The sequence below is a fragment of the Cupressus sempervirens genome, chromosome 8 (assembly GCF_028749045.1).
Source record: "Cupressus sempervirens isolate cs-2001-9-10 chromosome 8, ASM2874904v1, whole genome shotgun sequence".
NCBI classification, from domain to species: domain Eukaryota; kingdom Viridiplantae; phylum Streptophyta; class Pinopsida; order Cupressales; family Cupressaceae; genus Cupressus; species Cupressus sempervirens.
In genome coordinates, this window is record NC_143125.1 from 350,063,184 (window position 1) to 350,639,899 (window position 576,716).

General features: G+C 36.0%; 2 protein-coding genes and 1 pseudogene across 8 annotated transcripts; 1 reads left to right on the forward strand and 2 right to left on the reverse strand.

The window, feature by feature from the left end:
- Positions 1–47,620: 47,620 nt before the first annotated feature.
- Positions 47,621–48,681, reverse strand: LOC149542779 (NDR1/HIN1-like protein 10). The gene has a single exon (XM_089797667.1). The coding sequence runs from the start codon at positions 48,543–48,545 to the stop codon at positions 47,943–47,945; it is 603 nt and encodes a 200-aa protein (XP_089653793.1). The 5' UTR covers positions 48,546–48,681; the 3' UTR covers positions 47,621–47,942.
- Positions 48,682–85,072: 36,391 nt separating this feature from the next.
- On the forward strand, positions 85,073–478,466 carry GMI1 (gamma-irradiation and mitomycin c induced 1). Of its 7 annotated transcripts, none has more exons than XM_089797668.1 (39): positions 85,073–85,503; positions 85,611–85,984; positions 87,028–87,060; positions 87,311–87,397; positions 87,522–87,577; positions 90,220–90,303; positions 94,172–94,244; positions 118,310–118,365; positions 118,481–118,586; positions 118,973–119,041; positions 135,857–135,943; positions 137,362–137,412; positions 189,324–189,441; positions 189,609–189,679; positions 189,758–189,886; positions 191,665–191,755; positions 192,059–192,093; positions 227,344–227,419; positions 227,520–227,702; positions 245,559–245,705; positions 245,885–245,906; positions 246,005–246,119; positions 246,280–246,396; positions 246,710–247,075; positions 266,127–266,263; positions 320,232–320,409; positions 320,698–320,800; positions 320,935–321,032; positions 361,569–361,667; positions 415,613–415,679; positions 431,143–431,234; positions 431,410–431,667; positions 431,785–431,964; positions 472,044–472,115; positions 476,322–476,415; positions 476,541–476,781; positions 476,916–477,107; positions 477,318–477,638; positions 477,878–478,466. In XM_089797668.1, the coding sequence occupies exons 2-39, from the start codon at positions 85,625–85,627 to the stop codon at positions 478,143–478,145; spliced, it is 4,932 nt and encodes a 1,643-aa protein (XP_089653794.1). In that variant the 5' UTR covers positions 85,073–85,503; positions 85,611–85,624; the 3' UTR covers positions 478,146–478,466. The 7 variants fall into 7 exon arrangements, with proteins under 7 accessions (XP_089653794.1, XP_089653795.1, XP_089653796.1 ...); XM_089797669.1 differs by having other exon boundaries at positions 476,544–476,781; XM_089797670.1 differs by having other exon boundaries at positions 227,523–227,702.
- LOC149542781 (putative pyridoxal 5'-phosphate synthase subunit PDX1 pseudogene) lies at positions 242,710–243,745 on the reverse strand (annotated as a pseudogene).
- Positions 478,467–576,716: the final 98,250 nt, after the last annotated feature.

Below are 576,716 nucleotides of genomic sequence, written 5' to 3' on the forward strand. Positions count from 1 at the left end.
AGGAAGACGAAATCTCATTAGAAAAAGAAGTGGATGTACAAGGGTGTGGAAGGAAAACTATTTCAGAGTAAAGAGTATCAAATCTCAGAGGATCAAGATCAAAGAAAGCAGATCAAGTGCCTGTATTTAGCAAACGAAGGATTGTAAGCTATCAGGTTTATTGTACCTAATACTCTCTAGCAATTGTATTAGAATGAAAACCCTATGGTGATAGGTTAGCTTAACAACTATTTTGTAGATCCTTTAAATAGGTGATTAAATCCTTCAACAATGTGACACTTCATGTAAAGTGTTTGTAAATCCTTTAACCAGGTCACTATTGATACAGTGTAAAGCCTTTAACAGGGCAGATCATCAGAAGTGGTCAAACATTATGACTGTAGTGATTTTGTGGGTATCATCCCCACTCCAGTTTTACCTTCTTATTTTTGGAGGGTTTTTGGGTTACCAAAATCTCAAGTGTTATGTGGTGATGCTTATGTGTTTCTCATAATTGTTTGATATGTTTATATGCATGCAATCTACTTTCAGTCAAAAAGTTTTAATGGTCAAAATATAGTACTTCTGATTCACCCCCCCCCCCTCTCTCAGAAGCATTCTTCCTATTTGAATATTCCAATATTTTTTAGTACTTTTCTATTATTATTAAAAAAAGTTATTATATATAAGATTTATTAATAAAGTTATTTTATAATATTAATATAATTATTAATAAAATTAATACTATTATTATTATTATATTAATGTTATAATTATTAATTTAATCATTATTATTATTAATAAATAATATATTATTTTATTATTAATTAAATAATTATTAGCATTAATAATTTAATAATAGTTAATACAATTGTCATAATAATATGTAATTATGAAGTTGTGATAAATATATTTGGAAAGTAAAATTTGAAAAAGGTAATTGGAGAGATGATTATTCTAATAAAACTCAGATTTCACTCAAGACGAGTCAGTTTTAAATGTAAATAATTTTTATCACTAGGGTAATTTTATGATTCAAATACCTTACTAGTTATCATACTTTGAAAAGACGAAAACTGTAATGTGTATGTTTACTGAACTCTTATGTTTTGATAACAAATTGAACTATGAAACAATGTTTAAGCAACTTTATATGAATTGTTGAATCATCTAGGATTCTAGTGAACTCGGAAACCTTAGTGAATACGGCGACTAGGGAAATGGGAACTAAAACATTGATTGAAATTGAAAATATTATCAACTGTAATTCTTGGAAATGGAAATTTGAAAACCATAGTGAAAAGTGAACTTATGTGTTTTCAAAACTAAACGAATTATGAAAGTTGTTCTTGTTATACTCTTTATGACATGTGGTTTACTGATATTTGGTTTTTGGGGTTGACTTAGTACTTTGACCAATCAAGATGTTTACCAAAGGCTTGGGGGTTTGTTATGTGATGCCATGATGATGTTTTGTATACGATCTTTTATACCCAACCATGGTAATGTGTCATGTGTGTTCTATGATATGTTTGATCTATTTGTGGTTATTTCTTTCTAGTGTTCTTGTGTGACACTGAGGTGAATGGTGTGACTTATCTGATATAACCTTTGAGTCTTCAATCAGGTATCTTTCGATTGCTTCTCAGTTGCTTGTATAGGACCAAGGTGATTATGTCATTTATTTTTGGTGATGTCATGTTATGTCATGGTTTGGTTTATGTTTACTTGACTTTGGATCAGTCCTATTAGGATGATCGTATTGGTGAATTATGTGGTTATGATCAATAATGTTTTCAATATTTTTCCAGTCACTTGTTTAAGAACTAATGAGTGATTTATGGTTGGATGTGACCTACTATTTTCACTAAGCTTGGGGTAGGTTATATGTATGTCATGTTGGGAAGTGGCTTCTAATGGAGGCCGAGACCCTAAAGAGGTTGTCAGGTAACCCATTGTAGGTTATTTTAATAAGCACTAATATTTCATTAAATGGGTTAAAATAAACAAATGAGATAAGGTGCCACATAAATTTACTAGGGGTTCCAGAGTCTTAAGGGACTGACAAGGTAACCTTAGAGTTGACTTGTTAGTATGCCTTGTTTGTACAAAAGGATATCGATGCCGCATAGAGACACTAGGGGGGCAGAGTCCATAGTGGCTATCTAGGTAACCTTAGAGTGGACTCATGCGATGACACTTGCCCAATTACATAGTAGATTTCTTATGTGTCATTATTGCCTTTTGGTTTAGATGTCATTTATGTCTGGTACCTTGAGTTAGATTGCTTTCAAGTTCTCCTTGACCTAGATGTTGATTTTGTCTTTTGGGATTGTTATCCTATTTGGGACTTGAGACTATCTCCTCGGTGCAGTGAGAGTGGACCCTTTTCAGGTTACCAAGAGGTTAGGCAGTAGTGCTTTTTTACTTTTGTCATTGAGATCCAATAGTTTGATGTCATGGTTGGAGTTTCTTGTTATGTATTTCCTTTCATTTGGTTCTTGTGTACTATGATGGATGGTTATACCTATTGTATTGTATTTTAATTTGTTATATATTGGTTTTAGTATTAATTAAACTTAAATGTGATTCAACATCATGGGACCCTTAAGAATTGTAATATTTTTTATGGTATGTGCTTATATGAATTTTATTGCTTCTTCTATATTATATCTATTGTTGTTAAGTTATTATCTTTCAAAAAAAAAATTGCCAAACTTAGTAAAACTTTAGGTTATTTTCTTTGGGGTTCCCTAGCGGGGCATTATTATATGATTAGAGGATTCACAAAGTGCAACAGTGAGACAATATTGTATGTATATCTATACTTTTGAAGAGACTTATTTGTATATTGCATGTTAGGGCATGAGCTCTTCTTGCATACTTTGTAATCACTCTAACAACTCCTAACAAGGTTGAGGCTTTCTACAAGGCCTAGTCCTCTAACAAGGACTCAAGACACTATATGTATTTGATAAAATCCTAATAGGATCAATATCCTTAACAGGATTCTTTTTTTTAGTGGATCATCTTGTGGGTGTCATCCCCACTGATGGTTTCCCTACTTAAAAAATAATGATGTTATGAGTTCTCTATATGTATGGTTTTATTTACTATTAAGAATTGTTGGTTTACGTTCATATGCAAGTTATAAAGTAATTAACAATATTTAGTTGTGGCCAAAAGTTTGTAGAATACTAATTCACCCCCTCCCTCCCCCCCCCCCCTAGTATTATCTATTTCTAACAAACCTTGAGACCATTTAGGTTTTCCCTTAGTAGTAATAGTTTCATCACTTGAAGAAGAGTCTTAATCTATAAATGCATCATTGGTATCAATATTATCATCATTACTAGCATTAGAAGAAATAGGAGGAAGAAAAAAAGATACTTGAGGAGTAGTGTTTAGAGGAGTAGGGTTTAGAGAAGGTGTAGGGTTTAGATAAGGAGGTTGGTCCTCCACTACTAGAATCTTACTTCCACTAAATTCATCATCTTGAACCTTGGAATAATCATGTACTTTATTATTTGCAATACAAATATCTCTTGCAATTTTCTTTTTCTTAGTAAGAGGATTATAAACTCTATAACCTTTAGTACTTTCATCATACCCAACAAATATAAATGGAGAAGATTTAGCATCTAATTTATGCCTTTTTTGTTTGGGTGTTTGAACATAAGCAATAGATCCAAATATCCTTCAGTGTTGTAAATTGGGCTTTCTATCTGACCAAACTTCTTTAGGAGTTATATCTCTCAAAGCTCTAGTATGGATTCTATTAAGAATATAAGTGGCACAAGCCATAGCTTCAACGCAAAACTTGTAATCCATATTTTTGGCATGTAACATACATCTAGAAATTTCCACAATAGTTCTATGCTTCCTTTCTACCACACTATTTTGTTGTGGTGTATAAGTAACAGTAAGCTGATGTTTAATACCAAAAGATCTTAAGTAACAAAAGCATTTTTAACATATTTGGTACCATTATCAGTTTGAAGAATCTTAATCTTAGAATCAGATTATATTTCCACAAACATGTGAAATTCAGAAAATGTATCAAGAACTTGATCTTTACTATGTAAGAAATATATCCAAATTCTTCTAGTAAAGTCAGCAATAAGAGTAAGAGCATACTTGGAACCTTGAATGGACATGTTCTCCATAGATCCTTAAAGATCACTATGAATCAATTGTAACTTATGAAATGCCCTCCATGATGAACCATGGGGAAAGGGCTCCTTATGTTTTTTTCTACTCACGCACCTAGTGCATACAATCTTAGATGGAACAATATGAGGTAATCCTTGAACCATATTATATTTTTGCATCAATGATATATAATCAGAATTCAAATGGCGAACTCTTTCATGTCACACATTAAAATCAACATTTTCTTGCAAAGAGTGCCTTGAAGAGGTAAAATCATAAAATTTAAACAAGTTATCATGATCCAACTTAGCATTAGCAATAACTTAAGCATTAGGATTAGTAACATAGCACGTATCTTTATGAAATTCAACCTTATAATCTTGACATAACTTAAAAATTGAAAGAATATTGGATTTCAAATTAGGAACATAAAAAACATCATGTAACTTTCTATTTGGAACACTAACATCAGCAAATCCTTTAACTTTGTGACTATGATTATCAGCTAATTAAATTGGAACTTGTGAAGGATCGAGTTGCAAAGAATCAAACACTTCTCTTTGAGATGTAACATGCTAAGAAGCACAACTATCAACAATCTATTATAAACATTTAGAAACATTGTAACTAACAATAAAAGCATGATGAGAGTGATTACTATGAGATTTTTTATTATGTTGATTATTGTTATTAATAGGTTGCTTATCATATTGCTTTTTAAAAAAATGGTTAGTTAAATGACCATCTTTACCATAATAAGTACAATGGGGTTTTCTATTAGGATTATTATATTGATTAGGGTGGTTATTATTACAATTTATATTTTGATTATTAAAAGAAAGCCTATAATTAAGTCTATTATTGTTATTATGATTATTATTAAAGCTATGATTGTTATGATTATTATTGAAATTTTGATTATTAAAATTTTGAGTATTAAAATTTTAATTATTATGATTATTGGGAGAATTATTTTGATTAGATGATCTAAAATTTTGGTTTTGATTCTTAGACACAAAAGCATGCTCATTAGATCTAAGAATATCAAACTGCAACTTATCTTCCTTTTGACACAACAAATTTTTTAAAATATTATATGTTAATTGAGTAGACAAAGTAGAAATAGCAAGTTGAGAATGAACATTAGTGATAAATTTTTGAAATTTCTTAGAAAAACATTTCTTTAAGATAATGGTAATTAATCTAATATATGTTGAATAACACCTAACCCAATCAATTGACTTTTTAATGGAATTAAATTTCAATAAAAATATGTCCATAGATTTGAAATCAGTATACCTTAGTGTCTTGTAATTGGATCTTGTGTGATTCAATAGGCCTATCATACATTTGCTTCAAAAAATATCAACCTTCATGGGCAGTAGTGCAATGAGCAATTAGAACATATAAATCAAGGTTAAGAGATATACCAATGAGACCAAGAGCTTCCTCATTTTTAGTATTCCATGCATCTTCTTTATCTTGTGTAGGCGAGGCACTATGAACTAAAGAAGGGTCAGAGCAACATCTAAAATATGCTTAAATTCAAAAATAAAGGAAAGATAAGTTTACCAAGCATGATAATTTGAATTATTTAATTTGATCTTTAGAATAAATATAGATATGATTTTAAAAAGTAAAAAATAAAAATTCATCTTTGATTAAATAAATTTGAGAATTAAATTATTTGAAAAAAATAAAAAATAAAAAAAAATTTCTCGTATGTTATTATGAATCTAAAAATTAATGATATAAAATTAATAAATTAAATCTTTAAAAACTTAATAACGCCTCTTTTTTATGAAATAAATAAATAATGTATTTATTAACATTTATTAATTAATGCTTTATGATTCAACTTAAATAAATAAATAAACTAACTTTTAATTTTTCTTATTAAAAACGATGAAAAAGCTTTAAGAAATGTTAAACCTATATTTAAACAAACTCATTTTCAAAAAAAAAATACAAATCACATGCTTCTTTCAAATTTGGTACTTATTAAAAGTATTACAATTTGAAGTAAAGTAGAGTTAACAAATCAACATTTTAAAGAATTAATAAATGTTGGAATTGAATTAAAGTAAACATGGTATGCTGATTTTTTTAATAATTAATTCAGCCAATAGGCTATATGTGGGAACTTTGTTCCCGCATAATTAATTTTTATGCTAAGAATTTGTCATCCTTTCCCCGGATATTTGTTATCCTTTTACCAAGAATTTGTCAATCATCTAAAATATATTTTTCCCTATTTTATCTTTTATTTCTAAGTTTTTAGCTATTCTCTATTAGTTCAAACGATGTTTGCAGTTTTATGTCAATCCTCGTGTTTTCTTTCATTCTCCTTTATTTTTTTCTATTTTTAATTGGATATGTAGCCCACAAATTTAACCTAACTACTACAAATCTCTATATCTAGAGAATTGCAGTGAAGGGATTCTAATTTATTTTGGAAAGAAATCCATTTACTATAACTAATTTTATCGTGTATGTTCCTTTATGTGTTTTATCTTGAGTTTTCTTTTTTGGTTTATGGTTTTCATTAACATTGCCACAATATTATTGATTTCTTTCTGATGTTACATCATAGACTCTAAGTTTATGTGTTAGGTCATCAAGTTATGCTTGGAACATCTTTCCTATAGGTGCAAAACAAATGAATGTGAAGTAGGAAGTGAAATACAATTCCTTGAGATGCCAAAGGTTTTAAGAATATTTTCCACAATTACCTTAAGAGCCTAAATTTGTCACATGGTAATAGATAAGCATCATTATCATTGCATTATTGGCAAAATTATGTTTTACATTTTTTCGTATGACAATCATAAAATACAAAAATATTCTAAAACCCTAGAGATTTGGGGCATGTTTGGGGTTTTAAAAAAGATTTAGGGCACAAAATAGTCATTTCAAATAGTTGAGCATGCATGGGTGGAAGTAGAAGTGCATGAAGATAAATAATTTCTACACCTTTACACTCTCTATGATTATTGGCTATGGAAAGTTTTATAATTAATTTTTCTCAAAAGAAAAGATAATTATAGTGCATCCTTAGACTTTGGTTCTGAACTAATATTGCCTGCCATTGAATGACTAGGGATATGAATTCTTTGATATATTATGTGAAAGGAGATTTTAGTATGTATTGTTGAAAGAGCCTTTTTCTTCCTGATGATTGTATGAAACAAACTAAGTCAACTGGACTGGTGGAATAAATGCAACTCTATTCACCTTGTTATACTCTAATGGATATTTAGAAATTTAGCTCTTTATATACAATACGACAGATAATTTAATTTTGAGGTATAAATAGGAGATTTTTTACACCACGGTTAGTAAAGATAAGTTCCTACATTTTTTTCCATATTGCAATCATTATCTTGAGTAAATGTAGATGAATTTTTGTTTGTGATTGGTGATTACATGTGCCTAATTTTAGATCATCAATGATACTGAGAGGGTTTTGTCATGAGGAATCCTGGTGAAATGTCTATTTTCTTGTATGTCTTGAGGACTTGGAGGGAATATCTATTTTTGCACAAAAAACATAAAGGTAACTTTTTAAGGAAAGAAATAAATGTGCTAAAAATATTAATGGGGAGGATTATCACTGTAAATTTAATGAATTGTATCTAAATTTTTATATTTCATCTTATTTTAGATTGTTGAAATTATACAATAGCCACCCCCATTGTGTTGAAAGATTCAGAGAAATGTTGACGTTCCATAATTATGCCTCTCTATCTCCATATGTTCTGGACCCCATTCGATAAACTTGGACAAAAATTGTTCCCTTATATCACTCCAATAGCATGTAACTAATGAAAGAAAAAGCCTTGCACACCATGAACTTGTGTAGTAAAGGCACAATCCTCTTTCTATTCACAATTTTTGTAGGGTATGTTTACAAGAAGACAGTTTGGGTGAAGTTCTTTAAGGTCTCTTCATCTGAGGGAATTTGGAGTCCTGATCAATAATATTTTTCAATAGGGCTAACTAAACATAAATAATTTTCAAGACCATCGATGTAGTAGTGGAATATTATAAGGATTGTATGAGAGAGCTTTCTTTCATTTGGAATTTTTTTTTGTAGAGTAAAACTCTTTTCCTATGACTAAGATAGGGACAAGGAGAATCTGAAGAAAAAAAAAAGACTCAATTAGATGTACATTAGAAAGGTAAGCTTTTAGACTCCAAAGAGAGGACAATTTGGTATTATGAGAATACATTAGTAGTTTGATTAGTTAGTATAATTATTTAGGGAAATTGATTTTTTTAGAATGGTTTTTTTAGGTTTATTATAACAAATCTTGTATCACTAGAAGATAAAATGATTAACTCATCAACCTATCATCCTAGAGAGGGAGAGTGGATCACAAACCACTATAGATGCTTTTTGTTCAGATGGTGAAAGTTGGGATTCCAAGGAGCTTGACCCATAAATCAAGAATCATGCTAGGTTTAACACAAGGATTTAAACTATTAGAAATTTAGTTGCATATGTAATGGCCTTGAAAACACAAAAAACACATACCTAAGTGCATTATAAGTGTTAATCTTTAGTTATTTCTTTTGTGAGATAGTATCAAAAATTTTATAGTCCATGAAGGTTTGTATGCTAGTAAAGTATTCTGACAGCTAGATAGTTTTGTGCTACCCAAATTAGGCCTAATTGCTCAAATAGGACTAGTCTGCGGGACCTAAAATAGATCACTACAATTAAAAACATAAAGTTTTAATAGGATTCTTCATATCCTTTAAACATTAATGGAAAAATATATAATATAATAGAGCAAGCCTTAAAATTTTCCTTTTATCTTGATTTTGTATACATTTGTGTGTGGTGTTGTGATCTATAGAAAACAAGCAAAGAGATGAAAAATATTTTGCTTCTTGTAGTAGATACTACCACGCTAGGGGCTTTTTTTGTTCATTGCTCATTTTTTTGTGTGAGATAGTTGCAATCTACAAAAATTGATGACATGATGCACTAAACTTTATAAAACTTCTCTCCTTTTGTTTTACGTTAGATTTGTCAACATTCATAAAGAGTTCATAGCTAGCAATATTTCTATGTGGAAACCTTTAGAAAAAGAAAACTTTCTTGATTAGATGATTTGGTACATTTGAAAGTACACATTTAATCCAAGTTTTGAGTGGGGATTGCTATTGTACTATTGATTTAAATTTAGGTACAAGTTCAATTAAAAGGTAATACTAATTAAGTGAAGAGACTAATAGTAGCAACCCACTTCATCATTAAGTTCATTATGAATGTTTCAAATATCTCAGGCATAATTTTATGCTTAAATAAAACATTAAATAAGATTAACATGTCTAAATTTATATCACATGGCGAGTGGGAGCGGGAGTGGTCAGGGGAAAGGATAGGGTAGCGCACCTTTTCAAAATTTGAAACATGTTCTGGTGAGATTCCACAGGGAGGAGGAAATTAGAAACTAGGAACGAATGAGGGGTTTGCAAAGTGTCAGGGGAGTGCAGAGATCAAAGATGAAACAGAGAATGGGATGGAGACCCACGTGAAAAGTGCAAAGGTTTAGACAAATCTATTCCACTACCCAAGGTGGACCGGTTTGGTTTTCTGGCAAAATGGTCATCTCTTTTTTGGTGTTAAACCCTCTAATAAGTCTTCCTTCCCTCTAGTTAAGATTATTTCTAGCTTGGATAAGGGGTCTTGCACGATTGCTATTCCAAACAAGCTGGTAGATCATAGTATTTCCTCAATGGCTTCTACTCTTGTGGGAAATTTTATTGGGCAAAGGCCAAACATAGACATAGTAAGATCTTTCACTCAGAAGAAATGGCAGCTTAAAGGATAGGTCAATGTTACAGCTATGGCAAATGGCTTCCTGTCGTTTGATTTTACTTGTCAAGAGGACTTGTCTAACATCCTGTGTTGAGAACCTTGGAGTATAGGTTAATCTACCCTTGTGCTTCAGAAATGGTCATCAAAAATTGATTTGAATGAATCATTCTTTGTGCAAGCACTGGTTTGGGTCAGACTTCTAGAGCTATCATTTGAATTCTGGAATGAGGATGTGTTTGTGAGAGTTGCTAATTCCTTTGAGGAAATTTTGTCGATAGACCCAGTTATAGCTTCTAGAAGCAAACTAACATATGCAAGGATATGTATTGGTGTCAGAGAAGGGGATGATATGCCAGAAGTTGTGAGCTTTCACTCTAACCTGGGAACACATACTCAGTAGCTTGTCTATGAAAGTATCCCTTTTGCTTGTTTTCACTGTCTAAAATCTAGACACAAGGCGAATCAATGCCCAAAGGTTAAAGTTGAAAAGAAAATTTTTTTATCCTATTCCCAAGGAAAGGAGAAAAAGATCTGGAAAAGGAAGAGCTTCAAGGGGGACCAAAAGGCTGAGGTTAATGCTCCTATGAGGAAATAATTAAACTAGCATGACTTCTAGGGCAGACAAGGATGTATTGTCAGGAACAAAGATTGATAGTACTTGGTTGAACTAGCTTCAAAGATTAATGGGTCTGCAGAACCAGTAAGGACAATGGAAGATCCAGAAAAGATAGTGGAATTCCCTGTTGATGGAAGAAAAGAGATGGTCCTTAGAGAATCAAAGGCAGATGAGGTAGTTATTTTGTTTGTTGGAGAGGAGGAAGATCTAAGGATAGTGGAAGATCTAGAAAAGATAGTGGAAGTCCCTATTGATGGTAGAAAAGAGACAATCCTTGGAGAATCAAAGGTAGATGAGACAATTATTTCGTCTGTTAGAGAGGAGGAAGATCTATCAATGAATCCTGGATTTTCAGAGAAGACAAATCCTAGATTTTTAAAAGATAAGGAGGCAAATGGAGCTAATTCAATTACTGATCATAGTATGAGGGAGGACTCCAAAGCTAAGGGGGAAAGTCACCTTCAGCAAATGATGGTGTTAGACACTCAAATGCAAGAAGTGGGGGAAAAGCCTCTCTTGAAGGGGAGATAGCAAGGGAAAATCAAGAGGATGTCTTGTCTCTCCCCTTGTCTCCCAAGAAGAATCCAAATGCTACATGCAATCTAAAAAAGGGATTAGAAAAGGAAAAATCTTTATCTCCAAAGCCTAAAAAGAAAAGTAATCAAGAACCCTCCCTGGTTTCACCAGCGAAGACCAGGAGTCGTAGTAAACTGAACTTGGGTATAAGGTCTAGATCGAGAGGAAGGAGACATGCCAGCCAAGTTAGAGAAGATGAGACCAAAAGATGTTTGGTGGATGGGAGTCAAAGAACACTTCTGGAGTGTTAACCTAATTTTAAATGAAGATAATCTCTTGGAATATAAGGGGCCATAATGGAGCCCATAAGCATGAAATCATTAGGAATATGATAAGAGATCAAAGACGTGTTATTCTGATGATTCAAGAAACTAAGATGAAAAAAGAGAGTTTGGGTAAAATATCTTTTAGTGTTAAAATAAGTGGGGAAGCCTCGGATTCTAAAGGAGCATCTAGAGGATTGCTAACCCTTTTTAATAATAAGCAGTTTAGATTCACTACCTTATATAATGATGGTAATATCCTTTTTTGTAAAGTTTTCCATATGTACTCCAATGATTTTTGGTTCATTTTGAATGTTTATGCTCCTAATTCAAAAAGGGAAAGAAAGAATTATTGGTCCAAAGTTTGTGATTTGGTTCAGACTAGTAATATAACTAAAGGAATTATAATGGGGGATTTTAATACTCCATTAGTGGATGAGGAGAAGCAAGGAGGTAAGGCACCTGACTGGGAAAGTAAAATGGACCTCTCCAATTTCATAAATAGCCTAGCTTATTTGGACCTGGATCTATTGGGTGGAGCTTTTACTTGGTCAAATAAAATAATTGGAAGGAAGTGTATTCAGGTTCGGTTGGATAGAGCTCTTATCTCTCTAGATTGGTTGCAGTCCTTTTCTTGTAAGTTGTCTCTGCTTCCCAGAATTGGCTCTGATCACTCCCCTATATCTCTCTCAGTTGCCTCTTTAGAACCAAAAAGAAACTTCCCTTTTCAATTTGGAAAGATGTGGGTTTCACATCTTGACTTATTGAATAAGATATATCATTGGTGGGGAACAAAAATGGAAGGTACTACCATGTTTAGAGTAATGAAGAAGTTGAACAATGTGAAAAGAATGATAAAAGTCTAGAACAAGACAGATTTTGGTCATATTTTTCATAATAAAGATGATCTATCTATCAAACTCACATCCATTCAGGATACTATTCAAAAGGAAGGGTACAATGATTTGAATAGAAATGTTGAGTTGTCTATTTTGTCTGACTTGCATAATATTATAAGGAAGAGAAGTTTTGGAAGTAAAGATCTAGAATCAACTAGCTAAAAGAGGGGGATTAGAACACAAGGTTTTCCACATTTCTACTCTAAAGCATAGAGCTAATAACAAAATTTCTACTTTAAAAAAGGGCCAGGATATGTTGACAAAAGAAGATGAAATTGTTGCTGAGGTAGTTTCCTATTTCTCCTCTCTTTTGTCCTAGGACCCCTTGTTATCAAAGTTGGATCAGACTGAGATTATCTCATGTATTCCACAAATTATTCAACCCCATCATAATAAAATGTTGGTGCCTATTCCTAATGCTCATGAAGTAAGAGAAGCTCCTTTTTCCCTACGAGCAAATAAGTCCCTGGGCCTGAATAGATTTCCTACCTTCTTCCAAATTTATTAGCAGGTGGTTATGGAAGATGTTGTGAAGTTTGTTCAGGAATTTTTTAGAGCTAGAAGTATTCTTAAAGAGATTAATTCTACTTTTTTGGTCCTCATTCCTAAATCTCTTGCGGCTAACTCTTTGAATCTATTTAGACCAATCAGCCTGTGTAACTCTTTCTACAAGACAATCTCAAAGGTGCAAACCTCTAGAATGATTAGAATTCTTCCTTTGATCATATCTCAGCAACAAACAAGATTTTTCCCTAGAAGATAGATTTTGGATTTGATCATAATGGTGCATGAAGTTATCCATTCAATGGAAGCTAGAAAGAGAGATGGAATTCTTCTCAAACTAGATCTTTCAAAAGCTTATGATAGGGTCGATTTGACTTTCCTTGGTTTGGTGCTCCAGGCTTTTGGCTTTGATTAGAAACTTTGTAAGCTTATATCTTAGCTAATTTCAACTTCTTCTCTTGCAATTTTGGTTAATGGTTCTCCTTCAATTTTTTTCAAACCTTGGAGAGGGCTTAGATAGGGGAACCCTCTCTGGCCTATTTTGTTCATTATTTTGGCAAAATGTATTGGAAGGTTAATTGAGAAGAACAAACAAGTTGGAAGGCTAAAATGGTTTAAACCATCTTCTAGGTGTGATCCTTTTTCTCACCAATAGTTTGTGGATAATACAATTATGGGAGGGGAAGCTTCAATCAAGGAGGCTAAGGTAATGAAGGAAATTCTTGATTTGTACACTAGAGGATCTGGACAACTCACTAATTAGGAAAAAAATTGGTTTTTTTAATTAATACTTTAGAGGATAGGCAAAGGAAAATTCCAGGGACCCTTGGTTGTGGAGTCGAAAAGTTTTCTTCTACTTATCTTGGTCTCCCTTTGGGCACTAAGCCTCCTGATTCCTTCTGGAATGGGATCATTGAGAGGTTCGGTAAGAATCTAGTGGGCTGGAAAGGGACTACTCTTAGTCAAGTTGGCAAATGCCTTTTGGTAAAATTTACTGTTCTAAACCTCCCAATGTATGTCTTGAGCCTTTTTGGGATTCTAGTTAAATTTGTAGAGAAAATGGAAAAGATTCAGAGGGATTTTTTGTGGTCAGGTCTTGAAGGGCAGAATAGATATCCCCTTGTGGCTTGCGATAATTTTTGTCTTCTAAAGTGCTATGGTGGATTGGGTATCAGGAAACTAAAGCATCTTAATATGGCCCTCCTAGCCAAACAGATCTCACACATTTTTAATAGTACTAGGGAATGGAGGGATGTCTTTGTTTATAAGTATCTTAGAAGACCTTCAATTCAATTTTTGCTAAACAATGAGGACATTCTGAGAGGGTCTATTATCTGGAATGGTATGCTTAAAGCAAGAGAGTTGGCCAAGGCTAAGGTTGTTTGGAGAGTAGGGAATGGGGAGGATATTCTCTTCTAGATGGATCATTGGCTGCTACAAGGACCTCTTATTAATAAACCTACATTTGAAATGTGGGCTAATGATTGTATAAGGAAATTTGGTTTGAAAGTCAGTGATTATAGAACTGGCCAAGGATGGAAATACCTGTCGGTTATCTCTGAGGATCTCAAGTCAATCATGACTATGCTGAATGCTATGGTTATTAATAACAAAAGGGATGAAGTTATATGGGGTGACAATCCTAATGGTTGTTACTTGGTAGCTTTAGGCTATAATTCCCTTTGGAGCCTAAAAGAGAAACCCCCTTGGGCAAAAGCTTGGTTACCTGGGCTTACCCCAAAGATTAATATTTTTTACTAGCTGACTTTGCAAGACAAAATTCTTACATAGGACAATCTAATAAAAAGAGGTCATATTATGCCTAATAGGTATATCCTCTGTAAGAATTAGATGAATCAGTTAATCATATGTTTATACATTTCCCTTTTTCAAGGGAGGTCTGGGATAACATAACAAAAAAAATTGGGGTTAGTTCGTGTAAACCAAGTAATCTACTGGATTTCTTTTGCCATTAGATAAGTATGTTCAAGGGTTCAGACTTGTTGGACTTAAGTACCTAGACTTTGCCTCATTTTTTTTGGGGAATCTAGAAGGAAAAAAACAATAGAATTTTCAGAGAGAGAGAGAGAGGAACCTGTTTTTGTTCTAGGAGAGAAGATTTATAGAAGCATAAAGGAAAACTATGAGGTAAGGAAAGGAGGTGATATTGAAAATGGTGGTAATAAGAAGAAGAAATAAAAGGACAAGAGGTCCAAAAGACAAGATGTGAAATGGTCGCCCCCTCCTGAGGGATGGCATAAAGCAAATTTTGATGGTGCATCAAAAGGTAACCCTAGACGTTTGGGTTGTGGAGGAATCATAAGAAATAATTTTGGTGGAGGGGTGGTGGCTTTTTCTCATCCATTAGGTTTCCAAACTAACCACTTTATAGTTAAACTAGCCTTTGAAATGGGGATCAAAAAATTATGGTTGGAGGGGGATTCTAATTACATCATATGATGTATAAAAGGAATTAGTCAACCTTCATGGTCTATTGCTAATTTAATTGAAGAGACCCAAAATATCCTTCAAAATTTTGAATGTATCCACATCACCTATGTTTATAGGGAAGCTAACCATGTGGTAGACTTGTTTGCCAATGAAGCAGTCAGGAAAGATAAGGTGATGACTTGGAATTCATATGGGAATACTCTCGCAGAAGTGAGGAGTCTTATCGATTTGGAAAAAATCCAGAGAAATATGGTGGAGATCTTATTGTAATAATGTTAATTTATAGAAGTTGGGGTGTGATTTATTGTAATTATTACATTTACGACAAATGCAGTTAGGAGGTGAGGTTATCAATGTCATATTGACACGTTTTATGGGTTGATATTTTCATTTGCCTTTTTTCTTTGGGTATAGAATAATATTTTGGCGCTTCTTAGAGACATGAAAACCAAAGCTTTCAAAGGGTTGAGAAGGGTTTGCAAAGGTTTTTGTTTATGAGAATTGTAGGGTTGGAGAGTGCAGAAATGGTGGGGGAATGGAGTAGGAAGGAGCCTATGGGGGAAGCAGAAAAATGGAAAGAAAGGGAAAAAGTATGGGAGAAATTGGAGAAGGGAGGTATATAGCAAATTACATTGCTAAACTCCATGGCTTTGACCCAAATGTTACCAATAGTATGGTGAAATCTTGGAAGGATGGCAGAGTTAGAGTGAATGGAGTTTCTTTTTAGATAATAGAGGAAGTCATTGCTCTTGTGTCTGAAATTTTAGTCGTGGGCTTCAAATTTTATAGAGACAAGAAGCTGTAAGTGAATGCGGTCAAAGATTTTGCAAAGAAAATGGAGGAGAGGAATGATTTGGTAAAATGTAAAATGTACGATGAAATGGATTCCATCAAAAAACTTTGGAGGCATGTTTTATGAGCTGTTATAGAGTATATTTTGTTGGATACCAGATTTGATCGGGTGAGAACCCGTCACTTTTTTTTTCTTAACCATTTTCATCATGGTATCAATATTTCTTTCCCCTTTTACTTATTTACTTCTATGAGCAAGGCTATCATAGGATATAAGAAAAAACCCTCTATGAATCCTACCCTACATGAGGGATTATTATTGTTAATTTTTGATTATTTGAAAGCCCAGACTTTAAGCAAATCCCTTCAACCTAGTGTGGATGCCCCTGAGGACTCATGCAGCTCTAGTTTTTCCTCTAATTTTGAGGATGTTGAAAGTATCAACTCAGAGGGGGAGGAAAAAGTTTCCTCTGGAAAGAAGGCTAAAGAGTCAGAGAAAAATTTGCCCTCACCTATTATCCCAAGCAGGAAGAGTCCTAGAGGACATGGGCCTAATATTACAGGCCAGGGTGATGAAGATAGCAATGAGGAAGGGGAGGATTTAAAATCTGATGATGAGGAGGAGGAGGAGACAAAAATTAAGAGGGAGGAACCAGTTGCAAAGAAAAGGAAAAGAGAAAAACAAATGGATGTTGAGGGGGTTTTAGGGTCAAGGCCAAATATCTCTGCTATTTCTCTTTCCCCTATTCATTCCCAGGAGAAGGAAAAGGAGAATATTGGAGGAGAGGGTGGAGAAGTGATTATTAAGGATAGGCAAAATGCATGGAGAAATTTTAATGTCAAAACATCCAAGATGGGGATTGTTAGGGAGACAATGAATCCCCAAATTCTAGAAGAAAAACTGGGCCAACTCCAGCTTGAAGAACTTATCGATCTAACTATGGTGGCAATAATAGATAATGCTAGAGAAATGGGTATGAATCTATTAAGTAATGTTCATAATAGCATGATTGACAACTTGAAGTCAATCAAATGGCTTTACCATGAACAGGAAGAGGTCAAGGAAAAAATTGGCCAAATGGAAAATAGTAGGAAGGAGCCAGGTCTAGGAAATCAGAAGAATAAGGAGGATAGAATCAATTTAGCTGAGAAGAGAATCCTAAACTTGGAAAACTATAATCACAACCTGGCAAACCAAATGATCTCCATCCTCAATTCTATCAATGCTCCATCCTCAATTCTATCAATGATAACATTTTTTCCCTTACTGGAATCTTAAAAGCCAAAGGCCTACTGGATGAGCTTGAGGACAAGGATAGCGAAAGAGCCAGGGGGAAAAGGATGCGGCGATCGAAATTACTTTCAGTAGCCTAGACTAGGACGCCCAAAAGAGTCAGGAGCATATTGCTAAGGAGACTCGCAAAGTCTATGAAGTAGCTCAGATGATGCAAGAGCTTGAGCAAAAGATAGAAGAGTAATCATGTTTTATTTATTCCTGTCTTTAGTTGTTAGTTTACTGCTGCTTTTTGTCAAGTTGGCTTTTTCTTGTTCTGGCTTTTTCAATGTAAGTTGAACTGGCCTTTTCTTTGGCCTTTGTGTTTGGCTGGGCTTTCATGCTTATTATCAATCGTTTGACTTGTCTATGTTTGGTTGGGCTTGATATACTTATTATTAGCCTTGGTTTTTGTTTTAGCATTTGGGTTTCAAGATCCCTGTAAAACCTATTTTTCTTATAAAAAAAAATGTCTAAATTTATGACTTTGTCGCTAAAGATAATTAATGTTAAATACATCATCAAAATAGTGAAGTAGAATTATTGAAAGATTACTTGTGAGCAGGCTCTCTAGGCCTTGAATGCTTCACTGGTCAGAACCATAAGCGGAATCAAGAATGAAAGCCAAAAAAGAGTAGAAAATAAAAAATTAGTGATTTTGTAAGCCTTAAAGAAATTGATTGAGAACCACATGATTGACCAACTCTAGTTTGTGGGTCAAATGGGGCTTCATCTAATTTAGTCAAATTCCTTAAATGTTAATGGTAGAAATTAGGTATTGAGATCAATTACAACCTTAGGTCTTTTAGACAACCAAAAAATGCAAGGGATTAGAGGTTCTCAAACAAATCCTTGCACCTTATCCTAAATACTATGTGTAGTCAAAGTTGTGACTTAATAGCGTGCTAAATAGGGAAAAGCACAAACACTGTTAGAAATATAGAAGGCCATGTGATGACCTACATGCGAGGAACAACAAAAACAAAACAAAGCTTTGTCTTTTGATCTTTCTAAAATAATTTTTTTTCTATGGCATCATTCAAATCAATTTGTAAAATGGTTTTTGATTTTCATAAATCTAATTGTGTTTCCCTTGTACTTATTTAGCAGCCACAAATGGACTTCTCAAAGGAAAAGATATCATACAAAGAGCACAATCTATGTGCGCAAATGATTATTTTTCATAATCAATATAAAGTATCCAGAAGGAAAATGGTCTTGTGTACTTTATCAAGCTACACATTACAAATAGTAGTGTTATCTATGCACTTGTCCAACCTATTGCATCTTGTTGTAATTTGTATGTTATCAGTCAACTATGACCTTCAATAGATATTAAAAGACTTTATGATTTTCACTTCTTTAATGAATTATGCAAGTTTACACATCAATACATTTTATTTCTAATCATTTTCTTCATCATTCTATTTTGGACTACCATTCAATGGGCTTCCCTACCTAGTGAGCTCTTAAATTGAAAGTTAAGAGAAAAAACACTTCAATTTTTTCAATGAGTTATATGAATGTACAAGTTAAATTGTTCAAAATCAATTTATGGAAATTCATGAATATAATCAAACTTAATCTCAATATTCTTTATAATCATTGTCCAATTCATTTTTATGTGATATGTACTTCTTGATAGAAAATATCCATGTTTGACCCACAATTTATTAAAATATAGAAAACAACTTTGTTATTGTTTTTTATTAGTACACATTTTAATGATATTTATTTAACCACTATTAATCATTGCACACTATAATACACATCTATCGACTATTCATTGCACGTACATAAACGCCCAACTACTAGTAAATATATGGAAAGGAAAACAAATGCATGCAACATAAGAAATTCCTTTTTTTTGGAAGCTTATGATGGAAAGGCTAATAAAATATAATAATTATTTATGAAAAAGAATATTGTCTAATTAGTAAAGAATAATAAAAAAATACTATAAGACCTAAACAATTACAAGAAATCATCCAGCAACGAATGAACGGGTTTAATTTCAAATAGAAGAATACCTTTATAAATATGAGTAGAACTTAATACAAATTTGAATTTATTTATAAATACTTCTAAATTTGAAACTCTTATTCTTATAATAGAGATTGAAGTTGTAGATAATAAAATCTGTTAGAGAATAAAATGATAATAAAATGGAGAGAATAAGAATCATGCAATAATTAAAACCAGATGTTAAAGCCAAACAAAAAAAAGGTAGAATCACTTAAGTTATTATTAAACTATTAACTAACATAAGATGTTATTATAAATTATTACAAAGATATTGAAACAAAGAAAAAAAGATATGAATGGCAGAAAATAAATCCAAGAAATGATAGATTGTAGAGAGGAGAAAAATAGTTTAGTGAAAGTGGATCAAATGTGCTCAAGCACAAAAACAAAACAATCAAAAAGATTTGATTAAACAAAAGGTGAAAGGAACATTACTTGGAGATAGTATGCAACAACTTGGAATGAAGATGGATGAGCTACTTGCAAAACAAATGTAAAAAAATATCAAATGTGCTCAAGCACAGAAGCAAAAAAGTAAAAAAGATTCGATTAAAAAAAGGTGAAAGGAATGGTACTTGGAGATGGTTTGCAACACCTTGGAATGAAGATGGATGAGCTACTTGCAAAATGAATGTAAAAAAGATGCAAGTAATATTATTAGTACTCGAGCCATAGGAGGTGCAAGAGAATAACCGATAGGCAGTTTTGTTTATGTTTTAACTTAATTACCTATGTGCCCAATTGTGTAAAATTGAATAGATTATCCATGTAATTCATGTATTGTGTGCATCATTTGCTCCAATCAAAGAGACTTCTTGGCTCTTGTAGTCATGGCATGAAAAATAGAGTTTTCCAATAGACGGGTTACTCTGCCATAAATTATTGTCATGGCAGATGGATCCAATAACTCAAGAAACAAGAAAAGGAAAGGTATCTCAACCTTCTTGACTGGTGAAAATTTTAGGGAAACCCACCATGCACTATCTTTCATCTCAAATTTATAGGGAGCATCAAGTACATTCTCCTTCATTGTGACATTGAAGGATGCCTCTAAGACAAAGCCTTCTTGTCTCCCTTGTCATTCATCATGGTTGTATTGAGGCAAGAGTAATTTTCTTCTTAAAGCTTCAACACTCATTACTTTGTTCATAGGAAACCTACTGATTGGAAATGGCAAACTATCGGGTTCAAAAAAAAAATTACAACATAACCCCAATCGTCCTTTCATGTTTCATAGTTGTCCGCTTGATGGTTTAATATTTTGAGAACTATTGAGTGAACCCTTCCCACATGTTGTTATCCAGTTTGGACATAAAAATCCCCTTCATCCCAAAGGAGGTATGAAAAACATTTTGATGTCCAATTGCCATAATCTTTCCACATAATTACAAACCTATAGATATAATAAGAACAGAAAATGAGAGTAACATTTCTTTAAGACTCTCATTTGTAAGAAAATAATTCTTATTGAAGTTAGCTCAAATAAACCAAGTATCTATCACAATCTACTTTTGATATCAATCATAGAGATGCTAATGAAAAATTCTGAATACAAAGCCATTAAATTCTTATCATAAGGTTCAAAAAGAAAGGAAAGCAAAGGTTAGTACACCAAAAAAACCAACCATCCATGTAATAATTACTTACTAAAATAGAATTCAAAATAATTGCAAGATTCTTCAAAGAACTATTTTGAATCTACAATCATATCACACATTAAACTAAAAATTATTACAATCTAAAACATAGGTAGATATTACTGGGAGACAAGTTGTCTCTAACAAAATATCTTGGGTCTATTTAAAGGGCCTTGAAACAAAAACTCACAAATACTGAATATCAGTGCTTGCAGCAGTTGTTCCATTTCAGCAGTAATCAGTATATTGAATGGACAATTGATACTTAAAACTATACAAAATAGAAAACTACAGAAATACTGACAATTAAATATTTAATTTGAACTTCATTCATATGAATATATCAAATACCTTCCAGTATGTGAGTCTTCTCAAATTTGTGGTTATCTGAAATACTCTGTAACTATATTTATAGGTAGATGTTCAATACATGACAAGATTTTTGCATAGTTTTTAGGAAAATTTAAAATAATAAAAAATTAAATGATTTTTTATTTTATTTATTATTTTAGAGTTAGGAGTCTTATATTATTTATTCTAATTTTTTATTTTAATTTAATAAAATAAATAATTTATATTAATTATTTTAATTATTAAAAAATGATAATTTGTTTTAGTTTATTGTCAAAATAAAACTAAAAATATAATTTTCTAATTAATAGAAATCTATTTTATTTCATAAAAAAATATTTTATACAGTACTCTAGAGATTTAGATATATTATGACTATTTTGTTTTTATTTTGATATTTTTATTTAATAAAAAATATACTTTATCTTGATTATTTTATTTATTAACAAATAGAGAAAAAAATTGTATATTAAGAAAATATTTATTTAATTTTTAATATAATTTTTTTATAAATTTAAGTTTATTTAAATAAACTAAATAGATGAGAGTTTTTTTTATGAAAATAAAATATTGAGAAACTATTTATTTAATTGTTCATATACACAATAATCTTAAATTTTTTATATAATTTTTTTTCAAATATTATTACGATTTTTATTTTTTAAATGTGAAGACATCATCATTGCATTTAGATTTTTTTCTATTTTGTTCATTAAGGATATTATTTTAATTAGAATAAGATTTTTTTTGCATTATAATATTTTACAATTCTAACATTTTATTTGATTAATACATTTTTATTTTTTACCCCCAAAACATAAGTCTTAAGTTTTGTACAATTAATTTTATATATTCTGCTATTATTCTATGCGATATTTTTTTTTTTTTTTTTTAAATGATTATTAAAAAATATAAAGTTAAAAATAATGTACATTTTCTATTAATGAAATTTTTATGGAGGTGTTTTTTTATTGATTAAATACATGATATTTGCTTTTTATGATAATAAAAATTTTCAAAAAAAATTATCTTTTTTTATTTTTCGATTGATAAATAACCGAAGCCTTATATTATATTAGATTATAAAATAAAAATTACAAGATTCTTCATTTTGATGGACACTGGTAGGAAAGAATGGAGAAAGAAAACCTCGAGTCTAGCCCAAGACTAGAGTCCTTTATTATACATAAAGTAAAAGGGGCATACCCTAGTGAGACAGAAATCAAAAAACCCTTTTGATGATTAAGTACATAGCTATACAACATTAAAATAAGGAGGGGACCAAAAGAGCTCAAGGCATGCTTCCTTCGGGATGCAATAGGGTACCTAAAAAAGTGAGGGGACAACACAAACTAACCACCAACAAGAGTTATGTGTTAGGAATAAAATAATAAAACCACCTCTAATTTGTGGAATAATCCAAAGATCAGCGGTATAAATCAAAAGCAAATTAGCTGGAAATCATCCTTCCATGCATATGATATTTGTCCTAATGATGGTTAAAGTTGGATTTAATGATATAATAATTATTATACTAGTTTGAAGTGTATTCTTGATATTAACAATTTTGCTAATTATTGTTGAGTAAAAATATTATTATAAATTTCATATGTCCTCTATATTATTTGATATTTGCAAATGACTCTAGAGTTGTATTCCATACTCATTCTTAGTAACTGCAATTTTAAGATTAAATCTATAATGTAAGTTCAGATTACAGATTAAATGATAAATATCACTAGTAAACTTTATGTATTAAATGTCCAAATCCATAATAGAAATCAAAGCCAGCCAACACCACTCCGGATCGGTTTATATTTGAAACATGATAATCTAAATAGGGATAATATATTGATATATTTAGCATTTACAAAAGGAGCTTGTTGACCTCTGTCGAATACCAGAAGGGTTCTGTATAATGTATTATAATTTAGCTGCTTTTGAAAATGCAGCTAGTCAACATCTATCTTAAACTTTACTTTATATTTCCTATAGGCTGCTCAAGGAAAATGCAGCAGAGCTAGACCTATAAAGCTTTGACCTAAATATAGTAAAACCTACCCATAACTAAGAAGGAGTTGAGAAAAGACCCAAAAAAAATACAAGAGACAACCCGAGATCCTGGCTATGTATCTTGATTCTGCTTTTTGAAAACCATGATGATTTCTGAAGCTTCTTGAAGGTTTTTAGCCTTGGAGCCTGGTGGAAATTCATAGGTGTTCCTTGCTCTATTGGATTTTTCATAGTTTGGGAGACAAAACTCCACCACTTCTAGGTCCAAGAGATCTGCCTCCGGGTGGATATATGCATCAAACGCCTATAAATAATTCATTAGCCAATCTTTGCCTAGGTCCTCTACAATGCCTCTCCACTTCAGCAAGAATTGAATGCTAGCTTCCATCATTGGCCATTCTCTATAGAAGATAATGTTGTCTCTACTTACCAAGCATGGGCATCTAGGTCTTTTGGCGAGTTCAGGGCTACCTAATGTGTGTTCCATATAGGCTTCAGGCAATGGGATTTTAAGTTTTGCATCAATGTTGGAAACAACTACCTCTAAACCTATCAGCCAGCACGGGTCGAAAGATTATTGCTCAGTCTAATAATGTCCCACTTTTCTACTCTAGCCCTAGCTAGGCATCCAATCCATAGCCCCAAGATGTCGCTATTAGTTTGCCATGAGTAATCATAATTAAAAACCCCCTCCCCCAATACCCTACTGACTGCAACTTTGCTCATATCGTCTATCGATCTACATATCCTATTCCACCTTTTAGGTTTAACTAGACCACAAAATGCCATTGCACATTTTCATAGGCATGATACAAGATAATATTGGTATCCATAGGGGGAGACACTACTGAGTCAAAATCAAACTATAGGGCAAAATGAGAAAGCCAAAGCCCAAAATGTGTTAATATAGAAATTGGGGGGAAGGGTCTAGAACAGTGGATGATGATGCCATCTCCATATATTCACTTAATTTCCCCTCTCTAAATCATAATTAATGTTATATTTGTGATCACAATAATCCTAAGAAGCAGATTATAATCATGTGCAGATACGTGAGCCAAATTATGCACTAGTTGGAAAATCATGACTCCATGTATCTAAGAGAATGGGAATAAAAGATATAAACTAAGAATAATAATCTTTGAGCTAGCTTTGATTAAATGATAAAAAAAATTCTCCATTTGTGCCTTTGTTTGCTAAACTATCTACTTCTGAATTACCTTCTCTAAATATATGCAAAAATCTAACTTCTTCAAATTCTTCCAGTAGTTTTAAAGTTGCTTCTAATCTGGAGTTTAAAATCTAATTTGGCATTTTCCCTCTCCTAAGAGTGTTTAGAACTATTTGTGAGTCTCCTTCGATTATAATTTTCTTGATTTTTCAGATTAATACAGATTTTTATTCCATCTACTACTTCTAGTTCAGCCATGTTATTTGAAGTTACTCCCAAAGGCTTTGCTCTTTTTACTAACTAGTTCCTTATTTCTTCCCTGACTATGCACCCTACTCCTACCTTACCAGGGTTGCCTTTAGAGGCCCTGTCGAAATTTAGTTTCTTCCATCCTATCGGTGGTGGTTCCCATTTGCATTATTTTTTGGCTACACTATTTTTCCTTATATATATGAGAGGCAGATTGATAAGATGTTTCCATTATTTTTTGATCTCTCCATCTTGTTCTATGAATGATCCTTCTTCTTTCAAGTTTTTCCTTAAGTTGCTATTAATAACTTCCATTATGCTGGCCTCAATTTTGTTACAAAGAGATAATGAATTTAGTTCTTTTTATTGAAATATTTGTTTATTTCTTTCTTTCCATATCTCCCAAACTAAGATTGTTGGAGTGATACTCCAGATTTCTCCATAAACTTTCTTGTTTGCATTTTTAGGCCATCCTATCAAGTGTTCATGCCATTTTTATGGTAGAGGGGCTATCTAATTAAGTTTGGATTTGAGCCATGTCCAGTAGTCCTGTGCATATTTTCATTGATATAGGAAGTGCTATGTTGTTTCTAAGTCTTCTTTACAAAGCGTGCATCTTGATGGGCTTTCAATTCCCATTTTTCTGATTCTATCTTCTGTTAGGTTTCTCTTTTGGATGGCTGCCCATAGAAAGATGCTTGCTTTAGGAAGCCCTATTGGGTCCCAACAGAGGTTCATTGGGATGTTTATTGCTTACCACCTCTGTGAGCTAACAATTTGTTTATAGCCTTCTTTTAATTTATAAAATTTGTCTTTGGAAGCTACCCAAATAAGACTATCCTCCCTATTTTTAACTATGATCGGACCCTTTTTAAGAATGTTTTTTATAATATCTTGGTCTTCCTGATTGAGACCACAATTGGCAAAGGATTTCTATTCCCAAAAGGTTTCTTCGTTGGATTGGATTACTTGTATATAATCTTCCACTTTAGAGCCCCAAATTGTCTTTAAATGTATTTTGGTATTGAGGGTTACCTTAGTAAGATCTTTGTGGGGGGGGGGGGGGGGGTGGTGTACCCATTCCACAAGTCTTCCCAGAACAATGCTTTGTCCCCTTTCCCTATATCCCATGTCGAGAATTTGGTTATGAAGGATCGACACTTCATTAGGAAATTCCCAAGCTATTGAACCCTTAGGGGGCTTCCTAGTTCTAAGTAGTGAGGTATAGTCAAATGCATTTAGATATTTGTTATATAGGATTCTGGAACATTTTCTGTCTCGTTCTTGGTAAATTCTCCATACTTGTTTAGCTCCTAAGGCTTCGTTTTGCCAATCTAGGTTTTTAATACCTAGTCCTCCTACTTCTTTAGGCATACATATTTTTTCCCATCTGATTAAAGTTGCCTTCTTTTTATGTTCTATGCCATTCGAAAATAAGTCCCTTAATTTCTTTTCAATTTTTTGGTTAATATTCTTTCGTAGTTGTAAGCACGAGAGTTGATAGGTAGGTATAGTTGATAATGTGGCTTTGATTTTTGTTGCTCTCCCAGCCTTGGTTAGCCATTTGCCTTTCTAGGCCTCAGTCTAATTGTCAATTTTCCCTAAGGTTTGATCCCATCCTAGGCTGTTCTTATTTCCTTTATCTAGGTATATTTCTAGATATTTAAATGGAAAGGTGCCCTTTTTAAATCCTAATTTGTTGCATATATAGTCTTCTCTATTAGTTGTCATGTTTAAGAAGAAAATTTTGGATTTTTCTACATTGCCAATTTGGCCCAAGGCTCTTGTATAATTGTTCAAAATTGTTTGAATGTAATCTACCTCTTTCTTAGTACTTACTCTGGCTAATATTGTGTCATCAAAAAATTGCTAATGAGTTGTGTTTTCCACATTCTTAGTGACCTTTACTCCTTTGATTTTATTTTGAAGTTGAGCTATTTTGATTGGTCTACCAAAGGATTTTGCTAGATGATGAAAAGAAATGGGGAGATAGGGTTGCCTCGTCAGATCCCCCTAGAAATGCTAAAGAATCCTTATGGAGTTCCATTGATAAGGAGAGAAATTTTTACGGTAAATATGCATTGAAAAATGATGTTTATCCATTGTTTCAAAAACCTGAAAGCATTGAGTGTTCTACATAGGAATCTCCAATCTACTTTATCATAAGCTTTTTGATTGTCTAACCTTAATAAAATACATGCTTCCTTGTTTTCGTTTGCTGAATGGATTGTTTCTTGGAAAATAGAGATACAATCTAGAATAGATCTACCAAGTATAAACCCTGTTTTTTCTTCTGATATTAATTTAGGGAGAAGTTTTTTGAGACGGTTAGCTAGAGCTTTTGAAAAAACTTTATAGATTGTGTTGCATAATGCAATAGATCTAAAGTCTCCTGGTTCTTCACTCTTATTTTTCTTGGGTATGACCATTCGGAAGGTATGATTAATTTCTAATAAGAGGGATCCTCCATTTCTAGAGGCTTCTAGTGCTTTCCATAAATCTTCACCTAAAATATCCCAACATTTTTGAAAGAAGAATGCTTGGAATCCATCAGGTCCAAATGATTTGTCTAGATTAATGTTAAAGAGAGTCGTTTTGATTTCTTGTAGTGTGAATGGCTCATTAAGGACTTTATTATCCTCTGTTGTAATCATCTTAGGTATTTTTTTCAACATTTCTTCTTGTTATGTTCTGTTAGAAGTATCATAATTATTAAGTATATCTTTAAAGTATTCAACAATTTTTTTTGCTATTTTATCTAGGTTTTTAGTTAGACAACCTTGCAAATTTTTAATCTTTGATATATTATTGTGTGCTCTATGATATAGTGTGCTATTGTGAAAGAGTTTCATGTTACGGTCTCCTTTTGCCAGCCATTTTTCTCTAGATTTTTGCTTCCAGTATATCTCTTATTTTGCTAAAATTTCTTCTTGCTTTAGAAGGTATTCTTTTTCTAGTTGATATGTTTCATTATTCATCCCTTTTTTGATAATTTATTTGTTTAATTTCTTCTTGCTTTAGAAGGTATTCTTTTTCTAGTTGATATGTTTCATTATTCATCCCTTTTTTGATAATTTATTTGTTTAATTTTTCCAGTTTCTCTTCTATATCTAATTTTTCTTTAAATATGCTTTGAATTGTGTTTTGTTCCATTTTAATATCTTTTTTTAATGCTTTTTAATTTGGATACAAAATAGAACATTTTAAATCCCTAAAAATGCTCTTCTTACCACCAATTTTATGCGCACCTAGGCAACCCTACGCCAAAGTTGCCTAGCCTCAAGCCATGCCGGATTATGACTAGGAAGGCGAGGATGCCAGCAGTGCCCTCAATTCGCAGCGCCGATAAGGCTTGAGGATGTCGACAGTGCCCTGCCCTCGAAGAGGGATCCGTTCCTACAACGAGCCTAAACGAGGATGTCGGCAGTTGATCCATAAAAGTCTTGTCCAAAAACCACATCTTTTCATATTTTAATGGATTTCTACTTGGTTTAGCCTACTCTTTGATTTCCATTTTTATGGGGAAATAATTTGATCTTGCCATAGGTAGAATTTCTGCATTGATCTCTCTACCCAAATTACTTAACTCTCCTTTAAAGAAAAATCTATCCACTCTTTCTACAATATAGCTAAAATCTTTCCTTCTGTTGTTCCAAGTATATGTTCCATTTTTTGTTGTGATATCTATCAGAGAATTCTTTTCTATCCATTCTCTGAAATCTTCTATAGCTCTAGATATTGTCTTTATCCCCCATATTTTTCATCTCTCTTTAGTATTACATTGAATTCTCCCCCTATGATGATATTTCATATGGTACTGTGTTAAAGAACGTATTGATCTCACTCCAAATTGCTAATTTGTCTGTTGATTGAGTGGGCCCGTAGACATTTATAACTATCATTTGGAGATTTGACTTTGTGCTAGAGACTCTGATTCCCATCCAATTAGTATGGGTAATTATGCCTTCTATGTTGACTTTCTAGGTATTCCAAATGTGATGGTTTAAATTCTGATTTCCATGTTCCTAGTTTCTAGCCTAACTTTAAGCCTTCTTCTTTTCTTAACTTAGTTTCTTGAATTAATAAAATTTCTAAGTCAAATAGTGTTCCATGTAGTGATTTTCATTGTTCCTTGGGAAGGTTCTTCCCCTTCCCGCCTTGTAGGATTTCTATGATCTTAGTTTGTTCCTTTACCTATCATGCACCCTCCCTTAATTCTTTTAATGATTTTCTTCCTCGCTTCTGTTTGGGTTTTCCACAGCTAGGTGTCTTTAACCCTTCCTAATTCATTGACATACCTAGATTTTCTAAATTTAGTTGTTTGTTTACTTTTTAGCTATATCTAATTCTTCTGTTATCTGATTATCTTCTGCTAAAATTTCTTTGAGTAGTAATTTGTTCATTTGATAGTCTTTTTCTTCTGTGCTTTGCTCCTCTTCCTCGAATCTCTTTTCCTTAGTTTCATTCTCCTAGTTGGGACTTTCCACCATAGCTCCTAAATCATCCCATATTGATTGTTCTTCACTCTAATTTTCCTGTCCTTTTCCTTGCTTACTAATCTACTCTCTCGTTTGTTCTGTTTCTAAGAATGTATTCCCTGTATCTATTTCTTTCCTTATTTCTTCTTTGTTCTGGTCAAACATGTCCTTTCCATTGCTTGGTGTTTGCTAAAATTTGTAACTCTTTTTTCTTCTTCTTTTCCTGATAGTAATATTACTCCAGTTTGTTGATTCTGCTGGTGGGATACTAAGATTTTGTTAAATCTTCTCTAGTATTTGAGCTTGTTCATGACTCATTTCTTACTCAGGTTTTATTTCTCTAGAGTTCTCTTATTCAGTCTGATTGTTACCATGCTTCCCTTCCTGTGTTGCTAATCTCTCTTCTTCTACTGATTTGCTCTGAGTGTTTCTTCTATTTTTTGATACCTTTTCTGAGTCTGGTATCAACATCTTCTTGCCTTTATGTTATGTATGAATAGATTATGCTAAAATACATTAATCTACCAGATCATTTTGTAGTAACAAAATCTCGTGTGAGAGCATCTTTATTTTTTTTTTACATTAAGTTCCATTTCTTCTATTGTGTCCTTCTCTATTCTATAGTCTTTACAATTTATGAATTTTTCTAAAGAATGTTGATAGCCTGTGTTTTTCATCCATCCATTTTCTGCCTTTTCTTCTCTTTCCAATCTTTCCTGTTGAAGCTCCTTGACTATCTCTATTTTTCCATGGTTTGGTTCTTTTTTCTTCCCTAATGTTCTTTTTGCCCTATTCTCCTCCATTTTTTTTTCCTTTCTTTTGCTTGCCCTTTGAAATTCTTTTATATTGTTCTTGATATGAATTTTTAAAAAATTTATTCCCATTTTTTTTCTTATTTCAGACTGTATATTCAACGAATATTAAGTTGTATATCGATTATTTAGTTATAATTTTCCTATTTATATTATTGCTTAGTTTTTTTTTTACTAAGACTCTTATCTTGCTTGTTTTAATTTTTTTGACTTCAATTCCTATGAGGTTTCCTAATGATTTAACTATTATTTTAATAATGTTAATCTCATTTAGTTTAGATGGTATGTTTGCACATTCCATCCATTTGATTGCCTGTTTATATTTATTATAATTTTCATTGAAGTTTAGCTGCCATGCTATGAATTTAATATGATGCCCTTTATAGAAACAGTTTGATAATTCTAATATTTTGTTTCTAGATTCTATATCTAGACATTGTATGAACCAATATTGATTTGCATAGAGGGTTATGTTACTTACCTTTTTACCACACATTTTGGCCAGGTTTCGTTCCAAATTGCTTCTGGATTTTGCTAGCCCATTCCAATATGCATGCACACCTTTCTCAGCACATTATGTGTGTTACTAATGACTATGGTGTCATTTTTCTTTATTTCAACTAAATAACTTAAATTAGGGTTTCTACCTTCACTTAGATTGTTTGTTTCAAGATGCTTCTTTCAATGTGGGGGGATATATGCCTCTATTGCTAATGGATTAGCTCCCTTTTTGATGAACTTCTCTACGTGATTTTTAAGAGTAGCGACATATGATTCATGTTTTTGTGCTTGTGCCCGTATTTGAACCAAGGATGGACCTAAGGGTATATTGTTAGGCTCAAAAACTGATGGGGACTAATGCATTTTATTTTTGTGTTTGAAATGCCTTGATATAGGCTTTTGATCTTCATTGCTGAAATATTTCATTTTATTGAAGAAAGCCTTATGATTCTTCATACATTAATCCATTCCTTCTATACTATTACGTGATATTGTGCGTTGTTTTTTTCTTTCCTGTCTAGACTTTCTCCTATTTTGAATGATCTGTCATCCATTTTCATTTTTTCTATTTTAGATTTTGTGGATGACAATGTTTCATTCAGCATGGAGTCATATTAGGGTTTCAAAACCTTTTGATTTTTTTGGTGATTTGCATATTCATTGTTCATCCTGATGCATGGAGAGTGCTTCAAATTGATTTTTAATTTGCAAAGAGCTTTCCTCCTTTTGGCACTAATTCACATATTGGAATAAGGGAGTCTTGTTTCCAAATCTGAGTATCTTTCCTACTTTTTTCGAGTTATTTGTTAAATTCGTCATTTTTGTAGAGCTCTACCATCCATGCAATAATTACTTAATATTTATTTTATTTTTTATAATAATAAAAAAAACTTAATTCTAGTATACTAACTTTGTTTAAATTAATTAAATAGATGATAATTATTTTTTTATAAGAATAAAAATTTAGATAAATTATTTATCTAATTCTTAATCTTAAATTTACTATTTAAAGTTTTGAAGATATTACTAAAATTTATTTTCTTTAAATGTTTATCATTGCATTTATATTTTATTTTGTTTTATTCACTCAAGAATATTATTATTTTAATTAATAAAAAGGAAAGTTTGTAATAATTGTTTTAATTAATTAAAAACTCAAAAAAAAAATTGCTAAACGAACAATTAAATGAAAAAGGAAATAAACTTGGTATACTATAATTTATTAAAAAACTTACAAACCTTTTTTATCTACAAAATATAATTTTTAAGTTTCATACAATTAATATAATCCATTTGCTATTATTTTATCCAATGTTATTGTTTATTTTTATTTTTAAATTGATTAATAAAAAAGATAATAAGATATTTATTTTACACATAAAAAAATAGATAAGAAGTTTTTTTCAAATAAAATTTAAAAATATAAGGTTGGACGTCATAGTGTGAATAGATTTTTTTACTGTCACAAAATAGTTTTACAAGTTTCTAAAGGTTGTTTTGTGGCTTTTAAAGTAGTTTCATGGCGTGAGACAAATTTTCTAAGCAAAAAGTATAAGGGAAATCCCACATTAAAAGTATATAAGCTAATAAAAGAGTGGTAGAAAGGGTGAAGCAAGTCAAGATGAATAAGATTTTATTTTTTAAAAATACGAAGATGGATACAGGTTGTATAGTAGGATAAACACCCATAAAGATAGATTGTAAATATAAAAAATTAGATAGAGATTATATTAAAGTGTTAATATACTAAAAACTACTCAAGACTATAAATTAAACTAGGTTCAAACTGCACAAACAAAGACAAAAAAATAAGAGCTGAAAGCTTGGTAAAGGTAAATAATTTCATAGACTATATCTTTTTTTACATAAGATTACTTTGAAACAAGATACACTGAGCTATATAAAATAGATGAAGTACTAAATATAAAATGAAATAATTTTTTAGAAAAGTTACAAAATGAAATGTTAGTTAACAAAGAAAGATGTAAAGCTCTACCAGCTAGAGCAAATATAATAAAATAATCAAATGAAAGAAATATTTAAATATTTAAATAGATTTTAGATGCTAATACCAAAGCAATATTATGAGAAAAAGGTTAAAAGTCACAAAAAAAAATGATTAGAATATATGATTATTGATTTAAAAAAGCATTTGAATACACACATATAGATATGTGCAATGAAATGAAATTCTTTTAGAGATATGCAAAAAATAGATTAGTTTTCTTTAATGAAAACATGCATGCTTAGAAAAAACAAAACCAATGAAAGCAAATTTTCACTTTGTTTTGGCAGCAAGCCTTCAAAAACAAGAGAAAAAAAATTGATTAAAAAATAAATAAAGAACTCTTTCGTGGTGAACCTTCCAAAGAGGGTTAGTACAAAGAAAGTAAACATATAAAAATTCTCAACAAAAAGTAATGAAGCTAATGCGTCTCTTCTCCTCTCAAAGCCTATATCTGCAAAATGGTAACCTTCACACAAGCTCAACAAACTCTAATACCATGTAAGAAATCGAGTAAAATGAATACTAATGAAAGAATCTAAGAGAGCTTGATGTGAATAAGTTTACCATTAACCAAATGAACTTCCCAATGGAGCGACAAGAATGGAGACGAGATTTTGAAAGGGGAAAGCAAAGAAAAACTCTTGTGTAATATTATGAATGAGGGCAAAGCCATAGTGAGGGGGGGGGGGGGGGGGGGGGGGGAGAGAGAGAGAGAGAGAGAATTATCTCATTACAATAACATCAAAGTGATGTGTAGAAGAGTTGAAGGATGAGTGAAAGGCATCTCTTTTATAGAGAAGAGAATGGATTTGCATGTTGTTGCATGTGTAACTCCCATTTCTATGAATGCCACCATTCATAATAAGTGTATGTGTGGTGTCAAGATCCTCTTAAGGAGGATAAACTAATTTCCTTTATAAAAGGAATTAAAAAATGAGTTGCCCTCACACATGGACAAGAGGACAAGTAAATGACATGTCTTTCATATGTGGACTAGAGAAAAAACTATATGAGGGATACCTTGGTTTATCCCATTTAATAAATAAATACAACCACGAAAATATTACTAATTCTAACATATGTATATATTGTACTATCATGTGTACATATTTCCATAAACAATTGTTTTAAGGATCTAGTATATTGCTTGATGATAATAAGGTTGAGTATCAAGTTGGGTTGAACAAGATTGGAGAATGACTTCCATTTTAGTGCATAGAATTTTCAAGGTATGTGTCTTTGTAATCTTGGTTAGCTAGTTTGGGTGGTAGGTAAGTTCAAATATATTTGGTTGGTTTACTCAACAATTGATAGTTTGTTGTTACTTGCACTTTAGTTGTCTATGTTGGTATTTTGGTCAACTCAACTATTTTACAATGACTTAATTCAACTTGGATGGGTCCAAGTTTTGATAAAAGGGAATGATAAAAGGTCTAAATTTTTATTATATGGAATGTGTCTTTGTGGATGGTTTTTCACGGATTGGAGAATATTTTTGGGTCAATTGGTAACCTATTCTTAATATGTTTTCAATATGTTATTTTGGGTCTAGTTTTAGAATTTATTTTTATGCTCATGAATTGATCAATTTACTTAGCAAAAATATTATTTTGGAGTGCATTTGGGTCCTCTCGACCTTCTAGGATGGACCACATTAAATATGTGTTTATTAAAAGTGGGTGACATTGTTTTATTAATATACATTCTTTGTGGCCAACCTTGTTGATTTTTTTTTATTATACATCTTGATAAAATGAATGATAACTTAAGTGATTATGTGGGATGATACATGAAAATTATGAAATATAGGAGGCGCTACCAATCAAGGAAAATTTGAAGAATTGTTTGAAAGTTTAGACCAGTTGATCAAGAAATTGAGTTGCCAAATCAGTGATTTCCTTAGCTCGTTCAAGATTATTTGCAATCCCTAGCAGTGCACCTAATTAATGGAGATAATTATTTCATTGGATTTTTTCCTAAAAATTACAATAATATTATTAGACATGGTGAGTTCATTTCTCACTTTGGTTTTTTCCATCTTGAGATTTCCACATAATTTTGGTTTTCTTGTGCATTCATGTGTATCTATAAAATAGATATCATGTGTTGAAAGTTAACTATTTCATGTCAGATCTAGGCAATATTATTAAAGCTTTAATAGTCTTGATTCACTCCACCCCTCTCAGTGCCAGACTGTGTTCATCCTTATACTCTAGCACTAAGGTACCTTGGTGAGGATTAGATTTACTATTCTCTATTTTGAACTTGTTGATGATTTATAGCTTTGATCCGATAAAAATATATGTGACTGATTTCTATTTACTATCTATAGACATACTTGATAGGAAGTGATTTATTATTATTATTATTATTATTATTATTATTATATATATAATAATTAAGAAATTTAAATATAATATCTATTCTAAAGAATCTAATATGAAATTTGTGTCAAAGGAAATTGTGTGTGTGTGTCATATTATTGTTACTCACATATTATAATCCTTGCAAATATTGAACTGAATATTACTACTGTTCAATAAATAATGTTGGTTGTATTATTTTACACCACCTTCAAGTGACATGATAAGTCACGAGCAATGTGAATCAACATGGTCAATTAGAAGAGGATATGTGCAGCCATGCCCATTGAGTGACGTGTCCCCATATAATGTGGATTCATGTCCCTCTGTGGACATGTCCCCACATTTCTCGTGAAGGTCTACTTATATTCATTAATTGAGACATTTGATACACCGCAAACACACACAGATCAACAATCTTCAAGGTTTTCAATTGTTTTAGTAACAAGATAGTCTCCATACATACTATTGTAGTGTTGGGTACAATTTGTATCAACTATATTGAATTAGACATTTCATAAAAGGAAATACTGAGAACTTACTATTTAATAATTTAGCAAAAAAAATCAAATTCATAGCAGATAAACTTGAACATTAAATCTAAACCAATTCAACAAAAAAATTCATGAGTATGAAATTCATCCTCATTGGAAAAAGATGCCTAAGGAGAGATATGAGAATGATTTATATATGCTTCAGTTATAGGAGATATTCATTTTGATGTAACAAAAGTAGAGTGTCCTTAAGCAAGGTAATATCAACCTCTTGCTTAGAAGTATTTTCACAAGAAATATGGGCTTTAGGAGATTCATTAAGGCCATATTTATAGAGAGAACGCCATTAAGACACAAAGAGAGAATTGTTGATTATATTACCCTCTTTTACCATTAAAGCATTTTCTTGCATAAGGTACTCTCATGGGGAAGGTAAATGTCAAGATGATAATCAACAACTTTCTCCAATGGTTCATCTAAAATAGGAAGATCATTAAGAGAAACTAAAATATGTTGCATCAATACGTCCTCATTATGGAGAGAAACTTTGGGTGAGGAAGCATTCAAAGGTTAATAAAGAGGATTATCATTAGGAGGAAGTAGATTATAATAGAGTGAACTAAGTTGTCATCATATGAATAAAATAGAATAATTTAAAGATATTGAAAAAAACTTAAAATTAAACTAGCAAAAGGAGATAACTATTCCATAATTCAGTATGAATATTGGTCTTGTATAATCTATTGATGGTTTGGTTTCTTTGGAGGATCTTGGGGGGGAGGTTAATGATGTTGGCCCTATCCTAAACATTGTGACAGGCAGATCTGGTTCTTCTACTGACCTTGTCCATTTAGATTCTAATTTGTTTGTTGATTCACTTGCTTGGCATTTTATGGCTACCAAGATTGAAGAGGGATGCCTCATTGTTAAAGGTAAAGATTAAAATAAATTTCCCTCTCATTCTTTGAACAATTCTCCTAACTCCCAAAAATTGGGGGTTAAGGTGAAGTCTTAACTTTGTTACCCAATTTGGTCATTGGTGGTCTGGTATTTAATTTGTTTTTTTTCTTTGACCACTAGCTCGTGTTTGTGAGGGTTGTGAGATGCCTAGTACCCCCTTATTTTCTTATGTTGTGTTGTGTATATGTCTTATTTTTTGTATATGGAATGTATTGTATATCTTTTTCTTGGTTTGTAGGATGTTTTTTTCTCCTACTATGTTTTTGGGTTTCAGGGGCACTTCAAAACCTGTTTTCCTAACAAAAAATAACTCCATCATTCATTAAATTTTATACAAAGATATCAACTAGATCTCTAAATCCATGAAATATAACATTGATATGGTGTAAAAATGGATTAATTCAATGCATTTAAATCAGGTCTAGGCATCCAAATTGGAATAAAAGTAAGGGATTCGGGTTCGCAAAAAATGTAATGAAAGAAAAATAGGGTTGAGTGGTGGCTTAGAAAAACTAGGAAGCTCAAATATAGATGATACACTAGTCTCAAACACTAAGTGATGCATTGATACTTAAATTTTATGCAAGATGTCTATGCAAGTGAATTTGGAAATTGCATGATCTAGGGCTAGACAAAGAGAGAAAGGATTTTAGTGTATGCATAGATAGACTGCAAAATGAGAAACCAATTTCAAAATTAGAACTAAGAAGTATAAATGTTAACTAACCTATCAACCAAATTTCAACCTAAAATAGGAGGTCAAAGTTGACTTGGAGGGCCATAGGTGAGTTGGAGTCACCTCCAACTTAACACTTTTTGTGAAACAACATGCAAACTATAGCTTCTAATTATATGACCTTTCTATAACTCATTTGGCACTAGCACCACTTATTTCTTTGATGATGTAAATGTTCTTGTAATGGGATCACAAATGTTGAGCAATAACATTACTCCACAAAAACCCAAAAGGAAATCTTAAAAGACATGCTTGTATCAAGTTTTTTAAATATTTCCATAATGAAGGATATGGTGGGATGAAATCTCTTGAATGCTTGAATTCTTCTTCTTGATCCTTGGATGATTGATATCATGAATTCTTGGATTTTAAAGCCCTTCTATGAATGCCTACCAAAATGAGGGTTGTAGCCTTGCTTATACACCTCTCCAACCCATTTTGGGGTGAAAAACTTGAAGAAGGTCAACATTGGTCTAGAAATCCCTCTAATATCAAATAACTTCAAACTGGTTCAAATTTAGGACCATCTTAGGCTCAAGGGTAACTCTTGGGTCATAGGCAACCCAAAGTCACTCTTGACCCACCTAGTTGTCCTTGACCATCAAATACATGCTCAAATTTGGATTGAGGGTCCAATTCAATATAGGGATGTCAAAAATAAGCTCAAAATTGAAGTGTGATAAGTGGAAAAGTATGGGAGGCCACATATGCTAAAATGGGACCTAGTTAAGTAAGAAAACCTATAGGGATATAATTTGCACCTAATTTGATTTTAAGAAGAATAGATACATTTTGGTGATACATCAAATTTATATTAAAGCTAAGAATCTAGATTCACTCTACATTTGCTTTCATAAAATATTGTTTATAAATTGATTTTCACTTTTACAACTAAAAATAATTAATTTAAATTAATTTATACTTTATTCTACTTATCTAGAAAGATGTCAAGGTTATTCATGTTCAAGAATTCAAATTATATAGGTAAAACTTAAGATACTAATTCATAAATGAGCAATATTTGAAATAATTATAAAAAGAAAGACTGAACAAGATTATAAAAGAAGAGAAATTTTGGAAAGAAAAAAGTTTTCATTTACATGAAATTCATTGTAATAAAAACTATTACATGTAACTTGAAAGATAATACATACATCTACTCATTCATCTCCCCTATGAAAATCATCTTTGAAAGATACAATTTTACAAATGACCTCTCTTCACTCACAAATGAATAGGAAATACAAATTACAATATCATAACAATAATAATAAAAAAGGAAGATTGAACAAGAACGTCAAAGAGAAGATTTTTTAAAATAATCAATTTTAATGTTTGCATGAAATTTGTGATAATAAACGTTTTTATATGCTTGTAAAATTAGTCCACACAACTATTGATGTCTCCCCTACAGCATTTGCCTTTGAAAAATACAAGTTTACAAAATTACCTATCTTAACTTACACATGAATAGGTGTGAATGATTCACAATATTACAACAATAAATAATAAAACAAAAGATTGAACACGATTATTAAAGAGGAGCATTGAAAATAATCAATTATTTTAATTTTGATTAATGAAAATAATCATTTTTTATTCGCATGAAATTTGTGCTAATTAAAACTACTACATGCTTGTAAATAATCCACACAAGTACTAACCACTTACCCAACAACACTTAGCTTTGGAAAATATAAATTATCAAAATTATATCTCGAGTGACACATAAATAGATTTTGACAATAGGAACAAAGAGACGGATTAAATAAGATTATGCAAGAAGGAGAAATTCATAAACAATCAATTTTTCATTTGCACAATGTTTTTGATATTATTACATACTTGTAAATTTAACTATACAAGTTCACAAATTTTGAAACTCTACAATATCGATAAACACATACAATCAACTAATGAATATGAAAACATGAAGCTTCAAAAAAACATGCTGGGAGCTCTAACAGTTTTTGAATTAGCGAGCTTGCATTCAGGCGGGAAACTGGTTGGGGAGAACCTGGCAGGAGGTACAGACCCTGGAGGAACTGTGGGGGGACCTCGAAAGATTTTTGGGTCGAGTTCTATGGCTATTGGGGATGATGGTAAGTTTGGACATGTTTCAGACACATTTTGTGGGGTCCGTGACCCGCCCTTGGATTTTGCCTTTGCTTCTCGTGTGTCGGGTCAGGACAAAGAGGAAAAGAAAGATAATGTGGAATCTAATAAAGTTAATTCCTCTATTGGAGAGAAGGTAGGGTCCTCAAAACAGAAGACCTGGTCATCACTTTTCGGCAGGAAAGCAACTGGCAAATCTTATTTCCTGCCGATGACTTCTAAGACTAGTTGGGAGAAAGGTGAGTTCTAAGTTTTTATCCCTGACCCCTTAGTGGATTTCTCTGTTTCCTCCATGGATTTCACGCTGGTGGGCAAATTTCTAGGGGCAAGACCAGATCTAGATTCTCTAAGGAAAATGGTTAAGAGGAAATGGGCTATACGCAGGGAGGTGGACATAGCTCCCATGTTGAATGGTTTCTTTCTATTTTTTTTAACTGTAAGGAAGATATGAATCTGGTTCTCTGTGGAGGTCCCTAGTCTTTTGGAAAAAGTTCTCTTACAATAAAAAATGGGAGCCTAATATGGTTTTATCAGATTCCTTTTTCCTAACTACCCTGATTTGGGCCAGACTTCCTGGACTCCCTCTTGAATTCTGGCAGGAGGACATTTTTAAGGGTATCGCCAGTTCTTTTGGTGAACTGGTGGCTCTGGATAATGCTACTGCGACTAGATCCAAACTCCACAATGCTAGACTATATGTGAAGGCGGCGGATCTGAATCATCTCCCAAAAAAGGTGGATTTAATTTCTAAGCTTGGTAAGAAAACCCAAGAAATCATTTTTGAAGATCTTCCTAATGCTTATTATGCTTGTAAGAAACAGGGTCATTTGGTTAAAAACTGCCCCTCCAAGAGTAAAAACCACTTGAGCAGTGAGAAGGAAGTTAAAAAAACTAAGGTTCAGCAAAAGAAGGTTTGGAAACCTAAAGACGTTCATCTCAAAGAGAAGAAAGAGAATGAGAACTCAAAAGCTCCACCAGCAGTTGTGGATAATGTCTCTGAGCTTCTTCTCAAGGATGGGGCTAGGCTAGTGTCTAAGACGGAGAATATGAACTCTGAAAAAGAAGTGAATGGCTTACAACTAGATCCCATCTTGCCTGAACTAGGTATAGATGACCTGTCGGATTTATCAAAGCAAATTGTTCTTTATCAAAAGATGGAGGATAAATGGGGTGATCTCGATGAGATGTTTGAGCTTGAGGAAGGAGAATTCTTGGCTGAATCTAGAGCTCATAGTGAGGAAGATGAAACTCAGCCCAGGGAGATGTAGGTTTTTGACCCTTTATTTTCCCAAGATACCCTTATTAAGGACCCTCCTGTCCTAGAAGCTGTCAAAGAAGATGGAGTAATCTCAAAGCTTAAACCAAATTCAAGGAAAAGGGCTGAAAAAAAGAATAACATCAAGGGGGTCAAGACTCGAAGCAGTAAATTAGATTTGCATACTAAAGTGAATCCCAAAACTTCAACCTCGGTAAAACTTGGAAAAAAAATAGACCAGCAGCCCAAGGTGAAACCAGATGTTGGGTCTCCGGATGGACGTGGAAGGAAATCTTCTAAGAAAACCAGGGAGTTAGAAAGCTTGCAGAATATTGTTGATGGCTATCAAGCAACTATTCTGGATTATACCCCTAAAATATGGAAATGAAAATTATTACCTGGAATATTAGGGGGTTGAACAGTTACCATAAACTAGATGTTGTTAGGAATTTTGTTAGAGAACAAAAACCTGATTTTCTTCTGCTACAGGAAACTAAGATGAACAAAGAGAAAGCAGAGTAGATAAAAGCTTTTAAAAATTACTCTATAAATGCTAGTAGTTCAGAAGGTGCTTCAAGGGGAACCCTGATGCTATGGAAAAAAAATTGCTTTGTTGGGACTATTTTGAGTGCTAGTAAATACTTTATGATTGCTAAAATTACTAGTGTTGATCAAAAAGAGGACTGGTACATTGTGAATATATATGCGCCCAACATGAAAAGCCAAAGGAAGAAGGTTTGGGACTCCATATCCAATTTTAAAAGTATGGATTACTCTGGACGGTGGATAATCATGGGAGACTTCAATGTCCCTCTTTATGACCATGAAAAAATGGGAGGTAATGCTACCCAGCTTGAAGGAAGAATGGACCTAAGGGAGTTTATAAACAAAGAGGGTTTAATGGATATGGATCTTCACGGCAATCATTTTACTTGGAGTAATAAGAGAGTTGGCAATTATTGTATTCAAGCAAGGCTTGACCATGCTCTTATCTCTCCTAATTGGACAAAAGATTTCATCTGCAAGTTGGAAGCCCACCAGAAAATTGGTTCTGATCATTTCCCTCTTATTTTCACAGCTAATAAGCTTAGTACTAAGATGAATTTTCCTTTTAGGTTTGAGAAGATATGGATGCAGCACCCCCAGTTTGAAAGAAAAATGGAAGAATGGTGGAACATCAAAATTGATGGTACTGCTCTCTTCAGAGTGACTTCTAAACTTAAAAATGTCAAAAAGAAAGTCAAAATTTGGAACAAAAACTGCTTTGGGAACATTTTTGAGGATAAATCTGTATTGAAAGAGGATATCCAAAAAATCCAGGATAAAATTCAAAAGGAGGGATATATCCCAAACCTTCTTTTAGAAGAAAATGACAATAACATGACATCATTACTAAAGAAGAGATCTACTAGAGGCAAAGATCAAGATTGATATGGCTGACTGAAGGAGATAAAAATACCAAATTTTTCCATCCATCCACTCTGAAGCATAGAGCCAAATCTCACATTTCACATCTTATGAAGGGAGATTTGAAGATTGAGGAGGATAAGGACATCATGGATGAAATAGTGACTTTTTTCTCTGGTCTTATGACAGCTAACCCCAACATCAATATGGAACACCAAGTTGAGTTCCTCAGAGTGATCCCCACTCTGGTTTCAAAGGATCAGAACAAATTGTTAAGCTCAATTCCTAAGAATGATGAAATTTTTTAAGATGTTTGTTCTCTAGGAGGAGATAAAGCTCCTGGTCCTGATGGCTTTCCCATGTTTTTCTTTTAGAAACTTTGGAAACTTGTTGGAAAAGATGTTTGTGATGCGGTGAAGGAATTCTTTGGGGCAAAACAAATGCTGAAGGAAGTCAATTCCACCTTCCTGTGCCTGATTCCTAAGAAAATTGGAGCTGATTCGCCTAATCAGTTTAGGCCGATCAGTCTTTGTAATTCTTTCTATAAAATTATCTCCAAAGTTCGTACTTCTAGATTGCTTCTAATGACCCCTTTGATCATTGCTGACCAACAAAATGGCTTCACTCTAGGTAAACAAATCCTCAACTTTGCTATTTCTGCTCATGAGAATATTCATTCCTTATCTTGTTCTAACAATCAAGGATTTGTAATGAAAGTGGATCTTGCTAAGGCTTATGACAGAGTTGATTGGTCTTTTCTCTCAACCATTTTGATTGCCTTTGGCTTTGACAACAAGGTTGTTGGACTGATTCATCAGTTGATCTCTACTTCTTCTATTGTTGTCCTGGTTAATGGTAGCTCTTCTTATTTTTTTAATCCCTCTTGGGGATTAAGACAAGGGGACCCTTTATCCCCCATCCTCTTTGTTATTATGGCTGATTGTTTGGGGAGGTACATTGGGGATTTGGTGCATAAAGAAGTTATTAAGGGATTGCAACCCTCTTCCCATCCTCTTATATGTTCACATGGCCAATTTGTTGATGATACCATCTTTATGGGGAAATCTGAAGTCAAGGAAGCCAAAAATTTTAAGCAAGCAATAAATCTTTATTCTTCTGCCTCAGGCCAACTGGTTAACTGGAATAAAAGTGTTTTGTTTTTTCTCAATACCCCTATTCTTAGACAACATAAAATTGCCAAAATCCTTGGATGTTCTATAGGTTCTTTCCCTTCTTCCTATCTGGGTCTTCCTTTAGGCTTGAAGGCTCCGGATTCCTTCTGGGAAGACCTTATTAACAAATTCAGCAAGAAGTTGGCTGGTTGGAAAGGGAACCTTTTAAGCCAAGCTGGTAAATTAATTCTTCTTAAAGCTTCTCTCCAAAGTATACCAACTTATGTTTTAAGTCTTTTTAAAATCCCCACTAAATTTGTTGAGGCTATTGACAAAATTCAAAGGAATTTTTTATGGACTGGTTAAGAGGAAAAAAAGAGAATGCCTTTAATTGCTTGGGACCAAGTTTGTAAACCAGTCAAGGAAGGTGGACTGGGCATCCGAAAAATCAGAAGCATGAATAAAGCTCTTCTAGCTAAACAAGGATGGCGTGTTTTCCATGAAAACAAAGAGTGGAGTACCATTTGGAAACACAAGTGCCTTCTTAATTCTGTTTCTCTTTCTGATTTCTTCTCTTCATCTGATGTTATTCATCCTTCCTCCATATGGGGAGATGTGTAGGGAACAAAGAAAATTCTTGGAGAAGGGTGCTCTTGGAAAATTGGTAATGGGATTAGGGTGAGATTTTGGGAAGATGTCTGGCTTAAGGATCACCCCCTGATTGAAGATGTTCAAGATATGACACAAGTTGACTTATGCAAGCAGAGATATGGCACTCTTGTTAGTCATTACTAGGAGAACGACTCTTGGGTGAACTTGAAGGACATTGATCAAAGCTTCAATCACATCCAATTATCTCTCAATGTTGTTTCTCTCCACCCTTCTTTTGAGGATGAGATTATTTGGTATGCTGATCCTAGTGGGAAATTCAAAGTTTCTTCTTTCTTTGTTTCTAAGGAGAAGGAAAATCTTCCCTTTTGGTCTCAAGCTTGGACTAAGGGTCTCATTCCTAAAATTAACATCTTCTTTTGGGTCCTACTTCAAAATAAAATTTTGACCCTTGATAACTTGCAGAAAAGAGGTATAAATTTGGTGAATAGGTGTATTTTATGCAAGAATGGATTTGAAGATAGAGACCACCTGTTTCTGAACTGCTCTTATACCTAGCAAGTCTGGACTAAGATCCTAATGTATTGGAACTTGACCTGGGTTCATCAAAACAATGTGGAATCTTCTTTTAATAGCTGGAAATGCCCTTCTAAGAATTCTAATGTTCAATTCCTATGGAAAATTACTCTTCCTCATCTCTGGTGGGGTATTTGGAAAGAAAGAAATAATAGAATTTTTAGAAATAGAGAGGTTCCAGGATGGGTGCTTGGTCAGAATATTATTAGAGCTTTTAAGGAGAATTTCAAATCTTTGAAGAACCTTGATCAAACCTTTCCTATTGATTATCCAATGCTTTCTGAAAATCCTAAACTTCAAACTGATAACCCAAGATTGACTATCTCTCGGAGTTCCCCCCTAATGGTTGGATTAAAGGAAACTTTGATGGTGTTGCTAAGGGCAACCTGAGAAGTGGGGGTTGTGGAGGTGTGTTGAGAGATCATATGGGAAATGTTAAAGATGCTATAGCAATCCCTATAGGCCAGACTAATAGTCACATTGCTGAAGCAACAACAACCCTTTATACTATGAAAATTGTGGTGGATTTGGGATGTCCGAATTTATGGTTGGAAGGTGACTCTTTAAATATTGTTAATATCCTAAATAAAAAAAGTTCTATCTCATGGTCGATAGAGGCCACAATCAAGGAGATCAAATGCCTTATTCAAAAATTTGAAAAGTTGTCATATCCCATACCTTTCGAGAGGCCAACGATGTTGCTAATTGGATAGCCAACTATGTTGTCCTAACAGGGCAAATGGTGAGGTGGACCGATGAATTAACTAACCAAGTTGATCTCAAAGAAATTATTCATTATGAAGCCATCCATGTGCAAGTGGGAAAGATTTGTAAAGATTAGAAAGTTAATGATTTCGTGGAGTGATCATATTATTGTCAGATTTTCTTCCCCAAGGAAGTACACTCAAATGAATGCGATGTGGTTTTCGCACGTATCTCTGAAAAAGGGAGTCTCTTTTGATGGGATGAAAAACAGTTTTCATTTTAGCCCTTTCATTCTCTGCGTCAGATTACTCTGGTTTGAGTGTGTTCTCTATTCTCTACAGATGGGGGGCAAACCGCACAAGCAGGAACCAAAAAACTATGATGCCTGGAAGGCCCATGAGGATGTATGGAAAATTCTGCAGAAAGGAAATGTGACTTGTTATCTGGAGCGACTCAAAGGTTTTAAGCCACACATCACTACGACTTTCTTTAAGAACTGGTCCAATGACAAAGTCACTCTCCATGGTGTTACTGTGAAACTTACGGAGGATTTTATTGCAGAGATCACGGGGCTCCCCAAGGTGGGCATAAAATTCACCAAGCAAACCAGTATTTCAAATACAACCTACAAAAAGTTTCTGAAAACAGAAGATGAGGAGAAGCAACTGGAAAAGAGTGGTGATTTCTTCGATGTGCATAAGATAAAGGAGATTTGGAGGATGTTCTTTGTTGTATCTATGAGTATTTCATACTTGATGGAAGAAGTAAAAGAGTTCATAAATGCCACTTTGTTTTTTTAAATCACTTTAGACACAAAGATAGAATATCTTTTCGCTTCTATTTGCGATTTTCTTTACTTCATAGTTTAGAAGTCCATAAGAAGCAGGAGTCCAGACCCATTTTACATGAAGGGTTGATTCTTCTTATTGAGGGGTATTGTAAAAATAAACACATTGCCTCTACTCCCTCTAAGGACAAGAAGAAGGATTCCATTAAGAGTAAGAAGGGTGACTCTGTTAAAGGTAAAGATAAAGCACTGAATTTGAAACCCTCAGCTTCTCAAAAACATGAGGATGAGGAGTCTGAGATCGAGAAATTGAAAAGCCGTGAGAATATTAACCCTGAGGATGAGGATGATACTGACGCCGGGGATTTAAGCTCTAATTTGGACGGGTACCCGAAGACTGAAGGTAATAATGAAAAAGGGAAAGAGGAAGCCAATAGTGAAGGTAATTCTGAACAGAGTAAATCTGTTAATGAGGGTAACCAGGCTATATCTAGTGGGGGTGATAAAGCGAAAGATAACACTGTCGGGAACCCTATTGAGAAGAGTAAGGAGGACCATACGGCTAAGACTGCTTCTCCTGTCAAGGGGATAGAGGAAGAAAAAAGGAAGGACTTTGCTCACATAGAGGACTCTGTCGGGGCTCGAAAGGAGGATCAAATGGAAATGGAGGATAAAAATGACAATGTCCGCTCCCCCCCACACGAGACTGCTGAAGATGATAGCGATTCAACACAGAGGGATACCATGCTCACCTTCCTGCATTCTGCAAAGGTTAAAGCCAACACCATGCTCAAAGTAGATTCCTGGATCTATAATGAAATGATGGGTTTGAAGAAAAAGGTGGAAATTCTGCAACAAAACCAGGACACTACCAATGCCAAACTTAGCCAACTGGAAGGGCAGATGGGAGACATCCCTAACAAACTTAACAATTATGAGCAGAACCTCAAAATGTTAATCAAGGAGAGTGGCACTAAGATGGAGCAGGTCACCTTGAGTATATGTGTGACCGCTGCAAGCCTAAGTAAAAGGGCTAATGAAGAAATCACTTCGGTTGAGGGTCCGAGCAAAAGAACAAGGCAGAGCTCGAGGAAGAGTGCAATGAAAGTTGCTACTGCTTCGGCTACTGATACCATTCAAGAGACTGCAGCAATTGGTAAGGAAGCTGCTAAAATGATCTTAGAGCTGCAATAGTGGCTCTAGGTCGAGTTCTTTGGTTTTGTTCCTGTCTAGTGTTGGTTACTGGTTGGGGTCTCTGGTCCTGGTTTTTGGTTTTGCTCGTTTAGACTGTTAGTGGTTCCAGGTCCCTGTAAAACCTGGTTTAGTTTGTTTTTGGACTTTTCTAGTGGTTTCAAGTCCCTGTAAAACTTGATTTTGATATTGTTGTGCAGTTTGTTGCAGGTTTCTTTTTCCTGTTGGTTGTAATGCTTTATCTTTCTACTTTTTGTTAAAGGGTTTTGGGGTCCCTTCAAAACCTGCTTTTACCGTAATCTAAAACTAATGAATATGAAAAAATTGCATTCATAAAAATACTTAACAACCTTTCACTCTCCACACATGTCTTGTAAAAAAATCCAAGCAATAAATCATGGATATTAACCAACACAACTGTGGATCTATCTCTCCTACAACCCTCAACTTTAGAAATACAAATCTACAAATTTTCCACAACTTATGTCATTGATAAACTCTTACAATCCACTAATAAAAATAGAAAAGATTCATTCACAAAAGCAATTAGCAACCTTTCACTCTATGCACACCTTGTAAAAGAAACCAAGCAATCAATCACACAAATGAACCTGCATGACTATTGCTCTTTCTTTCCTAAAACAATTTCCAAAAATACAAGTTTACAAATTTTACAATTTACGCCATTGATAAACCTTTACAATCCACTCATGAAAATGGAAAGATCTCCTTCACAAAAGAAATTAACAATCAATTATTCATTTGCATGAATTTCTACATGGTAAAAACTACTGCGTGCTTGCAAACTTAACCGATACAACTATTGATCTCCCTCCCTTCCAACACTCACCTTTTACAAATACAAATTTACACATTTTGAAACTTGAAACATTGATAAACCCTTACAATAGCCTAATGAAAATGGGTAAGATCCATTCATAAAAGCAATCAACTACCCCCCACTCTCAATGCACGCCTTGTGGAAGAAACCAAGCAATCAAACTATAGAACAAGAGGCAAACCCAATACAGTAAAAGCAACCAACCATGCCACTAGACCTTGACCTTGCATTGGGTGCGTTGGAAAGTTCCATGGGCCACATCGAGCCTAGCAGGGCGACACTTGACTTGGAGCTTGTAATGGCCAGACTTCCATGTTCCCACCTTGAACCTGATAGAGGCATAGACCTCCAAGGCCAGATCCACCTTCCCAGAGGAATGCTCCAACCTCAAGTCATGGGACTTCACCCCCTGCAGGCTCACCGCATCCCCAATGAGAGTGGTATGAAGATGGGTGGTGTTCTTGTGTCCCTGGTAGAAGGGCAGCATCGACCCCCACGCAAAGTAGTCCCCATCGTAGGACATCATGGCTCCTATTCTGTCGTAGTATATGCCGATCTTCTTGTTGGAGTTCCTCGTGCTCAGATTGAACTGCATTTTGGAGCTCACCAGACCATTGTCGGAGACCGTGAAGAGGGTGGAAGAGCCGTAGTCCAGGTAGTACTTGGGCTTGTGGGGCTGAAGAGAAAGCCATGTGATGAGCACAATCAGACCCATTATCACTACTATGGTCGTTATGAACCCACACACCATTCTCGGCATTCTGCCCTGAATTGGGCGCATGAAAGGCTTCCGAGTTCCTCTCTCGACTGGCATCTTGAAGGTAGCTAGGGTGCCACTCTCTATCAACACTTGTGACTCGTGATGCTCTCTGTGTGATTGTGAGGATCTTCCTGGGCAATGTTATAGAAGTTGGGTAGTCTAGTTTGCGTCCTTGTGGGGAGAAGAATAATACTTTGGTGTTGTTTCGAGGAATGAGCTGTAATTGTGCAAAGGAGAGGAAAGAGATTGGTCTCATCATGATGGAGATGCTAAAGAGATTGAGCGCTTTCTCTTTTGGCCAGGCCCCAGGGATGCCTTCTTCTCCTCGCCCACAACCTATGGGATTGCCTCGTTTGACAGGATTTCCATGGAAATACAGTTCCAAGTGGGGTTCTGGTCATGTCTATCTTTCTTTCTTGCCAATAAATTCCCTCTCAGTCTCAATCAAATAAAAATAAAAATTATTCCTCACTGCTTTTTTTTCATTTTGCTTTTGCCTGCCTTAATAATCAATACAGAGGGCACTTTGTGATTCAGGCTTGGAAGTGGCATGGTGTTATAGCTTTAATAAATGTATTTAGCGGCTGAAAATGCAAGGTATTCTTTTCTCAAGGAAAATGTTATGTCGCCATTGATGCTCAATTGAACGTCAAAGCAAGTTACATATTTTGAAATTCAATTTCATGAGATTCTATTTTCCGCCATTTTTATATAAGTATTGTTATTTTAAAAAGCAAGTCAAAAGATTATAGTAGTTTAAGTCGGAAAAAAAACAGCAGCTCTCATCATCGGGAAATATGGTGGGCAATGTTTGTAATTTTATTTTATCTTGAAAGTGGACAACTCCCTTTTTAGACTAGATTCAACACGGAATGGCTAGATATATTAATTTCAATTTTTATTCCCTTAATTTCGTGCTGAATAACTTAAACTATGTTTATTATATGGCTAACCCACTTGGTATAAGTCTTGAGTTGTATGTTTACAATGCAACATTATCTTAGAAGCTTAGGAATCTTGCATTGCTAAAAGATATTCCCTCTCTTTTGCTTTGTCTTAGCTATAAGTGTGTATTGATTGTTGTGCTTCACAATTTGGTGTGTATGTTTAAAAGCAATTTGAAGGCTTGTATTGGATATGATGGCATTGCACAACAAAATCAGTATCTTATCTCTCATAATCAAAGTATAAGGCCACTAGAACTATAGAAGAAGAGTGTGTGTTATTTTTACATGTCTTTTGTTGTCATACAAACATATTAATGTAATGTCAAATTTGATTTACCTTACAAAGTGGATAGGTGAGGAAGCCATACTAAGGAAAACAAACAGAAATTGATAACACCTTGTTGGTCATGTTAGATTATAAATAATGTCAATTGTGCATTTAAGTGACATTTAAAGACATTTCAAAAATGATCAAGCAATTACTCAACACATTAATGAAAATTAAATAACCTCAAAATCATTGAACTTAGATTTTATACAAGTGACACATGAAAATAATTTAGTTCTTACACTTGTGAGAAGATCAAATAATATTCTATTTTAGATTGAATTTCTATAAATTTGCCTTTTTATAAGGCTAGATAAAATTTGAGTAAAAAAGAGGGTTTCATGACTAGGTTGAACAAGCATAGTCATATGCATATCTAGGATGAAACAAGACAATAGATTACAACATATATTCTTTGTAAATTAACTAAACATCAATAGTTATTTAGAATAGATTGTTCGATTCTATACATTCATATTACCTGTCAACTATGTATTTCTTATTAGAATTTAAGACTATGTTTTTCTTAATTATTAATGTTTCTTATTTTTGTGTTATGTCACATGCCTTATTTGTCTTAGGACATTAATTAGATAAAATATGTTAAAAATAACTTTTTCTATGTATGCATACAACAAATTTTATGCTTCAATGCACAACGACAACTTTTAAACATTTTACTCTCAAAATCTTATTGTGTTCCTTAGATCATTAAGGTCATTAAATGTTTTCTAAACTATTGTTCTTCTCCCTTATTGTATTCTAACAAGCATATGCTTTGATGGACAATTGTATGCCTAGTTTTATTAAAATTGTCATAGTTAAATTAGCAAACTAGTTATAGTTTATGTGTATCATTTCTTAGTGAATTATTATGCTCGTTTGCTTGAATAGTTAAATGAAGTATAGTACAATGATTGAATTATTTGAATTTTCATCTTGTCTTATATTTTTCTTATAGATTATTTTACTAAAACTACTTTATGTTAACAAATTGAGTACTAGAGAAAATAACTTCACTTGTACTTTTCTTAGGTCATTCTCAACGTACAAAAAATTGTTCAACTTTTCTCAAGTGTTAAAAAAATTGCTAAATTTTTAAAAACTAAAAATATTGAACATGAAAATTTCTTGAGGAATCTAGCCCCATGTGCTTATATGATTTCATAATTATATGTGGGTCATGGAGAAGAAAGTTGTCTACATGATTTGGTGTAAAATAGTGTGCTTCAATGAGCTAGGTATATGAACTCTAGTGTAAAATGTAATAACCCCATTGCAAGTGTGTGATACTACATATCCATGTTAGTAAAAAATACTTATGGATGAAATATATGTTATAGTTTGTAGATTTCATGTTAGCGGTGGCTCGTTTGTTTCACAAAAGGAAATATGCTATAATGTGAAGTTGAGATAGTCTAAGTCAATATTCCACGAGTCAAACTATTGTTCAAGTTTGATCTTATGACTTGTGTGCTCATTATGAGTCAAAGTTTTAATAAAATCTAAACAAATTATATTTCTTTAAATTGTGTGGATCATTCCCTTAAGTTGTATAAGCTATTGGAATTTTTAAAAACTAGGCTTGTTCATCTTAGTATTCCATTTGATATATCCCCCTCCTTTCTTCTTTTTCCATGTTGGGTTGTTGGACTTTATCATCCTCACATACATTTCCAACTAATCCAAATAATATATGCCTTAACCTTGTAAAATTTACCTAAGTATGGTTTTCAAAGTCTTGGCCTTCACCATATCTATATACCAAATTATACCATCATAAATTTTAAGCACTTGAGTTTTGTACTATTTCACAATTGCTTACCACCTACCTTAGTGTGTTTTCATTATATATTGCATAATAGGACTTATCATTGCACTTAATGAACACCTAAATTCAAATATGGGTCCTCTATCAATTCAATTTCATTTAAACTATGGAAACCCATTGTTTCAAAATTTTCTCATGTATTTTTTCCTAGTATCAAATAATCCATTTCACTTGTTAGGCCCTATATTACCATTTGTGGTCTTTGTGTTCTATCCTTACCTTAAAATTATTTGTTTAGTGTAATCTCGCATCCCCTAATTTCTTGAGACCCGTGATCCTATTTAGGCTTTGATTAGGTGTTATATAATGTTTTAAATATTATATACTTCCAAATGTAATGTACCCTAAAGATTGAGCCCATATTTAAGTTGGGTCCCTATCTCAATAGAAAAAAAAATTATTTTTATTTTTATTTTTTTTGTGGAGGGGGGGGATTAAGATTTATAGTTAGAACTCTTAATTCTAGCTTTTGTTTTGGAATAAAAGAAATCTCAACACTTCATTTTGGTAAGATGTAAGGAATTGGAATATTGGAGCCCCAATTTAAAGACATCTTTTGAAGTGAGAACCTTTGAATCAAGGCTACGTCGTATTATAGTAAATATCATTTTGACATTAACATGAATCTTCAAAAGGATTATGATGGTGACTAGGAGACAACTAAGGATTGGCTTTTACTCTTCCTCTTAGAATTTGGTATGGTTTCTTGTTATCTTCACATAACATGTTTGTGCTTTATATCTACATTTATTAGATTCTTTCAATCACACATTGATTGCATTATCATATAGGGTTTTACTCTATCATACTGAGATATCTCTTGGCATTACTCTATTTCATAGAAATTTAGAGATACACTTAGCTCTTTGCATTACTTTATCTCATAGAAATTTAGGCATGCTCTAGATTCACTAGAACTACACACTTTATCATTGTTATATTGGTTACCAATGGAGGTGAGACTCATCACAAAGGGGGGTTGACCAAAAAAAACTATACAACTACCCACACATAAAATTTGCAGGTTTACATGTATAGAAGATTGTCTAATCACTTGAACCTGGAGAAACACATTGTTCTACTCCAAGACTACCATAGTGAAACTTATTTTGGATCAAAAGGCATCATACAAAATGTTTTGAACATTTTTTAGTTGCGTAAAAAAAATCAAATCATTTTTGCATCTTAGAAAAAGGTGAATTTCTATTTGTACACAAATACCAATCTTGGGATCTCAGATTTGTAGTAGCATGTGATTTTGAAATTTCTATAGTCAAAAAATAAAATCTGTATCAGTACTCTTCATTTTTTACTTCTAGATACACACAAATCCTATTTGATCTCAATTTTGCACTTTCTTTTTCCTTTTAGTTAAATCATTTTCTATCTTACTCATTTTTGGACTAAGATACATCAACCGAACAAGTGGTGAGCAAAGAAATCAAGCATCTAGTTAGTAGATTGTGTTGTTATTGATTGGCAACTGATTAACAAGAAGTTACAAAGTGTTGCAAGTGCAACCAATGGTAGATTGGCATATGAGTTAAGATAGAAGAATGACATAAAAACATGAAAGAAGAATGGTTCTATTTCATTCACCATTGATGTGACACTACACTTGAGAAGTTTTGAATATGACATGACATGCAACAGAGAAAAGTGAGCAAATGTGGTTGGAGCATGCAAGGTCCCAAGTCTAGTTGTAGACTTTTATATGGACCAACTTACCTATAAGTGTAGAGATCTATGGATAGGTAGTAACGGGTGTTGTGTAAGTATGTTCACTGTGCATTTCAAAATTTAAATTACAATTTTAGTGAAATAAATTTAAGGTTTCCATCTTTAATCAAAGTGTGACTTAAGGATCACTTGTCACTTATTGAGTGGAGTGTTGGCTAAAAAAGAGAGCAAAAAGACTATCATCTATAAGAAAGGCCAAGGACGTTGACGTTGTTGCAAGTGTGTGAATCAAAGAACTCAAACATAGAAGGCTATTTGTGAACAAAGGGCAACAAAAAATAAGTGTGAAGTGTATGAGAGGAAGAAGGGTAGAGTGTAGAGAAAACTCACCCAAACTAGAACAACAATGGAAGATCAGAGCATCCTCAAGGAGCAGCAACTTAAGACCTATTAGGAAAGGTGTACCATATATTTTTTGGAAATATAAGAGGAGTCACTGAGAGGGGAGGGGTGAATCAGTTATGACAAAAACAAATCCAAGATGCCAATACAATACAAGACCAAAACTTTGTTAAAATTGAAATACTACTGTAACTTGGTTAACATAGGAACACTCAGTATACATTAGAACTTCCTTTGACTCTCGAGTGAGCTCGACATACATTGATTGCTTGGTATATACTTGGTATTTGTTTAACATCAAAGACAATATATAATTGAATGATTGTATCTAACAATCTCCCGCTTTGGCATTGATGGCATTACAACATGTCATGATACATAGAAATTTTTAAAGAAAAATAGAAGTAAGGATAATATCCTTAGTTTCATTATGATTCTCATCCATGAGAACTCCCTCTATCAGTGTGAGTTCCCTTTGTCATCTATCTTTGATTGCAATGACTACAATATCTCCTTTTGATAGCTAAGTTTCCCTCTTTGATATCAACTCAAAAAAATTGATATAACAAATTCTCCCTCTTTGACATCTCAAACATTCACAAACATTTCTGTGATATATGACAAAAAACTTTCCCTCTTTGACATCTTATGCCAAAGACAACAATCAATGTAGTTTCCATGTACCTGATGTACAGATTCATATGCAATCTGCTCTGACAATACTGCATCAACTTGACTGATCTTCAACATGCTTGGTTGATGCATCACTAAAATATGATTAGTGAGCTTCAAACAAGGGAATGACCCCTAGCTTACCTCTTAGAAACAAAATTGCATCCTAAGGTAATGGCTTGGTGATATGTCTGCAATTTGTTCTTTTGTATTCACATATTCCAATCTCACCTCCTTGTCTTGCACAATTCTCTTAAGAAATGATATTTTATTGCAATGTTCTTGGTCTTGGTATGCATCATTAGATTCTTGGATATGTTAATTGCATTGGTGTTATCACAAAAGATAACATCTGGGTCCTTGACCTCCTCCTTCATGCCTGACAATAGTTGTTTTAACCACAAAATGTTGGAACAATTGACTGCTACAACAACATATTTTGCTTATGTTGTAGACTAAGAGATATAGTTTTGCTTCTTGCTTGTCCAAGATACTAGTCTCTTTCCAAGAAAGAATGCTCCACCACTAGTGCTCTTCTTGTCATCAACACTTCCTACCCAATCAACATTAGTGAATACTTTCAATTCAAAGTTGTCTCCTTTCTTATACCACAAACCATAATCTTCAGTACCTTTCAAATATATCATGATTCTTTTTATTGCCATTATATGATTTTCTTTAGGACTAGCAAAGAATCTAGCCACCATACCAACTGCTAATGCTATATCAGGTCTTGTGTACACTACATACTGAAGTTTTCCAATCATTGATCTATATGTAGTTTGATCTACCTCCTTGCAATCATCATTTTTGGAAAGCTTTGTCCAGTAGACATAGGTGTTCCAACTGGTCTAGAATCCTCCATTCCAAATTTCTTTAGTATCTCCTTGATGTATTTTGATTGAGTAATGTAGATTCCATCCTTCATCTATTGAATTTGTAAGCCAACAAAGAATTAATCTCTCCAAACATTGACATTTCAAATTCCTTACTAATTTCCATAGAAAAAGATTTGCACAAATAATCATTTCCAATAAATAATGTATCATCCACAAAGATTTCTGCCAACATAATCTTCTTATCTAGTCCTTCTTTGATGTATATATTGTTGTTATCATTAGTTCTTTAAAAACCAATCTTTATGAGATAATTATGTAACCTTTCATTGTATAGTGCAATGTTCTCATCTTCTTTCATCTTCATATGATCAAACTGACCTCTAAGACTTTTTGCCTTAGCTCTCCTCACATTATCATCACCTCCATAGATATCCTTCATCTTATTCCACATTTCACGAGCAGTACCACAGTCTTTGACTTCATCAAATTCAACATAATTGAGAGTTGAAGGAATGTCAATCATCACTATGTTAAGGTTCTTCTTTTCTGTATTTTTTTCCACAGTCAAAGTTCCAGTTGGTGACACATATTTGTTCTCCAAATATTTTAGACCTATGTCATCAATGGTTGCCAAATGGAGCTTCATAAGTTCCTACCATGCTTGGAATTTATCTCTATTGAGCTTAGGAATCTCCCTTCTATAAGTCATCTTGATTTTTAGCTTAAGTCCTTGAAGCCTTATCTGCAAGGACCAAAAGCTCTTATACCAATTGTTGGAAATATAAGAGGAGTAACTAAAAGGGGAGGGGTGAATCAGTTACCACAAAAAAAAATCCAAGATCCCTTAAGATGTCAATACAGTACAAGAGCAAAACTTTGTTGAAACTAAAATACTATTGTAACTTGGGTAACACAAGAATACTCAGTATACACTAGAACTTCATTTGACTCCCGAGTGAGCTTGGCATACACTGATTTCTTGATATATACTTGAAATTTGTGTAACATCAAAGACAACATACAATTGAATGATTGTATCCAATGATGCAGAGCCTCACCTTGGAAAACTTAGGAAGAAATAAATCACTCAACTAAGTTACATCAAGGGGTTCATGCATCTTTAGGATCGATTATAAACTTTCCCAGATTGTTAACCAACTGAATTTACTTCATATCAGTTCATAAAAATTCAGAATAGAGGAAAAACTCAAAGTAAACATATATTATTCCTGAAAATCTACAGTAACATAGTTCTGTTCGAAAATGATAGGAAGATGAAAACTTTTTGTAGCAAATCTATTATCACTTGTCAACATATTTCAGATTTGACTCCAAATCATATGAATTCCACTATGAGCAACTCTAAACCAAATACCAGCAAATATAGATCAATACATATTCTAAAATATTTTCAAACATGATTGAATCACTCAAAGATTAAACCTTTATCCATTACAAGGACAACACCAAGAAATAGAAGAAAAAAAAATCTGAAACTCAACTATGAAAATCTTTATTGAAAACTAAAAAAACTACATAAACGAATGGCTGTCTAGAGCTAAAGAAAACTAATAAGACTACATTTTTAACTATTCTTTTTGTTGTCCTTCTTTTTGAAAACTCTAGCCCATTATATATTTTTCATGGGTAGTTACAAACGAATGACTCTTCATATTCCATCAATTACAATGACAAATGGGAATCATCTAAATCTTATAATAAAATTTTGCATTTTAATATGTTGTCATACTTCCTGTCGCTGTCAGACTTCTTGTCGCAAAACTTCTGCATTTTAATAATATTTTCTGCAACTTCCTGTCACAAAACTATTGTATTTTAATAATATTTTCTACAACTTCTTGTTGCAAAACTTATGCATTTCACTGATATTTCAGGTTGCCTTCCTGTCACCATCAGACTTCCTGTCACAGATGTGCTCCTGCACCATACTCCCGAATTTGAAAAATTTCCATGTCCCATGGAAACATGCTTGACTGAAACTTGCAAAAAAAAAAAACATGAACCTCTACCTCTTCCTCTTTACTTTCTTTCACATCTCTACTGAACCATTTCTTTAAACTGAATTTCTCATCACTGAAATTTGTAATGGCTGCCTCCAAATGTCCACTTCTCCAGTGCTGCATTTTTCACAAACACCAACACTTTGTCCCTCACTTGGGAGTCCCTCTTGCCTCTCTCCCCAAGACTTTTGATGACACACAAAGGACCATCTTCTCTGGCCTGAGACCATCTCCTATGGCCTTCACCTAGTAGACCTCCTATCCACCCATCTGCAGCAAGTGAACTAGCACTTGCAACCACAAAACTTCACTAACAAAAATCATATACCCAACTCTGCCTAGTGTAGATTGCCTTCTACACACTCAAAATCTTCTGAGCTCTGATACCAAAATAGGATGCAGAGCCTCACCTTGGAAAACTTAGGAGGAAATAAATCACTCAACTAAGTTACATCAAGGGGTTCGTGCATCTTTAGGATCGATTATAAACTTTCCCAGATTGTTAACCAACTGAATTTACTTCATATTAGTTCATAAAAATTCAGAATAGAGGAAAAACTCAAAGTAAACATATATTATTCCTAAAAATCTATAGTAACATAGTTCTGTTCGAAAATGACAGGAAGATGAAAACTTTCTATAGCAAATATGTTATTACTTGTCAACATATTTCAGATTTGACTCCAAATCATATGAATTCCAATATGAGCAACTCTAAACCAAATACCAGCAAATATAGATCAATACATATTCTGAAATATTTTCATACATGATTGAATCACTCAAGATTAAACCTTTATCCATTACAAGGAAAACACCAAGAAATAGAAGAAAAAAAATCTGAAACTCAACTATGAAAATATTTATTGAAAACTAAAAAAACTACATAAGCGAATGGCTGTCTACAGCGAAAGAAAACTAATAAGACTACATTTTTAACTATTCTTTTTGTTGTCCTTCTTTTTGAAAACTCCAGCCCATTATATATTGTTCATGGGCAGTTACAAACGAATGACTCTTCATATTCCATCAGTTGCAATGACAAGTGGGAATCATCTAAATCTTATAATAAAATTTTGCATTTAATATACTGTCATACTTCCTGTCGCTGTCAGACTTCCTGTCGCAAAACTTCTGCATTTTAATAATATTTTTTTGCAACTTCCTATCACAAAACTATTGTATTTTAATAATATTTTCTACATCTTCTTGTCACAAAACTTCTGCATTTCATTGATATTCTAGGTTGCCTTCTTGTCGCCATTAGACTTCCTGTCACAGACGTGCTCCTGCACCATCCAACAATATGTAGATCACATTCATTAGTTTTCTTTTTAACCATAGCATTTATTATAAGCCTTTAACAGGGAAGATTTTTCATGAGTCTTTAAAATCCTCTAATAAGGTATCACTCAGAAAGAGATCTAAATCCTCTAACAAGATAGCCTTAATAGATTGTTGTAATCCTATTAGGTTACTAACATTCCTAATAGGATGCATTATAAGAAGGAACAGATGTAACCCTTTAATAAGGCACCATTTTTCTTGCAAGGAAAGGCTAGTGGGTATATTACTTCCACCATGGTCTTCACCATCACATTAAGGGTTTCCATGTAAAAATATATATGTCATTAATGTATGCTTCTGTGTGGGATATTGACTAGTTTTATTGTATAGCCTTTATCACTTCTTTAATAGTTAAAGAGGTAATAACAAAGTGTGTGATAAAGCTTAGTGCATTATTGATAGATTTAGTAAAAGTGTGCGCTTTGATTCACCACCCCCCCTCCCCCTCTTAGTATTGATTGAGACCAACAATTGGTATCAGAGAACATACCCTAACAATGACAAGTGTAACAACTTAGGGGAAGATCCAATGGCTTTGTTTAGGAGATAGCTAGAAGAAGCACTAGACACTAATGAAGATTTGAAAGACATAGTGAAAGAATCTATAGCCAAGCGAAAGAAGCTGATGAGAAAGCTGGGAGAAAGCCAAGAGCTAATAGAGAAGCTCAAAAAAAAATTTGTTATGAAGAATTAGAAGAAGCTATATTAGAACTCATGGAAAAGAATAATGAGCTGTAGAAAAGGATCAAGGTCCTAAAGAAGGAACAAGAACATTCCATAGTAAGATTACTTGAAGCTATGGATGAGATAGGGAGTGCCATACTAACAAAATACCAAGCCTAGTTCTTGTTATTTTTGTATTTATTCTTCTTCTTGTCTTTCTTGTCACTCATGTTCTTGTTAGGAAATCTAGCAACAATATGACCAACTTTATTGCATTTAAAACATATTAGAGGAAGTTTACCTTTAAATATTCATTTTCCTCCCGATAGCCTCCTTGCCAATAGTGCTTCAATCCCATCCATCTCGTTATCATTTGAATCTAAATCACTCTCATCCTTGCTACTCATTTCCTTCTTTGAACTTCTAATGGTTAGTGATGCCTTAGAAGCACTTTCAATCTTAGGCACACTATTATCAAAGTTACTTAACTCAAATGCAGTCACTCTGCCAACCAAACCATCAAGAGTAAGATCATTACCAAGCATAGTTCTGAATTCTTGAAAAGAAAAAACTCTTATAGCATAAACATGCAATAATGTTCTCAGAATCTTACTTACAACTTCTTCATTTTTTATGACACCTCCTGCAACTTTGATAACACTCACAATTTCCTTGATTTGGTTGATATATTGAACAATGTTCTCTCCTTCCTTCATCTACATCTCATCATACTTGTCTCTTAGACTTTCTACTTTGGCTCTCAATACATTATGATATGATCTCCACCATGCACAAATATCATCTTGTCCCACATCTCTTTAGCAGTAGCACAATCTTTGCCATTATCAAATTTAATATCATCCAGTGCATAAGCAATCTCAATCATCAGACTATATTATGTTCTTTCTTCGGGTTCATCTCATCAATTGTCATAGGAGGGTTGGGAGGGGTGTATTTGTTGTCCATATCATATAGTGCATTGTCTCCAATCCAAGATAGATACAACCTCATCCTACTACCGATTGTTAGATAACTGAGAGGGGGGTGAATCGGTATAACCAATTATCGTATAGGCCTTATAAACACAAGTTCACCAACTTAAAGGGTGAGTGCACCAAGATGGTGTAAAAAAATGGGGGTATAAGTGTATACCTTTTTTATGAAATCAAGTAAACTTGAACTTTGACAAGACATTTGAAGGTCATCCACTAAAAATGACAAGATGTGTAAATCATATAAATTGTAGTACTCTGAATCTACTTTCTAAACTACTAGAGTTTTTACAAAATGGATAAGATTAGGTGGCTCAAACCCTGCACACACAAAAATAGTTCCTTATTTTTTTAGAAAACATAACATAGTTTTTTTTGTGTGCAACACAAAAGACCAAGTTATATTTAGTATCTTTCATATCGCTTTGGTAGGATGATAACTAAAAGTCATATCCAGAAGTGTATTTTTTGTAATTTTATAATGAGCATTTTTTTAATTATGAATTATTGAACTGGCTATATCCTGAAATTTTGGTACATGTTTTTGTGTTGAGCATAACTTGCATCAAAATAATCGAAAATGAAAACTTTTTTTATTTAAAAAATTCTAGAATCAAGTCTAGAATAGTAATATATAATTTATTTGAATTTGGTTAAGTTTATAAAAAATTATTTAAAAAATGGTAGACATATGTCTATGAGGAATGTCAAGGCACTGGTAAAAGTAATTAAACTTTATAATGTTAATGTTGTTCAAAAATAAATAAAAATTTTATGGTTAGAAAGCTAAGAACATGTGTAAGATTATGGTGGTGATTTTAGAGATACCCACTTTACCATTATAAAACTTGATGAAGGCAAAGATGAGAATTCATCTTAGAAGATAAAAAAATGTCTAAAGGAAAAAAGTGGAGGAAAAATAGTGTCCCAATCCTTTGGGTCATTAACCCAATCAGGTTTTTTGAATTCAAAAAACTCGATTAGGTTATGAAAATAAAAAATGCATTCAAAAACCCAATCATGTTCTACAAAACCTGATTGGGATTTGTATTACTACTTCAGAAGGTTAAATTGAGGGAGGGAGTGATATATATATATATATATATATATATATATATATATATATATATATATATATATATATATATATATATATATATATATATATATATATATATATATATATATATAAGGTTATGTATTTTAATAAAAAAGTGACTATCATATCCTTGTCTCCATCCTATCCTCTCTCTGCTTCACTCCCTCTCTCTCATTTTTGCTCTTTATCCTATCTTCGTCTCTCTTTCTCCTATCCCCTTTTCTCTCTCGCTCTTTATATCATATCCCCTAATTTCTCTCTCTGTCCTCTCTCTCCTATCCCCCTCCCTCCTTCTCCTATCCCCTTCTCTCTCTCACACACTCTTTCTATCTTTTCCCCAAACCTCTCTCTCTCTCTCTCTCTCTCTCTCTCTCTCTCTCTCTCTCTCTCTCTCTCTCTCTCTCTCTCTCTCTCTCTCTCTCATATCCTCTAATTCTTATATCCATCCCATCCTCTCTGTCTCTCACTCTTTCTATCATATCCTCTAATTCTTCTATCCATCCCATCCTCTCTCTCTCTCTCTCTCTCTCTCTCTCTCTCTCTCTCTCTCACATCCCCTTCTCTCTCATTCTTTTTATCATATCCTCTTATTCTTCTATCCATCCCATCATCTCTCTCTCTCATTCTCTCTTTGTCCTATCCTCCTCTCTCTCTCCATCCTATCCTCTCTCTCTCTCTCATTCTCTTTGTCCTACCCCCCCCCCCTCTTTCTGCTATACCCTTCTCTCCCTCTCTCTCATTCTCTCTATCTCTCTCACTCTTTCTATCATATCCCCTAATCTCTCTCACTCTTTTTATCATATCCCCTAATCTCTCTCTCTCTCTCTCTCTCTCTCTCTCTCTCTCTCTCTCTCTCTCTCTCTCACACACACACACACACACACACACACACACACACATTCTCTCTTTGCCCTATCCCCCCCTCTCTTTCTATTATCCCTTCTCTCTCTCTCTCTCTCTCTCTCTCTCTCTCTCTCTCTCTCTCTCTCTCTCTCCCATAATCTCTCTATCTCTCTCATATCCTCCCCTCTCTCTCATATCCTCTTCTCTCTCTCTCACCCCCATTCACTCTCCATCTCTCTTATTCACTCTCTCTCTCTCTTCATATCCCCTTCTATCTCTTTATCTACCTTTGTGGAGTAGTAAACCAAAACTTGATCAGGTTATTTGCTCAATGCAATTAGAACTCAATAACTCGATTGGGTTATTGAAAACTATATATAAAATAGCATTTCAATGGTTATTATGTTGTTTCAGTGTGGTTTGGACCAAATTCTACTATTGTTTACATGTATTTGTATACTAGGTATGCAAGTTTATGTTTTTTTGTGCTTTGATATGCTAAATTTGATATTTTTCATGTGCCAACATCTTATTTTATGTTAGTATCTTATGATTGAGCACAAAAATAATCATATTAGTATCTTATTGTTTTTTTATTCATGTTATTGTTTGTAGGGTAATTTGCATCTACAATCATGAGAAAGAACAAGAGAGGAATGATTGAAAAACGAGAGGCAGAAAAGGCAAAAACAAGGGAGTGTATGAAGAGATTACATGAAGGTGCATCATCAAATGCCTCCAATGTAAGTGATGAAAATCTACCTATTGATATTGATGTCAAAAACACATATAATTTGACAAACAAAAATGTTCAACATACCCCAATTGAAATGATTATGACAAATACACTTACGTCACTTGATACCCCTAATGTGACATCTCAAATTGAAATGATGAATGTGCATGATGTAAGTAATGAAAATATAAAGCATGCACAAACATCAACATCTCATAGAATAATTCCTAGAAAACCAAAGTTTCTAATTGACATTGATGAAAATATTTTGAAGCCAATGCATGATAAAATGTCAGAAAGAAATTGTAGGAGAATTGTTGAAAAGATTTGGAATAATTATTTTGAAAATTTAAATCAAAGTGGAAGATGCCAACTTGTTGTTGAAATGGTTAAAAATCTGAAATTTAGAGAGATAATGAGAATTTTGGGGTTAAGAACCTCTGAAAATAGTAGTGAAAGAACCATTGTTAGAAATCTCTTTGATGCATACAAATCCATTGGTTCAAAAGCACATAGTAAAGATTCTAATACAACTCAACGGATTCTCGCATCAACCATAATGGGAAAGGAAATGGCAAAAAATTGTATGGTAAGCCAAACAAGTAAATCATTAAGGATAAGTAGAACAACGTTAGTCAAAGCCTTAGTGAAGTGAGAGAAAATTGAGAATTCTAATGAGACTTATTTTTGGTCATTCCAAGGTAGACTCCCACATGAGGATAAAGTTATTGTTGATGCACTAAGGACATTAATAGAAAACTTTTGGCGTGACTACACAAGGGCTTCACCAAACCAAAAAGATGTTGTAAAAAGATGAAATGGAAAAACAAACCATGAGCCACATGCTAAACATTTTTTGGATACAACTCAAAGACAATTTTATGAAATGTCTCTTCAAAGATTTCCTCAAATTAAAATTAGCCAAAGGTTTTTTGAGATGAAAAAACCATTCTACATTAAGATAAATCATACATGCACTACATGTTGTAGGGTTCATGTTGAGTTTTCTATGCATTATGATGTTTAACATTATATACATTGTACTTTGCATACTAACAAAATATTGCAGGAATGTGGTTTACAATTACCTCCTAACTCACCGAGAGAATTTATTGCAAGTGTACTATGAAAATGAGATAATGGGTGCATTTATTATAAGACCACATGTTTGAAAGGTTTTTGCCCTCATTGTGGTGGTTTGCAAAGTTGCACAGATGCCTACATCTAGATAACACACATGAAATTGGTAAGACACTAGCTTCTCTTGGAAAGTACAAATCAATTATATATGGTGTTAAAGATGGAAAAGAAATAGAGAGGTTTGAATTAGTGAAAAGTGATGTATGTGTAGTTGATTTTATGAAATTATTTCAAGAGAAAATAGTTTATACTACACAAGTCATACACATAGAACTAGATGGTTAGATGAGCAATTCAAGTTGTGTAAGGACACTTTTCCCTTGGGTACAATTGTGTTGGTTGTTGACTTTGCTGAAAACTATACACTAAAACCTCAAAATTAAGTGCAACCAATGTATTACAACTATATAAAAGTGTCAATTTTCATACACATAGCATTTATTCATACACATGATAGCACAGATGATGATAGAAAAATATTAAGAGAGTATCACTTCTATATCAGCATGATCAAACTCATTCATCAAAGTTTGCGCAAGGATGTTTTAGAGTTTTCTATGAAAATTTGACGAAAAGAGATGAAAGATACAATCAACACATTATATGGTCAGACAATAGCAACAATTCAAGAATGCAAGGATGTTCTATTGGTTGAGTAGGATGCGTACGAAAAATGGAGTGCATTATTTTTGGATTTTCATTGAGGTAGGACATGGAAAGGGAGAGCATGATGGTGCTGGAGCATGTGTGAAAAGAGCCCTTAGTAGAGAGGAATTAAATTATGAAGGTGGCACAATATTAGAAAATGTCGAAACAATTGTCAAATGGTGCAATTCTACGATGGGACCAGGTGATACAAGTAAGTCTATGATTTCTAGATATTTTTGGTTGGTATGTGAACCTAACATTGAAAATTTGCATGATTTTTGTACACTTACAAGATCAAGTGAGATACATTCATTTCCAAGTTCAAATACCATGTCACTACCTATTCATACTAGAAAGCTTGCATGCTTTTGCTCTTCATGTATGCATCATTCATAGGATGAATGTGAATCAAAAAAGTGGGTTGACCAATGATCTTGTAGACCTTTGCATTCAATTGATTCATATCAACTTCCTAGAACACTACAACTCAACTAGGTTGAAGCATCAATAGATTTTGAGCATGTATCCGACTAGTTGAACCAGGTACTAAGTTATCAATTTAATAATTGGTTAAAAGAGATTACTTTCAATTTTTCCATCAACTTATCCTTCTATATAATGTAGGTCATGTATATGCAGTTATTGCAAATGAGTATAATGATGAAGGAACATATTACTTTCTACGTCATTGTATTGAGCCCAAAAAGAAACTGATAGTTGCATGTTGCCCCACTTTTCACCCTATAACCATTTTGCAAAAGTGGAAAATTTTGTGTCTTAGCTAGGCCTAGGTATGTCTGAGTCTAGTTTTATTTCCCCTTGGGCGAAAAGGGTCTCCATCAGATTTTCCATCTTTCCTTTCTCCCACATCTCATGGTTGGGTGTGTTTTCCTTGATGTTGTGAGTTTATGGGTAGTGTAGTACCTAATTCGATGGGGATTCTTGCAACTTGTGAAAGTTATTCATAAAGCTAGGCTTGTTTGTGGCTTATCAAGATTTTCTACGAAAGAATGAAGCTTGCAGAAAAATGAGAATTGCCTTCTCCTCGGTGGGTTTCCAACCCATGAAGGCAATTTCCTACAAAGATTAGTAAATGGGGCTCACAAATCGATGTAAGAAGATAATGAGTTATTTTATGGAAAATCCGTATTTTCATTACAGTAGTCTACCTTGGGAAACATCTAAGATTCATCATGGTGCTCATAATCATCTTAAGCAAAAAACCCAAAAATGACTTCTCCTCGACAGGCTTTTGACCCATGAAGTCTGTTTTCCACCAAAGGCAATTGTGAAATAAAGAAATAAGGAAGTGGAACCCTCTTCAACTTTCATAGTCCTTTCAAGATTTTTTGAACCCAAAGGAAATATTAACTTAAAGGATAAAGTTTAAAGGAAAGTCTAGGCGGAAAAATGGAAATCGTCTTCTCCTCGGCTGGTTTTCAACCCATGAGGACAATTTTTTGCATTCAAGAGAAAATCAACTTTGTAAGTGGATTGGGCCCATGAATTACACACGAAGCATCTTAAGATGATAATGGAAACAATCTAGCCATTGTGGGCAGAATCCAATTGGGCGGACATTTCCTTGCGGGGTACTCTATTCCTAATTCTCTGAAACTTAATGGGAAACAGAAAAGTAAGTATGAAAGAAAGGAAAGTTACCATTAGACCAATGGAAATAGTGAAAAGACACTGAAATATCTATTAGACTCCTGTATTTACTGTCTCAATGGATTTATCCTTTAATTCATTTGTGTGGCACAAATCCTAAAGATCAACAGATGAATTGAGACTCCATATCGATGGAAACATAACAGTTATTCAAACTACCACTTTTTCTTGAACTATTATTCTGTTATATTGCACAACACTTTCAAATAATCTGTATTTGTGAATTCAGTATCCTTTCTTCATCTACATTCAAAATTGCAATTTACTTCATTCTTAGACAAAATGGCAACCAGATTTGCGAGGTTCGATGGGCTAAATAGAATCAAGTCCACATTGCAGAATTTAATGAATACTTCACTCCATTTTTATGACATGCAAGATTTCCAAAGGAGGCTGAAGTCGAAGCCGATTCATCCCATGACTGAGAAGCTCTGAGGAAGTGGACTAGTAGAGGCAGCTAGTTTCCCAGTGGCAGTCCAAGCTCTAGAATTGATTTATGAATGCATAAATCATTACAATTTGGATACCAAATAGATTGTGTTGCCTGATCACACTATATTAATCTCCATTGATAGACAAACTGTGGTAAATTGTTTCCAGGTTCTAGAATGAGAGGAGTTTTAGGACTTGACAGTAGGAGGAGCAATCTATGAGTTCTTTGCGAAGAAGATGGCGTGGAGGAAGGAAATTATGCAATCCTGGTTTCAAAAGTCACGAAGCATCAAGAGTAAGGTCCCCAAAACTCTATTTGGTACTAACCTCAAACCTAAGATTGTAGAAATTCTAGTTCTCCTGCATAGATTGAAAGGTGAGGTAGAGGCTCTAAATTTTGTTGAACAATATTTCTTTCTAGTACAAGTTATTTATTCATATATACAATATATTGATTGGGCCCATGAAGTAAGTGAAAATCTTTCCAGAGCTCTCAGTGCCACAAAATTCTACAACACCTTCTATATGTCTTCCTTTTTAATTTACATGCTAGCATCTCTACAATTATGGCCAGGCCTTCCAAGGATAGAAAACTTTCCTGATGATGTGAAGTGCAATGAGTTCTATCCATGTTTAGAATTGAAAAATAGTTATGCGGAGTACATCAAAGTTAATGATGCATTTACAAAAAGAATTTGTAGGGAACTCCAAGGATGCCCGAAGAGGAGATTCAATCCAAAGGCAATGGTGGCTATTAGTCAATTCGAAAGCTATTTTATCCAGTTCTCATCTTTCTCATATTTACGTCTTGTAGCTTTCGATGCATTACCCCTGAAGCTGCCCAGGTATCCGAGCAACATGATTGTGTTGATAGAAATTGTGAGGCAGGCGATCCAGGTGAATGTGCTAAGTAGAAGCTTGAAGTAGAAAGGATATGAGTTCCCCATGAAAGTAGGAGCTTATAGTTGTGAGCCTGACTCTAATGCAAAGAATATGCTCAAAGTGTTCAAGTTAAAATACAAGTTGGAGATGTATGAGGTTTTGAGACCTATGTTTGATCTGAATGGATATGCTAGGGAGGTGGTGTAGATTGGAAGTATGATCAAACACATTACCACTATTGAAGACTATTGGACAGATTGTAAAGATGAGATTGAAAGTTGGGATCGTGCTTTCACAGGCTCACAGTGGAGCAAATAAAAACATATAATATCAATCTTGATGTTGAAGGATTGGAGGATAATGGGCAAAATATGTATAGTAATACATATTTGACTAAGTTGAGGAACACTCCTATTAGTTCAGAGCCCTATGATGATGCTGAGGAAGATTTAGACATTATGATGGCTCAAATCATCAAAAGAACTGGGAAGTGGGTTGAATGGACAACCAAAAGAAGCTAGAGTAAAAGTACAACCACTCAAGCCTCTCCAGCAGCTGTAACGCCTTCTTCCTCCCAGAGTGCTACACTAGGCATAACAATAGCTACCACTCAAGGACCAGCTCAACCTTCGGGAGGAGGTGATCAACCACCAGACAAGAGCATTCCCATAGCTAAGACTCGTCATGATGGCTCCCTCCTAATCATTGGAACCCAAATTGGTGCTGAAGAGAAGAAGACAAAGGAACTAAAGGATAGCGTTGTTACATCAGTTCCCTCTCCCCATGTTACACTAGTTCCCTCTCCTCATGTTAGCCCAGTTTCCTCTCCCCATCATAGCCCAGTTTCGACAGCAAGTGCTACACTTCTACAACCAAGTGGCTCCCCAATACAGTTAGTAGATTTGGGAGATAGAAAGAGCAGTAGTAGTGAATCTACTGAATTTGATGAGGCAACAAAGAAGACTTCAGAGGTGGAGAAAGGTCAGAGCTCTTCCAAGCTCATTTCTCAGGCCCCAAAGAATCCCTTCTCTTCAACTACGATGACCATCACTCCTGTTAAGAAGAAGATGTTTAGCATAGAATCACTTGAAATGGCCTCCAAAATGATAGGCACTGATTCCTGGTTAGAGGATACTCTAGAAAGGAAGAGAAAAAGGAAAGATGAAAGCACCCCCACCAAGGATACCATATCCCTTGTAGTTCATTCTGGGTTTGCATTAACCAAGGTAAAGAAGCAGAAAACTTTGTCTATACTTGGGAAAGATCTAGAAACAAGGCACCTAACAATGGAAATAGCCAAGCCCAATAAAGAAGGATGAATTGAAGACATGACTCTTGATGATTTCACTATGAATTTGGTGGACCTTGGAGAAGCTAGACATGACACTAAGGTTGGCTTGTGGAAGTCAACCAATGAAGTAATTGAGGGGAAATCGGAAGGCCTGAAATTGTCAAAAGTTAGGATGAAGGCTAAGATAGAAGAGTTGAACAAATTCATTAGACAATTGGTTACTCCATTAACAACTATCTCCAGATTGTTAGTAACAAGAAATCCTACTACTGCTGAAGTTCAACCTCTTATTTCTCAACTTTGGGAAGATAGGCACTTTGGCCAAATTGGTAAATACTAGATTGGAAAGCTCAAAGTAGAGGGAGTCACCATTATAGAACAAATTGGCAATGGTATCTTAAGATTAGAGATAGAGAAGGATAACATTCTAGCAAATAAAAATACTCTAGTTGGAGAAAGAATGAAGTGCAATGATTGCATCTCTCTTCTGAAGATGATCATTCAAATGAAGGTAAAGGAAGTCATTGAAGCAAAAATCTTGCTAGAAGGAGATGAGCCTCTATTCAAATGGCTTCAAAACATGCAGTTCAAGACATAAATGATCCTAGTAGCAGAAAAAGGACTTAAGGAAACAGAGGATAAAGTGAAAAAGACCCAAGATAGAGGATTCAAACTCATGAAGGGGCTACATACAGATTCACAGACTAGTAGCCATGGGAAAGCACTCATTGGGATAAATGTCATGAAGGAGAATTTTTCCAAATTCTTAGATATTCTGACTGATGTGTCTTTCAGTGATCAAAACAGAGTTGCGGAGCTCCAAAAACTTAGAGGATGCATACACGTGACCATAGAGGAATTGCCAAACCAATTAAATGTTGTGAAAGAGTTGGCTAGGGAGCATTCTAAGTGGCTCTTGAGATACACCAATATACACATGCCTAAGCATGACGAGCTAATCCCAATCATAGTTGTTGCTGAGGCCCATAGAACAAAAGTAGAAAAGGGGAAGAAGACAAAGTGATTCACATTCCACTCCCTTTTACTTTCTTATGCAATTATTATAATACGACAAACTAGTTTCTTGCCATTTGTCATTTTTTTGAGAAGATGAACCAATTAAACTTCTATTGTAATGGTCATCTCAAAATCCCATATGTATGAAATTGAAAGATTAATAAAAGGTCGGCGAATTTTTGGTGTGAAGTACTTGATGTTGTAGAGTCAATTGAATGGTATTTTGTATCAACTATTTTCTATTCCATTTCTATTAGTTGTAGCTATATGTTTCCTCTTTAATCTAGGTTGAAGCAAGGAAAGAACAGAGTTTCATTCCCCTGTTTCAAAGCAGCGAACGGATGTGATAAGTAATGTCAGTGCATGTTCAAAGATGAATCCCTTAAACATTTTTCCCTTTAACTAACTTCTTCTTCTCTATAGTTTAGATTCTAATTGATTCAGTTCAGTATTAGTTGTTATGTTATTAAACTTTATGAGTTCATAAGATGTGTGGATTCATAAACTCAATCAATTCTTCATAAGTCTTTTTCTACCTGAGTTAGATCTTGTTTAGGTCTTGCTTGGTTTACCTCTTTTGTTCTTGGGTCAAAAACACACCCCATATTAGTTTAGAAATAAAACATAATTCACTGCAAATCTACCATAGGGAGTTGTACCTATCAATTTAGAGAAAGGCCAGCCTATCCTTAAGTGGCTTTTCAACTGTTTGTAATCAGATATTGTTTATAATATGGGCATTCAAGAGTCATAATAAAAAAAGAACAAATCTTTTTACCAACACTGCAGTCATTGATGGTGAGGATATTGAGTACCCAATAGGATCTATCGTTGTGGCAGGCACATGGCTTAGAAGGTAGTATATTTTTGTTCCCTCCCATGAATATCTATTTAAGTCAATTTGTCATGTATAATGCATTGAAATTCTGACTATAAATTGTCTTTACAATTAAATGTAGGTACCCTATCAAGAAATCTACCACATGGTTATATGAGGATTTTGAGACACACAGACATATTTTTCATTACTCTAACCTTATTGTTGCAACAAATATTCAATTGATACCATATTGTGGTAGGCCTCTTAACAAGAAGTTGTGCAAAATATGTGAATTTGATCACAAAGCAATACTTGATACAATAAGGGTTAGAGTTGATTCAGAAGGTTCTCTTGATTGATTGTGTGCTATATAGCTAAATCATTCTACATATGGTAGAATAATTTTAAAATTTTTGTATATATGTAATGCGAAATGTTGCAACTTTGTAGTAATGTGCATATGTAGATGCCAAATTTTGTACATAAAAAAGAGAAGACATGTAACATGTGCATATTTGTATGCCATATTTTGTATAAAAATTCGATAAGAGATGTCACATGTGCTTATTTAGATGCCAAATTTTGTATATAAAAAAGAGAAGACATGTAACATGTGCATATTTGTATGCCATATTTTGTATAAAAATTTGATAAGAGATGTCACATGTGCATATTTAGATGCCAAATTTTGTATATAAAAAAGAGAAGACATGTAACATGTGCATATTTGTATTCCATATTTTGTATAAAAATTCGATAAGAGATGTCACATGTGCTTATTTAGATGCCAAATTTTGTATATAAAAAAGAGAAGACATGTAACATGTGCATATTTGTATGCCATATTTTGTATAAAAATTTGATAAGAGATGTCACATGTGCATATTTAGATGCCAAATTTTGTATATAAAAAAGAGAAGACATGTAATATGTGCATATTTGTATGCCATATTTTGTATAAAAATATGATAAGAGATGTCACATATGCATATTTAGATTCCAAATTTTATAAAAAAAAAAAAAGAGAAAACATGTAACATGTTCATATTTGTATGTCATACATTCTTTTTTACGAGTTTGATGATATCCTTAAAAATATATTTAATTATCTTCAACTTATATGGATTTAGATGGCTGTCCTCTTGCATTTTTCTTCCAAATTTCCCAAAACAGTAGGAAAATAAATTATAGATTTGAATACCCATTTGGCATCTCTACAACATATGCAAAACTTGGATATGGTTGTTTTGGACTGTGCCCTTGTTGTCACACTATGTCACCCCTTTTTAGGCTTTTATAGCCCTCTGATTAGCACACGAAATGATGATGACATCATCATGAGATCAATAGGGTCCACGAAGAGTTAGGGTTAGGTTTTTACCACAGGTAAGGTTTGTGGTTAATTTTAAGGTAGGGTCAATTTGCAACTTTTTGCAAAAATTGCAAAAGTTGCTCAAGCAATTTTGCAACTTTTGAGCAATTTTTGTTGTTGACATCTTTTGGTCAAATGGGTCCATCTAGGACTATTCTAGGACCCTAGTTAAGATTCCTAGGATATATTAAGTAAACTAATACCTCAGTTGCCCATCCCTAACAACTTTTAACCTATTCAACAACTTTTGGCTCATTGAGCAACTTTTGACCAACTTAGGACCTAATCAGCAATTTTGGCTTTTCCTAGCAACCCATGGATGCTCCATTAGTTTGGGTTTGTCGGGTTTAGCCTAGGACCAACCTCGTTTCAGCCATAATGTCCCTCTAACAGTATCAACCACACTGAATGGAAGCGTCTCTAAGGGTCTCTAAGCACCATAAGGCTGTGATCTTTGAGCAGGCACTTCTTTGAGCTCGTGCAAGGTATTGACAAATTGTTAGGTGCATCAAGATTGTGTTATTTAGGCCCACAACAACCTATCTTAGTTTTTAGAGTTTCAACTTTTTTTAGATTTGGCACCTGTATCTCGCCTATTGCCAAAAGTTGCAATGTTGCTTAGTAAAATGAGCAAGATTGTGTATATTTCAAATTGTTGGTCCTAGGATTGAATCATTTGCTCCATTAGCTCCAGTTTGTCAGGTTTAGCCTAGGACCAACCTCATTTCAACCACAACATCCCTCTGATAGTATTGACCACATTGAACAATAGTGTCCCTAAGGGTCTTTAAGCACCATCAGGTTGCGATCTTTGATTGGGCATTTATCTGAGCTCATGTAAGATATTAATGAACTGTCAGGTGATATAGGATCACATTATCTAGGCTCACAACAACCTATCTCATTTTTTAGAGATTCTACTTTTTTTGGATTTCGCACCTGTATCTCGCCTATTGCCAAAAGTTGCAATGTTGCTTAGTTAAAATAAGTAAGGTTGTGTATATTTCAAACCATTGGTCCTAGGATTGAATCATCTACTCTGTTAGCTCTGGTTGGTCAGGTTTAGGCTAGGACCAACCTCATTTTAGCCACAATTTCCCTCTAATGATATTGATCACACTGAATGGAAGCATCCCTAAGGGTCTCTAAGCAGTATCAAGCTGTGATTTTTGACACAAATACAAAAATCATGACATATTCTTACTTTTCATGTCTTATTACATCAAAATAAGTGACATATGATTATATTTTATAATGAATCTAATAAACATGTTACATTTTCAGTATAAAATAATGAACATTCATGTGTTTGATTAATTGCAAGAAAGTAAGGTGAAATACAAGTTTGTATGCACACATTGAACAAGTTAGATGAAAATCCAAGTTTAATGTATATCAAAATGAAAAATATATTATGTCATATCAATCATATAGCTACAAAAAGATGTTATGTCTCATTGGTACAATGCAAAAGTTGAATACCCGACAAATGTTGAATGTGTACAATCAAAATGCCAAATGTGTACAATAGAAATGTCAAATGTGCACACTACAAATATCAAATATATACAATACAAAAGTTGAATACCTGACAAATGTTGAATGTGTACAATATAAATGTTGAATGTGTACATTACAAATCTTGAATATATACAATACAAAAGTCGAATATATGTCAATGTCATTTGATAACCACAACTACATATGTATATCACTATCAATATCTATGACTGTGCAGAATCATCAAAATTGAGCCTCTTTGATGCAGTTTGTGGGTCACCAAGTGTCTGTAGAAGAAAAATTAAAATACACTGTCTTATGTATAAGTAATATGAAAATAACTAGAAATTGGGTTCTAAAGTGTGGATAGTTGAGTTGTTCATTACCTCATTACTTTGTCCCGCAATTGGACTAAATGATAGCAGTAATGGGCTCCTTCGTTGATGGGTGGGAATCCTCACAAAATGATGAGGTAGACTGACGATGGGAGACACAATTACCGATGAATTAATGCTCATGGGAGGCACAACTTGTATGATAAGTGTTAAAATGTTACCATTATAGAGTGGCATTAGGGATTACAAATAGAGTTAAAAAATAAAAATCATATTGCAGCCAGAGCTAGATCTCTAGTGCTAGTAGGAGGTACATGCACTAATGAATCAATGCTGCTATAAGGCACAACCTGTATGATAATTAATAAAATGTTAGTTTTATAGAGTGGCATTAGGGATTACAAATAGAGTTAAAAAATAAAAAAATGTAGTACAACCTGAGCTAGATCTCTAGTGCTAGCAAGAGGTACAAGCACTAATGAATCAATGTTGTTATGAGGCACAACCTATATGGTAAGCATTAAAATGTTAGAATTGTAGAGTCACCAAGTGTCTGTAGAAGAAAAATTAAAATACACTATCTTATGTATAAGTAATATGAAAATAACTAGAAATTGGGTTTGAAATTGTGGATAGTTGAGTTGTTCATTACCTCATCACTTTGTCCCACAATTGGACTAAATGATAGCAGTAATGGGCTCCTTCGTTGATGGGTGGGAATCCTCACAAAATGATGAGGTAGACTGACGATGGGAGACACAACTACCGATGAATCAATGCTCATGGGAGGCACAACTTGTATGATAAGTGTTAAAATATTAGCATTATAGAGTGACATTAGGGATTACAAATAGAGTTAAAAATAAAAAACATACTGCAGCCAAAGCTAGATCTCTAGTGCTAGTAGGAGGTACATGCACTAATGAATCAATGCTGCTATAGGCACAACCTGTATGATAATTGATAATATGTTAGTTTTATAGAGTGGCATTAGGGATTACAAATAGAGTTAAACAATATAAAAATGTACTGCAACCTAAGCTAGATCTCTAGTGCTAGCAGGAGGTACAAGCACTAATGAATCAATGTTGTTATGAGGCACAACCTATATGGTAAGCGTTAAAATGTTAGAATTGTAGAGTAGGTGTTAGGGATTTCTAGCACACACACAAGCAATCCAAATTGAGATCACAAAAGGGCTTCAATTAAGACTCTACATACATACCTATGACCTCTGTTATGTTTGACCTTGTATTCAATGCGTGGGACTCCTAACAAAATGAAATGGGAAAGGCTTTGCATGAAGTCTCAAAGACTACTGTAATAAGTAAAAGATATATAAAACATGTTAATAAGACAAATTATTGATAATTATTATAAAATTGGAAAAAAACATGTACTCATTTGTAAATGCAACTATTTAATATGTATATAGAACAAATGCATACTACAACCTAAAATTTATGAGAAGGAAAATATGAAATTTTACCTCTTCCATTGCCTCAACATCAACAGTCTCGGGAGCATTCATCAACTCTATAAAACTAAATTGTTTCTACATATATTCAACAAACAAGTCAATACGTATTCATCAATATTGAGTACATGTATATACATTCATTCTTATTAAATTTCAAAATATAAACTTGACTTGTATTTAATACCTTTTTTTGTTTTGGTGTTCTTGTTGATTTCTTTCCCTTTCCTCTAGACCTCGAGCTATGTGGAGTACCCTAAAGAAGAAACAAATAACATAAGAGAAATCAATAAGACACATTACGAGTTCAACTCAAATTGTAAACTTAATAGGTGTGCAAGCTATGATACTGTATAGCTCTCAAGGCCAAAGTTAATGGCAGAAAGCATGGCATCATCAATTTGAGAAATTTCAGCCCCCAACAAGCCCTATAAAATAGTAAGAGTATTGTTATAAATATGAGATAATGTTGTAAATGGAAAGAAGATACAATAACAACAAGAAGATCATAGGAGGGCAAGAAGACAAAAGGACTTGAAGGATGATAGTGGAAGGATAGTACAAGGCCTATAAATTGAAAACAAAGAGACTAAGAAAAAAAAAAGATGTGAATGAATTTTTGGCACATTGTCAAGAAATAAAAGTGGAGATTCATGATCTCCACACTCCTACAAGACAACCTACGTGATATGGAGGTTCTTTGATGCGAATGGGTATATGGAGGATGAACTCACATGAGGTTCATTAGATGGAGTTTGGGTATGCTAGGAGCAAGATATGTGGATGTGAATTGGATGGATTTGATGAATTTGGGAGGGTTTCAATGATGGTAGGAGATGGAAAGGTATTATTGTATTTTTAAGAATACCAATTAAAAAAAAATATTTAAATCCAATGTATTATTATACTTTTAAGAATATTTAAAAAAATTTACCTTAGGTGTTCTTGGTCCTAGCCTCGCACCTCTAGAAAAATGAGTACTATGTGGTGTTCTCACACCACTTGTTGCACCCTGCATTGCATATTGTTTGAACATATCAATCTAAATTTCTCTATAAAATTTAAAAAATATTTACTTTTTCAATATTTCTAGGTGATTAAATATTATCATTTCAGAACTAATGAGATTCATTAGATGGGGTTTGGGTAATGCTAGGAGCAAGAGATGTGGATGGGAATTGGATGGATTTGACGAGGGGGAGGGTTTCAATAATGGTAGGAGATGAAAGAGGATCTATAAGTAGGTTGTTAGTGTCATACCAATTAAAACCAAATTTTTAAGCCAATGTATTATTGTACTTTTAAGAATATTTTAAAAACTATACCTCGGGTGTTCTTGCTCCTAGCCTCACACCTCTAGTAGAATGAGTACTAAGTACTTTGTGGTGTTCCACCCTGCATTGCATATTGTTCACATATCAATCTAGATTATATATATATATATATATATATATATATGCTTGTATCCCTTGTCCATCGAAGACCATCGCCATCAAATCATCTATGAGTGTGAAATCCCCACCTCTGTATGAATAACAAGAATGGCCACAATGTACACATGGATGAGATGATACTCCATCTTGAGACACATCTATATCTATCCCATCACACGTGCTGACAACTAAAACAAAAATGTTGATTGGGCCTTGAAGACTGTAATGATGCACGTGATGATGATGTAGCTGGCACACGTCAGAATGACATTGGTGGTGCAGGTGACACAAGCAGAGCAGACATTAGTGGTGCAGGTGACACAAATGAAGATGACACTGATGGTGTAGGTGATGCTGATGAGTTGTCATAGGCTGTTATGACCAAGGTGCCATAGGTGATGATGATGGAGTTGTCGCATGCTATGATGACCCTAAAGGTGCATCTAATGATGGTAGGGGTGCCATAGGTGAAGGAAAACTACCTAACTATGAGCCATGCTGAATGATAACATATGTCAATGATGCAACCTGATGAAGAGTCTGTAAATCAATAGACTCCTTTACAATTCATGGGAGCACAACATGAGGCATGATTTTTCATGTTGTATGTCACCTCTCATGTTGTGGTACCACCCTATGAGCCCTAGGTCTATCCTGCGTAGAGCCTCTCCCTCTACCCTAGAACTAATGGATGTCAAAGTAATTTGGCTTCTCACCAAGAATGAACTCACAATATAGCTTTCTCAAAAAATATAGAGGCACCTCATAATTATTACATGGTGGTATGTCAAATACCATATACCACCTATCCCAAAAACATGATCTCATCCTAGCATGAGTGCACCAATGAATAGGAAAAGTTTTGGTTGTGTGTAATAGGGAGTTGTCAGATATAGGATTGGTGAAAATAGAACATATGGTACCTTTCTTTATGTCTTTATCTTTCACTTGCTAATATGATAAACCATTGGCATAAAATGCACAACACCTATCCCTCCATGTACCCCATTTCATAACCTCCCTAGACACATCATTTTCATTTTGGGCCATTTGTTCAAGTGTATCCACTAGGGTTGAGTGGTGATCAAGTGTAGATGACCACAACCTATTGACCATTTGGGTATGTTAACACTATTTTGTGAGAGGCGGTTTATGAGTAGGCGGTTTATGAGTTCCTCTTGTGTAATAGTTAAATTATGTAATTATATGTGCGAAGGGTTTATAGGAGGCCGTGGTTGTTGAACAAGAACATTGAGTGGAAGGTTTTGTGGTTGTGTCACTACGGGTGGAGGGTTTTGTGGTTCTGTCATAATGGGGGGAGTGTTTTGTGGTTGTGTCATGATGAGTGGAGGGTTTGATTGTGTAGGAGGTGGTCTTTCTTCTCTCCCTTGTTTTCTTGGATTTCTTGATGCATCTATATTAAAAAAAAATTAAAAAAATTAAAAAACTTATAAATTACAAAACCAAATTATTAAATTTGATAAAAAATACATAAATGATGAATAGAATGAAGACTTACTTTATTTGCAGGGTACCTTGGATGGAGATGCAATCATAATTTGTTTTTTACAGTAAACTCGATCAAGTTTTGCTAGTCTCCTTCACAATTCACAATGTTGTTGTTGTTTGAGGGCAAAAAAAAACCCTCAAACACGAACAACAATAAAAATATATAGTTTATAGAACCCAATCGGGTTTTGTAAACTATAATGGCTAGGCTTGGATACCAAGCTTGGCTGACATTTCACTTTTCAAATAATCTGGCCAGGTTTTCAAAAACCCAATTGGGTTATTGAAAATTTCATTTTTTCTGGGGGGTTGTCCACTTTTTTGTACACCACCTTGGTACACTTACCCTAAACACTTTAATCTTTCAGACTATGTGCTTGGTAACCATATCTAGCATTAAAATATAAATTGATATAAACTTTGCAGTAAACTATCAACTTAATATACTGAGTATCTAAGCTATCTTTCAGCTTATACCGAGTTGTAACAATAAATAGTAAACATGAAATAATCTTGCAACATCATAAGCATCCACACAAATTTGACACAAATATTTAACATGGAAATCCACCCGAGAACCAACAACACAAAATTTTCACTCTTCTGAAGTGAGCTTTGTTAGGAGGCAACCTTGTTAAAGATTACATACACATTGTTAATGTGACCTTGCTATATAATTTTCACCAAAGATCATTTAGACCTTGTTCATTCTTTGAAACTTCTAAAGAATGTCCTACTCTAAAGGACTTGCAATATACTCGACAAAATGTTACCATATAGGATTTCAAAAGATTGTTAGGTCCACTCAGTTAAGAGAATTTTTGTTACAGTGATAGAGAGTAACAATGAAATGATTAGTTAGGTTTAGCACTATGCTTTTTATTTAGATCTTTGTGTCACTAAATCTTTGTCTTTTGATCCCTTATTGGCTAATTTTCACACTTCACACATCAACTTAGCACTACCTTTGCTTGATCTTCACAATATTGTTCTACTTGGTTCTGCTTATGACTATCACTTCATTAACTTGATCAACAACAACCAACTCAATCAACAATAATGAACATTATGTTCATCCTTTAAATAGAAAACTTTTTCCATTCCTCTAGAATCTTCCAGGTTTTTCTATTTAATCACAATTATTAGATCTTCATCTACTTTATGTACATTGAATCTAGATGCTTGAAAAATATACTTCCACCTTGAACTTTGTGCTCCATTCCCAATTGTTATATCTCCTTCATTAGATCTTCTTTGAATTTCTCTATCCATTGATCTTATAACAAACTTCATCTTTACCTTTGAAACTTCTCAAACAATCTTTATTTTCATAAGATGTCAGCTTCAGATTAACTACTTTCTCAAGCTAATTTTCCTTTTGATGCTCGATTAACATTACATCTTGCTCGATCGACACTAGACTTGGTTAACATTGGAATTGCTTGGTTGACACTACACTTTCTTCATTTCATCATCATGTGCTCACTAACAATTGTAGTAGCTCAGTTAATACTATGGTTCTTCAATCACCGACTGAACTATCTTGCTTATACATGATTTCATAAGTTTTCTTGTATGTTGAGTGCATTGGGATTGAGGGGTCATTTCTTGATCCTTAATTCTACTACAATGTTAGAAATAGTTAATGTGTTTTTGATATATTCAGTTCTTATTTCTACTAATTCAACCCTCTCAAGTTTTGCATTTAGAAATCTTGTCAACCATGATGGTTCTTTTTATTTGAAGTGTATTTTGAGTAGAGAAAAGACACTCACATCTAGGGGTTGCAGTGTGGGAGAGGTATGTTTTGAAAATGTTAGCAAGTTAGTACTCAATGTGCTTTCTTCCTAGATGGTTGTGACTGCAACATGGCTGCCATGACCACCAAATATCAATAAGTGATAGTTGGTAGATGAAACGCTCCCTGGACCAAAGCACATAAAGTGGTGTAACCAATTAAGGAATAGTTCCTTGGTCATCCACGCATGATTTTGGGCTACCATGCAAGTACTTGGTTCACATTTAGAGATATAATTATGCAAGTTCTCATTGCCTTTGAACAAGTAAAAGCCTCAAATAATTTTCCTAGAAGCATTAACAAAACAAATAACAATAATCCATTTATAGCTCTTAAGAAGCATGTAAGACATTTCAACTTCCTCCTTTAGCAAGTACTCTTATAGCCCCATTTCTACCCTCCTAGACACAAGTTTTGTTCCATTGCAAGTAGGACCCTATGGATTTGCAACATATGCTTTTGGAAATGCCTCATAGAAAGATAAAGAAACAACTAGTTTGGGATGCAACTCCCTATCTTTATCAAGGCCTTTAACTATTCACAATGCTAGTTTTGGGTGTTAGACATTAAATAAAACCACCAAGACTTCCTAGGCATAGTATCCTTGAAAAGAGCACGTGTAATTTTTAATATAAGAGCCACATATGCCTTCAAGTTGATAGTTTCAAATCTATGACCAATTGCAACCATTTATTGGCACCATCTAACAATTTGGTCTTCTTATTCAACATCGAGGATTGTTTAGCAGCCTTTCTTGGAGGTGATTATGAGACCACCCAAACATTTAGAGAGTGTGGTTGTTTAAATAATTCATTATTTAATACAAACCTTATAGACATGCCATTTTTCTCAAAATTTCTGATCACCCATTCCATGTCAGTTGTAGACTAGGTCTCTTAGGTTTCTTTTGATGCTTTTCTAGACTATGAGTTAGAGAGCAAAGAAGAAAATAAGGAAAGGAAATGTGATCTTGATGCTTGATATTATTTAAAAAGATGAAGTGATAAGTGTGAACCCTTTTGTGTCTCTTGTCTAAGGTAAAACACTCCATCACATAGGTGAGAACTTTCCTCCAAATAGGCTTAATTTGTTCCATGGTATAGTAATCCTCAATTTTAAAACTAGAAAATTCTCTTCTTCTACCATTTTACGAAATTTACAAACCACAACATTATATATTTTATTTTCTTTAAAAAATTCAACCCTGGAGCTAGGTAAGCTCATTGCCTCATCAATAAATCCAAAAGAAAGCTTGATTTTTGTTTCATGCATAGTAACAAAATTATTCTTGCAGCCTTCAAAAATGACTTTGGTTACCTTTCTACCATAGTTGTGTAGATTCTCAAGGAAGGGAGTGACCTTGCCTCACTAAAGCTTCTTCCACACGTTCTCCTTTATATAATCATTATAGAATTTAGGCTCCTATTGTTTCAAATTTCCACCCCTCTTTATTTTGTTGACAATTATGTGTGGGAATATTATTTGATAGCTTACTTAAAGAGTAGTGCATTAACAATGTGAAATAGTAATTGAAATTTTAGATAGAAATGATCCATTTATACTAGGATGACCATCATTTCAATATTTGACTAACCCAAACAACCATTATGTTACTTTATGCATGGATGACCATTTATACCTAAATGATAATAAACAATTTAATCTATACAATCTTCCCATTTCATTGGACCACATACATATTGTCCTTCAATAGATCAAACTCATACAGACTGATCCCAACTTATCCACATGGAGTATTACTTATTCTCTAAATATTTCTAAAAATAATATAAATAGGTCTAATGGATTCAAATTTAGCACTACAATAATGCTTGCAATGAAAACAATGATAGTTGAGATAAATGATAATGCATTTTGATACTCAATGAAAATACATCCATGTAAGATGACAATGATGGTTCAATAGAAGTCACAAATGTTTATTTTTGTGACAGTTATGTACGAACATATTGTTTCATAACTTACTTAAAGAGTAGTATCATAATGATGGGAAACTGTAATTGAAACTAAAACAATCATGAAGGAAACATTAGAAGAATATAAAATAAAAAAATGAATTGAACATCAAGGAAACAATAGAAACAAGAAAAACTTAATTTGAATTGAACATTCAAGGAAACAATTGAAACTGTGAGGATGTAAAATAATGAGTAAGAGTATAGAAAACCAAAAAAGAAATCAACATGAAGAAAAAAATACAAAGAATATTATGTCAAGTTTATACATTTCCAAGGATATTGAATTCAGTATGCAAGGGCTTAAGTAATAAACTAAACCATGACAACCCTAAATACTAAGTGTTTACAAAATTGAGCATGTAATAAATATGAAGGGCATAATAGAAAGAACATTAGGCTAGTACTGTTAAGACAATGTGCAAAGGTCTAATGAAGAAAAAAAGTCACAGGGATGCCAAACAATTTTGGTATAGTTTGAAAGTGCTCTAAAATATTAATGGTATAGGAAACTAAAAATGAAATGAGCATTGGCAAAATAGTTTGAAGAATACTATGTTCAATTGTATAATTGTAATGATATGAAATAATATGTAAACTAATGTTTAGGATGTAAAACCTCAAGGGTTCAAAAAAATAGAAAATAAAATTAGCAAGAAAATAATACAATGACCATTTTGTGAAGATTGTGAACCTATGTGGATGCGATGCAGTAATGAAGAAAATAACCATTTTCTAAAATAGTAAAGGTGTAGAACATTTCCTAAAATAGTAAGAAAGATAATCATGATTTATAAAACTAAGGATAATGAAGATAACCATTACTGTATAAAACTAAGGATAAGGAAGATAACCATGATTGTATAAACTAAGGATATGAAACAATATGGATCTTTAACAAAAAAATAGGGTTTGTAGATACATAACAATAAGGGTTGATAAAAATAACACATACTTAAGACCGTGAAATTGTCAAAAAGAGTTTAGAACACAAAGAGTAGGAGAGAAACACAATATGCATTGTGAAAATTAACAAGGATTAAAACTTCAATGAAACAAAAGAATGAACATTCCATCTCGAACATCACAATGATGGAAAATAATACATTATTGGAAAAACATCAAGAACAATACAAACATTAAGGAAACAACAAAAGAACATCTACCTAATTTTGAAAATTGAGAATAATATGGCTGTGAAGGAAACAATAAAAACATGCAGAAATGTTTTAAAGTACCTAGAATTGCTTTGAGTTCTTCATCCTCTTTGATGGGCAAATGACATAAATGGGATGAAAGAGATGCTTTCATGTCTACTTGTATGTTTGAAGCTTGCTATGGTGGAGTGACTTCTTTAATGTCTGTACTCTTATGAATTTGAATTTTGAATTTCTATTGAATTTGCAAACTTAATCTTTGATTCCCCCTTTTACTTCTAGTTTGATTTCCTTTTAGAATAAAATAGTGGCTTCACACATTTTTATTTGTTGATGTAGGTGGTTTTATGTTCAAATGACAGATACTTGTATGTTTGACCGGGCGTTGGAAGAGGCCAAAGGAGGCTTGGGAAGAGAGAATTTGCAGATTTTGCAATTCTGGGAAAGTGGAAACTGAACATCACTTTATTCTAGAATGTGAGGCCTACAAGGATAGCAGGGATAAGTTTGCGGATACTATATGTGACAGTTCTTGGCATAACCTGTTCAACGAAGAGTACATTGAGCAATTGGGGGGGGCTCATCATTAGTCTACACAAGAGGCGAACAACGCTACTTAAGTCTGCTTGAGTTGTCTTGCTGTCCCATAGGCTATTTTTAGCCTCGTGGACGTTAAAATTTTATCTATCTATCTATCTATCTATAAAGATGGAACAAGTTGGCTGGAAAGATGGGACAAAGTTGTGCAATATAGTGTTTGTCTGGTCATGTCATGGTAGAGACAAGTTGTCTTAATACTTGCATTGAATCACAAGTTGTCATCTTATTTTCGGTCAATGGACTTCTATGTGGACGATTAAGTCTATAATTTTGATTTGTTACTAGCATGACAAGCCTCATTTTACTTTTATGTCATGTTTGTTTTTTATTCACATAGATATGACATTTTGGACTATATGACTTAGTAGTAAGCATAGAAAATTTGTGAGTGATATAAATAGATGATGATTGTGTATGACCACTCTTAATTGAATGTTCATACAATACATAAATAAAAATACAAATATTTACTAAAACATAAACAATTTTTGATTAACTATGAATTAAATATATATTTTAATTACTTTTCAAACTTACACTCAGAGAATGTGGTGGTGTGGACACTTGACTGACCCTAACTCACCCTATATAGCGCGTTGTTTTGGCCCACTCCTCTTCCCAGCTAAAAGTAGAAAACCAACAAACAAAACACCATTAAGTAGAAAATCAACAAACAAAACACCAGTCCAATTCTAGTAACAATGAGATAATAACAGTAGACCAGAAGAGAACGTCTTTTCCCATGGTGGACGTGCATTCTGAAAAGGGACTAGGGGAGAACATTGATCGCCTCCTAGAGAGAGAGGGACTCGAAATACTTGTGATGTACCAGCTGCACCCTAAGCTCTGGAGAAGGCACTCCGAGCTGTGGGGAATGCATCTACACCCTACACGCTTCGCTTATATGAGTGCCTAGAATACTGCGTTACACTTGTACAGCGATAGAAAGACGGAGTTAGGGCAACCTTTAAAGAAACAGATCGGACACGGTACAGTTTTACGGGGGACTTAATCCCCGATGCGTAACTTAATTTTAATTGGTACACTCAAAGCACGCGCGAACAGTAAATATCAAACTTGATGGAATGTTGGGATTAGGAGTATGAAGTGTCGGAAGGTGCGAATGGGAAAAAATACGTACTCCCTCTTCGATGAATATGCCACTGAGCATTTCTAAGGTTTGAACGGCAAACACCATTTTGTATATAGCCTATGTACTGCGCGTCATTTATTTAGGTGAGAATGAGTAATGATGCAGAGGTTACACGTGTTCGAAGGTGGAGCAACATTTAGCACTTGTTGTGTACCTCCCCACTCCGCCTTTCCTGCAAGAAAAGAAGCCATCCTATGTCATCGGAATTCATATATACGGAAACCTTGCTATTCCCAGCATTGCATGCGTAACAAGAACTTGCAGAGTGGTTTTTAGAGACAGGAAGCTCTGAGATTGACGGCTGAGCTTGTCCGTCAGCTGTTTTCACTACAATTTTACTCTTATACTCGCGCAGTTGAAGAAGTGTACTCGGAGAAGTTTGCAATTTTACTCACAGAGCAGTAAGTATTTTGGGGGTTTTCTTCGCAGATGGACATTTTCGTCTAGAATTTGCTTGGAGCTTGATCCTCGGCTTGCCTCGCTGAGCTATTTAATTGGAATTGTGCAGGGAAGTAACCAAAGATGTCGCAGAGAGCGAAGAGGAAGCGGACCGTCAGTGTTACAGAGGACACTGAAACGGTCTTTACGAGAAGGAAAAAGGAGCCAGAACGAGAAAATGTGGAGAAGAAATTCGCATTCAGAGTTTTGCTTCCTAATGGCTCGCATTTGACTCTTACTTTGGAGGACCCGGACGAAGAGATGAGCGTGGGGAACTTCATCCGCGCGGTGGCGAGAAAGTACGAGAATGGGGAGAATGATAAGGGGTCCAGGCATATCCAATGGGCTAAGGCATACCTGGAGGATACCTTGGGGAACAAAATTAAAGATGGAAAGATAATACCCCTCGCTGCCGTTAACAAAATTGCTACTATAATTCTACAGGTTTGCCAATTCCCACGCTGCGCTTCTGTTATCCTTTGCGCGCGGCTTTATGATTTTATTTGTTCTTAGTGGTTTTACGATTTTACTTCTTTTTAGTGTTGAAGTAATTTTGTTTATTTTGGCATATTCGATATGGGTAAATGCTCGCGTTCTCCTTTTATCACACACGAAAGCACGTTATGGAACTGAATATATATCCTTTTATCTTTATTTTTTCCATCGTAGATCTTTTCGATTCTGATGAATTGGCATTGCTGTCACCTTCTCGTCTTCAGTGGAGCAGGGCATACACTATTAAGCCTTAAGAGTAGCAGCTAGAGTGTGAGATTTGTAATATATCTCCTTGGAGCAGGAGATGCGCTATTCCATATATTTTCGCAAGTGTTTCGAAATTTGGTGTTTATTTTCAAATAAATAGACATTTCAAGCTTTGATTAGTAACCAGCGTTGAAAGTACTTTGGTAATTTCTCTTGCTGAGGTAGTACGCCGCCAAGCTTCTAGTTGCTAGCCTTTTTTCCCCCTAACCGCCCTTTTATGGCAGATTTATAGATGTTGCCACTGGTCTTTTTAATTCCATTGATAAATTGATAATGCTACTATTGGACTTCCATATAGTGCACCAATAAACGTATGGACGTTCAGCAATTTTTTTTGTCCTACAAGCCAAGCCCGAGGTGTCGAATATTGTTTGAGAAATCCAAAATTTTATTCGATTTTCTACCAGAAGAGATCAATCAGATCATTGTCATGGCATGTGCCTTAATGGGCTTGAAAAGTCTTAATAATGATAATGATCGTTGTAAATTCCAATGGATTTATGTTGTTGCAAGTAGAAATGCTCAGCATTACTACTGTGTGAGTTTATAATTTATGCACTATGATATTGGGATCTACTACGTGTGAGAAAGATTGTCTCCAACATACAGATTTTTTTATACACTATGACAAGTATAACGTTATCTTGTCATTCAATTTTTATAACTTATTCTACTTGTCTATTTTAAATTTTTTATTTGCATTTATGACTTCTTTTGTTTTTCAGGACGGTGGCATCGATACTGTACATGCTTATCAGGTACTTTCCTTTCCTCTTTCATAATACTATAATAGTATTAGACAAATTCTTAAATATGATTGATGAGTAGCCGATTGAAAGTGCAAGACTTTTATAAAATTTGGAACGTTCACTTTTAACATGGAAGTTCTAAAAGGGTTGTTTTTAAAGGGAAAACTGAAGGTCAGAATGAAAATGTTTCTCGCCAATGAAATATATAATCAATGATTGATATTCAGGGGAATCAATTTATGGTCGATTTGCTTGGCAGGACTTGTGGGATGTGACTCCAGAACCACATCTTCTTGGGGCTTTACCTCAGGATTACTCTACGGAGACAGCTTTGGCTGATCTAATCGTATGTCATGTTTGAAGGCATATTGAATTTTTTATGTGCCTAGAATTACCAATTTATTTCAACTCCATTATACTTTTATATGATTTGCATGCTAAGGTGTACAAACACTTCTTGTTATACGTAGGACAATTCTTTACAAGCTGTTTGGGCCAATGCATCTGGTGAAAGGCGTTTAATAAGGTAAGTCAAGTCTAGCAGATAAAAGCATTCTAGTTGACCCCATTCTTCGAATGATGAATGTAGTTGATCCATTTAAGTTCAATTTTCGGAGGTGTTTGTTCGTCAAGATTTTTTTTTTTTTCCCTAAGCTTGTTTTAGTGCAATTTAAGTTGTTTGTTATTTATCTAATATCTAACTTAGTATTTTGCCTTTTCTATGGTGAATATCATTATTCGCTTATGTTTGTTGTCTTGTTCTTTGTTGATGTTAGTTTCTTTAATTGTGGAACATTTGACTTAATTTTGTTTCTTCCTTGCCAACTTAGTTATTAGCTCATACGCATTCGTCCAAGTTTCTTTATGTTGCCAAAATGGTATGTTTATCGCTTGCATATTCCATAGGTGTTGGTTGGTTGAAAGTTGAAACGATTTTTTTCCCTAAGCTTGTTTTAGTGCAATTTAAGTTGTTGTTTGGTATTTTTCTCATATCTAACTTAGTATTTTGTCTTTTCTATGGTGAATATCATTATTCACTAATGTTTGTTGTCTTGTTTAAGTCGTTGTTTAGTATTTTTCTCATATCTAACTTAGTATTTTGTCTTTTCTATGGTGAATATCATTATTCGCTAATGTTTGTTGTCTTGTTCTTTGTTGATGTTAGTTTCTTTAATTGTGGAACATTTGACTTAATTTTGTTTCTTCCTTGTGAACTTAGTTATTAGCTCATACTTATTCGTCCAAGTTTCTTTACTGTCGCCAAAATTGTATGTATATTGCTTCCATATTCCTTAGGTGTTGGTTGAAAGTTGAAACAATATTTTTTTCCGTAAGCTTGTTTTAGTGCAATTTAAGTTGTTGTTTGGTATTTTTCTCATATCTAACTTAGTATTTTGCCTTTTCTATGGTGAATATCATTATTTGCTAATGTTTGTTGTCTTGTTCTTTGTTGATGTTAGTTTCTTTAATTGTGGAACATTTGACTCAAATTTGTTTCTTCCTTGCGAACTTTGTTATTAGCTCATACTTATTCATCCAAGTTTCTTTAATGTTGCCAAAAATGGTATGTTTATCGCTTGCATATTTCGTAGGTGTTGGTTGAATGTTGAAACACCTAATACTTGTTAGTTGCCTTAGTGGTGGGTATTTAATTTTAGATCCTTTGCTTGACATTCTTTCTCATAATGTTTATTATAATAGTAATTGTTGGTCAATTTATGTTTTGTGTTAGGTATTCATCTATTTTGTATTGGATGCCTTCTATACACAACATTTTGTTGCAAATCTCCATTCTTTTTTCATCTTGTCTTGATTTACATTCTTCAATTGGCTAGTAAACCTCTACGGTATTATTAGACACGTTCTTGTAACATACCATTTACTAAGCTGAAATAAAGTACATATTCTAGGATTTTAACCGAATATCATAATGGAATGACATGAAACAATTGAGAAACAATACATCATAACTATAAATCCAAATTTAATTGACGACATCATATGAAAGACAACTAAATTAACCAGTGTTACCTCGACGCGGGGGTGCAGTGGTGTAGGGGGACATCAGGATGAGTTTTGGGTGTGGGAAAAAAAGGGCCTCAATTTCGAGACGGCAGGGGTGCAGCAGCGGCGGTGGAGCAGGGGGGGAGTGGGGGGAGGGGATTGCATAGTATATATAATATATATGACTGAAAATGCTAATTATGAAATGATACTTAAACATATTATATAACATACCAAATATAGTTGAATAGAGAAAATTGAAATGCAATTCACAAACCATAAGTTCAAACTTGAAACTTCATAACCATTACCAATGACCATTTAACAAATTAACTTAGTTCAAGATGCAAGATTCAAATTCATTGTTCAAATATGATTCTATGAATATCATATGTCATAAAGATGCTCATGATGACAATGAGCCGAATAGCATGAAACAGTGAAATAATAATAATGTATCATAGCCATATCAAAGTGAGTATAATCAACAAAATGAGTAATGACAAAATGTCAATAATGAGAATGGAATCATCTCAAGTGCTCTCTAATCATTCCCTATACCGAAGTCCTCATCATTGGAACTAGTAGACTCCTAGTGGGTAAGATCCTGATCCTCTAAAGGAACGCCAACTAGCCCTATATTGGCTTCTGCTATATTGCCATCCTTATCAATCTGAGCTGGATCTTTAAGACAGGTAAATGAATAATCTTTAAGCCTGGGAGAGCACTGATAGGAAATGCCTAGTGCAGCTGATTGTAAAGGAGCTTGTTCTGAAACCACGTGGCAGATGTCACACAGAAATGATAAGAAGCATGATTCTCTGAAGGTGAGTAGTATAATGCCAAGGAAGTGATAGCAAGAGATATTTTGGCTGTCCCCCAGATATTTATGATTTTAACAAATTTAATGGATTTGAGTTCAATTAGATGTTTGTGATAGTACTATTTAGGTTAAATTTTTGTGATAGCTCTATATGGGCAGAAACCTTCAGTCCTTATGAAGCAAACTAATCATGATATGAAATTGAGAGTTTTAAAGTTTTATTGTTGTACAAATGGTTTTTAATTTCATTTTGTAAGTGAATTTCATTTCAGAGAGATTTTTTTATACGCTTAAGTCCATAACATTTAGCGTGGATGACAACTTCATGTTTGTTTTTACAGTGTTAAAATAGGCAATCGGGAGATATCAATTTTTGATAGCGGCCAAGGCATGGACGGAAGCAAAGAAAATTCTATTGCAAAATGGTTAATATCATTCTCATCCCAGTTGTTTTGAATCAGATTTTTATTATAAAATATGTTGAATACATGTGAATTTTTCCATAATTTGTTTTAGTAATGAAAATCTGCATTTTGAAATATCCCCTTAGGATATTTGTTCCAGATTTTTCAAATGATCCACATGAATTTATATAAATATTTTGCAAGAAAACTGGTTTCCTTTTATTCAGCAGATTATATTGAAAACCATATTATATCAGTCTGAAATAGAGGTCTGAAATTAAGTATATTGCCTTCAGATTACAATCTTATTTTCCCAACAAATATGGAATACTATTGCCGCAGCCTGCAAGTATGTCTTCAGATGATATCATCACAAATTTGCCCAGCTATGTACTCTGTCGCGAATCCAGCTCCAAAGATGAATTGGATTATGGTCTGATCCACTGAGAAATCCTGAAGGTTTCTTTCCTGAGATGTTCAAAACTGAAAGCCAAAGCTTCCCAGAAATCTCCAAGAGGAAACAATAATCAAGCATAAACCAAGCGTGGTCAGAATGAGCCTCTCAATGTTCCTTTATAGCATATCCTTGTGACTTTACAAATTGGTAACAGGTTATTGGTGGTCTGAAACTAGTAGTGTGAGTTTCCTTGGATGGTTACCAAACAAATTATTATTATTCTGTGCAAGATGTCTTACTGCTGTTCGACTTCAGGACTGAATAGGTATATCCTTCCTATGAGGTCAGAATTGATTGATTCTATCTCTTATGTGGTTCCTGGATTAAAGGGATGGACTTTCTGTTGTAACAATAGAAGGGAATTGACTGAAATATCTAGTTAACCTTGCATGTTTCTTATATGAATCTGGCATAGTGTTAAATGCTATGTGAAATCATTGGATAAAGAACCATCATCAAATAAATTACAAATCAGAAACTCTGCATTCCTACCTTCATGCAACCTGTTTGGCAAAATGCTTATGTGGAAGAGGGCGAACATTTGGTGGAGCTAGGATTTTACAAATCTAGCAGATCCAATTTAAGAGTTGTGGTATTCAACCCAAAATAAGTGAAAATAATGAAGAAATCTCAGTCTGGCTTAGTTAGTATTTAGCATCTAAATATCTGCATTACAGTACAATAACAACAGTTAAAAAAAATGTATCGAAACACAAAAGATTTTGTTTTTGTTATTCTGGCCTTCCTTTTGATTTGAGTTTTTCTTGACTAAATTTATTGAATTGTTCTAGTTTGTTTTGATTTTATTGCCTAATCAAGAATCCATCGCCAAATAGGCCTGCCAGGTCCACATCTGAAAACTATGGTTTATAAATCATGGCAAGGTACACAATATTTGTAAGAAAATACCTATATTATGTTCTCTTAGCTGCAATTGTTCACTGCTGATATTGCATGTATGAAGGTTTCAGTTTGCTGCACAAAACATGGCCATAGCCTTTTCAGAAGGTTTTGTAATAATAGTTCTGTGCAAAGAGGAATACTTTAGTTTTATTTTTTCTAAATTAATTATGGAGTCTTCTGTAGAGTTTTATTTTTAATGAATAAATTTTGTATTCATCTGCAGTCATCTTTAGCCCTAGTAAATACGCATGCAATTGTTTCCTTGTGAAGGTCTATGATTTTCATGATGTGACAATGTCATGAGGAGGTGGAGTTAACTGTTGGCAGTGTTCTCATATTAAAATATTGAGTTGTAAATGGCTGTCTTGCTAACCACTTTAATGGTTATTGTATTTTTATCTAAATCACTTTCCTCATGTTTATTAGACAAATTTGAACTTGTCTATTGTATAACTTACATTCATACGGTAAGCCTTATCTTCAAGCTCATGCTCTCTATAAGGCTTGATTTGAGATTCCTGTCCATCAACAAATTAGATTATCAAGTGGATCTAGTATGGTGATTTCTCATCCATTTTCAATATAACTTTTTATGGCTAATCTGAAAAGATGTCTTATTATTTTTTCGTTATCTAGATCACTTTCCTCATGTTTATTAGACGAATTTGAACTTGTCTATTGTATAACATACATTCATATGGCAAGCCTTATCTTCAAGCTCATGCTCTCTATAAGGCCTGATTTGAGACTCCTGTCCATCAACACATTAGATTATCAAGTGGATCTAGTATGGTGATTTCTCATCCATTTTCAATATAACTTTTTATGGCTAATCTGAAAAGATGTCTTATTATTTTTTTGTTATCTAGATCACTTTCCCCATGTTTATTAGACAAATTTGAACTTGTCTATTGTATAACTTACATTCATATTGTAAGCCTTATCTTCAAGCTCATGCTCTCCATAAGGCCTGATTTGAGATTCCTGTCCATCAACAAATTAGATTATCAAGTGGATCTAGTATGGTGATTTCTCATCCATTTTCAATATGAGTTTTTATGGCTAATCTGAAAAGATGTCTTATTATTTTTTCATTATTAATTGGCTTCTTGAATGCACTTGAATCATAAGATTTTGATATACTCAACATTCAATGCATAGATAGAATCTGTATGGCTATTATATGGTCTTAAAATCTGATATCTGTTTTGCATAAACATGTCAAATGCGTTGATCAATCAAGCAGACATTGTGTTCTCTGACTATATCACCTACTAAAATACGGCTTTACATTATTACTTATTATTATATTACCAATTTTCTATTGCCACACAGTGAAAACCATCTTAGTCATCAACTACAAAGTTCATTGCTAACCTTATAGTAGCATTCCATTAACTCGGCATTGTTTATATATAAATGGAATTCAATTACCCAGATTTTCAAAACAGAAAAAGCTTGGCAAAAACTTGGAAATAATAATAATACTGATTTTTAAAACAGAGAAGAAAAGTAATTTTGCTATTTCATGTGAAACAAAATGCAAATAGATTAAAAAGGACATCATACATTATAAAAATATTAAGTATAAAAAATTGACAGCTTTTAAGAGAGCCTATGTTATGTTCACCTAAAAGAGTTTATGTAGAAAACTATATGCTTGGTCTAAAATAGCAGATGCCATTCTGTTGTGAAGCATGACCAGCTATTATAGTGGGAAGGCACGTGCTGCTTGACTTACTGAAAAATTCATTGAGGCTTGATATTTAACATAAAGAAAATTCAAAATAGTCTATCCTTGACTCTATACCAAAAATCTAAAATCTGCCTTTGCTCATATATATATATATATAAATTTTCTGAAATCATTCTTTGAAAAACTTAGGGAAATTGCTGACAGGGCACGACAAATTTGTTGGGTTGACTACTTAGGATTAATTGTGGGTTAGTAGTGTAATGCTACAATGATAAAACGGTGATAATAAATATTTTTTAGTCAAAGGTAAATAAATCAATACATTCAATTATTTTTTTAGAAAGTGATGATAAAGTTTTGAAAGATCAATCTCATGTTTGCATCCATTAAATTGAATATGCCTTCAAAATATTCTTTTCTTTGTTAAAGTTTTCTTGCAATTTTGGTTATTTTCTAGCCTATGTCAATATTGCATATTACATAATATTCTCAACTGTTTCATCTTTTTATTTCACTTGTTATATTCCCCTTAAAGGGAGGAGTCCTTTGGTTTAGATGCCATGAATGAAGCGGATCTTTTTAGTTTTGTCTGGCCTCGAACATTGGGATAAGCCATAGACAGAGTTAGATGTGGTAGTTTACTCAATCTAATTAACATTTGTGTATTTTAGCAGATTTGAATGTTAGTCTCCAATATGAAAGCATTGGTTATTTTTCCATTTTAACTCAATTCATTTGACTTCAACTTTCATTTGTAACAATTTTTTTTCTTTTAACTAAAGAAAAGGACAATTTTGAATGCCTTTGATTAAAATCTTTTAGTTTATTTATAGGGGAACTATGGGCTCCTCTACCCATAAAGCTAAAAGACGTGAGGCAGTGGGAGGAAGACCACCATATTTGAAGGTGAGTATGATAACAAATTTGATATGGTTGCTGATATGTTGTTCTTGCATTAATTCTTACATCATAGCTATTAGTTATGTTGCTCTGATATCATAACTATTACTCTTTATAATAGTTTATATTATAATCTTATGGCTTGGTTAAACCTATTTTGGCTTCCCATTGTCTAATCATTCTTTACTTTTAAATATAAAGTTTTTTTTTCTTCGCTTAGTTTTTAGGTGTTATTGTGAATATGCATTTATCTAATTTGACCTATGTACTATATCGTTTGTCGACATCAACATGGCTTCTTTTGTTCCTTAATTATGTTTGAACATAAAAAAATATTAACCCAAATACTATTGTGAAGTCCACATCTTTAGGAACAATAGGCTACAGTATGACATTATTTGATTACTTAAAATTGAAGTCGCTGATGCAGTGCATGTGTATAATATCCCATTTTGCGGCTACTTATGTTTTGCCTCCGAAATGATAGAATAAGATACCAACTAGGGTGCTCAACTCTTTTGCAACTATTATGACACCCTTGAATTACTTATATAACATAACAATGGTTTTGATTCACACACACACACACACACACACACACACACACAAACACACATAAGAAAAGGAAAGGGAATTAATAACAGTGCCGTGCTTTAAATAAGAAGTCTGAAGTTCTATTGGAAATACTAAAGCCTAATATTAAATTGTTGATTAAATAATGCATTGTAGAAAATACACTCCAAAAAAATGATAGCAGAAACCAAAAGACTCACAGAAGAAGAACTCGAATAAAACAGTCGGATGTAAAACAACAGCTTTATTTACATTATGGTTCACCATACACTACTCATCATTCTTGCAAGCTGCACTGAGGCTTATTTTATACTATAAAATAGGCTAAGTTAAGCTTGAAACTAATCTAATGACATCCCTATAATGTCTCAACTTCCTATTACATAATTGGAACTAATCTATTCCAAGGTTTGTGAGAGCCTCACCACCTCAGATTATTTATCTAGAAGTTTCTTTATTAACAAACAAGCTTAAAATAAAGATTGCGCCTGCATCAGACTCCCAAGAAACAAAAGATTTGTTCATGAACTCCTGTCCATGAGGTCTTCAATATTTGTACCATGCTTGGATAGTTCTGAAGCTGTCATCCATGTGGCATCCTCAAGTGGATGGCCCTTCCATTTGACTAGGTATTGGAAATATTCTTTGCCTTTGGTTTTCTTGACCACTTTCTTGTCCACAATTTCCTCGGGTTGCTTGGGTGTTTCTTTGGGTAATTGTTGTTTCCACTCAACAATCTGTTCTTTATCTTTTCCAGGGGCTTTAATTGTTTGTTGTTCACCTTTGAAAGGGTATAAATCTGCAACATTAAATATAGGAGAAATCGCAATTCCTGGTGGAAGTTCTATTTCATATGCATTACTAGAAACCTTTCTTAAGATCTTGCAAGGGCCAATTTTCTTAGCCTTTAGCTTATTATACTCACCCTTTAGAAATCTCTCTTTTCTAAGATGAGCTAGAACAAGGTCACCAATATTAAAGTTGACTTCTTTTCTTTTCTGATTAGCTCTCATTTTGTACTTGATGGTACTTTCTTTAAGTTTCCTTTTTACCTGTTCATGCAAATCTTGCATTGCTCTTGCAAAGTCTTCACCATCGGGACTTCTTGTTTCCAATTTACCCAAATTCCTTAACTCATATACTCCTCTAGGATGCATACCATACAAAATCTGAAATGGACTCATACTCGTGCTTCTGTTAGGTGAGTCATTGTATGCGAACTCTGCTTGTGCAAGTACCAAGTCCCACTGTTTGGGATGCATATTGATCAAACTTCTCAAGATGTTCCCAAGGCTTCCGTTGACTACTTTTCTTTGACCATCTGTTTGAGGATGATAAGCTGAGCTAAAGCTTAAATTTGTACCCAACTTTTTTCATAGAGTCCTCCAGAAGTGTCCTACAAATTTAGTGTCCCGATCAGAGACAATGCTTTTAGGCAGTCCATGTAACCGAACTATCTCCTTGAAGAACAAATTGGCAATATTTGTAGCATCACTTGTCTTTCTACATGGAATAAAATGAGCCATTTTGGAAAAGCGATCAACTACTACAAAGATTGAATCATGCCCCTTTTGAGTTCTTGGTAAACCAAGTACAAAGTCCATACTTACTGAATCCCATGGCCTATTGGGAATTGGCAATGGTTAATATAAACCTGCATTTTGACCACCTCCTTTGGCATGTTGACACACTTTACATCTTTCTACAAACTTCTTAACATCTTTGCTCATACCTGGCCAGTAATAGTGTGCACTTAACTGAGCTAGTGTCTTGTTTTGTCCGAAGTGTCCTGCTAAACTACCACTATGTTTTTCTTTCACCAAGTTCTCTCTCATGGAACTTCTTGGGATGCAAAGCTGACTTCCTTTGAACAAAAGACCTTCTTGTATCATGAAATCCATCCAAGGACTTCTATCCTTACTAAGAGGATTCACACATGCTTCATATGCTTCTTTGAAGTCTATGTCTTCCTTGTACATCTCCTTTAGATCATTAAAACCTATTATGCTTATTTCAGAGCTCTGCATGATCAAACTTTTTCTGCTCAAAGCATCTGCAACTTTGTTAGTTTGACCACTTTTATGCTTGATAACAAAGGTGAAATTTTGAAGAAATTCAATCCATTTTACATGCCTTTGATTTATTTTGGTTTGGTTACTAATAAACTTTAAAGCATGGTTATCAGTATACAACACAAATTCTTTGGGCATTAAATAATGCCTCCACTTTTTCAGAGCTTGAACAAGAGCATAAAATTCTTTGTCATATGAAGAATATTTCTTCCTTGTATCATTTAGTTTTTCACTATAGTAAGCAATTGGCTTACCTTCTTGACTTAAAACAGCACCTACAGCCATTCCACTAGCATCACATTCAACTTGGAAGAGTTTATCAAAATCAGGTAAGGCTAGAATAGGTTGTTCAATAATCTTTTTCTTCAGTAACTGAAAACTTGTTTCTGCTTCTTTAGTCCATTGGAAAAACTGTTTATTTCCCTTGATTGTTTCAACAATTGGAGCACAAATACCACTGAAGTTTCTTATGAACTTCCTATAAAAACTAGCTAGTCCATGAAAACTTCTGACTTCAAAAACATTTCTTGGAGTAGGCCAATCTATTATGGCTTTAACCTCTTCAGGATCCATTTCCAATCCATCTTTAGATATTACAAAACCCAAATAAATTAACTCATCCTTAAAAAATATGCACTTCTTAAGATTGATTAAAAGTTTTTCTTGCTTCAGCTTACTTAAAACCAATCTTAAGTGTCTAAGGTGCTCTTCTTTTGATTGACTATAGATTAAAATATCATCAAGATAGACTATTACAAATTTTCCTATGAATTCTTTAAGCACTTCATTCATTAATCTCATAAAAGTGCTTGGAGCATTTGTTAAACCAAATGGCATTACTAACCATTCATAAAGCCCATCATTAGTTTTAAATGCCGTTTTCCATTCATCACCTTCCCTTATTCTAATCTGATGATATCCACTTTTTAAATCTATTTTAGAAAAATACTTAGCACCACTTAGACAATCCATTAAATCATCCATACGAGGCAAAGGAAATCTATACCTGATGGTGATTTTGTTTATGGCTCTAGAATCTGTGCACATTCTCCATTCTCCCATCTTTTTTTGGACTCAATACTGTAGGAACGGCACAGGGACTTAGACTTTCTTTGACCAACCCTTTGTCAAGCAAATCTCGTACTTGGGCTTTGATCTCTTCATTCTCTCTTGGAGTCATTCTATAGGCTGCTTTGTTTGGCAAGTTAGCTCCAGGGATAAGATCAATATGATGGCTGATACTTCTTATTGGTGGTAACTCATTAGGCAAATCATCCACAACAATATCAATAAATTCATCTAACATATTTTGAATTTCCAAAGGTAAATCAACCAATTTTGTACTTGTAAGAATTACCTTTGGTTTCCCAATTAGAGCAAAATTTACCTCCTCCTTGATTCGATGCAAAAATTCTTTCCCACTTACCATTAATACCTTAGGACTGACCTCTTCAACTACATTTTCATCCTTGAGAGGTATTAGTGTGTGTTTATGTCCATCTTTTTCAAAAGTATATGTGTTACATCTTCCATCATGGATTGCCTTCCTGTCGAATTGCCAAGGTCTACCTAAGAGAATATGACAGACATCCATAGGCATAACATCACATATTACTTTATCTTTATAACTCCCTATTTGAAATTCTATTTGACACTGCTCTGTTACCAATGCCTGATGTCCTTTTTGCAGCCAAGACACCTTATATGGGGTTGGATGAGTTGTCCTTTTCAAGCCTAACTTATCAACCATTTCAGTGGATACAAGGTTGTCAGTACTCCCGCTATCAATTATAACTTTACAACATTTACCTTTGGCCTTGCAGGTAGTTTTGAATAATGCTTTCCTTTGTAATGGCTCTTGAATTTCTTTGGTCGGCTTAAGTAGGACTCGTTTCATGAGCAGTGATTCTCCAACCTCAGGTACATTTGTATGAACAAGTGATTCTGCAATCTCCTCCTCAGCTTGAGCAATGTGTGCACTTTTTTGGCTTGTCACAGAGTTCTCTGGACACTCATAAGATCTATGTCCATACTTGTTACATTTAAAACATTTGCCAACAAATCCTCTACCTCTACCTCTTGAATAGGGTCTTCTGATTCTAAAGGAATCATTACCTGGGGAAGATTGTTCCTGGTGATGTGAACTACTAGCTTCTTCCCTATGAGCTTGCCATTGGTTTCTACCACTTGATGATCCTCTTCCTCTATAGCTCCTACTTTTCCCTCTCGAGCTTTGCGCTTGTTTTCTAGACAGCTTCTCCTCTGCTTTGAGAGCATACTGGTATGCTTCTTCCACTGTTCTTGGACATAAAAGATTAATTTCATCTTGAATATTATATCTCAATCCATTGAGATATCGAGCCTTTTTTCTGTATCATCTTCAATATGACCAGCTCTAATGGTCAACTTATAAAATTCCTCTGTATAATCTTTAACTGACACTTCCTTTTGCTTAAGATTTTGTAATTTCTTAAAAAGATTACCCTGGTAATCTTTAGGTAGGAATTTACCTTTTAGCTTTGCTATCATCCGATCCCAACTCTTGATCTTTAATTTCCCTTTTTGTCTTCTTTCATCTTGTACTCCATCCCACCAAAGGGATGCATGACCTTCTAGTCTTGTTACTGCAAATTTTACTTTCTTGTCATCAGCGACACTTTCATACTCGAAGTATTTCTCCATTGCACTGATCCAATCAATCAATTTCTCAGCATCCAGGCTACCTTCATACATAGGCACTTCCAACTTGGGTTTGGAAGTCGCTCTGGTAATTGCTTTAATGAATCTTGTCTCAAATCCTTCTTCCTCAGGTTCTACCTCTGCCTCTTGAGCTTCTTCTTCGTCACTGATATCTTCCATATCAATACTTCCTCTTTGTGCAAGTTCCATAGCTTGCAGTCGTGCTTGCATGCGTCTCATCTCTTCTAGGATTTCTACATTTGCAGCTGCTCTTCCTCGACCCCCTCCTCGACCTCCTCTTCTTCCACGAACTCTGAATGCCATCTCTAGGCAAAGGTCTTCTTTCACACTCGCTGGGACTTCTTTATTTTCAGACAATAATGGTAGGGGGCTGAAGAATAATCTTTTTCTCATACAATTTTTTTTTAATTCTTACTAAGATCAAAATGTCCTCTTTTATAAAATGGATCACTTAGAAAAGAGATTTCAAATATGCAAACAGTATTAAATTTAAATTCATAAAACTTACTCCTATATATTGTAGTAAAATCCGTCACCTTGTGATGAAAGCTGTTCATTCGCTGAAATGAATTATTCAAAATAATTTCTGGGTTTGATGCTTCTCTCTCCCAGCTTTACAAAATATTTTGAATTTCTGAATTTCGTTGGAAAACAAGAAACTTATGAGCATTTTACTGGGACTGATCTTTTATGTCTGCACCTTCATAGTGACGCCAGATAACTTAACATTTCTCTTTTAATCTTGCACTGATCTCTGCATTGGGTCCTCATCAAAAATTTTCCAAACTGCAAAGACTTCCTTCTGTATGCTATTCACGTGGCTGCGAATGTATTCCTCACCCAGCGGCTGTATCAGACTTGCTCTGATACCAAACAACAAGCGGTGACTTCAACAACGATCTGACTTGGAATCAGCACCTTATGATCTCCTTAACTTGGCATCTTCAGTTGCAGCCTGGCGTAGATTAATACCCAATCGTCTAATCTCATTAGAAGCTATTGACAGGCTCTGATACCAACTAATGCATTCTAGAAAATACTCTCCAGAAGAACTCGAATAAAACAGTCGGATGTAAAACAACAGCTTTATTTACATTATGGTTCACCATACACTACTTATCATTCTTGCAAGCTGCACTGAGGCTTATTTTATACTATAAAATAGGCTAAGTTAAGCTTGAAACTAATCTAATGACATCCCTATAATGTCTCAACTTCCTATTACATAATTGGAACTAATCTATTCCAAGGTTTGTGAGAGCCTCACCACCTCAGATTATTTATCTAGAAGTTTCTTTATTAACAAACAAGCTTAAAATAAAGATTGCGCCTACATCATTAAATATGAAGTATTGACAAGAATAGGCGACTACTGTTTTTGAATAAGACATTATGTTCATGCATTCTAATATCCCTAACGAGATATTTTCCCCAATTCTTCTTGAGAATGCAATACAAAAATTTAACAACTGATTTACATGCAAAGATTTCCAATTCATTCAGCAAATACCAATATCCAACTGAAAATATAAGTACTTTGAAAACAAGAGCTCTTTGAGAGCTGGAGTCCTTGCCTCGAGGGAAACAAATTGGACGTAATATTTGTTAAAATTATGGTTTTGAAAAGAGAAGTTATAAATTTTAGCAAATTTACTTTAGATTTTTAGTTAATATTTTAAATTTTAATTTTATAGAATAATGTGGCGACTACCCATTGTCTAAAAATATACAACATAATGTAATGTATTGTAAAATTGCGAGATTTGAATGAATAGAGTTTTAACTAAGAAATTTAAGATTTTTAAAATTTTATTACATAAGTTAAATTTCCAGATTAATTGTTTTTAATTTTTTAAATTGATATATAGTAAAGTTTATATATATAAAGCGATACAATTGTTAATAGCAATAATATATTTTAATAAAAAATCAAATGTAGTAATTATTGATTTATATAAAACCAATTTTTAAAATAATATAAAATATATTAACATTTTTAAATACTATATTCAAAACTAAAAATTGTGATATTAATATTGATAAGACATTATTTTTGTTGTGAAAGATAAACACATGATTTTTTATTAATAAATCTAATCAACTTGTGACAAATATTTAAAAGATAAAGTTTTAATTATTTTATGACTCTAATGAACTTGTGACAAATATACAAGAGATAAAGTTGTAATTAATAATGAAGTTGTCACAAATATGTAAAAGATAGAGTGCAATTAATGAATTCATTAATGCATGTTAGAAAATATTGTATTTTTTGAAATGGAAAAATAAAATAAACCCCACCAAAAAATGTAATGGACCAATTAGAAAAAGGTAATAAATCAACATAAATTAATTTTAAAATAGAAAGTTTGTTGAACTTTAAGAATAACTTTAGAAATAGAGTAATTGTTGTCAAAAATTAATAGGAAGGGGGGGTAAAAAAAAAAATTAGTACCCTGCCTATAAATAGGCAGGGACTAATAATATTGCTTTACAATCCTTAAGCAAAACAATGCAAGAGCCAATCTTAAACACAAAAATACAGTCAGATTGGTAATAAGAAAAGAAGGATTTAACCAAAAGTGAGATGCCGGTGTGATATCTCTAGCAAGACAAAGGGTTTTAGTCCACCGCCTTCGAGCTCAAGAAAGTCACTGTCATCAAACTGGCTGAAAGCTGAAGCTTTCCAATACTCTCCAAGAGAGAAGAAATCCAAAATCATAAAACCAAGTATGCTGCAAATGCACCCTTCTTTTAATCTCAACTTGGTGACTCTAAACATTCCTTTCTTTGTTTCTTTAAGTTTATTTCCTTTAAAAAATATCCTTTTCCCACTTTTGAAAATAAAGTGCTCATATAATAATAAAGTAGCATTAATAATATGAACTTATGTTTTAAAGTCACTTTATAAATAAACCACTAAACGCTGAGGCATTAAAATCACTAATTAAATGGACTTGAATAACCATGTGTGGATGGCTGGATGGAAAGGGGTCTCAATGAAATGCTCCAAGTCCAACACTGAAATGTCAAGAATGTCAAGTCTATTGACTTACTAAAAATAGTAAGTATCTAGAATCCCCATTGAAACAACCTTACTGGCTGACAACTGGAACTACCTAAGCCAAAACTTGATTTGATCCTTGAGAAATCCCGGGTAGCCCATGGGATTAAGACAAAATACGCTAATAGCGCATTAAGATTTACTGGCTTAGAAAAGGGGCATGACAATCCTCCCTTCCCAAAGATTTCTTGCCCCTAAGCAACTTGCATCTGTCTATTGAAACCAAATGTCTAGATCCTAGGCCCGTCTAATAACAGATGCTCTGCTAGGCATAAACATATCCAACACTAGAGTTGTGAAGCAATTCAACATGAACCAAAACACCAATCATTCAATTGAATGCTAAGATCCCAAAACCTCTCATGTACACACTTAGTCAAGACAACTTGTAATGCGCTGCTATCATAAGAGAAAATTTTCTCTATCTGAGTACCTCACTCTAGCTGCAACCACATGCACAACCAAGAGGTTGTGGGAGCTCAGCAATATGTCAACCTTCATCAAGAAAGGAATACATCAAATCACTCCTTCGAGCTTCCTGATCCATAACTACCCATGTGAATGCTCCGCTTGGATCCCAAGCGAAGATTTGTGTGATGTCCCTGATATCACCAATCGACTCCTATTAGACTTGTGTGAATGGAGATGTAATACTGGCGAGTACTTCTAGTGGTCAATTATTATTTTAATTTCCTCTTAGCTTGACATCGTTGGATGTACAAAATACTCCACACATTCTCTCTCTATTCATGACACATACCACAAAACATGGGTACGATCCAATTAAGTAGCTTGGCAAATCTGCTTTACGATTTGCTCATTTCTCACTGTACGACCCTTCCAATACTATCTTACAAACTTATTGTGTTGGCCATTGTACGAACCATTGACTTTTGGACATTGCATGACCGACTTTGCTCCCCACACTATAGATTAACTTAATCCCTTAAATGCCAATTTCTTCAGCATACATCGCTACCCCCTCCATCACCATATGACATCCCCATTAGACCTTTATACACCTTTGTTGTGATGGCTTCACTGGTGAACATCGAATGGACTTCTAGATATACTTGGAATTCTTCTACGGGGTAGGGAACATTAGAGAAGACACTCATCCCACAATGGATGATATAACCCCTAAGCCAATCCACACTTGTGCCTCCGTCAAGTCCTCCACATGGGGATCGAAAGAAAAATGATGAGCACCTCTCACTACATAGTTGCGATAAATAATTCCAATGTCTATTATTATTAGTTAATGGTTATCTTGTAAATATTTTAAGCTTTAGTTTGCTTTCGTTTTTTGCTTTCTCTGGAATAGAATGTTTCTATTCTTTACGATCGTTTCCTAAGAAAACATCGTCTCTTTCTTTTGTATAAATTGACCTTTCGGTCTCTGTTAATAACAAGCAAGTATTTACCAATTACCTCGTAATATGGTATCAGAGCTAAATACTTAAATTTTTTCGGAAAAATTTATAATTTCTTCTTGAAATTATTTGTTTAAATTTTTCCAAAATTATTTCAGCTAAATTCTCCAAAACCCACCTAGGGTTTTCTACTTGGAGAAATTCCCAAATTACGGGTCTGCAAATTGCATGAAAATCCTGGTCGTTTTGTACCATTCTCAGCTGGTATTTGAAAATCGCGTTTTTTTTATTGGTATTTTTTACCACGGATTGTTTGGTCCTTCAGACTCACGGCTCTGCTTTTTTTTTTTTTCACAAACCTTTGCAAATCCACCATCATTTGGAGGTCACACTTTGTCTTGCAACGTCTCAGTCTCTAATCATTTGCTGGGAAGCAGATTCGACCATTTTTTATCAAGAAATCTGAAGTTTTTTCAAGCTTTTTTCAGCTAGGGCCGTTTTTTTTCGAAACCCTAATTTTTGGGGTCGAAAAAATATTTTGTTTGCAGATTCTTGGTGGGTTTTTCGAGAGCTCAATTGGGTTGTCGTCCGTTTTTTTTGGGTGCCTCGATTTTTGTGCCTTGATTTTCGAGCCAGCGGATTCAGAAAACGACAGGAGATTCCTTTTGGGTTTTTCGAGCTCTCTTCTGGGTCATTCTTTGATTCTTCTGGGTCTTCCGTATTTTTGCCTCGAAGAACGTGCCTTCACAGATTTTCACAGTTTTTCATTGAAAAACGTGCCATGGCATCTTTGACAAATATTTTGCTCAAGCATAATTCTAAATTCAATGGTCGCAATTATGGAACCTGGAAGCAGCGCATCATTGCAATCTTTGAATATCGAAACACTGATCAACTTGTTCTGGGTGTTAAGCATCGTCCGACTTCTCCGAGTCTTGATCAAGATTCAAGATACATGGGATCTGAACAATCGAGAGGTAGTAATGCTTCTCAAACTCTCCGTAGCTGATGACCAGCTTTCTCAGATTCCATCCGGCAAGACAGCGGCCAAAATTTGGACACATCTAAAAGGTCTTCATGAGACTTCCAACAAGAGCAGAGCCTTCTTTCTGAAAAACATCGTCTCTTTCTTTTGTATAAATTGACCTTTCGGTCTTTGTTAATAACAAGCAAGTATTTACCAATTACCTCGTAATACAATCTGCACATTGAATGTGGATGAGTCATGCTTGTCTTGATCAACTTTCGTGCTATCATCACTGACGACTATCTCAACACTCGGATTTGAATGTTGAGCGTAAGTAGAGTGTGCCAAATTTAATTTCTGGTTAAGCTGAAAAATCAGATTGTCTGTTTCATGAAATGCCACTATGGCAGCCTCTAAGGTGTCCTTAATATTCAAGAGCTCCCAAGTAATGGTGTCCACTTCTTCTTCCTTCTTCCTCAATAACTTGGAATAGATCTATGTGAGATTGATAAGATGAGTACAATCTGAAAGATGTGGATAATCTGATTTCATTGTTTTCATCCTGCACCTGCAAATATGAGAACTCCTCTTTCAGTCCTTTTTGTCTTCTCTCTAATTTTTCCCCCAAAAAATGCTTTTTAACCATCTCATATATGTTATCAAATGGTGGCAAATCTGCAACAATAGTATCTCTAATTACTTTCATTTGACTCTCCAAATAAGGTGAACAAGTAGGCGTACGAGAGCATTCAGTTACATATGATTTTGGGGGGTACATTTCGTTGCACATATCAATGTCATCTTTTGTGCCCAACTATGCATGGGAATTAGGGACACAACTATGCTCAAAAACAAATTCATCACAGGAAGAATACATACCATATTTAGAGACCATTAAGTCAGGATCAAAATAAGTATCAACACTCACAAAAGATGTGGAGTCATCATCATTGGCTGATTGGATAATCCTTTTTCATGAAATGTCAACATGCCCAGTAAGAGTGCTAGTCCAGTCAGCCCTGGATGAATCCTCTATCTCCATACTAGCTATCAATAAATTTGATCCATATTGAACATCTTTTACATGATCATGAGAAGGCTGCAAATCATTGGTATGGTTTTTTTTTCCAGACCACTTGTAACCTATGCAGTATGCAATACATTTCTCTTTATTGCCTTCCATATCTTGTTTGAAATTTGGCCTACAAGTAGGCTGACTTTTGAATGTTGAAAACTCCTCATGCAACTCTTTGCAAGTTTCTTGTGCCAAAAGTTCATGAGCTATCTCATAGACTTAGATAGAAGTCCATGTAATCAATGAAAGATATTTTTCAAATTGTGGAGGGGGTATGTTATATTCATCTAACATGGAGTACTCCTTTTCTTTTATCATGTTGAAAATTCTAGGATAACCGTCCTTGAGCTTGAACAAGGTTCTTCATGATCTTTTCTGAATGTGGTAACTTTCCCATGACACCACTCTTTTCCCTTTCAAGGATTTTGTCAAATATTTTGCTTGTTGGTACTGGAGACAACTCTTTTTTTAGACCTAACAATTGCGTAGATAAAAATCATGGATGTAGACCAAGAACTATCACATTTGCCCAACCTAGTCACATATTTCCAGACATGTTTCTTTTTTAATTAGCAGGGTGTATTTATTTATTTTATGCATCTCTGTTTGCTTCTCTCAGCCCTCTGCTGCCCCCCCCCCCCCCCCCCCCCCCCCCCCCAATGCCCACAGTGGCCAGTCCTTGCACCTCCTCCTTGTCCCTGATGGCGATCTTGACCTTTTTACCCTCCATCTTAGACGACTCTTCCCTACAGATCGTTTTTCTGATACTAGCCAAGCCTCTTCCATGTTCGACATATTGGACACTTCTATTTGGGAGTTGACTCTTCTTTCTATTCCCCATCGCACCTCTCCTTCCACTTTCAACTTGGTGCATTGGAAAACCTGCCCCATGAACCAATGGTTCGACGATGCCCATGAACCAATGGTTCGACGATGCTTGTAAGGTTTTCCATTGTTCCGTGCACACGACCTTTCTTGCCCACTCTCCTTCGTACTCCAAGTTGAGAGAGTTATATCACCGCTTTTTGTGCCATAGGAAGTGGTTGTACATTGCCTCGTAGTGCATCACTCTGGGAAATGCTTATACATTGCTCGAAGTTGTTCTGGCGCACCTTGTTGCCCTGTCACCCCCATGCCCTCCACAATTGACCTTCGCTCTCTCACCTCCCATGCCTCCACTTTCTACGACATCCTAGGCCAACCCCCCTCTTCACCTCACCCCCCTCCCCACTGCCACTTATTTACCTCCTCCAACATCTATGAGGCCGTCAGATCTTTGAGATGCAACAGAGTGACAAACGAGGAAGGGGTCCAAGTTGAGCTCTTCAAGCTTTGTATTACAGTTTTGAGTTCTGACCTCCCTGTGCTCTTTAATAGAGTTGTGTGTATTGGTTTCTTGGACTCTTGGTTGCGACACGTGATCTCTCTGATTCATAAATCTAAATTGGTTTCGGACCCCGATAACTACACGACCATCATGATTGGGCATTACCTTTGCCGAACTCTATGCCATGATGCTAAATACTATTCTTTCTTGAGAGCTTCATAGGAGACATTGTAGGGCGAGAGGCCAAGTTGGTTCTCATATGAACATGCAAACTATGGATCATATATTGACATTACGAACTATCATTGAGGAGGCTCGACACTGCTCGGCAAAAGTCTATTGCTACTTCGTAGACTTTTTGCAAGGCGTTTGATTCCATCCCTCTTGTTGCTTTTTCCGAGAGGCTCAAAGACATTGGGGATTTAGCAACTTTACTAACGGAAATCATGAGACTTTATGATTCTGTTATAGGCAGATTCAAGACTCTTGAGGGTTTTTTTTGATCCAATTCAGAGCACCATTGGGGTGAAGCAGGGCTGCCATCACTTCCCCACTTTGTTCAGAATTTACATTGATTAGGTGGAGGCTTTCCTTTAGGTTACCTTGCTCCTTGGAGATAGTTGCTATTTACACCAAGTCATGATCTCTATTCTCCTCTTTGTCGACAATGTGATTCTTCTTGCTTCTTCCCCTGAGGAGCTTCAGAGGCTCTTGGATGGGCTTGCTTCTTTTTGTGACTAGCAGCGACTTGTTGTGAACCTGAATAAGACATGGGTTATGGTTTTCAACTGCCTGAAGACCTCACACCTCCACTTTTCCTTCCAAGATCAGAATATCAAGTTTGTTTCCTCATATACTTACCTTGGGGTCAAGTTCCTTGGTCCTTGGTTTAGCTGGAGATCCGGTATTCAGCCCATAAGGGGTTGGGTTCTCTTGCCATGTTGGAGAAGCAATGCTTCAGACATCACTTTCAGGACATTACTTCCAAATTATCTCTCTTGGACTCTTTGGTTAGACTGACAATTCTATATGGTTCAATGGTTTGGGGCCCCTCTCTTGGATTTAGACTGGTAGCTGATTGAGCATGTTCACACACTCTTCCTCAAGCGTATTATCAGATATTGTCATTCTACTCCACACAATATTATCTTGGCCGAGTTTTGGGCACACTCCTTTAGACTTAGTGCCATCTTTGATTTGATCTGGGCTCTTCATCGTCTCAGGGGCTTTGGGGATTCTGCTGACAACTGCTACAAATACTCCTACCTAGCTTACTGCTCTTCAGTCACTATCACTAGCTAGGATTTGACTACTCGTGCTCGTTGTTGGTATGCTTAGGTCTCTACCTTTTTGGTTTCGATTGGGATTGAGATTGATCGTCTCCCTTCCTATCAATTTGCTTTGGATGCTCCTGCTCACCTCCTCCCCCCTCGGCAGGAGTTGAACAAACAGGTTAGACTCGACATCTACAGACAGTACATTAGCACGACTTGGTGAAACCCTTCGAGAGGGTAGCGTTTGCAGATGGCCTTTTATGCTGACACTTCTTGGCTATCTAGGATGGGATTATCTTGTGCCCTGTCTACTTGGTCCGACGATGGTGCTATGCACTCTATATCCGTCTTGGTTCCTCCTTTAGGGTTGGCTCCCACTACTTAGATCTCAAACTGACCACCACATTGACAGAGAGGACCCTATTTGTTGTTTATGTACCTTAGTGAAGATGAAAACAGAGACCCACTTCATTTTCTGTTGTTCCATCTACTATGAGATTAGAGTTAGGTTTCATTGTCTTTTTAGAGATTGCTGAACCATATCGGCTTTTTTTAGTTACATTGACCAATGATGCTTGGCGCTCTCATCCAAGAAGCCACACAACTTAGGGATTGTACGTTACAACTCCTTTTCCCTCAGAGCCAGGCTTTAGATCAACTTATTACTGACTTTGTCGTGCCCATGCCCTCGTCTTCCTAGGGTCATGAAGTGACCACTTCGCACTCAAGACCCCAATCACACCAGATCAGTGAGGCCTCATAATGGGCTCACCAGGGAGCGACACTCCTTTAATTGTTCTTAGAGAGGGTCTGGGACCCTTGGTCGCCCCAAACCCTATCTTTCGGTGCTAGACTTTTTTGCCTAGGAAGGACTCCTGGTCCCTTTTGTGGTGTTCTCTATTGCATTCTCCTTTGTTTTCTTACTTGTTTTGCTCTTTCTCAATCATCGTTTAGTGCTCCTACTGTGAGTTGTGCTCCTTGTTGTAATCTTCCAGTCCCTTAGCCCCTTGTTGCTGTCTTGTTGGACATTAATGAATTCATATTATCTTCTCTGTAAAATTCTTGTAAGCAACTAACTTGTTTATTGCAGATAGGGTTTTGTCATAACAATCCTCACAGCTTAATATCACTTCCAATGAATAATACTAGTATTAAGGAGTAATTACAATTTACAAATTGTAAAGTAAATGTTGAAAAAATTCGAACTTGGAAACCAAACTTTTGGTTATTCTTGAACCCAATAGATGTTGCAAATCCCAACCTTTGAGTATTGCACTTATTAGCCACGACTAAGTATGGTCTAATGTTGAAGTTGTTGATGCAACCCCAAAGCATAGTAATGATGGCTAACAATGATAACTGGCTAGCTAAAACAATTAATTCAATACACATTCATCTCAGTTACCTTCCCTTTAATGTCAGGACTACTATCTCCACATTGTGTTCGAGCTGTACTTTTGGTCGAATTCTCAGTTTACTTTAATGAGAGATTGCCTACTATTAGTCATGCTCTGTGTTGGACTAGATTGTGAAAATCTCTGAGTTCACCTTTCTATCTTTACCCTATTGTTTGAATGTAGCAATTGATAGTTAAATGGCATACTCTATAAGACTCCAATCCCTTACTAGTTAAATGGTGTACTCTATAAGGCTCCAATACCTTAATAGTTAAATGGCGTACTCTATAAGGCTCTAATACCTTGAACTCTTCCACCAAACTAATTGCAGTATATTAAACTACAATAGCCCAAGAAGAATAGACAACTTTCTTCAGTCATAATGGTCAAGTTCAAGTATTTATTGTTCTACTAAGAAAGGCTACGCCTGATGAGTGCAATGACTATGGTCTTAGACTGTTGAGATTCAAGTTCATGCACAAAATCTCAAAAGTTCAATCTGGAAACTCCCAACTTTGAGAACTGCCAATAAACCATCATAGAGGGCAAAGGTATTTCTATTAAACCATAATGAGTGGCTGATGAAAAAATGAATACAACTTCAGTTTTAGTGATCTGTTTCTTATCAAGTACTCGTCCTTCTTCAAACCAATAGTTATACGCACAACAACTATGGTCTCAAACTATTGAGATTCAAGTCCACGCACAACAATCTCTAAAGTTCAATCTGGAAACTACCAACTTTGAGAACTGCCAATAAATCATCACAGAGGGCAAAGGTATTTCTATTAAACCATAATGAGTGGCTGATGAAAAAATGAATACAACTTCAGTTTTAGTGATCTATTTCTTATCAAGGAAGTACTCGTACTTCTTCAAACCAGAAGTTCTATGCAAGCGCTTTCTTCCTGGTCAATTGTAATGTGATTGTAACTATTGTCCACAACCATTTCCACGAATGTTACCAAGACTTGATGTCGTGTGCCTTCATGTGAAAGTGCTTGTCTATGTTCAACACAGAGATTATAGAACAGGTTACTCAAGATAAACCCTGCTGCATGGAATTAAATCTGTTTCAGTGGAGGAATCTGTTAGTTTTGGAGATAATCTGTTCACAACAACGGTTATCATATCACTGTCGGAGACTATTGAGTTGTTGCGCAGAAAGCTCAATACAAGATTAAAATGGCTGCTAAAATTAAAAGGGGTCCAGTGATAAATCTGACCATAAATATCATTCTCCGATTATGATCGTTTTAATTTATTAAACTCCTTTCAAAAGCTATAATTGAAAGAAATTCCTGCGCTAGAGAAAATGACTCATGACGATATCAATAATTTGACTCAGACTATGTTCCATGACAAATAATATGTTATCTGTACTTATAAAACTTTAGGTGGCAACCCAAATATACTAGCAGAATTTAAGAGAGACTTATATACTTTTATTAATTGCGTCTGTTGAAATAATTGCTCCTAAATGCTGCATGTAATATTTATTTCCATTAATAGTCTTAGAAAATATTGAAATATTCGCTCTTAAAAATTTCTTGGAAGATAATTTAGATAGCAAAATTATCTATAACTTTGTTTCTGATGAAACCTTTGACTATACCCCATAGGATGACAGGTTTGATGCCTTGATCCCACTGTAATATCCCTAACCAGAGATTTTTCCCCATTTTTCTCACAAACACTATGCATAAATTTAACAGGAGATTTCCAATGTATTCAACAAATACCAATATCCAGGTGAAAATATATGTATTTTGAAAATAATATTGCGTTACAATCCCCCAACAAAACAATGCAATAATCAATCTTAAACGCATAAATACAGTCAGATTGGTAATAAGAAAAGAAAGATATGAGTGAGATACCAGTGTGATATCTCCAGCAAGAGAATGGGTTTTTGTCCATTGCCTCTAAGCTTGAGGATTTTCATCATCAAACTGGCTGAAAGCTAAAGCTTTCCAAAACTCTCTATAAGAGAAAAGAAATCCAAAATCATAAAACCAAGCAAGTTAGCTCTCCTTTTAAGCCCAACCTGGTGACTTCATATTCCTTCTCTGTTTCTTTATTTTCTTTTAAAAATATCCCTTTTCCCACTTAAGAAAATAAAGTGCCCGTATTATAATAAAGTGACATTAATAAAATGAACTTATGTTTTAAAGTCACTTTTTAAATAAACCATTCTAACTCTTCAAGAAATAAAATTACTGGTCAAATCAACTCAGATAAGCGTATGTGATAGATTGTTGGAAAGGTCTCACGAGATGCTCCAAGTCCAACACTGAAATGTCAAGAATGTTTGTAATGTCCCCTCTTTAGTTCGACATGACATTGATCATGGATTTTGCCTATTCTAGACTCTCGTAGGCAAATGGTGTGGAGAGAGTCAATTCTGCGGATCAGATGGTCATATCTTGCTCTTGCAGAAGTGTTAAGAGGTTATATTTTATTATTATGTGTTATTGGGGCCTACATGTTATAATTTTAAGTTGAGTTGCACTTTTTATTTTATAAAATTACTTTATTATAAAAAGTGCATTATAATGAGATTTTATAAAGGATGTTTCTAGAAGTTCTAGAAACTTCTTAGAAAAGTGAATAAATAGAGGGCTGGGCCTCTCATTTTGGACATGCTTGGATTTGAGATTTCTTCTACTTCTTCCATTGTGGAGCAATTTGTAGTCTCTTGGGTCTGCAAATACTATTCGATCTTTGGGAACGAATCACTCCCCTAGATTGGCATAACTGAGGTAGTGAAATATCTATTGAAGGGTTGCATAATTGGAGTTGGTACTCAGCCATCTCATTGGAACTTCATTGAGAAATTGTTTGAAGGGTTTATTTTGGTTGGAATAAGGGTTTCGGATTTACCCTAGCATTGGTGAAGCATTTGGCAGGGGTTTGAAGACAAAATTTGTGCATTTTCAGAATTGTCAAATCAGGGTTTGGAACCACATAATTGCTCATATCTTCTCAACCCCCTGGAGTTATTTTTTATGGTTTGGTAGGGTTACTACCTAACCCTAGGCGCCCATATTCCTTGCATTCGGGGGTCCCAAAACCCCAGCATTATTTTTATATAGGGGCCGTACATGCTGGCCTGGGTACGGCCTTGCCAGTAGAATCAGCAGCAGCAATTTGGGGGTTCGTTTGGGGGCAGTTTGTGGAGGATTTAGTGTCTTTGGCAGCGGTTTACATCAGACATCTCCAGCAGCAATACAAGGTGCACATATTGAGGTTTTGATTGTCAAAGGTGTTGCATACAAATAGTTGAACAGTCAGCACTGTCATTTCATTGTTGGTTATCTCCAGTTATTAGTTGCTGTTGTAAACCAGTCATCTATCATATAATCTGAACTGGGTTATTGTCATGTCATAGCATTGCATTGTCAAGGGTTTGATGTATTAGAAGTGCATAGTTGTGACAGTCCCCTAAATCTGATATTGTAAAATCAGTCATTTAATGTAGATGCACAGCTCAGTCCATTATAATCAGTTGTAATCAGATTTGCATGCATTGATAGGATTGAATATGAAGGTTTATATGTTGTCATCAATCTATATTCATATGCATATGTATTAGACACCACAGTCCTTATATTCTGAAAGTATCAAATCTGAGAGTTTCCATATTCTGAATATTGTTATTGGTACTGTTATTGTTCATTACATTACATTTCGATATTGGCATTGTACTTTGTGGTTTCGTTGCACAACAATTAGCCCTATTCGTAGCTCTATTCAGTTACATGCCAAGTGTTTGACAAATTGTCTCAGTTCAGTTTGAGGGTTTTAGTGGCCTTAATAGTAAGGGTCATTACAATGTTGAGCCTGCTGACTTACTAAAAATATTAAGTATCTGGAAACTTCGTTGAAACAACATTGATTGGTCAGTCTCTGGAATTGCCTAGGCCAAAACTCGATCTAATCCCAAGAAATCCTTGTTAGGCAATGGGATCAACACAAAACAAGCTAACGGCGCAACAAAGTTTACTGGCCTAGAATGGGGGACATGACAATGCATTGTATAAGAGACGATGGCTCACTTGTATAGCTGTGTTGGATTACATCTTTATACTGCTGTTGCAATTAAGGAATATGTTCCTTGTATTTATGTTTGTTCAGATGGAATCCATTATATTTATTATTGAGTACTGATGAATTGAATTGCTAAATATTGTGATTATTGAATTTGCTTGATTGCTGAGTTTTTCCTGTTGATGCCTTTTTCTTTCTTACAACTCATCACTTATACGTTAATTCCCAGCCAAGCACGCCCTTTCAAGATATGTCTCTTAATTTGAACTCCTAGATGACATGATTATTGTCATTGGACTTACTAATTGTCTTCTTTATTTTTTAATTGAATTGTATTATTAACAAGTTGTTTTCCCTTCATTGTGTGCACCGATTATAATGGAGACGTATGTATCGAATAAGGCATGGAATATGTGTGGATTATTTGATATGTAGTTAATTCTATATTTGATGTTAGTCAAAAATTATACTAATAATGAATTGTTTATATTTTATATTGTTATAGCTATATTAATTTATATGTTTGATAATTATATCCATTTATGATTGATTCATACTTACGTCTTTTTGGCATTTCAATTACTTGACATTATTGTATTGTATCATATTTCTATTGTCATTTATTCTTTATTTCTTTTTATATTTAATTTAATTTTATTGTTATATATAATTTGTTTATTTTATGTTTATTTTATATTGTTATAGCTATATTAATTTAAATGTTTGATAATTATATTCTTTTATGATTGCTTGACACTTACGTCTTTTTGGCCTGAAATCTAGATATGCGTACCCTATTTCAATTACATGATATTGTATTGTATCATATTTCTATTGTCATCCATTCTTTATTTCTTTTTATATTTAATTTAATTTAATTATTATATATAATTTGTTTATTTTATATTTGTTTTATATTGTTATAGCTATATTAATTTATATGTTTGATAATTATATCCATTTATGATTGCTTCATACTTACGTCTTTTTGGCCTTAAATCTAGATATGCATACCCTATTTAAATTACTTGATATTGTATTGTATCATATTTCTGTTGTCATTTATTCTTTATTTCTTTTTATATTTAATTTAATTTTATTATTATATATAATTTTATTATTATTAAATATAATTATTTTATTTTATATTTTAATTTTATTATTAAATTATCAACTTAATAATAATATATGTTTCTTGTATAATATATACTTAGTTATTTAATTCTAGGTTGCCGGTTCAGATTTGGGTTCGAAATTTGTTCAATTTTTTTTGGTTGGGTTCGGATTCGTTTTAGGTTTGTCTGTGTGTGTGTATATATATATATATATATATATATATATATATATGCAGCAGCAAATAAGTTCATACACCACTATGCTAATATTGAAGCAACATAGCCAAATATTCCACCATATCAATGTTTCAGTTCAAAAACAATAATATTAGCATAAATAATCAGCCATCCCAATCAAATATCATCAAAAACTATCCAGCAATTCTTCATCATTCTGCTGTTGCAATTTAGAAGCACAAAATGTAATGCTATATACGCGCATTTAAGGCCAAGGTTGTGATTGTTGCCATATTATAAACTTTCACACATTAATTATCATACTAGGTGATCTAAAGAAAGCAGCATTGGATCAGACTGGATGAAGCCAAGAAAGAAGGCTTTGGATCCAGATTTAACCACAGTAAAGATCTGTTTAGATTTTGTTCAATCCATAGTTCTATATACATGTTAGCCTATATGCATGAATTATGGTGTATTACATACATTCCATAATGGATGTACAACACTTGTATACATCCTGATTCTTCTCAAGTAGCATTTAATTCAAATCAAATATGATTTGTAATTTGAGTCTAATGATGCACTTGAGTCTACACTTGTATACATCCTGATTCTTCTCAGGTAGCATTTAATTCAAATTAAATATGATTTGTAATTTGAGTCTATTCATGCACTTGAGTCTAACTTGACATTAAAAACTTTTTGAAAAAGTAAACAAAGGGGTGCTTTTTGGAGTCTAATTTATTCTGTTCGGGTTCCTATGCTGGAAACCAAAGCCGCTCAAAAGTTGCCTGAATTGTGCCAGGGTTCCTCTAAGAGAATTCCCATCGAAATTTGGTCTGTGGCAGACTTTTGAGAGAATTGAACCAGGAATTCCCAGGTCTCGGAGAGAATCTGGTAACTCAGATTTAATTCTATTTCAAAACAAGGATATCACAAGGGCTGAGTATTGACACCTAATATGACAATACAACAGCAGGTTAAGCCACCTCTTCGAGGAAAAACAGTTGTACAAGACCGCAAACTTGATCATCAACATGCAACGAAGAAGAGAAGAATTAGTCAAAGAGTTACAGCTGGATTAGGTTGTAGTTAGCATGCAGGTCTATAGGCTGCTTTGGCCTTGTGGACGTTATTAAATCCTTCATTCATTCATTCATTTGATTTGAAAATTTGAAATTTAAGAAAATTCATTCTTATAATTTTATTGATAATTATATAGCCAGAAAGGGCCAGCTCCCATTCTATTAATATAAGAAAATATTGGGTACATCAGATTTCTGTGCTGCAAAGATTAACAATAGTAAATCAGATTGATGCTCAAGATACTTAGATATGGGATCTTTTCTTGCATCTGTCAAGAAGGAAAGAAGTAGCCACATGTCTTCACGTATATTTCTTCATAATGTTTTAAAGCAAATTAATCATCTAGATCATCGTATAACATTATTCATCGTTGAATATATTAATTTCTATGAGAACATTATTTATTCAATAATCTTCATAATGCAAACAACATAATCTTATTAATCATAATCCTCATAATCAAACATAGTAATTCTTGTCAAACAATCCACACAATTAGCTAACTTCATATTTCCCATGAAACAATTATTAAGTTGTTTGGAAGTCCTCAAGGAAAGGATGGAACGCACTCCATTGGCCATTGATGATAATAGAACTCGAGGCCTATTGCACCTTCACAAGTTGTTTTGAAACAATTGCACGAGATGCAAATCATATTTTGACAACCTAATGTAGTATAAAAGAAATGCCACTATCAATAAAAATAAAAAACTAACACAAAATCAAACATTAAATTACCTTTGCTAACCCGAACTTGGAGGTGGTCTTGAAAATGCCCTGGGAGGCTGGGACTTATTATGGTTGGTCACAATCATTTGGATCTCCTTTGTGAAGACTTGTTTGATCCACCCAATATGTGTGCCAATCTTTTGCAGTATCAAATTGATTGGACTGCATATGGTGTGCAAAAAGTAACTGTGTACCCTCCACTACAGACTTAGTTGCCTTAATTTTTAGCATTGCCCATTATGACTTGGACAACAGATTCAGACCCTACCATTTCAGTGGATTCTATGAGGATATTGTGAAAGCTTTTTTTCTGTCCCTTTCAATTCTTTTCTTGAAAACGCATTTCTTTTGCTTTTTCACTATTTTCAGGGTTGTTTTTGCTTTTATTTAATAAGAATTACCTTCCTTTTTAATCTCCTAATGTAGCATCAAATAATAAAGGCTCATCCATTAAAATAAATCACCTGTATTGTGCCCATATCTGAGCCTTCCTTAGCGCTACTTTTCTCTAGCAGGGTTGGCATATTATCTGGTTCCCCTAAGTATTTCAGGGGCTTGTGATGATATATCAGGGCTTTGAGAGCTAGATTGACCAGTTAAGGGCAGTGTCAGATTTTAGGAGGAATCCCTTTCTTTTAGGGACGTACTGGGAGTTGGCAGGGACATGCTAGGAGGCCTCTGGAGTCAGCTTTTAGACTTCTAGCAGAATTCCTAATTTTTGGGAGAGTTCCTAAATTTAAGGGACTGCCATTTAGCTCACTGTGGTCAGCCAACACCGGTGGACGGGGGGCATCTGTATTGTTGGAACAGATTATGATCTGTGATTGTGGATTCATTGGTAAAGTTTTTCTGAGCTTAAAAACAAGACTTTCATAATGCACATGGGAATGAAAATCAGACTGCAACATCCTCAGTGCCGAATGTCCAATATTATTTTTTATACTTTGATATTTCTTTCAATACTTAAGAATCTAAGATGATTAAGTTCTCTTTTTTGAAGATAGCCATTCCTTCTAAGTTTTCAACCATTGATTTACAAATTTTGTTCAGTATAATGAGAGATGTTATTACATTACCTTTTTCTTACAGCCTTTCTTTGGAATGTATGGATGTGGGGGGGTTGCAGCTTCAATGTATCTGGGAAGGTATGGCTTGATATCTATAATTTCTGTGTAAACAAGTACTTATTGATAAAATAATGAAAAATTTGACAACCAGACAACAATTTTATTTGATTTTTTGAAATGTTGGCTTTTCCAGTGTAGTTATGGTGTCATCAAAAACAAAAACATCAAAGAAAGTTGTCACCCTAAGGCTGGAAAAGGATTCATTGGTACAGAGGTCGAAAGCAGATCGAATATGGAGGGTAAGAACTTGCCATTTGGTTCAGTTGCAAGTTAAAGGATAGATTTGTGTGTTTTATTTTGTATAGGTAAGAACATAAAAGCTTGTTAGTCATTTCTGTCAGCACAGATATTGGAATATTAAATTAATGGTTTTTTTGCATTGTTCCTTCAATCAATAAATGTGTATGCTGCGTTCTAAAGGGCCAAAAATTAGAGATGATGTTTATTTTGGCATGGTTATTAATCTTGAATTTTAAATTCAACTATATGGATACCATTAAGATATGTTTATGGCTTTTAGAGATGATGTTTATTTTGGCATTGTTATTAATCTTGAATTTTAAATTCAACTATATGGATACCAGTAAGATATGTTTATGGCTTCTAATAAGCAATGTTCTTTTAGACACCGGGCGAGATAAGAGAGGTTTCACAAGAAGAAGGAGAAATGTCTCCCCATGGTAGTTTCACCAAGGTATGCGTATTATTGCAGTATGGGGGTTTGATTTGGAAAGTTTTTTCAAGTTGGACAAGTTTTACTTCTTATTTTGTCAACACACTACACAAATTTGATCGGTGTCTAACTCTATTTTGTTATGCTTCTACACAAGTCTGGTCTATGTGGTTAAGTTGGTTGTTGAAATGTTTTTATTACAGCTACATATGGATTTTGAATATACATGATGAGACTGGTTAAAATTGTTTAATATGAATATAATAATCATTTTGGAGAATAGAAATTAATGTGGTCTTGTTGCATGAATTTATACATCATTTGTGTCATCTAGACTTCATCAGTGTTTCCTTAAAAATGACCATAACCTTGTATGTTTATGATGATTGTATTTTTTGAGTGGAAAAATAAGGCTCGGTAACATAAAGCTCAAATATTGCCAATATAACAAATAAGATCATAAAGTGAGGTAGCTAGTGAAGAGATTCATTAAATAATTGCAATTTAAGTCTGACTCCATGCTACCAGGTTTACTGTTGGAGCAACTTCACAGAACTCAATTCTATCAGATTTGTATAAGATTAGTACAACCCCTAATCTGTATAAATGTATGTACGTGCTGTTAAATCCAAAACTTTCAGTCATGCTGGTCTGAGTACAGATCATACTGATCTGATCTTGCATTAAATAGGTCTGAAGTTATTGTATTATCCTCTTAGGATATCGGTGCCTATAATGGAATACTAGTTTGAAGACTTACTAATCACCCTTGGTTAGTTTAGAATCCAAACTAATATTTGCATGAAAAGTAGCAGACTTCAAGAAGATGATTCAAACGAGACTTTGAAAGGGATGCGTCCTTTGTAAGGACATGCCCCTTGATCTATATAGTTAATAAGGGTGTGGTTGAAGTCTAAGGACACACAAGAAACATTTAAGTCTGCTCTTTAGTCAATACTGCCGGAATACAACTTGCAGAAGTAAAAACATTTCCAAATTTATATTTCTAAATTCATTGAAGACTGAACATTGAAGTTTAGCTACAAAAGTATTAGAAGGTATAATCTAAGTTTAATTCAAATCAGAATTTTGCAAAAACTTTACATGGTATTAGAGCTTTGGTAGTCGAACTGTAATAACCCCAATAGGTTATAACTTCTTCAAACACCAAAAATCTTTATACTTTAGTTGTTTGACATTTCGTCAAACACTTTGCAAGCAAGGGTCATTTGACTGATATAACTTTTCAGATTGCTGCAGTGATTCTTGTTTGGATTTGCCTCAAAGAGAATGCTTACAAAAGACTCCAAATTGTCTAAACAATGACCTAACATAAATATGCAACTAATTTTGGCAATAGTGAATGCATATATGAGTTCTAATCATGAAAATGTTCACCTACAGCCAACTGGTATTTTAACAAATAGTTGGTATGCATGCTAACTGGCTGATAAGAAATGATATATTAATGTTCAAAGACAACTATTAATGACCAGCAATTGTATCTCCTTGATTGAGAATGAGAATCCAATATAATATTCATACTAAGTTAGCCAAGACTCTTGGCATTTACAAAGATATCAAAATATGATGATTGCTGGTAAAGTAATATGCACCTACAGCTGCCAATGAAAACTAATGCAACACTAAATATCTAACTTCAATACTCCCCTACAGCTGTACGCTAATCACATGCATGATTAAATACAACTAAAGCCATGGATTGCTGATACCATTGTGAGGAATGTAAAAATGAATGATATATCTATTAATGAATGATAGGTCTGATGTGAAATGACAATTACAACAGCACTCTATAGGGAAAGGCAACTATGAAAATACACATCAGACCTGGCATATGAAGTCGCCTTAGAGAATAGATGTATTGCAATACCACTGAACAGAAAATAACCTCCTCAAGTGCCCAAGTTGTGCCTCTCTAACTGCTGCCCTTGATTGTAGATGGCTGTAATAATTTTCTTTGCTTTTTCGAATTTTCTTTTTCGGATTGCTTTTTTTTTGGATTGCTTTTCCGAACCTGTTTTTTCGGTTCTGCTTTTTTGGCTTGCTTTTTTCGGATTGCTTTTTCAAATTGCTTTTTCGGCTTGCTTTTTCGAACTGCTTTTTCGGCTTGCTTTTTTTGTACTCAAATATTTTTTCTCAATGTAGCACAAATAGAAGACTGAAGTATCTTCCTCCTAGCTGCAATAATTCAAGTGATATTTCACACCCTCAAAATCGCGTACCAATTGAGAGTTTTCGTTCTCAATGGCCACAAATATTTTTTCTCAATATAGCACAAATAGAAGACTGAAGTATCTTCCTCCCAGCTGCAATAATTCAAGTGATATTTCACACCCTCAAAATTGCGTACCAATTGAGATTTTCGTTCTCAATGGCCAATTGTGACTATTGCAGAAACCTTAGGCTCCACAATGCACATCAACAAACATCAACATCAACAACAACAAATCTGGATGATTAGAATGAAGCCCGGGGTGCCTATTTATTCTTTTTCCTCCACTTTCTCCGGAAGCTTCTAGAACATTATTTTATTTTATCTATTAAGTGACTTTATAAAATATTTTATAATTCAAGTCACTTTATTAAATTAATTAAATATAAAGTTACCTTTTAATATTTATTTATTTGATAACTTTATAAATAATTAACTTAATACCACTTATTTATTTAATTAAAATAATTAATTAGTCATCCTCATAAAATATTCATTATTTTGGACAACTTAATTAATTAAATTAATTAAATCAAATTGCCTCCAAAATGGGGACATGACACGAACCTAGGCTTTGCAAATTAAATAATCAGACTTGCTATATATCTAGCATCACCCTCCTATCTTCAATGGCATGCACAATCAGACCCGAGGACAACTTTGATGGGAAAGAACACTTTTGACGCTTGGAAATTCAGAATCATGATGATTTTTGAAGAAAATGATGTAAAACAATTTGTTGATTCAACATCTAGACAATGTACTATTGAACCTCATAAAACTATCTAGAGTAAAGGAAATAGGAAAGCCATTTAGATCATATTAGATGAGTGAAAAATGATACAGTACACATGCTAACAAAACATCAAACAACATTTGCTATGATGAATGCATTACTAAATGCATATGAGGTTAACAATGCAATTAGAGTTCTTGCACTAAGAAGGCCACTAAATCACATACAAATAAAGAAGGGAGAATTGATTTCTTACTTCCTAAGGGTTGCCAGCCTAAGAGATGAAGTTGCAAGTATAGGCACTATCATTAATGACATGGAACTAACACTGATGGCTATAGATGGATTAGTAGATTCATGGGAAACATTCGCACAAGGAGTATGTGCCGGAGATAATCTTTCCTGACTTCAATAGAGTTAAGGGAGATCGTCTTCAGGAAGAATCCAAAAAACTAAAGAAAGGAGGAAAATTGAAAACGGAAGATGAAGAACTTCATGTTCTTAATACAAATTCCTATAAAGGCAAGAAGAAGCATTTCAAGAAGAAAAGGGGTAATCAAAAGAATGACAAACTTAAGAAAGATCTATCTATATAAAATGCTTCAGATGTGAAAAGTTTGGACACTACAGATCTAATTGCTCTAAGAATTCTAAACAACAAGTGAACTATACAGATATTACTAGGGAAGAAGATAACTACGATCCTAAGAATCGTGTATTGTATTCGACACTATCAAATGAAGTCTCAAGTAAATCGTGGGTGATTGATAGTGGATCATCTCGGCATATTACATGATACAAAAAATCACTAGACTCTATATTAGAAAAGGTTAATGGCAAAGTCATTGTCAGTGATAATTCAACACATTTTGTCAAAGGAATTGGAATTTGCACCTTGAAACTAAAGTCAGGTAGTTCTCTTCTTCGCAAAGAAGTACTCTATGCACCAGGAATAAAGAGGAATCTAATCTCGGTTACAACAATTGAAGATGATGGACATAATGTTGCATTCATGGACGTAAAGTCATAACCTGGGCTAAGAATTCCTCATTTAAGAAAGCAAAATTGATTGGTTAAAGAAAAGGGTATTCATATGAATTAAATTCAGAACCTAGTCGACCTATTCAAGCCTTAATTCATGAAGCTATAGATATAAATAAAATATAGCATAGAAGGTTAGGACATCTAAATTTCAAAACTTTATCAACTATTGAGAAGATGGTTACTGGTTTACCTAAATTGAATAAAGATCACTCAAGCATATGTAGAGGATGCACTCTGCGTAAGAACACCGAAAGCCCAGTTCATGATAGCATTAGAAAAACTAACAATGTTTTGGAATTAATTCACTCAAATTTATGTGGACCTATGTCTCTTCCTGCTCTTGGAGGATTCTGGTACATGTACATTTTATAGAGGACTTCTTTAGGAAAACTTGGATTTACTTCTTAAAATGCAAAGAATCAGAAGAAATCCTGAAGAGATTTAAAGAATTTAAAACCTTAACTAAAAACTTATCAAGACATAAAATGAAAACTCTTAGGACTAATAATGGGAGGGAATATACCTCAGACTTGTTTAAAAGATTTTGTAAAGAAACAAGAATTAAGAGGGAGTATATCATTCCTTATAACCCGCAACAAAACGAGGTAGCAGAAAGGAAGAATAGAACAATCATAGAAGCTGCAAGAGCTATGATATTTGATCAAAATCTAGAATATTATCTTTGGCCAGAAGCATCTTGTACTGCTGTCTATATTCAAAACAAGAGTCCTCACTCCTACTTTAGAGATAAAACACCGGAAGAAATCTTTACTAAGGTTAAACCCAATATAAGGCATCTTAGGATTTTTGGGTGCCTAGTATATATACATGTTCTAAAAGAAAAGAGAACTAAGTTAGAACCCTCCTAGAGGGAAGGTATTTTTGTAGGGTATAGCGAAACATCTAAAGCATATAGGATTTTCGTACCAAGTTAGTAAAATATTGAACTTAGTAGGGATGTAACTTTTGAAGAAGATTTAGCATTCAAAAGAGCCCTAAGTTCTGAAGAACCCTCTCCTTTACCTAGTTCTTAAAGAAATACTTAATCTGAGTCTCAGAGGGAGAACATTGAAGATGAAATTCAAAATCTTAATCTTGAAGAAACTCAAAATTCTAAGAAAAGACCACGTTGGGCCATTAAGACAGTAGAAGAAGCACAAGACTTTGCTGCACCATTAGGAACAATCAAAGAAAGCAAAAGACCCAAAAGATTTTCTAGTTATACAACAAATATGAATGATTTGTCTAAATCATAACCAACCAATGTTTTAGATGCTATTAAACATACAACTTGGAAGGGTGCTATGACTGAAGAATACCAATCAATTATGAAGAATGATGTTTGGGAAATTGTTCCTAGACCTGAAGGAAAATTTGTTGTATTTTTCAAGTGGATATTTAAAATAAAGCATGCTGCGCTGACGGTAGCATTGAAAAATATAAAATTAGATTTGTAGCCAGGGGATTCTCTCAGAAAGAAGGGATTGATTATGAAGAAACCTTTGCTCCTGTTGCCAGATACACCTCTATAAGAGCAGTCCTAGCTATCGCCACATCAAAAGGATGGTAAGTACATCAAATGGATGTAAAAACAACATTCCTGAGTGGAAAGATTACAAAAGAGGTATATTTGGAGCAACCTGAAGGATTTGAAACTCATGATCCTAACGTTTTTGTTTGTAGGGTCAAGAAGGTCTCTATGGGCTTAAACGTGCCCCAAGGGCTTGGTATGAAAGAATTGATAAGTATCTCAGCAGCTTAGGATTCTCCAAAAATGAAGTCGATCCAAATCTATATTTTGAAAAGGATAAAGATGATATGGTAATTTTGATATTGTATGTTGATGATTTACTAATAACGGGTGATGATCATCTCATAGATCAATGCAAAAAAGATCTAATTAGAGAATTCGAGATGAAAGACTTGGGAGTCCATTACTTCCTAGGATTGGAAGTACGACATAATTTTGACAGCATTATACTTAATCAAGGGAAGTATACATTAGATATTTTGAAGAGATTTGGAATGTGGAACTGTAATTCTCTATCTTCTCCAATGGAGACTAATCTGCATAAACTTAAAGAAGCAGTAGCAGAATCGCCTTCCATAGATTCTACTCTGTACAGAGAGATGATTGGGTCTCTTATGTACCTGGTGAATACAAGAATTAATATATGCTATGTTGTTAACTCCTTAAATCCATTTATGTGTGAGCCAAAAGAGGTTCACCTAGTTGCAGTCAAACACATTATGAGATACTTACAAGGTACTCTTAACCTTGGGCTCAAATATGAGAAAGTTGACTTGGATTTACATGGATTCACTATCTTAGATTGGGGTGGAAGTGTTCAGGATAGAAAAAGTACTTCACGATGCTATTTCAGTTTAGGATTGGCAATGATATCTTGGATATGTAGAAAATAGTCTTTTCAGTAGCACAAAGTTTCACAGAAGCTGAATACATTGCAGCAACGATGGCCTCTCGGGAAGTAGCTTGTTTCGCTTAGAAAGTTACTTGTGGGATTATTTGGTCAAGTCATGAATCCTAAAATTAATCATTGTGATAATCATAGTTCCATCAAACTTACAGCGAATCCAGTTGTCCATGATAGGTCCAAGCATATAAAAATTTCTTACCATTATGTAAGAGATGGTAGACATAAATACTGTAAAATTAGAATACATTTGCACTGCAGATCAAACAACATGTATTCTCACCAAACCTCTCTGTAGAGTGAGGATAGATCACTTCAAGAAAAGACTTGGTAAGGTTGGAATGTAATTCATTTGTATTTTTTAAATTATTAATAAAATAATTTTATTGTCAGGCTATTGATTGTAATGGGCTGCGCCATTTGTATTCATTATTTTAGAGGTGACGATCTCTGAGATAATGAACTTTTGTATGAACAACATTATGAGAGATGACGATCTCTTAGATAATGTGTTAAACAGTTGGGTTCTACAGTAAGATCTAGATGAGTTCAAGATCACACTGTGAAGTGGACATTGCTATGTTCATAAATCACAATATGGATAAAGGAAGAATTATTCTCCGGAGTTTATCTTGTGTTCTGGTAGATCTTAAATTCAGGATCATGTTGTGAAATAGGAATACCAGTACCTATGAGTCACAACTTGGATAAATGAAGAATTTAATTATTGTTCGGATTTATCCTGAATTTTGTATTCTTTGCAATACTTCTATCACTAGTATTAGTGATATGTCATATCACAGGTTTAGTGATTTGACATTGTATCATGTGTTCAATGATACCACATGCTAAGAAGATTAAGATAGATATAGAGTATCAACCCTTGCTTGCTCATCTTAATTGATGTTGCTAGATATGATATCTCTTAGTATGATTATGAAGTTAAGAGGGAGTGTTAAACCCATAATCTTCAATCATGCTAGTCTTAGTACAGAGTATACTGATCTAATCTTGCATTAAATAGGTCTGAAGTTATTGTATTATCCTCTTAGGATATTGGCGCCTATAATGGAATACTAGTTTGAAGACTTACTAATCACCCTTGGTTAGTTTAGAATCTAAACTAATATTTGCATGAAAAGTTGCCGACTTCAAGAAGATGATTCAAAGGAGACTTTGAAAGGAACATGTCCTTTGTAAGGACATGCCCCTTGATCTATATATTTAGTAAGGGTGTGGTTGAAGTCTAAGGAAACACAAGAAACAATAAAGTTTGCTCCTTGGTCAATATTGCTCGAATGCAACTTGCAGAAGTAAAAACATTTCTAGATTTATATTTCTAAATTCATTCAATACTGAACATTGAAGTTTATCTACAACAAGTATTAGAAGGTATAATCTAAGTTTGATTCAAATCCGAATTTTGCAGAAACTTTACACATGCCAGATATTGGATATAGATATGATAAAGACATGTCCATACATGAGCCTCTATTTGGTCATATTTGATATGATATAGTATAAATTGTTGACCAACACATACGCACACACATTGATAATATAACAAAATAAATATTAGGAACTATACGATCAAAACCAATAGGACAGTATAACTATGTATACAAAGTTATGTTCTATAAGCTTAGATATACATACTATAAGTAAATGAATATGTGCATGATTTTGTAATTGCCATATCTAGCAATATATGTATTAGATGATCTATTGAATTCCTTGTCTATATCTTATATGGTCTCAACTCTATTGATATGCATAATTGCATGCTTATAGATTAAAACCTAATTGCATGCTTATAGATATGCATAATTGCATGCTTATTGATATGCATAATTGCATGCTTATAGATTAAAACCTAAGTTGCCAGTTTGGATTCTGGGATGGATGCAGGTTCGAGATTCGGGTTCGAAATTTGTCTAAATTTTTTGGGCTTGGGCTCGGATTTGTTTTGGTTTCATCTGTACATAAACATAACTTTTTTTAAAATATGTATGTGTGTGTATATTTATATGCAACAAGAAATAAATCCATACTCAAATCTGCTAATAGTAAAGGAACATAGTAAAATACACAACCAAATCTATGTTTCAGTTCAATAGGACATTAATTGCATCATTTAGCCATACATACAACTCGATACACTTGCTTGGTCACATGCATGGAAAATATTTCCATATCAAAGGGACAGTTTGATAATGAAAGGAATTGTCAAAAGATAAGTGCAGTATCTGAATTTTAATTTTGTATTGGTTAGAGCATTTCTAACCAGGTTATATCAAAAGTTGAGATAAAAGCCTGAAGTCCCGGATTCAAAGATATATCTTTTTAAAGACATTCCTCTATAATCATCAATTTAGATTTCACCTATTGTCAATTTGGATTTCCTTTATAAGAAAGTTTTCATTTACAGTGGTCACAATATGGTTAGAGGACAAAAAAACATTTAAAAAAAGTCTAAAAAAAAATGTTCCAGACCAAATTCATCCCAGATCTAGATAGAAAATTCTTCAAAATTCGCTGCAAATTCTGCCTGGGTTCTTCTGACAGAATTTGCAGCAAATTCATAGCTCTGCAAGAGAATTTGACAAGGACCAGACTTTGTACAGAATTGAACCAGACTTTGAGGGTTGCTGGAGAGAATCTGGTAACTTAGATTAAAACCATGACCAGATTGCTTAACATTATTTCCTATGAATAATTGTATGAATTTAAAAAATAGTAATTTTGGATTTTCATTGTGCATGGATTCATGTATTGTTTGTTTCATTTACACTTCACAATACTTTGATAAAACAATCAAAACATATCCTGTATGATACAAAAGGAGGAATGAGCTGTATCAATGGAAATAACAAATACAAACAAAGCTCAGTACCATGAGATTCAATAATTCTTAATGCAAGAAAGAGGAACAAAGAGTGGCGCAGCAGGTGAGCAGACACTATTGATACATGAAAAGCCCAAACTTCTTGCTAGAAGGCATCTATGCGGATGACCACAGTACACAATTCCATTGATACGCTAGATTGACACATTTCTAGATTAAAATGATAGGGTCTTGAAATAATTAAAGACTTTGGTCTTGCTCTTTGAAACTGTGCAAAACCATAACAAAATTGGAACGGTATCATAATTGACATTTAGAGATTTGAAGATCATTACTATGAAAATCAAATATTAAATCCGTAGGTTTTCAAACTGACTAATCAAATGCTCGTCTGAGGCTTTATTTAAGAGCATCGAAAGCAATTATCAGATGATACACCATTGCAAATGTCTCAACTGGCAAGAAACTCGGCAAGACTATAAGCTAATCCAAACTTCAAATTATGTCCATGCATAGGTTAATACAATTGCTTTTTAACTACATTTATGTACCTGTCAAAACAAAAGGTCAATAAAATCACTCAGCAAAAAAACAGCAGCACAAAAAATTAATTGGTAGTCGGACTTGTACTCAGCAAAAAGCTTGGCAAGAAATTGGTGAATAACATAAAGAATTTGAAAGTTTACAGGTTGACAAAGCTCAGCAGGCCAAAATTTGATGTGGACTTGGCAATCCGGTGAAAGATCACCGAAACTGGGCAAATTATCTGAAACAAAAAAAGTATCATATATATTTATGCATAATCTTTTAGAAAACATGAATAGAACTAATTCTAGAAAACTGAGAATTAGTTTTTTATTTGTTCATATATCAGAAAGGTAGTGTCGTTTGATAAAATACTGGAAAACTATACTAATAATGCACAAATTTCTTTTATAAGACATCAGGGTAATTTTGTAGGTGCCCTTGGAGTGGATGGTTTTGATTCCATTAGGGAAAGAGTATTTCCTTGGGCATGTTGTGGGCAGCTGCATCCAATGACTCAAGTGATGCCCCAGCCTCACCATCCACTCAGGTCTGCTGTGTGCCTACAACTGCTATCCATTGTGCTACTTATTCTAATTTTAGCTCTCTTACTTGGAATAGAGGAGCTCCTCAAGTGCATCCATATTATTGGTGATCTAGTTTGGATATGTATCCATGTCATCATGGTCAGCGACGTCATGTATTTGTAAAGCATTCAATTATACTGAGGTCGGGTGTGAATCAGCATCATTTTTTATTTTTTAGAACTCAAGTCACTACATTAGCAATACTTTAAAATTTAATCACCGACAATAAAAACACATGCAAGATCTAGCAATTAGGATAAAAGATTTCACCAATTCTGTTCCGATTTTTCTGATTTGTTTAGGTGCCTGCTCAAGTGGGTTTAAGTTTCTTTACCAAGGTTTTGGTTTAGAGTTTCAATGGGAATTGATAGTATAGAGTTCAACGATGAAACACATGCGAAGAAATGACGCTTTTGAGCCAAAATACAAATCTATAACGGAATGAAAATAAATTCTGAGTTCTGATTTATTAAGAACAGCAGTGCAGCTATTCAGAATTAGAGAATTGAGTCACCGAGAACAAGAATTTGTATATATGGAGAGCTCAACGATCAACTAGATGAGGAAATTTGTTGAATTCAAAGAGATCGCAATAGTGTGTCCAACTTGCTATAACGATGACAGTTGGTTTTATTGGCATCAAAAATAATTATTGAAAACGAATATTGGAAGAAAGTTGAAACCATGGATTTACTAAACCCTACATTGGGCTTGCAAGCAAATTTAGTGAATCGTACTGGAAATTTATCAATGTGCCAGACATGCGGATCCATTAAGTCTTCTTGATGCCTTGTGAATTTCCAAATCTGCGGCCGACAATTACTGAACAAGAAATCTACACAAACCCCTATGCCTGTTCTTGATGGTATGGCCTGCAGGAGGAATTTTATGGTTGGGGAATCGGTACAGCTAGCTTGGTAAATGGTACTGTTGGCAAGAAGCTTCTAACCCTTTAAATATGCTCACAAATTCACCAATGTTTATTGCAATCAATTTAATTAAAACACCTGTCGAGAATTTCACTGATCAATATGACCAAATCGACCTCCTGGCAGCATTTCTTGTTATTGAATTTGACTGATTTGAATACACCAAACCCTAGAAGCTTTATTGTTGTAAGAAACCTATTAAACTTGTCTGAAAATTCATCCACTGAAGCACAAATGGAATATGTGTGTAGATTACTTGCAATGGTGAAGTCGGTATTTGTTCAATGCACAATTCTCCAAGAGTTTTCATTCTTAGGAAATGACTGACATGAGCTGCCCTGTAAAGAATTCTGAAATCGAGCTGCCATCCAAATTTAGAATGAAGTTTTCTACAATTTCTTCAATTTCTGACTTCGACTATATTTCGTTTCAGGTTGAGTAGAAGTAGATGAATGGAAGATATAGTTAAATTTGATTTATGATGGAGCTAGTGTTCATATCTTTTGGTACTTGCTGATTGTAGGTAATAGTGTAAGGTTAGTTTGGGCCTAAATTGCCTAAATTGCCTAAATTGCAAGTGTTCAACTTTTATTGAAGATATTAATTTAGATTGTGCCTTCATAGGGTATTTGGATGAACATTGGCAATGTGAAAATCATTCTTGCATCCATAGAAGATAACAACCTCCTATGCCTTGTTGATTTGATGAAGCAAGGATTGGGGTTAGAGGCTTACCCCATCATCAACTTCGTTGTACATTCTTCAAATTAGTTTCCTTTGAAAGTTGTTTGGTTGGAAGTGATTGAAGAAGTTGATATCCATTGAATGAATAATGCTAGTTCCTTTGTTATAAACAACATATCACATCATAAAACTAAGTGAAGTCCATGATTAAGAAGTAACTTTCAGGGTGTCTCATTTGATCACACAATCCATATAATTTTTTTTTTGCATATGAGTATCCCTATTCAAGAGAGTTCGAGATTTGGTGTTTCATCTTGGAATTCTAAGCATTCGATTTTGTATGTTGTAGTAGAACATAACTCACAGCAACATGATCCTTCTTTGTTTACCTCCCAAATTATCAAACCAGCTGCAAAAGGTAACTTGTGCTAAGTGGTTAGAAATTGTATTGAGATAAGAAGTAATGACATGTGCTACATTAAGCAGGTTTACCACAAATTCAATATCAGAATGGTACAAGTGCTTAGAATAATTTGCTAGCTCCATTTAAATATCCTTAGAGCTAGTACTATTTTCAATCGCTACTAGCATTTGAAACTCTAATATAATCATTGACAAAACTTTTGAAGGATTTAAATACCTTAGACGTTTCATTCATACTACCCATGGAAGCATATAAATACTTATCAGTTCAAATCTATATAATATATCACTTCAAATCTATATTATTAGCCCGACTAAGGAGGATATCTTGTCAAAAGAAAAATTATTATTAATTACCCAATGTAATAAATACTTTGATGCTATACGATGAAGCTGGCCACCAATTACTGATGCCCCAATTTATAATTTCTCTCGATGCTTGCCATAATTTACCTTCTAACTTCATAGGTCAATGCCATCCCAAAGGTAATAATCTAAGCAGCTAGCTACAAGAAATTTAATGTCAAAACATCTTCATTAGAGCCCTTGATTTGTATTAGTCAGATATCCAAAATTAAATACTTGTATGTGGAGCGTACTATAACTTTTTTGAATAAAACCTTCAATGAACTTAACAATGAGGCTCCTTTGTGAAACCAAGAAGATTCCACTATAGAAGCCGACTTGGGTTTTCGTCCAATTCCCCATACTTGCAGGTTTTGGTCATGGGGTTTATTGAAAAGTCGGATGCTCTTAGAGTTCTTGCAAAGCAAAAATAGTAAACCAAACTTATTCCCAGTGAACCTCATTGTTCTTTCTTTTATGGCCCATTACGCCCATTACATTGACCATTGGCTTTCATTTTGCTTTGCCTCTTGATTTTCCTTTCCCTCTATCTTTTGATTTCCCCTCTTTTAGTTTAATTTTTACTTATGGGAAATAGTAATAAAGTGACTTTATTAGATTTCCACTTCACTCACCATAAAAGTCACTTTAATTATATGGTAAATAATTAAATTTATTATTTTTAGACAATGTGAAATTTAACTATTTAATTAGATTCTAAGGTCCAAAACGAGGGACATTACATAACACCACTGTGCTCATCCAAAATTAAGTGCCAAAACATTACATAACACCACTATCCTCATCCAAATATAAGTGCCAAATTACTCTAAAACATAGATAAAGGTCCTCTCTCCATATCAACCTAGCCAATATTGATGCCTGCAAGGGTGATTAACAACTTTGGTATCCAAACAAGTTGAGAACAACATTAATAAAATTGATAGTCTTAGTGCATTCTGCAAGAGAGTTTCACCAAAAGATGATTGTTTTCACTTGTGTGGCAAAATTACAATCTCCAAAGTAGTATTTGAATCAAAGAGGAAATTTTCACATTGTAAGGGTGATTGTGACTGTGGTAGCCAAATAAGTTGAAAATAACATTAGTAAAAATGATAGTCTCAATTCATTCTGCAAGAGAGCTTTACCAAAAGCTGAATGTTTCAACTTAGTGTGGAAAAAACACTACCACTTCCAAAGTAGCATTGAAGGCAAAGACAATTTTTTTGCTGCAAAGATAAAGACATGAATCATAAATGCATCAAGATGGAGGACCACTTGCTTTACAACTAATAGGTTGGGTTTTGTGCACATGCTAAATTCCATCCTTCGCAATGGACTTAGACAAGTATTTAAATTCCTGACTCGTCGTGAATTAGGTGAGTCATCTGGGTCACCAAGTCAAGCCATTCTTGGTGGGAACAGATGACCTTGACTTGTTGAGTCAGACCCTCTCATTTGCATGACTTGTTGAGTCAGCAAGTCAGGGGTTGACTTGTCGAGTTTGAGCCTCTTGACTTGGTCGATATAAATGTAATTTAGACATAAATCTTGTTTTTAAAACTTATTTCCCCTTAAAATATTCAATTTGCGGTGCAAAAGTCACATCTCGAAATTGCATTGTTGGGCTTTGATTACTATATTTGGCATCTTAAAAATTCAAGAAAATGATGCACATCAAGGTGTTTAATGTGGTTCTCAAGGTGCTAATTTGGTCTTGGTGGCAGGGACATTTCTTCTCAACCCCACCCTACACTACGACAGGGAGCATGCCTGTGGCACTACCCCTCGACTATGCTAGGGGCATTGCCTCTAGAATCCCACAAAAGGTGCTACCCCTTGACCTTTCTGGGGGTGTTGACCCTAAATGCCCATTTTAGTTATGAAGTACACTTCAACTTTGAGATTGCAAAGTATAGGTCATTATCTACACTCTTGTCAATACTCATCTTGGATATTTACTTGATCTATACTTGTCATATGAAATACAACTTTTTGTTTTGGGAGGGATGATGTGGTTGACATGAAACACCTACGGTGTGTTTGATAATATTGGTTATCTGCCAATGTATTAATTTGCATTTGTACTTAGTTGATCAATGTATATGTATGTTTTTGATCAAACTAGCTTCTATGTGATGATGTTATAGTCTCTTTAAGATTTGTTTCATAATGGGTGCATGAAACAAGCTTGAAATCCTTAAAAATCTCATAATTTCAAGGGTTTTTCATTTTGCCAAATCATTGGCAAGTCACGAGTTGAGCCATTCTTGCCAGGTTTGAGTCTGGGAACTTTGACTTGGACACATTGTGAACATTATGTTAGTGACATGGTTTCATCATTGTACCATTCTGTAGGGGAGATAATTTACTCCTAGTTTATGTCTATATTTTGTTTATTGCTTCTCTTTATTTCAACGTACATACCGTGATATATTTACAGCTACTTTCAGAGTTGTTGCTTTATTGTATGTTAACTTAGGATATCTACAGTAGTTTTTGCTTGCTTTCTTGCATCCCATTTTTTAATGTTATTTATTAAATCATTTTTTTTCTCGGCTCAACTAATTGGCTTTATACTATCTAATAAATACTAATTCTATTATTTTTTATCATAAAGAATAATGGAAGCTTGTGATATTATATTACCCAATAAAATTGGCATGTAAATAGTACAATTATCTTTTATCATAAAGAATAAGGAAAGCTTATGATATTATAATACCACAATAAAAGTGGCATGTAGACAGATCTAATACTTGAGTAGTAGATATGTCCATTGCTTGTTTGGAAAATATTAAAGTTGTCCAATAAAAAATTGGTTATTGTATCTAACAATGAGGCAATAACTTTAATGATTTTGAGAATAAGTGACTATGCTTTCTTGATTCAATACTCTTCTTGTATATTACGTGATCCATACTTGTCATCTGAAATACAACTTTTTGTTTTGGGAGGGATGATGTGGTTGACATGAAACACCTATGGTGTGTTTGATAATATCGGTTATTTGCCAGTGTATTAATTTGCACTTGTACTTAGTTGATCAATGCATATGTATGTTTCTGATCAAACTAGCTTTCTATGTGATGATTGTATAGTCTCTTTAAGCTTTGTTTCATAATGGGTGCATGAAACAAGCTTCAAATCCTTAAGAATCTCTTAATTTCAAGGGTTTTTTCATTTTGCCAAATCATTGGCAAGCCACGAGTTGAGCCATTCTTGCCAAGTCTGAGTCTGGAAACTTTGACTTGGACACATTGTGAACATGTTGTTAGTGACATGGTTTCATCATTGTACCATTCCATAGGCAATAATTTACTAATAGTTTATGCCTAAATTTTGTTTATTGCTTCTCTTTGTTTTAACATACATACCGTGATATATTTACAGCTACTTACAGAGTTGTTGCTTTATTGTATGTTAACTTGGGATATCTATAGTTATTTTTGCTTCCTTTCTTGCGTCCCATTTTTTAATGTTCTTTATTAAATCATTTTTTTTTCTCGGCTCGACTGATTGGCTTTATACTATCTAATAAATAATAATACAATATTTTTTATCATAAAGAATAATGGAAGCTTATGATATTATATTACCCAATAAAATTGGCATGTAAATAGTACAATTATCTTTTATCATAAAGAATAAGGAAAGCTAATGATATTATAATACCACAATAAAAGTGGCATGTAGACGGATCTAATACTCGAGTAGTAGATATGCCCATTGCTTGTGTGGAAAATATTAAAGTTGTCCAATAAAAGATTGGTTGTTGCATCTAACAATGAGGCAATAGCTTTAATGATTTTGAGAATAAGTGACCGTGCTTTCTTGATTCATAATGAGTTTCATATCAATCTCATTATGGCTGTCTTGTGGGCAATGTAAGATATATATATTTTAAGTAACTTATGATTATATCATTGTCAATACTTTTTTGCTGAATTTCATGTATGTGTTTTTGGCATTTTGTTTGTTTAGTTTTTGACAAATTATGATATGTTCCGTGTGTAAAAAATTAACTCTGTCTTGTGATTACTACAGGTTCATATATCCAGTTTGAAGTCTCAATATTGGGATGAGGATCAGTTGAAATGCATGCTTAAAGACATCTACTTTCCATACATTCAGGCATGGCTTATTTTTTTGTTTTGCCTATTCTCATATAGGAAGATGAATATGTTGTTAAAAGTCTATGCTTATGGTGATGACAACAGACGTCTTGAAGAACTACGTAATTGTTGTGTTATCATTACCTTTATCAGGTCACACACAAGTTTTTTTGGCGTTTTTTCCTTTTAATTAATTATTCTGTTTATAATTTCATTCCAACGATTCCATGAATAACAACTTATCATGGTCCACACATCTACTCCAACTGCTGAAATGTAATTACTTATTTTATTTGCTCAGCCCTCTGTTTTTTTTGTGTTGCTCGTTTTAGTTTTTTTAACTTGTGTATATTTTCCGTGGTTGTCATAAATAACCGCTGTAAAATTGTAAATAGATTTATAATGATAAACCTATTTCCATTCACAATTTCCTCATTGGGCAGATGATGTCCTGATGTTGTGCAGGAAATCAATCCCTCTTTTTGACAATCAGCTTATGTCTGGTGACGGATTATTTCAAGCCAATTACTGGGTTTGGAATTTGAATCTTGTGCATTGTCTTTTAGTGAGCAATATTTGGATCCATTCATGTTTAAGATCTAGTGCACGCCACAATCGGAAATGCACTACTAACATTTTCAAAAGCGTTTGTTATAGTTTGCTACAATTTAAACACCAACCAGCATTGGATCTCTCCTCCTGAAGCCTCTATTCCTGTTATAAGCTACGCTCCTGAAGCCTATATTTCTTTTATAAGCTTTGCAGTGCTAGCTCTGAGAATGTGTCCAAGGTTTTTTAACTTAATGCTTTCAGATTTTCGAAATGTCATCTTCTTTCCCCCAGTTTTTGGAAAAAGATTGGCTGGTTGCAGCAATAACTGTAACATCTGCAGTTCAAGTATTTAAATTGCATCTGTGTGGATTGTGTTAACATTAGTTGATAGTCGTCATTAGGAGTAATCATTAAGATTTCAATCCTTGCAATTCGGTGCATTATGAATAATAAACTCTAATTTCCATTTCTACATTCTTTGCTTGTATATTTACACTCCTATTTGAAAATGGTAGAACACCTGTCTGGTATCACATTATCCTGTGGGGGTAGCTTTTTTCAGTCTGTTAGTGCCTGGAATGATGATTTTGACATGCTATATCAGTTAGGCAGCTTTGTTTTACAAAATGCACGAGCCTCTTTAAATTATTGTTAACCATCATTACTAGCAATTATGGCATACTGAATCTTTTTCGTATTAATTTCATATTCTTAATCAATTCTAGGATACAGATTGTGGAAAAATTCAAAGATCTTGAAATGGAAATTCGTATTATACAAGTTTCAGTGTACTCTTGATATATGATGTATTCTCATTTATCTTTGAACTTTCTTGAATTGGACCACTTACTATTAAGTTTTTGATTGATCTGTATTCCTGTATAGAATGATGGATCTGATGAAGCTATTCATACAAGTACACCGGTGGAATTTGAGGTAAAACTCTATACAGGTTTTGTTTCTTTCTAATTTTCACAATTTAGAATGATTTGATGCTTCTGACTTTGATTCTATATCCATATGGTTGGGGCTAGTTTATGAAATGCTTGAGATTTTTTTAAAAATTTTAATTATATTACGGTGACCATGCACAGCATTCATAAGTTGGTTTTTGATAGGCAAAAGTTTATACTCCTTTTAACATTTTCATATAAAAACCACAATAATAGTAACTTCAAAATATCAACAATTAGGAACACAAGAACATGCAATTTATGCGGAAACTGTTTCGGGAGAAAACCACGGCATGAGGATTTGCTTATATATTAAAACCTTTCTTTCAACTTTATGGGCACCAACCCCCTAGAGACACCAATCCCCACAATTGAGAGCCAACCTAGTGAAAGATACAAATCTCTTGTATGGAGAGGTACTAACTTCTTGAATAACAAAAATTTAAACTGAAGATTAGATTTCCTTAACACATCTGCTTTATATTTGGTAACCTTAACACATCTGCTTTATATTTGCAACTATGTTACCAAATTCTTCCCTGGCAACCCCAAAGTCTGGTCCGGTTCTTGCAAAAGTCTGATCCTATTGATATTATTTTTGACCTTATCTATTAATCATGGATACATAGGTTTCATCAATATTGATTGGAGTTTAATTGAACCTAGAGACATTCTAACCAAGGCTATTGTAGTTTTGCTGAGAACACAACAATTTTTAACCAAGAAAAGAGGTGATATTTTTACTTATAATTTTTTTATTTTTTTTGGTGGGGCGGGGGGGCATGGCAAAGCCCGCAACAAGGTCAAGGTGCAGTGCCCCTTGTGGGGGTTTATGAGTAGTGCCCCTAGTGGGGTCATGGGGTTGTGCCCACTACCAAGGCCAAAATAGCACCTTGAGAAGGACATGACTACATGGTGCACAACATTTTCCTGATTATTTTAAGATGTGAAAAACCAGTGCTGCTAAAGCTCAAATCTGTGTCAAAACCACCAAACATTGCTCTAGATCCTTGCAAATCACCTTTGAAGACCTTGTTACTTTTGTTCTCCCCAAATGGCAGTTTAGAATTCGTAAAATGAAAAGATATAATTTTGTTTGGCCGACAGTCCCTATTAGGCAACAATGGCCAATGAATAATGCAATTATCACCGTTTTATTGGTGATAAGTTGCAGTTTTATTGGCGATAAAATTACAACTTATTGGTGATAGAAATGATGATAAGTTGTTTTAGTGCCATGAATGTTTTATTGTGAAAAGTGCACTTATTGCTTTATCAGCGATAAGTGCAATTATGAATGTAAGTATTGTTGCACTACAATTTTTATATTCAGAATGAATCAATGAAAGAGTTTATTATATTCAGAATGAATCAATGAAAGAGTTTTATTGACATCCATGTGACCATCGGTCTAAGGGACCAAAAGAAGAGTCAGTTAAGTAGCCTGCTGTAATTTCTCCAGGTTGTCCCTTTTGTCGTAGATCTGCATTAGGAAGGTAGCCCATCTTGTGTAATTTTGTTTCCTCGAAAAGTTCATGCTGTTCACCTGCAAGTTGCCCTTGTATTGGCTATGAGTATCGTTATATGCAGCACAATCTTTGACAAAGTGCCATTCTAGCCTTCCAACTATCAGTTTCACATCACAAATGATGAGAGCTGGTTCTCAGTTGAGCAATTAAAATTTTGTCCTTTCCTTTAATTGCGGTTCCTAAATATTCTTTATCACCATGATCCCATGTTTGATTAAATTGTTTGACGTAATAGGCCTTTTTTCTAGCTATCTGATTTGTCCACATGGCAGTCCTATATTTCTATAACAACCATTTCTTTATCTCTATGTTGGTGTTTGGGCACTCCTAAGGATTAATGTTCCATTTATTTGTAATATCCCAGTTGGATATTTTCCCAAATTTGCTCACAAATAAATTTCAGAAAACAACATACATCCTTTGCAAATAAAACTAGTAGAATAGACCAACAATGAATTAAAATGTTTATAAAAAAACTCAGTTTTAGTACAACTTCTGAAATTGTTATTGTATTATAAATCAGCAATACAATAACATGCACAAAATCCAATCTTTAAAACCATTGTCACGGTCAGATTGGAGAAAAATAACAACATGCATCTGCAATCCCAAATGTGAATTCTGATGTGAATCCACCCCAGAAGATGAATCAAGGCTACGTCCAATTCATCGAAGGAAAACCTGAGGGTTTGCATCCTCGGATCCTGAATAGAAGCTGAAGCTTCCTTAATTTCTCCAAGACAAATTCCAAACCAAATCAATATCCAAGCATACTCAAATGAAATCATCTCTCCTCCTTTGATTGTCCAATATTATGACTCTTAAGCTTCTTCTACCCTTTTTTCATGTCCTCTTGTCATTTCGTCTCTTTATTAATGCTTAATCTCTCAAAAGAGAGACATTACAAGTCCTCCCTCCTCGAGATTGCTTCTCCTCAAGCAATTGGTGCCAGGATCCCATATAAATCTGCAAGTAGGCCTGTAGCCCAATCCGAAAATTACTGCGACACCCGTCCATTGCACTAATTTGATTAAAACTGCTCCAGGCCCGAAATTGTGTAGCCACTTGTCAATACACTCCCGGAGTAACGCATCAATCATACCAATACCAGGATCCCGCACTACTATACTATCACGACCATCAGATATGAGAAGATATAAATGTCTTGAGGAGCTATTAATACTGGACAATTCTCCATATATGAGTGATTTCCTGTGGAAATGCATACTGAACTCCATAATTTTCCATCCCGAGCTATTGATGAAGTAATCAAACTGCTAAATAGCTGAGATTAGTACCAAAGATGCAGAGAGGCCATACATTCTGTCATTAGCTTGGAATACACTTGGGTACATCACTGTCATGAGTAAAAAAATGACTAAAAATCCATCCCCTATGATCAAATTATAATTCCCATCAATTCTCAACCATGTCCCTATTCAGCTGGTGAAGCAAGGAATCTATCCAACTCATGTGTAGCTCAGAAATTAAAACCATGTGTAAGCTGATCAAAATAAGAGAGAGTGCTAAATCTAAAAATCAGGTCACCACACCAATCGTATGAAGCAAAGTCACTGCTAGGAACTGCAATTGGGTCCCACATCTTCCAGTCAGGATCATCCTCATCATGGGAATCTGAAAGATCTTCTATACCTAGCTCAAAAAGTGATCAAATTCCTTAATCACTTCCTAGAAAAACTCATGCTTTCTCTTATCCTCGTGCTCTCTAGATTGTTTGGTGATAACAATATGATTTTCTGCTTCATGAAGAGCAACTCATGTATTATTCAATGCCTACCGAGCATTTTGAAGCTCCCTATTGAACTTATTAACCTCATCATCTTTTTTCCTTAGTTGACCAGCATATAATTCAGCAACTTTTAAACTATAATCCCAGTCTGAAATCAAACAGAAATAGTCTGATTTCAAAATTCTAAGGCTACTTCAACTCTTTGTAAATCAGCAACAATAGAATCACTTTCCATTCCCTTTTTCCTCTCATCTATATGTACCTTCCTGTGGACATCTTCGACGATCTTGTGAGTATCATCATAACACACTAAGGCTGCAACAATCATCTCTTCATCAACTTTCAGCTGTTTTCTTAAAGTATCATTGTCACCTTGGCATGTATTTTGTAATTGGTCACCTCGAGCACCGTCATCCTGAAATTTTGTTTTTGATTGTTTCACTTAATCACTATTATGTATAAATGAGTTGTCATAGAAAATACACGACTCATCAAGGATGTCATCAATGTCATCGTATGCTTCAAGCTCCATGTTTGATTGAATTATGTGTAATCACAAGGTGGCTGTCATTTTATCATTTTCAGGAATATTCTTATCATATGAAGTCTCCGACACACTCTTCCCTCCAATTAGACCATCCTCCTCAAGATGTTTGTCTACAACCAACTCCAAGTCACCAATGTAGAGAGTTCCATCACCCATACTTGTGCTGTTTTGTAGGAGCAGAACTGAGAGTTTTTTATCTTCTTGTTTCCAGGTCTGATTTTCTATGTTTGGCTTAGCTTCATTATGATCTTCACACATGTGATTTGGGGTCCAAGTTTGTTGGCATGTGAAACAAATATATTCATGTCTCATTTGGTTTTTGCTCACTTTTGGAGATCTCACATCTTGTTTATCTTGTTTACCTGCTGATGTTAACTCTCGTTCAGTCATAAGCCCATTGAACATGTCAAACTTATGTTCAATTAATTCTTCCACAAGCTCGTAAGCCATAGGTGAGATTGTATTCTCTTCTCTCTGCATAGCCAACAAGTCATCTTTTAATTGCTTTCATAAGTCATCGTTCTCATCAAGGATCAATGACATGATGTTTTTACACAAGCTCTCACATTGTTAGAATGATGTATCCTAAATTCTCTTAAGAAAATTTGAAACAATTGCCGAATCATCTCCTCACAACCGAGGTCCAACATGAGAATGAAAAATTTGGTTTTTTTCATTAGTTCGAGAATCTTTGCATTCTTGCCACAAGTAGGGTGCTTGTCCTCATGTAAGCCCCGTAGACTGCCCATCGTCAGCTGTAAGACTTTCCTCAACACATCGTCATTATAGGGTGCTATAGGCGTTGTTATCCATATGATCTCATTGAGACATGAAGCCACTATAAGTCTACATTTTTATTTGGATGTTCCATAAACCTGCATTGAACCAAATCGATCATTGATGGCCTGATCTAATTTGGACAGACATGTTTATAATTCCTCCAATTTTACAATGACATCATCCATACATTGTATTGACTCCTCCAGTGATATACAATTTGTTCCCAATCTCCCTTTCCTTTTGCAAGTCTTGTAGCTGTTTATTGTTAAAGGTATCATTGAATTTTTTTGAGAAGAGGTTACTTTTCAAATTTTCCATTGTTTGGCTCTATTGTTGCCAACTCTAATATTCCTATGGTTTCCTAGTTATACTTACATTGTTCAAGTCACTTTGTTGATTGTTCACAAAATTCCAACTAATAACACTCACACTCTAGCCTTCCAAAGGTTTCAATCTTTTTAATTCTTCTGTATCGATGCTACTTTTGTTGTGTTTCTTTTCCAAACAATGAAGCCGATTTATGTTGTCTCTGCTATCTAGCCATTCTATTCAATAGTTGTTGGTTATTAGTTACTCCATCGGAATGCCTTTTACCGTAAATGTGGACTGCTCTAGTGTTCCTCAGCTTTTAAAATTCTTCATGAATCTTTGTTTTGACTATTAGTAGTAGAGGATTTATGTTTTCTATTCATATAATCGCTTTCTTAATTTTTGCAAGAGGATATCTTCAATCTTTTTGTTGTGATCACCAATCACCCTACCTAGATCCACAAATATGAACGGTTCTCACAACAACTGTCAAGATGAATAAAATCTGTTTATCCCTAAAAACACAAGCCCAATAACGTTTTCCCCATACCAGTGCCGAAAAACCAATTATTTTAGCACAATCTCTACAACTCAAATGTTTAACAACAAATATTTGGCCTTCCAATCTATTGATGTGAGTTTTTGTAACACCACATAACATATTAGCAATTGAATATTTGATACAGAGTATCAAACACACAATTGCTCTCTTGAAAAGTTAATGCTCATGGGATATGAGAATAACTCCAATGTTCCTTACACTTGTGGATACTCGCTCAGTTTTATCGATGTGATTTGCTAGTAATCACGTAGGCGGCCATACGGTATTCATTCGAGGATGACTTCGGTTTTTGGTGAGAGGGTGATGATTTTGTATGAGTGCTAGGTGATGTTGATGGTGACGGTGATGGTGGAGGATGTAGTGCTAGATAATGTTGATTGAGGAGGAGGCGATAATGGTTCTAATGACTTCTACGTTCCTAACTTTCTTAGAGTGAAATTCAACTACCCAACTACCCGCTATTCTACTACTACTCCTTCAACTACTCACTATTCTACTCTTACTCTTATGAATGGAAAGGTTAGCAAATGGACGGGGATCAAATCTAATGAAATCTAACCAGTGGCCCCACCTTCACAGAGGCAATGATTTGAAGAAAAAATAAACTAGTTTGCCACACAAGGCTTCCCAACAAGCCGCTAGGATGCTAGTGGTCTAGTATTGATCCCTATCAAACATTCACTAAAATCACCATACAATTAGCCATCTACTTCTACTCTAACAACATGAAATGAAATCCTACCTTAATTTGAGAGATGAGAAGAACCATGCAATACACCAAAATGATCATGTATATCCACCATGCAAGTCACAACAATGAATAGAGAACAATTTTGATAGTATCTTGGCAACAATCCTCCAACATAACTCTCTCTCACAAATGTTACTCTAACTATTTGGAAGTAGAAACTATGCAATAATACTAAAGGCTCTTAGTCACCATGCAAGTCACAACAATGAGAAAGAAAGCGATTTTGGCATTATCTTATGAAACAATTTTCTCGGACCCTTACAAATGAGAGCAAATGGCCTTTTATAGATGCCAAAATTACAACTGATGGTAGAGATCAAAAGCAAAATTGACGATCTAGATTAAATCCTAGGAACCTTAATTAGGGTTGCCACCCCATCGGCCAATGAGAAGATGCCACCTCGTCAATGGACCAATGAAAAAAGTGTAAAAGTGGCAATCAATGAGAAGACACCAAAATGGCGGCCAATTAGAAATAGACACTTGTTCTATACTAGAAGAAAGAGAAATTGCCACTTGGGCTTACAATAAATGATCTTCTAATATGACTCTCCCTTTTTCTTTCATTCTTTTAGCGAAGGCAATGAACTTAGCTAGCCTTTCATTGATTTCTTCCATGGGAGGACAAGTTGTGTGCTTTGTCTTGAGCTCTAGCAATTTCATCACACTGTTTGCTGCGTGTAGTGTCTTCTCATGGTCCTTCTCATCCGATAAAAGCATTGAGGGAGGAAAGGGTGTTCAAATATTTCTTCCTGATAGCAACCTTTCCTAGCTCATCTAATCTTGATCCAAGTCTTGTCTCATCAATGTCCTCTTCTCTGATGTCTTCAAAATCAAGTGCCTCCCCAACATCGCTCATCATGGTTGTAATGGAAGTATCGACCCCTGGGCTGTGATGTGCAACCGCCTTCTATATATCTTCTTTGCCAAAGGGGATTGTCCTTCCATTTAGTTTGGCCTTTACCTGTATCATGTTTATTGTACCGACATTGGTATCGTTTATCTGCTTCATTTTCGAGAAGACGGTTGTTTTGGGCATCATATCCTCTTTGTCTTTCCTAGTATTTGTTCCCTTAGGATTCTTGCTTGCACTACCATCCTTCATCTTGTCGCCCTATTACGGGATGGTAAAGTGGTGGACAATGAGTGCAAGAAGAACCAAGGGAGACAATATCTAGACAAGAACAAAAGAAGGAAGTTAGCTTAAGGACCCCTTTCAACTTTAAATGATTAAAAGTCACCTCTACCAATAGCCGGATCTTGACTCTTTTGGAATTTAGGATCAGAGCTTGAGAATTTCAAACTCTCTTGCAAATTAGAAATTTAAAAACTTGAAACTGTCCACCATTTGTCCACAAAAATTTCAGATCTTTGATCTCAATAATTTCCCAAATAAAATCGCCCAATTTAGGGCAGAAATCACAGCTCCCTCCACAAAAATCAGAATTTGCAAAAAAAAATCGCTTAACACCATGAAAATCTGCCTTCCAACAAAAATCACTCAAAAGAAAGAGCCAATTCTGCCCTAAGAAAATTGCTTATGAAGGAGAAATCTGCACTTGCAAGAAAAATCGCCCAACAATGGAGAGCTGCTCCAAGAAAAAATTCGCCCAAAACAAGAGAAGACTGCCCTTGCCAAAAATTGCCAAACACCTAACAGGAGAAGATGAGAAGTGTGGAGAGAAGAGGAGAAAGTTTCCTCTTATACCCAACTTCACGTGCCTTCCCTAGCTGGCCGACTTGGACTTGGAGGGGGAAAAAACAAAAATTAAATTATAAATCTGGCCCAACAATAAATGCTTAACCAAAATTAACTTTGCCATGATGAAAATTAAATTTTTTAAAATTACCAATTGGACCAAAATTGCAAAAAGAAAATGAATAATGCCTAGGAGGTGCTAAATATATCCATTAAATGAAGATTTAGTAATTAATGTGTCATTAAAATCGGATTTTGGGTAGCCAAAAGCCATTTTTCAATATTAAATTACCAATTTCATTAAAGGCTAAAAAGTTTTCAAGACAATTTTAACCCATTAAAGCCAATTTTTGCAATTTATGTCGAAATCGATTTTGCTATGCCATTAAAATTTTTGACAAAAATAAAATTACCTCTAGAGTCTAAAATCGACTTTGCAATTTGGCTTCATCTCCACAAAATTAATTTTTTTTTCACCAAAGAAAAATTTAAGATTTTCCAAAACTCAAGTCTAACAAAATTTCCCTTTTGAAAATTATTCAAATTTAAAGAGTTATATCCGGATTTTCAAAAGAAAACGTCTAATTACAAGTTTTGCAATTTTATCCTACCAAGTGTTGCCTTTTGAAATTTTGTCTGGCCTAAGGATGAAATTGGTTGTTCTGGAAAATGAAGTTGGAACCGGGTGAAAATAAACCTAGCCCTCCCCTTGTGGCCTGAAGGTGTCTAAGACTCAAAACTCTAAAAAAAATAAATCAAAATTTGTTGGACAATCCAAAAATTTGCCAAGGCGATTAAGAAAAGGGGGTCCCCAAAGTTTTGGGGCGATGGTGAAGAACCTCACAACACAATAATGAAATCATTTCTTTTGTGTAGTTTCTCTAGCGATAAATTTTGTAGATGCTGCAATGAAAAGACTGGGCAGGAATTATGAGCTGATCAATATTTAACAAGAAATATGACACCGATGATAAAACTTGTGCTTTTCTCTTTTTGTTGTGATGCCACTTTCCAAAGTTTTGTGCTTGCAACAAATGCCTCCAATCCTCACAACATGATAAAAGCTTCCACAACTTAGGAATATATGTATCAATCAATACTTAGCATGCAACACTTTATGAGGACTAAGAATTTTCCATGATAAAGATAGACAACGACTTTGTAGAATAATATCTTCGGTGCCTTGAGATATTTACGACAAACACCAAATGCCTTGTAATTATATTCAATTGATGACAAATCTTTCTTAAGATTTTCAAACACTGGCAATTCCCAATATCAAGAATAACTCCCGTTTTGGTGATATGTGGGAGGGTGTATGCTGTAGAAGTTCGGGTCCAGTTTTTATGATATTCCTTCAAGTCTTCAACAACAACCAATCTTCAAGTCTGTAAACAATGTGCTTTCAGAAAAGATAAATTAATAGGAAAATAAACAGCGTGCTTTGCATCTACGACAAAGTGAGAGCTCTCTCAAGATTTAGGTCCATTACCAGAAAATATGTGGACTTCTATATCTCACGACAACTATTTACCTTTACGGGTAACTCACAAATGGTAAGTATGAATTTTTTTTTGGCAAAAATTCATGTGGAATGAATGTTATAAGCCTCAATATTAATTGCCACTGTTGTCAAATGGAATTTATAAATCTGCAACTTTAACGACACGACAATGCTGATTATTACCGTCTGTGGGTATGAGCAATATTTCAGTCCTCCAGTATAATTTTCGTGGCAACCAAATGACAATTTTAATTATTCGATACCAAGAGCTCCAAATGCTGCTAATAGGTAAAATGGAAAAATGTATGACTTTCCTTGCATTACCATTGTTCAACAAGACAACCATTGTGGCGCTCCCTCCATCTTTTTGTATGGTACTTTTAAGATTCCCGCTCAGGGAATTGAAGTGGTAATCTATTCCCCTGAACCTTTCAAACTCACTTGATCTCGATAGGATACAACAACTAGGAAAGTGACCTGTCTCCAACTTAAGCTCGCTATCTGAATTTTTCTTGAGCTATGCTGCAAATACCATTCAAGCTGAGAGTTTCTGATTCTTGGCGGATGTGTAAGGAATTTTCTGAGGACTCTTTTTCCTTTTCCCTTAAAACTCAATGCTTGACTCAACACGAGTTTTGTTGCTTCTCCCCTGATGATTTATGCAAGGTCGAATTTTGTCACTTGTCAGCATTCAAGGCTTGCTACCTCCACTGTAAATGGTACTTGATGGCTTCTTTGAGTCAATCACCCATCACGGCTATGAAATGACCATGAATCACATCCCTCTGTCACAACTCGAACATGAATAATTTCTTGGTTGTGGCAAATCAATAAGCATTATGAAGATTACAAATCCTGTCAAGGAAAACCAATAGGTACCATTAAATGTTCCCCTTGGTTTTCTAATGTTTTCCAAAAAACCTCGTGTCAAACAAAAAGCGTGATAAAAGTTTATTATAGTTTGCTTTCACTATTTAACTCCAATCATAGCAAAAAATATGTATGTTCATTCTTAACCCAGCAATGGAACTTCAAGGGCCAATATGTGGACTTGTCGGTACAAACTCCCAGTAAAGGCAAATCGTCACTGCAGCTGCTTTCCAGCCACAACAAATACATATACGGCAGGCTTGGAAGCCTTCAAATTAAAACGGACTCAACATGAATTCATTCAACATTTCAAATTCAGAATTAATAAATCTTTATTTTCTCAAATAAACAGGAGTGAATGTAATGTCCTCTGAATAAATTTTGGAATCTGTAACCCTTCTCTCATGAAGAATGCACAATTTGGCCAATCTGCTTGAAATCTCGTAATAATCACTCTAAATAAACTTCGTCAATTTTATCTCCAATAAACTTTACAGGTTGGCAGAAAAACAAGCTCTGATACCAATGTAATATTGCTGTCCGATATTTTTCCCAAATTTGCTCACAAATAAATTTCAAAAAACAGCATGCATCCTTCGCAAATAAAATGAGTAGAATAGACCAGCAATGAACTAGAACGTTTATTAAAAAACTCAGTTTTAATACAACTTCTGAAATTGTTATTGTTTTATAAATCAGCAATACAATAATTACATGCATAAAATCCAATCTTAAAAACATTGTACAGTCAGATTGGAGAGAAACAACAACATGCACCTGTAATACCAGATGTGAATTCTGATTTGAGTCCACCTTAGAAGATGAATGGGGGCTACGTCCAATTCACCGAAGGAGAATCTAAGGGTTTGCGTCTTCGGATCTTAAATAGAAGCTGAAGCTTCCTTAATTTCTCCAAGAAAAATTCCAAACCAAATCAATATCCAAGCATGCTCCAATGAAATGATCTCTCCTCCTCTTATTGTCCAATGTCATGACTCTTCAGCGTCTTCTCTACCCTGTCTCCTTGTCATCTTGTCATTTTGTCTCTTTAATATTAAATTGACTCTTTTATAAATCTGCATTAAGCTCTCATAAGACAAATTACATATTTCATGAATTTGAGTTTAGAATTCTTAATGTCTCAAAAAAGGGACATTACAAAGGGACATTACATTGTTCAATCATTCGGTATTTTGTTTCCTCCATGTTTTTTCTGTATGTTCGAGCTCCTCGTTGGTATGGGCGTACTAGAAGGTGAATTTCTCAATAGGAATAAAAATCCAAGAAGACACATGATTTTGTACCTGATTTAGGAGTTTCTCAACAAGAAAAAGGTGTTGGATTATATCTCTTGGATGTGGAATAGAGGCCATCTTTGGAAGAAGGTGAATTACCATTAGTAACTCAGCAAGGGAAATCCCTCCACACTTTTCTTTTAGAAAAACAAGTTCTGGCCAGCCATGTCTGATGAGGACTTTGGTTCTCCCTTCCCCTATGACTATTTAGCAGATACTGCAATTCTTCCCTCTTGGTTGGAGGCTTCAGTATCAAAGAAAAGGAAGATGGTACCTTTTTAGAATTCGAGATGATACTATAGTGGGGCGATTCTTGCAAATGACACCCTAGACTAATGTAATATCACACCCCTTCCATAATTTTCAAATTTTTTGCAGAGTATATGACTGAGTTCTTCAAGACTTTTGAGTTTTCACTATGTTCTATTTTTTGCATAAGATATTGGTTCGAGTTCGGTTCGAAGTTCGAAGTTCAAGAACCGGTTCACAAGTTTGTCAAAACTTTGGAAAGGGGTTTGGGTTCGTTAGTACAAAATACATGTAAAAATTATATATATATATATATATATATATATATATATATATATATATAAAGCATGAGTTAAAATTAGAATGTAGGATAAACACATTTAAACAACAAAAATACCAAATGCTTGTAATCAAAGTAATCATACCATCATATAGTTCAAATAACAAGTTCAACATCAAAGATTCAAAACATTAAAGGTTCTCTTTTAGAGCCCTGCCAGCTGAAAAGATAAATAAAACAGGGATGCCCATTGGCTCTTGCTATTTTTGTGATTGCTTCTAATGGTAATCTTTTACTTGTTGAGAGATATGACTAATGGAATGAAAATCAATGATCTTTCTCTTCCGAGTAAGGGTAAATTTTGAATATTCAGTTTTCTGATAATACTGCATTTTTGGTGATTTTACAGTAATGAAAATTTGAGAACCTAATGTGCGAGCTTGATGGTGCTAAGATTTCCAATAGCAAGTCTATGTTGCTAAGCTGGAACTGTTCACCTCTTGACTAGTTTAAGAAGTTTGAGCTGAGTTGAGAGGGTTCCAACATGCGAGATACCTTGACATCCCATTTGCTATCAATCCTTCCCTTAAATCAATGTGGGATTGGATTAAGTTAAAATTGAATTTATATCTCCAAATGGAATAGACGATATCTCTCCTTAGCCTGTAAAAGCAAGTTTATCAAACAATTATGCTCTCCTATTTTTTGTACTAGGTGTATAGCTACTTTGCAATAGTCAAGTTAACGAAATTCAAAAAAGAATCAGGAAATTCCTTTGGTTTGATGACGATTAACAACATGGTCCATCTGGTTTTGAACACATTCAATCCCACAGTCAAAAACTCGCACCTACCTGAACCAGACTTCGAACCGGACTCGAACTTCAAACCAGTTTGAACTTCTGCTGGTCTGGGGTGTGTAGGGACGAACAATGGTATCTTAGTTTTTTGTTTGTTTTCTGAATTCTTTGATTGGAAATGGGAGGGAATTATTTTATATGACTAATGAATTTAATATCGTCGGTAAATATTGTGTAGCCGACGGCCCCTTCGGGAAGGTTATTGTTATCTAATCGACGGACCTCTTCGGGAAGGTTCTTTGGAAAGTATATATACAACCTTCGAGATCATTGTAATCATCATAAGCATTATGTAATCTCTTCGGCATATATGTGAATAAAAGGAGTACTGTTATTCTTATCTATTATATGTATGCATTAATTTGTTTACCCCATACGATAAACATTTGGTGCCATTGCCTAATGGACCTAGAACGAAGGCAGCGGAATGAAGACTAATGCCAAATCAGCTTAACAGGGATAGAAATAAGATAAAGGGAAAATATGGAATACACACCGCGCAAAAAAATTTAATTTTAGCACAATAGGTTGAGTGCAGACGAAGGTTTCAGCAGATTGTTGACGGACACCAAAGCACCGAGGAATTGTTGGAAGAGACTCGATAGTGGTTGGATTTGTGGAAGAAGCAAGGGAGAAATTTTTGAACTTGTATACGCCTAGGGAAGAGAATCCAGATGGAAGGGAATTGAGTTGCACGGCTTGGAGTGCCGAGAGAGCACGAGCGTGGAGTGAACTCTCTTTGCAATACACTTCCGGAATGGACAACTTTGCTTAACGATGATCCTTCTTCCCCAAAAGTTGTTGCTAAGACGACTGTCCAAAACGACGTTGGTGTCAGAGTGCAAACCGCCGGGATATAGAGCGCTGGTGTTGGAGTGCAGAACATCGGTGTTGCAGTGCCGAATGCCGTTGGTGTAGTACTGAACAACGCCCGTACACAAAATCAAGTAACAATGGCAAGACCAAAGGAGAAGTTGCCAAAGTTTGATGGTGATGGAACGACTGATCCAATCAAACACTGTAATACATTCGAAACAATTTGGATGATGAATGGCGTAACTAATAGAGATGAATGGGTACGGCAATTTCCAACAACCCTAAGAGGTGTAACAGTTGATTGGTTTGCCGACACGGATCCCCAGAAATTAACTACATGGGCGAACATTAAAAAGGAGTTTATCACCCAGTTTCAATTGCTACAATGAAATTGTAGCAAAAATTTACACCCCAAAGCAAGAGAAAAATGAAACTGTCCGTGTATATGCCATAAAGCTCAAAGAATAAATAAATAAAATGGAAAGTAAACCGATAGATGGGCTGAAAGAGCGATGGTTCATTGAGGGACTATGCCTAGCGTTAAGAAAGAAAATGAAGATTGTGCCGCCATCATCATACATCGAAGCATACAATCGGGCGATGGACTTAGAGTGAACAAAAAACGAAAAAGAAGAAAAGTAGCTCATCCGACTCAGATGACGCGTCTACGGAAGAAGATAGCAGTGATGATAGAAAGGGCAGCAGAAAGGTCCAAGCTCTCCAAAAGGGTATGATCAGAATGATGAAGGAATTTAAAAGTATGCAAAAAGAGATGAAGGGACATTCCATAAAAGAATGCCCCTTCAATATGAAAACAAGAGGACATCAAGAAGTGCTTCTGACATAGGAGGCTTCTGCGTCCGAAGGGAGCGGAAACACCAACAATGATGGTGCCACTTCAGGTGGGTATAGAAACAATAGAAGAGGGCAAAACAACAATACCAACAACAATACCAACAATAATAATGGGGGCCGTAGCCGAATTCAGACGGCCGCACAACGAATCAATGCCGAGCATGCAATTTGTGGGGCCACTTTGCCCGAAACTGTACATTGGCAAACACACCAAAGTTATGCAGATGGTGTCGTCCAGGAGACCATGAAGATGCCAAGTGCCTGAAATTAGGAGTGAATTTGATCACCATCGGGACAAACGAAGAGGAGGTTTTGGCAATCACATGGAAACAAGCAAAACTGTACCACAACCCAACAGAAGAAAAGAAGAGATTGGAAGAAGCGTGGGCGAAAATTGAGAGAGCAATGCAGGCTTAGAAAGCACACTTGAAGGACACTACTGGTACCTCAACAAGGAACTGCGCAAAACAGAACATCGTATGATAGATACTACAAATTGAAGTATCGATCAAAATAAACGATCTGCTGCTCACAATGCCTGAACTTCGATCGTCAATCACAAACATCACTCCAACTGCCGAATAACCGAGAGAACATGGAATGGACAAGGAAAGTGGAGCAAGTGCAGAGGACCCAATGTTGCTAGCCTTCACATATTGACAGCATCTGGCGGAGTCGAGATGGGAATTCTGGGGACTGTTATGATAGACACAATTGTGGACAGAGGGTCAGGCGTGAATGTGTTTCCTGAAGATACCTGGAAGAAGTTGGGGCAATCGACGTTGTGGCCACCTACCTTCTGTCGTTGGTAGATATTGTGTAGTCGACAGGTCCCTTCGGGAAGGTTATTGTTATGTAGTTGATGGGCCCCTTTGGGAAGGTTCTTGTCATGTAGCCAACGGACCCCTTCGAGAAAGTTCTTCGGAAAGTATATATACATCCTTCGAGATTGTCGTAAATCATCTTATCATCATAAGCATAATGTAATGTCTTTGGCATATGCGAATAATACAAGGAGTTCTACTGTTCTTATCTATTGTCTATATGCTTTGATTCTTTTACCCCAGTACGGTAAACACCTTCCAATTACTGATGGCGGACCAACACGGAAATTAATCTCTCGGTGTCCTGATGGCACAACCAGTAACCATCTGAACACAACTATTCCTACTCGATTTTGTCGTCATCCCATTTAAGAGGAGAGGATATGATGCCATTCTGGGCCATGGATGGCTTGTACAAGAAAAGGTCAAGCATGACTGGGATGTAATGTTCTCGTTATAAAATAAATAATAAATTAAACATTTGTAACGGGCCGATTTATTTAATGTATCTCGGACCCATTTTTTTATTTTTGTCTTCGTAGTTTGTGTCGCTGTTGGGTATCTTTGTACACCCTCGGAAGGGTTTCCCAACGGGTATTTAAGCATGGCTTGTAGGAAGTCTTTAGGTATGCATTTGGATTATTTGTCTCTGTACTGCGAATTCCTGTTGGAGTTTTCTGTAATTGGCTATTTCGGAAGTGAAAGACGTTCCCTATTTGGCTCATTCGGTTTCGGTGGGATTCAACCCTCATCCTATTCTGCCTGTGTATTCTTCACTCAGATCTGGCAAATTGGAGTGCCATCATTATTTGCAAATACTTATATCTATATCAATATGTGAATGTTCTTCCATACTTGTACTGGCATTATTAGGTATCTTGTGCGAATACAATCATAGGAAACATCTTCCGTACGGCCATTGCCTGGCACCATCGTTTGTGCGGCTTTCACACACTCGTACGGACCCATCACCTTGCAATCCTTTGTAGTAACATCTCTGTATAGTCACTATACACTTACTGTACGGCATCCATAGTTTTCTCTTCCACACGACTACTTGGCTCAGCGTACGATCAACCTCTGCTCACAGTACGGGCATCCTAACTCCACCGTACAGCCACATCCACCTTACCACCGTACGGTCATTTCACACAGTCGTACGAACCAATTCCTTGCCATTTCGTAAGCTATCTTCCCTCCCCATTCCCACCTGTCACCTACTCTACCGTACGACCATATGACCTGACTTGTTGGGCATAGTCATTATTGTACTATTGACTCCACCTTATAGTTTTAACTGACAAGATCCTGGAACGGAACTTTACAGTGGCATCAGAGTGCTTCGATCTTGCCAGTCTATGGACAGTGAATGAGAGTTTATAGCCGGAAGAGGACACAATTCGTTGATTGGATGGTTGACGAACATGAATCGACCGTTGCCAAACTTGTGGCACTACTGAGGGAACTTGCCAAGAATCAGGCATAGATCACTGATACGCAACGACTCATGGAAGAAACTCTCAAGAAGTTGGCAGAGAACAAAATATCCGGAGAACAAAATAGTCAGCGCGGACTCGGTGTCGGGTAAATCAAACCCTCAGCCAACATGCTCTAGACCATCCATGCCGATTTTTCCACCATGGACAGAGGCACAACACAGAGGGAGACAACCAACCTTCAAAGAGATGAGAGAAGATTGGAAGAATGCAAACCTTGAAGAAGATATATCCTACAAAGACTACACAGATTTGAGAATGAGATATTTGGGAAGCGAAAAGAGAGGATACTTTAATGATGATCTTAGAAGGAAGTTGAGTAAGGTAAATTTGTCTCCATTTGATGGATCCGGTTCCATATCTGCGCAAGCGTGGGTAATGAAAGCAGATACCTACTTCCAGCTGAATCCTATGCCAGAAGAAGTAAGCAAATTTGTCGCGCTGCACTTGGAAGGAGTCGCACACGAATGGTGGCTCCACGACACCATCACATTAGGGCATGATCAAAGAAATACTTATGCGGAATTCACAGAGAGATTGATAGAACGATTTGATGGTAAAGATCCGGAGCTCAATTTCAAAGATTTGGCACAACTGAGACAAACTGGATCGGTCGATCAGTTCACTGCAGAATTTTAGAGACTATTTTTGGTCACGGACATTTCTGAAAGAAGATGGGTAATGCTCTTCATGGATGGACTGACAGAACCTTTGAAAGGTTGGGTAAAGGGGTTCAATCCTGCCACCCTGCCAGAAGCAATCAATAAAGCACAGAGTATGGCATCGTCATCGGCATCATCCTCTCGAAATTACTCACATCTTAAATCATCGATGTTTCTGAGGTACAAACCTCTGCCCAAGAAGCCGTCGTTGGATGAAGCTACTAGACAGGAACTCCGAAGGAAGAAATTGTGTTTCAATTGCACGGAGCCTTGGGAGCCTGGCCACTGATGCCTTGGAAAGGGGAAGATCCATTACATTGAGGTCGTCTCCGATGATGAGAACGAACAAGAAGAAATGTTGGCCGAAGATAACCAACCCCATAATGACACCGACATCAGTTTGAACCGCACTGAGAGAATTGCCACTTTGGTAGAATGCGGAGGAACCATTGCATTGGCTGGCAGCCTGAGGTGCATAGTTTTTCGTGTGCGGGGTACCCTTCAAGGACAAAGGGTTATAGTGATGTTGGATAGCGGAGCTACTCTAAATTTTATAAACTCATCCTTGGTAAAACGAAGAAGTCTACCTACAGAGGCGCACGCAGGCTTCCAGGTCAAGGTCGTCGGAGGGACTTTTCTACCCTGCATGCACTTTGTTGCTCAACTGAGTATCACAATGGCGAATCACACGGTGACTGAGGACTTCTTCATAGTGGACTTGGTCGACATGGAAGATATTCTTGGCATACAGTGGATGCAGATCCTGGATGAATACACTCAGAGTTTCAAACGGATGGACTTCACTTTTGTGGTTGACGGAAAGAAGGTTGTCCTTCGAGGAATGGCAAATGAAGGTCCGAAGGAAGTTTCTGTGCATCAGATGGAGGCAATCTTTCGGCATGATGACGTTGCGTGGGGCTGCGCATTGTCTTATTTCGGCGGAACCAATAAAAGGGTGTCGAACACCTCCGCAAGATGATGAACTTCAGGATATTTTAAGTAGACATGATAAAGTTTTCATGGATATTCCTCCTGGCATACCACCCCATCGAGGGTTTGAACACACTATCGAGTTGGAATCAGGGGCAAAGCTGGTGATAAACACACCGTACTGCCATCCCAAGAAATTCAAAGATGAGATCGAAAGGACGATTCAGGAATTGCTAGAGAAAGGATGGATCTGTCTCAGTTTTAGCCCATTCGCGTCCTCTGTGGTCTTGGTCAAAAAGGAGGACGAGACGATGCGCATGTGTGGACTACCGCGCGTTGAATAAAAAACAATAAAAAATAGATATCCCATTCTAAGGATAGATGAGTTGTTGGATGAATTGCATGCCGCTGTCTATTTTTCAAAATAGATGTCCTTTCCAGATACCATTAGGTTCACATAAGGGAGGAAGATGTGGAGAAAATGGCTTCCCGTTGTCACTATAGATGTTATGATTTTCTGGTCATGTCATTCGGATTGACCAATGCACCTGCTACATTTCAATCATGCATGAACCACATCTTCAACAAGCAATTGCGTAAGTATTTATTGGTATTCTTTGATGATCTTATTTATAGTAGGACATGGGAGGAGCACTTGAAGCATCTGCATAAAGTTCTAAGTATCATGGAGGAATAGTCCTTGTTCGCCAAGCAGTCCAAATGTGAATTTGGTATGACAGAAATATTGTACTTGGGGCATGTTGTCAGTAAATACAGAGTTCAAGTGCATTAGGAGAAGATTCAGGCTATCCTCAATTGGCCTCCCCCAAAATCAGTCACGGAATTGCGATGATTCTTTGGACTTTGCAATTACTATAGGAGGTTCGTTAAAAGGTTCTCTTAGCTCAGTGCACCTTTAACGGATGTAACGAAGAAGGGGTTATTCCAATAGAATGAAAAGGCACAACTCACCTTCGATAAGCTGAAAGAGGCCATGAGCACTTGTTCCATACTTGCACTACCTGATTTCACTCGACCGTTCATTTGGAGTGTGGCATTCGGGGAAGGCATTGGAGCGGTATTGATGCAAGATAGACACCCCATCGCTTATGAGAGCAGGAAGCTTACACCAGCAAAATGCTTATATTCCATTTACGACAAAGAAATGTTGGCCATTGTACATGCACTAACCAAGTTTCGGTAGTATCTGGTAGGTGCCAAGTTTGTCGTCCGTGCAGAGCACAACAGTTTGAGATATTTTCTAGAGCAACGAGACTTGAATGAACGACAACAACAATGGGTAAGCAAAGTTCAAGCTTTTGATTTTGACATTGAATATGTGAAAGGGAAGAACAATGTATTGCAGATGCCTTATCCAAAAAATCCACCCTCTGCTCACTAGACTAGATTTTAGCTGACTGGAAGGCACATCTATTAGTGCAATATTCCAAGAATACATTCGCTTGTGAAATAATGGACGGCCACACTCACGATGATCGGTACAAAGTGGTGGATGACATCATCTACTATAAAGATCGGATATACTTGGTGCCAGAATCCAAATTGAAGCAGAAAATCTTGAAGGAAGTACACGACTTACCTCTGGTTGGACACCCAAGTTTCCTCAAAACTTACAGAAGTCTTCGGGAGAGGTTTTCATGGAAAGGACTTAAAGGGGACGTGTTGCAGTATGTAAGATAGTGTACGGTCTGCCAACAGAACAAGTCCGAACATACTCCTCTTGTCAGGCTGCTACAACCTTAGCCATTTATTGAACATAAGTGGGAAAGTATATCAATGGATTTCATAACAGGTCTTGCCAAGGTGAGTGGAAAGGATTATATCTTCATGGTGGTTGACAGATTGACAAAGTATACACATTTCTTTGCAATTCGTTTGGACCTTTGGCTGCATAAGTTGTCGATCTGTTTTTAGAGAAGATTTTCGTTTGCACAGGTTACCTCGAAACATCGTCAATGATCGGGATAGACGATTCGTCAGTATCTTTTGGACATAACTGTTTAGGATGGTAGGGATAGAATTATCGCCAAGTACGAGTTACAACTCGCAGATGGACGTACAGATCGAGATTGTGAAAAATGGCTTGAAGGCTATCTCCGGAACTACATTTCGGCACAACGAGCATGGGTAAAATGGATCCATCTGGGGGAATATTGCTACAATACCACGTATCACATGTCTATCAAGATGACTTCCTTCAAAGCTCTGTACGGGTATGAACCCCTCTCCTTCATCGACATATTTTTGGGTGATAGTCGCGCACCAAGGGCGAGGGATTGGCTTTAGGAGGAACAGGACATACTGAGGTGCTTGAAAGAAAACCTACAAAAGGCACAAAATCAACAAATAATGGACGCCGACAGACACAGGATAGAGAGGAGGTTCGAAGTGGGGGATTTGGTCTATCTCCGACTCCAGCCATACTAACAATCTTCATTAAAGGGAGCAGGAAAGGAAAAATTGAAGCCATGCTTTTATGGCCCCTATCGTGTGGTCTGTCGCATTGGTGAAGTCGTGTACGAACTGGAACTTCCAGAGGGGAGCCACATACATAATTTCTTCCATGTTTTTTGTCTGAAGAAAGCCATCAAGCAAAATGTCATAGTTGCTACCGACCTTCTGTTGCTCAATGAAGAAGGAAAGCTCATTTTGGAACTTGTCGAGATCCTCAAAGTACGTGAAAAGACCCTACGAAACCTCACTGTAAAGGAATACTTGGTACGCTGGCGACAACTACTGTTGGACGATGGAACGTGAGACGGCGAGCACATCCTCCAGCACCTTGCATTGCATTTGCTTCAAGACAAGAAAACTTTGGGATGGGAGGATTGTAATGTTCCCATTATAAAATAAATAAAAAATTAAACATTTGTAACAGGCCGATTGATTTAATCATCTCAGACCCATTTTTTTATTTTTGTCTTCGTAGTTTGTGTCACCGTTGGCTATCTTTGTACACCCTTAGAAGGGTTTCTTGATAGGTATTTAAGCATGGCTTGTAGGAAGTCTTTAGGTATGCATTTGGATTATTTGTGTTTGTACTTCGAATTCCTATTGGAGTTCTCTGTAATTGGCCATTTCGGAAGTGAAAGACCTTCCCTATTTGGCTCGTTCGATTTTGGTGGGATTCAACCCTCACCCTATTCCGCCTGTGTATTCTTCGCTCAGATCTGGCAAATTGGAGTGCCATCATTATTTGCAAATACTATATCTATATCAATATGTGAATGTTCTTCCATACTTGTACTTGCGTTATTAGGTATCTTTGGCGAATACAATCATAGGCAACATCTTCCATACGGCCATTGCCTGGCACCATCGTTTGTATGGCTTTCACACACCCGTACGGACCCAACACCTTGCAATCCTTTGCAGCAACATCTTTGTACGACCTCTATACACTTACTATACAACATCCATAGTTTTCCCTTCCACATGACTACTTGGCTCATCATACGGCCACCCTCTGCTCACTATACGGGCATCCTGATTCTACCGTACGGCCACATCCACCTCCTTACCACTGTACGATCATTTCACACAATCATACGAACCAATTCCTTGCCATTCCGTACGCTATCTTCCTCCATCGTTCCCCTCTGCCACGTAATCTACCGTATGAGCGTACGACCCTACTTGTTGGGCATAGTCATTAGTGTACTATTGACTCCACCTTCTGGTTTTAACTGACAAGATCCTGGAATAGAACTTTACATGGAAGAAGAATACACTATCACTGGAAAGCAAAGGGCGAAAATTCATTACTGATCTGTAGATGCAAATGGTGGGCGATGAAGCTCTCTCATCTGATTCCGAAGAAGAGGATGAAGGAAAGCAGTGAATGAAACTAGATCCAGAAAGAGTCCTACAAATTGGAAGGCAGATTGACAGACAATGATTTGGATTTGATGAACGGATTATTTCATTGGCAGATGGAGGATTATGAGCTATTTCGGAGTTGCAACATATTAATGATAGAGGAAGGGCACAACGGAGACGGATTTCCAAAAGAGTTAATGAAAATAAAAGAAGGGGACGCGTCGCTGGATGAAACACTTACACATGTATTCGGTGAAGGGAAGCCGATCAAATGTAACGAAGCCATAGTGCAAACCATGAATTTGGGAGATTAGGCTGAACCAGAAAACATACTGGTGGGGGATAACTGGGATCCAGTACTAAAAGCAACGACATTTAAAATATTCTTGGAATACAAAGATGTTTTCGCCTGGACATATGAGGATTTGAAAGGAGTCTCGTTGGAGCCGTGTGCACCGCATCCTGCTGGTCGAAGGTGCAGTGCCCGTACGGAAGCGACCTTACAGGATGAATCAGAATTACACAGCACGAGTTATTAGAAGAAATCAATCGAATGCTGGAGGCCGGTATTATCTTTAAGGTTCAAACAAGTGAATGGGTATCACCCATAGTCATATCCCTGAAGAAGGATACCACCCAAATCAAGATATGTATCGACTTCAGATGTGTCAATGCCGTAATGATCAAGGACCCCTTCCGGATACCATTCATAGAGAGTATATTGGAGGAGGTAGCTGGACATGAGATTTATTCATTTATGGACGGGTTCTCGGGATATAATCAAATTTGCATAGTAGAAGAGGACAAACTGAAAATGACATTTGTGGTAGAAGATGGGGTGTATGCATACAATCAGATGCCATTCGGCCTATGAAATGCGCTAGCGACGTTCCAAAGAATCATACTGCACATATTCAAAAAAATGTCCGTTGAAAATTTCAAAGCATTCCTAGATGACTGGTCTGTTTTCAGCACCGAAGACAAACATCCGGTGGCATTGGGCGAATGCATGGAAAGATGTTGAAGGGCACAACTAGCCTTAAATCTAAAGAAATGCAGATTTATGGTTTTGCAGGGAAGGTTGCTGGGGCATATAGTCTGCAAGGAGGGGTTGAAAATAGATCCAGACAAAGAGTGATAATGGAAGCGCAGCCGTCTACAAACGTAACAAAGGTAAATTCGTTCCTGGGACATAGGCTATTATAGAAGATTCATCAAAAACTTTGCCAAAGTATCATACCCACTGGACAGATTAACATGCAAAGGGGAATCGTTTAAATGGGAGAAAGGACAAGACGAGTCATTTGAAGGGTTGAAGGTACGGTTGGCCACAACACCTATATTGGCATACTCGGATTGGAACAAGGAATTTCATGTTCACATGGACGCATCCAACTATGCAATCAGAGCAACTTTGGCATAGACAGGCAACCACGGACTAGAACACCCGATATATTTTGCCAGTCGACTATTGTCCAAAGCAGAACATAACTATAGTACAACAGAATGGGAAGCCTTGGGAATGGTCTATGCAGTGCAAAAGTTTCGACATTACTTGTTGGCGACATTGTTCGTGTTTTATGTCTACCATCAAGCTCTGTTGTACCTGGTGAATAAACCTGTCATTCAAGGAAGAATTAGCTGGTGGCTACTTTTGTTGTAGGAACTCACCTTCAAGATCATTGTATGGCCCGGGAAGAAACATTTTAGCGCAGACCATTTGTCGTGAATTAAAACAGGTGAACCAGTAGACGACGACGTGAATGATGACTTCCCTGATGCACAGTTATTTCAAATTGTAGTACTGCCAAAATGGTACACGAGTATTGTGGAGTACCTTTCCACGGGACAGCCATCAAGGGAGATGTCACAGAATGAAAGATGAAAATTGGTATTAAGGAGTCGAACTTTTCAATTGATTAATGGATTACTGTACAAAATGGGGCCGGATCACATCCTGCGGCGGTATGTGTTGGAGGAGGAAATACCAAAGGTACTAAAGGAAGCACATGAAGGACCGACAGGAGGACACATGGGGCCAGACACAACTGCACAGAAGATATTCCTATAGGACTATGGTGGCCAATCGTACACAATGATGCTAGGGAGTGGGTCGTTGCATGCAACACATGTTAGTGAGTCGGGAAACCATTAAAAGGGGACTTCATGCACTTGAATCCCTCGCACGTGCAGGAACTCTTTGAAAGATGGGGATTGAACTTCATCGGACCCCTGAAGGTGAGCAAAACTAGAAGGTGTCGATACATTGTTGTAGCGACGAAGTATCTGACCAAGTGGGTGCAGGCACATGCACTATCGGAGAACTTGACAGTAAGCACAGCGAGATTTATCTATGAGGAAATTATTACTAGGTAAGGGATTCCACTGCAGTTGACAAGTGATAGGGGAGGACATTTCGTTAACCATGTTATCCGATTGCTCACTATTGAATTTAAGATCTATCATTCATTGTTGAGCCCGTACTATCCAAGAGCCAACGGACAAGCAGAAGCAACGAACAAGATCTTGGTCGGAGTGATTTATAAATCTTGTGTAGTAGAGGGAGAAGATTAGGAAGAAAAGTTACCATCAGCCCTCTGGGCATACCACACGACATACAAGGTGACAACGAGATACATCATTTCAGTTAATGTTTGGATAGGAGGCAGTGCTACCAGCATAATTTATAATACTGACTCTGAGGACTGCATTGGAGAACAAGTTAGGTGACATGGAAAGCGTGAGGGAAAGGTTACTTAATCTGAACAAGCTTGAGAAGAAGAGGCTACTCGCACAATGGGCCACAAAGGTGACGCAAAATAGGCTGAAAGCATGGCATGATAAACACCTAAAATTGAACACGTTCCAGTCGGGACAGCTAGTGTTGAAGTATGACGGACGGAACGAAATCAAACCAAGCAAGTTCAAAATCAAATGGGTCGGATTGTACCAAATACAAGAATTAGGCGATAACGGAGTAATAAAGTTGTGGACATTAGATGGACAAGAAATACCAAGCAGTCAACGATTCAAAGTTAAAAATGTATCATGCTAGAATGACCCCCTTGTCATCGGAGAATGACGAAACTTAGAGGGAAAAATAGCTTGTCAGGAAAAAAAATGAAAAAAAATGATTAAGGCATTGTATGACACCCAATACACCATACGGCTTTTCATAGCACCGTACGACATGCATGAAAATTTTAAAAGAAAGAAAAGGATGAAACATTAGTCATATGGCCCCCACACACGTACGACCCTTTACAAGGAACGACACCATACAACCCTCCACCGGCTGTAAGGCATCATGTTATGAGTTGCCAGCGTACAGTGATAGAGAAGGCAAGCATACGATGTTAGGGGCTTATAAAGGCATAAAGTGCGGTGGCAAAAGCATAATCACCGTACAGTATATGATATGCACGATTGGAGCATTTCTATGGTTTGATGCCAAGCTAATGAGAATGCAGCCTAATCACAAGGCAATTGAAGGTTCTTTGCAAAGAGTCGATTTCACTTCAATTGATAAGTTCGTAATATAGGGTCAGGCACCGCGCGAAGGATAAATTTGATGGTAATGTTGCACTAAGTTCTTGGTAGGGTTTGACAGTTTACAAGCTTGAGGCGTGTGAAAATCGCTGAAACTTTGTTTGGAGTCAGTGAAGAATTGTGTTGATTTGATTTGATCACTGTCCAAGGCATTCGTTTTGTGCAGAGGCAACGATTTTTTTTTGAGTACTTGGCAATTTTGTTTCCATATTTTCTTTACAAGTAGCAATGGCTAATGGATGAAGCAGGCTCAATTGGTTTGCAATTGGTTTTATAGAGAAATCATTGTGAGGAGGGTTTGTGTTCCTTACGTGCAAGAGGCCATTCGTTAGGCCGTACTGAACAAGGACAGGCATAGTGTCCATACGGTGCTCCCAACAGTAGAGAACCAAGGTCAGCCGTACGGTCGTATAGTGTGCAGGGAAACTTGGAAAAAAAAATATATGCTTGTTTCCGTGCGGTGTCCAAGGTTAGTATGGTCGGAGGTCAAGAGGGGAATTTTGGTAGTAGGCAGTTGTAAGGAAAAAGTAACTTACCTAACAGTAATTTATTCAGAAAATCGACAAAAGAGTAATAGGTATGCAATTAGTCGGAAAAAGGGCTTGGAGGAAGAAACTTGATCACGATTCAATTATGAGTCAAAATACACAAGTAGGATCTTCTGGACTGCGGCTAGGTGGAAAAGACAAGGGCAAACAAAGGGCCAAAGTGCAGAACCAGCTGGATGTACAGATAACACCGCAGAACGTAGCATTCGAAGGGTTGAATGGGTTTGAATGTAGGAAATGGTGGAATGAAAATCCGGATGACTACCTCGTCAAAGCAAGCATACAGAAGGCATAGGTAGAGTGGGTACTGTGAATGCCAGTTTCCTGTATCCGAAATTTTGAAGGTGTCTTGTGTATCATGATTGAGGCATATGACAGGCACTCTTGTAAAAGTTCAGTGTCATACTTGGGATACGACATGGTGATATCATTTTGGCCAACTAACTTTACCAGGGTATTCGACATACCAGGAACGACACAAGGAGGAAAGAAAATTGATAGTAAGCCAAGAAAGATGGACAAGGAGAGAAAATTGAAGCTGGTGGAATTAGTGTGCAAGGATCATGTATAGCAGAAGAAAGATGCCCTTACCGACACCTCGCGGGGAATAGGGTTGCGGAAATCTGACATCAAAGAAGGCCATTGGAGGTGCCTCATGGACGTGATAAAGAGTATACTTACAGGGTCCAGTAGGGCGTCAGACATCTCCTTTTCGCTGGTTAGTATGATGAACGGACTCATGAATGGGAGGGTTTATGACTGGGCTTCTCTATTCGGCCCGCGCATGGATGAGTTCACAACATTGCAGCATAAAACATTTTACATGCCACACTATGCCATCAGAGTCTTTTTGGAGGCGACTGCAAGGATGATACCCATGGAAAAGTTGGAAATCCAGCTGAGTTCGGTAGTACATGGCAAGCCTTCAATAATGCATGGAGGCATTTAGACACACTTGGAGGGCAGAAAGGCGTTGGCCAGAAGAGGGTATGACAAGAGATGGAGGAATTTGGAAATACAGATAGTGGCCAGGAGGATACATCTTGTGAGGAGGACGATGACGAGGAAATGGAGGAGGTGGAGTAGGATGAGGAAGAAGATGATGAGGAAGGTGGGGTGATTTCAGTAACCCCACTTCGCTTTTCGCGGCAGTTGATGGCTGCACTGGTAACAACTACGCCATTTTTTTCAGCACCGCATGTCCATACTATGGCGGATGTTCACATCCCAGGTTTCAGACAGTTTAGGCAACCAGTGGTGATGACCCAGTCACCCTAAACCCCAGATCACGGACAACAGTAGGAGTAACAGGATCAGTTGCACAGTCAGGGGCTGCACCAACCTTTAGGAAGTCGGAGGACAGCATCACTAGCGGACACACCTATGGACACGCAACCTACAGGAACCCAACCTTAGCCAACGTTTCAAGAATCAACCTTCGTACCTCAGGAGCACGGATCACCTTAATTAGTAGCAGTGAATTTGCCTCAGCCACATCTAGTAGTAGAGTCGACAGTATGTGAGGGAGTGTGCGGGGAAGGGCATAGGAGCAGGTCCGATTATAGGTGATTGGGACGGATGCGGTAGTCACGATAGCCGACACACTGTTGGATGACGCAATAGATCAAGGTGTTGATTTGGGCATGCCAAAAGCTGAACACTGGGTGCTAGCAGTTGCATAGATTAGCTTAGCGAGTCGGGCGAGTGAGTATCTGAGATGACGACTACTTGCCCCTGTTACCAGAGGTCCTCCTATCCAGTCTCCCATGAGAGAGGACCTACAGTTGGAAGCAATTTGGTCGAACAGCGAGGTTGTCGAGGTCCTTGCATCATCGGAGGTGGGGGATCAGAGTGCAACAGCACTAGAAAGAGCAGAAGAAAGGGTACAAACGCAAGGTCCCATGCCAGTAGCGGAGGAAAAGGATAAGGATATCAATTCATGCCTCAGTGACATCACTGAGAGAAGCAAGTGCCTGGCAAAGTTGGGGCTCACAGATAGACGACAGGCAGAGGTTGGGCAACAAGCTCGAGAAGCCATAGAGAAGGCTCGGGAGGAGATGGCTGATTGACTTGCCACCCAGCAGATTGCATGGGAAACAGAGCGGACATCATTGTTAGCACAACTTGAGGAAATTGCATGAGGGAAGCAGGAGGCAGATCAACAACTTGTAATAGCGCTACGAGAGAAGGAAACAACAAAGAAAGCACATGATCAGAAAGAAGCTCAATGCCAAGAGGTCACATTGATGCCGAAGGAGGTAGTGGAGGAGAACTCACAGATCAGAGTTGATTTAAAGGTCCGGACGAAACAAGTGTATCAGCTACGACGCAGCCGGTCTACACAGTCAGAGACATAGCCTTCTAGTTCATTATGTTTATGTTGTTTTTTATCTATTTATTTATGTAATTAGTTGTTTTTGAGTTTTGTTGTGTGTCGTCTGGAGGCGACCTTTCTTTTTTGGGGAGGATGATGTCATCGGTAAATATTGTGTAGCGGACAGGTTGATGTCGTCGGTTTAAATTTCTCAATAAATTGCTAACTTCTCGTATTAATCAAGTTCTATAACAAACCATTTTCAGGCATTTAAAATCTGATCAATATTTTCATAATTTTGATTTATATCACTTATTTAAACTATCTTCAAAGAGCAGCCAGTACAATGGTAATTTTGAAAGAATCCATAAATCAAATCCTTTGATTGCATGCCTAGGGTGTTCTCAGCATCACCTAAACCAAAAAGCCCTTCAATAGGCATGCCTGTTGATGTTAATATCTATTGTATGATTTTCTTTGCTGAAGAACACAGAACTGGCGCCTTCTAAGAAAGAAGGCCCATATCTTGACTGCAATTTGATGATTAGCTAAAATACGATTAAAGAACGCCCTGCTGTTATGTTCTAGAATCAAAATGGTATGGTTGGAAAGGAAGGCCCCAAATTGACAGTCAACATATAAATCCCATCAAATCTAGCCAAATTTCAAAATGATTATGTTATTCACTCTTCTGGCCTATAAAATACCTTGTAGAAATAATTAATTGCTATGAAACCCATTACAACCTTTGTGTGAAATTGCTTTTATGTTATGTCATTGGGTGGTCTTGCATACTCGCAAAAATTTTGACTTGTGAAGGATTTCATCTTCAAATATAGTACGTTCCAAACCCAAGCTTAAGAGGTTTGGAGTAGCAAAGATGAATTCTCCAAAATAAATTTCTCTCCCTCCCATGTGAATTTACTTCACTTTTTTTATTTGCTTCTCATAGAGGGCGCCCCAATTAGGGTTTCATTTGGCAACTTCAGTAATTCAAGAAGTTGCATTTTATTTTATTTATTCATTCTCCATGTGGGCATCCCATTTAGGCATAGACTTTAGGCTTTATAAAATCACTTGTGTTATAAAATCAATTTGTAACGTTTATTACCGTGTTACTTTATTATAATAAAGACACTTTATAAAATATGTGTAATTTATTTAATTAAAACGTTAAAGGCACATTATAATATAAGTGTAGTTTATTTAATTAAGTCATTAAAGTTAATTAAAAATAATAGTTCAACACTAACATTTGGGCCATCCAACTAAAAATTACTGATACATTTAGTCCCCTGGTGATGTCCAAATATAGCAGGCCATCTCATAGTCTCCTACAAAAAAAGGTTACCATCTTAAAAATAGGCGACTGTCGTGATGTCCAAATATAGTCGACTAATTCAGTGACTCATCCAAAAAAATGGGAAGCCTCTTAATAATAGGAGACTAACTTTGAACACGTGAAACTCCACACAAACCTTTTGAAAGGGCCACAAGACCCTTGGATGGATTCGCCATCCACTGTATTAACCTATTAGATCCTATTAATAGGTTAACCTCTGCAAAAGATAGTGACCTAGGAAATGGGGACGATACAAGTAAAAAAAGATGAAAACAATGTCCAATTTGATGGAGCACATATCCTTTCTCACATCCAAGAGAAATCTTGTGCATGAAAATTGTTGTTTAGGCTAATCTTGCTGTCTTCAATGTTTCAAAAGTCAATCTAGGGCTGAAATAACCCCCTCTGGATGTGATAAGATATGTTTCCTTCTTCATACTCCTCTTAGTCACTTTTTTGTGGTCACACTACCTGTTATTGTAGATGAGTATGGGCTAAGCTGGGAATACGAGGGTGTCTGCCAAAGATGTCTACAATCACTCTAGTTGGGTTTCTGGGAGTGAATGGTGGGTCTCTTTGACAGGGATTGTGTAGGACTGTCTATATGTAATGTGCAACAATAATTCTTTATTGGAGTAAACAAGTTACTAGTTAGTTGTAATGTATCACTGACAATCGTGCCACGTAAGCAAGTTCCTATTGATTTCAAGCAGGATATTTCTTTTCATTTAATTCACACGAACATTTAAGAGGCACAGTACAATAACTGTCCAACCAACCTGGAAGGCTGGATTGTAGAGACTGGTCTAGTATGTTTGTGATTTAGTTGTGGTCTAAAGAGTGTGTCGGTTGTTAATCTCTTGGATCTCCACAAGGACTGTAGCCTTGGTCTCAAGGTGGATGTTGCTCAGATTTCACTAACAACACAATTGTATTGCCTCTAGACCCCTGCGATTCATATGATTCGATTGGCATTCACGTAGGACCTTGCCCGCACTCCAATCCTGTCAAAATGGACGATTTCACTTTCATATGAACAACCAATATCCCTCCACAATTGTTTCGCATTCTCTGCTAACCTTGCATAGTGATATTTCGAGTTCGGTAGTGGGAGAATATCGAGTAATCCATTAATCTCTCCTTCTAGTGCAGCTCTTGCCAAACACGTTATGACTCCTAGTTGCGTCTTTCAATAGTGAGGATGTCGTTAGCTCTAAGATTATTCGTTCTCAAATCTCGCTCTTGTTCCTTCCCAATATCTCTGTCTCTTGCAATACCTTCACAATCACAAAAAACCTCCTATCTCGAATGTTCGACTCACCCGTTCGTTTCAATCCTCACACCAATTCACCTACCCATCTAGAACTGACTATGGCCAAGTAATGCCTCTAACTCTATTGCTAGGATATGCAATTCCTGCTCGCATGACTTATTCATCAACGACTGTCTCCCTTTTTTGTCCGTACGTGATTACCTTCCACCTAGGCAGCGGGATGGCTAAGGAGTCACATTGTCCTCTCTTGATTTTGTGTCATTCCACATCACCGTTTTTGTCTTTTATTGTGCCGGCAACATGCTTTTGTCCCTTATTTCATGCATAATAAGCCTTCTAAGGACAATATTCGAAGGCTTGCACTCTCCCAATCAAGAGTCATTCAGGGGACAGCATAGTCCGCTCCCCTTGAATTCACTTGTCCTCATGTGGATTCGACTCTAAGTGCTGTAGTAACTCCTCATGTTCCCACATTGCATCTTCACTTGGTAAGTTTTTCCAACACATCAAGTATTCTCTGATGGTTCTCTTGCGAAGGACCCACTCCCTTGTGTCTAGGATTGCCTCAGGAATCAATACTAATTTCCCATCATCGTCAAGTGGAGGTAGCTTCGCTTAAGGTACCACATTCTTCCCAATCACCCTTTTAAGGAGAGACACATGGAACACATTGTGTACTTTGTGTACTTCTCCTACATGTTTAGTTAGCTTGAATGGACCATTATAACGTGGTTTCAGCTTCTTGACACTACTCTTAAGAGACAATTGTCTATAGGGCTGCAACATGAGATACACCATGTCACCCACTCACAACGTACGCTCAACCCTGTGCTTATCTGCATCACTGATTTCATAATGTCTTGAGGTTCTTGTAGCCGCTCCTTGGACTTGGGTGTTTGATTGTCACTAAAAAGAAAATCCATGAAGCTTGGCGCATCATAGCCATAGAGGGCCATGAAAGGTGTCATCTATATGGACATGTGGTGCATTGTATTATAGCAATATTCACCAATGTATAACCATTTCACCCAACCTTTTTGCTGTCCGGTAACATAATTACACAAGTAACCCTCAAGCCATTTATTCCCTATTTCCATTTGGCTGTCCATTTGAGGATGATAACTAGTGCTTGGGGTAAGTTCACTGCCACATAATTTGAAGAGTTCTTGCCAAACCAAGCTCATGAACTTGCTGTCCTAATCACTAACAATGGTCCAAGGCAAACCATGTAATCTTAAAATCTCTCTAAAGAATGTTTCTGCTACATGTAGTAGGTGGAGGGAATATCCATAAAATGCGCAAGCTTGGTTAACTGATCCACCACTATGAAAATGCATTCTCTCCTCTATGCCCTGGGTAAGCCTGTAATGAAATCCAACGATATACTATCCCATTTCCGATCAGCAATGGGTAAGGGCTGCAACAGTCCACCAGGATAGGAGTGTTAATGCTTATTCTACTGGCAAATTGCACACTCCCTCACATACTGCAATACCTCCATCTTGAGCCCTTTCCATGCAAACTGCTCTCTCACCTATCTGTATGTCTAAAAGTATCCCTGGTGTCCTGATATAGGTGAGTCATGAAATGCTCAAAAAATCTTGCTTAATTGCAAAATCGAATACCAACCATATCTTGTTTTTATAGGTGATAAACCCATTCATAACCAAAATATCTCTCATCTTGAATAGTACCATCTATGATACCTAGAGCCCACTCATTTCTAACATAATATGCCATAATCAGTGCTCTCCAATTATCCAACAAGGCTCCAATGGCGCACAAATGTGGTCTGCTAGATAATGCATCAGCAACTACGTTTTTCTTCCCTTTAACATAGACTATATCAAAGTCATATGCCTGTAGCTTGCTAACCCATTTCTATTGGCTATCATTCAACTCCTGTTGTCCAAGGAAATGTTTCAAACTATTGTGATTTGTCTTGACTGTAAACTTGTTGCTCACTAGATGTTGTCTAAACTTAGCTAAGGCATGCATGATGGTCGACATTTCCTTGTTGTAGATGCTGGAGCTCCTCTCAGTACCCCACAACTTCCTTCTCTCATTTGCTATTGGGTGCCTGTCTTGCATCAACATTGCCCCAACTCCCTCTCCTGAAGTATCACAATATAACTCAAAAGGTTGAGTAGAATCTGGCGTAACCAATACTGGGCAAGAGGTCATCAACTGCTTGAACCTGTCAAAGCATTGTTGAGACCCGTCTATCCACTCAAACGCAAATTCCGAGTCAAATCAATAAGATGGGCCGTTGCTTGTGAATACCCATTCACAAAACGTCGGTAAAAACTACACAATCCCATGAACCCTTAGAGGTGAGAGGTTTTTGGGTGGAGGCCAATCCATAATAGCACGAATCTTCCTGGGATCAACTCAAACACCTTCTGCACTGATAATGTGCCCAAGATATAGTACTTCTATCATACCAAACTCGTACTTTGAAATCTTCACATATAATGACTCCCTCTCTAGGATGCTCAATACAATGTCTAAATGTTGCAGGTGTTCCTCCCATGTCTTGCTGTAGATGAGTATATCATCAAAGAAGATTAATACAAATCTCCTCAACTGATCCTTGAATATCCTGTTCATGCATGATTGGAAACTCGTTGATGCATTGGTCCACCCAAAGGGCATGAGCAGGGACTCAAAGTGCCCATAATGACACCTGAAGGCAGTCTTCTCCACATCCTCATCCTGGACTCTAATTTGATGGTAACTAAATCTCAGATCAATCTTTGAGAAGTAGCATGCCCCATGTAACTCCTCTATCAACTCATCGATCTTGGGTATAGGGTATTGGTTCTTGATGGTGCACTTATTAATCTCCCTATAGTTGATGCACTTCCGATGTGTTCCATCTTTCTTTTTGACTAGTACCATTACTAAAGCAAAGGGGCTCTTACTAGGCCCAATGTGACGCATCTCTAGAAGCTCCTTAATTGCCATCTCTATCTCATCCTTGTACCTCTTTGGATGCCTATAGGTAGTAATAATGATTAGTTTGGCTCCCTCCTCTAACTTAACCACATGCTTCATACCCCTATTTGGTGGCCTCTCTGCGAGAATATCATCAAACACTTTAGAGTGTTTGGTCAATAAGCCTTGAATCTGGGGTGGGCACTCATGCTTCTACTGCACACTCTCTTCTGGCATTGTTACCATACCTGCTGCCCACTGCACTTGATCATGTTGGATGAGCCTCTTCATACGTCCCAAGGATATCACCTTGAGCCCCTTCTCTGTAAGGGCTATAATCACCACTTTCCTCCCTTGATGCTCTAATTTGAGATCCATCCTATCCAAGTTGAAGGTGAACTCATGTAGGGTCTGATGGAGACCTAATTTGAGAAAATTAAAGCTTCCATTGAGTGTTATGTCTCATTACTTTTATAAAAATTGCCTAGGTTATACACTTATTCAGCTATATCACAACTTTATATTGAACTTGAAACAACGACATTGATCCTACAAGCCTCCATTTGAAATGTAATGTTGAATACATATAATGAAACAATTACATAAGAGGAAATCAAGAAGAAATTTGTGTGATTCAAAGCAAATAAGAAGATATGAAGCATATGAATTATATATCATTCAATGCTATGAAATGTATGATATAAATAGTGAAAGCCAAAAGATGATATGGAGAATCATGACAAAGATAAAGACCTATGATAGACAAAGTATATAGGCAGTAGGGAATGTTCATGCACAACAACTGCACATTATACACTGCCAACCAGATATGAAAAGTATGGAAACAACTTGGGACATCACTTTTAATATACTTATCCTCAAAAGAAACAGATGACACCTTAGACTTGTTCAAGTTATATTAAGAGACTTCAAAAGAAACAGAGGGCACCTTAGACTTGTTCAAGTTATATTGAGAGACTACAGTAGCAGTGAAAATGAATTTCAAAGATAATTAGCATTACAGGTCATCATTTGGTAGCATTTCCAAATGAAGCATTCATCTTGTGGTAGCACAACCATCATGATTGTAGTAATTCAACAATCATCTGCAATTTTGGAAGATATTACCGCACCTAACTATTTAAAACCAATCGCTTGGATCTTTTGAAGGGAGTGGTCCTAGAGTATGGTGAGAAGTTGTGATTCTTTCTTATGCAAGAAATGAAGTGAAGAGGTGTGTATAAAAGTATTTGTCCCAAGGGAAGATCCCAGAATCCCGTCTGTTCTATGTATTTGGAAAGGTGCTAATTTCCAGGAACGGGAATCTTATGATATGTTGGGAATATTTTATGAAAGTCATCCATGTCTAAAACGTATATTGATGCCAGAAAGTTGGATTGGGTGGCCTTTGCGCAAAGACTATATAGTATATTGCACCTGATTTTTATGAAATACAAGATTCTCATTGAGTGCAGTGCAAAAAAAAAAAGAGAAACATATTTTTTTAAAAAGAGTTTATCCATGTAAACATAGATCTATATGTATTGATCTATGTATATCCCATCTAAATAGATTAAAACATTCAAAATAAATAGCAATATTCTATAGAATTCTATTGAATATATATTTTAAAACAATCTATTTATATATAGATTCTAAAACAATAAAATTTATCAATTTCAATTCCATTCTATTAATAATAGAAAAATAGAGTTTTGATATCAATTTTTCTAATCTCGTGCTTTATACGTACCTCTACACTACATTTGTCTAAGTTTATCTCAAAAAAGAAAATAAAGAATGTTATATAAATGACTTTAATACAAAAGTCATATAATAACGGGAGATTTGAAATGATTATAGAAATCATTTCAAATCTCCTGTTATTATAATAATAAGAATTAAAATCAAATTAGATGGATTAAATTATCTTAAATTTCAACTTCTTTTCTGACCAAAGTGGTTCGACCCAAGTCTTCTAAATTTTTCTTACGACGTAGAGGTCGGGTAACCAATTCAAGTACATCTCTTGCATTGGCAAACCCATGAATCTGGGCAAAAGTAAATTCCACTGACCATTTAGTACTAATTCCTCTTGCTTCTAGCGGGTTAGCATGAGCCATTCCCGTGATAGCTAAATCGGGTTGTAATTCGCGTATAGGTCGTATTTGATTCGAATTATCCGGTTTCTCCACAATTCGTGGTATTGGTACACACATCTTTATACATGTATCTTGTAAAAGTGATAATTCAGCAGTTTGATATCGTTTATCCATATATGGAATGCCAATTTCATGAACAATCATTCCACATCTAATTAAGAATCTTGCTAGAGAAACTTCTAGCAGATTATCTCCCATGAAAAAGACAGATTTACCGTCTACCAAATCAAGATAATCTTTTAAACTTTCCCATATTCGTTCCTCCCTTTCCTCCAAACCTTGGGGGTTCAACACCAAATACAGGACAAATCTTTTCAATCCAAGCACGCGTTCCGTTTGGACCAATAGGAAAAGGAGCTGCAATTAATTGACATTTTTCGCGTCTTATCAAAGTTGTTGCTGTCCGACTCAAAAATGGGTGAACACCACAAACATAAACTCCGTCACCCAATGATGGAAGATCGGTATATTTTTGAGCAGGTAACCAACCTGATACCTTGATGGATTGACGTTTTAATTCTAAATTGAGTTGAGAAGCGACGTTGGACGGCAAAGATCCAAAAAGAACTAAGGAAGGGTGATTTGCATATTCAACCAATTCCTCTTTTTTTCTAGAATGAAAAGTCAAAAAATGTTGTATAGTTTCTTTTCGTTCACGAACGGAGAATTCCGGTTCTGGACAACGATGTGCCATGGCAGCTAACACAGTATCTTCTCCTTGAGTAAAGGCATAATCGAGTCCATTCGCTCTTGCCACTAGAATTGGGATTCCAATTTCCCATTCTGGTTTGGGTGCCATACCTTCCAAATCCATTTTTATGATCTCTGTAGTACAAGTACCTATCCATATAATCACGCTAGGATCTCTATCTTTTCTTATTCGAATACAGAGTTTTTTTAATCCTTCATAATCATTCAATTGAGCCGAGATATCTCCTTCTTCCAATTCTGCGATTGCATAGCGAGGTTCTGCAAAAATCATTACTCCAAGTGCATTCTGCAGCAAATAACCGCATGTCTTTGTACCCACAACTAAAAAGAAACTATCTTCAATTTTTTGATATAACCAAGATACACAACTAATTGGACAAAAAGTATGATAATTACCTGTCTCACATTCGACAATGAGAGTTTCATCAATTTTCACTGACATAAATTATTATAACTATGTGGATTAAATCGTCGTAAACCCAAGTAAATTTTCCTTATTATTTTGATGTTTCCCCTCATCAATAGGATTGAGATAAAGGTCAGAGAGTAGATTGAATAATTCCCGATCTAGAATCTCCTTTGGCACAATACCTTTTGGTTGGGACAATATTTGATCCGCTATGTTTAAATAATATTCACATACATAGTTAAGAGATGGTTCGGATCCAACCATTTCAAATAAAGTTTTCCCCTTGACCCTTGAAATTCGAATATCTTCAATAAGAGGTAACACTTCTATTACGGGCATTGGACAGGCCTCTACATATTTATTGATAAGATCTCTTTTAGATGTGCGATTTCCAACCAAACCTGCTAATCGGAGTGGATGTGTACGAGCTTTTTCCCTTATAGAAGCAGTAATACGATTAGCTGCAAATAATGCATCAAATCCATTATCTGTAATAATGAGACAGTAATCTGCATAGTTCAACGGAGCAGCAAAACCTCCGCAAACCACGTCACCCAATACATCAAATAATATTATATCATATTCGTAAAATGCATTTAATTCTTTTAACAATTTCACAGTCTCTCCTACCACATATCCCCCGCATCCAGCACTTGCGGGCGCCCCCCTAGCTTCCACACAATCTACCCCTCCATAACCTTTATGAATGACATCTTCGGACCAAATATCCTCATAATGATAATCTTTGGACTGCAAAGTATCTATAATTGTAGGTATCAAAAATCCTGTAAGAGTAAAAGTACTATCATGTTTGGGATAACATCCAATCTGTAACACTTTTTCCCCACGTCTAGCTAGGGCAATTGAAATATTACAACTAGTGGTTGATTTACCGATTCCGCCTTTTCCATAAACTGCTATTTTCATCTTTTGATCTCCTTTTCTTTATTTTTTATCGTCCGAACTTATTATTCATTTGATCTAATTTTGAGTTTAACTTTGCCTTATTTGATAACAGTAAATAAATTCTAGTATGTTACATTACATTCTTTGTAACATTGTGTGTGTTTTTTTTTTTTTAGCTCCCTCACCCTCATTTTATCCTGAGTAAATGGAGGAAGCCAAGCAAAGAATCCTTCATTTCCACTTCCACAATAAATGCAAATTTTTTCATTAATTTGAAACGGGAACTCCTTGCTAATTAAGACTTATACCTCTTTTGAAGGGAGTGGTCCTAGAGTATGGTGAGAAGTTGTGATTCTTTCTTATGCAAGAAATGAAGTGCTCGTTGGGCATAATGCTTTAGAGCTCAGAGTCGTTGATGTGTAGACTAAGTCATCAAACAATGATGGTGATTCAGATTGAATAGTATGGCAAAGGTGCTGCAAGTGACATATCGTTCCCTTCAAATTATAATGAAACAATACATGACAGTGATATTGACAGCATGTGGATATTGATCTCCAGAAGCCTGCTACATATGTGAGTGTGGTTTTGGAAAATAAGTAACTAAGACATGTCGGGAGGAGCATAGTGTCAATTGGAACATTGTAAAGAAGCCACGTAATATAGAATACAAATCATTAATAAACGTGAATACTATGCAAGCAGTGTTGTCAATATAGTTAATAAAAAATAAATTTGAGATGATTGGCGGGAGTATCATAATATTGGATGAAATAACAACAGTTATATTATATTGCCAATATAGTGTAACGTTTGTATGGGCATCTTCAGCAACGATAGACAACAAGAACCCGTTAGAAGTCAAAGATGGTGATGGAAAAAAGCCAATTCATAAGAGAATGCATGGAACGATACCAAGCTGCAAACAATAAAGACGAGTTTCTCATTCAGCGTATAAATAATTGGTTGAGGAATCTAAGTAAGATGGGGCACATGAACAATGTCCCGATGTAAATAATGGGAGCCTCTAAAGCATTTGGTATGTCTACGGTTGACTAACAGGATAAACCTAGTTGCCAAAAGTCTTCATTGCTAAGAAATATGTAGAGATGGCATATTGGAAAGCACCTGAACAAGCCCGTGAATTGCTTTTGGAGATAGATGGTGAAAGCCAACACTGGAGGATCAACATTATGAAAACAATAAATATCAGATGGATGTTGTCAGGATTTTTTCGAGTGTCAATTCAAAGCACCATATGAAGATGACAATAATTTGCAACTAGACATACTAGCACCGATAAAATAAAAATAAAAAATAACTTCACTAAAAGTGTAGTTATAATTAAGGAGCAGGTATAATTTAAAGAGATATGACTTTTCTTTTGAAAAGCCACACCCTTCTTTTTAATGGAGTATAAATGGAGAATAATTTCGTTTGGAAAACAACATACATTCAAAAAAGCTTTCTACAAAGAGGTATTATATATTTTGTACGACGGGATAAGGAGTTTTAATATGATTTTGTAATATAAATTCATATATTATATTTTAATGATTTATAAAAGCTTGTTGCCTTTTTATTATTTAAATGGCATGGAGAGTTAAATTGCAATAGATTCATCCTTTATGATTATTTTTAAAATTCCATAAACAATTTATGTCAGATAAGTGGATTGGATGAGGTCATTTATGGCATTTTGAACTTGATCATTGTAGATATTGTGAAATATTTAATTGTTTCTGAATATATGTCCACTCTATCTCCCCGACCTTAGGAGTTGAAGCGCACTCTGTACTAGTTTAAAATTGTGTATATATTTGATCCGTTGTGTCGTGGTCATTAAACTATTTGCAGTTTATGTGCATAGAACATTATAAAGTTGTACATAATAATATTCAAGCAGTTGACTTTGTTGACCGATTAAGCTATAAAGCACTAGTCTTTTACCATTGAAGTATTCGATTTATATTTGAAGTCAAAAAATCTATAATTTCCTTCTTACAAACCTCAAATCCATCATTAAAAACCTTATATAAAACAATCATTTCAAGCACTCAGCATTTAGTTTTATTTTGATTGAGTTTGAGGACTTGCCAGTCGGAGAACTCCTCGCTTTAGAAGAGCTTTGAACTAAGTGATCAAGTTTGAAGAGGTGGTCTACCCGCCTAGGTGCAGCGGAGCATGAAGTGCAGGGTGATCAAGGTGATTCTCGTTCGTTGGCCAAAATTGGTTTTGGAATCCTATCCAATCTAAGGTTTTGGGAACCAACAAGGTTTTCATCGAAGTCATGCCTAAAATGCAATAATAGTCACTCATGGGAACCACATTAAGCTTGCTTGACATATCATAATCCCCCATATGTAAAGGCATATCCTTTACTATTAAAGAACTGAGGAGCTGATGTCCACTAGCCACCATGACTTTGAACCCTCTATGTACATCTGTCTGGAGCCCCAATCTATCAATAAGTGTTTCTGATATAAAATTATGTGTGGCACCCATATCTACCAAGGTAATCTCTCATTGTCCCTGAATTGTGCTCCTCACATGGAAGGTTATAGCTTGTTCATCACTTGATAAGATGGCTATTACTTTCCCCACAATCACCTCTTCATTTGTGGACTCACCTCCCTTGCAGTTTTCATCTTCCAAATGGCTGTCATTCTCTTCTGATAATGATTCCTCGGCTGAAAAGTATTCCATGTTGGCTGCCTTAGCCTTGAGAGAGCATTTATGAGATAGGTCTCGTGGTTCCCTACAATGGAAGCATAACTTCTTCCTTCTAAGTTCATTAAGCTAATTGCTGTCGAGCTTTTTAGTTTCAGCCCTTTGGAGTTCTTCTTTGTGGAAAGGTTTCTTCTCTGTCTCTTTTAGACGTGGAACCCTTAGCATAAAATCTGTCTGTAGATGTGGTTAACTCGATGTCCCTTGCCTTTTTATACTTGTAATGTGCAGAAATAATTCTTTACCGGAGTAAACAAATTACTAGTTATTTGTTATGTATCATTGATAATCGTGCCACATAAGCAAGTTCCTATTGATTTCAAGCATAATATTTGTTTTCATGTAATTCACATGAACATTTAAGAGACATAGTACAATAACTAACCAACCAACCTAGAAGGTTGGATTGTAGTGATTGGTCTAGTATGTGTGCGATTTAGTTGTGGTCTAAAGTGTGTGTTGTGCCTTAATCTCTTCGACCTCCGTAAGGACTTTGGCCCTGGTGTAAGGTTGGATGTTGCTCAGACTTCACTAACAACCCTACTGTATTGCCTCTAGACCCTTGCGATTCATATGATTTGGCTAACATTCATGCAGTCCCTTGCCCACACTCCAGTCCTGTAAAAATGGATGATATCACTTGCATATCACCAACCAATATCCCTCCACAATCCTTTTGCACTGTCTGCTAACCTTGCATAGTAATATGTCGAGTTCAATACTGGGAGAATGTAGGGTAACCCACCAATATCTCCTTTCGGTGCAGCTCTTGCGAAACATGTTATGACTCCTAGCTGTGTGTTTAGAGTCTTTAGACAGTGAGGATGTTGTTAGCTCTAAGAGTTTTCATTCTTAAAGCCCGCTCTTGTTCCTTCCCAATATCTCTCTATCTTTTGCAGTACCTTCACAATCACAAAATACCTCCCACCTCTAATGTTCGACTCACTTGTTTCTTTCAATCCTCATACCTTTTCGCCTACCCATCTAGCACCAACTATGGTCAAGTAACACCTCTAACTCTACTATTAGGATATATAACTCCTGCTCGCATGACTTATTCCTAGTGACTCAGCGCTTGTCTCCCTTTTTTATTAGTACGTGAGTACCTTCCACCTAGGTAATGGGGTAGTTGATGAGTCACATTGTCCTCTCTCCTTATTTTGTCTCATTCTACGTCACTGTTTTTGTGTCTTTTAGTGCACCTGAAGCATTCTTTTGTCCCTTATTTTGTGCGCAATAAGCCTTCTATGGACAATATTTGAAGGCTTGCACTCTCCCAATCAAGAGTCATTCAAGGGACATCACAAGGGCCACCTAGGAGAGAACAAGATAAACATTTCTTTTGGGTGATTACTTGCAGGATGTTGGAATGATCAGAATGGGATAAAATGTGGAAAGAACTCAAAGGGCACATAGATGTTTTAACTGTTTGCTTAAATAAATGTATTGAATATTCTATGTTGTTGGTGAATCAAGATCAAGCAAGCGCAAGCCTCGCTTCTTCAAGTGTTGAGCACATTTTTAGTAAGGAACAAGAAGAAAACACATTTGGCAACTTAGGAGAGAATGGATTATCATTGTACCAAAGGCACCTCATTTTTACAGAAGATTGGAAAGGTGTATGATAACATGCTCCTTTTAAAGAAGCTCATCGATTAAAACAAGATAAAGCTTCATGGGAAAAGGTACTTGTTGGGTGGATATTTTGCAACCGACTGTTTTGGGTAAAAATCCAGTCGCAAAATAGGATGACCAGCCACAACGTGTGAGACAAAGTCTCTCATACCTAAAGGGAAGGCTCCCCCTTCTCACCATTTCTTGGATCAACTCAAGGAAAGCAAAAAGTCGAGAGATTTTTATAAAATGGGTGTTACCAATATCTTTTCTTCTTATCTTTCAAGAAAGAATCCACTTACTTGTGGAGCAAGTAATGGACAGGGTGAATCTCTAACTATGCTTCTATCAAGAGTTGGAAATAGTGATACCGATAAACCTTTACTAACTCAAAGGCTAGCTGAAAATGTACCGGTCCCGTTGTAGTTCTATATGTAAGAACTTTACAATTAGGGTACAAAAACTCCTAAAAGTAAGAATACTTGCCTATTTTGCGAATTAAGAAGAAAATATAAGCTATAGGCAAAGCTTCTAGCTATACATTTTCACAATTGCTCCTAGTCAAAGCTTTGGTTTCAATTGCTTCTTCACTCTTTTCTATTCAATTCATGAGATACAATTACCAATAACAAAAGATAGTATGAATCAAAGACAATTTGGATGAATTATAGACAAAGCTTACAATTCACACAAATAACAATATCACTTAAACAAAGTTCAGTCTCAAATGCTCCTTTGTATTCACTTTCTTTCAAAATAGTGCTTACACAAACAAAGTTTTCCTGGTACAATTTCTCCAGAGCTCTCTTACATAAAAATAATGATGATATTACAATGAGGGGACACTCCTTTATATAGGCATAGGAGTTGAGAAAAAGGTGGAGGAAAAAGTGGGAGCAACTCAACCAACTATGACCTAGTCTAACTACAGGAAAAAATAAAGGGTTAGATGCAACTGCACATGCAACTCGCATTACATCCGTTTACATACATGTAACTCGCATTATATGTAATTATGCTTTTTCATGTAATGCATTCATTACAACTACTAACAAGAAATAAAAACAAAATAACAACTAACAAGAAATAAAAACAAAATAACAATCTTAGATATTGTTTCTCAGTGCCTTGAATTTGACAATGATGTCACGCATTGTGGGAAGATCAGCAATTTCCATAGTCTTCGATATAGCTTCAACTCTCACTACATTTTCATATACTGATTGCACAACTTTGGAACTTTTTGTCGTAGTATATAACAAGTGTTTTGTCAAGGATTTATGCAAAACAAACTTGTTCATCGTATGTGAACCAAAATCTTCAGAATCTATATCAGCATTGATCTTGTTGGTATATTTTGAATTTACTATCTCTGCTACAATAAGATTACCAGATAAATCAATAACATGACATCCCATTTGTTCCAAGTCACAATTAACACTTGTTTCGACTACTTGACAATCTCTAAAGACCACCTGCAACTTTGTGACCAGGGTCCTTAATGTCTCCTCTTTGTAACCAATGAGCCCTTGAAATCTGAAAAACATTTCACATGATGGAAGAATGTCACATGAAACCAAGGCATCCATATCGAAATTCACCATTTCATCCCAATGATCAAGGATTTCCTTTAGATTATCTGCTTCTTGAGTCAAAGAAGAAATTAAGTTTTGCTCCATTTCATTCATCTCTTTGACATGCCTAAGAACTAGAAATGTCTCTGTGATGGCTTGAACTCCTTCATAAATGATTTCTTGTATCCAAGACTTGGCGGCTTCAATTAATCTCCTCTCTTTAGACGTTTGAGACATAACAACCACACTCTAAGAAGATTGTTTCTGGATAACCTTATTCAAACGAGAGATGTCTTGTTTCAGTTGATTCTTCTTTACCCAAAGCGCATGATTGCTCTTTGATGCATTAGCCAATGCATCTTGAGCATCTTGCAAGCAATTCAAACGTGATTGCTTTCCAATTTCAACCTTAGTAAACGTGTGGTCAGAACGAGTAAGTTCCTGAATATGGTTATCTACCAAGGGCTCAACAACCTCAACAAATTTGGTTTTATTAGAATCAACCAAAATTCTGGAAACAATTTTATCTTTCAAAGGTTTGTATTTAGTCTTCTTAATGGGAAGATTGTCAGTAGGAACAACCACTTTCCTTCTCTTTGTTGTTATTTTACTCAACCACGTAGGCAAGCTGAAACTTTCATGCGAAGAAGCAAGCATAGTGGAGACCATTGGCATTGATCCAGATTGTATATCCATAGTGACTGAGCAAGATTCAGTTTGTATTGCTGAAGGCATAGGAACATGTTGAGAGGATTCTGTCATGAAAAGCTCAAATCCTTTCAAAGATGTATCAAGTTGGAAAACTTGACCACTAGTAAGAGTCGGAAATTTTTTGAACACATCTGCTGAGTGATCATACTGTTCATGTGTAGGGATGCGAGGAACAACAGAAGAAATAGGAAGAGCCATGACATTAACCTCCAAGACTAAAATGGAAGGAGTGAAAACAGTGGATAATGAACCCACATCATTATAAACCTCATGCAAAAAGGGCTCTTCATGTATAAAGACGTACAAACTTGTGCAGACTTTGGAGGAGATATGATCATTATTTCCCCTTCTTCATTTGAATCTCCTTTATCAGATTTTGTTTCCAATTCATCTTCTGATTCTGCTATTGATTCTTGAATTGGCTTAGGAACTTGAGATGATTTAGTTCATTTTTGGCCTGTCAATTTGAATGTGAGGGAACCCTTAGCATCAGAAGATGAAGCACCATCTTTCCTTGTAATTTCCAGTTGTGATTTCCTGCCAGGAGGACGAAAACTTCCACAATCCAAGCCCATCTTAGGATTTACTCTTTTAAGGCATTTACTTTTCAACCACTTGTTGGTGTTTACTAGGATGGATTGAAATCTGTCCATGAGAGATGTACCTTCCTTTTGTTGCCATTGGATAGGAATATGGCACTTCTTATCAAAACTAGCTTGATGAAACTCCGGAGCAGGGATGTCGCCATCATCTTCAACTTGAAAATCTGAAGGTATTTCCAACATTTTAAGATCAATTATCTGCTGCAAGGTTAATCTGCAGTATTCCATTTTCATGATGTCAAGTTTTGTCCTCATATCTATCCAGATGTCTTCGATGCGATGAACATGAGTGTAGGCTCTTTTCATCTGAGAATTCATCTCTCGATAATTAAAATCAAATCTAGCCTTGAACTTCTTCAAGCTAATCAACGACAACTTTGCTTCCATGTTCTTTGCTTTAGGCATAGAAATGATTGAATAATTGCCTATAGCCAAAGACTTGGCTAAGGTAATGCCAAAACCAGGCGTATGCTAGCTCCATCAGGATGATTCGATTTGTAGCATACCTAGGTAAGGTATACGGCTCTCCTTTGAAATGTCCAACTCTCAAGTATGTGAAAGTGGGCAACTGAAGAAAAATACTGCCGTATTGGTTCACCTTCTCCCATGTTGCATCAGATACTCTTTTGATAGACAACTACTTATCGAACAAGCATTGGAAATGTCCGAAGAAGGCATCTTGGACTCTTTTGTAGTGGAATTTACTACTGGCCAAAGTGATTTGGTCATGGTAATCCCAAATAGGAACTTGTTAACGATCTCTTTTGGTAGAAAGACTAGAGAAAGATCCCATAGCAGCAGTGATGTAAACTAGATAAGAATTCATATAGAAAGGCACTGATGTTCCCACATTAAATATCTGTTGGCAGAGTGCAGTACTGATGAGTTCTCCCCAAAAGACGTGTTCTTTATTTTCCATAATTTGAAACATGAACTTATACATCCATGGCCCAAAATCAGTAGAATCTTTAAGGCCACAAATCCGACTGAGAAGGATGATGAGATCCTTATACTCTTGTTTGAAATTTGACTGATGAATGGTCTTTGGCCCTCTGGAGAAATTGTTTCTTTTATTGTCTAACCAGTGTAGGTTGACATACTTCTGATAATTACTCTTTTGCTCATTCCAACTGGCCAATGATGATAGTTTAGTCAAATCACCACATTCTGATTTATGTGGAACCTTGAAGATTTGTTCTATAACCTCAGGATTTAGGCTAATGATAAGCTTGCCGTCAACATCTTTAATAGTTTTTTTCTTGGGAGTAAACCATTGCGCACATCCATAAATGAAGTCAGGTTCTATAGCTGTCATAGGAAACGTAGATACCAAGTGAATGTTACTTCTCTTAATGCGCTTCATTTCATGACTAGCTAGAGCTTCAACTCTTTGTAGAAAATCAGCCACGTCAGCATGACCAATCTTTGTGTCCAACAGGTTATCCAAAATAGAAATGATTGAAGGAGCTGCATGAGCCAATTCTTTATCATATTGATATTTCATTTTGCCTTTAGATTTGGATGGTGAGGACATATCTTGTGCTTGTGCTGCAACACAAAAATCTCAAAACATAAATACATCATTAGAAGGAATCTCCATACAAGTGAATTCCAGATTAGCAATGAAGATTTGAAAATGGATTGGAGAGATCACAAATTTGTCAAAATGACTTCAAAGAGAAAGCATATGCATATGTAATGGAACTGAAAGCGAAATGAAATGAACAGAATGCGAAATGAAATGGAATGGAATGAGACTGCTTGAAGGTGAAATGCATGGGAATGCATGCAAATGAAAATTGCTGATTTCAAAAGTGACTTAGTGTTTTCAAGATATTATTGCATGAAAAAATGAGTTAATGTAAATGCAACATGCAACGGTAGGTGGAGGGTGAAACGAGATGCGAATGCGGATGAAGAATATGCTTCACATGTATGTGCAAATGAAGGTTAAGATGGAAAGCATGGAAAGATGCAGAAATGTAAATGCATATGAAGGGATGGAAATGGAAAATGGAAGTGAGATAATGAGTTTTATAGTCACTTTTGGTGAAAAGGAGAAGTCAAAGTACATGGGAGGTGAAAATGACATCTTTTTGACTTTCAAAATGTGACTTTTAATTAAAATCGGACCCTTTTGATGTAATTACACGTAAGACATTTCGTGTTAATGGAAGTGAAAAGTGAGATCGGTGAAAATGGAAGTGGAAAAGCGGATTACATGCATATGCAGATGGCGAATGGGATGAAAAACATGTAATTGCATTTCGTTGAGTGAGAGATGAAGTGTTGTGACATGGGAACCAAATGTGGAGTATGATGATGCTTTCGCATGAATTGAAGCAAAAACAAGTTTTTGGGAAAGAACTTGTAACTTCTCCAAAGTGGAGAAAACCAATAAGCAAGCACAAAACAGAAAACACAAAATAAACAATGTACCTTTGGAAAATAACTCAAACATGCCAAGAGGCAATGCACTTCAAAACTCAAATTCGAAATTGGGACTTGGGAAAGAACCGAAAACATGAAAATTAATAAAAACTTCATATTTAAAGGAAAAATGCACTTTCCATGGCATAGATTTTAACAAGTGGCAATCATTAAGCAATTATGTGCATAAAATCAGCAAGATAAGCACAAATTAAATAACAAGAAAGAAGTCCACTTACATGAAGATTAAGTGTCAAAAATGAAGGAAAAAGATCCCCTCCAAAGCTGAAAAATTCTCCAAAAAATGATAAGACTTTTTCCAACTTTGCAAATTCAAATGGGAGAGGGTAGCAAACAAGGAGTTCTTGTTAGAAGATGCCAAAACGTGCCCTAAAAACACTCCAAGATCCAATGTTTTGCATATGAAACTCATGGGACGTTTTTGGTGAAAAACGTGTTTCACCAAGGAGCATGAGTAAATTGATTTGGTGTTTAAACACTAAAATGTTAACCAATATGCATTGTAATCACCAAATAAGGCCAAATTGATTCATCCTCATGCAAAAACATTGATAAAAAATGGAGGTATTCGGAGTTTTCTTCAAAAAAGTGCTCTAGGATTTAGCTCCCAAAAACAATTTTCAGCATGTTAAATCCATTCTTGATGCAAGGAAACTCATTGCCAAGTAAAATCGCCTTCAATAGAGAAGATTTCAGGCAAATCCACCAGGTAAATCTCTCACAATGAGCAAAATCGAGTTCTTGGAGAGCAAATGCATGCATTCTTTCGAAATTGGACTTTTTGGAGGACACAACACATTTTAAAACATGCTTTTGATCAAAATCGGACCTTTTTGGGTGCATAGCATGTTTTAAAATATGCAACTCACTTTTTAGATGTTTAGACATAAAAACTTCACTTTTCATGCCATAGCATCAAAAAGGTCCACCAAAGCAAACTTTATATGCAATGACATGTAAAAAGTCCACTTTTGATGGATTTCACTTGTTATTGCATATAAAATGTCCACTTATGAAGACTTTAAGTCATTTAATTCACTTAAAGTTATAAAAATGCTCCAAAATGGGTCATAAACAATATTTATTTATCATATTATGAAATATAATATATAAACATCACTTTAAAGTAACATTTAAATAAACATTTGATTTTTAAAACCAAAAATTAAACTAAAACTATATAGTTATATAGTTACTTTAAGTGAAAAATTAAAAAGTAACTCAACTTAAAATTATAACATAAAGTGCATATAGCCAATTTAAGTTATAAATTTAAAGTTAAAGTAACTTAAAAAATAACAAAAAGTGAATATAAGTTATATTTTTCAGAAAATGAATGCCAATTTGAAAATATAACAACATATTTTCAATTCGTGTTGTTGCACCTAGAATGTCCACTTTTGAGGCACTAAAACGGAGAGAACTCTTGACTGGCAACTCCGATTGACCTCTAGGTTAGATTGGATCGAAGGGAAAAATGAAAGGCATGACATGAGCAAAACTAAAGGACTAAAAACAAGCAAACGCAAACTCAAAAGCAAAGAACGAACAATGAAGGCTTCAAAAATCAAACAAAGGCTCGACAGAAAGCAAAACAAAAAAGACTTGACGAGGGCCTTCTGTAAAACAATTTGATATTTGAATTGAAATGGATCAATCGATCAACATTAAACAATTAAATATCAAATTCAAGCTTAGAGAAACGCAAAACTAGCTTGGGAAAGTTTCGTGCTGTTAGTAACATTTTGTGATGACAAAATGTAGGACAACAGTACTTGCAGAGTAGAGAGAAATAATAATGATGGATGCTGCCCATGCTATCTGAGAGAAATTTATATCGGACTTGCATGATGTCTGATGCATTATGTGTTTTGTGGCTATAAAATGCAGAATTTGGCTTATGAAGTGGCATAGAGATGAAGTGAATAAATCCATGAAGGAATGCAACAAAATACATGTGGACATAGTCGAATTGGCCAACAATGTTTCTTGCATATTTACGAACGAAAATAGTAATGAGGATGCACTGGTGGACAAAATCAAAAAAGAGTTTTAGAATATCACCAAGTTTCTCTCCGAAAAACAAGTGCTTGGAAGAGACACATTTTGGAAGATGATGAATGTCATGCTTGTCTTGATTGTAGTGTTGATCATCCTGTGAATAGTCAGGTTGAGATAGACAAAATCAAGGGAGGAAGAGTGGTATGTGATATTAGATTGAAGTCTATTGTCATCCTTATGCATACAAAATTGGCCTCAGTACTAAAGGTTGACAGAGATTTTAAGGATTGACTTGTAGCATCTCAGCCACCTCTGCTTTTACAAACAATTGTGGCACCACCATTTCAGCCTTTATGGTTCTTTTCAAATGTTTTCAACGTTTTAATTTATTGCAAAGAATTTAGGCTCCAAAGACTTTATATTTAAAAGTCCTTCTATTTAAGTGGGTTGTTTGATATACAAAGACACTTTCAAAAATTGATTCCTGTAAAGGGTCGGTCGCTTAAAGATGGAAGTGACATTTTGGAGTCCCTAAATACATATTATATGGACATTTGAAGGGTCTGAATTTTGGGAAACATAGTACTTACTATTGTGTTACCATTTTTTATGAGAGTTCCAATAATCAGAAGAAGAATTCTTTTGGTGTTCTCGAATATTCATTTGTTTGTGTGCAACAGACTTTTCTTTGAGTATTTAATCCGTGTGTTAAAGTTAATTTGGAATTTCTGTGCATTACATTTCGTCAGATCCTTATATTTCCAATTGTCTTCTGTTATGGTTTGTTAACCTCTGTTATGGATGGATGATGGCATCATTGTAATGAGTTTGATGTCAGATTTGATTCTTTCTGTTGAGAGGTGTTTTTTATTGTTTATTTGTTTTGGTGATATATTCAAACACTTAACGTTTTTTCAGTTCTTTGTATCAGATTTGTGTTTATTTTATGTTGTTGAGTAATCATTGGTTGCCTCTCTGTTTTTGGTTTAAAAACATACCAAATCCTTTACATTCAAAGATTAAAAAAAAAAAAAAAAAAAAAAAAAAAAATGGTTTACTTATTATTGGGAGGAGCTGTAACATGCTAAAGTTCAGAGACAAACAAGTTTGTTGTTTACCTAACTGTTGGTTAGTTTGTGTTTATCTTTTTTGGGCAAATAGAGTTATTCCTTTTCCGGACTTCATGTGACACCAAATCTTTTAACAAACAATGTGTAAATGAAATTAGTAAAAATATACTTAACAGCTTTTCAATTGCTTAAATAAACTGTTATTGTCATTGACACTAGAAGCTGAGATTGAAATAATATTCCATATTATGGACTTCCAGCATTTTCTACTCGACATGTCCAAAATACCCCTTCTATAAGATGTGATAAGTTTTAAATTCTTTTTGACATGACCTTATTTCTTGAGTTGTTCAGACATGTCTCTGAATGGCCCAAAGATATGTCTAGAATCTAGATATCCCATGTAGGCCCTCTAAAGCGAGGAATGTCCTGAGGAAATGACAAAAATTCTAAAATGTAGAGGGTTGTGGAAAGCATGGTATGCCGCTGTGGTTGTAAATTTCAATTCATGATAAATGTCGGTACCATTAATTCTCATTGCTTGTTTGGTAAGCATAGATATGAGAGCTTAAGTTGAAATTTGCAGGTAAATGGCACTAATCTGATTGAGGTAGAAGGAGGAGAAGTGGTTGCGACAAATTTAGCATCTTGTAATGCACCGCCATTTGTTGTTGAGCTTCATTTGAAATGCCACCCAGAGACTGGTATACTATATGGACATCATTTTTTAAAAATTAGTTTGGAATAGAACAACAAATTCAAATGATGTGTTTGTGCACTTTCTTCAATTTTCCACGGGTATTAGTTTGTTTAAAATGAAGATGGCTGGACTCTGAAGTTTTAACTTGTTGGCATTCTGGTTACATTGTAGACATGAAAGAGGCTGCTGTTGTAGAAGAAGCTAATGCAAAGCTCTCGTTCTTTTATTTTCCAATCACTCAGGTACACATTCATAGATTCAAGACTGAAGTGACTTTATTTTTTGTCACCAAATACTGATGGTAAGTTTTCTTGTTTCAGGGGAAAGAAAGTATTGACGAGATTTTAGAAAATCTTGAATCAGAGAAAAATGGTTTGGGGGAGAACTTTGACAAATTTTGCCGTGTTTCTATACGGCACTTGGGGCGTTTACTTCCCGATGCACGCTGGGTTAGACAATATTTCTATCTAAAAGCATATGTGCATTTGTTTGTTTTGAATTCAAAACTTTGAAGTCTGAACTGATATGTTGAATCATAACCCTCAAATTTAAGAGCTGTATCTCAAAGGTTGTTTGACAATGCAACTGGATTGCTTGAGTGTAAATTTAGTTGAGTTCTATGAGCAGAGATGAAAGCAAAATTATACTTTCCAAATTTTATCTTAATGCAACATGCCAAAAAATACTCTTTAGTTTTCATAACTCTTTCCTTTCCTTTCTAAACAAGTAGAATCACCATAGCTTGAAGATATATTTGGTGTCTACTCTTTGGAGGATTACCCTGGAAGCAATTTGGCTGTGGTCTACTTTTAATAGGATTAATGTTTCCAGAGATACAGTTTTGACCTAGGGCAGATATTGATGTATTTGAAGATATTGTTCTGCAGATGGATGCTATCAAAGAGCATACACATGTTGAATGCTGCATATTGAAATGTTGGTAAAAATGAAGTAGGAATCAAATTCAGAGTGACAAGATAAAATGAAAAATGTCAGAAAGAGAGGACAAATATAAAAAAGTACGATATTATATAGAAATAATCAAAGGGAAATGTAAACCTTTTTGAGAAGACAAAAGCTAAAATCAAAGATAGAGACCTGAACAAGAGTACGACCTGAACAAGAGTATAGTATAGTATGGTTTCACACTCATTTTTTTACCTCCTTTAGTTTGTGGTATGTCCTTTGCAAAACTTATGATCTCATTTCATTTTGCATGTTATATGACCATTTTTGTTTCGTGTTGTGAAGTCTTCATTCATCATTGTACAACCTTAGATCAACACAATATAATCAAGTACCATACAAACTTGTGGCATGCTAGCCAACATTGTGCTATTTACTACTTTCCCCCACCTTTATACCTCTTCTGTGCATTGTATGACGTTTATGCTGTATGATTTCCAGCCTTTCTGCAAATCATACAACCCATAATTTTCTAACCAATGGTATGATTTCATAGACTTTATCACTTGCACAACCTCTGTGTCTGCACCGTACACAATCTTTGCATTGTCTGGTTCAAATTCATTACTTGATTCTGGTCATACATTATACAAACTGTTATGTTTTTGCTGTTCCCTCATACTCTTTCTGCTAACTGCCCTACATACTACGTAGTACACTTTCCCATTCTCTCCAGTATCACTTTTTAAAAAAAAATATGCTTGGTTGCTCTATTATTGTATGAAAATCTTATTGGCCCTGCAGGCTCTTCCTTCTACTACCGTATAACTTTCTAAGTTGCTATCATATGGTTACATTGTGCAAACTATTGTACTGCTTGCTCGCACACAATTGTCGCCAACATTATGTGGTGTCGAGCATAGACATAATACACCCTTGCTTTAGTGATGATCCTTAGTGATCAGAAAAAGCTCTAGGAAGCATTCTAGAGTATGCACCCACGATCAGTACTAGTTTCAGAGTATTGAAGGGAAAATATTTAAATCAGCTCCTAGAATTGTTTGAGGAAGCTTGGTACAATCAAACTTGTGAGTTGAGCACATATCTTTTGATATATTGTAGTTTAAAAGTGTTTGGCATTGATGGTTGTTATAGTTTATTCTATGTTTGGTGGACAGCATCTGAGCTGCTATATTACCTAGGCTATTAGCCCTTCATGGTGTATGGTCCTATGATTAGCATACAATTTTGATGCCTGAGTTATGAAACCATTATCTATTTCTGTTTGCTTACTAATGGATTTTTAATTTTTTCATAACAGGGCCGGCTTCCTTTTATGGAGCCTAAGCGTAGGCGGACAGAGAATGCACTCATTCCACAACAGTGTTATAAGAGGGTCAAATGTTTTGTTGGTATGAGTCATTGTTACTTGATAATTGAATCTCTTATTGGTGTTCGATGATTGTCTTCTTGTTTTCTATTATCAATAACTCCTTTTTCTTCTTGTTCCTCATCCCGTTGAACAAATGCCTCTCCTTCCACCATTAAAAACCTTAAGTTATTTTTAGATGTCATCTGATTGATTATTCTATGCAAACAGCTGTCATAAATTCCGGATTTCATTTTTTAATAACTAATCTTGGAATTACTTAATGTCATTGGGAATATGGGCTGAGATGCTGATGTAGTGCTGATATTTTTTTGAATGAGTGCAGACACAGATGCTGGATTTGTACCAACGAGTTCTAAAGTGAGTCTACTAGATTTTACTTCAAAGAATTCTAAACTAGTCTTGAAAAAGAGCTTTTTATACTGGAAAATAAAAAATATATGGTTTAACCTCTTTCAGATATTACTTCAAAGTATTTTAAACTTGTCTCCTAGATATTACTTTAAAGTATTTTAAACTTTTCTTGAAAAGGACTTTTTATACTGGATATTTATAGTGAATATTTATGAAGCCTATAAATGTGTACTTAGTAATTACAGCGGCCCGACTTTTACAAAAGAAATAAAAGCATTGAACATATGATGCACCGAGTCTGTTACTCTGTCAAACTAATCATTTCAAGAATACTACCCAACTATCCAAATTGTACATTTGATGAACATGGAATCACCATATTCCAAGTTTAGAACAGAACAAATGAAAAGCGTTAAGCATGTGATGCACCCGATCTGTTACCAAACAATTTAACAATACCACTCAACAATCCAAGTTGTTTATGATGAAAATAGAATCACCATATTCTAAATCTAGAACACAATAAAGAAACTGACAAATGCTATACACTTTTTCTGTCTGTTTTTAAAGTGACTCTGTTTGTGAAAGAAAAATTGTAAGATAAAAAATGCTGTCTCTGAGGACAGCAGTGAGAACAGGGACATGGTGCTAGGGGGTTAGACCAGCTTCCCATGGAACATATCTTATATGAAAAATCCCTATCACAGTGTGAGGGGGTGAGACCAGCCTCCCATGGAACATATCCAACAGGAAAAAATCCCTATTGATGCAATATTGTCTTGGATATCTTCTGGAATATGAAATTCTTTGTACACTATCAAAAATGACAAAATGATTATCCCTACCAACACTATTTTCTTATATACTACATGGTATAAAGATGTAGACACCTAAATTTGATCATTAACATTTGATCAACTTGAATAATTATAACCCTTCTAAAGCCAACATATGAATTAAATAATTCATCTATTTACTAATCATCCCTCATTAAGCCTAATCGCACCTAGAATCATGTGAGCACCTTTAATCATAAAGGTTAGGAACCTAAAGGCAACCCTTCCATCACATCATGCACATGTGCACATGTACTTGGTCACATGGGCTTGCACACCAAGCACGATTTTTAATCCCTTCAATTCCTCTCAAGCATCATCCACCACTGATCTTTGCAATCAATCTTGACCATTCATTTATCTCTTTCCAATCCAATAACTTCAACCCCTCACCATTGTTATCTCTCCCAACCGTTTTGCGCTGGGAGCATTGTTATGCTTTCCAAAATCGTGAGTGAACACACATCTAACCAAACATCAATGGACAAAGCGTTGCATCGAGGAGGTTATGGGTATGCTACTTGGTTTGCATTCTTGTTTCTATATTTTTAAAATCTTGTATGTTGCTTTGGATTTGTTGATTTGAGTGTTTTTCATTATTTTTTTCAGTTCCTTGAATCACATTCCATTGCACACACAAGACAAAGTGACTTCATAAAGCATTGATTATCCAATAAAGCAAGACCAGCATTTATTAAAGTGAATCTAATATCTGAAGCCTAAATCTATATGCTCTTTTTCATTAAAAAAATTGGTTCTGTACATGGGTCAGCCCATTGTACATTTCAAATTATTTTTAATTTTTAATTAATACTCACTTAAAGTTTGGCAGTTGGCAAAGGAAGGTCGGCCTTATAAACATAAATAAATCTCTATATTATTAATTCAATGTGTGTCCATCTTTTAAATGCATCCTGTCATTTTTGGGAGATTTTTTATTGTAAGGCCATTGGCAACTCTTTCGGCTGTTTCTTGGAGGTTGATGATTCCACTTCCATCATGGATCATTCTGCTTTTGCATGCATTTGACTGATATTGACATCTCCAAACCTGTTCTTAGGAATGTGGTTCACATGCCCACACCTCTTCTCAAGAATGTGGTTCACATACTGCAAATAGACTTTTGCTATATTATGAGTTTGCCATGTCCCCTTTTTAGTGACGTGCTATTTTTCAGTGAATTTGCCTATCATGGGCTCTTGTAGGCAGATGATATTGGTGAGAGAGTCATTCTGATGATTGGATGGTCTTATTTGCTCTTGGAGAGATGGGGTTTATCATAAGAATATTTTATGGATGCTTTTAGTAGTTCTTAGTGGCTTCTTAGAAAAGTGCATAAATAGAGTGCTTGGCCTCTCATTTGGACATCCCATGACTTGAGTTTACACTACTTTTCCCTTTGAGCATTTGTGGCATCGTCTTGGTTTGCAGATTGTCATTTGATCATTAGGAACAGAGTCATAATTGAGGAGGTGAAATATCCTTTGAAGGATTGCTCTTTGGAAGTGGTATTCAGCTACTTCAAGTTGGGCTTATTTGGTATTTAGACATTTCCAACAGGGTTCGATTTTCATACATTTTTGCTCATATCTAATTGTTGGCTGGGAGTTTGATTTTGATTTTCTGGGAGGATTTTTCTTGGAGCCTGGTGATAATTTCTATACCAATTTCGGCACCTTTCAATCCGGTATTTATTTTTGCCAGGTGTTGTACCAGTCCGTACATTTATGGATGTACTTGCAGGCCGTACGATTAGCAAGTCTGAGGGCAGGTTGGAGTTGCATTATCATCATTTCGTCTTCAGTATTCAGTCTCCACCATTTGCTCAATCCAGGTTCTTTCATTTCAGTTTGTAATTGCAAAAAATTCTCAGTTGCATTCAGCTAGTAAGGGTTGGTTTGTAATGTGCCATGTTGTAATGCACTGAGTTGAAATCGCATATCATATGTAAAAGCATTTGGCTATCATTGAATGAATATATTGGCACTATTTTACATCAACTATTTGATTAGATTTGTTGCACAACAATTTCCTTTATTCAGCATTTTACTTTCAGCAGTGTATTTAGTTTGCATGCCAAGTGTTTGACGAAATATAACAGTTCAATATTAGTGGTTATTAGTGGCCTATTGGTAAGGGCCATTACAATGGTATCAGAGCGGTGTTCTTGCCATCCTGTTGGGTAAAGGATCTTTATGCATTCTTCAACTTTTGGGTACCACAAGTATTATACACGCAGGAGAGCAACACCTAAGGTTGAGCAAGAATTCAGAGATATACTTATTATGGGTGAAAGACAATCATAGAGTCCACCTAGAGTCCCTAGGACTGATGATGATGAGGCTAGAAACTTCTTTCGGGCTATGACTACTGGACAATAGGAGATAGATCAATCTATACGTGCATTGACTACTATGATGGAGAGAATTGCTCAGCAGAGGAATCAGGAACAGGGGTAGAGGGACACTAGAGCAAGATAACATGAGTGTAGCAGGTTCACAGGGTGCTCCTAGGCACAGGTCATGGACTGCAAATAGGCCTACACGTCCTACATTCCTTAGAGAGGTGACCTAGGAGGCAGTAGAGGATGATATCCTGGAGGACTTTCAAGATGATCTTCGAGCTGCAGATGCAGAATGGAAGGCACTACCTCCTCATGTTCGTGAGTTGCTAAATTTTGTTCGCTACCTAAGTCAGAGAAGAGAGCACATGAGGAGTAGTAGGAAGAATTGGATGCCTAGAGTAGGTCAAGATAGTGAGTTGTAGTGAGCTGCTAGCAAGCTCACCTTACCCTCTTTTGACGGCAGTGGACAAATGACAGCACAAGCCTGGATCCATAAGTTAGATACATTCCTGGCATTGAGGCCTATGTCAGAGACAGATGCTATTAGGTATGCCACTTTGCATTTAGAGGGTGCAACACGATTGGTGGTCACATGGTATGGTTACATTGCAGCATAATCAGGTGACATGCTATCATGATTTTGTGGATAGATTGGTAGAGTGCTTTGATAAGAAAGAACCAGAGGTGGTCTTTTGTGATCTTGCACAGCTGAGACAGACAGACAGTTTGGAGGTCTACATCAGCGAGTTTCAGAGATTATCAGTGATGGTGCAGGATGTGTCTAAGAGGAGGTTGGTTATACTATTTACAGAGGGGTTGTCTGAACCTCTAAAGGGGTGGATCAAGGCATTATATCCTCTTTCATTGCAGGAGGCTATGAGGAAGGCATGGAGCATGGAGCTCAGAACATCCTCCAGTAGGTTCACCTGCAGGAGCACTTCTTCATTCAAGGACAATAAGAAGTTTGATAAAAAGAAGGGCAAAAAATGTGACACCAAGGGTGAGTCTATTGCATCTTTGGATATGGAGACATTGAATGACTTGCACAGGAAGAAGCTATGTTTCTATTGCAAGGGTCCCTACAACAGAGATCATGATTGTCCTATGAGGCCTAAGGGGAAGGCCAACAACGTTATGTGGGCTTACTACGAGGGTTCAGATTCTAATAATTTTGGACATGAGGTTGATCATAGTGATGCAGAGCCTGAGGCGGAAGTAGAAGCTCTAGAGACTAAGGAGGAGCTTGAGTTGCACTTACATGAGGCACGCTTGTCTAGCATTCAGCACGAAGGATCTTTTAGACTGCGTGGTGTTCTAGCAGGGCAGAGAGTTATTACTTTGGTTGATACAGGTGCTATGCACAATTTCATTGATGCACCATTTGTCGAATGTCGTGGTATTATGATCGAGGAGTTTGAGGGACTACGAGTACAGGTTGCTGATGGTTACACTCTTAAGTGTAACAGGATGGTTAGAAATTTTCCCTTATGCTTGAACTACTATGAGTTCAAGGCGGACTACCATGTTGTCAACATCTCAACATGGGTGATCTGGATATTGTTCTTGGGATGGAGTGGTTGCGCTCGTTGGAAGAGGTCACCTTCAAATTGAAGGACATGGAGATTATGTTTCAAGTGGATGGGAAGAAACACATTTTGAGAGCCATCAGGAATGGATACATCGGGATTATCTCCTTCAGACAGTTGGAGAGGATAGCCAGACATGAAGACATTGAGTGGGCAGCCGTTTGTACTCTCATGCCTATACAGGAGGGGCAGCATAAGATAGAGTATCGCCCAAACATATAGAGGTTGAGAGTGAAGTATGACAGAGTCTTCAGTGACATCCCACCTGGCAGACCACCAGACAAAGGTATTAAGCACATCATTGAGTTGGAGGAGGGTGCTATACCTGTGATGATTACACCCTACAAGAATCCTATGATGTTCAAGGGTGAGATCGAGAAAACCATCAAGGAGCTTCTTGCAATGGGTCACATCAGGCCTGGCAAGTCCCCTTTTGCTTCTTTGGTTGTGTTGGTGAAGAAAAAAGATGGTACATTGAGGATGTGCATTGATTACAGAGTGTTGAACAAAAGGACAATCAAGAACAGGTACCCCATTCTACGGATTGATGAATTGATTGATGAACTTCACGGTGCATGTTACTTTACAATGATTGATTTGAGATCCGGTTACTATTAGATCAGAGTTAGAGAGCAGGATATTGAGAAGAATGCCTTCAGATGTCATTGTGGGCACTTTGAGTTTTTGGTCATGCCATTTGGGTTGACCAATGCGCCTGCTACTTTTTAGTCCACCATGAATGGGGTCTTCTGTCACTAGTTGAGGAAGTATGTGTTAGTCTTCTTTGATGATATTCCGATTTATAGTCGGACTTGGCAGGAGTGCATGGAGCACTTGGAGACGGTTTTGGGGATCCTGCAGTTGGAGTCCTTGTATGCCAAGGAGTCCAAATGTGATTTGGGCATTGTCGTCAGTAAACGTTGTATAGCCGACAAGGTGTGTGTCGTGAAGGTTCTCGTGGGTATTGGGAAGGTTCTTATTCTATAGCTGACATGAATGTGGCCAACGGACACCTTTGGGATCATTGTATTGATAATGATAAGCATAATGTAATATCTTTGGCATATGCGAATAATATAAAGAAGTTCTGCTATTTTGATCCATTGTCTATAAGCATTGATTTCTTTACCCCGATATGGTAAATATTTGGTGTCGTTGCCCGATGAACCTGGAAGGAGGGAGGAATAAAGATTAATGCCAAATCAGCTTAACAAGGATCAAAATAAGATAAAGGGAAAAGATGGAATACGTGCTGCGCAGGAAAATTTAATCTTGGCACAACAAGTCAAATGTTGAAGGACATTTCAGAAGATTGCCGACGGACACAGAAGCGCAGAGGAATTGTTGGAAGAACTGTTGGAAGAGACCCGACAGCGGGTGGAGTTGGTGGAAGAAGCAAGGGAGGAGTTTCTGAACCTGTATTCACCAAGGGAAGAGAATCTAGACGAAAGAGAATTAACTCACATGGCTCGGAGTGTCGAGGGAGCAAGAGCGTGGAGTGAACTCTTCATCCATGATACACTTCCAAGATGGACAGATTCACTTGTGGAGACTCTTCTTCACCAAAAAGCACAGCTGTTGGAGTATAAAGCATTGGTGTTGAAACACAAAGTGTTGGTACCGGAGTGCAAACCGTTGATATTGGGATACAAAGCATTGGTGCTGGAGTGCAAACCGTTAGTATTGGGATACAAAGCGTTGGTGTCGGAATACAGAATGTCAATGTTCCTACACATCTAGTAGTAATGGTAGGACCAAAAGAAAAATTGCCAAAATCTGATGGTTGTGGAGCAGTTGATCCGATTCGACATTGTAAAACGTGCGAAACGATTTGGATGGCGAATGGCATAGTAGATACAAACGAATGGGTCCGACAGTTTTCGGCCACCCTACGTGGTGTTGCAATTGATTGGTTCCCTGATACAGATCCCCAGAAGTTAACCGGTTGGGACAACATTAAAAAGGAGTTTATTACGGAATTTCAACTGCTGTGCGATGACAATGCAATCGTAGCGGAGATATACAACACAAAACAAGGGAAAAATGAAACAGTCCAAGTCTACACCAGGAAGTTGAAGGACTTGATCACATCATTAGTGCAGAGGGAGTAAGGATTGATCCTGATAAGATCCGTGCTATTGTGGATTGGCCTACTCCAGAGAACTTGACACAGTTGAGAGGGTTTCTTGGGTTGTGGTTTCTACTGCAGATTTGTTAGTGGGTATTCACGTCACGCAGCTCCTATGACAAATTTGCTGAAGAAGGGAGCCTTTGTTTGCACACCTAAGGCACAAGCTTGCTCTGAGAGATTCAAGGAGATCATGACTACATGCCTTGTGTTAGCATTGCCCAACTTCTCGAAGCCATTTGAGCTTCAGTGTGATGCATCTGGAGAGTGTATTGGTGCTGTTTTGATGCAGGACAAGCACCCCATTGCATTTGAGAGCAGGAAGCTCTATGGGCCAGAGAGATCATTTAGTATATATGACAAGGAGATGTTGGCTATTATGCATGGATTTGCTAAATTCAGGCAGTATTTGGTGGGTGGTAAGTTTTGCATTAAAATTGACCACAATGGTTTGAGACATTTCCTTGGATAGAGAGATCTCAATGACAGGCAACGAAAGTGGGTTAGTAAACTGCAGGCTTATGAATTTGACATCTCCTATGTGAAAGGGACTCAGAATGTGGTAGCAGATGCATTGTCACGTAGACAACATCTCAGTGCTATGATTCAAATATCAGAGGATTGGAGGCACTTGATCATTGCTGAGTATGCTAGAGATTCATTGGCATCCGGGATTGTTGATGGGACAGTTGTCGATACTAGGTATACACTGGTGGATGGTTTGATTATCTACAAGAACAGGATATTCTTAGTCCCAGGATTTAAGGTGAAGCGTATTGTTATGAGAGCATTTCATGATTCACCTACAGCTGGACATCCTGGATACTTCAAAACGTACAAGCAGGTTCAGGAGCGGTTCACATGGAAAGGGCTCAAGGCAGATGTGTTGCAGTATGTTAGAGAGTGCCTTGTTTCTTTGCAGAACAAACAAGAGCACACCTTTCCAGCAGGGCTCCTATAGCCACTTCCCATTCTTGACAGGAAGTGGGAGTGTATATCCATGGATTTCATTGTGGGCTTGCCTAAGGCCCTGTAATATACCCCGTTTAGCCAGTTTGGATATGTGTTGTCATTAGCCTACTTCTAGGTGGTCCCGAGGGGGCTAATAAGGACATGGACGGGATCTTGAGGTGTTTTGGCCTAGTCGATTTTGTTTTGGGCCAAACTGAGTTCGTTTGGAGGCATTTCCAATGGGACTTACTATTTTTAGTAAGTCAGCCAGGCTAGTCGGATGATAATTTTGATGATGGGGTTGGATGTGTTTTTCTGAGCTCTTTCCAACGAGCTATCATTTGTGGCGTTCCGAGATCATTTGCTATGGAATTTTAATGTCGGAAGTTATTTAATAAAGTAACTTCAATTAAATTAATATTATAAGGTTACTTTATTATATTTTGTATTTATATGTGTGCCTAGTAGTGGGACACTAAATGAACTCCTTGGGTCTTTAAAGTGATAAATGTAAACAATATATTAAAATGCAAATATGAGATTTAATCCCACATTGCTTGTGGAGTGGGGGTCGACCCTCTAAGAGGACTTCATATATAGCCATGAGTGGGGGTGTGGAGATAAGGGAGATTGAGGAATTCAAGCTTAGTGGTTGATTCGATTTGCTGGCTTTTGGAGACGAAATCCTCCATTGGTGACAATCCTTTCGCTCTTGGAAGACAGAGTCAAGGGATTTAAGATCTATCAGCTTCATACTGTGTGCATTTAGTTTCAATTTTCAGCTACAGGCAAGATTGAAATTGTTCCATTCCAAAGGATTACCATTGCAGACATTGAACAGCGTGGAGGGCAGATTTGGAAGAGAGATTTGGAGCAGGTCTGAAAGTAAACACTGCTGCTACAGTGCTATGAACAGTGCGTGAACAATGCGCATGAATAGTGCGCGTGAACAGTGTGCATGAATAGTTCAGCCAAGGGGCAGTCCAGGGGTTAGATTTCCATCCACTAAAACAACACTCTCACTGCTATTCACAGCAAAGTCCAGGTTCTATCAATTTTCTATTGCTTGATGAGTTCATATGGGGGTTTAAAGTTTCAGTCTTTGCATTGTACCCAGCTGTATAAGTGATTCAAAAAAAGGATTCCACTTGCATTTGTATATCTAGAGTAGAGGTTCAAGGTGTGCCAAGTCATTTGTATTCAGTTTATTATAAGAAAAGATTGTCATTGCATCTAGTTGCATAGTTGAGTGCCAAGTTAACGTGCTAAACGCTGAAAGTTGCAAATGTATTGTAAGAGAATCTATATCTTCAATAGATGATTACTTTGGCATTGATTTTCTTATTTGAGTTGTGTGGATCTATTAACTCCTTACTTTTCAGCAATATAGTTGTTTGCTTGCCAATTGTTTGACGAAATTTCATAGTACATTTTCTTCAGTAGTACAGTTCAGATTACATGCCAAGTGTTTGACGAAATTCAATCGTACAAAGAATTAGTGTTTAAGTGATCCTATTAGTAAGGGTCTTTACAGGCCCAAGGGCGAGATTGCATCTATGTGGTGGTAGATAGGTTGACGAAGTATGCACACTTCTTACCCATCACTACTACTTACACGACAGTGCAAGTGGTTGAAGTCTTTTTCAAGGAAATTTTCAAACTACATGGGATACCCCAGAGCATAGTGAGTGATAGGGACAGCGGGTTCTTGAGTCATTTTTGGCAGGAGGTTCCGTTTATGTGGCACGGAGCTCACACCTAGCACCAGTTACCACCCGCAGATTGATGGGCAGACAGAGATAGTAAATAAGTGGGTGGAGGGATATTTGAGGAATTACGTGGCTGGTCAGCAAAAAGCATGGGTTAGATGGATTTATTTATGTGAGTATTGCTATAATACTACCTATCACATGTCTATTCAGATGACTCCTTTCAGAGCACTATATGGCTATAATGCACTGAACTTTGTTGATTTGCTTATGAGTGATGTTAGAGTTCCTTGTGTTGGGGATTTGCTTCAGGAGAGCAAGGATATTGTTGATGCTCTCAGAGATAATATTGCTAGAGCACAGAATCAGCATAAGCAGTATGCAGATTAGAAGAGGACAGAGAGGAGTTTTGAGGTTGGTGACATGGTTTACCTCATGTTGTAGCCTTATCAACAGTTTACTCTCAGGAAGAGGGGGTCAGAGAAGCTTAAGCCTAGATACTATGGCCCTTTCAGGATTATCAGGCGGATAGGTGAGATGGCTTATGAGCTTGAGCTTCCAACAGACAATAGGGTGCACAATGTTTTCCATGTGTCACAGCTCAACAATGCGTTGGGTCAGCATGTTGTGCCTGTTGGTTCCCAAAATCGCAGATTGGAATCCTACGAGCCTGCCTTGCTCAATGTTGGGATATCCAACTAGTTAAGGCCAAATTGACAGAACTGAACACGGTACGAGTTCCCTGCACTTCCGGCTCTGCAAGATCGAGCGGGTGTACCTGATCCTGGATGAAACACTTAAAGTCCAAGATGCTTAATGCAGATCGATTAGAACACAAAGACAATAAAAGTTTTCCAAATGGCAAGAAATATAGGAAAACTTTAAACTTGCAAATTATGAACTGAGAACAAAAATAAATGATTGAAGTAATGTTTAAAATAAAGAATAAATATAGATTAAAGCAACAGATGAATACATTATTTCTTCAACGAAAAGAAATGAAACATTTACTAGCATATGGATTATGAATCAAGAATAAAAGACCAGTTCCTAATTAAATGGGCAATAGAGTCAATATTATTAGTTGAAACGTACAACTTTATAAAGTTTAATATATTTTAACTATAAACAAATTTAATAATTCGGACGCGACAAATCAATTATATAAAAGCAATTTAAATTAGTCTAAAATGCACTTTAACTCCTGTCGAGGCAAATTAGACATAAATATGGAAATAGTAAAATATTTCACAATATTTACGTTTATCAAATTTAAAATGCAATAACGATCCAGTGCACTCATCGAAATATTAAAATATTTATAGAAAATAAAAAACACTTACGAAGGACACAACTTAATAAAAATTTAAAACTCTAATGCAAATAAATTAAGTAAATACTTCTTACTGATCTAGAAATAAAATCATACTGGAGACATTCCCTACAGGTGATCCATCCAATATAATTCAACTCCAGAATCGCACAAGAATTTATTCCATAATTCACCATCCACGGACTTAGTTCAAAAGGTCATTTTCTTTTCAAATGAAAAATATAATATAACATAAAATATAGCATAGGTAAAAAATTGAAAATATGAATATGAACATTGTCTTGTCTCTTTTACATCTTATATTTATAAACAACGAAAAGGTGTGTGAGTGAACAGACACACCCATTCAGCACCTAATCATATAATTTTTGAAGATTACAAATTTTATTTATCCAATAATCCCTACCGCTTCAGGACTAAATAAGTTCAAAATTATTACAGGAAAACCTCAGAGCCTTCCATACTATAATGGAAACAATGACAATGCGTCTCCCATTTTTTTTTATTTTTAAAATCACATTAATTCGGACTGTGCCTCGAGCCTCCATGTTCCAAGCTCGTGCAATCCTTCTCCTTAATTGCACCGCACACAGACCTGCGATCAAAACAAAACAACATTAGACATATATAACACTAATCAAAACTCCTCAATCATCGATGAAGCTCTCTGTGCTTTAGCGGCTTTGTCCTTTTAGTAGTTGACGGCATCTTTCATTGCACAAATCCCCTCTTCCTTAAGCACGACTTCTCAGTCTCTGACTTTTACTTCAACCAAGCGTATCCAGGTGTACATAGTAACTGTATGTATATTTGCATTTGCTAAGGTACATAGTGTTGTTCCATCGCCTTCAAATTATTCTCGCAGGCACACGGATGTTGATAAAACCCTCGGCCATAAATCTTTCCTCACCTATAGAAGATGCATCCTTTGACACCACAAACCTTTGTCGCTAGATCCACTGCAACATCTATACTTAACTCATCCGCAAAAGGGACTCCTACAGAAAATGTGTTTTGAAAGCATCCTGAAGTACTGGCAATTCGGATCAATGCAGCGGCCTCACATCTCATCTTTGAATAGGTCCAAGAAAACTCAGCATATGGTAAGGAGAAATCACAAGTAGGCATAAAGGAATCGCTGCCATCCAGCAAGTCTAAAGTTTTTGTCAAAGAGATCTGACAGCATTAATCGCATGTGCCATTCTTTCTTTTGAAGTACATACACCCAGCTCTTTGAACCATGATACAAGAACAATAGATGCAACCTGCCGCTGGATAGCAGATACCGGTGCTATATGCTCCAGAAATGAATCAACAAGCTTTTGAAACAAAGTGTCTAGTAAATTGGCAACAACTAATTTTCGTTATAAAAACTTGTTGCTAATGCTCTGCTCCAGCATTGAGATACCACTGTCAACAACTGCAACTTGATTTCTTCTTGCTTCCTTAGATTCAAGTCTCAGTAATAAAAAAAAATCTTGACATTACAATATTCTGGTTACTATTGCTTGAAATGGCTTGACCCGAACTTATGTAATCATCTTGTGCTGTACTAGAAGATTCAGTAACTGTGATTCTCCAATCTGTGGCATTATAAAAGAAGCCAGTAAATTTGCATTGTCTTGCTGTATATCTCCACTTTATCATCTACTGTAAGATCTAATGAAGGAATTCCAGGAATTCATAGAAATGAAGTCAAAGTTTGAACCACTTCTGAACAGAATAGCGTAGTTCAGGCTGCTAAATAATGGGGATAAAAATGGTCTCTCTCTCTAATCACAGATCATAGCTTCACCTGCCTATGATTCGAACCTCACTATTCCTTTTGAAAATACAAACTCCTTCATTCAAACATTTCCCTCTTATCATTGCATAGAGGAAGCTTTTATCTCATCACAGATTTTATTTCATTCTTTAATAAATTTAATGAACAAGTCTGATCCTGCTCATATAGCTTATGACTTTTTCATAAAAAGGCTGGAATCTGAATATCTTCCCAATAACTCATGGATTATTGATTAATGGTTTATAGCATTATGCTATACAGCATAAAGAAAGGATTTCCCAGTAAGCTTTTCCTAAACAATAGCACATTGCGAAGGCTGCCTGAAAGGATACAAATTTCTGATAAGCTCCAAGAAACTAATACTCCATCTCAGATTCCTGAAACAATAATGGATAACAAAAGATGCATTGGTTCTGTTTGTTTGCTCCATTCACTCCTCTTATCAGCTTCCACATCAATATTATAATCATAGACTTGAATATATATATATTGCAAACATATGCATCTCTTGGTCATGTCTTTCCCATTGGCTGATATGACATGGATGACGAAGTAATTAGGAGAATAGAGACTTGTGAATTTTTAGGCTCCATCTGTGCCTTCAGCAGTTCTCCCTCCATTGGATGATGAAGGGAAATTGGTTCTTGTTCTCGAGTGCATCATTGACAGCAGAGAGAGACAACTCCGTAGGAGGACTATCAGAGAGTACTTGGTGAAGTGGAGAGATTTACCCAAGGAGGATGCCACATGGGAGGGAGAAGATATTTTGCAGCATCCAACTTTGAGATTGCTTGAGGGCAAGGAATTTCAGGAGGGGCGGACTGTCATGTCCTCTTTTTAGTGACATGCTATTTTTCGGTGAATTTTCCTATCATGGACTCTCGTAGGCAGATGATTTTGGTGAGAGTCATTCTAATGATTATTTGGAGATTGGATTGTCTTATTTGCTCTTGGAGAGATGGGTTTTGTCATATTTTTATTTTATGTGTTATGCGGGGCCAAAATATTATAATTTTGAGTTGAGTTGCACTTTTTATTTTATAAAGTTACTTTTTATATAAAAGTGCATGACAAAGGGATTGCATAAGAATATTTTATGGATACTTCTAGAAGTTCTTAGTGGCTTCTTAGAAAAGTGCATAAGTAGAGTGCTTGGCCTCTCATTTGGACATCCCATGACTTGAGTTTACACTACTTTTCCCTTCGAGCATTTGTGGCACCATCTTGGTCTGCAGATTGTCATTTGATCATTAGGAACGGAGTCTCCTAAGGATTTGCATAACTGAGGAGGTGAAATATCCTTTGAAGGGTTGCACTTTGGAAGTGGTATTCCGCTACTTCAAGTTGGGCTTATTTAGACATTTCCAGCAGGGTTCGATTTTCAGCTTGGACATACATTTTTTCTCATATCGCACTGTTGGCTAGGAGTTTGATTTTTATTTTTTGGGAGAATTTTGCTTGGAGCCTGGCAGTAATTTCTATACCATTTTTGGCACCTTTTAGTTTGTTATTTATTTTCGCTAGGTGCCGTACCAGTCCGTACATGTACGGCTGTACCTACAGGCCGTGCGATCAGCAAGTCTGAGGGTAGTTTGGAGTTGCATTATCATCATTTTGTCTTCAGTATTCAATCTCCAGCATTTGCTCAATCTAGGTTCTTTCATTTCAGTTTGTAATTGCAAGAAATTCTCAGTTGCATTCAGCTAGTAAGGGTTGGTTTGTAATGTGCCATGTTGTAATGCTTTGAGTTGAAATCGCATATCATATGTAAAAGCATTTGGTTATCATTGAATGAATATATTGGCACTATTGTACATCAACTATTTGAGTAGATATGTTGCACAACAATTTCCTTTATTCAGCATTTAGTTTGCATGCCAAGTGTTCGACAAAATTTCACAGTTCAGTATTAGTGGTTATTAGTGGCCTATTGGCAAGGGCCATTATAGAGTTCCTCTCTTTTCAATGTTGATGCTTCTCTACTAGTGACACTTGGCCATTGATTGTTCTCTCTTAGGTAGTATACTACATGCAAATGATAACCACTTGAGTATTGGGGTTTCGATTCTTCTTTAGATACTCTTCATAGGCTACCGATGACTCCTCGCAGTTGATATTGGGTTGCTTACTATTGGTTCGGCCTGCGACAGCCTCGTGGATCCTAATTCGCCTCATGCTATTGGCGTGGCCCCTCAGGTTCTGTAAACCTTACTTTGCTCAATTCTCTATTCTATAAACCTTTTGTGGACAATGTTTTGCCCAACAAGAATTCGTACATGGTGCTGGCAAGCCTTCTATGGGGGCATGCATTATGATTCCTCTTCTTTCGATACTGGAAAATTCCAAATGACAGTATTGTTTGAACTATTGTTCATTGAAGGGAGAACAATTGTTCTTTACCCTCTTCCTAAACTCTTCCCCAAGTTGTGGACGAATTTCTACCCACCCTTGATGTTGGTTCCTAGCTATGTTGCTAGTGTTATAGTGGTCTATTATGGTTTTTTTCTTGATATTAGTGGTCTGTTCATGACCTGTTATAAGTGGTCCATTTGGCATATATTTGTATAGGGTCAGCACCCTTGCATTGCTGCTTTTATAATAAAAAACATGTGATCTACAACACTGTAAGATAAAAAAAATCAAAGCAGAAGTTTCTTTTAAAAAAATAAAAGATGTCTATTTTGGTAACGTGAAGTTTTCCTTCGAAAAACTCATTAAACATCCATTAAAATTCAATAACTACTTGTCCATTTATAATGACAAGCGTAGAAACTCCAAATATTCAACAAAAAATAGATCAAATATTTTCAGTAGTTTGGTTGTCCTATTTCGCATGCATAAACTTGCCACAATCACTTCCAAACGTCTCAAATACTTTCAACTGCCGTGACTAATATAGCAAAAACTAATTTGAAGGACCAAAACAAAACATTAAGTCTTTTAAAGCAGCAAATAATTATGCATCAATCACTAATGCAAAATAATTGATGCAAACGAAGAAAAATCAAATATCAATTTATCTAAAACACGAATATGGATTTTGTTTTATTTAAAGTACAATATTTTATGATTTTCACTTTATAATTCTAACTAGTATTTAATTATTATTTTTATACTATTACATAATGAATGGCAATTTATTATTTAATATTTTAAGTTTTTTAGGAAAGGAAATCTGTATCCGCATCATTCTTATGTTTTAAAAATATATCATGTTTTTTAATCATTGATAAAATGATGTAACATAGGTTTTTTTTCCTTTGATCGATAAGAGGCTGAACCCGAAATTAATTATTATTATGTGTTGTCTGGTGATTAATTGTTATAATTATTTATTAAGCTTGAGTAGACTCGAACCCAAGACTTCCTAGATAAGATGCTCACAGTTTACCATTGTGTTGTAGGCTCTTGCCTGTAACATAGTTTTTGAATATTGATAATTGGCAATCTATTATTTAATGTTTTGAAGAAAAATCTTGTTTTGGGAAGAACATCTTTATCCATATGTTTTACAATATAATATTTTTTTTTAATATCACTGAAATAATATGACATAGTTTTTAAATATTGGTATGGTGTTTAGTTGTGGGGGTTTGTGTTTCCTATGCATTGGTGCCTACAAATAAAGGTGTTGATTGATTTATCCAATATGTTGATACTTGCAATGTTGCAAGGGAAGTTATTCTATATAAGCAAATCTTCTTACCTTGGTTTCGCACTGAAAGGGTCACCACAGAACTTCTGGGTTTGTTTGTGTTCCTAAATTATTGTTGTTTTGAAGGTGTTATTAATTTGAAGAAGGGATTGCCTTATACTGATTTACAGCCCGATTCCCTCTCCAACCCCTCACTTTGTAGTAAATGCTTGTACTCTCAATTCGTATTACTGTGAGCTCCCTCATAGTATAGTTTAGTTGGTAGAAAGAAATTAAATGGACACATGATCTAAAAAGATTCTCCTTCGAAAAAGCCCCTCTATTTGATGGAACAAACTATGCCTTGAAGAGCATATGTATACACTTGTAGAGCATATCCATACACAACTTGCTTAATCTATTTGATATCTAAAAATCTGTGGTAAGTGGATTAATTGCTTTGGTTACTCCACCATTGGATTAAGATGGAAAGAGTGCTAGAAAAAATAGTGCCAAAGCAATTGATGCAACTTGGTGTGGACTATCGAAATAAAAATTTGTCATAGTGATGCATTGTGTATAAGTAAAGCGAATTTGGGGAAAACTTCTAAAAGACTTATGCACGAGATGATGAAATAGCAAAAGCTAGGCTTAAAAGTTTCAAACACAAAAAAAATTAAAAAGCTTACAAATGAAGGATGACAAAAATATTAAAGCCTATGTACTCCTTGTAGATGAAGTCGTTATACTATAAGTGACTTTGGAGGAAAGATTGAGGATGAAATAATTGTGCAAAAAGTATTTTTGTGTTTGCTTGAGGTTTGATGCCAAAGTCTCCATTATTAAAGAAAGATACGATCTTGATACAACCAAAATGGATGAGTAGCATGTGATTTTCACAGCTTACAAAATGAGCAAAAAGGAGAAACAATAAGAAAGAGGCAGCCTTTAAAGTGCAAAAGAAAATGGAGGAGTCTAAGGCAATCGATAGTTTCATTGGTGAATCAAAGGAAGAGGAAGTTGATTTCATGAGGAAGCTAAAGAAAGGATCTAGATGTCTAATGTCCCCAAATTTTAAATGTAATAATTAAATTAAATTAATTAATTAAGCGGTCCTAGATTTTAATTAAAATAATAAAGGACCTATAATTAATTATTTTAATTAATAAATTAGTTGGGCACAAATTAATAAATTATCAGTGGACATGTGTCCTATTATAATCTTCTAGACACTTGGTGGCCTATATATGGAGATGGCTGGGCATTGTTATCCCTAGCCTCAAAATTCGTGGTTTTGGTGGTTCAACACCAACCTAGTGTGCAACTGTAAACATTGCTTATATATTTCACTTGTGTTCCAAATCTATTAATTGACTTCATTTGGAGATTGATCATTATTAGCTTGGCGCTTGTGCAACGCTTGTATAATCTGCAGTGCTATTAATTATTGAATGTGTAACTCTTTGAGTTCTGGGCTATGTAGTCATTCCGTCTTTCATAATTGCTGTGATATCGTCGGTTACCTTTTTAATCGTTGTCTCGTCTTTATCCAAGATGAAGACTTAATTTCCTGTATTGTCAATCATAGATTCACAATATTAGTCACTATGTAATGTATACAAACTACAATAACCATGGAGGTTGATTCTAAATTCTATTTAATCTAGAAAAAAGGGGGGGGATGACATAAGCAATAATTGCTTATTGAGAAAAAATAGCACAACATCACACATGGCACCACAAATTGAGTTCACTCTTATTTTTCCTCCAAATTTTCTCTCTAATTTTAAAGTTTATTATCAATAACATAATTCAAAGATTCTATTTATGATGGTTGCTAAAAAAAGCAGCAAAATATAATGACCATGGGGCAATTAGCTCCACAATTTCCTCCTAAAAAGCTTGAGTGACGACTGCTAGCCAAAATAAGCTTAGTCGTCGCATGGGGCCTTGCCCTTAGTTGTGGCACCTGAACTGCTAGAATTTGATACATCACAGTAATGGTTTGTTGAGCACAACAATTGCAAGACTTGTAATAGCGTCATGCTATGATTCGTTATGCAATTATTCCCAATGCAAACCTAACTAATTGTTTTGCAAGTGGAGGATTTTTCACATGATCTAGGGGATAGGTGGAAGCCACTACCATTGCCTGCAATTACACTTGCATGTGACTGTAACATATTTTGAGCATAATAATTCTAATTAGCAAGTTGTCTCTTCCATATATCACTATTGATCGATCACAAGCCAAGGATGTGGGATTATTGATAATTGTGGCGTGTGAAATCTGCCAGAACATGTAATCCTTTCAATACACCATTTGAAAAAATATATAGGTCATCAAATCTACAAAATTGGAGGATTAAGTTTTATAGAAAGATATCTTGGCTTGTCTATGGTTCCTGTGTGAGATAAAAAGGATAGATAATATTGTATGTACTCTATTTCAATCTCATATCTTCTCTTCATTTGGTTGTGTTCACATTATAACACACCATGAGTTTGTCAGATTCTTCAGAAATTCCAAGCTTCCTTTGCTTAAGCTTTGGTTGCATGTGCCCTGCTGAATGCTTGCACAATTTTCATGTAGCCCCTATTAGAACGTTCACGCCCATGGGCTTTCAATGTCTTAGCCCCTTCGTACCAATTGATTGCATCGTGTTTTGTGCATGTGCTGGAAGATAGCTGCTTGCATAAAGCATACCTATTTGGGGTGTTCTACATGTCTCTCTCTGCCTTGCATTGATTATAGTTTTAATTTGTATTAAAAACTACATTTCCAATCAGAACTAATGCTTGCAAGCTAGGAGCTGCTCATTTTTTTTTTCATTCTTTTTGAAGGTGGATATAGATTTATGTCATGTTGCCATTAAGCCCTAGCTAATGGAAGGTGGGTTCTACATAACCCCGTTTTGTGTTATCACATCACCTTTCAGGGGATGCCCAGGGAGGCTCGTCAACACTTGAGAAATGAAATACGGGGATATGCAGTGGGGAGCTAACCTGAGCTATAGATGAAGGGCACGACACAACCAATTTTGTTTGAGAAGCAGCTTAATAAATGAATATATGAATGCCATGGAATGGGTGTGTTATATGGATGAGTCAGGGGGATTGAGTTTGTGTTGCAACTTAGTGCTATGAAGAAATCATCCTGAATAGATTGGTGCCACAAGTTGTGCTGCTCAGTTATGCCCTAAGAATTTATTAACTACCAATTGATGGTGTTCTTACATAGATTTTCTGTGGTTTCAAGGTGTATGCATACTATTTCTACATAGATTTTCTTTCAAGTGTGAATAAGCACAGGGTGATTTCGTAATAGGAAGGAATATTTTGTGCTTCCTTGAATGGTTATCGGCAGGGGAATATTTTATTCCTCCCTCCATTTTCTTGTTCATCAATCTTTTTCTGGAAATTGGGGCCATGTTGATAGATTTCGAACTACATTTGAGATTGATTTTAAGAAATTTGTGATGGAACAAAAGCATAAGAATTGCTTAAAATTTACCTCGGAGAGACCAATTCATTAAACGAGTTGAAGTTAGAGAAAAAGCATAAGACAAAGTTTTCAAGACTTGTTCAACATGTTATTTATTCCATGATTGGAGCACAATAATTGTCAACCCAAAATTTTCTAGTACAAATGCCATGAATTGTGGAAAAAAGAATAAAGCATATATGTGAGCCTATCATGATAGAGGATTAACCTTAATGGTTGGTGACCGCTTCTGTAGCAGAACCAACAACGAAGGGGAAGGAAAGGAGAAAACTTCTAGAGTCTTCCTTGTTGATGGAAGAAGTAACATTAATTGCAAATAGATAATATATATTTGCGCCAAAGTTTGGACAATTTTTTTTTATAAGTTGTGGTTGAAAAAATAATTTTCACCCTTGCTATTTTTTAATAGAGCCAATAAGATGTTAGATCAATAGCACTTTTCATTTTTAATAAATATGTGAAAAGTTTAAACTTCATCATAAATTGAAATCTTCAAAAAATACTATATCTTATTGGCTAAGCAATTATGCTTATTAGGCCCGAATGTAATGTGATGTAAATATGCTTTTTTAATGTGATTTAAATCTGATTTTTTTATGCGATTTTTTAAAACTTTTTAAAGTGATTTTTATCCAGCTGTTGCAGAAGGGTCAATCTCAATAGGAATAGATTGTGGACTTTACAACTGACTCTATGAGAAAAATGTGGCAGAGAGACTTTTTCCTACTCCATTAGTTTTCTTATCGGGGATTTTGCCATGGACTTCTGTCGAGGAATAGTAAAGATTTTGATTATGAGTTCAAATCTACAGAGTGATTCCGAATTGGAATTGATTGTATTCTTATTAGGCAAAGCATTTGCGATTCAAGGCTGTTGTAATTGCGCTAATATTCATATTTGGTATGGAGGCAATGATTACATAATATGAGCATAAGTTTTCAACATAAATTGAGTTAGTTACACAAAAATGTAACCTTTGCCTATTCATGTACATTTAGAGCCACCTATTGTACAACCATGGTGAAACATAAGATATATTTTGACATATTACTTGAACAAAAAATCAGGACAATTTTAATTTCATAGCAATAGCAGTAGAAATGACTATCATCATTTCATGGTGTTGATGGAGAGCAGCGACAAGGCAACCAAGTTCTGTCCTTTGGCTGCGCTTTTATTTTTGCCGCTCATATTAATTTCATGTTATGTGCTGTAAATGCATAATGGAAATGAAAATGAAGGAACTTACTAGATCATGGAATGTAAATATCCCCAAAATCAGAAATCTTTGGCGATCCCCAGACATGTGAATTTGTCAAAAATGAAATTAAAAAGATGAAATAGGTTGAGAGGTAAGGGAAACTTCAAAAAATTTAGATTTTATTTTCTCCCCCATTTCTCATTTTAGTGGAATTGGAATTGATGTTCCAATTCTACCTACTAAGATGGAAGATTGAAATCCAAGATTTGGGGGTAAATGGGAATACAAAACTGAAATACCAATTCCAATTTGGTCCATCCAAACTGCAAATTAGAAATTGTAGGAATTAGGTAATGCCAATTCTTGTTGAAGTTTGCAACCAAACTGATTGGCATCTTTTGATGTTCGCTTTAAATACCTGTTCTTTAATAATGACAGTGAGGTGGATCTGGAACTAGTTAATTCAAGACATAGAGAGGGTCTACTAAAGGATATGCCCAAGCTCAGAAACCTTGAGCTATTGTGGAAATGACAACTATTGTTTCAGATGTTGTTCATCTAAGATTTGTTTTGTAGGTGTTGGGAGAGAGACTCAATCACTACGTCGTTGATTTTATTCACCAGTGCATTGAAGAAATCATCACTTTTCCAACTGCTTTGATCATATCGACACGGGTGCTCAAGGATGTGACCCTCAAGAATGGGCTTCGATCCTGTTAGTAAATAGATTTTTCCTTCAAAAAAAATTGCAAAATATGGCTCTAAACGCCCAAGTGGTTTAGAGCATGGTTTCCATGCTAAGTCTATACTCCCTAATCACCCACTCTCTCAATCATGGTGATCGAGTGCTGTCGAGATCATGAACTATGCGACCCTTGATATTATTGTGATTATGGCACACCATTTGCGATCGTGTTCTCATCTTTCATCTACTCTCCTTTTCTGATCAAGAATGTGCTCCGAAACTGGGACTTGATTGAACATTTTATATGCAATCTCCTCGTATGTTCATGCATGTTTGTAGCTGAGCATGTTAGAGGCAATATCAAGAGGTGTTGATATAGGTTGAGTCATGCAGGAGTAGTTTTGAGTGAATGTGTGTTCGAAGAGATAGGTGGCCTCATGATTCCGCCACCACAAGTGACATAACTTGATGATGCATAATTGGGTTTAATGTATTATATCAAACAGTTGGTGAACATCCCCATGTGTCAAGTTTGAGTGCAAGGCAACTCCTCATAGCACAAGATTTGGAGTTGCAAAGACATGATCTGATGTGCAAAGAATACTTACTTGAGCCATAGGTGACTCCCGATGTCATTATAACAAATAGTTTACACAATGAAAGATAATTCCGAACTGTGCCACATTTTTTGTTCATGGTTGTCGAACATTTGTGTCAAGATGACATTTAGTAAAGTAATTTGATTTTAATCCTTCTACGTGCCTCAATCACATGCACATCTACCATTTTTTGGTGTCACGCACTGTGATCCTCTTCATAATGATGCCTTTGATGTTTCTAACCAATGGTTTCAAACTTGGCTATGGGTTTGTGAATTTAAAGTGTAATACCTATTAATTCATGCTGATTCATCGGGTCTACCTGTCATCTGATTATTATAATTTTGTTCTACCTCTTCATAGCCTAAATATATGTTCGGTTTGACATGAAATAACATGATCTTCATGTGGCAAGCTTGTAAAGTCTCTTCTGAAAGGGCTCGAGCATGAGCTATGTGTCTGCATTGTTGGACTTTAAGACTCAATCTCACAAATTGAGATGAACCTGTTGTGTCTATACAAACTCGATTGAGATTTGTGAACTATAATGGTACAGGGCTTTAAAATCCTTAGCTTAGCTCAACACTTGACTTAGGCTTCCGAGTTCAGTTATCATAGGCCCTTTCTATGTCTGTTCATCAAGGTTAAAGTACCTTCTTTAACCTACATGTTGAGGGACGCGACTATCCTCCCTACAAATTGCATCATTAACTAAATTTCAAAAAAATGAAAACACAATGAAATTTTCAGCATTTGATCTTAATGATCTGTATATTTTGTGATTGAAAACAGCAAAAATTTTGAGAAAATTTTGTTGTGCTTTTGTGAATCTGAAAAAGAATCATGTTTGACTTCTTTTTGTCTTTGCTGCATTTTGTCTGGAGATTAGCTAGCGCCTATGTTGAGCTAACTTGTGAAATTTGACCCATTGAACTGCACTTCTGAATTTCATTTCTCAAACTTCGAACCACGCATCCTAAACCTCAGAACCTGGTGAGCTTACACTGTAAAATCTGCATTTTGAATCTGGGAATCTGTATCTCAGGTTTGCACCATTACTTTTGCATTTGGAACATTTGATCTTTGAACTTTGGATTTTTTATTAGGAGATCTTGAATTTGAAGGCTTTAATTTGAACTTTGAATGAAGCATATTCAAATCTTGAAATTTGATTATGAGATCATGGATTCGAGTCCACCACCTTGATTTGTGTATTTGAATGTGAATTGATCACTCTTGTTCTTGAACTTGAATGTGAACTTTGGATCTGCACCTTCAAATCAACGAATCTATATTTTGAACTTTGAACTTTTGAACTTTGAGGTTCAAATTCATGTTGAGCTCAACCCTAGAACATTGCTTCTTTGCAGATCGAACTTTACAAAGGCATCACTAGTAACAAAAACCAATGAGAAACTTAAGCAATTTAAGAATCTTTTCTTGCCAGGCCAATTTTCCAAGTTTCATACTCGGATGCTAAAAACATGCTTATAAATCCAATGTTATAAAGAAGAAGAGGATTAGTGATGAAGGTACGGCTATGATACCACTTGATGTCGGTATGCTCTGATACCATTGACGAAGGTCCACACCACCCTTACCAACTCACAACCAAGAATGCAACAATATGAAGACAATTTTATTATACTTGAAAATCCAATACCAATTACATTAACATTTCTGCAAGATCTCTCAAGATCCAATCCAGACTCAAGCTAGCCCAGATCCATACTTTGGTAGAAACCTCCAAGATCTCAACTTGTGCTCGCAAGCCACCAAGCAACCTCCTTGTTTCTAAATCGTAGTCACTAGCTCTTCTCCAACCTTATCCAAGATCCAAGTGTAAACTACCTCACATTCGGCGCTCTGTCTACACTCACAACTCCATCACAATCCTGCTGTAAACTGCCTCACATTCAGCGCTTTGTCCACAAACTCAGGAAAACTCACTCTTCACTTTCTCCTTCCTTTCACACCCTGAAGCCTTCCAAGCTTTCCAAGCTTCTACATCTCGAGCTTCTCCTTCTCAAGCTTCTCCTTGAGCTTTCACCTTCTTCTCGAGCTTCTACTCCTCAAGCTTCTCCTTGAGCTTCCACTCCTCAAGCTTCTCCTTGAGCTTCTACTCCTCAAGCTTCCCCTTGAGCTTCCACTTCTCAAGCTACTCCTTGAGCTTGATTAGAAATGCTCATATGCCTTGCTTAAATAGGCACTTACCACCCAATGCATGACTTATCCACAACCTTCTAGAAGTCCTCCACAACCATCTACAATATCCACAACTTTCTACAATATTCATAACTTTCTAGAATTCTTCCCACACACCTCGATAAATGGAATGACAACCATTTATTTTTTTATTTTTTCTATTATGCCACCTATGCACCTCGAAAATAGAAATTCTCTTTTTCTTTCTTTTTTTCCTTTTTCCCCTTTTTAATTTTTTTATTATTTCTCCTCTAATTTTCGTCACTTTCTCTCTCCTCAATTTTTTTTTTTCAAATATATATATATATATATTTTTCCCAATAATTTTCCCATGCAAGATGCTCCTGCATCAATTAGGATGATGCCGAGAAGGAGAACCAAGCTTACAAGGCTGTTGTAAATCTCAATGAGTTGCATGTAGCTTATGAAGAATTATTATTAGAGGCAAAGGAGCGGGTAGTGAATATTAGCTAAAAGTTGGTCAAAAACATCACATCACATCTTGTTGAAGTGTTTAAAAAGATAGGTGGTACTGTTACTACTAATGATGATGAGGTAAATGAGGAGGTTGTGAAAGTATTAGACGGAGCCTCAAAGAAATAGACTGAAGAAATTGACTTGTGTGGTTGGGCACCTATGCCTTTACCGAAGGGTTTTTGCAAGATCACTGCACTTATTCCATTAAAACTTGCCAATAATAAACTTGAGCAATGTGAAGTTGAAATATTGGGCAATGACATTATCCTGCTAGGGTTTTTACTGAGGTCAAAAAATCTGAAACGAAAATCATGAAAAGTTTTTTATATTCTTGAATATTGACTTTTGTTACATCATTGAAAATAGTGGATACTTTTTAGCATTGATCTATAGATATTTCTTTATAATAGATTGATTTTTATTGATCTCAATTGGTTGTAGGGTGCCACAAGAAACAATGAGATGAGGTGAGATTATGAACATGAGGATGCTTCTTTGATTTAATCATAATCTTTAGAAAATAATTTTTCAACCTTGAAGGGAGGTTACATGAGAAAGGGAGATGTCTTTGTAGGCTTGTTTGGTAGTGTAATTGCTTTCTATTTGGTCAATTTGAAATCAGCTACCTTATTGTGATGTGCAAAGCTACCTTTGTTGAGAGGGAGTCTTTGTTTAGAGAAAACCTTAGCCATTCTTATACATTTTGTTAATGAATTGTTTTCTATGAGAGAAGTTAGAGGTGAAATGCCTTGTTAATGAGTTCTTAGTGAGAGAATTTCGAGGTGAAATCCCTTGTTCCACCCTCTACGAATAGGTATGGTGAATTCGCCCTCTACAAGTCGGCATGGTAAAAATTCATTGTTCTTTGGGAGAAGTTTGAGGTGAAAGTCCTCGTTCCACCTTTTGTGAGTACACATGGTCGACCACCCTTTGCGAGTAGACATGGTCGAAATGCATTGTTCTTTGGGAGAAGTCTAAGGTGAAAGCCCTTCTTGCACCCTTTGTTAGTAGGTATGGTGGACCACCCTTTGTTAGTAGGCATGGTGGAAGTCAAATGTGTGACTTCATGACTTGGATTTTATGCTCTTATGGTGAATAATGTTACAGTGAGATAACAATATTTTAATGAGAATATATGTGATGAGGATTTATTCTTTTGTTGCAGCTGTGTGTGTCTACTATAGTAAAGATCTCTCTCTTGTTAAGAGGGAGTGTTGAAGATTGTAGCTACAATAGAGATCTTTATCTTTGATTTTGCTACATATTGAAATTGAGATATTTCCTATGTATTGTGCTTACAATTGGAGAAGATATTTATTCAAGAGAATAGTATATGAAGAGACACGTGTCATGCATCATGCGAAGAACCATGCATTTAGAAATATGAAGAGACTTGTTTTTAGAAATTGAAGAGACCTTTAGTTGTGATATGAAGTCTCTCAATTCTTTATATACAATAATAGTATCAAGTGAAAAGCATTGTACAACATTTTGATATGAATTAAAGAGATATTGTGCTGGTGTGGTTGGGTTTTTCCATTCAAGTGGAATGGTTTGCCCAAGATATTGGCCTTGTGTCTTTTTGTGCCAATTTTGTTCTTTTCATATTGTTGTTTATTTTAATTTATGGGCTAAACATTAACAACTATGTCCAAGTCCTCTAGGACAAAAAGCATCTTTTTCCACTCCCATCCTAGCATGTACTAGCGCTCAAGGCGTGGACAATGAAAACACTATCTGATTATTGTTTGCCAATTAAATTTATTAAGTTATTGCTTAATAAAACAACTTAAAATGAGTTACCCTAGTGGTCACTTTAGGCACTTGGCCCCCATTGCAAGCCACTTCCCCTCTATACATCTAGATAAACTACCTTAAGCTCATAACTCAAAATAAATCTAATAAAGATATGATGATCGAATTCGGTTTCACAAAGATGTCTTGAACACATCGTGGTTCCCAAACTATACATAAAAAATGCACTCCCAAATTTTCACATGAAAACAAACAGGTTGGGTAAAATTGATAAAAAATATTCCCATATCATAAATGCAAAAGAAACATATAAATGCCAACAAGAATATTTCTCGAGCCTTTGGTTCACATTTCCTTAGAGCAATTAAATTTCCCATACAAACCACCAAATAATGCAATAAATACATCAATGTACAAATCATAATATAATTCTCAGATACATAAAACAATCAATTTGTTTTCCAAAGTCCAAATTGGACTTTATTTATGTTCATACAATGTTTCATGTTTAAAAACCTATTTTGACAAATAATTATTAATTAAAATTACATGTCAAATACTAATTTTTAAAAGATAAAATAGAAATATTGATTCCAAAAATCTAAATAGCATTCCTATTTATATCAATTTTCCAATTATAACATATGTGAAATATTTTACTAGATACATTATCTTCATAATGTTCATTTAAGAATTTCTGAAACCAAAAATCAATGAATATTACATTTCATATTCAATATTTATTAGTTATTTAAAACAATTTAAAAATAAAAATCCATTTAATAATATTAAATACTTTTAATATCTATTAAATATAAATTAAATTTGAAAGTTTATTTATGAACATTATTTAAAAGTTAACTAAGTTCAATATAATTTTAATTTAAAATTGTATTATTAATTTTTTTATTTTTAAGTAATATTTATTTTATTTTCTTAAATGATTTTATAAAGAAAATGTGGAGTTGGGTATCGACCCTAGTCCATTTTGCCTTGGCAGCATTACCTATAACAATAGTTTGTCATACAATAGGTGCAAGCTGTGGTGGACTGTGGTACCTGATGTAGTGGTAGCTACCATGATTGTGTGAGCAATGTTGGGGGTGGGGGTGAAATAACCCCAACAGGTTATAACTCCAGGCCTAAAGATTTGAAATGTGAATGCTGGAAGATAAACACTACACTAGCTAGGCACGTATGCTGGTTCTGATGAATTCAGAACATAAATTAATGACTGGCCTGCAAATGTAGCCTCCAGTATTGATGCAGGTGATTGAGTAAACTGTACGTCCTCTTAATAAGCTGATGTATGACTGTAGTTACTCCGATCTGCCAATAAATGATGATTCCTACCACTTGAAGGAAGTGTCCGACTGAGTTTGTTGAGGGTCGGAGGGTCTGTGAAAAATGGAGCCGATATGTATCCTTAAATATATTTCCATCTCAAAGAAGCAATATTCAGAACTTGAGTGTTATATGAATGCTTTCCTTCCTGGTCGTCTGCAAGCCTGCGGTTAGTTGTGCTGAGGCTGTCCCAAAAACTACCCAGTGATCGTGGCTGAGTTGAAGTTGCTCCCTAGTAAATCACCCAATACAGATCGCTCCTCACCCGACCCGCCAAATTCTGTTGGGACGCCACTGCTGTGTCATGGGTTATATCCTCCCGTGCGCCCTAGACCCGTCAATTGTCGCCACCTCAGATTGAGGCTTAATCGATCATAAGCATACTCATTCGGTTGTGAATTTTTCCGCCTTCGATTTTGACCTATATGTGATTTGAAGCAGCTGAAATATGCTTCTGCTGTCCTCAAGATTGGTCCACGCGAGTTCGTTTGTAAGAAGAATCGAGGCCACTTTGATCTTTAATTTCCCCTTAATTCCTGTGATCTGTCTTTATCGAAATTGCAGTCTCATCTTCAGAAAAATATTGACACCCATGAATACTCCAGCAACCAAACTAAAGGTGCCCTACTATTATGAATTAGTATAAGGGTTTTCTCCGTAAACCCGATTTCCCCGCCTCGATAATTTCCTTCACTGTCAACAGTCCCACTGAACTGAGTCTTGCTTGTCGTTTCTATAATCCAATTTTAAATGCTGCAGACCTTGCTCGGATAAAATGCTGAACTCCAACCCTTTGCGAATAGCTTAAATCTTCAAAAATCAATTCTTGGAATGATCCTCCAAAATTTGGTCTTAGGCCACAGATTTTGCCCTGATGAAATGACTGTAATGTCACCTCTAATCTGCAATAATTTAGGTGATATTTCACACCCTCAAAATTGTGAACCAATTGAGAGTTTTCGTTCTCAATGGCCAGTTGTGTCAATTGCAGAAACCCTAGGCTCCACAATGCACATGTGATTGAATCACAATTTGATATCAAGAGAGAAATAAACAACTAGATGATTAGAATGAAGCCCTGGGGTGCCTATTTATTCTTTTCTCTCCATTTTCTCCAGAAGCTTCTAGAACATTATTTTATTTTATCTATTAAGTGACTTTATAAAATATTTTTATAATCCAAGTCCCTTTATTAAATTAATTAAATATAAAGTTACCTTTTAATATTTATTTATTTGATAACTTTATAAATAATTAACTTAATATCACTTATTTATTTAATTAAAATAATTAATTAGTCGTCCTTATAAAATATTCATTATTTTGGACACCCAAATTAATTACATTAATTAAATCGAACCGCCTCCAAAAAATGGGGACATGACAGGGGGCTGCCCGACCACTCTTCAATATTTTTTATTTTGTTTTAAATAATTTTCCTTTTTTTTCTTGAGAAAAATGAATTTAGCCACACTATTATACACACACACACACACACACACATATATATACATACTTTTTTTTAGTCAGAACTCAATTGAGCACAAGCTAAGTTGGATTTTCATATCTTTCTATTTGTTTTCTTGTAGAATTTTTTCAAGGGAAGCCTAGGGTTTTGATAGTTTTAAATATAACATAGTTTTCTGAGTTTTGAACACAAGGGCTTCCAGTTCTGAGTCTTTTGCTAGGATTTTCTACCCTACAAAGCAAATATTTCTTTTCCCTAATTTCTCAAAGTAATGAAAATGATAAAATCTGAAAAAATTCCCTTGATTCTGAAATTTCATCAACAAGACCAATTCACAATTTCAATATTGAATTTATGTACGACTTGGTAGACATGAGGATTACAATATGTTCAAAAGGAAAGATTTGCAAAGTTTTCCAAACTCAACCTCAAGTTCACTAGTTGAATAAGTAGCAACAAAGGCTAAAACACAAATTTTGAAATACTGCTAACCTTTGAAGCTACTCTTTAAATTCAAGGCTAGACCATCAAATTTGTAAACCTTGTGCCAAAAATGACCACAAATAACTCTAATAACTCTAATTAAGCCCCTGAAACATTGCCAGGGGCTTAACCACCCAACCTCGGACCATAACATATCCCCACACAATCTCTAACGAGAAAGGCCCTCTCTACCCGGATTAGACAGGGACCACCTTGTCATCAGGCTGAACAACTTGGTATCCAACCATACCCCTCGACTTGGCAGCAGGAGATTACATTAAACAGAATCATGCATGAGGTATTAAATACTTCATATTAAAATGATAAATATTGTATGCCATATCTGATTCTAATTTTTTGATATTGCAGATTTGTTTCTCTCACCTCTCGTCCCTTTTCCTTGACTTTACAGCCAGGTGAGTCTCAGGTGTTCGGAATCCCAAAGAAAACAACTCTATCAATTATTCAGGAAGATTACATACCTCCAAGATTTCACAATCTGTGATTATGTGAATATGTTCTTTAAAGATTTTAGAATTTGATTGTTTAATTCTAATATCCATTGGCATAATGATTATGGATCAAAACCATGTTTTTCTTGGCTTTCACTTGTCATGCACAGGGCTTTATTAGAGATGTTCAATTTGTAAATTCAAACAAGATATCGAACTAGATATCATCATGATGAATACTGAAACTTGCTGCTATGAACAATCAATAAAAAAGACAAGGAATATTCAAGCAAACTTATAACTTATTCATTTTAGGGAAAGAAGTCTCCGAGTCTATCAGGCTGCTATGGAAAAATGATTTAAAACTTTGGTATATCACAATTTGAAAAGATTAACACATGACCTAGTAAGAATTTGAAGTTGTTTGAAAACTTGCAAATTGATTTGAAATCAGCTACCTTCCAGTTGCTTGAAGACGTTACCATAATGCATATGATCTTTTATTCACAGGCAGTAATACTTGTACGACAGGGTGTATACAACGAGTTGCTTGAACAATGAGGAGTTCGGGTGTGAATATAGTATCTGTCTACTACACTCGGCTTCAAATAACACTCACGAATTTCCAGCAAAAAGTCCGATCGGTATGAAATCGTGAGAAGAAGAATGTAGATTCATATCAGCAGAGGAAGTCGGCTCATGAAATATAAGTACGGGTATTATAATTAGGCAGAATTGAATATTGAAAGACGTAGCCCAAGTAGAGTAGTTGGTTGTTTGGAAAAGGATCCCTGGCTTCTTCTCATGGCTTCCATAGACTGTATTGTAGGTACCGACAAGAGATAAAATGAGGAGCAGTTGGGTATGGAGCAAGGAAGTTTGAAACACAAAATAGGAAGAAGTCGGGAGAAAAGAATAAGTATCTTCGTCCGCCTCCCTCGCGACTTCCATTTAAAGAGCCAAACTGTGTCTTCTTGGCTCCCATCGGTTATCAAGAAAGCCATTCGAATACATCCTAAATTCGAATTTAGAAAGGAGAGAAATAAAGAGGGAAAATAATATAAAAAAGGTTGGAAGAGAAGTTGGAAAGATTATAAGACAATTCGAATTGCCAAATATTAAATTGATTTATCATGCCAAGTGTTAATCGATTAAAAGAAAGAATATTAAAATGGAAAGAATAGAATTGGAAGATTATAGTTCGAATATTATAATAATTCGAATGTTATTATAATTCAAATATTATTATGATCTTATATTCATATATGTACATGCAAACATCACCTAATATTAAATTATTAAAATATAATGGTGCCAAATCATTTTTATATCTATATGCACGTCTATAGACATATAATATGACGAAAGATTATTTAACTTCTTTTGAGGTACGTTTTATAATTCAGTTATTTTGATTAAATTATTTATTTAAATAGCACATGCAGGTCCCACAGATGTATCCTATTTTTGAGTTGCTAGGTCCTCAACCCATCTGCCCAGTGATGGTGATGCTCCTATCCCTAATTCTTTTCTGACAATGCTTCCACCCCTTCGATATATTTCTTCGTAATTAAATCCTATTATCATAACAAGTTATAAATAATCATAACGGCTAACCGCCCATTCAATTTTATGAATTCATTATAAATAATTATAATGACCAACCATCTTGTTATTTCACAGGATTATAACCAATTTAACTATTAACTTACTTCATGTGAACCTCAACGGCTATATTTTAAATTAGGTCAAAAATTGGGATGTAACATATACCAACATCAACACCACATCAACTTACACGCCACTCATAGACAAGGAATTTTTGAATAAAAATTGCAAATAATCATGTTGACGAGAAGGGTTCATGAATTCATTGTCACCTTGATGAATTGTTCACAAATTCATGTCACCTTGACGAATTTAGATGGGTAGCAAATCAAATGCTTGTCTACTATTTCAGATGAAATGATGGCTGAAGTTGGGATTTGGACCTGAACGTTATCTCCCTTTTCTTACCATTGGGGTATTGCGATAGAGCACACTCATCTTATCAATTTAGGGAAATTGATGTCTCGTACCTATAATCCTGCATAAGGGACCATCATGTACACACACACATGTATATTTGTAGATCCCAAAGTAGGTTACTACAATTCTGTCCCTTAACCATATTAGACACATTAAACAGAAATGTAAAATATACATGCTATCCATACACATGCAAGTATGGGGTCAGTAACCAATAAATCCACAGATATGTATAACATCATAGGATATAGATCATTTGTAATGTCCCCATCATAAAATAAATGTATTTAATTAAACTTTGTAACGGGCCGATTGATTTAATTTATCTTGGACCCATTTTTATTTTTGTTTTTGTAGTTTGTGTCACCGTCGGCTATCTTTGTACACCCTCAAAAAGTTCCGACGGGTATTTAAGCACGACTTGTAGGTAGTAGTAGTTATGCTTTTGGATTATATTTCTCTGTACTGCGGATTCCTATTGGAATTCAAGATTGTTCGCCATTTCGGAAGTGAAAGATCTTCCCTATTTGGCTTGTGCGGTTTTGGTGGGATTCAACCCTCACCCTATTCCGTCTTCTATCTAGCAAATTTGGAGTGCTTTCATTATTTGCAAATACTTTTCAACTGGTGAATGTTCTTTCATACTTGTACGGGCATTATTTGGTGTTCGAAATCTACATTGTTGTTTGCCATTGATTTAATAATATTAGTTAGTAGTTTATGGTGTACGTCTCTCTCTCCATCCTCCACTTGCAAATCATTGTTACACAACCTACCCGTATGGACCAGAACTCAGTTCAATTGCCCTCCATCTAACTATACGACATTCTCCTTACAGATGACAGTGTTGCCCAATATACAACGTATGACTTCACATTTTTATTTTGCCATATTGTACAGACCCCCTTACAGTCCTACCGTACAACCTTTAGTTCCCACCGTATGACCATTTGTCTTAGCGTACGGCCAGTCACCATACGGATATCATACTGTACAACCATTAGTTCCAAGCGTACGGCTAGACACCGTACGAGTACCATTGCTTCCAATCACCATACACCACATTTTCTAGACTCACCGTATGGACATTGTTTCATACTGTATGGTTGCTCTCAGCCCCGCCCAGTTTGCTCGCCTTCCTTGCACATTGCCAATTCGATTGTAAATTCAAGTGATTAGTGTCCAAGCCTTTGTGAGCGAGAATTGGAACATTACATCATCATCATTGAAATAACCATACTCATCAACTGAAATCACATAATGTCTCAAACTAACCAATGTCTCATGATATATATAAATCAAATCATAATGTAATGTTATACATCCATATCCTCAAGTACCACCAAAATAACCAACACAAATGTTAAAGTTGTACTAAAAGAGTTGGACAATATGAACTGAAAAGAAAGCTACTATTTGGCACTACAATACACACACATGTTTGTGTAGGTATATATGTGCAAATGTATGTGTCACATTTTATCATATAATGTGTGAAAACTTAGACAAACACATCATACTAATACAAAAAATGGTCTATGCATTAAGCATGGTGAAAATTGCCTATTTTAGACTTGTGGATGGAGATTTCTGACATGTGAAGGGTAATTGGTCCCGGCATTCTGAGAGTGTTGGGGCCTGGAGGCCTAATGATCTAATTGCCGCCCTTGGGACACTGCACAATCTGCTGATGACTGTTTACTTTCCAAAGCTGCTGCATCAGGTCCGAATGGTTCTAATAAGTTGCTTTTTATGGTTACTCATTTAATATCACTGATTGTTGCTTAATCCCTTTCAAGTATCAATGAATGATTTACTTTCTTCCAAGAGCTTTGTAAGCAGCATATTGCATGAGAAATTGAATCAAATAATGATATCATAAATTTGTTTCAGCAAATAACTATATTTCTGATGTCAAATGATATCATTGTGACACAGTGCTATTCCATCATATTTTATGTCGCATGTTGTTAAATTGTTGAAGTTCTTTATGGTGCATGGAATCTGAGATAAATTAATCATCAAAGCCGTTCACACTGTTTTTAAAGACTTGCAAACAATTTCCAAAAACAAATCAGGTTATATGTTACAAATTTACAAATATTGCTTTTTAAAGATCATTTAGTCTTGGGCCTTTTGTCTTTCCTATACATTTAAAAGAGGATGAATACAATTCCTGCATATTGATTTTGGGAATGAATATGGAAGTAGGGCTTTGAAATATTCTTAGGTGGATACATTGGGTTCTTCTCTCTTCCAGATTTGCAATGTTGTTGACGGATTTAATTCCCTTGTAAGTAGTCTATTTAGAATGGAAATTATTCTATTCATTGCTTCGGCCCCTAGAAATTCAGGCTCATTGGTGAAATACATCGAGGATCTAACCATATGTACTGTACCACATGAATGCCTTGGCGTATTGTCTTAATTTATTGTTAAGTTTCTTCTGAAGATTTAATGTGTGTTTGTGGCACCTGATACTTCTATTTAGGGTGAAGCTCTGGTGAATTAAGGCATTGAAACTCTGAATGAATGTTTACATTGATTTAAAATGGATTGGCTCACTTATTTAAGGCTTACCTTGTAGATCTTTATTGCAGACTCTTTAAAGCAGCCATTGGATTTTTGAAGCATGTCATTCAGCTCAACTATTATATAAATCTGTAAAGTTAAATGGTTGGAAAAGTAATTGTCTCTACATATAATCTGAGAATTTCTGAAGTGCTGTTTGTTTGGTTATCTTGCAGACTGATCTTGCTCACAAGCATCAATTCACTCTTGCATTAAAAAGTTTAGGGCGGAAACCTGATGCTAGCTTTCCAAGTAAGTATCTAGTTTAGGGAATTATTTTCACTGAATTGCTTTAATCTTGTTAATTATACTGGTAGTTCTGAAGATTAAAATTGATGTGGTCGTTTTTCAGCAGTGCACGTGGATATAGAGAGAGATGGTAAGCCACTCTCACTAAATCATCTGGATAAGGAATATCAAGAGTGGCTAAAGGCAATGCATGAGAGTTTTGATGAAGAGGTGGAGTGTTGTGACGAACAGGCAGTGTTGATTTTAAATCCTAGCAATGGGAGGGATCTTGGAATTTCACATAATGGTAATGTGAATTAAGGCTGATTGTTGGTCATCTATTTTGGTGTGTGCATTGATATCACAAACCTTACCTTGAATTAGTGCTTTCTTTTATATAAAAAAATTTACATAGTTAAAAATTGAAATAGAAGGTTCATTAAAGGATGTTCAGGGTGCTATCTAGCTTCTTGGGTTGACATTAATGGTTGTTGGCTTCTGTCCTTTCGAAGCAGATTCTTATGAAATCGGTCTTATAGTTGAAAATGCAGTCCCTTTTATGGACTGTGATTATGGAATTTCTCGATGTGATCTTTGCTCCTCAAATATTACAATAATATTTGTAACTTAAATATTTCATGTCAAGCATGATGCTTTTTCATTTTTCTTTCCCAGATGATTCACATAAATAGGGTCTATGATCCATAAACATGGTTAAAATGACATGTATGGAATCTTTGGAATGGATCTTTCTATTTCCTTGACATCTCTTATTTGCTGTTTTCTGTCAAACTTATGTTAGATGAAGAAATTAAACTTAATGTCGCGATATCAGCTGGAAAGTTTTCTGCTTAGGGCTTGTGATAATATTACAACAGTGTTCTGTTAGTCTTCCCTCATAGATGATAAACACCCTTACATGGCTGATTTTCTGTAAGGATTGGGAAAAATTGAACTTTGTTTTGTCTTCTTAAGAAGTTGGAAGTGAATTGAATCAATTGATAGATGAGACTAGCCAGATGATTCCACCTTTTTCTGAATGTCCTTACCCATTTTTGACAACCTTTAGTTTCACTTTGTATACATTCTTACCTCACATATAATTTTCAACATCACATCGTAGTTCGGCAATAAGGATAGAGAAAACAAGCTAATTGGCTTTGTTGGATTTTGGAAGTGGATTGAAGAGACTGGTGCTTAATTACAATATAACTGATTTTAATCGTGTGCAGAAGGCACTGATGCAATTTTCACATTTTGTGTTTCTTAGAGTTGCCTTTCTTTTTTTGTTTCATATGGTGTTGTTTTATCACTTCAAATTGATTATTAATAAATGCATTTCATAATGCTTTGGTTTGTTCAAGGGACAGCTAAATTGTGGAGTATTCGTACACAAGTACTTTCTCATTTAACATGAAAATGCTATTGGTATATTTTCATTCATTCATAGTTGTTGTATCCACCTAGGAATGCATTTGGTCCTCCACAATTTAGGAGATTGATATGTCATCTTTGGTTTTGTTGCAAATGATTATGAAAGCATTTTTTATTACCCCACACCAATGAGTGGGGAGTAGAGAGTGTATTTGGGTTGGTATCCTTTGTGTCTGTCTTTTGGTTGAATTCAATTATGAAATCACTAATGAAATTGCTAGAAGTTATTCTATGCTTGTGATACTTCTTGATATGGAGTATTCCTTTCCTAGTGCAGCTTTCCTAATCTTTGTAATGACCCCAAATAAGGCCTTAATTTTTTCTAAAGTACTTAATTTAGGGATTGAGTCTTAGGGATTGAAATATTTTAATAAAAGGGAATGTTAATTTCCTATAATTATTATATTTCATTATGCATCTACTTCTTTATAGAAACAATACATACTTAAGCTTTAATACCTTAGTCCTCTCGTAATTACTAATCCTAATGTGGATGGTAGAATTACTATGCTCAGGTAAAAATAGTTTCCAAGAGGCTCCCTCATGAACTAGAAACACTTTCCTCTCAGTTCTGTTAGTGACTGAATAAAGAATTAGTTAAGTATATATTACTATCACACATGGTTGTCATGCCTTTGAATATGAGGTTATAGATTTGCAATGGAAAATAATATAATATACATTATTAAGCATCCATGAGAATTTATAAATAGCTTAATATATTGGAAGTTAACATAGTTAAGCTGGGTTCCCTAGTTCTCTCCTAAACTCAACCCTAAGGAAAGTGTGGATTTACTTGTCACATGGCGCTTGACACCAATCCATTCTCTTGATTTACTCCATCTCTTCCTACGCAACACCAACTCTCAACTCCTATCTCTCCATACACAACACTATCAACCTTTTGGGCTATCGCAAGAAATTACAAATAGGTTATGAATATATTAGTGACTCATAATATACACACACACACACACACACACACACACACACATCCTATTAAAATTCTTGCTCGGTGGATACACAATCAGTCGGTCAATATTGATGCTCGGTCAACACTAACTTTACTTAACACTTATTGAGGCTCAGTTGACACTAGCATCACTCGACATGTGCATCAAAATTATTTTAATCTTCTACTCTGTTACTCGGTGTGTATATATATATATATATATATATATATATTATATGAGTTACTAATATATTCAGAACCTATTTGTAATTTCTTGCAATAGCCCCAAAGATTGATAGTGTAGTGTAAGGAGAGATAGGAGTTGAGAGTTGGTGTTGCGGAGGAAGAGATGGAGTAAATCAAGAGAATGAATTGGTGTCAAGCACCATGTGACAAGTAAATCCACACTTTCCTTAGGGTTGAGTTTATGAGAGAACTAGAGAAACAAGCTTAACTATGATAACTTCCGATATATTAAGCTATTTATAAATTGTCATGGATGCTTAATAATGTATATTATCCATTGAAAATCTATAACCTCATATTCAAATGCATGACAACCATGTGCGATAGTAATATAGACTTAACTAATTCTTTATTCAGTCACTAACACAACTAAGAGGAGAGTGTTTTTAGTTCATGAGGGAGCTTCTTGGAGACTATTTTTACCTGAGCATAGTAATTCTACCATCCGCATTAGGGTTAGTAATTACGAGAGGATTAATGACATTGATTATATATATACAAACTAAAATTATATTATGGATCAATATTAGTTTTATATTGATTGATTAATATTATAGACAAATTAGATTAAGGAACTATTTTAATTAGTAATATTGGTTCAATGATTTTAACTAATAATATAATAGTATGTTATCTATAATATATATATGTATGTTTTAATGATGTTCTAGTTAAATTGTTGACTAACCAACGCACTATTAATATTAATTATTGTTACGCATAAAAAAATTAAATACTTAATTATTGATTAACAACAATTGAATAGGATATTTGTATATCAATTATGGTTCATGATGATCTACTCTGCACGGGCTTCCTTGCATGACCTTTCACTCTTAGCTTGACCAATATCGACATAGTGTTGTCCTCAATTTTCTCATGAATTCATAGGTATAACCTTTTTGTTTTAACGTATTGTTAAAAGCGTGATTAGTGCAATTCGTTATCCTTGAATTGTACTCTGTAACTTTATCTGTGTGTTTCTTTTGAAGATTTCCATCAATTTTAATCCCCAATGTTTTTGTGAGAAAGAGTTTTTCTTCTCTAATTGTAAATGCTTGATTTTTGGTAAACTTTCATGTCTTTTCTTCATTTTTATTTTTGTTGAAAGTAGTTTTGAGTCATATTTTTGCCTTCTGATAATAGCCCTTGCAATCTCACTCATTTCGAGCTAACGTAGGCCTCAAATGGAGTTGTCTAGCTCAAGTTATGAAGGAAAAGATGAGGTTTTTTAAGGTGACAAGACGACGTGATTAGAAAATCCAAAAGTGAGCTTTTTATTGGAAATTGCATGAAATAAAATAATTTTAAATATTGAAAGTGGATTTTGACATTCATTTAAAAAGTTTAGCTCATTCTAAGTTAGATTTAACTATACTGTTTAATGTTTTATGAAAATTTAGTCTTTTTAAGTCTATTTTTGTGATACTTTATTAAAAATTATAGCTTTTTATTAAATATAATTACACGAGCCTTCTAAGAAGCATAAAGATGGGTTTTTTATCACTCAAAGTATATATCCACATACAAAAGATGTATTAAAACACCATTGCCAATAAATACTAGTCCTAAATGTATATAAGTGGACTTTTTTAACGCAATAACATGTTAGTTTATCATTTAAGTGCTTATAAGTGGGGAATTCGACCCTAAAAGCACATGTTATTGCATTTTTAAAGTTTATTAATGGGTGGGGAATTTGAACCCAAAAGCATATGCATTATAAAAAGCATGTGTTATTCTTTCCCAAAAACACGTGATTACTTCTTCAATAAGAGGTTTTTGAAATGTTAATGCATATGTTGGGCTTTTTGGTCTCCAAAATGATTGTAGTTGTGATAGAGATCTTTATCTCTAGAAATATGGGCTTTATTACCATTATGGTTACCTTCAGGTGAACAAGACATTAATGATAATAATTAAGATAATATGAAAATAGAGAGTGTCTTATCAGATGCATTGAGGCATGCATATAACAAATACACTGAGTCATGTTTCCGGAAATGGAAGAGATCTTCGGTTGTACTGTAAAGAGTCTCTCTATTTGTTATATATATCGCATCAAGCGAAAAACATTGTACACTTGAACATTTTCTTGATAACTAAAGGTGATTTTTGATTGTTTGGCAAGGTTTTTCCCTTCAAGTGGAAGGGTTTTACTTGTGTAGTCTTGTGTTCCTTTTATGGATTTTTCTTTCTCCTCTTAAGAGTTGTTTATCTTGATTTTTGGGCTTTACTTAACATGGTATCAAAGCCCGATATGAAGGGGCAATCATAAAATGGTGTTTTTGTTGCTGAGGGAATCAAGCATATTGGGTGGCACCTTCTCATTTAAATCAAAATATGGAGGAAGTTTGCATCTTTCATGATGGAAGAATGTGTTAAAACAACATTTTGTTATTCATTAGTAGCACACATTGAGGGAGAGATGATCGAGTATTATGCGACTCAGTGTAGAGCACCTCCTTGCCATCACTACGGATTGCCTAGCCCAGGCACATGCAATGCTTTTTCTCAACAATTCAAGTTTAGTGAATAGGGAAGCAGTTGGAGTTTTTTCTTACTCTAGCCCCATGTCACTACAAGTAAGTCAGTTCTTTTCCACAACTAAGTCAATTCCTTTCGTACTTCAGGGATATTTCAACCATTTATAGGCTATATTATTTTTTTGTTTTGACCCCATCTTTATTTAGTAAGGCTCTTTCTTATCATCATTGATGAATGCCCTATATTGTTGCAATGACGTATTGTGATCTATGGATACAATATTGAATTCACGCTAGTCCTTGGTTGGCATTTGATGGAAGTTGTAATGTCCCTTTCTCTGACTTTATATGATATTTCAAGCCTCAAATCAGATCTTTAAAATCAAACAACCAATATTTCAAAGATCCACCAATTTCTCAATAAACCCCAAATCGGGTATGCGAGAAATAGTGCCAAAAGCTTCACAGCTTAACCTATTATTAATAAATCTGAAAGTGGACATTTTTACAGAAATTTGAGCAGCATAACAGCCTATAAAATGACATTTCCAGATCTGTATAACATGCACACAATAGCTCCCAAACGGAGGACAAAAACAATACTCATCGAGCTCCCGAAAATAGCACAAAATAGCTCGGAATCACCACAAAAATTTCATAATCTATCACAGAAGTATAATCATATCCAAATACATATATTCAGCTCTATTTTAACATTTAAAAGTCTGATATAAAGCAGCGACCCAAACTGATATGAAATACTCAACCGGAAACACCAAACTCTTACAAAAAATACACCTGAAAACCCATAAATTTGCACTGTTCAGCACAAAGGCAAACTCTGCATGAGCATGCACATGGAATGGCTTCAAACTCCCTTCCTTAGCCTTCCTGGAAACCTGCAAACTCCCGTTCTTGGGTCTCCTCCACAGGTTTAGCATCCTCTGAGGAACAACAAAGCAATGCGCAAAAATCAAGTTCTGGAATGAGCCCAGAATGCCTCCAAACCCCTTAAAAGAGGGCATAACCCTAACTCACGTCCAAGAGGGGTTAATAAAACATATTTTACTAATAATTTTCATTTATTAGTCCATTAGCTTCCAAAGATTATCCCCTTTTTCCGAAACTTCACCTTTTTGGGCATGCCTGCCTTAGCAAAGATTATTATTTTTAATTATTTGAAAAGGGGACATGACAGAAGTCTTGAAATTGTGTTGATTAACAATCATCTTCAATCATTTTGGAGTCAATTATAAATTGTGGAGTTTCAATCCATGTGTTTGGTGCGTCTTGCTTGCCAAGTTTGCAACAACACATGAATTTGTCAGAGGGATTCCAGTTGACAATATTAAAGTAATGCTCTTGTTTTTACTAGTAAAGGTGAGTGCTTTGAAATGTTTACAACAAAAGAAATAAATAATTTGTGTGATGATTCTATCCTTTATCTCTCATTGCCATGTTTTTTTCTCTCTGGTACCGTGCATGTGCCGTTGTCGATGGTGGTAGTATTATATTTGGAAATTATGATTTTTGCATCCTATTTTTTACCTCTCGCTATCTAGAGGAGTTGTATGTGTTTGCGTGACAGTATTGCTTACTTGTCTATTATAGTTCATTTTTATTAATGTCTCTTTATTGTAGGACACAATGAGATAATGAGAGGTTATGTATGAGGATTTTACTTAGTGAGATTTAGAGGTTGATTTGATTTCCAAAGGGTGATATTCAGCCTCAAAGGAAGTCCTTATGGAATCCCTGTCATTCTCAGATATGTTGTTAATATTATTGATATTGTAGAATTTGAGACTCTTGTTGGAAACAAGTCTTGGATGTGATTTTCCTTGTTGATTATGAGTTCTTATTCGTGTGAAATTAATAATAGTTGTAAGGACAACTTTGGAAACTCTTTGAATGATTCTGTAATGGGAGTTGGATGTCATTTAGAGAGAGTCCATGAAAACATTACGTTGGGAGAGTCTGTGATGTAATCTAGCTGTGAGCCTTATAGGCTTGTCATGTTGAGAGATTCCATGACAACATCATGTTCAGAGTGTCCGTGATATAAGAACCTTGCAGGCTTGTCATGTTAAGAGATTCCATGACAACATCACGTTGAGAGTTTGTGATGAAAGATGGTTGTGATTCTTGCAAGTTTTTCATATTGAGTGATTCCATGAATTATGTTTCTATGAGAGACTATGTGATTGGAATTTATCATTAACTTTTTTCTTTTTTGGTTGCAACTATGTGTGACTGTTTTGCTAAAGATCTCTCTTGCTAAGAGGGAGTGTTGAAGATTGTAGCTGTGATAGAAATCTTTATCTCTAGAAATATGGGCATTATTACCAGTGTTACAAGCCTTGGAATCATCTTGGACTTGACAAGTACAACTCAAGCTTGGACTCGGAGTCGGTGACCGGACTCGGCAAGGACTTGACACATTAAAAAATCCGTAAATTCAAAGATATTTAAGGATTTTAAGTTTTTTTCATGCATCATTTAGCCAATTAACATCAAATACACAACAATTTAGATAAATAGAAGCTACTTTGCACACATACACAACTTGTCATAGATCACATGAAGTAGAAATGCGAATTTTTGAATTTTTTTTTGTTAAAGTTAAACTAAATATCTACAATATTCATGGAATCAAAAGTTCAAAACATATATCAAAAGAAAGGTTGATAGTAGCCTATATCTCAGTCCTACAAATGTGCGTAAGATAGGTCATGGAAGTTTATTGAGCCATCCTCTCTCTTTGTGTATGAGGTTGGACCTTAGTGACATGCTCATCATGATCATCCTTCTCATCCTCATAATCTTGCTCATCATCAGAGTTGAATGCATCACTCTCGGCCTCAAGGTCCTAAACCAGGTCTCCTTGTGCCCTAGTTTCCATTGCCGTTGCCACTGCCTTAGCTTTGAGCATTTCTAGGACACATTTTCTTTCCAAAAATGCATTGCTTTGAGCATTTCTTTTCATCAAATCATCAACTACTTGGGTCAAGGTAGGTTCTAAATCGTTTCTTTTCATTCTTAGCTTGCATACAACTCTTTCATGTTACATATTATGCTTTGGACACCATTCTCAATATGCTTTGCACATTGTACATTGATTGGTGAACCTGGTTGCTAAAATGGTACAATTTTCATCTCTAATTTCCTACACTCAGTAAACTACAAATTTTGACTCAAATTTGGCAATAGATCGTTTACTAAAAATTTTGACTCAAATTTGACAAAAGATTGAGTCAAGATTTGAAGCCTATTTAACTCTCCATCTTGCAATCATTTAAATCTAGGAAATCTCTTTTGATTCATTTTCAGATTGTTTTTTTGCAAGAGGTTAAAATACTTCTTCCTTTGCTTCTTAAGGAAAAAAGGTATGATTCTTCGTCAAGTTCATAGAGTTTTGTTGTCTTTTTTATGCAAGTCTTCTCATTTCATTTTTCAGATTTGCACATTGTATATGATGTGCTCCTATATTTTGTGTAAATTTTATAAGTTGCATTTGCAGGCACTTCATCTTGCTTATACATACAGTCGGGATTACAAACATAAAAAGTGAACTCATTCATCACATGCTTTTTCGTCTGAAAATTCCACTTTCAAGCTTGCGCACACTTTGTTCATGCTTGTTATAGCTTTCATTTGATTTAAAACTCATGATGGTGGTTAATTGCATGCATGCTTATGATAAAAACACAAAATCTTATTATAAGTGGATGTTATGGCACACATTTTTCATGCATAAAGCTTGCATGCCTTTTGACTTTCAAAAAACCCGTTTTTTGGTTTTTCCACCATATAAGCACATATTTTGCAAGAGGTTAAAATACTTCTTCCTTTCCTTCTTAAGGAAAAAAGGGATGATTCTTCATCAAGTTCATAGAGTTTTGTTGTATATATTTGTTGTCTTTTTTATGCAAGTCTTCTAATTTCAATTTTCAGATTTGCACATTGCATATGATGTGCTCCTATATTTTGTGCAAATTTTCTACATTGCATTTGCAAGCACTTTATCTTGCTTATACATACAGTCGGGATTACAAACCCTGTTGTTGAAGGAACTATCATAAAAAGTGAGCTCATTCATCACATGCTTTTCCGTCCAAAAATTCCACTCTCAGGCTTGCACGCACTTTGCTTATGCTTGTTATAGCTTCCATTTGATTTAAAACTCATGATGGTGGTTAATGACATGCATGCTTATGATGAAAACTAAAAATTTCATTATAAGTGGATGTTATGGCACACATTTTTCATGCATAAAGCTTGCATCTTTTGACTTTCAAAAACCTGTTTTTGGGTTTTTCCACCATATAAGCACATTTTGAGCTTAAACTCATGTATGAATTCGCTGTCCCTAAAGTTTCCAGCCATATTCCATATGTAATGATCCCTAGCAAACCCTGTTTTAAAGATTTTTACCCATTTATATATCTGGTTTTATGCATTCAAAGAAGAAAGGACATGAAACAATCATGATCACATAATGGAGCCTAGAAGGAGGTGAAAGAATGATTACAAGCATAGAGTGCTTTAAAGATAAAAATGGTTAAGGAACACTCAATAGAACAATAATGGATGCATATTCATATTCCGGTTTGAGATGCTTTCACCAAAACCTAAGCACAACAATCGTAAAACATCAAGCATCTCATAGCAACATGAAGACCAATAAAGCATGATGTAATAGAAGTCATGGCTTGTCAGGCACTTTAGAATGTTTTTATCATGTATTTGTAATTGACATATTACATGCAATGAAAAAACAAAATGTAATTGCATGTGATAGTATCATGTGCAATGTTGTAACATGTAATCAAGGTGCTACTGCATTAGGCATGCAACTTTGAATAAGTGAAAGTCAAGGAGTTTATTTTTTCATAAGTTGAGGTGGTTGAGGGTTTCCTGTTTACTTTCCACCTTTCTCTATCTTCTTCTATACAGAGGAGAGAGTTTAGTGTAAATAATCATCTTTTGGCAAGGCAAGAAATTTTTACCAGTTTGTATATGCATTCCAAGACTTCGAGCTTAGATGTGAATCCAATTGCCTTCAATGAAAGAGGCAACCTGCTTTCAAACTTTGTGTTGATTCAAGGTGTTATGTGACAACATTTTCCAGGTATTGATTATGAGTTTTGGAGCTTTACTCGAGGGATTTGATTTTTATTGTGCATACTCTGAGCTGTAATGTTTGAAGACTTTGTGCTGGAGGTGGACAAATTGTTGTAGATGGTAGTGGTTGTAATCACTAAGAGCTGAAGACTTTGGGCATTAGTTGTAAGTGTTATTATTAAATTTGAAAATATCCAGTAAGCGACTTTGTGCCTTATTGGTTATTTTTCTTGAATCCTCATATGAGGCAAGCACAGAAAGCTTTGGATTCCTGTTTTTGTTTCATAAAATATATAAATTAAACTTCTAGGTCACTGGTATTATTGTAGCAATAGGATCCTTTTGTTAAGTTTGAAAGTTGTAGTCACTTGCTAATCATTCCCGAAAAGAGAGGAATTGATTAAGTAAATCATCCATTTTGTAATTTCCCATTAAGTTTCTATTGGAGCCACTACCTACAGTAAGAAGGGAGCCTCCCCTATTGCTGGGAGGAGAGATAAATCTCATGAAATGTTGGCTAAAGTAACAATTTTGTAAATTGCGTTTAGTGACTAACAAAATTTTTAGCCAACACATAGCATGAGGTATATTTGTTGGGCATGGAAGATTGATCTTAAGGATTGATGCATGTTATTGCTCTTGGTTCAGTCTGAATGCGATGTTCTCCATTTGAAGTTAATTGCTTGAAGAAGAGAAGCTGGACATGGATTTTAGTGAGTGAAGCTGTAATGAAGGTGCAAGCTAATATTTCTATAGTCTTCATAATTCTGGTCTATTTTCTTATGTAATCATGAGCAATATTAATAACAGAAGATATTGATAAATGCTTTCAGTTTGGGACCTTTACTTTTTTTGTTAATGTTCGTTAGAATATTATCTTGGAAATTTTGTTAATAAGTTGTATTTCTGAAGCTGCAATTCTGAGCCAGAATTACAAATCTGAAATTGAATATCTAATCATTGCCGAACCCACTACAAGCAAACTGCATGACAAAAATTATTCCAAGCAAAAACAGAGAATTTGAAGAGAAATCAAATGGGGGTTTTGTAGTTGTATCAGAGCTGGTTTTCCTGCCAGCCAGTGTGTCATGAGTGAAAGAGAAAAGAGATACTATCGCAGAGAACAAAGGTGAACAAAGTGGCAACCCACCGAGGTTCCCTAAGGAGAACCTCTTTCTGCTATACTAGGATTTCATTGTGACTCATCTTTTTAGCAGTAGAATGAGTAGTTCAAACTTTGTTGCATATTAACTTTATGAACAGAGATAAGTGAACATGGGTGACACAGATAGAGATGATCTTCTTGTGAGTCTTCTAAATGAGCTTATTAACTTTATTGCAGAACAATGTCTAACAAATCATTGTATGGCTAAGGTGATGATTTGATGGCTCAATACCATGCAATGAACAATAGCAATAACAACAATAACAATAGTGGAAGCAATGGAGGTAGTGACGGTCAGGGTGATAGTTAAGTGAATAAAAGTACTGCAAATTAGCATATTGGAGCAGCTAATATTAGACCATTGATGCCAATTTATGACCTAGATTTCAATTTTAAGCAGGAGATGAACTTATATTAGCTGATTTACAAGATCAGTTTACACAAGACTGGAGGAATGTAGGTCGAAAATTTAAGGGTGTTATATCTCTAGGAAATATATAGACCTCAAAACTATGCATTGGCTTCAAAGGGGAGGCAGAGCACATAATGATGATCTTTAGATAAACATCGGTAAATTATCACTTCCGTGCTATGATTGATCTCTTGCAGTTATAGCCAAAGCATGGGTTTAGAAGCAAACACAAGAGACGGCAACTGAGAAATTTACCCATCTAAACCCATGCAGTAAGATGAGGTCATAGCATTCAAAAATAGTTCATAGCTTAAAGAAAAGGACTGTTAAATTAATAAATACATCATAATGGCAATATTACAGGAGTATAACATGACAGCATTGTAACATGAGCAGAACATGACAGCATTTAGAACAGCAGCAATAAGTATATCATGACAGCATTATAACAACAATTACATTGACTATGAAAGAAGTGACGGCATTGAATGTGATATAAAAGAAAGAAAATAAATCACACTCAAATTCATAGTTGATGAGTATATAATGGTTAACAACAATAGTTTGGATTTCTCATTTCATTTTGCACAAAAGTTGCAAACTTCAAGATTCTTGATATGATACTTCTAATGGTGCATTTCCCAGTCTGCTCTCTCTCTCTCTCTCTCTCTCTCTCTCTCTCTCTCCACACACACATTAACACACATGGACACATTCTTTTATATATGTTGCACTACATCTGACGTCCTAAAAACATTTTACTCACTGCCATCTCCAAAAAGCATCTGGTGTTATCATACCAACCCTGTCCCCAAAAGGTCATGGAGCATGGATTTAAACTTGACCTAAAAAATGGAAGAAAGAATATTAATTTTCAATTTATTTTATTTTTTCTGAAATGATCTTGTTTGGAAAACTTTAATATACCCAATTAGGGATACTAGGAAGAGATACCAGATTCCACAATCTAGGGCACAAAAATTTTGAAGATTTATTTTCATATAAAAACTTCAATTACAGTCTCTGATATCATGTCAGAATCAGATCTAAATTTACCAGCTAAAGAAAAAGTTTTCAGACTATTTATGATATTGGAAACATACAATCACTGTAAATATCTGCCCAGAAATTTTTAGTACTGAAATACAGCAACAACACTTACATTTACTGAGATAAAATAGAGATAGATGTGCAGATTTGTTAGAACATGCCCAGCAGTCTGCTCTCTACAGAGATAAATAATAGGGTTTATACATACAAAACATGTGAAGTTGTCCTTGAAATGATGGCGAAGCTATAATGCTCCATTTAGGGTTCCGAGCTCTAGTGCAATTTAACTACAAAAGTCCTAAGATGTATGTCCGAATTGAGGTGCACAGGTTTGCTATAAAACCGTTTAGGATTTTCCACTCCAAATGGCGAAGATGTCTCTAAACAACTCACAAAATTTCTTAGACAATCATGCTCCAATTTTGGGCAAAGCCGTAATTAAATGATGGTAAGTTGCATCAAAATCACTGCTCCAGGGATGGTGAACAGGTCTATCCCAAATCTGAAAATGATATGAAACTGTAGGTTCCAAAAAATCACCCAATTTGTCCTCTAGGTCTGGTTGCTCCCATTTAGAATATGGGAGTCCAAATCTAGTCAGAAATCCCATGCAAATAATAGCCCAACTCATGAAATGAGAAAGCCCTAATATCTGTTCTTCACATCTATTGTAAAATTTCTGCTCTTTTCAACAATCTGTTAGCAATGAAGCACAAGTAGATCCCAGTGAGAGAACCTCCAATGAATGGACTAGGTTCTTGTCCAACTTACTGAATTTACAAGGGTTTTCGTCCTTTTAGTGAAGCTGAATCAAGTTGTACCCAAAAGGAACATTTATGTAGAATTTCTGCTCTTTTCAACAATCTATTAGCAATAAAGCACAAATAGATCCCTGTGAGAGAACCTGCAATGGATGCACTAGGTTTCCGTCCAACTTACTCAATTTACAAGGGCTTTCGTCCTTTTACTGAAGCTGAATCAAGTTGTAACCAAAAAGAACATTTACACAAGAAGAAATAGACTGTATGTTGCCTCCAATGTAAAGGTAGAAGTTCTTATGAAGACATAAGTTTGTATTGGAAAAACGAACATTTAATATTTTAAAAATAATTTCTTATTTCAGTAAGTTGGGTGCCCCCCAAATTAGGGAAAACAATTTCTTTTTTTTTTTTTTTTCATTTTTTTAAGGCCAAAAACCGGAGGCCTATAATATATAGCATAAATATAAAGTTAGTAAAAAATGGTTACAATGTGAAATATATGTTTTTGGCATCCACCAAATCATGGCCAAGTCAGCCATGAACATCTCTATCTATACAAAATTTTATTCGATGAGCAGTACACCAATATGGTTTCCTGTACAAATATGGATTCAACCACATTTAAGCACTTTGTGCTTAAGAATTTGTGATCTAGGACTGCAAATACAAATGTGAAGTTGACTAGCCTTCTTACAATAATAGCTATGAGATTGTAATCCATCTTTCCATCAGAAACAACTTCATTGATTTTGCAATGGGTCATAAATTCAAAGTTGCTAATCCAAAATGGTCTCGTGGTTTTCCCCATACCATTGATCTGATTTTTCTGTCTTCAAGGTTGCAAGCTTTGGAGCAAAATATAACTTCAGGTTCCCTAACTCTAAAATGTAGCTTACCATCTGTGTTCTTTTCAAATCCTTGATTAGATATCACCTTCATGAAAGGGTAGCTAGACGAGAAAATAAATAATCTCCAAACTCACTACTTGATCCAATCCCTTGTGTAGACTTGAAAATGAATCAATCCCTTAGTTTCTCCATGTCAGCCAGACTGATGATGTTATGCTACTAATGGCTGTTGCTGAAATTCATCTTGCCTTATACATGGTGGAAGCTCAGAGCTGTGTTTAAACTGTAGGTCCAGAACCCAATTTATCTTGCCTGATATAGGATGGAAGTTCAGAGCTGTGTGTAAACTGCAGGGCACAGTAAATATCTAGAAATGTGTACTACAAATGCTATGCTGCTGCTCCTGAGGAGTGGAACTGGAGAGGATTTGTGGGGGGCATCCAATTAGGGATGAGAGAATCATGCCACTTCAAAACTGACACCACAGATACTCCATTAATAAAAAGCATTAGGAATAAAGCATAATATCTGTTGAGCTATTAAACTTGAAAATTGATGGAAGGATTGAGATGTGTAGATCCTACATTGGAGAGACAAAAGATGACAACTGAGAAATGAAACATATGATCTGAAGTAGAGACAGAACTTGTAGGAGGGAGGGCTGAAAATAAGTGACCACAGTTGACCCATCCCGAAAATAGCGCGAGTTCTCTTGAATGAATTTACTGGGCATGCAACCTTGCTCCCTACTTGGGCTGTTCTCCATATTCTACTCAGACCATGACCTCAACCAGTATGTGGGTGTCATGACAACAAGTCACAGCGTGATTAATAGTTCAAGTCATGACAGTTGGATCATCATTTTTGAACACACCAGAACCCATGAAAGCTCTGTCACAACCCGGCTGCAGCACCAAGGTGGCATTTGAAGGTGTATGTACACCTCCTGCTGCAAAATTGACAACATGAAGCCTGCTAGCTGTTTGGTTTTCCTCACAAACTCATAGGGAGCCTCAGTCTTTTGGGAAAGGGAAAAAACTTCATCATCTAAGCTCTGATGTCTGAAGTCTACGTATATCACCCAAAAGAGAACTCACATGTCCTACAGCCTCAATAATACTCTCTGTATCAGCCTCCCCTTTAGTTCTGATCATAGAAGCTCCTACAGTGGTCCTTCTCAGTACCTCACCAAGGATCCAGCAACCACACACAAACGGCATGTGAGAATTGTGCTTATTGATGTGCTATGCATCATCCACAATAGTTAGGACTTCACTTTCAGCAACGTAGTCAATATTTATAGCCTCAAGAATTTGGGATTGAACAAAATGGCCTATTAGCTTTGGCCATGACAAGTATTATTACTATGTATGACTTGACCTGAAAATTCCTTCTCGAGTTCTGATGTCAGCAGGGACATGTTCCACTGCCATCACAGCTACAGCCCCTGCCTGTTCAGCCATTCTAGTTTGTTCAGCATTAACATCAGCCATTATAATTCCCCCTTTAAGTAATTGAATAAGACTAACTCTGCAGGCATATGATATTCTTTGAGCTTGTATCAGAAATTGTTGCATTGCTATAAATAATAACAAATCCATCACTTGCCTTCTCTTTATTTAGGCAAGCAAGCTACTGGAACTAGGAAATCTGGCTGAGCTGTTTGTAGAATTATATTTTTCTTTCTTTTCCCCACTTTATTAAGTTATTTCTTATGAAGTCACTTTTATAATCTTTTACCCTTTAATACAATGTCATATTTTACTTTTCAATAAAAAACATCATTTCACGTTTTATAGACAGTGACTTGGTGGGTAGCACACGTGTTATTTATTTTATTTAACGGGGACATTACTGACCTCGCTGCCACATTGCGTGTCTTCAAGCAATTTTCTGCTGCACCACCAAGACCCAAAACTAGTTGTATGAAGTTGTGAATGACTCTATATCATCTGAGGCTTCACTCTGATGCAATCAGCATGGCTGAAACTTGCAACTCTGTCCGTTTTAATTCTTCACACTATTTTCCTGATCAATAAATCCCAAATTTTAGAAAAATCATGTCTTCATAACTCCATGCTCATATTATCAACAAGAAATTGATCAACAATATGCTGTATATTCTTGAGTATTTGCATGCTTCAAGCTGCCTACTGTAGATGCATAATAGATAGGAAAATCTGCATGGAATGTACCCAAAAAGTCTCTTGCATTAATATCATATCTTGTAAAGCTGCCTGCTCAATCTCAAGATGATTGTGTATAACGTGCACTATCCTTGTTGCTGTAGCTACTGGTTCTTACAACTATTATCTTCTCATCAACCATGATCTCCAACTCCATTAAATTCCTAATATGACATCAGAATTGGTAATCCCACTCCCATAGTAATATTTATTATGGTGTAGTCATGAAACTCAACATTCATCTGTGGTATCCTCTTGTTGTGTCTCATCTTAAATCCATCAACCATCATGACATGGAATTTTAAAAATTCTTCCGATTGTCATCCACTCTTAACCACCATTTTTGAGTTGCACTGCTGTCCTCCAAACATGTTACTTTCTGTCCATTCACACTTATTCTTACCTTGAATGGTTGATCCTTGGGTCTTCCTGGAAATAGGGCTGTAGCTACATGTTCTAAGGCTGTGTTATCGTGTTCTTCATTGCCACTCGCTGAAGTATCATTGATGGTGTAATCTTTGTTGAGTATAACTTCCACATGATACATTTTACCTTTCTCAAGGCATATATGATTGGGTACCCATGATTCTTAGCAATGGAAACAGAGCTTACCCAGCTCATTCTTGCTCACAATATCAAACTTCTTATCTTCCATCCCCACTTGGTTCAGGTATAATGCTCAATTCCTCTTGAGATGATTTCTTTTGTTTGGTATTTATATCCTGATGATAGTGCTTATTCGTAGTAGAAATTCCATGTGGCGTTCTTTCTTAATGGCCTAAAAAAGCGGATGATCAAAAGCTTTGACCCAACCCTTACGAGGTAGTGCCACATCCTCTATAAACCAAGCAATCAGCCTCTTCTAAGTAACGTTAGAAATTATTTCTGACAACCCTTGAAATTTTAAAATGTATGCATCAAGTGTCCCCACCTGTTTCAATGATTTAACTATATTCAGTGCACCTCTTAATCCTTACTGTCAAACCGGTCTATCGATGTTGTGCAAAACTGATCATATGAAACAATTGCACCATGAATTTGTGTTACTAACCTGTGATGCCACAACTTATGTGAAACTCCAAGTTGAAGGATGGCAAATTCTACATCATCTGATTAGATTGAGGCATCCAATTTCTTAACTAAGCTCTAGTTATACCCTTGGTACCAATCAAAGCCAGGTAAGGAAAGTTGTGGCAACCTTTTCTGTGATTCACGTTCAACTTACCTTGATTCCCTTGTTTCCTCTTTGCCTTTGCATGTTTAGTGATCTCCAAGTAGACGCTGAAAGTTATTGCTACATGAAAATCTGCTCAGAAAGATTGATACTTAGCCAAAATCTTAGAGATTGTAAATTTTCATGATTATGACATTGTGGTGTGATAGAAAGGGAAGAGCATCTCTTGATGGGTCTTGGAGAACATAGTTACAATGACTATTCTAGGCCAAGTTTCCCAGGAGTAGAGCTTGACTGACTTGAATTTTTCTTTTTGATCTTTTAGTGATGCGAGTGCTTACTCAGATGCGAAGGAAAGGACAATTATGGAAGGCTGGTCAAAGAGTAAAGATTATTAAAGGTGCTCCTGCTGGGAAGGATCTTTATGCAACTTTGGAGTATATCCTGTGTGAGGGTTTAGAAGGTGATCCAGGTATGATTAATTATCATGAATATGTTCATTCATTCTTTCTATATCTGTAATAGATTATAGCTTGATCTATCAGTATATTGAACTTCCATTGTTAATGAGATTGGATTTGATACTGATATTTTACTGAGATTTATTTAAATTATCTTTAGATTGTAACGTCTAAAAACATTGTATATCAGGTGAAGCTCGAATGATCTGCAGGTTCTTCTCCTGTTCCTTAGTAACATTCACCTAACTTTCACATGGTAGCACAGTGATTTAAGTATCATCTTCGTAAATGTGATATATACAACATGCAGGCCAATGGAATGCCCTGAAGACATGGGCAGCAAAGTAGCACTCATCAAAGGAATTGCATGCTTTGAACTTGGGACTTCCAAATCTTTTCCCATGGAATTGATATCGTCAGGAAAGGTAAAAGCCTACAAGGTTGTTTTCCTCGTCGTGCAACAGCCAGAATTCTGTATAAGACATAGTGTCTGTAAAATGATATACAGGTTCTATATTAGTTGGCAAGATATTTGTCCCCTAGTTTGCATGTTAACTTTATTGGTCTTATTTTAATTGGCTTCAGTGTCTGGCTGTGGATGAGGATATATGGACAAAACAGGTTGATAAAAAGAGGCTCAAGTCTCCGGATACTATTGAAATATTAAACACAGAGCAAGTACAAAAATTTGATGTTGATAAGGTGAGGGATATTGTACTAGTGCAATAACAAAACAGTGATTTGATACAATGTGACTGAACTTTATAAAGCCTTACTCTGTTTTTCTTTTGTAGTAGCCAAAGCCATAGCTGTTTGTTATTGGATATGAGTGATTGTGTGTAAATTGAAATGGGTATTTCTCTGATCAGCAGGTTCCTTTCAATATTTATATTGTTCGAAGATGTGATGGAATATAACAGAATTATATATTTGTTTGGAAGTTATCTACATAATAAATGTCTTTAGGATATTTCAAGAGTTTCTAGTTTTAGCTCTTGCCCGTTTCCTGTTTCAGGGATTTGACTTACCGAAGGGATTTCCAAAGGAAGTAACAGTTAAAGCAGGATTTGATTTGCCAAAGGAAATTATTGCTATCGTAAGGCCATGTTCTTTTAATGAAGATAATAAAGAAAAAATCATAGATGGTACAGATCAAAAATATATTGTCAAGGATAGCATGGAAATGAGGATGGATATTAAAGACATCCAAAAACATGGTTCTGCTCCAGAAAATTCAGCTGGAAATGATGTGAAGTATACCATACAAACAAGGACTTCCTCTCGGAAAGGAGTACATGGATTGTATTGCTTCTCGATGGAAGGATCCCATTTATTGGAGATTTTCAAAAAAGCAGGACGATACAGATTTACATTTTCTCTAGTAAGTTTTAATTCTGATAATTTCATATCTTGAATACTGCATTTGTTAAAATGTTTTCAATTTAATTAGAAAAAATATGAAGTAGAAAATTACACTTTTTAGTGATAATTTGAACTCTCATATATTTGCTTAAATTCTTAATAAATTATTCTTATATTTATATTTACTGAATAAAATTTTAATACTTCATTAAGCCTCTAAAATTTACATAAAATAAAATAACACGTCATAAACATTATATTTAAATAAAAATTTATAAACAATAGAATTTTTAAAATTCGCATTACACTAAAATCAATATAATATTATAATAAATATTAAATGTAAACATTCACTGTTTATGTATCCTTCTGGACAAGTTGATGATCATCGATGAAAATAAATTAGAATGCTTCGAAAAAATTAAAATGCTTTAAAAAATGGATGATTATTTGTTGTTGTGGGAAATGCATTCCTTATTTGTTTGTGGGCTTATTTCTTTAAGCCAAATGAATTCGTCTATCACGTTTGTGGATTTTCTTATGTGAATTTTAGTGATATTTGCATCACAGATTTAAATTTAAGAAATCTGAATTTTGAAATATATGGTATGACTGAAAGTTACTCTTTTTTGTATGGGCAAATATGGTATTTGACTCCTATCCATCCCTATCATATATATTTACTAGTTATAGCGATATGCATGCCTGGTAAGGGAGGTGGGCACATCTTGCCACTTTGGTAATGTGTTATTGATATGCACAATTTTTATGTTGTGTAGAAAAGACATAATTGAAGCAGTATTTGGTGCATCTAATATATCTAAGTTGCTGGTACGGATGTGGGTTCAAAATTTGTCCAAAAATATTTCGGGTTGGGTTTGAATTAGTTTTGGGTTCCTCCATACCAAAACATATGTTTTGTTTTTAAATACATGTGTATATATGCAACAACCAATAAGTCCATACACCACTCTGCTAGTAGAAAAGCAACATAGAAAAATACACCACCATTATGTTTCATTTCAATAGGATATTAATTGCATCATTTAGCCATACAATATTATACACTTGCTTGGTTGCATGCATGCATGGGACATATTTCCAGATCCAGGGATGGTTTGAGATGAAAGGAATCATCAAAAATAAGTGCAGTAATCTGAATTTATTTTATAATTGTTAGAGGATTTCTGACCAAGCTAGATCAAAAGTTGAGATTCAGATTTTAAGCCTTGGATTCAAAGAATATATCATTGTTTTTAAAAGAAATTCCTCTATAGTCATCAATTTGGACTTCACCAATTGTCAATTTAGATTTCCGCTATAAGCAAGTTTTCATTTTCACTTAGAAATGCATAAATGACATATAAACCATCTTTTTTTTGGCCTTTTTAAAGGTCGCTTTTAGGGTTGGAAGGATCAAATAGACCAAATTAGGCATTAAGAAAAACACTTGAAAAGTAAAAAAAAAATTTGTTTTGAAATTGAATTCGTCTTGAGTTTGACTGCTGGGCACAAATTCTTCGAAATTCACTCCAAATTCTGCCCAGATCCCTCTGACAGAATTTGCAGTGAATCTATGGTTCTGGAGGCAAATTTGGGAAGAGGTTGACGAGGACCAGACTGTCTACAGAATTGAACCAGACTTTTAGGGTTTATATATATAACTAAGTTATCAGATTCTCTCCAGCAATTTTTGTGTGTGTGTGTGTGTGTGTGGTGATGTTATAATTGCTATTTATTAGTGTCAAATGTGGGGTACCTCTCCCGAAAATTTAACTCTGTAGTTAGAGAAATCCAAGTATATGCTATATTGTAATATCCCTGACCGGAGATTTTATTTGAAACCCTTAATGGAACTCAGAAAATTTAAAACAAATAATTTCATACAATGTATTTCATAGATTTTATCAACAAAACCCCAGAAATTAATAGAGAAAAATGTTTTTCAAACTGTTATTACGTTCAATCTCCAATAGAACTACATTTTCAAAAATAATATTTCAATGAAGCTCTTTAGCAAAATAACCAAGAAATCCAATCGTAGATACAAAAGCTACAACAAGATTGGATAATAAAAGATGAACCTGGAGTACAATGTGAAACACCAAAGCTACAATAGGATTGGATAACAGAAATATGAACCTGGAATACAATGTGAAACACTTGAGCGATGTCTCCAATCAGCAAGGGCACTTCATCCATTTCTCAAGCTTGAGGGTTTTTGTCCTCACCTGTTGAAAGCTAAAGCTTTTGAAAATAACTCTCCACGAGAGAAAGTGAAATCCAAATTACAAAACGATCTATGGTGGAACTAAGCTCCATCTTCTTCCCTTTTAAGAACAAGCAGCTGACTCTTCGTGTTCCCAGTTTAGTTTCTTTATTTCCTTTTAAAATAAAAACCTTTTCCCCCACTTAAGAAAATAAAGTGCACATAGATAATAAAGTGACATTAATAATATCGGCTTAAGTTATTAAGTTACTTTATAACAAATCTGTTAAATCTTCAGACATTAAAATTTCCCATCAGGTGGACTCAGAAATGCATGGCTGATAGCTTGCCAGAAAGCTCTTGAAAAGATGCTCCTAGTTCCCACCCTAAAATGTCAAGCATCATATTTGTGGATACTTCATTTCCAATTGGTTGTATCTCAGTTCTATAGAGGGTTATGTCTGCTTCAAGCTCGTATGGTGCTGATATTCTTATCTTGCATACTCCCTTATGACTAACATCATTGTTAACTCACATAAAGGATTGTAGAAACATTAATGAAATGTAAATTGAAAATTAAAAAAATCGTAAATCATGTCTTTGGCATCAAAATAAATGTACCTTTTCGGGTATTTAGTATATGATGAGAATGTTAGCCTTCTATTACTTGCAATAGTAGTAAGGACTAAATCAATGGTATGTTCCAATTATTAACATGAAACAAGAAACTCAATCTCAATTGCTCAAATCCTTTTAGCTTGGAGGTTTGGTTGAATATATCTGACTCAAGCGAATGGGCTCAGCTAATTAATTAATATTAGTTTAAGACTGACAGTGACTAGTCCATTTAAACTTTGAGCCGAAGTTTAATTAAATCTTTATTCATGGGTGGACTCTACCATGAATAATCGAAGGGCTAAGGGTTTGTATTTAAAACAAAAATTACTCCATCATCATGTCTGTTTATAATGTTCTAATGTTCTTTACTTACCTTGTTAATCACTATAGTCACATTTAGATTGCCCTTTGATTAAAGGGAGAAATCTGCTTTCCTCCACTTGGTAGTGAGAGATGTCTCATAATTTTTTTTATTTTTATATGATCTATAAGAATGAGATATCATGCTAAAAAAATGATCAATTAAGCATTCAGTGATGAAAATAGCCAAGACCAGAATACTGACTAAAAAGCCACTTACTAAATTAGTGCGATTGTCTTTAAAACTGTTAACGGTTACCCTTGCATTGAGATATTGATGTTATAGTGATCCTCATCATAAACAGACTCCTTGTTGAGTGAATCCTCGACATGGCGAGAGGGTATGAGAAGTCACTCAAGGCTTTAAGAAAAAGTAAGGTACATAAACCACTCGATTAACAAAAACAAATCCCTTAATAAGATAGGTTGGGGACAAAAAGGTTATAGGGACACCAATCTGTCTTAAAGGGTAAAGATACATGAATGCCAGCATAGACCTGATCAGGCAATCCATGGCAAATTGAGTTTAAGTGAGGCATTGCTATAAAAAAAATCATACGATCGAGTCATCTAGGGACACCAATCTGTCTTAAAGGGTAAAGATACATGAATGCCAGCATAGACCTGATCAGGCAATCCATGGCAAATTGAGTTTAAGTGAGGCATTGCTATAAAAAAACTCATATGATCGAGTCATCTTTAAACAGAGAATGATCATTTTTATAATAATAGCCTACTTAAACAAAATTTTGAAGTACCCATATTAATTATAGATGAATTCCTCCACTCATAGACCTACTATCATTCGACTCTAAACTTTGAATTTGTATATGCAAAACAAAGAATTACGAAATCCTGAGTGTGTAACCTTAATGTTTAACTAATTTCTAATATTGATAAGATTATTAAATTGACAACAAGGTGGTGACCAAAATTGGCTATTGCTTCTTCATATTCATGAGATTATAAGAACTATCTAAAGAATAAATAAAGAGACATCATAGCTAAAATTGCGAATATTGAAGCACCATAACAAGAGATAATATATTAAAACATCAAAGCTTGATATTATATATTGAAACTTCTTATGGAGCTACCCTATTAATAAAAGTCCAAAATATATATGTACATATATAATTTGAGCATTACCAAAATTATTTAGGCTAGGAAAAGATACTACTATGACAAGAAACTATAAAAAGCCCAACCAAAAGCACTTATAGCTGCTAATAATATATCCAAAATACTCAAATCTAGTTACAAACATATCTACAAAAATCCTCTTGGCTCTGCTAAGAAAGGCCAGGATAGGAGGAAGCAAAGTTTAGATATCTAGAGGCCTCGCTATGATGATTTCTTAGAGGGAATAACACTTTGATTTGTTGAAGCCCTTGACCGCTTGCTTTTCCTTGCCCTACTTGACCTATTGAGCTTTAGAAGAATTAACCTGAGCTTATTGTGATCTTGGAGGTCAAAATCAAGAGAGATGTTAAACTTGGCATTTCTTGAGGAAGGTTTCAAGCCAGAGAACATAGAAGAAAATGGACGAACCTTTCCATTTCTAGCTAGACATATTCAAAAGCATGGGGTCTTAAATGGAGAGGATTGAGCACCTAAGAACTTTGGCATGCTTCAGACATTCTACTAGCCAGGTCATGTATTCTTTAGGGTAGGGTATTTCCAATCTATTGTTAATACTGAACACAACGTTATGGAGCCCTTTGAGCCATGTCTACTAAAAAATGGTTTCACAAAGATAAATAGTGTCCCAAAGGTTCACCCAGGCTCGAATGAGGCAAGCAATTAAACATCTTATCACCTTACTATTGGAGTGCCACATGTTTTTGTAATTGAAATGTGCTTCACCTAGTGCCTTGACCACTACAATCTAGGTCATGTCATTAGTATTTGTAAGGATCCTACTCCAATGCTTGGGCTTAATAGGGCCAAGAAAAGACATGGTCCTCTCTTCGGATGAGTGATAGAGGATAGCAAGTGTATCCGTAATTGGAAAGAGCCTAACCCTAGTTGAGATCTACATTCCTTAGTTGGAAATATAGCAAGACTCAAATGAAATCAAACACATGAAGAGCCCGAGCCAAATCAAACGAGTAAACACACTTTAAGGGAAGCGGGACTTCTAGTAAATGCCAGAAGCTTTGAGAGGCCTCACGAAATTAAATAGGAAGCTAGACTAATAATAATCCACAACAATCATATCTAGTTGAGATCGGTATAAGAGGAAGGGAAATGGTTGTATAGGGTGATAACTATATAAATCTTTGGGTGATCAAGGTTATATAGTTATAATTGCATGAGTATCTTAAAGTTTAAGGTTGTGGAGGCCTAAAAACTTAATTAACATCTATTTGAAGTATAGATGCGAAAATGAACTCTAATCTAAACAATGGAATACATTTAATCCCTATCTGTCAACATAAATTATGAAGGGACATTGGGGTATCTCTACAAAACAAACATTTATATAAGAAAAATCATAGTGCTTTGATTTAATTCAAAAGTTGTGGTTGAGAGTAGATATGCTATAGGCTTATTTGGTTAAAACTATATGCCCTTGATAGCATGTCTAAACTAAAACTGCAGTTATAGTAATGTGTAAAAGAAAATAGAGCAATCTAAGAGGTTCCTACAAGATGTTAGAGCAAAACAATTGTAAGTGATGCACATAAATTATATCTTAGGTGTTGAGTTATAAATCTAGGCTAAATATGAGTTCTTGAATGTGAGATATTCCTTATTGCTATGCCATCGACACCTATATTAGCTAATTTGTCAATCAACCGGTTTCCTTCCCTACATATATGTTGAATTTCAACCTTTGTGAAGGTATTGAGAATTTGTATACTAAATTCCAATAAAGAATTCAATTTCCAGTTAGCTGTGTTTCTCGTCCTTATTGCATTAATCACTATTTGATAATCTTCCTCCACTAGTATCTTTGTAATATCGAGTTCCTTACTTATTTGAAGACCTTCAGTTACCGCTGCAAAAACTGCCAAATTGTTGGTTGTATTATTCAATGTCTTTGCTAATTTTTCTATAACTTGGTCATTACTATTATCAATTATTTTTCCAATACTGGCTATAGTGGGATTACCTATTGAAGCTCCGTCAAAGTTCAGTTTAAATCATCCTTCTCCTGGAGATTCCCATTTATGCTGGGTCCTAGATTCCTTACTCTGCTTACCTCGTTTACTATATTGGGTTGGAATAATTAGGTCCACACAATTTTTGTGAATTAGGCTATCCCAATGGGAGAAGGATCCTTCAATGCAATTGGTATCTTTTAGGCTATTGTTTAAAGTTTATACTAGCTTCAATTTAATTACCAAGAGAGTCTGTTGAGATCAACTAATCTTGAAATAGTCTTATATTTCTTTCTTTCCAAAGTTCCCAAGCAACTATTGAAGGGGTGATGATTCATATATTTGGTTTAAGCAATTCTTCAGCTTGGAAGGCCATTGTTGTAAGAAGTTTTTAAGGTCATTGGAGTGTGCTGACAACCAATTTAATTTGCACAAGATGTTTTGCCGACATTTTGATGCATACAGGCAATTTAGAAGAATGTGATCCACAATTTCTTCTTCTTGTTTGCATAATACACATCTTGTAGGTCGTTTGAAACTTAGCTTCTATAACCATTCTGTTGTTAAGATAAGCTTCTACATCGATGCCCATAAAAAGGTGCCAGCTTTGGGTAAGCGAGCTTTGTTCCAACAAAGTTGTAATGGAAATTCAGAATTTTGGAGATTGAGATATTCAGTAGCTTGCTTATACTCCTCTTTAACCTTATATTTCCCATTGTTAGATCCACACCATATGAGTGTGCTAGTTCTTGCCTTATATGCAAAGGTTCTATACTCAAGATATTCACTAAATTGTTCTTTTGAAAGTTGTGTACTTGCAATATGTGAAAACTAACTATTGCAGTTACTGATTATTAATCTCCTATCTTAAAAAGATTATTGAACTGCTGAAAACAAATTCCCAGCTAATATCAAAAAATAACACAACTGCAACTTCACTTAAAAAATACGAAAACAAATGCACAACACAATGAACACAATATTTTTGGACAAATTGTCCCTAGAAAAACCCCTTAAGGGAAAACCAATTCTACAAATGAGGAATTATATTAAACTTCAACAAATCAAGAGATACAAAATTCCTTGCCTCTCACTGGTAGAACTTCGACAACCTCTTGATTTCTCTCGCTGATATTACCCACTGCTATTCCCACGCTAACATTGTGCCCTTGCTAACACTGCAAGATTGTTTGCTAACACTGCAAACTTACAAACTCATTTGCTAGCACTGCAAATGTTTCTCCAAACTTCTTTCTTGTTCTTCCAAAAGCCCCCCTGACCTCCTTTTATACTACTCCTGTTGGGAAACCAACAGTTGAGATTGATTCTTAATCGACGGTCGAGATTAAAACAACTTAACAACCCTAACCAAGTCGGTTTCTTGTTGTTTCCAAAAGTGGTCAATTATTTAACAAATATTTGTCCCTAACCTAACCAATTAGTTAGTAAAACAATTACTTGCTAAATAAGAGCAAATGGACGAACAACTGTCCAGAGCTAACTAAACTAACACTCCCTCTTAGCAAGGAAGCTGTTCTGCATGACGCCTAACTTATCTCTAAAGAAGATAAATTTTGCCTTCCCTAATGCCTTAGTCAGAATGTCTGCTACCTGCTCCTCTGTAGGTATGTACTGTAGTTGAACAACTCCCCGTTGTACACAATCTCTGATGAAGTGATATCTGATATCTATATGTTTAGACCTATCATGAAACACTGGATTCTCAGACAACTTGATGCAACTCTGATTATCACAATGTATCACAGTAGTCTCAACCTTCTAACCAAACAAAGCTACTAACAACTTCTAAAGCCATATAGCTTCACGTTGCCATGCTAGCTGCTATGTATTCTGCTTCTGTTGAAGTCAGAGACACAGACTTCTGCTTCCTGTTGAACCAAGAAACAACTCCCAATCCTTGAAGTGCTCCTTTTGTATGTTGTACTTCTTGCCCAGTCTGCGTCAGTATAGCCTATCAACCTGATACCTTCATTTCGAACATATCTAATGCCATACTCAACTATACCATGCAAGTAACGCAATACATGCTTGGCCGCTATCTAATGCATTCTCTTTGGTTCAACCATGAACTGACTAAGAGAGTTAATTGCAAATGCTATATCTGGCCTAGTGTTGACGAAATACATAAGCGAACTAATCATCTGTCTATATAAAGTGGGATCTACATCCTTCTCCCTGGATGTATCTACCTTCCTCCAATTTGTGATCATGGGTGTAGATATGGCTTTGCAATCCTCCATCCCGAATTTCTTCAAGATTTCAATGCAATATTTCCCTTGACCAAGGAAAATCTCCCCATCTATTTGCCACACTTCCATGCCTAGAAAGTAGTGCATAAGTCCCAAATCCTTCATCTCAAACTCTTCTGCAAGGTTTCTCTTGCAATCCACTATGAGCCCTAGTGGACCTATAAGAAACAGGTCGTCCACATAAAGAACAAGAATGAGAATCTCACCCCCAACGATCAAGTAGTAGAGGTTAGCATCTACTTCACTCTTCGCAAAGCCCATTTTCTGCAAGTATGTATCAATGCGCTCATACCACGCTCTAGGAGACTGCTCGAGTCTGTACAATGCTTTCTTTAATCTGCACGTGGGTCTCTTTGCTGTGTGCTACAAAGCCTTCTGGTTGTTCTATGTATACCTCCTCCTTCAACTCACCATTAAGGAATGCTGTCTTGACATCCATTTGATGGATCTGCCATCCCATCTGTGCTGCAAGTGAGATTACAGCTCGTATAGAAGTATACTTGGCAACTGGAGCAAATGTCTCCTCATAGTCTATTCCCTCCTTCTAAGAGAACCCCTTTGCCACGAACCTCGCCTTGTATTTCTCAATGCTACCATCAACACCGTGCTTTGTCTTATAGATCTAGCGTGATCCAACAACTGCTCTATTTGTTGGTCTAGGAACTACCTCCCCACACATCATTTTGCATTATTGAGGAATACTCCTCAACCATAGCATCTCGCCATACCTGATGCTGTGCAATGTCTTGATAGCTAGAAGGCTCACTATCTACCAACTGACTAACTAATGCCACATAGTCATTGAACTTGGCTGGTTGTCTCCGCTGTCTAGTACTCTTCCTAGGAGCTCCCACAAACTCCTAAGTATCCCTTTGTGTATTTGGAACCTTATGGTTCCTGTTGCCAACTGTAGAGGATGACATGTCAACCTCTGAGTCCTCTAAGATGCATTTCCTATTGCACTTGTTGCTCAATACTCTGTGAATCTTCACTACCTGAGTCTACACTCGTACTGTTAACTGCACTTGAGCTTTGCTGCCCTTGAATCGGTCTTGGAGCTTCTATTGGTTGCTCACTCTGATCATTTGTTGGCAAATCTCTGGATCTCCTAAATGCCTTGTCCTCCATGAACTTGACATCACGTCTGACAATAATTCTTTTTGTCCCTGGAATGAAAATCCTATATGCCTTTGAGTTCTCACTGTACCCAACAAAGTACCCCCTCTCTGCAGTCTGATCTAATTTTGTACATGTATCTCCGGGAATATGACAATATGCCAAACTACCCAATATCCTGAAGTGACCGACATCTAGCTTCTTCCCTGTGAAAGCCTCCTCTGGTGTCATCTTCCCTAACACCTTGTGTGGAACTCTGTTCTGGATGTAGACTGCTATATTGCATGTCTCTGCTCATAAGTAACGGGACATGTCCTGGTCATGTAGCATAGCTCTTGTTGCCTCTGAAATAGAACGGTTCTTTCTCTCAGCAACTCCATTTTGCTGTGAATTGTAAGGAACAGTCCATTCTCTCTTGATTCCTTCTCTGGTACAGAACTCCTGGAAGACATTTCCTTTGTACTCGCTTCCATTGTCTGACCGAAGAACCTTTATCTTCTTTCTTGTTGAATTCTCCACAAGAGCCTTGAACTCTTGGAATCGACTGAAAAACTCATCCTTAGTCTTCAAGAAGTATATCCAGGTCTGAGAAATCATCAATAAAAGTAACATAGTACTCATATCCTCTATAAGAGATTTGGTCGACATCGGTCCACAAACATCTAAATGTACTAGATCAAGAACACCCTTAGATCTAGTGTCACTCCTTGGAAAAGATGCTTTCGTGAACTTCCCCAACACACATCACTTACATACATCATAATGCTCTATGCTTACTTCTGGAACACCTGTCACCGTCTTACAAAGCAATCTAAGTGCTCTATGATGAATATGGCCCGTCCTCCTATGCCATAGCTCTCCAAGATCTCTAGGATGGTGCTCATGAGTGCCTTAGGAGTATCAAACTGCAATCTATAAAGGCGACCGCTCCTAACTCTAATGGTTATGGGTGATTTCCAATCCTTGTGCTTAATCAACACATTTGTCCCTCTAAAAAGTACATTATACCCCCTATCCTGAAGAACAGATATAGAAATCAAATTCATACCTAAGCCTGGCGCATACAACACATCATGAAGTGGAATTATCTTTCCATTCTCCCTCTGAAACTGAATAGTCCCTTTCCCAACTGGGTTGAGTTTGGACAAGTTTCCTAGAGAAATCTGGATGTTGGTGTCCTCGTTGTAATTGGAGAAGTACTCTCTAACTCTTGTCATATGAAATGATGCCCCACTATCTATATACCGAACACATTGTGAGGTCGAGCTAACCATACAAGCTATGAGTGCAAACTCATCTTCCATTCTACTGGAGAGTTCTTCCGCACTTTTTGAAGCTGCCACCTGCTTCTTACCCTTATTCCTCTTTGGGCAATCGCTGACATAGTGGCCAAACTCGTGACATCCAAAGCAGTTGACCTTAGAAAGGTCCTTCTTCTTCTTTTCACTTTGTGAATTCGATCCTTTGCTAGATTCCTTCTTTGCTTTCCCCTTTACCCGCTAGGGCAACGTTCTCTTGTTCCACCTCATATTTCTGACTCTTGATGGTCCAATTGACAAGACTTAGTCTAAACTCCTCCTGAGTGAAATCAGTCCATAGTCGATCCCAACTCGGTAAAGTATCTCGTCCACTGAGAACTTGAACAAAGACACTCCATTGTTTAGTAAACCCATTTAGGGCTATTCTCGCTAGCTTGTCATCACTAGGGCTATCTCCAATAGCTGCTAACTCGTCCTTGACAAGTTTGAGCCTGGTGAGGTAACTTGTGACATCTTCTCCTTGGTTCATCCAAGTATTCTATAGCTTCTCTTTGAGAATCAACTTCCTATTGGTGGTAGCATTTTGGTATAGATTCAGAATGGCGTCCCACATCTTCTTCGCTGTATCTAGCTCTGCGATATGTGGAACAATATGATCCTTGACATCATCAAGGATAATCCTCCTCGCCTTGGCATCGTCCTTCTTATGTGTTGCAAGCTGTGTTGCATCCGTTGGTATAGGTACAACACTGGTAGCATGATCCTTGATACCATTCTCTTCCAACAATAAAGAAATTCTGGGTTTCTAGACACCAAAATTCGAGGCACCATCCAATCTATCCTGATCTCTCAAACCAGCTGAAGCCATCTCAAGGGATTAAAGCAATAATAAATCTAAAGAGATCAAAATTTCTTTCCTAGGGCAAAACTCTTCTACCCTTAACAATGCTCTGATACCAAGTGAAAACTAACTATTGCAGTCACTGATTATTAATCTCCTATCCTAAAAGATTATTAAACTGCTGAAAACAAATTCCTAGCTAATATCGAAAAATAACACAACTGTAACGTCACTAAAAAAATACGAAAAGAAATGCGCAACACAATGAACACAATATTTTCAGACAAATTGTCCCTGGAAAAACCCCTAAGGGAAAACTAGTTCTACAGATGAGGAATTATATTAAACTTCAGCAAATCAAGAGATGCAAAATTCCTTGCCTCTCACTGGCAGAACTCCGACAACCTCCTAATTTCTCCCGCTGATATTCCCTAGTGCTATTCCCATGCTAACACTCCGCCCTTGTTAACACTGCAAGATTGTTTGCTAACACTGCAAACTTACAAACTCATTTGCTAGCATTGCAAATGTTTCTCCAAGCTGCTTTCTTGTTCTTCCAAATGCCCCCTTGACCTCCTTTTATACTACTCCTGTGGGGAAACCAACGGCCGAGATTGATTCCCAATCGACGTTTGAGATTAAAACAACTTAACAACCCTAACCAAGTCGGTTTCTAGTTGTTTCCAAAAGTGGTCAATTATTTAACAAATATTTGTCCCTAACCTAACCAATTAGTTAGTGAAACAATTACTTGCTAAATAAGAGCAAATGGACAAACAGCTGTCCAAAGCTAACTAAACTAACACAATACCCTTCCATTTCCATCCTAAAGTAGGCAAATATTCATCTGTTTTGATATAGTGTTTAAGTTTATCTCCTAATTCCTCTTTTAAAATATTTCTGATGTTTGGGTCCATTCTTGATGAGGTTAGTCGTTCATATCCTACACATGAATCTTCCCTGAATAGTGCATTTTCCTTGTTACAAATATCACATGTCAGTTTATTGTGAATGGTATCTTTGCATGATATTAGGCAATTTCAGATTTGTGATCCACTAGAATGATTTTTGGATCTAAACAAGTTTAAGGGTTCTGCATTTAGTATATACTTATTGAATAGAATGGAATACCATTTCCTATTAGGTTCCTGAAGCATATTCCACACTAGTTTTGTACCTAGAGCTAGGTTTTGAGAGGGCAAATTTTCAATACCTAGCACCCCTTTCTCTAGTGTTTTTCAAATGTGTTCCCACTTTATCATTGGCAATTTCTTGTTTTCAGATGTCCCCTGCCATAAAAAGTTTCTGATTTTAGATTCAATTTTCTTGGATATGCTAGCAGGCAAAGGTAGGATGGACATTTGATATGTTGGTATAGGTGCTAGAACCGATTTAATCATTTTGGTTCTATCGACAGTGGATAGCCACCTTACTTTCTAGCTATCCATTTTATTTTGGATCTTAGTAATTATTGGTTCTCATATCTTATTGCATTGCTTTGCTTTATCTAACGGAACTCATAAATATTTATATGGGATGTTTCCTGTTTTAAGGCCCAAAGTTCTGCAAACTGCTACTTTTGTATTGGTATTAGTGTTTAGGAAGAAAACTTGAAATTTATTTGCATTAACTACATGTCTTGACAGTGTTGTGTACGCATTTAGGATATCTTTGAAATGTTGAGCTTCTTCTTTAGTGCTGGCACCTGGTACGATAGTTTCGTTAGCAAATCGGTGGTGCATTATATTGTCTATATTTTCTGTGACTTTGATCCCTTGAATCTTCCCTTCTAATGGCTTCTTCCATGATGACAAACAAAAATGAGGACAATGGGTCACCTTGTCTAATTCCCTCGTGCATTTGGAAGAAGCCTTCGTGGTTTCCATCGACCATAATAGATAGTTTGGGGGTGGATATGCAGCTGAATATTAAATTTATCCATATTTTTTGAGAAACCAAAGGCTTCCAAACACTTATTAAATAATCTCGAATTGACCTTGGCATAAGCTTTCTGAGAATTAATTTAATCAACATATATGGGTCTTTATTAGTTTGAAGTTTTGAACTCTGAATAATTTCTTGAGCAACAACAGTGCCTTGTAATATGGATCTATTTGGGACAAATCATGTTTGTTCCTTTGAAATGATCTTAGGTAATAACAATTCAAAAATGTCTGCTAATGTTTCAGATAGAATCTTATATATAGTATTACATAAGGCAATGGGTTTGAAGTCTTCTAGTTTTGAGTAGTTGGATTTCTTCGTATGAGTGTAATGAAGGTGTTGTTGATTTCAGTGAGAAAGGTTCCTGAGTTATGTGCAGCTTCTAAAGCCTCATAAAGCTATTGTCCTATTATATGCTAGCATTTTTGAAATTTATTTGTATTAAATCCATCCGGCCCCGGTGCTTTGTTGGGATGCATTTGGAAAACTGCCTCTTTTGTTTCTTTGAGGGTGAACTTACTATTTAACCATAAATTTTCCCTTTCTGTGATTAGATTTGGGATGGCTGTTAACATTTCTTGTTGTGCTTAAGGTTGGATCCATTGTTTTCTGTCACCTAGTTGTTATTTACATCTTTAATTTTGGTAATTCTATTGATTGTTCTTTATTGTTAGTGCTATTATGAAGGTTTTTTTTCATTTCTGTCTCCTTCAGTTAACCAAGTTTCTCAGGATTTTTGTTTCGAGAGTATTTCTTCCTTTGTTAGGATATCCCAATATTTATTAGTTCACTCCTCCTTTTCTTTATAACAATTTTCTTCATTCATGCTGTTCTTAATTACTTTATTAGCAAAATCATCAAATTGCTGTTCTATGGCTAATTTTTCTTCAAAAATATTATTTAAGTGTTCTTTGTTCTATTTCAGAAGTTTATTTTTAAGAGATTTTAAATTTGACACAAAACAAAACATCTTTGATCCTTTAATGGTTTCTTCATTCCACCATTTTTCTATTAAATTCATAATTTCTTTGTGCTGAAACCACATGTTTTCAAATCTGAATGGGTTCCCTCATGGGTTTGGTAGATTCATTAATATCCTACAAAACCAAAAAAGTGGTCAGATCCTGATAATGATAGAATTTTGGATTCTAGTGAATAGTTGAAATTCCTAAGATCTCCTTTGAAAATAACCTATCTAATTTTTCTGCGATTTGGCTGAAGCCTGCCCTTCTGTTATTCCAAGTAAAGCTACCATTAGTACTTTTTATGTCAATTAGATTGTTGTGATCTACCCATTGGCTGAAATCTTTTTGCAATCGTAAGATGATAGAGGAATCCTGAAATTTCTCGCTTATGTCCAGAATCGCGTTGAAATCACCCCCTACGATATGGTTCACTCTAGTTCGTTAGTTTATAAGAGTGCTTAATTCTGTCCATAATACTTGTTTTAGGTTATTTTGTAATAGTCCTTACACATTAGTAATGGTGAAGATTAGATTGGAGTTGACACTTCTAATATTACCGGACATCCAATTGTTGTTCTTGGTTAGTGGCTCATATGATACTTTCCTATGATCCCGAACAATTGTTAGTCCTCTGGATGCTCTTGTAGATTCTACCCAGTCTGCCTTCCATATTCTTATTTTGTTATTCATTTTTTCTGCTTCTGCTATACTTAGTTTGGTTTCTTGAAGTAAAATTATGTCTCAATCAAATAATTTTAAATATCTTTTTATTAATCTTTTCTTCATAGCAGCATTAATACCCCTAACATTCCGCATAGTTATCTTTGTTCCTCCTTGGGAAGGAACTGCAAAGTTGCAAGATTCTAAAGGAATGCCTCCTTTATCAGATAGGAATTTTGACAGTGGCAGGGAGTTTAGGAGGTTAATGTAAGAACCCCGAGGAGTTCCAACTCCAACAAACACTGGAATGTTTCAATTTTAGATTTTTGACAGTTTGTCAAACACTGTACATGCAAACTAATAAAGCTGGTTCCTCAATAATCTGATTTTAAATGAGATAGACTTTCAAACAACAATGAAATGCCATTCAAGTTTGTTTAATCTTCAACATGGAATTTTGTCAAATACTTAACAATTCACATGGAATACCTCTTATTGCAATTCAAGGAGCTGAAACACACACACACACACACACACACACACACACACACACACACACACACACACACACAACGATAATCAAAGGCATTGAGAATTTATTAATTACAATAAACAAAAACCTGGAACTGATCATATGCATTCTCAGTCTGCCCCAATTTGCATTTCATCCTTCTGGAAATGTCTATAAACTATAAACTAATGCCAAGACCTGCAGTTAAAGTTGGACGCTCTCTTGATGCCAAGTGGAACCCCACACTGTTAAACTTGGCCCCTCAAACTGAACTGCTGCTTCCCATAAATAGGAAATGTCGTGCAGGTAATTTTCTGGTCCTTGGACACTAAACACAGGTCTTCGTTTGACTGTGATATGTATTGAAAAAAATGGAACCCCACACTGTTAAACTTGGCCCCTCAAACTGAACTGCTGCTTCCCATATATAGGCCGTGTCGTGCAGGTAATTTTCTGGTCCTTGGACGCTAAACACAGGTCTTCGTTTGACTGTGATATGTATTGAAAAAATCTCTTTTCTTTATACAATAGTGCTGATATTAATTGGGCTGCAATTTCCTTCTACCACTGCAAATTGTTCTGGTAAATAATGATGCAATCAAACCCTTAATTCTTCAAGGATAAATGCGTTCTTGGCCTCTGGTTGAAGTCAATGCCTGACATCATCAGTTGGGTGTTTCACCAATTCTTTATGCTGGAAAACTTAGAAGAATTCCCAATTCTTCATGCTTGAATTCTGAAACCCTTATTTCAATTTCTTCTCCACATAAACTAAAATAAATGCAAAAGTTATGAGTGAATTCATTTGTCCCTGCCTTGACTTAGATATCTTCACAAGTAGCTACCTTTGAAACCATTTTCTTTAGTTGCAATTCAATTATAATATTTGATTATAAACTTTCCTTTGGTGCACATATACAGTATACTTTATTAACATTTATATCCCCTTTTTAAATAAAGTGTGCTTAATTTATATATGATATGCACTTAATAATCAATTATTATTAAAGTTACATAATAATTTTTATAACATTATAACTCAATCATTAATCAGTGATTCTCAATTCTGTTTGAACGTGGGAATTAATCATTGTGCATCCAACTGCCTTACAAAACATAGTGAGGTCCCTCTCTAACATCCCGCTGGATTACTATCAATATTAAGTCCTTTAAATTGAGCCAACTGACGAATGGGTTAGTTGTTGTTCATACCATAAGTTCGGGTACCCATGCTATGCCAGAAATAGCTCTGACCATTATTTTACTTACTATACATAATAAGTGCCAATCTGGAAGCTTCCTCAATGTCACAAGGACTCCATACTGCCAGACAACTGCCAAGGTGCCCTGCTAAAGATAGAAACTCTGACTTACCCCAAAAAGACACTATAAATAGTAAGTGTGCTGATCAGACTCAAACAAAGAGCAATCCTGAGCATCCCTGACCTTTGGAGTGGGAATTGGCCTCCAACTTTGCCAACTGGACCCTCTGAACAACTGCATTAGCATATGAGGGTCAGGAAATAGGCTAATCCTTTGAAAGATGACACACTAAAAAGGGGACATTACAGTTAAGATCAATTCAATGGTAGTTTCTCGATGCAGTTTTGACATTTGGGGAGTTCATGCTTTTTCTTTAAGTTTCGTATTTGGAAAGCACTAATTTTAATAAATTTGATATTCTAAGAACTTGAGGTTATTTTAATATTAATGTATTTCATAAGTCCCTCTGTTTTATCGAAGGTTGTATATTGGCTAATTTAGTAAGAGTTATCTATTTTGCAGTGTAACACGGGGACGTGTCCCCCCCCCCCCCCCCCCCCCCCGAAATTGGGCCGTTTCGGAGACGGGGACGGGGGGACGGCGTTTCGGGCGGCGCCACTTAGAGCGCCACCTCTGCCGGAGATGGCGAGACGGCTAGAGGTCTCCGAGACAGGGGAGACGTCTCCGAAACGGCTAGAGGTCTCCAAGTGTGGGGGTGCTGGGGGACGCCAAGGAGTCTCCTTCATTGAGGGGGGACGCCAAGAAGTCTCCTTCATTGTGGGGGGACGCCAAGGAGTCTCCATTGATTTGACATTTTGATTTGGACTCTAGGAGATTTGTAGTTTTTGTTTGCATTATATACTTATTTTGATATCATGATTCATGGCACATGATACTTATTGTAATCATCTTTATGTCATGACTCATATGATCATTGATTACTATTAGATAGTAGAATCTACATACTCATACTATTGATTTGAAGGCTGATATATAGAGTTTAGACTAATATTTATTATTTGCTGATGTTCAATGTTTAATGTTCATTGTTTGTTTGTCATTTGATCATGAATCATGATATTCCAGTTGATATGGTATATGCTATACCATATGTATAGTATATACACCCCTACTCCTTCTGCCACCCCCCCATCCCTCGCCGCCGTCCCCCCGCCGTCCCCCTGCCGTCCCCAAATCAAGGCCCCTCTGTCCCCCCGTCTCGGAAACTTGTCCCCCCATCCCCCCGTCCCCCCGTCTCCCAAGGCGGTGTAACTATGCTATTTTGATTTTGTTGTGCTTTAACTGTCTTTAAAACAAAACAATATGTTTTGTAACATTTTCTAAACTTAATACTCTCTCTTTCATTTTTTATTTTTTAACAACTACAAAGCTTCTTTTTTATTGAATGGGATCATGAACATTCATATCTATTTTTTACCGCCTCTTTTAGATTCTAAATAAAACAGAAATTTGGGAAGCTTAAAGCTGGAGAGTAAATTATGAGGCTACCAAAATAACCTATTTGATGATCATTGACAAACAATCAAATTGATGTTATCTTGTTCCAGTGTCATTTGATTATTGTCCAAAATAATAAAATTGTCCACAATTTCAGTGTGTACATTATATGGTCTTACAGAAAAACTTAAAGCAACAATTCTATCTTCAGTGGCCAGATTTATTTGGTTGAAATCATTTGGGAAGTATACTGTGTCAGCATTGCAATTTTGCAATTAAAACTCCGTTCCTTGTTCAATAGAAGGATGTATGCTTTTGTATCTTTGTAAAAGTACATTTATCGTAAAAATGATACAAGTTAGTGCCTCTTTTCAATCATTCATTATTGTAAATAGCTAGTTTAGAATAAAGTGAATTTTGTTTGTACCCTACGTTAAATTGGAATATCAAGGTTATATTTATAATTATGATTAAATGTTTCAATTTTAGGTGAACAGTTCAGATGCAAATCCTTTGTGTGTATATTTTGATTTATGTGTTGAGGCATCAGATGAAATTGGGTATTGGAAACTAAGTAATCAATTGTCAGAATCAGAGGGTGCTGAAATTAAACGGCTCGAAGGAAGGTAAGGAAAGCTTGTTTTGAAATTTCATTCTTTTTGTTGTTGTAGCTTTACATTCCCTGATAGGTAAACTTCGAATCTATCATTTCTAATAACCTTTTTTCTGTATGGATTTTTACTCAACAAAAATGTAAAGGAACTCGTATATACATCAGATTACTACTTGCACTTCTTGCTTGGACGTGAAGATTATAAATTAAAATCTTTCACGTTTGTTACTTTGTTATAATGTGGTTTGATTTGTTTTTGATATTTTTCCTTTGCATTATTATGTTTAAATGCCATTTTAAACTCTTCAGAAATTATATGATAGATTCCAATGTGAAACAAACAGTTAATGATTGTAGAATCCATGGGTGGCATTGAAGATGCATTCATCGTAAGCAGGGGAGCATATTTGATTATGTTAACCTATGATTGCTGATTTCCATCAGGTTTATTGAATAGAATATTTTTTGCAAATATTAAATGACCTTAGATAGATTTACTTAGATTTATTTTACAAGAATGTAAATAAATCATTAATTTTGATGAATTATATTGGCTTCAAGCTTGTAAATATATAGAAAACTGCACAAGGGTTATAGAGAGTTTCAAATGTTTACTAAAAAATTAGATGCATTCCAATGTGGGAAAATGAGAGAGTTTTGGATATGAAAATAGACTGCACTTGAAGACAAATGATCATAAAATTGATAATACTATATGTTGTGATTAATAATGTCAAAATTTATAAGTTAACAACTTTTTATATAAAAGAATGATTTGTAGTTTTGATATTAGCTCTAAAATTGTCATATAATATCACAAGTGAAAGTACCAAGGACGATGTGTAATGTGATATTATATCATCTTAAGGATGTTTTGTGATGCATAAAGGATCATCATAAACTTATATAGAATGATGTATAGTACTAGAGGGATAAATGAGGCAATATTGTTTGTATAGATATACAAGATTTTCTGTGATACTGTACCTTTTGTGGCAAAGTTAAAGATTGTGATAAAAGAATTCTTACAAACAAAAAGTATAGAGAATTTGTAATTGTATCCTAACAACTCTTGATTATGTGATTATGCGTTATACAACAACTGAAAATTTTCGTTTTAGTTGTCTTTTGTTAATTGCACACAAATGAAACTAGTTGGGCAAGACTTCAGAAACCTACATATGTGGAAATTATTGAAACATATTGTTATGTTTCTTTTTAGATTTCCCATCACACATGCAATTTATTATGTTACTGTAATATGCCCCTTTGTTAGCATGACCATGAGAGTTGATGGATTCAGCCTATCAGCCTATCATTGGGTCCTTGGAGATTGACACTGGTGTTTAGAGGACCTTGTTGTGGAGTTATTAGGCTATCCAATGACCAATGATGAGTTTTGACTCCGTTTTGAGGGAGTTACTGTTTATAGTATCTCATGTCAAGAGATGGTTCCAATGACCGCATATGAGTTAGAGCAGTTGAATGGTGCTCTCAATTATTATTTTTGGTTTCTAGTTACAACTCCAAGAATCTTGGAGGAAGCATCTATTTTTAGTAAGTCACCTGTTAGGTTCATTCATCGTCGTTCTTCATCAGGATCACTCATGTGCTTTCAGATTTCGATTCCAATGCTTATTCAATCTTTTTTCCAAGATGGGTAAATTATGATTATTATTTAATTAAATACACTGAGGTTGCTATATTTGTTGGTATTGTATGTTGGTCACCATAATGTCATATTGCTCATTGGAACCAGGTTGAAAAGTTTTAAATCTTTGGTACAGGAAGCAATGATATCATTATATTGTTGAAAATGTCCTTTTGGACCGAAGGGAGTTAATAAATAATATTATTCAAATATGTGCTGAAGTATAAAGCAATGGCTTTCAAGTGAAAAGTACGTGAGAAAAGCTACTTATTTTTGGTGCCTTGAAGAACTCATCTTTTTTTATTATAACAGCAATGCTTTGTGAGAAAGGAATTCATTCATGTTGCTTATGCATTTTGAAATTGGGTGATGGGGGTTTGAGAATATTTCTTCAAGCTGTCAACGTTTGCACTCCGAGATGGGTTTGTAATATTGTATACTAGTGAATTGAGCTCTATTTGCTGACTACGGGTCTGAGATTCATCTGAGGATTGAATGGTGCTGTTATATACCATTCAATTAATTTTGTGGTCTGAACTTTGAATTGACTGAATTTTGTCGACGTTGGCCTGCATTTCTCATTCTGAAAATCGGAGGTATTTTCTTGAGTTTAATTCATTTCTTAGTGCTGCGGTTTAGTGTTAATTGCGACGAGTCTTTGAGGAATGAATGACTTGCAAAATGGTGTCGAGTCTTTGAGGAATGAATGACTTGCAAAATGGTGTCGTGTGGGGTGGTTATACACTTTGACTTGGTTTTTGTAGCAAAGTGCATCATCCCAACATATGCAACCATAATATTGTGTGGCGAGGTTTATCTTTCAGGCTGCGATTTACTTGTGTCTAGCAGTGTTTCCCTACATCAATTGATTTGCTAGAAGGTTTGGTGTTGATTCTTCATCTCTGCTGCAACTTGATCTCCAACGGCCAGTAATCTATACCAGTTTCTTAAATAATTTCAGTTTATTACATTTGTGATATGCATTGGAAACAATTTCGATTATGAACAGTTGCAATTGAAATTGGTGCCCAAGTAGGCTTTACTTTTATTTGAATTTTCAAGCTTTTCCTATATATTTGAAAAAATGAAAGAATTGCAAATTTCAAAAACACTAAACATTTATTACAATAGTTGGAAAGTTGTTAATAAATGACTAACTTCCCTCTGAATTCTTAGGTACAGCTCCCTATTGTATTTTTGATTTGCAATGAATTACATTTATTTCTAATTCTAAAATGGGGTATGTTTTTAACCCAAGAACAGGAAAGGCGAACCAAGTTAGGCCTAAATAGGAACTAACTTAGATGAAAGTTTGAATTTTATGATTAGTCAAGTTTATGGATTCACACATCTTATGAACTTGCAAAGTTTAACAACCTAGCAATGTATGCTATCTACAACTAAATTGATATCAGCAAGAAACTAACAAAATCAAATTCTTTAGCATGGATTGAGAGTGAGCCAGTAGTGCCTCCTTTTTCCTGCCATCCTGTGCTGTAGGGAAAATAGTATTTTGGTCCTGCTGTTGTTATCTGAGTGACGAGCAGTCTTACAGTTATTTTAGTTATGGACAAATACAAGAAATCTATAAATATGTTAGCTAGTTGAATAGCAGGGGTAATCTCATGTGGCAAACAAATGCCTTGATGGAAAGTATGGAAAAGCTTAGAGAAAATCAGAAAAAGATGGATGCATTACTCTTGAATCTGACAACTATAGATAATTGTCCAATGTGAATGGTTTCCATTTTCGAAAGGTCTCCTTCATCGAGAATGCAGGAAGAGAAATAGGATATTTTATAGGTGAGACATCCAAAAGTCTTTGACATGTTGGTGATCACGGTGAAGATGATCTTGTGCTTAGTAGGGCAGCCACTAGTTCATCTTGCGTACATGATGTTAGTGACTCTTTGCAGGGATAGGGACACCTAAATATGATCAATTTGCTGCATGACAAGCACACCGAGTCTTAGCATCTTGATGAAGCAAGAGTTAGTGAACACGAAAATGATGATGACATGTTCACTATCATTGACGATAGCCTCACTCTAGTTAGTGGTTATGAATATGTAAGTTACATGGGGTCTGATTCTCAACACAACAAACTCTTATTTGATCATGTTGCTATCTAATAGGTCTGGTGTGGAAGAGGAATTTGATACCACCAGTAGTTTAGACTTTCTTGATGTGATTGTTGTTTTTGATGATTACGAGGAGAATATGAGCACTGACAACTCTAATTTTTGTGTTAGTCATAGTATTGAGTTAGTGCAGGAGACAACAATCTTTTGAAGTGGGAAGGATGAGGGGATGGAGCCACCCAGTGATGACACTTATGATTTGAGTGTTATGGAGAAGTCACGTGATGTAGATTTATTTTATGCCCTAGTGTTGTTGATTCATATGGTGACATTGAGTCATGTATGCAACAACAGGCGACAATAGAGGGGTCTCAGTTGGACAGTGTTTATGCTAGTGATGTGGGCACCTCTAATGTTTCATGGGATGATGATTCATGTTGTAGCGAGTCTTCTATATCATATCAAATTCAAGTGTTGTTTGATGACTCAGTGGTTTTTGGACAATGATAGGATCATAGAATCATGATTTATAGGGACTTAAAGATGAGGGGAAAGCAAATACATGCGAGGAGTTTGATACAATTGTGTCTTCCACTTCTTCAAAGGAGGTATTGGTTGAGGTACCCAGTGGCACTACCTCTTTGATGGACACGTGCGAGGTTATTACCACACATGATGTTAGTGATGATGTGGTGAGTAGTGGGGATGCAATTTCCTATCACAATACAATTAGTGACTTAGAGAGCTTACATAGGAGCTAGGGTATGCAGAGACATCATGTGACTAGACAGTTGAAGGTGAGCAATAGTGATACTTATCAGCTCTTCAACATTATGATGTTTTTTGGAAGATGTTAGCTATATTTGGTTGGGGTGCTTCTATGTCAGATGGACATGGTGTAGTTGCTTTTCCTTGACAGAGATTCATTCACTTCAAGAGGCTATCAGGATCTTGAAGCATAACTATTCACAGTTTGTAGCTGAAAGGGATTACCTTCTTGATTGGCATAGCACTTGTTATGAGGTGTTGTTAGGGAAAGAGGAGGTAGTGGTTGAGCTCAGCCATGAGTTTAAGGTGACTTTTGGGGTGTTCAAGAGAGGTGGTTGTGGAGTTGGAGCATATATAGTCTATACGAGCCTCAAATCCAATTTAGCTACACATAGTAGTGGTGATGGCTAGTGAGTTAACTTCCACGAATAGAGATAATGGATGTGATGAGGATACAGTTACATCCATCCTGGATATGAGTGCAGGAGTTATAGATGAGAAGAGTGTATCAGTGGAGGATTGCAAAGAGCTTCGTGTTGTACAAGGTCCCCTAGTGGTTAACATGTAGATAGATGATATAGAAAAAGCTTTTGAGTTTTGATGTGATTGTAGTTGATTCTTTAGAGAGTTGTGTTCAAGATCTTGACACTACTCCTGCTCCTTTATAGGACTTGGACATGGTATCATCTGATTTGGAGATGGGCTCTCATGAGGATTTGTTTCCTTCTTCCGGAAGCAAATCTATTACTTCATCTCATGCAATTGATAGAGATAGACAATTGGTAGTGCTACAATTTTAGAGGGATCATTTGTTGATTGGAAGGGAGCAGGTTGATACTTCTTCATATACTTTCAGCTACACAGTCATTTATGAAGCATCTGATTGAGAGTTCAAAATTATAGGAGAGACCATATAGATCTTTCAAGGGTACTATGATCCAAGGTAGTCACAATATTCGACATTTGGTGCAAAAGATTGTTGAAACCTTGGCTACAATCCTTTCCCATAGGGATTTTGTGGTTGAGTTTGTTGAGAGGATTATCGAGGATATTGTCCGACCAATTTTTGAGTTAGAGATTTGGAGCCATCTCTTGATTCCAGGTTTGTTATTGATGAACCTCTAACAAAGATTGAAGCATTTTACCACAATTATAGAGTGAGGACTACTCATCATTTCTCTTTTGACTTGCAAGTAGAGGCTTTGGTTTTGCACAAGTTTGGGTGGCACCAGGTTCATACCATCCTTTATGGGATAGGTTTACTCCAATAGTTGATGGGGTTAGTTTCTACAAGTTTGTGGGGTGGGGGGACGGGTAGGGGAGGGGCACTTGCAGAGTCAACATATGCATGATGGTTTTGCAGAGGATGGATATTCGATTTCTGGTTCAGTCATTTTTGGGCATTTTTGTCCTTGTTGCACTGATGGGCTTCATACTCAGAGCAGATTGGTGAAGTGTGCAGAGGAAGTTTATCTATTAGTTCAAGTTGAATATTCATTTTTTTGGTCGTGGATGAATGTGAGTTTTGTCTCTACTAAGATCCAGGTGGAGATATGATTGGCACGACAGATTTGTTGAGTCACCATCATTGACATGGTGACAGTATATTCAAGATAGATTTATGGATAGTGATATCATTACAGGGGTTTGCAGGTGTTGTTAGATAAATTATACATATTTATCCTTGGGATCTGGATGGATCATTGTGTTTCTTTGATTCTTGTGATTGCTTGAGGATAAACAATCTTGGGAAGGGAGCTCTGTAATGTCCCCTTTTTAGCATGACCATGATAGTTGATGGATTCATCGTATCATTAGTTCCTTGTAGGTTGATACTGATGTTTAGAGTACCTCGTTGTGGAGTTATTAGCCTCTCCAATGGCCAATGGTGAGTTTTGGCTCCGTTTCGTGGGAGTTACTATTGTTAGTTAGTCAACGGATGGTTCCAATGAGCTCAAATGAGTTAAGAGGAGTTGAATGATGCTATGAATTTTTATTCTTGGCTTTTGGTTTGGTTTCCAAGAATCTTGTAGGGGGCGTCTAGTTTTAGTAAGTCACCTCGTCAAGCTCATTCATCGTCTTATTTATCAATATCATTCATGTGTTGTTAGATTACAATTTTGTTGCTTCTTTAGTCATTTTTGCAAGATGAATGAATTATAATTATTGTTTAACTAAATAAGGTAAGGTTGCTAGTTTTGTTGGTATCGTATATTGCCGACTTTAGTGGCATAGCTTGTTGGAATTGAGTTGAGAAGTTTTATATCTTGGGCACAGGAAACATTGACCTTGTGTGCAAGAATATGTAATGTCCCCATTTGTTGCCAGCATTAGAATTTCAGGGATTAGCCTAATATTGGATCCTCAGGCTAATGAGGATGGTTAGAGGGTGTTTTGAGGATTGATTTAGCTCCAACATTCAAGGATTTATGGATTTGGCCTCATTTGGTATCATTTGGACTCCATTTGCCATACTATTTGTAGTAAGTTAGGAGTAATAGAGATGGACCCTCTCTATTTTTAGAAAGTGTATCTGGTCACATGGGGAATTATGAGGATAGATTCCTATTTCTGATGGCATGGAAATCAGACAAGTATTTCAAGTGATATTAAGGTTCAAGTGACTTAATTGGTTTATTTAAATGTTTTAATGTTACTATAAAGTTATAAAGTAACTTAAGGGACTAAAAGACAAAATTGGCTTTTATGCCAAATTACCTAGTTGTTTGTGTCTTCCATCATATCAAGGTTATAAAAGCGTGGAGCTACATTTGGGACAAACACCATGAGATATGTTATTATCCAAAATATAAAAAGTTGCTTAAATGTGACTGGATTACTCTTGAGGATGAAACCTCTAGGGATAATTGGAGAAGTTGGATGTAACCCTAGCCTCTCCTTGGAGTCTTTATTTCAAAAGTGTAGTGCAGTACGAGAAATCACATTATGTGGAATTCGCTCCAAGATGTAAGCTATTGGCAAATAGGAGCAGTTGTGCATTTTGAAACTAATTGACATGAGCATAAATTGGTTCTCAGTATAGGACAGACGTGAATAGTATAGCAGCAAAGAAATCACAGGGCTGTTAGTATCAACGACTATCAGTAGCATGGAACTCGATAGAATATTATCCATAATTGTCGCAACTTGAAGGAGATTGTAGCGTTATGCATTTGGTAGGAATGGCATTTGATTTATGAGTATGGATACTCCATTCAGCAGGTAGTGCATTATAAGCTGGGTGTATTAAGTTAACAGTAGGGTGCAACATTGTTGAAGAAGGCTACAGTGGCTTACAGGGGTTCACAGTCATGATAAGGAGTGCCCACAACTACCTTCAGCAGCCTGATAACACACATCAGACAAGAGTCCCTTGTGCATGCGCTACTGGCCACGACATCAGGCATGCAGTCCAGTCACAACAATACTAGTATTGACTGCCGTAAGTGATAGGGAGGAGATCGCAGACCAAACACCTTCATTACCAGGATCGGCTCCAATTGTTAATGTAGGGGTAACAGTGGTATTGGTGTGGAGTGTACCTGAAGTCATACTGACACAAGGGCAAACCCAATTGGAGGTGTGCTGGCAGCCACATCTCCTCGACTATCATCTAGGTTCCATTTTGTTAGTTATGTATGCATTAAGTAAATGTCCATTCTCTAATTTGTGTAGAGGTTCAGTATATTACGGTAACATCCTTCATATGTATGAAATTCGGGTAGTCTATTATCCATTGTTTACCTCTGAAACACATCATGAATGCTAAATCTTCTACCGTACATGTTACATTGTTAATTCTCTATATCATGGTGGGATTGTATCAGCTGGGTAAATCAGTCGATTATCAATTTAAATATATTCTGAAATAGAACAGTATTTGCCATTGCTGTACGTGTTAAGTTCCTTATAGTGGTTTCAGAACTTTCATACCAGGCTGCACACAAACTGTTTGACAAAATTCTGCTAGTCCAAGTTTGAATTCTTTGATCAAACCAAGCAGGGATCCTTACAGAATATCATAATATTGTTGAAAAGGTCTTTTTTGGAGCCAAAGGGAGTTAATAAATTATACTATTCAAATATGTGCCTTAGTATAAAGGAAAGGGCTTTTATGTGAAGTTGTGAGAAAAGCTACTTGTGTTTGGTGTTTTGAAGAGGTCATCTTTATTTATTATAAAAACAATGATTTGTGAGAAATGAATTCATTCATGTTGCTTAAGCTTTTTGAAATTGGGTGATGAGGGTTTGAGAATATTTCTTCACGCTGAGAAGAAATGCCTTTGATATTCAGTGCCTTCTGAGTTGGGCTTATATATGAGTAAATTGTGCTCTATTTGCTCAGTATTGGTTTGAGATTCCACTGAGGATTGAATGGTGCTATTGTTTACCATTCAATTAATTTTCTGGTCTACACTTTCAGTTGGCTGAATCACCAATGAATTGTGTAGAAGCTGCTATGTGTTTCTCATTCTGAAAAAATGAGGTATTTTTTAATGTTCAATTCATTTCTTACTGCTGCAGTTTAGTGTTAATTGGGACGGCTCTTTGGGAAATGAATGACCTCCAAAAAGGTGTCGTTCGGGGTTGTTATATGTTGGAAGTTGTCTTCTATAGCAATGTGCATTGTCCCGACATCTGCAACCATAATATTGGGTGGCGTGGTTTATCTTTAAGTCTGCGTTTTACTTGTATCTGGCAGCGTTTCCGTACATCAATTGATTTGCTAGTAGGTTTGGCGTGGATTCTTCATCTCTGCTGTAACTTGAATTCCAACTCCACTAATCTATACAAGGTTTCTAAATAATTTCATTTGATTGCATTTGTGATATGCATTGTAAACATCTTCAATTATGAACAGTTGCATTTGATATTGGTTCCCAAGTAGTCTTTACTGTTATTTGTGTTTTCAAGCTTTTCCTATATATTTGAAAAAAACAAAAGCATTGGTTTTTATAACTCAAAACACAACAAAAACAAATTCTTTAGCATGGATTGAAAGTGAGCCAGCAGGGTTCCTTATAGTTACCACCACATGTAACATAGGTGTAATGTCTTTGGGACTGAATTTTTTCACATGTATCATAATTGTAATACATTCTTATAAGAGTACATATGTAATGATCTGTTTCCTATATACGATTCAAATAATCTTTCTACAAACAATTTGACAAACAGATGGAAGATGTACTGTGATCTGAATGACAGTACAGATGGGTTGGAATGGTGTATGGATGTAAATGGCAAACGTACGGACAATGGGAAGACCGTAGGGTATAGGACGTATGGTATGGTATGGAGCAGAGAATGTGCCTTATGGTGACACAAGGAAGGGGCCGTACGGTCTTTGAACGGAGAGGAGGTGATAGATTGGCCGTACATAGTGAATTGAAGGCCGTACACTCTTTGGGGGGTAGTACGATGGATAGGTGTGGAATGTATGGCAGGCAAGAGCAAGGGTCGTATGAAGGAGGCTTGTAGCTGGTCGAACGGTGTTGGGAAAGATTGTTGGTGATGATGTTAAGTCTGTACAGGGGGAGAGTGAAGGGGGTAGGCTGTACAGTTAGTGGAGGGGAGTGGAGGTACGGTGTAAAATGCCAAGAAGGCCATATGGTAGGTAGTATGGCATGTAGCGGATGGGGTACAGAACAAAAAATAACACACAGAGATTGGTAACTTAATTATTAATTCCAAATATATCAGATAATGCTAAACAAGAATGGAGAATTGAACATAAATAACCTTCAATTTCTATTTGACGAGAGATGTTGCTCCGATTTGCTAGATCCGAGCGAAGTGTTACAAGTGATAGAATAGGGTGAGTGATGAATCTTAGTGAAACAGAAAGAGCCAAATAGGGAAGGTCTTTCACTTCCGAAATGGTGCATAACAGAGAATTCCTACAGGAATTCACAGTATAAAGAAATAATCCAAATTGTATACCTAATGACTACCTACAAGCCACGCTTAAATACCCGTCGGAGAAATTTTTTGAGGTTGTACAAAGATAGCCAACAGTGACACAAACTATGGAAACGAAACAAAAATGGGTGCCAGATATATTAAATCAACCGGCCCATTAACAAAAGTATGATTAATGATTTATTTTATACCGGAAAAATTACAATGCTCCCGTCCCAAATTTTGCTTGTCCTCAAGCAAATGCATTGCCCGGTGCTGGAGAATGTGCTCACCCTCCCACGTCACGTCATCCAATGGAAAGTGTTTCCAACGCACCAAATATTCCTTCATCATGCGGTTTTGTAGGGTCTTCTCACGTACTTCGATGATCTCGGTTGGTTCCTATATGAGCAGTGGAAGTTCTATGGCTACCATGACGTTCTACCCCACGACCTTCTTTAGGCATGAAACATGAAAGACATGATGAATACGGCTTCCCTCCGGAAGTTATAGCGCATAAGCGAATTCAACAATGCAACAAACTATCTGATAGGTCCCATAAAATCGTGGCTTCAATTTTTCTTTTCCCTTTTTCTTCAATAAAGATTGTTGATATGGTTGGAGCCTGAGATAAACCAAGTGCCCTACTTTGAACCTCCTCTCCATCAGTGTCTGTCGGTGTACATCTTTTATTGATTTCTTGTGCCCATTGTAAGTTTACCTTTAGGTATCGTAGGATGTCCTGTCCCTCCTAAAGCCAATCCCTCGCCCTTGGTGCACGACTATCTTCTAGCACTGTGTTGATGGAGGAGAGGGGTTCGCAGCCATACAAAGCTTTGAATGGTGCCATCTCGATGGACATGTGATACGTGGTATTGTAACAATAGTCTCCTAGGTGTATCCACTTGACCAACGCCCGTTGTTGTGCCGAAACCTAGTTTCGAAGGTAAACCTTCGAGCCACTTTTTCACAATCTCCGTTTGTTTGTCTGTTTGAGGGTGGTGACTAGGTACTTGGTGACAATTCTGTCCCTACCAATTGAAACAGTTCTGTCTAGAAGATACTAATGAACCGCCCATCTCAATCACTGACAATGTTTTGGGGTAGCCTGTTTAGACGAAAGACTTATCTAAAAAAACAGATTGACAACTTGTGCGGCCTGAAAATCTAAGGGGATGGCGAAGAAATTTGCGTACTTTGTCAATCTGTCAACCACCACGAAAATACAATCCTTTCCATTCACCTTGGGAAGACCCGTTATGAAATCCATCGAGATACTTTCCCACTTATGTTCTGGAATTGGTAGAGGTTGCAGTAACCTGACAGGTAGAGTATGTTCGGAGTTGTTTTAGTGGCAAACCGCACTTTCTCTTACATATTGCAATATGTCTCCTTTAAGTCCTTTCTATGGAAACCTCTCCCTGAGACTTCTGTAAGTTTTGAGGAAGTTCGGGTGTCTTGCCAAGGGTGAGTCGTGTACCTCCTTTAAGATCCTCTGCTTCAATTTGGATTCTGACACTAAAAATATCCAATTCTTATAGTAGATGTTGTCATCCACCACTTTGTATCGATCAACTTTGCTGCTGCCATCCATTAGCTCATAGGCAAATGTGTTTTTGGAATATTCTACCAACAAGTGTGCCTTCCAATCAATTGAAAACAGGTTTAGTGAGCAAATGGCGGGCTTCCTAGACAAGGCATCTGCAATGACATTGTTCTTTCCTTTCACATATTCAATATCAAAATCAAAAGCTTGAACCTTGCTTACCCATTTTTGTTGCCTCTCATTCAAGTCCATTTGCTCTAAAAAATATCTCAAACTATTGTGATCCGTACGAACGACAAACTTGGTAGGCACTAGATATTGCCGAAACTTGGTTAGTGCATGTACAATGGCCAATATTTCTTTGTTGTAGATGGAATATAAGCCTACCATTTGTGTAAGCTTCCTGCTCTCATAAGCTATGGGGTTTCTCTCTGCCTTCCGGATGCGTCACACTCTACAATGAATGGTCGAGTGAAATCAGGTAATGCAAGTACAAGACAAGTGCTCATTGCCTCTTTGAACTTATCAAAAGTGAGCTGTGTATTTTCATCCCACTGGAAAGACCCCTTGTTAGATTTGTTAAAGCTACGCTGAGTTGAGAGAATCCTTTAACAAACCTCTAGTAATAACTGCACAGTTCAAAAAACCCTCGCAAATCCATGAGTGATTTTGGGGGAGGCCAATCAATGATAGCCTGAATCTTCTCCTGATGATCTTGAACTCCATATTTACTGACAACATGCCACAGGAACAATATTTCTGTCATACCGAATTCACACTTGGATTGCTTGGCGAACAAAGACCACTCCTTCACAATGCTTAGGACTTCATCCAGATGTTTCAGGTGCTCCTCCCATGCCCTGCTATAATTAAGAAGATTATCAAAAAATACTAATAAGTACTTACGGAGTTCTTTGTTGACGATGCGATTCATGCATGATTGGAATGTAGCATGTGCATTTGTCAATCCAAACCGCTTGACCAGGAACTCATAATGCTCGTAGTGACAACGAAAGGCCGTCTTTTCCACGTTTTCCTCTGTCATGCGAATCTGATGGTATTTGGAACGAAGATCTATTTTCGAAAAATAGACTACGCCATGTAATTCATCTGGCAACTCATCTATCCTTGGAATGTGATGTATATTTTTTATTGTTTTTTTGTTTAACTTGCAGTAGTCCATACACATGCACATTGTTCCATCCTCCTCCTTGACCAAAACCAGTGATGACGTGAAGGTGTTGGAACTGGGAAAGATTCATCCTTTCTCTAGCAGTTCTTGAATTGTCTTTTTGATCTCATCTTTGAATTTCTTGAGATGACGGTAAGGTGTGGTTATGACCGGCTTGACTCCTACTTCCAACTCAATAGTGTGTTTAAATCCTTGATGAGGCAGTATGCTAGGAGGAATGTCTATTAAAACTTTGTTTTGTTTACTTTAAATATTCTTGGTCACATCCAAGGTCAAGTAAATAATAATCAACAAGTCGACTAATGAAGGTACCTTCCCTTGAATGAAGGTTGGTGACTTTATTTAGAAGATTGAATATTGGCGACTCTCTCTGAGGTTTGAATTCAAAACATGGTTTGGTACGAAGGGAAAGTGGATAGTGATAGTGACAGTGACAGTGATGAGGAATACTTTTCATACTCAAAGAAATAGATTCCTAATGAACCTCTCCAGATAAATTTCTTGAGGAATTTTTATGGCAACATGAGGCTAGATCCTATAATGGTTCATCCTTGCTGCAAATTTTGCAAATGATCGAAAAGATGATGGATTTCTTCCTCATGATCATGATTCTTTGTTTGAAAAAGGTTCAACATAAAAAGATAAAGGTCTCTTTGCAAAATGTCTTTCATTTGAATCAGCAATGAAGAATAATGGGAATGTCTCTCATTCACCTGTCTCTAAACAAAATCAAATTATGATTGATCCTAAGCAAGGTAGCTTCTTGAAGAGTTTCTATCAAGGTTGCATGGGTACTTGTACCCACACCCCTGGTACTTGTACCCAAGTACCGGGTACATGTATCCCACGTACCGGGTACTTGGTGGAGAGCATCATAGCTAAGAACCTCGATCAAGATTCTGATTTTTTTTTGGGTTTTTTATTTTTGTATTAGCTTGTTGTTTATCAAACTTAATTCAATACCAAATCAGTTTGAAACTTTGATACTCGTTAACAATAAACTTTATCACTGTTCAAGTCATAAGTTTATCATTTGCAATATGTCATTGTCATATGATTTAGGATCTTCTTGTTCATGTTTAAAGTCTGCGTTCTTTGTTATGCATCTAAGCATTTATCATGTATTATTATTTCAAACATATAGCAAATCTGAAATTGAAGAAAATACATTACATTTGCAAACTTTATCACTGTTCTTATTTTGAAAAACCATTGTCATGACTCATAATTTCAGATTTTTTATAAATATAAAAGTATAATTTTAAATAAGTTTGACATACCCAAGTACCTCCGTCCTGTATTATGAAAAATACTTTAAGCATTAAACATTTAGCAATAGCATATATATATATATATATTATAATTTGACTTATGGCTCATATTTTCAAATTTCTTGTTTTGAATGCTCAATGTCATGATTCATGACATATATTTTGATTTTTTATATTTTCTATAAAATATTAATTATATAGAAAAAATTAGGCATACACACATACCCCCGTCCACTATTTTGAAAAATATGCGTACCCGTACCAATTCCCTTACCTGTTCCCGTTCTTGTACCCACGTACCCATGCAACCTTGGTTTCTATGGTGAGCGGAAACTAGATCATGAAAAGATCCATCCATCTTTGCTACAAAGTTTGCAAAAGATAGAGGAAGAAGATGGTAAAGATGATCAGTTTTTCTCTCACAGACCAAAAAAGTTTTCAAAAAGAAGTTCCACATGTGAGCATAAGGAAGAACTTGATTAGAAAAGTGATTCATGTGAATTGAGGATGGATAATGGTGGTCCAAAAAGGGCCCTAATGCTTGCACCTATTGTTCATCAAAATCATACTTACATTGAACCCAATTAGGTTGAGTTTTTAAAAAGATTTTATTGCAATGCATGCCTGGATCCTGACAAAGTTTATCCTTCTTTACTTCTAACACTACAAGAACTTTAGAAGAAGACCGATGCAAGAATTATTTTCTTGGTAGTAGAACATTTCCCAATCCAAATGTTAGAAAGGACTCATCTAAATCGTCATGCATGAAAGAAGATGGGGATCCTATGTCTAATGAAGGAGATGGTCAAGAAATGGAATTTATAGGAGAAGGGTCTACTAATGTATCAAGTCATGACTGTGAAAATTTCAAATTCCAAGAGAAAATATTTGATCATCTCGATTCTAACGAGAAAGAAGAAGAAATATCAAAATTTAAAGAAACTACACAACATATGATTAAAGATGAGGGAAATGTGGATCAAGGTGAATTTCATACTACTTTTATTCCTACTTGGTGACTCAATGCTTCAGACGATGACTTCCATGGAGAAGACCTTCCTATTCATTGACACCTAATCATTAATGATGAGAACTCTATTGCTGAAGTCGATTGTTTACAATATTTTTTAGAATGTTAAACCATTACCACTGATGAAGAAATAATCTTAAGTGAAATCTTGCAGACATCCTTGTTAACTCCTGAGATTGAAGTCTTTAATTTTGAGGATGTTGAGGAGTTTTTAGAAAGTGGTATGATCATCACAAGAGTAGAAGATTATTTTCAAGAGAAAGATGGTGAGTTATCAAGAAATCCTTTTCAAGGTTACATGAAAGTGGAATATGAAGCTTTCCCATTTTGTGAAGATTGTCATCAAGAAGAATCCATGAACCAAGTTTGTGAAAACATTGATGAAAATTTAACAATCGGTATGATGAAAATGGGAATTAATGATAGGCTTCAAGTAAGAGAAGAATACACATCAAATTCTTACTCTTCCTCATGCATGAAACCTGAATTTGAAGCATTCAAGTTCACAAGTGGAGACTACAATGAAGAAAAGATTGTGATGGTTTCTCACACTAGAGAAGTACTTGGCCTTGAAGCAATGTGTTGTGATCTAATGATTGCAAAATGTGAAGATGAAGGCATAGATGATGATGCTCTTTTATAAGAATTACCCTTATATCAATATCAACTGATGATCGATTCTCTTGATCAAATAGACTCATTAGAGGTTGTCCGCACCAAAATGGAGAAGATGATTGTTTCTTATTTGAGTGATCTAGTGGGAGAAGAGGAAGAAATACATCATGGGAAGATCCAATGTGACAAGGATGTGCATTCATATTGGAATAATTTTATAGAGAATACAAACAAAATCATCCTCATAGAAAAGAAAGAGTGTCTGATGTCAGAAATAAGTTTAGGAATTCATGATGACCAATCACTTAGATTTCAAGTAAGTTCAGGAATTCATGATGACCAATCACTTAGATTTCAAGTAGAAGGCTTGTTAAGTTGTAAAAAGTATCATAAGTGCATTAAAAAATGTGAGAGCCTTATCCTTTAACTCTTTCAAAATGAAGTCATCAATGACGTGCAACATGAAGTAGAGATAATTCCAAAGTAAGAGATTTTTGATGAGACATGGTTATTTGGATGCATTCCTTTATCAAGTGATGTGAAGCATGCTAGGAATCGCAGAATTGGAATTCAAAGAGAGAACTTATACTTGAGTCCACAGGAACTTGAAAGTTGCCACATGTTAGCATGGCATGGCATTTATTTTCCCCAGCCAGTGAATGGATTTGCATGATTATACCTTGGGTCACTGGAGGTAGGGAAACTTGCCTTGTACATAGTTTAGTTAGGAGTTTTTGTTGTGTTGTGTCTTTGTTTTAGTTGTCCTATTTTTGGTGTCAGTTTCCTCCTTTGCAAAGTGGTACCTCATGTGACTCTATAGCCCAATGGATAAGGCACTGTTCTAGTTATTCTAGATTTGAGCTTCATCCTTGTTAGTTCTTGTCCCCAGTTAGGCCAGCTGTTGCCATGGTTCTTTTATCTGCCAAATTGCAAAATAAAATAAAAATCAATCTTTATTTTGAGTCAAAACAAGTTAGAATGTATCAAACTTCAAGCTTTGAAAGGTCCAATTATCGATTATGTTTTTAACGATTTCTTGATATTGATGCACCCCGTTTGTCTCTGGTTTCATCCAACACTTCGAATTTTTGAAATCCGGTTTCTGAGCCAAAAGCTGTCGCAGGTTAATGGAAGGAGCCAAAATACGTGTTTTCCACTTGATCATTAACCATTAACCTTTAAAAAGGTTAAGGTTTGGGGTCCCAAACTTGTGTTTCACTTTGAAATCTTAACCTCTCCATCAAAAATAGGTTAAGATAAGTTTCTAAAACACGTACTCCGAACCAGTAACCTTAACCTCTCATCCTAAAAGGTTAAGATAAGTTTCCAAAACACATGTTTGACTTCAAAATCGTAACCTCTCAATTTAAAAAGGTTAAGATTCAAGATGGAATTACGTATTTTAAAGGCAGCTATCAACCTCTCTCATCAAGTTAATAAAAGATGGGAATTGAAAGTGGAATCATTACAAATCAGTTCAACCTTGAATTTGGTGCTCCATCCAATGGTATGTGGCTCTCCAAGACTCAAAATTTCTATGCGATGAGAGATAATGGGCATGATTCATTTTGTTTAATGACCATACATAGAGCCTGAATATGGTGATTATGATATGTTTCTGCAATATATCTAGAATATGGTTTTGAAATCTGTAAGGATATGAGTGATATTCAAGCTTCAATCTCCACTCTGCATTATGTCATAACCTGATGATTTAAATTCACTACGCGAGGAGGGGAAGATTCAGAGTGGTTCGTGAGGAGAGTTTAGAGTTTTTGGCACATTGATCTAGCATGAAAAGGAAAAGGCACGGGAATTGTTTGACAAAATGTTTATTGATCAGCCTGATCATAGATAAGGCATGAGAATAAGAATGACAGAGGCAAAATGTGTATGCAATGCAAATCATAGACAAGGAATATGTTTATTGTGACCAACTTTTCTTTATTTTCCACCCGCTGTATCCAAAACAGTGGAGTTACAACCACAGGCACAGATCATTTGATAACAGCTGGAGATGTTCTTGTAGAATCTAAAGAGCACGAATGGAGATGTAAGCTATAGAGAGAGGAAGCTGCGAGCAAAGTTGATTTTGTGTTTCTGAAGGTTGGCAAGATGTGTTGATGCTGATTGTATGCATGGCATAGATGAAGGATGAGGAATGTGCACCCCATTTCGCACTTAACAAGCACAGATTCTGGTTTCATTTGCATCTTCAAGAGCAATAGTTGCTTTTAGTTCGTCTCAAGTTGTGCACCCAAAGAATTGTTGTTGGTATCAAAGCGCTCCAAAGATATTCATCTCTAATGGCTTTGGTAAAGTTACTTTTAACCTATAGAATTGTTGTTGGCTTTGAGAAGTTACGAAGCCCCCACCATTAGTAGTTTTGGTGAAGTTGCTCTGAACTAGAAATTTGTTGTTGGTCTCAAAGAGCTCCAAGCGCTCCCGCTTCAATGGTTATGCTGAAGTTAAAACACTAAACCAAATAACTTCATTATGTTAATGATTTCTAGATAAAAAATGGGCTTGACAAGGTCGTTATAACTAGAGGATTCATTAGAAAGTACCCTAAATGAACAAGATGTTGAGTAGAAATCTTGATACGCGTCCATCCCATCTCAATGTCAAACTCTTTCAGTCTAACACCCGCAAAATCAAGCCACTAACAACAGATTTTATGGAAGAAGTGAATTTCAGATTGAACCAACTTCAGTTCTTGACATTTGCAGCCCAAGCCCAACCTCTACTCTATCTTATTCTTTTGGGGCATCAATAGATGCTGCACATTATCGGGAAAATGTGTGTGATGTGCAACCATTGGATTGCCTTAATTTAATGGATTCCAAGGATGCAACTATTTGGCAAATCCCAAACATGAATGGAAATGTGGATGAATTTCAACATGCTGAAAGAAAGAATGTCAATGCCAATGTATCAATGGAAATGGTGTCTACTTTTCCTATTTGTGAAAATATGACTCGGAAGTTCTTAGTGGGAATTATAATATATACGTGTCACTGTGAAACTGGTGAAAGTCCGTTGGAATTGGTTCAATTAGGAATGTATGCTGCCAAGTTGCCTCAAGAGACAATGAAATTATGGAAGTGGCAGAGAGTGCATTTTTATTTGCACAACTCTATTAGTGAAAGACAAACATCATGGAAAATAACAGAAGATGGGAATTCTTTTCAATAAGATGGTGTCTTAATCAATTAAATGGAGATGTCACAGAAAGCTTTAATTCGACAGATTTGAGATACTAGTAAAGTTCTTTCTTCAAAGATTAATAGTTTATGACTCTGGAGATCAATATTGTGCTGATGATAATTCTCAAGAGTAGATCTTGATTGCTGTAATTGGTAGTTTAAGTTAGTCCAGGAAAGCTTTGAAGTCGTTTGGTGCATTCATCATCAATGGCTTTCTATGATATTTTAAAGTTTTATTTCTTTTTTGAAAAACTTCAAAACTATATCATACAAGGGAGCTGCCCCTCTAAACATAGAGTAGGGCCACATATCAAGGGCCTATCCAACTGTTGTGAACAATTTGCCACATACAATCCCTTGGGCCATTTTTACAGTGACAAATTTTTATCAACAATTATTAATTCCAAATATATTAGATAATGCTAAACAAGAATAGAGAATTGAACATAAATAACCTTCAATTTCTATTTGCCGAGAGACGTTGCTCCGATTTGCCAAATTTGAGTGAAGTGTTACAAGCGACGGAATAGGGTTAGTGTTGAATCCCACCGAAACTGAAAGAGCCAAATATGGAAGGTCTTTCACTTCCGAAATGGCAAACCACAGAGAACTCCAATAGGAATTTGCAGTATAAAGAAATAATCCAAATTGCATACTTAATGACTATCTACAAGTCTTGCTTAAATACTTGTCCGGGAAACTTTCCAAGGGTCTACAAAGATAGCCAACGACACAAACTATGGAAACAAAACAAAAATGGGTCTGAGATATATTAAATCAATAGGCTCATTAACAATAGTTTGATTAATGATTTATTTAATAATGGGTACATTACAACATGTATATATGTTTTTATAGATATATACACACATTCAATTGTAGGACTTAAAGAATATGTGAATTTATACATGCTTATTCATATACATTCATATATATTATTATGAGCCTCGTGATTATACACACACACATAGTCAGGTAATCATGAGTTTATTACTTCTAAGATCCAATTACTTCTAAGATCCATACAATAAAATTGAATTTCTCAGATCATTTATCTAATTCTTATTAGCACAAAGATGAATGTTATTTTTGATATCAATTTGATTACTTTAATTAAGAAGATAAGGAAGAGAAGGGTCTCCTAACCCCACCATTGTACAACTAACCACCAACGCCTACTAGTTGCCCTTATGTTTCTAGTTTATCGGAGAACCATCGGCTACTTATATGTAGGCTTCAGACTTAGATGGCAACTCTGACGTTTCTTGTTATTTCCTTTCTTCCCATTCTTCTCTGGGTACCTTTCTCTACCAGTTTCCGGGTTTAGATAAGGAGAGCCAGCCTTTGGATTTGTGATTAAAATATTAGGGAAAATCTCAAACATTTGCAGTGTGCTGCTACATAAGGTTGAATTCCTTGACATAGTATGCTTTTGGAGCAGTCATGCCCAAGGGATATTCCCTAACACACAACAAGAAATCTCACACAACAATTCTCAAAGAAATTGATATTCAACAAGATAGAAACTTGAATTTGATGTTCTGCAATTTATCCTTGACTTCTTAGTGCAAATCTCTGATATATTTGGCAAAATTCTCATCTACAACACTCTTCCTCTCTATATCTACAGTATCTTTGAGTTCATCCATGTGTGTTAGGCTACACATGTCCCACACTTGTATAAACTGAGCTGTTATAGGCAAACTCAGCTTGTGGCTATGTCAAATTCCACTACTTTCTGTCCACAAGTTCAGCCTGATCATTCTTTTGTGGATGTACATTGAATTGAAACTCAACTGTGTGCCTAAGTTCTTCCACAACATACGCCAAAAATTCCCAAATCTTTTTGTATCCCAATAAAAACAATACATTAAGGTCCAAAATGCAACCAAACTACTTTGATTTTTTTTTGGCAATGTGGGAAGCATCAGTTATCTGTTGACAAGAAATAAAATGAACCATTTTAGAAAATCTATCGTTGTGTTCAAGGCAACCTCAAAACAAAATCCATACAAATATGTGCCCATGGCTCTCTGGTATTGGTAGTGGCTTATGCAACCCAAAATTTTATTTCATTCCCTTTGTATGCTAGCATATTCTACATCATTGAATCATCTTCTTCTCATCAAAACTCATCCCTGGTTAGTAATAACTCTCACTCAGCAGAGCTATTGTTTTATCTATGCCAAAATGTCCAGCCAATCCACTACTGTGCTTCTCTCTTATCAAATTATCCCTCATGGAACCTTGAGGTATGCACAATCTCTCAACTTTGAACCGAAAACTCTTCTTGAATAAAATTCTCACCCATGGATGACATTCGGCTCTGCTGGAATGGTATAGTTTGCTGGAAAGGTGACAACACTCAGTACAATTGAATAATATGCTCAGAAAACTTTTGTCAGCCACCTGCAATATATTCAGAACTCTAATTTTGCCCCAATTATCCAAAACAATGAAACAACACTATAATTTGGATCGCTGGCACTCCCTGTAGATGTACATTAGTGCTGACATGCCAAATGTTGCCCAGAAAAATCCCTCACTATGTTTGATCTGCAATTTCTGCCCTTTGCATCTGATAACCAAACGAATTATTTTTGGAATTAATTCCAAATTGCTGCAGTCAGCTGGGAAAGCCCATAAATTCCCATTTCATCAACTCTGGAGGAACATCCAGGCTGATTGGTGCAAGAGTTTACATTCTGGTAATCTCGAATTATTGAAAGCCTTGATCAAGGTTCTCCTTATTGGTGTAGATAAGAAATCATAATGTTGTGTAGGGAAAAATGAGACTAAATCTTCTTTTTATTCATTTCCGTTTTCAGCCTGAACCCTAATTTCAAATTAGGGTTTCATTTGCCCTCTTTATTAAGAAGACCACTTTATTTAATTTATGCCTCCTTGAGAAAATCCAACAACAAGATATGATTTCTGCTGGAATGGCACAGTTTGCTGGAAAGGTGACAACACTCAATACATACCAAAATATGCTCAGAAAATTATTCTCAGCCACCTGCAATATATTCAGAACTCTAGATTTTCCCAAATTGTCCAAAACAATGAAAGAAAACTCTAAATTGTATCACTTATAACCTTTGTAGATATGATAGTGCTGAAACGTCAAATGGTCCCTAGAAAAACCCCTCACTATGTTTGATCGGTGATTTGTGCCCCTCATGCAAGAGCCAAATGAACTATATATGGAATTGATATCAAATAGCTGCTGTCAGCTGGAAAAGCCCGTAAAAGCACATTTTTTCAACAGTGGACAAATGTTGAGGCTGAGCGGTGCAAGAGTTTCTGTTCTTGTACCCCCAAATTGTTGAAAACCTTGACCAAGGCTCTTGTCAATGCTGTAGATAAGAAATCATAAACCAGGATAATGTCAAATGAGCCTAAAAAACTTGTTTTTATTCCCTTTTGTTTAGAGCCTCAACCCTAAATTTGAATCAGGTTTTCATTTGTCATCTTTATTAAGAAAATAGCTTTATTTTATTGATGCCTCGTTATGAAATTCCAACTACAAGGGGTAATTCTGCATTATAAGTTGGCCTCTATATTAATTATAACAATATTTGTTATAATGTGTAGGAAAGAGGATCAATGAATTATTAGAACTTTATCGAAGATAAATTGATTATGTATCACTTCAATATTATATTATAAAAAACCAAACATAGGATATATTTATATATTTCCCCTATTAACAAAATCTATTTTGGATCTCGGAGTTGAAATCTGTTTGAAATGTTTTGATCCCCTCTACTATTTGAACTCCCGTAGGTTGTTTGGCAGTATTTTCATCCAAGAAAACACTTAGGAACCTTGCTCAAAGTACTAGAAACTATTCAAGGGTTCCCCACTTAGCTCCTTAGTTCCTTGAGTGGTCATTCTATTAACTACTAGTTCTCCATAAAATCTAGGGATGGTCATCAAATGAAGAGAAATGATCTTGTAAACCCCAAACTGAGATTCCATGAATCCTCTCTGATGTATGTTCCTTTGGAGCCATTGTTATTGAATTGGGAGTTTTTCCTAAACAATGGGATAACCTTCTGAAAAATAGGGAGGTACTAGTGTCACAAAAACAATCCTAGAGTCCCTTAGATGTCTCTTATGCCATTCCCAATCAAACACTAAATAATAGGGTTCCCTCCTAAATTTCAGGAGACTACTAGTTCTCCATAAAATCTAGGGATGGTCATCAAATGAAGAGAAATGATCTTGTAAACCCCAAACTGAGAATCAATGAATCCTCTCTGATGTATGTTCCTTTGGAGCCATTGTTATTGAATTGGGAGTTTTTCCTAAACAATGGGATGACCTTCTGAAAAATAGGGAGGTACTAGTATCACAAAAACAATCCTAGAGTCCCTTGGATGTCTCTTAATGCCATTCCCAATCTAACACTAAATAATAGGGGTCCCTCCTAAGTTTCAGGAGACTATCATCAATTGTCCAAATCTAATTTAAAAGCTTTTGTGTAGCTCTATAAGCCCCTGTATTGGTTTCCTCCACACTTTACTAGTCTACAAGAACCAAATGATTGGCGAACCTTACATTCTTCTAATGTTTCCTAGAAAGGGGCCAATAGAGTACTCCCTTCTCGGAGATTGCTTGTCCACAAACATTGCATCAATATACCACCACCATTCCAAACAACCCAAATATAGAGAAGTGATTGCTCTCACTGCTCCACTCTGATATAACCATTATACTCTCATACTATAGTGCTAACCTACATACAACACCATGATGTTAGAAAGGGTGAAGCAATCCCATGTGACTGATCTGACCTATAGTCCTAACCTTGTCACCATCTGAGCCCCACAGTTAATGAAACTCACATCTATCTATTATAAGGGGGTAAGAATATGCATCTAGTACTCCATACTTCTCACTACACTTTGCCAATCTCCCATGGATGTAAGACCCCATCACGACATCATGCCTATTGAAATAATGGCCTCTCCAGGTCAAAGCATTCCTCAATAATAACAATGACATAGGAGTAGGAATCTTTGTTGGATACTTGACAATATCATGGGATATCGAACACTAACCCTGCACGTACTCATCCACAAAAAAATTGAAATAGAGACTAGTAACCTCAGATCCCAACTTCTATAGTTGAAAACACCCATTCCACAAAGGATGTTACAATCTCCTATCTAAACCACACCGACGCATATTCAAGTCCTCTACATGTGGGCTAAAAGAAATGATGAGCACTTCTCGCTATGTAGCTATGGTAGAAATCTCTAACTTCTATCAATGGCTCATCACTAATAACTCTATAATCAAGAGATGGCTCCAATCTTTGAACTTGTACGACTAATTAGGTAGGGTGTCTAATAACCCTTTCTAGAAATCCAACCACAAAATCTCTACGAGGAAGTGTTATATTTAGAGCATTTACTATTGCTCCAACTAGATTTTGAATATTCTACGAACGCAAGATGAAATTATCCTTAGTAACTCCAAATGGACCCTCCTGAAACTCAAAACCCTCATACAAGTACTCAATCAACAATTCAATGCAGTGGAAACAATATGAGGTAGAATCAACCTTTCTTTTGCAACATTAATTTAATCACTTTGATTTTGCAAAACAACAAGTTGGCGTCCAACCCCTTAGTTGCATGGGATGAAGTGACAAATTTGCCTCTAGAAGAGGGAAACACATATGCCTCTGTTTATCGTATGGGGTAAATAGTTTAATGCATATAGACAATAGACAAGAACATGTAACACAACAGTACTCCTTTTATTATTCTCATATATACCGAAGAGATTACGTAGTGCTTCCAATGATGTTTAAAGTGCATTTTGAACGGTGTACATATACCTTCCCGAAGGGGTGATTCCACTGTCACACGTCCTTTCAGATGCTAATCTACTTGTCGGCTATTTTATAACTTTACCGACAACATGCTAATCTACTCGTCGGCTATCTTATAATTTTACTGACATCACCCCCCCGCCCCTCTCAAAAAAGAAAAAAGAAAAAAGAGAAGTCGCCTTCGGACGACAATTTCAAAATATTCGAGACAGATGAACAAAACGGGATACATTAATTGACTGACTATAACAAGATAGATATGCTTTTGTCACACCACTTTCACATTCGTTCCATGCTTGCTTCGAATTGGTCTCCAAAATATGTTGCATCTGTAGCCTTTGCTAACACAATATTGTTTCCTTAGTCAAGTTGACCCTGATAGCCACCCGTGCCACTTTCTTTGCTTCCAACTCCTGGGTATACTGAGCCAAGTGTCGCGGTACTACCTTCAACTGGATGATCAACTCCTCCCGAGCTCTCTATGCATCTACCAAGACAACCTCACGTCCAACACCTATTCCGAGTGCTTCAAAGTGTATCACCCCTCTCGAAAGGCTTGCCCTGTTGTTCCTTCCACCTCTAGTACACAGACACTCATAGCTTGTAGCAGCTCCAAGTCTTATCAATTGGTCATACTTCCCATGATTGATAATTGAAGCGACTAGGGGTCTAGGAGGCAACGCCCCTAGCGAGGTCGAGGGGCAGGGCCCCCGTGGGGTCTTGGGCATCATGCATTATTCATTCTAAACTTTTTTGATTTGTCATGATTCTTTTTTTTGGAACACTTCCTGTCCCCTTTTATCAGTCACCTCTACCCCCGTTTTAATAATGACCGTTTTGTCTTTTGCAACCCTTTGACTGATCGTATGGCAATGCCTCTATTCTCCCAACGATCTTGTAAGGGCCGTACAACCACTTCTTTCAACTCCTAGGCGTACGATCCAAACTTCTCTTTCCTAGCCGTATGACTTTTGCACTTTTCACTTTCATGTATGTTGATAATGTACGGTGTTTGATGTTTTCTTTCCTTGAGCCATACGGTCATACGGAATATCTTCATATGGCCGCTTCCATATCTTTCTGTTGTTTTAATTGCTCCTCCATATGACGTTCGGTACTTTCTTCCTCCCAATAATGCTCTTATATGTCTGTATGATCCTATGTTTACCTTTTGCCGTACAATAGCCTCTTTTGGTCATCTGTACAGTTACCTTGTTTGGCAATACGGTGTTGTCTGGCAATGTGTATCCCCCTTTGTGGCCATACAGTTTTGTTCATGGACCATATGGTGATGTTCTCTTGTTTGTACAGTACCATACAATACCCTAGCTGGTTCATACGGTCCTTTCCTGAATCCATATAGTTGCTTTGTCTAGGCCATACAATACTTCCTTACCTGTTTCCAGAAGGCAGTATGGTGGTATCTCCTTGTCCGTACGGAGCCTCTAGTCTATATGGTATTTTTCCCTTGCCTTGTGCTTGCCGTATGGTGCATCTTCAGGTCTCTTCCTACAAATTTCCAGCTGTACAGTGTATTCTTCTCTTCTCAATGTAGGTCAAGGTTCTCTCTTCTCCCACCAGTATGTTTTTTGGTTCAATATCATCTCTTAGGTTCATGGTTTGTACTGTGGACTCTTTATATTTTATTGGCTTATCTTCACTCAACGTATGGGCTAGTTTTTCATCCACCTGCGCTTCTCCTTCCTTTAGTTCACTATATTCCTCTAGGAACTCATTTCTTCCTTTTTCTTCTTCAACGCCCAACATGTTGCAGCTCGGGAAGAGTTTGTAATCCTCCATCTGCCAGTGAAATAGTCTATTCATCAAATCCAAATCATCGTCCGTCAATCCACTTTCCAACCATAGGAATCCTTCCTCATCCGGTTCCATTCACTGCTTTCCTTCATCCTCTTCTTCAGAATCAGATGATACAACTTCTTTGCCCACCATTTGCGTGTAAATCAATAATGAATTTTCATCCTTTGCTTTCCATTGATAGTGTTTTCTTCTTCCAGTCATGCTTAACCTTTGCTTGTATGAGCCATCCTCGACCTAGAATGGCATCGTAATCTCCCCTCTTCAGCGGGATGACGACGAAATCGAGTAGGAATGGTTGTGTTCCAATAGTCACTGGTTGTGCCATCAGGACCCCGAGAGGTTTAATACCGTGTTGGTCCGCTGTTAGTAATTGGAATGTAGGTGGCCACGACGTCGGCTGTCCCAACATCTTCCAAGTATCTTCTGGTAGGATGTTTACGCAAGAAACTCTATCCACAATTGTGTCTGAAAGGACTGTTCGTAATATACCCATCTCTATGACTGTTGGATGCCGTCCGGATGTGAGGGCTAGTTGCATTGGGTCTGCTGCGCTTGCTCCGCTTTCCTTTCCCATCCATGTTCTCGTGGTAGTTTAACAGTTGCGGCTATGTTCATGAGTGTTGTCCGTAGTTGAGGCATTGTGAGGATTAGATCATTTAACTTGACTGGTATTTCAATTTGAAATATTTACCTTATGATGTTTTTTTCTGCGCAGTTCCTCGTTGAGGTACCGATAGTGTCCTTAAATTGTGATTTCTCTGCTTGTGTTGCTTTCTCAATTTTTGCCTATGCTTCTTCCAGTCTCTTGGTTTCTTGCATCGGGTCGGGGTATAGTTTTGCTTATTTACGGGTGATTGCCAAGACTTCTTTGTCCGCATCAGTGCTGATCAAGTTCACTCCTGATTTTGGCACTTGGCATCTTTATGATCTCTAGGACTGCACCATCTGCATAACAACTTTGGTGCATTTGTTGATATACAGTTCTGTGCAAAGTGGCCCCATAAATTGTATGCTCAGCATTGAACCATCGGGCGGCCGTTTGCGTCGTACTGAATTCGGCTGCGGCCCCCATTATTATTGTTGGTATTTTTGTTTTGCCCTCTTCTATTATTTCTATACCCACCCGAAGTGGCAGCATCATTGCTTGTGTTTCTGGTCCCTCCTGACATAGAAGCCTCCTGTGTTAGGAGCACTTGTTGATGCCCTCTTTTTCTAATATTGAAGGGGCATTCCTTTGTGGAATGTCCCATAATTTGGCAGGTATCATAGCACTAGTTTTACGGGCAGGACCCCTTCGTGTGACCTTCTGTCTTGCATTTTGTGCACCATAGCTCGTTTCCCTTAGTCTCCTTTTGCATATTCTTAAATTCCTTCGTCATTTTGATGATATCCTTTTGGAGAGCTTGGACCTGCTTACTATCCTTTTCGTCACCACTACTATCTCCTTCCGAAGACGAGTCATCCGAGTCAGTTGAGCTACTTTTCTTCTTCTTTTTCGTTTTTTGTTTACTCTCTAATTCCATCACTCGATTGTACGCTTCGGTGTATGATGATTGCGGCACAATCTTCATTTTCTTCCTCAACTCTGGGCGTAGTCCTTTAATGAACAATCGCTTTTTCAGCCCATTTGCCGGCTTACTTAGCATTTTATTTATTAGTTCTTTTAGTTTTTTGGCATATACACGGATTGTTTCATTTTTCCCTTGCTTTGTGGTGTATATTTTTGGTACGATCTCATTGTTTTATCGCAGCAATTGAAGCTTGGTGATAAACTCCTATTTAACTACTGCCTAGGAAGTTAATTTTTGGGGATCGGCGTTGGCAAACCAATCAATGGCTACACTCTTTAGAGTTGCTGGAGATATCCAGACCCATTCATCTGTGTCGGTCATGCCATTCGCTGTCCAAATTGTTTCGCATGTCTTACAGTGTCTGATTGGATCAGCTGTTCCATCACTATCAAACTTCGGCAATTTCTCCTTTGGTCTAGCCATTACTATTCGAGTTTGAAGTATTTGTTGTGTACTCATGCTGTTTTACACTCCTGCGTTGTTCTGCACACTTGCACTATTCTGCACACCTACGTTGTATTGGACAGTCGTCTTATTTCCCACAGCCGTGTTATTTGGTGAAGAAGGGTCTTCTTTAAGCGAAGTTGTCTAGTCCGGAAGTGTATTGTGGACGAAGAGTTCACTCCACGCTTGTGCTCCCTTGACAATCCAAGCTGTGCGAGTTAATTCCCTTCCGTCTGGATTCTCTTCCCTTGGCATATACAGGTTAAGAAATTCCTCCCTTGTTTCTTCCACCAAATCCAACCACTATTGAGTCTCTTCCAACAATTCCTCGGTGATTTGGTGTCCGTCGACAATCTGCTGAAACCTCCGTCTACGTTCGACCTGTAGTGTCAAAATTAAATTCCCTTGTGCGGTGCATATTTCATCTTTTTCCTTTAGCTTATTCTTAGTTTTGTTCAGCTGATTCGGCATTAGTCTTCATTCCTCTGCCTTCATGCCAGGGCCATGGGGCAATAGTGCCAAATGTTTACTGTATGAGGTAAATAGTTTAATGCATATAGAAAATAGGCAAGAACATGTAACACACCATTACTCCTTTTATTATTCGCATATATGCCAAAGAGATTACATAGTGCTTCCAATGATGCTTAAAGTTCATTTTAGACAGTGTACATATACCTCTTGAAGGGGTGACTCCAACGTCACACGTCCTTTTGGATGCTAATCTACCCGTCGGCTATTTTATAACTTTACTGACAACATGCTAATCTACCTGTCGACTATTTTATAATTTTACCGACAACAACCTCAAGAGCTAAACTACCAACCAACTGACACATAGATATGTAGAAAATCCACCACGATCATGTAGGAGCAACTTTCTAATCAACATCATTTGTCCCAGTGTTAACCTTGAGAGAACTTGATCTAACAAATGGGTCTCTATTGGTCTCAATTAGAATATTCATTCTATATGAGGCAACCACACTTGTATTTGTAGTCAATGTAGTCACATCCTCAATATGTTCATTACTACAACTCGTACATAAATGACCACCACCAACACTATAGGAGTGTGTACTATTTCTATAGCTAGTGAAGACTGTACCAAACTCAATTGCATCGTAAGCTTGTCAATCCATTATTGAGACTCAAGAAGGGCCAATTGCGCTTTATACAAGGAATACATAGTCACCTCAAGCTCTTGAGTTAGCTCATCTACCTCCTTTTCCTTTCCGCTCAGCGCATCATAGTAAGTTCAATCTCACTTGAGAGGATAATCCCTATTGGTAAGAAATTGTAAGTAGTTATGTTTCATTATTCCATTAGTTTCTGGATGTGTGTGGCACTCTTGCAGGGAAAGGCCACTGGAGGAATACTCCACCCATAGGTAGCCAACATCTCATGAGCCACATCAAAGTGCTCTATGGCTGTGGCAATCATACTCTCGCTATCCTTAAGTTGCCCAACCAAATGATGAGGACTTCCATGCAAGTGTTCTGCCCCAAAATCTTGTGATATGACACGTCTACATCACTTTCCTTGTGATCAACCGCAGCATATTTTCTGTCATCAGTGCACTCATCAACATCAAAAGGCACGCTGCTAAGAACCTCAGCGGATGGCTCATCTAGTAAGGTAGGAGACATGAAATAACCATTAATCTTATTCCTGCATCTAAACGTATGAACAACCTATGTTGCTTGAAAGAAAATTTCACTAGAATGAAATAAAATGTAAAAGGTGTGAACAATGTATTGCTCCTATCAATTGTCCTTTTCGTATGTTCATACAATGTTTTAATACTGCTATGTTTATTGTATTGTCAAATTGTTGAACAAGCAATTTTAGACGTTGAATAGAGTCTTCTAATGCAAGAAGGATAAGTACAACAACTGGAAACTTAATTAACCCAGAAACTACAAAATGAATATCTGGCTATAATTTGCAAATACAGAAATGTTCTTGCTTTTACAAAAATCAGCTCAGACATAATATAGATAATATCATCTTCATATGCAGTTTAAGAATTTCTCTAGCCTTGAGTTATATAAAGCCTAACGCTACTTGCTCTTGTCTACAATACTCACACAATAATAGGCAGTGTGTGTGAGAATTTCAAAAAGATGGGCCCGACTTGTCTCTATATGTGTGAGAGTTTTTGGTAATTGTATTCCTTGTGGTAGCCTGTGTAGCATAAAGGGAGGTGTGGCATTAGTTCTAGGAGCAGTGGTCTGAGACATTATCATTCCCAGGTAGCGTTTTAGTCAGCAGAAATGTCTAGTTCTACCTGGAACTGTACATTCATCTTGCAGTACTCATTCACTTCAATATCAACATTCTACAGGTGCAAATTCTTTATGCCATCTCTGTTGTAGCATTCTTGGGTCATTTCAATATTATATGTCATTTCAATTGTCCTCAAACCTGCTTGTTAAAATTATGTTAGTGGGAACTCCAATGAAAATTGTAAGTTAGAATTGGCAAGGAACACTAAACGCTCCTCTTTCCCTACCATGTCCTTGTGCCATTTCAGAGATGTTATCTGCAGTTGTAGGTCTACTTTTTCCTCGTCTTATCTACAGAAAAACTGCTATAGAACTTTTTTGTTTTGACATGCTCAATTCTCTTCAAAGCTGCTTTGATACCAAATGTAGTCATGCTTGGGGATATGCCCAAACACAAAGCAAGAAATCTCACACAACAATTGATAGACAAATTACAATAATTAATTGAATATCAAAAACTTAGAAACTTGAATTACAGCCTATGAAAATGAAGAGACAGTTTGCCCCAAAAAGAACTTAATGTTTTGCCTACAAAAAGAACAACCACTACCAGGAAATCTCTGTTAAACGGCCCCCTTTCATTTGAATTCAAATACATATGTACACACAAGTGAGAAATGAATAGATAGAAGGGGAAAAGTGACTACTCTTTCCAAGCTTCAATTGGAGTTGGAAAGAAATCAAATAGCCACAAGGAAAACAAATTAATTATAATATTTTAATTCTGATTTTAATGGAGTAACTGTGTTGGTTAACACCAGATAACTGTTGATTGCTTTGAATCATTTCTGATAACTCCTGATGGCTCCTAACAGTTCTAGACGATAAAGCTTTGAAAATCCTTAAAATTATATTTTGATCATTGCTCTTGAATACTCGTGACAGCTCCTGAAATCTCTTGGTTACTCTTGACAATAGTTTAAAAACTCGATATCAGCAATAACTCGGCCGGCCCAAAATTTTTGAAAAACTCAGAATCGGCAAAAACTCGGCAGAAAAATCTGCAATAAATTGACACTTTTATTGAACATTTGAAAATATAAAATTTCTTAAAATATTCTTAAAAATGCATACATACACCAAATTTGTAGAATATATAATAATTTGAGTTATCCACCATATATCATTCATAGTTTTAAGTTAATAGTAATTCATAGCGAGAGGAACTTAGTAGATTAACATACTGCAAGAATGGTATACCAAAAAACAAGTACAACCTCTGAGATTCTGAATATAAATAAGTTTGATGCATAGAAGTCAAACTTTATGAAACTACTACTTCTGAAAACATTTTAAGTTCAAGTTTCTGTATCAATGAAAACTGAAAGTAGCAATCATAAATTGTGTCTACGAGCAAAACTCAAAAGAGATCGTTGCTGCTGGGTGGGTGGTGTTGAATCAATAGGTACCCTAATAGGTGCCTAACGCTCAACAAAAGCCTTTGATGGATGACCAAGCTCGTGTTCCTCCTCACGTGTTGCCAAATTTGCAGTCCACTCATCTGCTTCTCTCTCAAACACAGCTAGCTCCTCATCTGTCAATAATGGTTCACCAACATCCACATCCTCACTATCAGGAGGAGCAATCCAATTGGCCGAATAGGGATCAATGCCATCCAAGTCTAGTGTTTCTATGAAGCTTGCCCTTTCACCTTCTTCTCGTGCAAGAGAAGGTTGTACTTCACATAAACCAAGTCATTTAGGTGCTTTTGAGTCAACCTATTACATTTTTATGTGTGTATGTTTTGAAAAGTACTCCAACTTCTCTCGCAACCAGAGGCACTACAAGGCTGCGATAAAATTCGGATAAAAGCCATTGAAGATTAGGTGTTGTGGGACCATAATCTTCCCACAACAGATCTACAAGGATTAAAAAAACCATTTATGATGTGGTAAAACTTCCAATGAAGTTCACGAGTGAAATAAATGGTATGATAGAATTAAACACATGTTATTTTTAACCTAGCTGCAAGGTGTATCTCCTACGTTTGTGATCAAGAGAAGAAAACAAAGGCCCCTCTTCCCTCTTGTAGCTCTGCAACTCATCAAGTATGAGGTCTAGGAGGTCCGTATCAACAACCAATCTTCGAATACATGCGTCCAAGCCAATTGGAACCTTTGCATTTGCTTTAAAAGTAATGGAGAAATAATACTTGTGGTTCAAGAAGTAGCCAACTGCATGAATGTGTTGGTAGAGTTGCCGGTTCCACCTACGACAATGATGTTCCATATGGGTCTATATTTGGTGTCATTTGACCTATATAAGTGCTGAATGGCCTCTTTTGCCCTATACATGTCCTCATATAAAAACCCCATAACCATCCACTATTTGTAGAAACTTCACCAACAGTTCTGACACCTAAACATAATAAAACATACAAAAATCAGCCAATGAATTTTTTTCAAAATTAAATACTAAATCATCAATGACGACTTGAAAACTTACTTTGAGGGTCTCCTTCATTAGCTTTTCAAAGCTAGCATCAAACACAATCCTCACAATCTTCTCTGCTTCAGGCTTCGTGGCATAAGGACTCTCTAACCATTTCGTATCAAGAAACATGCGCCTAGGGTCTATCAATGTCACATATATGCTTTGCAAGTTTAGAAAATTAGTAGCAAAGCGTGTGACCCCTGCTCATACAAGATCCTTAGCACCAGTGTGCTCTCTTATAAGACTCCAGACCCATGTATGATTGTAGATGTACTTCGCAATATTTCTTCCATCTTCAACCACCTTCTCCACCCAACTTAGTTTGCTTAGATCCTCAAGAAACAAATCAAGAGAATGGGCAACATAGGGGCTCCAAAACAAACAATGTGGGATGTCTTTACATCAAAAGTCTACCGGCTGCCACATACACAGCTGCATTATCAGTCACAATCTGGATGACATTAGCCACTCCCACTTCTATTACCATCTCATCCAAGATGTCACACAAATTTTCTGCATCTTTTACTTGATTAGAGGCATCAACTGATTTTAGAAATACCAATTGCCCCCTTGAAGCAATTATAAAGTTGATGAGCGTCCTGTCTTGCCATCCTTCCACCCATCAAATATAATAGTGCAACCTTTTTGTTCCCAAACTTTTCTTTTCTCTTCCACAAGCTGATGAATATTTCTTACCTCGTCATTTAACCATGGCCCACTCACTTCATAGGGAGTTGGGCGCTTGAACCCCTTACCAGACAAAGAAATGGAATTTACCACTTGATCCCAATACGGACTACATAAAGCATTGAAGGGAATATCATTGCGGATTCAAACTCTTGTAATTGCCAACTTTGTCTTGTCATGCATCTCTTTGTTCCATTCAGTGCCTAGCAAGTCAGGTTGAGCACCAGGAGTGTTATGTGGAAACCAAAAGTCTACTAGAGACCCACTTGTACTTCTCAATCCTCGTATCCGAGGCCCAATAGAAGAAAAACCCTCTCCAACTGTTTGTGATCTTGTAGTATTAAAAGTCCCCATTGGGGCTGCCATGGCCTCGAATATCCTCTTTTTTTCTGCATTAATTTATGCATATTTTTGTAGGCTTGTCAAAGCCTCTCGTGTAACCTCTTCTGAACATATGTCACATGGTGTAATATCATTGCATGAAATCTTCGGCTTATGCCTTAAGTCATGTTTATAGCAATGGATACATTCGACATGTCCATTGATTACCCCAGGGATCCCATGTTTCCATAAAGGCTCCTTACCTCTACCACCACCAATCATCCTATTTCTATAGGTATTAGGTACTGCACTAACACTCAAAGTCTACATTGTGCAAGTATAAGAATGAACAATCATAAATTAAATAAGCTTGATATCAACCATAATTTCTAACAATTTTTACAGCAATCTGAAATTATGATTATATATAATTTAATGATCTAATATACATTTACAAGTATAAATTTAATAAAGTTATAAACAATATAAATTTAGAAATTATATTTATTAAATTAAATGCAATGAAGTTATGAACAATATAAAAAATTCTAAGAAAAAACCACAGTATAAAACTTTACTAAATATTAAAATTGTACACAGTTTATAAATTAATACGGTATAATTTTTCATTAAATATGAACACAATAACTATAAGTTTTAAGTTCAAAGTTTAAACACAACATAATTTTGAGCAAATACTAAATCCTAAACTAGCATACATATTACACAATATAGATTTAATAAAGCTTAAAATCTGTTCATACCTGTATGCAGAATCGTTGCTTTGCAAAATGCTCCAACTTCCAACATCCAACGATGGTCGTCCTTGAGAAATGAGCGATGGTAGTCTCTAAGAAATGCTCCTTTGAGAAATGTTTGTGAAGTGATCTGCTTTGTCTCTCAGATATTTTGCAAAATGGCGGCAATAAGAACAAACTTTATGCGTCTTTACATGGCAGCAGAAGAGTCTTTGCATGACAGCAGAATGCCTCTTTACGTGCCAAAGAAGTTGCTTTATGGTATTGAGTTACAACCTAAAAATCGTGATCTCGTGGATTTTCATTGACTAGAAAGAAGACTGATTTATTTGCAGGAATTTCGTGTTTAATGGCGATTAATTGCAATTTATGACAGCAGAATGCCTCTTTACATGCCAAAGAAGTTGCTTTATGGTATCGAGTTACAACCTAAAAATCGTGATCTCGTGGATGTTCATTGACTAGAAAGAAGACTGATTTATTTGCAGGAATTTCGTGTTTAATGGCGATTAATTGCAATTTTTTTTTTAGCGATATCTTTGAATATATCATTGCCAATATATTTGTTGTTTATAACAGGGCCACTTTGAATCCACGAAATACATATTGCTGGTATATTGTAGTTATTTTAAACTATGCTCTTAATGGCTCTTGATTGCTCTTGACAATTGAATCCAAAAATCCAAAATTGAAACCAAAGCTATTTTTTTTTCTTTTTCTTTTATTAAAATATGATGAGGATAACACACACTGCTGAATGCTGTTGCAATAGTTTTTTTCCCTACCTAGCTATTTTGTTCACAATATGCTCTTGGATTTTTCCATCACCTACATTTTTTATCTCCTCATTACTGTTGGACAATTATACAAATTTATTTCCCACTTGCTTGTCACCTGCTATTCTGTGAAATATCTCCAATGGATATTGACCTGATTTTTACCTCAAGATAAGTCTCAGAACATAAACATAGGAAGATACATTATGAATCAACAATATAAAACCGTAGATTCTCATAAAATACCTTGAAATATGTTACTACATTATACATCAGCAATACACTAACCAGCATTTAAAAACCCAATCTTACACACAATTTTACAGTCAGATTGTAATACTAGAAAAGAACCTATAAGCACAAGTGAGACACCTAATGTGACATCTCCATGGACAATGGGTTTGTGTCCATTGTCTACCGGCATGAGGGTTTACGTCCTCACATTAGATGAAAGTTGAAGCTTGCCAAATGACTCTCTAAAGAGAGAAATTGAAATTTGAAAACCAAGCATATCCGAATGAATAGGTCTCTCTCTCCTTTTAACCCTCACAGTTGTGACTCATTGACTCCCTATCTTTTTGTCTTATCCCTCCTTGCTATTTTTAGCCCACTTTATAATATTAAATTGACCTTTGATAAATTTAATGGATGCTCTCATAGTCAATTTTAATATCATATAATGTCTTCAAAATTTCTAATGTCCCAAAAAGGGGACATTACAAATCTTCCCTCCTCGAGATTGCTTGTCCTAAGCAATCAGTACCAAGATCCCATATGAATCTGCAAGTAGCTTTGTAGCCCAACCTGAAAACAAAACTTGCCACATTGCGGAGCAAGGTGTCAAAATGCAATCCTTCCATCAACCAGATCCCTGGATCCCATGTTAATCTTTGAAGTATTGCTGCCTCTGTAGGCCATACAATTCTAATCATCATTGCATCCAGTCTCAAACTATGTAGAACTACAACAAAATCCTCAAAATTCCATAGATACATACGGTTAACACCTGGATCCCAAAGCATCCCATGTGCATGTTCAACCAAAACAACCTGACTTGTGCTACCATCATATACAGAAAGATTCCCCATCCGACTAAGAATCTTACTCCAATTGAGATCACAAGCACCAATGTGGTCAAATAATTGTGGGAACTCAACTGTGTGCCAACCAACTCCTGTAAACAATACAAACCATGGAAATGTTCCTTCTGGATTCCATGAACAAAAAGGCCATCCACCTTCCCAACTATCTGTACTATCTTGTTGCTTTGTGACCATAGTGGGTTGAGTACCCCAGTTGCTCAACTACCATAGTGCTGCCCCTCTCTCTATATGCACTCTAGGTATACTGCTCACCACATCTCTATCCAAGGCTGATTTGTAATCAGTGTTATGTCCCTTTGTCAAGGCAGCAATCTCTTGGTTGCAACAATTATCAATCTGGAACTCCTGACCAAAATCAATGAGTGTGCCATCATTGGACTCGAATAGTAGATTCTCCATTATCCAATCAACATCTACTTCAAACAATGGTTGTTTACAAGCTGAATGAGATCTGAAGTTTTGGTACTTGATCTCTTGGGACAACTATCCAAGTCATAAGTTCGTTGAATGCTATCAAGTTCATCAATTACTTCTTGGAAATTCTCTTGCTTCTCTTTACTCTCATGCTCCGTAGTATGATTTGTGACCCTAACCTATTTTTTTGTTTCATGAAGAGAAATTTGTGTATCATCCAATGCCTCACGAGCATACTTAAGAATATAATTCTTGTCGGAAAGCAAACATAAATAATCTGATTTCATAAATTCAAGGGCTTATTTAACCACCTGCAAATCAGCAACAAGCCAATCTCCGTCCACTCCCTTTTGAGCCTTCTTATAGAGATCCCCAACCATCTTGTAAGTGCTGTCATAACGTACCAAAGATTGCGCAACCATGTCTTCACTAACCTTCCACTGGTTCTTTAAGGCATGCATCTCATTATTGTCATGTTGAAGCAACTCATCGTCTTGTAGTGTCATCATGGACTGTTCCTCTAAAGTTATATCATGTTTTATGAGAAACATATGGTTCATCACACCTCTCAAAATCATAGGCCCCCATTCCCTTGCTCCTTTGATTTGCATGCAAAAGAAAAAGTGTGGCTATGTTATCATTTCTACATAAAGGCTCATTACACAAAGACTCCAACATACTATTACTCTATGTACAACTGGCCTCATCAACATGTTTGTCAAAGTTAACGTCCAAATCACCAACGTAGAAACTTGTATGTTCCTTGTCCACAGCTAAAATCATCTTATATACATTTTTCTTAGTGCTGGTCTGAATTTCTTTGGCCTTCTTTTGGATATTATGATTCCCACAAACAGGATCGGGTATACTAGTGTCCTCACATGCCTAAGCAAATTTGTTCTTGCCTCATAGGGATTCCTTTAACACATAAACCCTTCAAGTTCTTCATTGCAAGCTGCAAAACTTTCTTCAACAGCACGTCATTGTAGGCTGTTGTAGGAGATGTTATTCATATAATCTCATTGAGACAAGAAGCAACCACATGGTTAACCCGTTTATCTGGATGCTCCATAAACCTGGGCTAGACCAAGGTCACCATTGAAGTTTGTAAAGCCCAATTTAAGAGTTTACAATCTACCTGCACTACATTGGTCAAATAAGTTTCCATCTCTTCCAATTTGGAGAGAACATTATTTGAAGATTCCATTTGTTCTAATTGCAACCCAAATACATATAGCTGACCCAATTGGTTTTCTTTTTGTAGGTTTCTTAGCTGTTCACCATTAAAAGGTCTCATTAAAATATTTTGAAGAAATCTTTTGTTTCAGATTTTCCATGGCATCTTGCTTGTGCTCCTGTTAATTGATTATTGTGAGAATTCCCGATTTTGAAGATTTGTACATTTTCACTGAATCAACCGCCATGAATTGCATTTTAAGTGCTAACTAAAATGTATGTTCTATAGTTTAAATATGCACTGTTTGGTTCTTACTTGTAAGTTTAAATGTGCATTTTCTAGGCAAATACCTCTATACTTGAATTGATGCAGAAATTATAACAAAATATTACTTTCAGAAGCTCTTAATATGAAACCCTGAGGAATTGCAATCACACAAAAGTACTTTTGACACCTCCGGCTTTCTCAATTTCTATATGAGGAAATGTTGTAGTTTAAACTAAACTCATCTAATTATACTTTCCCTTCTAACGGCTTTGATTCAAATGAACATTTGTGATTGTGTTGTGCACCCTACTCTAGCTCTGAACATGATTGGTTCACTTCCAACATTCTTCCCTTATACTAAACAAGTGGATCAACATTTATTCCATCTCAGAGGATTCCAACAATACTATAACTCCAATATCAAAAAGTACTATAACTCCGAATCTAACAGTAATAAATTTCACTCATGATATGGGTTATTCTCAGGTATTAGTTCCAATAACATCATGCACCTAGAAGAATATACAATGCTCTGCTTTGGGTAGTCTTCAACTATCTAGGAGATACTGGAGAATGTACTTGTATTATTTGGCACCGAATTTCCTTCTAAACGACTCTAGCGACAATGTTTTCTTTCATGTTTTGTAAGTGTGCAGATGTGTTACTCGAAAATCGATGTTAGAAAATAAATAACAAACTTTGTCCATATGGAAGTTGCACCTAGAAATTACTCCGGATGGTAGCTGTCTTCAGTCTATTCTTTACGGATGAGAGAGGAATACCTCCACCTAACAGTAAACTCCCCGACCTCAAAAAATATTAAAATATATTCTCGTTGTTCTCTGCCCAAATTCACTTCCTTCTAGTATTCTAACCACAAAATTTTTGCTCCAACTTGAATGATTGTAGTGTAGATGGAACTCGTCCAAGAATAACAACACAAATTCTTTCTTTTTTTTCTGATATGCATCAGTGTTCGTCAGTGTTCGAGTGACACAACTCACCAAAACTCCTATTCCTATTACTTGCTCCCGATGGTGGCCACAATTGGTTCCTATATTTATCTTTAATGCGTTAGATCCATAGACATAAATTCAATTTTGGAAGACTTTAAAAATTCTGACATTGCATAGAGGCTTGATATAATGCCAACAATATTCCAACAGCAACCATTTCAACTGTCCACACCACTGCTTCCACCGCTTGCCAATAACATAAAATAGAAATGAAAAGCATGAAATTTCTTCTAGATGCAGAAAAAGAAAAAAAAACCGACTATTAAGAGTAATGATTGTATCACATTTGCAACCACAAATTTTTTATCTTTCCCTCTCTGAAGGTTACCACCGGCTCAAAGATCCCCGATGTAAGTGCCAGAGCAACACTGTTACAACCAAACTAGGTGTATGATCATTGTTGTTGCGTTGCTTTCTAGATTTTCTATTTCACGAGTTGTCTTTCAATTTGTCATGTCCCCTTTCTAACGACATGATTTCCACAGTAGATTTGACTATCATTCACTCTCGTAGGCAAATGATTTGGAGAGAGAGTCATTCTGTTGATCAGTGGTTGTATATTGCTCTTGGAGAGTCATAGTTGAGCCTACATCCAGTTGAGCGGGGCCTACATGTTCTAATTTTGAGTTGAGATGCACTTTTATTTTATAAAGTTATTTTATAATAAAGTGCATTATAATAAGATTTTATAAAAGATGTTTCTAGAAGTTCCTAGTGACTTCTTAGAAAAGTTAATAAATTGAGGGTTGGAGGCATCCATTTCTACAAGCGATTTTGTGGATTCATCTTCTATTCATATGGGAGCAATTTGTGGTCTTTTGGTCTGCAAATTTCCATTCGATCTTTGGGAACGAACACTCCCTTAGATCTGCATAATTGAGGAAGTGAGATATCTTCTGAAGGGTTGCTCATTGGAGATGGTATTTAGCCATTTCATGGTGGATTATTCTGAGAAGTGATTTTGAGGATTTTAAGCAATTTGCAAGGGTTTGGAATTCATCATTTTTTTGCAGAATCAGGTTGACAAATTTTGGAGTCTTGTGGTAGGGTGTCATGTCCCCACTCTAGCTTAGTCTAGTAGAGACATGTGAGTCAGCGTATTATGGGGTCTTGTAGGCTGACAGGGTTGGATAGAGACCTAGTATGGTTATTCAGTGTTGGGGACTTGGTGTTCTGGCGGTTATTGATCAGTTGGGAGATGTTTTTTGTTTTTAGGAGACAGTTCCTATATTTATGGGGTTCATTCCTACTTTTTAAGAGGTATGATCATGCACAGGGTTGGGTTTCCATGAGTTTGCTATTTGGGTTCAGTTTCAGAGGGATAGAGCTTGTTTCCTAAAATTTAGAAGCATCCCTAGATTTTAGGGATGAGACTGCCAGTGGATCCTTGATTTCCGACTTTAGTCACAAACAGGTGACAAGATGATTTTATGATTTGTGATGTCAGTTGGGCATTTTGTAGCTATTTGGGTTATATTTTTAATATTTCCTAAGTTAGTGTTTAATAATTAAATAAGGCTAAGTTAATAGCGATTTTGGAGTAATAAGGGGAATTTTGACCTCATTTGGATGCGTACCTCTTGGTGTGATAGCTCATTGGAAAGGTCTTGAACTTTTCTAAATCTTTCTCTTTGGTCTCAGGGCGATTCAGTTAATGGATTTATGTCTATGGAGAAAAAGGGTCATTTTTAGTAACATTGCCACTTTAAAATAAGACTTAAATCACTTTTGTAACCCAACGCCTTTTGGAGTCACTTTAGGGTTCGATTTGCTTTGGAAGGGGTTATAAGGAGATGGAGGCACCATTCCTCATTCATATTATGCATTTTAAACTTGTTTACAAATTCGCTTTGCTTGCGCGATTTTATTCTGGGACGCAAGCCCCAGGGTATTTACTGGCTGGGACGTAACCCTCAGCAGTATTTGGTCTTGGAATTTTCAGTGGTATCAGTTATTATCGGGGAAGGAGGACGCCATTTCAGCTTGGGTCTGCAGTATTGTTTAGCTGGGCACGATTATTGGTACATGGGAAAGTGAGCCTTGCAGCAGTAGCTGCCATTTGCAGCACTTTGAAATATAGAGTCGGATAATCAACAGCAAACGTTTGCATGTTCACAGTTCTTTTCCATCAGCCAGTTTGGCGTCATTGTTAGGGAAAATGTACTGGATCCTTTAGTTGGCTCTATAATTCAGAGATCTGCCTGGTACGATTTGTATCAATTCTGATTTTGTTGCATATTGTTATTTATTTTTAGACTGTTTTCATATCATTTGCTCCTTCTCATTTCTATGTTGAATAATCATCAAAATCGCAAAATCAAACAAACTCTTCTGCATTTCCGTCTAGTTCTGCAAGAAAACTTTAATAAACAGGAAAAAGAAAATTAAAAAGAAAGAATATAATTAAGCTACAGCAGATTAGCAGTAGAGATCCATCAGGGATCTTTCAGTGGTATCAGAGCTTACATCCTGCCAGCCTGTAGGGTTTGTGAGAAATTATTACAACAGTTTTTGGCTTCTAGGTATTGGATAAAAAGTTTTGATAATTCATTTCAGCATCTGGGTACTGGCTAATAAGTTTTGATAATTCATTTTGGGATCTGGGTAGTCACTAGTTGGTGGATTGAATACAAATCTATGCATCCTGGTGGAGAAATACACAGGTTCTACAAGCGCAGGAGAAACCAGTGGCAAGCAGAGGCCACCGGAGACACAAAGATACCAACTATGGGTGAGGCACAGGGTGCTGCTGGCGATGACATGCCTATAGAGGCAAAAGAAAGAGAGATGGTGCGGACCCTATTCACTACTCAGCCCAGGATTGCTCAGGCTTTAGACAAATTACAGAATACCTTGGATCGTTTGGAGATGGGTGGACACAGAGGCAGGCAAGGTAGATCAGTTTCAGTGGCTGGTAGTCAGCGTAGCCATTAGTCCCATTTTTTAGTTGGGAGCTCCCTTCATTCCAGTAAGAGGCATCGCCATCATACACCTACTACAAATAGGCCATTGCTTCCCCAATTCATACCAGGTGAACGGCCAGCACAGGTGGAACCACCAAAAGTGGGGTTTTAGGAGTCAGTTTTGGCGGCCACAGCTGAGTGGAGAGCTCTACCTTCTGAGGTTAGGGACGTCTTCCCTCTTCCCTAGTATTGTGCACAACGTAGAGATACAAACAGGTTCGGGGGAGATCGTGGTAATAGACTACCACAGCAGCAGCAAAATTATGACCACAACAGAGCTACTGGGAAGATTACATTGGCCCCATATAATGGCTCAGGAGACACTAGCGCATGAGCTTGGGTCCAGAAGCTAGACATATCTTTCATTAAGGCCCATGCCTGAGCGTGAGGCTATTCAGTTTGCTGTGTTGCATTTAGAGGGGATTGCCTAGGATTGGTCACCTAGGATCATGCCTTAGTTCACTCCTATGCTGAGTTCACCAAGCGACTCATTGCACAGTTTGACCGTAAGGATATAGAACTTTATTACAGAGAGTTGGCTCACCTTAAACAAACTAGTCATGCAAAAGCCTATATTAATGCATTCCAGCATATTGTAGTTATGGTACCTGATATGCCCTAGAAACATAGTGTGATGTTGTTCATTGAGGGTTTGCAGGATAGGCTAAAGGGGTTGGTACGTGCTTTCCAACCAGCTACTCTTAAGGAGGCTATTGATGTGACATTGAGACTGGATACTGTTCCCACTTCTTATCAGGCAGATAAGAAACCATTTAGAGATTCACGGCCTGCATAGAAGGCCAATACATCACAGAACAAAGGAGGGACCTCATCTAAAACTCCTTGGATGAATCAGGAGATGAGGAATGAATTGAGGAGGGAAAAGTTGTGTTTTTCCTGCAAAGAACCATGGGAACTAGGACACTGTTGGATGGGTAAAGGAAAGGTTCATTTGATTGAGGTGACTTCTGAGTTAGGGGATGAGGAGGTTCTTGATACTGATATTGAGGATAATATAGAGGATGTTGAGCAGTTTCAGACACAGTTGGAGTTAGACACCCCTGAGCCTGTGGCATCAGCTAAAGTAGCTATGGCTACCCTCTCCAGTTATCCTAAGTTTCATGCCTTTCGGTTGAAAGGTACACTTAAGGGTAAGCAGATCACCAGTTTGGTAGACACAGGTGCTACGCATAACTTTATTGATCAGAAATTAGTTGAGAGGTGTGGCTTACAGTACGAGGAGTTTGGTGGTTTTGGAGTGAAGGTGGCTGATGGTGCTATCTTGGGTTGTACCAAGCGGATTCCACAACTTAGTATTCAGATGGGAGATTATACTTTGACTGATGACTTCTATGTGCTTCCCATAGAAGATTATGATGTGGTTTTGGGCATGCAGTGGTTACAAGGTATTGGGCGTTACATTATTGATGACCACCGTATGCAATTAGAGTTTCTTTCTGGTGGGCAGAAGGTGATTTTGAAGGCAACATTAGATGGTGCACCTAGAGAGGTGACTTCTCGTAGGATGGAGACCATCCTTAGGCATAATGATGTGCTTTGGGCTACACACTGTTTGGTTAAATCCAAAACACCCATATCTTAGGATGACGGTGTATTTCATGTGGACATTCAGTCAGTGATGGGTCGTCACGGTAGAGTATTTGGTGATATACCTGTTGGAGTACCACCAGATAGAGGGTTTGAGCATGGTATAGAGTTGGAGGATGGAGCGAAGCCAGTGATTACTACCCCATACCGTCATCCTAGAGCCTATAAGGATGAAATTGAGAAGACTATTCATGAGCTATTGGACATGGGTTTCATTCGGCCTAGTTCCAGCCCCTTTGCTTCTTCTATTGTGCTAGTTAAGAAGAAGGATGGGACTCTACGGATGTGTGTAGACTATAGAGCTTTGAACAAGAAGACAATAAAAAACAGATATCCCATTCCGCGCATTGATGAGTTGTTAGATGAGTTACATGGGGCTGTCTACTTTTCTAAGATTGATCTTTGTTCAGGCTATCATCAGATATGGGTACGGGCAGAGGGTGTACACAAGACTGCCTTTCGTTGTCACTACGGGTAGTATGGTTTTTGGTAATGCCTTTTGGCCTTACCAATGCACCAGCTACTTTCCAGTCCTGTATGAATCATATCTTCAACAAGCAGTTGAGGAAATCGGTTCTAGTGTTTTTTGACGACATATTGATTTACAACAGTACTTGAGAGGACCACCTCAGACATCTCGAGGAGGTACTTAGCATAATGGAGAGTCAGTCTCTATTTGCTAAGCTCTCCAAATGTGAGTTTGGATTGAGGGAGGTGTTATATTTGGGTCATGTGATCAGTGCTGAGGGGCTGAAGGTGCATGAAGAGAAGATTCAAACGATTCAGAATTGGCCTGTTCCTTGGAACATTACTGAGTTACGAGGATTCCTTGGATTGTGTGCTTATTATAGAAGATTTGTGAAGGGTTTCTCGTAGTTGGCAGCACCTTTGACATATCTCACTGAGAAAGGGGCTTTCAGATGGACAGAACAAGCACAGGGGGTCTTTGATAGATTCAAGGAGGTTATGAGTACTTGCCCCGTTTTGGCACTACCTGATTTCTCGCAGCCATTTGTCCTAGAGTGTGATGCTTCGGGTTTGGGTATAGGAGCAGGGTTGATGCAGAATAGACACCCCATTGCCTATGAGAGTAGGAAGCTGCAAAACAATGAAAAGTTGTACTCTACCTATGATAAGGAAATGTTGGCTATTATGCATGCGTTAGCTAAGTTCAGACAGTATCTTGTTGGCAGCAAATTTGTGGTGAGAATAGACCATAACAGTCTGAAGTATTTCGTAAATCAAACAGAGCTCAATGATCGACAACAAAAATGGATTAGCAAAATTCAGGCTTATGACTTCGACATCGAATTCAGAAAGGGGAAAATAATATTGTGGCTGATGCACTCTCTAGGAAACCTTCATTGGCTGCCCTATGTTCATTGAGCGAGATTTCAACGGATTGGAAGGCTCAACTTTTAGTTGAGTACTCCAAGGATTAGTATGCTTGTGAGATCTTGGAAGGGTTGATAGTGGATGACAGATATAGTGTGGTAGATGATATTATCTACTACAAAGGCAGGGTTTACCTTGTTCCAGGTTCTCAGTTGAAGGAACAAATTTTGCATGCTCTCCATGATACTCCTATAGCAGGACACCTAGGATATGGTAAGACTTACAGGGCGGTTCGTGAGAGGTTCTCTTAGAAGGGTCTCAAAGATGATGTTTTACGCCATGTCCGTGAGTGTATGACTTGTCAGTAGAACAAGTCGGAGCATACCTACCCAGCAGGATTATCGCAGCCATTACCTATACTGGAACAGAAGTGGACGGGGATCCAAATGGATTTCATTACAGGTCTTCCTAGGGTTCAGGGGTAATATTGCATTTACGTTGTTGTGGATAGGCTAACAAAGTATGCCCACTTCTTTCCGATTGCGTTAGATTTTACAGCATCTCAGGTGGCTGAGTTATTCTTCAAAGAGGTGTTTAGATTTCATGGTCTTCCCAAGACCATTGTGAGTGATAGGGACAGCAGATTCATGAGTTCCTTCTGGCAGGAACTTTTTAGGCTAGCAGGTACTTTGTTGACACCTAGTACTAGTTACCACCCTCAAACCGATGGGCAGACAGAAATAGTCAACAAGTGGGTTGAGGGATATTTGCGTAACTATGTGTTAGGACAGAAAAAAGCATGGGTGCGTTGGTTGCATTGGCGAGTATTGTTATAATACCACGCATCATATGTCCATTGGCATGATGCCTTTCAGAGCTCTCTATGGATATGAGGCATTATCTTTCACTGATTTGGCATTTAGTGACAATAGAGTACCCTTGGCTCAAGATTGGTTACAAGAAAACCAGGCTGTCATGAGATCTCTTAGGGAGAATTTACAGTAGGCCCAGAATCAACAAAAGATGTATGCTGACAGGCACAGGATTGAGAGAGCATTTGAGGTGGATGATATGGTCTTTCTATGCTTACAACCATATCGACAGAGCACCCTAAAAAGGGGGGTAGCTAACAAGCTCAAACCACGTTTTTATGGTCCATACAGGATACTTAGGTGAGTGGGAGAGGTTGCATATGAGGTTGAGTTACCACCTGGCAGCAGAGTTCATAATGTATTTCATGTATCTTGCCTGGAAAAAGCCCTTGGACAGCATATTACGGTTTCACCCGAGTTACCTCCTATGGAAGAGGAAGGTAAATTGATTTTGGTCCTTGATGAGATTCTTGAGGTGAGGGAACAGCAGCTGAGAAGCTGGGTGATTCGAGAGTATTTGGTTCGATGGAGAGATCTTCCCATAGAGGATGCCACCTGGGAGGGTGAGAGCATTTTACAACATCCAGCATTACAGTTGCTTGTGGGCAAGCATCTCCGAGAGGGGAGGACTGTCATGTCCCCACTCTAGCTCAGTCTAGCAGAGACATGTGAGTTAGCTTATTATGGGGTCTTGTAGGCTGACAGGGTTGGATAGAGACCCAGTATGGTTATTCAGTGTTGGGGACTTGGTGTTCTGGCGGTTATTGATCAGTTGGGAGACGTTCCTTGTTTTTAGGAGATAGTTCTTATATTTATGGGGTTCATTCTTACTTTTTAGGAGGTATGATCATGCACAGGGTTGAGTTTCCATAGAGCTTGTTTCCTAAAATTTAGGAACATCCCTAGATTTTAGGGATGAGACTGCCAGTGGATCCTTGATTTCCGACTTAAGTCACAGACATGTGACAGGATGATTTTATGGTTCGTGATGTCAATTGGGCATTTTGTAGCTATTTGTGTTATATTTTTAATATTTCAGAAGCTAGCGTTTAATAATTAAATAAGGCTAAGTTAATAGCCATTTTGGAGTAATAAGGGGAATTTTGACCTCATTTGGATGTGTATCCCTTGGTGTGATAGCTCATTGGAAAGGTCTTGAACTTTTCTAAATCTTTCTCTTTGGTCTTAGGGCGATTCAGTGAATGGATTTATGTCTATGGAGAAAAAGGGTCATTTTTAGTAACATTGCCACTTTAAAATAAGACTTAAATCACTTTTGTAACCCAACGCCTTTTGGAGTCACTTTAGGGTTCGATTTTCTTTGGAAGGGGTTATAAGGAGATGGAGGCAACATTCCTCATTCATATTATGCATTTTAAACTTGTTTACAAATTTGCTCTGCTTGGGCGATTTTATTTTGGGACGCAAACCCCAAGGTATTGACTGGCTGGGACGTAACCCTCAGCAGTATTTGGTCTTGGAATTTTCAGTGGTATCAGTTGTTATCAGGGAAGGAGGACGCCATTTCAGCTTGGGTCTGCAGTATTGTTTAGCTGGGCACGATTATTGGTACATGGGAAAGTGAGCCTTGCAGCAGTAGCTGCCATTTGCAGTACTTTGAAATATAGAGAGTCGGATAATCAGCAGCAGACGTTTGCATGTTCACAGTGCTTTTCCATGAGCCAGTTTGGCGTCATTGTTAGGGAAAATGTACTGGATCCTTTATTTGGCTCTATAATTCAGAGATCTGCCTGGTACGATTTGTATCAATTCTGATTTTGTTGCATATTGTTATTTATTTTCAGACTCTTTTCATATCATTTGCTCCTTCTCATTTCTATGTTGAATAATCATCAAAAACGCAAAAACAAACAAACTCTTCTGCATTTCCGTCTAGTTCTGCAAGAAAACTTAAATAAACAGGAAAAAGAAAATTAAAAAGAAAAAATATAATTAAGCTACAGCAGATTAGCAGCAGAGATCCATCAGGGATCTTTCATAGGGGTCTTGCATCGTTTATCATTACAGGATTTGCTAGAGTTGAAAAAATTGCCATCTACACAAATTGCTGCAGAACTGGAAAATTTCGAAGGAAGGCTGGGAAGCATATTTGTGGTTATAAGTTCTTCATACCTGGTCCAAACTTCATGCGACCCATGGCATTGTCTTCGTTGACACCAGGCGATTCAGTCCATACTAGTTAGGTACTGTGTTTCAAGGTTGCGAATTATATTAAAAAAAGCGCACAGAGCCGTACAAGTACGGCAGTATTGACTAGTTGTATAGGAGCAAGTCAAGAACAGATCTGAGTTTTCAATCGGTCATCATTCAGTCAATCTCATCACCATTAACCGTAGGGTTTGCAATCAGGCAGGGGATAGAGGTACAATTTTGGATTCATGCATGTGACAACAAATTGAGGTGGCGATTTCAGGTTCTTGATGTTGATTTGGTTATTAAAAACAATTAAGTACAAATTGTATATGTTCAGTCTTTGTTATAGCAGTCCAGACGCTGTTATTCATTAACTTCAATTGGATTGCTATAGAATATAGTAAGGGCTAGTTATTACCATAAGTGCTTTATATTGCAATCTGCAATTGTTATAATCCTTAATTGCATATTACAATCAGATTTTCTGAACATTGTTGGTACTGTTATATTGTAATTCATTGCATCAATCATATTTGGTGAAATTTTTGCTACAACCTTGAAACATTACATCTCTAACCAATAAACAGTTGCATGCCAAGTGTTTGACAAATTGTCATAGTTTAGCATTGGGCTTTAGTGGCCTTTATAGTAAGGGTCATTACACAATTGCTCAGTATATAGAATCAGTGTTTTCTTGTGCTCTTTCTATGTAATTTCTTTCTATCAGAACTTTTCACCCCCTTGTCCATGCAAAATTTGTAAAGTACCTCTTCAACAGTCCACCTAAAATGGTAAGAAGGAAATAATCAAAATATTCTTATAGACCCTGAAAATTATATTATTAGTAGTGAAAGTTGTTCCGTTGGCTCCCGCATAGTGTAATTGACGGGATCAGTTCTATGGCTGATTGCCAGCCAACACTCAGTTGTACTTTGCTTGTGACATTATCCTTGTGTCATGACATTCAAGCGAAACAAGGCTCATGCAATCCTCTACGAATGTCTGCCATATATCCCACTAGTGTTTTTGGGAGTTGTGGCTCTAGTGGATTCATTTGAAATTTGCCTCTCTACCTTAGACGCCTCAAACTATGAATTCATATTCAAGTTTTAATTGCTCGATGAAGTTTTCTTCTTTGACAATTGAATTAGTCAACCGAACTGCACTGCTCTGTCCATAATTGTAACTGATACCACAGTGTAATATGTGCACAATAATAAAGCCGGATGAGATAAATCACTGAAAAGTTAATCAATTATGGTCCCAACACTCAAATATATTCAAATATAATCGCAAACCAAAATCTAGTCCCTTGACACCTTGGCTAAACTTTTCTCAAAATGAAACACGTCTGCCTGTGTCTATTCATATTCTTTTATAACTGCAACACCATAATCTTGGGCACAATGCTTAGCTGTAACTCAAGCTATGTCATTCACAACTTAGTGATTCACCCATTAATCTCTGTGAGTTCAACTTTGTTGTTGGAAACTCTTAGTCTAGGCAAATCTTCTCTTTCTGTTAACATTCTGCTTCAAAAACATTAAAATCTCAACACAATTTGTCTTGCAAAATGATTCGTTTCGTCCGAGAGATAAGATACTATACTGAAACACTTGAGTATATATGTAAAGATATATAAAATCCACAATATCTGTAGTTTTTGTAGGTAATGATAATCTCACTATAATAATCCTCTTCCTAGAATTAAGAGAAAAAAAATCATTGTTTCAATGTTAACCCTTCAAGTTGTCAAGATACCACGGCTCTGATACCACTGAAATATCCCCAATGGATATTGACCCGATTTTTACCTGAAGATAACTCTCAAAACATAAACATAGGAAGATACATTTTGAATCAACAATATAAAGTTGTAAATTCTCATAACATACCTTGAAGTATGTTATTGTAGTATACATCAGCAATATAATAACCAACAATCAAAAAATCCAATCTTAGACACAATTTTACAGTGAAATTGGAATGCTAAGAGAAGAACCTGTAAGTAGAAGCGAGACACTTGATGTGATGTCTCCACGGACAATGGGTTTCCGTCCACTGTCTACCGGCACGAGGGTTTATGTCTTCACGTTGGACGAACGTTGAAGCTTTCCAAATGACTCTTGCAAGAGAAAAACTAAAATCTGAATCATAAACCAAGCATATCCGAATGAATGAGTCTCTCTCCTTTTTAACCCTCACAGCTATGACTCTTTGACTCCCTTCTTGTCTTTTCATCTTATCCTTCCTTGCCACTTTCCCACTTTATAATATTAAATTGACCTTTTATAAATTTAATGGACGCTATCATAGTGAATTTTAATATTATATGAATGTCTATAAAATTTCTAATGTCCCAAAAAGGGGACATTACATTCTGCTTCTTCTAAGTCTTTTTCTAATTAGTTTGCTACCTAAACCTCTTTGACTACTTGTGCTCTCTTTTTAATGTGTTTTGTCATCGATATAGTAGTTTGGATTGATTAAATGATAAATGAATTTATACTTAGTAACATGTTATGTTGTGTACATTCTTGTGGAATGGTAGTGATTTGTTTGACAAGAGATTTTGTATAACAAATTAGTTAGAGACAAGTTGATATCATCAATAGAATGCTCTGTTGCTAGTTTGACTTGGGGTTTGATAAATAGGCTACAAAAAATTTTGATATAGGGTTTAGATTTGTTATTACAAAAACATGTGGTGTGTGTGTCTATATATATATATATGTATGTATGTATATAAATGTATGCAACCTAAAATCATGAATTAAGATTATATTATTATAAAAACAACAAGAACACCATAAACTTGTAATCATAGCATGATATCAACATCAAAATATTAAAATAATAGTATTGAGTTCACGGATCATTATTATGATTTTCAACAATTAGAATTTTTTACTTAGTTTTAATCATCTAATGGATTATCTAAATCTTATTCTTCATCATCATCAAAGGCACTAGCTGATTCAATAATAGTGCCAATGGCAATGGGATCAGAACTGCACCGCTAACACTCAAGTCATCAAATGCCTATTACTTTTTCACTGTAAAAGGATCGTGTTTGTTTGTAATTATCATCCTACTTAGCTTTTTTTGAAAAAGTAGTGTGCAACACCCTTCATCTATTGAAGATATTATTTAATGTTCAGAATATTATTGATCACTATGTGCTTGCAATAAAATAGATGGGTGTTGTTATCAACAATTGGATATAAGAAAATCATTTGATGAAATCTTCAAGGCTAGTTTAATTGATGTAATAATTATTTGAAGTTAAACAAATTTTGTTTTGTAATGTTATAATAATTGTTTCTTACACTAAATTATGGATTGTTTCTTAGTAGAAAAGTTCCTGGTTCACTCTTGGTATGCATGGGTCTGCCTTAGTTCAACCTGGGTTTGGTCCAGAAGAAACAAGTTGCCTAGGTTCAGACCTTGGCCAAAGCCATAGGCAAATTGGAACCAAATTTGGAACCAGTTCAGACCCAACCTTGGTGTGGCCATAAAACAACCAAACATGGTAAAATAGGTCGAATCTAATGATAGAGATATTTTTTTAGCAAAATCTCTCTTTGAATTGAAATGGCACTGACAAGAAGTCACCTAGTGAGTTTTCTATAAACGAGGAAGACATGGTTATTGATTTGTGAGATGTAGTATCAGTGAAATTTATGAATTGTTGATGAATCCTTGATGTGTTTCATAATAAAGTGGAATGATAAAATAGAGAAAATGAAATAACATAAAGAAAATGCATGAGACAAAGAAGGTTACTAGGTTATCACGCTATCAACTTCATAGATCTGCTTTCTTTAAACTTTTATAACATTTTGTTCAAATAAGATTGCTACATGCATAGTTTAAACAAGAAGCACTCAGACTTAGCACTTTAGTTAGTTAAAATGAATTTAAGTTGGCCTCACTGGAAACATTTTTGGGTCTTTGATCTCTTATCCTAATTGTCGTGATGCAAAAAAAATTGTGTTCCATGAGGACATCTCCTCAAAAAGTAACTGCGTCTCTTGTACGGTGACGTTTCCTAGACTTGGAACTTGGGGGAAATGTCCCTTCACATATTCACCACCTCCTCGACCTCCACCAAGGATGACCCCAAGACATTTTCCATATGGGTCATGCCATTTCATACTAAACGCAACCTTTAATTTAAGAAAATTTAGTTTGCCTTTTATCAGTTACTTGCAAAGATGTCCTACTGTACATTTTTTTTCTTGAAAAATGTAATCAGCAGAATTTTTATATCAATGCCATTACTTCCACCTTTTCTCTACTGTCGTTCCCTTGCTGTTCCCATATTTAGAACCTTTGTCTTTCTGCCTTCAATACCTATCACCATGTCCCCATGTCACCTTGGAAACTCCATGGAACTTTGGAAAAATATATTTTTTGATCTTTGTTTTCACTGCTAGTTGTAATGATGGATCTTTAAGCAAGAACTGAAATGCCAAAATTTCTAAATCGAAACATTATCAATCCATAAACCATTCTGGAAATGGAAAGTAGATTTTGAAACCATAAGCGCTTTATATTTATAGCAACTATACATAGTTTTGATGTTAGAACTTGTAAGTTTATGTATATGCGTCTTGTGATTTTTGTTTTCTTACTGTTTTCCTGGAGTGTGAGAATGTAAATAAAATTGGAGAACATCATTATAAGAGGCAAATTTTGTTTAACCGGGTTTGTGTTGATGACAAGCATAGTCAATATTATATACCATTTTCTTTCACCACAAGGTAGCACTACTGTTTTATGGGATAGAGCTAAAAAGAACGGAAAGATGCGCTACTAAATTCTTGTGAAGGTTGAGAATGTCATCATTTTTCTCCCTTGTTTTGCAGACTTGGATCTGAAATTGGACCAATTTATATCTCATGCTATGATATCTATTCCAACCAATGTGCCTTTAAGATCTATCCAAAGATTCAAATACAAGTTCGAAAGATGGGAAAGCCAGTGGGAATTGAGATTGAAAGTGCATCTGGAAGTTTAACTCCAGATAAAATGCATATGCAAGTGGTATGCTTGTGGTGCTGTTATTTGGAACAAAGAACTTTTATTTGTACATCTTTTCCTAATATTTTTTTGATGTTATGATCTAAAATGAGAAATTAAACTTTAGGATGGGCTCACATGTAAGTTGAAGGTAGAATGCAGGGAACAATGCATTCTTATTCTATCATAGATTTTTAGTACATTTATTGAAGAAACATTTATGCAGTGTAGACAAAACTTTTCCTAGAAAAGCTTTGTTATTTCTTCCTAAACAGAGATATTGTTTTAAATATAGTTAAAAATTTACTGCAGAAAATTTTGTTAGGAGGCAATTTGGATAAGTTGCGACCTAGTTTTGAAGCATCTTTAAGAGTTGGTATTAAGGAGCCTTGTCATGCTGAAATGCCAATAACTGGTAAAATATTTAAATTATGCTTGACTGAAAATTTAAAGAGAACATAATTAAGTTTGCATGTCAAACATTGCTTCATTTCCACATTTTCTTTCTGCTCACATTATTTGAAAGATAAAAGTTGTTGCCTTCCTCAGTGTTGCCAGGATATCTGTCTAAAGTGGAGATCTGGAGTAAGCAGGAATTGGACAACTGCTTGCGCCCTGAAAATGTGATTCATGACTTTGAAGTGCAGGTAATAGCCTATAGGACTTTGTTTAGCATTAACATTCTCAAACTGAAAGAAAAGAAAACCTTAGGCACCTTAAATGCAGCTTGTACAAATTTCAAATTACTATCATTATTGATAACATTTATTTTTACAATATTTGGGATGAGTTGTAGAAGAAAGACTTAAAATTAAGTATATGCTATAGGTAGAGTTGAGAGGTTAACATTGAGTAATTGTGTGATAAGATTCTTTTAGAATTCATATTCAAACTTGATTAACATTCACAAGAAATTACATCAACACAGGCTTGTTATATTCCAAAATTATAAGATTCAGAAAATATTTCAAAATCATATGATTTCAACATGATTGTTAGATTGTAAACAAATAAACAACTAGCAAGCTTAGGGTAATAAGTTATAACTTAATAGGTTAATTTACCTTAATTACTCTTTAGATACGTTTAAATTAAATGTGTATGTATTAAAACCTGATAATGCGACTCACTCTAATTCAAAGACATATACTATACACTAATAAACTCTAATCACTCTTCCAAATAATAATGGCGGTTGAACTCTAGGTGCAGCTATAAGAAAAGGAAGAAGCATAAGGAGAATAGTAATGTCCCTTTATGTAATTGATTAGGGTTTGTCTAATTTCTTAAATTTCAAGAGACTTCTTTCTATCTATGACTTCTAACAATTCTATAATTTGCCACAAATATGTGGATCAAATATGATTTATGAATATGTATAGTATTGATATCTTTAATTTAATGAATTAGACAATGTAGGTCTTGAGCAATGTAAATATCTGCAACTTAAATATGGATGAAAACTGATCTGTGAGGGTTATATTCTGATATGAGTCTCAAGTTGATAATGATATCATTGCCTTTTATCAACAAATATCGACTATATAATCCTAATGAATGAAATGCTTCAAACCATAGCCCAAAATATCACAGATAATTTGGCAACAAGATGTTTTATCATGTTAAGTTGGGCTGGTGATAAAATACATGGCATTATCCCCTATAAGTTGGGATCTTCTCACCAATATACCAGCAATAAGCTGGTTATTTAGTTGTTGCAGTCTGCTAATAGGGACTGCTGATGTAATTCAAGTTCATTCCACATTTTGAGAGTTGCAAATGGTGTTTGAGGAGAGAAAAGGTTACCAATGAAAAAAAAGGTGATTTGCAGGGATCTACAGCATTTTAAACAATCAAGAAAATAGTGTGGATGTAGTGGCCCTTGCCAATAGGCCACTAATAACCACTAATACTGAATTGTGAAATTTCGTCAAACACTTGACATGCAAACTAAATACACTGCTGAAAGTAAAATGCTGAATAAAGGAAATTGTTGTGCAACAAGTCTACTCAAATAGTTGATGTAAAATAGTGCCAATATATTCATTCAATGATAATCAAATGCTTTTACATATGTTATTTCAACTTAGAGCATTACAACATGGCACATTACAAACCCACCTTTACTAGCTGAATGCAATTGAGAATTTCTTGCAATTACAAACTGAAATGAAAGAACCTGGATTGAGCAAATGCTGGAGATTGAATACTGAAGACAAAATGATGATAATGCAACTCCAACCTGCCCTCAGACTTGCTGATCGTACGGCTTGCAGGTACAGCCGTACATGTACGGACAGGTATGACACTTGGGAAAAATAAATATAAGGCTGAAAGGTGCCGAAAATGGTATTGAAATAATTGCCAGGCTCCAAGGAAAATTCTCCCAGAAAATTAAAAACAAACTCCCAGCCAACAATGAGATATGAGCAAAAATGTATGTCCAGGCTGAAAATCAAACCCTGCTGGAAATGTCTAAATACCAAATAAGCCCAATTTGAAGTAGCTGAATACCGCTTCCAAAGTGCAACCCTTCAAAGGATATTTCACCTCCTCAGTTATGCAAATCCTTAGGAGACTCCGTTCGTAATGATCAAATGACAATCTGTAGATAAAGATGGCGCCACAAATGTTCAAAGGGAAAAGTAGTGTAAACTCAAGTCATGGGATGTCCAAATGAGAGGCCAAGCACTCTATTGATGCACTTTTCTAAGAAGCCACTAAGAACTTCTAGAAGTATCCATAAAATATTCTTATGAAATCCTTTTGTCATGCAGTTTTATATAAAAAGTAACTTTATAAAATAAAAAGTGCAACTCAACTCAAAATTATAATATTTTGGCCCTGCATAACTCGTAAAATAAAAATATGATAAACCCCATCTCTTCAAGAGCAAATAAGACCATCCAATCCCCAAACAATTATCAGAATGACTCTCTCACCAAAATCATTTGCCTACGAGAGTCCATGATAGGCAAATTCATTGAAAAATAACATGTCACTAAAAAGGGGACATGACAGTCCGCCCCTCTTGAAATTGCTTGCCCTCAAGCAATCTCAAAGCTGGATGTTGCAAAATGTCTTCTCTCTCCCTTGTGGCATCCTCCTCGGGTAAATCTCTCCACTTCACCAAGTACTCTTTGATAGTCCTCCAATTCAGCTATCTCTCTCTAATGTCAATGATGCAACAGGAACAAGAACCAATTTCCCTTCATCATCCAATGGAGGAAGAACTACTGAAGGCACAACACACTGTCCCAATGTCTTCTTGAGCCGTGACATATGGAAAACATTGTGCACCCTGCTGTTTGTTGGAAGCTCAAGCTCATAAGCCATCTCACCTATTCGCTTGATAATCTTGAAAGGGCCATAGTATCTAGGCTTAAGCTTCTCTAACCCCCTCTTCCTGAGAGTAGATTGTTGGTAAGGCTGCAGCATGAGGTAAAACATGTCAAAACTCCTCTCTTTTCTCTTTTGATCTGCATACTGCTTATGCTGATTCTGTGCTCTGGCAATATTATCTCTGAGAGCATCAACAATGTCCATGCTCTCCTGAAGCAAATCCCCAACACAAGGAACTCTAACATCACTCATAAGCAAATCAACAAAGCTCAGTGCATTATAGCCATATAGTGCTTTGAAAGGAGTCATCTGAATAGACGTGATAGGTAGTATTATAGCAATACTCACATAAATAAATCCATCTAACCCATGCTTTTTGCTGACCAACCACGTAGTTCCTCAAATATCACTCCACCCACTTATTTACTATCTCTATCTTCTCATCAGTCTGTCGGTGGTAACTGGTGCAAGGTGTGAGTTCCGTGCCACATAAATGGAAAACCTCTTGCCAAAAATGACTGAAGAACCTCCTATCCCTATCACTCACTATGCTCCGGGGTATCCCATGTAGTCTGAAAATCTCCCTGAAAAAGACTTCAGCCACCCGCACTACCGTGTAAGTAGTAGTGATGGGTAAGAAGTGTCCATACTTAGTCAACCTGTCTACCACCACATAGGTGCAATCTCTCCCTTGGGCCTTAGGCAAGCCTGTAATGAAATTCATGGATATACACTCCCACTTCTTGTCAGGAATGGGAAGTGGTTGTAGGAGCCCTGCAGGAAAGGTGTGCTCTTGTTTGTTCTGTAGACAAATAGGGCACTCTCTAAAATATTGCAGCAGATCTGCCTTGAGCCCATTCCATGTGAACCGCTCCCGTACCTGCCTGTACGTTTTGAAGTATCTAGGATGTCCAGCTGTAGGTGAATCATGAAGTGCTCTCATAACAGTACGCTTCACCTTCGATCCTGGGACTAAGAATATCCTATTCTTGTAGATAATCAAATCATCCACAAGTGTATACCTGGTATCAACAACTGTCCCATGAATAATCCTGGATGCCCATGAATCTCTAGCATACTCAACAATGATCAAGTGCCTACAATGATGACGGAAGACGCTGTTCATGGTGGAATGAAAAGTAGCTGGCGCATTGGTCAGCCCAAATGGCATGACCGCAAACTGAAAGTGCCCACAATGACATTTGAAGGCAGTCTTCTCAATATCTTGCTCTCTAACTCTGATTTGATGGTAGCCAGATCTCAAATCAATCTTTGTGAAGTAAAATGCATCGTGAAGCTCATCAATCAACTCATCAATTCGTGGAATGGGGTACCTATTCTTGATTGCCCTTTTGTTCAACACTCTGTAATGAATGCACATCCTCAATGTACCATCTTTTTTCTTCACCATCACAACCGAAGAAGCAAAAGGAGACTTGTTAGGCCTGATGTGACCCATCGCAAGAGGCTCCTTAATGGTTTTCTCGATCTCATCCTTGAGCCTCTTGGGATGCTTGTATGTTGTAATCATCATAGGTTTAGCACCCTCCTCTAGCTCGATGATGCACACAATACCTCTGTCTGGTGGTCTACGAGGTGGGATGTCACTGATGACTGTCATATTTCACTCTCAACCTCTGTATGTCTGGGTGATACTCTGTCTTATGTTGGCCCTCCTATGTAGGCATGAGAGTACATACAGCAACCCACTTTATGTGTTGCTTCCCATCCACTTCAAACTTAATCTCCATGTCCTTCAATCTGAAGGTGACCTCTTCCAATGAGCGCAACCACTCCATCCCAAGAACAATATCCAGATCATATTGATAACATGGTAGTCCGCCTTGAACTCATAGTTGTTCAAGCGTAAGGGCAAATTTCTAACCGTCCTATTATACTTAAGAGAGTAACCATCAACAACCTGTACTTGTAGTCCCTCAAACTCCTCAGTCATAATTCCTAGACGTTTAGCAAAACGTGCATCAATGAAATTGTGCGTAGCCCTTGTATCAATGAAAGTAATAACTCTTTGCCTTGCTAGAACACCATGCAGTGTAAAAGATCCGTCGTGCTGAATGCTAGACAAGCGTGTCTCATGTAAGTGCAACTCAGGCTCCTCCTTAGTCTCTAGAGCTTCTGCTTCTACGTCGGGCTCTACATCACTATGATGAACCTCATTTTCAGAATTATCAAAATTTGAACCTTCATAGTAAGCCCACATAACCTTGTTGGCCTTTCCCTTAGGCCTCATAGGACAATCATGATCTCCTTGTAGGGACCCTTGCAGAAAAAACATAGCTTCTTGCTGCGCAAGTCATTTAGTGTGTCCATATCCAAAGGTGTAGTAGTCTTACCTTGGATTTCACCTATTTTGGCCTTGTTTTTATCAAACTTTATTGTCCTTGAATGAAGAAGTGTTGGAGGTGAACCTGCTGGAGTGTGCTGTGAGCTCCATGTTCCGTGCCTTCCTCTTAGCCTCCTGCAATGAAGGGGGATCGAATGCGTTGATCCACCCGTTTAGAGGTTCAGACAACCCCTTTGTGAATAGTATAAGCAACCTCCTCTCGGACACATCCTACACCATCGCTGATAATCTCTGAAACTCACTGATGTAGACCTCCAAACTGTTTGTTTGTCTTAGCTTTGCAAGATCACGGAAGAAGACCTCCGGGTCTTTCTTATCAAAGTTCTCTACCAATCTATCCACAAAATCCTGATAGGATGTCACCTGATTATGTTGCAATGTAACCATACCATGTGACCACCAATCATGTGTTGTGTCCTCTAAATGCAAAGTGGCATACCTGATAGCATCCGTTTTTGACATGGGCCTCAATGCTAGGAATGTGTCTAACTTATGGATCCAGGCTTGTGCTGTCATCTGTCCACTACTGTCAATAGATGGTAAGGTGAGCTTGCTAGTAGCTCATTGCAACTCACTATCCTGACCTCCTCTAGGTCTCCAGTTCTGCCTGCTACTCCTCATGTGCTCTCTTCTCTGACTCAGGTAGCAATCAAAATTCAACAATTTGTGAACATGTGGAGGTAGTGCCTACCATTCTGCATCTGCAGCTCGAGGATCATCCTGAAAGTCCTCTGGCATATCATCCTCTACTGCTTCTTGGGTTGCCTCTCTAAGGAATGTAGGACGTGTAGGCTTGTTTGCAGTTGATGACCTGTCCCTAGGAGCACCCACTGAACCTGCTACACTCCTGTTATCCTGGTCTGGTGTCGCCTTACCTTGTTCCTGATTCGTCGGCTGAGCAACTCTCTCCAACATAGTGTTCAATGCACGTATAGACTGAACTATCTCTTGTTGTGCAGTAGTCATAGCCCAGAAGAAGTTTCTAGCCTCATCATCATCAGTCCTTGGGACTCTAGGTGGACTCTGTTACTATCTTTCACCCATAGTAAGTATATCTCTGAATTCCTGCTCACCCTCAGGTGCTGCTTTCCTATATGTACAATACTTGTGATACCCAAAAGCTGAAGAATGCATAAAGATTCTTTATCCAACAGGATGGCAAGAACACTGCTCTGATACCACTGCAGTGGCCCTTGCCAATAGGCCACTAATAACCACTAATACTAAACTGTGAAATTTCGTCAAACACTTGACATACAAACTAAATACACCGCTGAAAGTAAAATGCTGAATAAAAGAAATTGTTGTGCAACAAATCTACTCAAATTGTTGATGTAAAATAGTGCCAGTATATTCGTTCAATGATAAGCAAATGCTTTTACATATGATATGTGATTTCAACTTAGAGCATTACAACATGACACATTACAAACAAACCCTTACTAGCTGAATGGAACTGAGAATTTCTTGCAATTACAAACTGAAATGAAAGAACCTGGATTGAGCAAATGCTGGAGACTGAATATTGAAGATGAAATGGTGATAATGTGACTCCAGCCTGCCCTCGGACTTGCTGATCGTACGGCCTGCAGGTACAACCATACATGTGCAGACTGGTATTACACCTGGCAAAAATAAATATCGGGTTGAAAGGTGCCGAAAATGGTATAGAAATAATTGCTAGGCTCCAAGGAAAATTCTCCCAGAAAATAAAAATCAAACTCCCAGACAACAGTGAGATGTGAGCAAAAATGTATGTCTAGGCTGAAAATCAAACCTTGCTGGAAATGTCTAAATACCAAATAAGCCCAACTTGAAGTAGTTGAATACCACTTCCAAAGTGCAACCCTTCAGGCGGAAGTGATGTTTTTTGGACTACGTCTACAAATACTAATTAATATTAATTATTTTTTACCCTATAATTATATTAGCATTTTATTTTATGATATTTGTATATTTGTTTTATTATTATATTGTTATATTAAAATTATCATTATAAGAATATATTATTAAATTAAGATTGTAATATATTATTTAATTATATTTTAGTAATATATCATATTATTTTCTTAATGATTATTATAATATATTTTTATTTTTATTTGAAAAGAAATCTTGTACTTGCGAACCCAAAAGGAACCCGAACCCAGCCCCTAAAAAATTTGAACGAATGTCGAACCCAAATTTTGAACCCGCGTCCAAACTGGAATGCAAAACGGCAACTTAGCTTGGAAGGATAGAGTTGGATATATTAATGAATCTGATGTATTTCTGAATGGGTCCTTTATGGATTGATAATTATAAATTCTGATCAAAATTATAAAATTTTGTTTGATGGCTGATCTGAAGTTGACTGTTGCATCTGTGTTATGTTTTTTGCTTATGCGATGAATCTGATTTTATTGGAAAGGAATGGCAAAAATATAATTATTATTATAGGGATCTGCTTATGAATCTGTGATTGGTATGATAATGTCTGTTTCTGATTTGTATCTATTATAGGGATCTTCTTATGAATCCAATGATTGGTATGATTATACACTTAACAATCTCTTTAAAATCACGAGTGCACTATTTTGATCCCAATAATTGAACAAAATCTTCACTTATTCTTCTCCCAGAACTTTCATTGTGTTTTATATATTAAATCTCATTGAGAGATGCCTCCTTTCATAACTGTTTGTTTATAGACATAACTGTTGACTTAATTGCACTTTTTGGGATAACAAACATATCTTTATGAGAATGCATCACTCGGTTTGCTTATTTTCTTTGAAAGAAAAAAAACAGCTAATCTAAATCAGATTGTTCACTTAGTAAATGAATCACCACTCATAATGCTAGAAGTTAAAACCGATGCCTTCAATTAAATTCATTTTCTCTTGTGATTTCTGTTCATTTCTTAATGATTATTGATGTGCACTTTGCTTCTCTGGCGCTGTCCTAAATTGAATCTCTGCATACAGATCTATCTCTGTTCATTACAAAATTCTACTTTAATTAAATAGCAACTGCTTCTATTGTTAATATCACACTTGTTATTATTTTATAAAATATTATTGCTGGTTTTCTCTATTGCCTTAAATATTGTCCATTTGTCTTAATTTTCAGAGAACACTCCATGCGTTGTAACATAAATTCCCCATACCACTTGCTGGCAACTTCATACTTAGCCATTCATATCAATTGAACTTGTAGTCTTTCATTTAGATAATCGTAGCACATTTTATTAATGTTTTATATCAAACAAATCTTTATCGATTGCTAATTTGAGTGGCCTTATTAATGAAGTATGATGATGACTGTAAAAACTTTCACTGCTTTTTATGCTAGGCCTTTGTTATTAGCTGCCCTTCCTACACTCGTCTTTGTCTTACCACCACTCACTTTGGCATAAGAAGCAGTTATACATTGCTTCTTAGTGTACATCCTTTCATGACATACTTATTCACAACCCCAAGTTTTTGTGGAAAACTTTGTTCCCCTCCCACCCCTTAGAGTTCCACCCTTGACCTCTGCTCCTCATCTCCCATACCTCCACGCTTTTTGATATTCCTGGCCAGCCCTCTATTCGCCTCACCCCCCTTTCACATTGCTACATTTTCACCACCTCTAGCAGTTACGAGGCTGCAAATCCATGGGATGGAGTAAGGCGGCAAATGAGGAAGGGTTCGAGGCTGAGCTCTTCAAGCTCAACATCCCAGTCTTGGGCTTCTTGCTTCCCATGCTCTTTAACAGGGTGGTTTCCACCGGTTTTCCTGATTCTTGGTTAAGGGACATGATATATAAGTCCAGTGTGACTTTCAAGCTTGACAGCTATAGATCTGGCACACCTTTGCCAAACTTTATGCCAGAGCATTGAACACTATCTTATCCACAGTGCTTGATAGTAGAATTTGTCGTGCTAGGGGCCAGGTTGGGTTTCATACATATTATCAGAGTATGGAACATATGTTGACTCTACTTACTATTATTGAGTAGGATCAACACTACTTGGTGAAAGTCTATTGCTGTTTTGTGGACTTTCATAAGGCCTTTGATTCCATCTTGCAGGTGGCCCTCTTCCAAAGACTTAGAGATACTGGGGTTTTTGAGATGTGTTATTGATAGCTATTATGATGCTCTATGAGATTGTTGAGGGTGGATTCAAGACTCTTGAGGGTTTCTCTGATCTTATTTTGAGCACCATTCATGTGAAGTAAGGTTTCCCTCTCTTGCCCACCTTATTTAGCATCTAGATTGATGAGCTCAAGGCTTTTCTCAGGGAATCGTCACACCCCGGTGATTGATGTTACTTGCATTAGGTAATGATCTCCATTCTTCTCTTTGTTAATGATGTGGTTCTTATGGCCTCCTCTTTGGAGGGTCTTTAGAGGCTTCTTGATGGTCTTGCATCCTTTGGTGACTTATGTCAACTTGTTGTGCATCTGGGCAAGACTCAAGTCATGGTCTTCAATTGCTTGAAGATTTCACATTTATGTTTTCATTTATAGTGTTAGGAGGTCAAGATTAGTTTCTCTTATACTTACCTTGGGGTTAAGTTCCTTGGACCTCGCTTCAACTTGAGATTAGCCATTCGGCCCAGGATCAACAAAGGGATGGGTTCCCTTGCCATTTTGGAGAGACAGTGCTTTAGACATCATTTTTAGGATACTACGCCTAAGTTGTCCCTGTTGGACTCCTTAATTAGAGTGACTTTTCTCTATGCCTCCGTGGTGTGGGGCCCCTCCCTCGTTGAGTTGGATTGGGCCTCAATCGAGCAGGTTCAAGCACTTCTACAGATTATCAGATGGCATCGGTCGGCTTAGCACAATTTTATTCTCGCAGAGTTTCAGGCCCTCCCATTTAGGCTGTGGGCTATCTTTGATTTGATTTTCTTTCTCCGCTATGTCTGTGACTTTGTAGACTTAGCAGCGGGTCGACACCGCTATTCTTATTTGGCCTATTGTTCTTCAGTTGCCATTGCTGACGCTGACATTGCCACTGCCACTAGGGCTTTTTGCTAGTATGTTCAGGCCACTACTTTCCTGGGTTCGATTGGGATTGGGATTGGGTTTGACAACCTTCCCCCCTTCCAATTCTTGTTGGATGCTCCCACTCACCTCCTTCTGTCTGAGTAGGAGCTGAACGGGCGTGTCAGGGTTGACGTTTATAGGCAATACATTGCCACGACTTGGAGTAATCCCTCAGAGGGGTTACAACCACGGATGGTCTTTTACAGTGAGCATTTTTTTGGATATTTAGGGTTGGATTAATGCACGCCCCTGTTACTTGTCACGATGATTGAGCCACACTTTGCATATCTCCTTGGCTTCCTTTCGGGTTCGTTCTCACAAGCTTTGGATCCAAATAGATCACCGCATTGATAGAGAGGAGCGGATTTGTCTGCTATGTACCTTGGCTAAGGCGGAGAGCAAGACCTACTTTTTTTCCGATGACCCACCTACTATGATATTAAAGGGAGATACTACATATTTAGAGATTGTCAGTCCCTCTCCACCTTCAATTATAGAGGCCAAAGATGTCTCATGCTTTACCTTTGAGAGATCATGCAACTTCGTGACCATACTCTGAAGCTTCTTTTTCCCAAGGGCCAAGCCTCAAATCAGCTTATCATTGCTTTCTTTTGTCACTGTCTCTTGCTCGGGATCTAAAGTGCCCCATCGATAGTTTACGATTGGTTATTCTAGATCCATGAGACCTTGTAGTAGGCTCTATCGACATCTCTAGGAGTACTTAGAGACACACTAGGATTCTTGGTTGCCTTGGGCCTTACCCTTGTGCTTTGCATTTCTTTGCACCAAGGAAGGATCCCTAGTCCTTTCTTTGGTGGCATGCTTGCTCTAGCTTCTCTTTCACTTTCTTGTTTTCTTTTCTTCTGCTCTTTTTTCGAACATTGTTTGGTGGCCCTCTCGTTGTTAGTCTCCTTTGTTGTACACTTTCAGTTCCTGCAACCCTTTTCATGGTTTCTTGTTGGACATTAAATTTAATAAATTTATCTTATCTCTTTATCATGTCTCTCATGAACAAATTGTTGATAATGGTTTCTTGAATGATGTATCCAAATTCATTAATATCGTCCTTCAATTGCCCTTGTCAGAAATTGAGTGACCCCAAGCAATCTTAGACCCCTATGGTGACACCAAGGTTCGAGTAAAGTCAGGAAAGTCGGTAGAACATTTCAACACATTGCTTGTTTTGTGTCACTGAAGTTATAAGAATTTTTAAACTTGATTACATTATGAAGTGATCTATCCATATAATATCAATTCCACAATCTTAGGGTTTGTAGTGTGTTATGCCCCAATTTAAGATATCATTTTAAATATAATTAAAGAAATAATGATAATAAAATCATATACTAAGTTGGTATTAAAATAAAAAAAATAAAAAAAGAATAACATGTTATTATTATATAAGTAATAATTAAATGAGATATAAAAATAAATAATGATATGATAAAATTGATTAACAATGAAATAAGATAAATATTTAGGCAATAGTCTATAACACAATGGTAAATTGTGAGCCTCTCATTTGGGAGGTAAATAATAACAATTAATACAATAAAATTATAAGAACTTATCTCAATAAATAATAATTAATGTTAGCTGTGGCCTATTACGCATCAAGGAAAAAATAAGATAATAATAGTTAAATAATATAAGACAACAATGAATTGATAAGAAAAACAAATTAATTACAAGGCAGTATTGTAGAAAGTATGTAACCTTTCTAAATAGGATGTAATAATAAATGATAATAAACATAAAATAAATTAGTAAAATAATAATATAGTATAAAATTATATAAGTTAACTAAATCTAATGAAAGGTCAAGAGATATGTAATAAAATGCTGTCTCCTTCAAAATAAGATATAAAATGGAGGTTTTATGGCTTGTTTTGAGATTACTGTTCCATTTCGTCATTTTTTAGATACATTGATCAGCGGTGTCTAGCCCTTTATCTCTAGGAGGCTATGCGGCTTTGGGATCACACTTTGCAACTTCTGTTCTTGTCGAGATAAACTACAAACCAGCTCATCAGCTCTTTCTTTGCTCTTATGCCTCTTGCTAGGGGGATGAAGTGGTCACTCGACCCTCCTTCAGGTTGAAGTGGTCACTCAACCCTCCTTCAGGTTGCACTAGATCTATGAGACCTTGTAGAGGACAGACTTGGCAACATCACCCTATCACCATTGGCTCCCAAATATAGTTCGGGGCACTTCATTGTCTTGGACCGTATCTTGTTCGCTTGTTCTATTTGCGGACACTATTTTGTGCTCTCGACCTTGTTGTACTCTTTCTAGTCCCTTAGACCTTAGTGGTCTCTTGTTGGACTTAAATAAATTTATGTTATCTTGGGTAAGGAAATTATCATGAAACCTTGATACAAAGGTTTGGATAATCTCAGAAGTTGATCAAGATTCATGTGTACTATCAAGAAGCGACTATTTTTGTACAAGTGGACTCTATAAATATTGTGTCTTGATTGTTAGCTTGAAATGCAAGCACAAATCTTAGTACTAAATTTGGGTTTCTTCGTACATCTCATATGTTGTGTTTGATTTTCTCTTTGTGCATACGTCATAGCCATCTTAATGATGACACATATCTTTGTAATAGATATTTACATTCCATTGTCCATGATAATTCATATAGAATAGGTGACCTTAGCATCTAGCTTAGGACAAAAGGAAAAGACAATGTCAGTGCACATTATTTGTGACGTTGAACCAATATACACCATCCAATTGCATAAGGATGAGGATGTGGGTCTATTGGCATATGCAACTAGGTCATTATTTTATTGCTTGAAACAGTCATTGCCATAACATAGGAATTCGAGAATGAGTTGAGATGGTACGTGTTCTGCATATAGCATTATAATGTTAGTGCAATTGATAACAATACTCTATAGATTTCGTGTTGGAAATGAACCCTTTTGATGTAGAGACCATATGGACGATTAAATCCATAAAATATTTCTTTAAATATTGTCATATTTTTTTACTAGGTGTTTTGAAGGTTCGATCATTTTGTTATTTGGTGATCAAGACCCTAGTGATGCTATAGAGGTTTGTGTTTGTGATTGCAGCCTTGCCATTCTGAATTACTTTTCAAGTATCTATTTTGAGAAGGCAATTTTTAGGTACTTTGAGATTTGGACCTTAGCGTATCAATTTTGTGAATGCAACTGCTAGGTACCTCAAGGCTATGAGATCATCATAGGTTTTGACCTCAATTATCCATTTTGAGAATGCAGTTGTCAAGTGCCTTGAGATTGTGAGGTCATTATAGATATTGGACCTCATTGTTAATTGGAGCAAGGTTGCTTTTGGTTTTGTTAAAATTATGAGTGGTAATCCTTGTGATATATATTGTATTGGCTTTTGGTCAATGTAAGTGGTGCACCATTGATTTCGACTAATTTGATATGCAGATTATTAGCACATTTTCAACCCTTAGGAGATTATAACTGTAATTTCTTTAAAATCTGAATATATGAATAAAAATGATTGAAATATGTTTCAGCACAAGGGAGAAAAATGCTTATTGGAAAATACGAAAAGTATTCAGTTTTTCTATAAATTTGCAATATGAGGAACACTAAGTATACAGTGTACACACTAGAAATTGAGATAACTATTGTGTCTATCTGCGAAAATAGGCCTAATAAAAATTAAATTTACTATTATGTCTATCTTGGAAAATATGCATAATAAAAGACAATCTGCACCAAAATTGACTTTGTTAAAGTTAAAAATGGAAATCAAAACGTGAAACCACATAGACAAGGCTTCATGAAGCACTTAATGTGATATCACAGTATCATGTTGATGTCAACATGATGATGTCGGGTGTTTCCTCTTGAAGCACATGGTATTCTGCTGGTTGTTCATTTGTCAAAGGTAGGTAATAGGAGATGTTAACAGTTTCACATAGCAATGAGTATTAGTAATGAATAACAGGTTTTTTCCACTAGCAATAGAATGAAGTCACACTTATGTTGCAAGATATGTTTTGGTTAATAGGTAATGCATTGGTTTGCTAGAATTCAACATTTCAATTCGGGAGCTAGTGTGTAAGAATCCTGGCCGGTTCTGACTTCAATTTTGATGGTTTGACATTTTGTCAAACACTTAGTATGCAAGTTCTGATACTGCTATATGAACTCTCTCCAGATTTTAACTTTGCCAGACTACTAATTTGCTTTGCAAATTAGTTGTATAACTGACTTTTGAAATAAATAAGCATTTCCTTGAATTTGAAAAACATGTTGCTAGGCAAAATAATAACTTTGCATAAAAAGGAAATTATGAAAATAATTTCCGAAGCATTGAACCAGATGCTTTTATTATTGAGAGAAGTCATAGACGATGCAAGAGGAATTTATTTATTAAATTCTGAAATTAAATTGCAGCTAATTAGGAACCTGACATCAAATCCCTCTACCTTAATTACGCTAAGTTGCATATCTCAATGTAATGTCCCCTCTTTAGTTCGACATGGCATTGATCATGGATTTGCCTATTCCAGACTCTCGTAGGCAAATGGTGTGGAAAGAGAGTCAATTCTGCGGATCAGATAGTCATATCTTGCTCTTGAAGAAGTGTTAAGAGGTTATATTTTATCATTATGTGATATTGGGGCCCACATGTTATAATTTTAATTTGAGTTGCACTTTTTATTTTATAAAATTACTTTATTATAAAAAGTGCATTATAATGAGAAATTATAAAGGATGTTTCTAGAAGTTCTAGCAACTTCTTAGAAAAGTGAATAAATAGAGGGCTGGGCCTCTCATTTGGACATGCTTGGATTGGAGAACTCTTCTACTTCTTCATTGTGAAGACATTTGTGGACTTTGGATTTGCAAATTATTCGATCTTTGGGAACGAATCACTCCCTTGGATTGGCGACTTTGAGGGTGTGAAATATCACCTGAATTGTTGCATAATTGGAGTTGGTATTCAGCCATCTCATTGGAGCTTATTGAGAATTCGTTGTTAGGGTTCGTTTTTTGTTGGAATAAGGATTTGAGATTTGCCCTATCATTGGAGAAGCATTTGACAAGAATTTGAAGACAGAATAAGTGCATTTTCAGAATTGGCAAAGCAGGGTTCAGAACCACATAATTGCTCATATCTCCTCAACCCCTTGGAGTTATTTTTTATGGTTTTACAGGGTTACTACCTAACCCTAGGCGCCCATTTTCCTTGCATTTGGGGGTCCCAAAACCCTAATATTATTTTATTTCAGCAGCCGTACAGGTACGGCCTGGTACGGCCCTGCTAGTTTGGGCAGCAGCAGCAAATTAAGGACAGTTTGGGGGTGCGGTTGGAGGTCTTCATCAACAATCTGCAGCAAAACGTGGTGTTCTTCCATAGTTCTTCAAACCAGGTTCTTGCATTCTGAAATATATGTCAATTTTTGGGTAAATTTGCTGTCATATAGTCATTGTAATAATCAGTCCAGAATTGGTAATAAAATAATTTCAGAATTTATTGCATTGTAATTGAAATATAGTTCAATGGCCTTATATATATTGTAATTCTGTGATTATATTCTGAAAGTATCAAATCTGAAATTACCATATTCTGAATATTGTTACTGTTACACACCAAGTGTTTGACAAAATTCCTAAGTTCAGTTTGAGGGTTTCTGTGGCCTTTATAGAGAGGGTCATTACACTCAACTATTTGCTAAGCTCTCTAAAGCTTGCCTGCTGCCTGTAGATGATGGGCGTCTGTCTATAATTCCAAACTAGACCTCTACTTTGCTATTAAATGCTAAAATTAAAAACAAGAACTTCCTCTCAAATTGATCACCATGTAATCTCAAATGATGGCTCTGAATTGAACCACCTCTAACACAATTCATTGGCTCGTTGACCACCATCAAAGTACAAATGGTGATAAGTATTCTCAACTATTTTAGACTGAAAAAAGCTGAAACCCTTCCACACGTTAACACCAAATCACCAAATAATATCAAAACACATCCAATAGCCATGAAATGAAATCTGAATCTCCTTTTATATTGTTCAATTTTGATTCTTCTTCATCTACTTTAATTTACTTTAATTTCATGTCTCATAAAGAAACTTTATGTTATAATTTAAAGTTGACGAATAAAAAAGTCACTTTATTAATTAAGCTTCTGGATCCAAAATTAACCTTTTCATTGATATAATGGTATCTTGACACAAGCTTCCCGTTTCATGTGCCCATGATTTAAAACTTTTCATCCAAGTTCCAACGAGGTATAAGACTAAAGTTCCCATTAAACATTTTCACTTAAAATAACAACCTTAATAAAATATAATTATATTATAATCAATAGTGCACCAAACTTGCGAAAATGGCCTAATCAAATTGAAAATTTGATAGCATAGGAGTGACTCTGACTATAAAAAATGATGAATGATTTTGACTTGGTAACTTACTAAAAATAGATGCTCCCTCAGAGAATCTTGGAGCCCAAACCAAAAGTCATCAATAACATTTGAAAGCATCAATTAACTCCTCTAAATCATCCGAGCTTATTATTGGAATCACTAGTTCACTTGCTATAAATAGTAAGCCCCCAAAACTCACAATTGGCCACAGTTAAGTCGAATAATTCCACAACAAGCTTCTCTAATGACTAGTATCAACTTACAATGACCTAGTGATAGGCTAAATCCATTAGTCATGATACAACTAAAAAATGGCGACATTATATAGTGTTTGTCGTAAGGTTGTTTGTTAATGTAGTATATTAGCAACTATGAAAACAATTGCGTCAATGATTCCTGGATTCATCTCAAATTATAGTGACCGTGGTGAGGGAGGTTGTTAGTTATATGTCACCTTTTGTTCCAATGACACAATTGCATGTAGAACAATTATCAGGCAATGTTTTGTCAATAATAGTAACAGAGTTCTTTCTAGCCCTTTTTGTTACACCATTTTTCTCCTCATAGTTAAATATTGGACTTTGGGTATCAAATAGCAACAAAATATAGTGATAGTTGAAAATATTGTCACTTTTCCTTAATGGGTAGGATTTGGATGAACAAGAAGGCATAAAGAGCACAATTTTTTTAGTAAAAATACATAAACATTAGCTTTTAGGGTTTTGTTCAACAATTTTTTTCTATATATTCTTTCATTATACCTTATAATTCTGGATAAATCATTTGTAAGTGCATTCAAATCCCTCACTCACTTCCTAGACAACAAGTTTCATTGGATGGTTATTGTGTGATTGGATGGGTACAATAGTGAAGCTTTAACCATTAGTTAGAGGTCACTTATTGCAGGATTGTTCCAACCTAGGCATGCATAAGAATGTAGTTCCCTCCAAGGTTAATCCCACCTAGATTGCCACCCCATCGACAATATTTAAATGTCTAACTTTGTTGTTTCCTTAAGCTACAATTTGTATTTATATTTATGTTATCGATGTATAGTTGTGTATGTGAGCAAATTAGGTTCTTTTTGATGTTATTGCATTTTTAAAGTTTATTTAACAAAGGGTGCATGAAAAATGTTTTAAATTCTTGAAACTCTCTAAATGTCTCGAGCCTTTCATTTGCCAAGTGTTTTTTAATTCCATGATGAGTTTTTTCACTGAGTCTAGAGTCTTGAGTTAAGACAACCTCATTGACTCCATGTCAAGATTGAATTTTGTAACTATGGTTATCTATTTTTTTTGAAAGGCACTATACCAAATTATTTATATATTTAGTACTACTTTTTAGTTCTCAATTCTATTAAGAAACATACCATTAAGAAACATTCCAAGGAGGGTTTTACTTGAAATAAGAGGGAGTAAATGTTTTTTAGAAGAGAATAGAGAGTATGAAGCAAAAGGCTTAGGGCCAAACTAACAACACCAAATAGCCAACAAGAAGAGGTTCCAAGAGTATCCCCACCTAGAAAACAACTACACAATTCTATTCTCCATAGTTAACTATTCCAAGGTTTGTATTGCTCAAGATCAAGTGGTCCAAGTCATGCACATCCCACTTATCTAGTTTTTTTGAACCCATTTTGCCAAACAATCTACCACTATTCCATTTGTGAAGAATATAACAAAAAAAAATATGCTCTGGGGAAGAACACAAATTCAAGAGTTTATTTACTTCCATTGCTAATGCCAATTAGTCCGACATTCGATATATCATTCACAATCTGACAATCTTATTCACACACAATCTTCTTCTAACTGATAGAACACCATCTTTCAATAGTATGAAGAACAACAAAAACTTGGTCCTTAGGAGTAGAGAAGAAGACCACTACACCACTGCCACTATCTCTACCAATTTTAAAAAATACTGTTTGATCAAGATTCCCCTAGAAGAATTGTTAGTGTTGACTTTTTAAACTACCATAGGAACGGGCAACCATCTCCCGTGTATGTTAATTTACCATTTAGTTAGTCTCGATCTCCTCTTAGTAGAGGGACTTGAATCATTATTAAGTAGACTTTGATTTTCTATCTCAACCAAGTAACTAGAGTCTATTGGCCCCAAAACATCACATTTTTCTGAAATAGTTTTCTAAAGATTGTAACCAATCTTTCACCATACAAGAAGCCTCATCGATTCTAAATATCAAAAAGATCTTCTATTCCTTCTTGTCCATACGTTCTAGATGATAAAATTTGCCTCAAGAACCCAAGAAACCTATACAAAAGAGGTCTAAGTTGGAAGATGACAAAACCTTTTAAAAAATTCCACTAAAGAATTGGTATGGATAGAAGCTTGGTTTGACACTACCAACTACTAGTGCTAAACCTCTCTAGAATAAGGACGCCAAAAGAAAAGATGACAAATAGGTTGTTGTAATGCCCTTGATATAATTAAACAATTTAATTTAGGATTAATTACGTATGGCCCCACCATTTAAAAATAATATCTCTCGAATACCTTTTTACTTATTAGTTAGTAATGTTTTGGCCATGTATGCACATTTGTGATCCTTTAGGGAGTTTCTTGGAGCCCATACATAAGGCCAAGTTAGTTATTGTTGTAGGTATTATGAATCTTATATTTTCGTTGTATGTGCAAATTCTTGTAGGAGTGGAACTGGTCTTTCATTTTAGAGGTGAAAGATCCTACCTACTTGGCATTTGCTGTTGCCATGGGAGTAACTTCTCACCCTAGTTTGTTGGATGTTCCAAATTGTGAAGTTCTTATTTGAAAATGGATTGGTGTAATGTTTGATACATATTACAATCTAGTTTATACTCAAATATCTTTCTTTATGTTTGATTGATTTCAAATTGTCATAGCTTAAGTATTTGAAGACGCCAACATTACCGTACATGACTGGAGGGAGTTCAGAAGTTAGTACTAGTAGGAAATTTTTGTCGTATGGTGTGCAACTTGATCGATCTAATGGTTGTTGTTGACCATAAATGAGTCTTCACCATATTAGAGTTGGGGTCGAATTCCATCGTACAATGAGGTTGTATAGTAAGGGAGCCTATGGATGGAGGGATAGCCACTGTACAAACATGTAACATGCTTGCAAGCACAATGGACACCGTGTAGACAAATATTTTGACCAATTATCGTATTAAGGTGACTAGGTTGTACTTGGGAAAAGTAGTGAGCTACTACGTTAGGAGTTTGCCTGACTTGGGGCATTATTGTTCCTCATTTACAAAAAATACATGTAGATGTGCCTTGAGAACCCCTCTTCAAATTCTCCCGAGTGAGGCACTTACTTTGAGCAACCAAAAAAAAAGGAAAGTTGCATATGGGCCAAGAGAAACTATTCCAACCACACTTTCACCAAGGCCTACCATCTTGGCCATGGAATTGGCCATCCAACTCTAGGTCACCAAAAACAACAAAGAATTTACCTTTCAAATTTGGACCTTGGCCAAAATATTCCTTTCCTTAAGAGAATTACACAATCTTCTAGCTAGAAAGCTAGGTCTCAACAGTTCTCTTCAGTAGCACCTAATGGCTACACTTGTGGATCATTCCAACAAATTGCCCCCAAGTGGCCCTTGAGCACATTGGTCTTAAAATCTTTCGTTCTTCTCCAACCAGCTTCAACAAAAATGTTACAAAGGAGTTGAAGGTAAGGAAATTGAGAAATGATTAGGGAATGGCCATCCTGAGAATGATGCCAAGAAAGAGCATGAGATCCCTAGTTACAAATCCAAAATAGACAACCCTTGATAAGTCTTGTCCATTTCATGAGAGTATCACAAATCACGAAGCCCCTTTTGAACAATTATAGGCACGTTCACACTATGAATTTCCTTGAGGTAGTTATGAGTAATGATTTGGCCTAGTCTTAATCACGACATGTACACTATCTCCAATATAATTTTGGTGCTAAAACTTAAGTAAACAAACTTTGTATTATCCCTCTTGCTTATATACTCAGGTGTATTATTCTTAACAAGAATTTTTTTAAGACATTAATCTTGCAATATCAAAATAAATTGATGGATTGTTAAGTCCTATGAATGTTGCCTCGGTCGTGATGTTTTCTCTTTCTTGCAACATTTAACAAAGAATTCAATTCCACACAATCATTGGTACATCATCCAAATAAAATACAAATATTTATTCATCAGTTAAATGATAACAATTATATCAAATAACATATAATCCTTCACAAATATTAAACAACACTTTTATGAAATGCCTTTGAGATTGGTATGGCAAGAAAGAATTCCAACACCGGATTGATCCTCCATCATTCACCTAGGTTCAAAGAGTTTCTTGTTGTATGCTTCCGAGAAGAGCACATTGTTACAATGTAGTGGATGGGACATGGTACTTGGATATTATGAGTTATGTTCTCAATAATGCATAAGAAGAGTTATGATCACGTGTTTCAATAATATTTGTATATTTAACATGAGGCCGAATCTCCAACAATGGAAATTCTTGCAAATATGATACAAGGGATGTACATCGACCCCAATCAACAATAATAGTAGTGTTACTTTTTGATATCAGATATGATGGAAAATGAGGCTCAACTATTCATACACAAGCTTTGTGAAGCATACATACTCGACCACTTACGATTTCAATATATATTAACCATCAAACAGGCCAACTAATGACAATCATCACCATTGATACTCAAACATGTCTGCAGAGTAAAACACTAGTTTATAATTGCGCTTTATCCTCATTATAGACCATCTACACCCAATGAGATTATTTTGTGAACTTCCAAGTAGGTTTGGGGTTTCATCCAAATAGTAAGGCTAGAGATTTCAGCCTCTAGACTAGTCATAGAGGTACATCTGCCAACATAATTTTGACAAAAATGTTTCCCAAAATCTATCGAATGATTTCCATCCCAAGTCAAAACTGCATATTACATGTAAAAATTCATTACGCAATAGTGAGAAACATTATACAAAACGGTTGCAACTTAGGAGTTGTGTTAGTTCTAAAAAACGTTGAGGTGCTCCAATTGAAATGCCAACATCTCTATCAATTATATTAAATAGTGTAGTCTAATGAATGCAGAAGAAATGCCATTGCGAACATAGTGCCAAGTAGGATAAATGTCCATGATCCATGTACCAACTTGAAATTTTACATCGATCAAGGATTGGGTGCATAATATGGTTTGAGTCTAAGTATTTAAAATAAATAACAATATGCACTTTGAAACAAAGGAAATACTAACATGCATATTATGACCACACAACATCCCTTTTTGTTTAACAAGTTAGCCTATTAGGATGCAAAAGAAAAATAGGCTAATTGTTGACATGAATAGTTACTCCATGGAATGAACATGACAAACTTGCTAGCCAAAGACCAAGCTCCCCTTCTTGCTTCATCCTGTACACTGAATCACATCTAATGAGGGCTCCACTTTAAAGAAAGAAAGTTAGGAGACCAAGAAATTGTCAAGAGAATAGCAAAGTCTTTCGCAAAACTAGAAGGGAAAGGTTTTTGTTAGCTTCCTAAAATGCATATTTCTAAATAAATTGCAAAAATGGAAATGTTCTAAAATGGTAAAATGATTTATATAAACTCATTGCTCTTATTTATCACCTAGTTATATTGTTGACTTCACACATGAAAAATTTCTCTTTGTACTAGGTGGTGCTTGGCGGAAATCATGTCCTTGTGAGCTGTAATAGTTCTGTCCACAATGTGTTGAGAAAACGACTGCGCCTGTTGCTCACTATGTTTTGTGGCAGCCCGTGCATTTGGAAAACCACCCTGAAAAATAAGTTCGCCACCTTTGTAGTCTAGAACGAGGTATTCGCAATGGTAACAACAGGCTCGTTGGTAATGTGTTCTTGGATTTGTTTCGTTGACATGTAGTACATTCTCGAACGTACGACAAAAGATCATGCTTAAGTCTCTTCCATGAAAACCTTTCCAGGATCTTCCTGTAGATCTTGAGGAAGCTCGAGTGCCCAACCAATGACGAGTTCTGCATATCAGTCAAGAGTTTCTCCTCTACTGAGGATTCATAAACCAAGTAAATCTCATCCTTGTAGTAGATGATGTTTTCAACAGTCTTGGATCAATTCTCTTGAATGTTGACATCCTTTAGTTTACATGCAAAAATCTTCTTGGAGTACTCCATCAACAAGTATGCCTTCCAATCGGCTAAGGTTTGGGATAATGAGTAAATGCCTAGGTTTCTTGACAGATTGTATACCACGACCTTATTCTTCCCTCTTACATTCTTGATATCAAAGTTGAATGCTTGGATCTTGCTTGCCCATTTTTGTTGCCCCTCATTTAGATCCCTTCACTACAAAAAATATCTAGGCTATTGTGATCGATACACTTGGCTCTAACCAGGTATTGTCAAAACTTAGTGAAGGTGTGCATGATGGCTAGCATCTTCTTATCATAGATAGAGTATAACCGCTTAGCTTGCGTGAGTTTCCAGCTCTCAAAAGCTATCAAATGATGATCCTACATCAACATTGCACCAATGCCCTCATTAGAGGCATCACATTCCAAGATGAAAGGTCTAGTGAAATCTAGTGATGGAAGAACCAAACAAACACTCATAGCTTGCTTGAATATATTGAAGGTGTATTGTGCCTTTTCATTGCACTAAAAAAGGTAGTGAAAAGATCCGTTAATTAAATCTGTCAATGGTGTGTTAGGTTGAGAGAAGCCTTTCACAAACCTTATGTAATATCTCCACAACTTGAAGAATCCCAGCAATTTCGAGAGTTTTGGGTTGTAACTAGTCCAAAATAGCTTGGGTCTTCTCTTGGTGAACTTGAACTCCATATCTACTGACAACATGCCCCAGGTATAATATCTTTGGCATCTTGAACTTGCACTCAGACTACCTGGCGAATAGTGATTCTGACTACATGACCCCAAGGACTTCATCCAAATGCCTGAAGTCCTCTTCCCATGTTTTACCGCAAATGAGGATGTCATCAAAAACTACCAATAGGAACTTACGTAGGTATTTGTTGAATATGGGGTTCATGCATGACTCAAATGTGGCTGGAGAGTTGTTTTACCGAAATGGCATGACCAAAACCTCATAATGTTCATAATGACATCAGAAAGTCATCTTCTCGACATCGTGTTCTCTCATACAAATTTGATGATATCCAGAACAAAAGCCTATTTTGGAAAAATTGAATGCATTATGTGACTCATCTAGTAGTTTATCAATATTGGGAGTGGGATATTAGTTCTTAATGGTTTTCTTGTTCAACGCATGGTAGTCCACACATTCGTAAAGTCTCATGCTTCTTCATTAGTACCTTTGATGATGCAAATGGGTTAGAACAATGTTGGATCCATCCCCTGTCAAGAAGCTCTTGAATTCTTTTTTCAATCTCATTCTTGAACTTCATGGGCTAATGGTATGGTGTGGTGATGATAGGCTTGGTGCCATCCTCTAATTTATTAGTACGCTCAAAACCCTCACGTGGAGATATGCCAAGTGGAATGTTGGTGAAAACCCTATCATGCTTATCCAATATAACTTGAAACTCATCATCTTGATAGTGTGTTTGTTGCCCCTTTATAGGCTCTGTTGAAACCAAGCAATGCGATGCCCAGGAAATATCATGTCAAAAGATAGCCTCCATTTGTTGTGCTGATATCTCCTTCGGCTCATCATTTTTTGTTCCTCTTAGAACAACCTTATTACTGTCAACTTCGAAGGAGAACTCCATTTACTTGAAGCTTTGTGTGTACTTGTCAACAAGAGTCTCCATCCATTAGATGCCCAAAATTACCTCCATTTTGTCAAAATATTCTGTAAAGTAGTTGTTCATTACCGAGTGGTTCCCCATGGTAATGCTTAATTGTGGGAATGGATGGGTACATGATAAGGGAGTTCCTCCGGCTACCATGGCTTAGAATCCCACATGTGCCTCTAGGGTAAACCTCTTCCCTTCACAAGTGACAAGTCAATGAAATCAAGTGCAGCCCCATTATCAAACATCACTATGACCCTACGTCCCTGTAGAATTCCATGTACTTGGAAAAGTGTGCACCTCGGGCTACCAACAAGAGTGATGTTGCCTCTACGTCATACCAATGTGATGATCTTCGACATACGGTTTATGTTAACCTCCTTTGAAACTTGTTGTCAGTATTGAATCCTCTTGTTCTTCAACACCGTCTAACATGATGTCGATGTAGTGTATTTTCCCTTCTCCTAAACATCTCTACGTAGGTTGCTATGACTCTTTGTAGGTAAAACAAATCTTTCTCCTAAGTTATTGTTTGATGGTTTCATCTAACAATGACTTCTTCAGATGGGGTTTGTTGTCTTTTTCCTTTGGAGCCAACGGTGCTTTGGTGTGTGAATAATTTTGAGAAGATGAAGTTGATGACATCACCATGTGTTGGACCATCTCGATTGCCTGGGAGCTGGTGTTGGGGCTGAATCCTTTACCCATTCCTTTAGTGGTTCCATTAGTTCATCTATGAATAACACGAGCCATTGTCTCTTCGAAATATTCGTAACCAGTACAAAGAGTCTCCGGAACTTAGAGATGTAATTGTCAACCTACCCAGTTTTCCTTAGCGGTGCCAATTCTTTAAAGTTGAGTTTTGGATCTTTACTATCAAATTGATGTGTAAGTTTTTTATAAATTGAGCATAAGTGTTTACTTTGTCATCTCCAAGAGTAACCATACCGTGATGCCACCATTCATGTGCCACTCCTTCTAGGTAGAGTGTGGTGAACTTATTTCCTTCTTCTTTGGGCATCGGATTGAGCTAGAAGTATGTGTTGGCCTTCATCGCCCATTGATGAGGAGGTATCAAGGGTTGAGCTACAAGAGCCCAATCACTTCTCCAAAAGAAGATTTAGTAGCCTTCATGACTAATCATCCTTACTAGGAACAATAAGACTCTCAAAGGATAACTAGACAATAGTTCAACTGTGGGACTCAAAAGTTCTCACTGCTCCTTGTGGGCTATTAGCACTATCACGGGTTTAAATGGTCCATAAGACCAAAATAATTTGTGAATACTTGGGAAAGTGTCGAAACTAGGATTTGTATCCTATTAGGCCTAATGTTCAATTAAGACAGTCCACAGAATGACGTTCATTTGTTCTTCCAAGTCTTGAATCTTCTTACACATGTTCCAAACAATGTTAATTAACTTTCAATCCCCTTCGCCAATCTTCTAGATCAATCCATCAACCTTGTTATCATTTAAGTGTGTTGGTCACATGATGATGCCAAGAGTATGGCTTCCTTGTAAAGTTTTGTTTATGATACACATTAAGGATACACAAACCCATCATTCCCTAGGGTTTCATTAATTTTGAACTTAGGATGATAGGTTAAATAAAAGCATTTCTACCAATCCGTAGGTCAGGGAGACTTTAAACCGTGTGCACTTTAGATCTTCATACCACTTGTAAAATCAAGGTGACTATCAATATTAATAGTATCAATTCAATAGTGCACCATGCCAATTTGTACAAGAAGATTTTCACATGAATGAACACTGGAAATGCAAAAAATTCCATACTCTTAGTCCTTAAACTCTTCCAATACATCAACCTCTTACATCAGGGGACCTTTACATCATAAATCAAAGTTTTTCAATTTTCCAACCAATTCCATCTAACACAAAACAAATTTGAACTTTTGTTGAACCCATATGACCGTTTTGGAACCAGATTCCACAATTTCACAAGACACATCTTGACAGATTTGTGAAATGGTGAAAGTTTTTCTATTTTGCAAGAAGTCTATACTCCTTGCGAAATGGCAACAAGGCAATTAGAACATCTTTTTTGCTATTTCACAAGTAGCCTATACTCCTCACGAAATGCCGATATGCCACTTATTGTTAGGACATCCTTACAAATGATCAAATGGCGTTAAAAGACCGCATTACAATATAAATTGTATGCAAATCAAGTTGGGGCCTTATTACATCATCCTACCTTCTATTCAACCATGCTATACTTGATGGCTCCATGATAGCTATTAGGTGCTCCTACACCACCCATGCTTGAGAAGAGATTGATCCAGATCTATCAAACGATGATAGATTTACCTTGCTTAACTTGCTCTTGAAGTCATCATTAAAGTGACCATGGTTGCCACCACTAGAGTATCTCATTCTTAATTGGCTTAATCTTTGTAAGATATATCCCCCACCATATTTGCATTTCTCCACTCTTCCCAGAAGTGAAAGTTGGTTTCCATCCTCTAATTGGTGTCTCTCTCCTTGGAGAGAGTTGGCATTGCAGGGCAAGAGCATGAAGGATGAGAGTGTTAAGTTTATAGTTACAATCAGATTGATATGATCATCAGTTTCATTATTGATGATAATATAAATATTCCTATATATATATATATATGTATATAATAATGTATATATTATACATATGGTTAGTTATATTATTTTATACTAACCAATGATGTTTAAACCTTGGAGACATGTCTCTGACATGTCTCCTTCTCTCATACTTATGTGAGTTCAAAATCTGCATTTCGAACATATCTATAACAATGGCAATATAATTGCATTTGCAGAAAGCGATCAATGTTACTTAACATGGTATCAGAGCCAACTGCAAATGTATTAAACTGTTCTAATGCATGTGATAAATAGCAACATGAACAACCAAAGGATTTCTGCCAGGCGGCAGCATAATAAACTAAGGTGAAGGTGCCCATCAATATCCTTGGATTCAAGTTCTTGTTTAGCATCCTTGACAAAATCTCAATACCATTGTTTCTTGTTGAAGTAGATTGAACTCGTGATCATGCGAGAGCAAGAGTAGGATCCACGCTTATTGGTATATGATATGAATCAACATTCATGATCTTTAGAAATCAAGGATTCTTGGAGTCCATTTGACTTCTCCTTCGACTTTATGACTGAATAGTGGAGCTTATCAAGCTCTGATGCTTTCCATTGTTTGTTATCGGTGTAGATGTGATATGCGAGTCACTTTAATATGCTATGCTGGTGATGAATGATATCTTCAATGGAATTTGCACTCGACTCAGAGTTGTGAGGCTGAATTCATAGAATCAGAGAAACTTGGAATCAATCCTTGAACGTCTGCGGTGTCATGTTGGTTCTAGAGAAAAGAACAGTCAGCTATCAAATAGTACTACCATTATTATTTAATTATGTTTTTTCACCATACATTATTCTGATTTAGAGTGTACTCATTTGGTCAAACAGTTCACATCTGTTGTCTTTGTTGGTATGCTCGACTCTTTATGAACAGGCTAGATTCGGGTGTACATCTTGGCCTCAATGGAGAATCTCTGTCATTAAATGAGAGTCTTTTATCAATATTACTTATCCTCCATTGAAGTGGGAATAGTAGTGAGACCTTGCTTAGCTAGTTGTTGAATAATCTTGTGCAACTCTAGTTTCTGAAATCGAATATCATTAGTGAGGGAAGGGAGTGTATATGTACGTACTTGCCATGAAAGAAGAAGACATGGCTAAGTGTGGATGAGAGTGTAGAAAAACCCACACCGTAGGTAACACAAAGAAGCTAGTGAGATGTATGGGGCCATACTTGGCATAGGCCTTCTTGTCAAATTCGCGATTGGGTCCCAGAATTTTGCTAATGTTATATGAACTACCATCTTTGGCAAAAGGTGCTGAATCGATAATTGGAAATTTCTTGGCATCGTAAACATTGTTCTAGTAGAGGATGTGTGCGAGGACGTAGGCGATGATGAGAAAACCAATTATGGTGTTGGCTATGGCAAAGAATGGAGTCGCCAACATCTCTATTACTGCAAATATTATGGCATGGGTAGCAAGCAACCATAGAGGTCTCCTTGTCGACAATGATAATCACCAAATAAAAAGATTTTAAAAGAGATTTGGTTTGATACGTGTAAGCTGCTAGAAAGGTTAACAAAGTTGTTATTCTAAAGTCTCATTTATAAGATTCAACAGATATTTGTTAAAGACAAAATATGGTGATTGAATGAAAGAGTACAACTGCTGGCCACACACAAGGAAAATATGCCACGATAGAAAAGGAAAAGAAATCCTTGTCTTGAAGTTAGCACCGATAAGATGAAGTAAGAAGAGGAGTGTATGAAATAGGGATGAGGAATTAATGTGCATAGCAATTCAGTCACCATTCACCCACCACGTCATAAACTAATAGGAAAGTTGCTCACATGAACAAAGTCATAGAACTTTTCAAATAGCAATCAATGACCCCAACTTACCTAGTTCCATTTATAAAGGTAAAGTCATATCTAAAAGGTGAAGTCTAAGGTAATTGGCTCGATAAGGTATGGACATTATTATTTTTACTTTCATATAATATGTTTATATGTTGGAGCAAATTTGCGTATATATATGTTAAAGGAAAATTTATATTAATCCAAAGAATCTATTTAATAATTGATGCTAGGAATCAAATGATATAAGCAACATTAATAGTATAATGTATCATTGGAAACTTGAGATAACTTTGATATGTCTGGATAAGTATTATTCAATTCATATGGTGGCAGTTTATGAAATCATACATATGAGATAAGTAGTTATTATTATCGATTTATGTTTTTATAAATATTTTCCTTGATCTTTTCTTTTCCTTCAAGTATGTTCTTGCAAGAAAAAGATGGAGATTGAGATTTATCGGGAGGCTGACATTTGAGGTAACCTTAAAAGAGAGGGAGCATATAGAGGATATGATTCAGTCAACCATCAGTGATCTCGATCAGATTGATTCAAAGGGAGTAAACCATGTTGTGATGGAATCTTTAGTGATCGATAAATTGTAAAAGTCAAGAGGACTGAAATTCATGCAAGTATGTGATTTTAATGGGCCCACCTCTTGCGTACATCATGAGAAATTGGTGACTTAAATTGAACAAATCTACGAGTGTCTCTCTTTGATAAATAAAACTTGATGTATGAGTTGTAGGGTCATTCAAGTGGCACAATCATAGTCAATCAAGGTATTGGCGTATTGTGGACAAGTTTGTGTTTGCTTCCACTATTAAGCTAAATGAATGTTTGGAATTTCAATGGATAAAAAGAGCAAGTTAAAACTTACAAAGGAGTTATCATATTTGATACAAAATTGTTCAACAATATAATAATAGGTGAAAATTTTACATAGTGGGGGTAATAATAGTCAAGTTGAACTTTTTATGATGGGAGATGTTCCATTCTCAAATAATCTATAAGAAGAAAATTCTGAATCTTCATGTGCAAATAAGTATTCTTATTTTTTACATTTATCTCTCTTATTTGTAATTTCTATGCATACTATAAAGTTTATTTGCCTTGGCCTTTTCGTTTATGGTTGAGGATGTTCTTACAGGAAAAGAAAGTTGGTACTCTAAACATCCTACTAGATACTGTGTGGACTCAACCTAATGATAGTAGCTCCGAAGACCCTGATGATCAAGATGGATAAAATGAGTCTCATCTCTGATGATTAAGATTATGAGAGTCTTCTACATTAAGAGGGATACTCAGAGGGAGTCTAGAAATACATGTGGATGACTGCATGATGTTCATGGGCCTACTCCTACGTATATCACGAGGAAGTGATGACTTATCACCAAGAAATCAGAACATTGATATTAGATTTAAAGTGAGTTCGACAGGCATGCTTGGGTAAACAGAGTTTCGGAGGAAGTAACTAGAGGACCTAACTTCCCAGGATCGATGTTTAGAGGGAGAAATTTTGAGATGCAATACCTTGTGGATGATATCTTCTCTATGAGGAGAATTTTTAAGAGATTCTTTATAATACACTCTCCTTTATGAGAGAGAAGTATGAGGTGAAAGCCCTTTGTTCCACCCTCTAGTAGCAAGTATGGTGGGTCCAACCTCTGACTTGGTTGATGGTGGATATCATGTGAGTTACTACATTATGTTATAATTATGTCATGAAAGATGATGATCTTTCATTGATGTATATATTTAGAGGGCAGTTATTGAAAGGTGACGATCTTATCAATAATTGGACCTATTATCATAACAGTCTACATAAAGTTGTCCCTGTGTGCTGGAAGTTGTGATAACAAACTTAAGGTAACTATTGGAAGGTGACAATCTTATCAATAGTAGACCTATCTCCTAACACCGAAATGTGTTGGAGCAAGTGTTATGTTGGTTCTTCAAGGCACATTTTTGTTGGACACATTGATAACCAACTTATCATGGTTCTTCAGGCTGGATTTTGTCGGCCACCATGAAAGTTGTGGTTCTTCGGGCTAGATATTGCCGAACACCATAACTTAAATCTATTATAGACCATTCTTAAAATGTGTTAGAGCAATTGTTATCTTGGTTCTTCAGGCCGGATTTTGCCAAACACCTTTATAACCAACTTATCATGGTTCTTCAAGCTGGATTTTGCCGGACACCATGAAAGTTGTTATGGCTTTTTGGGCCAGATATTGTTGGATACCATGACTTAAATCTATTATAGACCACACTTTAGGTGGTATTTAAACTTATATTATAGTAATTGCTTAATTTCTTTCCTTGCTAAAAGAAAAGGTGTTGAGAAATTTAGTCTGATTATGAATTGTAGCAAATTCCATATATAATATATGTGTGTGTGTGTTGATGGACTCATGTTGATATCCTTAAGTATGCCATTCTAGGAATATCATACTAAGATAATACCTCTTCGTATACTCTAGAACATAATATGCTTTGTATTAATCCTTCCTAACTAAGAGGGAGTGTTAAGTTTGTAGCTACAGTCAGATTGATATGCTCATGAGTTTCATTAATAATATAAATATTCCTTTATATATATATTATACACATTATATTTTATATATATATATATATATATATATATATATATATATATATATATATATATATATATATATATATATATATATATATATATATATATATATATATATATATATATATATATTAATGTATATATTATACATATGGTTAGTTATATTAGTTTATACAAAAGATACATGTCTTCTTCTCTCATACTTAGGTGAGAACCAAATTTGCATTCGGAACATATCTATAACAATGGCAATATAATTTCATTTGCATAAACTGATCAATGTTACTTAACAGAGAATTTTCTCTCCTATAACCGAATCGTTACCATGCGCATTGTAGTCTTTGGATATTTTTCCTTAAGCCAATTTTCCTAATGTTTCCTCTATGAGATGTTGAGTGTCATTACTTTGCACCCGATTTAGGGTGAGCTATCTTAGTAGAGACATGAGGAGTAATGACAAGTGCTAGCACACAACGAAGATTTATGGGTTTCATACGATGGAATTAAGGAAGTTTGTATAGTGTTGGTGAGAAGTTTGGTGTCAGTGTTTGTAGATAATGACAACGTATGATTTAGAAAATAACAGGGTAGCCATGCAAAGTGTGTTTGGCATGTCAGAGGGGGTATAGATTTATGACCATATAGTTGGAAAGATGAATTCGCCAATGCCACAAAAAAGGTCTAGTGTCAGACTTGTTGATGCCGAAACAGATATGCATCAATTGGTTGCTAGATATACAGAAAATATGTGCCAAAATACAAATGTGTATGTCAACAATAGAGTTGTATGCATTTTGTCGCTCAAACACAAAATTATTTTTGCAGACCAAGATAGCACTTAGAGTTGCCAGATCTAATTAAATTAAAGCAAGTAGAATATGGTAGGCTAGAATCCTATGAAAACTGAAATAGCCAAATAGGAAAGGTCTTTCACTTCCAAAATGTCACCACAAGAAAAACTTTCATTGGAATTTGTAAAACAGTAAAAAAATTCAAGTTACATACCAAAGACATCTAACCCAACAAACATGTATACCTTGTTAGTGGAAAACTCCAGAGGGAGAAATGTGCCGACACAGGACACATAAAACACCTACAAAAATAAATTGGGCCCCAAGATAAACTAAATCAATCTAGTCCCTTACAAAAGTTATTATAATCACTTAAGCTTGTGCTAGAGATGTGCAATTAGTTTGCAGTACTACACCTAGAGGTTGTTGCTTATGATTGATGACACTATGGCTTGGTGACTTAGAATCTTTGCTTTGTACACTCATCCATATTTTTCAAAGACTAATAGCTAGGTTTGACATGAAGGATGTAGAGTTGTACTAAAGGATCTTGCACTACTGAAGTAGACAGGTCACATGAAGGCATACATTAATGAGTTTCAGTGTGTTGTAGTGATGGTCCTTGAGATTTCCAGAAAACTTGTTGTGATTCTTTTTATAGAGGGGTTGGTCCATGCATTTAGGCCTAGGACCCTCAATGACTCCATTTAGACTACACATAGACTTATACATCACCACATCAATCTTCTTATCGGTAGGAAAAGAAGCCATTGAGGATCTCTAAGCCTTTCTTGAAGACTTGTACTCTTCACAAGTGTGCATTACATCCATCTTTCATATTAGATCAAGTGTCCCATAATGAGTTGAGGAGGAGGAAGTTATCCTTTTTCTATAATGAGGCAAAAGAGCCAGGACACATATGCCTTAGTAAAGGGAAGGCACACATTATCGAGGTCACTTCTAATGTGGATGATAAGTATGTACAAGATATATGTTTTGAGGTCAGTGGTGCTGAGAATGAGGAGGCACAATAGGTTGAGACTGAAGATGATGATGCATCCGGTATGAAACAAGTTGTTATTACTACTATATTAGGATTGAAGATGATGATGCATCCGGTATGAAACAAGTTGTTATTACTACTATGTTAGGAGTTGTCAGGATCCACCCTTTTTGCCTTAAGGGAGTGATCAAGGGACAACATTTGATGTGTTTAGTAGATAGGAAGGTTACCATTAATTTTACAGAATAGGGTCAAATTGTCAGTTGTAGGTTATAGGCAATGGACTTCCCTAGTTTAGTTGTGACAATGGTAGATGTGTTCACTCTTTGATTCAGTAGGAGAGTTCCACACTTGAGTATTAGGATGGTGACTTTTCACTGATGGATGATTTTTATGTCGTGGGGTTTGGGGACTCTGATATGGTTTTGGGTATCTAGTGGTTGCAATTTCTAGGCAAGTATGTTTAGAATTTAAAGAAAATTTGGCTTGAGTTTATGGTAGATACCAGGAAGGTTGGCACTTTTGATAGTGGACCAAAGGTAGTTTCAGCATGCAGGTTAGAGTAATTGCTTAGACATGGCGATGTAGCTTGGGCAACACAATGTTTTATCCCATCCAAGTCAACTTCATAGGTTTAAAAGTCATTTCATGTGGATATTCAAAGGATTTTGGATAAGCACAAGTTTGTGTTTGGTGGCATTCCTTCTAGGGTACCTCCTTATGAGGGGTTTGAGCACGTGTTCAAGCTAGAGGAGAGTGCTAATCCTTTGACTATACCTCCCTAACATCATCCTGAGAAATTCATGGATGAGTTACAGATGACTGTCAAGGAGTTATTGGATATGAGGCACATGAGAATTAGTTTTAGCCCCTTTGCTTCTCCCACGATGTTGGTGAAGAAGAATAGCCCTATGTGCACGTACGTTGAGTATTGTGCACTTAACAAGAAAACAATAAAAATTAGGTGTTCTATTTGACGCATAGATAAGTTGCTACATGAGCTACATAGAGTAGCCTTTTTCTTGAAGGTTGACCTTTGCTTTGGTATCAGCAGATTTGAGTTCTAGAGGAGATATACATAAAACAACTTTCACATGTCAGTATGACCATTAGCAGTTTCTAGTGATGCCTTTTGGCCTCCCTAATGCATTTTCCTCTTTCTAGTCATATGTGAATCACATTTTTAAAAAGCAATATAGGAAATATGGGACCTCCCGAGATGTTTGGATGAGATGCTTGGTATCCATGTTTGTTAAAATGTCCAAATGTGAGTTTTGGACTTACAAAGATATTGTATCTAGGACATGTTATTGGACAAGATGGGGTTAAGGTGCATCAAGAGAAGATTCAACCAATTTTGGATTGGCCACTTCCTAGAAACATCTCTAAGTAGCGGAGGTTGCTTGGTTAATGTGCATATTATAGGAGATTTGTTAAAGAGCATTCACAATTGGTAGCTCGAATGGATCTTAGTTGGAAGTGGGGATTTAGATGGTTAGAGGAGGCACATGTAGTGTTTGACAGGCTTAAACAAATAATGAGAAATTGACTAGTGTTGGCCCTTTCAGATTTCTCTTAACCCTTTGTATTGGAGTTTGATTCTTCATGAGAGGGTAGGGTCAAGTTGCCAATTGTAGGTTATAGGAAAAAGAACTTCCTTAATTTAGGTGTGATAATGGCAGATGGGTTCACTCTTTGATTCAGTAGGACAATTCCACACTTGAGTATTAGGATGGTGACTTTTCATTGATGGATGATTTTTATGTCGTGGGATTTGGGGAGCCTGATATTGTTTTGGGTATCTAGAGGTTGCAATTTCTAGGCAAGTATGTTTAGGATTTAAGGGAAATTTGGCTTGACTTTCTTGTAGATACTAGGAAAGTTCTACTTTAGGCACTTTCTGATAGGGGACCAAAGTTAGTTACAGCATGCAGGCTAGAATAATTGCTTAGATATGGCGATGTAGCTAGGGAAACACAATGTTCTTATCTCATCCAAGTCAGCTTCATAGGTTTAAAAATTATTTGATGTGGATATCCAAAGGATTTTGGATAAGCACAAGATTATGTTTGGTGGCATTCCTTCCAGGGTACCTCTTGATCAGGGGTTTGAGCATGTGTTCAAGCTAGAGGAGAGCACTAATCCTTTGACTACCTCCCTATCATCATCCTAAGAAATTCATGGATGAGTTAGAGATGACCGTTAAGGAGTTATTGGATATGGGGAACATGATAATTAGTTCTAGCCCCTTTGCTTCTCCCATGGTATTGGTGAAGAAGAATAACACTATGTGCAGGTAGATTGACTACTGTGCACTTAACAAGAAAACTATTAAAATAAGTTGTTCTATTCCACACATAGATGAGTTGCTAGATGAGCTACATAGAGTTATCTTTTTCTTGAAGGTTGACCTTTTCTTTGGTATCACCAGATTCGAGTTCCAGAGGAGATATACATAAGACAACTTTCACATGTTAGTATGGCCATTTGCAGTTTCTAGTGATGCCTTTTGGCCTCACTAATGCATTTCCCACTTTCTAGTCATGCATGAATCACATTTTCAATAAGCAATATAGGAAATATGGGACCACCTGAGATGTTTGGATGAGTTGCTTGGTATCTCTATTTGCTGAGATGTCCAAATGTTAGTTTGGACTTACAAAGATATTGTATCTGGGACATGTTATTGGACAAGACGGGGTTAAGGTGCATCAGGAAAAGATTCAACCAATTTGGGATTGGCCACCTCCTAGAAACATCTCTAAGTAGCGGAGGTTCCTTGGTTTATGTGCATATTATAGGAGATTTGTTAAAGAGCATTCACAATTGGTAGCTTGAACGAATCTTACTTGGAAGGGGGGATTTAGATGGTTAGAGGAGGCACATGTAGTGTTTGACAGGCTTAAACAAGTAATGAGCAATGGACTAGTGTTGGCCCCTTCAGATTTCTCTTAACCCTTTGGATTGGAGTTTGATTCTTCATGAGAGGGTATTGGAGCAGTTCTCATGTAGGAAGATGAGAGATAACGAGAGACTCACAGTCAATAGCTCCCCTAACAAATCTTACTCGGAAGGGCGTATTTAGAGGGTTAGAAGAAGAGGCACATATAGTGTTTGACAGACTTGAACAAGTTATGATCAATAGCCTAGTCTTGGTCATTCTGGATTTCTCTCAGCCATTTGCATTGGAGTGCGATGTTTCAAGAGAGGGTTTTGGAGTAGTTCTCAGGTTGGAAGATGACATATAAAGAGAATACCTATAATAAGAAGATGCTCACCATCATGTATGGATTGGTGAAATTTGGACAGTATTTGGTGGGTGGTAAGTTTGTGATGAGGACATACTACAATAGCCCGAGATTCTTCCTGGAATCGAAAGAAGTAAATGAGCTTCAATAGAAATGGGTCAGTAGGGCACATTCTTATAGTTGTGACATCAAGTATGTCTAGGGCAAGATAAACATTGTTGCTTATCCATTATCGAAGACACCTACATGTGCTTGTGAGATCATGGATGAATTGATACAAGATTACAGGTATATATAGTGTGATGATGTGATATAAAAGAAAGTTCTTGTTAGTCCTTGGATCAAAGATTTTGGAACTGGTGCTACGGGCTTTAAATCTTGTTTGGGAGCATATTGGATGCTGCCTGCTCTCCTGTAGGATCTCACAGCAATTAATAGGTAGAAAAATGAAAAATAAACATTGTTCAAATTGTATCTGCAATTTGCAGACAAGTGATAACAGATTGGTGTCTGTTTGGTATCCAATTCATCTTCTAGAGGCTCTCTAGTTTAAGACCAGAAGCTGACGCCAATTGGGAGTTGAAATAAAGCAGGTTGGGCCGATTCCTTGCCCAGTACTCATCATTTCCATACTTCAGGCTTCATTGGGGTGTCATTGTTTTTCCTAGCATGCATACTCTTTACTCGATGTGGTACAAGTCTTATTGTACCCTCTGCTGTGCTTAGATTTAAGTAATATAATGAATCTGCTATTCTTCCTGCTTTAGCATTAATCACTAGAAGAGTAGTTCATTAATTTGTCAGATATTTTCTGAGCACTTTTCATTCAGAGTTTGTTTAAATCAATATTGGAGGAAAAAAAATGGGAAACATTTAAAAGCACAAAAAAGAAATTCAGAAAACAACAATACCTCTATTCATGGCCATAGAATCTGTTAAACAGGCATCAGCATTTCATCAAACAACCAGGTGGGATCTTTTACAAGTGCTTTTCAAATATCGTCAAGAGAACATGCATATGTCCAAAAAGCAATGCTCTAAATATATATGGAAACATATATTTTAGGTGTATGCGGTGTTTTTGTTACATTGGACCATAGTTTCAAAACACTGTGATATATTGCAAAAAACACGAGATATCGCGAGTCCACCTTGTAGACGAAATAAATGCACTGTATATCGGTGCCGATAACTTCAAATACTCACTGCGATTTTTGGTGGTTAAAATAATACTAAAAAAAAAATAACGGCACCATTTTCCGTTGATTGCATGATCAACAGGAAACGACTTATTTTCGTTTCAACATTTTGCTCCATTGGAACCGCAGTAGCTATGTTGAGTTTTTGCCCTCATTCTGCTGGCGCCAACTGCACTCATGGATGACCCTGCTTTGTGCATTCTCTTAGACAAAGACAACGACCTTGCTTCTGCAAGACTTCCAGTTTAAATTTTGATTCAACAGACAACTCTCTACTGTGTGCACGAATGATTTCCGGTACCAACTTACAGGTAAGTTTATTCTATTTTGTAAATTTTATGTAAACTTAAATTTTACATTTGTTGAAAATTTGATTTTTTTAGTTTTTAGAAAAAATTGACATTTAAAATAGTAAACTGTGTAATACTAAATTAAGAAAAAATTCAAAATATATAAATTACATTACATATAAAGTTGTTTAAGTCTTTAAGAAAATTAAGACTTAGTTTTAAATATCATAATTTTTAAGTATTTAGTATTTAGTATTTATTGTAAATTTAATGTACTGTAAATTTGAAGTAATTTTATTTTAAATTTACTGTGTTTTAGATATACGGTAATATTGTTTTATTTTATTTCTAGAAACTGTTAGTTTATAATAAGTTAACAGTATTTTTTTACAGATTTATAATTAATAATTAATATATTTTAATAGTTTTTAAGAATATTTACAAATTTGGTGTGTTTGTATGCATTTTAAAGAATATTTTAAGAAATTGTATATTTTCAAATGTTCGATAAAAGTGCCGATTTTTTGCCGATTCCAAATTTTCCAAAATTTTTGGGCCGGCCAAGATAATACCTATACCGAACTTTTAAACTATGCATTGGACCAATATCTGTATTTTCCTAACTGTGCTATTATGTGGTTTGTGGTTCTATTTAGAGATGTGCGTTCCTTGGAATTAACACTTACACAAACGACTTGAAGTATGGGTATCACTCTACAATACCACTCGTTTAAAAATTTGTCCTTGTCAGCATATTGAATGGGATGGGCATGAAAGCATATGGGATGGGAACTGTGTTTCCCAGGGCATGACCCTGCCATCCCTAGCCATTGTGGATGTATCCCATCAAAACTCAAATATTTTGGTCCATTAAATTATGTTTTGTAATTGTTTGCTTCAATTTCAAATTCTGAATCATTGTATGCTAGAATAAAGTGCAGCCTTGAGCTTGAATAAAGTCTTCAGATCTTGAATTTCTTTCAATATTGCATAGTTGTCTACTTACATGTAAAGAATGGCAGAGATGAGGACCTCTATTTTGATCACTTGCTGGAGCAAAAGCACTTAAAAAGATATCAAGAATAATTTTAAAAATCTTAAATACTTTGTTTGATAGTCTCACAGTTGGTTATACCCAACATTGCCTGATGATTATATTTAAATATTATTGGCTACAATAACCTCTTCACTTGGAAAGGCATCAAAATTAATAATTGGTAAGACATGTTAATATTTCATGAATTAAAATCTTACGTGGTTTACATGGCAAAAAGTAATATTTAACTAATTAAAATCTTAATTACACAGAGTAAGGCACTAATATTAATCAGTGCTTACCTGGGTATGCACCCCTGACATAATTTGACTAGTTGCCGGGAATGGGGATGTCGTGGAAACTCGGGAAAAAATTATCTGGCTGTCTCATAGTATTACTGTTTTAGTTTTAGTAATTTTGTTTGTTCCAACTCTAATGTGAACTCTTAATTTAAATTATTGAACACAAAAATCATATGTTAAGGTTCTATAATGTATATGCATGCTTTATCCATGTTTTCATATGAATATTTAAATTTTCCCTATGTTTTTATATAGCCTTCCACTTTGCTATCCCATCAATCCCCTGAAATAGGAACCAAAAAAAAAGCCATACGGGAAACATATTTCCCTGTCCCACCACCCCCCATCCCAGGAACTCTGGTACTGTACATATTAATTCATTATTAAGATACTAATATTTAAATTTCATAAAATGCCAAATCCATGAAATATTATACTAAATTCATGTAATATTCCTAATGAAGGATAGCAAGGCATATTCCTGTAACATAATGATCTTACATATTCAGAAGCAGTGTAGCATGAAACCTCAACATATGCTGCCTTGACATGGATGGGTCCTTTGTGATGAAGTTGTCTCCCTGGCCAACTAATCAGAAGATGCACTCTAGCTACTCCTGGAATTGCCATCTTAGAGTCGTAATTGTAGAAGTTCGTTATTTGTGCTTTTAGCAAATAGTTCCAATGGGAAAATTTCTTACCATGGCCAAGCCCACAGGCACATTTGAGTCTTGGATTCTGACGCATTTTGTACTTTGTATCTAGTTTTTCATCCAACATGTTAATTTTGGATTTATTATATCTATTTATGTATTTAATAAAATTATAAAGTATTCATTTATTTTAATTTTTAATAGGCACAAACTCGTGCATGCCTGTACCCAGCTGTACTGAACTTGGGTGTAATATGTCTTACTAGCAACTTAGAATTAATTTTATATTTTAATGTGTTTTTTGTTGTGCTCTTTACATTTATTTTTTGCACTCTTTTACATGGTCATGCTTTCATGGACTTGCATGTACTAATTTTGAATGTCAATGCCTTGCTTGTTCAGTGTTGTGATCTATTCCACAATCTGAATCTAGGTTAGTCTCTTGAGTTGTAAAGTTTGATGTCATAATGGCATGTAGTAATTTTATAATGTATGTAAAATTTAGAAACACTGATCTTACATGTCCATTATGTGTCCATGAGACACGATAAATTATTAATCTTGATTAATGTTGTCCTGTTTCTTTAAACTGGCTCTCCATATTGTTGTGTAATCTTGTATGGCCTTGAAGTATATGATGTGTGGACAGTTACTTTTCAGTCCTTTCATGAGTGTGACTTGATGCAAATTTCTCTGCACATTGTTTTTTGTTTCTTATTAAAGGCAATGGATACTTATGGAAATGCTGTTGAGAAAGGGCAAAGAGTGAAGGTGGAATTGGAAGGAATCAAGTTCCAAGACCAAAGTGATTTGTATCGTAAGGTATGACTATTTTCTTCATTTCTTTTATGTTCTATGTGCAAGTAAATTGTTCGTAGCAGTGTACATTTGTATCTGGACATAAATTTTAAGGATTTGAAAGCTTAATCTGCATGCATGGGTACTGGTTGGATGGCTTCGTGTCTTGTAGATAGAGTTGGAACAAGGAACTAAGTTAATATTTCCTGTTCCACAAACAGTTCGGGGATCTGGTGTAATTTAATAACACCAAGTGGTTATGGCTTAGACAAACACTAATTTCTCTATTATTTAGTATTTTGACATTTTGTCAAACACTTGGCTAGCAAATATAATACGAATGAAAAAAACCAGATCCAGCACTACCACCTATGCTGATAGATTACTAAATATATATGTCTTCCTTCTCTGCTTGTTTAGTAGTTTTTTTGAATTTTTGGATAGTTAAACAATTGAACTGAAATATTAAACCACAAACTCAACTAATGTGCATATTCTGATATATGGAATCTAATAGATGTAAAAAATATAGATTTATTAAACAATGAGAAACCTGTGATATCCAGTTTCAAATAACTGTGCAGCTTTCACATATAAACTTTCATCCTGAGTTGTAGCAACAATCTGATTTTAATCATCTGTTGGTGACATCCCACCATAGTAATACGGGGATTTGTCCGCTTCCCCGTTTTGCCCCACTTCTCAGAGATGGAGACAGAGATGGAGACGCACTGGGGACTTGGGAATTCCATTCCCCCATCCCCAAGGGCACCACCACCGCCGAGGATGGGGTTGTTGGTTCCCAAAACCACAGATTGGAAATTTAAGCGCTTGCCAATTCTCCAATGGGATTTCAAATCAGTTCTGGCCAACAAACAGGAATAATTCACCTGCACTTCAGGCTGCGCTTCACCGAGGCGTCACCTAGGTGGGTAAACCTTCACTTTGAACCTGGTCGCCTTGCTCAAACCTTTTATATAGCAAATTTAAAGTTTGTGAGTTCTCTAGTGGCAAAATCTTCAAACTCGATCAATGTAAAATTATGTGATTGCTTTGATATAATTGAATGTTTTATATAATAAATGAGGTGATGCTTGTAAGGAGGAAATATATAGATATCTAACTTCAACTATAAATCCAAATAATTGAACTTCAGTGATCTAAAAGATAAAGATCAGTGGCTTAGTTTATTCGGGCAACAGAAACAACTTTTTATGAAGATTATTATGTACAACTCTATGAGACAATATTTCATTAAAAATATCATCAATTACTCTTGAGCTCTACAACAGATATTTTCTATACACAATTCTATGTTAACCAAAAGGAATTTAACTTCTTAGGTAGGAAGTCCAGCTAGCCTGAGTAGCAGAAACTTTATATGTTTCACACTATTCCCTGTTGTTGAACACAAAATGCGGAGAATATCCAATGCAAAAAATAAAGCCTTGTTTGAATAATTCAATAATTTATTTATTGATCATAAAGAATGAATCCACATTTTAATTGCAAGCTCTTCGCCTCAAAAACAAACAAAAGGAGCTTTTATTTATTATTAAAACATAAGATTTTAAATTTACATCAAAGTCACACTTTACAATTCATTTTCCTTGATACAAAATTGGATATCTTGAATATGTATTCTTCCTTTTATCGAGTGTCTTGTTTTAATGAAAATATTCTCCATTTATATTCTATTGAAAGAAGGGTGTGACTTTCCGTTTTGAAAAATCATACCTCTTTATTTTTAACTATTCAGAACATAACACAAGTGTGGGCTGTTCTTTTTATACCTTCAATTACTAAACGCATCATTTAGCGGGCCTTTGAAATTTTTGCCATCCGATTATCTATCTGCAATTTAATATATGCTTTGGTATGTTCTCACTTCTTTGACTAACAGAGATGTTTTCCTTGTGACGAATATATTTATTTTGCTGCCTAGTATCTGTAAATAGCTTTTGCCTTTTCTGTGTGTGTATCCGTGTGTGTTACAGACTGGAATTTATGAACTGTTATCGTTGCTACATGTGCCTCAAAAGCAAATAGGGTGATATCTTCCATTTTCTGCATTCTTCTGTTCAAACACGGCACACACTTTACTCAACGTCGAATATGTTTTAATATGAATTGCAATAATCCCTTCTTCCATGATACATTTTCTTGCTTTAGTTGGATGTCTTAACACATAAAACTGATCACTTGGAAGCACATCATTGCATTGCTATGTTCATCCTGCTACGTTGTCTATTTTTGGTTATAGTCATTATGCTCTTTATTTATGGCAATTTATTAATACTCTTCATCGTGATTTATCACAAGGGTGCCTGCCGTGAATGAACAAATCTTTAACTTTTTCCTTGCATAACTTTGACTAATGTCTTCTGTAGAAATCTTTGCAACTGACTCATTGGGCATGGATTTTTATGCTGTAACAATCGCTCTTGGCCCTCTTTGTATTGGCTATGCCTTAGTGGTGTAACATCAGTAATATTGGCATAACACTTTATCCTCCACTCAAATGGAATCTGTTCATGTTAGGAATGTGCAACTGGAGAAAACTAACCTTCAGCACCAAAGACTTTGTCTCCATCCACAGCATGGCAAGATTATCAAACTCTGGGGACTGTTTATCTGCATTAGTCTCTGATACACAGGGCATGAACTCTCCTTAGCTCAATAACAGAGTTGACATATCCTTTTTAATAATTTTCTTTCAGCAAAAATTCATAACACGGATATTTGAGGTGGATGTGCAATACAGCCTTGTACTTATCAGATGGGAATCGTATTTTCAGACGGAAACTTTGCTGGAAACACCACTCTATAGTGTTTTATCTCCTCTGCATGCCTTCCTGGTGCTTATTAGATTTTGTTTCTATATTCTGGTACTACATATAGTCTTCATCTTGATAACAATATCCAGCGACTTTTCTCCACTTTAAACAATGATATTCTTCCTATCTTTCTGCATTCAATCCAGTCATCTTATAAGCATAGTGGTATCCTTCATTCATGCTTTGTATAACAAGATCTCGATTCCTCTCAATTTACCCAGATCTTGCTTGCTGTGTGTTCATGAAGTGAATTTTGAAATGGGACTCACATCCTCTGATTCTTTGCAGGAAATATTAGACTGTTTGCTCCAAATGTTCTGAGTCCCTTCCTATGCAAATATTTTCATACTTTATTCATAGCGTCTTCATATTGCTGCCTCATGACATTCGCAGGCTCGAGCATATAACCACCCTTTGGTTAAGTACAAAATAACTGATAAAAAATATACGTAAGTGATAAATATATATACATATATCCTCATAAACTTTAAATAACACTAATGACATTTTCATCATGCAGGAATGTTTCTCAAATAGAAACCCCAATGTTTTGCAAAAAATTGGGGTTCCATCAGAGGGGACCTCCCAGTGTTTGACTCTTTGTCGATTTGACTATATTTGTTCAATGTTAGATGCTTCAATTCAATGCAATGTTCAAGTAGTTACTCTTTTACATATTTATATCTTATATTGCAATACATATTTCCATAACTAGCATTTTAAGTATCACACTTATAGTATATAGAACCCCTCACGTCTATCGCCACCTTCCCGCACCGTCCCCCCCACCGTCTCCAAATTAAGGCTTCTCTGTTGCCTTGTCCCAAAAACTTGTCCCCTTGTTCCCTTGATCCGCTGCCCCCCTTCCCCCAGGGTGGTGTAACAAAGCATCCCACATTGCCAGCTATGTAGTCTTAGTGTGCAAAGGCTGAGAACTGGGAACGCTGCTAAATCTGATGTCCAAATGCATGAACAAATCACCCAGACAGTGGCTTTTGAATTTCCTTTAGCAGGCAGAAGCTAGGTGCGTTGGAAATGACACAGTTCTCACAATATAGCCGCCCAATTGCAGATGAAATGCTCTCTGTTTTCCATCATATACTCACATCTGTACAATGCATAGTGACAACACTCTAATCAGACTCGCATCAAATCCTTTGGCATTGATAAACTCCCAGATATAGTGAGAATAGTAGGGCATTTGATACACTAGACTTGCACAGTTCTCAGCAAACAAGAAGATCTTCCAATCACAGTAATCCTAGCATTAGGAAGACAATACTAATTCTCAGAATTTTATCCACAATACCTCAGCAATGGATTAAATGCACAACCCAACTTAAAATCCTTATACCTCAACAAGGGAGTTGAATTAACAAATAAGAAAAACCCTCTTGAGAAAGCAACATAGCAATTAGACTATTCGATGATTCATTTGCTTCATGAGGCCACCTTTTATAAACCACTTGGCTTCACCAACGCATCATTAATTAGAAGCTTCCATTAGATTCTTTTAATAAATAACTCTTCGAGCACATGGCTTCATGAAGATGCTTTTCACTTGAGTGGCTTCAACTTTTAAATAGAACAACTCCTTGCACTTTTATATTTAATACTTGACTTAGGCTTAATTAAATAAATGGCCCCTGCTAATGATGATGATCCTCAAATTTAGTGAAATTATAACTCTATAATAAACCATTTAACGATTCATTAATAATTTGGCCACTAGATGTAATGTTCCTGTCCTCCTCTGTGATTAGAACAATTAATAAAATAATGGTGTGTGATCTACTGTGCGGGTGATGTATGGATGCCGTACGGTATCAAGGATGGTTGCTTAGGAAAGTCTATATGGGAGGCCACAGGAGGTCCTACAGTAGCCAAATTTGATTGTACGGAAGATGCTTGGCTGTATGTCTGATAGGATAGTACAGTGTTTGGATGAGAATGTTTGTTGGCCGTACGATGGACACAAGCAAGGCCATATGAGAGATTTCCAAAGGCTGTACGGTGGATACAAGCAAGGCCATATGGGAGATTGCAGAGGGTTGTACAGTGGACACAAAGCATGGCCGTACAAACGATTTCAGAGGGTTGTATGGTGTAATGAAAGCCGTACAGTATAGGTGTCTATGTCCAATGATGTGGTGCAAATGTAGTTGGTGTTAGTGGGTGATCGAATTACTAACAAAACCAAGATAAAACTCGAACAAGAAATGGAGAGTGAACATAGTAACATTCAATTGATATTCGCAATATGATGGTGCTTCGATTTGCTAGATCTGAGCGAAGTATTATATGCCACAGACTAGGGTGAGGGTTGAATCCCATCGAAATCGGAATAGCCAAGTAGGGAAGATCTTTCACTTCCGAAATGGCGAACAACAAAGAATCCCAACTGGAATTCGTAGTACAAAGAAATAATCCAAAATACATATCTAATGACTACCTATAAATTGTGCTTAATTACCCATCGAGGAAAACTTTTTGAGGGTGTACAAAGATAGTTGATGATGACACGAACTGCGGAAACAAAATAAAAATGGGTCCGAGATATATTAAATCAATCAGCCCATTACAATAGTTTGATTAAGGATTTATTTTATGACGGGAACATTACAGTCCTCCTGTCCCAAATATTTCTTGTCCTCAAGCAAATGCAATGCCGGGTGTTGAAGAATGTGCTCACCCTCCCGTTGTGGCGTCCAATGGCAAGTGTTTCCAACGCCCCAAATATTCCTTCACTGTGCGGTTCCACAAGGTCTTCTCACATACTTTGACGATCTTGGCTGGTTCTAATATGAGTTTTCCTTCTTCACTGAGTGGCAGAAGGTCTGTAGCTGCCGTGACATTCTGCCCCATGGCCTTCTTCAAGCATGAAACATGAAAGATGTTATAAATACCTCGAAAATCCTCTTCATTTGGTGTTTGTCGGCGTACATCTTTTGTTGATTCAATGCTCGTTGTAAGTTCTCCTTTAGGTACCGTAGGATGTCTTGTCCCTTCTGAAGTCAATTCCTCACCCTTGGTGCGTTGACTGTCTCCTAGCACTGTGTCGATGAAGGAAAGTGGTTCGTACCCTTACAAATCTTTGAATGGTACTATCTTGATGGACATGTGATACGTGGTACTGTAACAATATTCTCCTAGGTGTATCCACTTGACCCACGCCTGTTTGTTTTGTCGAGACATAGTTTTGAAGCTCACCATTGAGCCACTTGTTCACAATCTCCGTTTGTCCGTCTTTCTGAGGGTATTAACTAGTACTTGGTGACAATTCAATTCTTGCCAATCAGAATAGTTCTATCCAAAAGATACTGATGATTTGCCCATCCTGATCACTGACAATGTTTCGGGGTAACTCGTGCAAACAAGACTTATCTAAAAAATAGATTGGCAACTTGTGCGGCCTGAAAATCTGAGGGGATGGCGAAGAAATGTGTGTATTTTGTCACTCTGTCAACCACCACGAAAATACAATCCTTTCCATTCACCTTGGGAAGCCTCGTTATGAAATCCATTGAGATACTTTCCCACTTATGTTCTGGAATTGCTAGAGGTTGTACTAACCCGACAGGTAGAGTATGTTTAGATTTGTTTTGCTGGCAGACCGCACACTCTCTTCCATACTGCAATACATCTCCTTTAGGTCCTTTCCATGAAAACCTCTCGTGGATATTTCTGTACCTTTTGAGGAGGCTGGGGTGTCCTGCCAAGGGTGAGTCGTGTACCTCCTTCAGGATTTTCTACTTCAATTTGGATTCCGGCACTAAGAATATGCAACTCTTATAGTAAATGATGTCATCCACCACTCTGTATCGATCATCCTTGGTGTTGCCATCCATTAGCTCACAGGAAAATGTGTTTTTGGAATATTCTACCAAGAAATGTGCTTTCTAGTCAGCTGAAAATGTGGGTTAGTAAGCTGACGGCGGGTTTTCTAGAAAAAGCATCTGCAACTACATTGTTCTTTCCTTTTACATATTCAATGTCAAAATCAAAGGCCTGAACCTTGCTTACCCATTTGTATTGCCCCTCATTCAAATCCCGTTGTTTTAGAAAATATCTCAAACTATTGTGGTCCGTCCAGTCGTCAAAATTGGCACCTACCAGATACTGTCGGAAGCCGTAGATGGAATATAGGTATTCTGTCTGCGTAAGCTTCCCGCTCTCATAAGGTATGGGGTGTCTATCTTGCATTAGTATCGCGCCAATGCCTTCTCCGTGCGTGTTGCACTCCAAAATGAACGATTGAGTGAAATCAGGTAATGCAAGTATAGGACAAGTGCTCATTGCCTCTTTTAGCTTATCAAAAGTGAGTTGTGCCTTTTCATTCGACTGGAAAGACCTCTTCTTTGTCAAATCGATTAAGGGTGCGCTAAGATGAGAGAATCCTTTAATGAACCGTAATAACTACATAGTTTGAAAAACCCTAGCAAATCTGTGAGTGATTTTGGGGGAGGCCGATTAAGTATACCATGAATATTCTCTTGCTGAACTTGGACTCCATATTTACTGATAACATGCCCTAGGTACAATATTTCTATCATACCAAATTCACACTTGGATTACTTGGCGAACAAAAACTGCCCCTTTGTGATCCTTAGGACTTCATTTAGATGCTTTAGGTGTTTCTCCTATCTCCTGCTATAAATAAGGAGATAATAAAAAAATATCGATAAGCACTTAAGCAAATGTTTGTTGACGATGCGATTCATGCATGATTGGAATGTAACAGGTGCATTTGACAATCCGAACAACATGACCAAAAATTCATAATGCCCGTAGTGACAACGAAAGGCTATCTTTTCTACTTCTTCCTCCCTCATGCGGATCTGATGGTATCTAGAGCGAAGATCTATTTTTGAAAAATAGATTGCGCTATGTAATTCATCCAGCAACTCATCTATCCTTGGAATGGGATATCTATTCTTTATTGTTTTTTTGTTCAACGCACAGTAGTCCACACACATGTGCATCATCTCATCCTTCTTCTTAACCAATACTACTAATGACGTGGAGGGGCTAGAACTGGGAAGGATCCATCCTTTCTCTAGCAGTTTCTAAATACTCTTTTTGATCTCATCTTTGAATTTCTTGAGATGGCGGTAGGGTGTGGTTATGACCGGCTTGGCTCTAGCTTCCAACTTGATAGTGTGTTCAAACCCTCAATGAGGCGGTATGCTAGGAGGAATGTCTATAAAAACTTTGTCATGTTTACTTAAATAATTCTGGAGATCATCATCATGGGGAGGTGTTCGTTGCCCTTATATAGGTTTTGTCGAAACAAAACAATGTGTAGCCAAGGAAACGTCATCACATTGAAAAATTGCCTCCATCCAAAGCACAGAAACTTCCTTCGGACCCTCATTTGCCATTCCATGGAGAACAACCTTCTTTCTATCGACAACAAAAGTGAAATTCATCCATTTGAAAGTCTTGTATTCATCAAATGTTTCCATATACTGTATGCCCAAAATAACCTTTATGTCATCAAGGTCCGCTATGAAGAAATGCTCGGTCACCGTGTGATTCACCATTGTGATACTTAGCCTAGGAACAAGGTGTGTGCAGGGCAGAAGAGTTCCACTGGCAACCTTGACTTGAAATCCATAGATGAGTTTATGAAATTTAGAGTGCCTCCGCAATCAAGCATCACCATAACCCTTTGTCCTTGAAGGGTTCCGCATACATGAAATGCTGTAAATCCCGGGCTACCAACTAGAGTGATAGTTCCTCCGTGCCATACGAATGCTGTAGTTCTTTTCATTTAGTTCAAGCTCACCATGTTGGTGTCATTGTGATGTTGGTTGTCTTTAGAAGGTATTTCTTCCTGTTCATCCTCATCATCGGACACTACCTCAATGTAATGGATCTTCTCTTTTCTGAGGCATTTGTGGAGTTCCACTGGCAACCTTGACTTGAAATCCATAGATGAGTTTATGAAATTTAGAGTGCCTCCGCAATCAAGCATCACCATAACCCTTTGTCCTTGAAGGGTTCCGCATACATGAAATGCTGTGAATCCCGGGCTACCAAATAGAGTGATAGTTCCTCCGTGCCATACGAATGCTGTAGTTCTTTTCATTTAGTTCAAGCTAACCATGTTGGCGTCATTGTGATGTTGGTTGTCTTCAGAAGGTATTTCTTCTTGTTCATCCTCATCATCGGACACTACCTCAATGTAATGGATCTTCTCTTTTCCGAGGCATTTGTGGCCGGGTTGCCAAGGTCCCTTGCAATTAAAACATAGTTTTTTTCTTCGGAGCTCTTGTCTGGTGGCTTCGTCCAACAACGACTTCTTAGGAGGAGGTTTATTATCTTTGTCCCTTGGAAACACTAGTGGTTTGGAATGTGAGTAATTTCGTGAGGATGATGTTGATGACGATACCATACTCCGTGCCTTCTTAATGGCCTTCGACAAGGTGGTAGGATTAAACCCTTTTACCCAACCTTTCAGTGGTTTTGTCAGTCCATCCATGAAGAGCACTATCCGTCTTCTTTCAGAAATGTCCATGACCAAAATAGAGTTTTTGAAATTCCGCAATGTATTGGTTGACCGATCTAGTTTGTCTCAGTTGTGCCAAATCTTTGAAATTGAGTTTCAGATCTTTACCATCAAATCGATCTATCAATCTCTCAGTGATTTCCGGATAAAATTTATTTGATCATGACCCAGTGTGATGTTGTCATGTGCCAACATTCATGCGCAACTCCCTCTAGGTGCAACGCTGCAAATTTAATTGCTTCTACTTCTATCATGGGATTAAGTTGGAAGTAAATATCAAGCTTCATTACCCACACTTGCACAGATATTGATCTAGATCCGTCAAATGCAGATAGATTTACTTTACTCAACTTTGTCCTGAGATCATCATTAAAATATCCTCTATTTCTGCCTCCCGAGTATCTTGTTCTTAGATCTGCGTAATCTTTGTACGATATATCTTTCCCAAAATTCACATTCTTCTAGTTTTCTCTTAGTTGTTCTTGCATTTCTTCAAAGTTCAGTTGCTTTCCTTTGGGTGGTGTCTCTGTCTATGGTAGAAAATACGGTATGGAAGGTTGAGAGCGTCTTGGATGAGGGTTTGTTTTAACCGACATTGAGTGTACGTTGTGACCATTTTGTTCTCTAGATATTTTATTGCCATCCAATTTCTTGAGAGTTTCTTCCATGAGTCGCTGAGTATCATTGATTTGTGCTTGATTCTTCGAAATTTCTCTTAGTAGTGCCATAGGTTCGACAGCTGTTGGTTTCGATTCGGCAGCCATTGTATCAACGGAATGGGTTCTTTGTCTCTTTCGGCTATAAACTCTCATTCAGTGTTTGTAAGCTAGTAGGATCAAAGTGCTTTGATACCAGTGTAATGTTCCCGTCCTCCTCTGTGATTAGAACAAATAATAAAATAATTGTGTGTGATCTACTGTGTGGGTGATTTACGGATGTCGTATGGTATCAAGAATGGTTTCTCAGGAAAGTCTGTACGGTAGGTCATAGGAGGCCATATGGTAGCCAAACTTGACTGTACGGAGGATGCTTGGCCGTATGTTTGATAGGACAGTTCGTATGGTGTTTGGAGGAGAATGTTTGTTGGCCGTACGGTGGATCGAAGAAAGACCGTACGAGAGATTGCAGAGGGTTGTATGCTGGACACAAAGCATGGCCGTACGAACGATTTTAGAGGGTTGTATGGTGTAATGAGAGCTATACAGTATAGGTGTCTATGTTTGATGATGTAGTGTAGATGTAGTCGGTGTTGGTGGGTGATCGAATTACTAATACAACCAAGATACAACTCAAACAGGAAATGGAGTGAACACAGTAACATTCAATTGATATTCGGAATATGATGGTGCTCTGATTTGCCAGATTTGAGCAAAGTATTATAGGTGATCAACTAGGGTGAGTGTTGAATCTCATTGAAATCGGAATAGCCAAGTAGGGAAGAGCTTTCGCTTCTCAAATGGCGAACAATAGAGAATCCCAATTGGAATTTGCAGTACAAAGAAATAATCCAAAATGCATACCTAATGACTACCTATAAGCTGTGCTTAAATGCCCGTTGGGGAAAACTTTTCGAGGGTGTACAAAGGTAGCTGACAGTGACACAAACTACAGAAACAAAATAAAAATGGATCTGAGATATATTAAATCAATCAGCCCGTTACAATAGTTTGACTAATGATTTATTTTATAACAGGAACATCACACTAGAATAATAATAATTGCCAAAATACTTATCCTTCAAGTATTCTGAAACTGGAGTCCCACCTATTATTTCCCCAGGTGACCAAACATAGTTCCCAGAAATAGAAAGGGTCCCTTTCAATCATCACACAACTTGCCAGAACTTTGTTTCATAAAAACTTAAACTTATTCACTATAACTTCCTACTGTTTCACAATACCATCCCATTTTTTTTGATTGGTAGCCATAAATTTGATATGTGCATAAAAAAATTTATTTCCCTACCCTAGAGGATGGCAGCTTACCGCTCTAACACCCCTGTAATCACCCCAAATGGTTGTCTATGACAAACACTAATATCTGTATTATATAGTTGTTAAACATTTCGTCAAACACTTGGCTAACAAAATTAATTCTAGTGGATGTATGCCTAAAATGTGAGCACACTTCTATGAGTCATTATATCCAAGATTGATGAAGAATGAGGTCTCAAATGACGATCCATAGCTCTCCATTCATGGAGTGCAAGGGTTTGTAATGGAGGCCCTCAGTTTGACTTAGTTTATGCCCATGCAAGTACATAAAATGAGAGATTCAAAGATCAAAATATGCATGCAAATTGAAGATGCAAGCTAATCTAATAAATAACAATGCAAGGCAATGCAAGAAAGGAAATCTAATCTATGAAGGGAAATAACAATGTAATATTAATCTATGAAGGCAAATATGGATCTAAGCTAATATGAAAATGCAAGGATATATCCTGATGATGGAAGCCATGGATGCATTGGAGAAGAAGACAAGAAGATAGTAGTTCTCCACAAAAAGCTTTAATGCTCAAAACTCCTTCAAAAATTGCTCTCCAAACTTGCAACATAACAATAGCATAATCGTGGATGTCAAAAATGAGGAGAGGGCTCTCCCTTATAAAGAAGAACGGACGATTAAAATTAAGAGGCAATAAGATTTAATCAATGGTCCAGAAAGAATGATCCATGTGAGACAAAATTCCACCAATGAGAATATAGGAGGAAAATTAAATGAAATCCCGCTTAGAAATATGTGCATTTAAGTGTATAGGAAAAAAGAATTTATTTAATTTTTATTTATTTTATTTCCTTTCTCAAGAGGGATTTAAAAGGGAGCAAGTTATTTTAATTAAATAGGAAATATTTAATTAAATTAAAAGAGGGTTTTTTCTCTTAATTAATTGAATGTGGATTAATTATTTAATTAAAAGAGAGGTTTTTTTTAATTAAATAAGACTTAGGATAAAATGATCAAACCTTAGGAAATGTTGAAATAATTGAATTAATTACAATTTGATTAAAAAAATTGATTTGAATTAATTTAATAAAATATTGCAAACTATTAATTTAGGAAATTTGATAAACTGAGTAATGGGGGCCATAGTCTATGTGACTGTTTTAGGGTTCATACATTTGCCCCTCTTTGACTAATGTGTGATCATTTCGGGACACATGTAGTCAAAGAAAGAAATTGAAGTGTGAGATTGATTTGGGATCACAAAACAACATAGATGTGTGGTTGATTCGGGAACACATTAGGACAAAGAATACAAATAAATTTTGACTTAAAAAAGTTGATGATAAAATTGAATCAAGGATTAAAGTTGATAGGTACTGCCCCGTTGTGATTGAAATTGAAATGAGATAGAGGAGAAACAACAAATTGATAAATTTGATCAAATCGAATAAAAGATAAAGTTCTTGATGTAAGATGAAAGATATAAGAATCATAGAACCAAGGTAGATCATCAAGTATGAAATATTATGCCCCAAAGGTGAATTAGAAGAAAAGAAGTGGGGTGAAAGTGAATGGAAGATAGAAATTTGGAAAATATGGAAAGAAACAAAAAGAAGAAAAGAAAAATTTCTGTAAGAAATAGAATGCCCCAAAATCAATCAATTGTTTAAGATAGAAATTTTGATTGAGATCACGAAAGAAGATAAGGAAGTGAAGATCAAAACATGACCATAGTTGATTAAAAGTCCGCAAGAAAGATGAAGGGAAAACTTTCTCAAACTCATAATGCAACCTAAAAATGCAAACTAATATGAAGTCTAATAATGCAAGCTATATGAAAATGCAAAGGTGTACTTGCAATAGAGCAACTGTAACATAGGATTTTGTGTTCATCATTCATTAGAGAATGTATAAGAACTTGTTATCATTTTTATGCCCCGCTAGGATTCAAATTTAAAATGTTTACTCGCCAACGGCTAGTGTGCAGAGTTAGTATTATTTTAATACCCGATCAAACCTTATAATACGTTCTGCGGCCTGTAAGCCTTCCATCGTAGATCTAAGGCAGATCAACGGTTGGCGCTATCTCGCCATGAGAAATTGCACGGTGAATATGTTAGCAACATAGTGCCTAAGGGACACGTGTCCTCGTGGGCCCAGGGAGGAAGCGCAGTAAATATAACAGTTAAGGAGCTGATAGTTAATGTTGCGGTCAGGTTTGGAGACACTTCTCAGCAAGCAAGAAGAACCCTTATACCTCAACAAGGGAGTTGAATTAACAAATAAGAAAAACCCTCTCAAAAAAGCCCCAATGCAATTAGACAATCCAATGATTCATTTGCTTCATGAAACTATCTTGTATAATCCACTTGGCTTCACAAGCACACCATTAATTTGAAGCTTCCATTACATTCTTTTAATAAATAACTTTTCTAGCACATGGCTTCATGAAGACGCTTTTCAATAAAGTGGCTTTAACTTTTTAAGTAGAACAACATAAACATGCCCAATCTGCTCTATGACATCTCTCAAAATAGTGAACTGAAACTCTACATCCTTATGCTTCTCTAAACAATCTAACCAAAAAGGGATATGACAATGACATTGATGAGTGGTCGATATCTAACATTAGTCCACCCATCCATGACAAAACAACAACCTTTCCTCTACCTAAGTTTGTCCCATATCTTCCAACAACACATCAACTTTGGAGTACTCCTTTTCTTGGAGGGTTGTTCATAGCTTATGATCACAAAAGGGTGTGAATTGTTTACCGTACTGGTAAAGAAATCAACGCATACAGACAATGGAATATAATAGCAAAATAATATTCGCAATAGTAGATGATTGATGCTTTACAATGATCCTAGACGAGATATAAATACTACTGCAGAACCTTCTCGAAGGAGTCCGTCGGCCACAACATTACATCCATTACAAACTATTTACCCGTCGGCTACAAAATACAAAACATCGACGACAGTCAATCCGCTACAGAAACACCGCCGGACCCATCCAGTCGGCTAACACCACCCGCCCCCCCCAAAAAAAGTAGTCTCCTAATGACTAACAAAATTAGGAGACAACTTACAGACACAGAAGAAATACTAGAGAGAAGGGGGCGTCCCAAAAGTATACTGCTGGCGACGTAACTCATACACCTGTGCTGTCTTGATGCGGAGGTCTGTCTGAATCTGAGAATTAACCTCGATAGCCTCCTTTAGAAGAAGCGCCACATCCATAGCCTGCCTCCTAGCTAACTGCATCTTGTGCTCAGCTGCATCCTTATCTCGGACCGCCACCTCTCTACCTTGCCCAGCCACGTCCCTCTCTTGCACCACTGCTGCCAAATATGCCAGTAGTGCTGCCCGCTCTGTGGCCCATGCTGCCTGTTGATCGGCCAAGTCGGCGGCTATCTTCTGTCTAGCCTCACTCTCCGCTGCCAATGATCGCTCTGTTGCAACCCTGTCCGCCTCCGCACGCCGACAACCATAGTAAACCTCCTTGTACAATCCCACAATCTCATGTGCCAGCTTCATCATAGGGGTGTCACTGGGTCACAACTCTGGCTCAGTGGCCCAATTTGCCAACATCTCAGCTGTCTCCACCGCCGGCTAGCCCCTGTCAACAAAGCAAGTCTGAAATCGTCGAAGACAAATCCCACGGATATATGCTCTGATCAAATGGCACTCCCTCCGTCGAGTCAGGGCCTGAATTGCCACATCGTGTCCCTTCTTCAACGCAGACTTCATAGTCCTGAGGTAATCCCGACACTTGTCCTCATCCGACCCGTAATCCTCTTTCACGAAGTCCTCCAATGACCATTCCGCATCACTGTTCTCCTCATCAGCAGGAGCCATGCCCACATCCGGTGCCGCCTTCTCTGCTGTTGGCTCAAACACGGCATGTGGCATTCCCTCCTCCTGAAGCTGAGACTTTGGTACTGTTGGTGATGTTCTTGAACGCATAGGAGATTGAATGGACGGACCCCGCTTCGCAGGAGTGAGTCGGAACTGCTGCCTCAGAAACTCACTAGCTCTATCCATCACCTCTGGTTGTCCTGACTGCACGAGCTCCATGTTCTCCTCCGGTACTGGCTGAGCTGACTCGGCCTCTGCTAAAAAAGATGATGAAACGGTGACAACTGCATCACAATCAGTGACCTCCAACCGAACCTGCAGCTCTGGCTCTGGCGGTGGCAACTGTGCTCTTGGTGAGACTGCAACAGTGATATCTGCTGGTACAACTGGAATCACCTCCGCTACAGCCGTCGGCAATATCTCGGTGACTGTCCGTGGGGCAACATCTATCGCTATTTGTGGGACCATCTCCGTCATTGTCCGTGGGACATTTGCCTCCGCTAGAGGAGTCATAAGGACCGGGGCATGGCGCTGACCAAATGCCGGAATGACCGTAGGAAAGGTAGTCAAGTATGCCAAAGTTGACAGCTGAGGAGGGGTAAAGAATGTGGCCCCACTACTCGCTGCCTCACTGTCAACTTTCGTCGATGTGCTCACCTCTTCTTCCACGGACTCAGCCCCGTCACTCATCGAAGTGCCCTCTCGTCCGCTATCTGTCTCTCCGGAAGCAGCCAATCCGTGGAGTACTTTCTTGTGACCTGCTGCTGATCCTCATGTATCCAAGTGTCGCCAGTAGAATATGGGAGGCTCCCCGTCTGCCAACTTGCCCCTTGGAGGAGCCTCAAAACCATCCAGTAGAATCTGGCTAGCTGCAGCCTCCAGAAACAACTCGATGGCATGGTGCGGCATAAAAAATGTTCGGTGCTGAAGCGTCATGAATTCCTCCATCCTATCGGCAAGCACTGAGTCCCAATCGTATACCACTCCCTGCATGATACTATTCATAAACACAATCTGCGGCAATGCTATATCCGAAGCTCGAGTGGCACCTGTCAACTTGCTCTTGATGACGTCCTTGATACACCGCCAATGACCCTCCCGAATAAAGTCCCTGTGAAGCCCTCTGCACTTTTTCCCCTGAACCATTGCCTCCCTCTCGATGGGTGTAAGATCCCGACGCACTAGATCTATCCAATGCTCCTTCCTTTCCCGTGAGAGTTTATGGTTTTTTATTTCCACTTTCCTCCCATCTGGGCCAGGGATGCCAAAAACCCTAGTGAAATCGCTAGGTTTAAAAGAGACTATCATCTGATGCTGCTTGTACAGAAATGTACTCGTTCTGCTCCGGGCGCTATATGTCTTTATCATGGTGCGTAAGACTAATTCGAACAACCGGATGGAAAAGATGGGAAGCTGGATGGCCCAATGCACCTGTGCCCGCATCAAAATCTGTTTAATCTGGTCTGCCTCCAGGGTCTCCTGCCACCACTTCCGGCATTCACTCCCACTAAGACTCTCAAATTGGACAGTGAGATAGGTGAGTTACTCCTTGGTCTTCTGTTTCTTGCTACTCGAATCGGAGGGGCCTGCAACTCGAATTCCCGATGCCAAAACTCTTGAATTCTTATCCATTTTAGCTGCCAACTGACTCTTCCACGACTTTCACCTGCCCGTTGACTCCATGCAAAAATGGTTTATTTCTCCTTATATAGTATATGGTTCCTCCTATTGCATGCAAGCTGAACAATTGAAGTGCTAGCTAAATAACTATTTGCGGAAGAATTAAAAACACTCCGCACAATACCAGCCGTGGAAGAGAAAAAACTAGCCGTGGGAGAGCTTCAATCTGAGGGAAATAGGAGACGTTTTTGAAGATGAAGGTAAAGCTGTAGGAACCCCACACCACACACCGGCTCTCCAACAAAGGCAACACAACCCCCCGAACTTGCAAGCAACCCACACAAGATATAGCGTTTTGTTGGAACAGGGTGAAGCCATGGAGAATAGACTGTGGAGCTAGGTGAGAATGTCCTCCAAAGCTCGCAGAAGGGAAGGAGAATAGCCGACAGTTGAAGAAGGGTCTACTCTGCAACTCTCTGCAGCAGGACTTAAACTGTTGGATTCCAAAAGAACGCTGCTATGGACCGCAAGTCCCTCTAGAGGTCTAAATGTATCTAAGGCAGCGTTGCTCGACACTGGCAATTTCGTGGTGTTTAATCACACAGTTGCCCATGTCTGATTTTGAACCCATGATGTTGCAGCAATCAAGGCAACCATTCACCGTTGCCCGTGGAGTCTTTTTGGCGAAAAGATTTAGAAGTTTCAGAGCAGAATGTTTCTAAGCCCGCGGGGCTTTCCTTGGCGGAGAACTTTACAAGTTTTATGCCCGCGGACAGGCTACCCGCGGGGCGCGGGGCCATTCATTTTCACGCCCGCGGACAGGCTGCTGCCCGTGGGGCCTTTGACTTCACCCGCGGACAAGCTATTGCCCGCGGGGCTTTTCAGTCCGTAGGGCCCCCAATTTTTAAAAATTTTTTTTTATTACTTTTAAATTTTTTATTTCAAATTTTTCACTTTAAAAAAAACATTTCTCCTAAAAAAATCAAATAACAGAGGTACCTCCAGATGGCATCGCCGTGAGAGAATCCTGTAATGACGATGACGGAGGATTCAACGACGGCGAGAACTTGCTTGTGCAATATAGTTTCAACTTAGATCCGTTAACTGACTGAGCCATCTCCTGTCCGTCCAAGGTTGCCAGTTTGAATTTTCTCGGCTTGATTTCGTTGCGGCCATCATACTTCAATACTAACTATCCCGGCTGGAATCTACTACGTTTCAAATGCTTATCATGCCAGACCTTGCATCTCTTCTATGCCACTTCTGTCGCACACTGTGCCAACAACCGTTTCTCCTCCAACTTATTCAAATTATTCAACCGCTCTTGTAAACTTCCGTCGTCATCCAATTTGTTTTCCAACGCTATTCGAAGACTCGAAATCATGAATTCTGCTGGAACCACTGCTTCCTGTCCAAACATTAACTGGAATGGTGTGTGCCCTGTCGTCACCTTGTATGCCGTGCGGTAAGCCCACAGGGCAGCAGGTAAGTTTTCATCCCAATTCGCACCTTCCACCGCGCAGGATTTGTAAATGATGGATACTAGGATTTTATTGGTGGCTTTCGTCTGTCTGTTTGCTCTTGGATAGTACGGACTCAACAGTGAATGATAGATCTTAAACTAAGTGGTGAGTAGTTGAATAACATGATTAACAAAATGACCTCCCCTATCACTTGTTAATTGTAACGGGATTCCATACCTGGTGATGATCTGTTCATAAATAAATTTCGCAGTGCTGACGGTCGAGTTATCTGGTAAGGCACGTGCGTCCACCCACTTGGTCAAGTACTCAGTTGCAACGATGATGTACCCATTCCCGCGCGTCGTTGTACACCGTTGACCACCAAAGACCTGCGAGTAATATCTTCCGTGCAGTGGTGTTGAGCCCCATGTGTCCTCCCGCGGGACCCTCATGTGCTTCTTTTAACACCTGCGGTATCTCCTCTTCCAACACACACCACCGAAGAATATGATCTAGCCCAATTTTGTAGAGTAATCCATTGACCAATTGAAACATACGACTCCTGATTATCAACTTGCGCCTATCATTCGGTGACATCCCCGGGGGAAATTGTCCTGTTGACATGTACTCACCAATACTCCTGTACCATTCCGGCAATACCCCAATCTAAAACAGTTGTGCATCAGGGAAGTCGTCATTCACACCCTCCATTGGTTCACCTGTTTTGATCTGCGATAGGTGGTCGACACTGACATGTTTCTTTCCTGGCCGGACAATGATTTTGAAAGTGAATTCCTGCAACAGTAGTAGCCATCTACTGATCCTCCCTTGGATGACAAGTTTATTAATCATGTACAACAGGGCCTGGTGATCAACATAAAACACAAACGGTGTAGCAAACAGATAATGACGAAATTTTTGCACAGCATAAACCATTCCTAACGCTTCTCTTTTAATCGTGCTATAGTTCTACTCGGCCTTTGATAGCAACCGGCTGGCAAAGTATATTGGATGATCTAGTCTGTAATTACCTGTCTGTGCTAGGGTCGCGCCGATTGCATAGTTGGAGGCATCCACATGAACATGAAATTCTTTATTCCAGTACGGATATGCGGGGATGGGTGCCGTAGCCAGTCGTACCTTTAGCCCTTCAAATGCCTCATCCTGCTCTTTATCCCATCTAAATGATTCTTCCTTGCAGGTTAACTTATCTAACGGTTGGGACACCTTGGCAAAATTTTTAATAAATCTCTGATAATAACCTATATGCCCGAGAAAAGATTTTACCTCCGTCACATTAGTAGATGGTTGCATTTCAAGAATGACACTCACCTTGTCGGGATCCGTCTTTTATCCTTCCTTACAGACAATGTGTTCGAGCAGTCTGCCATGCAGAACCATGAATTTGCACTTTTGGGGATTCAATGCTAGCCAGGCTCGGCGACATCTCTCTATACACTCACCAAGTGCTGCCAGGTGTCTGTCCTCCATGCTAAATATTGACCAATCATCCAAGAAGGCTTTGAAGTTTCCCACAGACATCTTGTTGAAGATATGCAGTATAATCCGTTGGAATGTGGCCGGCGCGTTACACAACCCAAATGGCATCCGGTTGTACGCGTAGACCCCATCTTCGACGACAAACGTTGTCTTCAACTTATCCTCCTCCGCAATAGAAATCTGATTGTATCCGGAGAAGCCGTCCATAAAGGAGTAAATTTCATGTCTCGCGACCTCCTCCAGAATGCTCTCTATGAATGGAATGTGAAAAGGATCCTTGATCGTCACTGCATTTAGGCATCTGAAATCGACACATATCCAGATCTGAGTAGTATCCTTCTTCAGTGAAATGACTATCGGCGACACCCATTCGCTGGTCTGTACCTTGAAGATAATGCCAGCTTCCAGCATCCGGTTGATTTCCTTCGTAACCCGTGCCACATAGTTCTTGTTCATCCTGTAGGGTCGCTTTCGTACAGGTACAGCTCCCTCCACTAGCGGGATGCAGTACACACAATTCCGGCAGTACTCCCTTTAGGTCCTTGCATGTCCATGCAAACACATCCTTGTAGTCCATAAATATCTTGAATGCTGCGGCCTTGAGTAGTGGATCCCAATTATCTCCGACTAGTATATTCCTCGGCTCTGCCTCGTCCCCCAAATTCATCGTTTGCAGTGTAGCTTCATTATACTTGATTGTCTCTCCGTCACGGAATGCATGGGTGGGTGTAACATCCAACGGTGCCTCCCCCTCCTTTACTTCACAAAACTCCTTCGGATATTCGTTCTCAATCGACAGAACATTGCAGTTGTGAATAATTCATAGTCCTCCATTTGCCAGTGGTAGAGACCGTTGATGGAATCCAAGTCGTCATCCGTTGTTCCCCTGTCCAATTGGAGGATGCCCTCTTGATTCGGTTCCATCCGTTGTCTGCCTTCATCCTCCTCTCCCTCAGAATTTGACGACAGAGCCTCTTCCCCTACCATTTGGGTATGCAGGTCAATGACGAATCGAAGGCCTTTACTTTCCAGTGATAAGGTGTTCTTCTTCCAGTCGTGTCGAGCTCTTGCTTCGATAAGCCACCCACGGCCTAGGATGGCGTCATAGCCTCTCCTCGTCAACAGAATCACCACGAAATCCATCAGGAACGACTGAGTGCCAATGGTTACCGGCTGTGCCATGAGAATACCCAGTGGTTTAATGACATGTTGATCGGCGGTCAGCAGCTGAAATCTCGGAGGCCACAATGTCGGCTGTACTAGTTTCCTCCAAGTTTCTATTGGCAATACATTTACGCCGGACCCTCCGTCAACTATGGTGTCTGTGAGAACATGTCCAAGTATCCCCATCTCGACGACTGCAGGGTGCCGTCCGGATGTCAGCGCCAGCAACATCTGATCTTCTCCTCCAAAAACAATTTCCTTTTCCTTCCCTCGACTTGGTTCTCCTGGTGACTTCTCCTTCCCTTTACTTGATTCTCCTGCAATATTTGAAAGAGCAGAGCGAAGTTGAGGCATGGTGAGAAGCAAATCATTTACCTTTACTTGCACCTCCGTTTGCAAAATTTGCCGTACTATGTTTTGTTCTGTGGAATTCCTCGCTGAAGTGTCGGTGGTGTCCGGAGTTGTTACTGCTTGGGATTCTTTTCCAACCTCCGCCTGTGCTTTTGCAAATTTCCTCTTTTCTTCGGCAGGGTCTGGGTATTGTTTTGCTTGTTGCCGTGTAATTGCGAAAACTTCTTCCTCATTCGCCCTGACAGTGATCAAGTTCACTCTGGATTTTGGACACTTTGAGTCGTCGTGATCGTCGGGTCTGCACCATCGGCACAATAGTTGAGGTGTATTCGCTGTTGGACACTCCCGCGCAATATGCCCCCACAAGTTACATGCACGACACTAAATAATCGGCCATCCGTTTGCATCATACTGGATTCGGCTTCTGCTCGTATTGGTATTGTTATTGTTGTTGTTATTGTTCTGTCCACGCCGATTATTCCTGTATCCTCTGGATGTAGCACCAGCGGTATTCGTATTTCCGCTACTACCCGACGGGGAAGCCTCCTGTGTGAGAAGCACTTGCGGAGATCCTCTTGTCTTCATGTTAAAGGGGCAGTCTTTTGTCGAATGGCCCATGATCTGACAAATGTCACAAAATTGGTTTTTTGGACATGATCCTTTAGTATAGCTGTCGGTCTTACACTCCATACACCACAGTTCACTTCCTTTTGGCTCCTTCTGCATATTTTAAAACTCCATCATGTGAACCATATCCTTCTGTAGGGCCCGAACTTTCTTGCTGCTGCCTTCGTCGTCGCTGCTATCATCTCTGGCAGGTTTGTCGTCATCAGAATCAGATGAGCTAGTTTTCTTCTTCTTTGTCTTCTGTTCACTTTTCAGATCCAGTGCTCTGTTATACGCGTCCACATATGACGATGGTGGCACAATTTTCATTTTCCTCCGCAATTTCGATCGTAGGCCGTCCACGAACCATCTTTTCTGCAATCCGTCCGCCGGCTTGCTTTCCATTTTGTTTATTAAATCTTTTAATCTCTTGGCATAGACACAGACCGTTTCGTGCTTCCCTTGCTTGGTATTGAAAATTTTCGCTACGATTTCATTATCATCCTGCAAGAGTTTAAACTCTACCAAGAACTCCTTTTTAATGTTATCCGAGGTATTCAACTTTTGTGGATCCGTATCCGAAAACCAGTCAATCGCCACACCCCGTAGGGTTGCCGAAAATTGCTTGACCCATTCGTTGGCATCACTGATTTCGTTTGCCCGCCAGATCGTCTCACATGTCTTACAATGTCGGATGGGGTCGGCTGTACCATCGCCTTCAAACTTCAGCAGCTTTTCTTTGGGTCTCGCCATCACAACACCGGAGGTCTGTACTGTCACACTGGAGGTTTGCACTCTCGCACCGGCAGTTTGTACTCCCACATCGGCAGTCTGCACTCCCACACCAGAGATCTAAACTCCCACACCGGAGGTCTGCACTCCCACACCGACGGATTGCTCTCTGACACTGGAGGTGTCGATAACTGCGAACTTTGGTGAAGAAGAGGGATCTTCTGGAGTTGTTTCTCGCGGAAGTCTATCCCGGACGAAGAGGTCACTCCACGCTCCTGCTCCCTCGGCACTACGAGCCGCGCAAGTTGATGCTCTTTCGTCTGAATTTTCTTCCCTCGGCGAACACAAATTCAAGAACTCCTCGTGTGCTTCTTCCACCAATTCCACCCACTGTCGAGTCTCCTCCAACAAGTCCTCCGCACTCCTGTTTCCGTCGGCAAGCTCCTGGAACCTCCTTCGGCGGTCTGCCTGCTGTGCCAAAATTAAATGTTCTTGTGCAATACGGATTCTATCTATTCCTTTCGCCTTATTCCGATCCTTGTTAAGCTGATTTGGCATTAATCTTCATTCCTCCCGCCTTCCAGATTCATAAGGCAACGGCGCCAAATGTTTACCGTACTGGTAAAGAAATCAATGCATAAAGACAATGGAATATAATAGCAGAATAATATTCGCAATAGTAGATGATTGATGCTTTACAATGATCCCAGACGGGATATAAATACTACCGCCGAACCTTCCCGAAGGAGTCCATCGGCCACAACATTACATTCTCTACAAACTATTTACCCGTCGGCTACAAAATACAAAACATCGACGACAGTCAATCCGCTACAGAAACATCGCCGGACCCATCTAGTCGGCTAACATGAATGAGGGACCCATGGTGGCTATATCTTTTGCCATTTGTTTGGAATAAGAGGAATGGGCCCACTCTAAATGCAATAGCATGCAAAATACAATTTAGCAATGGATGACTTTGTAACTTCTCATGCTTGTGCATTAAACGTTCTTTAAATTGTTGCTCCCTTCTCAACACCACTCATCATCATCTTTCCTCTTGTCTAATAACCCCAAACAGGCTGTACATCAGATAAATGCTAAATTTTAATTAAATCAAGAATTTGCTATTTTTTTTGTCAAACACAACACTACTCCACCATCAGATTAACGAGCAATTAGGTAACTCCAACCCACCAATGCATCAAACATAGAATGATTAACTTTTTCTAGGGCAACCCTTAAGAGTGAATATTATTAAGATAATGCCAATCAGTATACTGACATTAATTCTAACAGCTTGTTGTTCTTTGGGTTTTTGAATAATATGTACTGCAAAGGAAAACTACTGACAGGAAATGCAATGATTGAACAAGTGATGCCAAAAAGCAATTATGTAATTATTAAACTTTGACTGTGCATTGAGAATTACAAAGTAACAATGTGGAACCTGATTGTATATGCAATCCAGTTTGCCTAAAGGCTCAGATTTCAGACTTGATATGAATAGCCACATTCCTCTAACAAAAACCTTCAGTAATTACATGCAAGTCACATAGGTCTTGCTGCAACTCTCTGAAGACTAATCACAGGCTTGAAACCTTGAATCCTCAAGCATTTTACTTACAACTACGGCCCACTATGAATGCTCACGTTTCCATCAATAATGAATGCAGCCCAGAACTGTAATGTAGGTCCAAAAAGGCAGTTAGCAGGCTCTGTAAAATAAATTTTGGTCCCTTGAACTAGATTGCAGCAACTTCAGATATGGGCATTGGCCTCAAATGTAAAACAGCTGGTCAAGAAGTAAATTGCAGATGAGAAATAATATAATATCAGCCCTTAGGAAAGACATTCAGACATCCCTGTTTGAAGCACAAATTAAATTGATGTTTGATTGTTGCCTGATAATTAACTATAGCCTTGTCAAATCCAAATCGACCTCCTGCAGGGCTCAGTATTAGCATCAATTCCTTCACGAAGTCAGTCAATAAACTTTAGAAGTAAATTCTCCTTAGGCACAATATGAAACAGTAGGAGAGATGGCCAATTGTATACCTCAGCACAATTGCCAATGCAAACCCAGAACAAAATCTTAGTTTTGAATCTACAATACTTAAGCTTTAGATTCAATGAAAACAACTGAGAATTCAGACTCTTATACTTCAGCAAGGGCATCAAAATTCAAAACCTCAGAGAAAGCTACAAAGGCAACAAAAGAAAATAAATATCCAATGTTCTTTTTTCAAAGAAGTGAGCTCATATTTATAATGCTTTGTTGATAAAAGTTTCCAAAAGAACTCAACTTTTGAAACTTTCCACAACATCACTTTAAATATTTAATACTTGGCTTAGGCATATAATTAATAAAATAATGGCCCCCTCCGATGATGATTCAAATCTCAACTTAAGTGAAATTATTAAGTTAAATTATAACTTTATAATATGCCATTTAATGATATAATTGTTTATCGTACAAGGTAAACGGTTTATTAATGCATGCAAACAATAGACAAGAACATGTAACACAAGTATTCTTTTTATTGTTCACATATATACAGAAAGAAACTACAATATTCGATATTATTGATTACAATGATGATTCCAAAATTCAATCCGAATGGTGTACATATACCTTTGCGAAGGGGTGACTCAACCATCACGCACCCTTCAGATACTACCTGTCGGCTATAATATAGATTTTACCGACAACTTCATCCCCCCCAAAAGAAAAGTCATCTCCGGACGACAATACAATAAAACTCAAAATTAACAACTAATTACATTAATGCATAGATATTAATTTGAAGGATGTGTCCTTGAATGTGTAGACCAGCTTCGTCGCAACTGATACACTTGCTCAGTACGGACTTCTAAATCAGCTCTGATCTGGGAGTTCTCTTCCACTCCCTCTTTCAACATCATTGTGACCTCTTGGCATCCAGCTTCCTTCTGGTCATGCGCTGTCTTCTCAAAACTTAAACCATCCTATGCCTTACCCATGTCTCTTCTTTTCTTTTTTTGAATTTGGGTACAGCTTTGCCTGTTTATGCGTAATTGCAAGGACTTCCTCTTCATCCATTCCTGATTCGATACTAATCAAATTCACTCCTGATTTAGATTTCGGTCACTTGGCATCTTCATGGTCTCCAAGACCACACCAATTGCATAACAACTTTAGTGTGTTCGTCATTGTACAATTTCGTGCAAAGTGCCCCATAAGTTGCATGCTCGACATTGAACCATCAATGGGCGGTTCGCATCATATTGAATTCAATTGCGGCCTCCATTATTATTGTTATTATTGTTGTTGTTGGTATTGTTATTTGGTCCTCTTCTGTTGTTTCTAATACCCACTCGAGGTGGCTTCGTCATTGTTTGTGTTTCCATTCCCTCCTGACGTGGATGCTTCTTTGATTAGGAGCACTTTTTGATGCCCTCTTGTTTTCATATTGAATGGGTATTCCTTTGTGGAATGCCCCTCGATTTGGTAGATATCACAAAATTGATTCTTTGGACAGGATCCCTTCGTGTGACCTTCCGTCTTGCATTCTGTACACCATAGCTCGTTTTCTCTAGTTTGGCTATTCCCTTTCTACATATTTTTAAATTCTTTCATCATCTTGATCATGTCCTTCTGGAGAGCTCGGACCTTCTTACTGCTCTTTTCATCACTACTGCTATCCTCAAAAGAGGATTCATCCAAGTCAGATGATCTTTTCTTCTTTTTTGTTTTCTTTTCACTTTCTAAGTCCATCGCTTGATTGTATGCTTCAGTGTATGACAATGGCGATACAATCTTCATTTTCCTTTTTAACTCTGGGCGTAGTCCTTCTATGAACCATCTCTTTTTCAGCCTGTCTGGTGGCTTACTTTCCATCTTATTTACTAGTTCTTTTAACTTTCTAGCATATACATGGATAGTTTCATTTTTCCCTTGTTTTGAGGTGTAGATTTCTGCTACTATCTCATTATCATCTCGTAACAATTGAAACTCTATAATAAATTCTTTCTTTATGTTTTCCCATGTCGTTAGCTTTGTCGGATTGGTGTTAGAAAAACAATCGATTGCTACACCTCGTAAGGTGGCTAGAAATAGTCTTGCCAATTCGTCCTGGTCGTTTTCTCCATTCATTGTCCAAGTGGTCTTGCTAGTTTTGCAGTGTCTGATTGGGTTAACCGTGCCATCCCCATGGAACTTTGGTAACTTTTCCTTTGGACTAGACATCGGTACCCTTTCTTTTGTTGTGCGTTGTTGTTTGTGCCCGTGTTGTTCTGTACTTCCATACCGCTCTTAAGACTCGCATTTCAAACACCTACGTTCTTAAGTGGTGTGAAGGCTTCCTCAAGGATTTGGTTGTTTCAACCAAACTATATCTGCTCGTTAGGTGTATCAAGGATGAAGAGTTCACCCCACGCTCAAGTTATTTCGACACTTTGAGCCATGCCGGTCCTTTCCTTTCCGTCTGGATTCTCCTTGGGTGTATACCAGTTTGCCAATTCTTCCTTTGTTCCTTTGATCACCCTTTCGCCTTTCTCGAGCTTCTTTGATCAACCTTTCCCTTGAATTATTTGGCGATTGCACTTTGTTCGTCAGTGCTCATATGGTACCGTGGTCACCTCTTCTGCCACCACTGTCATACCCTTCGGCGAGGTGTTGGAGGCTGTGCCTCCGGTTGCTTTGTTGTGTGCGGTTTAATACTTCCTGTGCCACCCATATGCCATCATCTTCTAGATTCTTATTTCTATCTTTATTCAATGTGTTCGGCATTCATAGCACCCGGTGCTTATAGGCAACGACGCCAAATGTTTACCGTACAGGGTAAATGGTTTATTAATGCATTCAGACAATAGACAAAAACATGTAACACAAAAGTATTCCTTTTATTATTCGCATGTATTCAGAAGATACTACAATATTCGATATGATTGATTACAATGATTGATATATCTCCAAATTTCATTTCAGACAGTGTACATATACCTTCTCGAAGGGGTTACTCAACCATTACGCACCCGTTTGGATACTACTTGTGGGCTACAATATAGATTTTACCGACAATCTCATTGGGGGGGATTCTGAGAAATACTTTAGCCACTAAAAATATAATTTCCAAAATACTCATCATTTAAATATGTCGTCTGAAATAAGAGTCACGCCTATTATTTCTCCATGTGACCAAATGCACTTTCCAAAAGTAGGAGTCGTCTATTTCGATCAACACCTAACTTACCACAAATAGTAAGTACACAAAACTAAGCCCAAACAAAGTCCAATCTGAGCCAAAGAAGACCAACTTGTAACTTGTTGAATTGTTGAGAAGACAAGACTCTCCCAAACAAAGCCACTGCCTCAAAAGACCCTCTATCTGCCATACTTAGCCTACGAGGATCACAATAATAGGTTAATCTGTCAAACTCAAATGTTGGCAGAAATGGGGACATTACAGTCCTCCCTCTGTGAGATTGCTTGTCCTCGAGCAATCCGGCAACAAAGTCAACTTTGACCTCCACCTGGATCCCAAATGAAGAAGTACATGGCATTCTTGTCGACTTTGAACCAATTGCATACCAGCGTCATTAGGACCAACAACATGTCCTACAACATAGCACACAAACTTGTGTTGATGAAGTAGAAGTCATTATATCACAAGGGGACAACTCCACACAAGATCTCAGCATCCTCTTCCTCCTTGTATCCACCCACATTATATATAGTGGACTAGAATCCTGATCATCACCAACAATTTATGAAAAAAGACATAGCTAGAGGTGAGCTATATGCACTCATGCCAACCGTATCAACAAAAGGTATAGCTACGTCAAAATCTGTGGACACGGGAACATCAGCAACTACTATAACTAAGGACTGAACCGAATCTCCAAATTGCGAAAATTGAGCCTAGCTCCACTTGGGCTAGCGATCAAAATCAATCGCAAAAATTGGATTGTCATTAGACAATGCCGAATCCATCTCAAACATAGGATTGTCCATAAAGTGGATCTGAAGATTGAGTTGATTTGTAGTATAACATGTCTCTGTCTTGGCATCCCTAACCTCATAATCATCACCATGTACACTATCATCAGAACACACATCAACAACTGCATGCGTACCACTAAACTTCTCAATTGATAGCTCATCGGGCATAGAAGTGGCTGTCAATACGATTGTATCATTGCATGCTCCTAGTACTAGCACTGCATCACCATCAAATACATGATCATGGGAACTCATTCTAACAACTGCATCATCCAACTCAACCTGACATGAATTCTCATCATATTTAACCTCCATTGTGCCCAACCCATGTGCTGCCCCATAAGAAATGTCCCACACATCTATAGCCACAACTGTATCATCACATTTTGCTCTTCAAAAAAGCAATATCATACGCTGGTCAAATCTTGGATTTGAAATCAATTGGTTCATACATTTGTTATCTTGATTTAACTCATTCACTAGCACATCTAACTGTTTCAGAATACCAAACTGTTTCATAGGTTCTTCATCTCTAGGTGGTGAAGTACGCCCTCTGCAGGTATAATGTCTACCCAGAGTGAATCACTTGTCACCATCCATAACTACTGAATGCTAAACCAAACAAATGCTATAGACTTTTGAACAAATCACTGATCAAATGAGTATGAGCCCAATTCATGCAGGCTGGCAAGAAAAGGCTCTTATACCACTGTAATAACCCCAAACAAGCTATAGATCGAATAAATGCTATGTTATATTTAAATCAATAATTTGCTATTTTTTGTCAAACACAACACTATTCCACCATTAGATTAACGAGCAATTAGGTAACTCCAACCCACCAATACCTCAAACATAAAATGATTAAATTTTGCTAGGCCAACCCTTAAGAGTGAAAGTTATTAAGATAATGCCAATGAGTATACTGCCATTAATTCTAACAGCCTGTTGTTCTTTGGGTTTTTGAATAATATGTACTGCAAAGGAAAATTACTGATAGGAAATGCAATGATTGAACAAGTGATGCTAACTAGCAATTATGTTATTATTAAACTTTGACTGTGCATTGAGAATTACTAAGTAGCAATGTGGAACCTGATTGTATGTGCAAGCCGGTTTTCCCAAAGGCTCAGATTTCAGACTTGATATGAATAGCCACCTTCGTCTAACAAAAACGCAGCCTCCAGTAATTAGATGCAAGTCACATAGATCTAGCTGCAAGTCTCTAGAGACAAGTGGCAGGCTTGAAACCTTGAATCCACAAGCTTTTTCCTTACAACTGTGGCCCACTATAAATGCTCGTGTTTCCAGCAATAATGAATGCAGCCCAGAACTGAAACGCAGATCCAAAAAGGCAATTAGGAGGCCTTGACAAATAAATGTTGAGCCCTTGAAATAAATCACAGCACCTTCAGATATTGGCACTGGCCTTGGATGAAAAATGGCAGGTCAAGAAGTAAATTGCAGGTGAGAAATAATATAATATCAGCCCTTAGGAAATGCATGCAGAAATCCCTGTTTGAAGCACAATTGAAATTGATGTTTGATCGCTGCCTGATAATTAACTCCAGCCCTGTCAAACCCAGATCGACCTCATGCAGGTCTCAGTATTAGTATCAATTCCTTCACCAACTCAGTCAGTAAAATTCAGCATTAAATTCTCCTTAGGCACAATATGAAATAGGAGGAGAGATGGCCAATTGTATACCTCAGCACAATTGCTAATGCAAACTTAGAGCAAAATCTTAAAATTGAATCTACAATACTTAAACAGTAGATCCAATGGAACAACTCAAAATTTAGACCCTTGTACTTTTGCATGGGCATCAAAATTCGAAACCTTAAGAAAAAGCGACAATGACAACAAAAGAAAATAAATATCCAAGCGTGCTTTTTCCAATGAAATGAGGTCATATTTATAGTGCTTTGTTGATTAAAGTTTCCAAAAGAACTCAATTTGTGAAACTTTCCAACACAACATCACTTCAAAAATTTTAATACTTGGCTTAGGCATATAATTAATAAAATAATGGCCCCCTCCGATGATGACTCATCCTTAAGTGAAGTTATAAAGTTAAATCATAGCGTTATAATAAGTCATTTAATGATTTAATAAATAATTTGGCCACTAAAAATATAATAACTCCCAAAATACTTATCATTTAAATATTTCGGCTAAAATAAGAGTTGCCTATTATTTCTGCATGTGCCCAAAAACACTTTCCAAAAATAGAAAGGGTCCATCTCGGTCAACACTCGACTTACCACATATAGTAAGTACATAAAACTAAGCCCAAACAAAGTCCAATCTGAGCCAAATGAAGACCAATTTGTAACTTTCTGAATTGTGGAGAAGACAAGACCCTCCCAAGCCAAATTACTGCCTCAGAAAATCCTCTATCCACCATAATTAGGCTACGAGGATCACAACAATAGGCTAATTTCTCAAACTCAATGTTTGCAAAAAATGGAGACATTTCTGAATAAGACTATTACCAATAGTGGATGATATAGGCCTAGATGATTGTGCACTTGATAAAGAAGGTGATGGCATTGTCAAACCTTGTTTCCCCATTACAGCCTCCACATGTAGTCTATGATTCTCTATTCTCTCCTCTTTAGTTAAATTTGGATAAGCTATAACCCTATGAGATGCAATACCCAAAAAGTAAGACATGACCTTTGTTTAGCTGCTCTTAAATTCAACATTACTATTATGACAATCCCACATCCTTGCCCCCTCTGATATTTATTTTTGTGCTATTATTGTGAATGAGAGAGCAGAAACTTGAAAATATGAAATGTTTGGAATGTGAAAAATGCTAAATTTAAGTGAAAATATCAACAAATTTCAAAACTGGTATGCCAAACTCAACATAAATAACACTAAAGACTTATCTTGAGAGAAACCTCCCCGCAATATAAAAAAGCTAGCATGCAAAATGATAGTTCCTTTATTTAGTTCTTCAAAGCTAATGCAAGGGTTTCTTACTTAGGATTGAGGATATTAAAACTCTCAATCAAAATCCTTATACATTTAATTCTCAGATTTTGGTCTTGATTGGGAATGAAAGAATAATGATTAGTGTTACGAGTATCTTATAGATACTTAACATACAAAACAGATTTGCAAAATATAAATATTGATTACATATGAACCGAACACACTAAAGAAGGAAGGAGCTCATAAAAAATTCACCAAATTTCTCTGCTTAGTAAACTTCCCTAAAAATAATACCGATCTGCTTTTCACACCACAGAAATGAGACCATTGCACCCTTTTTGTTTTCCAACGCATAAGCATAGAGATAACGAGAAAGAAAAAGAGGCTCACAAAGACTGCCAAATGACAACCTTACAAGGGTTGACCATGATTTCAAGGCAGTTATGATTATTCAACAGTAATGCTCATAATTACGGAGCACAAATTGACAATACTTAATACAAGAAATTGACATTGCTAAGACATTATAAGTGCTGTGCCATGTCATCATATTGCCAGTAGTGGAGAGGATAATAAAACATGAAAAATAAGTCTGACAGGACACGATAAAAAAGAACAACTCCTTAATGAATAAGAAGTCACACGGTGTCTCGGCTGGCATACACAATAAGAGAAAGAAAATGGAACACTTCTGGTAGAAATTATAGTCTGATCTATAGTTATGACAATTAAAGGTGCATTTTTGTGTACAAGAGCTTTAATTTCGTGTAAATCAGAGAGCTGAAAATTTACATTTTCAGGAAGAAAGAGCCTCACATAAAACTGATTTTTTGACAAGATTTCTCTAAAAAATGTTGTTCTTTATTGATCATATATTTTCAAATGTGTAAAAAGAAAAGGACATAAAGAGTCATAGGGGCCAGTCATTGCCTGAATGACTCTCGATGTTGTTGCTCGCGTTGACCATGCATGCTCTAGATGCCTTGTTGCTCCCATTTTCCTGCATTCCAATGCCAAATTCTGCAATCACAAGAAAGAATGGGTTAGATCCAATGGATCTATAAGCAATAACCAACCTACCTCATCATTACGCCCCACACATGCATCTGCATTGCCAAACGCAAACCCTATTTTTCTTTCTAACTAGTTGTCTCATGTGCAACAACATATATCTATAATTAGCAAGTGGATGAAAATGCGGCTCCCACAAGAGTTTGAGCACAACTTGTTAATAAGAGAAGGAATAATGCAGTTGAAATGATAAAGTATGCGAACAACATTTAATAGTAAGCATATTCATGTTATATCCGTATAGTAAAGCATTCATTGGTGCCCTTCAAATAGTTCAAATAACATATGTGGATAACATTGCATGAAATCAATAGTAATAACTGGATTAGCATTTAGTTAACAACCAAAGTGAAAATGACACAGTGCATGAGTAGTGAACTTGTACACCAGTTGCTACAGGAAGATACTATTCAGCTATAATATAGAGTAACAAAATGCTTTTGAAATAGAGCAGCAGTTTCAAATGAGCAAAGAATGCATGCACTCGTCATTGAACAACTATACTTCAAGAGTATGCTAAGTACAGTTGGAGATCTCTTAAAGTACAATGAAAGGAGCAGCGATACAAATGATATCTGAAGGCCCGTAGCAAGCTAGGATTTATTCTCTATAGCTTGATACCAAATCTACAATGTCCTTACAATTTTCAGTGTGACAGTGTTGGGCTGTAGGTGTGTTGTGATAAATCCATGAATGTGCTTATGAATAATTTTGATCAACTGAGAAGGTGGATAGGAGTGAACTTATGAAATATAGTGAAGTAAATGTTAAAGCTGCGGTCATACCATGAGGATAGTAGTATCAAAGAATCAAGAGCATTGTATTATCAGTGATGGGGCAGCAGAGGAGGAGCGCGAATATAATTGACTTTTAAGCTCATTGGACATCAATTGCAATCATGTTTGATCAATGCAAAAATAAAATAAAATAAAAGGAAAGAAGAGTGGGTATGAAGATGTTTATAGACATAAAATGGAGGGTATTTTCTTCATAAAAATGGATAGCAACAAGGAGTTCCCAAGTGATGAGCGGCCAATACTTAACACGGTAAAGTAGATTGACAATTCTCATGTAAGACCTTTGAAGCATTTAGTTTTTCGCATCAATGTATTAATCTTATATTCAACTGCATTTATACATGAAAAATTTCTCTCATCAACGGATCTCCGAAAGGCTTTTTCAATGTTTCAAGAGGTATTAGGCAAGGGGATCGTATATCTCCATTCTTATTTATTATTATGGCAGAAGCCTTTGGGAGAAGCACTAAAATGCCACAAGAACAGTCTCTTATCAAAAGAGTCATAGCAGCAGAGGGAATTACTAGGATTACACACCAACAATTTGTGGATGATACAATTCTCGCTTGAGAAAGTTCCTTAGAAGAGGCTAGCAACTTCAAACATATCATCACAACATATATGGAAGCATCTGGGCAAAGAGTCAATGAAGACAAATCAGAATAATTTTCCGTAAACATGGATTTGAACGTAGAAAATAGCATGCCAATTTATGGGATACAAGAAAGGCACGTTCCCTAGTATCTATGAATTCAGATTGAAAATAGCTTCAGGGATTCCAAATCTTGGAACCCTATTCTAGAAAAAATAGATTAAGAAATGGAAAAATTGGAAAAGTAAATGGTTATCCAAGGTGGGAAGAGCTAAAAAAATCAAATCCGTACCTTTAACTATACCTACATATACCAAATGTCATGCCTTCTTCTGCCTAAAGGGTTTAGAAATAACTTAGATAAAAAAATGAGACTTTTTTTTGGAATGGACTCGAAGAAATGAAGAAACAAGATTTACGCTATAGTTGGTATTTGAGTTTTGCTTTTATTACTTTCTCTTTGGCTCTTGGTCTGGTTTAGGTTTTAGGTGTCATGGATACCCCTGTTCGTATGCAATTTGAGAAGCATGAGATGTCATTCTGGGGAGAGATTAGTGAGTTAAGGATTTGTAAAATGGTGAAAACAAATAATGACTTGGTTTTTAGGGCTATCAATAGGGTGGTTGGGGAAGAATTTTCTGTTGTAATGGATAGACAGAAGCACAATATAGATATTGTGGCGATGTTTCTAGCCACAATAATACATGTTGATGAGGATAAAGCGGCCATCAACAATTTTTGCAGGAAAGTGTTAAAAAAATTTATTATTAAGGAGCCGTACTTGGTCCTTGAGAATATTGACAATAATCTCTGCATTCCGAAAAGGAGTGAATACAATGCTTTCAATTTTCGGGTCCACGTCTATCCCATTTCGAAAATTAAGAATCAGTTGAGGTTTTTCCTGAAAGGAGGGACGAGATTACAAAGAACTGGATGTTCCTTCTGGGCACCACAAACACTCGTATTTGTGAGTGTAATGTTCCACATCTTTTAAACCCTCAATGGAGTTCTTTGCTTTTCATTCTCCAAAGGCTAAGTGGAGAAATAAGGAGAAATAAATTAAATTAAAGTCAATAAATAAATAAATCTAAAGTTGACTTTATATTTAATTAATTTAATTTTCTAGAAGCACAACTAATTATTGTATTGGAAAGAGGGAAGCTTCTAGGGAGTGCATTTTCTAGAAGCACAACTAATTATTGTATTGGAAAGGGGGAAGCTTCTAGAGAGTGCAATTAAATAATATTTTATTTCTTTTTAGAAGTGTGAAGGAAAAGAATAAATAGAGGCGAGAGCTTCATTGTTAGGCATTCGATTATTGTTAATTGCATTTGATATAAACTTTGGAGAAGAAACTAAGAGTTTTTTATTTCAGTTAGCTATTGGAGAGCGTCAATTCTTCAATGTTGCAACCATTTGAGGTGGTGAAATATCCATTGAATTTGGCATTCAGGAGAGCTTCATTCTAGAGTTCTATTTGTGCTTAAATTGGAGAATACATTTATTGTTGGCTGCTACAATACCATGAGCAGTGACATCAATAGTGCCATGAACAGTGTCATGAGCAGTACTCGCACTACAGTACTTGGCTTGATTATGATTGCAATTTCATCTCCTTCATTGGCGATTTGTATATCAGGTCCTACAATCAATTTGCATCATTTAGATTGGTCATTTGGCATTGTAAAGGTGGCTGTTATAAGTAGCTGTAGATGCACATTTTATATCAGATTTATAATGTCATTTCTACTCAGTTCTTTTGGGGGTTACAAAGCCAAGAGCCTTGGAATATTATGTTAAGCATTGAATTAGAAAATATCTTACTAAAGGAGTGATAAGTTGCAGGTCTATATATTTGATGTAATGTGCATATTTATATCTTCCATGATTGACATAATAGTATGCATGCCAAGTGTTTGACAAAATACCAATTGGCTGTAAGTGCACAGTTTAATTTAGAATTCATCTATATGCATTTGAAAAGCCAAAAGAGGATTGCATATGCATTTAGTTCTTTTCTTAGATATAGTAGTAATCAATTACAGGCTTTAGAGTCCCTTTGATATCATTTCAAACAAGCATTATTAGTCGGAAACTCAGAATCAACAAGCATAGAGATTGTATTAGAAGTGTTTGACAATTTTCCTTGACTTACGAATCAACAAGTTGAGGTTCAAATTGACAAGGGATATTACAGTGGTATTAGAGCTTGCTTGCAAAGTGTTTAACGAAAAGTCAAACAATTGAATTAGTAAAGAATTTTGTATTTGTTGAAGTTATAACTGGTTGGGGTTACATTGGTATTAGAGCTTGCTTGCAAAGTGTTTGACAAAATGTCAGACAATTGAATTTGAGAAGGATTTGGTGTTTCACAAAGTTATAACCAATTGGGGTTATTACAGTGAGGATTGGAGAGTTGTCGAGTGCTATCTTAAAGCTGAAGGTCTTATGTGATTTGGGTATGTTTCCTTAGAGAGGTTTTGTTTTTTTTTGTCTCCACTATTCGGTTTCAGTGTTTACCTTTTTTTATTGTTTAGCTTCGTAGCTCTTTAGCTTTTTGGATGGTCTACATTGTTTTGCCCTTATCCTTTTCACTTCGTTTGTTCTTGGTTCCATCTAGTAGCTGGCTCTTTTTTGGCCTTCCCTTTCTCCTGTTTATCTATTCAGCTCCTAGACTTGGTAGAGCATATCTATAGTATGTACATAGCTTGTATTTACCTAAAATTTTAAAACCTAATGAATCGACTGAGTATTTTTCATGTTTGGGCCTTTGATGTTCCAAAAGGATGGGGTTAAAGTATTTCGTGGATTCTTTGGTTTTTAGCAAGAAAGACTTAAATTTGACATTCAAAATATGAAACAAATTGCATAATTTTAAAGTAAACTAGCATAGAATTCCTCTGCGTGGGCTGGTTCAATGTAACCAACATTGAGTGTAAAGAAGAATTTTTAACTAGATATTATCGATTGAAACGGAAAAACCTTCCATATTGGCTCTAAATGAAGTTTTGTTGCTCTAAATCAAGTTTTGTTATAGTGCCAAAGGAAAGATTAAATGAACAATAAAAACAAATGAATCGAGCCTGTGAGGGTTTCTGTAATAAGGACTTTCAAAGAACAAATTAATACATTGAAACCATTCTCAATGTATCTTTCATAGCAAGGCGATATCAAGAGTCTATTTGAATACCCAAATTAGGAATGGTTCAAATGAAAAAATAGGAAGGGCTTTAATAAATCATAGCATTCTGATAAATATAAACTATAGATATGCTACTTAATAGCAGGCATCTCCGAGGAAGGAAAATTTGTCAAAAGTCAGGAAATTAAACATGTAGTAGGAAAAGATCTCAAAGCCATTAATCCTAGGAATAATAAATCCAAAATGAGAATGTCCAAATGAGGAATGAAGAATAATAATCATCAATGAATTCATGGCAACCAAATAATAAAATACAATATATTTGGGGGATGAGATAAATTCAATATAAAGGAAATAGAGAGGAATCTATATCCTTTATGTCATCTGAAAGGTTTGAGTAGTTTATGTGGCTATTATAAGGTTGTTTGGAAAATATTACTTTCTTGAGATTAAGTGGATATGACTACTCCCACTTGGCAATCATCATATATATAAATAGACATCTGGGCTTAGTAGATAAAAATTAGGTTGTAAGGATGATGGCTAAGATAGAACATTGAAAATATATAATTTAATTTTCACATGTTGTAGATATAGCCTTGCTTTAAATCCCAATAAACAATGACAATAATCTAATGAGTTTATCATAAATTAGTATTATGAGGCATGAAACAATACTTTGAAACTAATGATTAATGATAGGAATATCTATGGTAAATTAATAACAATTATAGAAGATTACATAGTTTAATCAAAAGATGCACTTTATAAGCTGATCTGAATAAGCAAGGTTACTCGATTCCTTTATAAAATAGGCAGCGGATTTATTTTAATTTTGTCATTAACTAATAGTAACAAGAATCTTAGCCAAATATATATAGTCTTGTAGGGCTTTTCATGCTTTATGCTCTCAGATAATCAATGGGCAAGGAATGGACAGCATCTAACTTGTAACCGGGATTCGGAAAGTTTGCTGCAAGGTTTTCGATTAATTTCACAAAAATATGTAAATGCTATAAGGCAAAGACTATTTCTAGCGAAACGATTTGAATTATTGCTTCATTGTGTCGTCGGCAGATTTTGTATTCTATAGCAGACTAGGTTACGCGGTCGGAGATTGTGTATTTGGTAGCCGACGGGTAGATTAGGATTATTTTGTAGCCGATGGACCCCTTTGGGAAGGTTCGGCGGAAAGTATTTATACCCTGTCTGGGATCATTGTAAATCACCTTATCTTATGCTTTGGATGTAATCTGTTGGCATATGCGAATAAAGGAGTACTGTAGTTGCTGTTCTTGTTCAATTCTCTGTGTGCATCAACCTGTTTACTCTGTGGTAAACATTTGGCGCCGTTTCCCTACGAACTTGGAAGGAGGGAGGAATGACGCTTAATGCCAAATCAGCTTAACAAGGATCGAAATAAGATAAAGGGGAAAGATGGCATACATATTGCGCAAGAAAATTTAATTTTGGCCCAACAAGCCGAATGGAGGAGGTTCCAGAAGATTGCTGACGGACACAGAAGTGTGGAAGAATTGTTGAAGGAGATTCATCAGCGGGTGGAATTGGTGGAGGAAGCAAGGGAGGATTTTTTGAATTTGTATTCGTCGAGGGAAGGGAGTCCAAACGGAAGAGAATCGACTCGCATGGCTCAGAGTGCCAAGGAGCAAGAGCGTGGAGTGAACTCTTTGTCTGGGATACACTTCCGGAAGGAACAACTTCAGAGGATCCTTCTTCACCACTGTTCGCAGTTTTTGAGATCGCCGGTGTGGGAGAACAGTTCGCCGATAGAACAGTCCGCAGGTGTGGGAGTGCAAACCGCCGGTGTGGGAGACGAGTGCGCCGGTGTGGGAGAACAGTCTGCTGGTTTAGGATTGTAGATCGCTGGTGTGGGAGTGCAAAGCCACGGTGTGGGAGTGAACAATGCTAGTGTTGTAGGACCGAGCAACGCCCATTCACAAAATCCAGTAGTGATGGCAAGACCAAAAGAAAAGCTACCGAAGTTTGATGGCGATGGTACGGCTGACCCCATCCGACATTGCAAGACGTGCGAGACAATTTGGAGGGCAAATGGCATAACCGACACAAACGAATGGGTTCGGCAATTTTCGGTCACCCTACGGGGTGTTGCAATCGATTGGTTTGCCAATGCAAATCTCTAGAACCTAACCACTTGGGATGACCTTAAGGAGGAGTTTACGGCGAAATTTCAACTACTCAACGACAACAACGAAATTGTAGCAGAAATATACAATACAAGACAAGGACAAAATGAAACAGTTCGAGTCTATGCCAGGAAGTTGAAGGACTTGATCAACAAAATGGAGAATAAGCCAGCTGATGGATTATAGAAAAGGTGGTTCATTGAAGGCCTACACCCGAAATTGCGAAAGAAAATGAAGATCGTGCCGCCATTGTCATACACTGAAGCGTACAATCGGGCACTGAACCTGGAGAGTGAGTAGAGGACGAAAAAAAAAGGATAGCTCCTTCGACTCAGATGAGGACACATCTTCCGTAGAAGATCGTAGCGATGATGAAAGCAACAGCAAGAAGGTCCGCGCACTATAGAAGTACATGATCCGTATGATGAAGGAATTTAAAAACATGCAGAAGGAGACAAAGGGAAGCAAGTTGTGGTGCACGGAGTGTAAGACGGAAGGTCATACTAAAGGCTGATGTCCAAAGAACCAGTTCTGCGATATTTGTCAGATAATGGGACGTTCCACAAAAGAATGCCCCTTCAACATGAAAACCAGAGGCCCTCAATAGGTGTTCCTCGCATAGGAGGCTTACATGTCTAGAGGGAGCGGGAATACAAGCACGGAGGGTGCCACATCTGGAGGATACAGGAATAATAGACGTGGGCAAAATAACAAAAATGCGAACAATAATAGTAATAATGGCGGGAGGAGTCGAATTCAGTATGATGTGAATGGACGATTGATTGTTCAATGCCAAGCCTGTAATTTGAGGGGTCACTTTGCTCGGGAGTGCACAATAGCAACCACGCCAAAATTGTTATGCACATGATGCGGACCCAGTGACCATGAAGATGCCAAGTGTCCAAAATCTGAAGTAAACTTGATCACTGTCGGGACGGATGAAGAAGAGGTTCTGGCAATTATGGGGAGGCAAGCGAAAGAGTACCCGAACCCGATGGAAGAAAAGAGGAAATTTGCGAAAGCACGGGCAGAGATTGAAAAGGCGTCACAAGCGGAGAGCTCGCAGCTGAAAGACACCACCGGCACCTCGGCAAGGAACGTCGTGGAACAAAACATTGTATGACAAATTTTACAAATGGAGGTAAGGGTCAAGATAAATGATTTGCTTCCTACAATGCCTCAGCCTAGATCGGCCGTCACTAATATTGCGCCAGCGATAGGAGAACTAGAAAGAGGGAAGGAAATTACCGCCAGTGGCAAAGACCCAATGTTACTGGCACTTGCATTCGGACAGTATCCAGCGGTTGTCGAGATGGGCATTCTTGGAAGTGTGCTGATGGACACAATTCTCGACAGCGGGTCTGGCATGAATGTTTTGCCCGAGGATACCTGGAGGAAGTTGGGACAACTGACGCTGTGGCCACCTACGTTTCAATTGCTGACAGCAGACCAACATGGCATAAAACCTCTCGGTGTTCTAATGGCGCAACCGGTAACAATTGGCACACAGCTGTTCTTGCTTGACTTTTTCGTCATCCTGCTAAAGCGAAAAGGGTACGACGCAATTCTAGGCCACGAATGGCTGATTCAGGCTAGAGTTAAACAAGACTGGAAGAGAAACACTTTATCACTGGAAAGTAAAGGGAGAAAGTTCGTCATCGATTTGCACACCCAAATGGTGGGAGAAGAAGCTTTGTCATCAGATTCTGAAGAGGAAGCTGAAGGGAGGCAGCGTATTGAACCAGATCAAGAGGGAGTCCTATGGTTGGAGGGAGGATCAACAAATGACGATTTGGATTCAGTCAACGGTCTCTACCACTGGCAAATAGAGGACTACGAACTATTCCAGAGCTGCAATGTACTGACAATTGAGGAAGGTCCGAGGGGGGATGAATTTCCAAAGTTCACTGAGGTAAAGGAGGGGGATACACCGTTGGATGTTACACCTGCTCATGCATTCAGTGAGGGGGGGACAATCAAGTATAATGATGCTACACTGCAAGCAATGAATTTGGGGGGATGAAGCAAAACCGAAGAACATTCTAGTGGGAGATAATTGGGATTCGGTACTCAAAGTGACAGCATTCAAGATATTCTTGGAATACAAAGATGTATTTGCATGGACATACAAGGACCTGAAGGGCGTATCGCCAGAGTTGTGTGTGCACCGCATCTTGCTAATCGAAGGAGCGGTACCTGTACGGAAGTGACCCTATAGGATGAACAAGAACTACGCGGCAAGGGTCACGGAGGAAATCAATAGAATGTTGGAGGCCAAAATTATTTTCAAGGTGCAAACAAGTGAATGGGTGTCGCCTATAGTTATCTCACTGAAGACACCACCCAGATCCAGATATGCATGGATTTCCAATGCCTTAATGCAGTCACGGTCAAGGATCCTTTCATGATTCCGTTTACAGACAGCATTTTAGAGGAGGTCGTCGGACATGAAATTTACTCCTTTATGGACGGGTTCTCCGGATACAATTAGATCTCTATAACGGAGGAGGACAAATTGAAGACCACGTTTGTTGTCGAAGATGGGGTATATGCATACAATTGGATGCCATTCGGTTTGTGCAACGCGCAGACAACCTTCCAGCGGATTAGATTGCACATCTTTGACAAGATGTCCGTGGGAAACTTCAAAGCTTTCCTCGACGATTGGTTTGTATTCAGTTCAGAAGACAGACATTTGGCAGCACTCGGAGAATGTATGGAAAGATGTCGCAAGGCGTAGCTAGCATTGAACCCTAAAAAGTGTAGTTTCATGGTTCTGCAAGGAAGACTGCTCAGACACATCGTCTATAAGGAAGGATTGACGACCAACCCAGACAAAGTGAGTGTCATCTTGGAAATGCAGCCATCTACTAATGTGATGGAGGTAAAGTCTTTCCTCAGGCATATAGGCTATTATAGAAGGTTTATCAAAATTTTTGCCAAGGTGTCATACTCGTTGGATAGGTTAACTTGTAAAGGAGAATAATTTAGATGGGACAAAGAGCAGGATGAGGCATTTGAAGGGCTGAAGGTACTACTGGCTACGACACCCATCTTGGCGTATCCGGATTGGAATAAGGAGTTTGATGTTCATGTTGACGCCTCCAACTATGTGATCGGAGCAACCCTGGCACAGACAGGTAGCCACGGGTTGGATCACCCGATATACTTTGCCAGCCGTATGTTATCAAAAGCGGAGGAGAACTACAGTACGACTAAACAGGAAGCATTGGGAATGGTCTATGCCGTACAGAAATTCTATCATTACTTGCTAGCCACACCCTTTGTCTTCTATGTGGATCATCAGGCCCTGTTGTACAGGATCAATAAACCTGTCATTCAAGGAAGGATCAGTAGATGGCTACTTTTGTTGTAGGAGTTTACCTTCAAAATCATTGTCTGGCTAGGAAAGAAACATGTCAGTGCTGACCACTTGTCGAGGATCACAACAGGGGAACCGGCAGATGGTGTGAATGATGACTTTCCTGACGCACAATTGTTCTAGATCGTAGTACTACCAGAATGGTACAGGAGCATTAGAGAATACCTGTCAAGTTTCAACACGAGAGTCTCTCGGCGAAATGTTAGCAAATGAAAGACACAAGTTGATAATTAGGAGCCGTAACTTCTATTTTATCAACGGATTGCTCTAGAAGATGGGCCAGATCATATTCTCCGACAGTGTGTGTTAGAGGAAGAAATACCGCGGGTGTTAAAAGAAGCACATGAAGGTCCAACGGGAGGACATATGGGACCTGACACCACTACGCGGAAGATATTGTTTGCAGGACTTTGGTGGCCAACAGTGTACAACGACGCGCGGGAATGGGTTGTCGGGTGTGACACTTGCCAATGGGTCGGGAAGCCGCTGAAGAGAGACTTCATGCCACTTAACCCCTCTCAAGCATAGGAACTCTTTGAACGGTGGGGATTGGATTTTATTGGACCCCTGAAGGTGAGTAGGACTAGACGGTGCCAGTACATTGTTGTCGCAACAAAGTACCTAACCAAATGGGTGGAAGCACGTGCATTACCAGATAACTCGACAATAAGCATAGCAAAGTTTATTTATGAGCAGATCATTACCAGGTATGGAATTCCATTACAATTAACAAGTGATAGGGGTGGACATTTTGTTAATCATGTCATCCGAATGCTCACCATTGAATTCAAGATTTGTCATTCATTGTCGAGTTCGTACTACCCGCTAGCAAACAGACAGGCCGAGGCTACAAATAAAATTTTGTTATCAATTATTTACAAATCTTGAGCGGTTGAAGGAGAAGATTAGAACAACCTACCCTCCGCTCTTTGGGCTTATCGCATAGTGTACAAGGTGATGACAGGGCACACGCTATTCCAATTAGTGTTCGGACAAGAGGTAGTGGTATCGGCAGAATTCATGATTCTGAGCCTGCGAATAGCACTAGAAAATAAGCTAGGTGAAATGGAAAGCTTAAGGGAGCGGCTGCATAAATTGAATAAGCTCGAGGAGAAGCGATTACTGGTGCAGTGGGTGACAGAGGTGACCCAGAACAAACATAAGGCGTGGCATGACAAGCATCTAAAACTCAATAGGTTTCAGCCGGGGCAGTTGGTACTGAAGTATGACAGGCGGAATGAGATTAAACCAGGAAAGTTTAAGGTTAGATGGGTTGGAACATACCAGATCCGAGAAGTCGGCAACAATGGAGCAATAAAACTGTGGACCTTGGACGGGCAAGAGGTACCTTACCCAGTAAATGGGTCAAAATTGAAGATATATCATGCTAGAAATATACCTCCGGCATCACATAATAGTGAAGGCTAAATTCCCTTGTCGTCGCAGGTTGGCAAATTCGGGGCGAAAAGCGAAGTTGTAATCTTTCTGAGTCGTAGTTGAGGTGTATCTTTTTTCGAAGTTTGAGCTGTATTTTGGTTAAAAACAAATAAAAGTAAAAAAAATAAAAAAATCCTACCTTTGTAGTCTTAGCTTTGAGATAGAATTAAAGATGGAGTAGTATTTAAAAGGGGGTTAAAAGGTTGCATTTCTGATATGAATTGTGTATGTATTTTTAATATCAATATTCAACACCACAAGTCCATGCAACGTTTAGCCGCGGATAGGGCCCCGCTGGCTGTCCGCAAGTAAGGTATTCAGCGGATATCTCTCCACGGGAAAGCTTATGTTTCTGTGGGTAGAGATAAGCCCCACGGGTGATTGTCTTCAATGGGAAGGCCTTTGTCTTCCGCGGATTGACTTACTCTTCCTTCTCCGCGGGTGTGTACATTTCCACAAATGCCCTCCATTCTCCACGGATAGTTTTGATTGCCGCGAGTGTTTTTCTCCTTTCCGCGAGTGTTTCCTGTCCCGTGTGTGGCTTGGTGTTATTTTCTCTGCTACAGATTACCATTTCTTTCAAGCAGTGTTATTGTTTTTCTCCACAGTTAGTGTTGTTGTGAAGTTTTCAGCGGGAAGGCTTATATCTTCTACGGTTATTTTTCTCTCCCTTGCGCGGATGCTTCTATGTCCTCTGCACGACTTGGTGCTGCCTCTCTACCGCGGATCACCAATTCTCTCAAATAGCATGACTTGTTCCCTATGGGCGCGTGGAGTTTCAACAGCAGCCTCCTTTTCCCTCCACGTTGCGTATGTGTCTTCCTTGGTGGTATTCCTTCCTCCCCACGGGCGTTGGTTCCTTCTCCCATCATGGGACTTCTTCTCTGATGTCTTTTATCTTGTAGTTGAAGTGTTAAGGTAAATTATTCTTCTGTAGATTGCTATGAAGCCTACTCTCCATTCTTGTAGCCGCGACTTCCTGCCAATTCATCTTCTGCGGAGTTTGTTAGTTTGACGGGTTGTGGCGCTAGAATACGAAAAGCTTAATATCACTCCCTTCTTGTAAAATCACCGGAAAAAGAAGCAAGCAGTCGGGACATATAATTTGGAGGCATATTGCCCACCGAAACAACCTTGCATTATAAAGGCAAGAAAGAAACAGTTGCGATGGAATCAGTCGGCAAATGGAAGTGGAAGAGCCAACTAAAGACAAGCATGGAGAAAAATGCAAGGGTTTTAGCCTCTGGAATTCGAGTTGCAGGGCCAGCCGCTTCCAGCAAGAAACAGAAAGTCAAGGAGGAACAAGCTCATCTCACCGTCCAGTTTGAGGGTCTCAATGGCAGCGAATGGTGGTAGGAAACCTCGGATGCCGACCTCGTTAAGCAAATTTTGGTACGGGCATAGGTGCATTGGCCATCCATCTTCTAGTTTTTTCTATCCGACTATTTGAATCAGTTTTGAGGAACATGATAGAAGCATATAATTGCCACAACCAAACAAGCACATTTTTGTATAAAAAGCATCGGATGATAGTTTCTTTTAAGCCTAGGGATTTCACGAGGGTTTTTGGCATTCTTGGTCCTGGAGGTAAGAGAGTGGAAATCAAGAATCACAAGCTCTCTTAGGAATCGAAGGAACACTGGATCTGATTAGTGGGCCGCGATCTTACACCTGACGAGATGGAGTCAATTATCAAGGGGTCAAAATGCAGAGGACTTTGGCGGGATCTCATTCGGGAAGGCCATTGGAGGTGTATTATGGACGTTATCAAGAGCAAACTAACAAGGGCAACTTAGGCTTCAGATATAGCATTGTCGCAGATTGTATTCATGAATGGCATCATGAACGACACAGTGTATGATTGGGCTACAGTTTTGGCTGATAGGATGGAGGAGTTCGTGACACTTTAGCACCGCACATTCTTTATGCCACATCATGCGATTGGCTTATTTCTGGAAGTAGCCGTTAATAAGATAACCATGGATGATTTTGAGGCGCTACCTCGGGGGAAGTTGGCATAGGGAGAGCCTCCGATATTTTATTGGAGACATTTGGACACGGGTGGGACAGTAGCGGGACAGAAGAAGGTATTTCGGGGATTGCAGGTGGCTCACGGGGATACTAATAGCTGACGGGAGGAGACTTCAAAGAGCAGCGGGGTGGAGTACGAGGAAGAGAGTACTTCTGTAGAGGTTGGCAGTGAACTAGCAGATAGTAAGCCCACATTTTTCACCCCGCCACAGTTGTCAACTTCGGTGCACTTGTTCGCTACCATGTCACACATTCCTCCTTTTGGTCAGCGTCATGCACCAGTTGTGATGAACTTGCTGATAGTAGATGTCCCCTGGACAGTAGCAGAGGGTGTCCCACCGACGACAGTTGTTGTTACACTAGCGGCCACTCTAGGTGCTACTTTCTCCACGGTCATAGTGGATGTTGTTCCAGTTGCATTAGTGGAGCCAGTCTCGTAGGAGGTAGAGTTGCCAGCGTCGGACCTTGAACCTTAGGTTCGCTTGGATGTGATTGACTGTGATGTAGTCGTCACCGTTTCCTCTTCCTTGTTAGCAGCCGCCGAGCCAGTAAAGACAACCTGACCAGCACAGCAGGGGAAGAGCATGGAGCCCGCACAGTTAGAGTAGCCGGAGGTGATGGATAGAGCTAGTACCTTCTTGAGACAGCAGTTTTGACTCATCCTTGCTGAGGTTGGTCGGTCCATCCAATCCCCCAGGCACCTAGGAGTATCAAACACAGTACCAGAGCCTTAGGAGGTGGGGGTGTCATAGGCCGAGGTTGCGCCGAGAGCAGAGGAGGCCGCACCAAATGTGGGCATGGTCCCTGCAGATGAGGAAGAGAGTAGTGATATCGAGTGGACGATGGAGGGTTTTGCAAAGGAGGATTATGGGTCGGATGAGGATAGGTGTAGGGACTACCTCAGGGCTATGAAGGTTGCGCTCAAGAAGGAACACAATGTGGCATTGTAGGCTATGAATCGGCGAAGGGAGTGGCATTTGGTTCGAGCTTACATCAGGGGGATTTGTTTGCAGCGGTTATGCTCATGTTTTGAGGAGAGGGGTTGGCCAACACTTGAGACATCGGAGGTGTTGGCAGATTGGGCTAGTGAACCAGAGTTGGGGCCGCGAACCACTCCGCTGGAGAAGTTGGCACATGAGATTGTGGGACTGTATAAGGAGGATTATTATGCTTATAGGCACGCGGAGGTAGACAGGGCAGCAGACAGGATTATAGCAGAGAGATCTATGGCAATTGAGAGGGAGGCTAGGGAGAAGTTAGCAGTGGACTTGGCCAGCCAGTAGGCAGCATGGGCAGTTGAGCGGGCAGCACTATTGAGGGATAGGGAGGCTGCCGTGTCAGATAAGGAAGCAGCTGAACGGGAATTACAGTTGGCAAAGACATAGACTATGGATGCAGCGCTTCTTCTGAAGGAGGCCGTAGAGGTTAACACACGGATTTAGAAGGATTTGACCATTTGGATAGAGCAGGTCTATGAGTTGCATCATCAGCAGCATTCTTCAGGGGCACCACCTTCTCTCTAGTATTTTTTGTTGTATATAGGTTGTCTCCTATTTTGTTTGTCGTTAGGAGATGACTTTTCTTTTTGGGGGGGCTGATGATGTTGTCGGCAGATTTTGTATTCTGTAGCCGACTAGGTTATGCCGTCAGAGATTGTGTATTTGGTAGTCAACGGGTAGATTAGGATTATTTTGTAGCCAATGGACCCCTCCGGGAAGGTTCAGCGGAAGGTATTTATACCCCTTCTGGGATCATTGTAAATCACCTTATCTTATCTTATGCTTTGGATGTAATCTGTTGGCATATGCGAATAAAGGAGTACTGTCGCTACTGTTCCTGTTCAATTATCTGTGTGCATCAACCCGTTTACTCTATGCGGTAAACACATTGAAGCAATATTAGTTGTAATTTCCTCTATTAAAATCAAGGGCTTGGGCCTCTTACCAATCAAAAAATAAATAAACAAATAAAATTATGCCTAAAACTGTTCAAAATGAGAAATGAATGGGCAAAAAAGGAGAAATTTGGTTGGGGCAAGCTCATTGATAAATGACAATCACTTTGGAGACTTGAAAGTGTTTGAAATCTACTTGGGGAATGCAAAAATGAAGTGGCAAAGGATAAATATTACCCATGGGTCCTTTTTAAATATTACCCAACATGTGTAAATTTCATATTGTGAAGCTTACATGTATTGTACATAGGTAAAGGCTGATGAATGAATTGTCATTGATGTCAGAATAGATTCATGAAAAGACAATGTATATGCTTGAAGAAGTTTGTAAAGACAGAGATCACTATTCCATGATGAATACATCTGCAATAATACTTCTGAGAACTTTGTGTTCATGTAGATAGATGCAACACTATAAGAAGTAATTGTCAATATTAAGAATTGACGACAATCTGAATATTTGGAATCAATTAAAAGCATGAGATATGAACAAGATGAAATTATAGTAAGACAATAACAGTAATACGAAGGAGATTAAATAGCAAGCAAACTGCCATCTGAGAGTGCGGATGAGAGTCATTTGAAAATGTTCTGAAAACAGACATCAACAATACAACAGTTATTCCTCACCAGACAATCAATAAATATGTAATCTACAGCAGATAGAATAACGGTAACAAATCATCTAAAAGACAGTATACAGCAGATAGATCAAGTGTTGAATAAATTAATAGAACAAAATCTCCAAGAGAAAATACACACATCAGTAAAGAAACAAACTTAGACAAAGACAACAGTAATCCACACGGTCAAAGGATGGATTTATTACGTAACAGTGAAAAATAGAAATAAAAAATATGTATGTGTGGAAGTGATTCAGTGCTCAAGTCTATATCTCGTGGAATCAAAACTGATGTGTATTGCAACAACTAAAAAAAGAACAAGCATTCAAGCAATGAGCATAAGGAGAATAGTTCCGGCAGTCAAATGATAAGTAGTAATAAATGAAAACCCCATGGTTGCACTAAATGTCTAAATAGACAACCACCGTAGATTATAGCAGCACAAAGTATGCAGTGTTCAAAGAATTTGATAACAGTGAAGATCAATTTCAAATGCAAGTGACAAGACATTTAGAATATTTAAATCCCGATAGAAGACACAATGGCATAGAAGGAATATAGAAGGAACCATGTTTGAAGTCTCTACAGAAAATATAAAACATGATTATGGCAGATGTCATCCCTCTCAAGTTTGAAAGATTGCCATACGATAGAAAAAGACAAAGTGTTCTTTGAAAAATCTGACGGTAGCCTTAACATTATTCAGTCTCAACGTTGGAGTCTACGGCAAAATAAAATAAAATTATCAGATAGCATAAAACAAAGTGATTAGTGTGTAGATAGCAAGGAGCGATGCTTGAAATTGATGGGTGATGCTGAAAGCCATGAACTACGTCAGATTATGCACAAAGCGAATAGGGCCCATGATGATTTCATGTTATCAAATTGTTATGTGGATATCAAATACAAACAAAGAGTAATTTACAATGATTTCCTTACTGACTTGTGGGAAAACTATTAACTCAAATATTAGCACAATGGAATACAAGGAGATTTCATTTCATAATCAACTTGTACACTAATGTTTGAAGTAACATACCATAATTAATAAGAGTGTGATTAATTATGATTATATTTTTAGAAGTCATAAGATATGCCTTTTCATCTTAAAAGTCACGTCTCTTTATACTAAAGGTATAAACTTAGATAAATTATTTGAGGTTAAGTCAAGTAAGTAGCTTGAGCAGATTGGGTAGGAGAATAGCGGAAATAAAGAAAATATTTTCAGATATTATAATCTGAAATATATCTCTAATCAGAATTTTAAGAGCAGTGTGAGGAGATGTAATGACCCTTATTGAGAGTTATTCGTTAATGTACTGCTATTACTTTTATTTGTATCCTTTTGACTATCTTTTCCCTCATTCTCTTCCTGCTGTCCCTTGGTATCTTTGGTATGTACTATGTGATATGTATGCTGTTTCCATAGCTGTGTATTTATCCTCCGCGCTGGTATTCCCTACTGGTAGCAAACCATATCCTTCCCTTATTCTGTCCTTTCCTTATCATGTGCTGAGGATAGTTATTGTTTCTGTGCTGGCTCCTTTTGTGTGTTTTACATTACAATTTATGAATTGTAACAAATACCTGGGGATTTTGGTTTATCTTCCATGGATGGTAAAATCTGAACATTAAACTTAACTCTCAAATATTAATCCCTCATTTTCCACGTAAGGCTGGTACTGATTTATAAAAAAATTTAATGTCGTTAACTATTCATTATCCAAGTCTCCCCTCCTCAGCAGGGATGTTTCTTTCCCTGTCTGATTCATATAAGTCACCATCAAATGTATTGTATTATGCTTTGATTGCATTCTAATGATTGGTCCTTACTTCCTCAGTTTACCCCTTTGGATATACTACTCCCTCTTTTTTTAATTTTGTCAATTCATATGCTTTCTTATATCATATACTGAGGATGAGGAGTCATGTGTAAAAGTCACGACTCTATCCATTTGTAACTTTTATATACAATGTTAATTATTTTATAAATTAATTAATTATTATTATTATTAAATAATTAAATTAATATATTAGTAGTTAATTATTATTTGTGAATCGTCTCATATTACATTAGAATTTAAACCTATTCATGTTATTTCTGAAGGTACAATTATTTACAAATATACTTTAAATATGATTAGTGTCAATTATTAATATTATATTTATATTAATAATATTAGCAATATCATTATTCTTCACACTATTGCGTAGTATATTCTCTTTCTATAATTTCAACTATGGAATATAATTACTCACTCTATTATCTTATTTATTGATAATACTAGATTATAATAATTTATTCTTTTATCATCATATTAATCATATTTAAAACCACATGATTATATCAATCAATATGCTATCAATTTTCTATTTAATTTATATTATTATTTTATTCGCACTATTATATAAATCTTATAAATATGGGAACATGACCTTTTTCAATATAATAATTATATAATAATAATATAATTATTTATTTATATTAATATCACAAAATATTTATATTATAATATATATTAATTTAATAATATATCAACTATATTATTATAATACTTTATTAATATAGTACATTGCTATATTATATTAGATTATTATTATTATAACGCGATATGATATTATTATATAATTAGGATGTAATATTACCTTATAAAAAATATTATTATTTTAATATCATTATTAATATTACTTTATATAAAACATTTATTTATTATTTAAACTATATACTAATATGGGGACATCATAGGAGAGCAAGAATATATATCTATTGAAGAAAGATTGACTGACTTCAAGGCAGAAGAAATCACATAGTTTCCATCATCAGTTGTAGAACCAATAAAGATGGGTGGAATATAAAATTTCATATCAGAAGTGGGAGTAGGTGCTTTCAGTGGGTTGGAGTGTGCAAACTGTAGGAGTTGTAGCTTCCAACAAGTAGGTGCTCAGATAACAAGGTTGGAGCCTACATAGATATTGTAAGAAGATTCAAAGTTATATTAAAGTGTTTAAATTTTCATGGTTTTCTCCCGCATTGGGTTTCCACATAAATCTTTGTGTTATTGTGTTCATATGTATAATTGTTTATTCCAGCATTTAAAGTTATATGAGTGTTTTAAAATTGGCAAAATCATTAATATACTGATTGCGCCCCCGCCCCCCCCTTCCCACCTTCTCAGTATATTTGTGTGCTCTTCAAAGACATTGCAAATAATTTGTAAGGATATTTAAAATAAAATTTCAACTTGTGTTGTTTGCAGGTATAGCTTGTTCAAATAACGAAAAATACTATATTCCTTTGACTTCCATGACATGTGATCTTCTGGTGAGCCTATAGTCTGCTTGGTAGAATAATTTTTGTAGACTAAAGTAATAGTGGATCTACAGTGCAACATGGAACTGCACTTTTTCATGGAGCTCACGTAGCTCTCACTCATCATAGTTAGATTTCCTTTTCTATTATTTGATGCTAATGGTGAGGAGGTCAAAGATTTGGCTAACTACTCCATTTCAGAATGAAAGCGTGAGAATAAAGATGATCGATTGTAACATTGTGAATTTTAATTATAATTACTAAAGGTCTAAGAAACATGATGCTTCAAGTTCTGTGTCTTGGATATGTAGATCTCTTCTTATGCATACAGATCTAAATACTGCTTGGTGTTATGTCCCTGATTGGGGACACATTAGAGAATTACAAGTGCAACATATAAAATAATTAAAAGCGACTTTGGAATCAAATTAAAAAGTATCTTCTAATTAAAAAGGGGAAAAGGTGACAAAGGAGAAATAAGACAAAAGACAAAATGGGAATCTAAGGAGTTATTCATGAGCATTAAAAGAGGAAGTCTCATTCATTTTGAGGATGCTTACATTTTGGAGTGGTTTCAGATTTCTCTTCGAGAAAATCGGATGCTTTGGTTCTCAGTTTCCAGAACCTGAGGACAGAAACCTATAGGGTCTTCTCGCCGCATAGGATGTCAACCCAGTTCAGCATTGGTGGTTGATTCACATCAGAGTCCACATTGAGTTATAGGTTCTTTTATGTGTTTCCAATTTGACTGTAATACTGTTTTTAAGGTTGGATTTTATGCATGTTGTTGTATTGCTGATTATAATACAACAATTCCAAAGTTGTATTAGAGCAGATTATTTTTATGAGCATTCTAGTTCATTGTTGGTTTGTTCTTCAGGTTTGAGTTGCAAAAGATGTATGTTATTTTCTGAAAACTTTATGTGAGCAAATTTGGGGATAATATCTATTAGGGATATTACACTGGGACACCTCTAATTATGATAGAAAGTTTGTCATAATAAGCAAAAGTGTTGTTCTCTACATGTTTGGTAGAGAGTGGCTCCTCAACATTGCTTGTCTCAAATGTTTGAACCAATTTCTACACGAATTTGCCATGTTTGTGTGCTAATAGCCTAATACAACACCTTGGTGACACATTTTTTTCTATTTTTCAATGTTTTTTACAAAGGCACGAATCAACTTCAACTGGCACACCACATCACAATGAAAACTGCTTATGAAAATTCATAGGACCCACTTCAACCCAAAACACAAGAAAATGGTAGGACACTCTCTTTGGCCAATTCAAGACTACTAGATCCCTAAGATACACTTACACTAATTTGTCCCAAGCTTAATATAAATTGAAAATTGTCTTTAGCATATTCAAGGTGTAAGTAATACTTGAGACATGACTTAGGTCTTTCTTATAGAAGCATATACCCTTCAAGAATTTCTCCAATATTCATGTAATGTACTGTTGCTTATGTTAAAAATGCCTCAAAGGAGCACACATGATAGCATAGTATTTGATAATAATGAGGAGTTTATAATTATATCTAATGTTGACATAAATTGATTTAGATTAATGCTTATTCATGAAAGTTCTAAGATGCTAAAGTAGATATGGATGGAATTAGTAATTGTCATATTTTATATTATATTAAATATAGATGGTGTTGACTATTTTGTTGTTGTATCATATTGTTGTTTGCTTAATCTTAAAAAGATTTTCTAGGATGGATTTCGCATTGTTTACAAAACATAAAATTTCCAATTTGTTTGATTTTTGTGCTTTTAAATTTTTTATTTTTCAGCACAAGTTTTTAGGTTGAACTCTTCGTATGGTTCTTTACTTGAAACAAAGTTTTCAAGTTCAGATTTTTAGAAAATATAAATTGGAGTTGTTTTCAGTTTAGCTTTTCAATAAATTATTGTATGAATGAGATGTGTTTTCTTGTGTAGGTTGATGATCAAGGTCATATAAATTTTGGAGGGCTACTTAAAGTTGTCGGGAGTTATGGTTCAAGAGGTATTTTGATAGTTTGATTTAGATTTTTATTGCTTTGGTGGGCTGAGGCTGGGTTTGCATTCCTTTTGTTAATGTAAGGTAACCATTTTTTTTTTGATAACTTTGGAGTTGGTTACTTATTAAAGAAATAAGGTATTTGATTATTCATAAGGTTACATTGGGATGCTGCCTTAAATAATTCCTCTGTATTGCATGCTGCCCAATGGTTCCTTGAACTATAGTGTGGTGAGGCACTATCTCACAAAAGTGCAGACATTTGGCTTTTTTATTCCTTAGGATAGTATAAAGTTTTACTGTTTAATAGAAAAAAGATCCTAGGGGCCTTACAATCCATTCCATTATTTGAAATTCATAATTATCAAAATAATCTCACTTTGCATTTTGTACACTTGACTGAATGAACTTTGAACCTGAAAACATCAATCAATCTGATTTATTATGTTAATCTTTAAACTTGAGATTTGTTGTCCTGTAAAGTTGTAATTTATGAATACTTGAATTTACACACTCATTGCCAAATCCCCTTGAAATGCATCTCGCCATCACTTGATGTAAAGAACACAACTGATCATGCAAGCTCTGGTACCTTTGTAAGAGTCCTCCTGCTCACACTGTAATAATGCTGTAGAATATTATGATTTTTGAAAGTTTTTGCTTCTTTTTTTGTTGTTTTGAATATATATGGTAGTTTTGAATTTTCAGAATATAGGAGTACTTAAACAAATAACATGTAAATGAAACAACTAAGATTGCCAGCATCAATTTATGAATTGTATGTATAGCTTTTTCAGTTATTACAGTAATAATTCAAGGGAAACAACTAACAACAAGAACGTGTGAATGTTAGATGGGGCAATTAGTTGCAGCAGAACAGAATGAAGATCAACTCCTGATTATAGTCAATTTCAGTTCCTTGATAGATCGCAGCCAGTATTAGGATGTATGCTGCCTTCAGAATACCAAACACTGTCCTGAAGAAAGTGATTGCAGCTTATTACAATGGTTCAACAGCTGTTAGAAACCCACACTACTCAATAACAGTGAATGTAGCTCTCATATAAGCCTTTCAATGGCGTTTATTTCCCATGTATAGGCTGTTGGGGATCACACCCAATCAGATCACTCGAACAGTGAGCAAAACACTGCCTCAAAAGAGATAATGGCAGTCCCAATTTTGTCCTTCAGCGGTTAAGAAATACAACAGTAAACCAGTACTGTTGGACGCTGAGGAATTTATCAGATATCTTCTCTAATCCTCAACTTCAGCAGTAAATTTAACCCTCTTCCCTTGGACGCCAACATTTCAGACTTCTCAGTAATCAAATTTTTATACAACAGCAACAGTTTGATAGTCAATCAAAATCATAAATGCAACAGAATTCACTGTCTCCCTTACCAGCTCAAAGTGCCATCAGCAGATGGAGGAATCAGTCCTCTCAAGAATCCAACACCAAAACCCACAACAGTTCACAAAATGAATAAATTGCATAAGGCAAAGAGAGATGAATAAATCAAAGCTAGAGGCTTGCTTTTATAACAATTCAAGCCAAAATTTTCTTCAACACACCAATGGATAGTACTTTGGCATATTTGGTTGCATATTTGAATTTGTAATAATATAAAATGATAATCATTTACTCCAAAAGTTTAATTAAGTACTTGGCATAGGCTTCCATGAATTAATTAAATAAATGGCCCCTTCCAATGATGAGTCATCCCTCAACTTAAGTGAAATTGTAAAGTTCAATTATAACTTTATAATAAGTCATTTAATGCGTTAATAATAATTTTTCCACTAAAATAATAATAACTCCCAGAATACCCATCCTTTAAATATGTTGTCTGAAACAAGAGGCACATCTATTATTTCCCACCAAATGCACTTTCCTAAAAATAGAAAGGGTCCCTCTCAATCATCACCAAACTTGTCACAAATAGTAGGTGCATGAAACTAAGCCCAAACAAAGTCCAATCCAAGTCAAATGAAGACCGAACAAGAATATTCTGAATTCTGAAGAAGACTAGGCCCTCTCTCTGTCAAAAATAATTAACCTATGAGGATCACAATAATAGGCTAATCCCTCAAACTTAGATGCTAGCAAAAATGGAGACATTACACTTTCTATCCCACACCATTACTATCTAGAAAATATTGTTGAACGTAATTTGTAGTTGTTACATTTTTTTAAATAGGGATGGAGTATTAAGAGCAAGGGTCTTTTTCATATACATTATTATATTGCTTGAAGTTTAAATCGTTAGATACAAATTATAAAGCCATGTATAGCCATATATCGAGATTCGTCAAAGTTTCTATTTTGTGTGGTGAGAGATCCAAATACTTTGCCCTTTTTTGTTTAGAGTTTTGATTCACTAGACACTAACATTATTGATATTTATAGATTAGATTGTGTGTTTGATCGTTTGACATTATTGCTTGGTTGCCTCATTTCATGTACTCATTAAACTCTTGTAGTTAACAACTTTGCTGTAAGGATATCATCACTAAAGCATCTAGAGAGAATATATGTAGTCCATCCTTCTCACCCTAGGGCCTATCCTTCAGCCTTGGATTTCTTCTCAATTGCTTAGAGCAAATAGTAAGTTGTTTGCCTTTTTGGTTGTGGTGGCTCTTTTCTTGTTGTTTCTCTTATCTTGGACGTCAATTGGCATCCTGTTGTGGGCTTTTCTTTTGCCTTGTTTTGGCATTCCCTTGGGCCCTCTTTGTGGTCATGTATTGGACATTAATAAATTTATCTTATCTATCTTATCCTTGTCACTTAGACCTCTCCCCTTGAGTTTCTCCAAGCCATCCTTTCTTTTTGTGTAGAACTTATCCTACATGTAGTGGATGATATCTTTTATCATCTTCACTATTGTTGATTGAATTCATGTTAGCGGTACCACAAATTGAGGTTCCACAATTTCAGGGATCTCCCTTTTAGGACACTTTGTCCAAGCTGTCCCACCTAGGCTTTGATTGGGCCTCTATTGAGCATGTCCAGACTTTGCTACTCTAATGCATCATCAAATGTCATCGATTCACCCCCCACAACACTATTTTGACTGAGTTCGGGGCTCATCCCTTCAGGTTGGTTACCATTTTTGATCTAGTTTGGTATTTTCATTATCTTCATGGCTTTGTGGATTCCAAGATTGATTGGCATATATACTCATACTTGGCTAACTATTCCTCTGTCGCAGTTGCGGACTTCGATCCCACCACTAGAGCTTTTTGTTGGTATGTGCAGTCTACTTCCTTGTTGAGCTCAATTAGGATTAATATTGATCGTCTCCCCCACATTCAGTTTTCGTTTCATTATCCTGTGCACCTCCTCCCTTTGCGGCAAGATTTGAATGGACATGTTAGATTTGACATTTACAGACAGTACATCACTACAGCGTAGAGTAACCCTACTGGGAGGTTACATCCGAAGATGACCTTTTATGCTTAGCACTTCCGTGATATTCGGGATGGTATTATTGTGCACCCTAGCTACTTGTCTCAGTGTTGGTACCATGCCTGATGTATCTCTCTTAGGTGCTTCAGAGTTGGCTCCCATAGGCTTCGGATCCAGACTGATCATCATGTTGATAGAGAGGACCAAATATGTCATCTGTGTACCCTAGTCGTGGCTAAGATAGAGACCCATTTCATTTTTCAGTGCCTTGCCTAATACAAGATCAAATGGAAATTCTACTGCTTGTTCAAAGATTGGAGATGCCTCATGCCTTTCTTTAGCTACATGGATTAGAGGTGTTTGGTGCTATATTGTCGGAATACTATGTAGTTCCACAACCACACTCTAGAACTCTTATATCCCCAGAGAGAGGGCCCAGTTTAGCTCATTGCCATTTTCTTCTCTCCCTCGTCTTCGGTGTGGGGGGCGAAGCGGTCGTTTTGCACCTAAACTGTAATAACTCTAGATCAATGAAGCCCCGCAATGGATTTACTCATCGGTGTCACCTCTCCAACAACTCTAGCTGGGGGCTTGAGGTCCTTACTCACCCTAGACTACACCCTTTGATGCTAGACTTCTTTCAGCCAATGAAGGACCCTTAGTCCTTGCCTCTTTGTTGGCTCCTTATTTCTTTTATTTTCTGTTTCCAGTTTCCCAGACACCAGTTGGTGCTCTTGTAGCCTGGTTTTTCTTTTTTTGTACACTCTCAATTCCATAGACCCTTGGGTGGTCTTTTATTGGACATTAATAAATTTATCTTATCTCACTAGTTGTGGGTTGAGATTGATAGTCATGTTCTTTGGTTAGAATAGTCTCATCATCTTTCCTCCCTTGAGGAGGTAGTGATTGAGGAACACTTGATTTTTTGTGTATACCATGTTCTATTGAGATCTAGGGGGATATATTATACACCATGTTCCAGGAGTCTTAGAGAGCACTAATCTGTTTATAAATGAGTTATGATAGTGGCGAGGAGTACAATGGGCCAAGAGGAGTATAGTGGTTCTTTTAAAATGTAGATTCAACTTTTTGGGAACATTGTACAAATCTTTGGAGATTTCCAACATCCTTGGAGGCATAATGATAATGAATTTTTTACTTTTCGTACATATATATTGAAGACCAAAAAGACTCTTGAGAAATAAATAAATTACCATCTTGGCCAATTTCCTTATGAATTAGGTTTGTATTGTGATCGCTGTATCAAATCCCATCCCATTTGTGATGGTCATTTCTTTTTTGGGACTTTGTGCTGCATGGATCATCAAAAGGGTACGAATTCCAATACCTGAACCTTATAAATATTTATTTTAATGCATAATTGCCCTCTTTATATTGCAAAAAACTGAACAATATTAAATATTCGATCAATTGTTCTTCCTATGCATGCCCAATTAACACATGGAAGCATCATTATTATTTATCAAATTTCAATTTTAAACAAAAGGGGACATGACAAGTACTCCCGCCTAAAATTCCTTGTCCTTAAGCAATTGTAAACATATAGCTCTAAGCTACTGTTGCCAATATGGTCTGCGATGATAAATCATATGCAAACCTTAACCTTGTCCCTGAGATGTTGCATCTTACTTACCGTCATCTTGACAAGTCCCTGGAAAGTGTGCTTGTGGTGTGTAATAGTTAGATAACTATATTCCATTTGCAACAACTAATTCTGTAATATTTATTGGTTTGCGGCATGCTTTGTGTCCTCCTTAATCATTAACTTCCCCTTTCCATATGTATATGAAATATCCAGCTCTGTTCTAGATATTATTTGAAAGGTTTTGTCTTTTCTGATTATTTTGTATTTTTGTAATATTATCTTCTGCGTTTTTTTTCATATATTTGAATTAATGTAGGAATATAACAAGGAACAACTTCTGAATGCTTAGTATTAAATAACTTAACTAACAGAGATGTATCAGCTATTAAATGCTAGCCAATATGCATCAGCATATGATAAGAACAAATCTGATATCATTCATTTAATAGGAGCAATCAACATGTCATAATTCTGGAAATCTATAATAACCTTGGTTTCTCCCAATTTCTAGGGTTGCCTAGCAACCTACATCCAAACACCCAAGTGGAGGTTGGTAGGTTGTTGATGAATAGGATTATTGGCAATTTCTGATCAAACTCTGTGTTCTAATTTGGTTGTAGAAATTTGATGCGAACCTTCCTAGAAACCTATACCACTCCTTGGGACAATTACCATTCAAGCAAGAATGGTTCAGCCTGCCTAGATATGGTGTCCCCAGTAAGATCCAACAATAAACTCTACAAGTCTTCTGATAAATCCAATCTGAACCCTGCTATGAAATGCTTGACAAAAATTTGTCAAATAAACTCTTAAATGTATCAATTGATGCAACAACGAAACCCTTGAATGGGGCCTTAAACTGAGTATTGTATGTCATATCCCGCTATCTAAAACCCTAATTACGTGATCTCCTATCTAAAATAGTATTCAAGAATAATAAATCATTAACAATAAGATTGAAAAAAGTAAAAATAGTAATTTTTAAAATAAACATTAATATATAATGAATAATTGACAATACAAAATAAAATAATTATAATATAAATGGACATTAATAAAATAAATAATGGTGAACTATAGTATAATAATATTTATCAAGTTACATGCAAGAGCCTACAATACAACGGTAAATTGTGAGCCTCTTATCTCAAAGGTCTTGGTTCGAGTCTACTCGAGCTTAACTAATAATAATAACTAATCACAATAAATAATGGCTTCGGCCTATTACGGATCAATTTTTTTTTTATCAAGTTACATTGTACTAGTGCAAGTCTATTCCCACCCATGTTACGTGTGGACAAGCAAAGATTCAATCGGTGCAATGGTGCGTGCAAAGGTCCCTACAAAGCTAGCGAATAGTAGCCTCGCCGCACTATAATAATTTGTTTATGTAGGCACCCCTACCCCTACCCCTACTATGGAAAAGGGAAGAGAAGGTTAACCCGTAATCTAAATGGGCGTGATGTGGCAATGGTGGGGCTAGGTGTGGGCCCCCTTTTAGATTTTTTGTTTGGGCTCAAGTTCATGCACAGTCACTTTCTTTTTGCTTGGCACTCAACTATTTATATGAAAATAATTTATTGTTGAGGATAAGGGACACAACTAGATAGACTTATGCAGTGTATTAACAATTAAGCATTAGGACCTTATGGAGTGGCTGTTTACATTGACCAAATAGAGTATATGTTGGCACATGAGCAAGCCTTCTTTCGAATAGTGACCTGAATATATAACAAATTTTAATAATACATATAGTGATTATATCTGATAGTAATATCAATTTACACGATGATGAGGAGAGGTACGACAAACACTTATCATAATTGCAGTCAAAATTGAATGGAGGGGGGATGGTGGAGCTTAAAACAATATCTTCATGGGAGTAATATATTGACATCGAATAAATATATTAATATCTATCAACACTACAATTACTTGGTCAACGGTGATAGAAGGTTATCCAATCACCATTGTGATCTCTCATGCAGTCAATGTTGGATTTTTTGCTTCAGCACGAAGCAGTAATTAGTGTTAATAAACTAATATTATAGACAGGAAACATTCGAACCAAGAGGCAATACTCTTCACCTAGGTATATTTCTACAACACAAGCGATACTCCACCTAGATTTTCAGCTCATACTGCTGTCAAGGAGATGATGTTATAAAATTATCAATGTGTTTATAATATGCAAATTTAAGTTGTTAAGAAGCTTTAGATTAATAAAGTAGCGGTTGTGATAGGAAGTTATTTAGAAAGAAGACATGCATAAAGGAAAAGACACAAGCTATGATCAAACTCGTGCATTGAAATGGACACACCAAACGACATAAGAACATTAATACTTGGTCTTTGGAATAAAGGAAGGGAAATTCGTCATTTAGTCTTTTATATCTATTTTGCATAATCAAGTAGAGGGCATGTACTAGACAATAGGAGATCAAGTGTGTGTGTGTGTACATAGAAAACCTAGAGATAAGGATTGAGTCAATATACTTAGATCAACAAACTTATCAATATAAGTTCACAACTTAAGCATCTATCTATTAAGTTTATATTACTCTTATCCTATTCAAATTGATAATTTCACATCAATAATTATATGCACACTACAATTATTATTGCACTTACATTAAATTTGACTCCTAGAAAATCTTTAATACTTTTTTCAAGAGAAAATTCATATATATTGGTATGTGTACCTAACGGGAGTGAGCTCAAGGAAATCATCATTTTATAAATATGCAATCATTGTTGGGCAATCTAATTTTATATAGTGTCAATATAATACCATTGCATTAATTAATCCTTTCATTAAAAGAATATAGTCACCATACAAATTACACACATTATTATTATTTGTAGAATTAAACACAAAGAGGCTCTTGCAATTTTAGGAAAAATTAGACAAATCCAAAAAAATTGAATAAGGGGACATTACATTCTTGGGTGATCTTCTGCACCTACAAATACCATTCTCCTTGGAAGTTTTTAGTTCCCAAAAAGCCAATCTTCAACAACTTGCAAATCCCTTTCTTGTTTGTCTCTTCCAAATGTATTTTTCTTGAATGATCTTGAAATAAGCATCCTGGATTGCCTTTAATCCTCTTACATAGGGGTCAAGTTCTTTGGTCCTAGGTTCACCATGAGACTTGCCCTTCAGACAAGGAGTATGGCTATTTGGCTCTTCTCAAGAGACATTGTTTTTCCCCTTCAAGACATCATTAGGTGCAAGAAGTCCATTCCTCATAGTATCATTCTTGTAGAGTTTAGGGCAGGCCCTTTAGCATTGAGGCCATCTTCTATTTGATTTGGTACTTACATTGCCTTCGTGGTTTGGTTGACTTTGTTGAGGGGAGACACAAATACCCCTACCTTGCATTCAGATTCTTAGATTCAATTGTTTGCATCTCTTCATGATGTGCACATCGGTGGTTTTAAGAGGCATGTTAGGAACTCTCTCACCTTGTCAAGAGATTTAAACTTGAGAACCTACTAGATTCAACAAGGTGAATAATCTTGGAAGAGCACTTCTCAATTGCTTGTATAGATCCAATTAACTCAACATCTACTTCTGAGTAAAGGAATTCAACTATCAACTTGATTGCATACACCAATCATGATCATCACACTTGCAACTACAACATTTTGTTATATAAATACACATTTCAATAGGGGCTATTGCCCTAACCATAACATTTTTAACTTGAAATTCACCTTAGTCCTACAAAAATGTTTTACCAAACCCTAATTTGACCTTAATCAAGTCCATGCCATCACCAATTTGAACTGCAGACCAATTCAACATAGAACATATGGTCTTTTGTACTTTTCCAATATACTTGCATGACTTCAATATATTCGATTACAATGACCAATGTATGACTAATTCAACATAACCCATTAATTCCACATCATCAATCAATTTTAAATCGTGAAAGATCTATTAGAGTCGGCCCAAACACTACTAGTTCAGGATCAAATTTTAACCATTCTAAGTATTCTTGCATTTTCTCTTGAACATACTTGAATTGATTCAAAACATGTCTTATTGTAAACCAAATTATGTGCAATTGGAAAAATGCTCACATAAATGAGTATAGATCTTAAATCTTGAATTACAGCATTTGAATCGTCATAGATTTGATAGACCAATCAAATCATTCATTGTCTATCACAAACTATTTAACCCGGTAAAACTATCACACTTCAATCTATCATAACTTTCTCCATACTTTTGTGCAGTACATGAAATTGTACATACATCATCTTGAGACATCTCTGAGTCTTTGATATCAACCACACACTCCAATTCAGTACACAATACAACCACACACTGGGTTTCTACTCTGCATATACTAGAACGATCCTCCCGGGTAAACAGTTAATAGACAACCTTCAAGTTGCATGAATGACAACAAAATAATTGATTAATTGAACATTAATCATGCACTATATCATTTTTTGTAAAAAAAGTTGACTTAGTTATGCCGACAATCTCCCCTTTTGGCATTGATGGCAACACCAAGATCACCAAGATACAATTTTTGCAACATCAGCAATCATGCATCACGAGGTTGCTTCTTCTGAGCTGATTCATCCTCTCCTATTCAATTATTGTTGATTGTACTCCCTTTAGGCCTTCTTGTACTGGTCCTCCTTTAACAACAATGCCAATGGTGCCACTTAAACACAAGTCACCTACCCATAAATCTCGAACAAATTTCTGACCAACTACTCCCCCTAAGAAGTAGCCCCTATCACATCAACCTGCTGTAAGGTATGCAATGAATCCTCTCGATTCATGTAACAATAGGATCTTGCTTCTATTCAGGTAGGGGAATGACCCCAGATAATGGCTTTGTGAAGATATTTGCAACTTATTCCTTGTTCAAATAGTCCATCTTCAGCTCTTAAACCTGCACCTTCTCTCACAGAAAATGATATTTTATTGCAATGTGTTTATTCTTGGGGCACTGCACTAGATTCCTTGATATTTTTATTACATTGGTGTTATCACAAAAGATGGTCATTGGTTCTGATCTTCTCATCAATCCCTTCCAAGACTTGCTTTATCCATACAGCTTGTGAGCAATTACTGGAGGCTGCTACTTATTGTACCCTTGTTGTGCATTGTGAGTTCCAATTTTTCTTTTTACTGATCCATGACAAAGTTTCCCACCTAGGAAGATTGCACCACCACTTGTGCTTTTTCTATCATCCATGTTTCCTGCCCAGTCTACATCATTGAACACTTTTAGAGTAAACTCATCATCATGAGGATACCAAGACCGTAATCAATTGTTCCTTGTAGATATTTGAATATTATTTTTACTGCTATCATATGTGTCTAGAAGTATTTTTGTCAATGTCTCTTTATATAGAAGACTTGTACAAATTATGTATGTATATATATATAGAGAGAGAGAGAGAGGGAGAGAGAGGGAGAGAGAGAGAGAGAGAGCTATCAGCCTGTAATTTCAAACTTAAACTGTTCCAAGTTTTCTTGCATTTTCTCCTGAGCATACTTCAATTGATCCAAAAGATGTCTTCCCATGAATCAAATCATGCGCAATTGGAACAATGATTAAATAATTGAGTATAGAACATAAATACTGAATTACAACATTTGAATCATCATAGATTTGATGGACCTATCAAATCATTCATTGTCTATTACAAACTATTCAACCCAATAAAACTATTACACTTTAATCTATCATAGCTATTTTATTGCACTTTAATCTATCATAGCTATCTCCATACTTGCGTGGAGTACATGAAATTGTACTGGATTTTTACTCGGCAAATACTAGAACAATTCTCCCCAGTAAACACTTAATAGACAACCTTCAAGTTGACATGAATGACAACGCAATAATGATCAATTGACCATAAATCATGCACTATATCATTTTTGTAAAACAAGTTGCATTAATTATGCCAACAATCTCCCCCTTTGGTATTGATGGGAACACCGAGATCACCAAGATACAATCTTGGCAACATTGTCTATCATGCATCATCAGGTTGCTCCCCCCTAAGCTAATTCATTTTCTCACATTCTGCTAATGTTGATTGTAGTTCTCACCCTTTTGGTCTTCTCTGTACTTGTCCCCTTTGAAAACAATGTCAAATGTGTCATTCAAACATGTATCACCTATCTATAAATCTCCAACAAATTTCTGACCAATTACTACTGATGAGAAGTAGTCCCCATTACAGCAACCCACTATAAGATATGCAATGAATCCTTTGGATTGATGCAACAGTAGGATCTTGCTTCTATTCAGATAAGGGAATGACTTGGGTAATGGCTTTGTGAGGATATTTTCAACTTATTCCTTTGAGCTAACTTAGTCCATCTTCACTTCTTTCTCCAGCACCTTTTCTCACAGAAAATGATATTTTATTGCAATGTGCTTAATCTTGTGGTGCTATTTATAACAACTGATTTCCTCACTAATAACCCTTAACCGGTTATATCTTAAATAACATGTTTCCTCACTAATCAAATGTTTTCACTTCTTTCTCCAACACCTTTTCTCCCAGAAAATGATATTCTATTGCAATGTGCTTAGTCTTGTGGTGTTATTTATAACAACTGATTTCCTCACTAATAACCCTTAACCGGTTATATCTTAAATAACATCAGTTTCCTCACTAATTAAAAGTTTGGTATTTTGACAAACACTAGGCAATCAAATTTATTATCACTGCGAGTGCCAATTCCCACTGACTAAGATGAAAGTCCACAAATTATATACTTCCTCGTTGTGGTGTAAATATTTTGAATTTGAAAATCTTTAAAGGATAAGGAATGACAGTGTTGAATACTGATTAAATGCTAACTATGTTTAGAAATTAAGTCTTTATTGCACTTTTTAAAATATAAACCAAATAACAATTCTTAGTGAATTACATAGTCATTTGCATCAAACAATAAGCTTTGCAAACTAAAATTCAGAACCTGTATTTGTCATGAGTTTTACAAATGCAACTTGAACTGCAAACCTCTTCCAGATTGATTGCCAAGCCTCTAAATGGTTTCCTGTAGCAAAAACAAAGTCTCCCAATGTTATATGGAGGCTTCAAAAATGTTAGTGGGCGTCTGATTAGTTTTCACAAGCCTATGCAATTGATTGCTGATTGCTTAGCCTTCTAATTTGAATCGGAGGTCTCAATAAAGTGGATGCAGCCCCTCAGATTTCCATTGTCACCCCAGATATGTTTACAGGCTGTCAAACTCCAGTGCAACCTTTTATCAGAAACCTTCACTGATAATCGCACAACAGATAAAAGGAACACAGGCTCATAAGGTTTAATCACCAAACACAATCATTAATCGCAGGGTCCACAATAATTCCAAACGCTGCCTCAAGGCCAATTGACAACCACAAAAATATACTCAACAGTCTTCCACACCAGAATCACAGGTGTATTTTGTCCTTGATTTCAGAATCAATTCATCAAATCTAGCCGCCTTGGAATTGTAAAAATGCCCATCCTTTAAACTGATTGGATGCCAACTTCTACCAAATCTAAAATGCCATATTGAGGGACCTGGTATTAAGATAATTAAATTGATCGATCACCTTGAGTGTACAATTAAATTTCAATCATACCACAATGCCCAATGTCCAGACTCCAGATACCCGGGCATACAAAAATCTATGGGTGAATTATAACCCTTGCAGGTAGCAAGGGAAAAAACATGCTATAGCCAGACATTTGAACTCCATATTCTAATAAGAAATCTAATGCTTTGCAACCCCCACAATTGCAATGAAATATATCTTTTCCTTCAGCTAGTAACCCTAACAGTAACTCCCAGTGACAGACGATTACAGTAAGGGAGATTAAATAAATAGCCATAATATATTGAAATCACTATACCTCAGTTGTGATTCAAATGCACTTCTCAACTCAAACCTTTATACTTCGGCAAGGGCACAAAATACGTCAATCTCAAAAAATTCTCACAAAGACAAAAAAAAACTAGTCAATAGTTCGATGTCTCATCAAATGGGTTCATGTGTGCAACGCCCATTGGCATTTTCCCAAATGCAACTTCACCTAAGAAGCTTCACCAACACAACATCATTTTATAACATTATTATAATAAAGTGCTATTATAATAATGAATCTTTTAATAAATAATTAATAAATATAAGCTTGTGCAATAAATAGCCCCATCTGATGCAAGTGATGACCAATTGCCAGCACCATTATTTGCACTGCCAAATATGGCAATTGCTCGAATTAGACTTACTAAGAATAGTAAGTCTACCAGTGAGACCACCAAATCACTTTGACAGCTCACAAGGGTCACTGTAATGAACTAAGTCAATCATCTGCAAAAGCTCACCCAAAATGGGGACATTATATTCCTCCCTCCCCAAGAGTGCTTGTCCTCAAGTAATTGGGCATCACACTGAAACCTCCACTAGGATCTCATAAGAAGCATATGACATCCCTATCTTCACTGAACCAATTGTATGCTAGTAACATCATCAAAACCAATAACATGACATGCAACACAATACTTGACAATTGTGTTGATGATGTAGAAGTCAAGACATCACTAGAAGACAAGTCCATAGGAGTTCTCAACACTTTATTCTTCATTGTACCTATCCAATCATCCTACAAACAATCCAACTTAGGCACAAAGCACTGTACACCCAATGCAAATCCTGAATATGTGAGTCAAATACGAGACTATAAACACTCATGATAGTATAAACTCTACTACCACTATGACTATCCTCATTCTCATCCTCAGGCTGCTTTGATAACTCTCCCTCAACAATATTTGTATAAACCCACATGCCATGGCTCGTTGCTCCTTTCAGCGTCAATGCACAAGTATGACCTTTAGAGAAAGGCCCTTTGCAGCAATAGCAAAGTTGTCTCCTTCTTGGTTCATCTCTAGACATACCAACAAACTACCCCACTAACTTCCTATTGTCCTCAACCACTAGCGAGGACTCCTCATCTGCAGGTAGAGGAACAGAAGATTTCGAGGCAACCTTGCTTCAAGAGGCATGCTTTCCTCATCCCCTAGTGTAAAGAAGATGGGTCCAATGACTTTACCCATCCACAGAGTGGCACAACCAATACCTCCATAAACAACATCATACATCTGTGCTCTAATATATCGTAAACCATAACTTCTGAAACTCATTGATATATCACTCTAAACCACTAGACTAACTCAGCTGAGACAACTCCAGAAGTACACCTTGGGATCCTTCCTATCAAACCTCTTGATTAGACGATCCATGAACTCTTGATAGGAAGTGATCTGATCATGCCGCAAGAAAACTAACCCATAGTACCGCCAATCATTAGTAGCTCTATCCAAATGTAGCACTCCAAACTTGATAGCGTCCACCTCATATCTAGGATGCAAAGCCAAATAAGTGTCGAGCTTATGGATACATGCTCGACTTGTGACTTTCCCACTACCATCGAAATGCTCCAGTGTCATCTTATTGGCAACCTCACTCAAATCTGTCTATTGAGGCCTCTTTCTCCCAAGTGTCAGCCTCACTCTGGAATGCTTCCACTTCTGAGTCAAGAATCAATCAAAATTCAAATGTTGCTTTATTCCTTGCGGCAAAGCATCCCACTCTATAAAGTTTATCACTATGTCGTCAGCAAAAGGAGCCGCCTCAGGCTCAACACTGACAACATCCATATTGGGTCTCAAAAATGTGGGCCTCCGCAGCATATCATATGTGCTAGTCTATCTGTCAGCCCTGTCAGCCAAAGTCCCTCAATCCTCAACTCAGAATCCAGTCATAATATATATCAGAAATGAAAGTAGGTCAGAGAGGGATTTGAAACATGTTTTCCTGATTTTCTTATATCTTAAAATATTTCATATATAGATGTAGACAGAGGCTTACATGAATAGGTACAGATTAAGCTTGTTTTTTCTTTGTCAATATGGTGTATGAGACACTCTTTTGTAAAAATTAAAAATAAATGGGCACCTACAGTTTGACTTTTGTTAATTGCATTAAACTTATAGCTCCTTTGATCATGAACTTGGAGGAAAGTTCAGAATTAAACTGAACTTCCCATTTTTCCTACTACCATTGTAAGCTCTATATATTATATACAAATCAAATTTTCTGTTGCCTTTATACACACAAGTTGTTGGATTATTTTAACCTTGTAGTCTGGCAATATGGTTGTGTTTGCTTGAGATATAAGCAAACAAATTATTTCTTCATTATTTTACAATTATATGTGGCTTTTTCCAAAAGTTTACTTAGTTATTCATCTTGATGCATATCTTATGTTTCTGAATGGAAGTGACGTAGTTTACGGATAATAAGTTCTTAACCATCAAATGAGCTTTGGCAATAAATTGTAGTTGCTTTTGCTTCCTGAAGTCTGCATGCTGCATATATTTTAATTCATAATTTAAGACTTACTTTTGCAGGTTATATTCGCATTTCTTCAGAGGCGCAGTCTAAAATTTTACTCGAGAAACATTTTCAACTTCTAATGAGGGAACTGAGAGTGATATCTGTGGTATGGATGGCCAGAAACAGTTTTTCTCATCCATTTGATCATAAATTAGTTAAAATAGACTTTTTAATTTTCAACTAGCTCCATTGGTCCTAAAAGCTTTTTTTTGATGATAAATTCTTTTTGAACTGGTATATTTAGTTCATCTGTATGTTCAGTGCTTGGTATCAAAATGCAGGTACCAGAGGAGTGTTATGCAGGTTCTGCCATAGACAATCTTGTCTTTGGAATTTTTGATGAAAAGGGACAAATTGATGAAGAAATGACTGGTCGTCAACATTCATTGATGATTGATCTATCTCCACAAGATGGAGTTCAGTATCCTTTCAGAAAGGGGAAATGTAAAGTTCCAAAATTGTCTTTTCCACCAGAGCCTGGGAATCTAGAATTCACTGCTTTCCATTCATTCCATCCAGAACTTCGTGTGCATCTCAAGGTTGTAAAGATTACAGCCAATATATATGTAGTTCAAAACTTAAGGTTTTACTATTATATTTTAGCACTTTGTTGATTAGAGCTTCTTGTTTAACAGTGCAATGCTTTGTCTTTTTAGATTGCACTTCTTCCATGTCCACCATTAGCAATGGTCATGTTACCAGAGCAAGGATTTGACAATGGTGCAGTGTATCAGGCTTTGGATGAAGCTGTGAAATTGGATCCATGTTCAAGTAACGAAATAAATTTTGATTCAAAGTTAAGGTCAACTGGGGTATCTCTTTTAAACAATTTAAAGGTGAGTTAATATGGGTTCTCTCCACAACCAAAGATTTAAAACCAGTTAAATTTTGTTTGAAATCCTTGAAGACTACCTCTCACTTCTTTTTCCTAAATTATGCGAGTTCCTAGACATATGCTCATGCATTTGAGTGATGTGTCTAATAATCTCGATAGATGCATGTAACCTAATTACATTTTGTAAAAGAATGCATATAAACATCCAAGTAAATATGAATTATACAGTACCTTTCACTAAATCTTCACAGACCTGTTGGTATGGGTCATTTACGCAGGTGTGTATTACTGTAGAATTGGTAGGATATATAATGATTTTTTACTACACTTATTTTATCTTGGCAAGAATTTAGTTTGGAAAAGGGATCTATAGAATTATCCTTCATAAAAACAAGAGTCAGATTTAAGAAGTGATTAAACTGAACCAACAACCATTTTTCTCTCTCCACAACTAGACTTTTAAAAACAGTTATGAAGTCCCCTTTAAGACAAACACCTTTCATTTATGATTGACAAGATCATCTGAACATCTAAACATATATTCTTGTATTCAAGTGATTTGTTTAATACTCACAATGTATATACATTTAAGTTCGTACAGACTGAGGTTCATCAAAGGTGATATATTGTATGGAAGGTTATGCGGAGTAAGGTTCATCAAAGGTGACAGGTTGAATGGAAAAATTGTACGAGTTGAGTAGGAGAGAGGGTCATACAAGTACTCGTCATACACTGAGAGCTCAAATTACCAAAAGGCCAGAAAGGCAACGTTCGGAAAACTCCAGACAAGGCACTAATGCATCAAACATCTCCTAGTCTCCTAAAACGTAGGTATCCTTCTAAGAAATAGAACACTTGTGAGTGTTTGGAATGGCTCATAAAGCCCCCCACAAGGCTCCACAAGTTCTTGATGATTGGCAAGCAAACTACTTGTCTCATGAAAAAATAAGAAGCCCTCCTAAAATAAAACATACCGACTCAAAGCTCCTGAAATGCCATGCAAGCTTCGCTAGAACTCCACAAGACCCTTGAAAGGGCTCCCTATGCAATTGTTTAGCCTATAGGAATCCTATTGATAATCTAATTCTCTAAAAAACATTGACACTTGGGAAGGCACATAAATGGGACATTACAATCTATCCTCCGCAAAGACCTTAAGCAATGCTAGTGTAGCCTCTTATCAACAAAGTCGTTCAAACAAGAATCAAGAATGATTGAAGATTTACACATCAATGTTGGGGGAAATATGCCATGTTGATGTTGTGCTACTTTGATTATAACCAATAAAAGTATCGTGCTGAAATTGCAAGCTTCCCTCCTAGGATCCCCAAGAGTAATAATAATCATCAAAACTCAGAGTAAATTACTTGAGAGAACTGCAATCAATGACATGGAATCTCTATTGCCAAAGAATCCTAAGGAGATAGCACCAAGAATCTCACTACTTATTAGGATCCTAGGCACTAGGCACCAAGAAAAATACTTTTCCCATTCATATAGCACAATCCCAAGCATCATCAAACATATCATTCCCAAAGTGAAAATCAATAACTAGCATGGCTTTGTATTCAACCAACCAAGGAGTGTCTCTATTATTACTGGCTGGAATGATGATACCTACAATTAATTTCCAAGTGCGAAAGGTGACACTCAAGAACAACCACTAACTCTGCTCACTATGCTCTCAACCAAACATCTTCTAGGAGTGTACTAATGCCAAGTGTCTACCTTAATGGGAACAAGCTTTCATGGATGTGAAGAAGAATAATCATGGGTACATAATCAATCATGTGTCCAACTAAAACTTTGACTTAAAAAAAATGCTACTAGTGTCCCCTATGTTAGAAGATTGAATCGCATTGTTGTGGCAATCTTTACTAAAAGGAGGATGTAAGGACCAACCTATCCTAATATAAAATACCAAATTTATAGAAGTTATCAATATATTTGCACTAAATACTAGCCCATTTTTTTTAGTGTTTGATTGCTTAAGAGTAATGTCTTTCTTCCAAATAAAGTCCACATTGGATGAAATCTTAGTTAGCCAACCTAACACTTTAGTCCTATGCAACTAAGATTGTCTTTTGAACAATGCCTCTATTCGTATTGGTGTGTGTGTGTGTGTGTGTGTGTGTGTGTGTGTGTGTGTGTATATATATATATATATATATATATATATGCTACCCTAGGCTTCCGAGATGGGGGGACGAGGAAATGGGTTTTTAGGACAGATTTTTTTTCTCAGAGTAGGGGACGGCAGTGGGAACAACTGTATAAAAAGTTGGGAAAATTTAAAATATACAGGGAAATTTTTAATATTCATATAAAAACATGTATAACACATGCGTATATAAATTATAGAACCTTAACATATAATGTTTGTGTTGAATAATTTAACTTTAGAGTTTACATGAGAGTGGAAATCAAAGAAATTATCAAAATTGAAACATTAATTTTATGGGACAGCCAAGGGAAAGGTTTCCGGAAGTTTTCGAGTTTCCAGAATGGGGGAATGTGGGGACAGGGTCAATTTTTATCGGAAACGTGTCCCCGGGTAACATATATATATATATATATATATATATATATATATAGAGAGAGAGAGAGAGAGAGAGAGAGAGAGAGAGAGAGAGAGAGAGAGAGATTTGCTTCATGCCACTTATACACCACTGCCCAACTATAACAATCATTTTAGAGAAATAAAAGGTGTAGTATCAATATGCAAACAAAAGTAACATTTCAAAAGGGCATGATGATTGATCAAGGTAAGAGAGTCTCCCAACCGCTTTTATGGACCGCGTTTCAGCTTGAGATGCGTTGTTTAGCCTAGGATTAATAAAGGGTTGGGTTCCCTTACCATGTTAGAGAGGCAGTGCTTCAGACACCATTTTCAGGACACTTCCTCCAATTGTCCCTCCTAGACTCTTTGGTCAGAGCCACAGTCTTATATGGCTCAATGATTTGGGGCCCCTCCCTCTTGGACCACGTCTAGTCCTTGGTTGAGCAAGTTTAGACACTTTTCCTTAGGCGTATCATTAGATGTCACTATTCAACTCCCCACAGTGTTATTTTGGTGGAATTTGAGGATCACCCCTTCAGAGTTGCGGTCATCTTCGATCTGGTTTGGTTTCTTCACCATCTCTAGGGCTTTGTAGATTCAAGTAGTGATCGACATAGATATTCCTACCGAGCTTACTGCTCATTAGTCACTATTGTTGGTTTTGATCCATCCACTAGGGCGCATAGATAGTATGCTCATGCCACTACTCTACTGGGTTCAATCGGGATTGAGATTGATTGTCTCCCTCCATATCAATTTTCTTTAGATGCCCCTGCTCACCTCCTCCCCTCTCGTCAGGAGTTGAACAGGCATGTGAGACTCGATATTTACAGACAGTACATTAGGACGACTTGGATCAACCTTCTAAGAGGGTTACATCCACAAATGACCCATTATGTCGAGCACTTCATAGATATTCGTGATGGGATTATCATCCGTCCTACATATGTGACCCGACATTAGTACCATGCCCCTCGTATCTTCTTTGGTTCCTTTAGAGTTAGATACCACCAGCTTGGATACCAAATCAACCATCACATCAATAGAGAGGATCGTATTTGTCGTTTATGTACCTTGGTGGAGATGGAAACAAAGATTCACTTCATCTTTTGTTGTCCCATCTACTATGAGATTAGAGGGAGGTTTCACTATCTTTTCTAAGATTGTAGGTCCTTATTGGCTTTATTTGACTACATTGACCAACATTGCCAAGTGCTCTATCTACAGGAGGCTGCTCAGCTTCAAGACTATACTTTATAGCTTTGTTTTACTCAACACCAAGATTTGGATGAACATATCACTGACTTTTATGTGCCCATGTCCCCTACCAAGGGCATGAAGCGACAGTTCTACACTCCTGCTCCCAATCATATCAAATTAGTAAGACCCTATTCTGGACTCACCAAACAGTGGAACTTCTTATCTAATAGTATTCAGAGATGTTCCGGGACCCTTGGTTGCCCTGTTCCTTATCCTTCAGCGGTGGACCTCTTCCGGCCAAGGAAGGACCCCTAGTCCCTATCTTTGGCATCTTCGTTTGCTTCTTTGTTGCTTTATTACTTTGATCTTTCGTGGACACCGATTGGTGTCCCTATTTAAGGTGGTTTCCATTATTTGTTGACTTTTAGTCCCTTAGTCCCATGTTGGTATGTTGTTTGACATTAATAAATTTATCTTATCGTATCTTATCTTCTATTCTTGTTAATACAATTTTTCCTACTAGTTAAGAAATCTCAGAGCTAAACAAAACAATAACATTTAGTAAATTAGAACGAAGACATCATTGAATGATTCATTATTCCAAAAACATAAGGGTTTTTAAAATGTTTCAATTGTACCTAGATAGGCCAGAAGAATGGGGGATTGAAGAGATAAAAAGAAGTCTTTTTAATATTATTTTAAAGAACTTTCATTTTCAGGTTTTCATATTGTTTTTTTTCCTTTTTTTGGCTTAAAAGTTAAAAATGTAGAATAGCTATATTTGCAAGTCTGCATTTGCAAGTTTGCAACATTGGTTGGGAAAGCTTATGCTCAAATCTTTTGTTATTTTTTTGATAAGGTAAACAGGTTTTAAGGGGTCCTGAAACCCATAAGTTTAACAACAAGAAAGGCTGAAAATAAGCGAAAAAACGCCCAGCCAAAACATAAGCCTTACGGCTGAAAATAAGCCCAAAGGCCCAGCCCGAAACAACTGCCCACTAAAAAGGCCAGAGAACCAACCAGAAAAACAGAGACCAGACAAAAAGCCAAAGCCAGGAGAAACAAAAACCAAAGGACAGAGACCCAACCTAGCAGACTACTTCTCCATCTCGAGCATGGTCTGGGCAGCTTCGGCGCACTCTTGTTGCTCTTCTGCCTTATGATCCTGGGCGTTCGTCAAATCCTGCTCCATAGTGCTGTCCTTGGCTTTATCCACATCCAGCCTATCTTTGTCTATGTTCTGTTTATCATCTTCCTCCATCTGGTTCCTATCTTTGAGATTTTCCAAGAGAGAGAGGATGTTGTCGTTGATCGAAGTGAGGAGGGAGATCATTTGACTTGCCAGGTTGTGATTGTAGTTCTCAATATTTTTTACTCTCCTCATCAGAGTCTCCCAGCTGTTCCGGTCGCCTTGGCTTTCTGCACCTGTCTTGCTCTTGATTTTTTCCATTTGGGAAACCCTATCTCTGACATCCTCAAGCTCATGGAAAAGCCAAATTGATCTGAAGTTGTCGATCATGCTATTGCGGGCATTGTTCAACAGATTCATGCCCGTTTCTCTTGCATTATCAGAAATAGCCACCATAGCCGGGTTAATTAGCTCATTGAGTCTAGGCTTCTCGAGGTCGTCCACCAGGAGTTGGGGGTTCATCGCCTCTCTGTAGATTCCGATAGTGGCCGTTCTCACATTGGAGTTCTTCCAAGCCTTCCTTCTGTTATTAACTTGCACTTCCCCCTCAATCTGTCCAGAGTTGTCATTTTCCTCCAAAGGAGGCTGAGGATGTATAGGGGAGAGGGGAATGGGCAGAGAATCCTTTCCCTGACTACTGGAGCGCTCCATGCTCTCTCCCTCCCTCTTCTGTCTTTTTCTCAGTTTCTCCTCATCCAGCTCCTCCTTCGAAACCTTGTCAGAATCATCAGTATCCATTTCCTCCTCCACCTCAGCAGAGCCAGTTTTAGCTGGGGTATGACCTCTAGGGCTCTTTCTGCTGGGTAATTTGATAGAGGGGTAATCCTTCTTATGGCTTTTAGTCTTCTTACCTGAATGCTCAAAAACCTCATCAGAGCTGATGCTCTCGACATCGTCAGAATCTGAGGAAAAACTGGAGCTGCTCTTGTCAACATCCGCCCCCTGGATAGGGTTTTTGCTAATGGTTTGAGCGTGGAAATGCTCATGAATCAGAAGCAGAAGACCCTCATGCAGGGCCGGGTTGATGGTAGCTTTCTTTTTAAAACTAGAAATGGCCTTGTTCATTGAGTTAAAAAGATAATACGGGAAGGAGATCTTACTACCATGGCGAAAATGATTCAGAATCACAAAATGGTGAGTCCTAACCCTATCAAACCTGGGGTCTAGGGTTATATATTCAATGACAGCGTAGAGAACATACCTCCAGAGCTTCTTTATAGTATCCGTTACAAAAAACGTCTCTTTCTTGCCCAGCTTGTTCAGCTCTTCAGTGTTTTTCACAAAATCCTTGATTGCATTAGAAGACATCTTCTTGTCTCTGAAGAATTTATGCCCCTCCATCGGAATCCCCGTGACTTCAGCAACCACATCCTCAGTAATTTGAAAGTAGACCCCGTTCACCTTAACCTTACCATTATTCCACGAATTCACCATGCTGTTAGTGAAATCTTTTGTTATGTTATCTCCTATTTGTTGCCCAAATTATTTTGAATTATATAATAATATTTATTGGTTTTCATTGAGTATGTTTTCATGGATATGATTGATCATTTAGTAACCTTGTAAATATAAATTAGTTAAAAATAAATCTTTTGATGTTGTGTCATATGCACACATTAACATTAATTTTTATGGTAGCATCAATGCTCTCAATCTACCTACATTTTTTGATCATTGCTAGATCACTGACAAAATATATTGTATTCCCTAAATGTGCTAATATTTGATCTCATAGTTAGATAACTAGTTTGTGACTGCCCTCTTTAAAAGTCTAAGAAATTTTGATTGCCTTTGGTTGAGAGATTCCACCCTTCTGCTTTGGCTTATCATCCGATGTCATTAGTCCACCCCCTACAATATCATCTTGGCCAAGTTCAATGCTCATCCCTTCAGGCTAGTGACCATATTTGGTTTGGTTTGGTTTATTCATTGGCTTTAGGGCTTTGCTAACTCCTTTGAGGGCTGCCACATATATTCTTACCTAGCCTATAGCTCTTCTAAGCGGTCGTGTGGGTCAATTTTGGTGGCGAGGCCCAGTGCTTATCACCTAGGCCTCTGCACTTCTTGTTTCAATTGGGATCTCAGTTGACCGCCTACCCCCATTATAGTTCTCCCTACACGCCCCAACTCACCTCCTTTACTCTCGACAGAAGTTGAATTTGTGTGTTAGGACCGACATCTATGGGCAACACATTATCATGATTTGGAGTAACCTCCATGGGGACTCAAGCCAAGGATGAACTTTTATGTTGAGCACTACATGGATATTTAGGAGGGGACCATTCTTTGCCCTTGGTACCTCACTCGCTACTGGACTCGTGCCCTCCACATCTATTTGGGGTCTTCCAAGGTGGGCTCACATTGGCTATGTATTCAGACTGACCATCAGATGAACAAAGAGGATGAATTTTGCTGCGTCTGCTCTCTTGGGGAGGTGGAGTCAAATACGTATTTTTTTTAATTGCCCCATTTACTATAAGATCAAAGGGAGATTCTACTGCTTGTTCAGAGGGTGTAGGAGCCTATTCTCTGTCTTTAGGTGCATCGATCATCGACGTCTTGCACTTTATCTGTAGAAAGCCATATCGCTTTACGTTTACACTTTTGAGTCATACTGTGTATTGAGATAGTCTTTGGACCAGCTCATCACCTCCTTCATTCTTGGGTCCCCTACCAGGGATGAAGAGGCCGCTTAGCTTTTCCTCTACTTCTTTGAGCCGCACCAAATTTGGAAGACCTCGCAAAGGGTACATTTGGTAGCACCGCCCTTACTGCAGTGGTACCTTGCAACGGCCCATGACCATTAGCACCATTGTCTCAAGTTGTATCCATCAGTTCTGGACTACTAGCTTGTGAGAAGTACTTATGTTTTTCTTGCTCTTTCTCTTTTCGGTTTGCTTTTCTATCCTGTTCTTTTTGTGAACACCGTTTGGTGCTCCCATTGTTGGCTGTGGCCTTATCATAATCTCTTGAGTCCCTTTGATTCATTTGTGGTCTCTTTTTACACAATTAATAAATTCATCATACTTATCTAAATTAGTTAATATTTGATCTCAAACTTAGAAAGCTATTTTTTTATTGCCCGTTTAAAAATCTAATAACTTTTGATCTTAGTACTTCATAGGCTTAACTAATATTTGATCTTGGACCTCAAGAATTATTTGGTGAGTGCCCTCTTTAAAAGTTTGATAAATTTTGATCTCAATTACTTAGCTAATATTTGATCTCATACATAGATAGTTGTTTGTTGACTGCCCTCTTTAAAAGGTTGATAGATTTTGATCTTGACAACTTCATGCTCGTCGACATGGTTAATAGTTGATCTTAGACTCATCTAAGATATGATTCTTTATCCTTGGACTTGAAGACTTTTAGTGGTAGTAATTGTAGAGAAACTGTGTTGGTTGCAAAACAAGGGACAAATTATGGAAACAGGCGACATGAAGAGCATGTCATGTCGAGTAGATGTGACTTGCAATCATTGAACTAAATAGATGACTTTGGGCATAAGACAACTCAAATGTCACCTTGTTGTCATGTCGCTTTCTATCACCAAGTTTCCATAGGCCAACGGATTGGATGGGGAACTCACCAAGTGATTCATAGAATCGCAAGGGAGCTCTAAAGCCAAATTTGAGCTCTGGATTATATTTATTTAACCAATAAGGAAATAATTAAATATTTGCAAAGTTGACTATGAACAATTTAAATTCATTTAATAAACAAACTATAAAAAATGGGCCATGGGCCCATTCCCTAGCGCACAACTAATAAATCGTGTTACTTTGAATAAAGGCCTAAATGCCTCAATATTATTGAAATAAAGTTAAAAGCCAAATTTTCAATGGATGGGAGACTTTGGATCACAAGTTTGGAAGGTTATCGTATTAAACCATTTATATTTTCTTTCAACTTTGGAGGAGATTCGATTGTTCTATCAAAATGCAATCTTTGTCATGAATGGAGCTTACGTAGAGAGTTGAGCTAGAGATTTTGGGTGCAAAGTTCTTGGAAGGAAAAATAAAGAAAATTTGGGCCTCATTCAGACTAGGCATTTGGAAGGAGAAATCATAGCAAATCTCTACATACAACCTTGCAGAAATCCAAATGCACGAGGGTGATTATTCTTAGGATTTGTGTACCCCACCTCACCCTATATTGGTTTGAATCAACACAAAGTATACTTTGCATTCATACGTTGTAGGAGTGCGTTTCTCTTTGTTCACTATATTCCCTCCTTGCACAAGTTGTTGGCATTAGATTTAGGGGAAATTCACATATTTCAGATTGGGTGCCAATTTACTGCAAATTGTATTAGGGTGATATTGTCTCAACCTTTCAACATATAACAGGTCACATAGAGTTACCCAGCTATTGGTATCAATTCTATAAGTCAAGGACTAGCACATCAAATGCAAATTCTTGCCCAAAAATTATCATTATCAGTCTATGGTCTTAGTGGGAGTGATACTTAACTTTCTAGTATTCTTTCTTTGATTCCTTACCTAGTATGTAGCACATGAATAGCAATAGACCTTCGATAAGGGTGTTGGACTTGCATTGGAGTTCAATTTGAGGAGGGGCATCCTAAATACAATTTTATTTGATACTATTAAGTGCTAGAAATGTTCCATAGGTTTCCCATGTGGATCATCAAGTTACAAGGAAACAAATCATCACAAGAAGTTTCACACGAACTCAATAGGTTATAAGTTTGGAGATCTAAGATGCATTCTAGATTGTATGTTCAAAATTTATTTGATCCTAGTTATCTATCCTTGGTACAATTTCATACTATATTGTTGTATGGAGAAATTAATACCCAATGAGTTTACTTCCAGCATTATATAATGTTTTCTGGATAGATGTTTTGGTTGAATTGTGGACGCATTTATAAATCTTTGGAAAACATACAAAAAAAATTAAAAAACCATAAAAGAACAAAAAAATAAAGACTACTAAAATAGTAAACAAAACAAAGGACCTCCATTCTCTTGTCAAAGATAATTTGCAACCAAAAACTCATAAATTTCAAAGAGTTCCCTAAATGACATCTTCTAGTGGTATCAGAGCATGATTCTACTAGCCTGTGGGATTGATATTATAGACATGGGTGATCTTCAGGGTGGCAATGGATAGGGCTAGCAAGAGGATCAAGAGAGAATTGATGAGAACTCTCATTATCTAGCCAAGGATAGCTTACCAGATATATTAGACGAAATGGAGTTGGACACCATAGAGGTTAGTACAATAGACATGACAGGAGTAAATCAAGATCAACAATTAATGGTTGTAGGAGTGACAGATCTAAATCATCAAATGGCATCACCTTGGGTTACTATAGACAAGAACGAACTCGAATTCATATCACAGATAGACCATTACTACCACATTTCCCTTCTGGTGAGAAACAAGTTTAGCAAATGATTTTAGTGTGCTATATTAGCATCTACAAATGAGTGGAGGGCTCTTCCCTTGGATACCAAACAAGTATTTCCATTACCTCAGTATTGTGCTCAAAGTCATGACAACATGAAGTTCAAAGGTGATAGAGGTCCTAGGCCCCAATAGAATGGGGACCTGAAGAGAGCTTTTGACAAGCTCACCTTGGCTACTTTTGATGGTAGTGGGAGCACAAGTGCACAAGTATGGATGCACAGGTTGGATATCTACCTATCACTTAAGCCCATGCCATAAAGTGAGGCTATCCAACTTGCAGTTTTGCATCTTGAGGGGGTTGCTTACGATTGGTGGCACCACAGTTTGGTGACCCAAGACTCTGGTATTCTTCACTCTTATTCAAACTTCACTAAGAGACTTGTCATTATATTTGATAGGAAAGATACAAAGTTATATTAGAGGGAGTTGGCTATAATGAGACAAACTTGACATATGAAGTCATATATCAATGACTTCCAAATGATTTGTAGTTATGGTATTAGAGATGCCTTAAAAACATGTAGTGATGTTGTCTATAGAGAGTCTTTAAGAGAGATTGAAGGGTTTGTTCTGAGCTTCTAGGCTTGAATGCCTTAATGAGGCCATTGATACCACCCTTCATCTTGATACCTCGCCGCATCTAGAAGGCTTCTCCCTAATGCACGAATGCACCACCTCTATCTTACAGACGTGATCAAGAGTCCTAGAGTGAGTTAAGGAGGAAGAAGTTATGCTTCACCTGCAAGGAGCCATGGGGCGTGGTCATAGTTGCCCTTGGAAAGGCAAGGCACACCTTATTGAGGTTACATCTGATATGGAGGATGAGTACGTTGAGGACATAGGTTCAAAGGACAGTAGAGTTGAGGGAGATCAAAAGACACCACAAGCTAAGGTTGGCATTGAGGATACAACTGTTGTGACACAGGGAGCTATGGCCACTATGTCAAGAGCTCCCAGGATCCATCCATTTTGCCTCAAGGGTGTAGTCAAGGGGCAACATTTGATTCATAATTTCATAGATGAGGGATAGCTTACCAAACAAGGGTTACTAGGAGAAGACTTTCCAAGTTTAAGTGTGACAGTAATAGATCGGTTTACTTTACAATGTACCAAGGTAGTCATGGTTGAGCAAACATATGGATGACTACATAATGATTTTTATGTTCTAGGACATGGTAAAATAGACACGGTGTTGGCTATTCAGTTATAGTCCTTGGGAAAATATATCTAGGATTTTAGGAGGATCCAACTTGAGTTTATGGTGGATGGTCGGAAGGTGATGCTTAAGGTACTTTTAGATTGGGGACTAATGGTGGTTTCAACTCATAGGATGCAATATTTCTTCAGGCATAGCAATGTGGCTTGGGAAACAGAGTGTTTTGTTACTTTTAGGAAAACTACAGTACAAGATGATTAATCATTTTATGTGGATATTCAATGGATATAAGTGCAACATGGTGTTTGGTGACATTATTCCTAGGGTACTATTGTGACTACCCATCATGCATTGCCCATTTTGCATGGGATCCCTTTATCCCATGTGGCCTTTTTTGTTTTAGTTCTGGTAGCTCATGATAATTCTATTCTTAGTTCCTTTTGTTCCTATAGTGGGAAGTGGCTGTGTATTTTGGTATTTCAAGATCGAATAGAACTCACACAAAGGAGATTAAAGACTAAAGTATTCATGAATTTTGTGAGTGCATGATGGCTAAGGAAATGAGTCCTAGCTGGCAGCCTTGAATGAGTACCTATCCAATACAAGCAATGAAATACCATGACAAGAAGCATTTATGATGAGACTAAATCATTGGTGGTGGGAATCATTCACACTGAAGACATGTAATATACTCCCCTAATTTGAACTTTGACTTGCAGAAATTTAACTTAAGGAATATTGTCAAACACTTTGTATATAAACTCATAAAGCTGATTTCCTCAATAAATTGCTTTCCAATGAGTAGATTTACGAACAACTATGAAGTGACATTAAAATGCATAATACACATCATAACATTTTCACAAACACTTGGCACACATTCAATAGTATATGAAAAATCTGGAAACTCTTTCAATCTGCTAATAAAGGGTGATTTTTAAATGTAGATGTGCACTTACAGCTGCCTTAAAGGCTGCAACAACTATTCAGACTTGTATTCAACAATTATTATGCAAAATATTAAAATTTGACAGAGGAAACCTAGAATTAGTTGCCGTAGTATTTTGCAGATGTAGTCGGCCAGCCCTCCAAACTTCTAATCAGCCGGAAAAATAAGTAAATTTCATACCAACACTGTTCACGCCGTACTGTAGCAAAATACTGTTCATGCCAACTGTAGCAAAATACTGTTCATGCGGCACTATAGCAATAACTAACTTCAGATCTGCACCTGAAACCCTTGTAAATTTCTTTATGCAAACGCCCCAAATGAAACCCAGTGTGTTTCCTGAAGTGAAAACACCCTTGATCCTCTTGACTGTGTCTTCCAACAGCGAAGAGAATGCTAGCAAAGAGGGATTCCGTCCTCCAAGCCCGATAATCAGATATTCAGCAACATAACATTAATCTTCATCCAAGCATACAAAAAAAAAGCTCTTCCATTTCTTTTATAGTGTTCTCACAAGAGCTCAATCCTTCGTTTTCTCAATGTGGGATAAAACATAACTCCCTTTATGTACCTTATGTCTCCAATGTGTTATAAAAATAAATGGAACTCTTTTAATTTAAATATTTTCCACAAACTATAGTCTATGCATTAATAAAGTTAAATATTTAAATTTAACTTTATAAAATGGCTTTATCAATGCATAACAAATCTTATCAATGATAAATAAGTCTTCTTGTCGATTTTAAACAATTACCATCAACATACCACTGTGACTGAATGTCTGGCCATGTCCAAGATGACTTATTATAAATAGTAAGTATGCCCAAAGTTGCCTCAGAACCCTTCGGAAAGACCTGCAACTGAAACTGTCTAGACCAAATGGCCTCTAAGCCCCTTTAATGTCCTAGTTAGCCTATGGGACTGTGGAGAAATAGGCTAACGACAACATCATGCTATGAATGCTAGAAAGGGGACATTACAGTCCGCCCTTCTCAAAATTGCTTGTCCTCAAGCAATTTCAGCTTTGGATGCTGCAATATCTGCTCATTTTCCCAAGTAGCATCCTCGACAGGTAGGTTCCTCCACTTCACTAGATACTCCCTGATAGTCCTCGTGCGAAGCACCCTCTCCCTGGAGTCAAGTATGGCCTCGAGAACCAAGATAAGCTTTCCCTCATCATCAAGAGGTGGCAATACTACTGAAGGCACCACATTGTGACCCAATGCCTTCTTAAGGCGTGACACATGGAACACATTATGCACTTTACTGTCTGCAGGCAATTCCAACTCATAAGCTACTTCGCCCACTCTCCTGATTACTTTGAACGGTCCATAGTAGCGTGGTTTCAATTTCTCTGCTCCGCTCTTCTTGAGAGAGGACTGTCTATACGGCTGTAACATGAGGTACACCATATCTCCCACCTCAAAAGACCTCTCAACCCTGTGCTGATCAGCATATTGCTTCTGCTGATTTTGTGCATTTTGCAAATTTTCCTTCAAGGATCGCATAATGTCCTGACACTCTTGCAAAGTATCCTTGGCCTTAGGCACCCTGCTGTCCCCAAATAACAAATCCAAAAAATTAGGAGCATCATACCCGTACAGTGCCATAAAAGGGGACATTTGAATAGACATATGGAAAGAGGTATTATAGCAGTACTCCTCTAGATGTAGCCACTTCACCCAAGTCTTCTGCTCTCCTGCAATGTAGTTTCGAAGGTACCCGTCAACCCATTTGTTCACTATCTCTGTCTGCCCATCAGTTTGGGGGTGGTAGCTGGTACTCGGAGTGAGCTCTGTTCCACATAACCTGAACAACTCCTGCCAAAAGTGGCTCATAAATCTGCTGTCTTTGTCACTGACTATGCTCCGTGGTATCCCATGTAGTCTGAATACCTCTCGAAAAAATAGTTCTGCTGTTTGTGCTGCTGAATATGTAGACGAAATTGCAAAGAAATGTGCAAATTTCATCAATCTGTCTACCACAACAAAGATACAATCCCGATCCTGTGCCTTGGGGAGGCCTGTGATAAAATCCATGGAAATGCTATCCCACTTCTTCTCTGGTATGGGTAGGGGCTGTAGTAAACCACCCGGAAAAGAATGTTCCTGTTTGTTCTGCTGACACACAGGGCATTCCCTAACAAACTAAAGCACCTCTGATTTGAGTCCTTTCCAAGTGAAGTGCTCTCTCACCTGCCAATATGTCTTAAAGAATCCGGGATGTCCTGCCATTGGTGAATCATGAAATGCCCTCAAAATCTTTTGCTTCATAGCAGACCCGGGTACTAAATAAATCCTTTCCTTGTAGATGATCAGATCATTTACGACAGTGTATCGACTATCTTGAATAGCTCCCTCAATAATGCTAGATGCCCAACTATCCTTAGCATATTCTGCCAATATCATCTCTCTCCAATCATCCATGACTATCCCAACAGCAAGCAAATGAGGCTTTCTAGATAAAGCATCTGCAACAATATTTTTCTTCCCTTTGACATAGGCTATGTCGAAATCATAGGCCTGTAATTTACTCACCCATTTCTGTTGCATGTCATTAAGGTCCTTCTGTCCAAGGAAATGTTTCAAGCTATTATGATCTGTTTTTGCTGTGAATTGGCTTCCCACTAAGTACTGCCTGAACTTAGCTAGTGCGTGCATGATTGCTAGCTTCTCTTTGTCGTAGATGCTGTAGGTTCTCTCCACACCTCGTAATTTTCTACTCTCATATGCGATGGGATGTTTGTCTTGCATGAGAACAGCTCCTATGCCCTCTCCCGAGGCATCACACTGCAGCTCAAAAGGCCTGGTGAACTCTGGAATGGCTAAAACAGGACATGTACTCATCAGCTCCTTAAACCTGTCAAAACAATCTTGAGCCCTCTCTGACCACTTGAAACTATCTTTCCGTGTCAAATCTGTAAGTGGTGCTGCTATCTGTGAAAATCCCTTCACAAATCTGCGGTAGAACCCACAAAGCCCGAGAAATCCCTTGAGTTGTGAAGTGTTCCTCGGTGGTGGCCAATCCAGAATGGCCCTGATCTTGTCTGGGTCAACCCGAACACTTCCTGCACTAATAATATGCCCTAGATAGAGCAACTCTGTCATCCCAAACTCACATTTACTCATCTTGGCATATAATGACTCCCTCTCTAGAATACTGAGCACTGTATCAATATGCTTCAAATGGTCCTCCCAAGCACGGCTGTATATCAGTATATCATCAAAAAATATCAACACAAACTTCCTCAACTGATCTCTGAACACTCTATTCATACAGGACTGGAAAGTGGCAGGGGCATTTGTCAACCCAAAGGGCATGACTAAGAACTCAAAATGTCCATAGTGGCATCTAAAAGCTGTCTTCTCCACATCCACCTCTCTAACCCGTATCTGATGGTAGCCGGATCTCAAATCAATCTTGGAGAAGTAGCATGCACCATGCAATTCATCAATAAGCTCATCGATGCGCGGGATAGGGTATCGGTTCTTGATTGTCTTCTTGTTTAGCTCCCTATAATCAATGCACATCCTCATTGTACCATCCTTCTTCTTCACCAATACTACTGAAGAAGCGAAAGGACTTTTGCTTGGCCGTATGTGCCCCATGTCAATCAACTCCTTAATTGCCTTTTCTATTTCATCCTTATATCTCTTCGGATGGCGGTAAGGTGTGATGATAACTGGCTTAGCCCCTTCCTCTAATTCAATAACATGCTCGATTCCCCTATTCGGGGGTCTCCCTGGAGGTATCTCACCAAACACCTTAGTATGTTTGGTTATTATTTTTTGTACATCAGGTGGATACTCTAGTTTATGCTGCTCTGTCATCTCAGGCATTACTCTAAACTCTGCTGCCCACTGCACCTGATCATGTCTAAAGAAACTCTGCATCCGCTTGAGTGACACCACTCGAAGTCTCCCATCTAACAAACCTCTGAGCACTATCTTCTTAACATTTGCCTCAAACCTCATTTCCATTTTCTCAAGGTTAAATGTAAACTCTACCAGAGACTTCATCCAGTTCATCCCAAGCACCATATCCTGATCACCAATGTTGACCACAAAGAAATCTCTTGTCATGTCATAATCTCCCAAACGAAGCTGCAAGTTGGAGATTTTCTTGGTACATTCAATTTTGAAGCCATCGGCAACCATCACCTTAAATCCCCTATGCTCCTCTGTATGTAGCCCTCTGCGTGTCACAAACTTCTCATCAATGAAGTTATGTGTCGCCCCTATATCAATGAGTGCCACAACTCTCTGTCCATCCAAGGTTCCCCTAACTCTGAAAGTGACGACCTCCTGTATACTTGACAACTGAGCTATCGTGCTATCACTGCGTGCTTCCTCTTGTGAAGAACTATCATCATCTCCATCTGATTCGGATGACTGCTCTGAATCTCCATCTACTGACTCTTCGGCTGAAAAGTACTCCATCTGCTTAGTTTTTGCTTTCAATGGACACTTATGTGGCAAATCCCAAGGCTCCCTGCAATGAAAACAAAGCTTCTTCTTCCTGAGATCATTAAGTGTCTCATTGTCCAACCTCTTACTTTCCTCCTTAGTTGGCTGAACCTCTTTATGAAAAGGTTTCCTGTCCTTATCTTTCCTTGAAGGGAAACTCTTTGCTTGGAATTTATTTTTTGAAGATGAAGAGGAATCCATGTCATGAGCTTTCTTAATGGCTTCCTGCAAAGTGGGAGGGTTGAGAGCTTGAAGAGGAATCCATGTCATGAGCTTTCTTAATGGCTTCCTGCAAAGTGGGAGGGTTGAGAGCTTTAATCCACCCTCTCAACGGATCAGCTAACCCATCCATAAATAGAACTAGTATCCTCCATTCAGATACATCTGTTACTAACACTGCAAGTTTCTGAAACTTTGAAATGTATGTTTCCAATGATCCCCACTGTTTAAGCTGAGCTAACTCCTTGAAATGGAGTTTTGGATCCTTCCTATCAAAACGTTCAATCAGCCTCTCTGTAAACTCCACATATGAGGTAATGTGTGCATGTCCCATAGTGACCATACCATGATGCCACCACTCATGTGCTAACCCATCCAGATGAATTGTTGCATACTTAATAGCTTCTTCCTCGGGCATAGGGTTCAATTGAAAGTATGTGTCAAGCTTTTGAACCCAAGCTCTTGCTGTAGACTTTCCTGAGCCATCATAATATGGTAACTCAAGTCTCCCTACTTTCTTCCGTAGCTCATAGCTTTGGTTCCTGTCATGTCCACGTGGCATATGTTTCATCCGCACATCCATATACTCCCTAAAGGTAATTGCAGTAGTAAAATCTGGCCCTCCGGCTTCCCAATCTCTCCTCAACTGGTCCTGTATATCAGTAATCTGGGGCTCTGGTACGAGCTGCTCTGGAGCTCTAGGAGGAAATGTAGGAATCATGGGCCTTGAACTCACTGTCCTATCTCGCTGGGGTGCATGACCGAAATTGTTCCCAACTTGTTCATCTCCATTATGTGTCCCATCCTGATCATTTCCATTCTGATTGTTACCATTCTGATTATTTCCTCCACCCATGTTAGCGTTCAACCCCATTTGACGAGCCATCATCTGCATCATAAGATCCAATCTCTGATTCTGTTCCTGTGCCCTTTGTTCTGCTACTCGCTGACCCTGTACCAAGGTCTCTAATAACTGTAAGAATCTTTCCTCCGGCATTCCCGCCTCCACCTAATCTTGTATTCCTGTCATCTCGGTCACCCATATTGCTGTCTTGATCAAAGAATACCTCCGCTGTGTCTGTATGACTGGATTCTATACCCCCCTGTCCGGATGAACTAGATTGTTTGCTTTGCAGGTCTGAACTCCTACTTTGTCTTGCTCTGGTATTGCCGAAATTATAAGGCCCCTGTCGCATGCTCAAACATAAATGCTCTGATTTTAGTGTTTTGACATTTCATCAAACACTTTCCCCCCTATCCGCCAGTTCCAAATTTCCTATAAGACCTCCACAGGATGGCAGGACTTATAGCTCTGATACCACTGTAATATCCTCCCCTAATTTGAACTTTGACTTGCAGAAATTTAACTTAAGGAATATTGTTAAACACTTTGTATGCAAACTCATAAAGCTGATTTCCTCAATAAATTGCTTTCCAATGAGTAGATTTACGAACAACTATGAAGTGACATTAAAATGCATAATACACATCATAACATTTTCACAAACACTTGGCACACATTCAATAGTATATGAAAAATCTGGAAACTCTTTCAATCTGCTAATAAAGGGTGATTTTTAAATGTAGATGTGCACTTACAGCTGCCTTAAAGGCTGCAACAACTATTCAGACTTGTATTCAACAAGTATTATGCAAAATATCAAAATTTGACAGAAGAAACCTGGAATTAGTTGCCGTAGTATTTTGCAGATGTAGTCGGCCAGCCCTCCAAACTTCTAATCAGCTGGAAAAATAAGTAAACTTGATACCAACACTGTTCACGCCGTACTGTAGCAAAATACTGTTCATGCCGACTGTAGCAAAATACTGTTCATGCCGACTATAGCAAAATACTGTTCATGCGGCACTATAGCAATAACTAACTTCAGATCTGCACCTCAAACCCTTGTAAATTTCTTTATGCAAACACCCCAAATGAAACCTAGTGTGTTTCCTGAAGTGAAAACACCCTTGATCCTCCTGACTGTGTCTTCCAACAGTGAAGAGAATGCTAGCAAAGAGGGATTCCGTCCTCCAAGCCCGATAATCAGATATCCAACAACATAACATTAATCTTCATCCAAGCATACAAAAAAAAAAGCTCTTCCATTTCTTTTATAGTGTTCTCACAAGAGCTCAATCCTTCGTTTTCTCAATGTGGGATAAAACATAACTCCCTTTATGTACCTTATGTCTCCAATGTGTTATAAAAATAAAGGGAACTCTTTTAATTTAAATATTTCCCACAAACTATAGTCTATGCATTAATAAAGTTAAATATTTAAATTTAACTTTATAAAATGGCTTTATCAATGCATAACAAATCTTATCAATGATAAATAAGTCTTCCTGTCGATTTTAAACAATTACCATCGACATACCACTGTGACTGAATGTTCGGCCATGTCCAAGATGACTTACTATAAATAGTAAGTATGCCCAAAGTTGCCTCAGAACCCCTCGGAAAGACCTGCAAGTGAAACTGTCTAGGCCAAATGGCCTCTAAGCCCCTTTAATGTCCTAGTTAGCCTACGGGACTGTGGGGAAATAGGCTAATGACAACATCAAGCTATGAATGCTAGAAAGGGGACATTACAAGACATACCCAATTGTCTCATATTTGCAGCCATTACAAGGTGGGAGCCTCCAAAACTATTCATGCGTGAATACTTCTCATAGGTGTGGGCAGCTTACTTCAGCAAATAGGGAAAATAATTCACAAGATCATTTAGTAGCGAAAATGCAGGTTGCCATAGACATGTCTTGTCTAGACAATGTAGATTTGAGAGAATACACTAAGCATAAGAGATTTTCAAAGAATGAAGCATTCTTAGATTTGAGGAATCCAAATCCGTTCTCTTGGACAGATATAGAGGAGATGAAGCAAGCTATGAAAATGGATAAACATATGGTCTCAATGTTGGAGATTCTCCCTAGGAGTATTGGTATTTTTTTGCCAATACCACTGCTATTAATTGTACCAATTTGGGATTGCTTCATAATGCCTCTTTCAGACGATTGACTAGAAATCAGCAAGCAATAACTCTTGTACAATAGATTGGTATTGGTATGTTTCTCTAGAGCAGTGCTATAGTAGTGACTATTGTAGCAAAAATCATAAACAAAGGCGTGATTTGGAGCCAAACATGACATAAATTGTGGAGTGATTGGAGCAGAACTAAAGAATCCACCATGAAATCTCAAAATCGGGTGAAGCATAGTCAAAGAAGTCATGGACTCTCACCAAACCATTGCCAAGTCAAAACCCCACTTTCCTTAAAATCTAGAGTACAGTTTTACTTATGTTGTGTAGTTTTTTGATGTGGATGGAAATACTCCACAAAGTGAAAGCTCCCCCTTGCTTTGTTTTTCAGGCACAATTTTTACCCTATCACACAAAGATTTCCAAGAGGAGAAATATTTCACTTGCCCAAATTTGCACCTCTTCCAAATTGTCGAAATTGAGTCTTGTAAATATTTGGAAATGTTGGGAAAAGTGAAGTGTCGAAAGATCCAAAAATTTGGAAAAAAAAAAAAAGGAAAGTTGCAAAAAAATTGAAAATAAAAAATGGGTTCTAAAGTCAAAACCCCACCCTATCCTATCTTCCATCTTGGATGGAATCCATGACCAAGTCATAACCCCACTTTCCTAAAAATCCAAAGTGCAGTTTTACTTATGTTGTGGAGTTTTTCCATGTGGATGGAGATCTTCCACACAATAAAAGCTCCCCCTCGCTTTGATTTTCGGGCACAATTTTTACCTTGTCATGAGTAGACTTCCAAAAGGAGAAATATTTCACATGCCCAAATTTGCACCTTTTCCAAACCGTCGAAATCGAGTCTTGTGAACATCTAGAAATGTAGGGAAAAATGAAGTGCCAGAAGATCCAAAAAGATGGAAAAAAAAACAAAACACTACGTTAATTTTTGGATTTACATAAAAAATTAAATATTAAATATTGTTAATATTTAATTGATTAATTTTGAAAAAAAATTCAAAGAAATTTAAAATTGAGAAAATTGAAAGGAAGTTATTTTTGCATTGAATAATTTTTTTGGATTAAATATTGATTTAATTAATAAATTTCTCAAAAACCAAAATTGGATATATCATGACACAGCTTCCTTATGAAGCTATAAGCATCAAACTAGTAGGCTTTTTTTTTGAAAAGCAGGGGAAAAACAAGTGGCACAAAATCATTCCAAAATAGAATCTTGGCAACCAAGTAAAGCAACTATATAATTTTAGCCCACAATTTTAATGACAACTTTTTATAAAGAGGATCAATATAACAAACCATTTCAATCTTTCTCTCACAAAAATTTGAAGAGCACATTAAGAAGAGCAAAAAGTGAAATTCAAAAGGCTTGTGAGAAGAGGACTTTGAAATAATTTGCCTAAGAAAACATGAAGATATTTAGGATCCTTGAGGAGAGAGAAGAAATTTGCTAAAAAAGGATTGTAAACTTCGTTAGAAAGAGTTTTTCTATAGGACGAGGAATGGCGGAACCTTGAGGAATAGGAGAAACTAGAGGACAACTAATAAAGAACAAGAAAAGAGGATTCTGCTCGGAGTCCAAGATCATGTCAAAATGGACAAAAATTGGAGGTACAAGCCTTGGTGACCTTGATATGAATGAGTTCAATCGGAGGATGTTTGGATATAAGGACCATCATCCTATACACTTGGCCACTAGATCATGAACAACAGAATTCTTGCTACAACTTGTTCCCCTCCCACCTTTCAAAATCTAAAACTAATTGTAGAATGCACCAAACATTTCAGGCCCAAAGATGGGACAATCAAGGATTCAAATGGAAATTTTCTTGCAAATTTTTCTTCAGCGTCTATATCTGAAGCATTTGGGATTCCTTTACTCTCAAGCTTGGTGACAAACGCAAGAGCAGGCACTCAGAATTTACACTACTAGAATCTAGTTTTTTGAAGAAAAACTTAAAAAGAAATGGTTGAAAAAGAATAGGTCTCATCATTCCAAGATTCCCAAGGAGTTGGTATGGCTTGATTGTAGCGAGAGTATAGTGACATAATATGATGCTTAGTCACATTTTTGGGATGTCTCATTCTTATAAGATTGAATATTGGATGCGGTACTTCATTAAGCAAGCACAAGAAGGGAACAAGATAGATTGGGTTGGACTCATAAGTTATAACCTGAATTAACAATTGATAAATCTAGAGCGCACAAGAAAGTTTTATGTGGGCTCCTACACCATCTACATGCTAGTACAAAGGATGAATTATAATGGACTAACATGCAATGAACTGATTGGGAGCGGAATCCAAGACCTAAAAGTTCATGAATACTACCTACAGTTGCATTTGTATTCCAGGGATGGTTATGTAGGGTTAATAATGTCTTTTCCATGCACATAATCAGGACTCTACAAAAGAAGTTGCATATGAGATTGTCAGTTGGAGCAATGAAGTTGGTGGAGGATTACAGAGCTTGGTTCATTCAATTTCCCACCTTTTCATACATCAAAGTCTAGTGATTTTCTTTGGAGACATACAAGTGTCCAAGGTATGGATAAGATGGTTTTGTTGGAGCTTACTCCACAGCTCACAGTTTATGACAAGATTCAAAAAGGGAAGAGGAGGTTGGGATTTCTACAAGAGAGGGAAAAATTGAGATATGCCCATGCTTCAAGGGGACAGAGAGATCATCAGATGAACTTCACTTCTTTCATCTTCCACTTTATCTGAAAAGGTCTGATTTTGATCCCTACAACAAAATCAAATTAGTAGTAGGATCAAAGTATTAGCATAAAGTTCCCCTTGAGGACTTTGGGCAAATGTTGCAGATGAGAATGAAATTAGAAAGAGAATGCATTTGAGATTGCCACTAAATATGATTAGAACATGCAACATATTCCAAATGCCTAATCAAGATGGAAGAAGATCCAAATGTGGTGCAAAAAGAATTTAATCCAGAAATAGCAGTTCATCCATGTGAATGGCAAAGGAACAAGGTCACAGATCTCAACATTCTTTCAAAGCCGGTCTTGGATTTTACTAAATGGTGGATTGAGTATAAACTTAGTAAATCAATTGTTCCTAAAAATAGATCCATGTAACAATTAATTGGTCATCAACCACTTACAAGCGCAAATATTTGAAGAGAGTATGAAGAAAGGGAAACTCCATTAGAAGGTGTAGAAAATAGGAAAGGGAAAGAGGTAGCTCAAGAAAAGCAGTGCAAGAGTAGGCCTAATGTCCAAGAGTCTCAACAGAAGAAGCAAAAATATGGAAATGTTCCTTCTTCGTTGAGTTGCACTCCCATTTTTCAGGAGATCGACACTTTTGAGAGATGGGAAGTGGAGATAAGCATAAGGAGATTCGAGCAAGAGGAAAATTTCGCAAGGCCAATATAGGACAAATTGAGGGAAAATGCCTCTGAAAAATCTGCACAAGGGAAATGGAGAGATCAAGATATGGCTATGGAGGAAATTCTCGGTGCTATCTTGGGAGTAAGAGATAATAGAAGTTGAGGCTGGTTTAGAAGGGGAAAAAGTCCCTGTAGCAGTAGAAGAGATTCCAACTGGAGGAGTTGTAGCCCCTGAAGTGACAATGGATAGTCTAGGAGGTGAAGAGGAGATTATTATTTGAGCAATCCAAAGGAAAGAACAATTGGTGATCCTGGGAGACCAAAGTATACCCATTCCAAAATAGTTAAAGCAAAAAATTCAAAAGAGTCAAGAAAGGAGGTTGATCCAATAGTCAAATTGCAAGGAATTCTGGACCGAGCTAACTATTCTGAAGAAAAAGGGAAAGCGAAAAGGTTCACTAAGGTTATCAGGGGAGAATTGGAATCTAGGATTTTGCAGATTGCAACTCCTATAGTTGACAAGCCAAAGGATCAGATCACTCTAGATGACTACCATGTCATTGAAATCAATCTTGGTCATGCCTCCCATGAGAAAATCTTGGAGGAATTTGATGATTCCACCCAAGCTTTGAATGAAAGGATGAAGAAGCTAGAAGAGGGATACTAGGAATAGAAAAGGGAAATCAAGGCCTTGTGTCAATTCATTAACAGCTTGCCTCGTCCAAAAAGAGAGGTAGGTCTATCCTTTTTCCCTTTGACGAGTGTTTCAGCTGAAGCAATAGATTATATTGATAGGATCAAGCGAACTATTCAGGGTGCGAAGGTCTGGGTTGAAAGAATTGAGGAAGAAGCCTTCAAATATATAGAAGAGTTGGTGCACATGCATAGTAGGGCATTAGCTATACTCTCCAGGATCCAATGCAAGGAGGAATCATGGGAAGGTGAGCATATTTACCAAGATGAAATGATTTCTCATATTCAGAATTTGACGGAGACCCCAAAGCAAGCATTGATCAATGTTTGAATTATTGGCAATGGGGATGTCTTTGACTTCCTTTGATGGTATAATGTTGTGATCACCGCCAAGGAAATGTTTGAGAGTTTCACCAAGGAATCAACTTGATGGAAAAAGATAGTTGACAATATCAAGCAAGGGTAGTCCAATATAGTTGCATCCTTCTTGTCATAGAGGTTGGTTGAGGATGAAATAACAACGGACAATTTGAAAGTCTAGTTAGGGTTCTTTCAACTGAGTGTTTTTGAAAGAGATGATTTTGAGAACTTCTCCATCTTCTCAAATACCATGCACACCACTTAGGACTTATTACCAGATTGGGAGGAAAGTTTAGGAAAGGCAGAAAGAGTAGTTGCAGTTTTGGAATTCGAGCAAGAATCGATGTCAAGCATCGACAAAGAAGAAGGCGAGACAATGTTGGATCGGTTCCATGCCTTTAGGAGGAAGAATCAGGGATAGATGCATTTATTGCATAGTGGGTGTATGCTTAGTGGTCATTAATTGCACCCCACTCCCTTACCAAATGAGCATGCATAGTGAACATTTATTATCCACTATAGTAGTGGATTCTTGGTTGAACTAATGTAGAGTCCATTTCTTTGCCCTAACCCTAATTAGGTATGATGTGGTATGATCTAGTCCATCAATTATTGCCTTCATCTAGGCCATCCATTGTAATTGAGGACCTATATAAAGGCTTCACTTCTCATTTGTAAAGGAGGATTTTTTGAGATTGTTGCTATGAGCTATCGAGATAATAGAGTTTATATTGAAAGTTGGGGAATACTTGAGGTATCTTGGTGCTTTCTTGTTCTCTTAAATTCCCTCATTTAGATTAAGTTTAGTTTAGGTGAAGTTTTGTAATTGTAATGGAGAAGATGATGGTTTATTGATGAATTCCTTTGATTCATACTTTTGACATTTTAGTGATTCTAAATCGTTTTAGCTTGAACCCTTTTTCATGCATATGATCAACTTCTATATATATATATATAGTTCTTTATGATGGTGTATGTGGTGATACGAAAATCTTTTGCATAACCCTTGAAGATTGCACCAGTTCACGTGTAGTAGTATAACTTGGCAAAGCGGAGCTTGGTAAATTGAGGAATTTGTCCACTAGAGTACCATCTGTTGTCATCACTAACCCTAGGATTAGAATAGAACTCCTACACCCTATCTCATTTCATCTCTGCATATTTTGTGAAAACCCAAAAAAGTACTACATTAAGAAACCTTTTGGTAGCTCCCATATCCAGTATGACTTGAAATGAATCCAAGTAAACATACATAAGACCCCTTGTGATCATTAGCAAATCGTATCAACTACCTACCTTATCCATAGCCAAGACCCGACATTGAAGGAACCTTGGAGTCTTGATATGATCTTCTTGCAATCTTAGCATACACGAGACTTTGTTCAAGAGAGCATAAGATACCTCAGTATTTTGTTTTACTATTTGGTGGATCATAAAACATGCATCAACAAGTACCTCTTGATGGGGGGTAACCCCTTGTGATCATTAGCAAATCATATCAACCACCTACTTTATCCATAGCCAAGACCCGACATTGAAGAAACCTTGGAGTCATGATATGATCTTGCAATCTTAGTATATACGAGACTTTGTTCAAGAGAGCATTAGATATGTCAGTATTTTGTTTTACTATGTGGTGGGTAATAAAACATGCATCAATAGGTACTTGTTGATTGGGGATTTGAGCATATGATTGAGTTAGAGGAGGGTGCTAAGCTAGTGATTACCACACCCTATCGTCATCCTAAAAAATTCAAGGATGAGATAGATAAGACGGTTCGAGAGTTATTGGACATGGGAGCACATCAGACCTAGATCTAGCTCCTTTGCTTCTTCCATGGTGTTAGTAAAAGGAGGATGGTACTATGCCCCTATGCATTGACTTTTCTACACTCAATATGAAAATAATTAAAAATAGATACCCCATTATGTGCATAGATGTGTTAGATGGTGTAGTCTTCTTTTTGAAGATTAATCATCCTTCAAGATATTATCAAATTTTGGTCAAAGAGGAGGATATAGTTATGACTATCTTCAGATGTCACTATGGTTATTATGAGTTTATGGTGATGTTGTTTGGCCTCGCAAATGCACCAGCTTTGGAAGTTCGTATTGGTGTTTGTTTTTTGACATTTTGATATACAGTAGATCATGGGAGTAGCACACGAGGCATTTGGATGAGGTGTTGGTATTATGGAGACTCGGTCTTTGCTTTCTGAGATATCCAAATGTGGGTTTGGGCTCAAGAAAATGTTATATCTTGGACATATTATTAGTCGAGATGGAGTTAAGGTCCATGAGATGAAGATTTAGGTGATTTGCATTTGGCCATCACCCAAGAACTTTGCAAAGCTGCAGAAGTTCCTTGGTTTATGTGTGTATTATAGGAAGTTTATTAAAGGACATTCACAACTTACAGGTCCATTGATAGATCTTACTTGGAAGGGGGTGATCAAAAGTTAGCGGTGACAAAGATTGTGTCTGACAAACTTAAAGAGGCGATGAGCAATTGCACAGTTTCATCCCTTGTGGATTTCTCTCAACCTTTTGTATTGGAGTTTTGTTCAACCTTTTGTACTAGAGTTTGATGCACATCAAGAGAGGGTATTGGTGTGGTTCTTATGTAGAATCATGTTATTGGCAAGCAACCCTAGGAGGGGAGCACTATCATGTGCCCTCACTAGACTATTTGGCAGCTTTCAAGAGGTTGGTTTATCACCAAGTTTTGTAGGCCAACGTGTTGGATAAGGAATTCACTAGGTGATTCATAGAGTAAAGGAAAGGGGCTTTGGGAGCCAATTTTGAGCTTTGGATTATATTTGTTTAATTAAAAAGGAAATAATTAAATATTTCCAAAGCGGGGTTTAAATTAATTATTTTAAGTGAAAATTCTATTTACTTCATTAAATAATTATAATAAGTTAAATTCACTTCAATAAATAAACTCTAATAAAGGGGCATAAGCCCATTCCCTATAAGTTGTGTAATTTTAAATAAAGGCCTTAATGCCTCAATATCGTAAAATAAAGTTAAAGCCAAAATTTTAATGAATGGGAGACTTGTGATCACAAGTTTGGAAATGCATCATGTTCGTAATATCCCCAGCTGGATACAACTCAGCAAACTCCAATTATATCTTAATAGTTGTTTGACATTTTGTCAAACACTTTTCAAACGACCTCAGATATCAAATGAACTTGTTTCTTTTTTTTTGGAAGTCCTTCTATTTGATCTATGCTGGATATATGTGCCTTCCGTGATTTATATGTATGATGCTAAAATAACAATAACAGACATATACTGGAAAAGCTGAATGATAAACTCAGATTTCTCTAGACAAGTAATGGCAAAGCAAAATATTCACTAACTGGTCTCTTCCCGATGTATTCGATTATAAACTTCACACATACAATTGTATTCAATATCAGAATGAGGTCGGCAATTATTGCCAAGTAACAATGACTTCTGCTGGATATATTATTACCATTATATAACAATAAATTGAGAGTGGATATTCAAAATAAACAAACAAACAACCTGGAATCTCTGTCCACACTCTTGTTTGATTTGAAGCGGGTGATATGTCTGATCGCAGTTGCTAACAAGTCAAATGCAGCCCCAAATACTAATTGCAGGTCATGGACAATTGATTGCAGGCCTTTAGAAACAAGACACAGGCCACTGTAATTAAATATCGGCCCTCCAATGCTAAACGCAAATCCCAATGGGCAGATTGCAGGTTCCAAATAATAATTTACAAGCTTCCAGAACTAAATTGCGACCTCTAGGATGGAATCACAGGCTTCAACAAGAAAACGCAGGTCTGTTATTTCAATTACAGACCACCGAAAACCTCCCACACTGCCCAGATTTTGCAAATAAACAATGTAACATCCCGATTTCCTGGTTCTAAATTAACTTCTAACATACTCAAGAATACAGTTATCACTTCGTTTCATAGGAAGTCAGTTATATCATTCATGTTCATGTGAATAAGATTTACCGTTAAAATCAGTTAAACAAAATTTCTTAACTAAATACTTGAAGTACCATCAAATTAAATTACTACAGAAATTTAAGACCACATACCTCAGAAATTGAGTTCGAAATCAAAACTACGGATGCTTTTGCAACCATCTGGGTTAGTCCACAAATACTCTATAACAATTTCATATGACAACTATCATATGAAAACCGCTATCTTAAAATCAAATTAAATACTTCTATAATTTTAAATTAGGGCATCACATACCACTATATCAATGAGGGCATTGTTTACCTTTGGTTCATTGAGGGCTTCTAATACCGCCATCTCACTTAGGGCATCCAATACCACGGATTCATTTTAGGGCTTCTGCGACCACGGATTCAATTTAGGGCTTCCACGACGACGGATTCAATTAGGGCTTCCAATACCACTGAATTATTTGAGGTGCCAGTTGTCACCCAATCAATTAGGGCTTTGGATTTCTTTTCCTTCCAATTACTTATCTGTGACAATTTCTCAAGATTAGATAAATACTTATATTCAATATTCATATGAATGAAAACAATTCACAAATCAATCCAGGTGTAAAATAATGATAACAATGAATTTAACTCATTTCAATCTTACCTCTTCATAAATAAAAATGATAATACCTATTTCTGATAAACAATTGAATGCATACCTTATCTCTGTTTGACTCATGTTCGACATTTTGAATGAGGTGAAACATTGTCAGGGGCTTAACCACCCAACCTCGGACCATAATATATCCCCACACGATCTCTAACAAGAAAGGCCCTTCCTACCCGGAATTGACAGGGAACATCATTCCATTCACTGGGCATCATGATATATAACACACCATTCGACTTGGCAACAGGAGATCACCATAACAAGAATATGCATGAGTTATTAATTTGTTTAAATGGTAAATATTAATTGTCATAACTGATACTGATTCATACTATTGAGGATTCCTTTCTTACTGCCTCACCCATCTTCTTGGCCCCACAGTCGGGTGAGTTCTAGTTATTCGGAAATTCTCAGAGCAGACAGCTCCTCCATATATTCAAAAAGATTACATACAACTATTATTTCATAATTCTAAGATTATGTTCTTAAGAGATCTCAAAATGTCAATATTTCCTATATATCATTTTTAACAGGTTCATCTACACCTCCTCACCATAATCAAGCCATCAGGCCGGTGATTCTTTGGTGCCTAAACATTTAACCTTACTAAGATACTCCGCACCTTCTTCACCCAATTCTAGCTTTTATCCTGGTGAATTCCTTGGTGCTCTGGTTAATTATCTCATTTCAATTGTCAATCTTATATCTAAATTGCATGATAAGTGTTTTCAGGAAAGATAGATTTTTAAAATAAAAAAACACAAAATTGTATAGTATAACAATAACAGACTTGAGTAGAATCATTGTTATGGCAATCAACTTATCTCTGAATTAACATTATTTTCACTTGCATAAAAAGTGCTATCAAAGAAGAATAACTTTTAAGAACAAATTCAGGGAGATTGCCTACTCGGATATCAACCAGTTAACTGATTTTTGAATAGGAAAATAAGGCTAGGGTAATTGACTGATATTCTACAGATTTTAATGAATTTGAAAGAATTAATATGGACAACTTCTTTCTGGTCTTATATCACAGCAAGAAATAAAGACAAACTGGAAATGAAATACAGAGAGTTCTAAGCACAGTTTGATGACACAAAGAAACAATTATTTGCCCAGATTTATGAGGAAATCCTGTATGTCTACCTACAGGAATGTTTGCATAATTAATTTCAAACAAGAAAAGGAAGTGAAAACATTTTTATGGAATACTATAGCTATCATACGTGACTTGGTCCTGTGATTATGTGGCTCAGGTTCCTGAGAGAATTCTCCAACCCGCAGCAATACTTCCAGCTGTATGCTCTTCTGCTGTTTTCCTCTGCGATTGCTCTTACATGCTAATTGAAAAGCTTGAATGTTAAATGGATTGGAAGCCGTGGGCAGAATTTGAAGCCAAAAGCTAGGAAAAATGGGTGCCGAATCATGTTTAAACTCATAGCCAACTCTCTATTTTGCCTCACTTTTCTGAATTCCATGGTGAACGAAGTCGATATGTATGCAAATAAAAACAAATCGGGTACTGTTTGTAACTGAGCAAAGAAAATTCGATGAATCCTGTCGTGAATGAAAGGAAGCCCAGAGATATGATTGATTTCCGATACATGACAAAGGTTCCAAATAAATAAATTAAATGTCCTTATGGCTTCCATCAGTTACAATAAAACTCCTATGAAAACCAAAATGACCATCCGGATTCCAAATATTAAATTGACTAAAAAGAAAAGATTAAGAAGTTGGAAAGAATTGAAAAATTAAAATTCAAAGATTATAATAATACAATTATTATAATCCGAAAATTATTATTAAGTACAACTATTAAATTATTAAATGATAATGGTGCCAAATCATGGTTATATTTAAATGAACATCTATAAACAATTATTAAAAATACTACAACAAAAGATAATTTTAAAATCCTTTAAGATACTTTTTATAAATGATTTAATTATTTTAATTAAATTGTTTATTAAATAACTCAATTATTTTAATTAAACTATTTATTAAAATAACTAATGCGATTCCACAGATGTATTCTGCTCCAAGTCGCTAGGTCCTCTATTTGTTTGCTCAGTGATGGTGATGCCCTGCCTAATTCTTTTTTGACAATGCTTCTACCCTTTCGGCATGCTCCCTACAAGGAATTTCTCCGTAATTAAATTATAAATTATATAATCATAAATAATCATAACAATTAACCTTTCATCCTAATTCTATGGATTTGCGATTAACGATCAACTAACATGTCATATGCACTTGAAATCATAACAACCAACTAACTTACCATTTTGCCAGATTATATCAAATTAAACTGCCAACTGACTTCATGTAAACCTTAACGGCTATATTTCAAGCCAGGTCAAAAATTGGGATGTAACAAACAATGTCCAACAGCACTGGAAGTTAGACACCCAATTCTGATTAAGAAATTTGCAGATGGAAGTATACTTAACTTTTCAATCCCACAACGTCTCCTGGCAACAGTGGCAACAAAGAATTCAGGAGGGAGAACACACAAACTTAGAATTGCCAGACCAGAATTGATGAAAAAGTTTACAATCGATTTGCCCACCAAGTTGAAAAACGCTAACTCCAAATTGCAGCTTTTCTTAGACACAGATATCATAGTAGAAGAGGAGAGGGCAAATTATTTACCTCAGCGGAATTTCCCAGAATTATAATCCCAATCTCCCAGACATAGATAATCACAGATAGGAGCCTTAACCACTGAAACCACTATACATCAGCAGTGACTTCAAATAATCTTTTGAAACTCAGAAACCCTTATACTTCAGCAAGGGCACAAAATTCAAAACTCAGGAAAAAGCCACAAAGGCAACCAAAGAAAATATATAATCAAGTGTGCTTTTCCCAATCAAATGAGCTTTCATTTATAATCTTTCGTTGGCCAAAGTTTCCTAAAATACTCCACTTTAGAAATTGTGGAAATTTCCCAAAAGAACTCAACACTCGAAACTTTCCAACATACTTTTTAGAAATATCTCTTAATGTCATTATTATAATAATAGGAATATCATTATAATAATGCAACTTGATAATTATTGAATAAATAAGAGCTCATGCAATTATTAACTTTATTTACTGCAGGTGACGACCATCTGCCAAAGCCACCCATTGCACTATCAAAAATAGCAATTGCCAAAAATAGTAAGTCCACAACTAGGACCTCCCAAAACACCCTGTCAACTCACGAGGGTTGCTATAATGAGCTAACGCTATCAATTGCATAGACTTGCCAAAAATGGGGACATTACAATGTTAAACCATTTATCATTTTCTTTTCACTTTAGGAGATTCGAATGTTTTATTAAAATGTAATCTTTTTCATGAATGGAGCTTACATGAGTCAAATTGGAGATTTGAGGGGCAAAGTTCTCGGAAGGAAATAAAAAAAAATTGGGCTTCATTCGCATCCATCCAAATTTTGTATTTTGAAGGAGAAATCACAGTGAATCTTTGCATATGACCTTGCAAAAGTTTAGATGCCTGAGGATTGACTATTCTCGGATTTGTGTGGGATGCAACCCCTAGCTCATCCGGTAGTGTTTTGAATCATCACATGGTGTATACATTGCATTCATGGGCTATAGCAATGCATTTCTTCCAATTTTAGTGCCCTGAATAGCAAGCTTTAATTATTGATACAAATCTAGAGAGTTGAGCAAAAGGTGTGTTTCCTGGGGGTATCTTTGCTTGCCATATTCCATATTTCCTTTCTGTCAGTAGGGGAAGAAGTGGAAGCACAAACATAAACAGAGTAGAGGTACCTATTTCACATCCTGCTTGCAATCTAAAATAGTGTTATGCAAGCCCCTACAATTTAATACGTGCCCAAAGCCTATAAAATTTTAGGGTAGGGAGTGGGAAACTATAGTTCCCCAACAACAGCAGCAGCATCCAGACATGTTACGTATAAACCAACATCTCCCGAATAATCTGGCCAAGTGGTCTTTCGCTCAAGTGCATCCATTGGATAGTGTGTATGACAATTCACTCTGCACAGTTTTGGGAAGGAAGCTTTGTCAACCTTACGAGTCAATTACCTTTGAGATGTTCAGTCCTGCGATATCTTAAGCTGAATTCGATTTAGTTTGGCAAGTTTTTCCAGTTGTACTAGTGGTGATGTTACAGCCTACAGGTGCTACTTGCTATCATCGGGGACATTATGCAGTTTTGCACTTGGGATCTAGATGGAGAAAAGTGTTATTTATTTGTGAGATTGGTTGGGAGCAAACAATTTCAAGGAGGGTGGATTGTGATATCCCTATTTTCATGAGCATCAACTTTCATAGGATTAGCCTTTTCCGTGATGGATAATGGAGTTGTTTAGAGGGTCCAATCTTTAGGCATTATAGAGCTTTTTTGATGGCAGTTGTCAGCCTTTACATCTCCATATCTATCTTACGTTTTGAGGCTAGGTAAGTAAGAGGTTTATGGCTATGTTTGGAGGTTCATACTATTTATAGTAAGTTGGTGCTTATTTGAGAGAGACCCTTACTATTCAATGGGATGCAGGTGGGTTGGTTGACCTCCAGCTTCAAATGGGATGAAGAGCTAATGAGTTATTAAGGAGATGTTAAATTTTATAATGGCCTTAATGATATTAACGATTGATGGTTATATTATCAAGTTATTATTTAACTTACAAAGTGACTTTAAGTGTGGGCCATTATCTATTATTATTAAAAATTACACCTTTATCACATTATAACCTATGGTTGACAACAAGGGCAATTATAAAGTCATTTTAATGAATTTAAGTTATGGCTTTTAAATGTTTTCCTAGGTCAATGTGAGCACATGGAAAAAAGGAAATGCATTTAATGAATTTAAAACAAAAGTAAATGTTTTAAAAGCTAAGTGATGCTTAAGTTATGAGAAGTGTATAGTTGAATATTCATGGTTTATTTCTACTTGGGGAATAAATCATCCACAAATCAAACCATTCTATGCATTTGTGATTATTGAAATTGTTGAAGAGAGGTTTGGTGACAAGGGTTTTGGAGTTTGATGCTCTCAAGAATGGAACCCTTCAGAAGCTTGAGCAATCAGAGATGGTGAAAAAACCATTGATTTTTGGAATTAACTGTCGCTTCATCTAATAGCCATGAATGGAATTAATGCATTGAAAATTGGAGGTTTTTCAAAGTTGTTTTTATCAGATTACTTGCAGATAAAGGTACACATAGACACCAAATTGCAGTTTTTAAGGCCAGCATTTGCAGTATAATATGGCAGCCACACTTTCATAGAGAGGCACTGTGAGTTTCAGGGGTTGATGCCAAGCCTCATGGTTGGCACATGTGAGGTTCTTCAGCAGCATTCAAGTTTCAGACTTTGGCACCAAAGGGTATATGCTGTGATTCATTTTTAGACAATAACTCATTGCTGCATCTCATCCCCAGGTTTCTGTAAATTCTGCAATCATAATTTGCGATATCTGAATCTTCATTTGTAAGCATTGTGAGTACTTTCATTATGAAAAGCTTTGCGATTTGGTTATGGTATATGAGAAGTCAAAATGACATATAGTTTGCAAACTCTTCAAGTACTCCTCAAGTTGCTAAGTACAACATATTTTGCTGGGCAAGTAATCACAAGTTTAACTCCTGTGAAAAACCATGGGTAAAAATGTTGATGTAAGTAAAATACTGGATAAAATGTGTTTTTCACATGCTGTTTTTGTTATAAAGCCATGCATTTTCTACTTCAAGATGACGATTTTTTATTTAATACATTCTGTAATTGAATTTTACAAAAAAATAAGTTTCTGTAAGAGATTTTATGTTTTAGTTCTTTCTTAATTTTCGAGTTTTTGATGAATTTTCCCAGAGTTTTTGTTACATCCCAATTTTTTACCTAGCTTGAAATATAGCTGTTGAGGTTCACATGAAGTCAGTTGGCAGTTTAATTTGATATAATCTGGTGAAATGGTAAGATGGTTGTTACGATTTCAAGTGAAGATGACCTGTTAGTTGATCGTTAATTACAAATTCATGGAATTAAGATGAAAGGTTAACTGTTATGATTATTTATGATTAAATAATTTATAATTTAATCACGTAGAAATTCCTTGCAGGGAGAATGTCAAAGGGGTGGAAGATTGCCAGAAAAGAATTAGGCAGGGCATCACCATCACTCGGCAGAGGGGTAAAGGACCTAGCCATTTGAAATAGAATACATCTGCGGGAGTTGCATGAGTTACTTAATAATTTAATTAAATTGATTGAGTTTAAATATAAAACGTATCTTAAAGGATTTTAATTTATCTTTCGTCATATTATTTTTAATAAATATTTAATTACGCGCATTTAAATATAAAATGATTTGGCACCATTATCATTTAATAATTTAATAGTTGTACATTATAATAATGTTCAAATTATAATAATCTTCGAATTATAATCTTCCAATTCTATTCTCTTCTTTTTATTATTCTTTCTTTTAACTGATTATTGTTTGGCATTTTAATAGAATTTATGTTTTTAAGTTCATATAGACTTCTTGGGAATTCGAATAGATTCTTGTAACTGCAAGAAGTCGTTAAGTCAGGCTCTTCTTTTAATTGAGTTTCATACTTGAAACAATTCATTCTTCTATTCCTTTTTCATATCATTCCTTACTAATGGAAGCTCGAAGAACGATTAAGTCCGAAAGTCAATACACTTTACTGCTCTTATGTCCGTCCCATTATTCCTTCATAACCTCTGCCACAAGATAAATAACAGAGTAAGGATACGATCATTCTCTTTTAGTCTTTCCAACCTTAGCCGCTGATTATACCAGAACCGTGAACGAGAGCTCAGTAACTCATGGTTGTATTTACTTTCAATATTCTTAGCACCAGCCGTGGATCATAGTCTAAAGGCAAGAATTTGTTCAAGACTCAAGCCTTCTAAACCACTTAAGGAGTCACGTAAGACACATGCCATACTCTACTTCACATTCTTTATTTTGTTTTCTTTGCCAAAGTCGATCTCAAATTATTTATATGCTCAAAGTCCGTTGGTTCTTAGTTAACCGTTTTCATGCTTATAACAACCGTAGCAAGAACATTGTGAAACCATTTTCATGTCATGAAATCTAACAATTTATTTCCAACGCAAAGTATGATAGGTAGGGATAAATGTGTATACACCTTTTGCACTCTGTTATATATTTGAAAACCATGCCGTATACTCGGATAAGGTGCTTGAATCCAAACACTTTCAATTTTGATATGACATTGAAATTATAAAGTTTGTTCCTTATTCTTTCTCATATATATATGTCCGAATATGTAGAGCTACTTTGAAATTATCTTTGGATCCATGATAAGAAAGTATATCAACCTAGTTTAGAATCAGATGCACCCTGAAATATATTAAACTGAGAATGAGATATTGAAACTAGAACACCAAGGAATTCACTAGGCGAAGATGCCAGTATGTGGTAAAGATGTAAAGTATCATTGTGATCATTAATCTGATAACACCTAGGAATCACCGGCTTGGAGGCATGAATAAGGTGAGGAGGTGAAGAGAACCAGCAAAATGAGGTTGACATCAATATTCATAAAATTTCTATAGCTTACGCATGTTTCATTCATAAAGAATGTTGTCAATTTTGAGATCTTTAAATAACATAATTATGTAATCACAAAGTGTGAAATGCTGGATGTATGTAATAATTGATAGAGCCGTCTGCGTTGAGAAATTCCAAATATATGAGACTCACTCGGTTGTGTAGCTAAGAGAAAAAGGGAGACGAGGTGAAAAAGAGGAAATCTGTAATAATTGAATCCATATCAGTATGACATTTCAATATTTATCATTTAATATGAATTATTTAATAGCTCATGCACATTCCTGTTATTGTGATCTCTTGCTACCAAGTCGTACGGTGAGTTAATTACCAGGAAGCCAAGTGGATGACAAGATGTCCCCTATCTGTTCTGGGTAGGGAGGGCCTTTCTCATTAGAGATCATGAGGGGATAAGATTTGGTCCGAGGTTGGGTGGTTATGCCCCTAACAATATTTCACCTCTCCCAAGATGTCAATCATGAGTCAAACTGAGATAAGTTATACAGTCATTTGTTTAACACAAAATAGGTAATCACCTTTATTTATGAGGAGGTAAGATTAAATTGAGTTATTTCGTCATTGTTATTTTACACCTAGATATAAGAGATAGAATCATGGATTGCTTTTCATTTATATGAATATCGAATATAAGAATATATCTAACCTTGAGATACTATCACAGTTAAGTAATCAGAGGAAAAGGAATCTGAAGCCCTAAGTGATTGAGAGATGACTGGAACCCTAAATGATACAGTGGTATCGGAAATCCTAATTGAAATTGTGGTATTGGAAGCCCATTTGAATCAGTGGTATCAAAGCCTTAATTGAATCTGTGATATCGGAAGCCCTAGTTGAATCCGTGGTAGCGGAAGCCCCAAGTGAGATAGCAGTATTAGAAGCTCTAAATGAACCGAAGGTAAATGATGCCCTAATTGATACAGTGGTATGTAATGCCCTAATTTAAAATATAGTGGTATTTAATTGTAATTATCATTTGATCTTAAGATAGCGGTTTGTAGATGACAGTCATCATATGAAATTGTTATAATGTAATTGTGGACTAACCCAGGTGGTTGCAAAAGCATCCTTAGTTTGATTTCGATCTCTGTTTTCCAAGGTATGTGGTTTTCAATTTCTGTAGTAATTTCATTTGATGTTATTTCAAGTTTGCAATTAAGAAATTTTGCCTAACTGATTTTAATGATATAACGTATTCACATGAACGTGAATGATGTAACTGACTTCCTATGAAACAAAGTAAAAATAGTATTCTTTGAGTATGTTAGATGTTTAATTAGACCCGGGAAAACCAGATGTTACATATTTCCCAAATGTTACATATGGTATCAAACTGCTGGGTTCAACGCTGAAACCTTGGGTCCAGCACTGTTTTTGAGAAACTGAAAATATAAATGTTGAAAAGATTTAGTTTGCATAACGGATATTGCAATCAAAACTGGAAAAACACACTGGAAAATCATTCAGAATAGCCAGGAAGGCTGAAATGAAATAAAGTGGACAAATGTATAAACTATTAAAAAGATAAAAAGGATTGGCAAGTTGAGTGGTGGAGATTGGGTTTGTCAAGGATTGGCAAGTTGAGTGGTGGAGATCGGGTTTGTCAACCCACATTTTGAAATCCTTGACCAGGGTGGAATTAGGTAGATTTTCTAGAGCAATTGATCTTTGTTGATTGTCCAAATGCTTCAGTTATTTTGTTGAATAACTGTTGGGACTTCAACCCACCTGAATACTCAAATGGCAGGACCAGAATGATACATATGCGTTATCCTTGGAGGGAGGGCCATTCTTTGTTGAGAATGAAAAGGTTAAAATGGGTCCAAATGCTGAGGCTTGCGCAATCCAAACACAGTTTATATAATTTTGATAAAACGTTATCTAAATCCATCATGATCGGGCTTGTCGACCCAAATTAATGACAAAAATAAATTGTTACCTATTTGATCTTGAATTGAATGAAAACAAAACTGTGAACCATGATCCTTTTTGATGTTGGTTAAATGACAAGATCATTATGTGCTCCAGTAAGGAGTAAACACACTTGCATAATTGGAACTCTCAACGCTTGTTTATAGAGGTAAACTTGAACGAAATGGGCATGGAAGCCTAAATCATAGAAATGGAAAAGATAAATTTCCAAATATTTGCTAAAAAATGACGAGTTACTCATGAGAATCTTATGTATGATGATCTTGCATAGTATATCATGTTTTTACCCTTTGACACACTGCTATAATACACATGCAATGTTGACTTTATATATTCAGTCATTGTTTATTGATTTGGAGAGAGAGTGTATATTCTATCATGAAATGATTGTTATAATCAAATGCTTTTGCGATAAGATAGGCAAAGAGGTCGAAGTTACATAAATGGAGAAACCTGGATCTCATAATCTTTTTCAGGTGATCTATAAGTTTACCAAGGCGATCTACCCATTAATAAGTGCCTTATGCCAAATGGTATGTATAAGTGATTTAAGAACTTGCTAGCTGAAGAAATTCAATTTTGAATACTTATCTTACTTTCAGTCATTGAACCTTGAAAATCCTCTTAAATGAAGATATCAATATGGAATCAAACTAATGATATGGTGAGTGTCTACATAAGTATGATAGGAATATGAAATAGAATCAACTCAACCGATGCTGAGATGACCACCATTACGGTAAAGTGAACTTAGGTGAGTACATGTTCAATTTTATGTTACCATGCAAGTATCTTTCTGCAAACTTTACAGTAAAAATTGATCTTGAGTTTCGATTATGATTTTCATTCTGACCTAATAGAGAAAAGAAATGATATCACAATGTTATATATATATATATATATATATATATATATATATATATATATATATATATATATCTTTTATGTGGAATATTCTTTTAGTGTCTAAATTGCAGAGGTCATCAAGGATGATGAACCACAAGAGGAATGGTATGTTACATTCCAATTTTAAAATACTCCTTTATAAAATTCGTTGCAATTTCTAGTGCATTGAGGACGATGAACCACAAGGGGAATGGTATGTTACATCCCAATTTTTGACCTAGCTTGAAATATAGCCGTTGAGGTTTGCATGAAATTAGTTGGCAGTTTAATTTGATATAATCTGGCGAAATGGTAAGATGGTTGTTATAATTTCAAGTGAAGATGACATGTTAGTTGATCATTAATCGTGAATTCATAGAATTAAGATGAAAGGTTAATTGTTATGATTATTTATGATTAAATAATTTATAATTTAATTACGTAAAAATTCTTTGCAGGGAGCATGTCGAAGGGGTGGAAGCATTGTCAAAAAGGAATTAGGCAGGGCATCACCATCACTGGGCAGACGGGTAAAGGACCTAGCGATTTGAAATAGAATACATTTGCGGGACTTGCATGAATTATTTGATAATTTAATTAAATTAATTGAGTTTAAATATAAAACATATCTTAAAAGATTTTAATTTATCTTTCGCCATATTATTTGTAATAAATATTTAATTACGTGCATTTAAATATAAAATGATTTGGCACCATTATCATTTAATAATTTAATAGTTGTACATTATAATAATGTTCAAATTATAATAATTGTATTATTATAATCTTCGAATTTTAATCTTCCAATTCTATTCTCTTCTTTTTATTATTCTTGCTTTTAATTGATTATTGTTTGGCATGTTTAATAGAATTCATGTTTTTCAATTCATATAGACTTCTTGGGAATTCGAATAGATTCTTGTAACTACAAGAAGTAGTTAAGTCGGGCTCTTCTTTTAATTGAGTTTCATACTTGAAATGATTCATTCTTCTATTCCTTTTTCATATCATTCCTTACAGAAGCTCAAAGAACAACTAAGTCTAAAAGTCGATACACTCTATTGCTCGTACATTTGTCCCATTATTCCTTCATAAACTCTGCCACAAGATAAATAACAGAATAAGGATACGATCATTCTCTTTTAGTCTTTCCAACCTTAGCCGCTGATAATATCGGAACGAGAGCTCAGTGACTTTTGGTCGTATTTACCTGCAATATTCTTAGCACTGGTTGTGGATCACATTCCAAAGGCAAGAATTTGTTCAAGATTCAAGCCTTCTAAACCACTTAAGGAGTCATGTAAGACACATGCCGTACTTTGCTTCACATTCTTTATTTTGTTTTCTTTGCCAAAGTCAATCTCAGATTATTTATATGCTCAAAGTTCGTTGGTTCTTAGTTAACCTTTTTCATGCTTATAACAACTATAGCAAGAACATTGTGAAACCATTTTCATGTCACGAAATTTGACAGTTTATTTCCAATGCAAAGTATGATAGGTAGGGATAAATGTGTATACACTTTTTGTACTCTATTATATATTTGAAAACCATGCTGTATACTCGGATAACGTGCTTGAATCCAAACACTTTCAATTTTGATATGACATTGAAATTATAAAGTTTGTTCCTTATTCTTTCTCATATATATATGTCCGAATATGTAGAGCTACTTTGAAATTATCTTTGGATCCATGATAAGAAAGTATATCAACCTAGTTTAGAATCAGATGCATCCTGAAATATATTAAACTGAGAATGAGATATTGAAACTAGAACACCAAGGAATTCACTAGGCGAAGATGCCAGTATGTGGTAAAGAAGATTCAAAGTGTCATTGTGATCTTTAATCTGATAACACTTGGGAATCACCGGCTTGGAGGCCTGAATAAGGTGAGGAGGTGAAGAGAACCGGCAAAATGAGGTTGACGTCAATATTCATAAAATTAATACATAAAACATTTCTATAGCTTATGCATGTTTCACTCATGAAGAATGTTGTCAATTTTGAGATCTTTAAAGAATATAATTATGTAATCACAAAGTGTGAAATGTTGGATGTATGTAATAATTGATAGAGCCGTCTACTCTGAGAAATTTCAAATATATGAGACTCACCCGGCTGTTTAGCCAAGAGAAAAAGGGTGAGAAGGTGAAAAAGAGGAAATCTGTAATAATTAATTTGTATCAGTTATGACATTTGAATATTTATCATTTAATATGAATTATTTAATAGCTCATGCACATTCTTGTTATTGTGATCTCCTACTGCCAAGTCATATGGTGTGTTAATTACCAGGAAGTCAAGTGGATGGCAAGATGTCCCCTGTCTATTCCGTGTAGGGAGGGCCTTTCTCATTAGAGATCGTGAGGGGATAAGATTTGGTTCGAGGTTGGATGGTTAAGCCCCTGACAATGTTTCACCTCTCCCAAGATGTCAGTTGTGAGTCAGACCGAGATAAGTGAAACAATCAATTGTTTAATGGAAAACAGGTAATATCACCTTTATTTATGAGGAGGTAAGATTAAATTGAGTTATTTCGTTGTTGCTGTTATTTTACACCTAGAGATAAGAGATAGAGTCATGGATCGCTTTTCATTTATATGAATATCAAATATAAGCATATTTCTAACCTTGAGATACTATTACAGTTAAGTAATCGGAGGAAAAGGAATCTGAAGCCCTAATTGATTGAGAGAGGATTGGAACCCTAAATGATACAGTGGTATCGAAAACCCTAATTGAATTTGTGGTATTGGAAGCCCTATTTGAGTCAGTGGTATCAAAAGCCCTAATTGAATATATGATATCGGAAGCCTTAGTTGAATGCGTGGTAGCGGAAGCCCTAAGTGAGATAGCAGTATCAGAAGTCCTAAATGAACCGAAGGTAAATGATGCCCTAATTGATACAGGGGTATGCAATGCCCTAATTTAAAATATAGTGGTATTTAATTGTAATTTTCATTTGATCTTAATATAGCGGTTTGTAGATGATAGTCATCATATGAAGTTGTTATAATGTAATTGTGGACTAACCTAAGTGGTTGCAGAAGCATCCTTGGTTTGATTTTGATCTCAGTTTTTGAAGGTATGTGGTTTTCAATTTTTGTAGTAATTTCATTTGATGGTAATTCATGTTTGCAGTTAAGAAATTTTGCCTAATTGATTTTAATGATATAACTTATTCACATGAACGTGAATGATATAACTGACTTCCTATGAAATGAAGTAAAATTAGTATTCTTTGAGTATGTTAGATGTTTAATTAGACCTGGGAAATCTAGATGTTACATTTTTTGTGGAGTTGAAAATTTTGGGCTTGCTGAGGACTCTCCAAGTTTGACTCTATAAACTATGATTTCTCATATATGATTTGTGCTAGGATTAACCTCAGACAGAAATAACAATTACAAGCAAATATAAACAATATCAGGAAATGATAAATCACATAGAGAAGAAAACAAGACACCAAGATTTAATGCGGTTCACCCAAACCTTGGGCTATGTCCACCAAACAGCAAGTCCAATATTATTAGGATCCAGTGATTACAATCTGATTACAATCCGTAATCCCTTACAGCTCAATACTGCCGCAAGAAGCAATTTTCAGATCACATCTTATAGAAAAATCCCCAACTCTGAACCCCTTTTTACAAGTATTTTTGCTGCTTTAGGGTTATAGTTAATTACAATATGTCGGCCTAAAATTACCAATAAAATATTTGCAACAAAATAGGGCCCAAAATTTTTTTCCCCAAAGAATTTTAAGTATGTACAGTAATTTCTTAATCAGTCACCACAAACTAACAGTTTGCATGCCAACTGTTTGAATTATTGTCTAGCTATTGTAAGTGCATATTTACATCATGTGGGTCACTTCTATGCATTCAAAAGACAAATAGAACTGCATTTACATTATGGTTCTTTTCCTGGGCATCTTATGACCGTTTGAGAGCAGTTAAAGCACAATTGACTTCAGTTCAAACGATCATTATGAAACTGAAGCATTGAAACAACAAATAAAGTGGTTGCATGCAATGTGTTTGACGATATTCCTTGAGCCTCTAATCAGCATTTTGAGGGAAAAATTGGCAACGGAATTACTGCAGTATCAGAGAATGTTCTTTTGGAGTGCGTGCATCTTCCATCAACAGCTAGATGTGTCGGAAGAGAATGTGCATCGAGTAGTGATTGCTTCCGACATTCAGTGCAGTGTCAAGTGTGCAGTGTGTACAAGAGCTTTGGGAAGCTCCAGACATTTGTTGATGCAACTCCAGATTGCTGCAATTTAGTTTGTAATCATAGTTTGCAGTCAGTATTTAATATCTGAGTTTTTGATATTTTAAAGTTTGTTTCAGATTTAATAGAAAGCAACAAAGAAACATTTGTGCCCAATTGTGCATTTCCCATTCATTGTGAAACTGAACAGCAATTTTAGTTGTGTGTGTCCATCATTCAGGAGTGGAGTATTGTAGTTTCATTTTAGAGATTTTTAATTTTACCTTTTGGGCACTCAAGGAGCTTTATTCAACTGGTTGCTAGTCAGATTCCCAAGTGCACCTTTAATCAACTTTGTGACTTCAAAATTTTCAATCTCCACATTTTTTTGTAATCTTTGTCGATTGAGTTATTGTGAATGCTATTTATTTTTTTATATATCTTGTATAATTTTGAAATTAAGCCCTAATTATTTTTGGTTTGGAATTATTTCTTCCTGATTGATTTCTCTCTGCAGAAATGGGATGAGGATCTGAAACGACGTGGAGCTAAAGTAGGACAGCATGAAACAAAATTGAGTGAGCTACAAATTTCTCTAGCTGCTGTGGAAGGTTAGTACTTTACCATCATTTTGATGTCTTCTAAACTATTTTCATAGCAAAAGAGCTAGACATGAAATGAGTTAGTTTTATTGCTTTTTTTAACTCTTGACATATACAGTTGCTGTCGCGTGAAGCAGGTGAAATTGAGAAATTGAACAGTGGTTCAAAAGGTGATGACAAAATGATTTCAAATCGAGGCTCCCATAGTGTTGAACAAACAATGGATGAAATCAAAAGACAGGAAAATAGTGCAGCTGCTGCATGGGTTGAACTAGCTAGTAGCCATCAACTCGAGTTACATCAACCACCAATTTTTGCAGAAGTGATTGGAGTCGTTGCTCTGTTAGGAAAAGTAGAGGATGATCTATTAAGTTGGTAAGATTGCCTTTGTCATTGATATATGGGTTTAATTACGTTGTATATACAAGCAATGTTTGAAAATGTTAATTGAACTGTGCCTATGATTTCTAATAATTCTGGTTACCTGTGGTTTATAATTGACATTACAGGGTAGTATCCGAGTATTTGGGGAAAGAAAATATGCTGGCTATTGTTTGCAAGTCCCGTAAAGGGGTGGAACAGCTTGAAATGCATGATCCTACCGGAAAACTAATACCATTATCTGGCATTCATGGCATAGCAAATTTACAACAGAGACATATTGATGGCAGATTCCGTGTCATATGCCTTGAGGATGTAAGGTAAGGAAATGTTCTGTTAAAGTGCGTTAAAATGCAAAACAAAGCCAGAATATCCTAGAAAGAAAAGGAAGAAACAATTGTTCAAAAGTAAACAATTTTGGATGACTTCCTACATTTAGGACTTCAGAATAGCAAAAGACATAGTGTGAAAGTTATTTTATAATTTGCACATTGTTTGAGCAGCATGGATAAGCCAACATTTGATTGCAGGTGCTATAATGGGGATATCAAATCTGATGATCCACAGAAGCAGTTAGTTATAGAGAATCCAAAGTTATTGTCTGGCAGTATTCCTGATGGGTTCATCGATTATGCTGTAAATCTGATAAAATTGGATCCTGAGAACCAGTATTCTTTAGCTATACCAGGGGTTGGTTTGAGGGAAACATTATTTTTTAATCTTCTTTCTTATGTGCAAGTGTATGAAACAAGAAATGACATGATGCAAGCCATTTCTTGTATACAAGATGGGGCTATCTCATTAGATGGAGGCATCCTCAGGCACAGAGGCATCATTGAGTGTGGAAACAGGTTAACTACTAGTTCAATGTTTGTGTTTTAAATGAACTTTCCTCCAATTCTTTTGATCATGTTTCAACAGGGTAGAGATGTTTTGCCTACATGGAAGTGTTTATTTGAATGATATTTTGTTGTTCTGGATGGATTTGTATAAAAGACGGCCTTTGTAACCATAATTTGACTTTCTTATAGAATTGTGTACCAGATCAGCTTTTGGTTAGTATTAACTTGGCCTTTTGACTATTGAACAGGGAGGAAGTTGCTGTGAGGTTTCCAACCACCTCGTCAAAAGGAAAAACCTTGTTAAAAGAATGCCATCTTTTGATTGAGGAAAAATTACTCTGGAAAATGAAGGAGAAAAAAAAATTGGAAGATGAAATCAGACGAACTAAGATAGCTTTGGATAAATGTAGAAAAAAAGTCAATGCCAAATGTGAGGAATTTAGTCAGCTCGAGAAAGAATATACAAGCCTGAATTCTCTTCTTAAACCAGATATTTTGGAATTAGGTTCATCCTGAGCTCTGAAATCTTCACCTGGCTTTGCAGCCAAACATCTTGAATTGCTTGAGAGCACTTGAACATGAAGTCATTTCCTTCAAAGATTCCAGCTCTTTTTTGGGGATAATGATTTTGGTAGAACAAAAAATGCAGTTTATTGTGATGTCACGTCAGGATGCACCTCTACTTATCAAAATTCAGTTTATCATAATTCTGGGTGATCTGTGGTATGCAAATATAACAAGTCTTTGTAGGATGAAAGAAATATCGCATGGTATTTATATAAGTACATCAGCTTTTGTATTTATCTTAGATGAAAATTAAAATAATAAATTTTATCATCGTGTCCACTCTTTCTGATGTCTATATGCATTGAAGTGTAAATGAACGTATTACTTGGTCCTGAACTATCGTTCTTTGATATTTGGGGATAATCTACAGAACTATCATGTTTAATGTGAAGCATGTTTACCTTAGAATGCAATCTATCAATTTCGACTGGATGATATGTTATGATATCACTTATGATATGTTACAACGCATGCCCCACAATGAAAATAATTTTATTTGACAGGGTATGCGGTCTCTGGGTCTCTATAATATTAAAAGCAATTATGTTTTAATTGCGTTGCTCGGAATATAATGTTACAGCAAGGCAAATCAGATAATAATATTAGAATCAGGCTGAAGTATGTGATAGCATAGTCGTATACCAGCTTCAAAAATCTCTCGAAATTGTTTCCTGAGCAGTTCTTTAACATGAAATCCAACTATTTAAAATACGAATCAAAATTATCAAATTTAGTAACTAAGTCGACAAATTGTCCGTTTGTTTGTGCATAACTGTCCCGCAAGTCTATCAATAGTCGTTTGTTGCATATACGTAGACTGTAGCTGCTGATGTGCAGTGGGGCGATTTGTTGAGTTGCATGGTGTCCTCTGTATGAAATCAAGTGAAAGTCTTATGGACGAAACTGTAACGGATCATATTTCATGCGACATGCCTTAGGACTAAACCTTTTTTTTTCCCAAGAAAGCTCACAAGTTGGCAAGCTCCCCGTTAAATAACATGAAAGACACTATTCGATGATAGCGCAAAATGACTTGGGATTTGGAGCTGCATTTCTCAACGTCTTCAACTTGGGAAACCCAGCGAATTGAAGTAAGAAAACCGTAGGAAATTATCTATTAATTTGGAATTTATATATTTTTATAGATAAAATAGCATAATGATCAAGTTTACGAATGCATAAGAAATTTGAGACTAGATAGATAGATAGATAGATAAAATTTTAACGTCCACGAGGCTAAAAATGTTGAAGACAACTCAAGCAGACTTAAGTAACAATGTTCGTTGCTTGTGTAGGATGATGATGAGTCCACCCAATTGCTCAATGTACTCTTCGTTGAATAAGTTATGCCAAGAACTGTCACATATAGTGTCTGCAAATTTATCTCTACTACTCTTGTAGGCTTCACATTCTAAAATAAAGTGTTGTTCAGTTTCCACTTTCTCAGAATTGCAGAATCTGCAAATTCTTTCTTCCCAAGCCTCCTTTGGCCTCTTCCAACGTCCGGTCTCACAACAAAGTTGGTGAGAGTTGGTTCTCAGCTGAGCAATAAGAATTTTAGCCCTCCAAGAAATGTTGGCTCCTATGTATGCTTTTTGGAGTTGATCACAAGCGGGGTTCTCATTTATATAATATAATTTCTTCCTTCCGATCTCGCTTCTCCAATTTCTCTTGTAGAATTTCTCCATGACAAAGACATTTATTTCTTTATTATTTGTGGGGCACATATTGAATTGAATATTTCATTTACTCGTCCATTTGATGTTTTGTTGCATCCATGTCCTTTTTCGCTGACATAGTGTGTCACTAAAGACCACTTTAGGCCATCTATCCTCTTCCATTTTTTCAATTCTTTTTAGATAACTTAGAAGGCCAACCATAACAAGTGCCTCAATAGGAGCAGCCCCCATTTCACTTAGCATGATATCATATGGAACAGTGCTTTTGATTTTAAACTTGCTTGTGATCAAGCGCTTTTGGATTCCTTCGATTTGTTTCCATTGTGCTATAGTAGTGTTTTTGGCCCATAATTCACACCCGTAAAGAACAACTGGAAGCACAAGAAGACCGAACAAGGTTTGAATAGTTTTCCAATCCCACAACTCTGCTTCACGGCACCTATTCTGAAGAGCATAAAAAGCCTTCCACCCACCTAATATCCTTTTATACCTGCAGCTAGACTAGCTTATTTTTTGTTGAAATCGATGCCAAGGTATTTATACTCCGCAACTTCTTCAAGAACACTTCCATTGTAATAAAATTCATGTTGGTGTTGTTTTTTATTATTAGATAAATCATAACCTTAGTCTTGTTGATATTGACCTGCATCCCCACCATTTCGCAAAAGCGCTCAAGAGAAGATAGATGATCTTGCAAACCATAGGCAGATTTGGCAATTAAAATGAGATCGTCCACATATAGGAGCAGCTTTATAACAAATTCACCTAGCTGAATGCCTTCACTCTTTTGCATGTTTAACCACTCTTCCAGTTTGTCAATATATAAACCAAACAAAGTAGAAGATAAAGGGCAGCCTTGTTTGACCCTGATATCGCTCCTAAAACATTCTGAAATGCCATCTGAAGTTCTGATTTTAACTTTCACCTCTTCGTACATCCTATGAACAGCAGCTCTGAGATGTATAGGAATCCCCAATTCTTCCATCCTAAACCAAAGCTTGTCTCTCGGGACGGTGTCAAAAGCTTTTTTAAAGTCGACAAAGCAACAAAATACCTCTTCCTTTTTCTCCCATTCTTTTTCAATAATGTGTCTCAAAGTGACACAGTGATCCACTGTTGAGTGCTTTGGCCTAAAATCAGCTTGCCCTTTAGCACGTTTATGGTTTTCTTCTGCCCATTTGCTGATCCTAATTTCTATCATGCTGCCAAAAAGTTTAGCAAAGAGGGGATTGATCATTATAGTCTTGTAGTTGGAGGGATTGTTAACATCACCACTCTTAAAAAGTGGTATTGCAAGGCTGATTGTCCAATCTTTCGGAAACCTTTCTTGGCAAATTTTGTTGAAAATTTCAGTAATGTGCAGTGCAAGAGTTTTCATACCCCACTTCAGATATTCTGCTTGGAGCGCAACAAGGTCTTTTGCTTTACCTTCACCTAACTTCTTAATCCCTGCCTCTATCTCTTGCACAGTGAAAAGATTTGTATCATCATTGACCAAAGGTGGCTGTCCCACTCCACCCTCTTGTTCATAAAGTTTCTTAGCATATTCAAACCATTGGGTGGCAGTAATATTATTATTTTCAATTTGTTTTCTCCTTGGTTGGAGTTCTTTCCAAAAACTTTTGGGGTTATTTTTGCCCAAGAAAATTAACTCCTCTCTCCTTGTGAACATAAAATCAGTTTTTTTTTCTTTTTTAGGATCTGTTTGTAGGCCTTAATGTCAAGGTTAGTTTTATTTGACTCCCTTAGGTTTCTTCTAGCCCTCTTGCATTCCTTATCAAACCAAGCATTGGCTGGAAAACAATTAGTTTCAGATTTTCTATTTTTTGCTCTCTTGCATTTTGAAAGAGCCTCATCAATCAAATTTGATAAATCATAACTATTAACACCATGTTTATACATAGGGTCTCCCATACAAAGTTCCTTAAGAGTAGTTTTGAAAGTGTTACTGTTTTCTGAAGTTAACAAAATTCTGCCCTGAGAAGGGGGGTATTGAGGGCCTTGGGTTTTTGCTCCAATCCGCCTATCCTTTGCCCAATACAAATTTACGTACAACGGTCTATGATCTGATTTGAGATCCCAAATGTGTTCTCCAATTGCAACTTCTTCAATATTCTCATACAAATTTTGCAAACAAATTACATAATTTACCACACTTGCTTCGTTGTATGTGTTGCAAGTGAAAGTGTCTGACTTAGCCCATCTAGCCAAACCATTACAAATTATGAGATCAAATGTGCCACATAGAGTGATCAATTCTTCCCCAAAATGATTGCAGCCTTTAGCATCTTCGGATATTCTTTCCCATTGATGATTTCTTTCTTTTGTGAGCCAAATAGGGTTATCATTTACTTTGGAGCTGAAAATACTTGCTTGCCAATTTGTTGTCCTAGCATTGAAATCTCCAACAAGAAGAACATCCCCATGCTGTGAAAAAATAGCAACACCTTTCTTTAACGCAGCATAGGGGTCATTGTGATCTAAGCCACACTTTTTTATAAGTTTTAGATACTTGTGGAGCAAAGTAACAGGCTGCAATCCTGATAAGAGTGTTATTTTTCACAATTTTGAGCCATATGAATTGTTTATTAAAATCAGTCTTTTCCAACTGAATGGCACAACCTTCCCTTTCTTTTACTAGAACCATTATACCTCCATAACCTTTACCATTTTCCACTACCTCATTCCACACTGCCATCTTCCAGTAGCCTTCAAACAATGGGGTCTTACATCCTTCATGCTCATGTGTCTCTATGAGACAAATAATGTCTTTGCCTTTCGTAATAGGTCCTAACCCAGGCCCACGTCTCCATGGATAACCTTTGCAATTCCAACAAACTAAACTTAAGGACGCCTGGGTTAAGTTTGATTGCTATTTGTTTTGATGTGAAAGACTCGAAGTTGAGTTATTATCGCTAAGCGTGATTGCTGATCTTGTTGTATCGTTGCATGCTAATGTGTTTGTTGCCACACCTTTGTTGCCTTCTTGCTGCCCTTCATTGGAGCGGTAGCCAAAATGAGCAATAATTGTTTTTCCCTTGAACATCCAAGCTCTTTTGCCTTCATTTCTAGCTGTTCTAATTTTTTCCATTTCCATTCTTCTTTTTACTTGCTGTCTCATGGTTAAATCCTCCTCTATAACAAAGCGAGAACCCTTCAAGAGCTGTTTTTTGTTAAGTAAATTTTGTTTGTCGCTAATGTTGGGCATGACTACCTTGATTGGCCTATTTCTCTCAACTTGTGGTTTGCCAACCCTCCAAGCTTGATAGATTTGTCCTTGCCACAACAACACATTTTGTAGGAAATCCCTCGTTAAGTGGAGGGTGTGTTCGCCTTCCCCATAATCTTTTATCCCTTTGATAATTATATTGGATGCCCTGCGCTGCCTTTCCTTGACCTCTCCGTCTTGTGTGTTCACACGAATCTTTGCCTCTTCTCTTGCCATATCAAGGTGTTTGCTGTTTTTGTCCCAAGTTTTGGTGACTTCTAAAAAACTTCTCCTCTCCTCTTCAATCCCTGCCTTTCCCAACGAATTAGTGTGAAAAATCGGTCTCTCCTTATAATGAGATGACTCGATGTTTGTTGTGACCTTGTTTGTTTCCAATGTAGCATTCAGATTTTTCCATTCATCTTTCATGTTCTGCCATTCAAGCTTCCCTGCTAAAAGTGTTTCTTGCAGCGTTGAGATTTGAGCTTTTAAAATGTTGTTCTTATCTGCAAGAGTTTTATTTGCTGCAATTAACACCTGCATATTACGATAACTTTCTTGTTCCTTAGTCTCTAGGAGTTCCAACCTCCTCTTGGCCCTCAATAATTCTTGCACATAAAGATCTGGGCACCATGCGAGAGGTGTGGAGGTAGGGTTGTAAGTGACAGAATCGACAAAGTTGTTGCTTCCACGCAAATGACTGTCACCATCTACGTGTGGAGGGGGGTACATTTTGACAACATCTTTTTGTTTCTTCTCTAGTTTATGTAATCTCTACCTGTGTTTCTGTTTTTCATGTGACCCTTTCAAGTGAGCAAGTCTACGTTTTAAAATGCCCTTGAACTGTTTAACGTTGACTCAAATTTATTTCCCTGTCTTGCCGAGTGATGCCATTTTGACTTGACCTAAATGGTTAGTTTCAAAGTGCACCAAAATTTCTTGACTGTTTTTTACCAATGATATGGTTTGTTTTCCCAATGCTTGCATATCCACCGTTTGTTTTCCCATTGTTTGTGTATACACAATTGGTTTTTCCATTGATCAAAGGAAAGAAGGACGAAACAAAACTAACAAGAGCAAATATATAAAACAAAAAAAAGTCGGAAAGTGCACCTGGAAACCCCTGGCTTAAAAGCCTACCCCTATCTTGCTGTGGGCTGGGCCCAGCCGTTGTTTTTCCTTTGGAAACAAGCCTGTCTGACATCTGAGCCTGTCTGCTGCCTAGTCTGAGCCGTTGTTTTCTAGTGAAATGTATGATATTGTCGGAGTGAGGTGCGATTATAGAAAAAAAAACATATGATATTTCCAAAACTCTATAATGCTTAATAAGACTTTATATTTAAATTAGATTTGTGTGCTCACGCATGGAGAGGGTATAGGATAGAAACAATACAATAGAGCAAGTTTGACTTTCACGAGGCATATACCAAAACATATCTTGCTAGCTTTTAAATTTACAAAATATTTCTTCATGGTGACTGACTTAGTTTTTTCATCCTAGCCTTTTCTAAGTAAACGTATAATGAAATTGCTAATTTATAAATGCATATGGCTTGAATATCAAAGTAAACTTTGCACTCAAAATTAAATGTGTCTAATTTACTATTCCTATCTTATAGTTTATTTATGTGTTTCCTATTTAACTATTTCATTTTTGGATGGTGTAAGCCAGTTTTCAATTGAGCTACAACGATATTTGCTCCCCACATTGTGTAATGATCATAATTAGGATTGAATTCATCAAGGCAATATTTATTTTTGTCTAATGGATTTTCCACATGCACTTAGGAAATTGATCTACAATAAAAGCTTTTATTTCATTGTTATTAGCTTGGGACATATCAAGGTGAATGTTCCATTTGTTCATCCACTTGTGTTACAACCTTATTCCACCTAAATGTCTCCATCAATTCAACTTTCTTTGAACAACTTATGAAGCACACCACCAAACTAACCTCAATACAAAATTTATTGTTTCTCTAAAAGGATAGCATAATGGATTGAGTTTTTGAAATTGAATGTCCTAAAAGGGCTTAAAGAATTGAATTCTCTTTAGGATAATCGTTGGAGAATGCTATTTGACAATGTAGAAAGTTAGCACAATAGAAATTGGCATAAAATATTGAAGTCAAAATTACTATCACACACCCTAGAGGAGCTTTCCTTTGGACTACGTCTTGATGAGCTTTCGAATTCTAAGGATAAAATCTAGATTGCAATTAATTATTTGCTCTCTAATTGAGTCATGTAGGTGGTTATATATTAATTTCAAGCTTTAGAAATTATTTATAGTGGTCACTAGTTGTTCTAATCTCATTGCCATATGCAACATTTGATAAAGCATTAAGTGGTAAAGAGTTTTAATGTGGTTATAAATGGTGCTCTCTCTAGTCCTATAATATCTTGTGTTTGATTGAATATTGAAATTTATGGAGTGGCACTACAAACTTAGGTTATTAATGTTGACCATGAACTTGAAGACGCAATAACAATAATTTTGTACACTCTAAAATTCTTGAAATTGAGATAGTGTTGTATGAGTTGTTAAGCACTACTACATAATTAGTTGAAATGAGATTATTAACTAAATGTGGTAGGATGCTTCTACATGAAACACAATTGTTTGATTTGTAGATCTTGCACGTATTAGTTCTAGAGGAAATCCAAGGTCCACCTCAATTCATGACAAATTTGTATTTTTCCTACTTTGTAATTAACTAGATGTGTATTCTTCCTAGTCTTGTGGTGTGTCTAGTTTTGCTATCCATAATCTAATATCATGTTGGTTGTAGTTCTTCCAAGGAAGTGCATATGGTGTTGTTACTACTTGATTGGGTTTCGTAGTATTGTTGAAGATTTGGGATGGTGAACATTAGATACAATTTACTTAATCTCTAATAACAATCATTTTGTTACCATTTTTCATGTGTCTTTATCTTTTGGACTTTTATGCATTGTTTTCAAAAGCTCCTCAACCTAATCATGTATTGTTTCTACGACCTTCAAATTGTTCTCCCTTTGTGCTCTTTCTATTTTTTTCATGTTGACATATTTGAGTTGTGCTACTAGAGGAGGTTGTAGTGCAATTATATTTTATAGTGTTTTCCTTTTATTTTTATTCACTAGTGAAACTACTCTTCTTGCAAAAGAATTGTATCCCCAATTCATGAAGAGCGCTTAGTTATATTGAGGGGGTTGAGTGACAAAAAATCAACATTTGCATTTCAAAACTTAATTAATCACAATTACTATACTTTAAATTGTCCACAACAATAACACACAAGATCTAGCAATAAAAAACATGAGAACGCAAATTGGTTGCAAACTTGTGTGTGAAAATGTGGCAAAATATTACTTATATAAAATGCTTAAACTATGCATAGGAGACACTAGTTACCTCTCAATGATATTTATTGGCACCAACCCACTAGAGGCATTGATCCCCAACTTCAAGCACCAATTAGAATGAACACCAATCTCTTATTTTGGGAAGCACTAACTTCCAAATGAATAAGTTCTACTATTTAGGTGTTGCTTCTTCAAAGATGATGAACATCTCATTTTCCTTTTGTACAATAAGAAAAGGGAATGAGTGATTAAAGAAAATCAATCATATTTCTTAGTGGATATTATAAATAAGAGACAACCCAACAAGGGCCTAAGTGTTGAATGGGTATTAACCTTCCTTCACTAATAAGGACAATTAATAGGAAAATATGAGTGATAAGAATAATTTGATTAATGGTGGGTTCTATGTTTCGTTGATATGGTAGATTGTACTCTAGATATGTGCATGTTTTTTGATTGATGTGTTATCAACATTTCTCTAGAGTTGTATTCATACTAGTCTCATTTACCTTGCAATATAGTGCATTCAGCATCTAGTGCTACTCAAAAAGTGGTTAATATGCTTCAATTTAGATGTTTGAATTGTAACATATAGATCCTACCATTATTTTTTAAAATCTCATTGATTACATAGCTTGTTACTATGTGTGAGGCATCTTGTATTGAGTGTGGTGGTCTATGTTTCATTGCTTACCATTGTGAGATTGTTTTTAGTGGTTGATTTCACTAATTTCAAATTGTTTTAGGTTGACCTAGTTCAGATGATATGGTATAAGAGAGCAATGTTCCTACCTAATGTGGCATTGTATATGAGCAATATGCAAAGTAAATAACAACCTGACAAGGGAATATTTGTATATTGCCAAATATGCAAGTGGGTGTTGTATCACCTATTCTAATAGTGCAAATTGAAAACTAACTATTAAATGAAAGTTTTAACACAACTAAAGTAGTTAACACTTAAGATAGGACTGATTGTTATCACCACAAAAGGAAGCAAACCAAGAATGGTAGGCTCCTAATGGTATAACACATGATGTAAAGGATTTGTACCTGATTTAAGATGTGTATGCTCACAAGATATGCTCAAGCTTTAGGTGGATGGGTGGAGTGAATGAAGCAAGGTTTCAACAATGGGTTCATGGAGTGATTCTAACATTATAATGGTATTTTGGTAGTTTATTGGCTCTCAAAATAGCATTATAACTTTGCATGGAAGGTGGATGATTTTGTGAAGGGAGGAGGTTCAATTTATAGGCCAAGGGTTGAAGGAATGGAGGGTCAAGATGTCAAGATGATGAAATGGTGAGGGAGGGTAAGGATGTACTCAAAAGGAAGCACAAGGATTGTGCTTGTTTAACACCAATGGAGAGGTGACAAGTGTCACAAGGAGAATGAGTGTGAGAGGGTAGGATAAGAGTTGGTCAAAGGAGTAATGAGGGAGGTTGAGTATGTAAGAGTCATAAATGTTGGAGGGTGAGGGGAGAAGATATTTGTTGACTTTGGCTTAGGTTAGGAAGTCTTAATCCATGTTTATGGTTGTGCACATGATTATAAGGGGGTTTAGGATTAGCTTAGAAGGGAGGTTAGGGGGTAAGTGATTTAGCTTTGATGGGATGGGTTAGTTAGGAGGCTAAGTGAGGTTAGTATGGGTGAATGGGTTGGATTAGGGGTTAGGATAGGGTTTTAGGATTTTAGATATTTTATTAAATGCTTTATTCAATAAAATTACAATATGGAATTAAGTTGAATAGATTTTATTATTTATCCAATTTAATAGAGGAATAGGGATTTAATTGATAAATTGATTTTGAGTTATCGTTTGATTTTATCAATTGGACTATAGTTAATTAAATTAATTCATTAACTAGGGGATGACAATTAATTAATCAAATAATAAATATTTAATCAATAATGTCCTACGAGATGACTAAATATGATTACTTATTGATGTAATCAAATTTAGGTGTCTACAAGTGCAATTGCTAGAAGACTATATATCATCCTTGGGTTGTTGATTGTTGATGACAAAAATTTTATTGGTGAATTCATTTCATTTTTATAGTCTAGGAGGAAGTCTCTTTGTATCAGTAGTGAGTCTCATCATTTATAAGTAGTTAGCTCAATTTGTAGAGAGGCTTACTATCATGCCCAAAATAATAGGGCAAAAATACACAAATTTTAAAAAATAAAAATAGAAGTCAGTTAATCCACTATGGTAATACATGTTTGACTAAAGACACACAAGACACATTAGGTTTTCTAAGGTTCCATATTTCACTTCATATCTCGGTTCAATCTCTTAGTTGAACCAGGTGGTTCAATCTTCTAGTTGGACTAGGTTATATCATTTTAGAATGTTCGTCAAAATACCTTAAGACTAGTTGAACTTTTAAATTGGGTACAATCATAAAAAATATTGACTATCAAAATTATTTGACACATTTGTTTCATAGGTCAATTCAACAATGTTCATCCAACTGAGTCTTAACCAATACACTATTGTCCTTAGTTACATATTAAACTTCATCAAAACTATAATTATAGAAATTAAATTTACGAGGTTATTAAAATATACAAATATTAAAACTAAAACCCATCATTTTACAAAAAGTATTTTGAACTAAATAATAAAACTACAATATTTGACTTCCTAGCCATTCACCTTTCTTAACTTGCTAATCAATTACGTTACTTCTAACCATTCCCATTTTCTAATGATTAAATAATTAAAGTGAAAATATTCCTTTTCAAATAAACAAGACATAACTCCAATTAACAAAATTAATTTAAACCTAAACAACGAAATTAAAACATTAATCCTAAACTAATATTAAATATATATAAACATTTCCTAACTACTAATCACACAAACTAGCATTTAACTAATCTTGAATAATTGATTTCTAAACCATAACATAAAATATCATTTTTTTAAAAATAACATTTAATACATTAAAATCCATTAACTAAACTAACCAACACTTAACTAACATACTAACTTATCTAATATATATAATATACAAATCTTAAATTACAATAAATTAATACTAGTTAATTTAATATTATCAATCACATTCCAAACATTACTAACATTAATTAAATCTTACATGATAAAAATATTTTTTAATTAAATTAAATTAATCTAAAACAATACTAATTTTATTTACCTTAACATATTACATACACTAATCTAAAATTATACTATATTTACTATCTACTAAATTACTTACCAACACTAAACCCACCCCCTAACTACCTAACATCACATTGGCCACTTGCAAGCTCACATCATCCTCTATGGCAGCTCCCAAAGCTTTGACTCGTTGCCAAATGCACTTTGTGCACTGACCTAGGTGTACAAGGTCATCTTCCTCATGGCACATGTATCGAGGATGATTGACCTCTAAAAGGTGGAGGCGACATGTTTGGAGGAGGTACCTTAGCATTTATGACTGAAACCCTTTCTTTTTTCTTCCCCAACTCCTAGGTCAACATGACAACATGAAACACATGGGGGAGTAGGGTGTGTTGTTTCTGACGGGGGAGATGGAAGTCAAACATGACTCTAATCACCAATTGAATTAAGGGGGAAGGTTCCATGTCAGATTCTCCTTAATGCCATTAAATGACAACATCTCATCCTCGTACAAATGGATGTACTGCGCCCACTTTTGGGAAGAGGGAAGGGTATTTGAGAAGTTATTATCAAAGTTTATTAGGTGAGGGGTAGGATTATATATATATATATATATATATATATATATATATATGTTTAATTCTGTAAACAGAGAACTTGGCATTTCTATAGAAAAGGTGGATACACCTTATAGAGAACCCAAAATTCTTGTGGAATATATTGCTTTACAACTAAAGGAGAGAGTTGAAATAAGAAAACTAATGAAAAAAGCTATTCAACTAGCTGAAAAGGCAACTGTCGAAGGTGTTAAAATAAAAATTAAAGGGCATCTTAACGGAATTGAGAGAGCTCGGAAAGAATCGACTATGAAAGGTAGAGTGCCCCTACAGACCCTTCGAGCTAAAATTGATTATTGTTATTATGTGGTTCAAACCATCTATGGAGTATTAGGGATAAAAAATTGAATCTTTTTTTTAGATGAGCAATATCTTTCTATAATCTAACCAATCATAAATCTTAAATTCTATAAGATCAAATAAAAATTATTAAACATCTTGGAGCAATGCTATGCTTAGTGTGTGACTCGTTGAGATCAAGCTTTTGCTTCTTTTCTAAAATGAATGATAGGGAACTCGAAATAAAAACAAATTGGTTTCTAGTATATTTTATTTGACTAAGATCCAATAAGCTAGTTATTGAAATATAGATAGTTCTATCAAAGAAATGAAAGATAGACCTTTTTTTCAATGACACGAAGAGACAAACCTATATCTCTCTTTATGTGTGTGTGTGTGTGTATGATTTATTTTATAATCTATTTTTATGGATTTTATAATTGCAAAACCTACTATTTGAATTATGACAAGGTTTTCAAAGGGAATCTTTTAAGGAATATCCTTTGTTCCAAAAGAGGATTAAAAACTTCTCTCATACAAAAAGTAGAGAGCATTTTTTCTCTAGAAAGGTAAATTTCATAAGGATCCCTTTTTTTTGGTTTTATAAGTGTTGAATTTTCTCAAACAATTCTTAAGCATGGAATAAGGGGATTTTTTTTTTTCATTTACTAGGATGAATTATAGCATAGACTTTGATGTTATGTATTCGATTAGGAATATTTTTCTTTTCAATAGTTACTAAAATACAAAATGAAATATGAAACATATAAGTTGAATTTCTTTAACACATGTTCATAATCAAATTTCATAACTTTATATAACATCATTGCATCTAATCACCATTAATCATATGCATACAAATTTAAATTAAAAATAATGTCATATGAAAGGAAATTGCTCATTTTTTCTCAACACATGTGGGCTAGCCACTTATTATTTATTTTATATAAAATACCTGATTCAAGGACTCCATTGGGAAAGAATCAGGGAAGAAAAATTGTTATCACTATCATTTCAAAAATGAGTTTAATAATAGTTTTAAAACATGATCATTATCCCAGGAAGAAGTCTCCAAAATATTTGAATCAAAATACCAACACTTTGAATCCAGTTTGGCTCCTTATCAAGGCGTCAACTACAAAATCTACAAATTACATCAAGGTAACCATGGAGAACCGAAACTGATTGGATAACAATCAAATTCAACACAAACACATTCAACCAATTACTCTCATCCCAAATTTGCACAATAGGTTCCTTATCGAATGAAGACTAGGGAGGTGGATTTTTCTATGATAGGATAAGTCAATTACAAACCAAAATTGATGCCCCTTCCGAGGCTAATAATCACAAGAACTTATGTTCTTACACTTCTCATCTCCCAACCACAATACGCTTTGTATTGACAAGTAGGGGCTCATAACACCCCTACTTTTCTCCCTCTCCTCTTCATGAGGAGAAACTTTGCACTAACTTAGAGTTCAACTGAGGCCCTCCTCCTGTACATGATCACTTTTGTCCTATTTGAGGGTGAGTAATGCCAACACAACCCTTATAGTTTTCCTCACAGAAAAAAATGTATAACATGAAAGGAAAACAATTAAGAAACCTATAACAACTCATCCCTTACATGTTTCATCATATATACAAACACACACACACGCAAAAGGCCTACTTAAGCAAATGAAAACACAACATGAAGAACAAGACTGTGAAGAACTCATACCTTCACAAATGGTTAGGGAAAACTAAAATTTTGAGAGGAGCTAATCCTTCTTCCTCCTTCAATCTTGACTTTTCTCTCTCTAAATGTAGAGGTTGGGTGAACACTCTTCAACCTTCAAATTTGCAACTAAATAGACTTCTAAAGTCACCCACCTAAAATTGCAATAACTCCAAACTTGTCTAAGGACTTCTAAGGTCTTCCAACTTAATCTTACCATTAAGGCAACCTTTTTGGTGGAGTGTAAACTTGGCAAACTCATGAAGAAGTTCAATTTTTGCACTAAATGAAAAATGAGATATTTAAGTCATAAAAGTCAACAAAAGGGTTTAGAGCAATGGAAAATGCCCCCAACCCATACACATACCCCCTAGGCACTTGGTTTGCATTAATTTTGGCCTCTAGGATTATTTTAGGACCTATTAATTGGCTTGAAATATTTGAACTTTCTAAAACACTAGGAATGCAAACTTACCACTAAACTCTAATTAGGGTAATTAATCTTGGTTACCAACTAATTAGTCTTAGGTTACTGACTTAATCCATCTTAGATTATCAGGTTACTCAGCTAACCCTAATTATCATGTTGATACACATACGAATTATGAGTGTCAAGTGACACCATAAGATTCACTACTACAAAACATTAAACACTTTATGATTACAGAATGATACACACATTCAGATTATGATACAAATAAAATATGAAACAACGAAGTTTGTATTTTTCATTAGACTCAACCTTAGGTTTCACAGATTGTACATAGAGTTGATTACCAATTCTCTATTAGATTTCTTAACTAATAATCCTGCACACTTAATTTGCACATCAGTAGTTCAAAAAAAATCACATGTATTTAACTAAAACTCATCTGGATAATCACATTAATCAAAGCATCAATATTTCATTTAAATAACATTTTTTCTCATTTTTGCACACATATTTGATGATAAAAAAATTGCATAAAATTAAAGTATTAATCATATTCCTAATCCTGAATTCATTTATTGTACTACACCATCAATATGCATGCTCATAAAATATTAAATAATATGATTAAGCATCTTAAAGTAAAATATCACATGACATAAAATAACATAATAATGTCCAGTCCATCAAACAATGTCTCGACACATCAAGTCATAATGTATCAGATGTGCTATGATGGATTAGGGCAACGCCTCACATCCTCCCCCACTAGGCATGAACTTCCTCTCAGAGTTCATAAGAAAAAGGTATGGGTACTGAGATTTCATTTGTTGTTCATCCTCCCATGAAGTCATGACCTCATTATAACAATCCCACTAGACCCTAACTTGGTCTAGTTCTCGGCCTTGAAGAGCTAGGGTTTGTTAGGCAAAATATAGATAGGCTTTAGTGCTAACTAGTCAACCGACTCTACCTGCAAGGCATCCCAATCTATAATATGGAACTCATCATATATGTATATATCTTTTATGTACAAAAATATGGAACACATCATGGATGTGTGATAGGCTAGGTGGCAAGGCTAGACGGTATGCAACTAGTCCTATCCTCTCTAGGATCTCAAATGGTTCAATGAATAGAGGTTCCAAATTAGAGCCATTTCTAAATCAAATTAGACTCTTGTGCGATCGCACTCTCAAGAAGACTATATCTCCAACCTTATACTCTCGATCTATCCTTTTCACATCAGCATACTACTTATGCCTATCCTATACCTCTCTAAGGCACTGACTAATCAGGGTCACCTACTGCTCCATCTCTTTGACTATCTGAGGATCAATAGATACCGTATCCTCGATCTTATCCCAACTCAAGGGTGTTCTGCAAGGTCTTCCATACAAGGCCTCATAATGTGGCATACTTATAGAGGAATGGTGCTCATTGTTACAGGAAAACTCAACAAGATGCAAGTATTTCTCCCATTTGACTTGATGGTCCATCACATACATACACAACATGTCCTCCAATACCTTATTCACTCTCTCGGTCTGACCATTGTTCTGAGGATGGTATGTTGTACTAAAATTGAGCCTAGTGCCTAATTTTTTTGCAAGTCTCTCCAAAGGGATGAAGTGAACAGTGAGTCTCTATCTAAGATGATCTTACAAGGAATGCCATGAAGTCTGATAGTTTTTCACAAAAATACTTGAGCTATGTCTCATGCTATATATGTAGTACACACAGGTGAGAAGTGGGCAACCTTGGTCAATGTGTCAACCATCACCAAAATGACATCATGGTGGTGAGAAGACATGGGAAGACTAACAATAAAATCCATAGATATAATAGCATCCCACTTCCATTTTGGAATCTCAAGAGGGTGAAAAATCCCACTGGGATGATGATGCTCTGTCTTCACCCTCTAACACTCAAGGCATGTCACAATAATGCTAGCAATTTGCACTCTTATGCCTAGCCAATGATATAATTGCCTCAGATCTGCATGTAGCTTCTTAACACTGAGGTGCACTGCATAAGGTGCTCTATGAGCCTCAAGTACAATGAGCTTGTGTAAACCCCCAATGGAAGGTACATAAATACGTCCTCTATGATGCAAAATTCCACTGGACTCCAATGAATACTTTGAGTACTTCCCTTCTAAGGATCTCTAAGAATGCACCAACTGACTAACTTCTACATAAAGCTCATATCCTGAAAAATGATGTAGGATCTGCTCTCTCAAATCGATGCAATTAGTCATAGATGAAAGCTCATGATGCCTTCTACTTAAGGCATTTGCAACCACATTCTCCTTTGCCTTGATATAATTAACATCAAAATCATACTCACAAAGGAACTTCATCCACTTTCTTTTCCTAGCATTAAGGTTCAGCTAGGTAAATATGTACTATAAGCCTGGGTGGTCAGAATGAAGTTTAAATCTATAACCTAGAAAGAAGTGTCACCACCTCACTAAAGCATGAACAATTGTTGCAATCTCTAGGTCATGAGTAGGGTAATTGAGTTAATGAGTCTTCAACTTCCTACACTCATAGGAAATAGGTCATCCATTCTACATAAGGATTGCCCCTATACCATCCAAGGATGCATCTATGCACACCACAAAATCCACTGAAGGATCTAGTAATGCAAGAATCAGTGCACTCATAAGAGATCTCTTGAGATCTTGGAAAGCTTTATCACACTTCTCTTTCCACTCATACTTCTTCCCCTTTATCTGAAGAGATGTAATCAGGTGTGCCAATCTAGAGAATCTCTTAATAAAGCATCGGTAATATCCTACTAGTCCCATAAAGCTCCTCACTTTAGTGACACTAGTGAGTGCTGGCCAATCCATGATGGCCCTAATCTTTGATGGATCTACTAAGACTCCATCACCTGATAACATGACCCAGATAATGTATCTCAGGTCTATAGAATGCACACTTCAACAAGCCGCCATACAATTGGTTTTCTCTCAACTTTTGCAACACTTGTCTCAGGTGCTTTTCATGCTCCTTCTCATTATGAGAGTATATTAGAATATCATCAATGAATATGATCACAAATTTATCCAAAAAGTTATAGAATACTCCATTCATGAAACTCATGAATATAGATAAAGCATTCATGAGGCCAAATGATACCATGGTGAACTCGTAGTTACCAAAATGCAGTCTTGTGGATATCACTCTCTACAATCTTCAACTGATGATAACTCAACTTTAGATCTATCTTCAAAAATACTCGGGCACCCTATAACTGATGGAAGAGAGTATCAATCTTGGAAGCGAGCATCGGTTCTTAATGATTACTTTGTCCAACTGTCGATAATCAATGCACAACCTAAGTGATCCATCTTTCTTCTTTATGAAGATCACTGGTGCACCCCAAAGTGACACATTAGGTTGAATATGTCATTTCTCTAAGAGTTCCTCCAACTAATTCTTTAACTCACTAATCTCATGAGTAGTCATCCTGTAAGGTTATCTCAATACTGGCTCAACTCCTGGCACAAGATCTATGTGAAAATCCATTGTTCTAGGTGAAAGGTAACTAGAGAGCTTTGAAGGAAATACATTTACAAACTGCTAAAGAATAGGAAAATCATCGAGGGATGGCTCTCCCTTTGAATCTTCCCCTCTGTTACTAATGGTGATGGCAGACAACTGACATCCCTTTTGCATGCACCATCTAAGATGCATAGCAAAAATCATACGAAGAGATACTAGTCTCTTCACTCCAAAGATCACTCTAGAGATCCCATATTCATCCACACATTCTACCCTCTTTTGTGGACAATCCATCTTTGCATTGTGGTCATAAAGCCAATCTATGCCAACAACAAGATCATAAGAACCTAGATGGGTAATGCATAGATCAGACATCATAGTCATATTTCCAATCTGAATCTGGCAATTATGCACCATGGAACTAACACTTTGGCTCCTAAGGCTAATTCTACTTCCCAATTGACATCCTGTCCAACTACCACTAGCTGCAATGCTCCACTACATATGGAGATATAAAAGAGTCAATAGCTCCAGAATTAAATAAAATAGCAACCGTACTACCCTGTATTATACCCGTGGCCTCGATAACTATGGCCTGATGCTCAGCCTGGCAGTTGTCAATCGCTGCAAATACTCTATGGGATCTACCCATGTCACTAGTTGTAGGCTCTAAGATAGCCCCTCTCTAACCACTGAATGATTGTTCCTATAGACACTCTCTAACTAAATGACCCATGCCACCACAAGTGTAGCATGGTCCTTGGGTATAAACGTGTATGCCCTATGATCTGGACTATTATGGACCCCCATAACTACTAGATCCACTATATCCACTCCTGAAATACTATTGAGTCTTCATTGACTATGACTATGAGGCATGTGTCTTCTGATCCTTTTTAGGATCTTGTGATTGCCACTGCTTGGGCTTAGAGCCCTGATAACCCTATAATGGTTTAATGGTTTTTTTTGTTGTTCTTGTGGTTTTTGCTGCTAGGACTATTGGCCCTTAAAGGACCCTACTAAATAGTTCTGATTCTCTTTCCAAGGGGGTTTTTGTTGTCCTAATTTTTAGGTAGAGTTTTAGTTCTAAGACTAATCCTGAGACTCCTATCTACCCCGAGTATCCTCAACAACTAGTGCTACCTCAACTACCTGTTTGAAAGTGGTAGGGAAAGCCAAATGGACTACACCTTACAGTTTGACATTGAGGCCCATGACGAAGCAATGGATCTATAGTTTTTTATCCCTCATGTATTCAACATAAGGAAGGAGCTTGAGAGACTGACTCTCATACTAAGCTACTGTGAGGCCCCTCTAATGTAGAGAATGTAACTCCTCTATCAACTTCTATTTGAAGTTCTCAGAAAAGTACCTCTCTCATAATCTAACCAAAAATGTATCCCATGTGAGGGTATCCATCCTTACTCCTCCTATAGATTCCTCTTGTTGCCACCAGATGGAGGCATTCTCCCTCAGTTGATGGATTGCTAGTCGTTCCTTTAGATTACTCCCATAAGGATGTAATCCAAAACATTGTTGTAGACTCTGTAACCAAGTCTTTGCTACTATTCCATCAATGAAACCAATAAAAAATGGTGGTTGGAGTCATATCAACTCCCTAATCTCATCTCCTATATGTCTAGGTGGTCTATCGAGTGTTGGTCCTAACTAATGTATTGACTCACCCTCATGATCACCATGTCCCTCAACCTTCCTTGGTGGGGGAATCTTATTCCTCTCTCTGCCACCTACCTCACTTCCTCTGGGATCTTGTGCTCCCCCTTCGAGAATCTACCTAGCTATACTATTGGTGGTAGCCTCTACTAGACTACTCCAATTAGGGTCTAGAGGGCATCCAAAATATCCTGATTAGGGTTTGGTGGTGGTGGTGGTCCATCCTCCTGTTCCACCCTAACACCAGTCACTCTATAACCTCTAGCTTGTTAGTTGTTTCATGTGACAGGGGGCATCCTACAAAGATTACAGTTCATATAAGATGTAACATAGTGCTTTTAGGTTCCTAGTGTTGAAACATGGCTTTGATACCAAAATGTCATGCCCAAAATACTAGGGCAAAACACATTTTTTTTTTAAAAGTTAATTAATCCACTATGTTAATTCATGTTTGAATAAAGACACACAAGACACATTAGGTTTTCTAAGGTTCCATTTTTCACTTCATGTCTCAGTTCAATCTCCTAGTTGAAACTTGTTATATCATTTTAGAATATTCATCAAAATACCTTAAGACTAGTTCAACTTTTAAATTGGTTGCAATCACAAATATATTGACTATCAAAATTATTCAACACATTTTTTTTATAGGTCAATTCAATGTTAAAATATTCATCCAACTAAGTCTTAACCAATACACTATCATCCTTAACTACATATTAAACTTCATCAAAACTATAATTATAGAAATTAAATTTATGAGGTCATTGTAATATTCAAATATTAAAACTAAAACCCATCATTTAACAAAAAGTATTTTGAATAGAATAATAAAACTTGACTTACTTCTAACCATTCTCATTTTCTAATGATTAAATAATTAAAGTGAAATTATTCCTTTTCAAATAAACAAGACATAACTCCAATTAACAAAATTAATTTAAACCTAAACAATAAAATCAAAACATTAATCCTAAACTAATATTTAATATATATAAATATTTCCTAACTATGAATCACCCCGACTAGCATATAACTAATCTTGAATAATTTATTTCTAAACCACCACAAAAAATATCTCTTTTCAAAAATAACATTTAATACATTAAAATCCATTAAATAAACTAATTAACACTTAACTAACATACTAACTTATCTTATATATTTTAACAAACAAATCTTAAATTACACTATATTAATACTAATTAATTTAATACCATCAATCACATTCTAAACATTACTAACATTAATTAAATCTTACATGATACAAATATTTTTTAATTAAATTAAATTAATGTAAAAAAATACTAATAAAATACTAATTCTATTTACCTTAACATATTACATATACTAATCTATAATTATACTATATTTACTAACTAACTATCTACTAAATTACTTACTAACACCACCCCCTAACTATCTAACATCTCATTGGCCACTTGCAAGCTCACATCATCCTCTGTGGCATCTCCCGAAGCTTTGGCTTGCTACCACATGCACTCTGTGCGCTAACCTAGGCCTGCAAGGCCATCTTCCTCATGGCACACCTATCGAGGATGATTGGCCTCTAAAAGGTGGAGGCGGTATGTTTGGAGGATGTACCTTAACATTTATGATTCAAACCCTTTCTTTTTTCTTCCCCAACTCCTTGGCCAACGTGGCAATATCAATCACATGGGGGAGTAGGGCGTGTTGTTTCCAACATGGGAGATGGAAGTCAAACATGACTCTAATCACCAATTGAATTAAGGGGGAAGCTTCCATGTCAGATTCTCCTGAATGCCAATATATATATATATATATATATGATTTATTTTATAATCTATTTTTATGCATTTTATATTTGCAAAACCTATTATTTGAATTATGACAAGGTTTTCAAAGGGAATCTTTTAAGGAATATCCTATGTTCCAAAAGAGGATTAAAAAGAGCATTTTTAATCTAGAAAGGTAAATTTCATAAGGATCCTTTTTTTAAAATTTTACAAGTGTTGGATTTTCTCAAACAATTCTTAAGCATGGCATAAGGGGATTTTTTTTTCATTTTCTAAGATGAATTATAGCATAGAATTTGATGTTACTTTTATGCATCCGAGTAGGAATATTTTCCTTTTTAAATAGTTACTAAAATACAAAATAAAATACCAACCATATAACTCAAATTTCCTTAACACATGTTCATAATCAAATTTCATAACTTTATATAAGATCATTGCATTTAATCACTGTTAATCATATGCATACACAATTAAATTAAAAAGAATGGCATATGGAAGGAAATTGCTCATTATTTTTTCAACACATGTAGGCTAGCCAATTATTATTATTTTATCCAAAACACTTGATTCAAGGACTCCATCAGGAAAGAATCAGGGAAGAAAACCCAATTTTATTGTTATTTCAAAAATGAGTTTAACAATAATTTTACAACAGGATCATTATCTCAAGGAGAAGTCTCCAAAATATTTGAATGAAAACACCAACACTCTAAATCTAGGTGGCTCCTTATCAAGGTGTCAACTACTAAATCTACAAATTACATCAAGGTAACCATGGAGAATTGAAACTGACCAGGTGACAATCAGATTCAACACAAAGACACATTTAACTAATTGCTTCCATCCCAGGTTTGCACAATAGGTTCCTTATTGAACCAAGACTAGGGAGAAGGTGGATTTTTCTAGGGTAGGAGAAGTCAATCACAACACCAAAATAGATGCCCCTTTTGAGGCTAATAATCACAAGAACTTCCGTTCTTACATTTTTTATCTCCCAACCACAATACAGTTTGTATTAATAAGTAGGGGCTCATAACACCCTACTTTTCTCCCTTTCCTCTTCACAAGGAGAGACTTTACACTAACCTAGTGTCCAATTGAGGCCCTCCTCCCATACATGGCCACTTCTGCCCTATTTGAGGGTGAGTAATGTCAAGACAATCCTTATAGTTTCCCTTATAGAACAAAATGTAAAACATGAAAGGAAAATAATTAAGAAACCCATAACAATCCATCCCTTACATGTTTCATCATACATACGAACAAAAACACATGCAAAAGGCCTACTTAAGAAAATGAAAACACAACATGAAGAGCAAGACCATGAAGAATTCCTACCTTCACAAATAGTTATGGAAAACTAAAATTTTGAGAAGAGCTAATCCTTATTCCTCCTTCAATCTTGGCTTTTCTCTCTTTAAATATAGAGATTGGGTGAATACTCTTCAACCCTCAAATTTGTAACTAAATAGGCTTCTAAACTCACCCACCTAAAATTACAATAACTCCATACTTGACAAAGGCCTCTTAGGGTCTTCCAACTTGATTTTACCATTAAGGCAACCTTTTTGGTGGAGTGTAAACTTGGCAAGCTCATGAAAAAATTTAATGTTCACACTAAAGGAAAAATGAGATATTTAGTAGGTCATAAAAGTCAACAAAAAGGTCTAGAGGGGTGGAAAATGCCCCCAACCCATACACATACCCTCAGGCACTTGTCTTGCATTAATTTTGGCCTTTAGGATCATTTTAGGACCTATTAATTGGCTTGAAATATTTGAACTTTCTAAAACCCTAGGAACGCAAACCCTAATTAGGGTAATTAATCTAGGTTACCAACTAATTAGTCTTAGGTTACTAACTTAATCCATCTCAGATTATCAGGTTACTCAGTTAACCCTAATTATAATGCTGATACACATATAAGAATTATGAGTGTCAAGTGATACCATAAGATTCATTATTACAAAATTTTAAACACTTTATGATTACAAAATAATACACATATTCAGAATATAATGCAAATAAAATATGAAAAAATGTGGTATGCATCTTTCATTAGACTCAACCCTAAGTTTCACAGATTGTACATAGAGTCGATTATCGATTTTCCATTAGATTTTTTGGCTAATAATCTTGCACACTCAATTCACACATTAGTAGTTTGAGAAAAATCACATTTATATAATGAAAACTCATTTAGATAATCAAATTAATCAAAACATCAATATTTTATTTAAATAATTTTTTTCCTTATTTTTGCACACATATTTGATTATTAAAAAATTGCATAATTAAAGTATTAATCATATTCCTAATCTTGAATTCATTTACTGTACTACACCATCAATATGCATACTCATAAAATATCAAATAATATGATTAAGCATCTTAAAGTAAAGTATCACATGACATAAAATAACATAATAATGTCTATCCAGTAGACAATGTCTCAACATATCGAGTCACAATTTATTAAAATAAAAATGTATCAGATGTGCTATGATGGATTGGGGTGAGGCCTCAAACCTACCTATAAAAAGCCTTTTGTAAATGAATTTTATTCATAAGAATTAGATTCTCCATGGTTTTTCCCATTTTAAGGTTTTGTGTAAATTTTGATATTAATGGTTGTAGTCTTTTCTGCTTTAATGTTCATCCATATTTTAAGTTTATAATTTTTTAAAGTTATTACTAGATTAATTAAGGTTAACTAAATTGTTTTATATAATTGAATCACACCCCCTTCTCCCCCTCTTTAGGTACTCATCTTGTTCAACAATTGGTATCAAATCTCTAATTCCTTAGAGAAAGCCTAACTACTTGAGGAAGATTTGATGGTGCACAAATCGACCATTCCTATGTTTGGAGGATCTAATTATGGTTTATGAAAAATGTAAATGATAAAATACATGATTTCAATGAAATACATTATTTGGAAAGTTGTAGAGACAAAATATGGTGCACCTCAAAAATTGTGTTGACTAATGTTATTTCATTGAATGCTACTTATGAAGATTAAAGTTATTTCATTGGATACTACTTATGGAGTTTGGGAAAATTGAAAATGATTTGTGAAAAGAATGATAGAGTTCAAGTGCTTAAGAGGCTAAAAACTAAGTGAAAATATGAGAAGATGAGAATGGAAGAAGGTGAAGATGTCACAAAACATTTTTAGAGAGTTGACAAGTAGTGAACAAAATTAGAAGTCAAGGAGGTTATTACTCATGTGCTATGGAGAAAATATCGATTGCCTTATTGGAGAGCTATAATAACAAGATCTAAGCTATTGAAGAGGTTTACTAACTCATAAATTTGATAGAGAAATTTTTTTTGGTATGTTGGTTGTGTTTGAGTTGAATAAATTTGATAAAAATATAAACTGATTAAGGCATCTTTTAAAGAAACAAAGGTAGAGGAAGATATGGAGGATGATGATTCAAAGGATATGGAAGTGAGTTTTGCAAGGAAGATAAAGACAAGTGACACAGAGAGTAATGGAAAACTACCAACTCCCAAGGATCGGATTGATTCAATCAACATTTCAACATGTTTATCATAAATTTGAACACACACAAGAAGCATAATGAATCTTCTTTTGTCCAATCAATATATCATTTCACTGCATTATTATTACTAGTATAAAATCACCTTAAGATCCTTTATCCATCTAATATCCCCATGATCATCCTTATCAGGGTATCATCATCAATTGACATCTTGATTTGTTCACAAATAGTATTCAATTGAATGCATTCAAGGAATATATATATCAGTTCATACTACAACTAGTTCTTGAGATGTATTATGCCTATTCACAATGCCAAATGTCCTTTGAACGAAAATTCAAAACCTTTAAATTTTAACTATCATCGATACTAAAACAACAAGGAGTTCATACCTTTCATCTCCCAAAATCATTACATGTTGATGATGTTGTCCTGCATTTTGTCACTACAAAATGTAGGTAATAGTATGAAAGTTGTTCAATATATTTTTTTATTTCTCTGAGATGATTCACTATTTAGTTGTGTAAGATTGATCGACCAATCATTCCCAATTCGTATGGTGAATCATTTTACTGAAGGCTTTCATAAAGTTCTTTACATTTTTCATATTATTAAGCCTATGCTTGTTTTTTAGGGCTTCAACACCATTTCTTTCATTGTTGAGTTTGTGTTTAGTTGTTTTTAGTTATTTTTTCTTGTTCAATCTCTTGCATTCGATTTTATGTTTGATTCAGTATATTGTAGGGCTTAATCAAACTTGGTAGTCAAAAGATGTGAACATTTAAGTGCCCAAAAAGTGGACTCTCCAGGTGCAATCACATATTTAAAATATCAATGATATATTTTAATGTTGACATTCACTTTTTCAAAAATATAACATAAATTCACTTTATGTTATATTTTTAAGTTACTTTATCACTTAAATTTATCACTTAAGTGACTATATTGCATTTTATGTTTTAGATTAAGTAAAACAAGTTTTAACGGGTTCCTAAAATCTAGTGGTTTACAGAAGATGCAAACATTAAGTCTTGAACCATAACAAAAAACCAAAGAAACAATAGTCCAAAGAAGGCTAGAAGAGCCTAACATAAAGAAACAACCTCTAAATGAGCAGGCGATCCATGGGTAAAGAAAGGACCTAGGACCTCGTTCAAAATAAACCATCAAGATTTACATGTTGGTCCCATCTTTTGAGAACGTAAAGACATATCAAATGAAGGATTGGACAATTTAACTTTTCTTCCTTTTATTGATGTCCATTCATGCTCCACCTTCCTAGCAACCTTCTTCCAATCAAGAAAAACAACCCCTTGTCTACCCTTCAAAAACCTTGCATTAGGAGATAAAATTACAAAAGAAACTCCAATAATAGTGTTCTGAACAGTAGTAGAAAAAAGGAAAACAACACCAATTTGAATTAGAGGAGCCAAAGGGACAACATTTGAATCAAAAATTACAACAACAGAAGTAGGGGCATCAATAAAATTCTGAGTCACTAATGTAGGGACAATGATAGACTCATTGGGGCTAGCAATAGAATCCTCCACCAAAGAATAATCAATTTGAGAAGAACTCTCCAACCCATCCACAGCTGTGGAAACTTTCTGAACTGTGTAGTGATCATCCAAAACCCCCAACCATCAAGAAGGTGATTTCTTCGATCTAACCTTTTCAAAGGAGCATTGCACAACAAGATGGCCAATCTTCTAAAATTTCCTACATCTGAAGGGAATTTCCTCATAATCAAGAAGTTGAAGCCAAGACCCCTTTGGAGAGGCCAACATTATCATTTTAGGGAGCCCTTGGAGACATTAATCTTCACAAAAATGCTAGCATACACCATCCTAAACACATTGGAAGATCTTAAATTAACCAACAACATTGGAAGACCCTAAATTAACCAACAAGAAGTCCCCTAAGGTCTCCCCTATAGCCTCTAGGACTAAATCCAACCAAAAGTGAAGGAGAAGATTCAACAACCTTGGCCAAAGAGGAATCTTATTAAAGGATTCAGAAGTCAGGTCAAAATCCTAATACCAAGGTTTGGCCACTAAGACAAACCTCTCCTCCCAAGAGAAACCATGGCAGAGGATGTAATTTCTATCTTCAACATTAGCAAATTTCACATTAAAAAAAGCCCTTTCTATAGGGTAAATCTAAACTAGATCCAAGATGATAGGTTCCCAATATTTGGGAATCCAAGCATGCAGATCTGAAAGAGAGGGCTAGAAACCCCTAAAATGAAAAATAGTAGTTGTATAAGAGATATGTGCCTCATATGTAGATATCTCATCAATAATTTTTGAATCTAAATGAAGCACAAGTGGGTTACTTACAGAGACATGCACAACCAACTAGAACCCCAATTTCAGAGGAGGACCCCCAATACTTGCCTCATAAGAAGTCACATTAGCATAAGAGATTACAAAGTGCCCCACAACAACCTACAACTTAACATCTAGAGAATAGTGAGCCTCTATAGTAGGAGCAATAGGAAAAACATCCATAGTGATTTGAGCCATTGTAGGGGGACATATAGCTTCCACAAAAATATTCAAAGAATGAACAACACCCCTAGCACCAACCAGAGAAAAATGGATTGGAGAAGACATAGTTTGAAACCTGGCCTGACCAATCTAGACAAGAACTGCAGAAAAATGGTGAGCAGTAGGAATAGCAAGGTTAGCAAGACAGGACTTACATCAACAAACCACACCGCAATAGGTGGAGCATCCACAACCATACCTAGGGAACTAAGATCCTCCACTAAAGCTTTTAGTCGATTATGGGCAGGAGAGGTAGAAGTTTGAATAACATGGTCGACGGGAACCTTCACGGGAGCCTTCATTATTTTACAAAATTTATACTATAGTGCAATTTATGTAATATTTTTATGTTGAGATGCTTTTTAATTTTTCACTTAAGTGACTTTATCACTATATATTTCTAATTTAATGTTGACTTTTACTTTATGTTATATTTAAAAAATCTAATCTTTTTATCACAAAAGCAAGTTTTGATGGGGCCCTAAAACCCAAATACAAAATAGGTGTAAAACTAAACACTTGTAGAACAAACATGAAAGATAATCATTATTCTCTACAAAGAGACACGTGACATAGACACAACATAGCATAAATAGTAAAGGGGGTGCAAAAAAACTCCCAAAAAATTGGTGGTCCACAGAAAGTAAAGGGGGTGCAAAATAACTCCCAAACCCCATAAAACAAATTGGTGGTCCAAGAAAGCATAAAGACTTTATAATTTGACCACTCTACAAGACATCAAATTTAAATATTTCCCTAAAAACCTTGTCTTGAGGGAATTAGGAGAAAAATGAGGAAAAAATGAGGGGAATATTGCTTTAAATGTTTTCCTTTAGCCCTCATCCATCCCTCCTCAATCTTGGTTGCCATAGAGTGTTTGGCCATTGAATAGGAAAACCTATTAGCACCAACAAAATAAGCATCAGATCTAACAAGTAGAACAAAAGAAACACCAACAACACAACTATTACCCATCGTTGAGCCCAAATGAGCAAGGTCAGTTGCATTAATCTAATCTATGGAAGCCACAATACAATCACTTCCATCCACAACAACATGTTGGGTTGAGCCAATAGTATCAATTAGAATTTGATCAGCAACAATAGTAACATTAGAAGAACTATTGATAGAACCAACTAGAGTGGGGTAGCGAAGTAACATCCTTAAGGATGATTGCATCAACTGGAATAGAAGAATGGACAACATTAGCATCATGATGTTGAAGAATAGCAGTAGCAACCTAGGATACTTCTAATTTAGATTCAAACATTTTGACCACCATATACTGTAGCCAAAAAGCCCCCATCCACCGGGAGGGTTTGTATGATTTGATCATTTTAGCCACACTTTGTTGCAACATGTCAGGTATTAAAGCATCTAAACATCTAAATTACATATTACTTTTTTAATAATATTTTCACATGATATATAAGCTATTCTAGTAAAAATATGTTATTTGACCCCTTTAAGTGACATTAACTCAAAAATCAATCACACGTGTGTTAAATTGATCACTTAAGTTGTGCAAACTCAATTACATGTCTTTTTACATGTTTAAATGCAAATGTGCTTGTAGAGTATGATTCTAGCTTGAAATAAATGTGTTTGAAATATTAAAACATATTTAAATATGTAATGGACTTCCAAGAGTTCAATTTACATGAAAACTTCCTTCTATATGCAAAAGATGTCACATGTAATGGAACTTGGAGAACTTGATTTGCTCTAGGAAGCCAAGTTGTTGACTTGGGAAAATAAAAGAATGTATTTTTAAATATGTAATGGGCCTTCAAGACCACGATTTGCATGTAAATGGCTTTTTCCAGCCAACATAACATGTAATGGGCCTTGGAGAGTGTGATTTTGCGCTACAAACACATGTAATGACATCCCAAGACCCCATTTTTGCATTCCAAAACTAAAAATGCCTAAGGCATGACATCTATTAATATTTCAAATATGCAATGAGGTTGGGAGAGTATGATTGGCACTTCTAGCCAACATACATGTTCATTTTAAATATGTTATTGCATCCCTAGACCTCAATCTTTCTTCCCAAACAAAAATGTGAGCATTCCAAGGAAAAATAATATATGCTAATGCATCTATAGCATCTAAATATGAATTTGAATGCATGAAAATACTATTATAGACCATGTTTTTGTTGTTTTCTCCAAAAATGCCTCATGCATCTATATTAAAGGGCACATTTTAATGAAAAATTCCTAGAAAATTGTATTTCTAGCCCATGTGTTTGTATTTGGAGATGCTTGGGAGTTTGGATGCATGATTTGGCATGTGGGGATCACGTTTTTGACCAAGAACACCAAAAATTACTTTCTTTTGTACATTTGAAGAGTACTTTTTTTTCTCATAAATGTCTAATGAGATGTATTTCATCAAAATGTTTTGCATCTCATAGGTTTGTGAACTTTCATTTTGCCTTCTACATGCAAAAAAGCCCAAGTGTTTGACCATGGGGATTACTAGTTGCAACTTTGGATTTATCAAAGACACTTAGTTGTTGCATGCCTTTACACTTGGAGAACCCAATTTTAGAGAAGACTTGTCCATTAAACTTCTCTTTCCTCCACTATTGGCTCAATGAGCTCTAAGTAAGTAGAAGGTTTCAACTTTGTTTGTATTTCTTGTTTTTCTATGTTATTGTATTCTTTGGCTCATTTTTGTCCATTTGTTCAAATGCAACCCATCTCGTTTGTAACTTGTCTTTAAATAAGTGTGAAATATTCTCATTTTCAAATGTTAAAGCTCTCCCACACTCCAAAATTGAAATTGTATGTAAAGGGATTTCTTGAAGTTTGTCATGTTTGAGTCAATAGCAAGATGTATGTTTTTATTTTTCTCTTAGTTTTTATTGGTTGTTTGTTGTTTGTTTTCTTTTCCTTTTTTGAAGAAAGTTGAGGATTCACATCCAATAATGTGAGTGCATTTACATGCTTTCACCTTCCATGTCAATCCATACTTCATCAATTTTCCAACACATACAATTACACCCTATAAACCCGATTATATGTTTATCTCAACTAAAAATGATGCATTTTTACCACATGTAATTACCTCTAGAAAACCTTATTTTGGTAAAAGGTCACACTTTTAAGTCCCAAAGTTGTCATTTTGCAAAAATTCATATGCATCCAACTTGCATTCTTGGCCATATAATCGAAAACCCATCTTTGCACACATGTGATCCATCCTTCTAAGTCTCATGTTGACCCTTATTTTCCAAATGCATATTCTTTTTGGTTCATTTCCAGCCATCATATGTTTTCCATAAGTATCTAATCAATACATCAAATACCCATCCCTCATGAATATATCATTGTGACTCAAATCCTGAAGTTTTTAAGGATCCAATCTCATTGGAAGATGTTTTCATCTTCAGATTGTGGTGCACTCTTCAAGATATATTAGAATTTCTTCAAAGAGAAGTAACATTCTATCGAGAAGACATGTTTTGATTCTCAAGAAGAAATTATTCATGTGGTCTCCACTTTCCCAATGGTAGCCTTGGAACCTGAGTTCATGTGGCAATGTGCCAAGCATTTAAAAATAAATAATAAATAAAAATAAAGCTAAACATGCTGATTGGAAAGTTGTTCTAAGTTTGCATCCAAACATTATTGAGAAGCTCTTCAAAGTGCATGAAAAGTAAAAATGTGCAAATGTGACAAAGGAGAACTCACAAAAAATTATGAAATAGGGAAAAGTTTGATTAAATCAAGTTTTTAAATGACAACGGGAAATTCATCAAAGAGAGTCAAAGGTTATAAAAAGATGCAACACTGTGGTTATCAAGGTGAATGTAGTGGTAGCATCATCAAGTACAAGGCCTTTGCTAACAATCTATAGGATTGATTCATTTAGAATCAACACCTTCAACATTTGTTTCAAGTGTTTTCCATCTTTGTAGTTGTAGAAGATGAATTTCATGTGATGCAATTGCATGTCCTCCTGACTTGTAATCCAATAATTCTTTTCGCCTAGTTTCAACAGGCCAAAGTGGTTGAGTTGTTCCCAATTTTTTGTCCTCTTTTTTCTTACTTCTTTTCCTATATAAAAGTGTTCCCCTCATTGTAAAAATCATCTTTTATTGTATGCAAGAAATCTCTAAAGAATTGTGCAAGCATAACTTTGATTGTGTAGTACTATTTTGAAAAAAAATGAATACAAAGAAGCAATTGGAGCTAAAACTTTTATTAAGAGCAATTGTAATAGCACAAATTGGAAGTTTTGACTATATTTTGTGTCTATTATCTTTGATTCATGTTGTTGTATATTTTAAATAATTGAGCATTATGAGTTAAGAAACAATCAGAGGCAAAGCTTTGAGTGGGAGTGATTCTGGTGATATATAAACTAGAAGCTTTGATTATAGCTTGTATTGTCGTCTCAATTCACAAAATAATATTTAGAATTCCCTACTTCTAGAAGTCTTTGTACCCAAATGGTAGAGGTTATTCTTATAGATGGATTAAAATAGGACTTAGAGACAAAATGACACGCTTTCAATTAGCCTTAGTGTTAGTGTTAGTTTAATGGTATCACCATTTCTAGGTATTTATAGAGAGAAGTGTAGTTAGATATTTCATCTTTCCAATTACTTGGTTTGTGGATAAGTGGATTCTTTCTTGAAATATAAGAGGAAAGAGTATTGGTAATATCATTTTCAAAATCTCTCAACTTCTTGCTTATCTTGAGTTGATTCAAGGAATGGTGAGAAGGGGGAGCCTTCCCTTAAAAGTAGAAGAGACTTTGTCTCATATGATGTGTCTTGTCTACTTATTTTGCAATTAGATTTTAACAACACTGTCAGTTTTAAAATATCCACCCAACAATTTTTGGTGACTCCGTTGGGGACATGACATGCATGTGAGAGTCTCGTGCTTTCATTTGAACCATACTCATGTCCTTTTTCATTGTAAACATTCATTGTTATTTTATTCCTTGAAGTTGTTTCAAGATTTACCAAGGACATGTAAATGGTCCAAGTTCCTTTGGGAAATTTATTTGGACCATTGAATATAGCTCCACCTCTACATGATCTTCCTAATGGCTTGTGAAAAAAATTTCCCAAGTTCTTTGGTGATGAACAACATCTTGGTGAGCATATTGTTGCTTTCTACATTGCATGTGGTGTTCATGTTGTAGGATATGAGGATGTATTTGTAAGGTTATTTGTGAAAATGCTCTGAGGTGTTCCTAATAATTGGTTTTACCATTTACCACCATGTACTATGACAAATTGGGTAGCTCTCATAGCCAAGTTTGAGAAAAGGTTCAAATACCTTGAAGATGCTCAAGCAATGTTGGACCAACTTACTGAGATGAAGAATTCATCTCACATGCCTATGTGTGAATTTTTTCTTCATTTCAACAAATTAACATGAACAATTCAGGTTGTTTCCCAATCCAAAATTGTAAATTTGAATTTTTTCTTTATCAATGCTCAAATTCTTAAAGTATGTTTTCTATTATGAAGAGAAGCCCCAGCTACTCTTGCTACTGCACAAAAAATGGCAATTGAAATTGAAGATGATTTTCTTCTTGTAGGAAAGATAAGAATCAAAGACAATGGGTTTGAAGAAAATTATCATGCTTCTAACTCATCTTCTTCCAACATGAGGATGGATCCTGTAGTGTAGAGGTTAGCAAATGAGTTGCTCTCAAAAAGAAAATAGCTCAAGGAATGTTCTTCATTCCTCACAAAAAATGTACAAAGGAGACCTCTTCCAACTGTTCCTCTTAGTTCTATTGTTGGGAATTGGCAAAAGGTAGCTTCACCATCAAAGAAGATTGCAATTGAGAAACCATTAGCAAATAAAATAACAAAGAATCTTGTATTTGATCCGAGTGACCTTGCTATTCTCTTCTAGGAAAAGGAAGAAGACATAGTTGGAAACTCTCATATTTGGTGTGAATGGTCTCAAAAGGTCTATGGTGAAAAAATGAGGAAATAAAATTTTGTTCCAAGGTTCAAAATAATCATGTTATAAAAGGGGACATGCAAGAAAGTTCTTAGCAAGTTGAAAATGATGTATTTGTGTCTCAGGGTCATGAACTTGAGTACATTGTGCATAAATTTTCTATCCTAAAGTTTGAAAAGGAATTTCTCATAGATTATAAATACTTTCGTAAGTTAGAAGTTTATGAGCAATATGTTGAGCTATGTAGTGCAAATATTTCATTACCAAAATCACATGAGCAAGATTTTCTTGATCATCCTAAGGTGTTGGTGATTGATGAGCCAATAACACAATAAGCTGTTGGAAAGAAGAGTACAATTTTTTTTTATCAAGAGGATATCAAATCCATCATCTTTCTTGGTTGGAGGATAATAGAAAACTAGACATTCCACATGTACCTAAACATGAAAGTACTATTGAAAAAGAAGAAAATGAAGCATGTCCAGTTCAAGAGGAGCAATTTCAATTCATGGACCTATAATGGAGCAGCAATATACATGATTCATCTCAAGAAGTAGAATGTTTCCATCTCTTCCAAGAGGTGTTATATCAGGCATTGACATCATTGCTCCAATTGTTCATTTTCCATCTATATGAAGCTACATGTGAACATGCAAGGCATTGCAAGCTGTTGAAAAAAGGTAGCTATTTTGTTGAGACACTAAATGGTTTCATCTAAAATTTGCATTATTTTCTAGTTTTAATTAAGTAGTTTTTTCTTTGTTCTAAATAAGCACCCTTGCACACACACACACACACACACACACACACACACACACACACACACACACACATATATATATATATATATATATATAAACTAGATTTTCTTCACATTAGTCATGTTAGCATTTTCAATTGTTTAGTTGGAAGATTTTTTTCTTAGTTTTGTTTTTATTGGTCATCTAACTCTATAACCAAATGGAGTGGAAAAGGGCACTTAGAGAACTGGATTATATGCCACTCTTTATTTTCAAGAACAAATAAATGACATTATTTAGACAAAGCTAGTTGTTGTCCTGTATTTTTTCACTACAAAATGTAGGTAACCGTACAAAACTTTTTCAATAGAGTTTTGTATTTCTCTGATATAGTTCACTATTTAATTGGCTAAGATTGGTCAAATTAATCCCAATTCATATGGTGAATCCTTTTACTAAATGTTATCATCAAGTCCTTTTCGATTTTCATTTTTTCGACTTTAGGACTTCAACGTCCTTTCTTGTGTTTTTGTGTATGTTTAGTTGCTTTTAGTTAATTATTACTACTTGAATAATATTTGCACATGCTAAATAAACTATATAGTGTAAATGTGTTATTTGACATATTTAAGTGATATTAACTCAAAAATAAATTAGACGTGTGCTAAATTGATCACTCAAGTTGTGCAAACACAATAACATATCTTTTTACATGTTTACATACAAGTGTAGTTATAGAGTCTGATTCTAGCTTGAATTACATGTGTTTGACTGTTGATCTTAGAATAGTTTTGACAATTGAGTGTCAACACACTTAAGTTATTTGCTAAGTTCATGCTGAGCTAGCAACATATGCCAAGTATAATATATACAAGTACCAAGTTGCAATATGTGCCAAGCTAGAAATTCAATAAGTGTTGAGTCACTCAAATGCCGAGCAAATAGATAATGCCAAGTGAGTATATGTGTCAAATGAATAATAGATGTCGAGCATGTTTAGATGTTGAATAAAAAAAAATTCTAGTTAGTGTTGAGCATCAGTATTATCAAGTGTCAAGTAACACAAAATCAACATATGAGTTTGTGACTTCACAAACTAAAATGTAAACCATTTTGCATGCCAACTAATGGATAGATCTCAAAGCTTAGAGATAAGATCAAATCTATTTGGATTCCCTATGTAATCAACATGTAACCAATGAGAAAAATGGAAGAAATTGAGTGGAAAAATTGGATGAATCTCCATCGTAGATTCATATGTAACCCTAAGTCATGAAATCTTTTTAAGGAAAGACGAAGCCCCATATTTCATAGTGTGTGAGAAAGAATGCATGCAAGGAGATGATAGCAAATATTTGAAGGAAATGTAAGGGGTGAATTGATCAAGTTGAAGGTGACTTAGAAGAAGGTTAGAATTGCAAAATCAATTAGCAGAACAAAGGATCAAGATTACAACAATTTTATATTAGATCAGAGAGGATCGAGATGAACTGAATAGGGATCTAAAATCAGTAATATCAGATTGTAAGTGTATTAGATCAAACATTCTATTGTACTCTCTAAAAATTATTATAGTTGAATGAAATCCTATGGACTTAGGTTGGTTCAACAACCATTGCATAAAGCCTTTAACAGGGTGACATTCCAAGTGAATGTTCTAAAGTCCTTTAGTTAGACTCACTTTTGAGAGGATGTTAAAATCCTTTAATAGGGTAGGATCTAAAAATCCTTTGTAAGCCTTTAATAGGGCAGACCTTTCATAGAGCAGATTATGAGAATGGTCAAAACATGTAACCTTAATAGCTAAACTTTATTACTGTAGTAGTGAAGAATTGTGGGTGTCATCCTGACCCCAGTTTTACCTTCTCATTGGAGGGTTTCTAGGTAATCATATCTAGTGTCAAGTGTTTATGTGCTTACATTTTCTTTACATGTTATTTTTATATGTTTATGCATGCAGAGTTTTAAAATCTGAAAGTCTTATTGGAAGACACAAGCCAATTTAGAGTGGTAAGTCATGCCACCAAGTCTAATTTAGAAAATATTTGTGATAATATTATAGATAATGTAGACTTAACTAGCTTGAAGAACATTGATTTCAATAAGTTGAGTAGGGAAGAATAAAATATGGTTGAGGAATTAGTCTATACCATGATAGCCGAGTTCAAGAACACGCCACTTGAACTTGACAATTCAATGCCTAAAGATTTATATTCTATTGTTGAAAATAAATGGAATTATTGCCTCAACATGGAAAAAGAAATAAGAGAGTCTACATTGGCTTGAGTAATGCCAGAACTTACCAAAGGACAAATAAATAAGGCTAATAAGAAGCATGGGAGCAAATTTGCACCCAAATATAGAGCCTTCAACATTCTTCAAAACAAGATTGAAGATGTTGTCAAGAAGTCCACTCAAATGTGGAAGCTAATATATGGGCTAACTATTGTTAAAGAAGGAGAGGAAGATCCGTTTGAGGGAAGAAATAATGGTAAAGAGGAAGAGAATTATAAGGAAGGAGAGGTTGAGAAAGAAAAGGAAGGCAACACAGTGGCAGAGGAAGCACAAAAAGAAGATAAAATGGAAACTATTGAGGAGCAACAAATAGACTAGAGTGTGCAAGACACATAATTGCCACCATCAAGCCCTCCACATTACACCTCTACAACTGTAGATAGAGTAAAAGTAAAGGATGTTCCTAACAACTCTATTTAGGACATCAATCCATTGACTTTAGAGGATTACAAAAAGATCCTTGACCAATCAACTTTACAAGTAAAGGTTTGTGACAACCTAGTATTGATTAGTGTAGATGAGTTGCAAAAAGAAATAGCTAAGGACAAGGTGTCCACACAAGAAACATTCCATGCCATCCCTATAGCTACAAGTAGAAAACCTCAAGAGAAAGCTTCAAAAGATTCATCAGTTAAGGTTGATTCCATAGTCAAAGTTGTTATAACTACTAAGGAGCCAACAAGGGAACACATAGGATAGATGGATACATCTATTCCTACTGCAAAAGTACAAGGTACACCACCATAAATAATTATTATTGATAAAGAAAAATTAGAGGAGGAGAAGGAGGTTCCAAAGGAAAAGGAGTGTTAGGAACCTGTGTGTTCCTTCTGTTTATTTTGTTACAGTAGAGTTGTTGGACGCATATGCTTTGTAAGTCATCCCGTGAGTTTATTTTATTATCCCACATGCATAGGTAGTATTACTTTTCTAGATCGTACCCAGTATATAAGAATAGGTTGAGGCCCTTGATGGGCACGGACGAATTTATTGTATTGAGCTTGCTCAAAGGAGGTTACCCCCTCGAAGTGGCCTGCGATCAGTAGATTTATTCTGAGTTCTGCTATCACTTTGTATTCTGTTATTTCGAGCATTCTCACGATATTGCTATAAGGAGGTTCTTCTCATCTGGTATCAGAGCACTCTCTTGGGCTCGCTGGGTGGAAATTACATCAAATTTTTTTCTGTCGTGGCCTTCAGGTTCCTCTCACTTCTAATATCTCTTGTTATTGCAATAACTCTTTTCAGTTGTTCTGTCTGTGAGTGAATTTTTCTAAGTCGACTGTTCAGAAAAAAAAAAAAAAGAGTAAAAATTTTTCTGTTTTTTAGTCGTAGCTTCCTTGTTTGCTTTCTGTTTCTACTCATACTTCCACAGAACGTCTGCAATATCATTTCGCATACTTCCTTCCTTGGCGACTCAACCCCAAATTTTACATATCAAAGCCCTAAATCCCTCATTTATCTAATTTTAGGGTTTGCCCTATCTTTTTCACCTCTCATCCAATCGCCACCAAACTGAGCCACAAGATTCAATTCCTCATTTTGCTCCCTTATCCCTCTTGGACTGTTCGCCTCATTTCGCCTCCCTACCCTTGAAACCCTCATTTTTCTTTTTCCCTTGTCCCCAGATAGTCTCCCACCACCCGTCGAACACCCATTTCCTATATGAGTTTTACCCAAATCCAAGTTTGCCGTAACTAAAAAAGTTTTTGTTTCTCATCTTCTACCCATTTCAAAAAAAAAAAAAAAAAAAAAACCTTGTTTTATGGTTGTTACGCGTACAGGAGCAAAAATCATGGAAGAGGAAATTGCATCCCTCAAAACCAGACTTCAAGATCTGGATGACAAAATTCTGGGTCTTAACTTTCAGCAGTCAGCCATGAGCCGAAACCATTCAGGAGATACTGGGTCCTCTTCTGGCAATTTCCGTGGACCAAAGCTTGATTTTCCACGCTTCGATGGTTCTGATCCGACTGGATGGATCTATAGGGCAGAGCAGTATTTCAGCTTGCATAATACTTTGGATAACCACAAAGTCTCCCTTGCATCTTTTCATTTGGAACATGAAGCTCTTCAATGGTTCCGTTGGTACATCAAGGCTAATGTAGGCCCAACGTGGAGCGAATTGTGCACCCTCATTTTGGAGCGCTTTGGCCCTAGTTCCTTTGATGATTTCACAGGAGCACTCACTAAACTGCGTCAAACAGGCACTGTAAGAGAATACCAGACAGAGTTTGAAAAATTAGCTAATCACACAGAGGGCTTGTCTGATGAATTCTTCCGTAGTTGTTTTGTCAGTGGTCTGAAGGATGCACTTCGCTCAGAAGTCAAAATGTTTCGACCTACTACAATGATGGAAGCCCTTGGGTTGGCTAAGTTAGCGGAAGACAAGATTAGTGCTCTACAACGCTCCAGATCTAATTTTGTTCCATTCAGAAATACAGGTTCTCACAACCCTCCAGTCATACCAGCTCCCAGAACTACTCCGATCAAGCACTTGTCTGAAACAGAGATGCGAGTTAGGCGAGACAAAGGGCTTTGTTATAATTGTGATGAGAAATGGTCTCGGGGCCATAGATGTGTTCAAAAAAAGCTCTATCTCTTGGATGTGGATTCTCCACCGGAACTGGAAGAATATGTAGATGCTCAGGAAACAGTGGATGCTGAGGTTGAGCCTCACCAACCTGAACCTCCTTCCCCAGAAGCTCCACCAGAGATATCTGTCCATGCTTTGGCAGGAGTCACTACTCCACAAACCATGCGGGTCCAGGGTTTCTTCAAGAAGATCCCTCTTACTATACTCATTGATTCTGGTAGCACTCATAACTTCATTGATCCACGAATAGCCAAACAGGCTGATTGCTTTATCCATCCATGCTCTAGCTTTGAAGTCATGATTGCCAATGGGGGCACTTTACCTTGTAAAGGGAAATGTCGCAATGTGCGTCTCTCTATTGGAGATTATAACATGCGCTCTGACATGTTTGCCTTACCCTTAGGTGGTTGTGATGTGGTTTTGGGTGCCCAATGGTTACGCACTCTTGGCCCCATTCTCTGGGATTTTGCTGAACTTTGGATGCAGTTTTCAGCCGAGGGGCACCAACACACTTTGAAAGGCTTACAACCAGGGTCTCTCAGCATCATCAGTTCACACCGTATGGAAAAACTTCTTAAGAAGAATTCACATGGTGTCATCGCTCAGCTCCATTCCATTCAGATGCAGCCATCAGCAGTCTCTAGCACTCCTGCCGATCTCCAACACATTTTGGACAAGTATTCTGGTATATTTGCTGAACCTGTGGGATTACCTCCTTCTGAACCTGTGTGTTCCTTCTGTTTATTTTGTTACAGTAGAGTTGTTGGACGCATATGCTTTGTAAGTCGTCCCGTGAGTTTATTTTATTATCCCACATGCATAGGTAGTATTACTTTTCTAGATCGTACCCAGTATATAAGAATAGGTTGAGGCCCTTGATGGGCACAGACGAATTTATTGTATTGAGCTTGCTCAAAGGAGGTTACCCCCTCGAAGTGGCCTGCAATCAGTAGATTTATTCTGAGTTCTGCTATCACTTTGTATTCTGTTATTTCGAGCATTCTCACGATATTGCTATAAGGAGGTTCTTCTCAAGGAGTAAGAAGCAATTCAAACTTTGGTAAATCTACCAACTATTGGGACTCCCACAAGAATGCCTCACAACCTGAGCATTGATGTTATGCCACATCAAACCTTAGCACTAGGCTCAAGCTCCAAAAAAGTTGCAAGGGTACTTCATTATGGAGACTCTACATTAGATGAGGAAATAGTCATTCAGAAATATGACTATGAAAACATTACACTTGAACAGATAAACATCATGTAGGAGGCATTAGAAAGGAAGAAGAAGTAGGAGATACTTAGAAATGAGTATAACCAAAAGCAAGCATTACATGAGATTAAGGACATCTTCTTAGATTCCTTCAGCTTGCAGCCACCTGATGAAGCAAAGAATATAGTAGAACAATTGTTAGATATTGTTGAGCAGGTCACAAATGAGGACCAGGATTCTAATGTTAAACTTATGGAATGGTTAGAAAAGAAATTTCAAGCAAAGGTAAATGAAAGGATATCTAGTGAAATAGCATGATCATAGGTAGAGTTGGCAAAGAAAATTGAGAAGGTGAAGACAGTACTTGAGAATATACTCTCACTGTACACAAAATTATGTAATCCTTCAATCTTCACACAAGAAACCAACCAAAGAATAATGAGCTTGGAAAGAAATCTAAAAGTATCAGTCATACAATTACCAAAAGATCCATCTCAAAGTGAGAAGTACTTTCATACAACGCTTCACACAAAGAAGGAACTAGCTGTATTGACAGTAGAAGAGGCTAATACTAGAGCCAAATTAATTCAAATACAAGCCATCCTAGCCCCTCACATGGAGATTCTACAAAAGGAACTAGCCTATGTAGAAAATGTATTGAAGAAAGATCCTAATCTTTCAACACTAAATGGCTTAGTTCACCTTGTAACAGAGACAACAATGCAAATCAAATCCCTAGAAGTTGCAATACAAAACTGGCATGCTACTTTGAGAATTGTGATGGAAGTAAACAAGACCTTCTTGGCAAAATACTTCGTCAGTGTATAGACCCTTTGACATAAGTGTCAAAAAGGGGGAGAAATTGTTAAAAAAGGGGAGATAAATCAAAAGGCCAGAAGGAGACTTAATTTGCAAGGGGAGACATGTGAAAGGGGAAGTGAAAATGAAAGGGGGAGCCAAACAAATAGAGCAAACAAAGGGGAGTACAATGCAAAAAAAACAAAAAATAGGGTATATTAGACCATATTAGACAAAATAGTATTAACATAAGGAAAATCCACTCAAAGGAGTAAATTTTTGGTTACAAAAAAGGGCACATCAACTCAAGAGGAGACACAAAACTTTGAGGTATATAGTCCTTCACAAAATTTTGAACAATTTTGAAGTTTTGTATATATGTTGAACTAAAATTATGTTATACTTAAGGGAGATAGACTCATCATGCATACTTAAGTGTTTTTGACACTCATGTCAAAGGGGGAGATTGTTGATCTTAGAATAGTTTTGACAATTGAGTGTCAACACACTTAAGTTATTTGCTAAGTTCATGTCGAGCTAGCAACATATATCGAGTATAATATATACAAGTACCGAGTTGCAATATGTGTCAAGCCAAAAATTTAGTAAGTGTTGATTTACTCAGATGCTAAGAAAATTGACAATGCTGAGCGAGTCTATGTGCCAAGTGAACAATAGATGCCAAGCATGTTCAGGTGCCAAGCCAGACATAATTCCAGTTAATGTCGAGCATCGATATTATCAAGTGCCGAGTAACATAGAATCAACAAAAGAGTTTTTTCCTTCACAAACTAAGATGTAAACCATTTTGCATGCCAATTAATGGATAGATCTTGAATCTTTGAGATAAGATTGAATCTATTTGGATTCCCTATGTAATCAACATGAAACCAATGAGAATAATGGAAGGAATTGAGCAGGAAAATTGGACAAATCTCTATCGTAGATTCATACCCAACGCTAAGTCATGAAATATTTTTAAGGAAAGAGGAATCCCCATATTTCATAGTGTGTGAGAAAGAATGCATGCGAGGAGATGATAGTGAAGATTTGAAGGAAGTGTAAGTGGTGAATTGATCAAGTTGAAGGTGACTTAGAAGAAGGTCAAAATTGTAGAATCAGTTAGCAGAACAAAGGATCAAGGTTACATCAATTTCATATAAGATCAGAGAGTATCGAGATGAAATGAATAGGGATTTGAAATTAGCAATATCAGATTGTAAGTGTATTAGATCAAACATTCTATTGTACTCTCTAACAATTGTTATAGCAGAATGAAATCCTATGGACTTAGGTTGGTTTGACAACCATTGTATAAAGCCTTTAATAGGGTGACATTCCAAGTGAATGTTCTAAAGTCCTTTAGCTAGGCACACTTTTGATAGGGTGTTAAAATCTTTTAATAGGATAGGATCTAACAATCCTTTGTAAGCCTTTAACAGGGCAGATCATGAGAATGGTCAAAACATGTAACCTTAACAACTGTAGTACTGAAAAATTGTGATTGTCATCCCCACCTGGTTTTGCCTTCTCGTTGGAGGGTTTCTAGGTAATAATATCTAGTGTCAAGTGTTTATGTGCTTACATTTTCTTTACATGTTATTTTTATATGTTTATGCATGCAGAGTTTTAAAAGTTGAAAGTTTTGTTGGTTAGAGTTTAGTTCTTTTGATTCACCCCCTAACCCCCCTCTCAGAAGTATACATTTCCCATTCGTAATCCCAAGATTGACATACTAAAGCATATTTTAAATATATAATGGACTTCCAAGAGTTTGATTTACATGAAAACGTCCTTCTACATGAAAAGGATGTCACATGTAATGTCACTTGGAGAGTTTGATTTTCTCTACAGAGCCAAATTGTGCACTTGGACGAATAAAAATGTGTATTTTTAAATATGTAATGGGCCTTCAAGATCACAATTTTCATGTAAATGACTTCTTACAACAAACATGTAATATGTAATGGGCCTTGGAGAGTGCAATTTTGCACTACAAACACATGTAATGATATCCCAAGCCCCCATTTTTGCATTCCAAAGCCAAAAATGCCTAAGGCGTGACATCTATGACATATTTTAAATATGTGATGAGGTTGGGAGAGTGTGATTTTTAGTTCTTGACAACATAAATGTTCATTTTAAATATGTTATTGCATCCATAGACCCCAATTTTGGGTTCCAAGAAAAAACATGGGCATATTAAGTCAAAATAATATATGCTAATGTATCTATAAGGTCTGACTATGTATTTGAATGCATTCAAATGCTATTATAGACCATGTTTTTATTGTTTTTCTCCAAAAATGCCTCATGCATTGACATTGAAAGGGGACATTTTGACCAAAAATGCCCAACAATGTGCATTTCTAGTTCATGTGTTTGTATTTGGACAAGGTGTTTGGGATTTTGGATGCATGATTTGGCATGTGGGGATCATGTTTTTAACCAAGAGCTACAAAAATGACTTTTTTTTTGTGCATTTGAAGGGCACACATTTTTCCCAAAAATGTCCAATGAGATGTATTTCATCAAAATGGTTTGTATCTCAGGGGTTTGCTAACGTGCATTTTTCTTTCTACATGCAAAAATGCTTAAGTGTTTGACAATGAAGATTACCATTTGCAACTTTAAATTTGTCAATGACACTTAGTTATTCCATGCATTTGCACTTGGAGAGCCCAAATTTGGAAAATACTTGTTCATTTAAACTTCTATTTCCTCCATTTTTGGCTCATTGAGATCCAAGTAAGTAGAAGGTTTCAATTTTTCTTTTATTTCTTGTTTATTTTGCTACATTATTGCATTCTTTGGCTCATTTTTCTCCATTTCTTCTAATGAAACCCATCTCTTTTGCAATTTTTCTTTAAACAAGTTGAAATCTTCTCATTCGCAAATGTTAAAACTCTCTCACACTACAAAAAAAAAATTGCATTTAAATGGATTTCTTGAATTTTGTCATGTCTAAGTCAATAGAAAGAGATGTGTTTTTGTTTTGTTCTTAGTTTTTCTTGTTTTTTTGTTTCTTGTTTTTTTTTTTTTTGAAGAAAGTTGAGGATTCTCATCTAAGAATGTGAATGCATATACATGCTTTCACCTTCCATGCCAATCCATACTTCATCCATTTTCCAACACATACAATTACATCCTCGAAACCTGATTACATGTTTTTTGCAAGTAAAAATGATTCATTTTTACCACATGTAATTACCTCTAGAGAACTCAATTTTTTTAAAGGTCACATGTTTAAATCCCAAAGTTGTCATTTTGTACAGATTCATATGCATCCAACTTACATTCTTGGGCATACAAATGAAAACCCATTATTTACCACATACAATCCATACTTATAAGTCTGGTGTTGGTCATTTTTTTCCCAAATGCATATGCTTTTTGTTTCACTTCCAACCATCATGTGTGTTCCATAAGTATCTTATCAATACTTCAAACACTCATCCCTCATAGATCTTTCATTGTGACTCAAATCCCAAAGTTTTTGAGGATCTAATCTCATTGGAAGATATTTTTATCTTCATGTTGCAGTGGACTCTTCTAGATATATCATAATTTCTTCAAAGAGTAGTGACATCCTATCAAGAAGACATGCTTTAATTCTCAAGAAGAAATTATTCATGTGGTCTCCACTTTTCCAATAAAAGCCTTGTAACTTGATTTTGTGTGGGAATGTGCCAATCATTTTCTTAAGAAAAAAAAAGTTAAAGAAGTTGATGGGAAAGTTGTTTTAAGTTTGCATCTAGACATTATTGAGAAGGTCTTTAAAGTGCATGAAAATTCAAAATGTGCAAATGTGACAAAGGATAATTCATGATAATTATGAAATAGGGAAAATCTTGATTACATCAATTTTTTAAATGAAAACTAGCAATTCATCAAAGAGAGTCAAACAATGTTGAAAGATGCAATGCCATGGTTATCAAGGTGAATGCAATGGTACAAAAAATATAGGAACTCACAATCTTATGATCATCCAAGATTTCATCACCAAGAATAAGGCCTTTTTTGATAATCTAAAGGATTTAGAATCAATAGCTTCAACATTTTCTTCAAGTATTTTCCAACTTTGTAGTTGTAGAAGATGAATTACATGTGATGCAATTGCATATAATTCAATTGCATGCAGTTTTGACGTTGTTGGATATTGATGTATTTGGACCGTTGAATCTAGCTCCACCTCTACATGATCTTCCTATAATGGCTTGTAAAATAACTTTCCCAAGTTCTTTGGTGATGAAAAAAAACATCTTGATGAGCATATTGTTGATTTATTTATTACATATGGTATTCATGTTGTTGGATATGAGGATGTGTTTGTAAGGTTATTTGTGAAAAATCTCCAAGGTGTAGCTATTGATTGGTTTTACCATTTACCACCACAAACTATGACAAATTGGGTTACTCTAATAGCCAAGTTTGAGAAAAGGTTCAAGTCTCATGAAAATGCTCAAGCATTGTTGTCCCAACTTACTCAACTGAAGAAGTTATATCACGTGCCTATGTAGGAATTTGTTTCTCGTTTCAACAAATCAACATGAAGAATTCTAGTTACTACTCAACCTACAAATATAAATTTGAAGTGTTTCTTTATTAATGTTTAATTTCCTAAAGTCTATTTTCTATTACATTGAGAATCCCCAGCTACTCTTATAGTTGCACAAATGCTAGCAGTTGAAATTGAAAATGATATTATTCTTGCTGGAAAGTTAAGAATCAAAGAAAATGGGTTTGAAGAAAATTTCCATTCTTCTAATTCATCTTCTTCCAGCATGAGGATGGATCCTATAGTGCAGATGTTAATAAATTGATTACTTTCCCTCAAAAAACAAATAGCTCAAGGAATATTCTTCATTCTTCACAAAAAATGTACAAAGGAGGCCTCTTCCAACTATTCCTCCTAGTTCTATTGTTGGGAATAAAAAAAAGTTAGCTTCAAAATCAAAGAAGCTTACACTTGAGGAACCATTAGCAAAGACAATAGTGAAGTATCATGCATTCAATGTGAGTGATCTTGCTATTCTCTTCTAGGAAAAGGAAGAAGACATAGTTGACGATTCTCATATCTGGTGTGTGCAGTTCGAAAAGGCCAGTGATGAAAAAATGAGGAAGGTAAAAATTTCTTCCAAGTTTTAAAATAATAATTTTATAATAGGGGACATGCAAGAAAGTTTTTATCAAGTTGATGTATTTGTGTCTCATGGTTATAGACTTGAGTACACTGTGCATAAATGTTCTATCCTAAAATTTGAAAAGGAATTTCTCATTATAAAGATTCCCAAGTTAGAAGTGTTTGAGAAGTATGTTGAGCTATTTAGAATAAGCATGTAATTACTAAAATCACATGAGCAAGATCTTCTTGATCATCCTAGGGTGTTGGTGATTGATTAACCTATAAAGCAAGTAGTGGTTGGCAAGAAGAATACAAAATTTGTTTGATCAAGGGGATATAGAATATGGCATCTTTCTGGTTGCATGCTAACTAAAAGCTAGACATTCCACACTTACCTAAACATGAAAGTACTATTGAATAATAAAAAAAAAAAGCATGTTTAGTTTTGGAGGAACAATTTCAATTAATGGACCTATCTTGGAGCAGCAATACACATGATTCATCTCAAGAAGGTGAATGTTTACATCTCTTCCAAGAGGAGTTACATTAGGCATTGATATCATCACTCTAATTGCTTGTATTCCATCTATATGAAGCTACATGTGAACATGCAAGGTACCATAAGTTGCTGAAAAAATATAGCTAGTTTTTTGAGCTAGTAAACGGTTTCATCTAAAATTTGCATTATTGACTAGTTTTAATTACATAGGTTTTTATTTATTTTTAAATAAGTGTGCTTGCACAAATTTTTTTTATTCTTACTTTATTTTCTTCATGTTATTTGAGTTAGCAATTTTTATTTTTTGGTCATAGGATATTTGTTCTTAGTTTTGTTTTTGTTGCTCACCTGACTCTATAAACCAATGGAGTGGATGAAGGCACTTAAAGAACTAGATTCTATGCCACTCTTTGTTTTCAAGAACAAAAAAATGAAATTTCTTAGACAAAGCCATTTTTTGTCTTTCATTTTGTCACTACAAAATGTAGGTAATGGTACAAAAAAAAATCAAAAGAGTTTTATATTTCTTTGATATTGTTCACTGTTTATTTGGCTAAGATTGATCAACCAATGATTCCCAATTCATATGCTAAATCCTTTTACTGAATGCTATCACCAAGTCCTTTTCATTTTTAATTTTATTAAGTGTATGCTTGATTTTTGATGCCTTCAACATTCTTTCTTGTGTTTTTGAGTATGTGTTTAGCTTCTTTTAGTCTTTTTGTTTCATCTAATCTCTTACGTTTGGTTTCTGTTTGATCCAGTATATCTTAGGACTTAATCAAACTTGATAGTCAAATGATATGATCATTTAAGTGCCCAAAAAGTGGGCTATCCAGGTGTAATCAAATATTTAAAATATGAATGTTATATTTTAATGTTGATGTTCACTTTTTGAAAAATATAACATAAATTTACTTTATGTTATGTTTTTAAATAATTTGATCACTGAAGTGACTATAGAGCACTTTATGTTATATTTGAATGTTGAGTTGCTTTTTAATTTTTCCCTTAAGTGATTTTATCACTATATAGTTCTAATTTTAATGTTGAGTTTTACTTTATGTTTTATTTTAAAATATATAAGTTAAATATTACTTTTTGAACAATATTTGCATGTGGTCAATTTTCGAGAGCGTTTGCTTGGATTCAAACCCCATGTCACCACCGCCTTCTTCAAAAATTAGGTCGATGACAAAGTTATTCTCCACGGAGTCACTGTGAAGCTTACTGAGGAATTCATTGTCGAGGTTATTGGGCTCCCCATGGAAGGTATTAAATTCTCAAAATAGACCAGCATTTCCAATGTGGCCTACAAAAAATTCCTGAAGATGGATGTTGAGGACAAGCAATTGGAGAAGAATGGAGACTTCTTTGATGTGCAACAAATTAAAGATATTTGGCATGATGTGCTTAGTTGTATCCATGAGTACTTTATCCTTGATGGTAGGAATAAAAGATTGCACAAATTCCACTTTGCCTTTCTTAACCATTTTAGCTATAAGGAAAGAATTTCCTTCCCTTTCTATTTGCATTTCTCTTTGCTTCAAAGCTTGTACGCCCATAGAAAGAAAGAGTCACAACCCATCTTACATGAAGGTCTGATATTTATCATAGAGGGTTTTTGTAAAAATAAATCCATTGCTTCATCTCCCTCCATTGGCAAACATAAGGATTCTTAGTCTATAAAATGTAAAATTGATGAGAATGTTAAAGAGAAAGATAAGGCAAAACTAAAACCCTCTAGCTCTCGAAGACAAATTGTTGAAGAGGATTTTGAGGTGGAGAGTACTAAAGGCTTAGATAAGGATGTCCCAAAGGAAGAGGAAGTGATGGATGTTGGGGAGTTTAGCTCTAACCTAGAAGGTTATCTGGGAATGAAAGGAAAAAATGAGAAAGGGAAAAAGGAATAAACAACTGAGGATAACTTGGAATAGAACAAGTTTGACAATGAGGGTACTCAAACTGTGTTTAGGGGAGGTGATAAAGATAAGGATAATTTAATTGATGATCCAACCATTATGAGTGAGGAGGAAAACATGGGGAAGGCTTCCACCCTTGCAAAGGAGATTCAAGGACAAGATAAGGAGGTCCCTAGTCAACATGACCCTATGGAGACTAGAGAGGAGGAGCCATTGGATGGGGAGGAAAAAATTGATAAAGTTTTGTCCCCACCACATGCCATTGCTAAAGATGCGGGTGACTCCCCAAAGAGGGAAACCAAGCTTTCCTTCCTGCATTCTGCCAAACTTAAAGCTGATTCTTTCCTCTAAGTCAATTCTTTGATTTAGAATGAAATAATGGGGTTGAAGAAGAAAGTGGAAATTTTGCAACATAACCAGGAGGCTAACCGGGCTATTATCAAACACTTGGAGGTACAAATGGGAAACATCCCAAAAAAACTAAAGGATTATGAGCAGAATCTTAGAATGCTTATCAAGAAAAGTGGAATAAAAATGGAGCAGGTTACTTCAAGCATCTGTGTTGTTGCGGTGAGCTTGGGAAAAAGAACAAATGAAGAAACCATATCTTTGGAGGGTCCTAGCAAGAGGAAAAGACAGAGTTCGAGGAAGAAAGACTTGATTGTTGCTGCTTCTTTGGCCACTAACTCCATCTAGGATACGGCTATGATTAGTAAGGAGGCAGTTAAGATGATCATAGAACTGCAATAGTTTCTTTGGGTCTTCTTTTCTGATCAGGTCCTTTTTTATGGTTGTTACATCTGGTTCTTGTGTTTGGTCATGTTTTCTAGTTTTTAGTTTAAAACTGTATTGGAGGTTCTAGGTCCTTGTAAAACCTGGGTACTTTTTTTGGACTATGTAAGTGGTTTCAGGTCCTTGTAAAACCTAATTTTGGTGCTGCTTCTAGTAGGTTTAAGGACTCTTTTCCTGATGGTTGTCCATAATCTAAAACAATATTTGCATGTGATATATAAACTATATAGTCTAAATATTTAATTTGACCCCTTTAAGTGATATTAACTCAAAAATCAATTAGACATATGCTAAAGTGATCACTTAAGGTGTGCAAACTTAATAACATGTCTTTTTACATGTTTACATGCAAATGCACTGTAGAGTCTAATTTTGGATTTGACATACTAAAGCATATTTTAAATATGTAATGGACTTCCAAGAGTCCAATTTACATGAAAACTTTCTTCTACATGCAAAAGATGTCATATGCAATGGCAGTTGGAGAGTGTGATTTTCTAGGAATCCATGTTGTGCACTTGGGCAAATAAAAAAGTGTATTTTTAAATATGTAATGGGCCTTCAAGACCACAATTTTCATGTAAATGGCTTCTTCTAGCCAAAATGTAACATGTAATAGGCCTTGGAGAGTATGATTTCACACTAGAAACACATGCAATGACATCCTAGGACCTTGTTTTTGCATTCCAAAGCCAAAAAAGCTTAAGTCATGACATATTTTGCATATTTTAGATATGCAATGAGGTTGGGAGAGTTTTATTTGCACTTCCAACCAACATATATGGTCATTTTAAATATGGTATTACATCCCTAGACCTTGATTTTGCTTCCCAAGCAAAAAAGTGGACATTGTAATCTAAAATAATATATGATGTTGCATCTATGGGGTTTGACTATGCATGAAAATGGTATTATAGACCATGTTTTTTTGTTTTTGTTTTTATCCCTAAGGCCTCATGAATTGAGATTAAAAGGGTAGGTTTTGACCAAAAATGCCTAGAAAATTACATTTCTAGCCCATGTGTTTGCATTTGGATGAGGTGTTTGGGAGTGTGGATGTGTGATTTAACATGTGGGGATCACATTTTCAACCAAGAAATCAAAAAATGACTTTCTTTTTTGGATTTGAAGGGAACAATTTTTTTGCAATAAATATCCAATTAGATGTATTTAATCAAAATTTCTTGTATATCAAGGGTTTGCTAACTTGCATTTTGCCTTCTACATGCAAAAATGCCCAAGTGTTCGACTATGGAGATTACCATTTGCAACTTTGATTTTTTCAAAGGCACTTAGCTGTTGCATGTGTTTGCACTTAGAGAACCCAATTTTGGAGAAGATTTGTTCATTTAAACTTCTCTTTGCTCCATTTTTGGCTTATTGAGCTCCAAGTAAGTAGAAGGTTTCAACCTTGCTTATATTTTTTGATTGTTTTTCTACATTATTTCATTCTTTGGCTCATTTTTTCTATTTGTTCTAATTTCGCCCATCCCTTTTACAATTTGTCTTTAAATAAGTGTGAAATCTTCTCATTTTCAAATGTTAAAACTCTCCCACACTCCAGAAATGAACTTGCATATAAAGGGATTTCTTGAAGTTTGTCATGTCTGAGTCAATAGAAAGGTATGTTTTTGTAGTGTTCTTAGTTTTTCTTGTTTTTTTGTTGCTTGTGTTTTTTTGTTTTGTTTTTAAAGAAAGTTGATGGTTCTCATCCAAGAATATGACCACGTATACATTCTTTCACCTGCGATGCCAAACAATACTTCATCCATTTTCCAACACATACAATTACATCCTCCAACCCTGATTACATGTTTACGTCAAGTAAAAATGATTCATTTTTACCACATGTTATTACTTGGACAAGAACCCAATATTAGTAAAAGGTCAAACTTTTAAATTCCAAAGTTATCATTTTGTACACATTCATATTCATCAAACTTGCATTCTTGTCCATACAAATAAAAGCCCATCTTTTTCTACATTTAATCCACTCTCTAAGTCTAATGTTTTCCCTTTTTGTCTTAATACATATGCTTTCTCATTTATTTCCAATTATCACATATGTTACATAAGTATCTAATCAAATCTTCAAACAACCTTCTATCATGGATATGTTATTGTGACTCAAATCCCAAAGTTTTCAAGGATCAAATCTCATTGGAAGATATTTTCATCTTCATGTTGCAATGCACTCTTCAAGATACTTAGAATTTCTTCAAAAAGCAGTGACATCCTATCGAGAAGACATGCTTTGATTCTTAAGAAGCAATTATTCACATGGCCTCTACTTTTCCAATGACAATCTTAGAACCTAAGTTCATGTGGGAATATTCCAATCATTTAAAAAATTAACAATTAAAAAAATTAGTTAAAGATGAGGATGGCAGAGTTGTTTTAAGTTTGCATCCAAACATCATTGAGAAGGTCTTCAAAGCGCAGGAAAATTCAAAATGTCCAAATGTGACAAAGGAGAACTTACAATAATTGTGAAATAGGGAAAAGTTTGATTACATAAAGTTTTTAAATAGCCATAGGAAATTAATTAAAGAGAGTCAAAGGCTATGAAAAAATTATAATGCCATGGTTATCAAGGTGGCTACATTGACACAAAACACAATAACTCTTGATCTAGTGATCATCAAAGATTGAATCATCAAGTACAAGGCCTTTGTCAACAGTCTAAAGGATTGGTTAATTCAAAATTAACAACTTAAACATTTTCTTCAAGTATTTTTTAACTTTGTAGTTGTAGAAGATGAATTGCATGTGATGTAATTACATGTAATTCGATTACATGTCCTCATGAAATGTAATCCAATTATTCTTCTCACCTAGTTTTACCATGCCAAAGTGGTTGACTTGTTCCCACTTTTTTCTCCTTTTTCTTACTTCTTTTCCTATATAAGAAGTTTCCCCTTCATTGTAAAAATTATCTTTTATCGTAGGAAATAAAACTATGAAGAATTGTGCAAGCATAGCTTTGATTGTGTAGTACTATTTTGAAGAGAAGTGAATACAAAGAAGAATTTGGAGCTAAAACTTTGGTTGAGAGCAATTATAAAGGCACAAATTAGAAGCTTTGATTGTAACTTGTGTCTATTATCATTATTGTATATTTTAAATAATTGAGAATTATGAGTTAGAAAACAAATAGAGCCAAAGCTTTGACTGGGAGCAATTGTTGTGATATATAGACTAGAAGCTATAGCTTGTATTGCCTTCTCAATTCACAAAAAAATAGTTAGAACTCCCTACTTCTAGATGTCTTTTTACCCCAATGGTAGAGGTTATTCTTATAGAATAGGTTAAAATAGGACTTAGAGCCAAACTGATATGCCTTCAATCATCCTTTGATTTGGTGTTAGTTTATTGGTATCATCATTTCCAGCTATTAGATAGACGTGTAGTTAGAGATTTCATCTTTCCCATTACTCAATCCTCGGGTAAGTGGATTGCTTCTTGAGAGATAAGAGCAAAGAATATTGGTAATATCCTTTTCAAATTTTCTCAAATTATTTCTTATGTTGAGTTGATCCAAGGAATGGTGAGAAGGGGGAGCCTTTCCTTAAAGGTAGAAAAAACTTTGTCTCATATGTTGTGGTTGGTCTACCTATTTTGCAATTGGATTTTAACAAAATTTTCATTTGCAAAATATCCACCCAACAATTTTTGGTAACTTTTTTGGGGACATGGTGCACATTTAAGAGCCTCATGCTTTCATTTGAACCATACACATGTCCTTTTTCATTGTAAATATTCATTGTAATTTTAATTCTTGAAGTTATTTTAAGGATTTACCAAGGACATGTAAATGTCCCAAGGTTCTTAGGGAAATACATTTGGACCATTGGATCTAGCTCCACCTCTACATGATCTTCTTGATGGCTCATGAAAGAACTCTCCCAAGTTCTTTGGTGATGAACAACAACATCCTGATGGGTATATTGTATCTTTCTATATTGCATGCATTTTTCATGTTGTTTGATATGTAGATGTGTCTGTAAGGTTGTTTGTGGAAACTCTCCAAGGTGTGTTCATTGATATGTTCTATCATTTACCACCACATACTATCACAAAATGGGCTACTCCCATAGCCAAGTTTGGGAAAAGGTTTAAGACTCCTAAAGATGCTCAAGCATTGTTGGACCAACTTACTTAGTTGAATAAGTCATCTCACATGTCTATGTGTGATTTTGTTGCTAAGTTGAATAAATTAACACAAATAATTCTAGTTTCTACTCAACCTACAATTGAAAATTTGAAGTATTTCTTTGTCAATGCTCAAATTCTTGAAGTTCTTTTTTTGTGATGAAGAGAAGCCCCAACTACTCTTGCAGATGCACAAATATTGGAGATGATCTTATTCTTCCTAGAAAGATAAGAATCAAAGAAAATGAGTTTGAAGAAAGTTATCGTTCTTCTAATTCATCTTCTTCTAGCACGAGGATGGATCTTGCACTATAGAAGTTAGCAAATGAGTTACTTTCCCTCAAAAAGAAAATAGCTCAAGGATTGTTCTTCATTCCTCACAAAAATGTACAAAGGAGGTCTCTTCCAACTATTCCTCATAATTCTATTTGTAAGAATTAGAAATTGTTAACTTCATCATCAAAGAAGCTTGTAAGTGAGGAACCATTAGAAAAGGTAATAGTGAAGCATCATGTATTCAATGTGAGTGATCTTGCTATCATATTCTAGGAAAAGGAAGAAGACATAGCTGGTGACTCTCATTTTTGGTGTGTGCAATCTCAGAAGGCCAGTGATAAAAAATTGAGGAAGGAAAACAATTCTTCCAAGGTTCAAAATATCATGTTATAAAAGGGAACATGCAAGAAAGTTCTTATCAAGCTAAAAAAGATGTATTTGTGTCCCAAGGTCATGAACTTGAGTACATTGTGCATAAATGTTCTATCCCAAAGTTTGAAAAGGAATTTCTCATAAGTTATTAAGACTTTCCCAAGTCAAAAGTATGTGAGAAACATGTAGTTGAAATATGTAGTTTAGGCATGTCATTACTAAAATCACATGAGTAAGATATTCTTGATCATCTTGAGGTATTGGTGATTGATAAACTGATAAAGCAAGCAGTTGTTGACAAGAAGATTAGAAAATTTGTTCAATCAAGGTAATTTCCAATCTGACATATTTCTTGGTTGGAGGCTAATAGAAAGATGAGCATTCCACATGTACCTCAACATGGAAGTACTATTGAAGAAGAAGAAGAAAAACATGTTCATTTATAGAGGAACAATTTTAATTCATGGACCTATCTTAGAGCAAAGGTATACATGATTCATCTCAAGAAGATGAATGTTTCCATCTCTTCCAAGATGTGTTACATTAGGTAATGATATAATTTCTCTAGTTTTTCATGTTCCATCTATATAAAGCTACAATTGAAAATGAAAGGTACCACAAGGTACTAAAAAAAAGGTAGCTATTATTTCGAGCTAGTAAATGGTTTTATCATCTTGTTTTAATTAGGTAGGTTTTTATTTGTTTTAAATAAGTTCTCTTACACAATTTTTTTTTATTCTAACTAGACATTCTTCATGTTAGTCATGTTAGCACTTTCATTTTTTTGGTCATAGGATTTTTGTTCTTAGTTTTTTTTTGTCACCTAACTCTATAGCCAAATGGAGTGGATGAAGGAACCTAGAGTACTGGATTCAATACCACTCTTTGTTTTGAAGAACAAATGAATGACATTCCTAAGACAAAGCTAGTTGTTGTTCGGAAATTTTCCACTAAAAAATGTAGGTAATAGTATGAAATTTTTTCAATAGAATTATGTATTTATTTAAAATAATTCACTATTTAATTAGCTAAGATTTATCAACAAATCATTCCTAATTCATATGGTGAATCCTTTACTAAAGGCTGTTGTTAAGTCCTTTTCATTCTTCATTAAGCTTATGCTTCATTTTGGAGGCCTACAAAGTCCTTCCTTGTGTTTTTGAGTGTGTGTTTAGTTGCTTTTAGTCTTTTTGTTTCATCTAACCTCTTGCATTCAATTTTCCCTTTGATTTAGTATATCTTTGGGCTTAATCAGAATTGGTAGTCAAAAGATATGATCATTTAAGTGCCCAAAAAGTGGACTCTCTAGGCACAATAACATATTCAACATATCAATGTTATATTTCAATATTGACATTCACTTTTTGAAAAATATAAGATAAATTCACTTTATGTTATATTTTCATGTTGAGTTGCTTTTTAATTTTTTACTTAAGTGACTCTATCACTATATAGTTCTAATTTAATTTTGAGTTTTACTTAATTTTTTTATTTTAAAACATCTAAGTTAAATATTACATTTTGAACAACATTTTCACATGATATATAAACTATATATTGTAAATATAGTTTTAGATTAAGGAAAAAATAGGTTTTGAGGGGACTCGAAACCCCTTACAAAACCAAAAGATAAGCAATAAGGAAAGCTAGGTTTTACAAGGACTTGAAACCAGAAAAAGTACTAAACATAGTTCAAACCTAAGTTTTACAAGGACTTGGAACCTAGAGTTAATACCCAAAAAGTTGGAAATGATAGAAAAAATAGAAGACCAGAACTAGCAACCCAAACAGCGACCAAACACTTGCAAATTAGATCGGTAACTAAATTAGATCCTTAATGACATTGGTTGATTCCTTACTAGCCTTTGTGGTACTCTAAAGGATTTCTTCCATAGCAGAATGCCTCAATAATAACTTTCTTCATGCTCTGTCTCATTCTTTTTCCTAGACCACCTAAAGTATTGGTCACAACAACATCATGTGACATGATCTCCTCATTAATTATTTTACCTAAACTGACAACCACAACACATAAGCTAGATGCCACCATCTCCATTTTTTCCTCACAATCTTTAACCAGTTGCCATAGTTCCATTTCAAACTCTTTTAATTTCTCAAGGATATTTCCAACTTATTTTTCTAGTTGGGTTCTCTTGTTTTTTCCTTGATCTAGATCTCTTTGGATTTCACCCATTTTTTTTCTTTAGAACAATTATTTTGTTATAGAGCTAGGAGTCCACTTGGAGGGAAGCATCCAATTTTAGCTTGGCTTTGTGAAGGAAAGACAACTTCACTGAATTATTTTCATCTCTAACCTCTTCATCAGACTTTTTCACAAAATCATGAGTGATTTCTTGGGTTTCCTTGAGATGGAGCTGATTATCAGTATTTAAACCTTTATGATCTATTATTTCCTTTTGATTCTCCTTGTTCAGAAACTGATCTTTAATTACTAGGACTTTTCCTTCATTATTCTTCTCTATTTTAATGTCCATTAGACTCTTAACATCAGAAATATCCATTTTGGTGGGTCTAGGTTGTTCACTTTGGTTCCCATCATTTTGCATTGAGGCTTCTAAGATTATTTTTGACTCCAAGTTCCTTTCTCTTCTACTTTACCCATCATTCTTAGCCACTCAAATACCCCTACTTTTAGAGTACCTATCTAGCTTAGAGATAAAATCCCTCATTTCCTTATTATCCTCATCATCTGCACTTTTCTCAAACTCTATAGCTTCCTCATAATTTTTCTTCTTTTTCTTCTTAATCTCCTTCTTTGTGCCCTTTCTATCATTGAAACCCTCCTCGATTTTAACCTTGACCCCTTCAAGTGATATGAACTTAAAAATCAATTATCCATGTGCTAAATTGATCACTTAAGTTGTGAAAACTCAATAACATATCTTTTTACATGTTTGCATGCAAATGCACTTGTAGAGTCTGATTCTAGCTTGATATACATGTGTTTGACATAATAAAGCATATTTTAAATATGTAATGGACTTACAAAATTTTGATTTACATGAAAACTTCCTTCTTCATGCAAAAGATGTCACATGTAATGGCACTTAGAGAGTGTGATTTGTTCTACAAAGCCAAGTTGTGCACTAGGGAAAATACATAAGTGTATTTTTAAATACGTAATGTTCCTTGAAAACCATTATTTGCATGTAAATGGATTCTTCCAGCCAACATGTAACATGTAATGGGCCTTGGAGAGTGCAATTTTGCACTACAAATACATGTAATGACATCCCAAGACCTCATTTTTACAATTTTATTTTGTGCAATGTAACTTTAGTTAAATATCATTTGGTCCTATATTTTTCAGTTTTCCATTCAAATGATATATTTCTTCTTACCCCCACCCACAACCTTATCTCGCATTCTTATTCAATTTTATTGTCATACCTTTGTGATGGGAATTCTTTTTATGATTGAGTATTTTTTATATTTTGTTTTCTTTGTTTTTCGATCTCCTATTCCCACATGGAAATTGTACTATGTATTTTTTACTAATGTCTAAACAAAATAATAGTTATTCTACGTCAATAAAAATGCCATTTTGTGAATTAATGTCAAATTTCACTATTAGAAGGGGATATTACAGAAGACTTGTTCATTTAAACTTCTATTTCCTTAATTTTTAGCTCATAGAGCTCCAAGTAGAATCTTTCAACTTTTCTTATATTTCTTACTTATTTTGCTACATTATTGTATTGTTTAGCTCATTTCATTCATTTTCTCAAATGCAACCCATCTCTTTTGCAATTTTTCTTTAAATAAGTGTGAATTATTCTCATTTGCAAATGTTAAAACTCTCCCACACTCCAAAATTTAAATTGCATGTAAAGGGATTTCTTTAAGTTTGTCATGTATGAGTCAATAGCAAGAGGAAAGTTTTTATTTTTCTCTTAGTTTTTCTTGTTTGTTTGTTTCTTGTTTTGTTTTCTTTTTTTGAGGAAAGTTGAGGATTCTCATCCAAGAATACAAGTGCATAAACATTATTTCACTTTTTGTGTCAATACATACTTCATCCATTTTCCAACACATGCAATTACATCCTTTGAATTACATGTTTACCTCAAGTAAAAATGATTTATTTTTACCACATGTAATTACCTCTAGGGAACCCCATTTTGGTAAATGGTTACTCTTTTAAATCTCAAAGTTGTTATTTGCACACGTTAAAATACATCCAACTTGCATTCTTGGTCATACAAACAAAAGCCCATCTTTTCCCACATATAATCCATCATTCTACATCCAATTTTGGCCCTTTTTTTCAAATATATATGCTTTCCAGTTCATTTCTAGCCATCACATTTGTTCCATAAGTATCTAATCAACACTTTGAACACACATCCCTTGTGGATCCATCATTGTGACTGTGGGCATGCACCAAGCATTTTTGAAAAAAAGTTAAAGATTGTAATGGGAAAGGTATTTTAAGTTTGCATCCAGACATCATTGAGAAGGTCTTCAAAGTGTTGGAAAATTAAAAATGTGCAAATCTAACAAAGGATAACTCATGACAATCGTGAAATGGGGAAAATCTTGATTACATCAAGTTTTCAAATAACAGCAAGCATTTCATCAAAGGGAGTTAGAGGCTATCAAAGGATAGAACACTATGGTTATCAAGGTGAATGCAGTGGCAAGAAATAAAAGGAATCCTAGTCATGTAATCATCCAGGATTGCATCATCAGGTACAAGGCCTTTTCTAACAATCTAGAGGATTGAGGCATTTAGAATCAACAACTTCAACATTTTCTTCAAGTTTTTTTCAATATTGTATTTGTAGAAGATGATTTGCATTTGATGCAATTTCATGTAGTTTGATTGCATGACCTCATGAAATGTGATCCAATAATTCTTGTCACCTAGTTTTATCTAGTCAAAGTGGTCAAGTTGTTCCCACTTTTTTCTCCTTCATTTTCTCACTTATTTTTCTATATAAGAAGTGCCCCCCTGATTGTAACAAGCATATTTTATTGTATGAAAGAAATTTTTGAAGAATTTTTCAAGCATAACTTTGATTGTGTGGTACTATTTTGAAGAAAAATGAATACAAAGAATGAGTTGGAGCTAAAACTTTGATTGAGAGTAATTGTGATAACACAAATTATAAAATTTTACTATAATTTGTGTATGTTATCTTTGATTTGTGTTGTTATTGTCTATTTTAAATAATTAAGCATAACAAGATAAGAAACAACTTGTGTTAAAGTTTTGACTGGGAATGGTTGTGCTAATATATAGACTAGAATCTTTGACTGTCGCTTGTATTGCCTTCTCAATTTACAAAATGATAGTGAGAATTGCCTACTTCAAGAAGTATTTTTACCCCAATTGTACAAGTTATTCTTATAGAATAGATTAAAATAGGATAGAGAGGGACAAATGCACCAAGTTGTGGTGCCAAAAAAATGACACATTTTTTTCTTCAAAATTTCCAATAGCATGCCTAGACTTAGGCTTGTTGACCCTAGGCCATAGTGCATGCACACTATACCACGTACATGGGATTCTCCATAGCACATGCATGCTATTAGATATCATATAGAATAATAGAAACCCTACTCTCTCTCCCTCCCTCTTCCTCCCTCCCCCCTCTCTCTATTTCTCCCTCCCTCTCTCCCTACCTCATCCCCTCTCTCTTTATTTACATCTCATCATGTAATCTTTCCCCCATCCCCTACTCTCTCTCTCTCTCTCTCTCTCTCTCTCTCTCTCTCTCTCTCCCTCCCTCCCTCCCTCCCTCCCTCCTTCCCTCTCTATCCCCCTCTCTCCATTTCTCCCTCCCTCCCTCTCCATTTCTACCTCCCTCCCTCTCTCTCTCTACCCCATCCTTTCTCTCTTTCTTTATGTTGTGATGTGGAGCCTACTAAGACTTGGAGGTTTATTCAGCATGGTCTTCTCCCCATATTATTTTTATGAGGGTTTGGGGGTAGCACCCCCAAGACGAGGTTGAGAGGCAGTGTCCTAGGTGTATTTTGTGTTGCAATATAAGGTGGGGTCAAGGGGCAACTCCTTCGACAACTTATTCTAGCCCTAATTTGGTAACTGGAAAGAACTTGTATAAAAAGGCTTAGGGTTAGAGATTTCATAATGTAATGGTGATATTGTAGCTTCTTGTAGTAGTATTGAGCTATAAGGGATTATGGATTGTAATTATTAGATAATAATAATATTGGACTTCCCATTGGTGTATGTAGCTCATGGATTGGGTGAACAAAGTTAAATCTTGTTGTATTGTGTTCTCTTTTGTGCAATCTATTATTTTATGATATTGCTTATATTTGCATATAACTGTTATTTTTGTCTGAGGTTTAATCCTAACAAGTGGTACCGGAGCCTAGTTTTCATCATTTTTTTAAAGCTAAATTGTCATCATTTTTAAATTTATTTTTAGTGATCCTCTGCAAGAAGGTCTCATGGTTGAGTGGGAGTCTCACGATTGAGTGCGAGAAATGGTAGACAAGGGTAAGCTAAAGGTGTAGAAGTTTAATGTGTAGAACTTTCAGTTATGAAAGATGAAAATGGAGGACTATCTGTATCATAAGGGTTTATTGAAGCTGTTGGAAGGAAAATCAAAGAAACAAGGAGCTATGTCAGAAGAGGACTGAGAGATTTTAGATAGAAAACTCTTGGAAGGATTCGATTATGCTTCACACCATTAGTGACATTTAATATTACAAAAGCAAAGATGACAGAAGAGTTGATACAAACCCTAGTGAAATTGTATGAAAAGCCTTCAACTTCAAACATGATATTTCCCATGAAGTGTTTATTTAATATGAAAATGATAGAAGGTGGATCTGTTATAGATCATTTAAATGACTTTAATACTGTTACTAGTCAGTCATCTTCTGTGGGTATTAATTTTGATGAAGAAATTAGGGCTCTCTTGATTTTTTGTTCTTTGCCTGAAAGTTGGAATGGCTTAGTAATGGTTGTAAGTACTTTTGTTTCTAGATCTAATACCCTAAAATTTGATGATGTAATTGGTGTTATTTTGAGTGAGGAAACTCAATGTAGAAAAATCTTAGGTGGATCTACATCAGGAAGTGATTTGAATGCACAAAGTAGAGGCAGAATGACTGAAAGAGGAAAGTCAAAGGGGAAGAGGTCTCAATCCAAAGGACTAAGAGATAAACCAAAAGGGACCAATGAGGAAAATGTGGTAAGTAACCAATCTGAAGAGGATGCTTTTCTTTTGTCTTTAAAAAGTGTTGATGATTCATGGGTTTTAGATTCTAGTGCTTCATTTCATGCTACACCTCATAGAGGTTATTTCATTGATTATGTCCAAGTGGATTTTGGGCTTGTTTATTTGGGGGATAATGAACCCTATTAGGTTGTTGGAAAGGGAAAAGTTAAGATTGAGTTGTAAAATGGGAATCATTAGCTACTACATGAGGTAAGACATTTTCCAAGGCTGAGTAGAAAGTTGATTTCAATAGGGCAACTTAGTGATAAGGGTTATGTAGTTACTTCTAATGATAAAAATTGGAAGCTTTCAAAAGGTTCCCCTATAGTAGCAAAAGGTGTGAAAGTAAGCACCTTATATCTTTGTTAGGTCATATTGTTCCTTCTACTTTGATTGTTTTAGAGAAAAATGAATGTCGAGGAACAATTGCTACTGTTGAGTAGGGAGAACAAATAACTGTTGTAGATTCTAATACAACACTGTGACATAACAAACTTGGGTACATGAGTGAGAACGGTATGGAAGTAATTCATTCAAAGAAAGGTTTACCAGGTCTAAAATATGTTAATATGGATTTCTATGAAAGTTGTCTGCATGAAAAACAAAAGAGAGTGAGTTTTGTGAAGACTGGGAAGGAAAAGAAAAGTGAAAAATTAGAGCTCATGCATACAAATGTATGGGGACCAGCTCAGGTATCTTCCCTTGGTGTCTCTCATTATTATGTTACATTTATTGATGATGCAACTAGAAAAGAATGGGTTTATTTTCTTAGCCAAAAATTTGATTTATTTCAAACTTTTAAGAAATGAAAATGCTTGGTTGAAAATGAGACATGTAAGGAATTAAAATGCCTATGATCTAATAATGGTGGTGAGTATTGCAATTAGGAATTTGAAGATTATTTCTCCACTAATGGTATTCATAGATAGAAAACTATTCCAAGGACTCCACAGAAAAATGAAGTGGTTGAACGCATGAACAAGACTATAATAGAGTGTGCAAGAAGCATGAGGTTGCATGCAAGGTTGCCCTTAAACATGTGGGTGGAAGTTGTCAATATTGTTGTATATTTGATTAATAGAGGTCCCTATACTCCTTTGGACTATGGTATTCCAAAGGAAGCATGGACTAGTAAGAAGGAAAGTTATTCTTTTCTCAAAACCTTTGGTTATGAAGCATTTTCTCATATAGATTCTGAAAATAGAACCAAGCTGGAAGCTAAGTCAAAAAAATGTGTATTTTTTGGATATGGCATTAATGAATTTGGTTATAGGCTTTGGCATTTTTAAAATCATAAAATTTTAAGAAGTAGGGATGTCATATTCAATGAGAAAGTTTTCTACAAAGATCTATTGTTGCAATATGAGAAGAAAGAAGATTATGTAGTGTTAGATGATACTCTAAAAGATGATGTTCCAACAATTCCTCATGATGTGCAACAACCGCAACTACAAATACCACACACCTCAGTGAATGCTAAATACCACACACCCCAGTGAATGCTAGATGGTAAACAAGGCTAAGTAGACCTCCAAAAATATTTCCTCCTTCTTTGTATTCTATTTTACTTAGTGATGCTAGTGAACCTAATTGTTATGATGAAGTTGTGCAAGTAGATACAAAGATTCAGTGGGAGCTTGTAATGAAAGACAAAATGGACTCTTTGCTAAAAAATAATACATGGTATTTATGCAACTTGCCTATAGGTAAAAGTGATTTACAAAATAAATGGGTTTATAAGTTAAAAGAAGATGATGGAGGTAAGAAATGATTTTAAAGCCAAGTTAGTGGTAAAAGGATTTGCATAGAAAAAGGGCATTGATTTTGATAAGATATTTTCTCTTGTTGCTAAAATGACTTCTATTCACATTGTTTTAAGTATTGTGGCTATTGAAGATTTGAATTTGGAGTAGCTTTATGTTAAAACAACCTTTCTTCATGGTGATTTGGTTGAAGAGCTATATATGGCACAAGCACAAGGATTTGAGGTCAAAGGTAAGTAGAACTTAGTGTACAGATTGAAGAAAAGTTTGTATGGCTTGAAGAAAGCACCTTAGCAATGATATCTAAAGTTTGATAGGTTTATGCATGAGCATAGATATAGTAGGTGTCATTTAGATCATTTTGTTTACTTTAAGAGGTAGGATGATGATAGCTACATTATTTTATGTTTATATGCTGATGATATGCTTGTAGTTGGGTCTAACATGGATCGCATTAAGGGGCTGAAATGCTAGTTATTACATGCATTTTCTATGAAGGGTATGAAGGTTTGTAGAGATAGGAAGAATGGGAATTCGACTCTATCTCCGGATTATTATATTGAGAAGGTGTTGCAACATTTCTCTATGGAGAATGTTAAAGCTGTCAACACACCTTTACCTAGTCATTTGAAGTTGACTAAGGAGATATATCTAAAGGCACAAGAAGAGGAGGATAAGATGTCCAAGGTACCCTATGCTTCAGCTATAGGAAGCTTGATGTATGCTATGGTATGTACAAGGCCAGATATTGCACATGTAGTGGGAGTCGTTAGCAGGTATATGAGTCATCTAAGAATTGAGCATTGGAATACAGTCAAATGGATTCTCAGATATTTGAGAGGAACATCTAGTAACTATTTACACTTTGGGGGCTCTACTAGTGACATATAGGGCTATGTTGACTTAGATTTGGTAGGGGATATTGATACCAAGCATAGTATTATAGGTTATGTATTTACTATTGGTGGGATAGTAGTGAGCTAGGTTTCTAGGTTATAGAAGGTCAATGCTTTATCCACTACAGAGGAAGAATATGTTGCTGCTATAGAGGTAGCCAAGGAGATGATATGGCTTCAATTCTTCATGGAAGAGTTGAGAAACCCTCAAAAGGATAATTATTTGTTTACAGATATAGTGTCATTCATCTTGTGAAGAATTTAGCTCTACTTTCAAAGACAAAACACATACAGTTATAGTACCATTCCATTTGGTTAGTTTTGAATGATGGATAAATAAAACTCAACATGATTCATACTAATGATAATCCAACAAATATGTTTACCAAGATAGTAACAAGGGAGAAGCTAAATTCCTCTTCAACTTTGTTTGGCCTTTTAGATTGAATAGAATAAAAGAACAATAGAGTCCAAAGTGGTTTGAGATTCCTGTGGGAGCTACAAGTTTAGCAGTGCTATGATCAATCTCCAAGTGGGAGATTATTATTGTGGAGTCTAACTAGTCTCCAAGTGGGAGATTGTTGTAATGTGGAGCCTAATCAGACTTGGATGTTTATTCAACATTTTTTTCTCCCCATATTATTTCTATGGGGGTTTGTGGGTAGCACCCCCAAGACAAGGTCAAGGGGCAGTGCCCTAGGTGTGCTCCCTATTGCAGTATAGGGTGGGGTTGAAGGGCAATGCCCCTGTGGGGGTTTTTGGGGGTAGCACCCTTGAAGCCAAAAGTAACCTTATATTGTAAAAGGAATTGGTTGCTATTTTTCCCATTAGACGACTTATTCTAGCCCTAATTTTATCAGTGGAAAAAACTTGTATAAAAAGGCTTAGGGTTAGGGATTTCATAATGTAATGGTGATATTGTAGCTTCTTGCAGTGGTATTGAGTTGTAAGGGATTGTGGATTGTAATCATTGGATAATAATAATATTGGACTTGTTGTTGGTATTTGTAGCCTAGGGATTGGGTGAACCATGTTAAATTTTGGTGTCTTGTGTTCTCTACTATGTGATCTATTATTTTCTAATATTGGTTATGTTTTCATGTAACTGTTATTTCTATCTAAAGTTTAATCTTAACACTTTGTATCCTATCCCATACTCTTTCCCTTATCCCCTACTCTCTCTATCTCTCTCTATCCCTATCCCAATCACACCCTTTCCCATTCCCTAATCTGTGTCCCTCCCTCTCTTTCTATGCATCCTATCCCATATACTCTTTGAACCCCCATCCTCTACTCCTATCAATTTCTCTCCCTCTCTCTCTCCTATCCACTACTCTCTCTCTCTCTCCCCCTCCATCCCTCTTTCTCTCTTCATCCCTCTCCCTCCATCTACCTCTCTCTCTCTCTCTCTCTCACACACACACACACACATCCCCTACTCTATATCCCTCTCTTTCTCTTTATATGCATCCTATCCCACGTACTCATTGAATTTCCATTACCCACTCCCTCTCTCTCTCTCTCTCTCTCTCTCTCTCTCTCTCTCTCTTTCTCTCTCTCTCTCTCCCTCCCTCCCTCCTCTCTCTCTCTCTCTATCCTAATCCCAATCTCACCCTATCCCATCCCCTACTATGTGCCCCTCTCTCTTTTTATGCATTGTATCCCATGCATTCTTTGATCCCCCATCCTCTATTGTCTATCAATCTCTCCCTCTCTCTCATATCCACTTCTCTCTCTCCTATTGTATGTCCCTCTCTCTTTTTATGCATCATATCCCATGAATTCTTTGATTCCACAACCTCTACTCCCTATCAATCTCTCCCTCTCTCTCTCTCCTATCTGCTTCTCTCTCTCTCTCTCATCCCCTACTATATGTCCCTCTCTCTTTCTAAAGATCTTATCACACTTACACTTTGAATCCTCTCTCACTCTCTCTCTCTCATCCTCTTCCATCCCCTACTCTATGACCCTCTCTCTCTTTCTATACATCCTATCCTATGTAAACTTTGAATCCCTGTCCCCTACTCTCTCTCTCTCTCTCTCTCTCTCTCTCTCCCTCCCTCCCATCCCCCCCATCCCCTACTCTATGTACCTCTCTCTCCTTCTATGCATCCTATCCCATGTACTCTTTGAACCCCCATCCCCTACTCCCTTTCTCTCTCCACCTCTCTCTCTCAATTTCTCCCTCCCTCTCTCCCTACCCCATCCCCTTTCTCTCTCTCCTTCTCTCTTTAGCTCTATTTTTATCTCTCTCACTCTCCTTCCTTTCTCCCCCCTCTCTCCCTACCCCATCCTCTCTTTCTTTCCATCCTATCCCATTATCTTCCCCTCTGCGCTCTCTCTCTCTCTCTCTCTCTCTCTCTCCCTCTCTCCCTCCTACTCTCTTGATCTATATCTCTATTTATCTCACTCTCCTCCCTTTTAACCTATCCATTCCCTACTCTCTCTCTCTCTCTCTCTCTCTCTCTCTCTCTATGTATCCTATCCTATGCTCTTTCCCCATTCCCCTCTCTCTCACTCTACATCATATCCCCTACTATCTCCCCATCCTCTACTCTCTCTCACTTTCTACCATCTCTCCCTCTCTATCTTTCTCCTTCCCTCTCTCCCTGTCCATCCTCTCTATTGAAATACAAGGCTTATAAAGTGTCTACACACTATTTAAGCCTTGAATTTAAAGATGCTTTAAATAGTGCACACACACTATAACACATACGTGCTATTGCATATATGTGTTATCTAAATCATTGGATACCACCAAGCCTAAGGCTTGGCTTTTCCTTTAGGATCCAACCCAAATGTTTGGAGGCTCTAAATTGGTTTGTATCATGTTTTACAACATGCATACAGAAAATGCTTGATTTTTCTTCCATGCTCTCCTTCAAGTTTCCCTGTGGTTGAGAATCCATAAAATCAAGTTACATGATATTATAGATCTCTATGTTAGCTATATAACTATATAATTTAATTCAAATTCATATTATTTCAAGCCTTTTCAACTATAACTTCTTTTGAATGTAAGTACATTTTCTCTCAAAAACTAACATGTACTAATTGGGTTGTAGATTTTAGCGCATTCATCAAATTTTGTAACATGTTAGTTTTTTAGAAACTAGACTCCATTCTACACACTTTGAAAAAAGGAAGTTTTGATTTTGGATTAGTTTTCAGTAATTTCTAGGGGGAGTATAGAGATATTTCACATTTTTGGGATATTTCCACTTACAAAATTCATTAAAAAAATACACGGTATAAAATTATCCAAAATTTTTGGGATAAACTACATGGTGTTAGGTAACTTTTGACTAGAGCGATTAAAAAATTTTAAAATAAAAGTTTAAATTTTATGGGGGCCACACTTTGCACTATGTTATGTTTTTCCTAAAAAAATAGTACTACTTCTCTTGGCTCCCTTTTTTGAGGGCTTAAAACTAAACCATTTTGGAAAAAAGTAGTAGTTTAAAAACTAGATTCAAAGGACTAATACTTTTGTTTTTGTTATATTTTAAAATTTTGAATAGAACTATCTTCAAATTCTTGTTGAAGTTTAGAAATTATTTATTTTAGAAAAAAAAAGTGGCACTTATAGCCCCTTTTGGCACCACAACTTTGTGCACTTACCTAGAGCCGAATTGGTATGATTTCAATCAGCCATTGAGTTGGTGTTAGTTTATTGGTATCACTATTTCCATCTATTAGATAGAAAATTAGTTAGAGATTTCATCTTTCCCATTACTTTCTCTATGAATAAGTGCATTCTTTCTTGAAAGATAAGCAGAAAGAATATTGATAGTACCCTTTAGATGCAAGAGCATCTTGGGTTTCCTTGTAATCCTACTCATTTTTGTTTATTCTAAAAATGTTGATAGATTTTGTAGTGTTAACCAAGTTTAGTATTAACTAAGTTCCCAATATTAACTGAGTTCAGTGTTAACCAATAGTGTTAACTAAGTGTTCCATCATGTATCGAGTGAACCTAATAGTTGCTAATACTTGGAAGTAGTTTTCTGATGCTCGGTCATGTCTTGGTTTTGGCTTTTCGAAAGTAGTCTACATTTGGTTTCTAGTGTGAGATGACCTTGGAATTTAATTTGGTTGTATGTATTTAATTTTTTTTGTAGCCTGACTTGTGGCTTAAAAGTGCATATAATGCGAGGATTTATTTAATTTGTAACATACTAGGCTGACCTATGGCTTAGTTGGGTATAAGTAGGGCTTCTTGTGGAGTCTTAAGTGATAATTATCCATCTTGGAGAATAGCATGAAGTAGAGGAGTAAACTTTGAGAAGGGCTAGTAGCTAAGGCTTTGGAAATAAGGAGATTGCTTGTTGGGCTTGTGAGCACAAGTTTAGATCTTCCTTAGAGGTTTCTACCAAAGTATAGATATGGAATAGCCAAGATTTCCCTTGGATGTTGAGGGATCTTGTAAAACTATTTTTGTAATTTCTATTGTGTTTGGCCAAAACCAAGAAGGCCTTACGGCCAAACACATTGCATGTAAATAGTTATTTTATGAATAAAGTGTTGTAATTGGTGTCAGATCTTGCATTGTTGTATTGCTTCCACTATGTGGTTATTTTTCAAGGGTTGGAACATCTCCTTTGGGTATTCTCCTACCTTGCATTACATTAGATGGTATCATAGTGAAGGTTTTCCTGAGCATATAGATAGATTGCCGAAGCTGAAGTAGTTTGCACCAGGACCTAGGGTGAAGATTATCTAATCGAAGGTTGGATTTAGTTGATTTGTTGTGGAGGATATGAAAAAATCTTGGAAGATGTCTCCAAGATAATTGAACCCTAGGGAGATTGAAGATCTATGTGATGCTATGGAAGTGAGGATCTCAAAGAAGATTAAAGAGAAATTCATATTTGAGATGGCATTGATGAAGAGTGATATGGTTGCTGAAATCATAAGTGCTATAGGTGGTGTACCTTGACATTTGGGTACTAAAGATGGTTATGAGGAAGTTTTTGAAGACTTTGAGGTTTTTGGATCAAGTGGTGAGGATAGAACTAATCATGTGGAGAGACCTATGGAAGATAGGGCTAGTCAGTTTGCTAGACCTAGATCTCAGTTGAACCTAAAGCATAAGATGGAGGTTACAAAAATTATAGGTACTTTGAATCCTAAAGACTTGATTGATTAGATTGGTGAATTGGAAGACTACTTTGAGTTAGTGGATATTAGAGATCTACTCAAAGTGAAGTTGGCATAGACTAATCTGAAGGGACATGTTTCTCTTTGGTGGAAGGAATTGTAGCAAGATAGAGAAGAGGAAGGTGAAATAAAGATCACTAGATGGAGATTGATGGTGACTAAATTAAGGTCTAAATTCATTCTTACTAATTATGAACTATTCAATCTAGATATAGAGAACTATCTAAGGAAAAGGTGGCTAGATATATTAATCGATTTGAGATTTAATATTCAGGATGAGGTTGGTATGTTGAATATTTCTTTGGTTAAGGATGCTTATTAGTATGCCCTAAATGCAAAAGAAAAGTTGAAGAGGAATATTTAAGGTAGTTCTTGAGGGAAGGAGAAGCAAGAGTTCTTGGCAAAGGCTAAATCAAGTGTAGAAGATGAACCAAAACTTATTGATTAGAAGAGAAGGATAGGTAGAGGTGAGTTTAAGGGTACTTGTTTCATATGTCAGGAATAAGGACATAGAGCTTGTGAATGTCCTAATGCTGGTGATAGAAGAGTTGTTGTCGTGAACAAGGCTAAAAATTATATTAGTGAACTTGAGCAAGGAGGAAATTTACTAGCTCAACAAGTACTAGTTAGTTTGTAGACACCAAAATCTTGTTAGAAGAGTAATTTGTTCTAGACTCATTATAAATCTAGTGGTAAAGTCTACAATTTGATTATGGATAATGGTACTATTGATAACCTTATTGTTGAGAAGATGGTTTAGAAACTTGGTTTGAGAAGAGTGAGATATCCTTGCACTTATAGAATTGGTTGGTTGCAAAATGAACATCCTTTAGAAATGAGGAAGAAATGTCTTGTTTGATTTTTGGATTGGGCAGTATAAGGATCAAGGGTTGTGTGATATTCTGGACATGAGTAGTTGCCACATATTTCTTGGCAGACCTTAGCAGTATGATTGCAGGGCTATGCATGGTTATGTCAATAATGTGATTACTATTAAGAAAGTTGGCAAGAAGTTTTCCATGATTCCTTTTTAGAATGAAGAGCTCGATATGAGGAACCTGAGTATTGGCCATCGAGTTAAGTTGAAAGATTTTGAGAGGGTTAGAGATCAACATGGAAAGAAAATTATTAATATAATATTGTTTTGAAGTGAAGAACCTATAATGGAACAATCATTATTTTGTCAATGATGTCAAACCTGCTACCTTCTGGTGAGACAATTGCTTTTTGGTCTAAAAGCTATCATTTAGTTGATTGATGGAGAGGATTTGAAAAGAGGAGATACCAATAACACCTAAAGAAAGTTTGAGTTATTTGGTATGTAAAAGAAGCACTAAGACCAAGTAATAAATTGATACTATGGTGTATTATTTATCTACTTAAAGTCTGAAATGAAAGATTACTCATGTTAAGACTAGAAGAAGATCAAGTAAAAAAAGTGTCTACCAAGCCTTGCTAAGTAGTCAGTGCAAGCTGAACAGAAACCAATAGAAGCCAAGTGAAAAATAAGAGGTGTTCAAAAAATATGAAAATAGTGCAAGCTGAGTGATTGTTAGTTTATGTTGAGTAAATTTTAGTTGGTGTCGAGTATCAGTAAACATTAGTATTTGGTGAGTGAACTAGTGTTGGTTGAGTGACAACACAATATAGATGTTGAGTGATAGAAAACAATGTTAAATCAAAGATTTGATAAATATAAGCTAACTATTTTATTTTTTTGAATTATGTGAAGTGTGTGGAAGATAACTAGGATGAGTTGGTGGCTTAGAATTCAAGGTAAACCATTTTGTGGTGAATACAAGGAAGATTGTAGATGAAGTTTTTAGAGGAAACAAATGGAATAGTGGGTGGATTCATTGAATCCTACCTAATCCTACCTAACCCTCAAATGCACGATTGTGGTTAAGCAGAAAAAGATCTAAATTATCTATTTATAGAGATAATTAGTTAGAAGCAAGGGTTGTCATGTACGATACCTTAAGGAAGATAAGGAGTCTAGGGTATTGCTTGATTTAGTGGCCAAACATAGGTGACTACAGTTGGCATACAAATTAAGAAGGTTGAAGAGTATGAATGATTAAAGGGTGAACAAGCTATCAAAGCTAAAGATTATAAATGCCAAGAAAAATGGAGGACTGAAACAAAGATCTATAATTTGCAACTGAGTTGTGATTTATTATCAGATCGAGCCTTATTGTTACTTTCCAATCATTATATTAATCTAGGGTAAATCCATTAGGTTAAGGTTGACCTAACAATCATTTGTAAATCCTCTAACTAGGTGACATTCTAATGGAATGTTCTAAAGTCCTCTAACAAGGTTCACTCCTAACACAGTGATTGAAATCCTTTAAATAGGTCACATTTAATAGTGTGTATTGTAACCTTTAATAGGGTTGGCTTTCATAGGGCATCGCTTCAAAAGAGTGAGAATTGGTAGCATGTTACTAGTGGTTTTTCTAAAATTGGGTTTCCACATAAAATCCTTGTGTCAAATTGTGTGACTGTTCTTCTGTTGTTTTTTGCAAAGTTGTTTTGACTTAGGACAGTAACCTACAAAGTTTAAGTATTGTATAATCTAATGGATGCATGCATATTAAAGTTTTACGAATATGGGTCTAATAAGAATTAAAAAAAATTATTAGTACATTTGGACCTTAGATAACTGATTCAACCCCCCCACAACTTAGTTATTCTAAACAATTCCAACAATTGGTATCAGAGATAGTGCTTGAGAGGATCAATTTGAAAGTACTAAAAGAAAAAGATTAGAGATGTCTAAAAGAGAGGTACCCAAGCTTAACAAGGAAAAATTTCCTGCATGGAAAAGTTCGATGAAGCTACACCTAGGAGGTCTTAGAAACCATGCACAATCTACCATCACCACTGAGCATGTTGATCCTACTGGAGCTCTAAGTGCTCATGATTTGAAAAAGAAGAAAGAGCATAATCAAGCAATGTTGGAGATTGCCTCTACCGTAAGTTACTATGAGTTTGATGACATCAACAATTATGATAGTTCAAAGAAGAAATGGGATGCTTTACACACAATTAATGGAGGAGATAAAAATGTTTTGAGAGACAAATATGAAAGTCTAAGAGGTAGGTTTGATGCCATGAGAATGAAAGAAGGTGAGAATAGTATTCAATATTTCTCTAGACTAAAAGATGTTGTTAATGCTATTAATGTAATGAGAAAAGTATTGGGAACACTTTTTCCCATCTATGCTACTAGATTTTCTACCATACAAGAACTACTATGTATACCTAATACTAATTTCTCCCTTGAAGGTTTGGTAGGTAGGCTTACTACCTTTGAACTCTCTAATTTTGATAATTTCAAAATAAAAAGTGTTGAATCCACTTTCAAAGATAAACTGTCATTAAAGGAATCTAAAGAGAAAAAGAAAAAGTTAAAATATATTTCTAGTGATGGTGATATAGATGAGGAGGATGTAGAGAAACTTGAAGTAGTGTTGGCAAGGAGATTTCATAGAGGGAAAGAGAAATTCAAAGGTAAGCTACCTATCATGTGCTTTAATTGCAATGAGGTTGGTCATATTGTTGCTAAATGTCTATAGAAGAAGAACAATAAAAGTGGAGACAAATACAAAAGCAAAAGAGATGAGGACAAAAAAAATTACAAAGATAAAGGAAAGAAGTTATGCTACAATGCCAAGGAGGAAACTAAATATGGATTTGATGACAATGATGATGAAGTGGTGTATGTTGTAATAAAGGATGATTCTGATGAGGATGAGGTAACTGCACTAGTATCTTATGTGAACAAGAGTGATAGATGGATCATTGATAGTGGGTATTCATATCACATGACTAGAGATAAAAGTAAGTTCATTACCCTTGATTATTATGATGAAAATAGTGTAAGGTTTGGTAATGATGCACCCTATCTCATAAAAGGAAAAAGGATCAATCAAGCTCATAAAAAAGATCATGTGTGATAATTCTTATTATGTAAGACTTAACTATAACTTGTTGAGTGTGTTACAATAGAATAGTTTAGGTTGCAAAGTTGAGTTTGAGAAAAAGATAGCAAAGATCTATGACACTGATGGGAAACTAATTAAGAAAGCTGAGCAAACTAGAGGTAATCTAGTTTATCTTGATATGAATGATGCTACTTTTCTTGTTGTAGAATTTGATAATGTGTGGCTATGACACAAGAGGTTATGTCATGTTAACTTTGATAACTTAGTGAATACCAATAACATGAAAAGAGTCAGAGGTTTGACTAAACTGAAGAAACTTAAAAAAATGATTTGAAAACAATATCAATTAGGCAAGATGAAAGAAATCTTGTTTTAAAAGTAAGAATCACGCCTGTAAAGAAATTTTGGAGTTAGTTCATACTAATTTGTGTGGACCAATTGATGTGCAAATATACAAAGGAGAGAAGTACATTATCATATTTGTTGATGATTATTCTAGGATGATAATAGTTATTGTTTTGAAATAGAAATATGATGCTTTCCAAATGTTTAAATGGTACTTAGTTAGAGTTGAAAAGGAGAAAATAAAAATCTTAAAATGCATGAGATCTGACAGAGGTGGAGAATTTACATCAAATGAGTTTGTGATGTTCTATAATGATAGAGTAATCAAGAGACAACCTTCTACACCTAGAACCCCACCACAAAATGGGATTGCCGAAAGAAGGAACAGATCTATAATGTATTGTGCTAGAACACTCATGATGGAGAAGAATGTTTCTTTAAAATATTGGAGAGAAGCTATAAGTATAAATTTCTATACCTTGAACCATGTACAAGTCAAGAAAGGTACTCATTCAACACCTTTTGAATTATAGTATGGATTCTCACCCAATGTAAAATATTTTAAGGTATTTGGAAATAAGTGCTACATTCTTAAGGATTTTAGTAATGGTAAAATAGATGCTAAAAGTGAAGAAGTTATGTTCTTTGGCTATTCCACAAGAAGTAAATCTTATAAGTGTTTAAATACTAACACTAACAAAGTTGTGCAAAGTGCAAATGTGAAGTTTGATGAATATATAGAGGTACATGAAACTAAACCTATGAAGGAACCTAAAGAGTAAAAATCTTGTATATACTTTTATGAAGATATGCATGTTGATGAAGATGTTGTAAACCAAGTTGCAAATCAACAACAAGTTTCAATAACTGTCGAGCCACATACAATGAATGTTGAATTGCATTCAAGAACCAAGTTACAGTTAGGAGCCGAGTTGCAGATAGAAGCTGAAATACATTCTGATTCTAAGATAAGTGTATTTGAAAGGGATGTAGATCTAATTTATAGAGATGTACATAGTGATTCTAAAGTTGACAGACCCATTGAAGAAATAAGAGCAGAACCAAGATTGTCAAAGTATGTCAAAAGACATCACCCTACTACACAAATTATTGGAGATAAAGAACCTAGACCAATGACAAGGAATATGCTAATAAGTGATACATGTTTTTTGAGCATGCATAAGCCTAAGATAGTGAAAGATGACTTAGAGAATTAAGAATGGAGTAAAGACATGAAAGAAGAGATTGATTAGATTGAGAAGAACAAAACATGGGCTCTACTACCTAGACCAAAGGACAAGAATGTGATTGGAACCAAGTGGGTGTATATAAACAAGTTAGATGAAAATGGTGAAGTCACAAGAAATATAGAAAGATTAGTTTGCAAGGGGTATGTACAAGAAGAAGGAATAGACTATGGAAAAACATTTTCCCTAGCTGCAAGACTGTAAAGAGTAAGAACTCTGCTTGCTTATTCTACATACAAAGGTTTCAAAGTTTATCAAATGGATGTGAAGTCAACATTTTTGAATGGTATATTAGAAGAAGAAGTTTACATAGAACAACCTAAATGATTTGTTGATCCAAACAATAAGACCATGGTATGTAGACTACACAAAGCTTTATATAGTTTAAAGCAGGCCCCAAGAGAATGGTATGAAAGGCTTCACAATTATCTTGTGAAGATTGGTTTTGAGAAGACTGATGATAAAATTAGTTTGTACTTAAAGACAAAAGGAGGTAAAAGGTATTTTACTAGCTAAATTTTTTGTTAATGATATCATATTTGGAGGTCAAGATGCATTATGCAAGACATTTGCAAATGAAATGAAGAAAGAATTTGAGATGTCTATGTTTGGAGAGATTGAGTTCTTTGTTCGTTTGCAAGTATATATTAGATGAAATATGGTATATACATCACTCAATATAAAAATATGAAGTAAATATTAAAAAAAATTGGATTGGAGGATTCAAAACTAGTTATATACCTATGATGACAAAAAAAAAACTATCAAAGAATGATGATTTTGCTGATGTGAATCAAAAATTGTACAAGTCTATGATTGGGAAGTTGCAATATGTAGTACATAGAAAACTTGACATTACAATAGCTTTTGGGATTGTTGCAATATTTTTTACAAGTCCTAAGGAGAATGATTTGATGATTATTAAGAGAATTATGAGATATCTAAAAGGAACATCAGATTATGGTCTATACTACAAGAAAAATGAAAAATTTGAGTTAAGAGCCTATACATATGTTGATTGGGATGGAAACATTGATGATAGAAAGAGCACAAGTGGTGGAGCATTTTTCTTAGGAAAGATATTGGTCACATTGACTAGCATGAAACAAAATTATATATCTCAATCTATTGCTAAAGTTGAATATGTGGTTGTTGTAGTAAATTGTACAAATGTGGTATGGATCAAACAATTACTCAAAGGTATGGAGGAAATCACTGAAATTGTGGTACTTTATTGTGATACTACAATTTCTATAAACATATCAAAGAACCCTGTGATATACACAAAGACTAAGCACAATGCAATCAAGTATCATTACTTGATAGAGTTGGTTCAAGAAAAAGAAGTACGGATGGAATATGTGAATAGAAAAGAATAGATAGCTGATATATTCACAAAAGCTTTACCTAAGGATGCCCATGAATATCTTAGAGGTAAGCTAGGGGTGATACCCATATCCAAATCTACTTAAGAAGTATGAGTAGTGCTCTACATCAACTGAGCTAAATGTTGTATCTTAAAACTTGATGTAGCGGATATACTTGATGTAGTGGATATTACTTTAGGAGCTTGCTAAAGTAATGAAGGAGCTAAATTAGAAGACTTACAGTCACATGTAAGGTGATAGAGGGAGAACCTAGAATTGATTATATCTAAATATGTAAATGACAAGTCTTTGGCATTATTTTCAAAGAGGGAGATACAAGTATAGAGAGATATAAGTGCTAAGAGAGATAAGTGGATATAGATACTTGAATATTAGAAAGAGGGAGAGATACTTCAATGAAGGAGATAGAGAAAGATAGCAATAATCTGATAAAAGATATATAGTAGAGATAAATTGAAGGAGATTAACAAAGCTTACATTACTATATATAAAAGGAAGGACATATACTAATATAGGGAGAAATTTCAAAGATATTATTTTCTTTTTGGTATTGGTTTACCATCAATATGAAAAAGGGAGATTGTTGATATAAGATTGTTTTGAAGTGAAGAACCTATAATGGAACAATTATTATTTTGTTAATGATGTCAAACATACTACCTACTGGCGAGACAATTTCTTTTTGGTCTAAAAGTTATCATTTAGTTGATTAATGAAGAGGATTTGAAAAAAGGAGATAACAATAGCACCCAGAGAAAGGTTGAGTTATTTAGTATGTAAAAGAAGCACTAAGAACAAGTAAGACATTGATACTATAGTGTATTTTTTATCTACTTAAATTTTGAAATGAAATATTACTCAAGTTAAAACTAGAAGAAGATCAAGTAAGAAAAATGTCTACCAAGCCTTGTCAAGTAGTCAATACAGGCCAAGTAGAAATTAGTAGAGGTTAACTAAAGAATAAGATGTGAAGAGAATAGATGAAAAATAGTGCAAGTTGTGTGATTGTTTTAGATTAGGGTAAAAATGGTTTTTGAAGGGACCTAAAACCATTTAACAAAAGCTATAAGTAAGCACTAAGCACCAGTAGGTTTTACAAGGACCTGAAACATGAAGTTGAAGTGAAAAATACACAAAAACTAGTTTTTACAGGGACCTAAAACCACAAGTTTAAACCAAACATAAAAGCATCCAGATTTTACAAGGACCTAGAATCTAAAGTTTGAACAAAGTTGGAAAAAAGGGAAAGACTAGAAAAACCACACGAACTAGCTATCAACACATCAAAACCCACAACCAACACCCATAATAGCTCTTTAATGATATTTTCCACCTCTTTACTTGCCTTTATAGTACTTTGGATAATATCAGTCATAGCTAAAGCAGGAGTCTCTAGAGCCTCAGTGACCTTTTTTCTCGTGCTCTTCCTAGTTCTCTTACTTATTCCTCTAGGACTCCCCACCCAACATTTTTTGGAGACATAATCTCCTCATTGCTCTTCATACCTAGATTTTCCACCATTGCACATAAACTAGAAGTTACATGTTCCATTCTTTGCCCACTTTCCTTGATTAAGTAATGAAGATCTATCTTGAACTCCTTGAGTTTGTCAGGAATGTTACCAACTTGTCTTTCTAGCTATGCTCTGATAGCTCATCCATTGTCTAGTAGAGTGATTGTTAATATATGCCAAGTAAAGTTTAGTTGGTACTGATCATCAGTAAACTTTAGTGTTTTATGAGTGAACTACGGTTGGCCAAGTGATAGAACAATATAGATGCCAAGTGACAACAAACGGTGTTAAATAAAAAATTTAATGAATCTAAGTTGACTATTTTATTTTCTTGAATTGTGTGAAGGATGTGGAAGATAACTATGATGAGATGGTGGCACAAAGTTCAAGGTAAACCATTTTGTGGCAAATACTAGGAAGAATATAGAGGAAGTTTCTAGAGGAACCAAATGGAATAGTGGGTAGATTCATTAACCCCTACCTAATCCTGAAATGGAAGATTGTGGTTAAGTGGAAAAAGATCTAAATTCTCAATTTATAGAGATAGCTGGTTAGAAGCAAGGGTTGTCATGTGTGAGACCCTAAGGAAGACAAGGAGTCTAGGTTATTTCTTGATTCAGTGGCCAAATAGAGGTGACTATAGTTGGCATACAAAGAAAGAAGGTTGAAGAGTATGAATGTTTGAAGGTTGAACAAGCTATTAGAGCTGAAGAGTATGAATGCCAAGAAGAATGGAGGACTAAAACAAAGATCTATAATCTACAAGTGAGTTGCGATTTGTTATAAGAAAGAAGGTTGAAGAGTATGAATGTTTGAAGTTTGAAAAAGCTATTAGAGCTGAAGAGTATGAATGCCAAGAAGAATGGAGGACTAAAACAAAGATCTATAATCTACAAGTGAGTTGTGATTTGTTATAAGAAAGAAAGTTGAAGAGTATGAATGCCAAGAAGAATGGAGGACTAAAAAAAAGATCTATAATCTACGAGTGAGAACTGTGATTTGTTATAAGATCAAGCCTTATTGTTACTTTCTAATCATTGTATCAATCTAGGGTATATCCTTTGGATCAATTTTGACTTAACAATCATTTGTAAATCCTTTAACCAAGTGACATTCTAATGAAATGGTATAAAGTCCTCTATCAAGGATCACTCCTAATAGGGTGATTGAAATCCTTTAATCGAGTCACATTTCATAGTGTATTGTAACCTTTAACAGGGTTGGTCTTTCACGGGGCATCACTTCAGAAGAGTGAGAGGGTAAGAGCACAAAGTTGAATCACAATTCCACAGAATGAGACCTTTTAGAAATGAGTACCCGATTTCAAAAAACTACAAAAGCCAATTTTTTTGGATTTTTTTGTTAAATTTTATTGTTTGCAAAATGTGAGCCCGATTTTAGCTAGATACAGGAGCCCATTTTCAGAATTCTACTAACCCCTTGTTGCTCTTTTTTGGTGTACTAGGTATTTTACTTTGTTTTCTACTATTTTATTTCATTAGTTTTAGTTCTACGCTTTATAATTCCATCAATTTATTAATTTTTTTTTCACTTTTAATATGTAAAATTGTAAATTTCCATTGTTAATATTATTATCTTTAGATTATTGTATCTGTTCTTTTAAATAGTTTCGTATATTTTATTTTTTTAAATTTGTAGATGTTTATTTAAAAACTATTAGTTTAGATGTTTCAAGTTATTTAATAAAAATTACAATGTTGAATGATTAGATAGATGTAAATTAGATTGTTTAAACATGTAATTACATTCAATATTTTATATTTATTTCAAATAAATAGTGATTAATTATAAATTAGTTTGTAAACCATATAAAAAAGAAAGTAAAACTAACTATATTCCTAAGTCTAACCTTAACTTAACCATAACTGTACAATAATTTAATCTAAACCCCAGACATAAAACTAAGTATTTAATGTGTAACGCCCTGCCATGGGATCCAAACACAAAACTAAGTAATTGATGATTTTACTTATTGTATTGTACTTTGTTTCATGGATCGGAAAGGGATGATGTAATCTATTTTATAAATGTATATTCTTTCAGCCTTTACACATTCAATATTTTATATTTATTTCAAATAAATAGTGATTAATTATAAATTAGTTTGTAAACCATATAAAAAAGAAAGTAAAATTAACTATATTCCTAAGTCTAACCTTAACTTAACCATAATTGTACAATAATTTAATCTAAACCCCAGACATAAAACTAAGTATTTAATGTGTAATGCCCTGCCAAGGGATCCAAACACAAAACTAAGTAATTGATGATTTTACTTATTGTATTGTACTTTGTTTCATGGATCAGAAAGAGATGATGTAATCTATTTTATAAATGTATATTCTTTCATACCCTATGACATGTACAGTGGATGATTGTGCATTCTGAATTAATGCCAAGTGGCATTCTAAAACAAATGTATATTATTTAAATGGATTGAGCTTGTAGTTATTCTTTCATGTGGACGTGTTATTTATTTTACTTATAGTATAATTATTAAAAATTAAATGAGACCCAATGCCTTGGGATCCTTAAGGAATGTAATCTCTTATAATTTCTTATGTATTATTGTATGTTATTGTTTGCTTAGTAAAAATTTAGGTTAGTTCTTTGGATTCCTTGGTTGGGCATTACATAATGTGCTCCCTTACCTTAAAACCATATATTTTTTAATAAAACTTCACACTAACCATAAAGATAGTATTAACCTTGATGTAAAATCTCACTCTCACCATAATATTAAGCCTAACCCTAATGCTGATTTAAATTTTAACCAAATTATATAATTAAAATTGATAAAATTAATTCTAAGCCTAACCCTACTCATTAATAAACTTAATCCTAACCCTAATTCTAATTGTAACTTCAAATCTTAAACCTAACACTTGATCCCTAGCTAGGTAACCATAATAGTAGGTCGATAACAAAAACTAATCTCAATCCTAGGTTTGAAAACTTTATTTAATAATTTTAAATTGGGTTGAAGAAATATTGAAATCTTAAATGATAAACTATAAAATAGTACTTCAAGAAAAACTTATTTTGTACACTTATAATCTAATTATATTAATTTGTTAATATTTCTCTTGATAATGATATTTAAATATGATTTATATTCTTTTAATTTCTCCACACAATATGTAGGACTTAACTTTTCACTATAATTTATGTAGATAATATATTTCAATCGATATAGATTTTATCTTTAGATGTGTGTTTGATTCTTTTAGCATGAGGTTTGTTCACATTGGACATTGCTAGAGTGTCATAAATTTGACAAAGAATCGAATCTTCCATAAGAAAGAAAAACACATGGACATCCAATAATTTTAGATTTATAATTTAATTATAAGAGTGTCTACTCTATTTTAAAAGTATATTCTACCAAACATTTGAAACCAAATTTGATCATTTAAAAATAAATTATTCATTAATTTTATGAATTGGTGTGGACATTCTATTAATAGGAAGTATAAGTACACCTACTTGATGCGAAAAATAGTGGTAGATACATGATCATAGCCTTTTATAATTAAGTCCAAAATAATTCATAAATTATTAAAGGCCATTAAGTCACAAAATAAAAACCAACATAAACAATTGTTTTATGATTCAAAAAAATTGTGAATATCACCTAAAGAGACACCATATCTGTGAAGACGAAGAATTCAAAAACCCAATGCTGTGGTGTTAAGATCTATGCAAGGACTTTCTCTACCACACCCAATACCATTGATATCATTCCTTGATACCTACTATTCAAACCACATGTTACAAATATTAGGAATGCAGTAAAAGAAGAAGTCTTAATTTAGCTACCTTTTAGCAACAATTTGTAATGTTCTTGATCTTTTGATAATTAAACTCTATTGTTTATTTTTTAACATACATCTTAAATGGTATTTTAATGAAATTGTTAATAATAATTCTTGTAAAAAATTAGAGAAAAAACAAAAGAAAATAGTTTTTGGAGCCATATGTCATTTTTATTATTCATTTCTAGCCTCCACACCTCTTCTCTTGGATGGAGGATTTTATAACACATAGAAGTGTACCTATCAATACGGGAGCACAAGCCACAAGAAGAACCTCTTCAACTAAGAGCTAATGATAGAGGGGTGTTCTCTTTGTCAAATTTGCATCAAGCATGATTCCAACCTCATCTCTTATGACGTTGACACATTGCATTCAAAAAGACTTGATCCCTAGTTACTTCACCAAATGTCTTTGAACCCATCGACAACCCCTCTTTCCATCATTAGGAAGAAAGAGTGCAAGAATAGAAATAGAAGAAAGGAGTGATGCTAAAAACACAAAATCCAATCCAAATATATACTCACATTTACTAATAAATTGTGAAAATCTGATAATGTTAATATTTTATATTCGATCCTATTTATATGTTCAATCCTAATTTTTTTAATATTTATCCTTAATCGTACAAATTTTCTAAGGCATAATTGTAAACATATTTATATAATCTATATTTTTAGAATTCACATTTAAGTTGATTTACTAATATAGCTTTTTGGAGTATTATTTTATGATTAGGCTTAAATTTGGTATAATGTTCAATTAGCCTTACGATTAAAGTTTATTTAAATGTTTAACTTTATTTATTTAATTGATATAGCTTTAAAGATATTTGCATTTATATTTAATTGATATTTTAGATTTATTTTGTTAAATAGTAATTTTGTGATTTTTAATGTTGTTTAAACATATATGCATATTATATTTGACGGACCCACGCTATACAACATTTGGATTCTGATATTGATAGCTTTAGATTATGGAGGCATAACATGCATGCCTTTTATTTTGATGGCATATCATATAGAGAAGTCCATAACCTCAAAATAGTTAAATGACATTTTAAAATATAGATTAGTGAGAAGAAGCCTCACATTTCTTTTAGATGATGCACACATCCATGTATATCTGTACACTTTTGGGAGCAGTGGTGGATGGTATTTAACCATCCACCACATGCTAACCTTGAGTTGCCCATGTACTTTCTTAGGAAACTATGGGATGAGTTTGAATTGGGTTTGAAACTCAATTATTTGGGTATTAGATCATTTTAGGGGGTTGGTGGAGGGATGCCTCAAGATAGGCCTAGGGAAAAATTGAGCGATATAATGAGAAATCACATACGGCCTTAGCCTCTTGTACCTCTTCCCACACTAGTTGTCCCAGTGCCACACCATCATCAAGCAGCGTCATCTGCTCTTACCTCATTGAGTGTCATTTTGGGCAATTTAGCATAGTAGTGGACGTAGGCAAGAGATATTCATCCACTTGGACACATTTGTACTAATTATGGAGATACATGCAGAGGTCCCCAGAGTAATGTTGATGTGGCACATTATGACCATTATGATTTTGATGATGACGCATACACTGCGCATGGTGATGGTAGTTATGATATTGATGTGTTATCATTTGTTGACCTCATGCAGGGAGAGCCCGGAGACAGTCAAGAGCAACAGGTAAAATTTTAATTAAAATTTAAATATAAAGTGCATAATTATTTACTTGCTACATACATGTGTAGTTGTACTAACCATATTAATTTGATTTTGAAATAACAGAGGATGGATGATATTGTTCATCCTAGGAGGCAGTATAGTCCTTTTTCGAGACCTAAGATGTTGGCATCCCTCATACAGTATGCACTTTGAATTACACTGTAAAAATGTATATTCAAACTCAAATTTAATAACATGTTCTCATATGTTCTTTTTATCTAATTTTTAAGGGATTGTTGGTTGCTACACAGTTTGATGTCAGTACAAGTCCTGATCCATTGACCACTGAGGCATAGCCTCAAATACCTACAGTATGAACTTTTGACTGAAGACAAATAATTTGTAGTATTTTTATGTATGCACATTTTTATTAACTTATAATTTTCAACTTTGATTCATGTGTATAATTTTATGAATAGGAGATGGATCATACTTATCCATATAGGCCTCAATATAATTTATTTTTGGCTCCATCATTTGACCATGTGAGACATGTTGACAATCATCGTGCTAACATATCTTTAGACACATCTATGACATTGGCTACTACTCAGGTACAATATATAGGCATATTTTTATAGCATATAAAAAATGTAGTCTACAAATTATGTACTTTTTAGTTTACATACTTTGTAATTTATGTATATATAATTTTGACTCAATGTTTATGTATCCATAATTTTAGGGCTATGTCACCATGAGTGTTGCTAAGAGTATGGGAATAAGCCAAATGGAGGTACCTACACCATCCTTTGAGGTCAGTATTGTGATTTATGTACATACATAGTCCATTATGCTCTTTATCAAATTTTAAAAATGTATGTATTGTAAATTATAAGACCTGATGACTACTGCATTTGGTAGCTTTCACGGTGCACCTCCTCCTATTATAGAGGGACACCCATCTCATGTGGTATTATTTTTATTATGTAGTGAATATTTAATTTATTTGCAAGCTATATTTTGAAACCCATTTCAATTAAGCATGTACATGATGAGACACCTCATGTTACACAAGATGATCCATCTACCTCACGGGGTGTCCCACATGATGAGACAACTCATGTTACATAGGATGATCCATCTGAGTCCTCTTCACATGGACTAAAGAGGACTGAAAATCAAATAGATTAGGTCTTTTTGGCACCTTTAGATTGTGTTTTTATGAAACATATTGTTTATTTTGATACACTTTGTATTAGAATAGTTAACTATATTATATGTATTTTTTGACTTCATAGATCATGTTATGACATGTTAGACCATGTACTATTTTTTTATGACTTCTTATCATGCTAGTGTATGAGGTATATATTATTATGTTATCATGTTGTAAGTATTCAAACTATTTTCTTTGTTGTGACATATTTTATTCATGTTATGACACATTTAATAAGTATATGGTACATGAACAATAATTTTAACTATTTATATGCAAACATTAATTTAAACATGTTTGAATGTAAAAGTAATGGAAAAAATATGAAGTCATTACTTGAATTGACAATTAATTTATAATATCAAGTGCACACCTTTAAATTTCAAATAGAAGTAAACTCCTATTTTTAAATGTTTACAACATGTTTCACAATATATGTAAGACAATGTCAATGAAATATTTATAAAAGTGAACTCAAAATATAAAACTGGTTCAATACATTTCTTAAAATTAGGTCTTGTAAAATAAAATTGTAAAACAAAAACACATGTTAATAAAAGCATAAATTAATATGAGCTATCTGAACTATATAAATATGTGTAATTTGTATGTACTCACTATGTGTAATTGCACAAGATGTTGATGTTCGATCCACCTTAACATTTAAATTTGCATAAATTGTAATTGAGACCTGAATAAGAGCTATATATAAGGTCTCTAATTTTCTATTGACAATGCATACATACATGTAATTAAATTATATAAGTACATATATAAAAATAGCACAATAAAGAAAAAACTTACATGTGTTGATTTAAATGTAGTCATCCCACTGTACCATCTACATCCTCTATCTTTTGTAATGCATCTATGATTGTCTCATGCTTGTCCATTGAAATTGTCCATAATACCCTATTGGTGGGTCTCCCTTTGTATCTTTCTAATTTAATATTCGTTGCCACAACCAAATGAGAATAGTGTAAAATCTTCTTTTCAAATTGGTAGTCTTCAAATGTTGGTAAACCATTTCTTCTTGTTAGGTATCTATCTAGCCAAGTGCTAGCTACAACGATAGACCAAATTGGATACTCAACCATCATCATCTACTTGATGACCTATCAATTTTTTCTTAGGTTCCACACATCTAGCCAGCTAATACTCAGTCTATTCATCATTATCATTAGGTGCAATAACATCATAAACATGTCCTACAAGATAAGATAAAGTACATAAACACTTTAATCACATGTGTACATATACAAATAATATGTTAAAGATATGTACACTTGAATTATATTAATGACATGTACATAAATACATAATATAAATTGAAGCATGATCACAACAAAATCTAATTAAATTGTGCATACTAGGTTGTATGAGGTCTAAAATATGACCATAGTCTTCTGATGCAAAAGTAACATTCTAGCCTTCATTTACTATATCATCTTGAAAATATATGTCAGTAGGTGCTAATGATTTTTTTTTCCAACAAACCTATCAGTACAAAGGGAAGTTTCTTTGCTATCATTAAACTATAGTAATTAGTAAACAATAGAACGTGAAGGGTAAAAATAGTTTTGAAAGAATGATCAAACCAATCATGTTACTGTTAGATTCATTAAATATGGGCAAAGGAAAAAATGATATACATAGGGAGACATACATGATGAAATAGTTTATAGAGATATGTGATCAAATCTGGTGAAGATTTCAAGCAAAGATTTAATGAACAAGATAAAAGTTGTAATGCCCCATTCGAAGATCCTTGGAAACAAGGATAAATATAAGCCAAGATTAAAAAAAAATTTAAAAGTATGAATGCACATGATAACCAACATACAAGGATCACAAAAATCACAATGAAAGACTAACCAAACATCTTGACACCAACGGATCTCCAAACATCACTGTTGACCAAAATGATAACAACAAAAGAAAAAAATCTAAATCTAAATCAAAATATACCGAATCCAAAATGTGACACCAAAGGATTGAAGAGCACCTAAGAGGGTAGCCAAAAAACTTGCTAAAAAGTTTGGGTCTTATCAAAAAGTACCTATTCTTTGCCCAAATAGGTTTTCACAAATACCAAGCAATACTATAAATCAGCATTGGGCAATACTTTCCAGTACCATGCAACATATCAAAAGAAGGATGGTGACACTTATAGGGATTGGATGGCACTTCTCTTATGTGCAAGTGATACTTTACAAGTATCATACAACACTTCATCAATGGGGGTGCAATACTGGAAAGTATCACATGACATTACTCTAAGACGCATGCAACACAATCAAAAAATGCACGACAAAACTCCAATGGGCATGTGACACTTTATTGTATTGCCCCATCCTGACACATGGTCACATAGGAAATGCAAAAAAAATACTTAAGGACAACCAAAGGGGTAAATAGAGTTCATAATCTCCACACTGGGGAGTACCAGATCCATAATTTGAGACATGAAATCTCAAACACAATACTAAAAGATAGAAATACAATCTAATTATCTAACAATTAGTAAAGGAAAATACAGAAGGTAACATTATAGTGTACTAAAACAACCTTGCAGTAAATAGAAATAACATCACAATGAATAGTATAGCCAAACTAAGTATGTGGTTCCTCCTAACCATAATAACATCATAAGGCCATCATGGACCCTAGTCATCCCCTGTGTGTAACATCCCAAGCTACCAATTAGATTGTCAGTACTATCATATAAGGATGTTTCCACAAAAAAACATACTACAACATAAGCATAAGGAAACCTAACATGCTAATAGTAAAGCATAATATATCCTAAAAAACTAGATAACATCATCTATTCTATGCTAATCATCATAATAAGAAAATTTTCCAATAACTAACATCATTTAAACATAATATACAAGCATCCCAATGAAAGCATAAATCACAAGAAACCATACTCTAGAACCTGAAGTGCCAAGTGAAAACATCCAGCAATGGTTGCACGAGAACAATAGACCATCTTTGTACACTAGTCCCTAGTAGTGGTATGGGTAGCTATGCCTCCCAATCACATGGCACCTATAGGTCCACTCCCCCCATGCTAATAGAGATAATGATCCAACCACAAACACATGCAAAGTAAACATCCATGGCTAATGCACATGCTAGGAAATATGATGATTGAAACCAAGTCTTAGGCAATGCATAAGCTACAAGTCTTGGTTAGATACTCAATAGCTACTAAGTAGTAGTTGACATCATGGAGAGTCACTAGGCATTGACAAGCCCAAGCTTGGATCTATGTGGACTCAACTTCCCAATGGAAGGCTTACAAACTAAAGCGTTGTTTTATTATCTCAAATGTTATTACCACCTAGTATTTTATTTAGTTATCACTTACTTAAAGCTCCCTCTACCAACCTTTGGTGCCATGATCACCAGGATATGAGATAGAAGTCCCCTCCATATGCTACCCTACCCTATCCATGCTCATTCAATGATGAGTGCCCGTAGGCATGCAATTTCCCAACCCAAACCCAATGAGCATAACTTCTAAAAGTAACACAAAAGATTGGACCTCACAAGTCACTTGACAAATGTACTTGCATGTACTTGTGTGTGGGGAACCACCGTCATCAAGATCATAACACAAGGACTGGATGAGAACACAGAGTAGAAAGTCACTCAACCAAAAATAGAATTGGGATGAAAGATGTGACACACATCCCAATGCAACATAAATGTGCAATAGTGGTCTAACTGACATCCAAATGGATCATCTAGGTCCACGATTCACATCATGCCAAGAAAACCCAAGAAAACTTGGTGGCACACAAAATGAGGTAAAAACCCCCAAAATTGGAAAACTTTGAAATTAAAACCCATTTGACCTTCAAGTACAAAACCCCTAAAAATCCAATAATATTTAGGTTTGAACACCATATGCAAAAATGGCCAGCATAACAATGTGAAACCCCAAACCCCCATCCCAAAACTCAAGAAAATGTTCATACCCAACTAGTCGGGTAGAACTAGCAAACGGAAATGGAGGAGAACACTAGTTCTCAACCTCCTAAGAAATGGCTACCAAAAATAGAACCTAAAATGGAACTAAAACAATAAAATGGGAAGAGCCTACTTGACAGCAAACAGGGCAAAAATTAAAACCCACACAATAAAATAAAACATCCACCAAAGCTGCCAAAAATCATGACAAAGAAAGGTCTACCCAAGCCAAATCCAACAAGACCAACCTCAAGAAGATCCCATGCTCATAGATCCTAGAATGAATAGAAAACCAATCCTTTGGAAGGAGGATTTAAGAAAAGCTCTCAAATTCCTATTTTCAAAAAGTGATAAGTGAATAATAAAATCCATTTTTCAATATTTATTCACTTTTTGAGTGAATAGTCAATTAGGGAAAATAGCCAGTTAAACTAGCTAGACTCTGAATCAACCAAAAAAAAAAGGGTTATTCCTCATAAAGAGAATTCACCTAAGGAAAAGCTGTCAAAAATTAAATTCAAGAAGATTTAAAGCCTAAAAACCCAAAATCACAAAAAATCACTAAACAACTTTCATGACAATGCGAACCTCTAAATGCATAGACACACTCACTGGTCTAATCATAGAATGTAGATGAGTTTGGATTTAATAATCACCAAAAGGTTTTAATTTAAAGAATGAAATAAGGATATGTCAACCATATAGGGATGATATTAGTAAAATATGAATAGTTGAATCAGTAGTTCCATGTGCCATTGCCAAGGATATAATTCTTGCACACTAAAACACACGATCAAGTGCAATTGCATATAATATCATAGCCAAAGAAATAATGCATTAAATACCTAATTAATCCATTTACATCACTCATGTTCTCATAAAGCATACAAAGACAAGAATGACAAAAATAACCATAGCATAGAATCCATCACATCACATAATTAGAAATATGTCCAAATACTAGATAATCAAATATCATCATAAATCTATTGTCATCTCAAAATGGCATCAACATGCAAATATGATAAACTAAATAGTATAGTTGTAAAACATCCATGGTACTGAATCAAAGTATAACATCTGACCCTCAGGTCATCACAAAGTACATATAAGAAAAGAGTATCAAGTATCACTTGAACCAAAATAGACAAGGTATAGATTACAAACATGAGAGGGACTAATTCCTCCCCCACTAGCATAGGCTTACACCTAAAAGCTAGCAAAAAGATAGGGGTACAATCCTCCAAAACATGTAGCATCCTCCCAAGTCACAGAGGTCTCATTGCTCAGGTCCCACTAGACCCTTACCTACTTGATGTCTCAACCTCGCAAGGTCAACCTCTGGTGTTGTAGGATATGAATGGGCTCCAAAGTAAGCTACCTGTCTACTACCTACAAAGCATCCCAATCAAGAACATGGGTCACATCCAGAATATACTACCTCAAAACAAAAACATGAAAGAGATCGTGGATGATTGATAGGCTAGGTGGCAATGTTGGTCAATAAGTAATAGGACCAATCCTCTCGAGGATCTCAAATGGTCTAAAAAAATGTTGCACCAACTTAGAGTCTTTCCCATAATGGATGGGGCTCTTCCTTAGATGCAATAAGAAAAACACCCTATCACCAACAAAAAAGTGATGATCTAACCTATGGGCATCTGCATACTTCTTCTACCTATCTTGGGTAGTGTTAGGAAAAAACCATGGACAGAAATAAAAACTACATGCAAATATAACCAATAACAAAAAATAATAGAACACACAGAAATAAACACAAGGCACCAAGATTTAATGTGGTTCACCCAATCCCTGGGCTACGTCCACCAAACAGCAAGTCCGATCTTATTACAATCCAGTGATTACAACCTGATTACAATCCGTAATCCCTTACAGCTCAATACCACCGCAAGAACCAATTTCGTATCACCACATATGAAAAATACCCAACCCTAAGCCCTTTTTATACAAGTATTAAACCACTTTAGGGTTATAACATGTCGGCCATATGTCGGCCATAATATGTCGGCTACCATGTCGGCTACTTCCAATAAAAAAAAATTTCAGGGCGATGCCCCGAACCCCACTATTTATGAAGTATGTACAGTACTTTCCTGATCAGTCACCACAATCTAACAATCTCCCACTTGGGGACTAATTAGGCTCCACACTAAACAACAATCTCCCACTTGGAGACTGATCTTGTAGCAATACAACTACCACATGGGGCTCCCACTGGATCAAACCACCCTGGACTCTGCTGTTCTTTTATTCAAATTTAGTCTAAAAGACCAACTGAAGCTGAAGAGGAGTTTAGCTTCTCCCTTGTTACAACCTTTATCAACATATCTACTGGATTTTCATTGGTATGTATCTTCTCCAGCTTTAACTGTCCATCCTCCAAAACTAACCGAATGAAATGGTACCGCAACTGTATGTGTTTGGTCTTAGAATGCAGAGCTGAATTCTTAGCAAGATGAATGGCACTCTGACTATCTGTGAACAAATAATTATCCTTCTCAGGATGTCCCAATTCTTCCAAGAAGAACTGAAGCCATATCATCTCTTTGGCTGCCTCTGTAGCAGCAACATACTCTGCCTCTGTAGTGGAGAGAGCATTAATCTTCTATAGTCTAGAAACCCAGCTCACGGCTGCCCCACCAACAGTAAAGACATAACCTGTAGTACTCTGCCTGGTATCAATATCCCCAGCCAAATCTGAGTCAACATAGCCCTGTAAATCAGTAGTAGAGCCCCCAAAGTGTAAGCACTTATTGGATGTTCCTCTCAAATATTTGAGAATCCACTTGACAGCATTCCAATGCTCAAAACCTAGATGACTCATATACCTGCTAAAGACTCCCACTGCATGTGCAATATCTGGCCTAGTGCATACCATAGCATACATCAAACTTCCTACAGCTGAAGCATAGGGTACCTTGGACATCTTATCCTCCTCTTCCTGTGTCTTGGGACACATCTCCTTAGTCAATTTCAAATGACCAGGTAAAGGTGTGCTGACAGCTTTAGCATTCTCCATAGAGAAACGTTGCATCACCTTCTCAACATAATCAGCTTGAGATAGTGTCAATGTTCTGTTCTTCCTATCTCTGCAAATCTTCATACCAAGGATTTGTTTTGCTGCCCCCAAATCCTTCATAGCAAATGCATGTGCTAATTGGCATTTCAGCCCCTTAATATGATCCATGTTAGACCCAGCTACAAGCATATCATCAACATATAAACATAAAATAATGTAGCTATCATCATCCAACCTCTTAAAATAAACAAAGTAATCTAAATGACACCTATTATATCCATGATCATGCATAAAACTGTCAAATTTTAGATACCATTGCCGAGGTGCTTGCTTCAAGCCATATAAACTTTTCTTCAATTTGCACACTAAGTTCTCCTTACCTTTGACCTCAAAATCCTGTGGCTGAGCCATATATATTTCTTCATCCAAATCACCATGAAGAAAAGTTGTTTTAACATCCATCTGCTCTAAATGCAAATCTTCAGTACCCACAAGGCTTAAAACAGTACAAATAGAAGTCATTTTAACAACAGGAGAAAATATCTCATCAAAATCAATTCCCTTTTTCTGTGCAAATCCTTTTACAACTAACCTGGCCTTAAATCTTTTCTTACCTCCTTCCTCTTCTTTCAACCTGTAAACCCATTTATTTTGTAAAGCCTTTTTACCTGCAGGCAACTTGCACAAATCCCATGTCTTATTTTTCAGCAAAGAGTCCATTTCATCTTTCATTGCAGACTCCCACTGAATCTTAGTATCCACTTGCATAGCTTCATCATAACTTTCAGGTTCACCAGCATCAGTAAGTAAAATAGAATACAAAGAGGGAGAAAACCTTTGTGGAGGTCTAATTGGCCTTGTTGACCGTCTAACATTCACTGGTGTGTGTGGTATTTGTTGTTGCAGTTGTTGCACATCATGAGGAATGGCTGGAACATTAGCTTTTGGAGTATCATCCAGCACTACATAATCATCTTATTTCTTCTCATGTTGCTGCAACAGATCTTTGTACAACACTTTTTCATTGAATATGACATCCTGGCTTCTTATAATTTTATGATTTTCAAAATCCCAAAGCCTATAGCCAAATTCATTAATGCCATATCCAACAAAGACACATTTCTTTGATTTAGCTTCTAGCTTGGTTCTATTTTCAGAGTCTATATGAGCAAAAGCTTCACAACCGAAGGTCTTGAGAAAAGAATAACTCACCTTCTTACCAGTCCATGCTTCCTCTGGAATACCATAGCCCAAAGGAGTAGAGGGACCTCTATTAATCAAATATACTACAGTATTGATAGCTTTCGCCCACATGTGTAAGGGCAACCCAGCATGCAACCTCATGCTCCTTGCGCGCTCCATTATAGTCCTGTTCATGCGTTCAGCCACTCCATTTTCTTGTGGAGTCCTTGGAACAATTTTTTGTCTACGAATACCATTAGTGGAGCAATAATCTTCAAATTCATGACTGCAATACTCACCACCATTATCAGATCTGAGACATTTTAATTTCTTACCAGTCTCATTTTCAACCAAGCATTTCCATTTCTTAAAAGTTTGAAATACATCAGATTTCTGTCTAAGGAAATAAACCCATACTTTTCTAGTTGCGTCATCAATAAATGTAACATAATAATGAGAGCCACCAAGGGAAGATACCTGAGCCGGTCCCCATACATCTGTATGCACAAGCTCTAATTTCTCCTTTTTGTTTTCCTTCCCTGTCTTTACAAAACTCACTCTCTTTTGTTTTCTATACACACAACTTTCATAGAAATCCATATTCACACATTTTAGGCCTGGTAAATCTTTCCTTGAATGAAGTACTTTCATACCTTTCTCACTCATGTGCCCAAGTCTATTGTGCCACAATGCTGTATCAGAATCTACAGCAACTATTTGTTCTCCCTGCTCAACTGCAGTAATTGTTCCTGAATATTCGTTTTTCTATGAAACAATCAAAGTAGAAGGAACAATATGACCTGTACAAAGATATAAGGTGCCTACTTTCACACCTCTTGCTACTACAAGGGAACCTTTTGAAACCTTCCAATTTTTATCATTAAAAGTAACTACACAACCCTCATCACCGAGTTGCCCTGCTGAAATTAAATTTCTACTTAGTTTTGGAACATGTCTTACCTCATGTAGTAGCCAATGATTCCCATTCTGCAACTTAATCTTAATTTTTCCCTTTCCAACAATCTAATAGGGTTCATTATCCCCCAAATAAACAAGCCCAAAATCCCCTTGGACATAATCAATGAAATAACCTCTATGAGGTGTAGCATGAAAAAAAGCACCAGAATCTAAAACCCATGAATCATCAACATTCTCTAAAGACAGAAGCAAAGCATCCTCTTCAGATTTTTTACTTACCACATTTGCCTCTTTGTCTCCATCTGATTTATCTCCTTCATTTTTCTTTCAAGTCTAGCAATCTTTCTTTTTGTGCCCTGGTTTCCCACAGTACCAACAATCATTTGGTCCTCTCGATTGAGACCTCCTCCCCTTTGACTTTCCTCTTGATTTCCCACGATTTCCAAAGTTACTTCCTCTTTCAGTCATTCTGCCCCTACTTTGTGCATTTAAAGCACTTCCTGATGTAGATCCACCTGAGGATTTTCTACGAGTTTCCTCACTTAAAATAACACCGATCACATCATCATATTTTAGGGTACTAGATCTAGGAACATAATTACTCACCGCCATTACCAAGCCATTCCAGCTTTCAGGCAAAGAACACAAAATCAAGAGAGCCCTAATTTCTTCATCAAAATTGATACCCATAGAAGATAATTGACTAGTAATAGTATTAAACTCATTTAAATGATCTACAACAGATCCACCTTCTGCCATTTTCATATTAAATAAACGCTTCATGAGAAATACCTTATTTGAAGCGGAGGGCTTTTCATACAATGTCGCTATGGTTTTCATAAAATCTTCTGTCGTCTTTGCTTTTGTAATATTAAATGCCACCGATGGTGCCAAGCATAACCGAATGCTTTCGAGTGCCTTTCTGTCCAAAAGATCCCATTCAGCCTCTGACATAGTTCCTTGATTCTTGGCTTTTCCTTCCAACGGCTTCCATAAATCCTTCTGATATAAATAGTCTTCCATTTGCATCTTCCATAACTGGAAGTTTTGCCCATTAAACCTTTCAACCCTCAACTTACCCTCATCTTCCATCACTCCCACTCAACTGTGAGACTCCCACTTAACCGTGAGACTTTCCTGCAGAGGATAACTGAAAGACAACCTTGCTCTGATACCACTTGTTAGGAAAAAACCATGGACAGAAATAAAAACTACATGCAAATATAACCAATAATAGAAAATAATAGAACACACAAAAATAAACACAAGGCACCAAGATTTAATGTGGTTCACCCAATCCCTGGGCTACGTCCACCAAACAGCAAGTCTGATCTTATTACAATCCAGTGATTACAACCTGATTACAATCCATAATCCCTTACAGCTCAATATCACCACAAGAACCAATTTTGTATCACCACATATGAAAAATACCCAACCCTAAGCCCTTTTTATACAAGTATTAAACTACTTTAGGGTTATAACATGTCGGCCATATGTCGGCCATAATATGTACAGTACTTTCCTGATCAGTACTTTCCTGATCAGTCACCACAATCTAACAGGTAGTAACCAAATTCTCCCTAATTCAAACAACCTACTGCTCCATATCCTGAAGCATCTCTAGACCCAAAAGAACATGGTCCTCTAACTGATCCCAACACAAAGGGGTACATCATAGTCTACCATACAAGGCCTGAAAAGGTGACATGCCAAGAGAACTATGATACCCATTATTGTATGCAAACTCAACAAGGTACAAATAGTCCTACGACTTCACCTACCTATCTATAAAATACATGAAAAGCATATCCTCTAGAACCTAATTCACTCTCTTAGTCTAACCATCAGTCTCTGGGTGATAGGCCAAACTAAAACTGAGCTACATGCCCAAAGCATATTGGAGAGACATCCATAGTGTAGAAGTAAACACAAGATCCCTATCTAAAATGATCTGATGAGGGATCCCATGTAAATGTATAATATGCTCCAAGAAAACATGCACGATAGAAGAAGTTATGTAGGATGCTCTCATGGGTGAAAAGTGTGCTACCTCAGACAACTTGTCCACTATCACCATGATACAATCATGTATTTGTGATGACATAGGCAATCCTATGATAAAATCAATGTATATTGTATCTCACTTCCTTTTTGGAATGATATGTGGTTGTAAAAGACCTACTAGATGATAATGCTCTACCTTCACTCTCTAGCACTCAAGACATCTAGCAACAAATAAGCAACATTGTGCTTCATCCTTGCCCAAAAGAATAGTTGTTTGAGATCAACATGCATCTTCTTAACACCAAGATATGTAGAATAGGGAGCATGATGTGCCTTTGACAAAACCAAGGTATGAAGATCACCCAAAACAAGTACATAGATATGCCCCAAGTATCATAGTAGCCCATTGGACTCAAGATTATAACCTAAAAATCTCCCCTCAAGGGTACATCCAAACTCGATCTCTGTCCTCACCTTCTAATACCGAGTGTCACTAGGCAAGGCCTCCAAGATATGGCCTCACAAATCTACTCCCAATGACATCACCAATACCTCATGTTTCCTTCTACTCAAAGCATCCATGATGACATTCTCCTTCCCTTTAATGTAATGAACATCAAAGTCATACTCACACAAAAACACCATCTAGTGACACTGTCGTGCAATAAAGTTTGGCTAAGTAAAGATATACTACAAGCTCCTATGATTGCTATGTAACTCAAACCTACGTCCCAAAGAAAATGCCTCCAACAAATAAGGGCATGCACTATGGCCACGAGTTCCAAATTATGAGTGGCATGGTTAACCTCATGGTCCTTAAGTTTCCTAGACTCATATGTAATCACTCGACCATCCTACATTAACACTGCACCCACACCTTACAAAAAAGCACCTGTACAAACCATGAAATCACCTAAAAGATTAGGCATTGCAAGGACTGGTGCACTAGTCAAACACTCCTTAAGAGAATTAAATGTGGCTTTGCACTAGTCTAACCAAACATACTTCTTCCCTTTCCACTAAAGAGAAGTGATGGGGTGAGCTACTCATGTGAAATCCTTCATGAAGCAAGAGTAGTAACCTACCAATCCCATGAGACTACAAACTTCAGAGACATTAGTGGGTACTAACCAATCCATGATAGCACAAATCTTCTCTGGATCCACTACAATTCCATCACCAATGATGATGTGTCCCAAATACTTCACCTCTGACTGGAAGAACCTGCATTTACTCACATTTCCATACAACTAATGGTCTCTCAAGCACTGCAATACCTGGCATAAATAAACTTCATGCTCCTTAATAGTCTTCAAATAGATCAATATGTCATCTAGGACTATAATGAAACTAATCAAGGTAAGTGTGAAATACACCATTCATCAAACTCATGAACAGTGATGGCACATTGGTTAACCCAAAATGTACAATCATGAACTCATAATGCCTGCACCATGTACGAAAAGTTGTTTGATGAATATCAGCCTTCTAGATACAAAGTTAATGGTATCTTGACTTAAGATTAATCTTTTATAATACTCATGCTCCCTTCATCTGATCAAACAAGTCATCTATCCTTGACAAAGGATAACAATTATTCACCGTCACCTTATTCAACTATTGGTAGTCAATGCACAAATGTAAAGAACCATCTTTCTTCTTCATAAAGATGACTGGTGCACCCCATGGGGATACACTAGGATAAATCTAGCCCTTGGCCAACAATTCCTCTAATTGTAATCTAAGCTCACTCAACTCTTGAGTAGTCATGTGGTAAGGAGCCCATGAAATTGGCTCCACTCTTGGTACAAGATCAATTCAAAAATCAATGTCACACTATGGTGGCATACCTAGAATCTCATCAAGGAACACATCTACATACTCACAAAGGAGTGGGTGATCATCAAGTGTCACTGTACAGCTCTCAGCTTCCTTGAGATCACCAATAGAAATAAGAAACAACTGACAACCCTTTCACACACTTTTCTGTAGCTAATTAGTTGAGATCAATTGAAGTGATACTGGTCTCGGGACTCCCAAAAGTTCCACTTGTCCACCTATGTCATCAACACACTATACCATCTTATGATGACAATCGATATTTGCCTAATGGGTGGCTATCAATCCATGCCCAAGACAATGTCATACAATCCCAAAGGTAGAATGCATATATCCACTATGGTGGTGAAGGTACCCTAATTCAAAACAAAACTCCTAACCAATGGGTCAACAACCACTTTGGAACCCATGGCTGACTCAACCTAGCACCTATTGACCTGATGCATTGCCACTAGCCCACATTGTTGAACAAGAGCTGGTGATATGAAATAATCAAAAGCACCAGAGTCAAACAAAACTAAAGTTAAAATACCATGCAATGTACATGTAACCTCAACTACTATACCCTAATGATTAGCTTGACGATTGTCAACTGCCGCAAAGACTTTGTGATTCCTGCCAGCACCTCCCATGGTAAGTTCAGATCTCACTAAGCCCTTACCAAGTCCTATGGATAGTTTGATAGAGTACTCAAAAGATTTGTGGCTAGGATGGCTATAAGAATTATAGTTTCCTAAAAAGTTGGAACCTATTCCATGACCACCCTGGGTAGCACTAGGATATGGTGTACTACCTGTGCTAGAATTCTATTGAACACTTTGAGGAGGACGATCCTGCTAAGATTTTTTTCCTCAATTCTAGTTATTTCCCTTCTTTCCTAGGTACCAGAAGACTGTCCACCTTTTCCCCAAAATTCTCGCTAATAGCCATGATATTTACAACTCTAAGAAGGTTTGGATTGGGCTTTGCCTTTTCCAAAAGATTGAGTGTGCTATGCATCTTGCCTTGAATTCCTCACAATTTGGTTCTGAGAACAAGATCTTCTACTAAAATATTTGGCCAGATTCTCCTCTACAATATGTGCCTTCTCAAAAATGAAAAAAAGAGTCCTAGGCTAATGCATATGGACTTCTCTAATGAGGGCATCCTTAAGGCCTCAAATGAAATGATGAGCTAGGATTAAATCATTATGG

Coding starts and splice junctions, on each gene's coding strand:
- GMI1 (XM_089797668.1), top strand. CDS start 85,625: ATGTCGCAGAGAGCGAAGAGGAAGCGGACCGTCAGTGTTACAGAGGAC. Junction 227,420..227,519: donor ACCTGATGCTAGCTTTCCAA/GTAAGTATCTAG, acceptor GTCGTTTTTCAG/CAGTGCACGTGGATATAGAG. Junction 431,965..472,043: donor CTCTTTTAAACAATTTAAAG/GTGAGTTAATAT, acceptor AATTCTTTGCAG/GGAGCATGTCGAAGGGGTGG.
- LOC149542779 (XM_089797667.1), bottom strand. CDS start 48,545: ATGCCAGTCGAGAGAGGAACTCGGAAGCCTTTCATGCGCCCAATTCAG.